Consider the following 544,730-nt stretch of genomic DNA (forward strand, 5'->3'; position numbering starts at 1 on the left):
GAAGCCAGGTCTTTATCAGGAAGAAACTCTCCTCTTTCTTCTTTATTCTACATTGTACTTTGCTTAGAAGCAATTTTAAAATGATCTTCAGATGAAAAGTCACATTCTTAAGGGAGAACAGAAAACACTTTGTACAACAGGCTGAAGAAATGCGTTTTTCTTTGTAGTAAACCATCCATGTTTGTTGATTTGATGAATAAATGAAGACAAAGGAGACTTTTTAATGATTGAAAGGTTTATCTTTGCAACCCCATTATTTTTTCTGCCTTCACTGAAATTTGGCAAGTATGTATATTTTATCACTAGGTGTAAAGTTCTGATCAAGACTATGGAGTGTACCAGGACAAGTAAAGCAAGGCCTTGGCCATAATAATCAGCTATACTCAATTAGGAGAATGTGGTAAGGTGACGAAAGAAAATTACAGAGCAGAGAGAAGATCACAACTTACTCCAGAATACCTTTTCCACAACAACGTGGCGAGTCAATCCAATTATAAAATAGAGAGGTATTAAACATTTGTGTGAAGGCTCAGAGAGGGAAAAAAAAATGGAGTGAATAAATTCTGCAGATCTTGTAGATTCTCCTGTAGGATCTACAAATTCCTTCCTCTGGAAAATATGGTGACTCATATTTTGGTTGCTTTTGAAAGTTTTTCCTAGGTTTCATGTGGCCCATCCTCTGCGCAGAGTCACATGCAAAAGAAACATGAATCTGTCTCGGGAAGCCTTGAAGATTCATGCATATCTCTGATGCTGGTGTTTTTAGAGCCAGACCAAATACATGGCACCTTACAGAAAGCATCCCTGAATCCTCCTTGGCCATAGTTCTTTTTTTCTAGAGCTCTGTATTCATGACAGCCCCTAAAAATCTCTGCTACTCACTCTGCTCCGCAGTGGTCCCTCTCCAATGCCTCCTTCCCCTTCTTGCTCTTTCCCAGCTGTACAAACCTGTCAGGACTCCTGCTCCTAATCGCCAGGTCTGCCAGGTTGCTCTATGATGCTGGAGAACTCCATTTATTCTCATTTCTGTAGAGTCCTCTGGGAAGTGTTGTTCACTCTCTCTGACTGATATGGGGAAAAAGACTACGGAACATTTCTGGCCAACAAAATTCTCTACTTTGTTCTACTTGCATTCCTTGGTGGCGAAAATTCTCTCCGGGACAGTTTAGGCAGCTGGGGGCAGATGGGGCTCAAGCCAGAGTGGAAGTGAAATGGAGGTAAGGGGTGAAGGGGGGTTTGTTTTCCCATCAGTCCATCCACTAGTGACAGCTGTGTAAGTCAAAATGTGAACCCCCACATCATCTATGTTAAGATTTGATCTTGCTGACTGGCTACCTAAACAAATCTTGTCTTTGCCCCATGAGGCCAGTGTTACTCACGTTCAAATTAGTTCTTGGCTTCCCACCATCCCCATTCTGATGGTGTTGGGCCTTACAGAATGTTGTCATCTCCCCCTTACCTTAAACCTTGATATAGTTGACCCTGGGGCAGTTTGTGTGACTGTACTCATAAGGGTGTGCACATGCTTTGGCCCAGTGTCTCCACTTCCAGGACTCTGCCAGAAGAAATAATCAGAGATGCAGATGATTGTTTATACCTAATATAGATTTACTTATAATAGTGAAAAAATAGGTACAACCTAAATGCCTACAAATCAAGAAATGGGTAAAATTTTTTGATAAGTTATGTGATGAAATATGTCTCTATCAGGATGTTAATACCGAAGGATATTTAACAACATAAATTGTTTCTAATTTAGCTTTAACTAAAAATCATGAATGAGGGGCTCCTGGGTGGCTCAGTCGGTCAAGTGTCGCCTTCGGCTCAGGTCATGATCCCAGGACCTAGGTCGAGCCCGGCATCAGGTTCCCTGCTCAGCAGGAGGTCTGCTTCTCCCTCTCCCACTTCCCCTGCTTGTGTTCCCTCTCTCGCTGTGTCTCTCTCTGTCAAATAAATAAATAAAAATCTTTAAAAAAAAATCATGAATGAAAATTCTACTTGAAATACGATATCAGTTTTGTATGTGCATATATATGTATATATGTGCATGTGTGTTTCTATACAACACACAAATACAACCACCACACACACAATTTGGTTGTCTCTGGGTAGTAGAAATACAGGTATTTATTTATCTTTCTGCATTTTTTTCATGAACGTATATTTATTTTACATCATAAGGGAATAAATACTATTGTAAAATAAATGAAAAACTAAAGTGGTTCTTAGCATAGCAACTGATGAAAAAGGAAGCTGGAAGAATGTAAATGGTTAACAATATGGGAATGGTTAAATAAATGAAGGTATATTCATAGGTCTGGCCCCAGGCTCCACTGATGGCCACACCTCCATCCAGCTCCTGGCTCCTGAATATGTAGGAATGTACCTCAGGCCCCAAAGCACTCCCAGACTGCTCCTCTCTGCCCTCTCCTGATCCGGCTGCCTGTGATGATGTGACCATTGACCTCTTACCTGCTTGGACGTGACTGCTGGCATTTCTTCTTTGTTTGGAGAACCCTACTTCTCCTGCCCTGCATTTCAGCGGAACCGGCCCTCCCGCACTCCATCAGGTGTGGTCCTCAGATACCAACTTTGCCAATCAGTGACTCTATCCCCCGGGGCCGCGGCGGCTGGTTCAGCGGAGACAACCAGAATCCCTGCTGATCATGTTCTTCAGAAGCCACCAGGAAAACTGCTATCTCCTCCTTTGGGATCAAGATCTGTAAAGATAAGCCAGAGAGTCTTATGACCAGCTTTCTTTCAAGAAAATCCCCAGATTGTCACTATTGGAAAGAGTGATACCAACACATGAATAGAGAGGAGAGATAACTAATAAATTAAGTCCTAAGTACATTGTTTGAGCCTCTGGATGCAGCAGTGACGGAAATTGTTTTTGTTTTTCTCATCTAATAAATTTCTCCCTTTCCTCCCTCCCTTCCTACTTCCCTGCTTATCTCTCTTTAAAAACAAATTTTTTTTTCTGTTGTTCATTTTTTTTTTCTTGAACTTGTTTGAGAAAGGGCTCTGTCACTTGTGACTAAAGAGTTCTGACTCAGTTACCCTACCTTGGATTTGACGACTGGCTTTTGGAAGCAACCACTTGCCTTTTGGATGCCAAGCAAGTTGGGACTCTTTCTAGAGAAATTCTTAGATGGCCTGGCTTTACATAGAACTTTCCTCTCTATTTCTGGGTATTTTCTGTCCTTAGTGGCTGGAAATTTCTTTCCTCCCTACCAGTAAGAGAGTGAGATCAGATATATATCATTTAATATTTTAAAAGCACTAAAAATTGTTTTGAAAGCATTGTTAATGGCATGGAAAGATTCTTGTAATATATGACTTCAATTATTTCAAGTATGTAATAGCTAGTCACAGAAAAATACTGGAAGGAAATGTATCAAAATATTAACTCAGTGATTATATCTGAGCAGTAAGATTATAGGTGATTTATACATTATATTTTCTAATTTTATAAATGGATATGCAATTTATTTTGAGATTAGAAAATAACAGGAGTGATTAAAATAAATACATAAATTATAATATATTCATCCAAAGGACTATTTTGTAGTCATTAGAAAGAATATTTTGAAAACATTTCAGTGACATTGAAAAATGCTCATAATAGAACAGTTAGAAAGGTGGACAAAACTGTATATAGCCCTGATCTCAACAATTTTAATTATATTAAATTAAATTATTTTGATTATAATTAATTATTAATCATTAGTTTAATTATATTAAATTTTATATTATAATTATATTAAAAGATTTTATGAATTCTAAAAATTTTTATATTTTAAAAGATTTTTATTTTCAAATAATCTCGACAACTAATGTGGCACTCAGATTTACAACCCTGAGTTCAAGAGTCGAATGATCAGACTGATCCAGTCAGGTGCCCTTCAACTATTTCAATTGTAGATGTGTAAATAGATGCATAGGAAACGACTGAAGAAATCGCTTCAACATATTAATAGTTGTTATCTCTGAGTTTTGAAATCACGGTTTTTGGTTTCTTCTCTGACTTTTAGAATCAGAATTATTTTATAATTATACTAAAATAGGGATGCCTGGCTGGCTCAGTCAGGAGAGCATGCAGCTCTTGATATTCAGGGTCATGAGTGCAAGCCCCATGTTGGGTGTAGAGATTACTAAAAAAAAAAAAAAAAAAATTAAAAATAAAAACTTAAAAAAACTCCAATAAAACAGTAGAAGTTTACTCTGGTGGAGAAGAGGTTTGAGAAGTCACCTTACTCTTCCTCACTTCTGCCCCTTTGATATTGGAAGCTCTAGACCTTTCCTCCTTTTCTCAGATCAAGAGCTGAAGTCCCCCCTCTTTGCTGAAGGAAGTAGTGAATGGGAGTCAATTTCTTTTCTGGGCAGAAACTGAGGCCCTGTAAACTTCACGGAGATGATTCTGTCTACATACAGCCAAGTTTCCCCTGCTTTATCTCCCAATTTAGCTATAAAACAAACACACACACACACACACACACACACACACACACACACACACGTTTATTTACCAGCAATTAAAGCAGAATTTCTCAGAAAGGAAGGAGCTAAATCTGGGCATGTAGCAAAAGAAAAAATAATATTTACATAACGTATCTCAAACGCAAACCACGTTTTACATTGTGCTAAGTACTTTTTGTACATTTTCTCATTTAATCTTTTCAAAATCCCTGTGGAAAAAAAATACCATCACTTCCCCCTGATTAATAGATCAGCCAAACAGAGTCTTAGAGAACTTTGAAATAACTTTACCAGTTCACACAGTCAAGAAGTGGTAGAAGTAGAATTTGAAGCAAGGCAATCGTCCTCTAGGGCCTATGCTGTTAACCAATATATATATGGCAAACTGTGGTAATATACACCATGATTTTTGTATTAACTCTAATGCTTGCTTAGTTGAGAATTGGTGAAGCCCTTGCAAAGGGTGGTTAGGGAGAAGTTTCCGTTCTTTTTCTGTGTTCATTATTAGCTGATTCTGTACCATTTCTCGATGTTCATTTGTGGAAGATTCATAGCTGATATACAGCAGAATGAAGATTCCTTTGGATCCAGGATTTTAAAAATAATTATAGGAAAAACTCAACTCATCTGTAATTGATTAGCACTGAGACTTTAAATACAGTGTTAAGCAGTTATGTGTGTAGTTTTAGATATTTCTGCTCCTACCAGCTACTGTATAGATTTGTGTAGGCAAAGAAGACAAGAAAGAATATTCTCTACTGTGCTCTCTGTAGAGCTCTAGACACATTTTCTAGTCTCCCCTCACTTTGTTATGTGTTGCTGGGATATGGAGCAGTTTAAGGATCACCTCAAGTTTTTTGTTTGTTTTTGGTTGGGGAGCAACATTTAATTTAAGACTTACCTGAATAAGTGATCTCCCTTTTGCCAAAATTGTTGCTAGTGTGGTGCTATATTTGAGGGCTCTGAATGGCATTACCATGGTTCTACCTTTGACTTTTTCATATCCATATAAGTGGGAAACCTCTTCCAAGAAGCAGGAAGAAGCAGTGGAGTCAGTGCAGAGCCAAAGAAGCAGCTGTCAGAGAAGTTGGGGAAACAGGGGTCGGGGGAGAAGCAGGGACTCCTCCAGTTGCCTGGAGACTAGAGAAGGGGAATGTTCTAGAGGTTCTAGATGTATCCAATGGTGCTAAATGTTGAAGACAGGTTAGTTGGTTAAAAACTAAGGAGGGGAGCCTGGGTGGCTCAGTTGCTAAGCATCCAACTCTTGGTTTCAGCTCAGGTCGTGATTTCAGGGTGGTGAGATCGAGCCCCGAGTTGGGCACCATGCTGGGTGTGGAGCCAGCTTAAGATTCTCGCTCTTCCTCTCCCTCTGCCCCTCCCCCTGCTCACATGCATGTTCTCTCATTCTCTCAAATAAATAAAATCTAAAAAACAAACAAAACAACAACAACAACAACTTAAGGAGGGGTGCCTAGATGGCTCAGTAGGTTAAGCGTCTGCCTTCAGCTCAGGTCATGATCCCAGGGTCCTGGGATCGAGCCCCACATCGGGCTCCTTGCTCAGTGGGGAGCCTGCTTCTCCCTCTCTCTCTGCTCCTCCCCCCAGTCATGTGCTCTCTCTCTCTCTCTCTCTCTCTCCCTCCCTCTCTCTCAAATAAATAAAATCTTAAAAAAAAAACAACTAAGGAAAGAATGTTGGCTTGGGCAATAGAGTAGGCCGTTTCTGGAGAAAATTCAGAAGAGATGTGGAAGTAGAATTCAGGCTGCAATGTGGCTAGGAATGAGTGGGAAGTAAGGACCTGAATGACTCCAAGCAGACTTCTTCTTTGGCAGTGAAGGGCAGGTGGGAAGTTTAAGAATGTAATGGAGTTGAGGCAAAGTGTGCATGCACATGTGTGTGCAGGAAAGGAGACAGTTGGGCAGGTTTATAAGTTGAGCAGGAAGCAACACAACGAGAGAAGAGAGGAGGGAAGAATAACTATCCTTATTGAGAGCTGGCTATGTTCCAGGCACAGTGCTAGGTGATGGGACCTATGAATGTGCCTTCATATTATTTGTTTCATTTAATGCACACAGCAACATTGGGAGGAAAGTGAGTTTCAGAGAAAGTGAGTAATTTGCCCAAGATCACACAGCTATTATTTTGGCAGATGAAACAGACAGATCTTTCTGACTCAAAAGACACATAAGTTCTATTCATGAAAGAGGGAAAAGAGGAAAGGATATTTAGTGCAGAGAGGTCATAGAAGAGGTAGCTGGAGTTGGAATAAAAAACATGGGTTAGTAAGACAGAGGGTTACATTTACCCCAGAGGCAAAGGAAGATGGAATCACAAAATACTGTAAAAGGAATGAGAACTTAATTTCATTTTATTTCCTGGGTAAAAATAGCTTAGGTAGCTGGCATATGTATTCAGCTAGGTTCCTAGGACATCATTGATGATTCCCTTAAGCTTATAGTGACAGAGGCATATCTCCTTTTTTATCCCCTTATTGTGTCTGGTTTTGGTCATCCCACAAATGATCTCAAATAGTATCCTGTGCCCTTGCATGACTGAATACTCCTATAGCTCTTTCTTTACCTGGAATTCCCTTCTTTATCTATTTATGAGTATGGAAATGGACACTACTACTTAATTGGCAAACCATATGAAATAAATACTGAGATTGAATGAATTCCAGTCGAGGATTTGGTCTTTCAATTTTTATCTACTAGATTGTTGTTAGATTACATTGGCTGGGGCCTGTGAAATACAAGAATTTTTAAATAAAGACTCCTAAAAGATGAGCAACAAATTACAGCTGAGCTTTTATTTCATCTAAACCATTCTAGTTGAAATTCGTGACCTACTTTATCTCATGTTCTGTTGTCATAGTGCTTAGGTTAAATGTGTAACTAAAGAAAATTGATTTCCAGTGCAAATCTTAATTTTTATTGTGCCCTGCAGTGCTGTATGGATGATGTATGTATGAGAAGTCTCACATTTAGAAGATTCCAGGGGGAGTTTTGAGAGTCAAAGTATTATGGCCTCTATCTGTGGATATTAAGATAATATATTTTCTGTAGATGTGTATCATTTAAAAAAAATAAGTGACTCTGAATATCCTTAGGCACAAAAGAAACAGGATTTTCTGCTTCAGAAGCAGTCTCCAATTTACATGGGTCAATCAGTATTTGCTAAAAAGGAAAACAGTATTTGTCTTGGAAATTATAAACCTCAAGCTCAAAGACAAATGAGACAAAAACATTTTCCCTCAAATGTTTTAATGCCTCGTTTGATTTAAAAATCTATTCTACAGTAAAGTGAGCATTTAGAGTTCTCAGGACCTTATCTTTGTTGAAAAAAATAATAATAACCCAGGTGGCAAACGTCTGTCAATGGCAGGGTATGTATTTGGTGGGTGGGAGAAGAGGCCTGGCCAAGCCTATGGGGCCAACATTCCCTAGCACTCTCTGTAAACTGGCACATTTCTTTCTGAATGGTGAGGCTTTTTTCATTACACCTGTGATACCAGAATTTCCTAAGTGTTGAGAGCAATAAAAGTGTCTTTTGTTATGTTAATGACTTTTGGAAAGCTGCTAGGTAAACCAAGAATGGGGGCTGCTTGCCAGGGGAACCAATCATGATTAGAGGGTTAGACCTTTTAGTCCCACCCCCCTGACCTCCGAGAGGGGAGAGGGACTGGAAGTTGAATCAATCACCAGTGGCCAATGATTTAATCAATCAAGCCTCTGTAATGGAGCCTGCATAAAAATCCAAAAGGAGGGGGTTTGAAAAGCTTCCAGGTTGGTGAACCGGAACACTTCCGTGTGCCAGCCCCAAAGTCCATGGGGACTGAAGCTCCTGTGTTCAGGATCTTGCCCTAGGTATCTCTTCATCGCTTTCCTTTGTATCCTTTACTATCCTTTGTAATAAACCGGTAATCTAGTGAGTATACTGGTTTCCTGAGTTCTGTGAGCTGCTCTGGCAAATTAATCAAACCTGAGGAGGGAGTCAGGCAAGCCTCCAATTTATAGCTGGTTTGGCATCTGAAGTGGGAGCAGTCTCGTGGGGCTGAGCCCTTAACCTGGGGGATCTGACACACTAGCTCCAGGTAGGTAGTGTCAGAACCGAGTTCAGGTTGTGGAACACCTTGGGCAGGGTCGGAGGAAAACTGAGTTAATTGCTTGGTGGTGTGGAAAAACACACACTGCAACACCTTGAACATTTTTTCCTATATTGAATACATTCAAGTCTCCATAAATCTGGGAATTTATGGGGCAGATTAAACCCCATATTGTGTTTGGCTTACATAATTCACTTATTGCAGTTCTAAAAGGAAAAGCAAAACTATTTCCTTCTACTCTCAACACTTCCGACATCAACGTGTGGGTTTTCCACCCTAAACTATTCTCTAATTTTCAGTGGACACCAACGGGGTGTCCCAGAGTTTCACTCAATGCTTAGACCTCACAGGTTCAGGGTTCAGTCCCACAAGACTAAAGCCCACATCAGATGCTAATCTCTAATCCCAAATTGTCATCGGTGCTTCTGACGAACTGGCTAAAATCGAGGTTTTCCACAACCCCCTCCTCCGGTTTGATAATTTGTGGGAACAGCTCCCAGAATCAGGAAAGTGCTTTACTTAAGACTAGCCACTGGTGATTCAGTCTCCAGCCCGTCTCTACTCTCTTCTCCCCAGAGGTGGTGGTGGTGGAGTGGGGTTGAAGTTCCAACCCTCTCTAATCCTGAGGTTGGTTCCTAGTGGAACAAGCCCCCCATCCTCCAAGAGCCAGTTCATTAACATAAACTCAGGTGTGCTTGACAGGGGCTTATAAAAAAAAAAAAAGATTCTCCTCTCATTCCTATCACTCAGGCAATTCCAAGGATTTTAGGAGTTCTGTGTCAGGAAGCTGGGCAGAGACCGAGTACGTATTTTTTATTATGTCACAGGTTACTTGTCTGGATCATGTATGCATTTGATTTTGTTCCTTTTGCCTTAAAATTTTGGGGGCAAGAGGTGATAAATTGCTAAGTTATGTTGAACACAATTATTCATCTTTTTCATTTGTATGTAAAATATATTTGTATGTAAAATGTTTATATTTATTTCCCTCTATTTCTAACTTGTTTTGTTTTCATTTCTGAAGTGTTTTTGCTTCATTGCAGGTGTTGTTCAGGCTTAGAGGGAAATGAGAAAGCCTTGAGGCCCTTTGAGCATCTAATTTCCCTTTAATTTATGGCTGCTGGTGAGTTATGGTTTATGGTTTCCACCTCTTAGTTGGCTGTTTCTGTGCACCTCCAACAACTGTTTCTTTCTGACATCTTATTTTCACACTCTTTGAGACAGACTCCACTGTGAGAGCCCAGGCTTGCTCACTGAGGTTTGCCTATGGGTTTGGTGCAGGATCCTAGCTGTGCAAGGTTGTGCCCGCCAGAGCTGCAGTGTGGCAACTGGCACACAAGAAACTACCCTCGGCTGTTTGCTCAAAATAGGGCTTCTGGGGCAGGCACTTAGATCTTGAGACTCTGCTGGTACAGAGGGGACCAGAACCCATGTGCAGTTAAGAGCTCACATCCTAGAGTCCGATTGCCTAGGTTCATAACTTGACTCCTCCAATTACTGGTTGTGGGATTGTAGGTGAGCTGCTTTACTAATCTGTGCCTCTGTTTCTTCATTTGAGAAATAGGGATAATAACACATATCTCATAGTGTTGCTGTAAGAATTAAATTAGATGATATATCAAGAGCCTAGCATAGACCTGGATGTATAACAAAGACTCAATAAATTTTGATTATAATCATAATTATGATTGTTATTTGGATATTTCCAAGGCTCTAGCACAGTACCTTTCACATAGTAGCTTCTCAATAAATCTCAGCTGAATGAAGAGATGAACCAATGAATTAATCACATACCAGTGCCTGAAATATGTAGTTTGGCTGAGAAAATCATCTCTCAGATGGGACTTTAAAATATTATACCTAGAAACTAATAGAAGTGTTTAATCTCTTTCAAAAATCATTTCCATAGTGAGATTTGCATTTCAAATGGACTTTGTATAACGAAGAGCTTTTCCTCTCCCCTCCTACCCAAGAGTAGTCCATGATGATTCATTTGTTATTTTTCTTTTCTTTACTTTTTAAAGATTTTATTTATTTGAGAGAGAGAGAGAGAGACCAAGCACAAGCTGGGGGAGGGGCAGAGGGAGAGGGAAGAGCAGACTCCCAGCTGAGCAGGGAGCTCATTGGGGGACTCCATCCCAGGACCCTGGGATCATAACCTGCGCTGAAGGCAGACACTTATCCGGCTAAGCCACCCAGATGCCCTCATCTGTTATTTTTCATAGGGTCCCAGTAAAAAGCTGTGTTTTTCTTTACTGGCTAGGCAATTTGCAGTGTGTGTCACAAGAAAGGTGTATTAATTTTTAACCTGTTGGATTTTCTTCCACAAAGCCATCAGCAGTGGATGAGAGAAATTTGTTATCCTTGTCCCTGCCAGTAATAAATATTATTTCTTTAAATCTCCCCTCCCCCCTTTTTTTCCCAATCTAGGTATGAAGTGATGGAAATGTTAAGCCTTAAATTCACAGATCAGAATCAAGCTGGGATGGACTCAAGTCCATCTGGTTCCTTCACAGAGTTGAACTATATTGAAATAGCCAAAATATATTGCAGTCTTTGCATAGAATCTATTGCCTACCCTTCCTTCTGTTTTCTCAGCACACCTTTTACCCTGCTTGTCTAATGTTCCGTGGCCACATATGCCACATATAGATGATCCTTAGATTCTGCGATTCTTCAAAAGGAACTAGATGCATTTGGTATAAGAAAACACTGTTCTAGTATTTCTGGTGTGCTATCTTCATGTCTTCATTGTTACCATCACCAAAAAACCTTCTCTGTTGTTAACATCATTGGTTACATATTTCTTTATCTTACCCTATAAAAAATTAAATTCCTACTATTTTAGATTCTCTTCTGTTTATCTTTAATGTCTTTTTTTTTTAAGATTTTATTTATTTGACAGAGAGAGACAGACACAGCGAGAGAGGGGACACAAGCAGGGGGAGTGGGAGAGGGAGAAGCAGGCTTCCCACTGACAAGGGAGCTCCATGCAGGGCTCCATGCAGGGCTCCATCCCAGGACCCTGGGATCATGACCTGAGCCGAAGGCAGACGCTTAACGACTGAACCACCCAAGTGCCCCTACCTTTATTTTTAGTTTTTATTCTTGGTTTACAAAGCTACCTCCTTTGATCATTTCGATTTTAATGTTTTTATAATCTACACTCAACATTTCAAACTTTTATCTTTGCTATTTTGTTTAAACACTTTTCTCAGGTATAATTCTTTCATCATTGTTCCTTATTTTTAACTCTCTCGATTTTTGTCCCTTTTGATCTTACAGTTTTCTGATTTTATCTTTTTATATCCTTGGTTTGTAAAGAGTAAACAAGAAATCTAGGTATAAAGACAGGTCCAAAAGGTTTTGCTGATGAATTGGTCACAGATGGAGAGGGAAAGAAAGGCATTAGTGTTGACAACTAGCATTGTGGTCTGAACAAATGGGTAAAAAATGGTGTGATCTACCATAGAAAAAACTGAGAGGGGAGTATGTTGGAAGAGAAAGTAAGAGTTTCTTCTCTCTCACCACCATTGCATAATAAAAGAGCATTGTACCATTTTAAAAGGACGTATTGCAGATATTTTTAAATGAATACTTAAGTTTCTGGAAAAGAATCACTAGTCTATTCTTTCTCATTTTGCTGTTATTGATAAAGACTTCTGGCATTTATATGAAAGACATATTTCAGGAACACTCACTGTGGTACCTATATAGAGAATAGACTGAAAAGTTGCGGACAGAAAGCTCCATTAGAATGGAAACACTGGAAGTCAATTGCAATTTGGATGAAAATTTTTTTAAGATTTTATTTATTTATTTGAGAGAGAGAGAGCACATGAGAGGGGATAGGGTCAGAGGGAGAAGCAGACTCCCTGCCGAGCAGGGAGCCCCGTGCGGTACTCGATCCTGGGACTCCAGGATCATGACCTAAGCCAAAGCCAGTCGCTTAACCAACTGAGCCACCCAGGCGCCCTGCAATTTGGATGAAATTAAGATGAAAGCTCTACTAATCTGTTGATAGGGAAGCTGAAGTTTGGAGAAGTTTGCCTGATGCCAGTAATGTAGATGAAAGAAGTTTTTGTTATGAATGAAGTGGTTGAGTATTTTTTTTTTTAAGAAAAAGTGATAATGCAATGAGTTAAGAATTATATATACTTGTTTTAATAGGCATATTGAATTTTCTGAGCTTCTGAGGGCTGTCTAGCCCACATGTTCTTTTTACTTAGTATTATGCTTTTTTAGCATGGCTGTGGAGTCCACATTACTCTAAAGATTGAGTTGAAATAAAGTAATTGTGATTTGTAAATGTATTAGACTCATGTTAAATATTCATCAATTAGACCAGAGCTCCTTAAAAGCCAAAGTGCCTTCGTTTTCTTGAAAAGGTAGACTGTTATTTTGTTGAAAACAGTCAACGCCCTGTACACTAGCACGGCTGGGCTCTCGCCCTCAGGGTTTTCATCTGCAAAATGGGGACAACGATGCACATCTCAAAGGATTTCGAGGATATTTAATGCGATAATGGATGTGTAAAGAAGAAAGGACTTTACACGGGCTTGTTTAGCTACACTTTTCTTCACTTCCTCCTCAGATGCCCCAGTGCTGGGTACACGCAGAGGATATTAATCGTACTCTCGTTGAATGACCGACTGAATGACTCGAGCCCAGAACAGCTTCCTATTTTGGAATTCCAACGACTTGGAAAGCGTGATGGCACCTGTGAAGTGGAATGTCAATAAAGTTTTCTTTATTAAAAAAAAAAGTATCCATGAAAGTACAAATCCCCGCCTTCTTGAAGCCCACTAGCCAAGGGGCTGGCCAGGAACCCGGAAGTCTGGCCGGTTTGCCGAATCACGCCGGGAAACGTACATAGCGGGGGCCAATCCTGGGCAAGCTTGCTCCCGCGCCGCGCCGAGTCCCGCCTCCGCGCGTAGAACTGACGGGTCATTAGTGGATACGGCGGCCGCGGGGGTACTACCAGCGGCGTTTAGCTAGCTCGGCCTTGTCCAGGCTCGAGGCTCCGCTCCATTATGGCTCCCAAAGGCGGCTCCAAGCAGCAGTCCGAAGAGGATTTGCTTCTGCAGGATTTCAGCCGCAACCTCTCGGCCAAGTCCTCCGCGCTCTTCTTCGGGAATGCCTTCATCGTGTCCGCCATCCCCATCTGTGAGCGCCGGGAGCAGGCTGGCCGCGGAGGCCGCCGGCGGGCCGAGCTGGGCGGGGACGTGGCAGGGCCCGGCCGACTGGCGGGAGTTAGCGCTGGGGCCGTCGGCCCGCGGCTGTCCCCAACTCGTTCTGAGCACGGGGATAGCACCTCGCTTCTGTGGGCTTCAGTGTGCTCAACGGGAATAGTGGTGGGCGGCATCACAGGAAACTCACTTGTGGCCCCACTCCGAGAGATTGTGATTTCCTAGTTCTGGGATGGCGGCTCCTAATCTGCAAACAATCGGGTTAAGATTTTGTGCTAACACTCATGCATATGTAATCTGCTGGGGTTTTTTTTACCCACAATTGTTTGCCATTACCAGCTTTAAAACTTTATCGTTTACTTATTTTGGAAAAACTAATGAATTAGGCCAGAGTCAAATTCCCATTAACCCTCGAACTGAATTAGAAGTGTAGCTTTAGGTGAAGCACTTCACGCTGCTGAACATTGTTTTCCTAATTTGATGAGAGAGGTTGCACCAGTGCCAAGAGCCGGCGCTCTCACTTGTTTAAACTCTTCAATGATATTAGGATAATTCTAGAATTCTCATTTGGATGGAGGAACTTTGCAGACTTGAGCAAAGTTGTTATAGCTCAGGTTTCCTGAATTTGAATCTCCTGCCTCACACTGCTGGCACGTTTGTTGGGCAGTTAAGTCGAGATTCATTTTCTTTTGGCCTTTTAAAACCTCACTGGCCGTTGATTTCAGATAGCCACGTCAGCATGTAAACTATGGCTTGGGACTGCACATGGCTGTGCAACAGCCTGTACTTAGCTTAATAGTACCCTGATGAATGAAACTTGAAGTCTGAACTGATTTTTTTGGCGGAGTGGGGGGATTCAGAGTTTATTGTCATTTTAGAAGAAGCAGAAATCTTATCTGGACTAGTAATGGGAAGTTTCTGTTTTTCAAGTTTTCTGAGCTGGGGAAGTTTGAGACTGTAACTTTATCACTTCTGAAGATCCTCTTATAATGTGTTAGATTTTCTAACCTGGACTGTATTTTATAGGCTTAGCTACAATTAATTGATCATGCCTTTGTAACTGGGTGGTAATGTTTTGTTCCTTTTGGTATCCTCCTCTCCCCCTTCTATCTTAATTCAGGGTTATATTGGCGAATATGGCATATGGATCTTATTCAGTCTGCTGTTCTCTACAGTGTGATGACCCTAGTAAGCACTTACTTGGTAGCCTTTGCATACAAAAATGTGAAATTTGTTCTCAAACACAAGTAAGTATATTTCTCAAGCAAAGTATGTATTACATGTTACACTTTTATATAGAAGGATGTCTTAAAGACCATTTGTGTGTCTTGTTTTCAGTAAGTATCAGTTTGATCTGTATACGTATATAGGCGTATTAATGCTATAAAGAATTATTAACTAAGTGAAGCAGAGACAGTGCTTCTGACACTTATAGAAGTAGGTTTTGAGGGTGAAATTAGAACAGTTGAGCACTAGCCTTTATCATGGGGTTTATCAGAAAAACAAACCACCAAGTAAATTAACATAGCTGAAGCCAAATGAAATTCTTCCTGGAAAGAACAGTTCTGGTTCTCCATGTACTATTCTCGGACATGAAATAAGTAGTCTTTTTTTTTTTTTTAACTGACATTTTTAATGCTAATTACATTTTTTTATAAGTGTGTAAAAATGTAAAAGATTTTTGTATTTCCTCTAAGGTTACAGATTATATAAATCCTTTCTAAGTTTGTTGTTTCTGTGTTAGGCTCTGTGTGGTGACAGGGAATAGAAACGTTGAGATGAAGGGCACCTGGGTGGTGCAGTTGGTTAGGTGGCCAACTCTGGGTTTTGGCTCAGGTCACGGTCTCAGGATCCTGTGAGCCCGTGTCAGGCTCCACATTCAGTTGGAGTCCACTGGGGTATTTTCTCCCTTTGTCCCTTCCCCCACTCGCATGTGCTCGCTCGCTCTCAAATACATAGATCTTTAAAAGAAGAAGCATGGTGAGATGATCTTAGCTAACAGGGATTTATTATATAAAGACCAGAAATGGCCTCAGTGGCTGAAAGTGGCCTCAGCATCTTCTCTGCTGTTATCTTGGACTCTTCGGAGCTCAGGTTTGTGTGGACTGCCTTTCTGCTAGACCAGCAGAGTGATCTTTATCGTCTTTCTGTTTGGCAGCCCTCTTCACCAACTGCCATTCCGGTTTCGGCCTGTCTTGGACTCTCCTGTTCTGGGCTAGCTTTCTTGTGAGGTGTGGCCACCTGTGGATAGTGAAGACCTCAGATGTGGGCACCTTGTACGACCCATCCTTTGTGATATCCTCGGAACTCACTCCCTTTGAGACTTGGACGTTTTTTGACTTGTTCTGCATATTATTTTTCGTTAACCTTTTTGGAATTAAAATTACGGTTTTTTACCTTCTCATTTCTACTCTAGGCTTCTTGAGGGCCACTGCCATGTCTTTTGTCCCTCACAACAGTTAACGGTACATTTAGTTGAGTAAAATTTCAGTTACTTACTGACTTGATTTAATAGGTTCTCTCAGAGTGGAATTGTTTTTTTTTAAATCTTAGTTTTGATTTAATATTAAATACTGCCACTCATCGAAGCTTCTACATATTTACAAGGTGTGTTAAAGCTCAAAGACTCAGGAAGATGCAAGAGTATGGGTAGGTGTTCATAGCAGAGGGAAGTTGGCTTATGTGTTGACAGTCTGGATTCCAGTCCCAGCTCTGCTTTGCTTAAATATATAGCTTTGGGCACACGTTTCATCTTCTTAGACGTCACATTTCTGAGCTGTAAAGTGGGGATACTAATGGTACCTCATAGATGGTGAGGATTAAATAAGATAATATGGGTGACATGTTAAGCATAGTGTCTGGCACATAATGTTTATGTGCAGTGTTGGAGACATTGGGGGTGAGAGAACCCGTAGGAATTTTTTTAAGGTTGCACGACTTTTAAAAAATGTTTTTCTTTAAGAAATTAAATAGATGGGGGTGCCTGGATGGCTCACTTTGTTAAGTAACTGCCTTCAGCTCAGGTCATGGTCCCAGAGTCCTGGGATCAGTCCAGCAACGGGCTCCCGGTTCAGCGGGGAACCTGCTTCTCCCTCTGACCCTCTCCCCTCTCATGGTGTTTCTCTCTCTCTCAAATAAATAACTACAATCTTAAAAAGAGAGAAATTAAATAGATGGTATTTTTCTTTTTTCTGGAAAGTTTCTGAAATACGTTAAAAAAATAATAGAAGATAAACAGCTGATTTTGTGGATTATCTCATTTGGCTGAGTGCTGGGCCACTGGAGTAACCTTTGTCTTGTTTTAGAGCATTCAGCACTGAGACTTACTTAAGAGCCCTAAGAGGGTAGGACTTGTTGAGTTGTAATAAACCTGACAGGTTGTTATGGGTCTGTTAGGTGAAGATAGAATTTTAGATCTAGAAGAGAAATTAACTAGTTAATCTGGTTTGGTCTCTTCAGGAAGATTTGTCCTGTGAACAGATGATTGACTATTTGTCTTAAAGATACTTGGAGATAGCCAACTCTTTTAAAAATAGTTTGTTCCTCTGTCCTACCATTCTGACGGGCTGTGGGGGTGTGTGTATATATGTATATTTTTTTCCCCTCTGTTCAGCTCAGAAATGTTTCTGCTATAAACCACATTCATTTCTTATCAGCTGGCCTTTCTTAGAAAAAAGTGGTCTTATACTAAGTTCAAGAAACCTTTGAGTGCCTGGTCTGCTAGAGAGGTTCAGAAATAAGAGTCTCTGCCCTTAAGAACAGAACTTTTACATAATAAAATGAATCAAAGTTGGATCTTTGGGAATTTGTGTTTAATTTGCATCCCAGAAGCTCTTGTGGTTAAAGAAAGGTTGAAAACTACTGACTTGAATGATCTTGGGCTTTCTTTTCAGGAATCTATCCTGATTTCTCCACACCTTTCCTTGGTATGCTGACCAAAACTAAATACAGCATAGTAATGAGGGATTAATTAATTGAACATAGAGTGAACAGATTTCCACGTTCCATATTTTGTTGCTTTTAATATATCTCAACATTGTGTTGAACATTTTCATAGTGGGACTGTGTAGATAATTGCTAGATTTTGCTTATATCTGTTACTTTTCTTCTATAATGGCTAACCAGTCTCTCCTCCTATATTATGAAAAATACACCATGTTGAATTTAAATGTCATGAACTTTGGGAGGCTTTTTATATTTGGTCGTAGGTTAAATTTTATCCTCTCTTTAACTAGCAATCTCATCTGATAAAATTCACCTTATAGATTTTCTGATGAATATACATTTTTTTTTTTTATTTGATCACTGAAGATTCTGATCTGGTATCTTGAATAACACTTTCAGTTTTTCTGGCTGATTCCATACAGTGGTTCATTTAGTTAAAAGTGGTACGGTTGATCCCTGACCTTGTGGTATTATTTATTTTTAGTGAAATTGTTCTTTGAGTGGGGTTAAAGTATTACTTTAATATGTTACAGCTGTTAATTCCCTTTTTATTTTTATTTTATTTTTTTGATTCTGCTTTAATTTTTTTTAAACATTTTATTTAAATTCAATTAACATATAGTGTATTATTGGTTTCAGAGGTACAGGCCTGTGATTCATCAGTCTTATACCCAGTGCTCATTACATCACATGCCCTCCCCAATGTCTATCACCCAGCCACCCCATCCCTTGTCGCCCTCCCCTCCAGCAACCCTCAGTTTGTTTCCTGTGATTAAGAGTCTTATGGTTTGTCTCCCTCAATGGTTTCGTCTTACTTTATTTTTTTCTCTCTTCCCGTATGATTCTCTGTTTTGTTTCTTAAATTCCACATATCAGTGAGATCATATGAAACTTGTCTTTCTTTGATTGACTTATTTCATTTAGCATAATACCCTCTAGTTCCATCTACGTCATTGCAAATGGCAAGATTTCATTTTTTTTTTTTTTTTGATGGCTGCGTAACATTCCATTGTGTATATATAGACACACCACACCTTCTTTATCCATTTATCTGTTGATGGACATCTGGGCTCTTTCCATAGTTTGGCTGTTGTGGACATTGCTGCTGTAAACATTGGGGGGTGCTCCCCTTAGGATCACTACATTTGTTTCTATGGGGTAAATACCCAGTAGTGCAATTGCTGGGTTGTAGGGTAGCTCTGTTTTCAACTTTTTGAGGAACCTCCATACTGCTTTCCAGAGTGGCTGCACCAGCTTGCATTCCTACCAACGGTGTAGGAGGGTTCCCCTTTCTCCGCATCCTTGCCAACAATTCCCTTTTTTAAAATAAAGATTTATTTACCAGAGAGAGCGTGTGCACGCATGTGCAAGCAGGGGGAGCGGCAGGCAGAGGGAGAAGCAGGCAGCCCACTGAGGAAGGAGCCTGATGTGGGACTCGATCCCAGAACCCTGGGATCATAACCTGAGCCGAAGGCAGATGCTTAACCGACTGAGCCAACCAGGTGTCCCTCCCCTTTTGTTTTTTAAGTCTAGTTTACTTTTATTTACTGGAATTGAGGTCCTATATCATTTGCCAATGCCTTATCAAATTTATTTATAGAAACAACTAGGCTAAAACAAAATGGAGTTAAAATGATTTATAACTAAGCTGTGCTAAAAGCATTTGACTTTTTTCCATATTAAATACCTAAAACTTTGGAAGATTACCCCTTTTAAGCAGAAGTCAAAGCTTATAACTAATAAACTCCATCTTGGAATTTCTTGAACTCTCTTTTGGCTATTACAGTATAATAAACTTGGAATTTTCTGTCAAGATTATTTCTTGAAATGTAAAGTATCATATAGTTGCCAATACAAAATATGAGTACAGAGTGTTTCAGATAGTGTGATATTCATTCATGGAGCATGTGGAAACTTTTCTTTTCTTTTTTTTCCCCAGAGTAGCACAGAAGAGGGAGGATGCTGTTTCCAAAGAAGTGACTCGAAAACTTTCTGAAGCTGATAACAGAAAGATGTCTCGAAAGGAAAAAGATGAAAGGTTGGACTTCTAAAGTGTTAGTGATAATCAAAAAACGCAATACTTTGTAGAAAATTAAGTTTTTGGTTTCTGCCTGGAGAATGTGAATAATGGAATTGCCTGAGGTTAAATGTTGATATTGTAGAAGACATAGTAATGAGAATAACAGTCACACTGGCATTTTGAGTTTTTACCACCACCAGATGCTTTTCTTTGTGTTACACACAGTTCATTTATTTGTTTCTTTAAAGAGCTCTCTGAGGTAGGGCTAATATTTCCAATTTACATCTGAAGAAACTGAGGTACAGAAAGCTTGGGTAACTTGCCCAAGGGCATCGATTCCTGTGCGTTGGTCAATCCACAATAAGAACTCGGGCAGTATGGCTCGAGAACTTGTCCTCCTTAAATGCTGTCCTGGAGTTAGGAGCCTGCAGAACTTTATCCAGTGCTGGCTCTGCCACTTGATAGCTGTGCAGCCTTGAGCATATCACCTCACCCCTCTGGGTCTGAAGAGTTTATATTGTGTTGGTGTTAGCATTTTTAGGTGGTGGTATTTCCATTCCGGAGCTTCCCTAAGGACAGCCAGTTCTTGGTTATCTGTGTCGGTTGGGAAAAAGAAAACAACTTGATTTCTCTCCTGTTGCCCAAATCTGTGCCACATTTGTTAGCCCTTACCCCTCAATTTTTCCTGCCAGATGCTCTTAGAAGGCTTAATAGTCTAATATCTGAGTAGTAGAAGTCTCTGAATGATTGAATAAACCCGTGCCTTAGAGTTGTTCACGAGTTGAGGTTGTTTTCATAGATTTTAAGTTTTAGTATCTACAAAGTGCTTTGTGAAATGGAATTTTTAACCCACTTTGCCTCCAGAAAGACTTTGTAGAGACTTGCCATATTAAAGTGCATATGAAATAAAGCAGTACAATTTTGAAAGATCAGAAACCTTTAAAAGTAAGAAAAGCTGGGTGAACAAGAACTCAGAGTTAGTTACAGCAGTTGAGCATTGAACTTAACTGAGCTTCCAAGTGTCAGGGGAAGCATCTGAGGTCACACACTTTCATTGTCTGATGAGAAGCAGCATGTAAGTCCTTCTGAAAAGAAACTTTCCTGGCACTGAATCTTGGAAGGACTTTATCAAGTGGATCCTTATTTAAGGGACACTGAGTAACTTAATAAACAATGTCTTCTACAGTGGTTTTGAAAAGGCACTAAAACATTATAGAAATGGTGATCTCCTGTGGATCCTTTATAAAAACTGAAGGATACAATATTTTTTTTTTTTTAAGATTTTATTTTTTTAAGTAATCTCTACACCTAGTGTGGGGCTTGAACTCACCACCCAGAGATCAAGAGTTGCATGCTCTACCGACTGAGCCAGCCAGGTGTTTCCTGAAGGGTACAATATTAAAATAGTGACAGGGAAGGCAGCTTTAATGAGGTCTGGTTGCATAGCTTCCTGATTGTAAATTTTTGCATGGTGATAGAGATAGGGAATCTAGGACATTTTTTTTTTTAAATCTTTTTACTGGGCGCCTGGGTAGCTCAGTCGTTAAGCATCTGCCTTCGGCTCAGGTCATGATCCCAGGGGCCTGGGATCGAGCCTCGCATCGGGCTCCCCACTCCGCGGGAAGCCTGCTTCTCCCTCTTACACTCCCCCTGCTTGTGTCTCTCTCTGTCAAATAAAATCTTAAAAAAAAAAAATCTTTTTACTAAATTATAGTATTTATTAGAAAAGTGGTTCTTAAATTGGAGTGTACATCACAGTTACACAGTTTCAAAATGCTTGTTACAGCTCTATAGGTTTTAGGTGATGAATTGTAGCAGAGATGGCAAATGGGTCTCCTCTGTCCACTGCAGACTTGCCTGATTTGGTCTGGCACATGTTCTTGATTCTGGGATATGTCTCAGGATTTTTCTCAGCATGGTATTCAGGTAGTTGCTACTACTGGATCAGAGTTGGAATTGGAAATGAAATGTCTTTGCCATTGGCTGAATCAGTATTTCAAAGGAGAATGAAGTGTAGGTTTTGTGAATACATAAAATGTAGAGTGTCAGAAGATGATAAAATTTCTCTTGTCATCAGAAGTTTGTGCTGTTAATATTTCACAAAAACCACACTGGATAAAGTTGTATCCAGGTGTGTACTCATGATCGACTCAACTGGGATTAAGACTCTCATTAAGATCTAGTGTTTACAAAAAAAAAAAATCTAGTATTTTTCTCCCTCAAAAGAGTTGCTTCAAGAGATTTAAGAAAAGGCTTATCAACACCTCTTTGCCTAGATACATATGTCTCAAAGCTCCCACCTACAATCATTTGGAATATGTGCCCCATGCGACTTTGAAACTGCTTTGCCCTCCATTCAGGGTTGGAAATTAGCTGAGGAAAATCAGAGAGTCATTAATATTTATCCCAGGGTGTGAGTGTTATTTCTTCTTGACTTGCCAATGGTCTGTCATTTAGTATTAATGTGATTATAACAGTTCTTGAGTTTGGTCTCAGTCTTTGCCCTGTAGGAAATGCTCCTTGGAAAAATGACTCCTTGGGCGTGCTCTCCCAAACTAGATTTTTTACCAGTGAAGCTTTGGCAGAACTATTGCTGATGAGGGCATTTGGGGGTCTTCATTTTTTTCTAAATGAACCAGGATATGGTTGGGCTAGAGAAAATTCTGAAAGCTGTCCAAGATAGTCCTGTGTATACATTGATGTAACACTTGGTCATATTGGGAGCTGGGGTCACCTAAAGGATTGAGCCACTTTTTTCATCACAACTGTTTTGAGTTAGGGAGAAGTGCTCCTATGGAGGTGGGATAATCTAAGCAACCATAATGGAGGCATGCTAATAGCCTGTTTAAGGAACCTGTCTCCACTGGATCTTGTACCAGAGTCTTAAAAACAGAGACACTTAGTTCTGAATGTTTTCTAGCATTAAACCATGTTGGGGCTGTGCATCTTTTTTGAGATGGTGTTTTCTTTGATCAGTGTTAAACTGGTATAATGTATTTTTTTCATTTCCTCCAATTCCAAGTCACATGTTTTCTAAATTTACATTTAAACTTCTCTTACATCAGGAGCTGTTTTATAGTTGATGGCTGCATTTAATATAGTATCTTTTACTTCTCCCAAACTTACAGTAAATAGAAGTTTTATTAAGTTGATGGTATCCATAGAATCAAGGACCTATGGCATTTATATTAGAGAACACAAACTTCTTGTGATGAAGTTAAGTTGATTTCATTTAGCTCCTTTACAGTCAAGCTTGTTGAGTTTGGATTAAAACATGTGGTGAATAAAATGTAGCAGTTGCCAATGACATTAGCCATAGTGCTGTCCTTAGGATTGGTGGAGGGGATCATCTGGCCTCAGGGTAGTGTATCTTTGGGGAGGACAAAGCATCAGTGGTTATGGCTTTCAACCTTTTTGATAATCTACAGTAAAGTACTTCACCTTTCGACCAAATACACTCAAACATGCACACATGCAAATGTTTCCCAAAAAATAATTATCCTGCTGTGGGTGATACACTTGATATTTTTCTTTTCTTTTTTTAAGATTTTATTTGTCAGAGAGAGCGCAAGCACGTAAGCAGGGGGAGCGCCAGGCAGAGGAAGAAGCAGACTCCCCACCGAGCCAGCCGGGAGCCCAATGTGGGGCTCGATCCTAGGACCCTGGGATCGCGACCTGAGCCACCCAGGCACCCTCAATATTTTTCTATTTAAAAAAAATGCTGGTCTCATTCCACTCAGTTACTTTCCCTGAGTGTTGAATCCACCCAATTGATTTCACGTCCCGCTAGTGGGTCACAACCTACTCTTTTAAAAACTGCCTTACAAAGTTAATTAATCAAATGGAATAAAAAAGGCTACCTTATTCACAGGCACCCTGGAACTTCCTGCTGCCTGTGTGAAGAGGTAAAAGGCTGATAAAGTTTTAGTTAATAAAACATAATGAGTAAAATGGATTAAATAAAAAGTAAATGGGTTTTACAGAAGTTAAAAAATCCTCCTAATGTTGAAGCACTTTTTTTGTTTGAATTATGTAAAGGTGGCTAAAGATAGTTGCAGACAAGTCTGCTTCTGTGAGCCACGGCTAGGTTTTGTTTTTGGGATTGTCTTCAGGTGTAATGTTGAAGGCTAAGATCTGGAGGCTATTGAGAGTCTCAAGCCAGCAAACAGCCAGGAAAGCTTCATCTGAGTACTGATCATGGAGGTTGTTTTAGGTGAGGACCTAGAGAACGATGTCTCTTTAGGCTGCTGATGAAGCCAAGCCAATTGCAATTAATCTGTCCCTTCCTCCAAAGCCCTGACTGCCTGGGAAAAAAGGTAATATACTGAGCAGCTATTTTTATCAATAGAGTAAAATATCTTTTTCAGCAGGAAAAAAGGGCACAGTGCTGATTAAATTTAATGTTAAAAACACATTCTGTCCAGAATACGTAAGGAAAAACCTTATAGTGGACTAGAGCCATGTGGTATTTAAAATATTTTAATACATATTTATAAACTTGATCAATTTGTCTACAGAATCTTGTGGAAGAAGAACGAAGTTGCTGATTATGAAGCTACAACATTTTCCATCTTCTATAACAACACCCTATTCCTGGTCTTGGTCATTGTTGCTTCCTTCTTTATATTGAAGAACTTCAACCCTACAGTGTATCCTTTTAAAGGTTGATTAGCATTTTTCAAAGTCTAGAATCAAGAGTTTGTTTTGGTTTTTGATTTATCCCAAGTATTTTACTGTGAAGAAAACTGCCCAGGGAATCAGTTCACTAAATAGCACTGTGACCTCAGGCAAGTTTCTGGACATTTTAAATAAGGACTTTGGGTTTGACTTAACGTTCTTTGAAGTTTATAAATTATAACTTCATGATAAATAACAAGTATTACAAAGCACTCTTACATATATGATCCTGTATATCTTCCTATTTAAAAATAAGTTCTGAGGATCAAAAGCAACTTGCCTTCTTTGATAGCTCCTGGCATAAGCCCATGTGTCTGCTTTGGAATTGGGTGGATAGCCAGTGTAGTTAAATAGGCACATTTCATAATGTCTTAACAGTGTTTCAAGCTGCTCTTAAATTGAGCTTTTGGGCAAGAATCAGTCTTCTCTTTTTAGGTAATTTTAATTAAAGGTGTTAGGGATGTGCAGCCATACATTTAAGTGGAGATTTTATGTAATAAAATAGCAGACTCCTCCAACTTGTGTCTTCTGGGAATACTAGAGTGGTTTGTCCAAAACAGTCCCATTCTGAGGCTGAGAGTAGCTGTGAACTTTCAGAGCCTCCTTTTACAGGCCAACTGTAGCCAAAACACTGATGGACAGGGGAGACTTACTTTTCCTTTGCTCTTGGCTGGAGGCAGGGAAGCTAAGTTTCTTCTTCCTGTTCATAATCTTGATTAGCTCTTCTCTTTTAGGTTAAATGGAATTCAGATGTCTTCTTTATGATCATGTGTTCTAGGTTTCTGTCTCAAGTGTTTTTAAAATTGGAACACATTTCCTGTGAATGCTCTTCATTCTTCATAGCCTTCTGTCTTGTTAATTGCATTTGCAGATGATGGGACTGCACATCATTGTCATTTTACAGTGTCAGACAGGAAACTGCATTCCAAAGAGATGGGCTCTTTTTATTTTGTTGAACCACTTTTGGGCTTTTAATTTTTCCTTAACATTAAATTTTTACAGGAACTATATTTTATCCATAAGTGCTTCATCAGGCCTCATTGCCCTCCTGTCTACTGGCTCCAAGTAGACCATGCCGGCTTTGCCCCCTGGCTTTGTATCTACGGGTGGCCTGTGGTATATGGAAACGCAGCAGGGTGGTCAGGGTGAGAGACACACAAGATGTTTTTATAGTCTTCAGTTGGAGGGTTTGAAAAACCCAACAAAATGTAATTCAGTATTTGTTTATTGGCTCTTTTTTGACAGATTGTTGAAATTAAATGAATTGAAAGGGAAACTCAGAGTGCCAGGACATTTTTTAAAAGGTAAAAAGTGTCTTGCAATGTGCTTAAATCACAAGAGGAGAAAATAACTTGTTTCCTTGATCTGTCAGAGGTCACAGTAACCTGGACTGAGCTGTTATTGTTAAAATAGTAGCAAGAAGTTAATAGGTGGTTCTTTGTGTTCTAACCACAATATTACAACTTCTGTGAACCATAAATATCAGAATGAAGAATCCTTTCCCCCTGGGGATTGAACAGAAGCCTCATGTTTACAAATCTCTGAATTTGTGATTTGAAATAACTCAGAGTTAAAAACAAGGTCTCCAATTTGGGGCAGAGAAACTTGTGGAAAAGTTTTTTTTTTTTTTTTTAACAGAAGAGAGGCAGCCAGGGTAATAACCTAAAATTAGTGGCCAGGCATCTGAGAGTTGTCCCGTGGGGTTAAAGCACATACTGTTCAGCTATATAGCCCTGCCTTGGGCGGCCAGGGAGGTCAGCTCAACCCTACCATGTTGGTTTGACCTGACCTGGAGACTGGAGTCATTGTTTTCCTTGCCTAGGGTCTCACATCACTAGAGGAATATTCAGGAGAGAACCTCCTTCCTGAATATTGATGTGTAAGAGATCAGCGTAATGTTTATGATCTTAGTTCCAGAATTCTAAGAACTCGCCGAGGAATTGCAGTGGTTTTAGTGCTTGTACAGCATTTAGTGCAGCCTTTTTTCATCAGGACTTTCATAAATTTTGACTTTTTTTTTTTTAAGATTTTATTTGTTTGAGAGAGCACAGGTGGAAGGGGCAGAGGGAGAGAGAATTTCACACAGACTTGGCGCTCAGTGCAGGGCCTGACGTGGGACTCGATCCCAGGACCCTGAAATCATGACCTTCGCTGAAGGCAGATGCTTAAGCTCCTGAGCCACCCAGGCGCCCCAAATTTGACCCATAAGTTCCCATTGATTGTGAACAAAATTTCTTCATATTAACCTCTTCAGCTCCTAGGGTTCAGCCAAGAACATTGTCTTGCGTTTCTTAATCAATGTGTGCAGAGATAATTATCATTTTTTGGTGCATGCCGTGTTTTGAAAAAGTTTGGGAAGCTTTTTAGCTTGTATTATTTAAAGGGTTATGGAATAATAGATGATACAGGCTCATATTCCTATTAGCTTTTGACCACATCCAGTAATTTTCTACAAACAGTACTTCAAAAGAAATATCCTATTCCTAATTCCTAATCTTAACTTTAGTTTCCACTTCCAAATTTAATGTGAATGTTGTAAATAATATTTGCTGTTTTGTTTATAACGTTGTAGAAAGGTGTTCATCAGGAGTTTATCTTCTATGGGCATGCCCAAGAACTTGGAAACCAGGGCAAGAGCACATTTGCATAGTGGTTTAGTGTCTTCAATTTAGGATTGTATTTACTCATTGTTTCTAGGAGTTTGCAATTTACTTTTCTTTGGTGCATTATTGTCCATGTGCTATCATTGGATAATAAGGAATGGATGAGGAAGTCACAAGAAGAGTCACTGCAAAATATGTAATATGTAAGAGGTTTTTCTTACTGTGTTAACTTTTTTTTGTAGATAAATAACTAGTCATTAGTTTGGTGGCATGGAGTTTGTGTACCAAATGCATTTACTTATTTGACAAACCATCAGGATCTGTTTGTTGCCAGAGCTGGGCCCCGTGTTTTCTGTTTTTTGGGTTTTTTTTTTTAATTGCTGGTGGAAAAAAAAAAAGGCCACTAGATGGCAGTGCCTGTGTTGAAGGGGGTGGGGCAGTTGCCACCGTTCTTAACAATATATGTACCTGCGATGGAGTGGTGAAAAAGGGGCATCAGCTTAATATTCTTCATAGAATGTGCCTTGAATTCATAAACTGAATAATTTGTAGAAAAGCAAATAAGCAAAATTTGATTTTGGTCCTGAATTTTACCTAGAGCACTTTTTGGTTCTGATAATGGTTTCTAACTTTCTATACTGTTGAATTTCTGTGCATAAGTTTGTAAGGCATATACTCAGTTTTCATAATTTACTATACCAATACTTGGGAATTATAGAACTTTTCCCCCAGAACTCTCCCCATCATCGAAAATGGCTATGTGGCACATGGAATTATGATGTGCTACATCTGGTTTAGTTAGTAAAAACCTGTTGCAGAATTTATATCTTAAAAAGACCCCATATCCAACACCAGTAAAATAAAAAGGGGATCTTTAAAAGTGATTAAATACCACCCCCATGGTAAGTAGAGGCTTAAAGTGTTGGCTCATTTCACATTTTCCTGTTTTTAGTTTCTCATTTACAACTTCATAAAAATCTTAGATTGAAATTATTCTTAGTAAAAATCTATTGGTTGTCCTATTTGGTAAATTATTCTAACTTGGAAAGAATAACTTGCAACAAGGTTTGAAGTTCACTGAAATATGGAGGTTGGATTCCTACTCAAAAATCTTGTGAAAGGTCTTACTAAGTATGATTAAACTTTGTTTTTTAAAATTTATATTTTTCCTAGATATCTTTATGAGAGCCATGTGAATAAGCACGTCATCTTTATTACAGTATTTGCCATTACCATTTAAATTTCCCACGCATGTAAATGCGCATTTTTGTAGTTACCGATCAGATGTCTGCGGCAGTGATGGGCGTAATATGGTTATGTGACAGAGCAGCGTGTCAGGCCTCTTTGCCAACATGTGCCTGCTCTGCTGTCCGGCCCACCCAACTTCTGGGTTTTCGGTATGTGTGCCAGTCACGGCTGTTTCTGCAGCCATAAAGGATACAGAGACATAAGCACTGATCTACAGATCCATCTGTTTGGGCTCTAGGGGATTAGATCCCACCTCTTTGGACTCCCAGGTAGGGTAATGAATTGAAGATTAGGAGGATTTTTTGAGTGGTTGGTTTAGATTTTCATGGATGTAGTTAGAGACTCACTTCTCATTGGCTTTCATGAGTTTTCAGGACATCTCTTTTCTGACCTTTGCCTCTTAACCGATTCTGAATTTGAATTCTTAACCCAAGCTTTTTTAACTTAAAAATTTACCTACAGAATTCATAAAATTCATCCTTAAAACACTGGTCTGGGACACTGAATACTTGGGTTTTAGGCCTGGTCTCCTCACTTGCCAAGGAATGGTGGCCCTGGCTAAGGTGAAGCTGTGACGTCTGCTGACAGATGGTATACTATTGATGATGAGTTCTTCAAGTGGGAAGCCAGGCACACAGCATCTAGTTTGCATTTCCACTGGCCGAGATTACAGTATGTGGATGACTGCTAACCAGGTTACCCTTCGGAATGGTATGCTCTCTGCTATGAAATTCTTTCCAGAAAAGAATATGGGAGTACGTGGAAATTTTTCTAAAGGATATAACTGACGTTTCTAATCTAATATGTTTACCATGGCAGATGATCTGTTAAAAAAGTAGTTCCCATGGGTAAGCAATAATGTTTTTCATTTGGTTTTAATTTGCAGGTGTTTTTAAATGAGTTTGAGAAGCTTTAGCCTTAGTGCATGCAGTGTATTTCTAAAACCCAATGAGAGAGATCTTTAGCAGTTAATCATTTTCTTCATTAATAAGAGAAAAAAGTTTGGATTGTTACTGAAATCTTTTGATACTGTGTTTCTGTTGGGTATCATTCAGTGCTGCTTACTTGCCAACATAATTTTTATTCAGATGATTCTTACTGCCTATTTTATGGAGGTGGATATATATATATTCCCTTATAATGAAAGATCAGATAAAAACCTTTAATTGAGATTAAATGCACAAAATGCTTTTATTACTCTAAGCAAATAAGTTAAATCGCAGTTCCAATTAGACAACTTCAGCTCATTTACGCATACAGTAGTTCACTGGTTTAATACACAATGAACAACTGAAGGATGATCCATCATTAATCTGTTACCCCTGGGCAAAAAAACCCAAACTGTTTCCTTATTAGAATACAGGTAGTAGTAACAAAAAAGAAAATTTATTGGTATTTCACACTAACAATTTAAGATTTAGAATTTAGTCATGAAATACGTATTTGGAAATGGTGGCAGAAAATAGCATTTTAAGCTGATGGTCTATTCTTTAAATCTCAAAGTGATTTCGGTATTTTGTACATGCTCAGGTATCCAAATAGAGAAATAGGACCCCCCCCCGCCACCAAGTTTTCCCTCCTTACAGGTACACACAATATATTGTTAAAAGTTTTTTTCAAGTGGAATATTCATGAGGGTAGGTAACCAGTCAGTAGTGGCAAGGTTAGCCCTCAGCTTCTGTGTGCAACAGGGCTAGGTCCCTTTGATCCATGCAGAGAGCTCTCATGCATTTAGTTTAGTGCATATAATGTGGTTATAGAGTCAGGAAATTTTTTAACATTTGCTTTTTACTAGGCAAGTTAATTCACCCAGCATAAGCTGAACAGTGACAGCATTTTTCACAAAGTCCATGATTCACTTTCATGTTAACTCCTCAAAAACAAGCATCCTATTGTAAAGTCCCAGTGTTAATTAAACAGTAAACATTTGCCTTTATGGGTATTTTACAGGTTGACTTACAAAACTGAGCATGTGTATATTTATTTTTAAAGCTCAAATATTTAAACTTGCAGAAGCTGTGCCTACAAGCAGTCAAAAGTATAAAGCAGGTTTTAATAAAATGAAGTCAAAAATGAACACTTCAATTGTAGATATATTACATTTTATTCAAGGCCTAAGCTTCCATAGCAGTGTAATCCCCCCTTTCATAAATTAGGCATAATGTTTCAAGTTAACGATTGGGTGTTCATCCTTTCACCATCTCAATGTGTGAATGGACATAGTGTTAATAGAATCCTAATAGATACCTCAGGTAAATTATAATACAGGGCATTCTTGGGGCCAAGCAACAGTGAATATTTTTAAAAGGTAATGAAAGCAAATACCTTGGAATTTTAGTTTTGTTGAATGACCAGTGAAACAACTCTTGCTAACCTCAATGTGGAAATAGAAACAAACAATGTGAAGTTGTTTCTGCTTATTCTCCCACGACTTCTGAGTGACCGTAGCCTACTCTTTCTGATGCAATCCACATTGCATCTGTGGATTTTATGCATTTTGGGAAGAATAACATCTGTACAGCCTTCTTTAAGTTACTAAATGCCTGAAGGTAATTGTCCTCCCCTCATACGCTTCCTGTGGCATAAGCATGAGGTGTACAGAGCAATGCAAGAATAGGTGACTCCAGTCCAAGATAAGAAAATAGAATGGATTTCCTTGGTTGTGAGTTTTCAGATGTGCTTGTAATTCAGGTGCACAGTGGTAGCGACAGCAGATACCTCAGAATCCGGGAATACTAGAGGTTGAGCAGCAGGCTGCTAAGTGACTCAAAAGACTGGCTAGTGACACCATTCTGTACCAGTAGAGACTGCAGTTTGAACCGTGCACGTCCCGTGGCTCATGCACTGCCTTATGATCGGTAGTCCTTTTTGCTGTAGGGCTTGTTTCGCAATATGTTATCAATCTCATTTACCACATGTGATGTCATCTTTGGGAGAACCTGATGAGCAGAAGTACAGAGGGTATGGTTAGTACTTGATGATCATTTGTTCATTGTGTAATATTAAGCAGAGTCGTCTAGACTTGTATACATTTATAAACCACAACTAGATGTAAGCCCCCACCTAGACCAGAAGCTCCTTGAGGTCGGGGACCTTGTTTTTTTCACCACTGCATCTACTGTGATAAGAGTGCTTGGCTCATAGTTGGTGCTTAGAAGTATTGCTGAACTGAATAAAGGCATAATGTATAAATGAAGGCTCATAGAAATACAGTGAGTCACATAATTTCAGATTTTCTGATGGCCACATAAAAGTGAAAAGAAACATGAAAGTAACGTTTTTACTCCATTTATCTAAAACATTTCAACATGTCAGTGTAGAAAATTAAAATGCCCTACATATTTTAAGTACTAAGTCTTTCAGATCCAGTACATTTAACGCTTAGAGCACATCTCCATTCTGATAACCTGGTTTCATGCACCAAAAGGCCATTTGTGGCTAGAGGCTAGGGTTGTGGACAGCATAGGTCTAGAGACTAAGGAGAGATTCTCTGCCCCTGGTGGTCACAACCCTGGCAAAGGATGGCCAGGGGTTAACAGGCATCCCTTGTAGCTGGACTGGCTTGGAAAACTGAGCAGTCTGAGATGGAGGGAAGAAAGTATAGAGGGTGGTGATGGTAGGAATTAGGGGGAAAGGGAAGTTGGGGTCATCAGCATGGAAGGCCTCGAATGCCACTCTTTGGAGTTGGGACTTGATTCTTGGCAGCGGGGAACCTCTCAGGACTTCTGAGCTAGGAGCAACCCCATCAGACACCTGGAGGTAGCTTGGAGGAGATGGAAAGGGAACCCAGATATTAGACATTTCTTGCTGCTGGAGCCAGAGATGATAAAAGCAGTAACTAGTTAGTGGCAGTGGAGTAGAAAAGGAGAGTGGATGGGAGAGAGAGAGACTTTGGAGGCCGAGGAGGATTTCAAGACTGAAGGACTGGAAGGGAAGGATGGAGATGTTGATCGTTGAGCCTGGAACCACAGGAGTGTGGAGTACGAGAGGTTTTTGAAGTAGGTGTTGAGATGAAGGTTCCTGGGGGATATCTGTGTCGGCACGGCCTGTAGGGAGCTGGGTGGAGCTGTGGATTGGTGCCGGCAGGAGGGCTGGAGTGGAGGGTTTGTGAATCGCTTGCCACAGACATGCCTGCCCACTGAAGCCTTGGGAGAGGACGAGCTCACCCAAGGCTAGAATTTATCCTGAGACGGGACCACATTACACCATAAGGCAAGGGACAAAGGCAGGCTTCTTCCCAGGAATAGACTGACCCTGTGTGGAGCCTGTGGCAAAAGACAACGATGGTGGCCGGTTTTGAGGTTTCAGGCTTGCCCTTCCTCTGCTGCTGTCATGTTGGCCCTGACCTAGTCTCCACTCAAATGCTAGTCTCAAAAGCCTGAGGGTTTGGCAGAATAGTAGAGCTATTCTGCCTGAGAAACTAGTTCTGGGTAACGGTTTCCTATCTGGAGCTAAAGGGGGGAGTTTAATTTCCCACCAGCTTAGGAGTCTCAGAATTGAAATATGTTCTTTAAAATGAGACTGCAACAAAGAGACCCAAATCTAGAAAGTAGATTTGTGGGAAGTTTTGTCTAAAATATAGTGGGTTAGCCGTGTGAGGAGAAAAAATTCTTCATTCATTACGCCAGAGTAAATTTCAGATAGATTTAAACATTAAAAAAAGAAACCCTAAAACTACTTGAATAAAACATGAAAAATGTATATATAGTGTTGTAAGACTTAAATTTTTAAGAAGCCATACATCCAGAATTTTATGTGAAGTCGCCCAATTTTTTAATGCTGGCAACTGTTGTAAAACATTTTCATCCGCTACAGATTACACAAACATCCCACAGGCTACCAGTTTGGCAACCCTGCTGTTCTACTGACTGGAATAATTGGTGGACTGAGGACACCAGGGAAGGAGTGGTAAGGGGAGATGAGCCCTGGATGTGAGAAGGGCCTGACTACTGAGAAGCCTGGATTTCTCTGAGCAGGTGATGGGGAGCCTCAGGAGGGGAGAGAATTGCTTCGGTCTACTTTTTAGGTTTTTTAGGGTGGGGACCTGTTCAGGTGATGGCAGGCTGCCTGCAGCTGTGGTTTCTCCTCTGCAGTCTCTCCCACTTAACTGAGGCTCTGATTTCTATGTCCCTCCAATTTATGCATGTCTTAGGCATGTTCCATCCGTTGGAGCAGCTGACCCTTTGAAATTTCCTTTCTTTGACAACTGTTGGCACTGCACACTTTATCCTGCATCCAATCCCACCACTGCTGGATGCCCCTGGCTGCCCAGTCACAATTTGCCTAGGGTGGAATTTTCAGTGCTGGGCTGGCCGGAGGTAGGAGTGGAAAGGGGGAGGGGATGATAAAGCCTCCAAGGTAGCAGCCTCCCAGCTTGGGTAATGGTCCCTTTTCCCTTGACTGTTGGAGCATCTCTTCCCCCCCTCCTGCTATCAGCGTGAGTCTTGCTAGGGGGCAAATGCTTTAGGAAGATGACAGACTCAAGAGTTTTCCTCTGAAATATATCTTTTTTTTTTTTTAATTTTTAAAAAATTTTTAGTTATTTTAAATCTTTTGCTACCTGGAATACTCCCCCAGCCATGGAGTTACTTTTTTTTTTTTTTTTTTAAACCATTCCCAGGTAGTAGTAACTCCTCCTGGGATGGCAGTGGTCACTCTGTTAGCATGATAGGAATCCCAGTTTCTCCCTCTTGGCTAAGCCACCAGCAAGTAATGGTGTCTGTGTCCAAAGCCTGTGGAATCCATCCACTTCACCACCACAGCTACCATCCTCGCTAGCCCCAGCCATCTCCTGTCGCTTGGGCAACTGCCTTTGCCTTTCTTCATTCCACTTTCTACCCAGCAGCCAGCACCATCTTTAAAAGTTCAAATAACAGCATGTCCCTCTTAAAATGCTCCCAAGGATTTGTGGCATGTACAAGACTGACCTGTTCAGCATCCTGTGAAATCTGTCTCCTGCCTGCATCCACTTCCATGCACCCACTACTCCTTGTGGTCACGACACGTTGGCCACATTAGCCTTGGGCTGGTGGTTTCTGGAAAAAGCCAAGTTCCTTCCCCTCTCCAGGCCTCTGCACTGTTCCCCACTGTGCCTGGAATGCTCATGCTTGGGTGTTGCACATTTCTCCTCTTCCCTGAGCTTTACAATATGCATATCCCAGAGAGGCCTGGGGGCAAAAACATCACCTAAAGTAGGCCCACCCCCTTCTCAATTAGTCTCTACCACAGAACCTTCTTCAGTTACTTAATAGTCCTCACATTTTGAAATTATTTCATGTTTATTATGTGCCTCTCCCACTGGAATGTAAACTCCTTGAAGCTCGGACAGTATCGTTCTTGTTTTCCTATGGTGTCTCCAGTGCCTGGTACGTAGTAGGCTCTCAAAGATGTGAATGAACTAAGAGACAGATTTCTGAATTCACTCTCAGCCAGCCTGTGAGCTCGTGAGGGCGGAGGCCTGTTTTTTTCTCAGTACTCTGCCTAGCGTGGTGCCAAACGTCTAATACATAAGAACTATGAATGGAATTGAAATCATTGGATATTCCATTGTGTACAGACTGTATGTACCTCTGTTTCCTCCATGGTCATTCCTCCTTGTCTTTTCCCAGAGCATAAGTGAAAATAAGGTAGGGGTGGTTTTCATAAGAGGGAGCATTCCCCATGCAGGGATGGAAGCCCACAGAATCCAGGAGGAGTTGGGGGCCTGCAAGGGGTTCTTTGTGGCAGGGGCAGAGGTGATTACCCTGCTGCAGAGCCCTAAGAAAGTGATGGTGGGAGGGAGGGAGGGAGGTTGGCACCATTTATATCCCAGAATATCCTGGGCTATTTGCCAAAAGGGTTTTAAACATTTTAAAAAGTTTAATGACGTTTGTTCCCACGTCCATGTGTTTCCTTTTGGGAGGGTTCACAGGGCTTGCTTCAGGGACAGATGGGCGGGGGAGACGTTCTATTCCCCAGGGAGCAATAGGAAAATACACATTCATACCGGTTTTGGTAGGTGGTGGCTGTGGCAAGAGTAGTGGGCAGGCTCCTTCTCAGGACCCTCAGGCTGAGAGTGGGACAGGCTCAGGACTGAGGTGTGGCCTTCGGGGGTAGGGGATGGTCACAGTAGCTGCCAGCCCCACCCTCTCCACAGATGGAACTCCCAGGAACATCTCAATCCCACTTCCCCTCTCACTGCCCTTACGGGCTCCCCGGATTACAGCTGCAGGCTCCTACCAGTTCCTGTCCGTGCGGAGGAAAGAGTGGGTGGTTAGTCCTGAATTGGCAGCTAGGGAAGATGTGATCCTGGAAGTCCAAAATAGAATTTTGAGCCTAGTTCTTCTTTCAAATGCGGGAAACATTCATTCCACAGGTATTTGATGGCTGACTAAGGGATATGTAGTATGCTGGGGACTGGAAAAGCAGTGGAGATGTGAGAAAGACACAGGTCTCTGACCTCAGGGAGCTTCCTGTCCAGCAGGGGAGACGGGTAATTCTACCACACGATCATAAATGCTGTGATGGAGGGGGAGGAAGACAGGATGCTGTGGGAGCAGAAGAGCGGTTGGCACGATGTAGGTTGGCAAATATTCGGGGAAAGAACTAATGAATAAATGATGTACATATATTGTCCTGTGGTTATTACATTTCAAGCAGGTTTTTATGGTAAGGCCTGGGAACCCCGTTGCCCAGTGTCACATTGCTTGGGTCTTGGAATGCACTGTCCTACAGCCCATCCTGAAGAATGAGCTTTGAGAATATTGCCTCTTCAGAAGAGGACACCCCTGGATCCATGTACGCTAAAGGTTCTGTTCCTTCTTGTGCCTTTGCCCCCTGCACCCCCGTCCTCTCCACCCCCCATCTAGGAACAGGTAGTCTTTGGGAAACTGTGACACAGTGAAGGACAGAGGTGGAGAGAGATGGGACGTTCCCTGGGGACATCTTCTGAGGACCATGATACCCCTGGAGTTTGGTGGGAACGGCTGTAGTACTTGCCTGAATGGCACCGAGGTTTTCAATGAGTTGTTCGGGAGTGGAGGACCCCAGGAGCACGGAACTCACACCCTCATTTCTCAGGCACCATGCTGGGAAGAAAGAACACATGTTCAGGATGTCAAAACACTTCTGCTTATTGAGTAGCTCCTGAACACCACCTGTAACCACCGCTGTTGCAACCGAAACTTAGTAACTTTTGGCCGGGAGGATAAACCATGCTTCCTAGACCTCAGCAGCAACCCCTATCCTGCAGAGGGTTTAGTAGAATCTATGCATTTGAGTTGAGAGGGCTTAGGACTCACACGCTTTCTGCATGAGGACTTGCCTCAACGGCTGGGGTATCCAGTCGAGCTGTCCACCCCAGGACCTCATTCTTGCTCCTGAAAACACCTGACCCTGCTCCCTGGCAGATGTCTGCATTCCTGTTTCCATCTTGGCCCACAGTCTCCTGTCTTTCTCCATCTTATTCATGCTCTTTTTCCTCATCTGTTACATAGAGTCCTGTAGACCCTGGGTATCTTGTTCTTTGATTCTATCCACCTGTCAAACTCAGGATTTCCCTTTCTTCCTAGTCTAAGATTGAACCTGCCAGCCTTCAACCCTTTACTCCTTTCCTTCTGCCTCTCTAGCAACCTCCACCCTTAAACCCTCTATCCAGCCCGTCCCCTCACTCTTGGCAGATGACCTGGCTTCCTACTGTCTGTAGAAAATTAAGTCCATCAGGTGGTATATTACTCAATAACCCATAAGCACACATCCACACCCTCCAGTTTCAGAAGATGATGTGTCTGGTTTCTGTTCAAGGGCAAAGTCTGCCCTGGATTGAATTCCTGTTGCCTTTTCTTGGACTTGATTGATCATTGTTTCTCACTTTCTCTCCTGAATTTTAAATTTCTTACCACCTCCTTTATCAAATTTGTCCCATTCTAAAATTAGCTTAGCTAACTTCTAAACGGCTAGTTTAGACCCCTTTGCCCTCTAGTCCCCTTCTTACCGTGCCAGAAGCCAAGTTCCTTAGGAACCTCCTTGTGATTACAGTAGATGTCTGCAACTAGAGGTTTCTGTAGACACCCAGATGCAGTGTCTGCTGGACACCCTGCTAGGTGTCCCACGGGCACTGCACACGGCTTGCTGCTTACTACTAAGCCTGTCTTTCTTGTGTTCCTAGTCTCATTTTGGGGCCATCACCCAGCAACTTGGCCTTCTAATCCCCAAACCAGGGTGTTAGCCTTAGGAACTGCCCTTTTTCTGAGCCTGCATTCCCTTTTAATTGCCACATCTAGTTGATTATTCCTAAATATTTCTGTGATCCAGCATGCATCAGAATCACCTGGAGGGCTCGAGAAACGATGACAGGGTGCCTCCCCTGAGTTTCTCACTGAGAAGGGCTAGAGCAGGGCCTGGGGATCTGCATGTCAAACAAGCGTCCAGGTGCTGCTAATGCTGCTGATCCAGGGACCATGCTTTTTCTGAAAACAACTTTGTTGGGGTAAAATTTCCCCATTTAATCATTCAGTGATTTTTCATAAGTTATCAAATGTGCATCCATCACCATTTACAGTTAATCCCATTTCTACCCCCCAGTCCCAGGAAACCACTCATCTACTTTGTACCCCTATAAATTTTACTACTTCTGGACATTGAATTTAAATGGAATCCTATAACCTGGATCCTTTGTGTCTGACTTCTTTCATTCAGCATGATGTTGGTAAGGTTCACCCATGTTAATAGCATTTATTAGTAGATATTTCTGTTATTGCTGGATAGCATTCTGTCATGTGGATGTGGCCCACACTTGGAGAATCACTGCTCTGGTTCCACTTGCCCACTGTCCTCATTCAGGACCTCACTGTCTTTCTCCTGCAAAGCTGGTTTTCCCACCTCTTGACTGGATTTCCCCCTCTCCCCCGTAATCTGTCACAGGAGTGAGAAGAACAGCACTTCTCCCAGGTACAAATCTGATCATGTCATGCCTGGTTAAAAGTTCTTCAACATGTATCTCACATAATCATTGTCTTATAAGATGAAGCTCTCATTTCTCATCCTGGCAAACTTACTAGAAAGCCTGCCTCTCCAACTTCATGTCTTCTCACTCCCTGCCTTGAACTTTGGGCTTCAGCAGCACTGAACTGTTGGTAAATCCTTTCCATCCCCAAACATCATGCTGTTTTTCTCAAGTCCTATGTTCAAGTGTACCCTTGGCCTGGAATGTCCCTCTGCCTCAGTAATCCCTCCTCGGTCATTTGAGACGACTCATGGATACCGCTTTCTCCCAAAGCCCTTCTCTGAATCCCAGGCTGAGTTGGGAGCCTCTACACTTTACTTAACTTCCATAATCCTCTGTGTCCTTCTCAGTTATTTTATTACAACACTGTATTAAAGTTATCTATTTTATTTTCTTGGCTTGCCCACCAGGCTGTGAGATAGGAGTTATTTGCACTTGGATGCTCAGCACCCAGCCCAGTACCTGCACATAGTAGGTGCTTATTACATGTTTGTTGGATAAACACAGGTGTGAATGATTGATGGGTGTCCCCAAGTATTCCTTCTGCCCCGTTTGCTCAGGCCCTGCAACAGATCCTCTTAAGCTGTTACCATGCTCTGGCCTTTTGAGGCAATCACTAAATCTTTCCACATGGGCAAAATAATACTCCATATAGGCAAAACGCCAACTGACCCAGGACTTTTTTTTTTTTCCTGGCTGCATTGTTTCCTGCTTTGCACTTAGAGAACTCTTTTGGCTCTGGTGTTAAGTATTGAGGTCAAAGCGGGACACTGGGAAAATTATTGCCCATAAACTACCTGATGTCAGCAACAGCCAGTTTTCTCCATGGGCTGTAGGGCATAGGAGAACCCACTGGGCAGAACTGGCCAGCGTGATAACACAGGCAGATGATTCTAGCTTCTAAGCAAGTGTCAGCAACAGCCCTGTCCAGAAAGCCTAGAAGCAAAGTGTGAAGGCTGGCTTTCACACACAGTGCAGGTGTGTGACATGGGAGTCAGCCCACACTTGGGTTCAAGCCGTTTGTTTCCTGCCAAAGGATCCTCCCTCCCCCTACTTCCTTCTAGCAGATCAAAGGTAATATGCCTGGAAATAATTTCCCTCTTGGTTTGAGAGTTCTGCGCTTAAAAGCGAAACTACTTGTTCATAAAGAAAAAAATGACAGGCAAGCAAGACGTTTGGGGGCACAGAGGGAGGAAAGGGAGAATCAAAGCATGTTTTAACTTAGACTGTAACGAGTCTTTCATGTATATCTAACATCCAGTGAAAGTTTAAATCTGGTCAGGATTTTCTCTTGAGAAGGACACTTCTCTTTCAGAGCTAAATTCAAAACTCACTGTCATGTTACCACCTAAAACTGTATTTAGAACCAACCGTATTTCAAGAAGAGATGTTTCCCTGCCTGTCACGCTGACCACACACCATGGCTAGGAATGGACGGAGTTGTAGGTCTGAGGTATCTCATTCTTGCAAACAGCTTACTGAACTTACTGAACACTTACTCTTTGTTTATATATATATATATATATATATATATAGTTTCCCTTTACTCAACAAATTTATAAGATCTGTGTTACATACTTTATAGATGAGAAAATTGGTAGGTTAAATAACTTGCTTATGGTCAAATGGCCAATACTTTTTACTGTGCTTGTTAATAACAAGCTATAGGGATGCTAATAGTCACATTTTTCTTTGACTTTTTTTTGGGGGGGGGGAAGGACTAAAACAAGTCCTGGATATATGTATCTGGGTAGATAATATTCCTCACCCTCTCCCCAACTACCTCCCGTTTCTGTCTCCAGCTGCAGCCATTCCCTGCCTTCCAACCACAGAAGGGTCTGGCATCTAACAATTATTTGTCACATTGTTTTGTTTTCATAGAACTTGAGTTTTTTATCTCATTTCACTGTATTGGATTAGCCCCAATTCCTGCTGTTTCTTAACCCTTGGGATTTTTTTCTAGAATCTACACCCATTTTACCCTTTTCTCATAGCTACCCCATGCATTTTTTTTTTTTTTGTAACTTTCAGTTTCTTCATTTGTGAGGTGGAGATAATGATCACAAATACTCCCTTAACATCTGTAAGGTAGGGCGAGTGATAGCATACAGCTCAAGGGATTGTTCTGATGCTTAAGGAAACGAGACCGTGAGCGTAAAGTGCTACTGTGGAGCAAGGGAGCCGAAAGTCTACAGGCTTTTCTGTTAGGTACCTAGCCTCTAAGCTATCTGTGACTTCTGGAGATGTGAATTGAGATGTACTGTAGGTATAAAATACATTCTGGATTTTGAAGACTTAATACGAAAAAAAAGAATGTAAAATATCTCAATAACTTTTTATAGTCATTATGTGTTAAAATGATAATGTTTGGGCCATTACTGGGCTAAATAAAATCCGTCATTAAAATTGAGTTCACCTATTTTCTTTTTTTTAGTATGGCCACTAGAAAATTTAATTATGTGGTTCACATTCTGTTTCTATTGGACAGCACTGGTACATGTGGTTTTTAGCCATACGAGTGACCATGATGGTTCCTCAACTCCACAGTGTTAGAAGAGCACTTTTCATGGCCCCTCAGGAAGTTGCAGAGTGAAGCTGCTCCTCTAGGATAGGCTTCCATGGGGTAGTAGCCTTGGGCCCCTGGTGCCCCCAGCCCTGCATCTGGCCTCTCACCAGCCCCACCTTAGCTTCCACAGGGAGGGAAAATTAAGCCAGAAGAAATGGATGTCACTACACAATTGAGGGCCGCTCACCCCTGACACCATGAGGATGTGTGTGTTTTCACTTGCTCTCATTTAAACGGTGTTCTAAGGGATAGAGGAAGGAAATAAATGTTTTAACATGTAGAAAATTCTAGGGAACTTTGAAAACTTTGTTTTAGATAATATTAACCAGGAGCTTATGCTTCAAAGATCAGTCTGCCCTTACACTAGATACTTTATCATGATAGGCACGTGAAAACTATTTTCTGTGATCTAGCAAAGCCTCCCCTCGCTGGTAATTTTCTTACCAACAGCTAGCTGAGGTAGTGTGCATCCCAGACGCTCAGCAATTGGGGAAAGGTCTTTTAGTTTGTTTTGCTGTTTTCGGCCTTCTTCACTTACAATTCTTTCCTTCAGCCACTGGTAGCACTAGGGAGAAGAAGAGCATTTAAATGTTAATGGTAAGGGGTAAGGGTTTGAGGCAAAGATTGTTAAATCAGTAAAATAGGCCCTCGTGGTGAATTCCTGAATCTTCTTCCCTAACCCTTATGTTTTGTGGTGACCAGATGCCTGTGCTTTTAGGCAAAGAAGTGTTCCCCATGGTCTCACTCCTTGTTTATTGGTTCAAGACAGATTGATTTTGACTAATAGTCACCATTCAAATCCATCAACATGTATGAAAGTTATTAAAATCCTGACATACAGTCAATTATATATAGTCTGCTAAGTGGAGGAAATGACGTTTCTTATTGCAATAGCCCAATTTTAGACTAGCAAAAAAATTTTTTTTGACATTTCACCAAGGTCTGTTACGTTTCCTTTTTGTCAAGAAAGCTGGGTGCCAAGCTTTCTGTTCAAAGAAAGCCATTATCTTAACATTCTTTTATAATTATCTTTCTCCCTCTTGCCTTCTATTTACTGCTAGTCTCCTATTTTTTTTTTTTTTTTTAAGATTTTATTAGAGGATGCACGAGCTGGGTGAGGGGCAGGGGGAGAAACAGACTCCTCGCTGAGCAGGGAGCCCAATGTGGGGCTCAATCCCAGGACCCTGGGATCATGACCTGAGCCAAAGGCAGCCGCTTAACCAACTGAGCCACCCAGGTGTCCCGCCAGTCTCCTATTCTTACAGCACGGTTTTCTTTTTAAGAGTTTATTTATTTGATAGAGAACGAGCACAAGTAGGCAGAGCGACAGGCAGAGGGAGAGGGAGAAGCAGGCTCCGCGCAGAGAAGGGAGCCCGACGCGGGGCTCGATCCCAGGACTCTGGGATCATGACCTGAGCCGAAGGCAGATGCTTAACCCACTGAGCCACCCAGGCGCCCCACAGCAGGGCTTTCTTATGGGCTCTCTCAGCTCCTTCCTCAAAGCAGATAAGCATAACTAATAGGTACACAAGTACATTTTTAAAATTTTAAAGTTGATAAAGACTATCCCAAAAGTGTATTTTTTGAATAGCGATTGAAACTTTAAAAGGTAAGGAAACTCAGAATGGGAAACTTGTGTAAAACCTCTAAGAGACTGGGGGCGCCTGGGTGGCTCAGTTGGTTGGGCGACTGCCTTCGGCTCAGGTCATGATCCTGGAATCGCGGGATCGAGTCCCACATCGGACTCCCAGCTCAGCAGCGAGTCTGCTTCTCCCTCTGACCCTCTTCCCTCTCGTGCTCTCTATCTCTCATTCTCTCTCTCTCAAATACATAAATAAAATCTTTAAAAAAAAAAAAAAACCTCTAAGAGACTGATTGGTAGCCTATAAAGTGAGCTAACTTCCTAAACAGAAGGAGACAAATCTTTTAGAACTTCACAATGCCTTGCTTCCCCGAAGGTTCTGCTCTTACTAAGAAATGAGGGACGGTAGGATGTTCTCTACAAAACACTAAGCAGCAACATCCAAAAGTAACAAATATTCTAAGAATGTGTTTTAGTGAAAATAATAGAAACCATCCTCCCGTGTGGCAATGTGGACTTTATCGTTGTGTTTGCGAAGTAATTGTCACCACAGACTACCTTCCCAAAGGCAGCAATCATCACAGACACCCCACCCACATGATTTCAATAAGGCTGCTTTTGTTTTTTAAGTACTTTTTTCTTCATTCTAAGACAGTATTTCCAAAGAAAAAGGGTAACCACATTACGTTTTATTATGATTTTTGAAATGATTTTGCAGATGTGAAAAAGAGGGCAAGCTGCCCCGGTTCTGTTTGCTGTCTAGATCTCAAAGGCTTATGGTCTGGCTCCTCACTTGAGAGTTTGCTTAGGGAGATGGCCAAGAGTCTTCCCAGCCTCAGCTCTGGGAAACCTCAGCTTCTTCCACGAGGAAAGGTACCCTGGAGCACCTTTCCAGAGACGACAGCTGGTTAGCTAGAGGTGGTGAGTTGGGCCTTGTGACAATAAACACTGCCATCAGGGCCCAGGAGCCTTCCCTGACCAGACCTGTGTGCTGGGTCAGAGAGCCCCTGAACTTACTTCCCCTGTCCTCAGTGGAGAAACATTACCAGCCCTCACTTTAGTTTCATAACACCTTTTAGGAGACCAGTAGCCCTGAGTGTTCTTCAAAGGAAAAAATAAAAGGGTTAAAAACCAATCACCGAATGATTGCTTTTTATTGTAACTAGGAGCGTTCCTGAAGTTTCAATATATACTACACACATAAGGAATGGTTGTTTTATTTATCACTTATAGAACTCCATTTTTGAAACCTTATGTGGAGTGCATTTGTACTCAGGGTCAAGTTACAAATTTGTGTGTATGTGTGTGCACATTTACACACACAACAAACTGAGAGACTTCTAAAAGTAACAAACATCAAACATTCATTTATTGAGTCACTCTCCCTGCACTCAACACTATAAATCTTGTTGCTTTAATCATTGGAAAACAAGCAGGCTAGGATTTATAAAAAGTAGACACATAGTAGTTATACTGCTTTTCCTCATACAAAAGGAAACAAAAGTGTTTTTGGAAATAAATAGCTTTAACTGCAGTGGGAAAATGTTAGCATAGAGAGGAGATGAGGCTTAATTGAAATATAAATATGGAAGCGAACCAGTGTTTTTTGTGTAAGAAGATTGGTGGTGGGTGTGGTTGTGTGCGACAATACACCCAGCTTGTTGACTGGGCAGTCCTCCACGAGTCAGCTGATCTTTTTTCCTTCCAACCCGATTATACTGCTTACCCCATTGCTGCAGTGATTTGGTCACGTGTTGATCTAACTAAATGGAGGAGGGCAGGGACGGGCTTCTTGTTCATCTCAACATCTCCGGTCCTGACACAGTGCTTGCCACAGAGGAGGGGCTCCACCAGTATGACCGTGAGGGAGGAATCTGAGCAACCAGGGCTCCACAGGATAAAAAATAGATCTTTTCAATGTTTCCGATGAGCACAGACACCCCCTCTTTATTCCAGTACAACTTTGTGGATAGTCCTGTGTGACTCCTCAGTGCTTGTGGTTTCCACACTGTTTCCTAATTCACCCCTTCACATGTCTAACAAGTCCCCCAAGTTACCCCTTGAAGGTGGGGACCGTCGCCTTCTTCCCTGGATCCTCAGCGCTCAACACAGAGCCCAGCACTGACTAGATACTCAATAAGTATTTGCCAAAGAAAAGAGCTTTTCTGCACAGATTAGGGAGCTATTGTTTTTATACAGAAGTCACAAAATTCTCTAAATTTTCCTAAAGCCTATTTATTTGCCATCTCCCAATGCTATAACCATTGTACAGGTAATGCTGGGGATAGGAGCGGTCTGCAGGACTGGCCCTGAAGCCTCCAGTTGGCTGTTTGCTGCTAATGGATTGAAACTCAGGCAGCACCTATAAAGCCATGGACAGAATAAGTCACATTTCATCTCTGGACTTTGTCTTGGACTGCTTTAGCATCCAAGATCACTATTATAATTTAAATGTCAACATCTTTGGCTCAAAAGAGCGGCACAGTCTTTTGATATTGAGGTTGAGATCTTTAAACTGTTGAAGCTAAAAAATTTCCTTCTGAAACTACACTGTGATGTGCTGTACTTTTAGTTGCTTAATGTGAACACCTGGAGTACTCGAACTGCCACTCTTCCCCCACCTTGATTCACCTAAGTTTGCATTGTCCTGTTTTCATTTGACAGAGGGGGTACATATTTTTATGATTTTTCTATAAGGCATTTTACTAGCAACAGGAAAGAGCTGCCCGTAAATTTTATTGCACTTTTCATTTCTATTTAAAAGGTCTATTTAAAAGCCACACACCTGGTCCGTTGATCAGACTTTGTTGATCTTCCCTTATGGCTCATTTCACCCATTCAACAAACATTTATTGAGTACCTGTCATGTGCCAGGCTCTGTGATGAGCTACCTGAGTTTCAGTGTCCGAGACATTCACAAATCACTGGTAGCTTGAGGAGTGTTTTGTAGTTGGGGTGCCTCCCTCAATGACTGCCTCAGAAGCCGTGTTTGTACCTTATGGAAAATGCCTCTCCTGGTGGTGCATGACAGGAGCTGGTCATAGCACTTTACTGTTTGAGTCACTGTCATTGGTCTTACAAGTTGGCACATGACCCAAGTTTGGCCAGTCTTCCCTGGACTGAAGTCATAAGGAAAGACAGCTCTCTATTCTCTCACATTACATGTCTGTAAGGATGTAAACCTGCAAAGCAGTTTTCCCACTCCTGACCTCATGGAGAGGACCGGTTTGCAGTAGAAGACAACGTCCACATTGAGAGAGAAATAGAGGAGATGGAGAGAGTCCTGACAATGTACAAGTCTATGGTTGGAGTCAACCCTGAGACCATCTCCATTCCATCCTTTCCAGCGAGTATTTATATGTTCCCCTTCTTTGATTAAATTAGTTGAATGAAATTCTTTCACTTGCAACGGGAGAATTCTAAGACTCTGTAAGAAGTGTTAATGGAATAATAGAGGAAGATGCAAATAATCCAGTTTTATAAAGTGAGGACAGGCTTCATAGAGGTGAAGATAGCCAAGCTTTGTCTTTAGTGATGAGGAGGGCTTCCATCACAAGATGAAAAGGACATTTCTGGGAGGCAAAGGAGAGTACAGTGCTTTTAGATGAACAATACAGTGACATGGGGAAAGACAAGAATGGAAAAGTGGGCACAACTTATATCCCAAGGGTATTTCCTTGAATGCTTTTCTGTGGGTTTTGGGTTTTGTCCTATAAGCAATGACTGGGAAGTGAATAACAGATTTTAAGCAGGGTTATGATATGGTCAGATTAGTCTTTCAGAAAGATAATTGGTCACAGTAATGGGTAGTTGACAAAAGGGGAAAAAAATTAGGGAATGCAGACAGGAGGTTACTTGCAGCAAAACAGGGAAGAAATGATGATGGTCTGAACTGAACAAGGGCTGTGCAGGGATGGGCCACAGAGAGTCAGGAAGTGGCCTGGAGGAGTGGGGGCCCCACTAGACAAGAGTGAGGGAGGAGAGGAGGCAGTCTGACATAACCCTTGGCTTCTGACTGGGATGGCCAGATGGAGGGTGGAGGAACGGTTAACCAAGAAGGAAGGGTAAGTTCTGGGGGGTGATGATAGATTCCACTAGGCATGACTAATGCCCATGGGAGATGTCTAATAGACACGTGAAGTAGTACTGTACAGCTGAGCAGTGAAGAGGTGGTGACAAAAGATTTTAGAAGTCACTGTTAGAGCAGCAGACCAGATGCAGCCTTCCAGAAAACCCCCAGGTTGTGTTACTTTCTAAAAGACCTCCACCCAGATAGGTATTTTTCACACTGCCTTATCTTTCAAATACAAGTTCAGTACTTACAACAGCCTGAAATGTCAGTGTCTATTTTATTGGTATAACTTAGAATAGCTAATGTGAAACACCAGCCATTTATTCTGTTTGGGGTGGGGGGAGGTAAAAGCTGCTAACTTATTTATCTTCTTGCTTAGCTTTCAATCTTTAATTTTTTTTTTTTTTTTTTTGCTTCACTCTATTCAAGTTTCCCCTTTTTTTTTAAAGCGATTTTATTTTTCATTTTAAGTTGACTCCATGCCCAGTATGGGGCTCGAACTCACGACTTCTGAGACCAAGAGCTGCATCCTCTACTAACTGAGCCAGCCAGGTGCCCCATAAGTGGCATTTCTAAGTACACATATATTAGAATGGAAAAGACTCAGGCTAATGATTTAGGAAGGCTTGAGAGTCTGTGGAGCTGTAAAGAAGCTGCTTTGTGATCAGAAAGAGGCCTTTAACCTGTTGAGAGCCCTTCATGTTTATTGTTAAGGATGTTTCAATAGATGTTGACTTTATCAAAGTCAACAATAGAAATATTTTTCTGAGTTGCTTTTGGACTTAGCCACCTTCAAGTATTTTGTATCTCCTTGTTTTATTATTATTATTTACTTTCTCTCTTTGTTAATGCATTTGTGACATTTTTTTTTTTTTAGCCGTTTGTAAGCTTTTTCCAAATAGTGATGGAGGTCAGCTAATCTTACACTCCAAATACAGTACAGCTACTTCTTCCTCCATTAGAAACCTGGGTGTGCAAGGAGACAAAAATGTCTTGGGGGAGATAAACAGAGCCAGGAAACCTGAGTTCTAGTATAAACTCTATTATGAGTTTATGCTCTTGGATTATTATCTGACCTCTTTGTGCTCAGTTTCTACATCTGGAAAGGTTTACCCTCTTATAAGGATAGTCAGTACTCAGCATATGTGGAAGTACTTTGAGTTTTTTTAAAAACATCTCTGAAGGGGCGCCTGGGTGGCTCAGTTAAGTGTCTGCCTTCAGCTCAGGTCATGATCCTGGGGTCCTAAGATGGAGCCCTGCGTGAGGCTCCCTCCTCAGCGGGGACTCTGCTTCTTCCTCTTCCGCGGTGTGCTTGTGCTTGCATGCGCATGCGCACTCTCTCCCCGGCTCAAAATCTTAAAAATAGTCTCTGAAAGAATGTAAGGCAACATGCTTAGCTACACCTGATTAAGAGTCATCTGTATGCGTTTATCTTTGTGTGGATTAAAGGAGATGAATAAAAATGCTTAGCAATGCTTGGCACATAGTAGATGCTCAGTAAAATCGCAGTTTTCAGTGCTTCCCTTTCTTCTTCATTCTCTTTTTGCCGTTCTCCGTTCATACCTTCTTCCCTAAGATGCTTTTAGTTTTTCCTTTCTAACTTATTTAAACTTGGTTCAGAACAATGCACAGTTTTCAGAAGCAAGACCACAATTAATATTCTAGGATACTTATATTTTGTGATAATGCCAAGCTAGAAATAGGCATGTCACCATGCTTTAGGAGATATTTATATTATTTTAGAGAACAAACTAATAGGTCAACGGTAACAAACAGAAAGAGTGGGAGACCTAGAGCCTCGAGAAGGTTCTGATTAGTGAAGCACACAGTCGTCCCAGCAAGTTGATTACAGGGTTGGTGGTTTGGGCCTAACTTGGGCTGCCCTCCCACTAACTTTGTGCTGATGTGATGGAAGCAAGAGGCTGTGTCAAACTTCTACTTCTTAGGGGTGTCTGCCATGTCTGAATTTTAAAAATGCCAATATTCTCTCTCCCTTGACATTACCATTTGTGATTCTAATGTTATTACACATTGTCTCAAGTTTTTAAAAACAGGTTGTTAATGAGGGATGTTTGGAGTACTCTCCAATAAATTAATCATCAAGATGTTCTGAATGGAAGTTATTTTATGTCAGTGTTGTCAAATATCTTTATGCTTCAGAGAAGAATTTAAACTGTAAGACTACGTGGCCAGTTGATCTCTGCGAAAAACACCAGCCTTGAGCCGGAGTGCAGAATTGCCTGGCTATGTATCTTGCTTCCTGAACCCTCCCTCTTACCCAACACCCCCACACAGTAAACAACATCAATCCACCTTGAGCCCCACTCAGCTACAGTTGGTTTGCCCCAATTGTTTTGTCAAGAAAAGTAAAAATAGATCCTCTTATAAAGAAAAGGGATTTTACATTTCATCAATTTCCAAGGAGGGATGAAATGCCTTCTTTAACATAAGAATAAATAACAGTAGGGATTTGAGCCCTATAAAACTAACCAGGGCACTGGGCATTTCCCCCCATTCCCCAGAGGAGGAGAATTTTCTGTGTTGACATTATGGATGCCTGACTGACTGCTCCGGCCTGGAGCAGAGGTCTCCTGGTGGCTTAGGGGAGCCTGCCTGAGGACACTGGCCAAGGCCGCGCTCTGCCTGAGCCAGGAAGCACAGGCTGCTTCGGAGCTGTCCTGTTCAGTCTTCTTCCGTCCCTCTCTCCCATCCCCAGATGCTTTTCTAGAAGTGAGGGAAAATACCTTCAGTGAGGCCCTAGAACTCTCAGGCACTCCATTTCCATATTTTCCTGAGATGATTCCACAGGCAAGTGGAGACCATGTCATTGCTCCAACTCCTACAGAAGAAAAAAACGGAGTAAGTTGCTTGTGCAAAGGGAGAGCAAAAGTGTGGGAGTGTTTAAAACAGGACTTGGTTAGTTACAGGAAAAGTTAGTCAGATAAGTAAGTTAATACCAGCAGACGTCTCTCTATTAATATTTATTTATTTAATTAAAAAAAAACTATTTGAGAGAGAGAGATCACTAGTGGTGGGGAAGGGCAGAGGGAGAAGCAAGCTCCCCGCTAGCAGGGACCCTGCTCCATCCCAGGACCCTGAGATCATGACCCCAGCCGAAGACAGACGCTTAACCGACTAAGCCACCCAGATGCCCCTAAAATTGAGTTATTTATAGGTTGTGCTTCATTTTTATAAATCAGTTGAACAGGTACTGTCAGTTATACGGAGCGGGCCTTGTTTTCAAGCCAAACAAGCCTAAAAACGTGGCTCATTCTTAATTTGCTGATGTCCAAAATGGATGTTTCTTTTTATACTCAGAGACAAACACTGACTTGCACAGGCGAATGCTTCAGTGTTTCACTTGTCCCCTGAGTGCCTATATAGAGCTTGGTCCATAGCGGCACTATGCCTTCCGCAGAGTAAACACATAGCTAGTGCCAGCAATTATGAGGGTTATTGCTGTTGACTTTTGTAATCTTTTTTCTCCTTACCCAGCATTTTCCTGCTCTATTTCTTAGGAACCTCGGTTTTTTAGGAAGAAAGTTATCTCTGGACACTGTTGTGATACATGAGGCTGAAAATGTGGCTTATTCATGTTTTTTTTTTTTTTAAAGTATACAATGTTTTCTTTCTTTCTTTCTTTTTAGAATTTATTTATTTATTAGAGAGAGAGAGATAATGAGAGATAGAGAGCACGAGAGGGAAGAGGGTCAGAGGGAGAAGCAGACTCCCCACTGAGCAGGGAGCCCGATGCGGGACTCGATCCCGGGACTCCAGGATCATGACCTGAACCGAAGGCAGTTGCTTAACCAACTGAGCCACCCAGGCGCCCCTATTCATGTTTTTTGTATGTCCAAAATTCTTATGTATATGTTATATACATAAGAATATATATATACACACACACATACATATATATACACACACACATGCATATACACACACATACATATATACACACACACATACATATATATACATATATTCATTTCTTTCCTTTCTTTGAAATTATTACATCTACCTACATAGACATGTAGTGCTAGGCTTGTCAGGCAATCTTGAACTCCCCATGTCTAACTTAGTTCCAGGCACAGAGTAGAAGATATAGATGTATAGATGCATAATTGTTTTTGGAAAGGCAGTTATAATCTACTTGAAGACGCATGCTTTGGTTAGAGAGGCACCCTATGGAAAAAATGAGTTTATTCATTGTTTCTGCCCTTCCTTCTACATGCATTTTTTGAACACCTCCTGAGTACAGCTTGTACACCACAGTTTACAACTGCTTGGATTTCATCAGTAATACCCTATAGACTACCCTGTAGGCACATCTGATTATTCTGTAGTCAGAAATGGGTAGTTCTCACAATCTCTATGTTAATTAGGAACATTAAGGAAAGCATCTTGGTAACACTTTTTTCCGGATCACTGATACTCCTATTGTTAAAAATAATCAGTAAATTTGATTGTGAAGATTACCTATTTTATGGTAGAGCTCTGGTAGCTGAACCTCCACTTTCTCTCTCTGAAAAAGATGGTACTCAGCTTGTTCACAGACCGGTGGGATCATATTGAACTGCCTTGCTACAGAATAGGCTTCCTAGGGAGAAATAAGATTGTAACTGAATTTATACTCATGAGAAATAAGGCTGCTCTATGATTTATATGCATGAGAAAACTTCATTTCAATGAAATCAGTACAAACCAAGAAACATGTAGGATGCCAAATAATAAGCAAAGTTGTGACCATCAATCTCACTAAGAGCAATATCAAATGAGGGAAATCCTTATTATTCTTTGGGAGGGTCTGGATTGAGTAAAGTCCAGGGCAAATTAGTCAACATGAGAACCATAACAGCCCATGACAATATCCATAATTTTGGTTCCTAAAGAAATAAAACTCAGACTAACATAGACAAATGATGTGTCATTAGCGTGTTATAAACAGTATAGTTATTTAATACAGTTTTTAAAAAAGGAAGCCAGACTATTTTGTTCATGTATCTCATTAGCTGGGAAATTCATTGTATCCTCTTGTCACCGAAGAACATGCTAGAATATGATTCCTGCTAGAGACCTGCACCTTCCCTGTTGTATTCTGAGCTGATGAGATCCAGCCCCCATATCTATCTCTGGAATGACAGAATTGATCGTAGCATTCTAGTGCCGTGGTGATTATTAGGAAAGTTTGCAAAAGGTCTTGTAATTTACACATAGTATCTGAAAAACAATAATAAAGTATTTAATGGCCATTTGAAAACAAAAATGAAATTACCATGATCTCCATAGCACTCCACCGCGAGGTCCCCCAATACATCGCCATTCCTTGGTTTATCACATGTGTCATGGCTCGAACAATTTCTATAGAAGGCCAAACAGCATTTCATTAGTTTCTTTACTTTTCAGAGTTATGTGATCTTTTTTTTTCCCTGACCAAAGCTTAGAAGTTTAATGCAATTATTTGTCTTATTAATATAATTACTTTGACATTGGTGACTAAATAATAGTCTAACATGAAATATTGATAGTTTGGAGGCTGCTGGTACTTTTGGGTAAACTGACTTTCCATTTTCAGTTTGCAGTACTACTACTAAGTGATATTAAAACATAATGACCACTTTAAGTTCTTCCTTTACTTTTATTACTTCATGGTTGCTGCCCTGTAAAAGAACATATGATTAACCTTTCTTAAAGCCTGGGTACCTTACTAAAGTGAGAAGTAAGAGGAAGCACTGATTTTGACTTTGCAGAATGTAAGGTCACTGAGGATAGAAGGCCTCTCTTTGTGTGTTGGATTTGCAGAGCTGGGCCTCACACAGGGTGTCTGTGTAATAGAGATGACTCAACAACAATATGTTTAGCAGAAAGATAAACATATTAAATGCTGCACAAACAGCTGAGCCACAGTGGCTCCCAGCCCACAATGGTACACCCTGTCCTTGACCACTTCGAACTAAATTTTATTCTGAGACATCCATGTAATGCACTTCACCAGGGCCTGCTTTATGGCCCCATGGAGTTTGCTCATCAGCTTCTTTCAGCTTGACATCACATTGCCTAAACAGGAGAATGAATCCTTTCCATGGAGAGCTGGAGTTGAGCTAATCCTCTTGGCACCAGCTAGATGTGATACAAAACCAGAAAGCATGGAGAGCCTCAAGTTCAGTGGCATGAAAAGTCAAAGGCACGGCTGGATTTCTTCCACAAATCAGGTCAAACACCCACGATGCCAGGTCATTTGACATTTTCAAAGGGTTGCAGGCCTCAGACTTCTCTGTGTCCTACTAATACCTGTAGGGTACAAGTCCTTCAGAAAAATCAAATCCTTGTCTCAAAGTTGAGTTGAGGTGGATGTATTCTCATTTCATTTCTCACGAGCAGGTACTATCTAAATTGGTAGGTGACAGGATATAGAATGAGACAGCCAGGGTTAGGGACCCGGCTTCCTTGCTTGTTTGGCTTTTAAATTGCCCTTGGTTTCTTTGTTTGGAAGTTGGGAATGCTTTTCCTCACCATTGTCTACTCAACAGAGGTAGAATTTGGCTTATAAGAAAAATATTTTTCTTTCTTGGAGAAAGACTCCCAAATATCAGGCTATTAGCAACTAAAACTACAAGTTCCTTTTCCCTTTATAAAGCGAATGAGATACAAAAAAGTTCTATGAAACATTTTCCTTTTATCATACAACTGGAAATGAGTGCCTATGGAAGTAGAACATTTCTGGAAGTAGAGAGCCATTATTTAAACCTCTTCCCAGAAGCACTCACTCTGTTTGGACCCCTCCATGGTCACACCAGCCCCCTTCCCTTCACACCCTGTTTCATTTAGAGCTGAGGAGTCCATTCCATCAGCAGTATTTATTAAGCGTCTGCTGCGCTAGGTGCTGGGGTTATTGTGGTCAATCAAACATGTTGGTAACCACTGGTGAGGTTAACAGAGAATAAATGGAATCCAAGCCCCCCACCCCGTCTCTATTCTGCAATCAGTAAGATGAGCACTGGACAGTTTCATGGCTTGTCAGCACTGAGGCTTTGACAAGAGCAGTTAAGATGAAATGGCGGTTGTGGCTCTTTCTGTACCTTCATTCACTTATTCAACATGCACATACTAAAAACCTAATATTTGCCAGGGACTATGCCAGTTGCTGGGTTCATCTGTGAGCAAAACAAATACGGAGCTCCTGGACTCAGTTGAAAGCGGGAGATGAGGATGTACGCAAGGAAGTAATTACAAAATGTGAAGTGTTGTGAAGAAAACAAACAGGGTATGAGATAAGGAATGAGGTCAAGGAAGATCTCCCCGAGGAGTAATGTTTAGGCATCAAGAATAAAGGAGGCAGCCGTGTGAAGAACAAGGAAAGAGCATTCATTCTAGGCAGATGGAACAGCACGTACAGGAGAGGGCTTAGTGAGGTCTGGCAATCAGAAGGCAGCCCATTGTGGAAGGAGATGAGTGAGGAAGGAGGACGGGGGTAGAAGATACAGTTGGCAGAGGGCAAACCATGTTGTTTGTATGTTATTCAAAGTTTAGTGGGAAGGCAACAAGAGGATGTAGTTTACATTTTATAACACTATTTCTGACTCGGCCGTAGGGAATCAGTTGGGAGGGGGAGGGCTGGAGGGAGCAGGAAGATCTTTAGGAAGGAACTATAGTATTCCAGGCAGGAGATGAGAGTGGTGGTAGTAAAGACAGACAGATACAGATGGATTCAAAATATATTTTGGTAGAATCCACCAGGCTTGAGGATGGTAGCAAGTAAGGAAAAGGAAGGGATCAAGACGATCTCCCAGATATCTGGCCACTTACAGGGATGAGGAAGACTGAGGGAGCAACAGGTTTTGGGAGAAAAATCAAGGGTTCCTCTTTGGATGTGCGATGAATGGAGATGCCTGCGAGATACTAAGGGAGATGTTGAGTAGAAATCAGTGGATGAATGACATGGTCAGCAACCCAGGCTGGAGATGACATATTTATCACCTATCAGTCTATTAGTTGTCTTGAAATTCACAGCAGCAGATGAGACTATGTAAAGAGAGTCTGCCGAGGACACAGAAAAGATTCTACAAGCCAGCCCAGGAGTCAGAGAGAGCACATGGCAAGGTTCTGGTTCATCCGTGGCTAGAGGAGCAGGAAGGAAGCCAGGTCATGGGATGTTGCAGAATCAAGAACAGAGTGCTTGGAGAAGGAGCAGTGCCCACAGAATGGAACACTCTGAGCATTCAGATCAGAGGGTACAACACAGTGTCCACTGGCTTTGGCACACTCCAGGGAGGTCCTTGCAGGCCATGAGAAGAGCCGTTTCAGTGTCAGTGGTGCCATGGGACCACAGCCAGGTGGGAGCAGATGGGAAAAAGGGGTGGGGGTGGGGGAGACGGGCTTTAGACACAACCTGAGTAGACTCTTCCCAAGTTTGGAAGTGAATGAAGTAGAGAAATGGCGCAGTAGCTGAAGGGGTACTTAGGGCCAAAGGAGAGTTTTATTTTAAAGATGGGAGACATAAAAATAAGCCTGTGTGCCATTGGGAGTGATTTAAAAAGAGAGTGTTGGTGATGATCTTGGCTGGAGGCTGGGGCCAGAGGGAGAGGGAGACTCGATCAAGTGAGATGGAAGGGGGGGCAGGTACCTGTGAGGTGCAGAGGACTGCATCCAGATGGCGGAACTCTGAAAGGTGTGTTGAACTCATCGTGGGAAGACATGGGAGCTCCCGTGTGATGAATTCTATTCTTTTTTTTTTTAATTTTTTAAATTAACATATAATGTATTATTTGTTTCAGGGGTACAGGTCTGTGATTCATCAGTCTTACATAATTCACAGCGCTCACCACAACACATACCCTCCCCAGTGTCCATCACCCAGCCCCCCCATCCCTCCCACCCCCCACCACTCCAGCAACCCTCAGTTTGTTTCCTGAGATTAAGAGTCTCTTATGGTTTGTCTCCCTCTCTGGTTTCGTCTTGTTTAATAAGCTATCAATCAAGTGAAGAAGAGGTGGGTGTGGTGAGAATGAATGATTCTGAGTATGGACGAGCGTATGCGAGACTCTCCAATGCCCCAAATACTTTAGTTGGTGGTAATTTCTTGCTCCCTGATTGGTTGTGCTTCTGGCTCTGCAGAGAAGGGTTTGGCAGAATGAAGAAAAAAAATCAAGTAGTTCTTATCCTTGGAGGAGGCTGAAGCACTGAATGCAGGTAAAAAAGGTGGGAGAAGCAAGGGGCCGCCGCTGGAGATTCATGTTGCCACAGATTAAAAATTAAGCTTAATGGATGTTAAAATTTGTTGTTGGTTTTTTTTTTTTAACATCAAAGAAAAATCCCCCAAGTTGTTTAGCTCTGTAGCAGGAAGTGAAATGGGCTTTTACACAATTCTATTTAAGGACACAAGAGGGCAGCATTGTTGAAAGAAAAAATATCAACGGAGTCTAGCTGGTTTTACTCCTGTCTCATGGAAATGCATTTAAAAAGCATCCTCATCAGAGCATCAGAGCATCAATTCCAGGTGGGAAAAGGATGTCTTTGCCCTTTGGGCAAAAGACATGCAAACAAACATGATTAAATCAGGTAACCCAGGACTGAATGTGACTCCCTCTGCTTTTCCAGGAAGCCTTAGGATCCGTGGTTCTCAACTGGGACTGCACATTAAAACACCTGGGAGCTTTAAAAACTACGCTATCTGACCTCCACTGAAATTCTATTATAGCAGAATCTCTAGGGCTGAGTCCCCATCATCTGTACTTTAAAAACTCATTCCAGACTTTTCTAGAGTGCAGCCAGGGTTTAGAACTACTGTGCTTGTCTATACCAATCGTCCTCAAGTATGGCCCCTGGGCCAGCAGCATCAGCAGCCCCTGGCAACTTGTTAGAAATGCAAATTCTAGGGTCTTACTCTACACCTACTGAATTACAAATTGGTGGGGAGTGGTGTGGGCAGCCTTCCAAGAATTTCTGGTGTGTTTTGAGAACCACTGCTTTATACCATTCCCAAGTAAGCCATTTCAGGCTGTATAAACTTCCTCCTGCATTTCCTCTTCTACTCTTTCATCTAAATGCTTCATGCTGTAATTTAACCTTTAATTATTTGCTTTAGTACATATGCAAACAGTCACTATGCATACATGGGTACATGCACGCACACACACATATATATACACACACTTTGGTATGAATTGAAATCACCTGAGGAATTTGATGAAAGGCAGATGTCCAGATCCTAGCCTACTCCAATGAGCCTAGGCCTTTGTGTTATTTTCATTGGCTCTAAAATCCCAACATTTGAGAAACACTATCTGAACTATTGAAAAACTTCATTAAATCTTCCCTGTGCATGCCTTTCTAGGTTGAAATAATCATTATTCTGTGACTCTCAGGCCACAGAAGCTCTCTCTCATTCCCTGTATCCTTAGCACAAAGCCAGCCCTCTATAAATGCTTCAGGTCAATTTCGTTCCTGTGAGTATTCCATTTCCTCATTTGTAAAGTGAGGACGATATTGATCCTGTGGAATTCTTCAAAGCTTGACATGAGATAATGTGTGTAGATCAATTTATGAATCTAAAATTGTAACACAAACTGAGTAAGAAGCAAGCAGGATGTGGCCCTGGTTGTTTCTTCTCAAATAGGCTGTTTTTAACATTTTAGTTACAAAAAAGAAAAGAAGTTGACATTCTTCTTTCAGTAATGTAGGTCATCTTTGTTTTCAAATATGCATTTTATGCTAAAGTACTTCATAAAACATTATTTTGAGTGCAAAAGGTGTTGATAAACATTTTTTTTTAATTGACCCTCATACAAAAAAGATAGTTGCTAACATTAAACTGTTTTTCATGGGAAATGTTCCTTTGAGCTTTGAAAGTTGTGAGCAAATAGTTACACTGCATGAACAATAAACCATAAGAACTTCAGATAAAAGTATGCAGAAATTAGTGTTTTGATCAAAGAAAATGGGCTCAATCCGGCCATAGTGACACAGAATGATAAAAACAAAAGAAACCTTAGAGATAATCCAGTGTAGGTTCCTCTTCATTGTTTTAAGGTATAATTAAAAGCCTCAATATTATTAACAATTCTAAATATTTCAAGTATGTTTATAAAATGCTAAGAGTGAAATACACAAAATAATAATTGTACTCTATGGTGGAACTACATGTAATTTTGTCCTCTTGTTTTCCAAGTTTCCTGGAAATTCCTGTAAATGTGTTATCATACTTTTATAATAATAAAAAAAGGAAAAAAAGAAAGAAAATTCCCTGTCAAGCAAAGGTACCACTTTAAAACACGAACATTTACAGATTAATTCACAAATATTTTTAACCAAGTGAAATTGCCATTTTTAGAGTTTAGAAATGGTTGACTATTGACAATGTCATTCACATGTTTCAACCTAACTGCTAGTGGATCCTTTCTTTTTTCAGAGGAGAGGACCATGTGGAGGCTGAGGCACTGGTAAAATGTGGGGACTTGGTTTCCTCCAAGGAGTTACAGACACTAAGAAAAAATAGGTCTAAACCTGGACACAGTTTTCCCTCCAAACCAGCTGTTTGTTTAACTTCCATCATTTATTTGCTTATTTAACTTCAGGAACTTGGGTTTATAATGGGGCCTCTTTGTGGCTTCGCAGTTTCTCCTTGCTTTATCCATCCTTTATCCTGGCTGTGGAGAATCCTCTCTCAGCGCTCAGCTGAGTGTCTGGAGACCGAGAACTATCCTTTTTCACGGGACTGGAAACTCCTACCTATAAAAGGAGTATGTCACATTTAGCCTTAAGGCTTTGCTGAGCATCCGAGGAAAGCCTGACTTCCTTTGCCTCACAGAGCACACACCAGGATTCGGGAGACCTTGGTTTTTGTCCCATCACTGTCACTCCTTTGGGAGCATCCCTCGACCTTGCTGGATCTCAGTTTCTTCAACACGAGTGAGCAGATTGATATTAATTGAGCATATAGGTAATCTTTCTAAAAACTGTTTTGGTGGATAATATTTTAACCCCCATTTCAGGGGTGAAGAAGCTGAGGCTCGGAGTCACTTGGGCAAGTTCTCAGCAGATAGCCTATAAGGCCACCTCTGGCTTTGAAGTTCTAGAAGGCTTTGTATATTGTGCACTGTGGGAGAAAATGGGTTGGGGACAGAAAAATAACAGGGCATTTACTTAGTCCCACTGTGCATTTGTGAACATGAAATGACTTGTGTGTGGTTATATCCATCCGTCTGCATTTAATACATGATGACTATAGTTGATGATGTATGTGAATGACAGGATATGTAAGCTATCTTTTTGCTTCCTTGAAGAAAGACTTCAAATTTGATGACTCTTTGAAAAAAAGAGCCCAAAAAAGGATTGTGCCTGCATCTGACCTGTTGAAGCTCAGAGAAAAAGTGGTCTTCACAAGATAGTTTACAAAGAATAAGCTTTCTGGATTAGGACATAGGCCAAAATGATCAGAACAGACTAGATTCAAGAGACTAGGAAGCAATACATGGAATGAGCCAAGTCAGTAAAACCTTTCAAGTGAAACCTTGTTCAAACCTCTGACCCCAGAATGGAGCTGTAGGTCTCCAAGGACAGTGCATTGTCTTCACCCTATAGCTCAACCTCTCTGCTTTGGTCCTCAAACTCTGTGCTTTGCCATGCACTGAATATTCTGGACCCTAGACACTTTGAACTGAGCCTCTGAGATCACCCAGATGTGATTTCTGAACCTGATTCTGAAATGTGGAATACGTTTTTGAAAGGGAACACTTTCAGTCTCTCTTTGACCTGAAGTCCAAAGGCCCTAAACAAAAACAGTAGTTGGTAAGTACCCCTAAGTTCCAAAGTAAGTCATTGGACCACCTCTGTAGGACTGGTAAAAAGGTTTGGCCATCTTTAGCTTCACCCTCACCTTGAAAGAATAAATGGGTGGAGGTGGAGGTTGAGAGATAATTTAATTGGGTTTGAGTTCTGTGGCATTTCCCTACCTCCCTCTGTGATGCCTGCCTCCCCCTCTACCTTTCACCTCATCTCAAACTGAATAAAACTCCAGAACCAAAAAATCCCGTTTGCAGAACGTGCAAATAAGAGCAGCTCCCCGAAGTAAGAGCCTGATATTCCTGTGACTTTTCCTGAACAGACAGACACTGCTGTTCTGGGGACTCTGCTCATTCCTTATCAGTTCCCCCTACAGAGGGGGGAGGCTATGTGATGCTGTATACTTTTAATTTTATTTCTTCCTCCACCAGACGTATGCTCTTTAACCCTAGCAAAAGAGCAACTGTTCATTTTACACCTGGGTAAGAATGGCCAAGTGACTTGCCCAAGGCAATGACACAGCTTTCTTTCCTTTCAATACAGCCCTCTCCTCATTATCTCCCTGTAACTGCCTTTTACCGCCACCCCCAATCTTTCCACATTGCCTGCTGATACTCTCCAGGAAATAATTATGTAGGCTACGGATCATAAAATCACACCTCTTCCTTAAATAGAATCTAAATGTGGCCCCACTATTTCCTACTAAATAAAACTAGGTGATTCCAAACTATCAGCTTGTAATATCTATATTTAGTTAATACTCTATGGTAGTAAAGAGATGATCTCTGTCCTGATGAAAAAGGCAGCATCTATGATGAGTATAGAGTATAATGCTGTTCTTCTTTTGAAAGGTTTTTTAGTTTTTTATTATTTTATTTTTTTAAGATTTTATTTACTGGGTGTGGGGGGCAGGAGAGGGAGAGAGAATCTCAAGCAGACTCCGCACTGAGCGAAGAGCCCAATTCGGGGCCCAGTCCCACCACCTGAGATCATGACTCAGCCAAAATCAGGAGTTGAACGCCTAACTGACTGAGCCACCCGGGTGCCCCATGATTGTTCTTACGTATGTCAAATTCTGTAGGATTTGTGAACAGTGGAATGAATTCTGATTCACTTAAAAATATTAAAAATGAGAGTAAATAAACCCAGTGCCTTAAATTTTGTTTGGAGCAAGGCAACAAATAAGCAGACTTAAACAAATAAATCTAACTACACTGAAATTCCAGGGTTGTGCAAATTTCCTAGATACCTAATTTATTTATCTTCATCTGTGAAACTAAAAGGTACACCATCAGTGGATTGCAGGAAACTGGTCCTGTAAGGTAGCATCCTGGGGTTTCCTTTAACAATGTTACTAGTCAGTCCTTAAAAAAGTTTTTATAGTTTGAACATGGGTCTTCTCCCAATATGGGATATCTCCCTGATACCAATGAAGACATTAAAATTAGAAAAAAGATTTTCTTCCTTCTGCCAAAACTTTTAAAGTTTTGCTCTTGTCAATTAAGCCCCACGAATTTTATCATAGAACATGGCTGTCTTATTCTGTTCAGGTTGTTATAACAAAAATACCATAAACATATAAAAAACATACCATAGGGGGCTTAAACAATATTCATTTCTCACAGTCTGAGACTGGGAAGGACAGGATCAAGGCTCTGGCAGATTCAGTGTCTGCTAAGATCTCACTTCCTGGTCTGTAGACAGACATCTTTTTGCTGTGTCCTCACATGTGTGTGGGAGATTGTTAGGGTCTCTTTTATCAGGGCACTAATCCCATTCATGAGGATTTCACCCTCATGATCTAATTACCTACCAAAGGCCCTACCTCCTAATACCATCACACTAGGAATTCGGTTTCAACATATGACTTTTAGGGTGACACAACCTTAGTTTACAGCAAAGGCCAAGATAATTTTGGCTTAGAAAATTCTCAAAGCAAGTGTTACCAGCTTTTCATCGCTGCCGTAGATGATATACCTATGAACCCTGATTTTGAATAAGCTGTGTTTTCTCCCCCAGTGAATATAACAGGATGAATGATTTACAAAATGTATGCAGAAGTAAATAAGGAAATTAACCTGCCATGTAGATTTATCTGATAGAACCAACTTACTCTAATTTTAAATAGCTAAGTGAAACCTTTCTTATATATCGGGAATAATTATGGTAGAAGGTAATTCTGGTGTATGACAATAAAACCAAATCAGCAACACATAGAAAGATAAGACAGATGTTACAGAGACTCCTCATTTAACCATAATATATAAAAGATCTAAAGAATGACTATCTTTGTATTTGTAATCCTTTTGAGCTTTAGGTTGCAGTTTTTCTTACTGAAATATGAGGATGCAAATAGCTTCTTGGTCTATGAGTTACAGGTTTTGGGTTTTTGTGGGTTTTTTTATGAAGTTATTAAAAACTCAGTGGAAAGTTCTTAAATTGTAAAAGAGATTTATCAGCTCTAATCACTGGAAGTGTAGAGGTCATATATCTTCAGAGTTGATTGTTCCAGCAAGTCACTGCGGACCAACTTTTTCCTAACTCTGCAATCCCCATGCTGGCTTCCTCTGTAGCATTAAGGTGCATCTATGGCAATGTACTTCCTTGTCCATGCTCAGCAGGACCCTTTTGCCTCAGTGTTCTGACTCCCAGGACACTGTGGTTAGGCTGCTTTGGTCACATGAACCAGGGATTCTAGCCAAGGGTAAAAAAGGGACTGATCAGTTTAACATGACCCAGAGCCCACATTGGAAGTGAGGGCCAGCAAGGGGAGAGGAAGTGGCTTTCCTATGGGTCACTTGGTGGTGTGGCGGCAGGGTCATCGCCCACATGAAAACCTGGGTATCTGAGAAGAGGGAGATGACTGCTCAGCAGACAACCCACAATTTCCACTGTGCTCAGACCGGGTCTGGTTGGGCACAACAACAGAGGGACAGGAAGAAAACTAACTACTGAGTACATGCTATGCACTGGGCTCTGTCCTGGGTGTGTTACCAGCATTACTGCATTTAAGTTCTGCAGCCCTATGAGGCGGTATTACTACATTTCTATTTTATAGTTGAAGAAATTGAGAAAATGATGAAAAACTTGGTGCAGCCAGGTTTGCACTTTTTCTCCAGAGCCACTTTCACCCACTGATCCTCATACTCAAACAAAACAAAGTGAAATATCTCCTTCCCTTTGTCCTCCTCCATATTTATGTATTTCATGTCTGTCCTTTTGGTTTTTCTATTTGAAACGCATAGAGGGTTAATAACTGTATCAACTGAGTAAATGTATTATCAAAACACTAAGGAATAGTTTTCCAAATGTTCATTGAGACACTAAAAAGTAAATGTAACTAAACCCTACCCATCCTACACGGCGCCTAATATTTCTATATTCATTATTAGTGGAATAGTTGTTTTTATACCAGGGAGCATCTGCCATTGCACTGTAGATATCTGACTCAAGCCTTGAATTTCTGATCTTTTCAACTGTGGAATGTCATCCTCACTGGCCATACAGACAGACATGGAATCCTGACATGTAGCTTCTTATTCTATTATCCTGTCTGGAGCTTTTTATTTATACAACTGCCTGTCTGTGTATCAGCTTCTTGGGACAGGCTTTTAACTTTATTTTTAGAGGAATTCTATCTTGTGGATATAAGACTAAAGCAAGCAACTTGGCAGGGGATTGATAAGAGTAAAAAAAATATTTATCCTAATGAGATTTTCTACTGGCAAATCCAGTTTTTTTTGCTGTAACAGGAAGCAATTTTTATTGCTTCTTTAAAAATGTAGAGCTGGCCTTATTTCCTGGTTCTGCGATGGGAGGCAGCTGAAAGAAGATGCTATCTTAATCTTAGTGATATTAAACCTGCTATTCCAACAGCAGATGCAGCTCACTGGCAGCTCCACATCCATGTTGGCTCTGCAAAGCTTATCTATATTTGTCAGGTACCTGGTAACTAACCAAAGGCAACTAACTAAAAGGCAACTTTTAAACTTGATATGGTGGAGTGGAATGGTTTTCTCAGCTTTTCAACAGTGAACTACCTGGTAAAGAAGGAATACTAACTTTGTTCATGTTTGAAATGAGGCACCTGTGGCTCCGTATGTTAAAATAAAAGGCAGGCCCAGTGGTGGCTGGGCCACTTTTGCTACTAGAACCCTTTAGAAGGAGGCTAGTCTTTCCCCCGGGTCTGCCCTGGGATGCTCACATTCTTTTCCTTGTACCTATTTCACTGTCCCAATGTTTTCTGCTTGTATCTGGAGCCCTTAATCTCTTTCTTTGGGACTTTTCCTTCCCATTTTTCACCTTCTTCCTCATTCCCCACCCAAAGATGGCAGTTTCCCCTTATTTTTTTTTTATTAGAATCTTCTGCTAAGAAAGGATTTACCAAGGTTTTTCATGGAAAGACAATGCTGCTTTTTTTTTTTTAGAAAGACAATGCTTCTTAAACGTTTCTACCACATGAGCCACTAAAGTGGCCACAAAAGCAAATGTTATTTAGATAGATTTGGCTTTAGCATAAAAATTTATGCAAATGGCTATCCCACACCTCAATAAAGCATTTGCTTTAAAGCAATAGTAACATTTTTCTTTATGCATCTTTGAGTAAAACTGACACAGAAGGAAAATGTTTCATGTTTACTCTGTGGCTTGTCCAGCTCCCCTCACAGATCCCCCCCCCGCCGCCCCCATATCCACATTTCCACACAGTGTACACTTCCTTGTGCTTCAGGGGAAAGGCGTGCCTAGTTGTAAGGCAAAGAGCAGCAAGAATGGGGTCAGTGACTGAAAAGGTATAATGAATTGTCCCTCTTGGGGTCTGGTCTTTAATTAGACACAAAACCCTAGTCTGACCTAATCCTTTTTGCCGTGAACTTTTGTATATTTCCATGCCACATTTTGTGAGGCTCCCTGACATAAATATAAGGGCCTTTGTCTTCTGAAGTATTAAGAATAACCATTAACAGCAATTTAGCACTTTTAATACACCTGGCCTTGTTCTAAACACTTTATATATATATATTAACTCAATCATGAAAACAATCTCAGAGAAAAGGTCTATGATTGTTATTCTTATTTTGCACATGAGAAAATTGGGCCACAAGGAAGGTGAGTAAATTGCTCGAGGATACCCAGCTAGTAAGTGAAAGCAAGCACTCTGGTTCTAGTCTGCTCTTCAATACAGAGAATATTTCAGCATTTTAGAAATTGGCAGACTTGTACCAGCCAAGTGGACCAGGAAGTCCTGATAGAGTATGACAGGTTACACTAAAGGGATGAGGTGCTAACTGCAGAACTCCTTTGGGAGCCGACAGGAACCATTTTGTTCCCTGGGATCACTCACTTCCTCTGGGGGCCTGCCCAGTGTATATGTGTGAACGCAGGGTGCTTCTCTGTGACACAGCAACATGGACCATTTCTCTTCCCTACTTGGCCTTCATTGCTGGCAACTTTTACACGTGAGCCTCCTTCAATATAAGAAGCTGACAGGATAGAGAATGATGGAGAAAGAGACCATGAGTTCCCGGGGTTGTTCTTCACTCATGAACTACCATCTCCAATATAAGGCAGGAAAAGGTAAGTGCAAAACAGAGGAAGTATCATGCTGTACACGTGAAAAAGGAGGGGTGTTCAATTCCAACTAAGGGGATCAAGATGTCTTCCTTGGGAATATTTCAGGCTAAGGAAACAATGAGCAGTGCTTTTTGAAACCAAAAGCAGTGATTTCAAAAATGTTTTTCTTCCCAATCAGTTTAAAAAAAAGTATATTGGTTAAAATAAGTACCTGTATCACAAAGCTAGTATGTTATAAAAAAAATATGTAATGGCATCCAGATCCTGGCTCAAAATGCTGTGCTCCATTAAAAGGACCAGGGCTCCTTGGGAGAAATGGCTGATTACAGGGCTGGGGAAAGCGCAGGTGAGCTTGGAACGTCTTGTGCTAGGAAAGCAAAAAAGTCCTCAAAAAAAAAAGAGAAAAAAAAGAAAAAAAAAGATGGAGACATGCCATGAGAACACAGAAGACATGTCAAAGATAGTTAAAATGGACATGTTGGGGATAGTTGTGGTAACAAAATAATGATAGTAATGATTTATAAATCACAGAATGAAACCAGAATCTATGAGATCATACTGATGTAAATAATTGAATAAATTAATTGAATAAAGAAATATAAGGGGAGGAGGGAAAGCTCGTCCTTACAGTAGAATGCCAACCAAAAACTGTAGTAGTTATGATAGAAATAGAAAATCACCATTTGGCAAGCACCATAGTACTTGTTTCAGGTGAGAATCATTGTGGAATGCTAAAATTAAGTAGGCAAAAGTGTGATGAAAAACAGTTTCTAAATATTTCCCTCAAACATACTCATTGGTTATATACCATATATACTTAATGCCATATAATACAGGACATACTAAAGAAAAAGAGTAACTTTACAGAGGAGAAACCTAGTAGACATCACCTTAACCAAGTAATCAAAGTTAACATTATCAGTAACAGGAAAAATAAACATTGTGCACCCTTCCCCCCCAATAGGAAGCACTGAAGAGGACACAACATCATTTCTGTGGTATTCTTGCCCCAAATGCCTAACATGAATTTAACCACTGGCAAATATCTGAAGAGTGTCAATTGAGGGACATTCTACAAAAGAACTGGCTAAACTGTCATGAACTATGAAAGACAAAGAAAGGCCAAGGAACTGAACCAGTTTAAAGGAGACCAAAGACACATGAAAATGAGCTGCAGTTTGTGATCTTAAAGTAGATATGGAGTAGAAGGTACTATCAGTGAGACAATCAGAGAAATACGAATACAATCTGTAGATTATACATTATTATTGTGTCAATGTTAATTTCTAGATTTTAATAATAGTACAATGGTTATGTAAGATGTTAACACGAGGGAATCTGGGTGAGGGTTTTATAAGAATTTTTGTACTATTTTTACTACTTTTTAATTTTTTAAAACTTTTACAAAGATTTTATCTATTTATTTGAGAGAGAGAGAGAGCATGAGTCGGTGGGGGGGGAGAAGACGACTCCCCGCTGAGCAGGGAGCCCAACTGGGGGCTGGATCCTAGGGTCCTGGGATCACTATCTGAACTGAAGGCAGATGCCTGACTGAGCCACCCAGGCTCCCCTATTTTAACTTCTGTTTATGTTTAAAATTGTATCAGTGGAAGTTTAAAATAGAAAAATATATACAATAAATAGAAACTTGAAAAATCATAAAATGTAAGAGCAATGGAAATTATATTTTCTTCTCATCCTGCCGTGGATTATATAGCACACCCTGCCTTAGAGGACTCCACGGGAAGGAGTCTGGCTCGGCACAGCTCGTTTAGGTAGTGGCGGATAAGTCTCTGGTGCTGGCGTGTTTCTGGAGGGATGCAGTGAGACGGGTTGGCTTCTGATCCTGGACTCGGGGGTAGGAAAACTTGATTGTGTATTTCTAAACCTCAAGGACTGTGCCTGGACTTCGACAGCCACGAGATCACGGTTAATACTGACAACTCAATACCACTAGCATTTTTATCTCATTTGTGTGTGTATATGTGCAGTTATTGACTGAATCCTCAGTTTTCTCAAAGTAACACATGTGCATCACTTAAAGAGCCAATGCCTAAAGGCTTATAACCAAAAGCAGCAGATCTTCGACTCTTTGCCTCTTTACACCCCAGAAGTGACCACTTCCAATATATGTTGCTTATTCTAGTATTAATCTCTACGTTTCTCAATAATATTTCTGCACTACGCCCTTGATCCAGCCTTTTTAGACACTATCTGTTGACCTCCCTTGGAGGTCAGGATTTTAGCTCCCGCTCATACAGCCTTCTATCTTCGCCATCTTCCCAATCTGTTCACAACTCAGTTTAGGGTTAAGTTCCTATTCCGTGTCTTCATTTTAATGACTCCCTATTTAGTGTCCACTGCCAAGCAAAGTAGTTTACAATGATCATCTTGCCTTCCTTCTATAACTTCTCGTTTCTCCTTCAGTTGACAGCTTCTTCATTAACAGTTTTATTTGGAGCTTTACTCAATCTTCCCATACGTTGTGCAACTGTCTCTCAGTACAGCTTTCCACATGGTCAAGCTGGTGAGAAACTCAGTTCCGTTTTTCTTTTTCCTGGCAGCGCCCCACCTGGATGCGGCCATCCTCAGGCTGCAGCCCGCACTGCGCATGCTCTGTGCCGCTGTCCAGCTGTCGGGCTGGCGCTTCCCTTCCCCTCACCCTGGAAATTCCCTTCTTCCTCTAAAGGAGTTGGATCCCGCGGCTTCCTCTTTGTGGCTTTATTCTCTCCGTTTGGTGGAGCATATTTCCCAGTAGGTTTTGAGGCGTTGTGTTTGGGAGATAGGAACGTCAAAAGGTTCTTATTTACTCCGCCTTGGTTGGGAGGTTTGCCCACCGTCTTTTGGCCTCGAATTTTGAAGGCTGGCTCCCTGGCCTTCTAAGTTCTCAATTTTGCTGTTGAAAACTCCGAGGCAATCCTTATTCTCAATCCTTCATATGTGTACTCTGTCAAGTCTCTGGAATATTTTATTTATTTATTTTTTTAAGATTTCATTTATTTATTTGAGAGAGAGAACACAAACGGGGGAGGAGTGTCAGGCAGAGGGAGAGGGAGAGGCAGGCTCCCCACCGAGCAGGGAGCCTGATGCGGGACTCGATCCCAGGACTCTGGGATCATGACCTGAGTCGAAGGCAGACACCTAACCTACTGAGCCACCCGGTGCCCCAAGTCTCTGGAATATTTTAGGATGTTTTCCTTTATCTTTTCAGTTGTGAAATTTCATTATGATCTTCCTTTGTGTGGGTCTTTATTCATTCATTGTCCTGGGTACTTGGTGGGCACTTTCAATCTGGAGTCTCATGTTCTTCAAATCTGGAAATTTTCCCGTATTATTTTTTTTTGATGACTACCTCTCCTGGATTTTATCTGTTCCCTCTAGTTGAATAGATGTTGGGCTTCCAGGACAAAACCTGAAATTTGTTATTTTTTCATTTGTATCGTCCATTCCCTGTCCCCTTCTTTCTGGAATATTTCCTCAACTCTAATGTCCAACATCTTTATTGACTTTTAAAATGTTAAAGTTTTTTAGCCATTATATCTTCCAATCTCTACATTTTTAAAATTCTAATTCTGTGTTGTTGTTGATCTTTCATTCTGTTCTTCTTCCAGTGATGCAATATCTTATCTTACCAAGTATGTTAACTATAGTTTCTTTGGAATTTTCTGTATCTTTGCATTACTCTCTTTGACATTACTTTCTTCTATTTACTTGAGCTTTTTAAAAAAAAATTCATATTTTGTTTTTCAGAGTCCATTGTCTCTCATGGTTCGTCTCCCCCTCCGATTCCCCCCTTCATTCTTCCCCTCCTGCTATCTTCTTTTTTTTCCTTTCTTAACATATATTGCATTATTTGTTTCAGAGGTATAGATCTGTGATTCAACAGTCTTGCACAATTCACAGCGCTCACCATAGCACCTACCCTCCCCAATGTCTATCACCCAGCAACCCCATCCCTCCCACCCCCCAAAAAATAAAAAAAAATAAAAAAATTCATATTAGGGGCTCTCTTTGAATGTCAGGTGATTCTTGAGTGTCTGTTCGGGGTTACAAATAAAGCACTAAAATTGTGTTCAGTTGGCACTTGTCAACTAGTGCGAGTCCCTGTGGGAACAATGAGGGGACTTGCTACTTTTTCCCACTGGGGTTTTCTCCCACAACAATGTCCATATCTGTTAAGAATTTTTCCTTGAAAAAATATTCTCCAGAGAAATATTCTCTTATATTCTACCTGGGGAAAGTGTAACCTGGCTGTAGTGACCTGGAAGTAAGTGAGAGGAGAGGTATGGGGTCTCATTTCATAATCTTTTTCCCAGCATAGCCCCACCGTCCTTTGTGTCCAGTATCTCTTGGACCACAGCCCCTCAACCAGTTGCTCCAGTTTATGTACCTTTTGCTTTCCTTCATTGCCTACAGACCTGGGGACATAGAACTTTCATAGCTCTGTTGTTCTACCTTGTTTCCAGTTCCCGCCCCACCCCCATCCTCTGTGATGCTGGTGCATCTAATGCTCTAACAATTCTGAGATTGCACAGTGGAGATTAATTTGCTTCTCACCTGTGGGCACTTTCAATAAATCTTCCCCCAGTTCTCCTAAGTTGTTTACAATTCTTCCATCCTTTTTTCCACTTTCATATATAAGGGTCTGGCTTTCCAGTTGTCTTCTACTTTTATCAGAAAGGAAGTTTCTGTTTCTGTTCCTTGCTCTGTATGTTATTTATTGGGTGATTTTTTTTTTTATAAGAAAAAGAGGCAGAAATATTTTACTGTGTGATCTTAAACCAAGAGGTTTCCCTGTTTTCCAAATGAGGAAACTGGGACTCAGAGATTGGGTGGCTTTCACTCACCCACTCCCTATTTCACCAAAGCTGCTTTTGTCAAGGTTACTGATTGTCTTCTCACCATTAACATTGATGGACAAATCCCAGTCCTCATCCGACTTGACCCATCAGTAGCACCGATACAGTCAATCACATCTTCCTCCTTGATATGTTTTTTGTTTTTTCTTTTTTTTTTAACCTGTTCTTTTTCCCTCCTCCCAGCCTCTGAATATTGGAGAGCTCCAGGGCTCAGTCCTTGGTCCTTTCTTTCTATATCCTTTTCCTGCCTTTTCTGTTTTTATTCCCTGTGTGATTTACTAATTTTCAATGCTTTAAATATCTTTAACATACAGACAACTCTCCCATTTACATCTCCATCCCAGGCCTGTCTCCTGAGTTTCAGATTCAGTGTCCAACTGCCCACTCAACATCTCTACTTGGATGTCTAATGAACATCTCAAATTCAAGCCCTCTGGTCTTCCCCCACAAACCAGCTCCACCTATAGTATTCACCATATTAGTTAATGGCAGCTTCTGGTAGCTTCCATCCTTCTGGTGACTCAGGCGTAACACCTTGGAGTCATTCCACACTCTTCTCTTTTTGTTACACCCACATCCAACCCATCAGGAGCTCTTCTGGCTCTACATTCAGTATTTATTCAAACTCTATGCTTCCATAGCTTGCACCTTCATCTGAGCCATCTTATCTCTCAGCTAGATTGCTACAATTATTTACTTGTACTTCCCTGCTCCTACATGTGCCCCTTTATAATTCACTTTAATTCCAAGCCAGGGGGATCCTTTTGAAATGTAAATCAAGTCATGTCACTGCTTTGTTTAAAATTCAGAGGGCTGCCAAATGTCTCTGTAATCCCTCTAAACTCTTCTCCTCCACTCTTCCTTCTTCACTCTCTGCAGTCACAGTGGTGTCCATGATGTTCCTCAAACACAACAGACTTCTCTCATTTCAGGGTCTTTGGGCCAGAAACAATGTCCTTATCTCTCCCTCCTAGTTACTCACTCTACTCCTTTGGGTCTTTGCTGGCATATTACCTTCTCAGTGACCACTTTCAACTCCCTGAGCATCCCCACCCTCACTCTTCGGCTCTACCTTTTCCTTTGTTGCATAACACTTGATCATCTTCTAATCAGTCTACATAACTTAATGTTTTGTTCCATTGTTTATTCCCTGTCTCTCCCGTAAAATCAAATGTATCTCACAAGGGTGGGAATGTTTGTCTATTTTGTTCTCTTATGTATTCCATCTTCCCATCAAGAACAATGCCTAGTGTATAGCAGGCACTCAATAATATTCACTGAATACAAATAAATGAATGAGCCCAATTTTAGACCTATTTTTAGTATACCATGTTCTTCTCTGGGTCATTGTGAGTGCTATAAGGTGACATTTAAAATGCATCCTGTCAGTTTTTTGAGAAAGGGACTTGCAATATTTGTCTTGTGCTTGGGAAGAGAGTAGGGAAATGGATGGGAAAAACAAAATTTCACCATTTTTTCCTTCCCCAGTTTTCCCTTTTGGTCTCCATATCCCCCCCCTTTTTTTGTTTCTGTTAAGCTTTGTGTGAATTTTTATGTCAGTTTGTTTTTTTCCTCTTATTAGAAAAAGCACTCATTTGTAGGTGGTAATTAGGTTCATTCCATTACCAAATATATTTCCAGTTTCCATGTTAATGATACAACACTTTCCTTCTTTCTCCAAGTAAAAGAGAGTTCTGCTGATACTAAATTTGCTTTTTTTCCCTTTCCACTGCTTCCCTGTATCCACTAGCCATTTAGAAAACAAAAACAAAGGTTCTTATATAAGTAAGTTCTGGCTTGACTGTACTAGGGTTTCAAAAGTTGTTTAAAACTATCTCATCTAATTACCACTAATTTTGTATGATTGGCTTCATTGAAGCTAGTCACAACACAAGCTCACCTTTCAGAATTTAAAATAGAACAAAACCTAACATAGGGATGCATTTAGAAAAGATGGATAAATTCCAAACTGCAGAGGCTGAAGTTTAGTAGCTTACAATTTTTCAGGATTTGAACCTTTAACAAATAATTACTCGCCAAAGTAGAAATGAACTTTCAAAAGTCTTCAGATTCCTGCGGAGATTTTGTGGGGAAGGGTCCTGGTGGGGTTTGGGAGTGTCTGTGCAAAAAGGATACATTTTATACAGGTGGCTAGATGCTTTATTTTGTAATTTGTGGAGACTTGAATTTTAAGCACACAAGGTTTTCCTAAGCTTCCTGTTATATTGAACATAATGGTATTTTCTTATAAAGCAAACAAATTTGTTTTCTGAAACTAAAGAGTCAATTTTTTTTTCATTTTTAATTTAAGTCAGATCAATTTAAATTAGGTAAACATATGTAACTAGTATGTGGAACAAGCATGACTCATGATAATGTAATCACAATCTTCCACTAGCCCTTTACATTCAGTGGAAATGAGTATCCCTTGGCCCCGATGAGAATTCAGGCTGGTACCACATCATTTAAAATCATAAATACAGCCTCCATAGATCTCAATCAAAATTCCAAACTCAAATACTTTTCCTTTTCCTAGCTGGAACCTGCATAGAGTAGCAGTCTGCAGGAAGGGACGGTGAAATGGGACATGGCTGGTCTCTCTATTCCTCTACTTCCTGCTTCTCCTCTGGGCCCTTCTCCTGCCAGATCTGGGTGTTCAGCTCCAGCCCCCGCCTCCCACTCCCCGCTCTCCAGGAGGCTGTCCTCCTAGAGGACAGACCCCAAAAGAATCCCACATAGGAAGCTTTCACAGATGCCCTATCACCCCCAGGGAAGGCACACTCTCCTGCTGTACCACTAAAGGAGAGAACGTGCCCACTTCTCTACATTTAAGTGGCTTGGGAGTCAGCTCCCAAGCCACTAGACTCCCTAACTGTGAGGCTCACGTTTTAAACAATCTGAGTAGCCTTGTAACTCCTCACCCCTAGCCAGGGTTGAAATGAAGGGGCCGTCCTCTCCTTCTGCTGAGGTGGATTGGTACTCATGGCATAGTTTTCTTCAGATGTGCCCTTCTCACTAGATCCTCTCTCCTCCTCTCACTCAACCTTTGTATTCTTGAAGCAAGTGAGGGAGCTCCAGAGTGATGGCAATGAGAGTTGGGGAGGAGAAGGGAAAGCTCCTCTTTACTGAAGAATATCTACTTATAAATGGAGATGGGTGGCAACCCTGTTGTAATAACTGTTTGCAGGCAGGGATCCTCAGCAGATGCTAAAATCAGGTTGTGGAGGACCCAGCGATTCATGTGGTCTCAGAGAATCGCACACCCAAGTTACTTATTTGTTACCAAGTCAAAGAAGTACCATCATGGTGGGGAAAGCTGGAAGATACTCTCAGCCAAGTGATCAACCTTAACCTGACCCATAATGGGACACAGTGACACTCCTGGGTCTTCTGAGGGACACACTGAGAAGAACCCAAAATCACCTATATAATCTTGCCAAAAATGCTTCATCTAATCATGAGAAAAATGATCAGACAATCCAGACTGAGAGATTTTCCAAAACAATTGGCTTGGAATTTTTTCAAATGTCACTGTTACTAAAGAGGAAAAAAAAATGGAGGAACCACTTTAGACTAAAAGAGATTAAAAAGCCATGAAACTAAATACAGTGTGGGACTCCTAGTTAAATCATGGATCCAGGTAGAGGAGGAGAAGATGGCAGCAGAGTAGGAGGACCGTAGGCTTGCCTCATCCCATGAATACAACTAGCTAGAGATCATATCATCTTAAATACCCCAGAAATCTATCTGAAGCTCTACAACTAAAGATAGAGAAGAGGCCACACTGTAGAAGGTAGGAAGTGTGGAGATGCAGCTTGGGAGAAAAATAGACTGTGGCTGCTGCAAAGAGAAGGGAGCCGTGGTCACCGATAAGGGTGAATGACAGACCAACACATGGGGGAATGCACAGGGAAAGCAAATCCCCATAGCAATTAGCGTGGAAACTGAGAGGGCCCGAATTTTGTGAGTTCTTGCAACCAGCAGGGCTTAAAGCCTGGAGTTTTAAAAGGTGTTGTGCTTGGATCTGGGAGAGCTTGGAGGACTTTGGGGCTGCTCTTAGAGAAAAGGCAGGGCAAACAGTCCATGGATATACAGCATGAAAACAGTGATCTGAAGAGCAACTGGGGCACACAGAAGGGAGGCTATTTGCTCATCTTGGAGCTCTCCCAGAGAAGCAGTGTTCATGGAGGGACCCCTCAAAAACAAAGGAACTGGCAGGCACCACTTCCCTCCCCTGCTCCTCAGCATAAGCACAGGGCCACCTGTGGAAACCAGGCAGAACTGACAATTGCTACCTAACTTGCTTACACCAAGCCCCACCCCCGTGCTCTGGAAGAACCACCCTTCCCAGTCACGCTTACCTCAGTCCCACCAGTGGGCCCCTACCACAGAACACCATCCCAAACCCCGCCAACATGTCTCTCAACCCAGGAGTTTTGTGAGACTTCGGTTCCGGTGGCAGCAGCAACATGTCTTATTTCACAAGCAGACCAGAGCACACCTAGTTAAAACATGCCACATTCAGACCAGGGACCACACACTGCCCACAAAGGGCAAAGAAAATCTCTGCAGACAACTGGCCTGAAAGATAAAGTGGCCAGGACACAACAGCAGAGCACATGCAGCACACATTGGAGACACTCCCAGAAGCACCAGGACCTGGGGAACAGGGGACACTACACTGCAGAGCACTATAGGACCTCTCCTTCATAAAGCCATTACTCTCAAGAATAGGAGATGTAGCATACTTTCCTAACACACAGAAACAGGCCCAGAGACTTAGACAAAATAAGAAGACAGAGGAATTTGTCCCAAATGAAAGAATAGGGCAAGGCCAAGGCTGGAGATCTAAGTGAAACAGATATAAGTAATATGCCTGATGGGAATTTAAAGCAATGATCATAGCGATACTCATTAGACTGGAGAAAAGAGTGGACAACATCAGTGAGAGCATTAACACAGAGATAAAAATAACATAGCAGAGACAAAGGGCTCAATAAACAAAATGAAAAACATGCTTGATGGAATGAACAGCAGGATGGAAGAAGCAGAGGAACAAATTAATCACCTAGAGGACAGAGAAATGGAAACTAATCAAGCTGAACAAAAGAGAGAAAAACAGAATTATGCAAAACAATAACAGATTTAGCGAACTCAGTGACTCCATCAAATGTAATAACATTTGTATTACAGGAGTCCTGGAAGAAGAGAGAGAGAAAAGGGAGCAGAGAATTTATTTGAAGAAATGATAGCTGAAAACTTCCCTAATCTGGGGAAGGAAACAGATATCCAGATCCAGGAGGCACAGAGAACTCCCAACAAAATCAACGAAAGCACATCTATTCCAAGATATCCTGTAATTAAAATGGCAAAACATAGTGATAAAGAAAAAAAATATTAAAAGCAGCAAGACAGAAGAAGACAGTTATATACAAAGGAAACCCCATAAGGCTATCAGTATATTTTTTAGCAGAAATTTTCCAAGCCAGAAAGGAGTGGCATGATATATTCAAAGTGCTGAATGAGAAAAACCTGCAGCCAAGAATACTCTATCCAGCAAGGCTGTCATTCACAATAGAATGAGAGATAAGGAGTTTCCCAAACAAAAACTAAAAGAGTTCATGACCACTAAACCAACCCTGCAAGAAATATTAAAGGGGACTCTTGGAGTCAATAGGAAAGACCAAAAATGACAGTATGAAGGTAGGAAACACAAAGGCAGTAAAAGTGAATATTTCTATAAAAAATCAGTCAAGGAATTCACCAAATAAAAGGATATAAAAAATGACACCATACAGCTAAAACATGGGGAGGAGAGAAGAATGGGTTCAAATATAAACAACCATCAACTTAATATTGCTATATGCAGAAGACGTTATATACAAACCTAGTGGTAACCACAAATAAAAAACTACTAATAAATATGGAAAGAATAAAGAGAAAGAAACCCAAATATATCGCTAAAGAAAAACCACAAACCATGAAAGAAAGATAAGAAAGATCAGAGAAAATCTTCAGAAATGACCACAAAACAATTAATAAAATGGCAATAAATACATATCTATCAATAATTACTTTGAATGTAAATGGACTAAATACTCCAATCAAAAGATACAGGGTGACAGAATGGATAGAAAAACAAGACCCATTTATTTGCTGCGTATAAGAGACTCATTTTAGACCTAAAGACACCTGCAGGTTGAAAGTGAGAAGATAGAGAAACATTTATTATGCAAATGGGTGTCAAAAGAAAGCAGGAGTAGCAATACTTATATTGGACAAAATAGACTTTAAAACAAAGAAGGACATTATATAATCATGAAGGGGACAGTCCAATAAAAAGATATAACAATCAGAAATGTTTATGCAATCAACATGAGAGTACCCAAATACACAAAACTATTAATAACAAACATTAAGGAACTAATCGATACAAATACAGTAATAATAGAGGAATTTAACATACCACTTATATCAATGGACACATCATCTAAACAGAAAATCAACAAGGAAAGAATGGCTTTGAATGATACACTGGACTAGATGGATCTAACAGATATATTCAGAACATTCCATCCTAAAACAGCAGGATACACATTCTTTTCAAGTGCATGCAGAACAGTCTCCAGAATAGATCACACATTAGGCCACAAAACAAGCCTCAACAAATTCCAAAAGATCAAAGTCATACCATGCATCGTTTCTGACCACAACCTTATGAAACTAGAAGTCAACCACAAAAAAACATCTGCAAAGACCACAAATATATGGAGGTTAAATAACCTGCTACTAAACAATGAATGGGTCAACCAGGAAATCAAAGAGGAAGTTAAAAAGTACATGGAAACAAACAAAAATGAAAACAACAACAATTCACACAGCAAAAGTAGTTCTAAGAGGGAAGTTTACAGCAATACAGGCCCACCTTAAGAAGGAAGAAAAATCTCAAATTAACAATCTAAACTTATGTGTAAAGGAGCTAAAAAAGAACAATGAATGAAGCCTAAAGCCAGCAGAAGGAAGCAAATAATAAAGATTAGAGCATAAATAAATGATATAGAAACTAAAAGCAATAGAACAGCTCAATGAAACCAGGAGCTGGTTCTTTGAAAACATCAATAAAATTGATAAACCTCTAGCCAGACGTATCAAGAAAAAAAGGACCCAAATAAATAAAATCACAAATGAGAGAAGAGAAAAAACCACAGAAATGCAAAGGATTATAAGATAATATTATGAAAAACTATATGCCAATAAATTGGACAACTTCTAGGTTATCTAGGGATAAATTCCTAGGAACATAGAACCTTCCAAAACTGAAACAGGAAGAAATAGAACATTTGAACAGACTGATTACCAGCAAAGAAATTGAGTCAGTAATAAAAAAACTCCCAACTAACAAAAGTGCAGGACCAGATGGCTTCACAGGTGAATTCTACCAATCACTTAAAGAAGAGTTAATACCTATTCTTGTCAAACTCTTCCAAAAGACAGAAAAAGAAAACTTCCAAATTCATTCTATGAGGCCAGCATTACCCCGATACTAAAACCAGGTAAAGACACACAAAAAGAGAACTATAGGCCAATAATTCTGATGAACACAGATTCAAAAATCCTCAAGAAAATATTAGCAAACTGATGCCAACAATACATTAAAAATATCATTCACTACGACCAAGTGGGATTTATTCCTGGGTTGCAAGAGTGGTTCAATATTTACAAATCAATCAACATGATATATCACATCAGTTGGAGAAAGGATAAGAACCATATGATCATTTCAATAGATGCAGACAAAGCATTTGACAAAGTACAACGAAGTAGGTTTAGAGGGAACATACTGCAACATAATAAAGGCCATATATGAAAAACCCACAGCAACTATCATACTTAATGCAGAAAAACGGAGTCTTTCCCCTAAAGTCAGGAATAAGACAAGGATGTCCACTCTCACCACATTTATTCATCATAGTACTGGAAGTCCTAGCCACAGCAATCAGACAACAAAAAGAAATAAAAGGCATCCAAATCTGTAGTGATCATAAAACTATCACTATTTGCAGGTGACATGAACTCCATGTAGAGTTCCACACAAAAACTGCTAGAACTGATAAACAAATTCAGTAAAGTCACAGGATACGAAATCAATGTACAGAAATCTGTTGCAAATCTGTATACCAATAATGAAGAAGGAGAAAGAGAAATTAAGAAAACTCCCATTTACAATTGCACCAGAAATAGTAAGATATCTAGGAATAAACCTAACCAAAGAGGTGAAAGACTTGTACTCTGAGAACTATAAAATACCAGTGAAAGAAATTGAAGGTGACACAAAGAAATGCAAAGACATTCCATGCTCTCGGATTGGAAGAACAAACATTGTTATAGTGTCTATGCTACCCAAAGCCATGTACACATTTAATGGAATCCCTATCAAAATACCAACAGCATTTTTCATATAACTAGAACAAACAATCCTAAAATTTGTATGGAACCACAAAAGACCTCAAATAGCCAAAGCAATCTTGAAAAAGAAAAGCAAAGCTGGAGGCATCACAATATCAGACTTCAAGTTATATTACAAAGCTGCAATAATCAAAATAGTAGGGTACTGGCACAAAAATAGACATATAGATCAATGGAACAGAATAGAAAAATCCAGAAATAAACCCACAATTATATGGTGAATTAATCTTCAACAAAGCAGAAAAGAATATTTAATGGGAAAAAGATAGTCTCTTCAACAAATGTGTTAGGAAAACTGGACAACATTATGCAGAAGAATGAAACTGGACCACTTTCTTATACTATACACAAAAATAAATTCAAAATGGACTAAAGACCTAAATATGAGACCTGAAACCATAAAAAATCCTAGAAGGGAACACAGGCAATAACTTCTTTGACTTCAGCCATAGCAACTTTTTTCTAGATATGTCACCTTTGGCAAGGGAAACAAAAGCAAAAATAAATTATTGGGACTATATAAAAATAAAAATCTTCTGCACAGTAAAGGAAATAATCAACAAAACTAAAAAGCAACCTATGGAATGGGAGAAGATATTTGCAAATGACATATCCAGTAAGGGGTTAATATCCAAAGTATATAAAGAACTTGTACAATTCAACACCTAAAAAACAAGTAATCCAAATTAAAAATGGGCATAAGACATGAACAGACATTTCCCCAAAGAAGACATCCAGATGCATAAAAAGATGCTCATCATAATTTATCATTAGGGAAAGCAAATCAAAACCAAAATGAGATATCACCTCACATCTGTCAGAATGGCTAAAATCAACAAAACAAGAAACAAGTGTTGGTGAGGATGTGGAGAAAAAGGGACCCTCATGCACTGTTGGTGCAGCCACTTTGGGAAAGAGTATGGAAGTTTCTCAAAAAGCTAAGAATAGAACTACCTTGAGATCCAGCAATCATATTGCTGGGTATTTACCCAAAGAATACAAAAACACTAATTCAAAGGGATACATGCATTCCTATGTTTATAGTGGCATTATTTACAATAAACAAGATGTGGAAGCCCCCCAAATATTCACTGATTGATGAATGGATAAAGAAGATGTGATATATGTATATAATACATATAATGGGATATTACTCAGCCATAAAAAAGAATGAAATCTTGCCATTTGCAATGACACGGAGGAAGCTAGAGAGTAATATGCTAAGCAAAATAAGTCAGAGAAAGACAAATACCATATGATTTCATTCATATGTGGAATTTAAGAAACAAAACAAATAAGCAAAGGGAAAAAAGAGAGAGAGAGAGAGAGACAAACCAAGAAAGAGGTTCTTAACTCTAGAGAACAAACTGCTGGTTACCAGAGAGGTGTGGGCATGGGTGAAATAGGGGATGGGGATTAAATTAAGAAGCATGATGAACACCAGGGGATTAAAATAGAAACTTAAAAAAGAGTAATAACTAACATATATTGAGCACCTTTATGTACTATCCACTGTTTTTTTATAATTATTATACCATTCAGTCTGTACTAACACATGCTGATGTGTTCGTCTTTTCTTCAGCATTAGAGATGAGGACAACAGAACCAGAAATTCATATTAACTTTCTTAAAGCACAGGATTTCTATGAGTTACTGTCAGGACAAAGAGCTGTCTATCCGTTTTCAAAGTCTTTGCATTGTTCAGTATATCACATTGACCTATGATCTATTTCAGTTCTCTTTTTCAATGTCATATGCACAAGAGGGCTTTGGTCTTAAAAATCTTGACTGTAAGAAAAACTGTAATAGGATGTAATAATACCGGAACCAGAAAAATGATTTGGATTTTGCTGATGTAGTCGAAAAAACAGTTTTGATTTTAAAGTAAAACATTAATTTGAAAAAACATCATGGATCCACTTCCCTCTCAAAAACAAACAGCAATAAGAACAACTAAATCCTATAAATGACATTTCAGGAAACAGGAATATGGCTTGCATATTAGATAACGGTGGTGTTATCAATGGTAAAGTTCTCGAGTGTGATGATTGTATAGAAGAATGCCTTGTTCTCAGGAGATAGAAGTATTTATGGGCAAAATGTGATAATGAAAGGGCAAAATACAGCACAATTTGGTAAATCGAGGTGAAGAATATTGGGTGTTTATTTTTTCAACTTTTCCATAGGTTTTTAATTTCTCAAAATAAAACACCGCGGGAAGAAAAAAGACATGGAATTAGCTCTTGCTCATTTCCTCTGCAAGTATACAAATAGAGATTTGGCACCTCTCTTTGAAATTTCTTTTCAATTGTGTCTTAGTGTCTGGTTGAAACTTCAATTATTATACCTTGTTATGCATCTGTATTCCTAAAATTGTAAATTTATGTAACAACAACAACTTCAAAATATTTGTACAGAGCATTACAGTATATGAAACATTTCCATTTATATTACCTCATGTTATCGTCACAAGAATCCTGGAAATGTCCCGGCAAGGTAATATTTTCCTTCTTGCCATTTTCCAAGTGAAAAACTGAGAAACAGAAAGTCTGAGCTACTCAACCAAATTCCCACACCTAAGACTAGCACCCTCTTCCTCTGATTGCAGACCCCATATTTTTTCACAACACATATTCAACACCCCAAGGCGGGGAGGTGGGTTAACAAAGCCATTTACCCTCTCATTACTTTGTTGTTGTTTTTTTTCCCCAGAAAGTAAGAGAGAGACTGAAGAGTATTTGTTTATCCCCACTGTCTGAAAATGCCAGATTAGCAAGGACACAAGTGGCTCTGCTCACCCGATTGAAGCAGCATGCGGCCAAACCCTGAGTGAGATGCTGCTAAGTGACCGGCTGCTAAAATCCACAGCCCTACCTGCCTGGGCTAGGGCAATGGATAATGTTAGTCTCCAAATCCTCCCCATGTGACTATGGATCAGCTGCAGCACAATAAGGAACTTAGGGAGATGAATTCCCCTGAGACTGAGTTGACATCCCCTCAGAATATGGAGGTAATTCTTGTCACAACTCCAGGGAGATGATAAAGCACACAGAAGGAAGTTCACATGAGTCACAAACCCACAGCTCCAGAATACTAAGCAGTTCTGTCTCCACCTGACAGCTGGGGTACGCAAAAGCCGTGTCTGTTTTCTCTCAATCTCCCTTTCCCTTTCTTGACTAAAAACAACTTAAGAAAAAAGAAAAACAAAAAGTCACCGTTTCTGAGCTTGGTGAGGGCCACAAATTTGTGGTGAGGAGGTACAATAGGCCTCCAGACACATGGCCCACATTCTCTTTTCGTATCTTCCTAATGATAGGGGTTGTATCTCTTCTGCCTTCACTTAAGTCTCAAAGAAAGGGCAAAGAAAGGGAGACAACAGAGGAAGTAGCTAAACTGCATAGAATATAAGCACTCTTCTTTAGCGTCTTCCCTTCTAACCAGGACTTTATGAATGAGGCTGGGAATCTTTGACATCCAAAGAAAGCACAACATACAGTATTAGATGATCACAAATTATTTGGAATATAATTTTCTTTAAAGCCAGCTAATCATATATTTTCTGCAGCCTTGGCACTCTTAATTTCTCAGTATGCTCTAGCAAAGGTAGTTTTTGTAAATCTCCTGTTCTATGGAACCCAGGTGGAAAAGATAATTTGTTAACTGGGACTCTGATGTGTTATCAGATCTATCCACGTTTAGGACCCTGGCGGTGGGGGCTCTGTTAACTCTGGACAATTTTTCGACACCCCTACAAGACTAAACATCTGAAGCAACATGTCACCAACTGAGAGTGCTGACCTCTGTAACATGCCTTTGCAGTGTTACTTAAGGTTATTCAGTCCTGTTCAACAAAGTAAGAGAAATAAGAAGGATAAATGGAACTGGGTAGAGAAACAAGTAGCTTGTGAGACACAGGCAGAATTCACATAATGTATATGGTATGACTCAGGGGATTAGTAACCTCTGAGTCACAGTAGCCATAAAGTAGGAAATGTGTGTGTGTGCTGAGTATAGAGGTAGAAGGATGGAAAAACGTGATATTCACAATGTATCCAATGTGTAAGACACCAAACATTCAAGGTATACTAAATATACATGAAATATATGAAGACTCAAAGTCTTAAATCAGCCCGATTGGTGATCCCATTCTGGCTTTGAAAATCCTGTGCACAAGAAATGCAGAGTCCATGGCTGTGCATCAGGCTACCTGGTGAGCTACAGGTAATGGCCAGGTGAATTTGTCTTTGAGGTGACTAATATAACATAACAAAATTAAAAAAATAAAATAAAATAAAATAAAATCACAGTCTCAAGTTTGCCTTTCGACTGAATGGATGAACCCTGGAAAATCTATGATTACACTAATTGTAAAGGACGTGGAGGATTTCAGAACAAAAGAGCGATCAGATTCAAGATTTAGGCAAGGACGCTCAGTAGATAGCAGGTGCCCAGGTCAATCATACACTTGCTCTCTTGGAAAACCTCAAGGACAATACATCATTAGTTTTTGATGTGGTGATCCACGATCCATTGTTTTCGTATAACTGTGATTTTATTTTCAAAAGTGTATCTAGAAAAAATTCAATAATAGGATCTACTTATTCATTTAGTTGAAATTCATTGAATATCTACTATGTGCCAAGCACTTTTCTGTGCACTGGGAGAAGCAGAAGTTAATAAATTAGGTAAACATCCTGCCTTATAGAAATTACATTCTTGTGGGGGTGACAGGCAATAAGTTAGTAAGAAAGTTACATTAGGTGGTGATAATACTATGAAGAAAAAAATAACTCCTGGGAGGAGGGTAGGAAGTATGGGGGGTAGATTTTAGATAGGGTGTCCAAGGGAGCTCTGAGAAGGATATGGGGGGGAATAGCCTGGCCTCCCACAAAATGGGAAGGGTGTAACTTTGGAGTCAGATCGCTCTTTTTTTTTTTTTGTCACAGAGTTGGTAGGTTTTGGCTCATCTTCTTGGATATGAAAATCATTTTCTCCAAATTAATTTCTTGAAAACTCAGCTGTCCCGGCCTTTCAAACCAGAAGGTGAAATTGATCTGATGGGCATTAGAGACTCTCAGGATCATCCTGGCCAGGGTCAAAAATGAAATGCATTAGATAATTTTAATTCGATATAGTAATCCTCAGGGTCAGCTGAACTGCCAAAGAATCATCCCTCCATTCATTTCTGCTCATTTAGGTATCAGTCAGATTTCTGGAGAAAGACCTGGCATCTGGAGGCTACTGTTGTTGCTGATGAGGAGAAACGGAATGTAAGAATGTGTTGGGAATGTTTGCCAGCAACCTGTCCTCAACATCACCCTGAAATATGTTGAACCAGATCAGGTGCCAGAATGTTTGTAGATATTAGGAAACCAAAATAGGTTTTCAAGTAGAGAAAAATAAAGTTGGATCTATTTCACTTTAGAGCTTCACTCATTCAATCGCTCAACACTTATTCACTCATTCATCCAATCATTCATCCATCCATCTATCCATCCATACACATAATAAATATTTACTGAGCACCTACTATGTGTCTGTTGCTCTGCTAGACTGGAAATAGAGTTTATAGACCTGCATATGATCAAATTCAGTTGTCAGTAGCCACATGTGGCTATGAAGCATTTGAAACGTGGCTGATCCAAATTAAGACGTGCTATAAGCATGAAAAGCACAACAGATTTCAAAGACTTAGTGTGAAAATAATCTCATTAATAATTTTTATATTGATTACATGTTAAAATGATATTTTTTATATATTGGGTTAAATTGAAAAAATATATATGTATTTTTTAAGATTTTTTTTTTATTTTTAAGTAATCTCTACACCCATTGTGGGCCTTGAACTTACAACCCTGAGATCAAGAGTTGCATGCTCTGAGCCAGACATCACCCCTAAAATATATTTTTACAATTATTTTCATCTGTTTCTTTTTACCTTTTGAAAGTAACTAATAGAAAATTCAAAATACACATATGATTTGCATAATAATTAGTGCTGCTAATGACTATTTGCAGAAGATTTCTTCCTTGTATCATTATGTCTTGGGGGAAAGATTGAGAGTGTCTTTCAGGGAAGATAATAAAATATAAAGGCAGAGGGATGATCCATTGTGCTTAGGTGACATTTCTAGTTTTTAGGTCATTAAATTTTTGTTCTGAAAACTTTGCTTTGGATCTAAATATCTAGGTCCAGTGTTCTGGAATTGAAAAACTTGGAGAAAATTTGGGATGCTGCAATGTGTGTTACTTTCTGGTATTTTTTGAGCTGTCATTGGATATCCTAGATACCTGAATATCTATGGATTCCTGCTTGCATATGGGGACACCAAACAAGATGGCTTAGCAGGAAGTAAATACTTATGGAATGGGCTGTTTGACATGATGATATTGTGGGAACTAAGTGAAGCTAATTTGATATTGTCTCTCATTTTAAAAAGACATCTGGGGGTACCAGGGTGACTCTGTCAGTTAAGCCTCTGCCTTGGGCCCGAGCCCCCTCAGGGCTCCCTGCTCAGTGGGGAGTCTGCTTCTCCCTCTACTTGTCCCACTGCTTGTGCGCTTTCTCTCTCTCTGTCAAATAAATTTAAAAAAATCTTAAAAAAAATAAGTAAAAAGACATCTGTGTTGTTTATGTCTGCATTGATCTGCTAGCAGGAAAAAAAATTGAACTGTAATTAGGTTGGGAAAACACCTAATGACTAAGGGAGTCTGTGAGATTAACTAGTTTTGGCAAAAAGCTCTAAATAAAAGTTAGAAGGCTGAATTCCAAATGTTTTTTAAATTAAAATATGATTTCATTAAAAAATCATCATATTCTCAGATCAACACATTGGTGGGATTTCTCTTTTCCTTTTTAAAAAGCTATGCAAACTGGGCGCCTGGGTTGCTCAGTCGGTTGAGTGTCTGCCTTCGGCTCAGGTCATGATCCCAGGGTCCTGGGATCGAGTCTCATACCCGCTCTGCGGGGAGCCTGATTCTCCCTCTGCCTGCTGCTCCCCCTGCTTTTATTCTCTTTGTCAAATAAATAAATAAAATCTTAAAAATAAAAAGTTATGCAAACAAAAACAGTTCCCCTCTTTTTTTCTGTTATTCACAAGTAGTCCATGGTTTGTAGACTCCTGCCCTCTAGTAATGCTCGATCACTCACTCTCTGGAACAATGAGAAGGGTATAGAGAAAGAAATTAGCCTGACACTTGGGAATGACAGAAAACCAAACCAAAAAACCTCTAGTACAGGTCCTCAGACACACAAATGCTCTGTGTCTATCCCTTTCTAGCCTGACTCATGTTGGAATGAAGTTTCTTTTGTATAATGAGCTCAGGAGAAGCTTTTGAAATACACGCTGGGATTTATGGGAATGAGAGAATTAAGAATATGAGGTGCAGAGAGCACAAGGAACTGCCAGTGACTCTGGTAAGAACACAGCAGCATAAGAAGGAAGAAATGGGATACGGGGCTGATTTTTTTTTCTGGGATTGAAACACACACCATCGATGCCAGATATTGTAGAAGAGACAGATGGTATGGCAGATGCTGTGAAAGAAAAATGACTTCCTACTAGGTGAACCAGAAAAAATAAACAAGAAGGACAGAGGGAAAAGTACAAGAGTTCCCCTCTGTTGTCAGGAACATCGTTCCATGCTGTAGAATGTAATTGCACCGCATAGGCTTGCAGATTGCAAATTAAGTGTCTTAACCACGTTCTCCACTGATGGCACGTTTGTAATTTACAGCCATTCTTTTGAGAGGGCCCACTTTTTGTCTACTGGTTTTCTAAAGCAAGGAAGATAACAACTAACTGGACATATGATGCCTATATATTATGAAGAAGATGCCACTGCTCATCTTTTTCTGGCTCAGTTGGTTGCTATAGGATATGGAGAAACTGAATGAAACTCATCTTGGTTTATTTTAGAAACATTCCCAATTAACATCCTTTCAAGGTGCAAATCAAATGAATGGGGTTGGCATTTTAATAAACTTAAATCAAAGTTGTTTAAAACGTGTCTCAGAAAGCTGTGCTGGGCTCTCTCATTAGGTCCCTGGGGTTTAAAACAGATGCCTCATCAAAATTATAGCTTAGCATGTGCCGTGGCTCCATGGAGTTGATAGGAATGGTTGAAACCAATAAAAATGATTTTCAAAGGCTAAGGGTCTAATATGAGATACCCAGACACATACACACAGTACAGTGCCAACATATGTAGATTTAATATATGAAACTTCATCACTATGCACTTGGCAGCCACAGTTACATCACTTATATTAGACAGGAATGGATGCAGTCGAGCCTAAAATTGCCAATGTGAGTTGCTGAAATAAAGAAAAGGATGTGAATGATATTAAGGGTTTTCTGGCCATTACAAAAATAGAAAAAGGGGGGCTTGGGGGGCTGGGCAAGTATCCAGTGATGGTTTTGCCACTATATTTGCAGAGGAAATTGAAAATTAATTAAAGACTATAGAGTAACATTGACTAACAAAGAACTACTATAGGCTTTTGAAGGGTAATTCTGATTATATATAATATTTACTTTCTGTGCTGTTTTTAGAAACACTAATAGCCCTCTGAGGTAGACCCCATTGTACATGTACAACCTTCACTCTCACACAACTTATGACTTAGAAACTCATGGCAGAAATGAATCTTATAATGAATCTAATAACAACGTGGAATCCAGAAATAGCTTAGACACCATATTCTTCCATTTTTAAGGGAGCAAATGCACCGAAGGCCTCCTGGCAATCCCTGTCTAGTTCTCATTTTCTTTTTATTTCCTATTTCTTCTTCTCTCTATTGCCCAGATCAGCGCTGCCCTCTGCTACAGTAAAGTAGAAGACACTAAATGCAGAGAATAAGTTTCCAGAGACTAGTATCACAGCGGCATCTCCACTGGGCCCACCTTGGAACAAATGAGTATACTAAAATTGAGGATACACATTTTCTGAAAGCCAGGGAGAAATTACAGGGAAGCAATTTCAATCTGGAACAAGTCCTACCCGAGGAATTTCTTTGGTGTGTCCCTGCTAAATCCTCCTAGAGGAATAAGTCTTAGAGCCTGATGGGCCAGCTAGGAGTGAATCCCTTTGGTGGAGGGTGGGGAGAGCCGACTACATTCCAGCATTGAAGTGGTGGATGGTCGCAGAGCTACAAAATGCCATGTTCCTTGATCTTATCATCAAGTGCAACTTTCTATTGTTTGGCCTCCTTCATTAGACTTCTGAACTTGGACAGTGACTCTTGACAAAAGAGCTTGATAAAATTTTCTGCTCTGTGGAATTTTATTTGAGAAACTCAGGGAAAATTAACATGTTCTCCAATTCTAGCAAAGGCTGGACAATGCTGCAGTTACAAATTCCATTGGGCAGCAATCTGGTGTTTTGAATGTTGTTGCTGTTGGTCTGTTTAGTACTCTGAAGCTCCCTTCTACTAAACTTCAACACATACTCAAAGTTCACACAACAGACACCATTATCTTACCAATATCACATAGTTTAGATCCTAACTGAGAATTCCCTCCTTCTATAGGTATATAATACAAATTATAATGTTTTCTGTTTGAGAGATTCCTGCATTATAGCTCTAACATTAGACATAGGGGCAGGATGCACAAAATGGGCCAAAAAAAAAAAAAAAAGACCCAGGAAAATCCCAAATGTTTTTCTATCCTGTACATGGTGTAATTGCAAAGGATTCTTTTCCAAAGAGGAAAATAGTGGCACTAGGCACTTGGAAGCAATTTCAGTCCTTCACAGTCCTCACCAAATGGCATTTTATTTGACACTTTTTTTTATCAGATAGTTTTAGCGTTCTCTTTCAATGTGTCATTGAGGAGAGTGTGACATCATGTTATCCTTGCAATAAGCACTTCTTACACTAATAAGATGTTTATGACTGCTTTATGAAATACCTATTCTTTGCCTTGATAAAAAATATGCATTTTTATGTCATTTCCATGGATAATTCTTATTATGAATTTCCAACACTGATATTGCTCTATGAGAAACTCCTGATTTACTTGGAATCAAGAAAGCTGAAAGCTCTAAGAGAAAATAAGATATATAAAAATATATTTTTAACATTTCTCTGTAGTTAAGAGATAAATGGCAAGGAAAATAATTTCCATAATATTTTGTCAGAAATGCAACCTACAGAAAAATTCATATATACTTTCCTATGTACAATCATTTGTAACTTCTATAACTTCTATAACCCTATAGCAAGAATAAACCTTTATAGAACCTGATTTATTATAAGACCCCGGACCACCTTTCGAATCATCAAGGACAAATTTATCTTCAGTATAATTTTGAATAGTAAGTAGAATTTGCCCTATTCTAATTCTTTGAAAATGTGTAACTGTATGTCATATTATAAGCCTCAAATGACAGAACATTCTTTTTTCCTTTTATCCCGTACATATCTTTGTTCTTATTCACCTCAGGTAAGTCTAATCCATAAGACTGTAAATCTCAATTAAGTAGAACATGCTAATATGTCTCCCCCAAACTATCTTCTTTCTCAATCATCTTAGGTAGACTCCACAAATAAATGTAAATTGAAGAAAACTTAGTTTTAGGAACATTCTCAAAGTTTCCACAGGAAGATGCCTAGTGTCTTCAAACAGTTGTAACAGAAAGGAACTAAAATGTTGCAGCTCCTTGAAAATCAAAACCCAAATTGCAATGAAGAGTCTCATTTTGAAGTAGACACTCCTATAAACCTCTGCTCATGGTACCACTTAGCACCTGTTAGCATGGATTGGAAGCTAATCAGACCTAGTCATTACAAAAGAGGAAGATCATCAAGGGACTTACTCCAAAATAATGATGGCTGGGTTATAAACTCCCCTTCCAATTAATTTTATTGTTTCAGTTGATGAAATTGCAGAAGTGAAATTAACCTGGAAAAAGGAAGCACTGTAACCAGCAGGAGCCACAGTCCCGATGCCTGTGGGCGCTTCAAAAAGGAATGAAGACACAGGATTGCAGAGCTCTGGCCTTGAGGGTAAATGCTGAGACTGAAAGACATTGACTGGAAAGGTGTTCATTTTCCCCATTCAACAAATCAGTCTGAATGTATTTCATTCCCTACCGGTAGTGAAATGAGTCATCCAGTTAGAATCAATAACTCTAGAGTCTTTCATCAAATTTCTTCACTCACCTTCCATGGGGGTGTTGCTGTCTGGTCGGTTTGCAAAGACTACGTCCACATACTCAAGCTGCAGCCTCTGGAGGGAGCCCTTCAGCCCTGGGAACGGAGGCAGGAAAAACCCAAAAAGTACAAATATAAGCACTATTAGAAGTAGTTAAAGTTGGGGGCGCCTGGGTGGCTCAGTCGGTTAGGCATCTGGTCGTGATCTCAGGGTCCTGGGATCGAGCCCTGCATCGGGCTCCCTGCTTTGCAGGCAGCCTGCTTCTCCCTCTCCCACTCCCCCTGCTTGTGTTCCCTCTCTCACTGTGTCTCTCTCTGTCAAATAAATAAATAAATAAATCTTTAAAAAAAAAAAAAAAAGAAAGTTTAAAAGACTCTTAACCCTAGGAAACAAACTGAGGGTTGCTGGAGGGGAGGTGGATGGGGGGATGGGGTAACTGGGTGAGGGGCATTAAGGAGGGCAAGTGATGTGATGAGCACTGGGTGTTCTACACAACTGAAGAATCACCGAACTCTACCTCTGAAACTAATAATACACCGTATGTTAATTAATTGAATTTAAATAAAATAAAATAAAATAGAAATAGTTAAAATTTGGTTTCCTTCAAACATTTACTTTAAAAAAAGGACTGTATTAGTTTCAGAAAGACATTGACTACAACAATATATTAATTGGCCCCTAGAACCTTTAAAAAATACATCAAAGGCTGTCTTTGTCCTCAACAAAGAGAAGTCTTATAGGGTGGCACAGTTCGGTTAAGCATCTGACTCATGGTTTCAGCTCAGGTCATGATCTCAAGGGTTGCGAGATTAAGCCTTGCCTCAGGCTCCACACTCCGTGTGGAGTCTGCTTAAGACTCTCTCTCTCTCTCTCCCTCTGCCCCTACCCCCCTGCTCTTTTTTTCTTTCTCTCTCTAAAATAAATAAATAAATCTTTCAAAAAAGCCTTATAACTTTCTCAATAATTTTAGTACTCCTACCCCACCAGAAAAAACATACCCAGGAATGATCTTTCATGGTGACTCATTTGTGGCAGTATCCAGGGGCAAAGTTTAGAATAAAAAGTAGCCTAAGAGTTTAACTTCTTTCTTCTTGAAAAAATGCAAATCACTGTCATGTTATGAATAACTTAACAGGCTTACAGTGGGATGGGATATATTGCACATCGAAAACATTAAAATGGTGTAAGTCAGAAATAAATGACTGCCAAGCCCATCCTAATGTACACATGTGCTGTAACAGGAATAAAAGGATTGGCAAATGATTTACTGATTGAAACGAAGTTTGAAGACCCTTAAATATAGCTGAGCTCGACCATTTCTATTATTCCCTGATCTTTGGGGGAAGAAACGAAAACACTAGAAGCTATAAAGACTTAGGTAAATATAAAGGAGAGAATGAGAACTTAAAAAAAAATCTGGAACCAATAATCTAAGTTTTAGCCCTAGCCATTTGGTCACATTCCTAGGAGTACTCAGAAAAAATGATTTAACTTCAGCAAAATTAATACTTCCCTGAAATAGAATGTATTGTATATAATATTACGCAACCAAAAGGATGACAGTTCAAGAACAATTTTATCTCATTTCCATGAGGCACAGCATTTCCTTATCAGCCTATTTAATTCTTCAGGAAGACCGGTGGTTTTTCTCTTTTTATTATAGGCATAAAATTAATTGCATGTTAAATGAGGCTCTTATAAATTTAAATTTGGCTCATTTAAATTTGATTTTTCAAACTGGTTTACCAGCCAGCCACAATTACTTTTCTGACAGGAAAATGAAGTGCTTGGATATAGTTCCGGAAATATTTTTCATTCATTGAGGAAGGATTGTCTGTGATGGTAGCTTGTTAAAAGAAGCACTGATGAAGAGATTAAGGCAGACGGGTGTTACAAGGTCCAATGCCTGCTCTCGAAAAACTGCAGTGACTTTCAGGCCTGGGGTATCACCAGCTCTCTCAAGGGGCAGCTTGAAATTAAATTTACCTTAAAAAGCACTATGATATGAGCCACTTTTTGGAAGCAAGTATATGTATTGGAGGAAGTAAGGGGAGGACAGAATAACCCAATGAACAAATAACAGGGTATCACAGGTTGGAAAGGTTGGAAATCTGTCCTCTAGCATGCTCTGTGTTTCCACTTGGGTTATTTGAAAACCGCCCCCCTCCCTTTTTTTTTGGTGACTCACGTCTCTGATCTGCAGTGGATATAACAGTACATACTACCTTCAGGATCACTGCTCCGGGAGAGCAAATAAAACCAGCTGTCAAGCACTTTGTAAGCACAGTAATCTACAGAAATGTGGTGATTATCACAGTGGTGCTCACATCTGGAAAGGTTCAGAATGAGAGGTGCCAAAGACTCAATGCTAAAGATTTTCACTGGACCTCCTGGTTTTGAGGGAGGCATTTAGTGACAGTTCTGGCCCTTCCTGGCACTGGAAGCAAGTGTCCCCCTTTCTGATAATGGCCCTATCCCTCGGTGTCTCTTCTAAACAGCTCAGCATGGGCAGAGAGTAACTACAAGAAAAAACTGCCGCTGGCTCGGCCCGTTTGTAGTGCTGTGTGGTCAGCCAGGATTTGAGTCATTCACTCTCCCATGTCCTAAGCATGGGCTAAATCCCAATATGATCCCCAAAATGTGCTGGGCTCCCGGGGTATAGAGATGCATGGACACTGTATTTATCCCCAAGGAGCAAACAGTGCAGTGAGAGCATCTTGGCACAGGTTCACCGTTCAAGGTAGTAATGTGTACCCATAAGTAATGGCAGGCACTCCATATGAAGGTCAGTCTCATTGTAAGTGATCATTCCGCACCTCTCGATTCTTTCTCAGGAAGGCATTTTTTTCCCTCGATATTTAGGCTGAGATTCAGGTGTATTCATGCGAGAATATAAGAAATCATGTGTTACATCACATCAGTGATCCACCTGAATCCCCACGCTGACTCTGAAATGAAGTAGAAGGAGATTATTCCTCTAAGAGACCCTGTCCCCAACTTTGAAAATCTCAATCACATCAAGCCTTGAAATCCATGGTGGAAATTCTGGGTTTTACTCTCTGTGAGATGGAAAATCATTGGGTGGGGGGGAGGGGGAGGGCTGGGAAATGAGGAGTTAATCGGGGGAAATGACTTTATTGGATTTACATTTTGAGCCGGTCATGGGTCTGCTGAGGATGACCTGGAGGAGGCAGGAGTGAAAGCAGGAAGGGAGGCCCGTGAGAGGTCAGGACAGCAGGGCAAGTGGGCCAAGTCTGGACGAAGTGTTCAAATTCGGAACAAGTTGCATAAATAGAAATAAGGGGACTGGCAGGTGTGCTGGATACAGAGTGTGGTGGTCAAGGAATCAAGGATGACTCTCGGATTTTTGGCCTGAAAAGTGAAGGGACTCTTAGTAAGACAGGGAAGTCAGGGGGAAGGCAGACTGGTGGGAGCCACAGAAGTCTGAGCCGCACGTTAGTCAAGCACACGGAGCTCTTAGCTGGTGGATGTAGCAGCCTGGCATTCAGAGGCGAGGTCTATGTGCAGGTGGTTTGGGATCCAGGGTACTGATTTGGGCTGGCCTGAATGACCTTGCTGACATTGCCTCAGCCTCCTTGGGCCCTGGTTTCCTCACCTATCCAAAGACAAACTAGAGTTAAACGATCTTTCTGCTTTAGTCTTTCATGTGACTACAAACCAGATCAGGCACTCCTGCCCTTTCCTATTTGGATGCTTTAATCTTATAGAAATAGTTAAATTGTTGCAACATAAAAGACATGCTCAACAAAGCCATTCAGGGTTTATCTCCAATAAACAAATAGTCATGTTGTAGCTCCACTTAGCAAATGTTTGTTGAGCATTGGCTTGGAGCCAGGCATTGTTTTAAGTTTAAGTAGACATGCAAAAAGGCATTAACCTTGGCTGCAGAGGGGCATCCGGGCTGCTAATCATAACCTAAGGTAGGTAAGTGCGCCAGGGAAGTGAATGCACTTGCTGAAGGCACTTTGGACTTTAGCCTGTCCCTCGGCACTAACCCAGTGTCTGTGGGCGTGAATATAGGAGAAGCAGGAGAAAAGCTCCCTGTCCTTGAAAAGATGTCTGCAAGCTAATTGGCAATTCCTCAAAAGTCCATAGGATACTAAATGATGTTACGTAAAGAAAATAGCTTTCTTTTTTTTTTTTTTAAGGAACACATGTGCCAAAGGTTTTGGGGGTGGGAGGGGTGGGGTGGCTGGGTGATAAGAAAATGGCTTTCAAGTGACTGTAGTAAAAAGAAATCAAATTTGATTTTTCTTTTAGGTTCTTAAGATGAACAGGAACTGTATTGTTTATAAGGTAAACTTTAATTCAGTGTAAGCCAACTTCACAGGCATCTAAAGAAATATGCCCATTTCAGAAGTTAAGCAGACTGGCATGGTCAGAGATGGTTCAGGTGTTCCGTGTTGTCTGTTGAACTGAGTAGAAACAAGGAAATCAGTAGTCTGGAGATTCTGTGAGGGTTCTATTCAAACATGCGGTGTCCACACATTTGCTTTCCTTTCTAGCTTGAAAATAAAATGTTGCCTTAAATGATGGGCAATTTTTCTGTATATAATTTTCCGCCTTCTTCTCGGCAGACCTCTCAGTCATGACTTAAGACAGGTCCGCTTATTTTTATAAAACTGTGCTGTATTAGATTAAGGTCTGTGGCTACCCCTCCTGTGATGAAACATGGTTATCCTGAGTGGGTGATTTCAGTTAAGTATGAACATGGAACACTGGGAAGGAATTGTGGTGAAGCCATCTGTTAAGAAATTTCCTCTTTCATTGAAAAAATCATAAATTATCTTTTTAAAATAAAAGTTCAGAGAAGCTGGGTTTAACATTTGCCATTCATTAAAAAGGCCTAAATGATCCCAGGGTCCTGGGATCGAGTTCCGCGTCGGGCTCCCTGCTCGGCGGGAAGCCTGCTTCTCCCTCTCCCTCTCCCCCTGCTTGTGTTCCCTCTCTCACTGTCTCTCTCTCTGCCAAGTGAATAAATAAAATTTTTAAAAATAAATAAATAAATATAAAGGTCTAAGCAGTTTCTCAGATTATTTTCCTCTCCTACTCCTCAAATCATGATAGTGAGTTTGTGGTTTGAATCACATAACAAAAGTGTCATTCCCCTGAAAGGCAAATTCACACTCAGACACAGCCTTTGCCTATAAAAGCACACAGTTTACTTTAGTCTTACAATTTGACTTACCAAACTATTTCTATTCTTTCCTGTAAGATACTAAGGAAACTTGATCTGCTAAATTTTAACACTGGCAAAAATTGGGACTTAAAAGAATGTCGAATGGCTGAATGAATAGACTTTCAGAGCTTGAGAGGACCTTGGGATTCTAAATGGATACAATAAACCTCCCATTGTGAAATTTCTACCTCCTTCTTGTGAATCCAAGGAGCATGTTGTTCCTAACTGGATCTAACTAAAGGAGCTTGGGCTCACTGAAAAGGTCTTTAATATGAATTTTTTGAAAACTGCATTATGTACAAGTCAAGCTCATTTTACTCTCTGTAAACCAGCTCAGGTGGCCAAAGTCACCAGCACTCAAGGGGCCTGAACTCTACATGAATTGGACTTCTGTCTGTCCTCTAAGAACACTTTCTAAATTTAATGTGTGTAAGAATCTCCAATGTTCAGTAAGGTCACCTTCATCACAAAACAAGTATCAGTGAAACCCAAGGACAATGATTTGTAAACCCCTTCAAACTTTATTTTGGGTCTAGAAATCTCATGTCCCCCACCCCCCCCCCCCCCGCTTTCTTTCCCTGAAAATTCACTCAATTCCCTAATTTCAGCCTGCCTAGAAATATCCTTTTAGCTGATGCTCTTGGACTCATGAATATCTTTGTCTTTGGCTAAAACTATGAACTACAAAATAAACAGTAACAACATACTAATGAATGATCTCAATTCTTCAGTCTCAGAAGTTTGAAATTTTGTGTTAAAAGTTTGAATCTGGGTCAATTTGAATTTCAGTTGAACTGGTTTATCCAGCCTGAGAGATTAGTTCCTAAGAGAATTCCTTGACTTATTTAAAGGGACAGAGAATTTAAGATATTTCTGTTAAGTTGTTTGAGGCTTGAAGAAAACTGATTTAAAAGAGAGAATTTTGAAATGATGAGCACACTGGTAAATATTAAAGCAATGGTGATCCAGTAAAAAGCACAGCAACTTTCTTCATTCTTTCTCTCCTCGATTTTATGTTCTCTGTTGATTGCCATCCTGAACCATTTCTTGAATCTTTTTTAATCAACTAGATTAAAAAGAAAAGAGGGACAAGAACTTTCTAGGCAGCACACTGCTGCCTTGTTTTTCAGCTTGGTACAACAAGCTTACATGGATTATTTCTTTTTTGGGGGGGACGGTTATTTCTCATGGTACATGACTCAAATCATGTGGGCAAGTGCCAGAGCAGGAATGGTAACAGTTTTAAGAGGCAGGTTGGATTTTACTTGTGTTTTACAAATTGGACATGAAGTCCTGAAGAAGGGATTTTGTTTGGGGTAGGAATCTGAAAGCTTTCTCTAGTGCTAGAATGGGCTTATTCATTGTGGTGGCCTTAGAATGTTACTTAGTAAAGGGTGCCCTTATCTAGGGTATGAAGACTAACAGTTGTACTATTAAGAATGATGATGATAATGACAAAAATAACATTTATTAAGTGCTTATTATGTGACAGATACTGTGCTCAATGTGAATTATCTAATTTCAGTCTCTGTATAGTAACGTTGCGAGGTAGGAATATTTATAGCCCATCATATAATCAATGAGATGGAGGTTTAGTGAGGTTAGGTAACTTGCACAAAGAGTCCTAGCTCATAAATGACACAGTTGAAACTTGAACCACTGTTTGTTTGGTTTCAAAGGCCAATGATTACAAATATATTAAAAATCAGTTAATGAGAAATACCAAACTCATACAAAAACTTTGGAAACAACTGACTGATATAATTATCACTGTTAAAAAATTATATATATATGAACTATTAATATAAACGTATTCTCTAAGATGTGGCATTTTATTTTAGTTTTAATTTTTAAATTTTTAAAAAATAATCTCTATGTCCAGTGTGGGGCTCAAACCCACAACCCCAAGATCAAGCGTTACATGCTCTACAGACTGAGCCAGCCAGGTGCCCCAAAAGTCTATTTTAAATTAAATGATTGAACACCAAAATTATTTCTTTTCCAGTGGAAGTCTAAGATCTCTCCAAGTTTTCTTTATAGGTTAATAAAGATCTCTAACTTCAAAACTGCAATGAGTGTCTTCAAATTCAACATTACCATCTTTTTTCTAAAAGACTTTTATTCATTTATTTGAGAGAGAGAGAGTGAGTGAGCATACAAGTGGAGGGAGGTACAGAGGGAGAGGGACAAGTAGACTCTCCCCGCCAACCCCTGCTGAGCAGGGAGCCCAACTGAGGCTAGGTCCCAGGACCCTGAGATCATGACCTGAGCTGAAGTCAGATGTTTAACCAGCTGAGCCACCCAGGGGCCTCTCAACATTATCTTTCAGATTAGGTTCATGGGGAGGAAAAAAACTTCACAATGAAATGGCAGCCTGGAAGAAAATTTTTGCAACACGTGTAACTGACGAAGAGTGAACATTATTAATATACGAAGAGCTCCTGAAAAATTAATAAGATCAAGACAAAAACTCAAAAGAAAAATAGCTTAAGAACATGAAGAGTTGGTTCCCAGAAAAAGAAGCACAAAATTATAAAAAGTAGCTAAAACGCATTACTAAATAAATGTATAACTAAACAAATAAAACCAGCTCATCCATCAGACTGGTATATTCCTTTTTAGAAAATAATTTAAAATATGCATTATTCTTTGACCTAACAATGCTGCTTCCAGTGTCTATCACATTTACATAAGGATGGCCATTTGTATAATTCTTTATACTACTAAGACCAAGAAATAACCTACAAATCATGTATATGTTTAAAATTATTTTAATTGCAAAAAAATGTAGATTTTAGGTTAATATGTATAGCTTGATTCCCCTGGTTTCATACTTATGTTTTTGTACTTATAAGTAAATGTGGATAGATAGATAGATAGATAGAACAATTTAACTGTGGGGACAAGTTGGGAAGGACATGCCCCATATTGTCACACTGTGAAATGAGATAAGATAAGCAAAGGGAGGACTTGTTTATTTTTATTTTTAAAGTGGTGAGATTAGAGTACATTTCATGTTTTTATTGACTTTGGTATTTCATAAATGAAACTAGTTTTAAAAAGAAGAAAAATCATCTGTCTTAATGATTAATCATGAATCCAAAGTTAAAAAATCTCAGATATGTTTAGTCCCATTTAACATTTTTCCTTTATTGCAATAGGTGCAGGTGTAATATTTTTGTTATATATAGACAAATAAGAAATACATAAAAATTCCTCATAATTCTCATAATCCACCCAATGAAGTAGAGTAGTACTCTACTACATAATGGTTCTAGAAGACTGTACTATTTCTTGTTTATTTCTAGGCTCTACAAAGTTTTGAGTACCATCACAAAAGCAATAGCCCCATAAATCAGTTAATGAGTGGTAATTTTCTACAATTTTTTAAAATGCATATAATACTCTTTAAAAACTATCGTAGTCTTGAAAAATTATGTGCCAACAAAATGGACAACCTAGATGAAATGGATAAATTCCTAGAGACATATATCCTCACAAAACTGAATGAGAAGGAAATAGACAATTTGAACATACCGATTACTAGCAATGAAATTGAATAAGTAACCAACAAACTCCCAAAAACCAAAGTCCAAGACCAGATGGTTTCATAGGTGAATTCTACCAAGCATTTAAAGAAGAGTTACTACCTATTCTTTTCAAACTCTTCCAAAAAACAGAAGAGGAAGGAAAACTTCCAAATTCATTCTATGAGGCCAGCATTACCCTGATACCAAAACCAGAAAAAGACACCACTGAAAAAGAGAACTATAGGCCAATATCTCTGATGAACACAGATGCAAAAATCCTGAAGAATATATTAGCAAACTGAATCCAACAATACATTTAAAAAAATCATTTACTACAATCAAGCAGGATTGATTCCTGGGATGCAAAGGTGGTTCAGTATTTGCAAATCAATCAATGTGATATATCATATCAACAAGAGAAAAGGTAAAAACCATATAATCATTTCAGTAGATGAAGAAAAAGCATTGGACAAAACATCCATTCATGATAAAAACTCTCAACAAAATAGGTTTAGAGGGAATATACCCCAACATAATAAAAGCCATCTATGAAAAACCCAGAACTAGCATCCTATTCAATGGTGAAAAAGAGTTTTTCTCCTAAGCTCAGGGACAAGACAAGGATGTTCATTCTTATCACTTTTATTCAACACAATACTGGAAATCCCAGCTACAGCACTCAGACAAGAAAAGGGAATAAAAGGCATCTGAATTGGTAAGGAAGAAGTAAAACTGTCACTATTTGCAGATGATATGATATTATATGTAGAAAACCCTAAATACTCCACCAAAAAACTACTAGAATTGAAAAATGAATTCAATAAAATTTCAAGACACAAAATCAATATACAGAAATCAGCTGCATTTCTATATGATGATGAAGTAGCAGAAAGAGAAATTAAGAAAACAATCCCATTTACAAATACACTGAAAATAATAAAGTATCTAGGAGTCAATTTAACTAAGTAGGTGAAAGACCTGTACTCTGAAAACCATAAAACATTGATGAAAGAAACTGAGGATGACACAAACAAATGTAAAGATATTCCATGCTCACTGACTGGGAGAAAAATTCTGTTAAAACGTCTATACTAACCAAAGCAATCTATAGATTCAATGCAATCCCTATCAAAATACCAATGGCATTTTTCACAGAACTAGAACAAATAATCCTAAAACTTGTATGGAACAAAATATCCTTAAATAGCCAAAACAATCTTGAAAAAGGACAAAGCTGGAGGTATCACAATCCCAGATTTCAAGATATACTACAAAGCTGTAGTAATCAAAACAGTATGGTACTGACACAGAAATAGACACATAGATTGATGGAACAAAATAGAGAGCCCAGAAATATACCCACAATTATATGGTCAATTAATCTATGACAAAGAGGGCAGGAATATGCAATGGAAAAAAAAGACAGTCTCTTCAACAAATAGTTTTGGGAAAACTAGACAGCTACATGCAAAGGAATGGAATTGGACTTTCTTACCCCATACACAAAAATAAACTCAAAATGGATTAAAGACCTAAATGTAAGACCTGAAACTCTAAAATTCTTAGAAGAAAACATAAGCAGTAATCTCTTTGACATCAGCCACAGAAACATTTTTCTAGATATGTTACCTCTGGCAAAGGAAAGAAAAGCAAAAATAAACTATTAGGACTACACCAAAATAAAAAGCTTTTGCACAGTGAAAAACCATCACCAAAACAAAAAGACAAACTATTAAATGGGAGAAGATATTTGCAAATGATATATCCAATAAAGAGTTAATATTCAAAATATATAAAGAACTTATACAACTCGGCACCAAAAAAGATAAATAATCCAATTAAAAAATGGGCAAAAGACATGGACATTTTTTCCAAAGAATATATGCAGATGGCCAACAGACACATGAAAAGATGCCCATCACTCATCATCAAGGAAATGCAAACTGAAACCACAATGAGATATCACCTCATACCTATGAGAACGGCAAAAATAAAAAACACAAGGAACAAGTGTTAGTGTGTATGTGGAGAGAAAGGAACCCTTTCGCACTGTTGGTGGGAATACAAACTGGTGCAGCCACTGTGGAAAACAGTATGGAGGTTCCTCAAAAAATTAAAAATAGAATTACCATATGATCTAGTAATTCCACTCCTGGGTATTCATCGAAAGAATACAGAAACACTAACTCAAAAAGATAAAATGCACCTCTATGTGTATTACAGCATTATTTACAATGGTCACCAGATGGAAGCAACCCGAATGTTCCTTTATAGGTGAATGGATTAAGAAGAGGTGATATACACACACACACACAAACACACGTGTGTATATATATCAAATGGAATACTACTCAGCTATAAAGAATGAAATCTCACCATTTGCAACAACATGGATGGATCTAGAGAGTATAATGCTAAGTGAAATAAGTCAAAGAAGGACAAATACCATATGATTTTACTCATATGGGGAATTTAAGAAACAAAACAAAGGAACAAAGAAAAAAGAGACAAACCCAAAAAACAGACTCTTAAATATAGAGAACAAACTGGTGACTACTAGAAGAGAGGTGGGTGGGGGGATGGGTGAAACAGGTGAAGGGGATTTTTTTTTTTAAGATTTTATTTATTTATTTGACAGAGAGAGAGAGACACAGCAGGAGAGGGAACACAAGCAGGGGGAGTGGGAGAGGGAGAAGCAGGCTTCCCGCCGAGCAAGCAGCCCGATGTGGGACTCGATCCCAGGAACCCAGAATCATGACCTGAGCCGAAGGCAGACGCTTACCGACTGAGCCACCCAGGTGCCCCAGGTGAAGGGGATTAAAAGTACACTTATTGTGATGGGCACTGAGTAATGTATGGAAGTGCTGAATCATTATACTGTACATCTGAAACATATAATACTGTATGTTAATTGTATTGGAATTAAAAAAATAAAAATTTTAAATAAAATAAAACTATCATAGTCTTAGCATATGTCCATACAAAACTTGTACACATATATTCATAGCAGTATTATTTATAAGTCAAAAATGAAAACAACCCAAATGTACATCAACTGATGAATGAATAAACAAGATGTGGTCTATCCACACAATGGAATTTTATTTGGCAGTAAAAAGGAATGATACTGATACATGTTACAACATGGATGAACATTATGCTAAGCGAAAAAGCCAGTCACAAAGTGTTACATATTGTACAATCTCATTCATATGAAATACCCAGAGTTGCCCAATTTATAGAGATAAAAGTAGATTCGCGGTTGCTTGGGGCTGTGGAAGAGGGTAGGGAGAAGGTGGGAAGTGACTCCTAGTGGGTTCTAGGTTTCTTTTTGGAGTGATGAAAATGTTTTGTTTTTTTTTTAATTTTTTAAAGATTTTATTTATTTATTTGACACAGAGAGAGAGATAGAGCAGGAACACAAGCAGGGGGAGCGGGAGAGGGAGAAGCAGGCCTCCCGCCAAGCGGGGAGCCCGGCACGGGACTCGATCCCAGGACCCTGGGATCATGACCTGAGCCGAAGGCAGACGCTTAACGACTGAGCCACCCAGGAGTGATGAAAATGTTTTAAAATTGAATTTATAGTGATGATCGTACAACTCTGTTATTATACCCCAGAACCAATGAATTGTGTACTTTAAATGGGTAAACTTTATGGTATGTAAATTATATCTCAATAAAGCTCTTTTAAAATGTCTTAGGGAAGTGTTTTATTAATGCTAGTACAGCTGTAAATGAGAAGAGTTTTAAAGAATTTGTCCTTTTTCTTTTGTGTTCCCAATTGTCTTCTCCATATCACCACACTCCTACACTAAAACCCAGAGAGATTGTGGTTGATTGTGATCCTCTCTATAGAGAATTTTCCCCCTCCCAGTGGGTTTTGAACCTATTTGGTTGATACGTTTCTTGAATCAGCAGCCCACAAATGAAGATAAAATGGAAGTGCTGTACCTACCTTCAATAATATGTTTTCTTGACAACCCTCTCTCCGTTTCAGCTCTAACAAGAAAAAGAAGCAAATGACTTTGAGTGGGGGTGTGCTTTTTTTTTTAATTGCTGTTTCAAAAGTACAGAGGAATAATCATTCTAGATTGAATTGCTAATTTTATACCCTGTTCTTGGCAAATTCCATGCCACAGGTTGAGGAGAGAAGGCTGGTGAGCAATGCACTGAGCCCTTTTCTTTGGAGACCCCAGGTGATGAATTAACCACGACTCTCCTCACACAATATCAATAACAACTCAGCCACACACACCCGTCCATGTATAATGTGATATATTATCACATATCAATATATGGCTCAACCATCCCACCTTGATTTTAACTAATCCCAGACTGCCCCCCACCCCCAAAAAAGCCTTGACATAAGTTTGTGAACTGTTGATGACATTCGCTTTTCTGAGAGAGGAAGCAAATTTGGAAGTGCCTTTTGACTGGCCAAAGAAATTTAACAATTACTTTCTGTTAAAATGTGATGTAAGTCTTTCTTACATTAGTATCCTAAGAAGACAAACATCTAACTAGGACTTTTGTCTTTCCAGACCATCCTCAAGCACTGGCCAGTTAGAAAGAAATATGGTCCTCAAGTTTTTATTATTATTATTATTATTATGTTATGTTAATCACCATACATTACATCATTAGTTTTTGATGTAGGGTTCCATGATTCATTGTTTGCGTATAACACCCAGTGCTCCATGCAGAATGCGCCCTCTTTAATACCCATCACCAGGCTCACCCATCCTCCCACCCCCCCAGAACCCTCAGTTTGTTTCTCAGAGTCCATCGTCTCTCATGGTTCGTCTCCCCCTCCGATTTCCCCTCTTTGTTCTTCCCCTCCTGCTATCTTCTTTTTTTTTTTTTTAACATATAATGTATTATTTGTTTCAGAGGTACTCAAGTTTGAAAGTCTTCATGAAATGTTTCTTCAACATCACTACCTGTGGCAACATCTTTTTAAAACATAGTTTACCATTTGCCTTTGGTGATTTTGAATCTTTTATAAAAACATTAGATAGTATTGTATGTCATACTCTGCTACATAATGGTTCTTGAGGATTGTCTTCTTCCCTGTTTATTTCTAAAGCATAGGCAAGGCTTTAGGTACAATCACCAAAGCACTGAGCAACAGCACCATGAATCAGAAGACAAAGTAAATCTACATTTCTCACAAGCACCATGTTGCTTGATTTTTATATAGGCGATAGTAGGAATAAAAATCTAAATTCCATCTTTCTGTCTTCATAGTCATCATAAACAGGCTCAAAAATAGTAATAAAATATGAGTGTGTATGTGTGGGGGCTATTTGTATACATACACATTTTTATTTGAAAACTCCTAAGGAACTGTCCTCTGTCTCCAATTTTGTTTTTAACTGTTCCCTCTCAATTATAGGGAGGTAAATAAGGTTTTGTTTTTGTTTTTGTTAAGATTCCATGGAAATATTTGTGATTTCCATGAAAAGGTATGTGAAATAGCTAGCCAGACTTCTAAGTTCTGCTGAATCATGTAAGTACCAGTTCAAACACCAGTAGGCTTATCAGAGGCCAATTCATCCTGTGAAGGTTGTTTGCATCCCACAACAGACAGAGGACCTCTCTTCCATTTGCCTGCCAGTGAGTGATATGGTAGCTTCCTGTTATTCTCCAAAAGGCGGTCCTTTTGATCAACATTTTCAACGCCTTCTGCAGAAATGATCAGAGACTCACACATGGGGCCAGACAAGATATTTTTATCTTTGCATTCCATGGAAGTCTCTGAGTTTTGGCAGATTCAAATAGCTTTTCCTCTGTGATGCTATGTGCTTGTTTTCTTTTCCTAAAATTTGAACTCTATTTTGGAAATGGTTCTAAGCATGAGGCTGGTATTTGAAAATCTCCTTGAATTACTTAGTAACAAGTGACCACATGCTTTACACTACATTTCTTTGGGGCATCTTGCTGAAATTGAATCCTAGGCTAATTGCTATTTCCTTCAAGGCAGAAAAAATAATCTTTTTCCCCAAGTCAATTAATTTTAGTACATTAGATGTAAAATGGTTGCCCAAAAGGATAAAAGTATGAACTACTAGTTGTTTCCTATCAAGTAGGGAAAAGAAAAGTATTTAACTTACTTTCCACCCCAGTAGAGTTTGGTTGTTATGACCAAGCTGGACCTCCTGTATGTTAGACAAACAGAGAGAAATATTAAATAAATTGTTGGTTTTTGTATTGAGTCATATTATTATAGCACCAGAAAGAATTTATTGTACCTCCCATTAAAAAAAAAAAAACTGGTAAAGAGATAAATTTGTTAATTCATGTCACTGAAATATTGGGACAAAGGGAAGCTGATGAGTGTGGACGTGAAGTCAGATCCTAGATAAAGAGGTTGAAGGGGAATGACCTTTACCTGGAGGGTCAGGTGGAGGAAGCTGTGGCAGTGAGCACCTGATGGGGGGGGTGGTAAAGAGCATGAGCGGTAGGCACCGAGGGGCAGGGATGGTAAACGAGAGGGTAAGTGAGTGGATTTAAAGGACGAACTGCTTTAGTAGCACATACTAACGCTTATTTAGCATCTGCCATAACGTTGATTGAGTGTGAGCTTTCCTGGAGCTCAGTCCACCCTCTGCCAAGGACCACGGGCCCTAGCGGCTCTGAGTTATTACGCTTTCCAGCAGGCAGTAACTGACTGCATAGAGATATGAATGAGACAGTGGTCAATCAATAGGAATACATTTTCTTTGACTGTTTTATTAAATGGAAACATTATTTTAGGAAAACAGTCCCAAAATTTGTAACTCAAGGTTTTAACCACTTTACTCCTAAGGGAATGAAAGGTGGAAATCTTGTCAGCAAACTTATTGCCTTCTCCAAACCACACCCAAGGGCAAGAAATGGCAATGGTATCATCATGATGGTGGATTAGGAAACGTGTCGTGAGAATTATGGCCACATAATTTACAATCAGGAAGCAGATCTCAGTATAATTTAGTTTCTCCAGGTATATAATTCAATTGAACTGGCCTAGGGAAAAAAAAAATCGTCTGAGATTCAAAGGTTAAGACCAAACTTTGGGAGTATTTGAAATAAGGCATTTATAATTCCATCAGCTATAGAGCCAATGCCTTGGGGCCCAAGATATAAGAGCCTCACAAGATTAATGATAACCAAATGGGGACAAGGATGACAATTCTGACAGCCTAGCTGTGACAAGAAAAAATTGTAGAAAATGCCAGCAACCCCAACCCACTGAAGTTAATTCCCTGAACAGTGATTTGAATCACTGTAACGGAAGCCCTACAGATACGTGCATCTGGAGATTACACACTGAGGAAGGGCTGATGCACCTTCCAGGTTAATCCATCAACCTCACGACACCCAGTGTAATAGCAATCTGCCACAGGGGAGTCAGGTCTCCTCTAGCAAACATTTTCACAGCTTCAACCAGACGCCAGATAGGATATTATAAAAAATGAAGGCAGTCCTCTCGATTATTCAGAGAGGCTGGGCCCACCAGAGCTGCACATCCTCTCCAAATACTATCAGAGATTTTTTTTTTTTTCAAAGTTAGGCTTTCCGGAAAATATTTGGGTTCCGTCGGTGTGCACACTAACATGTACGTTCAAAGGGCAAGAGTAGCCAGCGACCCGGCCAATTACCGCTGACTGTCATGGAGGCATCTCCGGCAACTCTTCTGAATGGCTGGAGACTGATAATATGAGCATTCTACATGATAGAGCACAGCTTTCAAAATACTTTTGCACCCTTCATCTCACTTTATCAGCACGACACTTCATGAACAGTTAGGCCGTCCATTTTACAGATGGGGAAATGGAGACTCAGACAAGTGAAGTAACCTGCCCTGGAAAGCACAGCAGGCAAGGGGTGGTGCTGGGACTAGAAGCTAAACATGCTAGTTGAAATTGCTTGTAGAGACTCTGTGATACGGTCTATCTTTTCATCAGTCTTGTAGGGGTAGCCGTGCACTGATATCAATATTCCGGAGCATGGTGACAGCTTGGGTTTTTATCTGCAAGATGGAAAGCCAGTTTGTAGAAGATGCATGTTAATCTGGTTTCTTGTAGGTGTATAACAGCCTCTGTAAACCACGGAGAGTGATGGTTAGAGGTTGTCCGGGTGTTAAGGGGAGGGAGCTCCTGCACTGATGATGCTCCCCTCCTTCCCTTCCTCAGGTGTCCTCTGTCAGCCTGCACCTCGCTGCGCAGTTCACAGGGCTGTGAGTGGACTCATCTCCAGGGGCTCTGTTATGGGTTCAGTTGTGTCCCCTAAAAAGACTTGGTCAAGTCCTAACCCCTGGTACCTCAGAAAGGGAGCTTATTTGGAAATGGGGTCATTACAGATGTAATTAATTAAATTAAGATGAGGTCATACTAGAGTAGGGTGAGTCCTTAATCCAATACGACCAGTGTCCTTTGAAGAAGACACACAGACACACACGAGGGGAGAAGGCTATCTGATGGCAGAGGCAGAGGCTGAGTGCAGCCGTGGCTGAGGAATGCCCAAGATTGTCAGCAAAAGCCAAAACCTAGGAAGAGGCAAGGAAGGATTCTACTCAGAGTTTCAGAAAGAGCACGGCTCGGCCCAAACCTTGATTTTGTACTTCCGGCCTCCAGAACTGTGAGAGAATAACTTCTATTGTCTGAAGCCACGTAGTTTGCAGCACTTGGTTCCAGGAGCCCTAAGGAGTGGTGCAGTCCCTATTTGGGCGGTGATGGATGGTTCTGAGTGGGAATGGAACTCCCGCAAGGTGGAGGCCTGGGCAAGGATGTGAATATTTTTCCATATTTAAGGTTGAATATAATTTTCTCTGAATACCCTTATAATCCCTGGAGTAGGGGAGGAGGAGCAGGGAGAAAGAGAAAGTGGGTCACCAAACTTTATTTGTTCATCTCTCTATAAATTTCTAAGTTTCCATTTCCACTAATACTACAGAGCTCTTTTTATCTGGCCAACAGCTGATCTTCTACCAGAGCAGAGAGGATCCCAAACTCGTCCTGTGGTCTTGGCCTGATTCTCTACTCATGCTGGGGAAGAAGGGGCTGTCATGGTTGACATGCTCAGTGAAGTGGAGGGGGATTGCCTCCCCACCCCCCACAACTGAGGCATTCCTCTTTACCACTGATGTTGGCTACAGCCGGCGATGGAATGGGATGTGACCCCCCTCAAGGACAGCAGACGAAGCACTTCCAGATTAATAGGGCTCCCTGTACACGGCAGAGGTGCTGGCTAATTGTGTTCAGATGAGAGAGCTTTGGGGCATTGATCACAAGGACTTCTTTCTTCATCATTTCTTTGCACCCGGAGTTGTCAGTAAAATGAACAGTGAACATAAATACATGTGTATAGATATTCAGCTTCCTATCAGCTGCCTTCCTTTGCCAAATTACCGCAAATGGCAGTGAGAAACCATGAAAATGCCACTTTCTTTTATGCATGACTATCACATGACCATCCCCTCCTTCTCTGCTCTATCAACCCCGTGGTAATTCATTGCGATCAATGACTCATCAATACTTTTTGAAGCACAAGTAATGAACTTGTTGGTATTTATTTTCAAACCACTATAAATCATCTCTTTACCAAGAATTGACTTCTTTTTTGACAGCCTTTTGTTCAGCTGTCATGCAATTTTATTTTCCCTTCTCTGGTACAAAATAATAATAGTCTTTTTAAAGGCAAGTACATGATTCTCATGAATGCATTACCTCCAGCCTTTCTTCTTGATAATGCTCCCCAGAATCACTTCAGCCCTGGAAGGGAAACAGAAAATGGCTTAGGATACAGTGTCCCAGAAACGCAAGAGTCAATCCAAAACCACGAAAGCCATTCCTTGTTTGAACTCTCAGTGCCTACATGTCCCGAAAATAGAAGCCGCTCTCGGCTAGTAGCACAGTTTCTGCTATTTCTGCTTGTGCCTGCAGAATCCTGCTCCTGGAGCATTCCAGAAGCACCTGCCAAATCCTGACATGCTGGCAGGAGACCGCCTATGGTCCTGATATTAAGAAACAACAGAGTCATTTGGCAGTTTGATGTTTTTGAGCCACTCATCCCGTATATAAATATCCTACTTGGTGGAATCCAGTGGGAGTCAAGGTTTCCCTCCTAGTTACCATGGTCTTTGATTGCGACCAGGGAGGACAATGAGAACTTGCACTGTTTAGACAGAACACACTGACTCCCAGGTGATCTTGCAGGATGAAAAAAAAAAATCAAACAAAACAAACCAGGTGGGGGTTTGGCTGTCCCAAAGGCTAGGGCTGGCCCACATCAAGAAGGTCCTGGGTCCTAGGGACAAGTGTTGCCATAGCAGCAAGCTGCAAGGAGATGTAGAGAAGTGTTCTTCCTGCCCCTAAGGGTGGGTAGTGGAGAGGTATACTGAAGACATTCTCCACTGTCTTCTCCCCTCCACCTACCTGAGCTGGGACCCAAGGTAAGGAGACTAAAACTTTCTTGTAGGTCCCTCCCAGGCCGAGCGATGCTGTGAGAAGCCACTGGGCTCTCAGAGGCTTTCTGAGTGGGGACATCAGTGGAATTAGCACTTTGTTCATTAGAGTCCTATGGATGCAGAATGGTCACTGACCATTTTCTGTCTTGGCTGAAAGTTCTGTCTTTGTTGGAGTGTCCAGCCTGGCAAGAAATGATGTTGCAGGGCAGCTACAGAGCATGCTCCAGACAGACCTAAAAGGCATGTCACCCCGGCCTCCCCTGCCCAGCCCCCTCTGGCTCTGAGGTTGCCTTTTGCAACCTTGCATTTCATGGCGGGAACCTAGCTCAGGTGCACGCTGACAGTCAGTAAGTAGCCAGGACTGACTATCCTTCATAGTAGGAATACAGACCACCTGAGCAGGATGCAACAGGAGAAGAGAACCGAGAAAGGCTCGGATGTGGGAAGGAGCCGGGTCTTATCAATTTTATTTCCTCTCCTTGGACTCAACCGAAAACACCAGACACGTGGGCTCTGAACTCCCCGCTGGTCCTTAAACACAGCCGTGCCCTTGGGAAGGAGGAAACCCACGCGAGGAAAATGCACTGAAACCAGGCCACCACGAACCGGAGTTTGACTGTGATTCTCACCCGGGAGGGGCTGGTGGGGAGTTCGGTCTGCTGGTGATTAGGCACCACAGTCCTGTTAGAAAATTGCGTTGCTGCTCAAGCACCTGCCAGCTACTTAGTTTCTTTCTGTTCTGGGGGCTCTGTCAGTCTGTCCGTGTGGACAGCAGGTGGCCAAGGTGCTCCGGTTTTGTTCCTCAATGTGCTTGTTGTGCTGGCGCATGGAAGGCATGGACCTTGAGGCATCCCCAAGGGCACATTCCCCACATGGTCTGACCAAGCTGTGAGTCCTGTCTCAGAGCCCCAAACCTGCTCTGGGGTCCATGGGAAGGTTGGAGCTGGTGTGACTTCTCTAGCAAAAGCAGCAAGGACCTCCTACAGTCCTCTCTGTCCTCTGCCCTCCTATAAAACAGACTACACTTCTTGGCATCTCTGAGGACCCCGCTTTTAATCTCTGCTCTCCTTGTCATGCTAGGTGGAAGGATGGGCCTGCCAATGGGAAAAGCAGTCCCTGGTCCCTGCAGAGAAGACGCCCCAGTTTCCCTCGGGGGCGTGAGGAACTATGAGATATGGTTATGAAAGAACAGGACGAGCTTTGGAACTACCACTCTGGAATCTGCTCCTTTACTTCCTCCCTCATGTAGTCAACTAACACTTCTTGATCTCCCCTGCCACCACTCTGGTCCCAGCCACCTCGGCCCCTCAGGTAGCCCATGGCGATGTTTTCAGTCCATTCCTCATACAGGGACCAGGGGCAGGAAGGTTTGGGTGGGGCAGAGGGGGCCAGAGGCGGTCAATAAATACCCCCAACTCTGGGAATGGGGATAGAGAAAGGGAGAAAAGCAGTGCCACCAGAGTGTGTGGGAAGGGCAGACCCTTCTCACCAGCATGTCAGCAATGGTCCGGGCACTCTTGGTACCACAAATGCCACTTGAGGGACACAGATGGGCACTGACTTACTTTCCAGCAGCATAGACTTCGGCAGTATCAAAGAGATTCACTCCACTTTCGTAGGCAATTGTCATCAGCCGTTCAGCAACCTGCAAGAGGATGTGGAGGTCACTCAGAAAAGCCAAATGGTTTCTGAACCCAGGAAGCAAGTTTGTAATCCTCCGCTGGTCTTTATTCTTTAAGAACACTGAAATCTCACTATAACCCCTCCTTGTTTTTATCAGTTGTATTACAGAATGAAAAAAAAGAAGATTCAACCAGCATATATAGGGGAAAAGTATCACCGGGCCCTAAGGGATTTCCTTCAGCGCTGAGATAAGTCAGTCCTCAGGAGCATGGTGACGGAGGTGGATCGATTTGTGTTTCTCACTCTGCTTGGAAGATCTGGTTTGACAACATTCTCTGCGGCGTCATAATCTCTCTGACAAAGAGGGTCAGTTGTACCACTGGTGACTCCATTTCCCTTCTTCTCCTTTCTCCAAGCCAATAGGTTTTGGCAGCTGGGTGCCTCCTGACCTAAAAGCCTGTGCCTTTTTTCCTCGAGGCTCAGTGGACTGTGCTGATGAACCAGAGGTTAGACAGAGCCCTGACTGCTTTCAATCTCATACCACCCGTAGCTCAGCAAAACCCCAGCCACTGTCACAGAGCTACCAGCCAGCAGAGAGGAGGGACAGAGCTTGTGCGCTGGCTCACCGGGATCCCGCTCCCCACCGGTCAGCCTGCAAAGACATCCCCCTGCTCCTTGCCCCTTCCTTTGGGCTGCCGGACACGAGGGGCAAGTGTGCAGGACTACCAAGAGTACCAGCATCTCTAGAAACAACAGCTTGAGGGAGCACTTTAGAGGGACAGTGATAAACAACAGGGGAGAGGACATTTTTTCATTTTGCTGATAGACTTACTGGTCAACTGAAAAATAACACACCTCACAAATAATTAAAATGGATTTTTCCATTACACCTTTGATTGCAGGCTGAGGTAGCTCCATCAGCATTTCCAAGATAAACTCTTTCCCTGTTGTTTTTAAAATCGGCATATCAAGAAAATTATTAGGCTAGCAAAAGGGAGTCCAGGCCAATCCTTTAGAATAGTAGCAGTAAAAATGTGATTGCTGCTTTTAATTTGCGACCATTATGACATTTATCTCAAGTAGAAATTAATAGTTAAGACAAGTATAGTTTTTCTCATCACGACTGCCCTATGTTTAAGAAATTACTGTGCTTGCCCTGTATATTTTCCTTGTGTTATGTCACATCACATACAAGTGGATCCTTATTGGGAAATGTGCATAATATTATCTAGCGAGAAATTTTAAGATAAGATGGAGAATCCTGGATGGAGAGTTGGACTACGTGATCGCTGAAATGTTTCCCAACCATAAAATTTAAACACCTGAATGTGGAATAGTGAAGTCGCTGACATAAGAAGACTGTTTTCTGGCCTTGAGTGTACTGCTTACTGGATAAATGAACTTGGGGAGGTCATTGGACCTCTCAGCATTTTAGCTTTTTCATCTGCAAACTGAGGATGGTGCCATTCAGGTCCCCCAGGTAGACAGACAGGCTTCTGTGGAAGCGGACCTCCCCCCACTCCAAACGCCAGCCTGGCAGGTGGAAAAGTAAGTGGTTTGGGGAAGGTCATGTGACACGTTTGGACCAATGAGATGCAAGGACAGATTCGCAGAGGCCTCTGGGAACATCTTTCCTTGTTCTTCTTACAAAATTTCGAGAAGCAACACCCTTTCCCTGGAGTTGCTGTTCTGAGCAAGGCTTAGAATTCCTGCAGCTAGCCTACTGTCTGAGGATGAGGTCGCTGTACAAAGGAACACAGGGCCGCGGGAATCCCTGGGGAATGGAGTGGGGCCACTGATGGAGTCCACCCTGAAGCCTGCTCTACCTCAACACTTTTAGCTGGAAAATCAAGGTAACTTTTCCTGTACTGATTAAGCCAGTGTGACTTGAGCTTATTGTTATGTGCAATTCAAGGAACCCTAGCTACATTACAGGTAAGAAAATATAAATAAAACTGAAAATTAAGTGCTAGAAGATAGTGATACATATATACTTATCATAGTTAAAAATATTATTCACATGAGTAACATCTGTCTTGGTTTTATGATGAAGCCAAAACATCTGGGAGGCACCTCACAGAGTTATCTATTGTGGTATTTGGGTCCTTTTGCTATTACCCCTGTCAAGGGGCTAGTTGGTATATGGCTGGATTCTCCCAGGAATGGGGACATCACCACCTCCCGAGGCAGCATTGGTGGTTGTGTCACTCAGCACGTCACAGTGTGGTCATCCTGGGATTCACAGTTTGTACCTGCTTTGTGCTGAGCTCATCCAAAGCAGAGAGAAGGCAGAGAAAAACTGGGAAGGTGAATTCATTGCTACTGGCCTGCATTTTTCCCTCATGGAAATGGTTGAGCTCCGGCGATTCAGCTGCTGGGGGGACCGTGGTCTCCCCGTGCCTCCCTGCCTCCTCCTTGCTGCCATTCTCTCTGCAGGGACCAGGGGGAAAGTAAACAGTAGCTATTTGTCTGGTCTGCATCTGAGGTGAGAGCCTCTGCAGCCGTTCACGACAGCTTTATTGTGCAGTTTTTAGACTCGTACTTTTGAAATGATGTATTTCAGAGTCCAGCCTTGCACACTCTGACCTGGGCAAGCTGGGCTCATTTCAGCAGAAAGCAGATACTGTAAAGAGGAGACAAACATGAAAGGGGAGATGGTGCCCTTAACAGCTGGCCCTTCTGCTCCTAAAGCGAAGGTGTATTCGTCTTTTTCTCCTCCTGCTACCGTAACAGGCAGTACAAGGTTATTACTCTTGCTGGATACAGTAGATTATTAATTCTGGGTCTCCCTCCCGGTCACCTGCTTTGTGTCTGACTTAAGTTTGTGGCCATGGTTTTGATATTTATAGACTCGCCTCTGTGCCTCCTCCACACACCCTACCTGATACTCATCAGAGGGCCCTGTGAGGACCCCTCAGATTCTCCTTCAGAACTGTAGGACCTAGTCCCCTAGTTGCTGGGAAATTGCACTTGGCTGAAAACAGTTGCCTCGCCTAAGGTGAGACCCACCAGGGCAGCTTCTCTCTGATGACTGGTCATACAAAGGGTATAAATACTCAGTCCTTTTGCCCCAACCTTGGACAACTCTGCAGGGCCATCTCAGCTTTGGAGCTCCCCATGGGGTCAGCCATGGTCATTGTTGAGACTGCACCATGGCCTGATTTTCTAGTAACTGTTCCGCATGCTAATCTCCAGCACAGTCTACTTTCCAAGGAATTCCCCGCGCGACAAACTCCATGGTGACCTATGCCCAATACCAGGAGCAGGCATTCAGATAGATGAGAATGTGCGGACAAGACTCCTATCCCCAGGATCTATTAAATAACACTGGTGACCTTGGGAGCAGTGGAAAAGACCATCCATTCCCCCGAGCTGCTTCTTAGGAAGGATAGTAAGGACTACCTTTATGAAGGGCTTGTTCTGGGCCAGGCATGGGGCTGAGCACTTCATAGGCATCATTTCATTAATCTTAATCGTGATCCTGCTGAGTAGGGGCTATCACCTGCATTTTGCTGATGTGGCAACTGTTAGTAAATGTTAGTAAATCTAGTGGCAGATGGGCTGGATCCCACTGAGTGTGTCCACTCAGACATACTATCCCAGACTCCTCAGTGGTGTTGCAGGTAAGCAAAAAGATATTGGAGGGACTTGAGGACTTTGTCCTTGGGGGGGGGGTTATTGATGCTCAATGCCTGCATGACTCACTTATGCCATGAAGATATTCCTTAAGGCAATGATAAGAATATCACTTTGGTAAGCACTGTTTTGAATGAATAAACAAAGATTTAGAGGAATTTTACAGTAAATAAATTATTATAGCTGCCATTATTGGGTGTCTGCTACCTACCAGTCAAAGGGTTGCCTAAACATCTCACACGTTAAACATGGTTAATCCTTTCAACAGACCTCCAAGGTAAACTTTATCATCCCATTTCATATCAGAGGAACTGAGGCTCTGAAAGATTGGATCAACTTGCCCAAACCGAGGTGACCAGCTGGGACTGAGAAACCCATGCTAGAAATGAAAAGTCCCTGGAAACTAGGACGAGTTGGTCACTCTAGGTGGAGCCAAAACACACACACACACACACACACACACACACACACACACACACACACATCCCAGCAATGAAATCTTTCCATAAAGCAACTAAATATTAATGCCAAGTTGGTTTTTCTCTAACAATTGCACCCGCACATATAATAGATTGACAACCTCATGGGCTACTAGTAGTCTAAATGTGAAAAATACAGTAAACAGAATAAAACTGAAAATAATCTTTGATTCAATCTTAACCATTTTCCATGGTTTATCCTTATAAAATTCCAGGACCCCCAAGAAGACTACTCCCACTGCCCAGCTTTACATTTTCTTTGATCACCAAAATGGAAGCCAAGAGTGACTTACCTCATCTGAAATCTGACCTCCAAATGTCACCCATGTTCCTAGAAAAGAATATTTGCACATTATTCATAATCATTTTTCTAACATTATGCATAATGAGAGGAAACTTTTCTTACAACAGGGCTCCTTCAGTAGGTTGTTCACAAAGGTATCCAGATAAGAGGCACATGGGGTGTCTGGATGACATCCAGCCTTCCTCCCTTCTTCAGTAAATACTCTGCAGGGGTCTGCATCCCTCCTCACTCAAAGGGCTCATATATGCTAATGGCAGCCCTGTCCTACAAAATGCTTTTTCTTCTGATGTAGGACCATGAATGATCGTGTGCAAGAGTGTGTTCTCCCAAGCCCATTGTGGCTACATATGCATTTTGGTGAAGCCAGTAGTTTTGAAGGTACAAGAGAAAAGGTACACGAAGCCGCCATTTCTGAACATGAAGATAAGACCCTGTGTTGTGGTTCTTCCCTTCTTTACCTCCAATAAGGGACTCTGCTTTGTATTCCCTGTGACCTTTCAAAAGGAAGCCTCTCAGGTGTCCTTCCAGTCCCCACTTTCAAGCCCCAGGAGGTGACACTTAGGCGCCTCCTCTGTTACAACCTGCTACTCCAGAATGGAAATTTCCATTGGTTTAGAGATGGAAGCAAGAGATGGAGGCAAGAGCTGGAGTGAGGGTTGGGAAGGCAGGGGGAGATCTTTGGCTGCGCAACCAGCAGCCAAAGATTTGCATTTGTAAAGCAAGAGGGAAGCAGACACTGGCTCTTGCCAGGCCAGTCGGTAGTCACTGCAATCATTCATTCCCTCCTTGATCCTTTTTGTTTGTTTTTATCCGAATGATATGCCTGGTAAAGGCACTGCACCCAGGTGCTAGGGACAGTGACCTAGTTCCTCCCTCCCAGGGGCTCACAGTTTACAATACCACAAAGCCAGACTGAGGCAAACACAAAGCAATAAGGGAGGGAGAGCTCTACCTAGGCTGGAGGGAGGTGGCCCTCCCGAAAGACTTCTCGGGAGAGGTGACACTTTGGTTGAGTTGCAAAGGAGGTGACCTAATGATGAAGGAAGGGACAGGCATTCCAGGTACAGCTAGGAGCCCAGACGAGGTTAGAGGGGGGCAAACATCAGCGTGTGCTGACAAGCTGTGGTGGGCCACGGAGCAGAGTGAGGACACATGATGCAGAAAGGTGGGGGGAGGGGTGCAGGAGAGAGAGCCAAGACACAATCAATGCTGTGGCGCATACAAAGAAATGTGTTTGGAGTTGTATGTTTTGCGTTTCATAACAGTCATAGTTAGCATTTATGGAACACCTCACAAATGCTGACAGTATGCTGAGAAACATGTATACTTTTGTCTCTAATAATCTTCGCAAACTTACAAGCCAACTGTATTATCCCTCCTTCCAGATGAGGAATCTAACGTCAACCAACCTAATAAGTGAAATACCCAGGATTCCCCAAACAGGCCCGGCTTCAAGAAGGATATCCTTTTCACTGCATCTCACTGCCTCATTAGAATATTTCCAAATTAATTATGGCATTTGGATTCCATACTCCCTAGAAACAGGCTGATATAATTGTGTCTTTTCTCTTCTTAGTTTTCAGGGACTATAACAAAATAGGATACAAATTATTTTACTGTTCCACTTGACATCCCCGGGAGTTACAGATGGGCAGCCCGTACTTGCAGACTTGTATAACCTGTCTAGAACAATGCTGACCCTCTTGGTATTTTTAATAAATTTTGAATAAGGTACCATTATTTATTTATTTTTTTAAAAGATTTATTTATTTATTTTTGAGAGAGTGAGAATGAGAGAGAGAGAGTACATGAGAGTGGGGAGGGTTAGAGGGAGAAGCAGGCCCCTCGCTGAGCAGGGAGCCCGATGCGGGACTCGATCCTGGGACTCCAGGATCATGACCTGAGCCGAAGGCAGCTGCTTAACCAACTGAGCCACCCAGGCGCCCAAGGTACCATTATTTAAATAATTAGAAAATTTTTCTTTAAAATGATTTCCAGCTTCTCTTAGCAAGAGAAGGCTGGTGTCCCCCACAAGGTAGACATGCCTTGAATCGGAGAGGCAGTGCCCTCTGGGTAAGGGTTATGCCCTCCCTAGTTAGTGAAAGCCTGTGCTTGTTCCTTTGGATTCAACACTGGAATCAAATAGCAGTTGTTAGTTACTGCTGTTTTTCTTATTGTAAAGTTAAGAAAAAGGTGAGCTTGTACATCTCCTAAAAAAGAGAAATAAGTATCAAAAAAAAAAGAGAGAGAGAGAGAGAGACAGAGAAGTAGGAGGGCACTTTTGAGGGGTTTGGGGGGTTGGGTGGGAATACTGTCCAAACAAAGAATGTGTGCACAGAAAAATGACAACTTAAGGCACCATAAAAACCAGCCAGGACTGGTGTACAGAAAAGATGGGCATTGAAAAACTATTAAGTTTTTCAAATGTTTTTTTCAAACATTTTTTGTTCAAAAACAAAAACGGTAGTGTTTGTTTTTGAATGAGAATAAAATAAGCGATCTTCTGTGAAATGTAGTTCTCTATTAAAAAAAAAATTGCCTGGGCATCAAAACCTTTTTACAGACAATGCTTTTTATAAGAGTTTCTTTTGAATGCAGCAGAAATTATGTGTCCAGAGCGTAAACAAGCATTTGCAGACGGTAGGGTAACCAGAAACGTTGTAGCTCAGCATGTTAAAAGTCCGGTTGAGAACTTTCAGGATAAGTTAAGTTATTGGTGGCACTTTCTGTTGCAGCAAATGAGAACATGGATATAAATCATTGCAGATCATTAGTTGTATTTATTTGTGATGTGGAGAGAATTTTAGAGGGGTCAAAGAACTTTTAGACCAGGAGTCCCTGAAAGGCAAAACATCAGGAAAATGGCTTACTTTGTGATGAGAAAGTGTTCAGACCATTGGATGGAGAACACACTGTTCCAAATTGTAAGGGCTACTACAGGTTGGCTCTCACAGAGGGTAGGGTTGATGTTGGATTTGTCAAGCAACAGATCTGGAGTGGCAATACTTTGTAGGGGCACTATGCCTAAGTCCATTAATTTCATCACTCATTAGGAATTGCTTTGGGCTAAAAAGCTGAAATGGGACAAGTAATTAGTACCAGGAATTAGCTATTCTTCCGTATCTTGGAGCAAAATCAGGTCAGTGTTTGGCTGATAAATTTCCTGGCTTACTTGTGCTGTGATACTGAAGAGATTTCTTTTAACTGTTCATGTCATCAGAGGAAATGGTCTCATCTCCACTTAACAGCAAAGATTGGCTCAAAGTTACAAGCTTCTTACTGCTGTTACAACTCATTTACACCTTTTGAACATTTTTCTATAGGGGCATTTGCAAGTATTTGTACAAATGTCTCACTGGCTTCTCTCAGTCCTGACAAACCTGGAAATCTTTGGGAAATTCATTTGTTTAGGAATAATGTGATCCAGTTTCTTATGTTGAAATCAGTTTCCAGAAATGAAAACAATAGCTTGAAATTCATTCTCCAAAACTAGGCCATTGAATACTGGATTTCAAACTTTATGAAAAGAAACTAGCATTATTTAGCTTACCTTTCTTAGTTTAAAAAAAAAAAAGGTAAAAATTAAGTAGGCTCCACACCCAGTGTGGAGCCCAGTGTGGGACTTGAACCCTGAGATCAAGACCTGAGCTGAGATCAAGAGTCAGACACTTACCAACTGAGCCACCCAAGCACTCCAGTTAATTTTTGATAGTACAAATGAAGGGCTATGATTTAAAGTTATTGAACAGTAATACAAAATGGTATTGAAGACTGAATACGATAATGTTGAAAGCTGGGATTATACACACATCTTGGAGGAATCACCTTACTGGTAAGAACCATTTACAAAGATGTGATCCATGTTGGGAGAGCCTTTGTTTAGGGGAAGCTATATTCCAAAATCAATCTGAAAAAAACTACCTCCTACCGCCAGTTTAAGTATTTAACGCTATATTCTGTACATTACAGTGAAAAAATGCAGAGCCTGATTGACATTTTGGTTCAGAAGAAATAGATGTCAAGCTTTTGATTTCAAATCAAAGCAGTAATGAATTATGAAAAATAAACCAAGAATAATTGTTTTTCTTTTTCAGTTAAAATTTTTTAATATAAATAGAATATGTGTATTATATATATATTTAGATTAAGTCACATGCCTACACTATAACTTAGCAAAAATAAAGAATTTGGTGCAATTTTTGGAACTTTGTTATTCTTACATTCAGCTCACATTGTTCAGGTCTGCTACCTCCCTGGTCCTTCTGACATTTCCTACTTATTTATCTTAGTTACTTGCTGATAAACTTTTACATCTTTTACCAGGGAGTAAACTGTCTGAGGGTTAAGATTTTATTCCTCTTACATCCACAGTCCTAGAATGGAAGTAAGTCCTTAGTGGATAGTCGATACATTTTGGTTAAATTGTATTGAATTGCCTTTTTGACTGTTAATCTAAAAAATACTGGGATAGTTTCCCACCAAACAAACATGTTTATTTTGACTTACAGAAACGTGAGTAATGCTCGTCAACAGCTCTTCTAGCCCCTAGGTGATTGATGTGTTCCTCCCTGTCCCCAGGGGCCCACCCAGCCAAACCCCCTCCCGGAGAAGAACAAGGGAAGGTCCTTCTCGTTGGCTGCAAGGCCTCAGTGGGGGGGGGGGCACAGTGTAGGCAGAGCTCCCCTGCCACCCCCAGCAAAGAGCTACCACTTACAAATAGGGCACGTACCCTTCTGACTGTGAAAGATGGGGCAGCAGCTTTCCAGACAGGAGAACTTGGCTTGAATGATTTTACTCTTCACCGCACCCCTCCAGAAGATAAAAGGTGGTTTGCTAGTTAATAGGATTCTTAAAACCCTTCTGTGACACGTTTCCTAATCATTTTTCTGCCTCTAATGAGAACATGCTTTCTTGCGAACTAGAATGGTGTATGATTATTTCACTGTGAAATCTCAAATTAGTGGGATGTTACTTAGAAGGTAATTTTACTAAACTGACACTTGTTATTTCTAGCCTTTTAAAAGCAGAGTAGAAAGAGAACTTTGAATTGTTATTGTGTCTTCTGATAAAATTCCTTTATACAGCAAGGAACATATGCTTTGAAAATCTGTTTGTATCCAGTGCATACAGCTACCATGGCATAGAAAAGTGATTGAAATGTAAAAAAAGAAAACTGCTTTGCACATGCATGCGTGTGCACATGTGCACACACACACGTCCCCCCATCTCAGTTACTTAATTGCCTTATTGGTGGTTTATAGGGTAATTGCTTCTTGCTATTTTTTCGGGAAACATGTCTATCACTTAAGTAACCTCCTTGTTTGAGTATGAAGAGACATTTATTTATTTATTATTAATATTATTTATTATTAAATTCAAATAGCCAACATATAGTACATCATTAGTTTTTGATGCAGTGTTCAACGATTCATCAGTTGCATATAACACCCAGTACTCATCACATCACGTGTCCTCCTTAACACCCTTCACCCAGTCACCTCACCCCCCAGCCCCCTCCCTTCTGTAACCCTCAGTTTGGTTCCCAGAGTCCAGAGTCTCTCATGGTTTGTCTACCTTTCTGATTTTGAAGAGATATTTAGACATTTGGATGTAATAATGTTTGTTCAAGTAGGCTACCTCCCTGGCCCTTGAACATCTACATCATCATAGCACAGTTATCAAAACCAGGATATTAAAAAAAAAAAGCAGGATATTAACATTGGTACAGTACTATTAACTACATTGCAGACCCTTTCTGAATTCCAGTGGCTTTTTTCTGTCCCAGCATCCTATGCAGGATCCAACGTTGCATTTAGTCATCATGTCTCCTTGGGCTCCTCTGATCTGTGACCATTCCTGAGTCTTCCCTTGTCTTTCCTGACCTTGACACTTCTGAAGAGTAGCAATCAAGTACGTTGTAGAATGTCCCTCAATTTGGGTTTCAGTCATTTACGGTTATAGATTTGGTGATATCCTTTCCTATATTGCAGTTTGACCTGCTTATGGTTTGGATTCTTTTTTTAATAACTATCAAGAAGGGATTATATAAGTGCGGTTGTAATATTTATTATGCCACAGGTAAGTTTTCTATTCTCTTTCATTCGACTAGTATTTATTGAGTATACCATGTGCCAGGCATTGTACTTAAATTATCAGGATATGCCAGTGAACAAACCCAAAAATTATTTCTGGAGCAGATTTATGAGGAAAGACAAAATAATAAGAAAAATTAAAAATACAGTACCTACTGATGAATGTTAATATTTTGTAAGTCAATAAAATATAAAATACATAGTGCTTACTGACAAGTGTTAAAGAGAGTCATTTTTATAAGGCAGGGATAGGGCATATGAAATGTCAGGGGGTGAGTGTTGAGATTTTAGATAGGGTAGCCAGAAAAAGTTCACAAAGAAAGTGGCTTTTGAGAAAAGACCCAAAGAAAGTAGAAGAGCTCACCAGGCAGCCATCTGGAGGAAAGGTGTTCCAATTTCAGGGTGAACTATGGGGAGGGGGGCTTGCTTGCATGTTCAAGATCAATGAGGAGGACCGTGTGGTCAGAGAAGAAAAAGTGAGGTCTGAGGAGCCATAGAGAACTGATCATATGGGGTCATGTCAGTCATACAAAGGACCCTGGACAGGCCAACAAGTTTTGAATAGAGAAGTGACACAGCCTGACACTCTTCGAAATGGAACATCTGTGGTGTGGAGGACACACCTCTGAGGCTGAGTCTGACATGTGAGTCCCAATTAGGAGCCCGCTGTGATAATCCAGGTGACAACGGGACAATGGTTTGGTCCGAGATAGTAGTAGTGAGGATGGTGAGAAGTACCTGAATTTTGGATAGCTTTTGAAGGTGAGCCAATAGGATTTGCTGATTAAAAGGACGTGGGATATGGGAGAAAGTGAAACTTTAAGGACAACACCATGGTCAGAGGAAGGGGAGAATGGAGAACCAATTCAACACATTTCATTATGGATTTAACAATTCTTGTTTTGCAAGTAGAGCACATGTCAACTCTAGGTAGTCAAGGCTGACCAAATGGTCAAAGGGTATTTAATCTAGAGGTGTGCAGAGTTATTAATCTGTTATATCACTGAAAAGTTTAAGGTTCGACATTCAAGCTTAGACAACTCAAGGGGCAAAACTCATGTCTTTACTATCTCATTTGAATAGAATTATTCCTAGAGGGAGGTGGAGCTGGAGGTGGGAGCATCCCCTCAAACTGCGTTGGAAAGCAAGAAACCATGTAAGCCCAGGACCACTGCTGATTTGGAGGAGGGCACACGAAGCTGTTGGCCACCACCTGAGATCAGATCCAGGGCATTACCCGGTGTGCACTTTCCTGTCTGAGCTTCAGGCTGAGCCTTCTGGGAATGGAAGCCTTTCTCATGTCCTTGTGCCCGATAAATCCTACTTATTCTTCAACACCCAGCCTCTGAATTCAGTGCTGTGGGACACAGTTCCATAACACTTCTTCTGGTGAGTCAGAGTGAGTATTTTAGTGTTTTAGGTCCCGTGCCAACCTCTTCATTTCTAGTTTCCTTACACACAAAATTTGGAACCTCAAGCTTCCTTCATCTCTATGATTTCATGATTCTGTGGTTGGACTTCGAGGGAAGAAGAAGTTACCCCCTTCACCCTTGTCCAGCTACTTTGAACAAACCACTATTATTTGTACTAACTGTATTGCTTTGTAGCTAGGTAATTTATTTTCTCATTTGACTTCCCCATCAACTGTCCTGAGGGCAAGGCCAAGTATAATTTTTAATCCTAGCCCTTGAAGTGGAGCCTGCACACAGTAGGTACCTAATAATCATTTGCTGAATCAGTAAATAAACATTTTCAAACCATGGACATTCCAGCCCTAGCAAGAAGGGGTGTCTAACCCAGAACATGTGCAGCATGTCGGTTATTTCCCTCACTCACTACCCTGGATGAGTGGTCTTCAGCTCTGGCTGCACATTTACACACCCCTGGGAGCTTCAAATGGTAGCTTTTAACAGTCCCTTACCAGACCAGTTAAATCAGAATCTCTGGGGACAGGACCTTGGCATCAGAACTTCTAAAAGATGCTGATGTCATTCCAATTGCAGCCAGGGTTGAGGACCATAGACTCTTCCCATGCTGAGATTTTAGTATTTCCTCCTTTTCTTTATACCTGTGTAGTTGCCACTGATCAACTAAGTACGGATCTATGTCTGCGCGCCTGGGAGATAGCTCAAGGTTCCGTCTTTTTCCAATGGTGCAGACAAAACGTTCTTCCTTGTTCTGGTTTTGCATCTGTTGATGTTTTCCACAGAGCCTGGCCCTTATTTTTGGATCCAAGCTGCAGCCTGGTTTTTCATTTTTGGCTCCTAGTGTATTGCTAATGAGCATCTGGCCCAAGTTAACAAATATGATAACAACTTAGCCTTTTCTTTTTTACTTTGATTACCTCTTCTTGCAAGAACCAGTAATACCACCCGAGCTCTGGGGAAGGGGGAGGTGAAGGGGGGTACTTTCACACCTGCACTTTGATAAAAGAGCTTGAAATAGCAATGAAAGTAGGTAAGGAAGTGGTAAAGGCCATGCAGAATAAAAGTGGGCTTTCAGACAGGTAAAGTGCAAGTAGTATTCCCATTTACGGGCAAATCTGGAAGATCTGAAGCATTCCCATATTTTGTAGATGAGGAAGTGGAGTGGTAGAGAAGTATCTTTCCACAGTTGGTTAGTTGTGAGGTTTCCAAGGCCTCGGTCTCTCCCAGCCCGGTGCTGCTTTTGGGTAATGAGGCCTCGCCTCAGGCCCCACCACTCTGCTCCAGACAAGTGATATGCATAGTGTTTGTTTTCAGTGCTTGTAATAATACCCTGCTTTCACAAAACTTCCTATGTTCTTCCCTCTGCCAAATGCCTCCTCTCCTGAACGTTCCTTATGATAAGCTTTACACCAGTTTCTGCCCCCAAATTGCCTCCTCTGTGAAGAATGGCACACACTTGCCCCCAATCTTCTGAGCCACCTCCACCCTCCCACATTCTCACAACCCAACCTGGGGACAGGTTTTTTAACTTGCCTTCCCATAAGACCTCATGCACAAAACCATCCTGGCCTTTAAGCTCTTAAACCCTTATGAACCCTGGAGCCAAGGCTAAGGGCCAGGCAATAATGAGGTGTGCCTGTCACTGAAGGAATTCTGGGGCACGGTGTACCAGTGGACAAGGCAGTGGCAAAGGGGAGCCGGTCTTAGATTAGGCCAGGTTGGGGTGGAGCTGGCTGGACCTCCCAGAAAAACCTGTGCAGAGTTGAACCCTGGAGCTTCTTCTAATGCCTGTGTGTAGCCTTGAAGTTTTGAGGGTTAAATGGCTGGGATTGACATTAGGTTCTTCGTGATCCTGATGGAGAATGTACAAATATTTGATATTTCCTTCTTTCTTTGATTTAAAGTTTCATGTACTTCAGTGTCAAGGGATACTGCCAGATCCATTTTATTTTAAGATATTTTGTTTTGTTCCAGGGCAAATCTGCCTGGAAACATTTTGTTTTGTTTCCCCATGAATCTAATCAGTTAAAGTTTAAAGACTAGGACACAGTGATGGAAGTATTGGAGGCAGGATGGGGGCATGACTTTTAGAAGAGGCAGTTTGGTGTTAAAAAGCCCAGCTGTGGGGGTTGACATTACTCAACAGGGACTGTAGTGAACATAACATAGGAATGAAATTTCACAGCTCTCCATCTTGCACTAGGAAACAATGACCCACTCCCCACATTTAGATGTTAGATTTAGTGATACATAGTAAGAAAATAGTACGGAGTTTCCTCAAAAAGTTAAAAACAGAGCTACCCTACAACCTAGCAATTGCACTACTAGGTATTTACCCCCAAAATACAAGTATAGTGATCCAAAGGGGCACCTGCACCCCGATGTTTATAGCAGCAATGTCCACAATAGCCAAGCTATGGAAAGAGCTCAGATGTCCTTCAACAGATGAATGGATAAAGAAGATGTGACACACACACACTGGAATATTACGCAGCCATCAAAAAATGAAATCTTGCCATTTACAATGACATGGATGGAACCAGAGGGTATTATGCTAAGCAAAATAAATCAGAGAAAGACAAGTATCGTATGATCTCACTCATATGTGGAATTTAAGAAACAAAACAGGAGCATAGAGGAAGGGAGGGAAAAATAAAACAAGACGAAATCAGAGAGGAAGACAAACCATAAGAGACTCTTAATCATAGGAAACAAAGTGAGGGTTGCTGGAGGGGAGGGGGGTGGGGGAATGGGGTAACAGGGTTATAGACATTAAGGAGGGCATGTGATGTAATGAGCACTGGATATTATATAAGACTGATGAATCCTTGACCGCCACCTCAGAAACTAATAATACACCATGTGTTAATTAACTGAATTAAAATAAAATTAAAAAATAAATCCATAGCTTAAGCTCCTTAAATTTCCTTATGTAGATAGGATTCTCAAATTGATTGATTTAGCACCTTGAGCCTATTATGAAAAGTTAAAATAAAGCCAAAAAGATTCTTAGATGAATTTTTTTCTCAGTGTATTTTAATTTTGTGCCCACACTATTGAAATAAATATTATAATTTTTATAACTAGAAGCATTTTTTTAAAAAATCATTATTATTTCACTGGGAAATCCACTCATAAACAAGGGTTTCAATAAATTATAGCTCTTCCTACTTCCTGAACATGAAAAAGAGGCAGTGTTTATATTTTGTTAGTATTATGTATTAAGTTTCTTGGTTAAAATTCCTCATTCCTCATATTTTTTCATATTGATAATTACATGCTGAAAAGATTTCTTACAGTGACGTTTCCAGGGCACTTATAACCACCATGCATCATTCATATACCTTATTCATTTTGTTCTTTGGAAGAACTCCTATAAGAGATGTACAGACTAGTTATTATAGGTGAAATAAAATGGAATACCACAGCTAAATGGAAATTGCTGTTTTGTTTTTATTTTAAACAAATTAAAGTATTTTCAATATCTTTTTTTTAAAATGGATCTGCTGTTAAGATTGAAAGTCCTTTTTTCCTTCTCTTTTTTTTTTTTTCTGTGAATTCCTAGCACAGGACCTGGAACATAGTATATGCTCAAATATATATATATATTTTACATATATATATATATTTGATTTATCTTTTGCCTTTCCTCAGAAGTTACTGTGAATGAGAACTCTCTAAAGAACACTGCCGTCAAGAAGTCTGAAAATTGTGACCTCCTTTATGTTTTCTTTTAGTTCTGAAAAGTTCATATCAAATCTTTATCTTTGTGTAGAGATGTATTTTCTTGATGGTTCAGTGAGTTCTTGTCTCCCCAAACAGTAAAGGTTTTGAATAACTCTGGTGTATCTGCACATAAAAACCACTGGGTACATTCATAGGACTATCAGGATATGCTGAGAAATAAATTTTAATTGCATGGCGAGGCAAAGAAACTTAGTGAAAACCAGATGAGGGTAATACATTGTAATAGAGAATGAAAAATATTTTATGACAGTCTTCAAATATTCCCTGTTGGACTCTGAGCTTAATGATTTTATAGTATTAAATATTGCTAATGAAAGGAGGAATGCAAAATGATCCACATATTAAAGGAGGAATACAAAATGATCCACGTATTTGTTGACTAACAAGTTTTTGAAATGTAGAGAAATTAAAACTGAGGAAATATATAAGGGATAATTTAGGAGAAATCTAAAGATTAAAAAGTCCCCAACCCTAATTTACACTCAAATTAACTCAGCTCCATAGATTTATGGATTTTTACATATAAAAATTAGCTTATTTTATTTATGCCTGCTGGTTACCAACTGTTAATGACTTCAGTTTTTTTTTTTTTTTCCTTCAGCCTGTAACATCCTTCTCCTAATGGAAAATTCATAGCTGTATCAAGTGGATGGGGTATTTTTGCATTTCCCATAGAACTATGCATGGAAGTTTTTTAATGGAATATTTCTAAGTGACAGAGATCTTCCCTTTGCAGAAATTATGCAGAGAAATGTATCATGTTAAAGAAGAAAATGAAGCAATATTAAATCAAAAGCATATTGATATATTTGTAATCTTAGGAGATCCTATTTAATTTATACTCTACATAGAGTTATTTGCCTTTGAAATGGCATTTTATACACTACTGAAAAAGTAATTAGGGTATGGGAGAAGCCTGATCTGGGTCTTGATGTTCCCAGCCAGGCTTTGGCTTTGGGGTGATGGCAGTATAACCACACAGTTCCAATTTTACAGGAATGCAAGGAAACTTCCTAAGACACTGTATGAAAAGTTATCTAGAGATTTAGGAAACCAGAGACATCAAAGAATATAAAAGTAATATTTCTGTGTCAACAATATTTCGGATTATTCTCAAACACAGAAGACAGGCCTTCTTGAGACATTTCCAAAACTACTAACATTTTCAAAACTAGGATAATCTCTCTCAAGAGACCATATAATATCTGGTACATAGGAGGGGCTTTTAAGTGTTTTATGACTGAATGAATTTAAGAACAGTGGACAACAAATGATCAGCATAGAAGTAATGTTCAATAAACTTTTTTATTGACTGCTTATCTTCTTTTCATTAATTCCTTGCTTGGAAACAAATGAGTCTACATGACTCCATCTATGGCTTTTGTGAGTTAGTCGTCTGGGTATCCACTAATCACTACTCTGGTATGTATATGAAAGAACATTCCAGAAGGGGGCTGGGAGGTTCGCATGGATCTGGGAATCATTGTGGTAGAATAACACCTGCATTGTCCCTCTTAAAGCACTGAGAGTCTCTTTTTACTCCTTCTGCTAGCACCGGGGGCCCTGGTTTCAGGAAATAGGGAGAGTGTTCCCAGAAGAAACTCGTGGGGGAGCAAAAATATCTACCTGGTGACTCTCCATCTTTGATCATTTTGTAATTAGTCAAGAACCTTAGGGACCACTTACTATGAGGGACTAGAACTATCTATTAACTAGGGAAGAATACATAATCATGGTGAAGAATGTGCCACCAAAAGATCTGATGCATACCATGCCTCATGGTTCCTGAAGGTCAGGTGGAGAAAAGTCTGCCCACTCTCCACAAGGATAGGGAACGGTCCAACTTATTTACCAGTGTCCCTCCGACACCAAGAACAGAGCTCACTTTTGTGGGTCAACTATCTCTTAGGTCCTGAAATTATTTCTCTTATTTGTCAACAATTCTAAGTGGTAGGTGTTCTCATTTCCTCTCAGTTACACCTGAGATTAAGTGTGTCCATGGAGAAATAGGTTCACCTTGGAGACTTTGCTCATCTCAACAGTGAATGATGATACCCACTCCAGGGTGGCCGGGAGAACTCAATGAGACCGATGACAAAGCCAGCCGGTGCTTTTTTGAAAACTCCGTGTTGTTCCAAGCACCGTGCTACATACTTTATAGACATTGTGTCACTTGAACCTTGTGACCACTCTGTGATTTGAGTTTATTTGCTGGAATATTTGAGGCAGGATGTGAGCCCAGGCACTCTGGCTCCACAGCCTATGCTCTTAATTATTTCAACAGCATATATCAAGTGTCCTAATACAATGCTACAAATACAATGGAGGCTCACTAAGCGTTACTTTCCTTCTTATCTTCCAAAGAGATAATATCTGAAGCACCAGAAGTTCCATAAGAAGGTAAATAACTTTTCCAGAGACCGCAGTGAAAGCCAAAGTCAACATTAGAATGTACCAGTTCTAACCATATACCCATCTTAACAAAGCTTGGGAAAGCTAATTATTTACTTTGGATTATTCAGAAGTGACCCATGGAGAATGGTGAATAGACTAAAACATTCAAAAATGCCACAAAATTCTGAATTTTAATTGGAGACCAAAGCTAAATGAAAAACAAACACCACACCTGGCACTTGCTTCTTGGGCACCAAAAGTGGCAGCCGCGCCCTGCTCTCTGGCTGTGCCTCCTGCACACAGCCTGGGAAGTGAAATTTCTTGGGTCCTAAAAGCTTCCATGCTAAAGGCAGCCACCTGATGAGCAAAGAAAGAACTTGGACAGTAAGCCGGGACGGCCTCCTCAGCTGTCCAGAAGTAGAGTTTGGAGCTCCTTGTCCAGGCCAGTGATCCTCAACTCTGATCCAGTGAATAGGACCATTTGGGAGCTGATGCCCTGCTCCTCCCAAGAGAGGCTGGTTTGGTTGGTCTGAGGAAGAGCCCAGGCACAGATATTTTTTTAACAACTCCTATGTGACTATAATGGCCGCCAGAGTAAAAAACTGGTCCAGGCAGCAGTTGGGACATTGTTAGAATGGACTCGATCCCTCTGTAAGACCCCAATATGACATTAAGTGCTGGGCCCAGAGAGTGCAGAACAACTCAACAAAGAAGGCTGAAGGTGGCCTTGATCCCAAACTCGAGACTGTAATGTCCTGCAGGGTTTTTAGCCCTGACCAAATAAAGGGTTACAGACTATTCTTTCAAAATTCTCTTTAGTGCTTTGCCCTTCGTGTTATTAGTACTATTAACCTTGTGCAAAAATCCCAGTGGCAGTAAATGACTGTAGCAAAAATAGCTTAGTGGAAATAAAAAACGGGTGGAATAAAAAAGAGCATCAGCAGTCTTGTTTTCTGGGACAAGATGACAAGAGACACCAATTCTGATGGAGCAGGGTGCAAGTGAGACCCATCAGTCTGATGGGGTCACGGCAGAATTTCTCCCACTGGTGCCGTGAAGAATGATTAATTCAATATGGAGCTCTAAAAGCTTACCAGAAGCCTAGGCAGAGATGCGCTACTGGGTCATTATACCATTCCTGCATATTTTATTAAGTCTAGATAACGCTTGATTTCCCTTGAATAGGTTTTTATGCCTATGGAACCCATATTCAAACAGAAATAAAAAATTCATTCCAAAGACAAACATAAACACATTTTCAATTTTCTGTGTCACTGTTCCCAGCAGAGGTAATTGAGAATCCACTGTCCTCTTCATATGGCTCAGTGGGGCAATTGGAGACCGACACCACAGCCACTGATCCATGTGACTAAAATGCCAAGACTTCTTAAAGTTACACTGGTATAGGAACTATATACATTTATCACACCTTGGATATTATAAACTCCCAAGTATAAACCTCAATTTAAAAAAAAAATGTATGCATGACGGGCCATGACTATTACATGAAACAGTAGAAAATGTTGATGGAGTGGGCAACAGAAGACCACAAAGGTGCCATGAGATACAGAACGGAACTTGCACACAAGAGAACTTGGGTGGAGGTGTGCCTCATTCATATTCCAAGGATATATAATAAAGATCTGGTGATTAACCTTCGTGTGCTAGAAATTCTCACCCTTGCAGATCTTGTGCAGTTACCTTTCCCTACACACTCTGTCCTTAAAGTCTTTACTTTCTTCCAGTCTAATCTGTCTTCAATTCCTTCCTTGACCCGGAAGTTTAGGAGGTCTGAATGAGGAGATTAAGTATTTAAAAGACTTTCTTACCCTGTTCTCAACTCCATTGCCTCCCTGTTCATGCATCATGGCTGCCCAGCAAAAACCCCCACTGGGATAAATCTGTCTGGCTGCTCATCACCCATAACCAAGATGCTGACCTGTGCTGGAGAAAATCAAAGAATACAGAGACGGATGCATTGTAAATTCTCGGTCTGGAGTTACGATGCATAGAGTCCACCAGTGCTCTGGTTTCTAATCATTTTTCTCCACTGTTTGGATTTCAGAGATGCCCTGCTTTTCTCAACCTCAGGCCCCACTTCCTCTTCCTCCAACATCAGCAGATAATCACACTTCCTGCTTCACAGAGAACATAGAAGCAGACAAACTAAAATCCCCTCTACTTCTCACTCCCAAACCCAGCAACCAATACAGATACAGTTGATGTCCTGCCCATTTCCTGGTGGCCTGCAGCTGCCCGACAGCTTCCTCTGGTACACAGACACCTCATCTCTTTCACCCTCAGCTGGTGTGTACTCGACACTGGCTCCCGAGTCAGGGGACCATAATCTAAGATCACACCTGTCCTTTCTCCTTCTCTTCCCATCACTGTTGAAGGGAGTTCCTTCTATCCAAGACTTGTTTCTCCACAGATCCCCTGGGTCCTATCTCCTTGCTCCTTCTTAGGGACCTCAGTCCGCTGATTATCGGCTCTCGTTACTCTATCTCTTCTTTGCCTGAATTCTACTTTGTTTATTGAATATGAATTTCACCTCACCACTTCGCTTCCTTTTTGTTCATATTTGTCTGATTTTTATTCACCCATTTCTTTATTTTCCATTTCTTTTTGTCCTCTAACATAAAGAACATATCTAGAAACTAGTACTTTTTTTTAATCCCATCTCTAAAACGTGTAATTTGTTATGCTGACACCTATAGTAGGTCCTTTCTCTGGTATTTTATTTTTTGCCTTTAAAAACATCTCCTTTTGTATTTTCTTTACCCATCTTTTGCTCATCTGGTCAAGCCTCATTTACTCACAATCTCCTTATGTACTCTGTACAGGCTCTCCATATATGCACACAGTACGACGAACTGGGCTCACAGTTAGTGAGCAATTAACAGATTGTTACATTTCCTCTTCTGTAAAAGCACGAACATTTGAGTCCTGTGCAGTCTCTCTCCTTGCTTCGATTCCCAGTCCTAATTTGCTGCCTGCTGTGACCACTGTGCCCAGAATGAGCTTCCTAAAATGCATCTGGCCAAGTGACTCCCCATCACAGAACAGATCAATTCCAAGCTTTGTGGCATGGGCTCTGGTATTCTTCTTAATCTCCCCAAAGTCCTCTCATCGTATTCTCTCCCCTATAGCTCCTTCTCCAGGTCATGCTAATTTGGATTCCTATGCTTCTCCTCCTGAATTTATCACTTCATTTACGAAGTATTTATTGAGGTCCCATCATTTCCCTAGAAACATGCCAAGGTGGTGGGGGCAAAATGGCAAACGATAATATGGTCTCTGTTTCCTGGAGCCCCCAGTGCTCTAGGGCATCTTTCTCCCCTTTCCCCAGCACAGTGTCAGGCACAGCTTTGTGCAATCTATGAGCATGAGAATGAACGAGAAGAGTGCCAGACTCCATGCTTGACAGGGATGATCAAATCTGTCCCGGTTCCTGGCCACCTCAGAGCTCACAACCTAAGGCGCAGGTGGTGTCTGAGGCAGCAGACCCACCAGCAGGGCCACGGCAGCCAACCGCCCCTCCCAGGAAGGTGCTGAAAGGGAGGGGGGCGCTGCTTTGCTTGTCCTCCTTTACCCTGGCAATGCTGTAAGGGGTGACAAAGTCAGACAGAGAGCTGCTTTCAGAACTGTCTCAGAGCCAGCCCTGTCTCCTCTCTTAGTCATGTGGGAGTTACAGGTACCAGCTGAGGCTGAGCGGGCTGCAATTTCTGCCCAGTCAGGGCCGAGGGAAAGGGAATAGAGCCGCAGGTAGACACTTGGGAGGGGAGGAGAGTGAGCGACTAAGAAGAAAAATGACAAAGTCCCACAGAAAGCTTGTCTCCAGTCACCATGAGCAGGGACCCCCAGCACACCTCATCCTCCTGTTTCCTTCTGCACAGCCTGAAGAGAGCCCCATGGCTAGACTGTCAGCTCTAATTCAGCTACTGCTCATTACCTCATCACCCATTTTCTATAATTACATGTTGGGTAGCCTCTTCCTCCTATCTTAATTAGTTGTCAGATATAAAATGAACATTGGCGGTATTTTCTGCTTTGCTCTCGTGGAGGTCCTCCTTTGCGTATTTTCATCATCCAGGTGTTAGGATGAAGCTTTTATTTGTAAATGAGCCTGGGGCTCACTGATCCTTCAACATTTGGGGGAAAAATGTGAAGGAAAGTATATTAAAAAGGCAAAGCTACATGTTGCCCCTGAAGAGGAGAGTTTTGGTGATTAGGCAAACCGAGGTCGCAAGAAGTCAATGTGAGCTGACCCACCAAATTCTGAGCATACCTCACACTGTAGAAAAGGCTGGGGGGATTTTAATTTTCAACCTTGGCCACCAAAGACCTAGAAAAAGCTCAGATAAGCTAAAATAAGGGGGGAAGGGTTTTCAGGCTCCAGGGATATCTTCATTTCTTAGAGCAGAGGAATGTAGAGCTTTTTAGGCAAGAGCACTTTAAATTTCCTCTGGGAATGTGCATTCTGTGGTTGAGGTAGACTTAAACCCTTCCACAGCTTCAGGGTTGGTCCTTGATTGACTGAATTCCTTCAGTAATTAGTTCAGGGATGGATACACAAGCCAGTCAGAGCCAATAGATAGGAGGCTTGGAGCTGCTGCAGCCATATAGTTACTCTGAGGGCAGGCTGACTAAAGCTCCCGCTGGCAGAGTTCATAGTCTGATCCCTGCATCAAGCCAGAAGTATCTACTGTCCATGTGAGTCTACAAATTTCTGCTTTGGCTTAAGCTGATATTTTCACTTTGCTTTGGCTGGATTTTCCGTTCGCTTACTCAAGAAGGTTTCGGATTGATTCACACTCAACATCTGTAAAAAGAACTAAGATTTTATTCCTGATTCCAACCAGCCGAGGCCTCTAAGGCATAGGTATGACTCTCCACACACTTCCCTTCCATGTGTTGACCCATAGCTGGTCACCCCTCAGGCATTCATGCCACCCTCCCAGAGGTGGCTCCCCATAGCTCTGCACGCTCTTAACCTGACCACCCCATTTCACAAATGGACAGCATCCCAACTGATTCCCTTGGTTTTTTAGTCTCATGATTAGAGGAACTCAGCTGTGTTGCTGATTGAAACTCTGAAACTGTCTCGAACTTCCATTTGGGTTTTGACACTGCCCAGGTTTAAGAAAATACTCTTATGAATGTGACCTTTATAAAGTTAGTGTGCGGGGCAAAGCTCAAGGCAACACTATGAATAGACTTGCATGTACACAAGGTGTGCCTCAGTCAGACTTCTTCTCTGAGTCCAGGAGCTATGGGCAGGACTTCATGGTGTCTTTAGGGCAATATGCACAGGAGGGAATGTCGGGAGTTCAGAACTTCATTCGGGGCATCCAAGAAAACAAAATGTCTGCACTCTGTTTCAGTCTTACTTTGAAATCTCTTCCAGGGAAAGCACTCTGGATCATGGGCCGCGAGATGTGGCTTGGAGGTCTCCATTCTGTCTGTGGAGCTGATTGCTACCCTAACTAGAGTGATTCCAGGGAGCCGTTCAGCCTCCCACATTTTCTGGTTCTAAAGTAGAGTGAAGGCATTTTCACCCAGGTGCCACCCTGGAGTCATGCTGAACTTGATCACTGCCCATATCATGACTGTGAGAGGTAGAAGCAACCTTCCATGCCTGGTTCTCCAGGAGGAAGCTGAGGCTGGGAAGAGGCTGTGGGCACTTGGAGGCTAGAGGCCGATGAGGCAGAGGGAATCAGGCGGTTGGTGGAGGGCCAGAGGCAGGAGATGCGGGCTCTGCTGTCTTTACCACTGGTCTTGGACAAGACCTTTCCCCTCTTCCTGCCTCTATTTTTCTCATTTGTATAGGGGGTGGTGACTGCAAGGACTAAATCCCCCTCTCCTAAGTGTGAGACCATGTGTATATATGAGTGATCTGTTCCATCTAATTGCCCACATCTGGGTCTCTGGAGGGCTTTCTCTCCCCTGCTACCTGGCTTCATTTTTTTGGATCACGGGTAGCAGGTGAGGGCTACTCATCCTTTTACAGCTGCACTGAGGGAGATGAGGGGTGTGTGCACGGGGGTGTTAGAGACCCCTCTGCATTCTCTTCCCCAGCTCTCCCCTGGCCCCGGGTCTGACAACGTGTGGAACATCAGGCGGCTGCCCTCCCAGGCTGGCTGTATCTTAGCTCCTAATACACTCCAGGAGGGAAGGCAAAGGCACATGGCCAGCAGTCACTGGCAATTCAGGGTGCAGCCAGGTCGTCAGCAACTCCGAAGGATTTAATTCATGAAAGTAGGAAATGAGGAAGCAGTATTTTAAAACAATCTTATAAAAATACAAATGCTTGTTCAGTTTTAATGTATATGCACCATGGCAATTATTCAAGGTAGACGTCCCAGGAAAAGTGACAAGCCTAAAATCCTCTTGTTCTATGTTTAATATTCATGCAGTATTTAAATTTTGTGGGTATTTTGGTCTTAAGATAATTCACTCTATTATACAGCAAAATCTGTAAACTCTCTAAGGGAAGACATTGTACTTTTTAAATGGTTTCTCAAGTGTCTTAGAGGCACTTTATAAATACTTATTGTCATGTTGTTAGAATGATAGGCGAAGGGGCTAGTTTACATTGGCCTTGGCAATAAGAATGAGACTCACGAAGGGTGTCACAAAAATAATATCATCCAAGTTAAATATTTAATGTCATGTTCTCCTAGTGTCAAAATATTTAGTTCAGTGAGAGCATCTCTAAGGCAGAGGGAGACGAGCCAGGAGTACATTCTGCACATAAGCAACACATTAAAAAAGAAGCTCACATGGTTTATTCTTACGACTCATTGCTTTTGCTTTGGAAGCTTCCCTTGATTAGGGAAGGGCATAAGGCAAGATAGGCCCAGGTGGCAGGTGCTGAATGGAAGGGAAAGTGAGCTCAATCTGCTTGCCCCAGGAGCTTTCCAGTCCAGAGAAGCCCCGAGGCCAGTCCTCAGCTAGGCAGATTTTCCTCTGAGAGCCTGCCTTTAGGTGGAGATGCGTCAGGCCAGCTCCAGGGGCTAGCAGAAGGGGATCCTAGATGCTGGCTCACCAGCACCTGTTCATACAAGCATCCATCTCTTTCCACCTGGTTGGGGCAATGGTTTCTAACCCTGTCACCACCTTAGAATCATCAGGGCAGCCTTTTAAAAACACCTGCATTTGGAGTGGGCCTTGAGAGCTTCTCACTCAAGAGGTCTGGATGGACCCTGGTTACCTGTATTTTTATTTTTATTTTTTCAAAGATTATTTGTGCTGCCAGAGCTGAGAAGAAACACCTCTTGAGAGACTTAGTGTAGGCTCTCCAAGGTGTTAAATATTTTACTCTAGGACTTCATTCCTTCAAGAATGAAGTGTGAATGGGCTGCCTAAAGAAGGCAGCCCAGGATGACAGGAAAGGCAGTTTGCACTGCCCAGGAGTTACAGCCTCGAGGCTTATGTAAAACAAGGCCCTGGAGGCATGGGGTGTTTCTTCTTTTCCCTGCTCAAATCCAGACCAAACCCTGTCTGGTAGCAACTGTATAAAATGCCCTTCCTGGCCAGAGAAGAGCCCAGACCTCCTTTGGGATGATGGCATTCTATATGAGCTTCAGTATGTGATCTGCTGAAAAATGAGCACGTGACCACACATCCGTTCATCTGGGTTCCCCTCTCCCCCTATATCGTGTGTCACTTCCTAGAAATATCTAGCTGCTCGGCTTGCCACATGCACCTTTAATGCCTCCTGCACTACCTCTTCACAGCCCCTTCTGTGATGTTTTAAAAAACTAGGAAATGCTTTTATTACTTTGGGTTTTCGGGAGAAACAGAATCTTATAATTTTTAAATAAAATTCCTTATTATATATCTTTTTATATGTAAATATTTATACATTTTATATTTAATTATAATACATATTTTAAAATAGAATATAAAATCTATATTTATAGACTTATTATATATAAAAATGTACACATAGGTACTTATATATATAGAAAGAGATTTATTATAAGGAATCGGCTCACATCATTGCAAAGGCTGAGAAGTCCCAAGATCTGCCATCTGTAAGCTGGAGACCAAGAGAACTGATGTGTAGATTCAGTCCAAGTCTGAAGGCTTGAAAACTAGAAAAACCCAAGGTTTAAGCTGTAGTCCAAAAGCCAGAAGACAAGAGCAGAGGAAAAAAAGGATATTTCTGTTCAAATCTAAAAGTAAAATAATTCTGATGTTCCAGCTCAAGGCAGTGAGGCAGAAGGACTTCTCTCTTACTCAGAGAGGGTCAGCCTTTTTGTACTATTCCAGCCTTCAACTGATTGAATGAGGACCACCCACCCACATTAGCGAGAACGCTACCAGAGTGAACAGTGCAGGGTGAAGTCAGCCTCTTTCAAACACCTGTAGGGGAAGCTGCCCACCGTGGTGTGTCACCTCCCATGGCACGAATCAGGCAGGCCTCCTGCTGCTAACGTGAGACCTTGTGGGCTAACTCAGTGTGGGCAGATAGCCCTCCTAACTGCAGGAGGGAGAGCCCTGCGGATACTGCTCCGAGCCCCACTTCAGCCTGGACTCTGAGTCACAGTGTATGCAGTGGACGTCCTTGTCCCTAACCCTCTCTGGGGACAATCCGTGATGTTGGACCTCTTTCTGTGTCCTCTCCCAACTCCCCATGTCCCGCCTCCATTTGGCCTTCCCTGTGTCTGCACTGATATGCTGCTGGGAAAAAAAACAAAGAACTGGGCTGGCTGGACCCCAGCGTTTCATGATTTCTAACTTCAGCTGGATCTTCGCTAGGACTCTATGTGCTTTCGGCCATTCCTTAGCCATTGATCCATCTAGCCTGTCATTCAATCAACCAATATTTTTGGGTGCCTACTACTACTTGCAGGACAGCGTGTTCTGCTAAAGGTACAACAGGGGTGTAGATTAAAAAAGGTGGTTTCTACTCCCAGGGAGCATACAGCCTGGCACACTCTACCAGGCAGGTGCCCTAAACCTGCCCAAATAGTTCAGTCCTCTGTATTTGCATGTGACCTCAATGGTAAGCATGGGTTTGCCATTGCTAGAAGTTCCTGGGTCTCTATTTCTAGCCAAGAGCCCTCTCCAGTGCTCCCCATGCCTGCTAGATCTCTGAAGCCAGAAGTTGACGGGCTCTCTGGTCATCGCCCCCACGATGCTCCTGCTTCTTTGAGCCCTCCTTCCCCTTACTGTTCCTCCTGCATTTCGTCCTTCTGAGATGTTAGCTCGTCCACCCTGATGCCCCATCCAGGAACCCAGGCATCCTCCTCTGCTCAGGGAGACTTCTCCTTCTGTATCCCCAGGTTGCCAAGCCCTGTTTGTTCTTCCTTCTAAATAATCACCTCCTTCCTGTAGATCTTTAATGCCTCCTGCACTACCTCTTCATCGTCTGACTCCTAATTCATCTCCGTCTCCAGTTTCAACCCCTTCCCTCAATCTAGCCTTCTTCATATAGCTGTCAGAAACAAGTCTACTACATTTGATGATGTCCTGCTCCTGATCCAAGTGTTGAAATGGCTTTTCACGAGGTAGAATGGTGTTTTTAAAAACTTTTTTGTTTTTATTTTTATTTTTATTTTTTGGCAGAAGGATGCTTTTATCCATCCCTTCAAAATGGAATAAGAAGCACTAAAAAGAAATCAACTATTAAGCTGTGAAAAGATATAGGGGAACCTTAAACACATATTGTTAAGTGAAAGAAGCCAATCTGACAAGGCTACATACTCTGTGATTTCTACACTATATGAAATTCTGGAACTCACAACACTATGGAGATAGTAAAAGAATCAGTGGTTCCCAGGAGATAGGGGGAGGGAGAGATAAATAGGCAGAGCACAGAGGACTTTCAGGGTAAGGAGATTATCTGTGTGATTCTATAATGATGACTACACGTGATTACACATTTGTCTAAACCCACAGAACATACGACACCAGGAGATACACATACACCTAATCTAAACTATAGTTTGGGTGATAATGATGTGTCAGGGTAGGACTGTAACAAATGTGTCACTTGGGTGTGGGATGTCGGTTGTTGCGGAAGCTGTGTGTATGTGGGGTAAGGGAACGATCTATCCATTTCTGCTTAATTTCGCAGTGAACCTAAAACTGCTCTGAAAGACAAAGTCATTTATTACATATTATATTAAAAATATATTTATATTGAAAAAATTTACTCTAGGGCACCTGGGTGGCTCAGTTGGTTGGGCGACTGCCTTCGGCTCAGGTCATGATCCTGGAGTCCCGGGATTGAGTCCCACATTGGGCTCCCTGCTCAGCAGGGAGTCTGCTTCTCCCTCCGACCCTCCCCCCTCTCATGCTCTCTCTCTATCTCATTCTCTTTCTCAAATAAATAAATAAAATCTTTAAAAAATTAAAAAAAAATTTACTCTAAAAATTTTACATCAAAATTTCCATTTAAAATTTTTATATTTACATTTATGTTAGGAAAAGTGGAGCTCCTTTGATAGAAGCTGTGGTGATAGAAGGAAGAGGGCAGGGTGAGGTGGATAAGCCCTGAGCTTCACCCCTGAGTGCTCCCCTGGGACCTGGGGACCTCAGGACTTGGAGGAACACCAGCGACCTAGAGGATGCAAGCTAAATGCCTTAGCAAGTCAAACAAGGGCTCTCATGATCAGGTCCGGCTTTCCTTCCAGACGTATTCCTTGAGGTTCACGAACACCTTGTGTTCGCAATATTCTACACATACCCTAGAGTTTCCCCAAGCACCTCCTGCTCCATGCAGGCTCCCAGGCTCACGCTGCTCCCTCTATCTGGAATCCTTCACCCTCTCTCCATTTGATGACTTCAAGTCTCAACTCAAGCAGCACATTCCCTGTGAAGTTGTCCCAAGTTCTTCAGGAGACTGTCCTCACACTTGGTTCACCTTGTTTTCTCCATTATGGTATGCTAAATGTAGTGTTTGTTTCCACATGCTGAACTCCTACTACTATGGGAACCATCTGAGAGCAGAATCCTTGCTGCTTTCATCTTGGTATCCCCTGTACCAGCAAAAGGCCTCGCTTCCTAAATGTTTGCCGAGAATGAACGAATGAATGAATGAACAAATGAATAAATGAACACTACTCTTTCTGTCTCAGAAGATGATCCCGTATCCCAGTAGATGATTTTCAGTCACTCTTTGGTGGATTTACTTTTTTCCCATAAGTTTCTTTGACTTTGGGGCTTGGTAGCAGTGGGCACTTAATCTCCCACCCACCCGCCTGCCATTTTGCTAGTTGGCAGAGCCATGTTCCTTCAGAGGTATCTTCAGTGTATCCTCAAGTTATTTAACCTTTCTGTTCCCATGTACACATGCTCTTAGTTACCAAAAGGAAGCTTAGCAAGTCAAGAAGGTCCCAGTCTGTCCTTATCTGGTAGAGCAGAACATCAGGATTGTTAGCTTTAATTATGACCTTTCGAGTATTTCAGTAAAAGACATCTGTAATGGTGTGATTGCTTGGTACATTTATTTTTTTTTTAAGATTTTATTTATTTATTTGAGAGAGAGAGCATGAGCAGGGCAGAGAGAGGGAGAAGCAGACTCCCTACTGAGCAGGGAGCCCAATGCAGGGCTCAATCCCAGGACCCCAAGATCACGACCTGAGCAGAAGGCAGATGCTTACCTGACTGAGTCACCCAGGTGCCCTGCTTAGTACATTTAATACTTAATTTCCAAAGCCTTAGTTGAACAAGGGCTATAACTGAGCTGACAATCTAAGCCTGAAGCAGTAAACCCGGCTCCACCCGGATTTGGTAGCTGGGGTCTGCAGAGCCTGACAGATAGTCTAAGGCTGGTGCATTATTCCTTTCCATGATGTTTTTCATCTCCTCTGGCTAACAGAGGCAGCTCAGAAAAGTTCTCAAAAAATGCTTATTCAACCAAGCCAACCAAGCCTTGTTACCTGTTTTGAATGAAGTCAGTCAACCCCATGAATTTCTTTGTTTCCCCCTATTTTTCACACAATGTCTTATCACAAGTGTTCAGGCTCTCAGAAAAATGTGAAGCTCAAATCAGGACTTGCTACCCTTGAATCAAAGTTTTGTTTGAAAGTTCACCAAAATACCTACAGAGTGCACGCGCGGGCGCGCGCACACACACACACACACACACACACACACTGGGTTTTTAAAAAACTGCAGTCCTCCCTCTGGAGACTCATTTACATGTGGGACTTAATAGACACCTGATTTTTTTTTTAGTTTTAAGGGCTTTTGCTTGAGTTTTCTATGTACATTTGACTAAATTATTTTTCTGCCATAGATACTATGAGATAGTTGATCTATGATTTTTCACTATATTTCCTAATTTATATTTTCTTAGATTATTTTTTTAAAAAAATTTTAAAGATTTATTTATTTTAGAGAGAAAGAGAGGGCACAAGCAGGAGGGGCAGAGAGAATCTCAAACAGACTCTGTGCTGAGTGCAGAGCCCAATGAGGGCTCCATCTCACGACCCTGAGATCATGGACCTGAGCTGAAACCAAGAGTCAGATGCTTAACCTACTGCACCACTCAGGTGCCCCTAGTCTATTTCTTAATTTATATTTATAGGTAATTTCTTTCAATAATAAATAGTGAATAATTGTTTACCATAAAGCACATTCTCAAAAAAACGAAGGTCAGGCTATCTCTGATAATGAACCTCCAGAGTCTTTCAAATATAAGTAAATGGTAACAAGATCAGAGCCATCAATTAAGCAAATGTCCCATTCCCTTAGATTTATGGTGAACAAAGACCACCCTCACCTCCCAAATCATCGTTCAGGAGAGTCAGAAAAACTCAGGCATCAATAGCCTTCAACATCTTTGAAATACAGTGAAAGGTGGCACAATTAGTTGCTACTGCCTTTAATTCATTTACTACTGTCCCTTCCCTGGTCTCCACAATTTCATTCAATAGGAGCCAAGAAATCCTCCTCCCAGCCCTCCCCAGTGTCTGCCCACCACTCTGAATCCCACATCAATAGGCCCCCAAGTTACAATCACTTAACCACCCCTAGTAATTCTCATGCTTGGAAAATTTTAACTCTGGCTCACTGTCTCTCTCTTCAATATTAGTTTTTCTTTTTTTTTAAAGATTTTATTTATATGAGAGAGAGTGTGTGCACGAACTGGGGGAGGGGGAGAGGGAGAGGGAGAAGCGGACTCCCCACTGAGCGCAGAGCCTGAGATGGGCTGGATCCCAGGACCCTGAGATCATGACCTGAGCTGAAATCAAGAGTCGGCCACTTAACTGACTAAGCCACCCCAAGGCACCCCCTCAATATTAGTTTTGTTATACTTTTTAGTGATTTCAGTGACCCCGAGGATAATCCTTCCCTGTACTTTATCTCTCAGTTTCTTGACCTCCACCTCTCAACTGATCTTGTCTTCAACACAACCTCAGCCACCCTCTGCCAATGGACACACCTTAGACTTGTCACTACCCAACACCCAATGCCCAAAACCTCAATTTCAAGCATTCCCCTTTCTAACTACCACTTTCTATCCTTTAATCTTACTGTCTCTACTGCTCTTATTCCAACAATCCTTTGGTCCCTCTGTTTGCATGATTCATCAATCCTACCCATTTTCCACTGTCCCTCCACCTCATTTTACTCATGGATCGTTTTCCTGGCTCTAGTGCTCATTTTTCTCTTTGCTCAGTTTAAACTCTGAGGCCCACCATTATAATCACCCCTTTCCCTAAACTCTCAGCTTCTTGGCTTCTCTTTTCCATCATATGCCCTTGAAAAACCCCATCTGCACAGCTGAACATGGCTGCAGGAAAAACACCCAACCATGGAGATGGTCTCACTTTAAATTTATTAGCATGAATCTCAAGCAGATGCATAATGCTGTCTGACCATTCTGACGCATCCCTCGGTCTATTTACCCTTCTGCTGTCCTGGATATCCTCTTTCTCATCCAACTTTCAACACCTCCTTCCCATCCTCACTAACAGCTGATGACCTTGCTTCTGATTTCCACTGAGAATATAGAAGCAATAGAAGAGAACTTCTATGAGATACCACCACCCAGTCAACCCACCTACCAGCCTCAGAGCCTATGTATTCAGCCTGCTTTCATGTTACTCTTTTCTTGTGTCCTTGAGAAATCATTCTAGGTATTTTTTTGTCTTCTCCTACATCATTTTTTTTTCCTCCTCAAAAGGACTTCCTCATCAGCATATAGATATGCTGTCATTTCTTCCGTGTGTAAAAGCACCGTCTCTGACTGTGTCCACCTATCCAGCTGCCCCTCCATTCTCTGCTTCCTTTTATAGAAATGGTCATCAAAAGAGTAGCCGCCAGCTATTCTCTTGAACCCAGTATGCTCTCTTGAACCCACTCTAATCATGCATGAGCTCTCTACCCCCCAAAAATTATCTTTTCAAAGTCATCAATGACCTCCCTCCTGCTACATGATCAATTCTTGACCCTCATCTTGCTTGACCTATGAGCCACATTTAATAGGGTTGGTCACTTCGTCCTCCTATAAATATTTTCTTCACCTAGATTCCAGGCCTCCATGTTCTCCTGTTTCTCGGCCAACCACACTGACTGCTTCTTTTCAGTTTTCTTTATTGGCTCTTGCTTATTTTCTTGATTTCTTAATGTTGGACTTCTCAGGTCTCAGACCATGTGCTCCCATGTTTTATCTCTACTCACTCCCATAGTGCTCTCATCCAGTCTTGTGGCTTAAAGAGCATCTACATGTTGAGGGCTTTCAAGTCCTCGTGCACCTCACCCACATCTCTCTTCTGAAGTCGAGATTCATATATCCATTTACCTATTTGACCTTTTTGCTTGGATATCTAACAGGTATCTGAAACTTAATACATCCAAAAATCAATCTCCTCATCTCCCCCTTCCTAAAGCTCTCCTTCTTCATTCTTCCACATCTCATTTACTGACAACTCCATCATTTCTGCTCTTCAAGCAACAACCCCCCAGTCATCTTTGCCTCTTCACTTTTGCCCTCCATTCCACACAGAATCAGAGAACCTGCCAGGCTCTATCTCCAAACCAGAGCCATAATCTGACCACTTCTCATCATGTCTCAGCTACCATCATGGTCTAGACTCTCTCAGGTTACAGGAATAGCTCTCATGGTGTTGAAGGGCCCAAACACCAGGGCTTTTTCCCATGGGGGAAACCCAGAAGCCTTACACCTCCCCAAGTCTCCCACTCAGATTTCACCGTTTCAGACTCATCCTCATGCAGTTACCATTGCCATCTCAACTTAGTCTTCCTTAAATATTTACATTTTCTGGGAGGAAATATATATATTTCTTTCTATATAATTTATATGTGTGTGTGTGTGTGTGTGTATATATATATATATATATATATATATATATATATATATATATATATATATATATACACACATCACTTTGTCCCAAGAGTATTTAAGGTACATTATACAAGTACATAAAAAGTACATAAAATACACAACAGTATAGAAAAATTCGTGAGTAAATTAGGCAAAGGGAAAATCAGGATAGAAAAAAAATTGAGATGAAGCTGCAGGTAAGGTAAGCATACACATGCATACACAAACATACACATACATACAACGAGGTTCTTCGCATTTGCTACATGAGTAACACATAAATTTCTTCCTCTAAGGTGTGCTTTAATATTAGATTTATTTCTGCTTGATGGGCCCCATAAGGCATCATGAGCACAGTGGCTCTTTGGGCGTAGAGAGGGAGAGGGCTGTGTTAAGCAGGAAAGGCTCAGAAGGAGAAGTGGGCCAATGCTGGCCAGGAAGCCCCTCCTCACCTGAGACTGGGTCTCGACCTGACCCCAGTCACTCCCTTGGTGTTCTCCCCAATCTCCCACCTCCCAATCCACCCCACGTGATACCCCTGGTACTTACCAAGACCCAAGCAAGAAACTCTGAGTCCTGATTTTCCAAGATTCCTAGAATAAAAATAAAGCAGCATATGGTCATGACTTTCTCAGGTGAAACTATACACATTTAAATATGAGAAACTTCTCTCACTTTTGACATTGTTCTTGACTAGAGTCGGGGTAGAGGCAGAGCTGCAGGGGCATGTCTGTGGTCTTGGGAAGAGTCTTTCTTCTCCATTTGGGCTCTAGGAAGCTCCAAATGTGCTCAGGCTCAGCACAAGATGAAAATGTCCCCCCCGAAATGCAGCTTTTCAGCCCTGAATAATCTTTACTAATTTGTTTACAAATTTATTTTCTTTCTCTTTCTAGAATGGGAGTTCCTTGAGGGCAAAATCTGTATCTTATTCAACCAGTCATTCCTTATTCATTTATTATTCATCCACAGAGCCTGACACACAGTGGATCCTTAATCAATATTTGTTGGCTGAGTAACTAACAAACTGAGTTCTAAAACAGAATATTATTATGGATGGTTGGGGATTATTATAAGAATAAATTCAAAATGATCCTTTAGGCTGTTTAAACTATATTATAGATATCCCTTGACTTACAATAGGGTTATGTCCTGAGAAACCCATTTTCGTAAGTTGAAAATGCATTTAATTCATCTAACCACCGAATATCATAGCTTAGCCTAGCCTACTTTAAACATGCTCAGAACACTTATATTAACCTACAATTGGGCAAAATCATCTAACACAAATTCTATTTTATAATAAGGTGTTGAATATCTCACGTAATTTATTGACTACTATACTGAAAGTAAAGAAAAAAAAAAGAATGGTTGAATGGGTCTAGAATGGTTGTTAAGTGTATTGGCTGTTTACCCTCCTGATTGCGGGGCTGCCTGGGAGCCATGGCCTCCTGCCCAGCATCATGAGAGAGTATCCTACCATACATTGCTAGCCTGGGAAAAGATCCAAATTCAAAGTTTGAAGTATGGCTTCTACTGAATGCACATGGCTTCCCCACCATCACAAAGTCAAAAGACCTTAAGTCATACCATTAGAAGTAGGGGACCACCAGATTATTTTTTATAAAAGGCTACATAAAATTGCTACCAGAAGGTCAGATAGTCCTTTTGAAATAACTTTTTCCCTCATCAGTCCCTTTGCTTTTCACCCCTAAAAGCTTATCAAGAAGAGGAAATATATTTCCACTCTTTAAATAGAGAACTTGGTGCTCTAGTATACATTGTAAGGTATTCCGTGGGGACCCACCCCCACCCCATCTTCCTGCCATCTGCCTCAAAGCTGTCTGAGAAGAGATCAAATTCTCAGAGAGAGAAGGCCCCCTAGAATTTTGTGGGTCTAATGTGAGGAGGTGAAGCTTAAATAATCGAAACATGGTAGAAAAGTGCATCCTTTACTCTCTGATCAGATGCTCTTATGAGAACACAATTTCCCGTCCCCGGCCTCTACCCCAAGTGAAACAGCACCAACTTTTCCAACTGCCACACAGCTCAGTTCTTCCAGGAGCTTTCTCGATGCTTCCACAGTCTGGCATCTTTAGAGGTAGTAACTATTGTGCTCTCATTTTTGCATCTGTTTCTTCCCTCTGTTTATTATTCTTGCCTATAAAATGCCACCGAAGCAACACATTGAGTTTCATAGCATCGTCCAAAGTGCATCACATTGCAAACAGGTGAAAGATGCAGGTTGCTGACCTATTGTTGAAATTAGCCAGGTAAGCTTGGAGAAATCCCTTCCTTCCTCTGGGATTCAATTTCTTCACTAGTGAGATAAGCTATTGTACACGCCTGGGCCATTCATCTAACATCACGTCTGTGGGACTGGAACATGATAATGTATGCTAAGGTGTCACACAGCAGACAAATGCAAAGCATAATTATTTGGGTGCTTTCTGACTCTGCTCCCCCTCTCACAGACCTAGTGCTACATTTTCCCATTTGGAGTGGGTTAAGTCCACCTGGAAGGAAACTATTGCATAAAGGAATGTGTGAAAAATATTTTGAACTACTAAAGAGGAGAAAAATAACTGGACTTCTCCCACGAAAATCATTTGCACAAGAAATTATTCTTTTAGTGGTTTCTCAGAAAACCACAGGATATAAAATCCAAAGATTTCTCTTTTAGTGTAAAAGTCTACTGATTTTAAAGGTCAGGAATCTAGAACGAAAGCTATATAGTAGGGAGAAGAAAAAAAGACTACACCAAAACAAAAACAAAGTAAATATTACATAAATATAAAATAAATATTAAAAAAGTAAAATATAAAAAATAAAAAAAATAAGTACCATTCATCCTTGAACAACACAGATTTGAACTGCATGGGTCCACTATACATGGATTTTTTAAATATAGTACTGTAAATGTATTTTCTCTTCCTTATGATTTTAACATTTTCTTTAGCTTGCTTTATTGTAAGGATACAGTATGTAATGCATATAATGTACAAAATATGTGCTGACTATGTTATCAGTAAGGCTTCCAACCAACAATAGGCTATTAGTAGTTAAGTTTTCGGAGAATCAAAAGTTATACATGGATTTTCAATTGCATAGGGGGTCTGTGCCCCTGACCCTCATGTTGTTCAAGGGTCAGCCATATATAGGTGAATAACAGTCTTCCAGGTAGAGATATTCAATATTGATGCATCAGTAAAGACTTACTGAGAGGCTACCACGTTCCAGCAACGTGCAGGTCATGGAGATACAGAAGGGAACCCATTATGGTTCTCTACCTCCAAGAAGTTTTCTATCCTCTACCTTTTCTTTTCTTTTCTTTTTTTAAGATTTTATTTATTTGACAGAGAGAGCACAAGCAGGGGGAGCGGCAGGCAGAGGGAGAGGGAGAAGCAGGCTTCCTGCTGAGCAGGGAGCCTGATACGGGGCTTCATCCCAGGACCCTGGGATCATGACCTGAGCCCAAGGCAGATGTTTGACGGACTGAGCCACCCAGGGGTCTGAGGGTCACAGAAAAGCAACCATGTAATTACAATACAGTGGAGCGTGTCCTCCCCTGGAAGTCTTTGGGGAAAATATGAAGGGGCTATCTCAGACCTGTATTTGTGTCACTATGTAAGTCTCATGGGGAAAAAAATATCTCAGTAAGGATTTTCATGTAATTTTAATCTTTCCCTGATTTTGAGAACAGCGAGTGCAGAAAACTATGCAGAACAAGACATTTTTCTAACAAACTCAAATAGGGCAAGGTTATGTTGCTGGGTACTTAGCAAGCAAAGTCCCAACACCAAGGTAGGGAGACCTGCCCTATTTTCCTTATAACAGTGACTCAGGAAGATAATGATGGGGTTTGGAAGACCAAACTTGAAAAAGTTGAGAATTGTCAGCAAAAACAAACTGCAAAGTAGCAAGTACTAAATGTGGCCCATTTTCTTGCCCCTGATGTTTAAACACTCAGGCCAGCTTTTCTGGAATGAAAGCCTGAAGATTTTGCACTATTGAAAAGTTCCATTACAGACAAATATTGATACAGGGATGATAGATCCTTCCTTGAGCCTTGGTATTTTTATTTTAACTCTCTCTAAATATCTTCACCCTGTAGAGGGAATGGTTACCAAGCTCAGCTGGTTATTTTGTTTTTTGGTTTTTTGTAAAATTTTATTTATTTATTTGTCAGATGAGGGAAGGGGGTGAGTCTGGGTGGCTCAGTTGGTTAAGCGACTGCCTTCAGCTCAGGTCATGATCCTGGAGTCCCAGGATCGAGTCCCGCACCGGGCTCCCTGCTCAGCGGGGAGTCTGCTTCTCCCTCTGATCCTTCCCCCCCCATGTGCTCTCTGTCTCTCTCTCTCTCTCTCATTCTCTTTCTCTCAAATAAATAAATAAAATCTTTAAAAGAGAGAGAGAGAGCACAAGCAGGGGAAGTGGCAAGCAGAGGGAGAAGCAGGCTTCCCACTGAGCAGGGATCCTGATGCGGGACTTGATCCCAGGATCCCGGGATCATGACCTGAGCTGAAGGCAGACCCTTAGCTGACTGAGCCACCCAGGCGCCCCTCTGTTGTTTTTACAGTGGGAGGCATTTTCTGTCATGAGCCACATCTGGTCAAGTCCACTGCCTTTACTTTGTCCAGGGGTGAGTCTCTGTGAGACTCCTACCATGTAAGACATTCTCAACACATGATGGTGCTTCTCACTCTGCAGATGTAGAAGGGTGGGAGGAACTAGCTCCCTCCAGCTCAGGTTATAGAATTCCAACACAATTTCTGTGATTACCCATGGTGCATCTGCATCCTTCTGCCTCTGTCCATGTCTACACAACACTAAATGGAGATGTGACAATGGTCCAGCTATTCTGATCCATTTAAGGTCCACTGGATAACAGATAGATAGATAGGTAGATAGATAGATAGATAGATAACAGAAGTCCAAATACTGGATATATTTGATCTAGTGAGTACAAACTATATCATCAAAAGCTTGTTTGTGTGTTTATAACACCAAATAATGGCCGAGTTCACACATCATGTTAAGCTATAACAGATGCCTTGGAACCTTCTCCATCCCATGTATGGAATTTTCATGACTACTTCATGATCTTGCATGACTGTGTACAACAAAACAACTTTCTAGAATTTCATTTTGTTTCTTAATTCCTCAGCATTCACACAATTGAGGCTACATAAAAATTCTGTAAGCACATCAAATTTCTAATTAGATTTAATTCCTCTCCCTTTTGATTCAAAATAGTCTCATTGCACTGGTTTACCTATTTTATCTGTGTCAGATATGCCAGAAGGAAGTCTCACTGTGTTCATTTTTAGTATCTGCTCCTGTTCAACTCAAAATAAAAGCTCCTCTTTCCCAGGTGAACCCGGGCTGCTCTGATGCTAATATTAGAAATGAATGACATCAATATGGGGGCACAGGACACTTAGCTTTGTCAGTCAAATTTTGGAAACCCTGAATCTTAAATCAAAGCTTCAGTGAAGAGTTATCTGGAAAAGAGATATAGCTTCTCGAGAACACCAAGGTTGCATCTCTCTCTCTCTTTTTTCCCCCTGTGGGCAGGATCGTCCCTTCCATGAATACATGGCAGAATTTATTTTAGGCCAATGGCTAGTTCTATGACAGAGGCATTCAATAGAATTTCTAGGGTCATTTTGTGAAGGATCCATCAGGCTCCTTTTGATTTTAAGGCAATAATGTTGAGAACTGAAATCAAGCATCAGGCCCAGTATCACAAGCCACTGTGAGGTTCCTTTACAAATCACAGATGCTAAAAGCAGAAATCAGCAGCCCAAATGTCTTGTCTTAAATTGTTTGCTCCTGAATAGGTGTGTCTTAGACATTATTCACAGTTGTAAACTGCTCAGAAAAGAGGAGTAGCTAGCTGAAACACGCACCTTGCACTTGACCAAGAAAGCAGCATACTGCCTGGGACAAGGGGCATGACTAAAATCACGTGAGTTCAGTTTGACCTGTTTTCATGTGCTCAGGTCATTTTGTCGCCTGCTGTCTCATCTGTTGGAACGGTCTTACTGATCCCTCTAAATCATCCTCTGCTGTTCTGTGGTGCCTCACCCGGAAGTTACTAGTCAAACCTGGGGTATGGATTTTTTTTTTTAAGATTTTATTTATTTATTTGAGATAGAGCGAGAGTGAAAGAGAGAGAGCACAAGCAGGAGGAGCAGCAGAGGGAGAGAGAGAAGCAGGCTCCCCACTGAGCAGGGAGCCTGATGTGGGGCTCAATCCCAGCACTCCGAGATCATGACCTGAGCTGAAGGCAGACGTTCAACCTACTGAGACACCCTGGCACCCTGGATTTTTTTTTTTTTAAAGAAATGTATATTTAACCTTCTTTGAAAAATCCAGAGCCAAAGGCATGTTCATCTGTCAGTCAGCTAGTTTTGATGGTTGCATAAGAACACACACTTTGACAGCCATGAAGGGGACTACGAATGGCAATAACACTTTCTTAGGAGGGCACCATTCATCACTCTTGACAAGCGAATAAGGACTCATTTGGAAACCACCAGGCACAAAAATGATATAGCCATGCATTTTGATAACAGACATTGACAAGTAGTACAATGAACTTTGTTTCATTCTTACTTTCACTTAAGTAGCAACAAAGTAGAATGGGATTCATCAGATTCTTTGATTTAGCCCGTTAGGTCATTTGTCAGTTGTAAATTTCAGTTAGATTCTTATTTTCACTGAATATACAAAATCACCTGCTGACCTATAGATTCTAGAAAAAGTCTAGAGAAGTATGGCAAAAAGAGACCCCTATAATTACTTAATTAGTTCAACAGTGATATACCAAGTTTTAACTATACACCAAGCCTTGTATTAGGGGTGGGGATGGGCTGAGGAGCAAATAGGTGCCGTTCTCATGGAGCTTCCATAACAGAAGGGGAAACAGATATTAAATAATAAGTTAATTATTTGGTTGTAATGCTAAATAAAAGAACACTATGTCCTCAGTATAAAATTGGGATGTTGGAGAAGCTGACCTGATCTGGAAGGTTAGGAAGAGCTTTTCTAGGGAAGCAGCATTTAACCTGAGATCCAAAGGAGGACTAGAAAGTAACTTAAAGAAAAGTCTAGGGATTCACATTCTAAGCAGAGTGAACAACATGGGCAAATGCTCAGAGGCTGGAGGAAGCAAAGGTCACTGAAGAACTAAAAGTAGAGGGCAGGAGAAGAGTAGAGTGCAGAGTGACTCCAGGTGGCTGCTGGGGGTCACAGGAGGAAGATCTAACAGGGTCTGGCAGGTTAGATTATGTTACAGATTTTGGTCTGAATATGAAGGAGTTGCGGAAAACCACTGAAAAACTTAAACACAGGAGAGGGGTTAAAGGAAGGCAAGAAGAGGAACTAAGAGGCTACTTTGTTAACCTGATGCAAAATGATGGTACGTTGAATTCCGATTCGGCAGAGATAGGAGAATTGGGGACGATTCCAGATATTCTTAGCAGGCAAAAATCTAGGGGACCCGGTGTTTGATTGAATATGAGGGTGAAAGAGAAGTAATGGGCCATGCTTGGATTTCTGACTTGGGCAGCTAGGTGAAGAAGGGTGCTTTTCACTGAAGTAGGGTTCATTCAAGAAATAGAGGGGTTTGACTCACCTTTGGGCATTTGGGCAAAGAGATATATGCACAAGATATCCAAGCTTGTTGCCTGGAGCTCCAAATAGGGAGAGGGTGTTCTGGATATGGAAGTTAACAGGTGCCAAGGGCTGGGGCCAGCTGCCAAGGGAGAGAGTGGTCAGAGAAGACGGCCAAGGTCCAGCCTTGAGAAGCTCCATCATTCTAGGTGGCAGAGAGGAAGTGCGCGGACAAAGGAGACAAGGGAGGAAGAGTGGCGGAGATGTAGAAAGGCAAAGTGTGGGTGTAGGAGCCCAAGGTGGAGCCAGTTTCAGTAGGGCAGGAGTGGCCCACAGTGCGGAAGGCTGCAGAGAGAGAGATCCAGTCCCTGGAGGACCGAGGAATGCCCTTTCCTGTCCAGCCCCAAGGGGACAGTTGCTAGCCCGCAGCAGTCATTTCAGTGGCCCTAGGGGTGGGAGTCTGGCTGGCAGCCCCACCCCACCCCCCGGGAGGCGCAGAACGGTGCTGGCTGTCTGTCCGTGACCTTTTGCAGGTTACTTAGCCTTTTTAAGCCTCTTTCCCCTGTCATGTGTGCAGATATTAATAGTCTACTACTTTTTTATTTTTGGTGACTAAGTGAGAAAATAGAGTTGCAGTGCTAGTCCCAGCATGTTTCAGTGTTCAAAAAATGCCAGGTGCTTTCTGCCCTGATTTCCTAGGAGAAGTGGTGCCTCAAACACGGACTCTGGTGGGGTCCTGGTTCTGCTGCTGAAGCTGGTAGGAGGCCACCTCTGTGACTGGCAAGACCCACTTCCCCAACCTTATGAACCTCTTTGTGCTTAGACATTGTGCTCAGACATGGCAACCATCCTAAATCTCTTATATGCAAATCGTGAGTCATTTTGCGAGAATCATTCGGAAAATGGGAAGCAGGGGATAAAGACAGATAAGGGAGACAAAGGAGAAGGTGGCACTTTGTCAGCAAAGGCAGTTTGGAGAAGTCCTGTGAATCTGAGGAATTTCCAACGGTTCTTCAGGGATCCCCAGGAGCGGGGAAATGGAGATGGGACAGAAGGTCGTGTGGACGGGGCTATACAAACTTAGGTGTTCTGAACTGCTGGGGGGGCGGGGTGGGATTAAGAAATGCTCGCATAGGTCTAGTTACTGCTTAACTGAAAGTTACTCTGCTTTTATTGTCTCAAGGACCCAAGACATCCAAATAGCTGGAAATCAAGAACTCAGAGTTTCAAATCAGAAGAATCTAGAACCTTTATCTCAAGGGCATATAATTTGGAGGTTCATGGACTTGGAATGGAAAAAATACATTTCTCTTTTTCACTAACTTCTTACTGAAACTGAGCATCTCTTGCAATTATGAACGTAGGCAACAAACCACAGAAGTACAAGTACTCACGTGACCTGTGACTTTGCCCCCATTAGAAATTACAGGCACATTTATGTCATACCACAGTTGTTTCAGAGAGCTCAAAAAATGATTTGCATTCACCATTTACAGTCATCATCCTTGGAAATTGTGGGATTTGATCTGTCTTTAGAGCTGGTTAATATATTAGTAAGGAAATGCATGTTTTACTAGGCTACAAATTTGGATTTTAGATATTTTGAATTGTATTTCAATTTAATTAGAATCCTGTGTATTTTAGTTTATGCACTTAAAAGTTCTTCTTCTGAGGAGTCTGTAGGCTTCATTGGACTGCTGGAGGGGTCTCTGCGTCAAGAATCTTGGATGCAGATAAAAGATAAAGGTTGTTAAAAATGCCTTTGAGCATCCATCTGCCACAAAGTAATGAGTTTGCAAGCATCTCTTTCAAACTGGGAGTGAAGACATTCCTGAAAAACATTTGAAAGCAAAATTAAATATGCCAAACCCCACTGCTCCTATTTCAAATGTGTGTAATGTTGTGGAAAGTGTTGATGTTTTAGAATCTCTATTTATTTGTTTAATTTTAGTAAGTTAAAAAATATTTCTTAGGCTCTTACTGGATTTACTTCCAAATTCAGGCCCACTGCTTGTGTTATCTCTGCTTGGATATAAATCCTTGACTCTGAGGTCTTTCATTACATGCTTCACCCACCCACCTGCGGAGGTGGAGACTGCTGTGCTGACCCGCTGGGGAAGCAGAGAGAGGAGAGGATTTGCCAGCCTTGGGGCTCTGGGGTCTTAGCAAGAAGTGGTTTGTCTCATGCACAATATTTCTTGTATAATAATTCACTTTACTGTGATTCATTCATTCTACCATTTCATATTCCATTTTATGCATTTGTGCTTATTGTAATATACAATGATGTTTCTTCCTAAATCTTCAAGATGGTCTTTTGTCTCAGAGATGTGCCATGTTGGTCCCATGGCTTTACTGGGTGCCCCTCGGCACTCTCTGCTGCCCCAGTTTAAAAGGCCTGGCTATAAATTATTGCCAGTCATTTACACCTTAGTGTGAAAAAGATTCAAACCTTTTTGCCACATCACTTTGGAGAAATCTAAAGGAACAATCAAGAAATGAAGCACTAAATAACAAGAGAGATGGGAGGGGGAATGAGAGGGGGAGGAAGGAAGCTTGATGAAGGAAGCAGAACCCCCAAAGGGGAGAACACACTTTGCCCCTTCCAAATTTCATCCGGGATCACATCTCTCCTCATGACAGAATAGTCATACTTTCTTAGGAAAATATCATACACATTCTTGCCATTTTCAAAGCTAAGAAGAGAAAATCGAAATGTTTCAGTTTTCTTCACCCAGTGGTGATTTATTTTCAAAGAAATTCCATGAGACGAAGCAAAGGTAAAGCTATCCCTGGCATCCACTTTGTGAGGAGAGCTATGATTGGTTTCCACTGTAATGAGCTATGCAGCTTTCAAAGACAAAATGAAACAAAAAAGCATCTGAGGTGGGAGCTGCATAGCTCCACATCTTTGCAATTCCCTTTACTGTGGGTGCATTTATGGCTTTCTCAAGAGAAAGCAGTCAGCGACATGATGGAGACTGAAGCATGAACCTGACTCCTCAAGGGGCATGCTGATGTTTAGATATGCACCTAATCAAAAGTAAATGCTTTCAGCCACAATGCAGGAGTTTGCCTTTCACTTTCCTTGACAGAGGAGTGGAAAATTAATGCCTGTTTTCTCTGTGTGCTCGCGTCTTCTCCATCTGCTGTCGGGGTGATGCAATATATCACAGTGTATATTATATTCATTCTGTACAAGGTTGTTTCTCCTTCCAGACTGAGCTCTATGAGGGCAGGGACTGTGTCTAATGCATTTGTTACTTCCAGCAGCCAGCACTAGGCTGGGTGCAGAGCAGGCACTGAGGGCTGCTCACGGTGGGGGTTCTGATGCCATTGCTTGTGCTGGTGGAAGAACGCGTCGTCATGTGTTCGCTTCACTCCTGTTGGCTAGGGAGGCGCGCTGGTTGACTGGGAAACACTGGCCAGCATAGTGCGGTGGCGGGGTACAATACGGAGCAGAAGTGCCTCTCCCACCTTCCTATCACTGAGACCTGGGGAAAGTTACGGAATCTCTCCGTGCCCCATCTGTTCCTGGTGATAAGAATAGCAACTACCTCAGAGGGTTGTTGTGAGGATTAAAGCATTTAAGGCAGTGCTTGGCACATGGTAAATGCTCTCAAAGTGCAAGCTGTTATCCCATAGACACGGGCTTGAATTCGAGGTCTGGTCCTGGGTCTCTTGTTTCACCTCATACAGGTTCCCTCTTCCATATGCCCTCCCAGAATGGAGGGACACAGTCAATAGTGAGGGCTTTCACTCTTCTTTTAACCAGTGCAGGTGTTAGGACTGCTTCTTCTAATGTCACGCGAGGCTGGTGGTTAGGAACTTGCTTGGCAGGATGCATTCTATCCCCACCCATACCTTTCCTCTTCTCCCCCTCCACCTCCCCCTCCAGCTAACCTGTGGTCACTGTTGCAATGGGAGGGCCAAGTCCTGTCCTCTGGTATTTACAGTCGCAGAGCCTGGAGCTGGGGCTAAACAGGGAGTCATGATCAAGGTCTACTTCTTCTTTTTTTTTTTTTTTAAGATTTATTTATTTATTTATTTATTTATTTATTTATTTATTTATTTATTTGACACAGAGAGAGAGCGCAAGCAGGGGAAGCAGTAGAAGGAGAGGGAGAAGCAGGTTCCCGGCTGAGCAGGGAGCCCGATGCGGGGCTCAATCCCAGGACCCTGGAATCATGACCTGAGCTGAAGGCAGATGGTTAATCATCTAAGCCACCCAGGTGCCCCAAGGTCTACTTCTGTGTTCAGTCTTAATCTTACTCTTTCTTCCAGTCAGCCCGGCATTTTAAACCACCTCCATCCTAACTACTCCATAGCCACTACCAGGTCAGATCCTTATACCTAATGGCTTCCTACCTGCCCTTCTGCCTCTAGATTCTCTCCCGCTCTTTGACCACCCTTATCACCTTCTTATTTGTATGCAGTAACTATTGTTCATGTCTTATTACCTTTCCTTAGTTACTAAGTACTTGGTAGGATCCAAGGCTGATTTATGTTTCACTTCCTCATAACACTTTGCACCATGAGGCACAAATAAATATTTCATTGACTAAATGAATGTTCAAATGACTAAGGCTGAGAAGCCTTTTTTACCTCCCTGATGTGAACTTCCAGAGTTAGATATTATTTTAGACCTAATTGTTTTGTGTTTAGAGTGACTATTAAGATTCAGTTGTCCTATTCAATGTCACAGACAACATGTTTGTCTCTGGAGAAGAATCCCAAGGAATTTACCAAAAGCCTCCTAGAACTAATAAGTGAATTTAGCAAGTTTGCAGGATATCAGCTCAATGAATAAAAGTCAAGTGTATCCCTAGCAATGAACAATTGGAATTTGAAATTTTTAAAAAAGCAACACTATTTACAACAGCAGCCTAAAAATGAAATACTTATTTACACAACTATTAAAACATGGACAGTATCTATATGCTAAAAATGACAAAACACTGAAGAAATGAAAGAGGACCTAACTAAATGGAGAGATATACCATGTTGGTGGATTGCAAGACAATACTGTTAAGACGTCAATTCCTGTCAATTTGATGTCTGAGGTAAATATAAGCCCAATTCAAATCCTAGCAATATGTTTCATAGATATCAAGGTGATTCTCAAATATATATAGCAAAGGTGGAGAAACTAGAATATGCAAAACAATTTAAAAAGAACAAAGTGGGGGGCGCCTGGGCGGCTCAGTCAGTTAAGTGTCTGCCTTTGGCTCAGGTCATGATCCCAGGGTCCTGGAATTGGGCCCCACATTGGGCTCCCTGCTCAGCAGGGAGTCTGCTTCTCCCTCTGCCCTTCACCTGGCTCATGCTCTCTCTTTCTCTCTCTCTCCACCCCCATCAAATAAATAAATAAAAAATCTTTAAAAAAATGAAAAGAGCAAAGTTGGAATGACTCACACTACCTGATTTCAAGATTTAACATAAAGCTATGGTGATCAAAGTGGTGTGGTCTTGCTAAAAGGAAGGAAGCACATATAAATGGAACAGAATAGACAGTAAGTGGAGCGGAATAAACAGGCCAGAAATAGCCCCACCTAAGTATAGTCAACTGATTTTTGACAAAGCTACAAAGACAATTCAATGAAGAAAGGATAGTCTTTGCAAGAAATCGTGCTGGAAAAATTGTCTATATATAAGAAAATGAACAATGATACAAAACTCACACCTTGTACAAAAATTAAAATGGATCATATAGCTAAATGTAAAACTTAAAACTACAACTTTTAGGGAAAAAAAATGAGAAAACCTATGAGACTTTAGTTTTGGCAAAGGTTTTTAGATGTAGTACCAAAAGGAGAATCCATTAAAAAATTGAAAAATTGGGCTTCATAAAAATTTAAAACTCTTGCTCTGTGAAAGAAACCATTAGGAGAATGAAAAGATGAACTGCAGATTGCAAGAAAATCTCTGGAAAAACCCACCAAAAGATGGCCCAAGTCCTGAACAGACACTTCATCAAAGAAGATATTTGGATAGCAAATAAGCACATGAAAAATGCTCAACATCATTAGACATTGGAGAAATACAAATTAAAACCATAATGAGATACCACTACACACTTATTAGAATAGATAAGATAAAAACAAAATGAAAACAAACACAATGCCAAGTACTGCTGGTGGATGTACTGCTGGTGGAAATGCAAAATGAAATAGCCCTCTTTAGAAAACATCTTGAGAGTTTCTTACAGAGTTAAACATACCCATAACAAACTGCGGAGTATTTACCCAGGTGAACTGAAAATTTAGGTTCAAACAGCTATCAACGAATGTTCATAGCAGCTTTATTCATAATCACCCAAAACTGGAAGCCACCCAGATGCTTGTCAAGCGATGAATGGATAAACAAATCAGGGTACATTCACACAGTGGAATATTACTCAGCAATAAAAAGAAATGAACTATTGATTCATGATTCATACAATAATATGAATGCATTCTAAGTGCATTTTGCTCCGTGAAAGAAGCTAAGCTTCCCTAAGCTTCCAATGTTACATAAATAGAAGCATAGGCTTCCAATGTTATATAACATGTATAACATGTTACATAAATAGAATATATTTATGTAACATTCTGGAATAGAGTATAAGGACAGAAAGCAGATGAGTAATTACTAGGGGTTGGAGGCAGGTGGAGAGGTTGACTGCAAAGAGGCGGTCTGAGGAAATTTGGGGCGTTATGGAATTGTTCAGTATGGTACTGTGGTGGCATGACCGCACTTATCAAAACCCATACAACTGTGAAAACACAAAAAGTGAATTTTACTCTATGCAAATTAAAAAAAAAAATCTACCAGGATGTCGGAGGAACCCAAGAGGACACGGCACACTGTGAAAAATGAATCTAACTGTGTTACAAAAGAATGACAAACCATATACCACCATACCTCTGGGAACAAAAAAACCTGACTTCAATAACTTTGGAGTCTTTTGACTGGATACCATAAGGCTAAGAATAAAAGAAACTGTGTACAAACCCTGAACTCTAGTCAGCAAATTTGTTTCTCATGGGGGTAAGAGTAATTTTGAAGCTAGGGTTGACTAATGAGAAATGTGGTGAGTGAACGGTAGACCCGGAAATGAAACAAAAACAGGAGAAAACGGAGGACCCCTGGAAGCCAACATCCCTGTATCATTTAATTTCATTTTATCTGTAAACATCCTCACGATGCCAAAACATCAGTTTTTGTGTGTTTGCTTGCTTTTTTATTTTCTAATTCAGCAAATGTTTACTCAGGAGCTGCTAGGATGCATCAAGAGTTGGTTATCGGCTTTGAGGTTAATGAATGCTCTTTCTCTTCAGAAGAATAACAGATGAGGAATTGGCCTGTTGGCTGTGGAAAGTGAATGCACTTGGCCCACGCACGACTTTACTTTGAGTCCTGTTATAAATGGCTAATAATTAGTCAGGCTTGTGTTCTGATTTCAGTTTATCTTCATTCTTCAACCTCTATGTTGGTCTTTTTATTCTTCTTGATATCTTCGTTTGTTATGTCTCCAAAGCAGGGAAACTGCCTCTCATTTGGGAGTGAGGGCCATGAAGTGGCTCTGACAGGAAACTGAGGTTCTTGGGGTGACTCGGAGACCACCCCCTACCACCATGAGAAGTGCTCTCTGTGCCAGGGGAAGCTCTTTTTTACAGACCCATGAAGGGGAGGAAGGGAGAGAAGACCAACCCCTTCTCATGAAACTGTAAGGGATCAGAATATATTCTTTAGGACCCTAAGACAAAAATCTTATTGACATCCTCTTGAAAATGGAATCAAAACTACCTTTCCTTGGGCTTGGCTAAAGTTTTACTAATGCAAATAATGTCTAAAAATTGACTTCAGGCATTTTAAATTAATCACTGGATGGCAGCTATGGAACCCTGTGAAATAACTTGAACTTCTGCTTTCGTGAATTAAGGCATCTTAGGAAATTAAAATAATTAATTTCAGTTGGTTAAACTCAATAGCAGTACTTCATTCAAGTCGACTGACTTACCTGGTTCTAAGCAAGATTTAGAGAACAGGGGTTCAGAGGATAGTGCCGATATCGATGGCAAAGTCACGGGGGATCCGGTGGTTCTTTGATGGGATCCCTAAGACGTCAATTTCCAACTTTAGAATCGCCATTGTATGACAAGAAGGGCAATCATGATGGAAAGTAAGAGCCGTGGTAGTTGAATAGGTGGTGATTTTAGTGAAAACTCCAATTAAGCCTAATTGCTTGACAATTCAGTGTCGTCAGACAATAGAGTAAAGCTTTGAATCCACTGTGAATCCTCTTGGATATTTGATATCTATACGCATGTCTTTGACTTTTAAAATGGAAAAGCGCAGTAATTATATTTCATTTTTCACTTACGAGGTAAACCAAAACACACTTTAGTTATGTTCCCCATACCTGAGCTCAGCTTCTTAATAATAGCAAATACCTATAGAGCACCTATCACATGCCAACATCATCATTCTAGGTGCTTGTATACGTAATTCAAGCATATAAAGGCATGTAGTCTCTCCAGGTAGACATTCTTGTGCCTGCTTCACCCATGAGGAAGCGGAGGTTGAGCGAGGTTAAACAAGGAGCCGAGGTCCCACAGGTGTAGCGCAGCTGAGCTGGGGCCAAATTCTGTCGGCTGCTGAGCTGTGTGCTCTTCCACGGCCCCTTGCTGCCTTCATGTGGCCTGTCCAAAGGAAATGTCCCAACCATCCCCTATTCCCTAGAGGGCTTAGCAGCCATAGGGCCCCTGCCTGGCTTTGGTTATTTGTGGAGGCCGAGAGAAGAGAAAAAATGAGTTTCTGCGGTTCTTGCTAGGCATCCACACCAGCTCCTAACATCTGTGCCGGATCCCTCAGCCCTTGACCGTGGCTTCTCACCGTCTCTCTGGGGTGGATGCTGTGGCAGCGGTGGGAGCCGGTGAACCACCACTCAGCTCACTCTTCTCCTGATCACCCTTCACACAGAGACAGCAGGGGAAGAAAACAGGCAGAAGAACATGTACAACTCACATGGGCTCAAAATGCAACACAACTGGTTTCATCCTGTTTTTTGCTCTTTTGAAAAGAGAAAAAAAATGAAGTCATTTGCATGCTTCGCTGCCTAGAGACGGGAGGACTTGTGGAGTGTGGAGATAAGGGCTTGGAAAAGGGAATGGAAAGGTCAGTTTGGAAGAGCTGATGTTGCCTTGCTTGAAAGAGAAGATTGGACCAAGAGTGACTTTTGGCGTCCTTCAGTCCAGCAAACACTTTGGAGCTACTGTGGGCAAAGGGGCTCAAGACATAAACTTGAATAAATCAGATCTCCAAACTGGATTCTTCATTTATCCAGTGGATGTTTATTGAGCACCTACTGTGAAGGCAGACGCAGTTCTAGGGTTTAGTGCTATGGCAGTGAACACAACAGATCGATTGCCTGACCCCATAAAGCTTACACTCTAGTGGGATGGTCCACGGTGAACAAGTGGCACAGAAATAACTTCAGTGAATGAGAGGCGCTTTTACAAGATGAAGCTGGATAATGGCACCGGTGAGGTAGGCGGGGGCAGCCCTCCGAGAGGTGACCTCTGAGCAGTGACTTGAAGGATGGGAAGGAGCCAGGCTCTAAAAGATCTCGGGGAAGAGTCCTAGGCAGAGAGAGAAGGAAAGACCCCGAGGTAGGGACAGGCTTAAGGAGCAGGAGGGAGGTGAGTGTGGCAGAGGTGTGTGTGTGTGTTTGTGTGTGTGTGTGTGTGTGTGTATGTGTGTGTGTGTGAGTGACACAAGATGTACAGGATGGGGTTAGAGAGGGATGGAAGCCAGGACTCATAAGGCGGCTTATAACTGCTCTCTATCCAGGCACAGGAGAGAGAAATGGTCCAAAACATTGCTCTGGGCTGTATACTAAGAGGTATTTTATTGAAATAGAGCTGTTAACAGAGAGCAGATGAACCTACCCTGGAGAACTTTTGGAAGAGGACTGAGGAATTGTGGACCAGGGTAGGGGAGCTTCAACAGGGGCTGGGCCATGCCTCCCCTCACTGGGGAGATTTTGGTGTTTGGAAGCTAGGGTTGCCTCATTGCACAACTCTGGGGACACATTGTAGTCTACGTGCAGAACCCCCTTTTCCCGATGGTACAGTTCAGTGGTCCTGCTGTGGGCTCCCGGCTTCTCCTTTCCATACCTCTTTCCTTTCCAGTATTTTCTCTTGCCCCTTCTGGTCTCAAGTATCTTCAGTTCTCAGGCTCTGTCTCCTTTCCTTTTTTTTTTTTTTTAATTTAATTTTATGTTATGTTAATCACCATACATTACATCATTAGTTTTTGATGTAGTGTTCCATGATTCATTGTTTGCGTATAACACCCAGTGCTCCATTCAATACCTGCCCTCCTTAATACCCATCACCAGGCACCCCTCCCCTCTAGAACCCTCAGTTTGTTTCTCAGAGTCCATAGTCTCTCGTGCTTTGTCTCCCCTTCTGATTTCGCCTCCTTCATTTTTCCCTTCCTATTCTTTTTTTTTAACATGTAATGTATTATTTGTTTCAGAAGTACAGGTCTCCTTTCTTTTTATCAAATTCTGCACTCAGGAAAGTCAGAACAACTCAGACCAACTGGATGAAGTACTGCCTGGGGTGGGGGAAGGGAAGCTTAGTACCCGGTGGGTCTCAGGAATTAGGAAGAATGGCTCTTCGCATTTGCATCTGTTTGGAATGCTTTTCTCACATATTCTCACTCAAGTCCCAGCCCCCAAATTCCTTCCCAAGGAGACTTGCCCAGGAAGAGCTAGCTACTTCTTTCACCGAGGCTGTGGCTCAACTTTGCTCTTCCCGTGCTACTTGTGTGTTGTCTGGATGATCTGTCTCCCCATAGGCTCGTGGACTTGTTGAGGACAGACTCCATGTTTCATGCGTCTGTTCCCAGGCCTTGGCATGATGCCAGGCTCACTGCAACCAACTGACCAAAGAGCCAGGATGGGTCATAAGAGCTGGTGACTTGGATCATAGTAGCTATGGTCTTCACAGGGTTACGTTGAATTAAGACTTTTTAGAAAACCTTACTTCCTTCAGAGTCCTGCATTTACAATTTTTATTTCTCCAATATTATAAATATTGCTGCCTAGATTTCTACTGATTTATGACACTTCTGTTGATAAATTTCCTCTTTTAAAATGCAAATACTCCAAACGGGATTGAATCCCTTTGTTTATACACATTTATTCTATCACTGCTCTGTGCTACATCTTGTCCTATCACCCACACCAAAATACTAAGGAATTTACCAGGAACTGCTTTTCTTCCATATTATGAATCAAAAGTCCCAACTCAAGACCTGATAATCCTACTTTGTTTAAGTTTTATTTATTTAAGTAATCTCTACACCCAATGTGGGGTGCAAACTCATGACCCTTAGATCAAGAGTCGCATGCTCTTCTGACTGAGCCAGCGAGGTGCCCCCTGATAATCCTACTTTTAGGAATCATCTAAAAGAAAAATATAGACATCTGCAATTAGGTTTAAGTACAAAAATATTGATTAGAGTCATTATGATTATTTTTAAAATATCCAATAAAAGGAGGAGAATCAAATTAAGTTTCATCAATATGATGGATTTTTATGTAACCATTTAAAAATTATATTTCAGGGGCACCTGGGTGGCTCAGTCTTTAAGTGTCTGCTTTCGGCTCAGGTCATGATCCCGGGGTCCTGGGATTGAGCCTGGCATCGGGCTCCCTGCTCAGCAGGAAGCCTGCTTCTCCCTCTCTCACTCCCCCTGCTTGTGTTCCCTCTCGCTGTCTCTCTCTGTCAAAAAAATAAAATCTTTTAAAAAAATAAAAATAAAAATAAAAACTATATTTCAAAAAGTTTTATTTACATAAGAAAATGCTTGCATTACTATGCTAAATGAAAAAGCAGGATGTACAATTTGTTGCAATATGATCTTAAAAAATGCATAGAAGAAAGTCTAGAAGAAAATTCACTAAAAGTACAGATAGTGCTGCTTCTTCTAGGTGATAATGATTGGTCTTCCATTTCTGTATATTTATATTTTCTAAACTTTTTGTACTAAGCATTTATTGCTTTTATGATGGAAAAAAGCAGGTGACTGTACTGTAAAAACAGAACCACCTCCCCCTAGTTGCTAAGATCACCACAGAAAGGGACGGGGACAACTTCATGGGCAAGATGAGGCCAAGCGCATGTGCAGACAGGCACGGAGGGCCAGGCTGGCGGTCTGGGGGTGCTGGCCCCTGCAAGTGATTACTGGCAGAGTGGCTACCAGGAGATGGGAGTGTATAGAAGACACATTTTAAGGTGGCTCTATCTTGCCAAGGCCAAGCCTAAGATAGAATAGTGACTTCTCCATGTTTGGGCAAGTAGAACAAAGGCTCTGGTCCCAGACTGGCTTCACAGAGAGTGAGAGCTGCCTCACTGGGTATGTTTCCCCACAGGTGTAGTGAGCTTCTAACCTCAGGATGGTTCACTTTGCTTTGGCCATTTTTGCAGCTTAAGACTCATTAGTGTAGTTTATCACCATCCAACAATGTTCATTAACCATTACCAGGAGCTGAACCTCTGAGGCCTGACTAAAGTTTATAGCAGGTCTCCAAAGGCAACAGAAACTCAACCCTGACCCTGACCCAGAACAAAGCACCCACCTACAGCTTGGGACTCCCAGTGAGCTCTCTTGAGCTTTGCTCCTGAATCTCAAGTTCAGATCTTTTACAGCCGATACCTTCCTTTCTCCTTCTCCCCAGACACACTTAGTAACAGCAAAACCATTAAATTGTTTTGTGTGGAGTCATTTCTGACCAATCTCCTCCTCCCCTCTATTATTAAAAAAAAAAAAAATTGCAGTGAAAGTGGAGACAGGGACACAGGGAGGTGCAGTGTTGGAAGACTGGAATCAGCATCCAGGACCTCTGGCTTTAAGGCTGGGGTCCACCCCTCACTAGATGAGGATGTAGCACTAGTCACTTAACCTCCCCAAGCCTCAATATTTTCATCTGTTACACAGTGCCTGCCCTAACCTGCTTACAGTAGTTGCAAGGAGCAAATGAGATAAAGTATGTGAAAGGGCTTAGAAAGCTTTAGAATTCTTTACAAATGTTATTGCCTTGATAATGACCATTGGGATTAATAGTTTTGGGAGTAGCAGCATAAGCCAAAACAAGTGGGGAAAAAACATCCATCATTTGTCTGCTCTCAAGAGGAACAAGGGCCTTAGGTTCCATGGACTGATAGACAGACTTTGTAGCAAAATCAAATCATTCCCACTGTTAAGAACTCTGCTGAAATGTTCTGTGTAGCCAGTTATACAGGAAAAAAGGATTAAGAAATTATTCTGAACAGAAGTGAAGACAAATATCTTGTGGGGGGAAAAATGTTCTTAGTCTTTGTTCATTGAGATCTGCACTCAAATTCAGGCCAAGAAAAGAAATTAGAAAGTGATTTCACTTAAATGATACAGGAAATAAATAATGTGTGCTATGGGGAGACAGGAAAAATAGGATTGAGGAAGAAATTAGGAAGAAAAAACAAAATAGCATATTCAGATTGAACTGAAGCTTCTTTGTGCAAATGCAGATTGTTTTATGAATGGTTCTGAGACTCCTTATTCCATTCATTTATGCAGCAAATAATGTGTTCAACATCTCTGGTGTGCAGGGGCTGACAAGGTAGTAAAAAAGAGATACAATCCTTGACCTTAGGGTCTTTAAATCTAGTTGGGGAGATAAGTATGACACAAATAATTATGTTATTACATAGGAAAAGAATAGGGTATAATGAACACATGTCCTGTATTGTCAAAGGTATGGTGGATCAAGCCCAAAGAATCCCCGTTATAAAACCCCTTAAGAAGTTACTGTGAGACCCTAGACCCAAAAAGGGGTGAATTTATTCTGAGCATTTAAGATGGAGAGCTAGGGCTCCTAAGAGAGTCCTTTGGCCACCTATTCTCGTTAAGCCTTAGTTTCCACATCTATAATGTGGGTATTTCTTAGTTTTGGTCTCTTAGGATTCCTGGGGGGACTTAAAAAATTATTCATGTAGGAAGCCTAACTCAGTGCCCAACAAACAGTAAGCACTCAATAAGTGTTATAATTATTATATTAGGTATTATCTGATGGACATGAACTTGTGTAACTTGCAAGAGATTTTTCTGGTTAGTTCCTAGAAAGCTTAGAATCAAATCTGTGGCCCATAGGACATCAATTTGTATGTCATTATAGTGTGCATATTCCGTCTTGTTCTTGGCTCCAATTGTGGTCGCACTTTTTTTCCTTGACCGAAATAATGCATGGTGTGGATGAATGGACAGATGGAGGAATGGAGGATTGGATGGATAAATGAATTAAATCTCTCTCAACTAGTTCAAGAAATAGCTCTTTCAGCTAGATAAATAGTGCTCAGGAGTTGGACATTGGCTCCACAGTTTCACAGAATAAGGAGAACTATGACTCATACTAATTCATTCCTTGACTTTTATATACACTCAGACATGAGTGAACATATTGATTCTGAGTTAACAATGAATGGATCTAAATGCTACAAACAAGATTCATGTAAACAACCAACCCACTAGGTAGGTTTAGAAAATGTTACAGATCAAAATCTGCATGTGCTCCTGTCTTTCTTTCTGTAGATATACTACCAAAGAAGCTGCCAAGATAACTGCATTATTGAGTTCAGCCAATGGCTACTTTTGTTAACAGACTATTGGATACACATACATACAGGGGATCTTTCCTTTAAGAACTCTAGTATACAGCTCTTGCTATATTGCTGTGCATTGTTATTTAGGAAGAACCATTATAACATAGAGCAAAGAATCCTAAATCTGGAAATGGAATCCATGAATTTGGTCCCATTTAACTAGACAGCATACATCTTGGTTAACCCAGATTGGGTTCTGATTATATCTGCTGCTCGATACACAGTTATTCATGGGAAACCCTTCCCCTTTTTACTTTCAGAAGTGTCCACTTTGACTGATAAATTAGGTGGTCACCCTAACCTAATTCAGTTGCTAATATGTGACCTTAAGCCTCACACTGAAAGGAAAATAGAATCCTCTTCTGCCAGAGAGAAGAAGAGAAGAAAAGAACTAAGTCAGAAGTACATGCTTAGGCTCACTGCTTCCCACTTCCCCTGACCTGCCCACTGTGATTAAGACTCTCCAGAGGGTCAGGAAAGATTAGAGATAACCAGAGAGGTCTGTGGGAATTTCAGACCCCGTACTTGTTCCGTGGGCCCCAGGGTTCCCAGCGGAATTCCAAGTGCTGGTGGGATGCTTCACAAGAACCTCATATAGCCAGCCCAGCAGGACAGCATGGTGGCCTGGAAGTTTCCTAAGCTACTTCTCACTCACAAAGAAGGAAGAGGGATCCCTGGTAGAAAGTTTATTTTTTCAACCAGAAGAGACAGAATTAGCTTTGAACGGAAGATCCTAAGTGCCCCCTCCCCTGCCATCAGCGAGAAATGGAGATTTTAGAGAAAAATAAGGTCAGTTATAGGAAACAAACACTTTTTCCTCCCCACGTCTAAACAGTAGGGGCAAATTTCATCCCATCTATATTTAGATCCTCAGAGCTCAGCACAAGGCCAGGGACAGGGCAGACCCTCAACAAATGCTCATTAAATGGAGATACTAACTTCAAATCACAAAAAAATGGACAATAAAACCCTGGACTCTTCGAGTATAATCCTGCAGAAATACAGAAAAGACTTTGTGAAATAATATTCATAGCTATAGTTACCATAATAGGGAGGAGAAAGAAAACCACCAAGGAATTTAGAAAATCATCTCTGTCAACTACTGAGCCTTAGACAGCACTCTGTCTCCCCGTGGTATCATACTCCAAGCTGCTCTCCAATATTAGAAGGATTTAGCCTGCCTTTATGGCACTTTACATAGGCTACTGCCAGAGGCAAGCTAATAGAGTATAGTCTCTATTGATCTTACTCAGATAAGGAAATACCAGCATTCCAGTCTTTACCAATTTAACAAAGCACATTCTGAATAATTACATATCATTGCTTTGTTTGTTCTGCAAAGGGAGAAAAAAAATATACTCTAGATTTATCATTACAATAGTGGGTGTTGGAGGAATGTGGACTCAATGACTGAGAACCTATTTCTTTAACTCTGGGCATTTTGAGGATAATTACGTCCAAATTCCCTACAATAAATATTTTCAATGACTATATTGGTAGTCCAAAAGGATAAGTTTACAAAGAGAGCTTGTGTGAAATTTGGGAATAAACCCATTTCTTTTCTCTTAGTGAAGAGAAAAATATATCCCTTAGATTAACCTGTAAATATATTGTTTCTATATCTAGAGCATTAGATTCTGCTAGTACTTAATATTAGTCTCAAGGGATTATGAAACACTACGATTATTGCTTTTCGTAACATGTTTCCACCCACACTTTTTCTTTTCTTTCTTTCTTTTTTTTTTTTTTTTTTTAGTCAAAATGCAATTTGCTCTCCCAAACGCCTTTCTAACTAGTATAAAAAATAAAGTTGAAAATCTTTGGGGAGACTTTGCTCTTCTCTCTTAATAGTGCCTTGCCAAGCAGCCATTCTTTTACAAATGTGGAGAGGAACTGTTCTGGAATTAGTTTTAAATTTAATTTGACTCATTTTGGAGAGAGTACTTTGGAAAACTGGCTATATGCCTTTGTTGCTGTTCCGCAAAAAATGTGGATTCCACTGGGTGGTGGGGGCCTTGGTGTAGTGAATTGTCAGCCAAAGGGAAAGTGGACTCTAATTGTTAGATAAAGAGAATGGAAATCTGGACTCAGAAATTCCTGGTGGCTTTTCTGTGGATTAAATGAATGAACTTGACATCAATGGGTCAAAGTAGCCTCATTTCAACTCCAAGATGCATCCCTTAGCTGAGGCACCCTTAACTTAGATTTTACTGCCTCCCCATAAAAATAGCAAAAAGAGACAATCAAAACCCAATTCAGTGACTCATTAAATACATTTTCAATGGCGAGGGCTGGTCCAATCACAGAACATCAGATGCAGAACTGCTGGTGAAATCCAACTTGCAGCTGGTCCACCCAGGATTTATGTGGTCTGCACATACACATATGCATAAAGCAGAACTAACATCTAAAAAGTAGCCAATATCTGTAATGGAGTTAGCACTGAAGGATGCCTTCTGAATATTGTTTCTGTTTCTGTTATTTCAGCTTAAGATTTTCTGTTTATTCACAGCAAGTCCTTTAGTTTGATTCAAGGTGTTTATAGAAAAGTGGTGATTGAGTCAGAGGTCCTCTGCATCCAGACCTGGGGATTGGGCCGCCTACAAACGAGAATTATATAAGCCCCTTGGGAAGGAGATTTCTTTACTAGGAAATCTGAAAGATCCATAATTTCCTTCTGGGCAGCCATTCCTGGAGGATTTATCAAGTAGCCCTGGGTATCACTGTGTTAGGTTCTGGGGGTATAGAGGCAAGGAGGCCAGCAAGTAGACAAGAATCCATTTGTGACAACAGCAGCACACAACAGAGCTGAGGGGGAGGTGGGATGGGAGCAGAGAAGTGGGTGGGGACCCCTGCTTGGTGCTCTTTGAAAGAAGCTTCCCAGGAAGGAAGGAGCTGAGCTAAGACTCAAGGAGGGAGAAGGTGTTCAGCAGGTGAAGAAGTGGGGAAAGATGTTCCAAGCAGAGATGCACCTAAGCAAGAAGGTACATGGTATGGTTAACAGATGAACAGTGGGTCAAAGTAGAACCGGGGACCTTGAAATGGCTAGAAAGATTGATTGGGACTAGGGTGAGAAGGGCTTGAAGGCCATGTTTAATTAATTTGAGCTGTAACCTGTGGGTGACACGGAGCTTTAGTATTTACGCAAGGATAAAATATCATCCAATTTGCATTTCAGAAAGATACTGACAGCAGTGTGGAGGATGGACTGGAGGAGGCAGCTTGGAGGGAGGGAGATCAATTAGGAGGTGATTTAAGTAGTCTGAAGAAGAAAGCGTCAGAGTCTAAACTAGAGCAGCTTCCTTCGATTGACAAGAGGTCTGTAAGGGACCTGGAGTACAGCACCTGTTATCTTTGCAGACTGCAGAGCCTTATAGGCTCGCAAAACCATTGCCTGTGTCCTTGGTGAATGAGGGGAGCCAACCCAGGAAACATCCTCAGGAAATCTAAGCATTCTTTAGTATTAACATCAAACCTTTGGAATTTTTTCTCCTCCTCCCTGTCATTGAGAGGTAACTTATTTTTCCTCCCTAAGGGGCATTGAAAACAAATGAAAAGCTCACATTTGGGAATCGTGTGAATAATTATTTATGGATACATCTTGACTGTCAAGTGCTTAGAACCGTGGCCATCCCAAAGGCCCCCCCCCTTAATCATGGAAATGGTACCTCTGTGGGGTAGAGAGAATAACAACCAAAGATGGTAATTGGGCTGGATGTTGGAGGGCGGATGCCTGAAGGAAGAGTTAGGGACAAAGGGTGGTGCAGTGATACGGTATTGCTTCTGAACTAGATGACTGCAGGCTGTTTTACAACTGACTGATTTTTATTTTTCTGCTCCTGATGATGGAGAATTTTCCCAGTGATAAGATCTGCCCTCCTCTTAAATTTTACTTTGTGGTCTGCCTTTTCTAGGCAGGTTCTTATTCATCAAAAAATGGCTTCCGGCACCATTGGAAGGTTGTGTTCAGTACTCCATGCAGTGTGTGTTTCCATCTCTAGACAATTTGGGCATGTCTTTGGGGCGGTCATGGTCTGATAGGCTGTGTTGGCAGGACTCAGGACACACAGACCTTTCTCTGGATGACTTTGCCATGTCCTGTCATTACCAATGGCTTGCAGTATAACTTAGTTTCTCCAGTGAGAACTCCCTGAAGACACCAACCCTATCTTAGAGTTCTCGGCCTATAATAGGGCTTCAGCACATGTTTGGTGAGAGAGCTCTTGTGTGGGTTCCCACAAAATGACCTAGGTTCTACTGTCACACACGCCCCAGCCTATCCCACCACTTCCTTACCACACCACCATCTGCATCCCGGCATGAAAAGCAGGATTGCTTCTGCAAAGAACTTTTCCCCCAGTTTTTGTGGGTGGCCATCTCATACGGCACACCTAACATGACTAAAACACCAGGCAGACTGTAGGATCCTTGCAAATAAGCAGTCTCTGGGGCCTTCTTATATTTATTAGCAAGAAGGGAAAATGCAGGCTGCTGGTGCACATTTTACATCCCGGAAATATTCATGGAAAACATGAGTGTAAGCTAAATAAGAAATTGTTTACCCATTACTACAGAGTCAATGCTTATGGGGAAGGGGAGCATTGAAGAAAGAAAGCATGGTGGGCTGGAGACTGATGTAAAGAAGGAACCCAGGGCCCCTGGGTGGCTCGGTTGGTTAAGCAACTGCCTTCGGCTCAGGTCACGATCCTGGAGTCCCGGGATCGAGTCCCGCATCGGGCTCCCTGCTCAGCAGGGAGTCTGCTTCTCCCTCTGACCCTCTTCCCTCTCATGCTCTCTCTCATGCTCTCTCTCTCAAATAAATAAATAAAATCTTTAAAAAAAAATAAAGAAGGAACCCAGAATACATGTCTGGATCCTGGCCAGTGTGACTGTTCAGTTGTAAAGCAAATCAGCCCATCACCCAGTGCTATTGGGCAGCCATCTCCAAAATGGATATATGTGCACCACAAGATGGCCTGTTGCCATGTGGGAAGAAAAATTAGCAGTTTTTATCCTTTCTTTTAAAATGTTCTACTTTTTAAATATATTCTACAATTACTATAATATTAGCATAGTAGTATAGGCATATATTTTAAAAAGTATATATTTGTTTATCAGAAGTGCCTAGTTTTCCTGATTAAGACACCCAATAAAAGTAGTTGGAGATATCTGCCATGGTACAAAGAAGCCAATATTAAACATCTCGTTTTCAAGGGCCTACATTCTAGGGAGCTGAACAGACATGTATACCAGAACACACACTCAGTAGTTGTTTTTCTGCAGCTAAACGTATACACGCAATGAGCATGGCAATGGTTCTCAAAGATCAGGACAGATTAGGAAAAAGAATTAGAATAGAGATGAAGAACTAAAAGCATCCCTCTTGCAAAGTAATAGGATGGATCTCTCTCAGAGTTGAGATTGTTATTTGTGTGGGGATGGGATTCTTCACATACCAAAGGAAAAGCATTGTTAATGTCCCTATGAAAGGAAACTAGAAGGAAACACAGGCATCTCTATACGGGCTGTCAGGAGCCAAGTCGTCACAGGTCCCCAGGAGGCGGGGAATGCTCTTGTAAAGGAGAAAAGAAAGGCAATGAAAGCTCTGATCCTTCCATTTCTTCACAAAGGCAGCTTGGTTTCCCACATGAACCGTTCTGAAGCTCTTTCTTCAAGTTGGTCCAAACTACACATGGAGACATTTCAGAAGTTTGCAGAGCAGAGAAATCCATATCGGCACAGTAGGTACACAGGTGCACATAGTAATGGTCTCTTCACAGAGAACTTGTGCCAACCTTTACATACACCACCTCATTTACTCCTTATAAGTAACAACCATGAAGTGGTATCTCCCCCATTTTTCAGAGAACACAGAGTCACAGTTTCAGTGACTGATATAAGGTCTCTCAGCTAGCAATGTTAAAGTGAGAATTCCACCCAACCCCACCCAAGTCTGCCATGTCATGCACCTCTCAAAATGCTTTCTAAAATGGCGCCTACCTTCCAATTACCCAGTGTGGTTCCTGGTAGCCAGAGTGTGTTACTTCTCTTGCCTCAAGCCACAGTGGCGATTCCTACTCTTAAGCACAATATTTTTACATGTACACATCAATATATTCTAGTAAATACCACCAGATTAGCAGCCAACAGTCATCCCAAATGTTTTATAAATCTACCATATGTGTTTGTGTCATTACGTCGCCTGTCCTAATTAAGATGAAAGGAATCTGAATTGAAGTAACTGGTTATGCCAGAGCCACTAAAAGAGAATCACCATGAACCTCAGTCTCCAGGCCCAGGGCTGCTTGTATAAACTTCTTGAGTGATTACATGTCTGCTGTCCACCCCCACTTTTAGAATAATTGGCATTGAAAATGTCAAAAATGAATATTCCTGTCAAATATATTCCTGGGCAGATAAGGCTTACCCAGAGAACTCGGGGGCAGTAGAAATCCTATGTTTTATTAAATTGTCTATTTGCCAGGAAGCTTTAGACCTTTCTACAATGTTCTTTTGGTCCTGTAATCGGTGGGAGGGCCTGAAGTCATGGAAGGCACAGAAAAATAAGTAGAAATATTGAACATTTTATCTGATTGATTGATTGTGCTGTGTTGTGACTGAGCTCTTGGGTAACTGAGGCCACATCTAAGCAAATCTTGGTGAGAAATATTTGCCTTGCTCCAGCGGGAAAGACACGTGTTAACAACAGGAGAAGAAAAGTGGCTTCCCTGTTGATGTTTATATTTTGTATTTTAATTTTATAGTTTGGTGGGGTTTTTTTCCAACAAAATTAAACAAAAGAGAGTTTTGAACTGCTTTTTAGAATTTGCATAGTCCACATGTTGAAAGGGTATCATCTGAGTTAGCTCTTCATGCCTACTAACAGCAAGGTTAGTGCCAGCTATGCATGAAAAATCAAGTAGCGCCAATAAACATATTAAAATGATTAGAGCTCCCTTGAGAAGAAAAACAAACGAGCCCAGTCCAAACAGGAATGCTCTTCAGACTTCCAAAATCACCTAAAACAAGGTTTACATAGCCAGATGGTTTCACCAGAACCTTCTGGGTTCACTGTATTACCTCTCTCATTACTAATCATTAGCACATCGTCCCTAATCTTCAATGCATTAATAATTTAGTTTGGTTTGACTGTCCTTTGCAAGCACCAAAGCTTGGACAGGACTGAGTAGGTGTTTTCCAGATATGGTAATACGGAACACAATAAGGTATAGAAGGAAGGAGGCTGCTTTTCTTGGGTGCTTGAGCATTCGACTCTACAGTCATGCAGTTTGTCCTTTCCTGCCTGCCTGCTTCCTAGGCGTCCACGCACACCACTGGTAGTATACATATGTAAGTTTGCAAAGAGAGAGCTTCCTAAAGTGAAGCACTCTCTTCACTGCTCTGGGAATGTTTATCTGAAGTCCATAATCTATTGTGTCCTTAGGAGAAAAAGAAAATAATAAAACTTTTAACACTAACTTCCTTTTGAAAACAGCTGGCTGGAACGGATGGTTTTCACAAATTAAAACTCCTGGTTTTGAGACTGCAAGTCACAACGTGGCTGAAAATTTATTAAGTACACAATGAGAAGAACGAGGCATTTGTCTTGATTAATGAAAATCGGACTGTGTCTAGCGAGCATTTTTATCTGGAAAGAACGATCACAACACTCTTAAGATTAAAGAGTGCAAGTCCATTACTTCGACATTTTGAGCAAAGAAGCTGAAGGAAATGAATTTCGGGAAGTTCTACTTTATATCTGAATGTTATGTGAAGTAAGATGGCAGAATACTAACGATAGCTTGCATGTATAACAGCCCACAAAATCGCCATCTTTGGTTAAGACTATTTCGATGTTTGCAATGAGCAGCTTTCAATAACACTGGATGATTGACATATAATTATTATGTTCATTTATATCCTGGGCCATTTTCAAGTTTCATTGGAACACTGGAGCGGGAACTCCTACTGTATTCTTTCTTGGACTTGAACAGAATAACACTCGTAAACAAAAATATGAAGAAACTGGAAAATAATTGGTAGTTACAAGGTCTGGGCTGAGGGGTGGTGTGGTGGGTGAACAGCTTTGCATGAGGCAAATATGTCAAATTCCTCTATGTGATTTGGTCTCAAATATTTTGTTTTGTTTTGTTTTTTCCCTCTCTAGCCTCACAGGGCTTGTCTTCACTGTGTTCAGTAAAGGTCAGAAGTTGGCAAATGGTTGTGGAGGCAGTTCCTTGCCTTGCACAAATCAGCCAAAGAAGTTTCTCTTCACCTCTCATCTGCCCAGAATCAACATTGTGCAATATCCCCGAGGGTTAAAATACCTCCACAGCTTTTTATTCCTATCTTAGCCCAACTGCCCCCGCCACTTCTGGTCTCTACCTTTGAAAATAGACTTCACCCTTGTGGGCTCATTTTTAGAACATGGTAGAATCAACATTTGTCTCATTCGAGCTCCTTCACTACTGCTGAGCTCCACTCTAGATGCTTCTAGGAGAGAGCGTGAGGCTAATAAAAATGGAGTGTTGATTTCCAATTTTTTCTCTCCCAGCATAAGCCAAATCCTGCCTCCGGAAAACAGCCAACTGTGCATCTGTACAACACTGTCTTATTTGAACCCAGTACATTCATTGTTTTCACTCAACATGGGCAGGGTAGGTATCATTCTTGCCTCATGGATGTCTAATGAACACTCCTGAGGTTAACTGATGTTGCAGGGAAGGAATGGAGGGATGGAGGCTGGCCTCCAATCTGACTCAGGGATTCCTGGACTTGCGCTCTCTCCCTATGCTGTGGTGCGGCTCTCAGCTGGTGAAGGAAAGGTGTTAAAGATCAGAAAAAGCCTTTCCTCTTTAGCATCTTCTTCCTGGTGCTGCTGTGGTAACCACTTTCCACTTGGCAACTTAAGACAGGTTCTAATTTGTGCAGATGAATAGACTAATCGCCTATCCCTTAACTCAATCAAGCAATTTCCTTTGGAACACCCGGTCTTTAACCCTGCCTAGAATGAGGGAATGGAGGGAGAAAGAAGATTTCACCATTTAAACTCTGTCACACACCAGCTGTCAGTATTTCATTCAGGGGCATTTATTGAGAATAGAGTAGGTAGCCTCTGCCATAACTCTCCAGGATGGGAAGCTTGAACCTTGCATTGAAAAACGTTGCCCTAGGGCGCCTGGGTGGCTCAGTCGGTCAGCTCAGGTCATGATCCCAAGGTCCTGGGATGGAGCCCCGCATCAGGCCCCTTGCTCAGCAGGGAGCCTGCTTCTCCCTCTCTCTCTGCTTCCCCCCCTGCTTGTGCTCGCTCTCTCTCTCTCTGTCAAATAAATGAATAAAATCTTAAAAAAAAAAAAAACACTCTCTCTCTTTAAAAAAAAAAAAAAAGGTTGCCCTGCGGGTAGACAGACCTGGATAGTGGCTTGGAATAATTCCTGCAGCAAAGCAAATCCAGAGGGAACGGAGTGCTGAGGTGGGCAGTGGGGTTGCTGGGGCAATGAGGAAGGGGGTAGAGGCTGCATTAGTGAGAGGAGGGTCCACAGAGGAGGTGGGACCTGGCAGGAAGGTGGGATTTGAGAAGCCACGTAGGGGAGAAGGAGGGCATCCCCGGAGAGAGGGTGAGGCCCCCAAAGTGCAGAAGTGGAGATGAACAGGGTGTGGGACTGCTCCAAGGAATGGGATGTGTCTGAGGGACAAATGCACCAGAGAGACCATAAAGTAAAGTCTTATTAGAAATAAGTTCAAGTCGTCTTGCAGATGAACTACGCTGAGGTAAGTAAAGGGCCCTTTGAGAGAACCATCACTAACAGTTGCCACATCTCCATTGGGGGAAGAGATCAAAATGTGCCCTACAGAATGTTCTATGCAACCTAAAGCATACACTTTCACCATCATTCTAGCTTAAGAGTAAAGCAACAGCACAGTTTAAGGTAGGTTAATTGGAAAAGAAGCCATGAAAAGCCTAAGTATCGCCAAGACATGCACAATCCAATATGATAGTCACTCACCATATGCCTTTAGTGACCACTCGAAATGCGACTACTCATGACAAAATCCATATTAAATTTCAAAGACTTAGTACAAAAAAGGAATATATAACATCTCCTTGAATATTTTTACACAGTTTACATGTTGAAATATTTTTTTAAAGATTTTATTTATTTATTTGACAGAAAGAGAGAGAAAGAGAGAGCAGGAGCTGAGAGGAGGGGCAGAGGCAGAAGGAGAAGCAGGCTCCCCTATGAGCAAGGAGCCCAACATGGGACTCGATCCCAAGACACTGGGATCATGACCTGAGCCGAAGGCAGATGCTTAACCAACTGAGCCACTCAGGCAGCCGACATGTTGAAATATTTTTGATACATTGGGTTAAATGAAATATTTTATTAAAATTTTAAAAATAAGTAAGTTCAGCCTTGTCCACCCAGATGAGTGTCATCTCCTGCAAAGCAATCTCCCTGGGAGTCTTACCACTAATTCTCATAATCCGTGCCTGGTGCATGTTGGTCTTGGGACTCCTCTTCAGGGGGGACCCTCCCACTCCCTTCCATGTCCTTCCAACCCTGACATAACTTTTTGATTATTCCCAATAGTGCTCTAGTTTTTTTTTAATCGCCAGATAAAATGAATGAGAACAAAATCTGGATTTCCTGTTCCTTAGAATCCCCTTCCTCTACATCATATGCTCCAATAATTTATTGAGTGTTTGTTAGGTACTAAATATTGTTTTGTGCGCTTTACAGGTGATACCTCATTTAATTAAGCTGTCCTATGAGGCAGAAAATGGCATTACCCCTAATTTATTGACGTGGTAACAGAGGCTTAGAAGATTAATTTTCCCAAGTGAGGGTCCCCTGTTGTCTTTCCACTTGTCCCTCTTTTCTCTTTGCACTTGCTTTCTCTCTCCCTGGAATGACCATTCCTCCTTTTCTTTACTGCTAAATTTCTGCTCCTCCTCTAGAGCCCAGACTAAAATGTATACAACCTACTAACCAGCTCCTCTAGGCAGAATCAGTGCGCTGTCTGTCCTCTCTGCATAGCGAACTTTCTTTCCTGTCTGTCACAGTACCTGCCTTTTGCTGTAATTTTTCTGCCCAGATGGTTGAGACCTCTCTGTTACTCAGCTCTGTATTCATAGTTCCTTGCGTGGGGTGTCTGGTACCAGGAGAAACTCAAGCCTGACCCCAAAGATGATGCTAATGAAGAGCTTCTTGACAGTGTATTTGGAATAAGTAGGCGGACCATCATAAGTGATTATTTTGAAAGACTTCATTTGGGTGCACAGGTTCTAGTTTGCTTTTTTATTTGAGGAAGACAAAAAACCTAATGATTGTGTCGTGAGAGTTGACTAGGTCGTTCAGGAAAGCTGTCCAACTGAAGAGGATAAAAAAGCTGGACAGAATAAAAGCACATATGTTTGAGGGCATCAGAGAGAGAATAGGTCAGTGTGGAATTTCTGAACCAGGATCTGGGAGAAGCTGGAAACCCAGAACAATAAGCTTGCACTTGGCAGCTGCCCCCGACTCCGCTGGGCTTCTGCGGGTTAGCAGAGAAAATGGCGGATAAGCTGCACAGCGCTTTGGACATCCTTCCCGGGCTTCCGGACAAATCAGGAGGCCTAGATGTGCACAAGTGTTTGGTAAATGTTCTCCACTTTGGTTCGGGACCCTGAAGAGCCAAACCCCAGAAGGAAAAGTGAATTGGAAGTAGACTGGTCCTTGAAGAGAAAGCAGCTCAGCTTTGCATCCTCCCAAGCCCTGAAACTGGATTAAATGATTTGGCACTTCCCTAACACCTACAAAGCATGGAAAAACTCTAGGCCTAGATGGCTTCATTAGTGAGTTCTATCAAATATTGCAGGATTTGAGAAACAATACTCATTGCACATAAACTTCCAGAAAGCAGAAAAAGGGATCATTCCTACTTCATCTTCTGAGACTAACACAACCTTGATATCGGTACCGGACAAAGACATTATGAGAAAGGAAAATTATTTACTGGCCAGTCTCACTCATGAACATGGATGCCATGATCCTAAACAAAATATTAGCAAATTAAGTCCAGCAAAATATGGAAAGGATAATATATCATGACCCAGCTGAGTTTGTATCAGGGATATAAGGATGGTTTAACATTTGATGATACAAGAGTAAAATTCTATGATCATTCCAAATAGGCCCACCAAAGGTATTTATTTATATTATCATCCATATAGGATTAAGAAAAAAAAAAAACTTAGCAAACTGGGAATAGAAGGGAACTTCCCTAATCTGATACAGGGCATCTCAAAAATTCTATAGCAAGTATTATACTTACTGTTGAAATACTGAAAGCTTTCCCTTGGAGATTGGGAATAAGGAAATGATTCCCATTATTATGACTATATTTAGTATCATTTTGATGAAATCATACAGTAAGGCTAGAAATAAAAGGTATAAGCATCAGAAATGAGAGAGTGAATGAAATCATGAGCCCAGAGATAGAAGAGTGTCTTTCTAAAACAAGAGACCACTGAATCAGTTTAGTTTGAAACTGTCCTTTTACGATGGGACACAAAATCTAAGTCGCATTTAAAAAAAATTGTTTTGGGGGAGAATTAATCAAATACATGCCTGTTGTGTATCTGTCAGATACTGCTCTAGGCCCTGAGGATACAACAATGGGTAAGGCGAAGGCCTTTTCATTTGGTTGAAGAGACGGACGATAAACAAGTAATCAGATAAATATACCGTATCATTTCATATAACAATACAGAGCAGGGGGCTATGGCTAGGGCTGTGGCTGGAGAAAGAGATCACTTTTTTTTTTTTTTAAGATTTATTTAAGCGAGAGAGAGCATGAGTGGGGAGGAAGGGCAGAGGCAGAGGGAGAAGCAGACTCCCCGCTGAGCAAAGAGCCCGACATGGGGCTCGATCCCAGGACCCTGAGATTATGACCTGAGCCAAAGGCCGATGCTTAACTGACCGAACCACCCAGGTGCTCCAAGAGAGAGATCACTTTAGACTGGTGGATGGAAGTTTCTCTCTGAGGGGGTGAATGTGAGCAGTGACCTGAATGTGAATTCCTGGTGAATAGCAAAAACATGTCAGTTCTTTTCTCTAAACGAAATAATTTACTCCTTGTGCGAATGGTGGGTACAGACTTTCATAACAAAACATCTATTGACAAGGTATTTTTATTTCTGGAGATCATAAAGATTCTCCTTTTAACGATCCATAAGTTCTTGGGCACCTGCAAACCACAGAGGCTGAGGCATTGGTTAATAATAATTACCTTCGTAGTGCTCTTTCTCTTCTTTCTTGTGCTGCCACCCTCCAGTGCCCATTACCCACATCTAAGTCACATGCCTCTTTGAAAAAGATAAATGCTGTGGGGAAGGGAGCTACCATAGTCTCGGGGAGCTCTGGAGTAAAACTGACTTAACTGGTCAATGTCTGAGGCAGGTCTAGAACCCCTTTCCATTAGGATCATCTTTCCACTTAAGATTTTTTTTTGCCCCCTAGGTGTTAGGAGGTGCCCGGAATTATTCTTCTCCAGAGGGGAATTCCTCCTCCAGCATCTTGCACAGAGATGTTTAACCCAGAGCTAAGCCATTTCAAAGACAGCTACTCAGGAGAGATGAATAGATGAAACCCTTCTCTCAAATTAGAGAAGTGCTTTGAGCCAAAGTCTCTCTCTTTTCCCAGTTCTAAGATTTCTGAAATTACAAAACAAAGAAATCTTAAAACATAAAAACAAAATTTCTATCAGCAGGCCAGGGGAGCAAATGAGTGCCCCTGTACCATGATACAAACTTATCAAGTTTAAGTTAATCTTCCCTCTAGATGTGATTATTCTTTTTTTTTTCTTAAAGATTTTATTTGACAGAGAGAGACACAGCGAGAGAGGGAATACAAGCAGGGGGAGTGGGAGAGGGAGAAGCAGGCTTCCCGCTGAGCAGGGAGCCCGATGCGGGGCTCGATCCCAGGAACCTGGGATCATGATCTGAGCCGAAGGCAGATGCTTAACTGACTGAGCCACCCAGGCGCCCCTAGATGTGATTATTCTAATTCTATAGCTGAGCAAACAGGTTCGGAGAGGTTAAGTAACTTGTCCAAAGGCACCCCAGTAGAGAATTACAAGATGGAGATTCTACTCTGGGCATTCCAGTTCTAGCCGAATTCCAGCAGCTTCTTCTTGCCTCTCTGCCACGCTGCTGTCTTGACCTTCAGAGATTGTGGTCTCAAAATGGCTATCCCCATTTTCCCATTGTATTTATTAAGAAAAGGTAAAAATATCCTCTTTCCAAGGCAGAGGATCTCCTCCTCTGCCCCATGAGTATCAAAGGCTGAACCACACATCTAAATTGGAGGTCTGGCTTAATGGCATACTCCAGCTTTAGACATTTACAGATTGCTCTTGTTCTGGAGAAGCTTGCAACAGGGAAGTGGAGGGAAAGCATTTTCAATCACTGTAGGGAGAATCAACAAAGAAAAATGGAGTTCCTTCGATGCCAAGGGAAAGGGTTCAAATACCCTCTTTTTTTTTTTCCTTTGAATCCAAACTAATCAAATATCCCTTTAGTATAGAAACTTTTCATTTTATAGACATGTTGCTCTGAAAGTCATGAGCATGCTGCCTTTCAAAGTCTGTAATTTCTTTTTAAGTCAAGAAATGCTTAGACTCCTAAAAATTAGCCTCTTCTCTACACAGCTGACAGCCCAGCATACCCGACCTTCCATTCCTACGCACCTGCAAATTCAGCCAGTGGACTAGCCCTTGGTCCTATGGTGGCCAGGGGCGCACTGCCACCAACAGCCTCTACCAGAGACTTCTGACCTTAACTGGAGTTTTCTTGGGTTTAGACAGAAAAAAAGCATGAGCCCAGTTCCCCGCTGTGTTGTGATTGTTATTGTCTTTGCCTCTACTCCATTTGGCAAGGGGCCAGATTTGTCCCAAAGAAGATACGTCTGGGTAGGGCAGAGGTTAACAACCTTTTTACTCTAAATATTTTCAGCTTTGCATGTAGGCCATTAGTCTCTGTTGCAACTCTTCAACTCTGCTGCTGTAGCATGAAAGCAGCCATAAATAACATGCAAATTATGGGTGTGGCTATGTTTCAATAACAGTTTACAAAACAGATGGTGGGCTGGATTTGGACCCCCTCCCCCCATAATTTGCAAAACCCTGGTAGAGAATCATTATTTCCCTAAGCCCACAAATAGGTGGTTCTCAACGTGTGGCCCCCAGATCATCAGCATCAGCATTACAGGGAAAACTGGTAGGAATGCAAATGATCAAACTTTGGCATGCATCAGGCTTGCTAAACAGAGAACGCTGGGCTCCAATCCCAGTACTTCTAATTCAGTAGGTCTGGGTTGGGGCCTGAGCATTTGCCTTTTCCCCCAAGTTCCCAGATGATAAGATGCTGTCGGTCTGGGGCCACACTCCAGGAACCACTGCAAGAAATAGAGGCCTTCCAGAAAAGAAAAGAAAAAGATGTCTTCCTACACATAGGATCTGGGGAGGGGGCATGTGGTCATCAGAATGCAGTGGTGTCAGGAGCTAGAGGGGCAGGAGCAGCTGGGAGATTCAGACCTGCCTGTTCTTCTAATCAACTTCCCGCTGGGGCGAGAGTAGGACAGCCAAGGAAGCTGAAGGAGCCAAGGTCACGGCAAGATGAGGAGCTTCTGAAGCCGGTGCTGCCAGGAAGCACTGCAGAGAGAAAAGCCGCGGGAGGTGAAGTGTCCCCTTTCCCTGCAGCTGTAGCGGCCTGGCTGATTGCTTTTGCTGGCGTCCAGGCACAGGAGAGAAGAGGGGACCTTGTTGAGCCAAGTGAGGAGTACACAGGGAGAATTTGCAAAGACTTAGCTTGCCCAGAGGGAGCTACGGCACAGCCAGGCCCCTATCACTTTCTGTGGTATCAGATGGCATACCTTCACACTGGAACTTACTAGACACACAGTCGTGGGACTGCAGGCTATCATGAACCATCTGGGTAGGGGGAAGGGGAGGGAACACCCCATCAGACCAGATCTAGTCTCTCTTTTCTACCAAGGAGAAAGGAGATTCCTTCCATCATTAAATGCCCCTGATGTGAAAGGACAGACTCATCAAAGCCAGAGCCTGATGTGTCATGAGCTTGGATCCTGAGTCCTTGACTCTTGTGAGCTTGTCAAGGGATTTGCAGGCCAGCTGGTGAGCAGATGCTGGAGATGGTGAGACCTGGCCCACACGATGTGAGACGTGCAGCATGCTCTTGGGCTTCTGCCAGGAAGAATGTGAAGGGACAGATCTGTTTCCATGGCCACTTGCTCAAATGTGTATTACGGGAATTCACCTTTGCACCACTGGGATGCTGGCTGGGTTGAGGCCCACACTAGAACTGCCCAAAGAACAGCCTGAAGAGAATCAGCCCAAGGTCACAAAGTGTTGGGACAGACAGTGTTGGAAAATCATTAGGATATCCAGAGCTTCATGTCAGAACCACACGATCTCTGAACCCACTTCTACTCCCGGTTCCTATTAAAGGCCTGGCTCAAATCTCATCTCAGAACAAAAACTCCAGATAGAAGGTTGTATCTCTCAGGCTTTTTGCTGGCTCACAGAGTTCTAGCACTGGTTACCATGCCTGGATTTCAGTCAGCAGTTACCCGGTGATGGAGGGTGCCTCCTTGGGCTTCATGCCCAAATTGACTAGACTTTTCCCAGGCAGTCAGCAGAGAGCAACACTTTGACCATACATAAGTCACTTGACGCCTTTTCCACAAAAACAAAACTCGGTATCAATAGCACTCAAAAGTTTTTAAAATTTACAAGTAGAACCTGAATTTAGAGCAAATTAAAAGAAAAATACAACAGATCCGAGGTAAATCTTCTTCACCAATTTTTTCCTGACTTTATTTATTCTTCATTAGGGAAAGTCTCTTTTTTCCACCTATAATGCTTTAGGTTAAAAAAAAAAAAAGTCCATATCTTACATATATCTCCAAGATCTCACCTACTCATTCACTACCTATTTCAGGGTTCAGAGGTGCTTGGTGTCTAAACACTGATTCACCCTACTGGCTTCCAGATGTCCCCACTTTGTAAATTTATCTATATTGTTAGTAGTTAACATCTACAATTTTCTTCCTAAATTGGTGAATCCACATCTATCTAGTAATTTCCCTTTTGATTTTAAAACATATGAAAAATGAGAATTAATCTTAAAAAAATCACTGTAATTAAAAAAAATTACTGTAATGTAACATTAGGAAAATTGTTAAGGATCTCATACTACAGCTATATGGTGGAATATATGTGGCCATCAAAAATGTTTTAAAGTACCAAGTCATGTAGGAACAGCACACAGTGGATCAAAAGGCAGGAGTCTGCATTTTCAGCCGAGAACATGGAGCGATTTTGAACCTCCTGAGTCACACTCCCTTGCTCCTGGTCTCCATTCCATCCCTGGCCTACTTGGTTTCTAACCTTTAGGCTTGCCTCTCATTCTAGCTCTGTGCTCACCTCCTGGGATTCTGTCACAACATTCAGCTCCCCCAGATTCATCCCCTGGCATTTTCTGTCCTGGGCTGCTTCAGTCCCCACTCAGCTCCATGGGCTTCAGACCCCTGGGACCTCAGCTTTGCACCAATCACCCACATGCCCAGCGCACTGACCACATTTGCCCTGGCCCAGTCAACCTCTTAAAACACAAGAACACATAGAACTTCCACTTTTTTTTTTTTTCCAAGAGAGAGTGCATGTGCAGGCGAGCTGAGGGGAGGGGCAGCGAGGGAGAGAGAGAGAGAATCTTAAGCAGGCTCCACCCTCAGTGTGGCGCCTAACGTGGGGCTTGATCTCACAACCCTGAGATCATGACCTGAGCCGAAATCAAGAGTCAGACGCTTATTGGACTGAGCCACCCAGGCACCCCAAACCTTTCACTTTCAAGAAGAATTTATAGTTTCCTGGAGATTGTAGAGCAGCATGCTGGCTCTCTTAAAGAGAGAAAAAAAAAAGGCCAGGTTCAGATTCTCCAAGGTCAGCAAATGATAGAGACTTGACATGGAAGAGAAGCTGAGCTTTGTGGCCATGAATCTTGTTCTCCAAGATTCATTTTTCCTTTGGGATGTCTCTCATTTGCTCTTAGAATGGTGGTGACCGCCTTTCATTGGTAGGAAGTCTTAGGGATCCAGGCTCAATTTGGTAAAGGAGTTGACAGATGTCCTCACAGAAGTGAGGTAACTCTAACTAATGCTCTGCTTCTAATGAGTCAATTGGCTCTGATTTGACACTGATATTGACAGTAACAGTTGAATCATTTGAACCCATTACTTGGAAGCTTGGAGGCTGCAGAAAGGGCCCAATCATCTTTTTAGGTCCTTTCTTAGAGGCCTAAGGAAGTGATCAAATCTTTAATGACTTTATGACTGGCAAAACTACTTAAAAAATTTCAAATTAAAATTTAAATTACAATACAAATTCTGTAGACTAAAACAAATACAAATTCTGTACAAAGACAATACAAATTCTGTAGCATAATACAAATACACAAAATAAGAAGTGTTCATTTTAATTTATAGATATACTTAATCTGCTCATCACTGCAGGGAAATCATTGCTTATGAGAATGAATACACCTCTGAAAGATTCTAATATTCTCAAAAATTTTAAGCATTTACTTTGCTATGCTTATTTTTAAATTATGTAAATTAAACTTTATTTTCTGGTCTTATGTGAAATAATACTCTGGTAAGTTTCCTTCTTTATTTATTTTTATTTACTTTATTATTTATTTACTTTTTAAAAATTTTATTTATTTATTTGACACAGAGAGAGAGGGCACAAGCAGGGGGAGCTGTAGAGGGAGAGGGAGAAGCAGGCTCCCCGCTGCGCAGGGAGCCCGATGCGGTTCTCAATCCTCAGGACCTAGGGATCATGACCTGAGCCAAAGGCAGACGCTTAATGAACTGAGCCACCCGGGTGCCCCCACTATACTTTATTTTTACCTTCATTTCCTCTAATGTGAGATAGCTGCATCATTTCTGACTTTTTATCTAATTTAGAAACAATTTTTAAGACATGCTCTTCTGAAAAATGCTTTCAAATAATTTTTATTTAAGGCAATATCTGTACCTTCAACTTAGAAGTTTCTCTTTTTCTTCCATTCAGCCAGATCCTTCTTTTGTCTACAGCAGAAGGCAAACTTATTCTTCCTCTGATAAACTCTCCTTTCTAGAGTAATAAAGGTCTTGATGGCATCGGAGTCCATTTGGTCCACATGTCACATGGCCTACTGGTCAGACAAGATTCCCCCAGGGAGCTTCTGTCTCATCCTTTGTGTCATTAGCTTCCTCTGGTCACATGTTTCTCAACACTGGCATCTCCCTCCAAGCACGACTTGGAAAGCCATGAAGGCAGGCTGACTGGCACCTTGGCATTGGCAAGAAGAGCCAAAGTCTTACAGAAATTAAAGATGTTAAGGCACGATCTACTTCCACAAATCTTACCAAGATGAAATTCATGAGGAAGCTGGGGAGACGAGAAGCCCAGGGCAAACAAGTGGAGGCTTTGTTTCCTTTTCCTTCCACAGGGTCAGCGGTTGTGAAAGTGTGGCAGAAGGACCAATAACGTTTGTGGCACCTCACACTTGTTCTTATATCTTTTAGCCTTCCAGATCCCCCTACCCTTCAGGGGCCATGCTGTACAGAATAAAATCTATGGGATAAATCCACATTCATTTGTACAGGTTATCCCATTCCAAGGGAGATTTCAATAGAATGGTGTTTTTTGAGGAGCACTGAATTTATTCTAGAGGAAGAAAGCATAGAACTTCTACTGTGGTTCCTGTGTAGAGGGAGCATATGAAGCAAGAAGCCTGTCCCAGCATTTCTCAGGCTATATTCCTTGGCACCCAGTGCCCCTGCCTCCCCCACGGGCCATCCCTACCTCAGGAAATGTCCTCACTTCCCTGCTTCCCTTTCTACTCATGGCATTTAACATCCTGTGTTCTCATTTCTAAGTCTGTCTCCCTGGAAGTAGGTTTTCCCGATTGCCCTCTATTTCTCTTTTATGCATTGCTCCAGGAGCAGGTTGTTTCTATACCAACCTCTGGTCTGGGACCCAGAACCTTTTGAGAATGAAAGGAAGGTGATAAAGCTGGAGGCAATCTCTCGCCTTTCTTGTTCCTCTCTTTTCTGTTGGGCTGCAGAAAAGATGGACATTCAGGCAAACAGTTGACTTCAGAGGTATTTTCTTAAAGTTAAATATAATCTTCTTAGGCACTTTCTAATACCTTGTATAAGCCAGAGGTCAAGCAAATGTTGCATCAGCTGTAACAGTTCAGGATTTCAGCCATTTTCTGACAGGTCCCCATTTTGTTCTTCAATACCTAGTTTTTCTTTTTTTTAAGATTTTATTTATTTATTTGAGAGAGAGAGAATGAGAGAGAGAGAGCACGAGAGGGAAGAGGGTCAGAGGGAGAAGCAGATTCCCTGCCAAGCAGGGAGCCCGATGCGGGACTCGATTCCGGGACTCCAGGATCATGACCTGAGCCGAAGGCAGTCGCTTAACCAACTGAGCCACCCAGGCGCCCCAATACCTGGTTTTTCATTACCATTTTCAGCAAAAGGTCAGTGCGGTTATTGCAGAACAAAAAGTGTCTGACTTGTAACTCTTTAAGCAGACTCTTCAAACAGGATACAGACCAGTCTCCAGCATTTGATGTTTTCTGAAGCAAACCTGGTCGAGGGCTCGTCTCTCTTGAAAACCAACTGCCCAAGTCCTAAACACCCTTCAAAAGATATCTTGTCTAGTTGTCAGAACGGGAAAATTCAACGCTGCCCTGATGGTGACAGACTGTGGCATCCCTGCCAACGTCTAGAAATCTGGATGCTGTCAAGTGGCAGAGCTGCGAGGTTTAAAACCAGCTCAGAAGTGAAAAACTCCGTTGGAAACCACCCATCTCTGCCATTGCCTATCAAGCTGGCAAAAGAATCAAGCTGAGAATATTTTTTCTTTTTGGCTGGCATATTGAAATCTGTAAACCTCTTTCTGTAGAACAGAAGCTGTTGAGGGTTTATTTTTTTCCTGACTTGAGCTAGAGCACATGGAAAGAGCTTGCAATCTAATTTTGCCAACTCTCAGAGTGGAGTGGGGTTGGGCGGTGAGAGTTTCTCTTCATAGTGACGTTTCTGGCCATACTGGTAACTGCCTTCCATCACTGGTACACCGCGTCAGAGAGAGGAGACATTCTGTAAATGTCTCCAAGGAGCCGATTAGGGAACTCTGCCCTCAGCTTCTCCCTACCTGTGTGTCTCCTAGGAGGGCATCCACGTAAGAACACCTGTGTGTGAGAAACGTGAGCCCCAACATGGGGACTGAGGGAATGCTCTTGTTCTCTTGGACACTGGAGGCTTCACCCTCTTCAGCACAGGGTCCTGGCCCACCTCCCCGTCTCCTCAGTATCGCTAAGGCCCCTCAGTGTCAGCCCCGGGGGCTGTTCTCTGAAATTGTCACGTACTTTGGTAGATCTCCGCTGTTCCTTCAGTCTGAAATGCTCTTCCCCCTTTTGCTGAAATCTCCACTCTTTAACCAACCAGCTCAAGTATAACCTCCTCACTGCAAATTCCCCAATCCCCTCACTCAGTATTAAATAGTTTATTCTCTGAGGTCTAATGGCTTTTCATTTTCACTCTCCTCAAAAACTGTTTTTTTCTTCCCTGTTATAAGGTACCGTGGAGGCCAATGTCTCCCTCAGCCGACTATGCCTCTAGAGGGCAGGGATTGGGTCTATTTTGTGTGTTTGTATACCTAACATCTTGCATTATTCCTACAGTGTTTGACATTGAATACATGTTACAGGGAGGAAGGAAGGAAGGAGGGAAGAAAAGAGGGGAGGTTATTTTATCTTTCTCCCTAGATTCCAATCTCTCTAAGGCTGTCTTTTATTTACCTTCGAATTTACACCTCATCCCTGACCTCACTCAATTTAGCAATGATTTCATATAAGCGCTCTAGGATTTCATTTGACCTGAAGACTGAGATCTAATCCTGGTTTTCTATGAACTAGTCGTGCTGTTTTGTAGGCTCATAGGCCCTAGTTTTCTTAAATCTAACTCAAAAGGGATTCAAAATATCATTCAGAGCTTCCCAAATGAATGCTAAGTACCAAAAGGAATGCATATCACTTCCCAAAATAAATATTGGCCATGTATAGAATATATGATTCACAAACCAAATCGAGGCGCTCTGAAGGAGAATGGTGGTATTTCTCTATAATCCAAACCAGCTGAGAAACCGAAGCTGCTACACTCTATTGCCTTGGTTTTCGGTTCTTCTTGCTGGCTGGCATGGAGGAGAAGACCCTGGAGAAAGGACTAAATGTGTTTAGAGACCTCAGCTGATGGGAACGTGTCAGGAAGCAGAAAGTCATCTTGCTGCAACGTGACTGCTCAGCGGCTGACGTACTTGCAGTGGCAACCCCCATATCTGGAATCACGAGGCATAAAAAAGGAACCTGCTGGAAATGTGACTTGGAGAAACCATATTCTTCCAGGCACTGCAGCTAAAACCTTGGCCTCTGCTATGCTGTGAGTGTTTCGCTCCCTCCAATTTCACATGTTGACATTCTGATGCCCAATATGATGGTGTTAGTAGGTGGGGTCTTTGCTCCTGAGGCTCTCATGACCTAATGAGGGTAATGCCCTTATAAAAGAAACGGCAGAGAGCTCCTTGCCCCCTTCCACCATGTGAGAACAGAGTGTGAAGGCTGCGACTCGGGGGAGAGCCCTCACCTGACCGCGCTGGTGCCACGACCTTGGACTTCCAGCCTCCTGTGAAGAAATAAGTGTCCATTGTTTACAAGCTGTCCTGTGTGTGGTGTTTGGTGATGGCAGCCCGAATGCACTAAGATGGATCAGCCCTGATTCTTCCTTTCTCACTCCTCCACAGCTAACCCATCACAAAGTAATTCCCATCTGCTTTACCTTCAAAACCCACCCGGGGCCGAATCATTTCACATTACCTCCACATTCTGGGTGCGCTCCTACTCCGGGCACTCGCACGGGCCATTCCCTCTACCTGGTGCTCTTCCCCAAATGATGGGGGGCGACTCCCTTACTTCCTTCAGCTCATGAGTCACCTTTCCAAGGGTGCCTTCCCTGACTACCTGTGAAAAAAGTTTCCACACCAACACCCCATCCACCTTCCTTCATCATCATGCTCTTACCACCACCTCACAGAGGACACATTTTCCTCATCTTATTTATTTCGTTCTTCCCCAGATAAAATGTGAGCCTTATGAGGGCAGGGATTTTTGTTGGATTTCTTTTTTTGCCATGTCCCCAGTTCCTGGAACAGGGCTGGCAGATGTCCTAGGGGCCCAGTAACTGGTGAGTGAATGAATGTCTCGAGGGTAGCTCACAGAACTGACAGGGGGCCATTAGAACCCAGGTTAGAAGAGATGGGCAACCTGTCTTCTCCAAGCAGGAGCGTCACCTGACTCCACAGCACTGCCATGGTACACTCACACAGAGTTCTCAATGGGGTTAAAACAACTGAGTCAGCAAGGCCCCCTCGAACCCTTCCTAGTGACTGGTTGGCTAGAAATCCCACAGGAAGCGTGATCCCCACAGGCAGGGGCTCCCCTAGCTCTGCGGATTTTCAGCAGAAACTGTCAGAGACAGCCTTTGACTCTGGGATGGCCTCTGACGCTGCTTGAGGTGTTGGGGACATTCTGTCATTCTCTCCTTGCCTCCCTCCTTCTGTCCTGGGTCCTCCACTCCTGGCTTTGGTGGACGCTGGCCTGGCTCTCCTGGTTCCTGGGCTGGGACCCACTTGAGGCACAATATGTTCTGAACATCAGCTATCAGCCAGGCACTGTGCTGGGTTCTAGGGACTCCAAAATTGAACCAGTCAAGGACCATGCTCTCTAGGACTCTATGACCTCCCTTGGGCACATGAGGTGAATGCACACAGAAGGGAAACAGTGTAGCAGGACCCCTTGCCCCTTGCCCCCTAGGACAGGGATGTCCAAAGAAGGGTTCATGGAGGTGACAGGCTTTAAACTGGCCTGAAGGGCTGAGAGGAGACAGATGAGCCCGAAGGAGGTTTTCCGGAAAACCCAGACACCCATAGTTCAACACCCAAATTCAACGGGCAAAATTCTGGTGTGAGTGAGGTCAAGGGGCCTCCTTCCAACTGTGGGCTGGAAGCATTTGCCTTCTTCCTGTGTGGACTCTACTCAGACCTGCGGCTCCCACTCCCACTTCCTCCACCTTATGTTCCGGGATCAGGGCGTGACCTCTTTGGCAGACCCAAACGTATATAATCTCCACTTCTAAGCTCTGGGACATTCAGATTCTGAAGATTTTGTAGCCTTTACTTCTCTCCTGAGTCTGTTCCTACAACTTGGTTCCAGAAAATCAATTTTCCTCATAATCTGCTTTGTTTTTTTTTATTTCTGCAGTATGTCCTGAAGATAAAGCCTCTCTGCATGTCCACATGCCCATTAATCATCCTTGTTTAGAAAGCCAGCTGAACTGCTCACCGGCATCTCCCTGGAGACTCTCCCATGAATATTTACACTGACAGTGTCTCTCTCCATGCACCACTACTGGGACCAACCACTCCCGCCTGCAGCAAAGTTGAGGTAAGTTATAAAAATAGGGAGACACACCGAGAATAAACCAGCTTTTCTCAGCACTTCCCATGAGCTTAGCTTGTTCTTCTGGAATCTTTACTGGGCCTTTCTTAAGTAATGAACCTGAAGAGCTCTTTTCCCAGACTGACATGGTCTGGCTTTCTTTGCTTCTCTGTCTCCTACACCTTCAGGTGCTTCCACCTCTGCATGGGACCTCTTTTCGTCTCATGACAGGCATTTCTTTCATTTGCTGTCAATTCGCCTTGTCAACTTTCATTCCCCCTCAGTTCCGAGGGGGGAGGAAAAAGGGGAGTTGGGGGCGGACGTGCTCAGCTCTGTGGAGGCTGTTGCTGCGAAGCAGGTCAGGCCTCCTACCTCACACGCAGAACAGAGACCGCCCGTCTGGACTTCTCAGGGTTCCCTCCTCACAAGTAGCCTCACCTCTTCGTCGTTTTGTCCGTGTGTTTTGCTGACCCAGCATCCTTCCCCACTTTTTGGGTAAAGCACCCTGGTTTTCCTCTAGCACTCTTTGACTCTCGGTTCATGTGGCTTAGGAGGGGCTCATCCCACCACTAACTGGCGATGGGCATGTGACCAGCCAACGCCAATCCATTCTCCTTTCCCTCTAACTAGAAGCATTGGTCAGGAATGGACATGCGACCGCATTCGGCTAATAAGAATTCGTTTTGAACACTGTATTCAAATGAGAAGAGAATGCCTCCTGAGAGCCTCCATACCTGACGGTGCCAACAGAGAAATGCAGAGCTCAGAAGGGCAGGGAGAGTAAGTCCTAAGCCTCTTGATTCAGCTGCTTTTAAACTAGGTCCCTCCTTAGACATTGCAGTTATTGAGCCAATTAACTTCCCTTATGCGTTTAAGCAGCTTGTTTCATTCTGCAAGCTCATGATTAATTTCTGTTGTTTCTGTTATTTGCAACAAAACAAGAGTCCTGCCCCTTTCTGGGGAAAATGTGTCCTTCCTTCCACCCACCAATGTCCTGGATCACATCTCCTCCTATCTGCTTGGGTCCTTACTCTATTTTCTCCTTTCTCACCTCCAGGTGTTTTCCTCAGGTCTCTCATTCTCTTCAAACAAACTTGCCTCAGTGGTATCCTTAAGCCCTCCCATTGCCCTTGGCTACCCCCAGGTTCTCCCTTATCTTGCCAGCCAAGCTTCCTGAGAGTCATCTGATCTCAGAGGCTTTCCTTCTTTGCCTCGCATTACTTTTCAACCAACAGTTGTCTAGCTTCTTCCCCTGCACTTCCTTAAGACTTTGTTCATTAGAACCAGACGTGACCTGCCAACATCCTTTCCTGTAACTGACTCTTTGTCTCTAAAAAAAAAAAAAAGATTTTATTTATTTAAGAGAGAGAGCGAGCACGAGTGAGAAGCAGAGGCAGAAGCAGACTCCCCGCTGAGCGGGGAGCCCAGTGCGGGACTCGATCCCGGGACTCCAGGATCATGACGCGAGCCGAAGGCAGCCGCTTAACCGACTGAGCCACCCAGGCGCCCCTCATCTGTCTCCTTTAACTTCCCATGGATGTTACAGTGCTGGCCTCCCTGCCTGTTTGTCCTCTGCGGTCTCTGAACTTTGCGTGCTTTTTCTTATCTCTGCTGACCTTACCTCTCCTGTCCCCCCCTCTTAAAGGTTGGAGTCCAGGGCCTGTCCTCAGCTCTCCGCCCCTCTCTCACCACTCTCTCCTCTTGGGTGTGACGTCATCTACTCCAGTGCCTTCTACTATCGCTCGCACACTGTCTCTACTGCTCAGTTCCATTTGGACATTTCCAACTGCCTGTGGATACCCTGCAGACGTTACAGGGACCTCAAGCTTACACAGCCCCGCACATAATAGATGCTCAGTAAAGAACTGTTAAAAGAATAAATGAAAGCATCCTCAAAATGTAAGACACTAAAGTCAAGGCCTATGGAATTTTCTGCCTAACCAGCAAAATTATTTCAAGCTTCTGTTCTTTGCACTCGGTTTCCCTACTACCTACTTGTCCTTCAAATATCAATTCAAGTATTACTTCTTCTGGGAAATCTTCTCTGGATAATACATACCTATACATGTACACACATGCAGATACAATATTTTCTTTTGCCTCTGGACCCCCACAACATTTTATTTTATTTTGAGAGAGAGAGAGAGGGAGAAAGCAGGGGGGTGGGGGAGTGGAGAGGGGCAGAGGGAAAGAGAGACCCTTCAGCAGGCTCCATGCCCAGCGTGCAGTCTGACACGGGGCTCAATCTCACGACCCTGAGATCAGGACCTGAGCCTAAATCAAGAGTCGGACGCTTAACTGAGGGAGCCACCCAGGTGCCCCATCCCACAACATTTTATAGTTCACTTTAAAAGGAATATACCATTTATTATTTTGTTTTGATTTGGTTATCCCGTTTCTGTTTGTCAGGAGATGATGAGCAGGTTCTGGTCTTGTCTCTGCCCCTCACCAGCCATGTAATGCTGGAAAAGTCATGTGACTTCCGAGGCATCAATTTCTTCACCTAACAAATGGAGGTAATGACCCAGCCCAGCTTCCATCACAGAGTGGCTGGGAATGAGAGGCTGCATATGGATGAGTTTTGTAAGCTCTGCAAAAAAGGGTTGTGGCCTTCTGCAAGGGAGGGAGGGTCGGGAAACTGCATTTTATTCCCTACTCTGCCCCTCAGCAGCCTTGCAAACTAGAGTAGAAATTCAGGTTCTTGAATATGGAAGATGATGCACATGAAATTGCTTTGTGAACTGTGAGGGTCTTAATGCAAGGCATTGCTACCTTAGTACTATTTTGCCTTATCTGACTGACTCTGAACACAAAACTATGTTACACTGTATCCGTGCAATAGTCCACAAAGGGAGAAGTGAGGGAGACTTACACACCGAATATAATCCTTGTACATTTATATCACAGGAATGATATCGGTTTGACATTTTTAACTTATGTTGCTTATCACTTTTATTGAACACTTACTCTGAACATCAAGCTAAGCACTTAGCCTGCATTAAAAAAAAAAAAAATCTAACCTTTACAAAACTTAGAGGTAGTTAATACTCCCACTTTGCACCTAAGGAAAGTGAGGCTCAGCACAGTTGAGTAACTGCCATGAAGGGCCGAGCGGGGCAGGGGACCCACATCCGTCTCTGCGGGACCAAAGTCTGGGCCATCCATCACACACTGCACCGCCTGCTTCTAGTGAGAAGGGCAAAGGGCCACTGGCACCCCGAAGTCAGTGTTGCTAACAGCTTGCCCCTAGGTTTTCTTCCCACTCGACCATAAAGTCTGTTACTTCTGCTGCAGCTTCTCCCACAGAAGACTTTTGGGCTGGGACTGTCTCTTGCTAGGAATTAAACCTCTATATTGCTGTGCCTTCTAAAAAAAAATGGAAGTTTGACAAATAAACATTGCTATGAACAAGCTGTCATGAACAAATCAAGTTTCCCAAGGCAAATAAAATGTCCTCAGAGTGTGGTTCAAACTCTCAAGTAGCTCAGGAACTCATGGCCAAAATTAGTGAGGGGAGGAGGCCAAGTTAGTCTGTGCTCCTATCTAGCCCCTTGTTCCTCTTCCTACTTGAGGGCAGCAAATTCACAACAGAGTCACACAATCAAGGAGTTCAAGAACAGGACATTTCTCAGAGATAAACTCATCCTACCTCCTCATTTCCTGAGAAAACTGAGGCCCAGAGAGGTTCAGTGAATTTCCTAAGGTCACATAGCTGGCCAGCATGTCATCACTGCCTATCGGGTGGGTGACATATAAGACCCAACCCATCTCATGTCTGCTACAACTCTGTGAGATAGGTTCTGTTATCACCCCCATTTCACAGGTGAAGAAACTGAGGTATAGAGAGGTTGGGTGGCTTGCCCAGTGAAGGCACAGCCAAGACAAATGGCCTGGGATAGACCATTTGTCTCCTCTTGACTGTTTCCTCCTTCTGGTCCTTCAGCAACCCACTCCATAGTCACATGGGACACACAGAGTCAGGGAGCCCATCTCTTGTCTGGCCGGTACAGATCAGACAGAAGCCTGTAAGACCTCCTCTTCTGATCAAACCGGAGGCAAGTTACCTTCTTTTTGATTTTGCTCATCAATGCCTACCACAGTGGGGACAAGAAAGGCCATATGGTCCAGGGCCAATGACCACAAAAGGTCATATTTAGATCTTTGACATTCCTCTTACAGTCTCAAGCAGAAAAATGGACAGAAATTATCTTCATCACATAGCCTAGCAACATAGCTTTATCTTTAAAACAGCGTTCTTTTTTAATACAAATTCTTCCACTCTCCCATGGCTATTATTTTATGGTTATATTTTATGTTAACAGGGCAGATGTATAGGACATAAACATTTAAAAGCACTCAGCTTTTGTAACCTTTGTTTTGCACATCTTCCTTTTTATTTCTTTACAGCGGGGTCCCCCTTGAACTCTAAGTGGCTTTGACTCTCACTTGCTTGAAGCCTCTCCAAATTATTCTTTCCAGAATATAAAAATGAGATTAAGCCCTCCATTTAAGGATAGGACGCGACAAGGGAGATTAAATCTGCCCAGATATGATATACCATGGCTCTCAGGAAATTTCCAGGGCTTTTTCGTGGTGTTCTCCCCCCGCCGACTGTAATTGTTTTTCAGCAGATAAAATTGCTTTGTGGATTTGCCCTGTTCTGTTGGGATCAAATAACGAGAGAAGACAGTCTCAGCTGCTTAGTTGCCTTGAAATCTTGTGCTTGGCCTAGAAGCTGAGGGCTGCCTGTGTTTTCCAAGTTAGGAAGTTGCTAACTGGTCAGCCGCTGCCCTGTGAAATCCACACGGATTTCACCTTTGTGCTAATGAACACGCAACCCAGAGGCACTTAGTGAAGTCTAGCCATGTGCCTGGCAGGTGCTAACATCTCAGGCCTGCCCTCCAGTAGCTGAGGCCTTGGAAGAGAGGTAAGGCTGGAGAGAGAACTGATAGGAGGGGCTCATCAAGTCATAATGTGAGGTCTCTGTAGGCACGGACAGGCATTCACAAACTATTCTTTAGTGTTCTCAGCCTTATCCCGGCACTTCCCAACCCCAAGACAGCCTATGTTCTAGCTATACCAAATCTCTAATTTCTCCCGGAAAAATGGTGCTATTTCTTTTGCCTCGAGTGTCCTTGGATTAGAGAGTCCCTGTTGTCAGAGGGTCTTCCTCCAACTGGCAAACTCCTACTCATCCTTTTAAACCCGGCTCAAAAGCTCCTACTTAACTATAACTCACACTTACTGTTTGCTGCATGCCAGGAGTTGTTCTGAGACCCTCACTCATGGTAATTCAGTGGTTTCGAAGTGTAGCATCCTGTGCCAGCATCAGCAACACCTGGGAGCTTGCTAGAAAGGCAAATTCTACAGGCTTATCCTAGACCGACTGGATCAGAAACCGATTCACAGCCATCTGTGTCTTCAAAAGCCCTTCCTGTGATTCTGATGCACACTCACGTGTGAGAACCAGTAGCTTAACTCACTTTATCCTCACAACGGTCTTATGAAATAAATATTTTAATCCTCATTTTACAGCTGAGTCCACTGAGGCACAGAGAGTTTAAATAACTTACCCAGGGCCATACTCTTAACCACCTAACATCCCACTATTCAGTGTGGTCATCTCTCTGAATTTTTTTTTCCTCTATGAGGAAATTCCTCTCTCCTCCTCTGTGTTCCCCAGGATATTGTATTCAATCTGTAACCTCTCTTTTCACATCCTATTATTGTGATAAATAACTGTAAGTGTGGTTTGCTAGAGACCAGTGAGGTCCTCCAGGACAGGGATGCTACAAGTCATTCATCTTAAACCTTGTGCCTCGCCTGGCAAAGATGGTCGATGAACATTTGTTTAATGAAGGGAAAAATGAAACAAAAAAAAACAAGGTTTTATCAACACTTTTGGGGCCATAAAATCAGTTTGAATCCATTTTGAGTATTCTCTAAAAGGAGCAAAGATTTATAGATTCACCATCCTTGTTTCATTGCCTCCTGGGTGTCAAGGATAGTTTTTGTGAGGTAAATCGGCTTGCGCTCTGTTCATGTTGCATGCAGAGTCAGAATGACCATTATAATTCATTTCAACACCTATTGGCCATGTTGAGTATTTATCATATGCAAAATACTGTGAAAACTGAGGGGCAGATTTAATTGGTTCTTACTAAAATTGATTCACACTGCAATTAATTTAAGTTCCAATTCCCTTGGTTTCTTTATCAAATGGGAAAAATCTACCCAGAGTTCCGCCCGCCCACCCCCCCACCCCTTTTCAAATTGTAATTATTTTAAAAAGATTTTATTTATTTATTTGAGAGAGAGAGAGAGAGAGAGAGAGAGGGAGAGAGAGCAGGAGCCAACAGGGGGAGCAGCAGGCAGAGGGAGAGGAAGAAGCAGGCTCCCTGCTGAGCAGAGAGCCGGCTGGACATGGGGCTCTGGGGCTCGATCCCAGACCCTGGGATCAGGACCTGAGCCAAAGGCAGACACTTAACGACTGAGCCACCCAGGCGCCCCCTCAAATTGTAATTCCTGAAAGCTATTGTAGACCCTAGTCCGGGGTATCCTATTTTTCTCTAGATAGATTCACGTCTCAGGAAGTGAAACAACAGTATCCGCATGTGAGACAATCTCCAGAGGAAGGAATTATGTACTGACCTGCTCAGGGGGTTGGAGCAGGGAAATAGCTGGGGGAATAAGGAACCAATGTTTGTTGAACTTCACATTTGACCTGACCCTCACAGTGATCCTGTGGAGGCCACTGTTGATCCCACCTTGTTCAACTAAGGAAACTCAAGCTCAAAAGATTCCTATTTGGGGACGCCTGGGTGGCTCAGTCGGTTAAGCGTCTGCCTTCGGCTCAGGTCATGATCCCGGGATCCTGGGATCAAGTCCCGCATCGGGCTCCTTGCTCAGCAGGGAGCCTGCTTCTCCCTCTGCTTGTGCTCTCTCTCTCTCTCTCTCTGACAAATGAATAAATAAAAAATCTTAAAAAAAAAAAAAAAGATTCCTATTTGCCAAGTCACGGAGCTGGTGAGTGGCAACGCGGAGATTTGAACCTGAGTCTGCTGCCTTCCGGGCCATGCTGTTCTCTAACCAATATTCTTGACCTCTTGATGGGGATGGTGGGAGAGGCACAATTCACGGAGTGCTTTCTTGCTAAATCCTACAGGTCAGGGACCAACACATTGGCTTCTTTTGTCTCATGTCTCCCTCCCTGTCCAAGGATCTGTTTAGTGCAGCACACCAGTTTCTACCAGATAGGGTTTGAATGAACCTTCATCCCTCCCAGTGCTCTGTAACACTATAAACATATCTTCCGAGTGCTTCACCTTATAGTCCTGGCACTGGGCTTTGGGTACTGACTGTTTCAGTGCTAAAGAAATATTTTCAGGCAGGATAATACATTTCATAACAATTTACAAATGACTGCCCTTTACAACCAATTCTTAACTTCGTGGAGCCTTCTTTAAAAGACCTCTTGTTTTGGTGGCTCTGCTTCTTCTCCCTGACGTGGTCCCCTAAGTCTCCTTCCCTGAGGAGCTTCTAGAGTGGAAGGCCCAGACCTGTGGGGTTCAGTACTGACCTCAGAGGAGGATGAGTGCAGGAGGTGACTCGGCTTCATGGTCAAGTACTCCCCCTTCCCTAGGGCCCAATGCAGTTGTACTCACGGTCCTGACACAGGAGGGAGAATCTGAGCCCGAGGCTGGCAAATCAGTCAGAAGCATGAACTGCCCAAAGGGAATTCAAGGTGGCATCACTACTTTGTCCCTGTTCATGAAAACTTTATTTTGCATAAAATTCAATTTATTTTATTTCTTTCCCAAATGGAAACAACTTTAATGACATCTAGTACATCTTTGGCCTTTTGCCCTGACTTGTCTATGAAGTATTTTTATATTTCTAAGGTTAATCTACAATGGTATGATGGAGCAACTTGAGAATTGACAAAAATGTTAAGATTGATGTAAGGCAAATGAATGTGAAGGTTTGAACATAAATTATATGTAAGACAAAACTACCAGGTTTTTTTTTTCTTAAATCAAATGATAATTGTTAATAGATAAATTCCCTATATCACTAATGCATGACTAAATGTATAAGGCCCCAGGTCCTCTGTGGATTCTGTTCTCTGAACCGTGTTGGAGAAGCTCTCCTTCTCATTTCGGGGGCTTCTCCTACAGTAAAATGTGAGCTGAAATGTGTATCTATGTATGCCGAGGTGGGCTAGCAGTTCCTTCCTTTTCCCCTTATTTAATTCTGTTCTACCTCCTTCTTTTTTTTTTTTTAAACATATTTGCAAGTCTACAATGCAAGCTATGCACTTCTGTTCCACCTGGAGTTGGAGAGAGAACTTAGATATCCTACGACCCAGCTATTTGCTCCTGTGCATTTAAGAAAAACAAATACGTGCTCACAAAAAAGATATGAACGAGAACGTTCATGGTGGCCTGATTACTGAGAAGTCCAACTAGAAACAATCCTAATGTCCATCAACAGATGCATAAACCACAGTATACTCATATAGTGAAATATCAGACCGAAATAAAAACATCAAACTACTGATAAACTCAGTAACATCAATGAGTCTCGAACATGACATGTTCAATTTCACATACAGGAACTGTAAGAGCAAGGAAAACTCTTCTCTGGTCACAGCGGTCCGAAGGCTGCTATGGGGAGATAGATATGTTTTCAGATCTTGACCTGCCTGAGTACACACCATATAGAAATTATATATCGGTATTAAAGAAAGAAGCAAAGAGAGAGCTGCTCTGAGAAAACCCACCCATTGATGGTTTACCAAGAAGGTTGGGGATACGGTCATTCCAGCATTTCCATTGCCAACAGCCAAACTGTGGGGCCCACTGACCGTTGTTTTATATACTGGGCATTGTGTTGGTGGCTTTGGTTTTCCTTTGAGTTCTCACTCACTCACTCCAGTCGGGGAGGTATGCAGAACAGGTATTTATCATTCCTGGTAGCAAATGTAGATTGATTAGTCAGAGGTCACACTGCAAATAGACATTAGAGTTGGAATGACATCCCAGACATGTGGGGGCCAAAGTGGGTGCTCTGTTCACTCTACTGAGCCGCTTTCCAAGGCAAACTTTATTTGCAAGTAAAGGTAAACAAGCAAAGGGTGAACCTCTCTCCAAACACCACCACCAACAAAGGGTAGAATTGTTTTTCATCTGAAGACACTCTGGCCCACTTTGGGTAGCTCACGAGGTCCATTTCATGAATAGATGCATTCACTGAGATTTCAAGGGCACAGGGAACTGCTCCCTACCCAGGAAACCCCCTCTGAGGGTTGCCAGATAAAATATAGGACACCCAGTTAATTTTGAATTTCAGACAACAGATAATGTTTTAATATACGTGTGTCTGAAATTTGCGTGGAGCATCACTCTACTGAAAAATTATTCGTGAGTTTTCTGAGGTCCACATCAAACTGGGAAGTAGTGTTTTTATTTGTGAAATTTGGCAACCTTACCCAGCCCCCATTCCACTTTTTTCATGATACTTGCGAGTTCTAGAGCCTTTCATTTCACAACCAGAATTTGGGTGCAACTGCAAAAAGCCACGCACACACACAATCTAGAAAGCAGCTTGGATGAGAGCGTCGGGGTTTTGGGGTGCAGAAAGGGACCCCGTGGAGCAGTTTTGTCAACAAAAATTCTATCTTGTTCATTTTCTGGACTAAAAGATCTTCGAATCTCAGAAGTGTGGGGGAGGGGAGGTCTCCTGTGTTTGTAAATAAACTACAACCAAGTTCCTTTGCATTTCCGGTTTCTCTGTCTGTGGTGCTAGAGGCTGGGGGATGGGGGCGGTTTACATCACAGGCCCCTCTCAAGCCTTCATGATCCTGTTGCTATAGCCATTTCCATTTGGCAGTTTGTTAAGGGAAATAGTCTCCTCAAAATTTCCAGCTACCAAAATAGCACTAGCTACAATTTTTGAATTATCAATTTCTTTCTTTCTTTCTTTCTTTCTTTCTTTCTTTCTTTCTTTCTTTCTTTCTTTCTTTCTTTTTCTTTCTTTCTTTCTTTCTTTCTTTCTTTCTTTCTTTCTTTCTTTCTTTCTTTCTTTCTTTCTTTCTCTCTCTCTCTCTCTCTTTCTTTCTTTCTTTCTTTCTTTCTTTCTTTCTTTCTTGGAGTGGGGAGGATTGCTTGTTCATGTTCTCTAGAAACAGCTCCTTCTATAAACAAATACTTTGTGTAAAGGTAGTCAAATAACTCCAAGATCCCACTTCCTGGGGAGGGGAATTGTTAAAGGTATTAATCATTCATGCAAAAGACTTTTATGAACCACAGAAATCTCTGAAATTTTTCCATTTCAATTCAAGAATTGAATCAGCCTGCCCAGGTAGTGGGTTAGCCACAGTGACACAATTGACTTTCTCCTTCTTTTGAGGTTTCCTGCAACACCTCGGGGACCAGATCTTTTCCTTCTGCTCACTTTATGTTTATTCTCAGTAACTAAATAATAATATTCGTGGGAGTTATGTGGTTTAAATTTAAACGCAGTAAGACTTTAAAATGAGACACGCACAATCCATATACTGCACAAGAGGTTACGGTGAGCAAAACAGTTTCGTATTTGAATGTTATTAAGACAAAATTAAGATGCAGAGATACCGGATTCCCCTTCCAGTTAGGTAAGGATTCCAAATTATAGCTCTGAACACAGGCTCAGGTGGTGATGCAGCAGGCTTTGCTGCAAGCTGGAGTGTTACTCCTGTTAATTTAAGGAACGAGATGCTGGCAACCCTCACTTCCTGATGTGGAGTTTTCCCCCAGATGACCTCAGGAGCTCATGGCTGCTGAGAGCTGGATGTGCCACTGGGATGCCCGCCACCCCAAGGGGGCCATCATGCCCAACTTTATCAACCTCGCAACCTCGGGAGGTCGAAATTCTATTTTCTCTTTTCTTATTCTTTAATGCGTGTTTATCGAGCACCTACTGTGCTCCAGCCTCCTGTAGGTGCTATGGATACAGCAGTGACCTTGGAGTGGCCCGCAGTGTCCCTACTGTTAAGGGGTGCATGTTTCAGCAGAGGAGACAAACAGCAAATCAGTGACTACATGCACAATCCCAGATTTTCTCCCTACACCATCTGCTAATATCATCCTTCTGCACTTTCCACTTCTGCGCAATCATTCAAAGTCCACTCTCTTTCCACCCTGTCATTTGTGTTAAACACAATAGGAGAGAAGGAGAGAACACAGAGCCTCCAGAGAGAAACAATAGACCATAAATGTGTGCTGTGTTCTGTCTTCAGTATTCAGGAGAATGTCACATTGCATGCATAATGCACATACCCTGGTAGGTGTACATCAGTTCTGATGCTTTTTATCAATTTTCTGGAGGGCCAACAACTTCTACTTTCTCTTATTAACTTTTATGTCAGAGGGCCAAGTATAGGGCAAAAACCGAAGTGTTCAACAGAGAGAAATGCTGCAGAGAGAACCTTCCCTCCACCACTCCCAGGGCTGTTAACCAGTGAGCCCACCTGCCAGGCCATCAATGTATTCACCCCTTATGCTTTCCCAGCCTGCACAATTTAATTTCTGCAATTTTCCAAAACTTGTTGGCCTGGGTTATGTCTGGTCTGTATCCGTTTGGATGGGAGGAGATTGCAAACTCTTGGAGGCGGGGACCCTGTCTATTTTCATTCAATTTAGAAAGGGCAAAGCTGGGGCTAAATGCCCTGCAAGATAATGAGCAATCGGGAGTAGAAATTCAGGATGAAAAGGCTCAGGCCCTTCCTGACAAAATGGTTTGATTGGCCCTCGTCCAAGGCCCTGCCGAATCGTGGCCGACAGAAGAGCACGATGCGCAGCCCAGCGGGAGCCCAGACTCAAAGGAAAATGAAAAGAAAATATGTGGATCTGAAAGGATGCAATCACTATGATTACAATTGTGAAAAATGCGGGGGCATGAGAGAGAGCATCAGAGGGGGTGCAAAGCTCTGAGGACGGCTGTTCTGGAAAGGGAGAATCTGAGGAGAGGAGAATGCCTTCCTCATGTTCCTAACATTTTCGGGGGCCGAGGGAAGTCTAGCGGCCACTCGGTCTCCTTAGGTCAGGAGGAGGAGGAGGTGTCCTATTCTACTCTGCATAGAGCAGAGAAACTCAAGCTCTTGACAGTCTGTGCCGGGCACCACACACATATTCTATCTTTAAGTTTCTCAACCCCTTTATGATGTAGATAGCACTGTTACCACCATCTTCATTTTTCCCGCTTTATAACTGGGAAACCAACCGGCTCAGCAAACTGACTGGGGTCCGCAGTAATTTACTGGGGTCACACAAGATTTACACCCAGGTCTTGTTAGTCCAAACCCTGCTTTTAACTCTCTTACTTCCCAGCCTAGATTTGGAGTGAGCTTCCTGTCTTTGGAACAAAAGCACTAGAAAAACCCTGAATTTCCTCTTCCTTTGCCCAGCTCAGGTCTAGGCCCCTCAGGTAACAATGTAATGCTTCATTTCTGGAGAAGACACCGTATCTTCAACAGCAATGGACTGTGTTTGATATTTAGCTCTGACTTACCCCTTTCCTGACATCCTGCCCTGCTCCCCTGCCATGATCTCTCTTTGAACACCCTTCCCTGACAGCAGTATAAAGGTACTTTTAATGAAATAGATTTTGAATCTTGCCTCTTTCCCCATTTGGATGGCTAGGTTTGTTTGCGTCACAGCTTTAACCCACACAGAGGCATTCTGTTTCTGTGATGAGGGCACCAGCTCTGGATTAATTCCTAATATGCATTGTCATGAGCTGATGATCATTTGCTATTCATCAAAGGACCCGGTTTCCTGCTCAGCTGAGGCCCAAGGGGAGAATTCCTGACATGAAAAATGGACTGAGCTTAACTAGCACTAAGCACTCTACCCTGGTGTTCAAACACACCTCATTTATCACACCTACATCTCAATTTCTTGGAGAGGGTAGAGGACTGTGCTGGTTCAGACTCTTAACTGTATAATTCAGCCTGAAGCCAGATGAGCGGAGCAGACTGCTTCTAATACTGTCCCTGGGGGCACTGGGCCCCCTCTGGCATGTTACCCTGCTGTCTCTCTCAGAATCACAAGAGGTGAGCAGGTAGTGACTGAAAGATTTTGAACGCTAAGTATTGTGTGGAACAGAGAGAGAAGGAGAAGCGTTCAAATGTCAAATATGGAAGCAAAGAGCACCTAAGCTACTGCACCCCATTTGTAGTTTGTCACTTCTGTTTAGCTGTTGAAATGGAAACAGAATCGTGGAGTCTTGCCTTCCAGCATTCTGGTCTTCAGTCTTGGAGCGCATGGGTTAACGTGGAGTTTCTGCAGCATTCTAGGTAGCTGCCTGGAAAACATCCCAGCTAGAAGAAATACAACCGCTGAAATGTAGACTTCACAGATGTCTTACCGCTTATTCTTGCATTCAGCAATATACTCCATCAGATTTAATTGAACTATTTGTAAATGACTATGATAAAATACCAAATGCAAGCATTTTCGATTAATAACGTCATTGGTTTGGGCTGGACATACAGTCAGAGAAGGAGAGAAAAAAAAAAGGACAAATAAGTAACCACACAAGTACTAAAACCTTGCAGGTTGAATTTGGTAAAGCATAGCCACTTGCCAGACTAGAGCATTTGGATACAGTTTTCAAAGAATTACATATGTTTACCTAATGCACAATAGTGTTATTAATTTTAAATATGATCTGGAGCTAAATTAATTATTTTTTCTGAGACAATGTAATGGTTTCTCTAGTTAATGTAATTAACTTCACATCGGGCATCCAGGCGCTCACACTGGAGTGCCAATTACACAAATTCATTTTCAATGCTCAGGAGGCAATACCCTGACTCTCTACTCACTCGGCCGGAAAATCGGCTTCCACGGACCACATTGGAGACCATTGTGAGAACTGAGCTGGGCTTCTTAGGGTGGACTGCTCCTGTTCCCAGGACTGGTCTTTAATTCCTGGTGAATTTACCAACAGAGGACCTTCCTATAAATAAGCCATTAAAATTTGTGTGCAAGAGTAAAATTCTAAATAGGCGCCAGTAGAGGCATAATTAAAAGCAATGGTTCAGAGAATAAATCGTTCCCCTCTTTTATTCAATGATAATAAAGATAATTATAATGCCAACAGAAACAATAATGGGACTTATCACCGATTGAGTATCAGTTCCGTGCCCTGCACTGTTAAAAGCACTTTACATGTATTAACTCAAAACTTACACCAGCCCGTGGAGAAAATGCTCCTATAAATAAGCTCCAGTTTCCAGATGAGGAAACTGAGCTACAGGGAGAAGTTAATTAAGGTCACGTAACCAGGAAGGATTAAAACCCAGGCAATTTGTTTCCAGCAATCTAGCTCTTAGAGTCAATGCCTCACTGCCTCAATAAGAACAGGGATATAAAGGTTTAATATGTAATTATATGTTTGACTGAGTCCACATGAACTCATAAATGTCAAGGTTTCCTTTACATTTCACTGTTCCTTTGTCCTCTTTCCTATCTGCATAGTTGCTTCCGTTTACAACAGTAATCATATGTCAATTTAGAAAATCTAGACAGCATGGAAGAGCCCAAATATGGAAGATCACCCATAATCCCAGCACGATACACTTTCCCATTTTTTGATAGATAAATAGGTAAGTAGATAGACAGACATATAAAGATATAGACATAGGTGTACATGTAGACAGGGACAGAGATGTAAATAAGGCTCTATAAGAATGATATCTTTGTCTATTTTATGTACTGTGGTATTTCAAGTTTCTAGAACGATGCTTGGCTTAGTGTGGGGGTTCCATAACATTTGTTGAATGAATATAAATAATCCACTTCCTTATTCCAAAAATATATACTGAGAACCTCCTCTGTGCTAACCACTTCTCTGGACAGTGGGGGCTAGAGCAGTGATAAACAGAGATTCCAGCCCTATGGAGGGTAGTGGGGAGTCGCTAACAATAAACAAGGAAATAAATTACAAATATGCTTGTGTTTCTGTGTATATTTTGTGTGCACATACATATCCACATATGCACAAGCGATAATAATATCAAATGATAAGCTTCATGAAGAAAAATAAAGCAAGGAGCGGGTGAGGTTGCAATATGGAGTAGGGAGCCAGCAAAGACATCACTGAGAGGGGGCCATTTGAGATGAGATGTGACACTGATCAAGAGGGGGTCACATGAACGGCGGGGGAGGGACATCAGGAAGATGCCAGCGCAAAGGTGTTAGAGCAGGACTGAGTTTAATCTGTTGCAGGAATATCCAGGAGGCCGATGTGGCAGAAGCGGAGTGAGCAGAGGTGGGAAGAATGATGAGAGCCAGGAATTACTGGGGAATTGGGGATGTCAGATCATGAAGGGCTTTGTTGGCTTTGGTTTTGATGCTGAGTGGATGGGGAGTCACTGGAGGGTTCTGCATAGAGCAGTGGAGCAGGCGAGAAAAAGGAGAGTCGAGAATGATTCTAAAGTTTTGGCTCTTATGACTGGAAGGATGGAGATGGAGAATTAATTGAGATGGGGGGCGGATGCTGGAGGAAAGGCAGGTTGGGTGGGAGTAGGGGGAGATCAGGAGTTTGGTTCTAGATATATAAAATCTGAGGTCCAAGTACAGATGTCAGGTGGGCAGTTGCACATACAAATCTAGAGTCTGAGGGAGATTTTCAGGCTGGATACAATGATGTGAATATCTAATTACAAAATTTAGATTAGTTTATGAATACTATGGTAATCTACTATTTTCATATAACAATAGATTATGAACATTCTCTGCTGTGGTTAAATAAAGTTACATATATTTAAAATGAATTCAATCTAATATTTAAGAACAGCCCTAGAAAACCACATTTGTTGTCTTGTTTAAGCCTCCACACAAACACCACGGTGAAAATATCTTGATGCTCATTTACAAATGAGTAAAATGAGGCTTGAATGGCATAAACTGACTTGCTCAAGGTCACCACCAGCACATGGGAGGATAGGATACAAATTTGGATTTCCTAGGGCTTTTTCTACCACACTATGTTTGCCTCTAAGGTGACATTCCTATTTTCACTTTTCTCAAACTATGACAAATCTATAGAAAGTTTATTGCAGTTAAATATCCGTTAAGTGTCTCAGGATGTTGGTCAAAAATAGAATCTATAATGACACACTACATATTGCATAACATGGTGATGTGCATCTTCTATCTACTCTGATCATTTGCAGATGGCATAAATTCACATAATGATGCACACACACCACAGTGATCATTTCCTCACTGTTACATAAGCAGATCGCTCATTGCTCTCCTAGTGTCCTTGCTCATTTTTGTCCTCTTGGATCCTGGCTGAAGGTCACTGACCTTTCTAATCCAGAGGCAATAAGAGTCCACTGATCTGAGCTGATGAGCTAGAAGGAAATCGTTGCTTATTCACAGGGTTTCACCTTCTGAAATTTCTTAAAGCACCACTGGCAATGTGTTATGGGAGAGGACCGACAAGGTGTAAGGTCATTACAAATTCTCTTAGAGTCACAGAAGCTTGGCTTCTGATGTCCCTTCTGAGCCATAGCCTGAGGCTCATGATACCATAGGATGCTGAGAGGGAAAACTGGGCAAAGTAAAAGGGAGAAGTCATGAGTTCATACAGAAAAGTAGATGAGCGACCACTGGCAGAGTTTGTATTTTTCCGCCGTGTAGGAGTTTGTATTCATTTTTCAACAGAATGACTCAAATGATCCAATTTTGAAAGGAGTTCTGAAGGTAATGTATACTCCTCTTCAAAGTAGGCCTGGGATGGTGCTGCTACCAGGAACATTCACAGAAAACAAGCCCAAGATTCATTTATTTCAAAATAAATACCTTTCCCCCCCACCAAATCATGCAAGGAATGTTTCTCTTTTGAGTACTGTAGGATATTCTGCCTTTAAAATACTCTTTTTTTTTATGCCTAGTGATTACAAAGTTCTTTGTTGATAAACTTTAATGAACTCATAGTCTAAAACAACAGTGATAAGTTCCACGGTTTCTTGAGGACTTTTTATCCACCAGACACCCAGAGAAATGTTTTCAAACAAACTCATTTCATCCTCATCAAAATGGTGTCTCGCTGAAGGGGAACTGAGCCTTCTTTTCTGAGGTCACACAAGTGGGAAGAGGTTGAGCTGGAAGCAGAGCCCAATGGGCAGCCCAGGTTCTCTCCTCAAAAAATAAAAAAAAATTGGAAAAAAGCTGAGGAAAATGGAGTGTAACCTTTTCCACGGGTATATGCAGTGTTTTCTAATTTGCTTGAAAACACAGCCTTTTCCAAGATTCTTCCAAAGAAATTCCAGAGATCCAAGTTGTTGCAAGTCAGTCTGTAGTGTCTGGGAGGTAAAATGAGGGAGAGGAATGGAAGGGCATGGCAGGAAGTGAGAACATGGGGAATGGGGCCTCAGTTTCCTCTGGGCTCTCCCTCTGCTCTCCTCCTCTGGTTTCTCTGTTGGCTTTCTCCCAGAAGGAACCAGAATACAATTCCCTCTTTTTCTATCTCTTTCCCATAGAAGAAATGGAACTTTCATCAACCTGGACAGCTGTCAATGGAGGGACAGAAATGACCCACCAAAATTATGTCATGACTTTAGGAGGGGTTTTTTGTTTTGTTTTGTTTTGTTTTGTTGTTGGTTTAAGTGAAGGGATGATGTGGAATAATCAAGAAAAATGCTCAAGCCTCATTTTGCCAAAAATTCTAATCCTTTCGAATAAATCCATCTAAGACTTTTGAGGAAGATGGCAGAGCAGGAGGAACCTAAGCTCACCTCCTCCCACAGATACAACTAGATAACACCTGCATCAATGTACATAACCCAGAAAATGCCCTGAAGACTGGCAGAACAGATTCTCCACAGCTAAGTGTAAACACAAGACCACGTTGAAGAGAGTAGGAAGGGTGGTGATGAGGTCAGGAGCTAAATGGACCTGTGGGACTCTCCATGGGATGGAGGGACACTGTAGGCTCAGAGAAGGGGGAGAAACAGACCCTCCCACCAACAACCCCAGGCAAAGGGAACCTACATGGGAAAGATGAATCCCCATAACATTTGACTTTCAAAACCAGAGGGGCAGAATTTTGTGAGTTCTTACAATCAGCAGGGCCTTGCACCTGCAACTTTAAAAATCAGCTGGCTCAGCTCTAGAAAAGCTGAAAGGGTGAGAGGACACTGAGCCCCTGCCCTTAAAGAGACAGCAAAACAGACAGCCCTGGAGCAGTTTGAAAACCACTTGAGGTATATGGGAAGGAGATTTAATCACTAATCTCAGAGTGTGTACTAGAGGGGCTGGGATCAATGGGAGACTTTTCCAGGAACAAAGAATTTGGTGGCCCCTGTTTCCCTCCCATGCCCCCCAGCCTAGACACACAGACACCTGTGGAAACCAGCACAAGGCCAACACTCACCTAATCTGCTAACAGTGCACCCTACCCCCATGATCTCCTGTGGACATGCCCCCTCCAGCCAGGCCTCCACTCCCACAGGTAACCTGTGCAAACCTTGTTAACACTGCCACCACCCTCCCCCCACATCCTCCTACAAACCTGACCCCTCCAATATGCCCTTGGCTGGAGCCCATCCAAAGCAATGCCAGGAGCCTGGCAGTATGCAAGTAGTCCCAACAAGGCCCAGGACCACTCCAAAGTGACTCCTGCCTGTGGAGAGGGAAAGATAACCACACACACTAGTCTGACTGCAGCCCAGCAGTGGGCTGTGGACAGACATCTGGTCTGACTGCAGGCCCCGCCCACCAACAAAAGCTTCTCAGGGGACAACATAGGGACAGCACCCTGTGGTTCAGTGCTACTGCATCTCTGGAAAACACCTGGTCTGACTCCACTCAAGCCCAAGGCAGCCCCAGATTGGCCCACTAACAACACAGGAAATAAACCCTGCCTAAAACAGGCAAAGAGAGCCATTGCAGACAACTGTACTGAAGGCAAACATGGCTCAGCCACAGCAGTAGGGAGCATGCAGCACACATAAGAGACACTTATGAAGCACTGGGTTCTGGCAAACAGAGGACATTGCACTGCAGGGCACTACAGGGCCCCTTCTTTATAAAGCCACTACTTTCAAGAGCAGGAGACATAGCTGATTTTCCTAACACATAGAAACAGACACAGAGAGTTAGACAAAATGAGGAGACAGATGAATATGTCCCAAATGAAAGAACAGGACAAAATCATAGCAAGAGAGCTAAATGAAACAGAGATAAGCAATATATCTGCAAAATAATTTAAAGTAATGGTCATAATGATACTCACTGGATTTGAGAAAAGAGTGGAGGACCTCATTGAGATGCTTAACAGAGAGACAGAATACATAAAAAAGAACCAATTACAGATGAAGGACTCAATAACTGAAATTTCAAAAAATACAAGAGGAAATAAACAGTAGACTAGAGAAAGCAGAAGAATGGATCAGCAACCTAGAGGACAGAGTAATGGAAAGCAATCAAGCTGAACAGGAGAGAGAAAAAAATAAGAATGAAAATAGACTTAAGGAACTCAGTGTCAGCATCAGGCATAATAACAGTCACATTATAAGGCTCCCAAAAGGAGAAGAGAGAGAAAAGGGGGCCAAATATTTTTTTGAAGAAATAAAAGCTGACAACTTCCTGAATCTACAGAACAGAATCCAGATCCAAGAGGCACAGAGAGCCCCCTGACAAAATCAACTCAAGAAGGCCCACGCCAAGTCACAGAGTAAGTGATTAAAATGGTAAAAAGTAGTAGTAAAGAGAGAATCTTAAAAGTAACAAGAGAAAATAAAAGTTACATACAAGGGAAACCCCATAAGGCTATCAGAGAATTTTTCAGCAGGAACTCTGCAGGCCAGAAGGGAGTGGCATGATATATTCAAAGTGCTGAATGGGAAAAATCTGCAGCCAAGAGTACTTTATTTAGTAAGGCTATCATTCAGAATAGAAGAAGAGATAGACAGACAAGCAAGGTTAAACCCAGACAAGCAAGGTTAAAGAAATTCATGACCACTAAACCAGCCCTACAGGAAATGTTAAAAGGCACTCTTGGAGTGGAAAGGTTTTTCCACCTTATGGTTTTTCATAAGTAGGAGTAAGAAAAGTAGGAAGCACAAAAGCAGTAAAATTAAGTATATTTATAAAAATCAATCAAGGGATTCACAAAATAAAGGGATATATAGTATGATACCAGATACCTAAAACATTGGAGAGGGGGAGAGGAGTAAAGAATGAGTTCAACCTTAAGCAACATCAAGTTAATATAGACTGCTCTATGCAGACAATGTTATATACAAACCTAATGGTAACCACAAATCAAAAACCAGTAATAGATATGCAAAAAATGGAGAGCAAGGAACCCAAATATATCACTAAAGAAAGCCAGCAAACCATGAGAGAAGAGAGCAAGAGAAGAAAGGAACAGAGAAGAACTACAAAAACAACCATAAAGCAAGTAACAAAATGGCAGTAAATACATACTTATCAATAATTAATTTGAATGTAAATGGACTAAACGCTTCAATCAAAAGACATAGGTTGATGGAATGTATAAAAAAACAAGGCTCATCTATATGCTGCCTACAAGAGACTCATTTCAGTACTAGGGACATAAGCAGATTGAAAGTGAAGGGATGGAAAAGATTTATCATGCAAATGGAAGTTAAAAAAAAAAAAAGACAGGGTAGCAATACTTCTATTGGAAAAAATAGACCTTAAGACAAAGACTATAACAAAAGATGAAGACAGACACTGTAAAATCATAAATGGAACATTCCAACAAGAAGATATAACAATTATAAATATTTATGCACCCAACATGGGAGCACCCAAATACATAATGCAGCTATTAACAAACATGAAGGAAATAATAGATAGTAACACAATAATATTAGGGGACTTTAACACCTTACTTAGATTAATGGACAGGTCATCCAAACAGAAAATCAACAAGGAAACAGTGGCTTTCAATGATACATGGGTCTAACAGGTATATTAAAAACATACCATCCTAAAACAGAAGAATACACATTTTTTTCAAGTGCACATGAAACATTCTCCAGAAGAGATCACATATTAAGCCACAAAACAAGTCTCAAAAATCCAAAAAGGTTTAAGTCACACCATGCATCTTTTCCAACCATGATGCTATGAAACTAGAAATTGACCACAAGAAAAAAATCTGGAAAGAACACAGATACATGGAGGTGAAATAACATACTATTAAACAATGAATGGGTCAACCAAGAAATCAAAGAGGTAATCAAAAGATACATGGAGATAAATGAAAATGAAAGCATAATGGTCCAAAATCTTTGAGAAGCAGCAAAAGTGGTTCTAAGAGGGAAGTAAACTTCCCTCTTAGAATACAGGCCTACCTCAAGAAGCAAGAAAATTCTCAAACAACCTAACCTTACACCTAAAGGAGCTAGAAAAAGAAGAACAAACAAAACCCAAAACCAGCAGGAGAAAGTAAATAATAAAGATTAAAGCAAAAACAAATGATATAGAAACTAAAAAAACAATAGAACTGATCAATGAAACCAGGAGCTGGTTCTTTGAAAAGATCAAAAAAATTTATTAACCTTTAGCTGGACTCATAAAAAAAAAGAGAGAGAGAGAAGACACAAATAAAATCAGAAAAAGGAGAAATAACAACTGACACCACAGAAACACAAAGGGTTATAGAATAATATAAAAAAATCATATGCCAACAAATTGGACAACCTAAAAAAATGGATAAATTCCTAAAAACATAGAACCTCCCAAAACTGAATCAGGAAGAAATAGAAAATTTGAACAGACTGATTACCAGCAAAGAGATGGACTCAATAATCAAAAAAAATCCCAACAAACCCAAGTTCAGGACCAGATGACTTCACAGGTCAATTCTACCAAACATCTAAAGAAGAATTAATACTCATCTTCTCAAACTATTCCAAAAAATAGAAAAGAAATTTTCCAAATTCATTCTATGAAGCCAGCATTTCCTTGATACCAAAACCAGATAAAGACACTACAGGAAAAGAGAACTACAGACCAATATCTCTGATGAACATAGATGCAAAAATCTTCAAAAAAATATTAGCAAACTGAACCCAACAATATGTTAAAAAAATCATTCATCATGATCAAGTGACATTTGTTCCTGGGTTACAAGGGTGGTTCAATATTTGCAAATCAGTCGATATAATTCATCACATAAACAAGATAAAAGCCATACGATCATTTCAATAGATGCAGAAAAAGCATTTGACAAAATACAACATCCATTCATGATAAAAAAAAAACCATCAACAAAGTAGGTTTAGAGGGAACATACCTCAAAATATTAAAGGCCATATATAAAAAACCCACAGGTAACCTCACACTCAATGGTGAAAAACTGAGAACTTTTCCCCTAAGATCAGGAACAAGATAAGAATGTCTACTTTCACTGGGTGCCGGGGTGGCTCAGTCAATTGAGCATCCAACTCATGGTTTCCGCTCAGGTCATGACCTTGCAGCTGTGGGATCAGGCCCCACGTCAGGCTCTGTGCTCAGTGTGGAGTCTGCTTCAGATTCTCTCTACCTCTCCCCACCCCCAATCAATCACTCTCTAATAAAATCTTAAAAAAAAAATGTCTACTCTCACCACTTTTATTCAAGATAATACTGGAAGTTCTAGCCACAGCAATATGACAAGCAAAAAAAGGCATCCAGATTGATAAGTAAAAACTGTCACTATTTACAGATTATATGATACCATATATAGAAAACCCTAAATATTCCACCAAAAAACTACTAGAACTGATAAATGACTTTAGTAAGGTCACAGGATACAAAATCAATATATAAAAATCCATTGCATTCCTATCCACTAATAATGAAGTCACAGAAAGAGAAATTAAGAAAACAATTCTATTTACAATTGCACCAAAAATAATAAAATACTTAGCCATAAATTTAACCAAGGAGGTGAAATACCTGTACTCTGAAAACCTTAGAACACTGATGAAAGAAATTGAAGATGATACAAACAAATGGAAAGATACTCCACGCTCATGGATTGGAAGAACAAATATTGTTAAAATGTCCATGCCACCCAAAGCAATCCACAGGTATAATGCAATCCCTATCAAAGTACCAGCAGCATTTTTCACAGAACTAGAACAAATAATCCTAATATTTATATGGAACCACAAAAGACCCTGAATAGCCAAAGCAATCTTGAGAAAGAAGAACAAAACTGGGGTATTATAATCGCAGATGTCAAGATATACTACAAAATTGTAGTATACCCATAGATCAATGGAACAGAATAGAGTGCCCAGAAGTAAACCCATGATTATAATATGGTCAATTCATCTTCAGCAAAGCAGGCAAGAATATGCGATGAGAAAAATACAGTTTCTTCAACAAATGATGCTGGGAAAACTGGACAGCAACATGCAAAACAAACTGGACCACTTTCTTATATCACACACAATAATAAACGCAAACTGGTTTAAGGACCTAAATATGAGACCTGAAACCATAAAAATCCTAGAAGAGAACACAGGCAGTAACTTCCCCGACATTGGTTGTAGCAACATTTTTCTAGATATGTCTCCTGAGGCAAGGGAAACAAAAGCAAAAATAAACTATTGGGACTACATCAAAATAAAAAGCTTCCACACAGCAAAGGAAACAATCAACAGAACTAAAAGACAACCTGTTGAATGGGAGAAAATGTTTACAAATGATGTATCATATAAAAGGTTAGTATCCAAATTATATAGAGTTTATACAACTCAACACCAAAAACCAAACAATGCAATTAACAAATGGGCACAAGATATAAGCAGGCATTTCTCCAAAGAGAACATCCAGATGGCCAACAGATACATGAAAAGATGCTCAACAGCACTCATCAGCAGGGAAATGCGAATCAAAACCACAATGAGATACCACCACACACCTGGCAGAATGGCTAGAATCAAAAACACAAGAAACGACAAGCGTTGGCAAGAATGTGGGAAAAAGGAACCCTTTTGCACTGTTGGTTGGAATGCAAACTGGTGCAGCCACTGTGGAAAATTTTGAAGTTCCTCAAAAAATTACAAATAGAATTACCATATGATCCAGTAATTCCACTAGGAGGTATTTACCCAAAGAATACAAAAACACTAATTTGAAAAGATATATCTATGTTTAATGCAGCATTATTTACAGCAGCCAAATGATGGAGGCAACCCAGGTGTCTGTCAATAGATAAATGGCTTAAGAAGAGGTGGTATATATACACAATGAAATATTATTCAGCCATAAAAAGGAATGGAATCTTGCCATTTGCAACAACATGGATAGATCTAGAGGGTATGATGCTAAGCGATATTAGTCAGAGGAAGACAAATACCATATGATTTCACTCATATGTGGAATTTAAGAAACAAAACAAATGAACAAAATAAAATGGACAAACTGAAAAACACACACTTAAGTATAGAGAACAACCTGATGGTTACCAGAAGGGAGTTGGGTTGGGGGATGGGTGAACTAGGTGAAAGGGGTTAGGAATATACTTATCATGATGAGCACTGAGTAATGCATATAATTGTTGAATCACTATATTATATAGCTGAAAGTAGTATAAGACTGTATGTTAACTATACTGGGATTAAAATAAAATAAAATAAAATAAAATTTTAAAAAATGTTCAAGACCAATTTGACACATCCTTTGTGTCCTTCATTAAAAAAGATACTATGAGGATAACAAATATCAAACAAGTAGAGATTATTTGGCAAGGTAAAAAAGTAATAAATCCATCTGTAGGGAGATTCATGGTGGCTCAAAGGATGAAAAGTTTTTTATTCTAAGCCTGTTCCATCTAATATGATAGCTACTAGACACATGTGGCTATTGTTCACTTGAAATGTAGCTAGTGCAAATGAGAAACTGAATTTTTAATATTAATTTTAATTAATTTAAATTTAAAAATTGGTACTCAATTCAGCTATCTTAAGTATGTCTGGAACAACTTGCAAATGTGAACTTTTTCAAATGTAAATCTTATTAAAATTAAATACAGATTAAAGATTTCTGATAAAAATTTAACATCCAGGAGCACCTGGGTGGCTCATTGGTTAAGCATCTGCCTTCCACTCGGGTCGTGGTCCCAGGGTCCTGGGATCAAATCCCACATCGGGCTCCCTGCTCCGCGGGAAGCCTGCTTCTCCCTCTCCCACTCCTGCTTGTGTTCCCTCTCTCGCTGTGTCTCTCTCTGACAAATAAAGTCTTAAACAAAAAAAAATTAACATCGAAATTGAGTGTTGTTTTTTTTTTAAAGTAGGCTCCATGCCCAACGTGGGACTTGAACTCACAACCCGAGAGTGAGTGTCACCTGCTCTGACTGCGCCAGCAGGCGGCCCTAAACACCCACCAGATTTTGAAGACTTAGTATGAAAAAATAACATAAAATATCTCATTAATAATTTTTATATTCATCATATATCAAAATAGTAGTATTATGGATAGAGTGGGTTAAATAAATTATTAAAATGCACATCATCTACTTCTTTTTACATTTTTTTAACATGGTCCTAGAAAATTTTCAATTACACATGTAGTTTCATTATATTTCTATTGGAGAATACTAGTCTAAAACTTGCTACAATTTATTAAAACATATCAAATGGTATTGTGAGCATCAAATAGGTTTTGGTGATTTTTTTTTTTTTAAGAAGTATGAATGAGAAAATAGGTGAAAATCTCGTACTACACAGAATGCAGTGTCACTAGGTTTGTGAAACATTGCATAGTCATGCAGAAAACACAAAATGGAATTCTTAAATTTCTCATAAAAACAATATTTCTCCCGATAGCTCAAATATTATGACTTTCTTTTCTACTTGTCTCTCTTCAAAGTTCCTACTCATTGCACGATGAGCCTCTTCTCAGACTGGCCAAAGGATTCGCTGTGGCAACATGCATCTATTCAAGCCTGGTAACAGAATCCAGTTTTCAGAACAAGTGTGTGTGTGTGTGTGTGTGTGTGTGTGTGTGTGTGTGTGTGAGAGAGAGACAGACAGACAGACAGACAGACAGATAGACAGAGACAGACAGGGAGGTGTGAGTACATGCTCACGAAACATTCCTATTTCATGACTTCAGCCATGGAGACTTTGTTTCTTCCACTTTACCATCTCAAATAAAACACCCACCACATCACAACATACCAGAGGCGTTATGCCAACTGAGTGGGCAGTTCAAGGAACTCCCTAGTGCTGTAAATTGGGAAGACAAAGCCAACAAGACAGAGACATTCTTCCTGGGAGCCACGTCTGAAGCCACAGTCCCTCTCCTCTAACCTCCTCCTGTGTCTGTAGGATTTCATCATTGCTGGAAAATCTAGAGAAATGTTGCTCTTTGAGCCCTTCTTTTTTAAGCTGGTAAAAGACATCTCTGCAGAAACTTGTGCAGCCATGGAGGGAAATGTACTTAGAGCCATAATGTGTGCTTTGTGGGGCCGGTGAAGATAAATCCCCAAGTTAATTGCAGATTTGACTTGTGCTGCATTTTGTTGTATTGTTTTCATGGAAGCTCAGAGAAGGGGAGCTCTGAGAGTTGCTTAATTTCTACATTTGAAAAACAGGAGCCTCTTGGGTTTACAAAAGGCAGTGAGTGAAAATCAGAAAGCTTGGGTTTAATTAGTGCCTGATTGCTGGTGTTACCCAGCACTTCCGGGACTCTGTTGTCCCATTGGCAACCTGGGCAGATTATCCCTGCCTATGGACAAGGGAATAATAGAAAGAACTTTAAATGAGCTCTGAAAGATATTATCATATTTGAAAAATGAAGGCAGAATTTATTTTTTGTAGTCACCACCTTAACCTTACCTGATGCATTGTGGGAATGGGTTTTACTGTGTGAAAAGTGTTCGTGCTCACTTTCACGCCCTCTATATGTGATGTATTAAGACAGGTTTCTATGTCTTTCTCCAGTGAATTCTAACTTGCAGTCACATTTTCTGCAGTATGAAATTCCATGCAGTTGAGAATAACAAAATAATAATGTCTGAGGTTCTGAGGGTTCAAAATCAAATCCCCCAACATGACTGTAAGTAAATATCAAAAAACATGTGCATTATATGGAATCCTCCTAAACTAAATTTTGATCATGGAGACAAATTTACTCCTTGACAAAACTGGCAATAAAATCCTAAGTTTTGAGTCATAGAGTATTTTTATTTTATTTTATTTTATTTTTGTACTAAAGAAAACGTCACCATCAATTTGCTGCAGTATTTCAATGAAGAAGGACTTTTAAGGTAGTCAACATAGGCAGAGCTAATTGTTTCATAAGAAGGCAAGTGGAGCATTGAGCGTGAATGAGGAAGTGGTCTAGGCAGCATGAACATCTCCATTACCTCCGTCACTGCCTGTGACCTACCTCTCAGAGGGTTTTCAAGGGCCGCTGCATTAATGCTTATGAGACTGAGTTAGAATCGAAGGATGTGGGTCTCATTTCAATGCTGGCAATGTGTATAAATTAAAATAGTAGATTCTTTGGTGATGTATCATGCATTCTGTCGAAAATATTTAGATATTTCCTATCTGCATTCATTTCTTCAAAAATGATGACATGAGTGTGAATATATTCTCTTAAAAATCTTAAATTGCACTGCAGGATCCATTTGTATATTATTAATCTTCTAGACTGAAACATGAGTCGTTATAACTCAGGTCTAGCAGACACTGAAATATCAATCGACTTCATCTCAAATGTGTTATCCCAAGGCAGCCAATTTGGGGTGCCTTCAGACTTTCTCTCATCTGGCACTATAAATGAATAACTGGGCTCATAGGCTAGATTCTTGGATGGAAATCTCTCATTTGGATATTGCATGTGAGCTATATTCTTAAAGTTGCAGGTTTTGCTGGTTGGAAGTCTGATCAAAAACACAGTGAGTCAATGTATGGTGATTAACATAACAATAAAAAATTTAAAGGAAAAAAAATAAAAATAAAACCCTGTATTCCTTCCAAAAAAAAAAATAGTGAGTCAAGTAGATACATCACAAGTTATAATGCCTTAGTTTCTCTGGAACTAAATAGGGATGCATATTGAGCTGAATATTGGCTATTCGGTTGACTGTACTCTACTTGCCTGCCTGGAACCTGTCTTTCTGGGGCATGGATCGGAGGATATGCCTAAGCAGGATTGGTAAGGTTATCTCCATTCTCCATCAGAGACGGAAACGGAGATGTAACTTCTGGCGAAGTCAGAAAACAGGAATAATGAACTACATTTATTCTGTCTTTGGGGCTTTATTCTAATGCTCCTTAAATTTCCTCACCTGCCTTCCTAACTGCATCTTTAGGAAAGGGTAACTGATGTGTTTGGGCCAGATGATTTGAGGCACAAGTGTTCTAAAAGACACAGGGTAACACCTCCGTGGTAGGCAGCCTCTGTGAGCATCCCCCAGTGATCCATGCCTCCCAGTGTTCACACGCTGTGTCATCAATCCCCTCCCTTGGAGTGTAGACTGGACCCAGAGACTGGTTCCTAGAAAACAATACAGTGAAGCAATAACTTCTTGCTACCCTTTCTTGCTTGCTCACTCTGACAGAAGCCAGCCTCCGTGTCATGAGCAGCTCTGTAGACAGGCCCACATGGCAAGGAAATGAAGGAAGGCCAGCAAGCAGCCATGAAATGTTCAAGCCTGCCAAGAGTAACATGAGTGAGTTTGGAAGTGGATCTTCTGCCGTCCGAGCCTCGAGATGGCTGATGGCCAGGCCTACACCTTGTCTGTCAGCTCCTAAGATGCCCTGAGCCAGGGGACCCACCTAAGCTGCGCCTGGATTCTTGATCCCCAGAAACTATGAGATAATAAATGTGTTTTTAAGCCACTAAACTTTGGAGTAATTTGTTACACAGCAATAGATAATTAAGGCAACCTACAACACCTAACCATGATCATGTATTGACTTGACTGTGAGCCTCTTGGGGCTGGGGCTGGGTCTGATTCATCCTTGGATGATTGGAACCTAGCACAGTGCCTGGCACATAGCAGGAGCTCAATAAATGTTTGAGAAAAGAAAAAAGGAAGAAAACAGAAAAAGGACAGAGAAAGGAAGAAAGGATGGTATAAAAGATAGGTGTTCATGAAAGGAAGGAAACTCAAGCTGACAGAAAGCTGAGAATGAACAGCTGACCGCCTGAAGAATGCTACTCAGTTGGCAGATTTTTACCTCCACTTCTAATTAGTTTTATATTTGGTGAACGACTTGACAATTGCTCGGAGCAGAGTTCTCCCAGTGGGTCTGTGCTAGAATCATCTGAGGAGCTTTTTGTCAACCATGGGAGTGCAGAATGCCAGATCCACTATCTCGGCACAGGGGGTAGCCAGGCATGTGTGCTGCTCCCGGCTGAGATGCCCAGCCCCCCAGCAGCGCCAAGGCAGTCCTCAGCCAGCCTGGAGAACACGCAGCCAGTCCCACTCCCATGGTCTTAGGTGCCTTTGGGGGAATCCCTGAGGCAGAAGCTTGTCAGAATGGTGTGGAGGGCAGAAAGGGGCCAGTTGGATTCTGGTGGGGCTACAGCCTTTCCCTGCCCAGTACCCACCAAAGCCTCTCTCCTGTGGGTGGGGGTTGTTTGCTTTTCAGGCTGCTCCCCGTGGGGCCTGGGCAGCAAGGAGCATTAAGGGAACATGGAACAGATCTGTTGAACATGACCCCGAAGGAAGAAGACCGAGGTATGGATACTACTGGGAGACTTGGTAAAGAGGAGACGGGCGGCAATGGAGGGGGTTTTCCCCGGGGTTTAGTGGGGTTCCTGCCACTGAAGTATTAGATGCAGTAGAAAGGTCCAAGGTGGGGTGAGGGCTTGAGGTGAACTCTGTGTGGACAGGATATTATTACATATTCACTGAAGCATCTTTCCCTTCTATTTCCTGTTACCTCAACCCCCGGCCTCTCCCATGACCCCTCCCATTTAAGAAGCTGGAGCTACAGTATATTCACTGTGACTGCGACACCACAGAATGCAGATATTCATCTCCAGAGGAGAAGTGGAAAAACTCTGGGCGCAAATAAAGCTTTGGAAGAATCTGTGATGAGGCATAGCCCATATCCTCCCAGCCTGTGGACAACAACCATCTCTGAAGAGGGAAGGAAGAGACCTAGACATTGATGGGGGTCCCCAAGAGGAGCCCTCAGGAGAAATGTTATTGGCAGATACTCAGATAGGTCAGGATGACGGGGGGTCTGAGGGCAGAAGTGTAACCCCGGTCCCCTGGGCCTCACTCTGGACTTGAGCTGGAATGGCTGCTAGGAAGCCTGGACAGATAAGCCTGAGCCACTTCACAGAGCTCCTCAGTGGATGGAGACTCTAGGCCCAGTCCATGCTCTCCCTGACACCGTGCCAGTCCCCCAGAACAGAGGCACAGTCCTCTGTGAAAAGCAGGGAGAGACCCTCACTTGCCTGAGATTGCTTCACAACACACATACTAGGATGGGGGACAAAAATCAATAGAATGAAGCGCGGTTACAGAAAAGCCAAGAATGTCACAGATCTCACACAGCTTAGCTCCCAGGGTGACACTCACCCACCTTAGAGCCTTCTATTTATTGGGAGGGCAGATCATAGAATTTATGGAATGAGGGGAGCTTCTGGCCATAACCCACTCCCCCGTATCTTTGGCCCCTCCATCTTTGAACAGGCTAGAGGAAATTCTCTGTGCGGGTCCAGAAGTGTGTATGACCAGTGAAACCCTAGATGAGGATTAACAAGGAAAAGGAAAGCAGGGGGACAGTGAACAACAGGACAGTAAGTGCTGAATTAGACATAAAGTGTAATTTAATGAACCGACGTCAGGTGGATGCGGAGAGATGGCGGACTGAGCCCAGCACACCACACAGCATGACGGAAAGCCTGCATCTGTTCATGCACAACTCGTCCTCAGAATCCCACGCACTCCCCTGACGTAGAGCTTTCCTTTGTTATCCCAGAGCTGTCTGCTTAGCCCTGACTCTTCTGTGCAGGAGAATTCTGTTTGCTTTCTCTGCTCACCTTTCCCAACTCACACAGCACAAGATAGCTCCGTGTTGCCAACTAGGAGAATAACAACAGCGTTGTTGTGTCTGCTCTGAGATTTCTCGAGAAACTTCAAAGAGATTTCTTAGGAGAGCTTCCAGATTGGTTCAGGTTTTTCATTTCCTTGCCATACTAAACCCATGATTTAAAATTAAGTTGTTCCCCGACGCAACCACCTACCCATTTGTGCGATTCCATTCCTTTGCTGAGTGCCTGCTATGGCACCCCATGCGTACGCTCTCAGAACCTTTAACACGCAGTGTTCCAACAGTGGAGTCCCTGTTCTGCTCCCCTCTGCTGGGGGAGGGCAGAGGCTGCATCTGTCAACACCTCCCCCGGGACCTACCCCGTGCCAAGGACACAGCGCAAATGAGGAATTCTCTAATTCAGCCAGGTCTTACTGAATACTTCAGTAGAATTTGTGGTACAGGATCTCTAGCACTACACTTTTCCGGGGAATTTTGGTGAATCAAAACCTGTATCTTCATGGGCTTATGTCTTAACTTCTGAAATGCTTTGTTTTTTATTCTTTGCTCATCCTTAGGAGTCAATGGCTATGAAGTAATTTAGAATTCCAGTTTTTTTTTCCCCACTCAATCTCCAAGTAAAATGCCTAAATGTATTGAGAACACTCCTTTCCCAGGAAGAATTTTTTTCCCATGAAGAAAGCTGCCTTTCTTAACTGATCTGTTTGATGAATTCCCCTTTTTATCTTACTTAAAATTAAAAACAAATGAACTTGCATTCCTGTAAGCTCAGAATGAACCAAAGTTTAATTATCCTGACATGGGCACTGTCTACTAAGGCCTTTTAGGACAAAATGATGGCAGACACAGGTAACTAACATAAAAATCACAAGATAAGCATCCAAATGTTGGCCTGTGTCAAACAGAACATTTTAGCTCTGCCTTTTGAAATTAGTTTGAAAAAGATAAAAGATAAAAGATAACTTGGGAGTGATCTCTGCCTTAACAAGTTCAGAAATTGTTTAGCTAACTGCAGTAGGGCTTAGTCTATGTAGTAAGTAATAGGGAGACAAAGAAATTATAGAGAAGAGGAAAGAACTCAGTAGGAACTAAAAATTAAGGAAGAAAAGAAGAAGCTGGAAAACATAGAGTAGAAGTAGTGGGGTAGAGGGTCACCAACTCCCTCAATGCCACTGATTATCTTTCCCTCTTTAGAAGGTACCTGTGACACCAACAGCTGTTTAAACAGGGGACTTTGCTATGACCTCCTGTGCAGTTTGAATGGGACCTCTCATGGGTTGGTGGGCCATACAGTGCTGGACTAGAGACAGCAATGGTAATTTCTGTTGCTGTCCCACCATTGGCTGGAACATGACATGAATGCATTACTTCAAGATTTCTCTTTTTAGTTTTCTTCTGCTTGCCACCAGATAATCTCACAAGGACAAATTTGTGCTTCTAGAACAGATTACCATTGCCATTAGTCAATGTAGTATAATGAAATGTTTAAGAGTTCAGGAGCTGTATAACCAAGCACAAGGTACTTGAACTCCCTGCGCCTCAATTTCCTCATCTGTGAAAAGGGGAAGTCAGCAGCTACCCCATAGGGTCACTGGGTCCTTATGAGTAGACATGAAGAACTCAGAACGGTGTCTGACATACAGAGTGCTCAATACATGTAGACAGTCATCACCACCATCCTCACCATGCTGTCATCAAGATCACCATCATCATCATCCTTGTCACCATACTGTGCAAAGGTTGGGGCAGCAAACTCAAATGCTGCCTCTACAGGGCCAGGAAGGTAACAAATGTGAGAAAAGCAGCCAGGTATTCAACAGGGAGTAGACACAACTGTGGCTATTTAGAGAACACATGCTTGTCTAGTATAAATAATACAATTAAAATATTTAAAATCCCTATGCTTGCCTAAATAAAATGGATCTTAAGTCCAGATGCTAGTTTATGCCCACTGGTGTGATATAATCAACAAGACCCTCCACAACATCCTTATGTTAAACATCAGGATGAATTCCTTATACGGTTTCTCATCAAGTGCTTCAGCGTAGGCTGATAGCATCATCTAGTAAAAGTTGTTCTGCTTCAGTCCAGAGAAAAGTTTTGGAGGGCTGAGGGAAATAGAAGGACTCTCCATAAAACTAATTTTTAAGCTGAGCTTTTGAAATGGAGAGACTCATCAAAGATGAATACCCTAAATGGAAGCTCCTTTACTTTCACTCAGTGGAGGCCCCAATCTAACTACATGCCTCATAGGGAATCACATCCATTCCCACGGATTCCATAACAATATCAAATTTATGTTCATGACTCCCAAAGTTATTTCTTCAGATCAGAGCACTCCTCTGAGCTTCAGACACAAGTGTATAGTTTCCTTATAGTTCCACTTGTCATGCAGATTTCTCGACCTCACATGTCCAAAATGCAACTCTGAATTTTTTCCCCTAAAACCTGTTCCTCAGCTCAGTAAGTGACACCAGCCTCCTCCTAGTGACTCAGACCAGAAAGCAGGGAAGACGATCTCATGCCCTACTGGCCAGCAAGAAATGTCATTCCATCTCCGATCTAAGTCTCAATTCTAACAGCTGCCCTGAATCTCTGCTGCCACCACCCTAATCTAATCGCTAGTATCTCTTGCCTGGACTGCAGCAATAGTCCCTCGTCTGGTCTGCTTCTCTTCCTGCACGCCTCCAAGCCATTCTCCCAAGCCAACTTCTTTCTCCACTCATGATCTTTGCATATACTGTTTCCACTATCTGAATGTTCTTTCTCCCACTCTTGACTATCTCATTTTTAGACCTCAGCTTAAATGTCACAGCTTCAAAAAGCCCACCCTGAGCACCCTATCTTAAAATAAGTCTCCTCCTGTGACTTTTTCTCTCTGCCCCTTATTTTTTTTTCCTGTAAGAGCTCTTACTACTCCCTACATTCTTTTATTAATGTATTTGTTTTTGCTTACTTGTACCTTGGGAACAGGGGCCCTGTGTACCCTATTCTGTCTCCCCAGTGTCTAGAACAATGTCTGGCTCTTTGGTAGATAGATGGTCCTGATGTTTCCTGAATAGAAGGAGGAGGAGAAGGAGGAGAAGAAGAATGGACCAGAATCCTCCTGATTCTTCTCTTTCTGGTTTCACTGACACTGCCCTGTTGGATCCATACTGCACACATTGAGAATTCCCCTTGGAAATCTCACAGAAGCACCGTGTTAGTTTAAAGTACATGAAGATATAGGAATTGTGAAACAATTTAAAGGTCAAAACTTTGAAGAACTAGAAATTAATGTTTGAAGGAAAAATACTGCTGGGAAATGATGGACAAGCTCTCTAAATTAGTTGTTATGTGAATCTGTGAAAGAACTTGAACGCTTGAAATTTCCAGATTCCTTAAGTGCTGTTTTGACTAATCTTTGCACAGAGGCAATAAAATGCTATAACGGATACATTTCTGTACATAACGTGCTTGGATCAGTTTCTTATATGAAACCCCAAATGAGCCCAATTCTACTGGCTCTCCAACTCTCTCTGATGAATCAGGTTCTTGGCACTGACAAATCCATGAGAGACTGAGGCATCTGAGTGTTAGGAGCCTGCAGAGACTTGACCTTCTCCTCCAACAGCAAGCAGTGGTGTCCTAGCCCACTTGTGGGAGCTGATTCACAGGGGTTGAAAACCACATTTTGGCTGAGATGGTGGGGCTTATGGTCTGATTTCTCCTGGGATAATTTCAGTCCTGTTTTTCTTGTCTCCATTGCTTTCTTCGTCACATTCCAAACACTGGATCGCACCTTTTGCCTGGTCCCTGAGGCTAAATGTCTTTTCATTTGTCTTTTTAGGCTTATTAAATTTGTGTCACCTTTTTTTAACCTGACTGGTAAGACATTAATAAATACATGTTTTCCATTTTAGGATTTTCCCCAGGATCTTTACAGATTTTATGCCACGTAGACTTGGAATACCTTGTAAGAAAGAGATGTACTCTGAAATGAAAATAATATCATCTTGGTTCTTTCTTCTCTCTCATATCTCAGTAGGAGAGCTGGCTTTATTCTATCACTCCGATCACTCTATTCATTTACGACTGTGGCAGGCTAACAAAACAGACCCAGGTGGGCAAGATGTCTGAAAAGTCATCTGATGAATTAATGTAAAGGCTGTAATAGGAAAAGAAAAATGTCTCCGTAACATGAATCAACTTTTGCCTTTTTCCAAGACTCCTTTACATTGGACTTCTTCATTTTTGATGGTTGTCAGAGCTAGTACTAGGTAACCACTTACTATTAATAACATAATTTACATATGTTATTTCATTTAATTCTCACACCAACCCCGACACTTAGCATACCTGGGTTTTTTTTAGGGGAAAAAATGGTACTAAGATTTCTTCTGATTATAAAGCATTTAAGAGACGATGTCATGATTGGAGCTTAAATCTTGGCCAACTACAAATGTCGTGCTTTTTCCACCGGGCACGACTCTCCTTAGTGAAGTGTTGCGTGTTCCTTACTTGGGAGAGATGATGCTCCCGCTAATTTATTTCTTCACAGACTGTAGCATGACCATAGCTTTTCATGGACCACGTATACATCGGCACTTCGTATACCATAAATTACATGATTTCCTCCAAGCTTCTCTCCTCCCAGTTCAAAAATAACGAAATGTAGAGCTTAAACTGTAGTTGATTTGCTTTATTTCCTGTCAGGTGTCGGCTAGAAGATCTCTTTGCTAATAGCTACTCCAGACCATATCGTTAACTGTATAAACATGGAAAAGGTATGTATCAGACCATAACAGGGGCAAACACATCCCTTTTATTTCAGGAAGGGTGAGCACTTAATGTTCATTTAACTGAAGCCTGCACTCCCTCATTTGTTCCTTCAGAAGAATGAGATGGCTGCAAAAATCGGGCTTAGCAAAAACTGGATTTAATTCAGTTAGCTCTGTGGTGAGATACCACGGAGGAACACCACACCAGACAGCCTCATTGATTTATTTTCCTCTCCTTTCTTTCTCAGTTGTTTCTCTTTTCCTTCATTTCTTTCATATACAGGCTAAAGTTGGTAATTACCCTTCTGTTTCTAGTTCAAATTAGGATTGGTAGAGAATATTCCAACACTGAATTTCCCAGTTAGTTGGTAAGGAGTCCTTGACTCAAGCTCTCCCCAGGTGCCCCAACCGCCATATCCCAGCAATGCCCCTCTACCTGTCCCCACTATCGAGCAACTAAATGGCTAAAACCCTGCTCCAGCACTAGGACCAACTTACCAACCCTGCTTCTATTACAGTTTGTTCTAGCAAAATGTAATCACGCGAACAACTTTTCACATTTCTATTACCTTGGGCCCAGGGATCTCAAATGGAATATTCTCAAACTGAAATATTTTTGTTTTGTAGGCCATAATATGTTCAGAAATCCATACATCTGTTTCAAATTCAAGTTCCATAATCTCAAATTCCAGAGCTCTTGAGTCTCACTAAACTTGAGTTTTTCTTCATGTTAACACTACAAGTGACCAAAGAGGGTATTTCTTTATTCTCAGTTATGTAATAAACTTGGAGAATTAGGGAATGTAATAAAAAAAAGTAACCAAATTAAAACTCAACTTTAAAACTGGTACATTTATTTTTAAAACCTCAACCCACTTCTTTCTCCCCAAAACAAACATTATTAATGGAGCAATTCACTTTTCCCCTTTGCCACCGGGAAAAGGAGAATTACAGCGCCTTCTGAATCTGATCCACTGCCTGCTGAGCACAGCATGCAATTAAACTACAAATAAATAAAACAAATTATGCCATTTATTTGTTTATACTTCTCATTCTAGGAAAGATTTTAGGCAGCCTATTGTTTATTATAGGGTAGAATGGATAGGAAAATTTGATTTAATTTGATTTAATTTGTTTGGCCTGTTTAGAAGGTGAGCTCTGGGAAGAAGAGGCCATACTTTTGGGGTACATATATGGGTGCCCAAAAGGTAAGTTTTCCATATTCACCATGAAGAATTGAGAGTATTGGGGTGAACAGTAAAATTAGGTGGAAGAAGCAAAAATTCATACCAAAGAAATCTTTTGGTCTACCATTCAATAGTTGTGTGAACTTGTAAACTTTATTTATCCTTCAGTGACCTATGGGCACCCTTATGCCCCCCCTTAATGGACACTGTATGTTTCTGTTTCTTTCTTGAACAGGTATTAGGCATATCGTGTTGGATTCAGATGTGATTGTCCCTTTGACTCAATGGGATATGGGACACCCTTCTGGTGGAGGGTAAGGCCTTTGAAGAAATACAGGGCATTATCATCAACTATCAGAGAAAGAAGCCAGGTTTCAGAACTTGGACAATTAACCTTGGACAGGAGGGAGCAGGGAAGTCTCTGTTTCTGGACCTCACCCTCTGGGTCTAGAATTAGTGGTAAACAGAGGGCTAGATCCAGAGGTAGACATCATGGGCTCTCAGAGCACAAATTTACCACCTGATCCTATTTAGTTGTGTGCTATTCTCTCTGTTTATTTCTATTTTATTTTTTTTATCTCTTAGCTAGTGTTTCACAAAGTGTAGTCTTTGGTCAGACCAGAATCATCCTAGATGTTAGTAAAACAGAATCTTTGGGATTAGGACCTTGTTATCAGATATTAAATAGGCCCTCCAATTTGAGATTCACTGCCCTGGTCTTTTAAATATTCCCATCTTTTCAGCTATGCCTCTGAGCAGATAATAGGTACACTCATGGTTATACATGTGGAAAGAATGTTAAGAAGACGCACCCACCACCTAAGATCTGTGGGCAAATGGTGGGTGGTCAGTGGCAGCTAGTGGTAGTTTCCAGAAGGAGAAAGTTGCTCTTGGCAGGGAAGGACAGAACCAGAGCAAGGAAGAATCTGGGCTGGGAAGTCGAGCAGTCCTTCTCTTCGAAGTAGATTTCCCTCTCTTTCCAAACTTAGAGGAGTTTGATTTTATTAAGGGAAGTGGTCCTTTTATTTACAGTCCCATATTATTTGTGGTTCACATAAAGGACCCCTTTAAAAAGTTAACCAGAAAGAAATAAACTCAAGAGAAAATGATACAGATTTTTCTAAGAAAAAGAAGCTTTGGGTGTCTCTGGTCAAGACAAGCCCCACAGAAAGCACCAAAATGTGAAAAGGAGCTGTGTTCCAAAGTGTTTCTCCAGGCCATTCTAGAAGAGGACTCTGATTACCTAATCAAAGAAGATCAGATGGATTCAAGACCCTGAGGTGCTAGCAAATCATTGAATAGGAAAGCGATCATGTAGTATCTCAGCCAGGGCATTAACTGTTAAAAACATCGAGAGGAAGCTCAACATGTCAAAGCAGATCTTCAGTCTACAGTAAGAAGAGGCAGGATACATTTTTCCACTTACAAGTTCTTTGTTTTCTTTGACTTCTTAGTATTTATTGGTCTATATATTTAAGTAAATTAGCCATTATAGTGTCACTCTAAATAAGTAGCCTTTCTGTATAGTCACTAGTGTTTGTTCCTGGGCTTATTAAATTCTCCAATCCTAAATATGTTGGAGCCTAAATCCACCCTGCTTTTGATGCCATCAGAACTAGCTTTGAAGTCAGCCAAGGGGGCCAAGAAGGGAAGGTCTCAGCTGGAGTATGAACCCACTGGGGACTTTCCAGCAAGCTCTGCACTCTCCCATCAGCTGAGGACACTGAAAGGGCCCTGACCTTGGAGGCCAATTCACTGAACGAAGCTTCTCTGTAGCTAGAGAGGCTTGGTGACACTCTCTTTTCTTCTGAACTCAGGTCTCTGAGGAGTCTTCATGGCATCATCATAAACTCCCACATGGCTACTCGCCCGCTTACAGGGGAGGATCTCTGACCAGAAGCTGATCTGTTCTAAGGCCTAGGCAGCATCCATATCATCTGAAAGCTTGTTAGGAATGCAGAATCTGGTCCCCCTCCCCAGACCTAGTGAATTTTAACCAGAATCCTTAGATTTAAGCATTAAACCTTAATCCTCAAATTTTAGAAAGACAAAACTGTGGCAGCTAGAGCGCTCCATATTTGGAGCCCATTTTAAGCAGGAAGATTTAAGTTCACAGCCTGGAAGGTAGACACTGAATGACAGGGTGGGGGGAGGGAGGCGGATACAATTCTTCCTAACAATGGGAGTCTGTGCAGATTATGTTGCATGTAAAAGTTTTCTTCCTTCATGTGTATGTAAATAGCACAAACTCTAATAATTAATGATGTATCTTTAGGAGAAGTAGCTCCTAGCTATGTTATCAGGAGGAATCCTCTTTGTGCTCCTAAGAGTGGAGAGAGCATCTTGAAGAGAACTGAACCCGGACACCGTCACCCCCTACTTGCCTCCTGAAGTCCCCCAGGAGGGTCAGTCCATCCAGGGGTTCCTCGGGCCTGGTTGTTCATCAGAAACACCTGGGAGCACTCAAAAACACCAATACCCCGCCCCCACCTCAGACCAGTTACATGGGAATTTCTGGGTATGAGGCTTTGTGCAGGGGTATTCTTAAAATCTCTCTTCGGGGGAGGGGGAGAAGGGTGGGGGATGGGTTAGCCTGGTGATGGGTATTAAAGAGGGCACGTTCTGCGTGGAGCACTGGGTGTTATGCACAAACAATGAATCACGGAACACTGCATCAAAAACTAATGATGTAATGTATGGTGATTAACATAACAATAAAAAATTAAAAAAAAATCTCTCTCAGGTATGCAAGCCAGGCTACTCAGAATTAAGAAATGAATAGTGTGTCAGAGGGGGTGTGGGAAAGTAGCATTTACAGGTGTTCCTCGGGCAACCGCAGGGGATGAAGGTCCACAGTGTAGGGACAGGAGGAGCTAGGGAGACTTGGTGACAGATGAGGACAGCTAGACACTGGGCTTTATCCATAAGGAGACCCCATGCAAAGAGCTTAATGTCTTTGGGTGCTTTTCCTTGGATTAAGAGGACAGGCGATGCAGCTTACAGTCATCAACTGTTCCAGTTGAATATTTTCATTCCTTTTAGGTCTTTTCGAACCTGGAATGGAGTCCACCTTTTGCACCACCTGTGGTGTTGGCAGTATAGAGGGAAAAAAAAAAGGAAATGTAGATGTAAAATGAAGTTTGGCTTCCCCCATATTCACACTTTCTTTGAAATTCATATGTTTGTGGAAAATAGGGTATTATTGGGGGACTTCGGCCAGGCGTGCCAGGTGGTGTCTCTGAGGAAGCTGAGGGTACCAGAGCTCCACTGGGAACATGGGGGTGCAGAGGGGGTCAAGGAGCAGATACCAGGGATGGCTGTGTTGTGGGTGTGGGATAAACCTTTCCCAACATACGTTAGGTGGTGGTCGTCAAGTTGATGGCTGTGACCCATTCGTTTGTCATGAAATCTATTTTAAAGTTCACATCCAGTCTTTTTAAGCAGGATAAAATGGCATGGAATAGAATAGAAACTATCGGAGCTCACAGCCCACCCCATATGTAAGGATAATGATTGTTTTTTTAAACTTTGGCGTATAGTATGCATGTATCTGTGTTTGTGCTTTGGTTTACAATGGAAAATGTTCCTCTTTCTACGGTTATGGTCAAAGCATTTGAGAACCACTGAATTGTATTTCTTTGCTGCCGAATAAAAAATAAATTTTACTGGAAACAGTCTGTGGGTACAGCGCTTGTGGTGCTATGAGATAGGCCACGGGGAAGATAAGCCGCAATCTCAGCCTGACAGAGCTCAGACTGTGGAAACAGGCAGAAGAGGGGTGGAAGTTCTAACAGCAGGTGCACAGATGTTCAGGGGCCTGGGGCAGGCCTAAACCACAGGACAGACTCAGACAACATCACTGTGGTTAAGATGGTGAGAACTGAGGTTGCCACCACAGCATTTTCTTGGTACTCACCCCAAACTTAGACATAGTCTGACAGCCTTATGTGTCTGAAAAGAACTTGACCCATGGTCTAGACTTGGTTTTTAGAAGTTTCCTTCATTGAGAGTTGACAACTTTCTACCAGTTTTCAACCCCAAATTTAGCCACAAAGGTAGGTATGTTACTCCAAGGGAAACTAACATTACTATCTATTATAAATACGTATCTGTAAGTTGTCACTTTACATGACAAAAGACGTTTTTGTATTTCTGGTCATCAAGTTTATAAGTGCATTTCATGTGATTAAATTTACTGTAAACATAGGGTTCAATGTAGAAATATGCTACCTTTTCCAGACTGGCATACTGCATTAAAGGAGGAAGTTCTCTTTCCATTAATAATTATTTGATAAGACCAAGATTTCTCTAATTATTCACCTTAATTTGGGAGGTGGGGAGTGTGGAGGTGTCAGGGGAGTCCAGTTCTTCCAGGAAGAAACAACAATAACGAAAGTGGACTATCCAGCTATTATATATGGGGACGATACAACTGCTTTCTTGGCAGCAAAGATGGCCGATGAAGAAACAGCAATAACGGGCTGGACAGACACCCAAATTATAAAACCCATTTCCTCTCCTCACCATCTCTGACTTGACCCATCAGGTGAGATGGTCACAGGCCCACTCAAGATGCAAGTGGTGATTCCACCCGCGAGGTTCCTGAATTGGCTGCTTATCTCCGATAGTCTTGTCTGAAGTGGCAGGGAGGACACGCCAGCTGAAAATGGGCTCCCTATGGGAGCTTCCCATAGGGAATGGTGGGTTGTGGGGGTTTTCAAATCCCCCAAACTCTGAGAGAGGTGTCGTGTGGTTAACAGAACAGTTTCTCCCCCTTTCAGAAGGAATCCTGAATCATTGCTAAGGACGTCAGCGATTTTAATTTTTTAGCTTATCCAGAAGTCCAGTTCCCAATGGATTTTTCCTTTTACTTGAGCTGGATGCTACTCAAGATGGACTTTTCCACTGGGCCCTAGTGAAAGATATCGTGGAGCCGTGCTTACATCTGGGCAACACGATGTGTAGGACTCTTTCGTGAACCCCTCAGAAATGCTTTTGCTGCTAATATTGAGAAAGAATGCCTCCCTTAATTTCCCTTTGATAGGAACAAGGAGAACATACATCACTCTACCTTCAGAAATTGTATTTCCATCCATAATCATATTTGACGTTTATGACAACTTGCAGAGAGAAATTGAACAGATATTATCATCTACCATTACAGATGAGAGAACAGAGACATGGAACCTTGATAGGAGTCTCCCTCATGTCACCAAATAGCAAAAAAGACCAAATGAATCAGATTATACTGTCTTTTTCCGGGACCCCACACAGAGGGAGGAGAAGCAGTGAGGAACCCAGGAGAGGGGCTCATTATCCCTGGTGGGCTGTGAGCTCCCGACCCCTGCCCCAGATCCTGTGGGCAGCAGGGGTGCAAAGGCAAGAAAAGGCACCCACACTGGGGCAAGTCTGCCACCGTTACTGGGATGCCCGGCAATACACGAGCCGCTGCCTGCCTGAGTAAATGATCGGCCCACGACAGACACAGGTGTTATTGTAACCAGAAGAGCCTGGCCATTGGGCTGCACTGAAGTAGGTAAAAATCGTGCGGAGGGACCACAATAATACAAGCACTGAGCCACAGATGCGAAGTTCAAAGAATGGCTCTACCACTTATTACCAAGGCGGCTTTGGGCAGTCACTTCACCTCTCTGAGCCTCAACTTCTCTTCCGTAAAATGGGATAGTCAACATTCAGGGTCATTGTAAAATCAGAAATTTGCACGTACTAGGCACTTGTATAATTGGGGGAGGAGGGTGGGTTATTACTATTATCTTAGTCCGCCACTGGGGCATACTACACTTGAAATAGGCCCTGTTGCCACACGCTTTAGTATGAGAAGTCAATTAAATAGTCCTTATGTTCCTAATGTCAAAAAAGAATGGCTATGGAATAAAATATTATTAAATATTTGACAAAATCGGGATACCATGCTTATAGTTGGGCTCTAATATCGAGGCCCACATTTTTGCTTTCTTAGGCAAAACTCCACAACCATTTAGTGTAAACCAGCCCCCCTGGGTCATTCACGCCCTTGACCCAGGCCAGGTTCCTGCCTGCCCCTTCAAACCTGAGTGCCTCCGTATCCTTCGGCATGTCCCTGTAGGGAACAATTTTCCTCTTCTGGGAATTTCTCCATATTCTGACTAAATCTTCTTAAAGGCATGTGTCAGAAGTGTTGGTGGGGTCTTGGGAGTGTTGTGGTGACCCAGGAGTGCCAGATCCTGCCCTGTAGCATACCACCCACCCATCCCCGTGACCCCATGAGATGCCAAGGGAGATACCAACACAGTGCAAGAATGGACTAACATAGCAATGAGCATAATGCCCACACTACGGCTGTCTGCAGGTCCAATGGAAGCCCCAAAGCACAGTCATGGACACTGGCACCTGGGACATGGACAAGGAGAAAGATCTAAAAGGTCTGTTTTCTCCTCCTTTAGCTTAAACCTGAAATGTATCACACTCTAGGAAGCTTAATGACATGAAAGGAGGTAGAGATGCCAACAAAAGTAACATGCCTGGCTTCCCAAGTGAAAGTGGGCCATCACTTTTCAAACTAAAAGGAACAAAAGAGAGTTTTGTGCCCACACGCAAAACCTTTGAACACACAGCATTCCTGCCCACTAGCAAACCTGCAGACCCGACCCAAATGGTGTGTCCTGGAACTTGACCAATCAGCTTTGTGACTCCCTCCCTGGGTGGCTGGCAGTGAAGGGAGGGGCGCTGAGAGATGGACCTTCCCTGGAGACCAGCAGCACACACGACAGTACGTGTCACCCAGTGACTTGCGCCATCATTGCTGGTATACACACCATCCTCCCGACAGGATTACAGACTTCCTGAGAATAGGATCTGCTGTTAGTTCATACCACACAGTGTTTCAAACAGAGAGATAGACTACACTTAGCTCCCAGGACCCTGAGATCATGACCTGAGCTGCAATCAAGAGTCTGACGCTCACCTGACTGAGCGACCCAGGAGCCCCAAGTCAAACCAGTCTTTTTTTTTTTTTTTAAGATTTTATTTATTTATTTATTTATTTATTTGAGAGAGAGAATGAGAGAGCACATGAGAGGGGGGAGGGGCAGAGGGAGAAGCAGACTCCCTGCTGAGCAGGGAGCCTGATGCAGGACTCGATCCTGGGACTCCAGGATCACGACCTGAGCCGAAGGCAGTTGCTTAACCAACTGAGCCACCCAGGTGTCCCAAGTCAAACCACTCTTATTGGGCTCTCTGACTCCAGTAAGAAATGCTTTAGTGTCTTCCGGCAAACAGCTCCAAGGCCATCAGCCCTTAGCCTTCAAAACAGCAGCTTCCTCTCTCCACAACCCTCAACTACAGTGTCCTCAGTTGATGATTTATTCCCAACTTATCTCATGTACATAGAATGAAAGTTTATTTCTAGAGGAGAAATTTTGACCTCTTATGACAGAAGTAGACAATTTGAATAATTTCCATGCCTCTAAATGCCGTGTGACTTATGGTAGATTTAGTGAGGTTGGTGGCAAAGACAGAAAAAAAAACAAACAAACTGAGGCCAGACCCTGTGATTTTTACTGCAGTAGTATTCTCACTGGCTCCTGTGCCCCGTCCTTATACTACCAGTGGCCACAATCACAGAACTCTACATTCCTCTGCATGTATCACAAACCTTTTAGTTTTGAAATTGTGGTCCTTGAATAACAGCACATGAAACTTGCTTATAGGCCTAGGTACAGTAGGTGTATCAACTCCCTGGACCCCACCACAGGTTCACCTCACTGGTTTGCACAGGTGGGGGTTCTTCCTTCTTTCCCATTCCTTGTCTTTCTCTGTCAAGTTAGAGCACTTATTCAAAAGAGAAAAATTTCCACCAGAAGAGGGCTGAGTTATCTTCTCTCCTAGAATTTCCAAAAAGCATCTTCTGGTTTCTCACTGGAAGTTTCAGGACCCATCTGTACAAATAAATTATTCTAGTTTTTCATCACTATAAACCTCAACAACTGAACTTCCTTAATCCTTGCCATCCTGAACAGGTAAAATCCATGGATCATCAGAAGTAAGCTTTAAATTATCTTCAAGTTGCTGACCAGAATTTTAGTCTGTAGATGAGCTTAAAAGAATTTGGGTCCTTTCTCCCCAACAATTATGAAACTAATTCAGTAACAGCCAAGATTTTAGCACTGTGGTTAACGATATTGTTAATCTTAAATATACTCTTGATAACAAAAATTAGACAAATAATTCTAGTTCCTTGAATGCCAACAGAGTGGTTCAGCCACTGTGGAAGAAGACAGTATGAAGGTTCCTGAAGAAATTAAAAATAGAACTACCATATGATCTACTAATTCCACTACTGGGTATTTACTCAAAGAAAACCAAAACACTAATTCAAAAAGATATATGCACCCTTATGTTTAGTGCATTATTTACAAGAGCCAAGATATGAAAGTAACCTAAGTGTCCGTCAATAGACGAATAAAGAAGAGGTAGTATATATACACAATGGAATATTACTGAGTCATAAAAAATGAAATCTTGCCATTTGCCAACAACACGGATGGATGTACAGGGTATAATAAGTGAAGTAAGTGAAATATCATATGACTGCACTCATATGTGGAATTCAAGAAACAAGACAAACAAAATGAGACAAACAAAAAACAGACCCTTAACTATAGAGAACTGCTGATTGCCAGAGGGGAGGTGGGTGGGGGATGGGTGAAACAGGTGAAGGGGATCAAGAGCCCACTTATTGTGACGAGCACTGAGTGATGTATGGAATTGTTGAGTCACTGTATTGTACACCTGGAACTAATATAGCACTGTATGTTGATTATACTGGAATTTTTAAAATGCGAAAAAGCTTTACATGTCCCAAAGCCTAGAAATCCTACCTCAATTATTCCTTACCTGGAGGCCCAGAAAATGCCTGGATATTGATGGGCTACTATTTTATTTTTAACACCTAATTTTGAAAATGTACTATGTACTAGGCAACATGCTAGGGGTAAATAGAGCTGTAGCCCTCAACTGTAGGGAACTCACAATCTAGGGAAAAACAGGCATGGATATGAATAATTTAATACTGTGTGAGGATAATGGAGTGTCATGTGATAAGTGTTATAGTCGATATGTGTATAAAGTGGTGACTCAAAGCCGCTCTCCTTGGGCAGAGGCAAAGTAGTGAAAGAGGTAAGAAGGAGAGGTGAGTAAACTTGCAGAGAGGAGGAGAGGGAAGCAGGAACGTGGACTTGAGATACGGAAAGAGTTTTCCAGGTGAAAGAATAAGGGAAAGAGCATCCTGGGATGAAGGGACAGCAAGGGAAAAGTCACAGAAGTGTAGAAAAGAACAGTGTGTTTGGAGAATCTATAAGCCCCTCAAGAGAAGGCCCCAGATGCCAGCAAGAATGAGCTCACAGAGGCCTTTGTTACACAGAGCCACTGGGGTTTTACCCTTTAAGCAGAGAAGTAATGTGATTGGATTTGTTTCTAGAAGCAGAATGTTGTAATTGAGCAGCAAACTCAAGCATGGACTTGGAGAAGAGCAAGACTGCAGTCAGGGAAATGACCAAGGGTCAGGGGAATCATCAGGAGTCAGGGGAATGATCAGGAGGAAAGTGTATGATCTTAGGGCTGAGGTAAGAAAGTCTGGAAGTTGAGGGAATGCAGATGGAATTCCAGGTTTGGGCTTAGAAGTTCACAATAAATACACGTGATCAGTGAGTTCTGACAGGTGTAGTGGGGAGAGTCCCAGATAAGAGTTGATGTAGGAAAAAAGGTGGGTGGGTTGTAAAGAGGCAGCCCAAATGGGAAGCTAGGGACCATGATTCCTGACGAGGGTTGACTTCCATTTATATGAGAAGAAAACCAAGGTTAAATGAAAAAAAAAATCCAGAGGGAAACCAAGGATTCAACTAATACTTACTGGGCAGCTTTTAGATGCTGTGCACTGGGACAGGCAAAACTGTCCCCCTTTCATGTCAGAACCCTCGCAATATCTACCGTGTGCCAGAACTGTGGTTCTTAGTTTCACAGATGCAGAAATTGAGCTCAGATAACTCGTCTGAAGTTTCAAAATTCACAAGGGCAAAGCAGAGTTTTGTTCCCAGGTTTGTGTAACTCTGAACTCATGTTGCGAGATCCAGAAAAAGGAGAAGGCCCTTCCATGGGTCTTGGCATTGAGACATCCATCACATCATTTCATCAACATATCATGCGTTTGTCAAAAAGTTCAGAGCCAGAGGGGAGAATTCGTGGGTCAGCAAAAGATGCTCATTGATGATGTAGCTGGTCCACTTGACTCTGCGTCTCTATTTCTCTGGACCTGTGTTGCTACAACTGGGGGTGTTCTTTTTTTTCCCCCTAAGATAAAGAAAGGGACATACTCACTACACCAAAATAAATTCCAGAGAGATCAAGGATTTCAATGAAAAAAAAAAGAAAGGAAAGAAAAAGAAACCTAAAAGACTTTGAAGTAAATTTGGGATTTAAAAAATTACCTCAGAGGACTTTCAAAGCTAACAAACTCCAAATCCTGATCATTTGATGACATAAAAACTAAACATTTCTGGGAAAAAAAGGCCAACAACCCAACTGAAAAGTGAACACGTTCACAGAAAGCTGAATAAAAGAAACACAAGTGAATTTTGAAGTGTGAAAAGATGCAGATTAAAACTTCATGTTGATACCATTTTTTACCTATCAGATTAGCAAAGATCAAAAAGGTTGATACGATTATTCATTATTGGGCATGGAAAATAGGCATTCTCCAACATTATCAGTAGGAGTGTATTATGAAGCTATCTTTTAACAGAGCAATTTGGCAACATGCATTAAAAGTTTCAATGGACATTACATTTGATCATGCAATTTCACTTCTAGTAATTTCTATGAGCATACTTTGCCTGTACCTAAAAATGCATGTATCTTGCTTTTCAGTACAGCTATGTGTCTGTACGTATGCGTGTGCACGTGTGCCCAGAAAAAGACTAGGAACAGTTCATTCACTGATAGGGACCATCCTATGCCAACTATAGTACAGCTACCAAAATGAATGAGGTAGATAGAGACTGATGTGATCTGATCTCCAAGATAGATTTCCAAGGAAAAAAAGCCAGATGAAGAACAGAGGGCATAGTATATCACTATTTTTTAAGGAAAAAAGGTGTACACACACATATATGTGTATGTATGATGTATATATGTGTGTGTACACGTGTATACTTGTATATTCATAGACTATTACGATGCATGAAAAACGCCTAACAGTCCAAAGTAGAGAAACCAAGAGCACGTAAGGGAGGGAGATTTACTGGTCACTCCGTACACTTTCCTATTGTTTGAAATTTTTTTCACTGTGCGCACATATTTCTTTTTCCAGAATAAAAGGAGTAGGGGAAAGAAGGGCAGAGTAAGAAATGCTGTATATGAGGGAGGGAAGTGCAGGAACACTACCCAAACAGATCTTAGCTCTGTTCCCATTTTATCTCAGGCCAGCTTCAAGGCTCTTTGAGGCTTTACACTGGGAAGGCCAACCCCACAAAGGGTTGGCTATGGGACCAAGGAAAAGATAAGGATTTTGAGAACTGTTTTACAGATAGGTTTCTGACCAAACTTGGTTCTCTAAACTTAGAAATGAACAATTAATCATAAAATCAGGGGTGAAACTGTTCTCCCTAGAAGAAGTCAAAAATCATATGCACAACTGTGTTGTTATTTTGCTCAACCTAAGGATAAAGCAGTTTTCATAACCAAACACTGCCAAATAATTTCCTGTTTACTTTTAAGCTTTACCAAATAGGTTTGTGTCACAATGGCCATATTTTGTGAAAGAAAACTCAAGCCTCTTGGTGTGACCGTGGTTTGAGCACAGGGTGGAAATCACCGCATTTCCAGGGAGGGTAGACGCGTACTGTGTATGGAGGCCTCGACACCATTTGTGGTGCAGACATTCCTCACTTCAGATGCCAACACATTCTCAGTGGAAAAGCTGTGCTTGTACCAGAATGAACCAGGAGAAATACGGGTTGGAAACTAGCCCACACACTAAGGGGCGCACTAACCAATTCCAAACAGACAGTTCCAAGTGAACGCAGTGCACAGGTACACGGGTAAATACGGAACAATTGAGCCGATTAAGGGAAAGGGTATAAAAGAAATTGGATGGCTAAACTTGGTGAAAAGTGGTGAAGGAGTGGGATTCCTGTGTGAAAGCTAAAAAGCTTGGCATCAAATTACTTATGCCTGACCTTTTAACTAATATATAAACTTTCATTAGTGTTTCCTCTTTTAAAATATGCCATTCAAATAAAGGAATGTCCACAGTCTCTAATTAAGAATCCAAACATGAGAAGCCCAGAAATAACCTTTAAAAAAAAAGCCAGTTCATTTTAATCTAAAAACTCATCTACTCAAGGCTTATTTTTTAATAAAATTTGTCAAGAGATGTAAGTGATCAGGATGATGTTGGGCTAGAGCAATATTTACATGTGGCGAATTAGAGAGAAGCTATAGGGAAGTCCTATGAGCATTCCAGCCTTAGAGCCCTGAGCTCGGGCACCTTCTGAGGGGAGCAGAGTAGGGAGAATTACAGTGTAGACACTCTCCTCTCCCCACTTTTTTAATGGTTGTCCGACTTATTCCGGTGGGTCTCAGGACACAAGACCATTAGGAAAAATTCAACTCCTCACTGCCGAAACTTGGTCCACAGGGAACTCATCAACACTAGGGGTTTCTAGATGCCTAGATCTCAGGTGCAAGTAAACATTCTAAAACAATTTGGGGATTGGAGATAAGGGTGCTTTTATTTTGCCACATTAGGACATTAACAGACATGCAAATGAAATGCCTACCACCATCTGCTATTACCAGGTTTCATAAATTAACGAATACCTTTTTATACCACAAAAAGTGAAAGAAAATACTCTCAAATTTTGCTTTAAAAATCATGTATATGCTCTCATTTATATAAATTAGGTATGTGTTTATATTTAAGAATATTTTAAAAATTATCTGAAGAAGGAATTAAAAGATTCTTTTATTTTTTTTAAGATTTTATTTATTTGAGAGAGAGCCAGACTGTGTGCAAGGGCGGTGGGGCAGTGGGGCAGGAGGGGCAGAGGGAGCAGGAGAGAATCTCAAGCAGACTCTGTGCTGAGCCTAGGAGCTGGAGGCAGGGGGGCTCGATCCCAGGACTCAGAGATCAGGACCTGAGCTGAAATCAGGAGCCAGAAGCTTAACCAACTGAGCCACCCAAGTGCCTCTACAAGGGATTCTTTCTGATTGAATGGTTAGCTTTAAAGAAAACTTCACTCCATTCTAGTCTTTCTCCTCCTGCCACATACCATGGAAAGCTTCTTCCTGAGCCAGCCCAGAACCTGTGCTGTGATCTGCACACTAGCCCCATTTCTGCGTTTCCTCAGCTTGAACCTGACTCTTCTCCAGCAGCCTCTGAATACCCAGCCCACACAGGACTGCCTTGCCCATTAGGAAACCATCTATGGGACAAAGGAGACTAAGTGTTCAGAAAAGAATCTTGGGAGGGTTGTAAAGAACTGCTCAGAAAACCTTTGTTTGCAAAGCCAAGTCAACGGCTTCAAGTCTTCTAGGGGCAGATTTCTAGTGTGCCAGTGTTGACGGTGGACAAGGACATCCTGTCCAGCAGAGCCCTGAGGCCAGAGCCACATCCACACCCACGAGAATCCCTGCCTGGGCAGAGAGGATGGCTCTACTCAGGATTAAGTATCTCCTTGCCCCTTCCTTTAAAGCAGGGCTGTAATAGGAAATAAGAGGCACACTCTAAAGGAGGAACACCAAAATAACAACCTGGAAGCAGGAATGCTAGGGGTTTCGCTACAAAGCCTGTAAGGCCTGCAAGCTTTGGAAAGGCCTGTGGGGTAGCCTGGGGGGACAGAAGTCAGTGAGCCGAGGTTTACCAAAAGCACTGAAGGACCACTAACGAGCCTCAGGGACCACGGAAGAGGAAGCTGTGAGCACTCAGCAGAGATTTTCCTTGTGTTAGGCACAGTCTTAGGGGATCGATGAAAGCATGGTCACTGCTTGGGCAGGCAATGCATTGTGGCTGGTGACGACTGGAAGCAAAACTTCTCAGCTTTCCTTTTGAGTCCATCTTTCTCCAGGAAGGACAATGTTCTCAAATGTCAGCAGAAATGGCTCAAAGTGGAACTGAGACCCAGCAATGGGGGTAAGTATAAAACAGTCCTTGTGGCTCTTGGAAGGAAGGAAGGAAGGAAGGAAGGAAGGAAGGAAGGAAGGAAGGAAGGAAGGAAGGAAGGAAGGAAGAAAGAAAGAAAGAAAGAAAGAAAGAAAGAAAGAAAGAAAGAAAGAAAGAAAGAAAGAAAGAAAGAAAAGAACTCATCATCTCTGAGTTTAGACACCCAGACTCTAGGACCTTTGAAGGGTCTAGGAGAAATCACGATGAACAAAAAGTACCTAAAGGGCAGAGACGGGCAAATGCTGCCCTGATTTCTTAAAATGAGAAAAAATGGGCCCTGGAAACTTTACATTGGTAAGTGTGATGCTGATTCAGGACCAGGGATATGCACTTAGCAGTGACAGAGGTGGTAACTCAAAATTAGCCACTAGCATGGATAAGCATACAAAGCTAGTCCTATTTTCTCACTTATTGTTTTACTAGGAAAGTGTGGCAGATGGGATATGGTTTGCAAGAAAGCATGTCTTAAATTTTTCCTGTAACTATCTCAGGGTCTCATTTTCAGAAAACTTAATCTAATTATATTTGGGGAAAATCAATGAAATTTCTAAAGATTTCAAAGTCATTTTGCAATTAAAACTTGGTCTCATTAAGGATTCCTTTCTCTCCCCTTCCTCTGGGGTGAATTATAAACTCTGGGTTTATGCAAATGCCAGTGTTGAATGAGGAAAGGTATTTACCTCTCCACCTTAATATAGCTTGGTCTGTACTCCCTTGAAATGTAGAATAGACTTAAGATAATTAAAGGACAGTTGCCTCTATGTCCGCATCTGCTAAGAGTGTCTGATCTGGTCCTTCTACTGTCTTCTATTGGGTGGTCTCTGCTGTTCTCTTCTCTGGTGTTCCGTCTGCAAAAGAAAGATGACTTCACCCTTCAGTGCTCTTTCTCAGTGAAATTCCCACTTGACTTGGGACACTGGGAGTGTTCAGCTGCTCTCTCCCTCTCCTTGGGGCTACAGAAGGCTCTGTGTGCCCACACTATCCTCCTCTCATGCCCCTGGTGCACATAGCCTCTCTGCAAAGCAGCTTTCTTCCAGAGTTCCAGCTGGGCAGCAGATCCCTGGTTCCCTCCACTCTTGGATCCCTAAAGGTAACATTCAGTTATCTCCATCCCCTTCCTGACTTGACCTATGACTGTTAGCAGGGGAACTGCCCCCCACCCCCAGCACCTAATTCTCTTCACTTTCTCCTTCCTCCTCCCAGCTCAGAGTATCTGTATTGCATCCACACAAGGAGGAAAGAGGGAAGAGGTAGGAGAATGGGGACTAACTCTGTTTGGTCTCGAGGCATTTTAAATCTTTTTCCCTGCCCTTTGACTTTTTAATCCATGAACAATTTCATTTCTGGTTCCAAAACTCCCTTGAAGTATTGGAGAGCTCAAGCTGACTGGCTGCATGCAAAATGGTCACCAGCAAAGAGAAAGGGCAACAAAAGTGAATTTGTTTAAACCTCATTCTAACTTCCTATCTGGAAAAGACTCACAGTGGAAAATTTGGATAATACACAAAGGTAGATTCATTCACCATTTAGATACTAGATATTCTAGATATACTAATGTCTAGATTCAAGGTTAGAGAAATGGTATAAATATCAAACACCTCGATTCCAACAAGGCAGAGTCTCACCAGATGGGCTGTGGAGTCAAGTGGTTTTGTAGCTGACTGAACAACTTGCTGGAAGCATCTTGAATTATAGATCAATTTCTCCCTGGGAGGAGATCGTTAATGCTGTGCAACACCATTTTGTACTGTACTACATTCTGTTCAACAACTCCATTAATGATATTGCTGAGAACAGAAGACGTGATTCCTGAATTTGTAGCTGGCCCACAACTAGGAAAGACAGATTGGCCAGAACAATGGGCTGAGACTAACTTGATGAAACTCAATACTATCTATGTCTTCCAGTTACGTTTAATATAATGTCACAGCTACAAAATAGAGGCGGCCCAGCAAAATAGTAAAAGGGCACCAAATTCATATCCGAGAAGATATAACCGTAATAGAAATATGTGCCGAGAGTGAGACATGACAGTTGGGAAATCTAGTGGATCTGGACTGTGTTAATAGAAGATCAGTATCCAGAGAAGTATTTGTCTCATTGTAGTTTGTCCTAGAAAACTGCATCTTCCTTCAATCCGACCTCCAAGTGGTATAGTTTCCAGCAAATCATAGCACTTCACTGCCTCCACAACAAAGCTCAAACTCTTTTCATGGTGTACCATGGCCTTCATGATCTGCCACAACTATCTGGCCTCACAGATCATTGTTTTTGTCTCCTGCCTGCTGTCCTATTCCAAACCTCAGGCGACTCCTTCCACATGCATTTTTTGGGCCTTCGTTACTTTGTCCAGGTCATCCTTGTCTAAATTTTCACCTCTGCTAGGAGGTGTGGCAAAGTGTGGATAGGTAGAGATGCTGACTGTTGGGCCAGAGCTTTGGGGTGGTGGATAGATGCAGGCAACAGAATCCCATGGAGTCAGCAGATAGACAGCTTGAGAACCCAGATGAAGTACAAGGCAAAGACAAGAGTTATGCAAAACTGGGGAAGCCTAGTGCTCGGTGGGTGCCAAAAGGAGACATTAAAGCTCTGGGAAAGAGGCAAGAATGCAAAGAAAGAGAGGTAAGTGGGAAGAAGGAGAGTCACCACCTGGAATGCTATCTTTTTTTTTTTTTAATGGAGAGACAGCATAAACAGGAGGGGCAGAGGGAGAGGGAGAGAGAATCCCAAGCAGACTCCATGCTGAGTGCAGAGCCTGATGCTGGGGCTCGATCCCAGGAACCTGAGATCATGACCTGAGCCAAAGCAGAGTCAGATGCTTAACTGACTGTACCCCTACCTTTGCTATCTTAATCATATCCCCAAACCTTTTTAGTCTTTATCTTCTCCAACTCTCCAGACTCTAAGACAGAGCTGACCACTCCCTTCCCTGTGGCAACTCTATACTTTGAATGTTTTTCTATTAGAATCCAGATTTTCAATTATTGTTTATATTTCCAGTTCTCACATTAGACTGAAGACTTGCTTGATGATGGGGCTGCGATTTACCTATGTAATTCCAGGGTCTAGCCAATAGTATTATATCTGTACCACAATATCTGGCACATAGCCCACAACCACTATATACACATAGACACACATATACATTTTTATTTATATATATATACATATATGTATATGCGTTTAATAAATGGTGTTTTCTATCTTGTTAAATCTTGCCTGAAAACCATATTTCTCAAGGTATCGTGCCAATATTAGCATATAAGAGTCAGTGTATCCTAATCGGTCTAATCAACTTTTAAAAAATACATTACTGAGGAGAAAATGCTTTTAAATCCATGTTCTGAGTTAATCATATTTCCTAAAAGTCATTTGGATCAGATGGTGTCATCATGAACACTCATGACTACTTAGCACCTACTTAGGTGAATTGTAAGTCTTCTACTGGGAAGGAAATAAGGTACTCAATTTTAACACAAAACACTTCCACCGTTCTTCAAATCTTGAATATGTGAGTGGGCTGAATCCCTACCATAGAAACATGCTATTTTATTATTGCTGTCACATTTGCCTTTACCATATCTATCTATACATATATGTTTAATTTGGTAGAAAAGTATTCTATGTTACTTAGACACAGAAAGGTTCATGGGTCACCATTCTTGTCGATTATTTTTTATCTGTTTTTCAGAGCACAGAGTCTAAACTACAACATTATAACCCTTCCTTCTACTCTTAATGCTAATAAGATTTAGTCATTTCTTTATTCTATAAGTATCAGTTGATATCAATACCCAGTATGTATTAGGCACTATTTGAGGTGCTGGGAATACATCAAGTAACAGAGTTGACAATACCCTGCCCTCAAGGACCTTATGTTCTAGTATGGAGAAAAGAAAAAAAAAAACAAATAAATAAATATGTAATATTAAACCAAATAGTGACATGCTATGAAGAAAAATAAATGAGGTAAGGAGGACAGAAAATGACAGTGATTACTATTTTAGATAGTCTGTCCAGACAATGTCTCAAAGGGGAGGTAATATTTGAGCAGAGAACTGAATGAAGCAAGGCAGGAGGAAGGGAGTCATGCTAATTTCTGGGATGAGAGCATTCCAGGTGGAGGAAACAGTTAAGCGCAAAAGCCCTGAGGCAGGAACATGCTTGGAGTGTTTGAAGAAAGGAAAGACCATATCACTGTTAGCATGGTGAATGGGGAGATAAGAACTGAGGTTGGAGAAATTGCCAGAGGCCAGATCTTGTAGCGTCAGAGTAGAATTTCATCTTTTATTCTCAGTGTGACGATAAGTCATTGGAGGCTTGAGCAGCCTGTGACATGATGTGATTTGAATTTTAAAGGGGTCACTCCAGCTGCTGAGAAAGGAGAGGAATATAAAGCCAGATGCTGGTACATAGTAAGGAAGATGGCAGGACTAATGAATCCAGTATGCATCAGCTGCTTTCTTCACTTTGTTGTAGAAAGAAGCTCTCTTCAGCAAATCTACCTGCCCAAGTTTCTACCCTCTGGGAGGATTGCCTTTTGGAGCAGCTCCATGATGACAGCAAGTCCTCATCTGCTGGTGTCTTCTCATCCTTTGCAACTCTGGTCTGGGATTTCTTCAAGGGGCTGACACTTCTCTTGTATTGGCTTGAGTTGATGGAAGCCCCTATTTATCAGGCCCAGAGCTTTTCTGTTAATACAATTTATGAGATCCTGAACTGCCTGACATTTTCCCTCCTAGGAACTCCATTTATTAAACCAAATCCAAGATGAAAGTGTGTCAGATCTGCTGATTCGCAGCTTTGTGAAAGAAGAGGGGCAGAAATACCATGTCTGTGGACCTCAGGGCCTTGTCCTCTGCCTGATCTTTCACACATGACTAACTTTATGATGTCTGAACAAGATCCACCTACTGTAAGGCTGGGGTGCTATCCCACACGAGGCAGTATGCACTCTGGGCCGCTAACCAATGCTGGGTGAGGCTCTTCCCAAACCATTCACAAATGTGCTCTACAAAGGCGAAGTGGCCAATTCTACTTCCTATAATGGCCAGATAAGCTCCTGTCAGAATGATCCTCCTGAAGATAACAACCATAAACTCTGAAGAAAATATATAAAACAACAACTACCTGAAGGCACTGAAGATCAATCAAAAAAGATACATTCAGCATCATGAGAAACAATCTGCCAGGGACCCTGAGTCCCTGTGTGTTCTTTCTGGGTATGCCTAGGACAGAAGGCCCTGACTGCTCATAACCTGGGCCATTACTCAGCATTGAATCTGTAGTGAGCAAATGAGGGATTATATAATGTCTCCCTCAGACAAAGAATAGGCTTCTTAACTATTTAACGTAAAAGAGTTAGATTCCCCAAACTCAGTGTTCCTGTCCTGTAATGCAACCCACTCTGTGTGCAGGCATCCATCTGGGCCCACGGAATCATCAGTGTAGGACTGGGGGCAAGTAGAAATCAATGCCGTCATGTGAATACCAATGATGCTTGCTGTGCCAGGAGTAATAAAGCCCTTCTTTCCGACCCATGAAATAGTGACAGGCTTATTTACTGCCTGGTAAGTAGGGTAAAATAAAATCTCAGACCTTGACAGAAGGGAGTCGACACTTGAAAGAAGGGAACAGCACTGGATAGATTTCCCATTTTCATCACTTCTGGCCTGACAGCAGGTTTCAGTCTATGTCATGTGGAGCGGCTAAGACTCTGCTAGAAAGCTTGCAGTCTTTCTGGGTTAAAGAATCAGAGGGCAAGGTTTGAGGCAACCACACCCACTGGAAAGCAAGAGGAAAATCACAGAAATGAAAGCCAGAGGGAGGAACTATAAATTCTGTCGATTAATTCTGCCCAAACGTCTGGCTGACCTCCGAACCATGCATTTGCAAGGCAGACTCCAGATGGCCCAGGAGAGACTAAACTTTCAGAAATGAGATTGCAGCTGCTGCCCAGGAGACAGAGTTTGTACTCCGAATTCAATTATGTTAAGTGCCTGCTGTAACAACAGCAACAACTCTTTGGAGAAATAGCAGAGCATTGGGAATCTCCCACAGCACAACACTTAACAATGTCCAGAATATAATCCAAAGTTCCTCGACATACAAAGAAACAAGAAAATATGACCCATTCTCAAGATTTAAAAAGACAAACAAACAAAACAAACAAACAAAAGAAAAAAACAAAGAATGACCCTGAGATGACTTAGACACTGGAATTAGCAGGCAAGGATTTTGAAGCAGCAATTGTATCTCTGCTCAAGGGTGGAAAGGAAAACATGCTCATCATGAATACAAAGGAAATTTCAGTTTGCAAATAGAAGCTGTGCATTTTTTAAAGATGCTAATTCCAGAATTAAGTAATACAATCTATGGGAAAATAATCATTAGAGGTGTTCAACATGAGAATGGAAATAGAAGAAAAAATAAAATTGGAGCCACATAAATAGAAATTGCCCAGTTAAAAGAGAAAAACAGATTTCAAGAAATAATCAGACCCTCAAGGACTTAACAAGGGATAATATTCAAAGATCTAACATATATGTAATCGAATGTGAGAAAAAATACAATTTAAAAAGTAATTACTGAAAATTTCCCACATTTGGTGAAGACATTAATTTACAGATTTAAGAAGGTCAGCAAACCCTAAACAGGATAAATATAAAGAAAACTATCCCTAGGCACATTTTATAGTCAAAGTGCTAAAAAGCAAAGATACAGAAAAAAATTTGAATGTGACCAGACACATGACACATTATCAAGAGGGTGACAATGATTCAAGTCATCTAACTTCTCAAAAGAAACTGTAGAGGCCAGAGGCCAGTAGAATAAGCTCTTCAAACCCTGAGGGGGGGGCGGTTAGAATTCAATACAGAATTCTATATCCTGCAAAAACAAAGACAAAATAAAAACATTTTTCAGATAAAAGAAAACAATTTATCCCCATCAGATCTTTAGTGTAAAAAATGTGAAAGGAGTAGCATTTCAGGTAGAAAGAAAATAATACCAGACAGAAATTTATTAGGAAAGAATGAAGAGTGATAGAAATGGTAAATATGTAAATAGAAAAATTTTTTTCTCTGAATTTCCTTAAAATCATTGGACTCCATAAAGCAAAAGTTATAATATTGTCTTGAGGGGTTAAAGTATATGTAATCTAGATGGTATGGGGTGGCTGTAAATGGACCTATATATTTGCAAAGTTTCTATAGCATATATGCATACATATAAATATATATACTTAATATATATTATATATGTTAAAATTTAACTCTAAACTATTAAGGAATGTATATTATACTTCCTAGAGAAACCATTATTAAAGTCATGTAACTAAAAAGACAATAGGTAAACTAAAATGCATTTCTTTAAAAAACACATTTTTTTAAAGATTTTATTTATTTATTTGTCAGAGAGAGAGCGCGCATGCACAAGTGGGGGAGCAGCAGGCAGAAGGAGAAGCAGGCTCCCAGCTGAGCAAGGAGCCCATTGTGGGGCCCAATCCCAGGACCCTGGGATCATGAACCAAGCCAAAGGCAGACACTTAACCGACTGAGCCACCCAGGCATCCCTAAAATACACAATTTTAAAATGCCGAAATAGGATAGTAAGGAAGAACAAAGATCAAAAGCATAGGGACAAATAGAAAACATAATCCAAACATAAATCCAACGTTATTAACAATTACATTAAATGTTAATAGACTAAACACCCTGACTAAAAGGCAGAGTTTGTTAGAACGAATGAAAAAACAAGATCCAAATGTACGCTGTCTTCAAAAGATGCACTTTATATATAAAGGTAGGTTGAAAGTAAATGGATGGAAAAAGTTATACAATGCCAACAGTAAGAAGAAGGTGGCTGGGATGGCCATATTAATATATATTAACATACAATAAAGTAGACTTTAAGACCAACAGTATTATCAGAAATAAAGTGACACATTTTATAATGATAAAGAGGTTAATTCATCAGGAAGACATAACAGTGATAAATTTATACATCTTAATAACAGACCTTAAAATGCATGCAACAATTGTAGATTAAAGAGAGAAATAAGCTATTCCACTTTCAGCAACTGCTAGAACAACTAGACCAAAAAGCATCAGTTAAGAATATCTTAGTCTACATTGAAGGCCCCCAGTTAGAAAGCCCAATCTATACAACTGTCACTGACAGTGTTCTGGGGACATCTTTGGAATTTTGCATATGAAAATAAATGTCCAGAATAAATCAGACAAGTCCATCATGATACCAACCATGACTCTAGTTCCCTTTCATGACCTCACTGAAGCAACACTGAGAAAATCAACATCATGAGAACCCCATTCCCGGCTGTTACCACTCTGATGCACAGAAAGCTTGCTGGCACTAGAATGGGCCCCTCCCTACAGGCATTGAGAGGTCTATATTCTTGCCAGTGTTCTGTGATAGAGTATCCATTTCTTCTTGGTGTCAAGGACTCTGCCAGAATGGAGCTAACAGCCATAAGCTGGACCTCTCTGATGCTCTCTCACAGACCTTTTAAGCTAGGAGATACTGAGAACATGAGGTTGTTAGCAGGCAGTACTGGAGCTGAAAAGATGTATAGAAATGTCATGGCAAAGAGAGTTATGAGTTATATGTTATGAATAGGCAGATCCAATCTGCTAGGTGGAAAAAAAAGTCACACAGGAAAGAAGAAGTAAAGTCAGAGAGATAGAAGTAGGGAGCAGACACCCAGAGAGTAGCTAAGTCTGACCAACAGAGAAGCCCACACCACTGGTGGATGACACACCAACTCCTGTTTCTGAGGTTTCTAGAGCTGCCTGGTATCCACTTCAGGAGACAATTGGCTATTCTAGGGTTATCTTCCTTGGAGTCCTGTGAGACTGGTTGTTCATGGTCTATTACACTATGGGTATCTCAACAGTAAACCTCATCTTACTTGAGGCAAGGCAAGGGGGCCTTTGTTTTCTGCAATTAAAAAACCTAATTAAGTCAAAGTTATTAATGAAATTCAGGCTCTGTTCAGTGCTTACCAACTCAAGGAGTTGGCATTATAATTTTAATTTGGTGAAGATACTAATTTACAGATGAAAGAAGGTCAGCAAACTCCAAACAAGACAAATACAAAGAAAATCATCCCTAAGTATATCATAACCAAACTGCTAAAAACCAGATAAAGAGAAAAACCTGAATGCAGCCAAAGACACATGACACATCTTAGGCTTTCATGTTATGCTGTGGCCTTTACATTCCTTAATGTAGAAACAGCACTATTTTAAAAAACAAAATTTGCATTTCTTAATATATAAAATTTATTTTTTAGCATGAAACAAGTATTCAAAGGAATCCAAGAGAACTTATTTTTTTTATTTAATTTCTAAATCTTTCTGAAATGCATTAAATAATAGTATCCATTTCTTTTTGGTCTATGAGTCACATTTATTTTGAAAGAGACTTGTAAGAGACATATGTTTCTCAATAAAGTCTAACAATAAAAATAGTGGCATGTAAATTGCAGTTTATAAATAAGAATGGACACTAACCAGAACTAGACTCATGACTTGCTATAGAGTAATTATCAATGCACAGAAAAACTTAAAAGCCCAGGCACCAGACCGGGCTTGGGTCTTGGATTTTCCACTTACCTACTTAAAAGATGTCAGAATAGCTCCTCTGAGCCTCAGTTGCCTCATCCGTAAGACAGCAGTAATAGTATTGACATCATATGGTTTTGTGAGTTTTAAATAAAGCAATATGTATAAAGTGCTTCCTATCACATGTGGCACAAAATGAATCCTCAATGAATGAAAATTGTCATCCCTTGCACAGTTGGGCTCACCCAGCAAAAGCAGCTCAGTGCCAGGATGTTAAGGATTGCAGCCTCATTAGCCCTTGCTTGGAGGAGAAAGGGGAGGAGAGAAATGCAGAGAAGGAAGAGTCTGAAGAAAGTCTAAGTAGGATTGCCTTGGGATCAATAAGGAAACAAACTCCTCTGGCTCTCATTCTCAAGGGCGGGATTACAGAAGGGTCTGGACTAAGCCTCTCAGGGCAGGGACTCCTCTTGCCTTTATATCCCAAGTGCAAGGTAGAAACCTTGGCCCAATAGATGTCAGTTGAATGAATGAATCAATGACTAATATTATGATGAAGAGCCATTACAAAATGGCTATGGCTATGAGGGTCTGGGACAAAGTCCCCGAACAAGCAAAGCCCCAGGAAACATGGGTAGTGGCCTTAGACAGTCGGCTCCCACTTGGTACCAGTGGGAGAACTCTGTCAGCCTGGTGAGAGTATGGCATCCAGTTATCATCCCAGGCACAAAGTAAGTGCTCAGTAATACCTTCTGAACGATGCATGCATGAATGAATATGTCATGCTCTGAAAAACCTGTTCACCAAAATCACTAAAATGTCACTGACTCATGGGAAACAGATATGGGCAACATTTGTGGATGTTATAGATGGATAGAAATTATAGAACAGAGTCTTAAATGAAATCGCTTTGTACTTATCTATTTTGCTTCCTAATTAAAGTGCCTTGCAATATAGATCAATTTGGAAAATACGGCTTGGCCTACCAAAGGCTTGAGGGAGGCAAACGGTTGCCAAGGACAGGATGAACTTGAATTATTTAAATGAAAATATTTGTCTATCCATTCAGCTCAAAAAGATGCTGACACAGCACATCTAGATTTTGGCTTTTATTTTCCTACTAATTCTGACTCACATTTCTGACAAGTCCCTGAAAGCACACCCAATTCGTCATGTATTTTCATAAAACATACATGTTACCCTGAGAGCAAATGTTAAAGAATGCAAAATAAATTGTCCAGTTTTTGACAATTGTTCTGTAGGAGGTTCCTTGGCTTTAAGAAGCAGTAATAATGGGTAAGTGAAGGAACTAAAAAGAAAATGCTCGACATGTTTGAAATGCTGTAAAAGTCATGAGAACTTTGTTTCTTTAGAATACCTGATACAAAGCCATTTCCATAATGATTCTCTTTCTGGTTGTTCTAAAAGCAGCATGAGGTATGAAAAAGGCAGCCTTGGGGGTAGAAATGCAAATTCCTGTTATTACAAAAGTATGGAAAGATTGTTTGGGACCAAGAAAGTCAAGGTCTGCCTAGGCTATTATAACAGGAAACAATGTGAAGTTGCCACATGCAATGTTCCTAATGCACTTCTCTGGGTATTTCACAATAAGCCATTACCATGGCAACTTAACCTCCAACCACACAAAAGAAACACCTCAAATTCTTTCTTCAGAATGACACAAATCTCACACAGGATCAAGGGATTGGTTTTAAAAATACTGCTCTAATGCTATTTTTAATGGCTGAAAAATAGAATTAGGAAGGGGGGTGGTCAGTGTAGACAGAATAAAGATGAACCAAGTACATGGATGATTGTTATACATTTTTGCAGTTTTAAATGACTTGAAGTTCTACTGTAATGATATAAATAAATACATATCTGTGTACATTGGTTGGAGGAGGAGTCCAGTGAATGTGTCATTTTCACCCCCAAATAGCAATGGAATAGAAGTATTACAGTTTTAGGCAATTCCAACCCACTCCAGTCTTTGTCCTTAACATCTGCCATTTTACTTAAAGAATCTTCCTGGCAACCAGTCACTTATACGCATATGGCAATGTGGGGTGGGGGGAAGAACTCATTTCCTATGTGAATCCCAAATCATGAAAAGTTAGGGATTTAGGAGTCAAACAGTAGAGGGTAAGTCGGCCAGATTGACCAGGGCACAAGGGGTAGCCAGCAAGCAGGCACAGCTAGTGAACGTTGATTCACCCTCTTGGAAAAAAAACAGAAGATATGGGCTTCCTCTGGGCACATCATAGCATCATCTTTTAATAAAAGGAGAGCTGATATGTCATAATCCAAGCAGTCTCCCCTACAGCATAATGTCCCCCTCAAATATGTCGGCCTGACGTGAGCTAAGACAGCAGGCTCAGGATGTAAGAGACTCGGGACCTCAGAAGCCCTTTGAGTAGTCCAGTAATTGCTGTTTCTGAATGTCGTGTTTCCGGTGGAAATTCCCTTGCAAACCTGCAGTTCTGTTAAATATCAAAGTGTTCTACAGAGGTGGGTGAGAATGCTTGTGTGAAGCTTTAAAGATCAACCTACAGTCCTAAGTATTTCAGCGTCCTGCCTTACTATACGTATTTTGAGTTCAGTCACAGCAAACGTTCACTTAACATATTCAAATTCAATAAAAGGCACGGAGTCAGAGAAGTGAAAGAGAAATAACTCAAGCCGTTCTGTTGGGGATTTCCTTCATCTGGGGACTGTTCTGGGATGAGATAAGGTGGAAGGGTCTGGTGTCCCATCAGCGGGACCCATTCTTCTGTGGCTTACACAGAGCAAGCACTTCACTGGGCTTAAGCGATCCTCAAGTTCATGGCCCTAAACACGGGCTGACATCTTTACCTGATGTTCAACAGTACTGGAGGAAAAAGAAGGCTGGGGGATGGTACGGTGGCCTCCAACGTGGAACGCTCCTAAAGGATTTTCAAGGGTAATTTTGACTACCCCTGGCTTTCTCCTTACCTGCTAACTTTGGAACATAATTGACATGTAAGATGTACTACCACTATTTTTAATTTTAGGAAATGTCAGAGGACCTTCCCTTTCTGGAACCAGACTTTCTGGTCTCTTTAAAATATTGTTTTCGCTACCTGAAATTTAAAACAAAATTCAAAAAATATCCAGCTTATAAATAGAGTGAGGCTCAAAAGTTTATTTGCAAGCTGGCTGTTTGGAACTCAGAATGCATTTTGCTATAAAAACAAATGTTATAAATGGTACAAAAGGTATGTGGGTTCCCAGAATAGCCTACATATGTCTTTGTTCTGAAATTTATACATTTGCAAAGGAAAACTACAAGGAAAAGGGTAAAAAGGGTATAGAGACGTATAGTATAATGACTAAGAGCACTCGCGCCAAGCTGTGTCCCAATACCATCACTCGCTAGCTTTTGGCCTTGACCAAGTTAATCTCCCTGTGTCACAATTTGCTCATCTATAAAATGGGACTAAGAGAATATTTCCTTCAGAGTCATGTGTGAGGATATAATCAGTCAATATAAGGCATGCTGCACAGAAAAGGGGTTCTGTGTTTGCTCACATGGTTGTTTTCTCTGCTCACACACTACAGCATTTCCAAGACCTCTGCCTCTCCAAACACCTGCGATTCCTGAGGGGGGAATTCAGAAATCTTAACCAAACCATGCCTAGTACAGAAATATTCACTCGAATGAATATTTGCTGGAACCTGAAAGGAGGAAAAGGAGAGGGGTGTGCTGAAGGGAAAGAAGCTTGGGAAATGCTCCTGCACCCACTTCTTTCCTTGGCCATCCACTGTGCTGGACCCTATTCTGCTCCCCTCCAGTCTGGGGTGTCTGCAGCAGGAGGCAAAGGAGGATGCGTTGAGAGGGAGGAGACCTCCTGCAGACTTCCCAAAGCCCACTAGGCAAACCCCATGGCCGTGTGTTTATAGGGCAGACCCAAAGCAGTAAGGACAGAGGGACAAATGAGAACTCCTCCAGCTACTTTCTGGGGCTTGCCCCTCAGCCCTGCCTCCCCACATGCAGCTGGTCACCGCACACAATCCTGCTGGGTGGCCTCCCACCTTCTAGATCTTCTCCATGATCTCCCAAATGTTCTCCATGGGAAATGGCAAAAGACTACGGGTTGTACACAAGTGAGAATACCCAGAATCTTGGGTGGACCCTCACCACTTTCCCGATCTCAAGAAAGGCATCCTCCAATAAAACATATTTCGGGGAAGAAAATAGTACTTCCTGCCTCTTTAAGTGCATTAAAGCACATACCAGTTGCTTGCACCATCCATCTATCCATCGGTCCGTCCGTCCATCCGTCCCTCCATCCATTCACTGATTCAATAAATCTTTACCTTTTGGAATTTCAGACAGTACATATTTATAATATGACATTTAGATTTTTTTTAAGGGGTTAATCTTAAGTGTAATTGCCATTCTACCTCTGTATGTAAAATTAGGTTCATGATGAAGCAGTTACTATAAAGTTTTTAATATTCAAAAAAAAGAGAAAAATAAACCTTCTGTTTCTTTGTTTTTGTTTAAGGGAAATTTCCTGCCGTCAAGGAGCTCCTAGTTTAGATCAGGAAGAGCAAATAGTCAGCCTAGATTAGGTGTAGGCTTTGTCCTCAGGTGCTGACAAACCAAAGCTTTGCTTTTCAGTGCAGCTGGGACACAGCAGAGAAGCGTGCCGTTTACAGAGCATGGTTCCTTGGCCCTCTCTGTGCACAGCGCTGTCTTATGGCCTGGAGACTCCTCAGAGTATCTAGAAAGGGCATTTGGTGTCGCTGAACACACTTCTCATTATCTGGAGCAGACCCAGCTCTGCTCTTGCCCTGAGTGAGTATGCTGGTCATATGTATGTACAGGGGTGCTCACGGAGTTGGGGAGAGCCTTTACGATCCCCGTCAAAACTACTTCATCAAAATAGACCGCATACTTATTTAGAAATCTAGAATACATGGTACTAACAGTTAAGCCATGTTTCTAAGCTTTGTCTTTCCTTCCACTGGATTAAGCACTTGATTACCAGGGTATTTGGAACAATTAAAAAAAAAAAAAACAGATCATGGAATGCCTGGATGGCTAAGTCGGTTGAGCATCTGACTCTTGATTTCGGCTCAGGTCATGATCTCAGGGTCATGGGATCGAGCCCTACATTGGGCTTGAAGATTTCTTTCCCTCTGCCCCTCCCCCTGCTCATTCTCTCTCTCTCAAATAAACCAATCTTTTTTTTTTTTTTAAAGAAGCAATAGGGATTATAAGAGAACATGCAATAGGAGATGTTGATGGGTAGAACATTTAGTTTTCCTTTCACTAGCCTGTGTGTGAGAAATAAACATGTAGGCATAAGTCAGTGCTGTTTGAGGGGGTACCTTTTTCTCCGGGCTCTCAAGCTCTGCTCAGTGAAGTTGTATGCTGTTCACCAGAAGTTCTGACCACGCGTTCCAAGCATTGTTAAGATGATAAGATTGTTCTTTGCTGCCCTTTAAACTTAGGTGTGGCCATGTGACTTACAAGGCCAGTGACAAGTGAGCAGAGGTGACAGGCATCACTTCTGGACAGAAGTTCTCAGAGCCACTGTGCCACTTGCCACACTCTACTACTTTGCATGGCCATGGACAGGGTCCCGGAGGTGGCTGCTTGTCAGCTTGGGATCCCCGGGTAAGGACCCCCAGGGTGGAACCCCCAGCTGACCCATGAAGAAATGCATAGTGAGCAAATGCAATGCGTGCTGAGACTTGGGGCTGTCTGCTCCTGCAGCATAACCCGTGATGCTAGGTTCTGACAGACAGATTGTGGGCCGGGCGACCTTCGTTTCACTGCCAGGCCGATCGTGGGGGAACCACACTGGAAGGGTTTGTCCCGCATATTTCCAAATTGCTCTATTGCCCCCTTGTAATTTACCTTTTAATCTCAAAGCTCTTGGCGATCCTCTGGCCTCTTAACCATCTGAGCCACCCAGGCGCCCTGATCCTCTGGCCTCTTATAAAGAAACATAACTTATTTAGCTTTTGTTGTTGCTGTTGTTTTTGTATTGGTTTTTGAAGCTGTGGCAAGGTGCAAAGGAGGGAGAAAGTTCTAGATGGGGAGTTAGGGGGTGGAGGTTTTTTTTTTACTGGTTTACTGACTCTGCCATTAACCAGCTGTGGGACCCCCGAACAGAGCATTATTGTTTTGTGACCTCAGTTTCCTGCAAGGAGCATAGACAACTTGGATTAGACCTCAGATGGCAAAGTAGCATCCCACAATGAATGATACCTAGCTCTGAGATAGGTTTTGTTTGGTCCACATAGGGGTGGCTTCCCCTGCCCCCCCTTTCATTAAACCAGGATAACATAAAAATCTATTTGCTCCTTGCTTGCTTTTTCACATATATTCACTCAACAAATATTTGTTGAGTGCTCACCATGTGCCATTCACGCTTCTAAGCCCTGGATGTATACTTACACACAAAAGAGGCTAAAAATCCATGCCCCGCCCCCCACCCCGCCAGGAGTTGACATTCTAGAGGAGTCCCAGCTTCTCTTCACTGGAAGATCCAGCAGCACCAGGCCTGTATCTCAACATAGCACGGACTTTTGTGAAGCTGAGGAGCAGTTGTATCTTCAGACTGGGCACTGGGTCCTGCCTCTTCAGGCTTGGGGAGGGCCCATCCAGGTGCTTGCTTTCCCCGCCTGCACCTGTAGGCGGCTGCGTTTGGATGCTCGGACTAAGTGACCTCTCAGAGTCCTTCCTTCCTAACAGCCATGATTATAAAGTCTATGCCGCAGAAAATGAAAACAGTATTTCCAAATGTGTGACAGAAAATTTACATCTGAATACTGTCACAAATTCTATAAGCTGGGCTGTGGGTATATGTAAAACAGAAAATAACCTCTGCCCTCTCTTCCTCTTAGCACCACCATCTCTCACTTGGCGGACTCTCGTAGGAAGAAAGAACTACACCCAGCACACTCCACATCTCCTTAGTCTCCATCCTGCTCCCTGCCTCCCTCTGTCACTGCTTTCCTGGCAGGCTTTTTATTCCAGATGCAAATTAGCTTTGTAAATTACCATGGGTGCCTATACCTTAGGTATCCTAAATATTTAACTACCTGTCTAAAACTGTTGTTCAGCGGTTGGATGGAAATTAGCATAACACTTTAACAAGATTCTGGAAAGCCCTCTGTTTGCTGTGCAACATTATTTACTAACTGCATTGCCGTTCTCCTTCGCAGTGAATCCAAGAAGGGATGTGGGTGCAGGGTAACGGTTATGTGTTTCAGCTCCAATGGGAACAGGCTTTGTGAAAAATATGTGGGCTGGTAGACACTAAAAAATTATTTGCAAGGTTATTGTAAATCATCTGTACTGAAACCATTCTCTTCCCTCCTCCTTTTTTTCCTTGTTCTTTTGCTCTTTCTTTCTTCCCTCTTCCTTAGGTGGGATTGCAGATGACTCATCTTTTTGAGTAATCTCCTTTTTAAGTAGCAGGGTTAATGGTATCAGGATAAGGAAGAGGGAAGACAGAGCACCAAAGCTATTACCACATGTGTTAATGGATAGATACACACATATATTCCATTACTCAAGTGAAAGACAATTAAAAGGTCATTTTTCTCTGTAAAAAATTTCATCTAAAAGCTGAGACATAGTAAGCCAAGTTCCCACCACAGCAAAATTTTATAACCAAGTTATAAAAGCTTGAAAAATAGCATGACACAGCAAAACCCTGCCACCATCTTAATTACACTGTCAACAGACACAATGTTAAAATGTACACATAAATGTTCCTTTTTAATCCTGTGAACTAGTCCTGGGATGTGTCTAGAATTATATTTCTAATGTCTGACATACCTATCCCACCTCAAAGCAGAATTATTCTAGGTTCCAGATCAAATGAGGTTTTTTTCAATCAAGTTTCTAGAAATATCTCCCTGCAGTTGAAAAACACCAGCAAATATTAATGACAACAAAAAATAATTTCAACAACTAGCATTTAACGAGAATTTGTTATGTTCTAGGTGGTGTGCTAAGCAGGTGATCTGACTTATCTCGTGTAATCCCCAGCACTACCCTATGACATGGCCCTTCTTATTTTCCATTTGCCCCTCTGGGTCCACTCTCCATCTTCCTCCAGCCTGCACTGTGCCATGGTGCTGAACTTTACGGATGTCATCTTCAGAGTTCCCAGAGTGGGAGGAGAGTGAAGTCTGGGTATTTATTCTCCCAGCTCTGTTCTTTGGGGTCCAGTGTTGGCATTACGTTTCTGTTACCCCAGCTCTTATCAGGGGCCCTCTCCCCTGGCCACCACACTCTGGCCAGCTTCCAGGAGCCTCTCCCCTTCCTCATCCCTTCAGACATGGAGCTGCTTTGTTATCCCCAGGATTTTTTACTGTCCTTGGCTGAGTGCTCTTAATTCTGCCTACACTCTTGTCATTAGGCCCTTAGTAAATGCTCTCGATTACCTTGAGTGCACCATCTATTTTCTGGACTCTGAATAATGTGGTACTATCATTCCCCTTTTACACATTGAAAAAAAAAGTGAGGCTTTGATACGTTATGTGACTTAGCCAAGACTGCACAGCTAGTCAACACTAGAGTCAAGATTTAAACTGAGATCTCAGCCTAGGCTCTTACCCAGTCCAGTCCCTGGGGTCTGGAACTGAATCCCCATTGTGTTGGTTTTCCACACAGATTTCAAGAAAAGAATCTGGACTTCCAGCCCAAGAAGAGGAGTTGGCTTTACTTTAGCACTGTTGAGCTGGGTCACGGTTTTCTAAAGCCACTTGGCTTCTCTGTGCCTTGGTCTCATCTATAAAATGGGGGAAAGACTTGATCCACTTATTGCTCAGGATTCTTGGAAGATTCAAAGTGAGATAACAGATAGGAAAGCACCTGAAATTGATGTCAGTGCTATGTAAGTGTAAGTTATTTGTCTTGGGCTTATACAATTTATAACAATATTAAGATGTAGATCTCACTCTCTATACGTGTGTGTGTGTGCACGCGCGAGTGTGCACACACACCTACATGTACACATGTGGAATTTAGGTCTTCATTTTGTAGGTTAAAACACCATTGCTCTTCCATGATACGAACTCTTTGTCCACAGTTCAAATTTGCTTATGTTCTAACTATTAGGATCCCACATTCACATTCAATCATTTTAAAAAGAAAAAATATTGGGGCGCCTGGGTGGCTCAGTCTGTTAAGCGTCTGCCTTTGGCTCAGGTCATGATCCTGGGGTCCAGGGATCAAGTCCCACACTGGGCTCCCCGCTCAGTGGGGAGTCTGCTTCTCCTTTTCCCTCTGCCACTCCCCCTGCTTGTGCTCTCTCTCTCTACTGACATAAGCCTCACTGTCCTTTGGGCATCATTCTGCTCATTCTCTGCTACTGGGAATATCATTTGTTTGGCGCTTCAATTTTTCTACCAACAAAGTGTGTACCAGCTTCCTGCCTCTTGCTCACAAGATTGTTGGAGAATTTTTAGAGACCCAAGAAGACTGCCACAGAAAGATGAAGGGCAATTCTTTGTATCTTGAGCTGGAGTTATCTCTGCACTTGTCACATGCTCCTAATCTATGACCAGCTTTTAATTAGACAATAGACATTGGGCAGTTAATGTCTTTGATGTTCAAGATTCTGACTCAGGGCCACGGAGGCTACTCATCACTGAAGATCATGCTCACACTGCTTTCTAGTTGTGCAAGCATATTGAGGCAAAAATTCAGAATGGTTAAGAGGCTGGCCTCTGGAGTCAGGCAGGTTGGGTAACCTTGGATTGATTTCCTCTCTAAGCCTCAGTTTACTCACCTATAAAATGAAGATCACAGCATCACCTTATAGGGATGTTGAGAGTTTCAAATAGACTAAGTGTAACCACTCAGCAATGTGCCTACACGTAGTAAGAACCCAATGGATATTAATGCCCCCTGTATATTGTTGACATAGCATTTCATATGTTACCAAATTTACATACATTTTTGTCTTTTCACCTCTTCCTCCCACTCTGCCCTTTCAGTGCTCTGAACTATACCTAGTATATAGCAGGTGCTCAATAAATGTTGGGTGAGTCAGTCAAGGGAAAACACAAGATGGTGTCCCTACCCTCCAGAATATTCTATCAGTTTGGCAGATAAGACATTCACCCACCAGATAGCTAGCAATTATGCCCGGCAGAAGTTAGCATGTAAATTGTATACAGAAAGGCAAGAAAGTGAGAACCCTTCTGAACAGATGGAAAAGAAAGGCTTTTTGAAGAAGGGGGCTTGGAACCTAAATCGTTACCCCTTCAGTCAGGCAATGCTCACAGAGAATGCCATTTGCACAACACTCTGGCCACTCAAACAGATGTTTCCTCTCCATTTCCCTGGTTTTAGCTTTAGTGGGAAGGGATTTTAGTTTCTTATTGCTGCTGTAATAAATTACCCCAAACTTACTGTCCGAAACAACATAAACTTACTCTCCTGCATTGCTGGAGGTCAGAAGTCCCAAATCGGTTTCACCAAGCTGAAGTCAAGGTGCAGACAGGGCTGGTCCCTTCCGGAGGCACTAGGAGAGAATCTAACTCCTTGCCTTTTCTGGCTTCTATGGCTTCTTTCATTCATTGGCTCCCTGCCCTGTCCTCCAGCCCCAAAGCCGGCAGCATAACATTTCCCAAATCTTATCGCCTCTGTCATTGGATTGCCCTCTGTGCCGCTCCCTGGTGAGGATACTTGTGATTACACGTAAGACCCACTCAGATAATCCAGGATAATCTCCCCATCTCAAGTTCCTTAACTTAATCACATCTGCAGTCCTTTTTGCCATGTAAAGTAACATTCACAGGTTCCAGCAATCAGGATTGGAGATCTTTGGGGGCCATGATTCAGCTTACTGCAGTAGCCAATAAAATAGAGGAGAGAGGAATTACCTTAGCAAACACTTGGATTTTTTTCCAGCCCATCTTAATATTGGATCCAGCAAATGTGTCTGTGAATTAACAAGACCACATACCCTTGTCATACTTGTTGACCATTAATCAGAATTTGCTTAACATCTTCTATTGAATTACATTTGAACATATGGATTTGAGCTAATGTTGCTTGCTACTGATGTTGTGGAAGTGGAAAATAGTCAATATTTCCTAATAAGAAGAAACATGAAGTAAAAGAGGCCAGTCAGAGGTATTGGGTAGGTGAGGGGTTAAGGAGACATGAGGGCAGGGAGAGGAATGGTCACAAAGTGAGTGAAGGCTTCAGGTTCATTCTGGCTGGAACCAAGCTTCTGGCCCTTTCTGTCAGAAAAGGCAGCTGCTGACATTCCCCTTCCCAGAGAGAAATTTCCACAAACGATGCAGAGACGGCCAAATGAGCAGCCATCCTGCATCCTCTGAATTTGCAAGAATCATCCTATTTCCTTAGAGTTTGGGTCATCCAAATAAACATAGATCTCTCCTCACTATTTGGAGATATTTGATATTTCCACAACACACATACTTTGGGGGGATTTTGTTTTAGCATATTAAGTTTCCTTCTTTCTGTTCCTCTCAACAGCTTCCTTTCCATGCTATATAAGACCTCTGGGAACTGGTCTTCAAGGTAACGATGTAGCCCTATATTTTGTTTAAGTGTAATATCCACATTGTCTACCAGAGGTGATGTTCTACATGTATGTGGTCACAATACCTGTCACCTACCTTCCTCAACAAAAACATCCACACTGCCCGCTGTCACATAAAACCACCTTAATGCTGCAATTGTGCATGTCACTAAGCTCTGCCCATTCTAATAGCATCACGTTTCCATAGTTACTAATGAATTTCAAGGGGGGGGAGCATAGAGCAGTTAGAATTATAGATAACAGGAGGAAAGTAAGTAGCATAAATAAAATGTGTGACCGGCGGGGGGCTCCAAAGCTGATTACTGCACGTGTGAGGGCATGGAGCCTTAGCTTCTGAATGGATAACTATAAACCAAGCTTCGGGTCCCCACCTTTTTACCCAGTGAGCCCTTAAATGCTTAAGAGGGAGGGACTCAAGGGCACAACTACATTATTTATAGTCAATAAATGGAACCTAATGAAAGTATGGGTTTAACAAGTGGTAGTTGTGTTTCTGAGTCCCTCTGCCCCACACATGGGGTTGGAAGAACTTCCTAAGGAGTACCTTTCCCTCCTCTCTCTTTCCCAGGCCAGTCATCTTCCTAAGGCACCCTTCTTGTCATATTATTCAGTGCAAAAGGATATGCAATGACCACTGGCTGTCTTCCCGGCCATACCTCAATTCCTCATCCGGGACCAAGGGACAACTCTGGACCAGGCCAGCTGTGTGTGCACAGGCTCGTCACACTCTCTGGGGCTGTATTCCCTCCAGGCTGGGCCCCTCACCACCCTGCAAGGCTCACCTGTTCTTCCTACTCCACTCATCCACTACTTAGGCTTCAACAGTAGGATTCAAGCCCCACCTTCTCTTTGAAGCCTTGTTGCTAACTCTCTGGTCAGAACTGACCGTTCCCTTCCCTTCCTGCCCACAGCACATACCCACACCTCACCTCAGTGGATTATAAACACCAGTCAGTTTTATTTTTCCCACTCACTGTTTTCAACTCTACTGCTTGAACCTCCCTTTTCCACCAGGCAATGGCTTCCATTGAGGCTACATTGCTTAATTTCATAACTTTTCAGCCACTTTTCTTAAAACACTCTCTCAGACTGAGCCCTCTTCCTTTTTAAATGTCAACCTCATATCTAATTCACATCTCCCTTCTCATCCCATCCCTGACCCCACCCTAGTCAAGATACTATTGGCACATGAAAATGGAGGAAGACAGGGCCTCCTGCCCCTCAGACACCTCTCCATCTCTTCCTTGCATGCTCCTTCTGGTGTTGGTCCAGGAAAATGAGGGGGAAAAGAGAGACCAACATCTCCTTGCTGTTCTGCTTACAGAGAGTTCTGGTCCATCCAAAACTGGGGCCTAATTGCTGCCCTGGCTTGTTTTCTTGGAGCTCAGAAGGTGCAGCCCTTTATGAGATTAGTCTGTCAACCCTCAGCTGATAGCTTCTTACCAACTCCTCTGATGTTTACCCCCTGCAACACCCAGAACTCTATAGCCTGCAGTCTCATCTATTTGGCTTCAATTTCCAGAGCCTACAGACCCAACTGGATCCGGCCTTCACACCTCTTCATACTTCCTCATGCCCTTGCCCCATGTAGCACCTGCCATCTTCTCCTGGACTCTTCCTCCACACACCGGCAGTTGCCAGTTGCTTGAAAACTATCAGGATGGCATCCCTCACCATCCTTGGTTTTGGGAATGGTGGACAGTTATGGCGGAATTATGAGTGATTTTCCTCACTCTTGTTTTTGGGGTGGGAGGAGACATACCTCATTCCCTTGTAGGGGGTTGGTGAAAGGAGGAAGAGCACTGCCCTACTCCACAAGTAGACCTCTCATTGTCTCCCCGCTCAGCCTCTCCCTATTCATTTGGGGGGAGTGGGTAGTAGAGATAGCGTCAGGGCTGGTTCTGCTGAAATCCAGCTCTTAGCAAACCCTGCGGGTGGTGGCTGGCCACTGTACTGGGCAGCTGTCTGCATAGAACTAGTCTCATTCCCTAAACAATGGAAAACATTGCATTAGACACCTGGCTTTCTCTCTAGTTCCTAGAGTTGGGGGGTCCCAGTCTTCTGCCCCTGGTTTCTCTGGCTTATGACCCTTGATAATCAGGTTAACCACAAGATGGGAGGAAGACTAAGGGTCTGCCATCCCTCTCCTTGCTCCTTTTTGTGAGCACAAGTCAGCTACCTCCTATTTCTTTGATGCTGACCACCAGGATTGTGAGTCAGGATCCACAGCTAATAGCATTCAACTTGATATAGTTTTAAAAGTCTACTGAGCAATCTATTTTATATTACTTCCATTATTCTCAATCCATTTAAGCAGGTGAATCTTGTCTCCCCAGTAAGGTAAACGCTGAGATAATCCTTGAAGAATAGGTATGGTATTCAGTATTTCTTTTGCTTTATGCATAGACTCTACCAGAGTGCTCTGCACATAATAGACAGGGACTAAATAAAGGTCTGTTAACTTGATGGAGGACAACATGAGTGATAGACCCCAGGAGCCTGTACTGTGGCAATCAGTGGTGGCTGCCCCCTGCCACACTGAACCAGAGAGGCCAGCTCCTCAGTGGCAAAGAGCATGCAGCCTCATTCTGGCCTAAAAAGCTGTGTCCATGTGACACTCTAGGTAATTTCCATCCATCAAAAACTCAGACAATCCAGAATGAAAATCCAGATTTTTTTGTATCAGGAAAATAAAACATTCATATGATTGAATGCTTGCCTTTTATTTTAAAAAAATGATTTGTTGTTTGTGACTCACTATAGGGCCAGAGAGAATTAGGTAAGGCAAGGAAAAAGTAAATTGCCAGCATTCCTGAAGAAATGTTTGCTTTCTAGTTTTGAAATTTGAAGGAAGGGGGTTTGGTGGGTATTTTTTTCTCTTTGAAAGGGGAAAAAAATAAGGAAAAATAAGGACTGGATCTCTAGCTAAAAGGGAGAAACAACTTTTAGTAAAAATCTAAAAGCTGATGCTAATAAATCCTCAGGATATATGTGCATTCTAATTTTTTATGATGATACACAGTATATCCTAAATTATAAAGTTCCATCAATTGAAAATGTGCCATCCATTTAATAATAGCTGTTCAGAACAAAGAAACACTAGAATAACTCTTGATGTTGATCATAAGACATTTCCTAACATGAATAGGATAGAATTAAAATGTTGAACTATTAAGATCAGTGTTGTTTTGGGCCCTTTATTTAATCTTCTTAACAACCTGTAAGACTGATACAGTCACCATCTGCATTTCACTGATGGAAAGCTAACCCAGCATCAAAGACAGGGTAAGTGGCAGCGTTGGATTCAAACAAGACTAACCACTACAGTGAACAGCCCAGCTTAGAAGCTCCATATGCAAGAATTTCATCATTAATACCACGGGCTTGTCTACACAAGATCTGACCATTTCCCACCACTTCATTTCCCTGTCTCCCCAGTTAAGCCACCTTCTCCTGATTGCAGCAGCTGATTGGCCCCTTGACTTGCACTTGTACCCCTACGGTGAGGTATCTGAGCAATCCCTACAAGGCCTACATCAGCTCTTGTCACTCCTCAGCTCAAAATCCTACAATGGCTCCATCCCACTCAGAATTAAACCAAAGTCCTCACCAGAGCCCGCAAGGCCCTTCGGATATCTGGCTTCTGGCCGCCTCTCTCCCTCCCTGGCCCATTCCAACCTCGCTGGACTCATAACTGTTTTCAGATTCAGCAAGTACACTCAGGGCCTTTGAACTTGCTGTTTCCTCTGTCTGGATTGACCTTACCCCAGATACTCAGAAGTCTTGCTCTCTCACCTTCTTCCAGCCCATGGTGAAAAGTTATCAGAAAATATCCCTGTCCCTCCTCTTTAAATAGCACTCTCCAGGACTTTCTGTCCCTTGCCCAGCTTATCTTCACAGCAGGTATCGCCTCCTGATCTGCTAAACATTTTTGTTTGTTTCGCTCTTTTCCTATTCTAAAATATAAGCTTTTTAAAGGCAGACTGTTTCGTTCACCCCCTGATCCTCACCACTCAGAATGGTGCCCGGCACAGAATGGGTGCTCAGGAAGTGTTTGTTGAGTGAACCCATTCCTTAGAAATCCTATCAACCTTGATGGTTAAGAATCCATATAAATGAGCATGATGCTCTGCTAGGATTTATTCTGTACAACCCCTACTCCATTCCGAGTAACCATAATTAAATATGAAAAAGCTTTAAGGGCAATAGTTTAATAACGAGACAGATCTGTCCATGAACCCCTGCTACACTGTGGTTAGCACAGTGCATGAGAGTTTAGTAATAACGTGGTCAGTCCACAGGCTCCCTAAGATGGCATTGCCATGGTCAGTCCACATTGTGGCATTGCTCTGCCTTACTTATAGGTCTGCACGTTCCTTGGCCTCAGTTCAGGATGACTTCAGAGCCCTTAATTCTCTCTTTATACTCAGCTATGCACTACAAAACTCAGCTCCAATTTTAATCATATTCTCTCTTGTTCTAAATCAAAGTGGAGACCATTTAATCATTCTTTTGAGAAATAAGTATGCTGGCAAGAGGAAGTTTTTAACCAAATAAATAATTTCCATTGTTGTGAAGGCAGAAAAAAAAAGAAATGATGGGAAAATTCAAATTAAAAAGCCTTCTATTTCTGTAAAAATAACTTCTCTTGTTCTTAAGACAAATATATGTAGTCTCTGCATGGCTAAGCCCGGGGACTCCTGTCTCTGCAGCGCGAAGCATTTATCCTCTTCATCCCTCTTTGGTTGGCTGATTTCCCATCTTGAAATGATGCCTAGATTGTCCTTCCTGTCCAACTTGTACACCTTCCAAAATGCACATGAAGCAGGTAAGAAACCCAGGCCATAAACTCAAGTGTTCAAGAAATAGAGCATATCAAAATTTTTCCATAAATTAATTTCAACTCAGGGAGCGCTCCTGCCAAGCTCACAGGAGATTTAACTTTCAGACAATACTGGCTCTCTCCTTGCCCTCTCCATGCTGCTGGGGTTGCAATAGGTCCCAGGGTCTTATGCTGCCAGAGCACCAAGGAATCCCCCCACCATTGCTCATCTGTCCATTTTACCCCCAGAGACAGCCTTTGTCCCAGACTATGTGATAGTTGACTATGCTACTTTTAAGCAACACAGCGAGTTTCAGAGATCTTGGGAGAGGTTGAACCCCTGGCTGGGGATCCAGTCTTTCCCATACCATTCCCTATGAAATCCTATCATATTCTTTGGATGCTATCAGGGACGAAGGCTTATGGGGCCACAGACCTTCCACTGAATCTCCCAGCCAGCAGAATCACAGCTTAATCTGGGAAATGCCTTTTCTCTTAAACCTGACTCTCTTCAACCGGCCTGGGCTTTTGAAAACAAAACAAACAAAAAAAAAAAAACACACTTTCTGGATATAAGAAAACATAAGCTACTTGCTTGAACAAAGCAAAAACTTCAGGGATGCAGGGAGAAGCCACATATATTCATGTTTTTAAATGGTCTCTCCACCTCTGCCCCCCCTGCAACCAAACCAGAAGATCCCTGCTCTGTTCATGCATCTTAGAAGAAAATGGTGTAGCTTAGTGTGGGCTGGAGGGACTGGGTCTGGGTTTGGGGTATCAAGTGGTCCTGCTGCCTGGGCACTTGGGGAATTCAGACCCCCCCCTGCCCCCGCTTATTGCAGCCATTGAGAAAAGGCCAGAATGACCAGATGTGCCTCGAGGAGAAAACTCAGCCAGCTCCATTTGCACATCATGTTCCGTTCAAAACCCAAGTCACTGAAGGAGTTTGGGAATTGTTATATCACAAATTTTAATTGACCAATAGGAACCTGTGTTATTTATCAATATAAATAATTTTCTCCCAAAGTATAGTTTGCATGCAGGTAGTCTCTTTTTTGACTTCATCTGTTTACTACCATAAGGAATATAGTTTTATAAACCATCTTGTTTTCAACGCCTCCTTCTTTGTAAGGGATCAAGTGATAACTCATGAATGACCATCTTACACAGACCCACATTCTAAGCCGAAAAACAATGAAAACAAAAACTCAGGCAGCCCCTGCACAATCCTCCCCCAGGACCCTGCACACAGCTGCACTTTTGTCTTTTGGAACAACACAGTGTATGTCCAGCAGATGCTTCTCAAGGACGCGTGCACTCTTTAAGTTCTGGACAAGATAAATGTTACCAGCATCCTTAATTCCTGTCTTAACTGTGCCTTTCTAGTTTTCTTTCCTGTAATCCATGCAATTTGGGGAATCACCTCACATTCTTTTCTGTATGAGGCTGAGTGTAAGATATAACAGAAACCAGCAAGCATAGGTCAGGTTTTTCGGCAGCCAAGGTCAAAAGCAGACAGGATTCTTGCCACCGAAGGAAAGAAAACTCATCATGACCGTGAAGAGGACAAGTCTGGTAGAGAATGAAGCCTGCACTGGAAGCCAAGAGAGTTATATTATCATACAACCCCATGGATGCCTTTGAAGCTTATGAAAACTGAATCATTCATGCACCCAGTCACCCATCCAACAATTTTTTTGCTCACCTACAACAAGCCAGACACTGTGCTAGCACAGGTGAGGATTAAAATATGAATGTTCTAAAGCAAAAACAAAACAAAACAAAAAAAGACTTTTAAAAAAGACCTGTTGCAATGATATCACCATATGCTTTAGGGCTTCATCTATTCTGTCCCTGTGTCAGTGATATTGACAATTTATGATGGATAACAATGGGTATTTTACATTGTATTTACATTATCTCCTACAATCTTCCAAACAACCCCACAAAGGATTACCAGGTCCCTCTTACAGACACTAGGGCACAGAGAAGTTAAGCAATTTGCTAGTAAAGACAAGGCTGAGTAAATGAATGTTATAGTACCCTCCACTACAATACCATGAAGCCATTCACTGCTAATATCCATGTTTTGTGTTTGCACCTTAAACACACACACACACACCTTGCTGGGCTAAATATGTATGACAAATATTTATCAAAAAAAATCAACTAGAAAATATGTTTCCTCCTTGAGCCACATATAACTTTACCTACTCATACCTGAAGATGTACTTATTCCCACTCGAGACAGATTTCTAATAGCATGATATGCCAAAAAAAAAAAAAAAAAAAAACAACCCCACATAATCTCTGAACTTCCCATCAGCCTGTGGATTCTGGGATCAGCCCTGAGCTCGAGTGGACATTCTTAGTACCACTATACTCTGCTCTAGGCCTGTTTTTGCCCTGGTTTTCTGGGCAAAGTAACAATGGAGGATGCCCAGCACCTGGACCATTCCACTGCCTCATGCCAACACGGGAAAACAGAACCTTGCCCAGAAATGTCACTTGCCAATGTTAGATTTCTTTTTGTTCTGAGTCACCATTGGCATAAATATATGCTGGTTATTATAAGGAAAAATTGGCCAGAAGCTGCCTGAGCTTAAAATTGAAACCAAAATTCTGATATTTTAGACGGCACAACGTATCATTAGGTTTTGTTCTTGTACCTCAGTTGCTGTAACTGAAAAAAGGCGTAACACTACCTCCTATTCCCTTTCAAGGTTTTCCTCAAAGATAATAATATTAAGCTCTTTCAATCTCTTGATTAAAGTGTTTACATGAGACAATCAACAAAGATTTTAGTGACATAGAATGTTACTTGAGCATTCTGTTAATGATTAGTATTTGTCTTTGTTAAACCCTGTCCCCAAAACATTTCCATCTCAAAATATCAAGTGATTACATTCTGCTAATATCCTTAACAGAAATAACCAACAAGAAAAACTATAAACATTTTATGAATGTTTCTTTTTTTTTTAAGATTTTATTTATTTGAGAGGGAGAGAATGAGAGAGAGAGCACGTGAGAGGAGGGGAGGGTCAAAGGGAGAAGCAGACTCCCTGCTGAGCAGGGAGCCCGATGCGGGACTCGATCCAGGGACTCTAGGATCATGACCTGAGCCGCAGGCAGTCGCTTAACCAACTGAGCCACCCAGGCGCCCCTTTATGAATGTTTCTATTCCTAAAACTGATCATCGTTCAAGGTCAAATACTTTGATCAATGGTCTTATCAGGTGATAGTATTGCCTTCCTGCCAAGGGATGAAGCTGAAGTGTACACTTATTAAACTCATCACATTTGCTTCATTCGTGGCCATCAATGACCTGGAACCAGGCAGAGTTCATGAGTGAAATAAATATACAGACTTCAGTTTGTTTTATTTTTCTTTTCTTTGGGCAACATTCACCAATGTTGTCATTGTTCTATTTGTATTAGGAAAATGTCTTCAAGTTCGAATACAGACCGCATTGGTGATAATCTGGGGGACAGCAAAGACAGGTCAGGATCTTTCCCTTCCTGCTCTCAAGTACTACTAGCGGGGCTGGGTGCTCACTGGTGGCTCTAAATACACGGTCACATCTACAGAAATGTGGTATCACAGGGTTGAACATGCACATGGAGTTGTCCAGCCCTGTGAGGGATTCTACAGCAGTACCTACCCATTCCCATTTTGGAATTACCTCCTCCACCACTGCATTCTAATGTGTGCCTTGCATCCAGCTCTAGAGTTCATGGCGGTAGTGCAGTCCACGACCAGCAAGGTCCCAAAAGGGTCAATTCCTTCTTACTCAAGCATTGCTTTCCTTGTAGCCTCCAGGAAACACTGTCTGACCATGAGAGACTCAACTAAAATTAAAATGACTGGCCAACCTAATGGCTTCAGGAGATTAATATTTAACAGGAGGGTTCAGAAAAAGAATTTCACATCCCCAAAAGAAAGTCCTTCTTTCATCCCCCACAACACTGTTGTAACAACATTCATGAGGCAGGACCAGCATGAGTTTTATGAAAGGGTTAAGTTCTGTTAGAGGGCATGCACAGAGCCTCACAGGTACATCCCTTCAGGAGGAAAGACGTGCTGCTACAGCTCCCACCACCCCAGGTACTAGGATGGACTGAGAGTCATAGCTCACTGCTTAAGAAGTGGATGCAGATATATTTTTTTGAGCCAGGGTGATTTTAATTACAGCTTGATCTTTATGGCCTTGATTTTTCTATTAATGCCCACCACCAAATCTTCTAATTTGTTATTAGATCTTGAAAGGAAAGAAATAAAGCAAAAAGGGATATTTCCAGTAGGTGCTACCTCGAGGGGCCTAACAAGTAGAGCAGACTTGAGCAATAATGGCCATGTTAGCAAATGCCAAGGCCAAGATAAGACTGTTGAAACTTTTTTCACACTGGAGCTATATTCTGTGAATAGGAATTTTTATTCTGATTAAAAACCTAAGCGCTAGCCTTACACAGAGAAAATCCCCAGTGCCCTGCATTTTCAATGACCTCATTATTCCTATTGCTGTCTTGCCTCAGTCTTAGGTGCTAGAGAAAGCGAGGAGGATGTAATGCCCGATACTTTGGGCTCCTCTAACTCCCCCCTCTCTGACATAACTATTAGCATGGCAGGTATGGCAGGCTGTGCAACAGCCCCTGAAAGGTGTTCATGCCCTAGTTTCTGAGACCCATGAATAGGCTACCCTGGGTCATAAAGGGGACTTTGCAGAGGTGATTAAGTTCAAGATTTTGCGATGGGGAGATTACCCTGGATTAGAGGGGCAGACCCCGTGTTATCACAGGAGTCATTACAGGAAGAAGGCAAGGGGATCAAAGTGAGAAAAAAGGAGATGTGAAGACAGAACCAGAAGTGGAAATATGTGCTTTGGACATGAAGGAAGGAGCCACAGAGTACGAAATGCAAGGGTCTTCGAGAAGCCAGAGAAGGCAAAGGAATGAATTTCTACCTTGAAGCCTCCAGAAGGAACACAGCCCTCCTGACACCTTGATATTAGACTTCTGACTCCCACAACTGTGAGGGAATAAATCTGTGTGGGCAAGTACTAACTCTGTGGTAGTTTGTTGCAGCAGCAATAGGAAATGACTGTACTATGAAGGGTCTGGCTTTGCTTCCTTAAGCATACTTGCTGTTTCTCTTCAAAATCACCGGTTTGAAACAGGACCACAGAAGGTCCTGCGGAAACCTGTGGAGGAAGAGCTGCTGGAATCTGAAGTCCTCAGGCAAGCATACACTTGCTTCTTTGGGTAAGGAGTGATCCCGTGCTTTTGGGGACTAAGATCGGAGCCTCCTGATTTCAGAAGATGGCTTTTGGAGAAACTGTATTTGAGTGAAACTGAAATCTGAAACTTCTTTGCAAATGAAAGAGAAGCCATTGTTGAGAGAGAAGTTGTACCTCAGACCAAAGATTTCCCAACTCCCGCTTTCTCTTTAAGTAGTTCATAGATCTTCTTTTAAAACTGAACAAATACGTTTTGCAGCAATAGGAAAACCCTATGAAATCAAACAAAGACTTTTTCTGAGCATTTCCAGTCTTTTCAGTAAATGCAAAGACTCCATAATGCAGAGGTGCTTGGGCATGTGGAGGTAGGAAATGGAGTAATAGTGAGTCAAAAGGCCTATTTCCATCAAAATGCCTCAGAGGAATTCTTTGCTGGTTCTCGAGTTGAGAGAGGAGTAGCATTCGGTAAAGCATGTTATTTACACAGTCGATTTTTATAAACCAGCTTGTTGCTGTGGTCTCAGGCCAAAGATTCTAACAACAAAAACCCAGTAACATAAAAACCAAGTTTAAAGCAGAAATTAATTTCAAAGAAATGAAAAAGAGTGTGCTTTATTAGCATATGTTCTTCAGGAAAAAGTATGCTTTTCTTATATAAGAGCTCTGTTCAACCAGATGGGCCTTCTAGTAGATACAAACTCATCATGGAGAACACTGTGCTTGGAATTTCCTGCGGCTGAATCCCTTCAGGGCACTCTCTTGGAAGATGTTAATTACCAATACAAAAAAAACTTTTCTGCTTAATAATAATAGTCCTGTACAGTTGCCTTGATCTTCAAACCCGCAAGATTTTTTTAAAGAATCTTCTCTGTGAGAGTATATCAAAAGGCATACTAGTCATACTATATATAAGCTGTTAATTTTTCTATTTGGATACCCAACTACCACTGAAACCTGTATATCAGATTTGCCCTTTTCATACTTAAGTTACCATTATTACCTTTAGAGCTGATGATCTCGTAAGAGTTGCTGTGTATCAGCCTAGTCATCCTCCATGATTCTAATGGATTAGAATTTTAAAATGTATTTCACAGCAATTTTTTCAAAGATTAGTTCAAAATGCTAAAAATGATTTTTCCCTCTAAAAACAGTAAGCATGGCCATGAAATGCAAACAAAGGGACAGACCAGATTTCTGTTATTCGGTGAACTTGCTATCCTGCACTGAAAAGTCTAGGCCTTTACATCCAGCTCTGATGACTTCAAGGAGATGTAGTCATTGTACGGAGGCTGTAAATGAGAGTCATAATTACGATAGGGATTCAGAAAATGAAATCTAGGAGGAAAAAACTGGAACCATCCTGAAAATTAGAAGGTTGGGTGTTAGTAATGGTTTTCAAGTACAGGGAGATGTACAAAGCAGTAAATTATAGCTAGCTCATTTTCTGTTCAACAGAAGACAGGCCAAGAAGCTTCCAGTGCACCATGAAAGAAGCCGAATCGATTGCAAGAAAGAATTTTGTCATGGTCAATTTTTTTTTTTTTTTACTCCTGGATGATTCTAGTGACAGAACAGTCAGGCCAGGTAAGCAGGTGCTGGACCAGAATGGGGAGGAATCTCTTCCCTCCCCAGGTGTCAACAGGAGGCTGGGATCCTCCAGGAGGCCCTTGGGTGCTTCCCCTTGCCTCACCACTGTGCCCTTGCTACCCTGCTCCTCATTCTGTCTTCATTTCCCAACCTAACTGGATTGTTAGGGTCCAGACAACAGACAAGAGTTCTCAAAACCCTCACTTTATTGCTTCCTTGGAAGATTTCAGAGCTTAATGAATGATTCTAATTCTTAGAAAGAAGAGCCAAATTTTTTTCATGACTGCCGTGAAAGGAGATTACACAATATTTCTTTAGGGGCCTTTACAAGTAGCTGCCGCACAGCACAAATTGGAAGAACAGGACAGATTTCTCATGAGGGCTGGACCAGATGGCCTGTGCGAGTGCTCTCAGAGTCCTCCCTAGTTGTTGAGTCCAAGAATCACTGCTGGGCTTCTGTTTTGGTTTCCAATCTGAGTAACCGAAAATCATCCTGCAATGAGGATTTTTAAGTGTATTTTGATTCTGACTCTCAGGAGCAGACTTTCAAAGTAATCTCGAAAAGCATGGTGGAGAGTCAAGTGTGTTCGGTACTGAACGTCCAAATGAGCATTTCATATCCGGGGTTGACATGGAGCACCATCCTATCATCTGTGCCCATGCTTTTTGATCTCTTTCTGAGACACCAGTTCTTTAGAAACTGTGACACTGAGCACACTACTATCTGGAACTTAATTTTTGTCCAGCTTCAGAACACGTACCGCGGGGCTTCTCTGGGGTCCTCACAACTCTGTAAGATGAAGAAACTGATCTGGCTCTCTCCATTGCACAGCAGAGCTTTGCTTCTTCTAGAGAGAAGTTTCAACTGCAAATTATGCATATGTATGGAAGAGAATTGTCCTTTCTAGAAGCATTTTATATACTGTGCTTCTTTCTATGTTGAAAAATGGGGCATAACCAAGCAGCTGCAGGAAAATCCTGCTCCTGAAGTCAGGAGACCTGAGTTTGGCCTTGACCCTCCCATCAGTTCCTTGAGTAACTGTGATCAAGGAACTGGCCATTCTGTATAAAATAATAGGACTGAACTAGATGGCATCTAAAGTTCCTTCAGTGCTAATATCCACTACTAACTCACTTATTTCCAGCAATCACATAGGATTAAAAATTCTTCATATTGAAATGGAAATTTTTAAGACTTTTACCTTGAGCTCTTCAGTCTCTATCACTCTTATTTTCTAGTTCTGAAAAGAGTGGGAAACTGGTGACCAAAATATTTTTTAAACATACAGTGATCAATTTGCAACACTGAATCCTTTTTTATCATGTCTAATGACTATCAGAATGGCTTTGACAGTCTTGTAAAGAAAAGTAGGAGTCGATGCCTGTGGATTCAATTCTTCTCAAGTAGGGGTTTTCTCTCCTAAAGGAAGTTTTGAATTAAAAAAAAAAAACAAGAGTCCTATATTTTGATCAGATTCACTAGACCTAAATCCCATTCTGTTTGTGAATTTACTAATAACAGATCATAAATTTGAAGAGATGAATTTGAAAACTCAAAGTCAAATTTACAAATCTGATTTCCCTTTTGAACGTAATGGGATTTTTTCCTCCTCTCAGAACATTTCTCAAATCACTACAAGTTCAAGTATTTGCAGAACTTTTTTTTTTTTTAAAGAAAGGATTTCTAGAAAACGAATGCACTTCCAAAGAGGTGAGTGGATTGGGGTTAGACACTTCATCTAACAACCCATTGAAGATTACAGGTGGAAGATGAGCTGTTTCTGGAAACACTTTGGAGGGATTCCTTCACTTGAATGTGCTGCATATGCATGCACACATACAACACACACACACACACGCATGCACGCACACAGAGCTATGGAACTGGAACGACGTTTGCCTAACAACTTCCGGGAGGCTGCCTCCCCTCCTACCATTTTCTCACCATCCCATGGATGCCAGACTTCTGACTGCTGCCTTGCAGAGGTGGAATAAACTCTATGAGACTGAATCAGCAACTAATTTTCAGGAAGGTTTCTCCACCTCCCATTCTCACCATTTTGCTTTGAGGAAGAGAAGAAAGCCCACACCCATGGGTGTCAGTGGAAATGACAATGGTATTCTATATATATAATATATAATATTATATAATATATATAATATTATTATATATATATATATCTGGCATTCTAAATAACCAAGCTGCTCTCTTCTCTGGACTGAAATCAAATATTTCTATTTGAAACACAGCCACAGAACTGGCTCTTCTCTTCACTCCCCCTTCAGCCCACCTATTTCCTCCCACTTTTCCCCGTACGCGTGTATGCGCACACGCGCACACACACACACACACACACACACACACACTCAGTGCCTTTTACATAATTGGCTGACAAGATTGATCTTTCACTTCAATTGCTTTGATTCAAAATCTGCCCACCATTCGTGGGAGGTAAAGAACGGTAGAGGACACGTGTGCTTTAATAAAGAGGCTGTGAAAGGAATGGCATGGAAAAGGCGTCTGGTCTGAGCCTTCCCTGTAGTCTTGATTCTCTGCAGGAAAGTAGAGAATGCTATGAAATTAAATTCTCTTACTTCACATTTACAACCCCTCAATTTTTTTTTTTTTGAACTGCCAGGTTAATCCTTTCTTAACAGAACTTTAACCAGACAACCTGTTCAAAAATCAGTAACCTCCAGTGTTGATGTTCATCTGATGTCTAAATGGGTTGCCCTAGCTTCCAAGGTGCCATAACCTGACCCCTCTTTACCTCTACAAGATGCTCTCCCCCCGCCAACTTCCCTGCATGAACCCTCTGCCCTGTTCCATTATTTCTCACCAGTGCATGCATAGTCTTTGGGACATGCTGCCCACCCCTGCTGCAGCCTGCTCTTCTCCTCCTCCTCTTTGCTCATATTGATGTTTCTCCTTCCTCAATACCAAGCTTCACTGGCTTTTCTCATGTGACCTCTCCCTGACTCCCATAGCCCCGGCTGAATGAGGTCTCCTCAAACTACAGCAACAATCATTCTTTGTATCACTAACATATGCAGGCTTCTTGTGTAGATAGCTACTCACACCAAACTGTAAATACTCAAGAGACAACCTACTCACTTCGTATGCCCAGCATTTAATATAGTGTCCCACAGGTGTAGCCATTCATTGTCTAAGCGTTTCTGGAGTCACTATCATGTGCCAAGTGCCAGGTTAGACTCTGGGGTTACAGTGATGAATAAACTCCAAAACTCAAGCTGCTCACAGACTAATGGGGAAGACACAGATACAAATAGATAATAGCAATACTATGCAATCAATAATCTCCATAAAAGAAATAAGAACTGGTTGTAGTGGAGGCATTAAAGAGCACTTATTTAATGCTATATGGAATGCAGCGGGGAAGGTTTCACTGAGAAAGTTATGCTAGAGTTGGGTCTTGGAGGATGCATAAGTTTGCCTGACCAAGTGAGGTAGGAGAGTTCTAGAGTAGAAGGATGAGAATGGAAAATGATACAGAAGCATAAGAAAACAAGAAGGTTCAGAGTACTATGACAGGTCCTCAAGTAGGTACTTCTGATGAAGCATGTGGTCATCAGAGGAAAGATGAAAACAGAGTGGCGACTAGAAAAACTAATGGAAGCCACACCATGAAGGACCTCAGGTGCCATGTTAGGTAGTTTGGATTGTATTCCCTGAGCTACTGAAAAGCACTGAAGGAATTTGAGGATAATGTTGTAATCTGAAGTTATCTAATTCATGCTAAAAATAAGAATGACAACAACCTGATTTTTTTAAGCCATTCATCCACCAAAGGACAAACCAAAACATCCCTACCATGGAATACTACTCAGCAATAAAAAGGAATGAACTACTGAGATGCACAACAATTCAGATGGGTCTGAAGAGAATTACACTGAGTGAAAAAAAATCCCAAAAGATTACAAACTGTATGATTCCATTATATAAATGCTCTTGAAACAAGAAAATTATGGAGCTAGATCAGAGATTAGTGGTTGCCAAAGACTAGGAAATGGAGGGGTATATGGATGTGGTTGTAAAGGGGTAGCATGAGGGAGCGTCATGGTGATGGAATAATTTGGACTCTTCACTGACTGTAGTGGTGGCTACACAAACTTCTACATGTGATAAAATTGCGTAGACATATAAACATACACACATATGAATATATGTATAACTGGTAAAATCTGAATTCTGAGGATTGTACCAATATCAGTTTACTAGTTTTGATGTTGTGGTATAGTTATAGAAGATGTTACCACTTAGGGAAGACTGGATTAAGGGTACACAGATATTTTCTTTTTTTTTTTTACAAATTCCTGTGAAGCTATAATTATTTCAAAAAAAAATTTTAAGTGACAAAAATGGTAAAATGTGACTCACCTAAACAACTGGAAAAAAATAACTTTTTAAAGTGGGATTTAAAGATTATTGCTCAACAAATTAATTCCTGTGAAGAATGCTCTTAAGAGTTTCAAAGCCTGTTTTATGTAACATTAGAGCACAATGTTTTATTGACATGGCTGTATATGTTACAGGTAAGATTTTTCTAGATGAAATTGGGTCCATCAAAATTCAAATTGTTTCAGGACTAAAGTAACAGTTTTAGAAAGAGGATAGGTAGCTTATCAGTACAAATGTGCTCAATTGTGAATGACATAAGCTCTGAGACCATGTCAAATACTAGGAGTAGGGTCCTCCGAGAAAGTTATTTTAAAAAAGACACCCAACCAACCAAATAAGCAGCAACAACAAAACAAATCTAATTTATCTTCTATTCTCAGTGATTTAGCTTTCTTAGGATGAGAGGTATGTATGAGTCTATATATATCATGTATGGTTACAGAATATACATCAAACTCTAAAACTGTGTGATGAACTCAGAGATTAAAAACACACACAAAACTAAAGGAACTCTCATGCATTAACAAAGCACATGTGTAAAAACTGTAAGAAATGAAATAGTCTTATGTTATTTACATACAGGACAGTCCCCAGGATAAACGTTAGGTGGAATCCTGTTCTCCCAGGTTGAAAGTAGCATTTGAAGAGCAGATTTCTCTAGTGGACTTTTTTTTTCATCCTTAGCCTTGAAACAATAGCTAACTTTATGCAAGATTTTTGCACAATGGCAATGTGAAGGTAACAGTGGCTTTGAGTATTTTATTCTTGCAAAATTCAGATGCTTCACACAAGTGTATATTAATTCTTTCTAAAATCCCAAGTTCATGAGCTCCTAATTAACAGATGGTAATCATGGGCTATGATAGGAGTTGGGCTTTAAAAATTATAAGGCATTGAACAAGTAGAAGGCATTCTACTCATTTATCAGCGTTATAGTAAGTAGGTCCTCAATGGCCAGGTAGCACCTTACCCAGCCTCATTGGAACCTGAAAGAAGTCCCTGGGTTGGCAAATAGGTGGCCAATCTGGGCACAATTCCTCATGCCCCAAGATGCAACCATAATTCTGGAACCAAAGCAGAGATGGTAGCCTCAGAATGGAGAAGCTGAGGTAGCCCAGGCATGACCATCACCCTCCCCAAATATAGCCTTCCTACGAATGTCTCCTAATAGAGCATTATTATTTATTTTCTTATCTGTGGTCTGCTTCCCCAACCTGAATGTAAGCCCCAATCTAGTCTGCTTTCTGCACCTTTGTGAAACCAGTTCTATTAGGGTTCCTCGTACAGAATAGATGTTCAATAAATATTTGTTGACTAAAATTCTTCACTCTATAACACTGCTTTTTGACAAAAAAGAAAAGTGAATAGCAGACATTTTCAGATTCTGATGAAAGCTATGAGCCCTCCCCTTAAGAAAAAGATGTACGAAAAGACCCTGGTTTTTTTTAAATCTTCTCTAGAGTTCATGGATCCCAGATTAAGCTAGGCCTATAGAAACCATTTTCAAAGATTAGAAAGGTATTGTAAACACAATTAGCCACTTTTTTATTTTTGCTATTTGTTATCAATAACACATATTTTAGTGACATTAAGGTCAAAGAAAAGGATAATTCAGCTAATAAAAATACTTCTATCATATTTTATAAACTGTAGAGCTAGTCCCTCTCTCCTTCCCTCTCTCTCTCTCTCTCTCTCTCTCTCTCTCTCAATCTCTCCAACCGTAAGAAAGTCTTAGTGTACATTTGGCATAATCTCATACTCTCCTAAAGGCACTCTGAGTGGAATTTGAAGGAGAGAGGGGTTAAGTCACACTCGCACACGCACAAAACCACCTGCCTGTCACAGGTAAAATGGTTCCGAATACAAGGGGATAGAGAATCTTGTCCTATCCATAAACAACAAATGACTCAAAGAAAACTGAAAAACCACAGATGGCTAACTTTTTATCAGAAAAGAGCTGTCCTTAGTTGCCAGTAATGGAAGATGCCCAAGTGAATCTTACTTGTACATTGAGCTTTTGTAAAGACAATTATTCTCCAATTGGAGCTAAGCTGTAAATATTACTAGAAAAACCTTAATGGAAATCTCCTGCCCTTGGAAAATCCTCACAAAGCCAAACTCTTCCAACACAATGATGCATAAGCAACTATGAAACTCTGCCACAAGAAATGAAGGGTGTTACTTTTTATTTCTTCCGGTTTACGAAAAGCTCAAGGTGCTGCTAAAACGCGAGCGGCCGCACTTCAAGTCACCTCTGTGATCTGCCTTATCTCTGAGTGGCCCATTCCTAGGGGCCCTGCTGACGAAGGCAGCAGCTTGTCTCCCTCACAGCACCCAACTGCATGCAGAGCAGCGCCGTGTCCGTGGGGCAGGGCTGGGCGTGCGCCACACAAGCAGCAATACGAAAAGCCAATGCACTGGAGACTGCAGCCTCAGTTAGCAAACTGTCCCTGTGCGGCCCCACTCGCCACCATGGAAATACTGGGAATAGCAGAGTTGCCTGGAGTCGGGCTGCTCACATAGTACTGCAGCTGGGGCAAAAAGCTTTAGGTGCCCCCCCACCCCCACCCCACCCCCCACAGACACAGCTTTCTTTCTTAATGGCACAGAAATATATCAAAACAACAGTGTTCGGTGTCTTTGCAATGAGAGGCTGTCCTATAACTCTACAAAGAAACTTTTGCAAGGGTAACTTTCATAGAAATTGGTTTAAATGCCTCTTTCAGAAACCCCACATGGGAAGTCTTAGGTGTGCATTATTTTAATTGCATCAAGTTCCTTCCATTCTAAAATCTGGTTCCTAACAAAGATGAGGGATAGTTAAAGGTAAATAATTGACAAAAATCCTATTTGCACGCCAGAATAACCAAAGCCTTTGGAAGATGCACCATTAGCTTCTCTCCTCTACATCTGTAAAGATTTTGAGATGAAAGCACAGTCGATTTAAAGAAATAAAGCCAGGAAGGCTTAGTACAAAGCAAATAGAATGAGAAGGCAGGAGTCACATAATTGAATAATGAAATTTTCTACTTATCAAATTTAAGTCATTCTTTATTAAGGAGAACATCAACTATTACCAGGAAGGTTGCCAACTATGGAAAACAACCTAGAGGAAGAGACGCTTAAAAATGTATGAGGAAACTCATACTAAAACAATTAACTTTTTCTCCGTATTTCACAAGAAGTTCTCCATTTTATTTCAAGCTGTAATTTAAATTCAAAGACGTCAGTGTTCAATCTAATTTACCTTTATGGGTGTTTCTTCCTGCAAGAAAACTTCCTTAAGAGCTTGCATAGAATTTGTTGCCTTGGTCTTTGGAAAGATAAATCAGAATGCAGTACTAGATGGGACACTAATTTGAATAGTATAATCACAGAAACTACAGTCTGTGCCATAAAATAGGACCAAAACATCTGCAGTTGAAAAGCTACCCTGATCTCAATACCAGCTTCCAGCAGTTGTGTTACTCTGCGCAGACTGGAATTCATACAGCCCTTAAGGTGTTCCCAGCACTTCAGAATATGCAAAATGGGCTGCATTAAAAAACAAAAACAAAACACAATACTACACACACAGCACAACCACTTTGGGTTTCCCCCGCTCCTAAAGAGCTATTTTAGAGACACCGAAGAATTCTAAATTAGGCAACCCACCCGACCCGTGGGTAAGTCACTTTCCAAGACCCATGAACTGTCCCCACTGCACCTGTATAGCACACAGAAAGCCCCGGCAGAGGGAATCTGACATCCATACCTATATTTCATGCCAGTCTGCTTTGCAGTGGACTCTTTGAGAGAAATGTGATGCTGAGGGGTGAAGGTCCCCAGGCTGCGCGCGATGATAGCGACCGTGCGGAATCTGGCCCGGGCTGCGTTCACCACATTGGGGGCGGTGGAGCTCTGCTTGCTCAGAAGTCTGTCCTCACCATTCCGGCTCTTCAAATTGTGCTCTGTGCAGGCTATGGAGACTTGCATTGCTTCCCCGGGCAGCGCACGGTCCCTCTCAGAACCCCAAAACACAGGCAGTCACGAGAGGTTGAGCAGTTGGGGGGGTTTCTGCTCGTCTTTTAACCCCTCCTTGCTCCCCCTTCCCGGGGATGCCGTCAGAGGAGTCCTCGCGGCCGACTTCAGAGCCAGGCGAGTGGCAGGTGTGGTTGCGGTGCGGACCAGAGTCCCGGGCACCGAGAGAAGTAAACAGCCAGCCCCGAAGTTGTCACAGCAGCTGGAGTGCGATCAGGCTCGCAAATCTTCCCGGGCAGTCACCTCGGCTGATTAAACAGCCAAATCCATGCAGTCGAGAGGCTTTTGCAGACGCCTAAAGGGAAGCCTTCGCACTGCCTGCACGCAGCCCTGCCAGAGCCGGTCCACCGTGTCTGAATGCGGGCTCGCCTCTGGGCGATGGCTCAAATGCACGCAGGCATACCGCAAGATGCGCCGCCAGCACCCTCTGGACCACAGGCAGGATGCTCAACTGGCGCGCGGAGCCTACAAGAAGCAGCTAATCGCAAGCTGATCCCCGGGGACCGGCGGTCTCCATCCACTCGGGCTGTCAGCTCCCTCCCCGCCCCACTCCGGGAGGTCTCCAGGGCTCATCAAGACCCTTCCCCACTCATTTTCAGGTGAAAGCCTGGGTCGCTCAGCCCACGCTGACGCGGGTTTGCCGCTACACGGAGGAGCAGGCTGGTAGAGCTCCCAGCCTTTGTGTGCGAATGGTAGGCAAGGATCACTTTCAGCAGACTCCTGCTGTAACAGAATCTGGAGGGCAGCTCATAAAGGGGGGCTCGGCCCAGACTCACACCAAATCTTGCTGCAACACAACAGTTGGAACTGGGGGAGGGCAGAGTGGGGGTGCTCCTGCCACAGAACATGCCAGTGAATTAACACGTGAATACTCTGCGACTGGCTTCCTAAAACACTACTTGAAATCCCTGTTAGCCTTGTCAGAGTTCGTTTCCCCTGTACACGTTATTCCTTAAGACGCTAAGTTTGAAGTTTACTGAAAAACCACAGTGCAGACTTTTTGGGAGTCAAGTCAGCTAACTTGCTGTAAAATCTATTCTGGATCTCAGAGGAGGACCAAGGAGAGGGGAAGAGACAGCAATTCGGCACCACCCAGAAGGGGGCTACACTAGGTGAGCAGCAGGTGCATGTCACCACCCAGAAGGTCCAGGCCAGGTGTCTGGAACCATGTACACTGCCCACCAGTCATCTGTGGCCAGCTGGTGATGACAAACACTATGCCTGCTCAGGGGTGGGCAGCAAAACACCCCTCTTGACTTTGAATCCATGTGAGGCAGAAACATCGTGTGGTTCAGTGTCAGGTGCAAAGCAACTGCTCAATAAATGTGATTGAACAAAACTAAGCACCGATTGGTTGATAACATTTGATCTCTCCATTTGAAATGCATGGAAGCCAAACTCCTTTTGTAGATGTACTTACAATAAAATTGTGGCTTCTGCAAAATCAGTTTTCCAAGCAAGCTTGTGCAGCCACTCTGGAAAACAGTATGGAGGTTCCTCAAAAAGTTGAACATAGAACTACCCTACAACCCAGCAATTGCACTACTGGGTATTTACCCCAAAGATACAAATGTAGTGATCAGAAGGGGTACATGCACCCTGATGTTTATAGCAGCAATGTCCACAATGGCCAAACTATGGAAAGAGCCAAGATGTCCATCAACAGATGAATGGATAAAGATGTGGTATATATGTACACACACACACACACACACACACACACACACACGGAATATTATGCAGCCATCAAAAAAAATGAAATCTTTCCATTTGCAACGACATGGATGGAACTGGAAGGTATTATGCTAAGTGAAATAAGTCAATCAGAGAAAGACAAGTATCATATGATCTCACTGATATGAGGAATTCTTAATCTCAGGAAACAAACTGAGGGTTGCTGGAGTGGTGGGGGGTGGGAGGGATGGGGTGGCTGGGTGATAGACATTGGGGAGGGTGTGTGCTATGGTGAGCACTATAAATTGTGTAAGACTGTTGAATCACAGACCTGTACCTCTGAAACAAATAACATGTTAAAAAAAAAAAAGAAGATAGTAGGAAGGGAAAAATGAAGGGGGGAAATCGGAGGGGCAGACGAACCATGAGAGACTATGAACTCTGAGAAAAAAACTGAGCGTTTTAGAGGGGAGGGGTTGGGGGGTGGGTTAGCCTGGTGGTGGGTATTAAGGCGGGCATGTATTGCATGGACCACTGGGTGTTATACTCAAACAATGAATCATGGAACACTACATCAAAAACTAATGATGTCTGGGGCGCCTGGGTGGCTCAGTCGTTAAGCGTCTGCCTTCAGCTCAGGTCATTGTCCCGGGGTCCTGGGATTGAGCCTTGCATCAGGCTCCCTGCTGGGCAGGAAGCCTGCTTCGCCCTCTCCCGCTCTCAATGTTTGTGTTCTCTCTCTCGCTGTGTCTCTCTTTGTCAAATAAAATCTTAAAAAAAAAAAAAAAACTAACGATGTAATGTATGGTGACTAACATAATAAAATAAAATTAATAAAAAAAATCAGTTTTCCAAACCTGGTTCCCAACAGACATTGCTGTCAAGCAAAAAGAAACAGTGTTTCAATCAACATTATCTGTGAGCGCCATCTCTGTACTAGGCAATAGGAACATGGGGCGGGGGGAATGAAGCACTGTCCTTCTCCCCAAGGAGCTGGCAATCTGTGTGGGAAGGACAAAGCATTCAGTCTTAAAGGGGCTAGTTAACAAGTCAGAGGTGCATCAGTGTTCAAATGAGTGGTACAGACACTAAATATGCTAGAGTTAAGAAGGGGAGTAATTGCAGAGGGCTAGAGAAAGTTCTTGGATTCATTCCCCATATTTCTATTGAGTCCCTATCAGATACTGGTCTCTGCTTGTTACTGGGGTATGAAGTTGGCTTAGACAGAGGCTGGACCTCAAGGAGCTCAGGGATGCCCAAGCAGCCCTCACCAAGTAGGACTTTGCCCAGGGCATGGATCTGATTAGCAGGAGAGGAGGGAGGTGGTCTTCCCAGGGGCTGGCAAGTGTGGGGAGAACACACATTCTGGCTGTGTCTATGTGTTTAAAAAAAAAAAAAAAAAGCAGGTCTGACCACTTCTTCCCAGCTAAATTAAGTTTTAAGTAGAATATGGGCTTATTTTGGATTCTACTCCAGAGATGAATCTCAACACTTTATAACCTGCAGATAAGGTTTCAATCACACTGTGGAAAATCATCCTTTACCCTTCATGACCTTCCCACTCCTGACTTTAGAAAACAAGTATACCACCTACTGTTCAGTGGTTGAGAAATAACTTTCAGATAGGATGAGGGTTGTGGAAAGGGACAAATGATGGCCTTCTTTTTACCCTTGGCTCCCAGGAGGGAGTTCTTGAAGATATCTGTGTTCCCTGGAATAAATAACAGTGGGCAGAGAGGAAGCAGATCATTAGAACCTTCACGTTTTCACACGGAGCTGGCTCATCGGAGATGATCAATGTGAATCAAGAAAAGAGTCAAAATGAGAAGAGGAAGAAGTGGGAGGAATCCAAAGGAACAACTGAGAAAAAGAGGAAAATAAAGCAGCCTGGGAGGCAAGACAGTGTGGTAATCACCAGAGGCCCAGAGGGGTCAGGAGTTTCCTCCGCAATGGCTGAGGCAGAGGAGGTGTGAGAAGGTGGCCAGAGGCTGATGTAAGAGTCCTGCCAATTTCACGGGGTGGGGGGGGGCGGGAGGGGCGGTGTGGAGGGGGCAGACATCTGTGTGCTGTTAGACAAGATGGCTTTCAGGTTTCCCTGAAAGCATAACCCGAATGAGATCGGGGATGCAGTTATCAGAACAAAACATGCAAGGCAGAGAGCACCTCTGAGTCACCTTTCTATCCCCCACAGGACCTTAAGCAGAGTGCCTTATATAGAGCAGGCCCTCACTGTATGAATAATTGAGAGAAGGAGACAGGAAGCAAAGGAAAGAAGGAGGCAGGAAGGGAGGAAGGGAGGTATATGGGAAGATGCCAAATTCTTGGATAAACTGGATTCCTTAAAAAGAAGAAAAAAGAAAAGAAAATCTTCCATGGTCTAGTTTCACCCAGGCTGCTTGCTTAAAGGGAGCAAATCATTGCCCCACATTCACATCTGCACCTCTTGCGTATTGACAAGTGTCCGCCGTTAGTCCGCCTCAAAGAGAACCGAAGAATGGAGACCAGAGGCACACTTTACAGTGCCAGTCTCTTTCTTGCTGTCCGCATTGTGCCTTTTCAGATCTGACACTGCATAGGCTTTGACAGCCGGCCAGCAGCTTGGTGACTTACCCCGCGGTCCTCACCCTCTGCAGCACTGATGGAGCAGCAGGTCTCAGGAGTCCGGGAATCGCCTCACAGTTGGCTGTAAGAATCCTCATTCCTAATAAATTTGTGCTAACAGGCCACATGCTAATTAAGGTGGGAAATTAGATAGGAATCCTGTTATTGTCATCCATTAGGATTGGGAAGGGTTATTATTATTTCAGACTCAAATAAGACCCACAGATGATGAGATCGGTAGAGATGGAGATATAAATGTAGATAGAGATGTGGTGATGGGTTGAATTGGATCCCCCCATATTCATATGAAGTCCTTAATCTCAGTAAGTACCTCAGAATGTGACTGGATTGTGTGTATTACAGTAATATAGGGAGACAAGGTGTTTCAAGAGGTGACTGAGGTAAAATGAGGTCATTAAGGCAGGCCCTAATCTAATAGGACTGGGATCTTTATAAGAAGAGGAGATGAGTGGGGTGCCTGGGTGGCTCAGTGGGTTGAGCGTCTGCCTTTGGCTTTGGTCATGGTCCCGGGATCCTGGGATCGAACCCCGTGTCAGGCTCCCTGCTCAGTGGGTGACCTGCTTCTCCCTCTCCCTCTGCCTGCCTCCGTGTGTGTGTGTGTGTGTGTGTGTGTGTGTGTGTGTGTGTGTCAAACAAGTAAATAAATCTTAAGGGAAAAAAAAAAGAGGAGATGAGGACCCTGGAACACATGGAGGGAAGATCTGTGAAGACCCAGGGAGAAGACAGCCATCTGCAAGCCAAGGAGAGAGGCTACAGGAGAAATAGACCCTGCTGACACCCCTCCCTCATCTTGGACTTCTCATCTCTAGAATCATGAAAATATAAATGTCTATTGTTTCAGCCCCTCAATCTACAGTATTTTTTATGGCATCGGTCCTCACACACCAGTACAGGTATAGATATTGTTTTTTAGTTTAATACGAATATTATTGGTCAAGAGAAACTATTGGAATACTCTAAAGAAGATGCTCCTAAAAGTCTTTATTAGACCACAGTGATATCATTATCGTGCCACTCCATACATCCTGAGCCAATGTTATAAATGTACTGCAAAGAAGAGCTCCAAATAGAACTCATTTGTTCCTTTCCACAAAGTTGTAAAAGCCTCTACATGGTAACTCTTGATGTAAGGAGTGGTGGTTTTCAAGGCATTTCTAGTACTTTCCCTTGTTCTTTTTTTTTTTTTTTTTTTAAGATTTGAGAGAGAGAAAGTGTGCACGCGCACACACACAGCAGGAGCGGCAGAGGGAGAATCCCAAGCAGCTCCCTGCTGAGTGTGGAGCCCAACAAGGGGCTGTATCCCACGACCCTGAGATCATGACCTGAGCCAAAATCAAGAGTCAGACACCCAATCAACTGAGCCACCCAGGCGCCCCTCCCTTATTCTTAGTGATCTCCTTATTCTGCCAGTTTTCCCTTTCAAAGGCTTGCTTTATACTGGGCATGTATAATGAGCAACCTCTGACATGTCAGGAGGTGGTGGCAAGACGCCTGCAGTAGCAGGCAAAGGCCTGGGTTCCAAACCCAGCTCTGTCCCGCTGTCTGTGACCTCGGGTGTCATTATAAATCTCTGTGCCGCCGTTCTCACCTGACATATGAGAGGGATACATATAGATTCAGCAGGGTGCTTTTACAGAGAGCTGTGGGAGTTACAAGATCACAGAGAGCCAAACTGTCACTTACTCTGCAATTTCACCTGGGTCTCAGCTGGTCTTGATTCATTACCCAATAGTTGGAATTCTTTGGCATTAACGTCAAAGGATCGTTGAGCCGTGGTGACAGAGCCAGTTAGAAACAGACCACAGGTGACTGAACTTGCACCCTATCTTCTTATGCTCATCATAGAGTCTTCATGGTAACATGAAAGGACTGTGGAGTGCATGGTCAGCTGGGGCTGGGTGTGAATCCCAGCTCCGCCGTGCCCCTTCCTTCCTGAGCACCACAGAGCGGGATGCTCAACCTCCCTGAGCCTCGGTATCCTCACAAAAAATGGTGCAAGAATATGCCTTTCTGGATGATTGTAGGAATTGCATGAAATAGTACTTGGCCCACAGTAGGCACTTGATAACTGCTAAGTATCCATCACAATTTATTAAAAGCAGGGCTATTAGGAAGTCAGTCTCTCAAGCTCCACCAGGGGACCCCAACAATTACTATACCAGTAAGACTTACACTGCACTTCCTATATCCTAGGAGCTCTCAACAATACTTTATACATATTAACTCATTTAATCTGCACATAATCCCATGGGGAGGTAGTATGTTTTCAACACCATTCTAGAGATAAGGAAACAAGAGACACAGAGAAGTTAAATAACTTGTCCAAGGTGACACAGGCAGGAAGCCGCAGAGCTGGGGTTTTACTCGGGGTAGTCTGCCTCCAGAGACTTGGTTCTCAACCACTGTGCATACTGCTCCTCACTGCAAGAACCTCCTTGGGAGAAGGGCTTTAAACAGTGCCATTTTATGAATATCATTTTTAAAAAGCCTTATTCTTATTATGAGTGAGGGGAAAATTCAACATTAAAAACCTAAAAATTTCAGAACAATTAAATCATCCATGCTTGGTAGCTTTAAGGTATTCCTTCCATCAACCTTTTAAAATACTTCATTATACTTTATTCTTTTTGTTCAGGAAAACATGTTTTATCCCAATTACCTGGCACATTTCTGATTAACTCGATTTTTTTTTTAAGATTTTATTTATTTATTTGACAGAATGAGAGAGGGAACACAAGTAAGGGGAGTGGGACCCTGGGATCATGACCCGAGTCAAAGGCAGACGCTTAATGACTGAGCCACCCAGGCGCCCTTGATTAACTCGATTTCTTACAAGTCAAAACAAATGCTTTATGCTGAGTCCACTCAGAATTTATGGTTTCTATGCCATCAGAAACCAGAGCGGGGGTGGGGGAGTAGGGGGGAGGTGGGGGGGGCAGGAAACATTCAGTTATGCAGCCAGGCAAAACTGGATTCATTCAAAACAGAAAAGAATCTGCTACTATCTGAAGAATTTTAAACATGCAAGTGTACAGATGGCAAGCCACTTTATGTGCTTATTATTTGTGGTTAAAAGAGAAATTGTTAGGATGAGCGTTTGCCATTTATCAGAAATTCTTAACATCTGGGTTTGGAGAACAATTTATCATATTCTGACAAATTGAACCAGCCATGAAAGTAACAATGGGCCTCCATTTGTGTGGGCACAGGTTTTGGAATAACAGAGAAAGTAAAATTGAGAGGCCAAATTGGAAATACTCGAGGCTCTGCTGAATAGAAGAAACCTCCAGATATAGACCCTTATGCTTTCGTGGAGGAAAGTTTCACCAGAGAACCCCCACTGGGAAACTCTGAGGACAAACTCAATACAAATTTTCTCACACCACTGGCCACATGCCCAAATTAAAACATAATTAAGGATAGTTAAGCTTTTCAATTAACACTTGAACTATACCTATAGCCACTGATAAAATATTTCCTTAATTAGAAACTTGTGACATATCAGATGTATCAGCAAGATCTCCATATTTATCCATCACTCTATATGTTCAAGACAAGTGCCATAATGCTATAGGAAGCAGATATAGAAAAATAGGAAATTCACAGTTCAGATTCTTTTGTTGAGGCCTCTTCATGGTAGGTAAATTCTCATAAGCTCGCCTAGAACCTGGACATAAAGCTGGGGGGAAATGGGGACATGTGGTCAGTTTATTTATTTATCCTTACAAATGTCATTGATTCTTCCTCACTTAGTAACCATTAGTATGATTTCTGCCATTGCCTTATAATAGAACAAGCTGGTCAGAAATATTGGTCAATTTAAGATATCATTAACCATAAGACACGTTATGACTTCCTATACCACTAAAACAAAAACTATGGTCAATTGTTATGACACAATGCTTTTTTATCCCTTAAACTTTTTATTTTAAAGTTACCAAAAGTCATTTTAGACTTAGTTGGGCTTCTGTGCCCAAAATTTCACTCTTGTATATACAGGAAAGGAAAAATATAAGAGAAACTGGTTAAGGTATTCCCCAAATATATTCACATTCAGAATTTGATACTTCTGGATATTTTAGTCATCAACATCCATATCTTTCCACACAGTCATCCTTTGTGTTGGTAATGTGGCAATTTTTAAGACACATGCTCATCAGAATCTGAATAGCCAAAGCAATCTTAAGAAAGAATAAAGCTGGTGGTATCACAATTCCAGATTTCAAGATATACTACAAAGCTATAATAATCAAAACAGTGTGGTACCGGCACAAAAAAAATAGATATAAAGGTTAATGGAATAGAATGGAGTCCAGAAGTAAACCCATGCTTATACGGTCAACCAATCTATGAAAAACAAGGCAAGAATATGCAATGGGGAAAAAAAATAGTCTCTTCAACAAATGATGCTGGGAAAACTAGATAGCTACATGCAAAAGAAAGAAATCGGACCATTTTCTTTCACCATACCCAAAATGGATTAAAAACCTAAGCTTGAGACCTGAAGTCATAAAGTTCCTAAGGGAAAACATAGACAATCTCTTGGACATTGGCTTTAGTGACATCTTTATGGACAGGTCTCCTGAGGCAAGGGAAACAAGAAAATTAAACCACTGAGACTATACCAAAATAAAAAGCTTCTACACGGCAAAGGAAACCATCAACAGAACAAAATGACAACCTACTGAATGGGAGCAGATATTTGTAAATGACATATCCAATAAAGGGTTAGTATCCAGAATATATAAAGTATTTATACAACCCAACACCAAAACAAAAAAACAAAAAAACAAAAAACAAATAATCCAAATAAAAATGGGCAGAGGGTTTTAATAAACATTTTCCAAAGAAGACATACAGATGGCCAACAGACATATGAGAAAATGCTCAACATCACTCATCAGGAAAATGCAAATTAAAGTCACAATGAGATCACTTTACACCTGTCAGAAAGGCTAAAATAAAAAACACAAGAAATAACAAATGTTGGTGAGGATGTGGAGAAAATGAAAAACTCGTGCATTATTAATGGGAATACAAATTTGTGCAGCTACTGTGGAAAACTGGAGCTTCCTCAGAAAAATTACAAATAGAATTACCATATGATCCAGTAATTCCACGACTAGGTATTTATCCAAAAAAATGAAAACATGAATTTGAAAATATATATGTACCCCAATGTTTATTGCAGCACTATTTACAATAGCAAAGATAGGGAAGCAACCCAAATGTCCATTGACTGATGAATGGATAAAGAAGAGGTGGTATACATATAAACTGGAATATTACCAAGCCATAAAAAAGAATGAAATCTTGCCATTTGCAACAACATGGATGTACTTAGAGGATATAATACTAAGTAAAATAAGTCAGAGAAAGACAAATACCATATGATTTCACTTATACATGGAATTTAAGAAACAAAACAAATGAACAAATGAAGAAAGAGAAACAAAAAAGCAGACTCAAATATAGAGAACAAGCTAGTGGTTGTCAGAGGGGAGATGGGTGAAATAAAGGGGATTTAGAGTACACTTATCTTGATGGGCACTAAGAAGTGAATAGAACTGTTGAATCATTACATTGTGTACACCTGAAACTAATAACATTGTAGATTAATTATACCTAAATTCTCTCTCTCTCTCTCTCTCTCTCACACACACACACAGACACACTCAACTATTATCTCTGGGATTTTTTTCCCCCAAGTTGTTGACGCCCACTCTGAAAGTTGTGATGCACACTTAACAGGCATCGACAGCCTCATCATGATGGTCACCTAGCCAGTGGCAATAGGAGATTATGTCACAAATTCACCAAAGGAAACGTATGTGTTTCAGAGAATTGAGGAGCTATAATGATTTCTAAGATAATATATTTTAAACTTTTATTTCATGGCCATTTAAATCTAAAATATTATAGAAGGAAGGAAGGGGAATTTTTCAGCACCCACTCTGTGCCAGGCATTGTGTCAAAAGCTTCTATATCCACTATCTCATTCCAGAGAAAAGGGAGAAAAGAATCCGCCTTTGTTAAACATCTAAATTAATTGGGCTCTCAACTACGTCATCTATAGATGGAGTTACAGAACCATTCATCTTCACCCTTGCAAAACTAAGTATGAATCAGATTCCAGAAGGGCTTTCCACATAAAGTCACCCTTGCCCGATGGGGGGAAAAATAAGCAACCTGAAGGTCTTTCTAAAAATACATTAATGGGGGGGGGGCGCCTGGGTGGCTCAGTCTGTTACGTGTCTGCCTTCGGCTCAGGTCATGATCCCAGGGTCCTGGGATCGAGCCCCCCATCAGGCTCCCTGCTAAGCGGGAAGTCTGCTTCTCCCTCTCCCACTCCCTCTGCTTGTGTTCTCTCTCTTTCTCTCTCTCACACTTTCTCTCAGATAAATAAAGTTATTAAAAAATACATTAATGGGTTAAAACTTCCTTGTTTCAGTTCAAATGTGTTGGTCTTCTTAGGGTGAGGAAAGCTATTGTCATTCTACCTCATATCTAATGTATAAAAGATACACTCTCTCGCTTCTTTGTTCCATTCATTTTTTTTTTAAAGATTTTATTTGTTTATTTGACAGAGAGAGACACAGTGAGAGAGGGAACACAAGCAGAGGGAGAAGCAGGCTTCCTGCGGAGCAGGGAGCCTGATGCGGGGGCTCCATCCCAGGACCCTGGGATCATGACCTGAGCCAAAGGCAGACGCTTAACGACTAAGCCACCCAGGCGCCCATGTTCCATTCATTTTCAAAAGGGAGGTGTTGTAAAGAGCAGATCTTAGATCCTATGAGATTCCTTCTCATTTAAGTCCTTCCTTTTGACAGATCGCAGAAAGTTAATGTAGGAGACTCCTCAGGTTTTCATCACATTTAAAACAAAACTCAAATTTTATTTTAAGCGAGAGGATCAAGCTCTCACTCTATATTGTCTGAAGTTTTTATAATGCACACATATTACTCTTGTAAATAAAAAACATTTTTAAAATATTTCTACCATAACCTTATCACAAATTCATCCAAGAGGAAAGAGGGATACAAGAAAGCATGAAGGGAAAAGTCACGTTAATTCAGAATTCCAATTTTTAACATTTTTGTCAATATCTTCTTGGTTTGCACAATTTTATTTTCCACGCAGAGTTTCATGGTTGTTGTTATTAATGTTGCTGCTGTAGTTTTATATAATTGAATACTTTTCAATGTGTGTGTTAATTACCTCATGCAATCATTTTGGATTTGTTCCTTTGTCTTTTCATATATTATCTGCGTTTAGGTCAATTATTTGTCATCATTATGGATAGATCACCTTGTTGATAGGCATCTTTCATTGTCGAGTTGGTAAGTTCTATATCCTGATGAAGCAAAGAGGTGAAGGACTCAGCCCCTCCCCATAAGGCTCCCTTCCTGGCTGTGGAGGGTGCAGACATTCACTGATGGCTAGTTGCCTACCCTCTATGTCAGAATGAGTGATCTAGCCGATACATTCTCTAGAGGAAGAGATCCTGGAGGTTGGGGCAGTTAAAGAGACTATGGTAGTGTCAGAAAAGATTTGGGCATTAAGGACAGAGAAGAACCCAGGCAAGGAAAGAAAGTAGGTGAGGGAGGCTACGTGGGTAGATGAAATATTTTTTAACAAAGATGGGGAGGTTGAGGGGCCTCTTAGGGAACAACGAGCAAAGCACTTTGGATGGAACCTTATTTGACAAAAAGGATTTATGTGAGAAATGATGCAAAACAAATATACATAAATTAACTAGAGTCTGCTGAGGACAGCCTGGAATAAAAGTCTGGTGCAGACTGCCTGCTCAGGGCAGTTGCAGGGAGGTTAAAGGTAGAACACTCATCAAGGATTCAGGTCTGGGGATAGGAATGTAAGCAATATTTTTGGAAGATCCTTCTGGAAGCCAATAGGGTGGTCCAGTAGGAGACTGCTAGAATCAGCCGGCTGTTAAGGTAAAACTTGCTGTCGAAAGAATGGTACTTCTTCCTGTCCGTTCTAACAGACTATGGAAAAATGTTCACAACACACTGTGTGCTCAAAAAACAGTTCACAAAATAATATGTACAGTATGAGCCTATTTTGACAGAAGCAAAAATTATCTATCTCTGCAGAGAAACCAAAGGATATTCCCCAATATATTTGGTATATTGGGTATATTTGAGATAACCAAATATTATCACTAGTTACTTATGCATGGTGGAAGTATGGGTGATGTTTTATTTCCCTAATTTTGATAGCATATTATTTTCTGTTGTAGGTATATATTACTTTTATATTATGGAGCAAAAAAGAAAAGTAATATTCAGAGAAAAAGAAATGATGCTTGAAGCCATCAGAAGCCTATAGGTATACTTATCATGGGCAGAAGACCAAGAGCTTTTTTCTTTTTCTATTTCATAGCACCCAGTACTGTGAGATAAATGGCATGAAGCTCGTTTACATTTTACATTTTAACAAGCATCCAGGACATGACCATTAAGCTATGCTAACTGATGTGGAAAAGAATTAAATCAAATCACTGGTTTGCTGTAGATCTGATATGGATTCCTGCTGGGGAGGCAGGCAAGGAGTAGTCTGATCCTCTAAGGACAGCAGTAATTAAACACTAAAGGAATTTTTGGCAATAACTACGAATTCTACCAACCTAAGCCTGGTTGACCCTCCCTAGAGTTGGCCTCTACTAAAAGGAAGAGAACCTATATAGGTTCATCATTAATCAAATTAATGTGAGTTGAGCCCCTTAGGGGAAAAGGACAGGTCTCAATCTCTCAGACAGCTGTGCAGACAGGTGCTTTATTAATTCCCATTGGCTGAATAAATGAATTTATACCAAGCTCTGGGATAATGCCAGAACTGAGTGGAAATATGCTATATAGAAATCAAATCACTATGCTGAAATTTCAGAGACCTCTCTAATAATTGTGGTTTGTCCCCAGTATTCTGCATTCGCCCTTTGCCCCACCTCTTACTTGTTTTTTTACATAGTTCTATGGTGATAAAATGAGAGAAGGAAGGAGTAATGCAATATGGTATTTCTGTATAGATGTTAGGAAATACTGGCAAAGGAATAGGAATGAGGAGGGGCCTGGGGAAGAAAAGAATTTTAGCCAAAATCAAACATAGGGAAGTATCTGAAGAGACACACAAAGCTTGAGCCTAATCTGCTAACTGAATTTCCATGGGGAGGTGGTTTGTCAGTTTTAGGAAAGTATCAGTGTCTTAGTTTCCTCAGGCAGTTGTCACAAATTATCACAAACCACAAACGTAGTAAGTTAAAACAACAGAAATGTATTCTCACAATTCTGGAGGCCAGAAGTCTGAAATCAAGGTGTGAGTAGGACTGTGATCCCTGCAAAAGCTCTAGGGGACAATTTAGTCCTTGCCTCTTTCAGCTTCTGGTGGCTCCTCAGCATTCCTTGTGACTTTAACTCTCCATGTGACTTTAGCTCTCCAGTCTCTGACTCCACCTTCAAATGTCCTTCTCCGTGTGTCTTTGTCTTCTCATCTAAACACACTTATCATTGGATTTAGGGCCCACCTAGGTTGATCTCACCCCAAGATCTTTAACTTCATTACATCTGCAAAGATACTTTTTCCAAATAAGGTCACATTCACAGGTTTCAGGGTTTAGGATATGAACATAGTTATCTGGGGACTACCATTCAACCAACCAGTGTCAGTTTGGGGAAAGTATGCGTTAGATGGAAGGAGGGGTGGGGAAAAGATGGAGAGAGGAGGCAGCAAGACTGGACTTGTTTTCTGTCCTGACGAGTAAAACTGAAGATACAACAAAAACAGTCCAAGACTGTATGGAGACGAAAATTCATTCAGAGTACAGGTTTGAGAGCTCCCATCTGTGGATGGTTTCTTTGATAGGGTGAAAACAAAGAGAAACAAGAAGAATCCTCATAGGTCAAATAAGGGCAGGTGGGCTTTCCCATGCCCTACAGTGTCTCTTTGCCCAGAGATAACAGTACTGGATCAGGTACAGAGATCACACATGAAAGGATCCACATAAAAGGATCATCTGTAACCATATCCTTGGTGAGAATGGCTCCATTCACTAAACCAAAGGGCTTCTCTGGAAGAGAAGAGAAGAGAGAATGGTACATGGCGTACTTGGGAGGGAGAAACAGCAAAGACACAATATAACAGAAGCTAGGAGGCATGCAAGCTATGGAGGAGATAGCAAAGCAAGAAGAAAAATAACCAACGAATTATGGTTTTGTCATTTTCCTGATCAAGAGTACCCCCAAGTCTTTTTCTAATAGATGACTTTCTGTTTGGTAAAGGCTTGAACTGTCATGTCAGCAGAGGTAGATGTTAGAATCTGGTAGTCATAGCATCATATGGTGCAGGACTAGAGCAGCTCAAGAATCACTTGAAACTCGAGTTCCAGACTCAGTATGAGAGCAGAAGATTCAAATCATGGGACTTATTATGATGTCAAGGAGCAGGGAAGAATATTACACCTAAAAAGGACTAGGTACTTCTCAGTAGAAAAGAAGCTTGGAATCTGGATGATTGAAGGCAGTAGTCAAGGGATCAATTCAGCAGAATGGTCTCTGAGGTCAAAGTGGACCAGTCTCTAAAATGGAAGCATAATTCTGAAAAGTATTAAATACTTTTTATACCCCATAAATCAAGATTTTAAAAACTTATTACAAATGAAGATTTATGAGACATGAAAAGTACTTTGGTTTAATATTAAAAGACATTAACATTGTATAAATCAATTTTAGCACTATGTTGAGATAAAATATAAAGATGTGCATATATAATAGTACACAGAGTACTAGTATATAGTATAGAACATAATATATGTACATAATATATGTACATAATATATGTACATATATGTACACACAGTAGTACAAAGGGTGGGGGAATGAATGGAACATGGAACTATACTGGAGCAAAATTTATAAGGTTTAACAGATTTAAGTTAATTTTATTCTGAAGTAGATTGTGGTAAGTATATATTATGATCATTAGAGAAAACAACTCAAAGAAATAGTTTCTCAAATCAACAAAGGAATAAAAATACTTAACAGACAAGAATGTAATCAACCAAAAAGCAAAAGTTGACTAGAACTAGTAAATAAATTTAGCACGGTCACAGAATATAAGATCAATATACAAAAATCAATTGTATTTTTATACTAGCAATGAACAATCCAAAATTAGTAAAACAAATTTTTTTGCAAAATCAAAGAAAATACTTACAAATAAACTAAAGAAATGCAAGCCTTAGAAACTAAATATTACAAAATATTAAAGAAGATCTAAATAACATGAATGTTCACAGATTGGAATAGTTAGCATTGTCGAGATGGCAATTCTCCCCAAATGGATTTAGAAATTCAATATATACCCTATCAAAATTCAGCAGGATTTTGTAAAACTTGACAAACTGATTCTAAAATTTATATGGAAATGCAATAAACTTAAATAGCCAAAATAATTTTGAAAAAGAGTTATATGAGAAGACTTACACTATGTGATTCCAAAACTTTCTACAGAGCTATATTAACCAAGAGAGTGTGGTATTGGCAAAGGGTAGGAGTATAAATTAATGGAAGAGAATGGAGACTTCAGAAATAAGTTCTTACATTTGTGGTCAATTGGCTTTCAACAATGGCACCCAGCACAATTCAATTGGAAATGATGATGTTTTCAAAAAATGTTGCTAGTACAATTGGCTATCCCCATGCAAAGAAACAAAAAAGACCATACACCCTATCTCACATCTTGCACAAAAATCAACTCAAAATGGATCATAGACTTAGGTTTAAGAGTTAAGACTCTAAACTGTCTAGAAGAAAACAAAGGAGAAATCTTTGTGAACTTGGGTTTGAAAAAGAAAGGACACCAAAAGTACAATCCATAAAAGCAAAACAATGATAAACTGGACTTCCTAAATAAAAAACCATTTTACTTAAGAACAGATCATTATGACAAGACACAGACTAGCTTAAAAATTCTGCAAATCATATACATGGTAAAGAACTTGTATCCAGAATATGTAAAGATGACTAATATAACTAAATGAAAGGATATATAACCCAACTAAAAAAATGGATGAAAGATTTTAATAGATATTTCACCACTGAAATATGATAGATATGTGAATGGCTAACAAGCACATAAAAATAAGCTCAACCTCAGTAGTCATTAAGGAAATACACAAAACACTACAATGAGACACTCCAGCACTCCCACTAAAAACGCTATAATTTTTTTAAAAATTTAACCAAGAGTTAGTGATGATGTGGAGAAACTCGAACTGAAACCCTCATGCATTGCTGGTGAGAGTGTCAAATTTTCCACTATGGAAAATAGTTTGATAGTTTCTTAAAAAGTTAAGTACAAATTTACCATATGACCAAGGAATTCCACCTTTAGATATGAAAACATATGGCTACATAAAGACATGTACATGAATGCTCATAACATTATTCATAACAACCAAACCCAGAAACTTATCCAAATGTCCATCAAATGGAAAATGGACAAACTGTGTTTATATATATATTTTTAAAGATTTTATTTATTTGATAGAGAGAGGGAACACAAGCAGGGGGAGTGGGAGAGGGAGAAGCACGCTCCCCACTGAGCAGGGAACCCAAAGGAGGGCTCAATCCCAGGACCCTGGGATCAGGACCTGAGCCGAAGGCAGATGCTTAACTACTAAGCCACCCAGGTGCCCCAAACTGTGTTATATTTATAGAATTCTATTCAGCAATTAAACGAATGAACGACTGATACGTGAATCAACCTCAAAAACATTACACCGAGTAAAAGAAGCTAGACAAAAAGGCTGTATATTATATAATTCTATGCTGAGGACAGGTCTAGAAAGGCACATTTATGGAGATAAAACAGATCAGAGGTTACCTGGGTCTGGAAGTGAGAACAGGGATTAACAGCAAATAGGCCCAAGGAAATTTTTTTGTTATAGGAACATTCTAGAACTGAATTTTGGTTATTGTACAATTCTATAAATTTACTAAAGTCATTGAGTTATATATTTATTTTGGGTGAATATTATGGTATATAAATTATACCTGATGAATTTGTTAAGACAAAAAAAATAAAGTGTCATGCCATGATGTAGAATAAATACAATACTGGTGGTTAAAAACAAAAACATTACTTTTCTGAGAGAGGTTTGTTATTTTTAAGCACCCGAGTTCCCTTTCCAATCAGAAGCAAAGATTGGAGGTGAGAATGTAGAATTTATGACAAGCCTTAGCAGACGGAGGTCAGAGGTCTGGGAAGTCTCTGAAAGGAGTTGCAAGACAGGATCAGAAAGAACAGTGAGTTTAGTTGCTATGGGGTTCTCCAGAAGAGTCTGCTTCATCCATCACAGGGCTGACATACTAGAATCCCTAACCGGGTTGAGGAAGAGTCAAAGGACACGCCAAAGAAGTTCCACGTTGGGCACACACTGGATCTGGGCTAGCGTGGAGGGATGACAGGGCAGCAATGGCTGAGGGGTGCCAGAGACAGGCTCATGGAGTCACCCACTGTATGGAATGAGGCAACAAAGCAGCCAAGGATCATCAGGGTCTCCAGAGCACATGGGAGGTCATAGAGCACAGACTGGATACTGAGGCAGTGCAAGGTTTGCAGGCAAAGACACTGGAATGTCCCCAAAGCCCAGGCAAGACGGCTTTAAGACACAGCAGATAGGCAAGGGACAACTCGGAGGAGAGTGACAAGAACCTGGTGAATGGCATGAAGACCACCTCTGAGAAGGAGCTGTAATTTTGAAAGAACTAAATATTGATCCAAACCCCTCTTTGCGAAATGGATGAGTTACCTTAAAACAGCAAGTTGTAGGCTTTCCCCTGCCTTTAGTGGGACTAGGTGAGGACAGTCAGAGCTGACAATTAGAGCCAGATGAGGACAGTCAATAAAAATTCCTTTTTCTGACCACTGATGGACATTTGCAAGATGTAAAAGGCTACTAGGCAGCTGAAGGTCTAATGTTGTGACCTTTGACCTTAGACTTCCCAGGCTGACCTGCTGGAAAGCACATCCTTTGTCCCCTAACAGCCAGCCCTTCCAGGTTTAAAGAGGCCTCACCATATCAGATTAGGAAGTCTCTTTGCCTCTCTTGGGGTAGCTCAGGTCTTGTGGGGGCCTGAGCAGATGGACCAGGTGCCCAGAGATAACGACTGGGGCACTATCTTCTTGTCACTGGACTCTTCTCACTTTGAGCCTTAGTCCAAACCCCTAGCTACAGGAGGCCCTGCCAGGGTGCTGAAAGGATTTGGTTCTACAGCAAGCACAATGAGTCGGTAGATCCCAAGAGCGTTCTTTGGTGTATACCCCAGGTACTTCTAGGTTCATTTACAGACGAATTAACTATTTCTAACTCTTCAAGTGGCATTTTAACGTGAGATGTCATTAAACAAAACCAACTGGAAGCAGAGTCATTCCATCTCCCTGCTAGTCAGATTAGACAGTCCATATAAACCTCTCTCGTGTCCCACACCCAGAAGAGGACCTGCCGTTCCACACAGCTAACATCATTATGTAGGCCCAGGGCTCACTCACTCAATAGCACGGCACATTATTTATAGCAATATGGTTGTTATAAAAGCTTTCATGTGAGGGAAGGGGAGAAAGGATATTTGGATTCCTGATGTTTTTGGCTTGGGGCTTTTTTCTTTTAATCGAGTAGGAGTGAGTTATTTAATGTTACCTGTAGGTAAATGAGAAAATATGTCCCTTTCAGGAAATGATTTTAATTTCCCTGTAATCATTCTTAATTGTTAACTATCTCCTGAAATTCAAAAGGCTGTCATGTGGAGGAGGGAAGCCATTTGGGAATGTTCTTACGTTAGGACTGAAACAGGACCAAGGAGAACTGGCAACAGGCAGGCTGGGGACACTGTAAAGAAGGACTCGATGACAGTGTGGGCTGCTCAACAATACATCAGACTGCCCACCTAGAGATCTGGTAAGCTTGCTGTCACCGGAGGTATGCAAATTGTGGCCTCAGAACCAGATGTCTGTACGTGATAGAGAGAACAGTGTATTTACTTCTCTGAATGGTACTTGCATTCCATGGGCTTTTTCAGATGGTAAGAAACTACATTTTGCTTAGATGACATGGGTTTCTTCTTCTGGCACGCTTAGTATCCCTTCTCCCTTCTGATGATCGAATGCCATGCCTCAAGTGGGATAAACCCCATTCCCCAGGCTCCTGGCGAGGGCACGTGACCCAGTCAAGGAGAATTCCACTGCCCAGGGCACAGTGATGGACTCTGGATGGTTATGTGACCCCAGTCAGTTCAATCATACTCAATCTTGGGACTTTTATTGGAAGAGAAACTCTTTCTTCTGGACTTATAGCTAGTTAAGTATAAAGCTACCTAGGGCTATTTCAAGGAAAGGACCTGCTTGAGAATGAACTGGAAGTGTCATTAGGGAGACCATCTTCTCTAGTAGGCCTCCCTCAGCAGGTGGTGTCTGCTCTTTCCTACTCTGGTGCTTTATCCACCATGTTGTCATGACTCAGCTACTTGAGTCGGTAGCTTCTATTTCTTCTAGGACTACAGACTAATTGTAAATCTCCTATTCAAATTCCCCAAGAGAAAGAACCTGACCACACCAATCAGTCACCATCCATGTGATACACCCAAGTAAACTATGGTTCTTAAGCCCAACTGCTGTGGATGGCAGTCTTTACGTTAGGGACTGTTATAAACTGAATATTTGGGAGCCCTTTACACTCCAACTTGTATATTGAAGCTTTGGCCACCAGTGTGATGGTATTTGGAGGTGGGGCCTTTGGGAGGTAATTAGGTTTAGATGAGGTCATGAGGGTGAAGCTCCCATGATAGGATTAGTGTCCTTATAAGAAAAGAGATCAGAGCTTCAAACTTCTTTTTATGTAATGATATCATAGATACGGATGCTGTCCTCCAAATGTGGCTCCAGATCCCTTCCCAAACAAGTGTCAATGTTCTTTCCAATTTCAGTTTTCTAGAATCCTTTTTTTTCCAATTCTCTTTCAATTATTTTGTTTGAATTTTTATTAGTGTTATGATCTTTCCCATGAGGATTGATAAAGGAAGTTGCCAAGCTGAGAATCTCAGGCTTTCTGCTTTTTCCCTCACCTATCACCAAGCACTTGTCCCACTAAGAATTTAGACATGAGTTTTTCACAAGGTGAAGGTGATTAAAAACAAATTGACAGAGGCCACGTTTAGGCAACAGGCTTGAACAATGGAAACTCAAGCAAGGCGATAGGGCCCATAGTGACTACTGAGCTGACACAAACAGACTCATTAAGTGACCCTCCTTGAAATACCCATTAGGCCCTAGCTGACCAATTACAAGCAGGCACAGCACCTAAGATTACTAGAAAAGGGAAAATTCCATATATCCCCATACTTCCTCACTCTACCCCATAACTACAGCCCCTCACCATCACCTTATGGCAGGCGTCTCTCCGTTGGCTGGCATGCCTGCAGCTCCCTTGCAGTGTCTTCAATAAACGTTTCTCTCTCTTGTTCTACCTTGGGTGCATTCTTTCACCACGGTGCCACCAGCCCCACAAAACCCAAATCTGGGACACCTCAGACTTGTCTGATAGAACATGGTGATTCAGTTGGGTCATGGGTCATCTGAAGAGAGTATAATAGAGATTAGTGATAAGGTGTAACAGGAATATCCCTTAAGGGAGGTATATCCCTAAACCACAGTGCCTCAGGCCTAGTAACAGCTGGGTCCCTTACCACCCCTGGGCCTGAAGGGATGACTGGAAGAAATGATCACCAGAACCCAGAGACAGAGTGGGCTGAGTGAGGGCCACCTGACAGAACCTGTGACCCTCAATGGAGCCCATGGGGAAGGAGTTGAGGGAATAAATTCAGCCCCATCCCCAATCTCCTGCCAATTGGCTGAACCCAACTGGAAGCAAGAGGCCCCAGGAACATAGAGCAACCTCCCAGAAATACAAAGCACAACCGAAAAAGGTAGGGATGGGTATGGAGGAGTAAATGGAAACTATTCAACACATGTGGGGGGAAAAAAGTACTTGAGCTACATTTTCCTTTAAGCAGGCAAAAATATTTCAACACATCATAGCCTGCTGGTAAGTCTTATGGCAATAGGCCGATCCAGTGCTACTTTTGGCATGAAGGAGAAGACAATGCCCAACCAGACAGGGAGCATCCACCACTTACACTGCTGGGCTAGCTGGCACAGCCTGAGGGTATCGTGAAATGCGAAACCCCCTCCATTAAGAACTCTGACACTGGGGGCAAACCAAGATGGTGGAGGAGTAGGAGACCTGGATTTCGTCTGGTCTCAGGAATTCAGCTGGATAGGGATCAAACCATTCTGAACACCTACGAACTCAACAGGAGATCAAAGAAAAGAATAGCAACAACTCTTTGAACAGAAAAGGGACCACTTTCTGGAAGGTAGGATGTGCGGAGAAGTGGATCCGAGGCAATATTTGGGAGGATAGACGGCGGGGGAGGGGGCCTCCGTTGGCCACTTCTGGAAAGTGATAGAGCCGCGGAGCACAAAACTGGAACTTTTAGAAGTCTGCTCCGCTGAGGGACGTCACTCAAGTGGTTAAGTGGCGGGGGGGGGGCGGTAGAACCCTCATGGGACAGTGTGGTCTCAGGACCCTCGGGGTCACAGAAAGACCAGGGGTACCCGAGTACAGCAGAGCTCCCAGGTATCGGAGAGGGGAAGGCGGCTGCAGAGACAGAGCCAAGGCGCAGGCTCTCAGCTTGGGGTTGCCATAAACTATGATCTGCAGCACAGTCGGGCCACTGCTCCTCCATCAGGGACCCAACCAGCGGCAGATCCGGGGAGACTCCCCTTCCTCCCCCGGGAGGAGCGGCACTGGAGCGCACTGCAGGGATCTGCTGGATTTGGAGACTCCACACGGGGTCGGGTGCCAGAGATAGAAAAGCTCGGTCACAGGCTGGGTGAGAACGGATTGCGGCCGGAGACCGGGGAGATGGGAGTGACTGACTGCTTTTCTCTGGGGGCACACTGAGGAGCAGGTCCCCAAGTTCTCAGCTCCCCCGGGGTGGAGATTGGGAGACCGTCATTTTCACTCTCGTCCTCCAAAGCTGTACGGAAAGCTTGCAGGGAACAAAAGCTCCTGAGAGCAAACCCGAGCAGCTTGCTTAGCCCGACCAACAAGGCCGGGGCAATTCCGCCTCTGGCAAAGACATTTGGGAACCACAGCATCAGGCCCCTCCCCCAGAAGATCAGCAAGAACAGCCAGCCAAAACCAAATTTACTGATCAATGAGAACGGGAGAACTCCAGTGCTAGGGGAATACTGCACATAGAATTCATGGATTTTTTTTACCATGATTCTTTAGTCTTTCAAAGGTAATTTTTTTTAACTGTCTTTTTCTTTTTTTTGAATTTTTCTTTTTCCCTTCTTCAACCAACATCATATCAATCCATTTTTTTATCAATCCCTTTTTTAAAAAACATTTTTACTTTTCATTTTTAGAGTCATATTCTATCCCTTCATAGTAGTTACCCTTATTTTTGGCATATATATATATATATATATATATATATATATATATATATATATATATATATATAAGTTGTTCTGTCTTTAAAATTATGGGATACAGTTTCTTCTAACAGATCAAAATATATCCTAAATCTCTAGTGTATGACTTTTTTCTAGTCTCCTGCCTGATCACATTCTCTCCTTTATTTCTTTTTTTTTCTTTTTTCAAACAACTTATCAATTCCTTTTATAAAACTTTTTATAATTTTCATCTTTACAATCATGTTCCATCCCTTCATCGTATCAACCCTTATTTTTGTATCATATATAAGTTTTTCTTTCTTTAAAATTTTGGGAGGCACTTTCTTCTAACAGACCAAAATATACCCAAAATCTAGTGTGTGGCACTGATCTATGCACCAGCCTGATCATATTTGATCATATTCTGTTTTGTTTTGTTCTGTTTTTGTTTGTTTTTATCTTTTTCTTTTTCCTTTTTCTTTCTTTCCCTTTCTTTTCCCCCAGTTTCAGGTCTTTTCTTATGTGTTTAGAGTATATTTTCTGGGGACGTTGTTACCCTGTTAGCATTTTGTTCTCTCATTCATCTATTCTCTGGACAAAATGACAAGACAGAAAAAATCACCTCCACAAAAAGAACAAGAGGTAGTACAGTCTGCCAGGGACCTACTCAATACGGACATTAGTACGATGTGAGACCTAGAGTTCAGAGTCATGATTTTAAAGATACTAGCTGGGCTTGAAAAAAGCACGGACATTATTAGAGAAACCCTTTCTGGAGAAATAAAAGAACTAAAATCTAACCAAATCGAAATCAAAAAGGCTATTGATGAGGTGCGATCAAAAATGGGGGTGCTAACTGCTAGGATAAATGAGGCAGAAGAGAGAATTAGCGATATAGAAGACCAAATGATGGAAAATAAAGAAGCTGAGAAAAAGAGAGATAAACAGCTACTGGATCACGAGGGCAGAATTCGAGAGATAAGCGATACCATAAGACGAAACAACATTAGAATAATTGGGATCCCAGAAGAAGAAGAGAGAGAGGGGCAGAAGGTATATTGGAGCAAATTATAGCAGATAACCTCCCTAATTTGGGGAAGGAAACAGGCATCAAAATCCAGGAGGCACAGAGAACCCCTCTCAAAATCAATAAAAATAGGTCAACACCCCGACATCTAATAGTAAAACTTACCAGTCTCAGAGACAAAGAGAAAATCCTGAAAGCAGCTCGGGATAAGAGTTCTGTAACTTACAATGGTAGAAACATTAGATTGGCAACAGACCTATCCACAGAGACCTGGCAGGCCAGAAAGAACTGGCATGATATATTCAGAGCACTAAATGAGAAAAATATGCAGCCAAGAATACTATATCCAGCTAGGCTGTCATTGAAAATAGAAGGAAAGATAAAAATCTTCCAGGACAAACAAAAACTAAAGGAATTTGCAAACATGAAACCAGCCCTCCAAGAAATATTGAAAGGGGTCCTCTAAGCAAAGAGAGCGCCTAAAAGCAACATAGACCAGAAAGGAACACAGACAATATACAGTAACAGTCACCTTACAGGCAATACAATGGCACTAAATTCATATCTTTCAATAGTTACCCTGAATGTAAATGGGCTAAATGCCTCAATCAAAAGACACAGGCTATCAGATTGGATTAAAAAACAAGACCCATAGATATGCTGTCTGCAAGAGACTCATTTTAGACCCAAAGACACCCCCAGATTGAAAGTGAGGGGGTGGAAAACCATTTACCATGCTAATGGACACCAAAAGAAAGCTGGGGTGGCAATCCTTATATCAGACAAATTAGATTTTAAACCAAAGACTAATAAGAGATGAGGAAGGACACTATATCCTACTTAAAGGGTCTATCCAACAAGAAGATCTAACTATTGTAAATATCTATGCCCCCAACATGGGAGCAGCCAATTATATAAGGCAATTAATAACAAAAGCAAAGAAACACATTGACAACAATACAATAATAGTGGGGGACTTCAACACCCCCCCTCACTGAAGGACAGATCATCTAAGCAAAAGATCAACAAGGAAATAAAGACTTTAAATGAAACACTGGACCAAATGGACTTCACAGACATATTCAGAACATTCCATCCCAAAGCAATGGAATACACATTCTTCTCTAGTGCCCATGGAACATTCTCCAGAATAGATCACATCCTAGGTCATAAATCAGGTCTCAAACGGTAGCAAAAGATTGGGATCATTCCCTGCACATTTTCAGACCACAATGCTTTGAAACTAGAACTCAATCACAAGAGGAAAGTCGGAAAGAACTCAAATACATGGAGGCTAAAGAGCATCCTACTAAAGAATGAATGGGTCAACCAGGAAATTAAAGAAGAATTAAAAAAAATTCATGGAAACCAATGAAAATGAAAACACAACTGTTCAAAATCTCTGGGATGCAGCCAAGGCAGTCCGAAGAGGAAAGTATATAGCAATACAAGCCTTTCTCGAGAAACAAGAAAGGTCTCAAATATACAACCTAACCCTACACCTAAAGGAGCTAGAGAAAAAACAGCAAATAAAGCCTAAACCCAGCAGGAGAAGAGAAATACTACAGATCAGAGCAGAAATCAATGAAATAGAAACCAAAAGAACAGAACAGATCAACGAAACTAGGAGCTGGTTCTCTGAAAGAATTAACAAGATTGATAAACCCCTGGCCAGACTTATCGAAAAGAAAAATGACCCAAATCAACAAAATCATGAATGAAAGAGGAGAGATCACAACCAACACCAAAGAAATACAAACAATTATAAGAACATATTATGAGCAACTATATGCCAGCAAATTAGATAACCTGGAAGAAATGGGTGCATTCCTAGAGATCTATCAACTACCTAAAATGAACCAGGAAGAAATAGAAAACCTGAACAGACCTATAACCACGAAGGAAATTGAAGCAGTCATCAAAAATCTTCCAACAAACAAAAGCCCAGGGCCAGATGACTTCCCAGGGGAATTCCACCAAATATTTAAAGAAGAATTAATACCTATTCTGAAACTGTTCCAAAAAATAGAAATGGAAGGAAAACTTCCAAACTCGTTTTATGAGGCCAGCATTACCTTGATCCCCAAACCAGACAAAGACCCCACCAAAAAGGAGAATTACAGACCAATATCCTTGATGAACATGGATGCAAAAATTCTCACCAAAATACTAGCCAATAGGATCCAGCAGTAAATTAAAAGGATTATTCACCGCGACCAAGTGGGATTTATCCCTGGGCTACAAGGTTGGTTCAACATCCGCAAATCAATCAACGTGATACAATACATTAACAAAATAAAGAACAAGAATCATATGATCCTCTCAATAGATGCAGAAAAAGCATTTGACAAAGTACAGCATCCTTTTTTTTTTAAGATTTTATTTATTTATTTGAGAGAGAGAGAGAATGAGAGATAGAGAGCACAAGAGGGAAGAGAGTCAGAGGGAGAAGCAGACTCCCTGCTGAGCAGGGAGCCCAATGTGGGACTCAATCCCGGGACTCCAGGATCATGACCTGAGCCGATGGCAGTCGCTTAACCAACTGAGCCACCCAGGTGCCCAGTACAGCATTCTTTCTTGATCAAAACTCTTCAGAGTATAGGGATAGAGGGTACATACCTCAATATCATAAAAGCCATCTATGAAAAACCCACAGTGAATATCATTCTCAATGGGGAAAAACTGAGAGCTTTCCCCCTAAGGTCAGGAACACGGCAGGGATGTCCACTATCACCACTGCTATTCAACGTAGTATTAGAAGTCCTAGCCACAGCAATCAGACAACAAAAAGAAATCAAAGGCATCCAAATTGGCAAAGAAGAAGTCAAACTCTCACTGTTTGCAGATGATATGATACTTTATGTGGAAAATCCAAGAGATTCCACCCCAAAATTGCTAGAACTCGTACAGGAATTCAGTAACGTGGCAGGATATAAAATCAATGCACAGAAATCAGTGGCATTCCTTTACACCAACAACAAGACAGAAGAGAGACAAATTGAGGAGTCGATCCCATTTACAATTGCACCCAAAACCATAAGATACCTAGGAATAAATCTAACCAAAGAGGCAAAGGATCTATACTCAGAAAACTATAAAATACTCATGAAAGAAATTGAGGAAGACACAAAGAAATGGAAAAACATTCCATGCTCATGGATTGGAAGAACAAATATTGTGAAGATGTCAATGCTACCTAGAGCAATCTACACATTCAATGCAATCCCCATCAAAATACCACGCACTTTTTTCAAGGAAATGAAACAAATAATCCTAAAATTTGTATGGAACCAGAAAAGACCCCGAATAGCCAGAGGAATATTGAAAAAAAAAGCAAAGCTGGAGGCATCACAATTCCGGACTTCCAGCTCTATTACAAAGCTGTCGTCATCAAGACAGTATGGTACTGGCACAAAATAGACACATAGATCAATGGAACAGAATAGAGAGCCCAGAAATGGACCCTCAACTCTATGGTCAACTAATCTCCGACAAAGCAGGAAAGAATGTCCAATGGAAAAAAGACAGTCTCTTCAACAAACGGTGTTGGGAAAATTGGAGAGCCACATGCAGAAGAATGAAACTGGACCATTTCCTTACACCACACACAAAAATAGACTCCAAATGGTTGAAAGACCTAAATGTGAGACAGGAGTCCATCAAAATCCTAAAGGAGAACACAGGCAGCAACCTCTTCAACCTCAGCCACAGCAACTTCTTCCTAGAAACATCGCCAAAGACAAAGGAAGGGCAAATATGAACTATTGGGATTTCATCAAGATAAAAAGCTTTTGCACAGCAAAAGAAACAGTCAACAAAACCAAAGGACAACCGACAGAATGGGAGAAGATATTTGCAAATGACATATCAGATAAAGGGCTAGTATCCAAAATCTATAAAGAACTTATCAAACTCAACACCCAAAGAACAAACAATCCAATCAAGAAATGGGCAGAAGACATGAACAGACATTTTTCCAAAGAAGACATCCAAATGGCCAACAGACACATGAAAAAGTGCTCAACATCGCTCGGCATCAGGGAAATCCAAATCAAAACCTCAATGAGATACCACCTCACACCAGTCAGAATGGCTAAAATTAACAAGTCAGGAAACGGCAGATGTTGGCAGGGATGTGGAGAAAGGGGAACCCTCCTACACTGTTGGTGGGAATGCAAGCTGGTGCAACCACTCTGGAAAACAGTATGGAGGTTCCTCAGAAAGTTGAAAATAGAGCTACCATACAATCCAGCAATTGCACTACTGGGTATTTACCCCAAAGATACAAATGTAGGGATCCAAAGGGGTACATGCACCCTGATGTTTATAGCAGCAATGTCCACAATAGCCAAACTGTGGAAAGAGCCAAGATGTCCATCGACAGATGAATGGAAAAAGAAGATGTAATATATATATATATATATATATATATATATATATATATACACACAACGGAATATTATGCAGCCATCAAAAGAATGAGATCTTGCCATTTGCAACGACATGGATGGAACTGGATGGTGTTATGCTGAGAGAAATAAGTCAATCAGAGAAAGACATGTATCATATGACCTCACTGATATGAGGAATTCCTAATCTCAGGAAACAAACTGAGGGGTCCTGGCGTGGGGGTGGCGTGGGAGGGATGGGGTGGGGTGGCTGGGTGATAGACATTGGGGAGGGTATGTGCTATGGTGAGCGCTGTGAATTGTGCAAGACTGTTGAATCACAGATCTGTACCTCTGAAACAAATAATGCAATATATGTTAAGAAAAAAAAGAAGAAGATAGCAGGAGGGGAAGAATGAAGGTGCAGAAAACTGGAGGGCGAGACGAACCATGAGAGATGATGGACTCTGAAAAACAAACTGAGGGTTCTAGAGGGGAGGGGGTGGGGGGATGGGTTAGCCTGGTGATGGGTATTGAGGAGGGCACGTTCTGCACGGAGCACTGGGAGTTATGCACAAACAATGAATCATGGAACGCTACATCAAAAACTAATGATGTAATGTATGGTGATTAACATAACAATAAAAAAATTTAAAGAAAAAAAAGAACTCTGACACTGGAGGAGATGACAGTCTTGAGTGGTCTGCTTAAAGTGACACCAGTCATAAAGGCTGGCCACATCATTCTGTTCAGGCATTTATTATGTTTAAAAAGTAGGAAGTGAAAAATATTATAGAAAAGGTCAGGTTTCCAGAAGCATTATCTTGAATTTAAGATTAAAACAGGAAGACAATATGTACTGAAAACATAACGCTTTTTCATTTTTAATTTAAAATTAATCCACTAAACCCTAAAGACACAAATAAATTCACTAAAATTTATTTACTCAGCAACCCAACTAAGACTGCTTTTTTCCTACCTTTTTCTAGGGAGAATCTAATACAGGAGAGAAATCCCATTAACTCTCCCATTTATTAAGCAAATATTTACTGAACATCTACCACATGCTGGGCACTGATCTGGGCGCTAAGAACAGAAAGAATGGTCTAAGATGAGCTGATTAAGGGAAGAATGGGTCTTGTTTAAGTTCTAACAATATGGACAGACATAAACAGCTAACCACACACAGGGCAGGATGCAGTGCCTGCTCAGGTGACTTTGGGGGGAGGAACCGTTAAGCAGAGATTCGTTTTGACTGAAGGGAAATCACGGAAGGCTGATGGAGGAGGCAATGGTAGCTCTGGGCTTTAAAAAATGAGCAGGATAATGTTAGAGGGCACACAGGAGCCCACTATTAGATACCTCCAGTTAAGGTCAAGCTTGAACAGAGACACAGATGCATCAAGTGTTGGGCAAACGTAGACCAAAGGGGGGCAGTGTGGTATAGCTGCATGGGGGGTGACACAGGAGGTCAGGGAGAGCGGGACAGAGGGGTGGGGTCAAACCACAGAGAATATTAGATACCAGCTTACTTAACTCTGTTCGGGAGGTAATGAGAACTCTAGTGGGTGCCATATCTGGTTGGGATGAGTGTTACATATACATATTTTTTGAGGGTTTATTTTGAGCATCATGGTCCACAGCAGTGCTTACTGCCTCTTGTCTGTGCCCAATTTGTTTCCCTGACAGTAAAATCTGAGGTGCATTCATCCCTTATGTGCCACATTAAATCACTGCAACCAAAATTATATTAATGGCCTCAAACTGTAAATAAGATCTGGCTCACAGCACCCCCCCTCCATAGATAATGGAAATATTTCAATACAAACCAGACGAAGGAGCTAGAATGAAAGTGGTTTGTTGGAACAAAATAGCCTATAAATAGTCATACTGGGGCAGATAGGCCGCGTTGCTAAAAGGCCCTCAAACTAATCGGCTGAATGTTCCATAAATCAGTGTGAATACTGGGGGGTGGGGGGGTAGCCTGCGTGTCACCCACACAGTCAGCTCGGCAGGGGAAAGAGAGGGAGACTGCTAATTAATCTTCGCATTCTGCCATTGTAACTCACTGCAGTTTCCTTTCCTACTAGGGCAATTGGTATTAAAAAGAACAAAGGAAAAAACCGTTGGCTTCCTTTATAGGGCTCTATTACCTAACCCCAAAGGCCAAATAGGGAAACGCTTTGGATTTTGACGTTAAAGACGACTAGAGGATGGATAGGAAGTGTGTGAAATCCTACCGCCCATTGCAAAGTTACCTGTGATCTGGAAAAGAAGTCAAAACCCCCAGCCAGCCAGGCTCTTAGCAACTAATACTTCACCTGCTTTAGCGCTCAGTTAGGAAAACAGAGCCGCATGAAAGGTCACATTTTCAGTGGTGAGCCTCTGTAACTAAATATCAAATATTGGGTCGCCCTGTGCAGAGTTCACACTGAGACTGCACCTAAGGCTGGGAAGAACTGCAAACAGTCCTTGAGAAGTGGTTCTGCTCTGTAAACACTGCTCTGCCCAGGAACAGTGGCCACTGAGCAGTTGCCAAGGCAGCTCTGTGGGTCCCCTCTGCCTTAGTGTGGGTGGGCCAAGTGACAGCCCCATGTAGGCAGCCTCTGCTGCCCCAGGAACATGCTTTCCTGGGGAGTCCGACCGTCTGGTAAGGGACCTGCACAATGTTAACGGCCCCATGCCCGCCGCCGCCAGTGCCTGACCTTGAGGAGACATCGGCCTCTCCCGCTCCAGGCTGACTGCCCCAGGGCCCTGCTTTGGGCGGGTGTTGGAATAAGGTCTTACCTGGCCAGAATATTCCAAATAAATTCTTACATAAACTACATTTAGCCTCTCCTTGCTTTTTATTTTTAATATTTGGGGTTTTTCAGAGTAATACAGCTACCTGTCAAACCTCTTCAAAACAGCTCATTACATAAAAATCACAAGTTTACCAGATGCAAAAGCCACTGTATCCTTACATATCCCTGTTCAGAGGCAGGGAAAAAGGGGATTGTGTCTGCCTTTTGTCTCTTTCTTAAAGAAGCCTCAGTTGCCCCTCACATCTTATGGATGGAATGCATCACATGCCCACACCTAGACCAATCACCGGACCAGGGGCCCAAGCCTCCATGTCTGACTTAGACCAGCGGTTCAAACTGGAGAGGGTGTTAGAATCACCGAAAAGTCTTGTTAAAACAGATTGCTGGTCCTCTTTCCCCGAATTTCTGACTCCGTAGGCCTGGAGTGGGGTCTAAGAATTTATATTTCCTTTTTTTTTTTTTTTTTTTTTAAGATTTTAAAGGGGCAGAGGGAGAAGCAGACTCCCCGCTAAGCACAGAACCTGACCTAGGGGCTCCATCCCAGACCCCTGAGATCATGACCTGAACTGAAGGCAGATGCTTAACTGACTGAGCCATCCAGCGACTCCTAAAGAAACTGTATTTCTAACAAGTTCCCAGGTTGAGGTTGATGCTGCGGGTCTACATGAGGAGGATACTGCTTAGACAAATGAAGTTTTACCCTGCTCCTCCCCTTAAACACATGGCTCTGTGGCGGAAAAGCAACCAAGTCAGGTTCTCTCCACAAGGAAAAGGGCATGTTGCTATTGAATGGCGCAGCTCAGTCTTCAGAATTGGAAGCAAGCTGCTAACACCAGAACTTCTTCACAGAGAGGCATCTTTTATGGTCTAGGTTAATTCTGGCTCCTTGCTCCCCGGGTTAATAGCCATCGACTGCTGCTCCCAGGGCTGGAACTGAGGGAGAGCTGATGCCAGTGATGACCAGTGGCCCCCAGCACAGGATGGAGCCCAGAGGAGCCCGTGGGGAGGGGAGAGTTACCAACAGACCCTAGCAAATAGCATCAGCTCTGCATCTCGTTCCAGTTCAGCGTCTTTGGGAAAGTACCTCCATTCTTGAAGATAACAGGATAAAAAAAAAAAACAATCAATGGAGGATCTTAAACTGCTCTTTTAAACTGAAATAAGCCAGACTTCATAAACAAGCTTCTGTGTATGTGTAATAGCATCCAAGTATTTAATTACAGCTATGTTATGAGCTGGGCTAAATATTACTGCTCCATCAGTGCTCTGTGAGAACACAAACCATTCAATAATCTGTTAATTCGACCCTTTCTTGGCCACTCCTCCTAAGATAAGCCTTGCTCCCTGAACAATTTTGATTCTCATTAGCTGAGGGTTTAGGCTGTGCTAGGAAGGAATACCTAGGGTCGTTTAGCAGAATTCAGATATGAAATGACGGATGGGTGAGCCTGTTCGGATAACCCAGTAGGCAGGACATGAAAGCTTATAAAGCTATGTGTATTGGGAAACTATTGACTCTCTTCTGCCCCAAGTCCCCTTCCAAGCTCCCGCACTAAGATAGGAGTCTTCCCTGAGTACTTTGAGGATTAGGATGGGAAGCATTAGAAGTAATGCATCTTGGGCATTCAGCTTTTCACAGCCACTTTATCTCCAGGGCCCTGGGTATTTTTTCCCCATACATTTGAAGTGAGCCAAGAGACACTTATAATCTATTTGCCAATTCTGGAGAAGAGTAACTTTAAAGACAGTCTCAGGAACTCCATATATTGAAGGAAGAGAAAATATTTGGTTTACCATACTAATACTGTCTTTCAACAAAAGAATATCAGCTGCTTGAAATAAAGTGCTATCAAAGACAAATCCATTAGCTGTGCCTTTCTCCTGTAGATTCAGGCAGAATTTGAAACACCAAAAGAATCAAAGTGTTGGCTTATCTACTGTACAAAGCATTGCTCTACTTTCCACTCAGCAGGAAAATAAGGGAAAAAATATATTGATGAGAGGTAAGAGAAAAGACACTGCTTTCAGTCCAGTGATTTAGTTCTGGTATGAAGAATATTAAGCATTGTTCCATTGCCAGGGGACAGATCCGTGTGTGTATTGTTCTTTGCCTGGGCACATGCTTCCCTCATAGAAGATGTGGGGGCAATGTCTCAGGCAAGTGTCCTTAGCTGTATGACTCAGTGATGCCCACCACCAGGGAGGGCCACTTGCTTCTCACCGGCCATGCCAAACGTGTAAGATCTTTCCATTTCTTGGGAGTCATCACAGCCCAGGAAAAAGGCCCAACTTATCAGCAGTGAAGGGAGCAGAATTGTCACCAGAGTGGACCAGGGCAGAGATACCTGGAGTAGTCGAGACCAGGAGTCAAATTTTCTTCTAAAGAACACCACATGAAAACTAGAAGCTCTTGGTCTCCAACACCGCTTTGACTGAGAGAGAGTGTGACACTCAGCATGGTTTTACCTACAATAGGTCAGGCAAACTTTATAATTTTTTTAAGACAGTTTTAAAAGTATAGTTAGCGACCTAAATTTCAATTTCATAGAATATTTCATCTCAAGGAGAATACCTATGGAAATCGGGGGCTCCTTCTTGGTGTTTGACTGTACACTTATATTTTAGAACATAGGAATGGATTTTCTTTTTCTGTCAGTGTAAACCCACCCACTAAATCGGTGGGAATCCCCTTACTGTATCATCCTCTGAGGTCACCTATTCATGGAGAGGACACTCTTCCCAGGCCCAGACACAGGAATGTGGCCAAATGGACAAAAACTATCCACTCTCCTGGGAATGCTGACAGCTACTCTATCCAGAGGCAAACATGTTTCCCTATCTCTGCCAGCAACGTGCTAAATGCCCAAATAGTTTTAATACAATTGCTGTATTCTTCGAACATCCTCCCTACTTCCCTTCCTCTTTCCCTCTCTTCCAGAGCAAGTAAGACTATAGCAGAACATACCGCCTCAACTTAGATATGGCAAATCACAAATGCAAATTAGAGGGCTTGCCATCACCCTGACCTAGCCTGCGCTTTAAATAAAAATGTTTGTACTGTAAAATGATGATCACAAGTTGGAAGGAAGAAATTACAAATATCAAAGAAAACATCTGAAAATGCACCAGATTTCATTAAGAATGATTTATTCAAATGCATCTGTAAGGCAAAGGTTGAATACTATTTATTTCAAGTAACTGCATTTTAGAGCCGGCAACTCTTCCCTTGTACATCCCCTGTCCACCCTGGAGGTGTGAGCTAGGAAATGAGCCTGGGCTTTAAGGGGGAAACCAGCTTCGTCTCGGAACAGCCCAGAAAGGCCGTGTGACTTCCTAGGAGTCAGAACAAGGCAGCAAACATGGGCAGGGGGCTGAAGAAAGAGCCAGACCATGCAGACTGAAGCCAAGAGGCAGCCATGGGGCCACTAAAAAGAGAGCAGAGAACAGAACACTAGGAAACCAGCCAGGTCAAGCCAAGAGAGAACAGAGAAATGTGAACCAAGAAGCAGGGAGGCCCAGGCAGTGTCCAGAGCAGCCCACAGGCCTGTACAGATGGTCCTGCCCGCCAGCCCCCATGGCTGCTCTGGCCAGTTTCAAAAGCAGTCCTTCCCTTAATGTGGTTTAAAGCCTCTGGCTTACAGATGGGTCACATTTTATGGACACTAGGGGTCTTAGAATTAATCATGTTTCCCACTTTTCTCTGGTCACCAAGAAGCTCAAAGCTTAACTTGTTTTTCTAACGCAAATACAGAGCACTTTCTGTTGTACCTTTGTCCACACTGATTTCAGCCCTAGTATTAATCCTGGCCCTATTCTTATTAAGCCTCATCCTCTACCCAGAATGTTTCATAGATTTCTGCTAATTGTCGTAAATATTAGTAATAAGGACAACTAGACAATGGAGCATACTTACTCTCAGGTGATCTGCACTGCACAACTCTGGCTTAAGTCCGTCGCTTGGAACTCAGAACATATTTTCCCACAAAAATTACATAAACGACTATCTCCCACAAGTCTGTTCCAAGGTACGTTGTAAAGTACACTCAAGTGTTCTCTTGCTGATTACATCACGAGCATCCAGCTTTTAACTGGGGCCTAGTAAGTCACTCCTTAGTAATCCTCACTCTTCAAGGAGTTGGATATCCAAATTTGAGTTTCTATTTTTCATAAAGATCCCGCCACGAGCACCTTACAACTTCTGAGTTATGCAAAGAATGACGTGAGATAAGGTCAACTCAAGAAAAACCTGTGCAGATCTAAAAAAATATTAAAATATACAGAGAGCCTTCACACATTCACAAAACCACTTCTCAATTTCTAGCAGGATAACCAATCCTTCAAGGAATATTCTAATTAAACGACAGGAGGCATTAACCTGTAGATGGCTTGAGTGGTGAGCAAGGTCTGCCTGTGACAGTCGTCACCCACTCATCCACAGAGTGGTTTGGCTCATCCAGCTGAGAGGGCAGACACGCTCTCATGTCACCCCCTGAGGCCACCCATTCACACACAGGGCACTCCAGCCAGGTCCAGACCCAGGAATGTGGCCAGATAGTCAAAACCACCAAAAGCTCTCCTGAGAGTGAGGGCAGCTAATCTATCCAGGGTTAAGAAGGAAAGAGAGTGGCTTCTCACCGATGCTAAGTACCCTCATCCAGATGCCATCCCATACACTCAGGAATGCCGCACTTTGCAGATGGGTGCCCCCAAAAACTTGTTGAACAAATAAATGGTATTGGCTGGAACCATGGGATCTGGGAGCAAAGGACCATATGGCACACAATAGAAGGAAGAGGAAAAGAAAGAGGAGGAGAAAATGAAATCCCATTTTCCTGAGCAAAAGCTGGCTTTGGGCAAATTTATAAAATAGGCTTTGAGGCAGGCCGGACTTGGATCCTGATTCCACCACTTGTAAGCTCTTTGAACATGCTCTTTTCTCTGTTAAAAGAAGAACTGTGCTGATTGTATTCTAGGACCAACCACCCTGATGCACTGGATTCCTTCCTCTCCTCCCTTCTCAAAGTATTTGATCTTGCCTCTCTTCTACATTGCCCATTTCTCCCTCCAAACTGGATCATTCCTGACAGCATTCAAAGATGCTATAGAACCTGAAGTTTAAAAAAAAAAAAAAAAGGTCTCCCAAACCCCACATCCCTCCAGCCACCATGTTATTCACTCACATACAATGGATAGAAATCCTCTAAAAGTTACCAACCTGATCAAAGTCACCCCTAGCTTCACTCAAACAGCTTTTGTCAAGGTCATTAATGATCTTCATTTTGCTGAATCCAATGGTCCATTTTCAGCTCATCCTACTGCGGTCTTACTAAAGTAGACCCCCCGCAAAGGTGTGTGCTCCCCATTCCATAGAGTGGAGCCAGTGCTAAGAGATGCCTGAATTAGAGATTACATTCTCCAGTAACTCTTACCAGCCCCACAGCCATGTGTGACCATGGGACTAGTTCTTGCCAATGGACAGGGACCCAATCATATTAGGTCTTACAGAGCCTAGTAAGGAGTTTAGATTTTATTCCAAGATTGATAGGAAGTCATCAGACTGTCTTTAGCAAGGACTTCTTTCTCCTTGAAACTGTGAAGCTCATTCCTGGACAGATCCTCCGCATTTACCCTTCCTTATTCCCTCTTGCCATAGATCTTTGCATGGCCAGCTACTTATCATCCCAGATCTCTGTCTGAGACCTCCCCACTAACTTCCCCCTTCAAAGAGCACACTTTCCATCATCTCTCACTCTAGTTTTCTCCATAGCGTTTATCACTGCCTGACATTATTATATTCACTTATTTTCAGACTCTAGAATACATCAGAATCACCTGGGCACTTGTTAAAAATACTGATTTCTGCCCCCAAGCCCCAGGAACTCAGGAGGTCTGGGAAGGTGCTCAGTTATCTGCACTTAACCAGATGACTGATCCACAGCTAGGTTCCCCAGATATGCACATGAACTCCTGGTCCAGCCAAAAAGGTGCCGCCCTCCACAGTCAGCCCCCAGGATACAAATGATGCATTTTCAAAGAGGAGGGATCTCTGTTAAGGGTGGCTGGCGGGGGGCGGGGGGGGGAGACTTTTACCCCATGGGACTTCACCTGGCTTAATTAGAGATAAAGAGCCATCTGACTGGGCGGCTGGTTTCTCTGGAACATTTCTGAATTATTCCAACTGCACAGATCCTGTCCCTAGAACCCTGAAGTCACCGCGTAACTTTAAGTATGTCACTTTACCTCTGTGGGCCTCCACTGTCACTTTGATAAAATAAGTATATCGAACTACATATTATCTTTGATCTCTCGCAACCACAGGGAGTCTTAACTATAGGCACTCTTTATATAGTGCTTATATCCTTAAGTAATAATATGCGGTAAGAGGCAAATGCTGTGAAACAGAGGGATTTGTTATAAAAGAGAAACGTCATTATAGGCCCCCAGAACTACATAACAACTCCCCCTGGTACCACAACTGCCAAGTTCTGCACAACTTCCAGGGAGTTCTGAACATTCGACCACAAAAATTTCTGTACTTGCAAATTCTAAGCACCTGGGCACTTACAATTATATCGTAAAAAGGATATAGAACAGAGCCACCCCAAACAGAAAAATTCAAGCAGAAACACTACATTGCAATTAGTAAACTTGACAAACACTTAAAACTAACTGCAAAACAGAGGAATAGGGGATCGTTGTTCTATTGATTACAACTTGACAAATAGTGCAATTTTTGTTACGGCCTTCAAGGGAAAGAGATTAAGAGAAGAAAAAATGTCTCCTCAGGAAGACAGCATCACGACAATGTAGGTGCAGGGACTCAAGGAACTGAGAAATGGCCATGACCTCATTTAAACAGAAAGTATTTGTTGAGTCAAGTACTATACTGGAAACTAGAGGTATGAAGGTTAGAAAAAAGTCCCTGTCCTCATGGCACTGAGAATTATAAACAGACAATAGCAGTACAGTTAATGGGGACACAAATGAGGCTGTGTCCACTCTGCTGGGGGAAAAGCCCAAGAAATTCTCCCCCAGCCGCTTCCCTGAATTGGGACTTGGACAAGTAAGAGTTTGCCAGGGGGTGCCTGGGTGGCTCAGTCAGTTAAGCATCTGCCTTCAGTTCAGGTCATGATCCTGGGATGGAGGCCCACATCAGCTCCCTGCTCTGTGGAGAGCCTGCTTCTCCCTTTCACTCTGCCTGCCACTCGCCATGCTTGTGCTCTGTCAAATAAATAAAATCTTAAAAAAAAAAAAAAAGCTTGCCAGGAGTTTAAGGGGGAAAAATGCCCACCAGGTGCAGAAAATAACACAGGAAAACACTAATCAGGTTATTAGGTTAGTATTTTTCTCTTAGCCATTAAGATCAGCCCTGGATGCTGATTGGCTTGGTGAGTTACTTTGGCCAATAGAAATCAACAGAAGTGGTGGTATGTCCGTTCCAATCTTAGGTCCCATGAAGCTTTGCACATTTTCAGTGCTAACTCAGACTCCAGCAACCCCGTGAACAAGCCCAGGCTAGCTTTCTGCAGGATGAGCAACCATGCAAGAGAGTCATCCCAAACCAGCAAGCCCAGCCAATCTGTCAACTGACCACAGATACGTGTCTGAGTGTAGCCAAGATGAGCTTGACCTGGTCAAGATCAATAGTTTTTCTCCTGGTCAACTACAGACTCATGAGCCACAAAAAGTGGTTGTTGTTTGAAGCTTCTAGATTTTGGAATGCTTTCTTAGGCATCTATACATAAGTTGGAAGGAGCTTGAGCTCACAATTTTATTAAACAGGGTTAAGAAAGAAAAAAATGAATTGAGTCCTAACTTAACGTAGTCATCAGCCCATCACAAAATTTCTGTCAGTTCTTCAAAGCCATCATGATTTCACATAGAGTCCTTCCATAATGCAGTTCTCATAACCTAAATCGACATCACAGACTAAAAAAAAAAAGACTTCAGAGTAAAAAATTTCTTGTTATCACTTCTGTTCAGCAATGTCCACCACGTTCCTTACCTCTGCTGCCTGTTCCTGATCAAACACAACAAACGAAACCACAGTTCTCTTACAAACACAACCTCTTGGGAAAGCCCAAGAAGATTAGGAAAAAGTAGTATTCCTTTTTATCACCTAAATATATTCTGTAATAAGACTCAATATGTATCAATGACTAAACATAAAATGTTGGGCTTCTTTTACTGCTTAGGTTGAATTAGTTTAGGTGGTGTCTAGTTTTGGTTGTCACAGACAGACTCCATTCCTACTTCCAACTTATAGTGTAAATACACACTGGAAATTTTCCATGACTACATTGAATGGAGTCTGAGTGGCCCACTGAGACAACTGAATCATCTGAATGCCAACTACTGAGAGTGATTTTAGGGGATTCAGGTACAGCCACATACCCAAACATAGACCCCCATGGTCTCTCTCTGTGTCCTATAGGATACTTTTTATCCCTGTAGAAATCAGAAATACAATTTTCTTCTTCTAGAGAAGAAGCAAAAATTTGAAAACTATAAATCTCTTCTTGTCCAAGCTTAATTACTATAACTCATTATTACTAACTCATCAGTTATAATTCAATATGGACAAGGAGACTACCACAGAGAGAATACAACAGAACCTAAAACTCTGTTTATTCAAGTTTCATGTTGCAAAATGTTTTTCGCTAGGCAGATATTAAAAAATATATTTATTTTTACAACCTAGTGAGTTAAACAAAGAGCCTTGTTAGCTCACCTGTCAGTCTGTGGGCAAAGTTGCAGGTGTGATTAAAATAAGAACCTTGAGATGAGGAGAGTATCTTGGATTATCCAGATGGGCCCAATGTCATCACAGCAGTCCTTACAAGAGGGAGGCAGGAGGATCAAAATGAGAAAAAGGAGATTTGAAGACAAAACCAGAGGTTATAATGATGCACCTTGAAGACAGAGGAAAGATCCAGGAGCCAACAAGTATAGCTGGCCTCTAGAAGCTGGGAAAGGCAAGGAAATGGATTTCTCCCTGGAGCCAGAAGAAGACACCTTAATTTTAGACTTCTGACCTCTAGAACTGTAAGTGTTGTTTTAAACTGTTGTTGTAATTTATTACAGCAGTGATGGGGAATAAATACCTTCAAGACAGCTTAAACCTTGGGTATGAATGGAACATATGGGAAATTTTCAGAACAACTCCATGTTTGGCCAAGTGAAATCATAAATGGGGAGCCCATGGCAGGCAGGTCTGGGAAAGCTACAGCCGCCGTGTGAACTGCAGTCAAGCACTTGGTGGCTTGGGGCCACTCTTGATCAGTGGGGTCAGTAGTTGGGAGGAGAGCCTGGAGCCCACCTGTCTCTATGTCACATCTCTGATCACCAAGGCCTCTGAGCATGATGGCTCCTACTTTACCTCTGCTTTCCATATCTTATGCAAGTTTCCCTTAGCCCAAGCTAAGGGAAAGGCAGATCTGGAAAAGGTAATTCCCAGTTTTAAATAAGAGCAGTAATGCCAACATGACAAAACACACCCAAGCTCTGGTAGTTTCCCTACAAAGGGCCCTCAGTAAAGCTCAAAGTCAACAAGCCCACACATAGGCTTGGAGCTTCCACTGAAAAGTTTTAATTTGCACTCTTAAAAAGCAGCAGATATTCAAGGATTATCAAACACCTGGGAAAGCCTCAACTGAAAAATAGCCATCAAAACATGACAATCGATATCAAAGCTGAAAAAAAGCAACTAGAAAAGAAATGGAGACTATGCACAGAGAAGAAAATATAACACAACAATGACAATTGAAATCAGTGGTTTATTTAAAAAGCTAGGGGCACCTGGATGATTCATCTGGTTAAGCATCTGACTCTTGATTTTGACTCAGGTCATGATCTCAGGATCATGAGTTTGAGTCCTGTGTCAGGCCCCATGCTAGACATGGAGCCTGCTTAAGATTCTCTCTCTCTCTCTCTTTCCCTCTGCCCCTCCCCACCCCACTCACACTCTCGTGCATTCGCTCACTCTCTCTCCCTCAAAAAAAAAAAAAAAGTCTAAAAAAAGTATTGCAACCCTGAAATACTATTAAACAGGATGTTTTAAAAAGGGAACATTCAGAACACTAAGAGCTCTCAGAAATTTAAAACATGCTATCTGAAATGAAAAAAACTAATGGAATGACTGAAAGGTAAAGTTGAGGAAGTTTTTCAAGAGAAGGAAAGTAAGAGAGAAAATATAAAATGATTAGTGAACCAGAGCTGTCAGTCCGTCATCAGAACAACAAGAGCACCAAAAAGAGAACAGGGAAAATGGAGGGCGGGGGGCAGACAAAGTAATTTAAGAACCTTTCCCAGAACTGAGGACATGAGTTTCCAGATTAAAAGGACCAGGCCCACAGAGTACATAGCGCAGTGGATACAAATCAGCTCATACCAGGTGACTTCATCATAAAGTTTCAGAATATAGGCACTAACAAAGGGATTCTATAAGCTTCTAGAGGTTTAGAATTAACATCCACAACAGGGCAGATACAGGGCTTATGTATCAGAATTGATTTGTATTTCTTCATGGCAGCATTGGAAGGTAGAAGACTACAGAGAAATGTCTTCCAAAGCTTGAAGGTAAATTATTTCCAACATAGGTAATCTCTCAATCAAGATGAAAATAGAGACATTTTGAGAAATGCAAGGTTTAAAACATTCACCTCCCAGGCATCTTTTCTAAGACACTGGAAGGAATAAACCTGAGGGAATAATCCATGAGAAATAAAACATAGAATACTAAAAAAAAGAGAGGAGATCTAACACAGGATCTTGTTGAAGGAACTATTGTCCCTGACAATAGGAAGGTAGATGTTAGATTGTCAACAATGTGGAGACCAGGGAGGCAACCAGCCCCATTGGAGCACATAACTCAGGAGACAGACACTTTCCCCCAAATAGCCTTCTAACCTGACTGTGCTCTGAACAACATGCTCTGCCAAGAAGTAAACCAGGAAGAGGAAATACACTTAGACCAGGAAACAAGGGGCCAACTCAGGGGGCACAGCATATTCCCGGCAGAACCACACAGGGAGTCCCAGGATGTCATCTGTGGTAAAGATCTTGAGAATGTGCAGTCCACAGGGGATAACAGAGGCCTCCACTGAGGTCTCCAAGAAAAAAATTGGAACTGATTACCTAAATTAATTGTGTAAAATATTGTGTTGAGAAACTCTTGGAAGCTGTGGGATGAATTTACAAAAGGTATGAAGCAAAGTAAGCAGATTTTATTTTATTTTATTTTTTTATTCATTTGAGACACAGAGATACAGAGTGAGAGAGAGAGAGCATGAGCAGGGGGAGAGACAGAGGGAGAGGGAGAATCAGGCTCCCTGCTGAGCCAGGAGCCCGATGCAGGGCTTGATGCAGGGCTTGATCCCAGGACCCTGGGATCATGACCTGAGCCAAAGGCAGACAGTTAACCATCTGAGCCACCCAGGCACCCCACAAAGTAAGCAGGTTTTAAAAGGTGATTATTAGTTTCAGGAAAAAACCAGAAGATGAAAACATAATCATAATGAACTATATAGTTGGCATTCTTGGCCAACTTTCAACTGCCAGCATTTGAACACAGCAGGCTAGAAGTGCTGAGGAATTAATAATCCTTGGGAGCAACCTTCCACAAATGACTGGTAGGAACTGGGGTATAGGAGCTGGTATATAAATACCCCAGCTCCCTCACCCTCCAGGTCAGAGGACACTGAGTGGTGGGTTTTTGTTGTTGTTGTTGTTTAGAAATTTTATTTATTCTGAGAGAGCAAGCAAGTGAGAGAGCACACGAGCGGAGGGGGGGGAGGGAGGAACAGAGGGAGAAGCAGACTCCCCGCCGAGCAGGGAGCCCGATGCAGGACTCGACCCCAGGACCCTGGGATCATGACGTGAGCCAAAGGCAGACGCTTAACTGACTGAGCCACTCAGGCACCCCTGAGTGGTGTGTTTTACACCATTTCTCAGAGTGCCCCTCACTGGATTAAGCTCCAATTACCCATAGTGGTAAGCACTTGACAACACACCCTTTATTACTTCCTTCGCTTTCTTGATCACTTCCTTATTCCCCTATTGGTGTTCCCTGTGCCTCCCTAGTAAACTACTTGTACCAGAATCCTTGTGTCAGAGTTGCCCTGGAGAACTAAGATAGCACAAATTTCAGGAAATAAAATTTTCACATGCAAAATAATGTTAACAAGGGACATAGATTTAATCAGAAATTGGAGTAGGGCGCCTGGGAGGCTCAATTGGTTAAGTAAGTGACTGCCTTCGGCTCAGGTCATGATCCTGGAGTCCTGGGATCGAGTCCGTCTGCTTCTCCCTCTGACCCTCTTCTCTCTCGTGCTCTCTATCTCTCATTCTCTCTCTCTCAAATAAATAAATAAAATCTTTAAAAAAAATTGGAGTAGAATTATGTTAGGAGAATAGGAAGGAACAGTTTAAAGAGTCAAAAGTGGTTGTTTCAGGGACCTTGAAGTTAGGGGAATAGAGCAGTTGGGACAAGAAATTACCTTATATTGACACTTAAATCCGTTAATACCATTTGACTTTTTAATTGTACTATTTTTTTTTAAAGATTGGAGAGAAAGAGAGAGCATGAGGGGGGAGGGGCAGAGGGAGAGAGAGGGAGAGCAGCAGTCTCCCCACTGATCATGGATCCCTACATGTGGCTCTATCCCATGACCTGGGATGGATTTGGCTCATAACCTGAGTGGAAATCAAGAGTTGGATGCTTAACCGACTGAGCCACCTAGGCACCATTAACTGTACTATTGTTTTTAATAGCATTACTATTTGCATGTACTTTTTGATACAATTCATAGAAGAAAGGAATTAAGGAAGGATAAAAGAGAAATGAAGAAGGAAGTTTAAAAAGGACAAAGATAAGGGACACCAGCTCTCTGAGATATGTCAAGATGTTTTACAACAGAAACTGCCTTTCCTCAGCTGAACTGAAACTCCTTAACCCCAAGGCTTGTGTTAAATCCAAAGCTAGGCAAATATATTTTGGAGAACCATGAAGTCATAAAACATGTCTATTGTAGGAAATATTTTTAAGACAATGAAATATGCCTGCTATTACTCACTTAAGTTATAAATAAACTCTTTAGTGTGTGTGTGTGTTTCTTATTCACTCTCCTTGTTTTCCTCAGGATATCTTTAAACTCCAGTAGCTGCAGGAAAAACATCTCTGGCTCACAAAGCTTTGTTTCCCCCCTCTCTCTTCAAAGGCATTTTCTGAACAAATACCCAACAAGAGGGGACACTCTTGCCTCCTCATTGGTTTGGAGCACAGAGGACATGAAAGATGAGCAAGACAGAGTAGTTGCTTTTAGGAGACCTACATCTTAAGGAGGAGACTGATCATGAACAAATAAAAAAACAAAGCACTTGCTGATTATGATAAATGCCATGAAAGAAATAGTGGGCTGTGAATGAGAGCAAGTACAAAGGACTCAGACAAGGCCCTGGGTGTGGCCCCTCTGAGGACTGCAAAAGCCTGGGGAAGAGCATTCCAGAGGCCCTGGCCCAGAGCCAGGGACAGACCTGTGTTAGAGAGGTGGTGACCACCACAGAGGAATGGTGGTTGGGGAAGGAAATCAGCTTGGGAGGGAAGAGGAACAGGACAAGGTTAACTACTGGAAAGTTTCACTCAGCACCGACTCCAATAGCTGAGCGCCAAGAAGCCCCTGATAACAGCAACAAAATGTACTTCCAGATGAACATTAAGGAAGTGCAAAATACTGCTTTTCCATTTATCTTTTTATCTTTACATTAAGCTTGAAAGAAAAGACAATAAAAAGTATTTCTCCAATGACTACAAAATACCCAGGAAAGTAGAATGGCTCCTTTTGTGTATAAATTCATTGTATATTTCCCATGCAGTATGGTATGTACCTTTGACCTCTAGAGAGAACTGAATGGTAGCTAAAATCCTCCAAGTTTATAATCAACCCCACACCAATATTTGATAAAAAGTAATTTTCTTCTCTCTGAAATGGGAGTAATAACATGCTCTCCCCCCCCACCCCGAAAGTGTTAAAACTTAAGGAAACTTTAATTTTCTGCCCGCCTCAAGTCAAGGTCTTATGTGACAGGAAAGCTAAGTATCATTGTACATTTTTCACAGTAACATTGTCAGCTAGTTTAGTCTGAGCATTCATGCATAATTTCACATCTCAACATATTGTTCATTTTTCATAATTTTAGATCACAGACAAGAATGTGCCTGTGAGCCGAATCAATGACACAAAAGGCAATGACATTTGGAAAAATTACCCATGTTTTTCCAGCGTAAACTACTGGAAATTGATGACTAACCACAAATTTTCTGCCTAAACAAATTAATCTGGAAGAGGCAAAACTGTAACCAAAAATGAGTTTATGAAGCTAAAAGTGATGAATCTAAGGTAATTGCAGAATCGTTTGAATCCTACCAAACCTTCAATCAAGATTGAGACTTAATACTTTTTTCACTTTCCACTACTTGTCATTTGTTAGGGGCCAAGCAGTGCCCGTCAGATTGCACTGGGCCATCGGGAAGGATGGGATGGTCCTCAGAACTGCCTCCCAGACCCAAGACTTTGTTTGCCTGACCAGGATCCGCAGCTCACCTTCGCAGCTGTGCCTCTGGCCTGCCAGGCTAACAGTCTCATTCACTGGTCCCCTTGCTTAGTCATCTCCTAATTTGTTCTACAAATATCTGTTAACCCCCTCCTCTGAGATAGGCATGGTTCTACGAGATGGGAATACACTGGAAGAAGACAGAAAGAGCCCTGGCTCTGACAGCCTCGCCCTGGAGGGAAGAGAACCAGGAAACAAGCAAACTAACTCTGAAGAAGGTGACAGAGGAGATAATGTGGCAGAGAATGACTGGAGAATGGGTGCAGATTTAGACTGAATAGTCAGGGAAGGCCCCTCTGAGGACGTGACATTTGATCAGAGGCATTAAATGGGGAGAAGAAACAGCCACTTAGCAGGAGGATATAAAGCATTGCAGGCAGAGCTGGATGCAAAAAATTTCCCGGGTCCAAAATCATTGTTTCTACAAATTACAAAACAATATGTATAGTGTGTGTGTGTGTGTGTGTGTGTGTGTGTGTGTGTGTGTGTGTGTGAGTGTGTGTGTGTGTGTGTGTGAGTGTGTGTGTGTATTAAATGGAAGGCTGTTCAGGGCACCTGGGTGGCTCAATCAGTTAAGCATCCAACTCTTGGTTTCAGCTCAGGTCATGACCTCAGGATCATGAGACAGCCCCACATCAGGCTCCAGGCTGGGCATGGAATCTGCTTGAGATTCTCGCTCTCTCCCTCTCCCTCTGCCTCTGCCCCCCACTCTTGCACACATGCTTACACACACTCTCTCTCAAAATAAAAATAAATAAATGGAAGGCTATTCCCCAAAACATCAACAGTCATTTTCTGCATGGTAAAAATATAGGCACCTTTTATGCTGTCTTTCACATTTCTTGCGATTTCAAATTATTCTACAACATTAATTGCTTAGCTAATAAAAAAGCAACTACTCAGAAAATTTCCATGCTCTTTAAGACCAATAAAATGTAATAAATTCACAGAGCAAAGTGATTTTTTATCCATTTAGTAAACCTCACTTAGATTTTTAAAATTCAAAATCTGAGCTAATTCCAGACACATTGGACTGAAGTTTGTCTTGTTATCATCTATGACAATAAATTATTTAGAAGTAATAAAAAGTGGCTAGTCCACCGAAGGGCTTAAAACCAATAAACCGTTCAAGGCAGTCTAATTCAAGCTTGTCTAGGCTTCCTATTCAAATGGCATTTTACCAACAGCCAATGGCTGTCTACCTGCAGTCCTCACAGAGCTCCCCTCCCCCACGCCCTCCCCCCTCCCCAGCTCATCACCTACTCTTGAGAATAACGGCACCGGAATGCCATAAAAATGTTCTAACTCGGGCGCCTGGTTGGCTCAGTCGTCAAATGTCTGCCTTCGGCTCGGGTCATGATCCCAGGATACCGGGATCGAGTCCCACATTGGGCTCCCTGCCCGCTGGGAAGACTGCTTCTCCCTCTCCCACTCCCCCTGCTTGAGTTCCCTCTCTCGCTGTCTCTCTCTCTGTTAAAAACTGAACAAAAAAATCTTAAAAAAAAAATGTTCTAACTCAGTCTTTTACCAGGTCCTGCTTCGGTCTTTGCCCCAGTTGGGGAACTGGTGAGCACTTCGGCGGTGTTTAGTAAAGGGACCAGGTTGGAAGCAACTCAGAAGTCATATATGCCGTATGATAAAGGCTGGAATCCTGAGCTGGTGGAGTAGATATGTAATTCTGCCGAATAAACCAGTCCTGTTTTCAGGCAGGTCTGGGCAGTAACCAGACAGGCAGTGACAGTGCGCAAGAGGGGCTCGCAGAGAGGGTGGGCTGTGACAGCGGTGGTGGGGGGGGGGGAGGGGGTGCCAGGAGTGGAGGTGAGAGAGGAGGAAGTCTGAAACCATGTTCGCGGAGAGCATTTTAGGTAAGTGCAAACTATCAGTTGTGGTACCAAGGAGAAAGGTGCAGTCTGAGGGTACTTTTGCGTTTTCATCCATCTGGCAATGCCTGGAACACCGCTAAAGGGCTGTGAGGGGCACCAGCATGTGGAAGGTTCCCACCAGAGCCACAGACTTGTGGTCCCCAAACTTGACTCATACTTGTAGTCATCTGCAGGCTTTCTGGGAACAAAAAAAAAAAAAAAAGATTCCTGCACTTTTCTCCCAGAGACTACAGCTCAACCACCCCAGCTTGGAGTTGCAGAATCTGGATTCCTCCAAATCTTCCACAGGTGACACAGCTGGGTTTGGGAGCCTGAGCTTCTGAGGAGCAAAGTTGGCCAGCCCTCAGTTGAGCAACGTGCCCTGACGGGGGATTCTGCGGAAGCTGCCTGGCAGCCAGCGCCCAGAGCCTCTGCTCTCCTACTGAATGACAAGGTTTTCCAGGACAAAGAATTTTCTTTTCCTCCTTAGCACATACTACTGTGTAATAGGTTATCTGTTTGAATGAATATTATTTCCCATATTCTTTGCCACACACATCAGTGCCACAACAGCAAAGACAGTTCTATTTTGCTCACTCCTGTGCCCAAAATGTTTCCTAAAACAGCGCCTGACAGATTTTAGCACCAAACCATTATTTTTGAATGAATGTAAGAGTTCAACCATGGGACTTCCAGCTTCTGCAGAGGGTAGGCCATCCTCTAGAAGAGAGGACTCCCCAGGGCATAATAATCCACAAGGCCTCTTAGATCAAGGAAGGGAAGTCAGAAAGCAAGCAAGCCGGGGGAAAAAAAGAAAAAGGAAAAATTGAAAACCTTTTCTCTATAGCTTTTGTGTTTTTCTGAAAGGCAAATAGTTTTACAGGATAATTTATTTTTAGAATGACGACTCGGGTACCTCAGCATTTATGCTTCATTACCCACCCTTTGTTCTTCCCAAATGGTTTCTAAAACTTTGGTAATGGTTAGATTTTAAAAATTCATAGTTCCAGATTAAAATTCCTGTACACTTGGGAAAAATATTACAGCCTCACTCTGAAAACTCAGCCTTGCATTTCTGCCTCCTGGGGCATGCACAAAGACAGGAAAAAGAATTCTGTGCCTTCCTCCCATATGGCCTTCTGTTAATCAGTTATAGAATTTGTTGGTCATGTCCTTGCCCACTTAGCCAAGTCTGAGGCGTAGGAGGAGTGCAGACCCTGTTGGGAAGTTGGGTTTATTCTTATAGAGAAAGAAACTCGTTGGCTTTCTTACACAAAAGCATCAGGATAGAGGTGGGTAAGAGCCATTTTGAAAAGGTTTAGCTTCCCTGGACATGGAGATCCAACATGGAAGTCCTACTAAGTATTTTTTTGAAAGGGAAATTTACATTTACTAGAATTCAGAATACTTTTATCTATTTTTAGCTTTCCTTGCATAGGTTCACCACCCATATAAATCAAATCTACGTTTGCACCTAACGGATAGGGGTGACAGTCTTGATGAGCAGAGCGCCTAGGAGGGAAATGATCTATCTAATCTCACAGTTGCAGGTCACTTGTTTACCATTAACTTCTAAGGAAAACCATGGACAGTTTTCTACATGCTGTAACGTCACATTTATAACTGGACTATGAGCTAGAAATCCTTTCCTTCATTTCTCATGATAGCATAAGTAAATAGCTATGATCTAATATTTGGAAATCTGGCACTTCCTTCTTCTCCTTCCCACACCCAACACCTTCTCCAGCAACTGACTTTACATTCCCATATTCATATTCTCTCTTAGGGACAAATGCTTCTCTGTTAATTGTAAAAAAAAAAAAAAAAAAAATTCCTTGGTAAGGAATACATCTTTTAAAACCTACAAATGAGTATTGTGGTCATAAGCTTTCCAGACTTTGGTGAGACAGGTGCTCCAGAGGACTTTAGAACAGAGCTCTCAATAGGTCATTTCTTTCTAAGTATGTAACCCTCTAAAACAAACACGATAATGCTTAGACATTCCCTTAAGTGATTTGCTGAGCTGAACTTTGAATCCAAGAGTTCACTAGGTTTGTCACTGTAATAAGACAGACTGGTAAAGAAAACAATTTTGAGTGATGAAGAGAAGTATTTTTAATGTGTTGGTCTCTATAACTATTTATATATATCACTACCTCTGTCCATGAAATAACTCCATAGATTACAGAATTATTACCAAATTACCTACTTTGAATATCAAATAAATACAGCAACTTTAATTTCTTCACAATATTAGTTCTTTGTTGGATTAACAAGTTAGTTTGCTCTTAAGTAAATAAAATAAAAAAACCCAAGTCAAACAATATTAAAAACTACAATGAAAAGGAGAAAAGCATATTTAGGAATTTTAAGATTCATAAGGGTACCTCCTAAAGTCAGAAAGCACGTCTTTAGATTCTGTTATATCTTGGATTAGCTCTTACATTAAAACCCATATATTATTGTAATACACAGCATTATATGGGGAAAAACAGTAAACAAGAACATTTACTTATAGTAGCAATTGGCAACATGCCAACACTACAGTCTTTTTACTCTTTCACTATTTATACACCTGCAAGCTATCATCATGAAAACAAAGAGCCAGGAAACAAAACCATATAAAAATGGTTTTCTCAATTATACAATAGTCTTTGGAGTCCAGGTCTACAAAGACCTCTGAATAGCTGTGAAATGCTAGAATATTTGTCTCTAATGGGAAATGTTTTTTCTCCCAACTTTTTCCCTTTTTCATGAGCAGCACCATCGTGCATAGGGTTGCTCATACAAAATCCACAGTCCTCACCGTTGCCCTGCTCTTCCTCATGCCCCCACCCAGCCCATTGGCAAGTACTTTGTACATACCAAGTATGTTTTGGAGTCATGCATTTCTTTCTCTCTCTCCTGCCCCTACCTGGCCCATCCTTGTCATTTCTATTACAGACTGCAGTGAGGGGCCCCACTTTGTTCCTCACCAATCCATTCTCCACCCAGCAGAAAAGTGATTGTTTTGTTTTTTATTTATTTTAGAACGAGCAAGAGTGAGAGAGAGGGAGAGAGAATCTCAAGCAGCCGCCATGCTGAACACAGAGCCTGATGCCGGGGCTCAATCTCACCACCCCAAGATCATGACCTGAGCCAAAACCAAGAGTCAACTGCTTAACCAACTAAGCTACCCAGGTGCCCCAAGAAGTGACCATTTTAAAACAGAAGTCAACTCATGTCACACCCATGTCTTGAAGCCTTCACTTGGAGGCATACAGGTAAAGATGGCAGCTTAAAACATTCTCTCCCAATCTACAGGAAAGTGATTTTAAAAAGACATAAACCCAAAAAGTAGGGCGAGAAGGAAAGGAAGCCACAACAATAAAACGCTGGATGCTCAGAAGCTTGGAAAGTGTGAGCAGGGACAGGAGTTTTGAGAAAGAGGTCTCTTAAGCTGGTGGGGGAAGGCCAAGAAACATCCTCATTTACACTGCAGAATCCTAAAAATGGCTCACAAAATGGTGGCACTAGGCATCGTAGGGAGTGGGATGAACGCAGTATAAAATAAGGAACATTGTACAAAGCTGTTTAAGAAGTTCCTCCCCTACTCTGACTGGACAGCTGTTTTCTCTCCCACCCAGTCCCAGCAGGAGGCTTATCTCTAGGCGGGATGAAATGTGGGGTCCCTGGATGCGGGAGCACCATGCACAGTTTAGGGCAAGGGTACAAGGGTACAATACAGAAAACGAGGGGAAATGAAATCACACATACTGTATGGTTAGACCTCCCAGCCCTCTTTCTCAGGCCTTCACTCTCCAGAAAGAAACCTGAAAAACTTATGGGGGAATGTGACCAGTCAAGAGGAAAGATCTAAAATCACGAACATTGGAATTCTCCCACCAAAAAAAAAAAAAAAAAAAATCCCAACCAGATCACCTTTGGTGTGATCTGCTTGGAGTTACCAAGCCCCATCCACATGCTCCAAGTTTCCAATCAGCTTTTAGGTCATCCGGTCTTAAGTGTGAGCAGACAACAAAAGCTAACCACCTACCCAATGAAAGACTAATAAGAAAGAGACAAATTTTAAAAGAGGGAGAGGGGAGACTATTTGAAGAAACAGAACTATGTAGAGAAGAAACCAGAACAATCTCACTAGCAGCTTTATAGATAGAACAGAAAATGAAGAGAAAGAATAGGATTTTTTTTTTAAGGAATATCTAGAGAACAAAAATGAGCTCTGTAAATTAATAGGATAGGAGAAAATTAAAACTCAAAAAAGTTTTTTAAAGATCTTATTTGACAGAGAGCACACACACAAGCAGGGGGAGCGGCAGGCAGAGGGAGAAGCAGGCTCCTCGCTGAGCAAGGAGCCCCACACGGGGCTCCATCCCAGGACCCCGAGGTCATGACCTCAGCTGAAGACAGACACTTAATTGACTGAGCCACCCAGGTGCCCCTCAATAAAAATTTGATAAAATTGACGGCATCTCCCAGAAAGCTAAAAGGACAAATAGATGATAAATAGGAGAAAAGACGATAGAATGTTAAACAGGTCAGGAGGCTGAACCTTTCAATTACAGGACTTCTAGAAAGAGAGAAAACATAAAACAGAGGGACAGAAGTCAACACTAGAATAATTTAAGAAAACTTTCCAGAAAAAAGGATAGAACTCAGAATGAAAGGGCCCACAGCATGCCCAATTAAATGGATAAAAATCGATTCGTACCATGCCACACACAGTATGAAACCTCAGTTTACTAGGACCAAGGAATAGACCTTAAAAGCTTCCAGAGAGAAAATAAAAATAGGAAATAAAAAGGACAAAAAAAAAAAATCAAAATAGCTCTGGATGGTTCAACAGCAACTCTGGAAGGTAGAGACAACAGGGCAATGCCTGTTGTCTGAAGGCAAAGGATTTCTGACCCAGAAATCCCTACTGCCAAATTATCAAGCAAGTGGGAAGATAAAGATCCATTTGACAGGTAAAATCTCAGTAACTTGATTTCCCATGAACTCTTTTCCAGTAAAACTATTGGAAATTCTGCCCCAACAAAAGGAGAGATCCAACCAACAAAGGGAAACACATGGGATGGAGGACAGCAGTCCAACAGAGGCGGGAGGGGAGGGATGAGAGCAGAGCTGCAGGCACAGAGGCCGACCCCACAGGAAACAGCTTGGAAGAATCCAGGCGAGCCTTCTTCAAGAAGGTGAACGGATAGGGCGCCTGGGTGGCTCAGTTGGTTAAGCGACTGCCTTCGGCTCAGGTCATGATCCTGGAGTCCCAGGATCGAGTCCCGCATCGGGCTCCCTGCTCAGCAGGGAGTCTGCTTCTCCCTCTGACCCTCTTTCCTCTTGTGCTCTCTGTCTCTCATTCTCTCACAAATAAATAAAAAATCTTTAAAAAAAAAAAAAGAAGGTGAACGGATATTTTGAGAGGATATTTCCACAACCGAAGAAGTATTTGAGGTTGAGTACAGGAAACATACATAGGAAATAATGCTTCATTTAAAAAGCAAGGTAAGGGCTACCTGGCTCCCTTGGCTTGGTTGGTGAAACACTGAACTCTTGATTTCGGCTCAGGTCATGATCTCAGAGTTGTGGGATCAAGCCTGGCGTTGGGCTCCACACTCAGGAGTCTGCTTGAGATTTTCTCTCTCCCTCTCTCTCTCTCTGCCCTTCCCCCTGACTAAAAAATAGTAGATCTATCTTTAAAAAATAAAAAAAAGGGTAATTATTAATTTCAAGAAAAGCAAAAGACTGTGCGGGAAAAGAAAATGGGATTACAAGTGATCACAGCTCAGCCACGGATAGTGTTTGCATTGTCTTAACAATGAAGTGTTGGGGTGCCTAGGTGGCTCAGTTGGTGAAGTGTCTGCCTTGGGCTCAGATCATGATCCCAGGGCCCTGGGATCAGAACCCCACATCTGGCTCCGGGCTCGGTGGGAATCCGCTTCTCCCTCTACCCTTCCATCCCACCCCCGCTCATGCTCCCTCACTCACTCACTCTTTCTCCCAAATAAATCTTATTTAAAAAAAAAAAACAAAAACCACAAGTGTCGAGTATTGTTCTAACCAAACTGGAGATAAATCCGTATCAGGAGGATGGGAAAGGTGCACCTGTGTCCAGGGCAGGAGGAAAAAAGAAAGCTATAATACCCCCAAATACCACAAACCATAAATACAAGGAAATGCCAACGTCTGTCTAGGAGTAGAAACCAGTCATGCACCACGGAGATGGGGAAGAGAGGGGCAGAGACAAGATGGCTGTTTTCCCCAGCAGACCTGCAGAACTAAAGTATGTGCACACAATTTTAACCCAGCCTTTTGTGTTAAAGCAAATCTTATGATAGATTACATAAAGATGGCACAATCATAGAAGTCTTACAATCCAGAGAACACGTCTCTGACTTCCTTTACTGAAGGACCGCTGCCCACAGTTATTCTTGATCTCGTCACCGCATGTGTTTGCTTCACAGCATGAGGTGTGCTTGTTTATTTGGATGTTGACTTGCTTATTGTCTAGTTCTCCCTCTCCTATGCAAACAAGTCAAACTCCTGGTCTTTAGCACTATATGCCCAATGCCACTGTGGATTACACATGGTGATCTCTCAATAAATCCTGAGAAATGCAGGAATAAATGGACACACGGCCCCAAATAGGATTAAATGGCAGTGCCACAAAGAATCTTAAAACCTTATGGAAGGAACCTCATGAAGCTCATGCCTAATCTCAAATTTTGCAAGTACCCAGACACAGGCCCCTGATTTCCAGGCCAATGCTTTCCCAGGACACAAGCCTGCCTCCAGAGTCTGCTCTCAGACAGATGAACACGTAATTACTACAATATTCCACCAGGTCTGACATTACAAAATTATGTATGCTCAAATTTTGGTAAATTGGAAAAAGAAAAAAAATCATACTTCCCCTTTCCCTCACCTGAAGTTCCCTTCTCTAGGCCTACTAGCAGGGGTACAAATCTGTTACAAGTTCTCTGTTAACATGCAAAACATGCTGGTGCTTTCCAGGAGTTGTTTTGGTTTATGCTCTCTGGATGTCAGGCTTACATAATAAGAAACAGGCCTGTGATCTTCTATTTACTAGGTGAATGTTCAGTACAATGCCTGAAACATAATTAAGTCCTCAATAAATATGCATTAAATGTTGAATAGAATGTTTTCCTAGGTTACACCAACTATCACATTTTTGGACATCAGATTGCTCCTACATAAGCAGATATTGTTTAAAAAAAAAAACTTACTTTTTAAATTATAGCGCGCAGGGTTGGCAATATCCTGCCACCCGAACGAAACCCTCTGGGCATAGCCAATACTTACCAACACCCAGCTGACGAGGAAACCAGGGATTACCACTGTCAAATGGGATGACCTTTGCTACGTGTCTGCTTTCCTCCATGGTCTCTCCTGTGTACCCACCCACGTGTCCCTTTATTTCAGGCCTCCAATGCTTCCGGCTTTCTTCACCCCATCTTTCTGGCAAATGAGAGGACTATCTTACATCATTTTGCTCCTCACTGATGACATTTCAGGATGAATAAGTCCTGTCCTTTCCATTAATTCAGCCAACAGAACCCTGCCAGGTTTTTTATCTCTGACCATCGAAAGAAAACTAACCTTGTTCCCCATTAAACAGGGCTTCAAGCCTCTCTTTCAAAGAGGCTGTGTCCGCCCTGGGCCCCTGGGAGCCTTCCCCATGGAGGAGGGAAGAATGGCTGTTGGGTCCAGCCCAGGGCCCTCTCCCTGAACTCCGGGCTGGTGCAGCACCTGCTTGCGTGGCCCTGACTGCCCGAGGTGGCTCCGGTGGGCTGTGGAACTCACTGGTTTAATGAAAGACTCCAACAGAGGGCAAAGTGAAGAGGAGAGAGGCACTCTCCCCACTTCCCACCTCCTGACTTAGCACATGGGCTCTGGTTTCTGGTAAGACAGGACAGAACCCAGAAAAGGCAGGCTAAGGAGAAGAGGGTAGGAACAGCCGATGCTACACGAAGGCCAAACAGGTTTGTTTACAACCACACAGGAGACACTTCTGGAAGCTTCCAGAAATTCTGAAGAACATGACAGTGAGGAAGAGGCAACACCATCAAATGTTGCAGTCACGTTCAAAGCACATCATAGGGCAAGGGACAAGAGATGTACGGCTTTCTGTGAATCCCAAGGTTGTAGCCCCCTACCACCTCCTAACCAGCACCAGGGTCTTGTCTCCCATCCCTGTCCCCAGACAACTGTACAGCACCCGAGAGCAGAGCAGGCATCTGCCTTCTCTCCAGCTCAGGGACTGCCCAGGGGCTGGCACTCAAGAAAGATGGAGGAATGGGCTAACAAATGAACAGAGGCACCGAATCAAGCCACCATGGTACGAGAAATTATTATACAAAACCTTAAGGGAGAGGATATTTCTGAGGTTTAACTTCAGTTTATGCAACAAGGAGGTAAGGGTCACACTGTGCCCTCCAGTTCTCTGCCCCCTTTTCCAGGTCTCCGGGATGCTACAGCTCAGTGGGCAGTTGATTCCCATGTCGTTGCTGACTTGGTGTCTTTCAGACCTTGAACCACTGACATGACAGAAGGACTGGAGGGCAAAGCAGAAAAGCTCTGTTCAAGGAGGTGCCTCCTTACACACAGCTTGCTGAAAGAGCAGGAATGGCGTCCAGGAAGGGTACTGCTGGGTAGGGGCTAAGAACTTACCCCTGGCCTTGCTACTGGGGGCTCTGCTCATGTTGCATAAAGAGAAGAATCCTTTGGTGTCAGAGTGACTGGGGTTCATGACAAGCATTTCTATTTACTAATTGCATGTCCAGAAGCAAATCTCTTTGCTTCTCTGGGTCCCATTTTCCTCCTTTCCTAAAGTTGGATAATGTCCACCTTCCCTACCTCCCCTAACATTAAATGAAACTAGAATCATATACTAAGTTGCATGTTAGATATACAAAATGTATAGAATTCCCATTCTAGGCCAACAGTATTATAAAAAAAAGAATTCTTACTGAAATCAGAGAGACAGTCTTTTTCCAGTCTCTCAGAATTGTCACACTTTACTGCATCCTTGGTATAGATATATTCCAAGCACCTTTTTATCCCCCCTCTAAGTCAAACTTTTAGGGCCTATTAAATATCTCTGAGAACAATGTTCTTTGCCATTTTCCTTGAAATTAGTTATAGTCTTACAAATGGCCAACCATTTCAGCACTAAATCAAAACAGGTTCATGTTGGGAAAGAATAAAAGAGACATTTTTCCTTGCATTCAGTGGATTAATGGCCTACACTTGTTCACACAAAAACCAAATGGATAATTTCTTTTTAACAACATTGTAGCCAAGCAGCACTCTGACTTTGGACACCATTAAAAATAATACAATAACCCCAAAGTACTTGATCATCCCTGTAGTTTTAAAATCTATAGTTGGAACTCATTGTTTATGTGCTCTTATTTCTATACAATCCCCACCAGCCCCAGGCTCTGGGTTGTTCTCTTTTAATAAATGTCCTCTTTTAATAAAAAGCCCTATGTCAGTGCCGCATCGCTCACCATGGTTTGATTTGCCCCACAGTCAAAATACTCTCTTGATCGTTGTGCACAGAATTAATCAAGACTGACAAGAAAGACTATTAATGGTGCTTATCGCTTACACAAGAGAAAGGAAGAGTGCCTGGCAGTCAGGGCTTGGCTGCAGGGTGTTTCATGAATCTGGAATGAAAAGATCTCCCCCCACCCCCAAACATGGGAGGTTGTTCACAAGCTTTTGGAGATAAGGCTTTCCACATCTGGTCCCGGAGTCCCAGTCACAGGCAACTGGAGGCACAGAACGCCCTGCCAAATGCATAGCTAATGGGACCTTATGACTAGCCTGGTTCAGAGCACGCATATTAGTGATGGGCTCCCTTTTTATGTCAATAATAAATACCAAAGCAACTCCAGGACTCATGTATTTTTTTAAAATGAAAAGAGGAGACTCCGTACTATAGGTTCTATATCCCCGGCACCCAACTAAGGAAGGAGTTGCTGGTTTTCTTTGTTCGCACCAAACTGTGGTGGAAATTCAGCGACCTTTAAAAAGAACAAAAACCTTTTCAGGATGGATACGTTCATTGGGAGTTCTTTTTACTCAAGTCTGCAGAAAGTCATTTTGAAAATGGAAGTCACTGCATATTTTACTCTCATTTCCTGATGGTCCCTCTCAAAACCCAATGTGACATGAGCTTTAAACCACATACACTTTTCTGTTGCTGTTGTTTTCATGTATTTGGGATAGAGAAGCCAAGGTAATGGTAACAATGTCACCCAAATTAATAGCACAACCTCTGGGTTGCAACTTTTACAAATTCATCAAAACTGGGGCCAGTTTTCTTTACCCTGGCTGCCTCTAAGCAATGTCTTTGTACTTTCTCGTAACACAGCAATCCTTGTGGGATCTGACTCGCAGGAACAGGGCTGCATCATTACCCTGGGTTGGAAATGTTTTCATGCCTTCCGCAGATGTCAGCTCGCCTGGCCCTGACATTCTAATTCTGTCTCTACAGCCTGTATTGCCATTGTCAACAAATGGTTATGATTACGCTATTCTGGCTGAAAAGAAAATAAGCCCCTGGGCAAATAAGCATTTGATCTTCCAGGTTTGTCATGCAAAACCCCAAATCGTTGCTTGTTCAGGATGCTGATGGAAAGCAGTCAGGCTTTGAAGGCAAACAGATCTGAGCTTAAACCCTTGCTCAACCACCTTCCAGCTGGGTGACCCCCCAGCAATTTTCTCAATTTCTCTGAGAGTCAATCTTCCCATCTGTTGAAAGGGGATAACAACACCTAATTTGCCCAGAGGTGAGAAGAATTAAAAGGAGACAATCAGCCAAAAGCCCAGTGTCTAGTGCTAAGTAGGCCCTCAGCAAAGGTTACTCTCTCTCTCCCCTCCCACCCCCCTCCACACAGAGAGAATACTACTCTGCCCCATTCATGAACAGACTTGACCCTAGATAATCTTCTGAACAACAGTTTAACCACCTGTTATTCATTCTACTTCTGCCCCCAAATCCAAGAACCAGATACACAAATATAACTGTTTTAAATCTAACCATATCCCTTGTGCCTGGAACTGCTCATGAAACATTTAGACACTCCGAAAACATTTGATGAAGAAATGTACACACAAGTCCCAGGACACCTAAGGTTGCTTAGAAACATGGCGGATCAGCATTCATCCTAGCTCTCAGTGGCAGTCCACATCAATCGGTAGTTCTTACCGTCAAGGACCTTTTTTAATCTCCATTCCCCAAACACCCTCTTTCCCAGAGATACTAGAAATTTGATTTCATCAACACCCAATCGGTGCCTCTGATCTCCATGAAGTAGCTACGGTTACCATCCTGAGTTAATAAATTCCAGCCTAAAACAGCATTTAATTTCATCACCTTACTGGCTAAACTAAGATATTCAAAATAGTCATTCAACCCCACTAGTACTTCTGAGGACCTCCAAAAGCCAGGAAACCCCAAATTTATAGCCACACACTGTAAGCAAAGGCTTTTCCAGAATCAGGAGAAAAATCCCGATATTAGGTTGAACCACATGAAATTATCATTTTTATAGGTCAAAATGGTCAAATGTCAGCCATTTTATGTAGTTCAATCTAGTACCTCACAGGACACCAGAAAACAAACCATGAGTGCTTTGCTGTCCCACAGAAACAATGCGACCAGGTCACCTCTTTCCTTGAAAAACCTTCCATGGCTGCCCATTCCATATAAACCCCTTGGCCGGCATCACAGGTCACTCTCACCCCTAGCCTGGCCTCCCTCCAGATTCCCCTCTTCCCTCCTCCCTAAAGCCTGTGCTGCCTCCATGGCTTGTCTCTGAGCACCAGCACACCCATGTAGAACTCTCTCATCTCAGGGCCTTTGATCAGGATGCTCCATCCATGTGGAATGTCCTTTCAGTCTGTTGCTTCAAAGACTGGTCCTCATACACAGAAGGCAAGGAGAGAGGCTGAAGGAAGTGGCAGACAACTCCAGATTGGTAGGTGGTAGTTTGAAAAAAGCAAGGCACTTATCAGGCTTGTCTTGGGTAGACACAAGACGAGTAGATCTCCACACCTGCCCCCACGGAATCCTAGTTTATATCAGGATTTAACTGGGTACAGATGGTCTCAACAACACATTACTCTCTCAAGGCGATGTCGTTGAATTGGCTCCCACTTGCAAATAATTGGCAGAACGCACATTCTAATAACAGGGGTTAGGGAGGAGCCTCCAGTTGCCCTCCCCAGCTCCAGGGTCAGCCGGAGGTCATGTCCTCTCGATGACCTCCCGCAACAGTCTCCACTTCTTGTCAAATGCTTGGTGGTCTTTCAAGCTGCACTTGAAAAGATAGCACCTCTCCTAAACTTTTCCTAGTTCCCCCAACCCTGTCAGAGTTTGCCTGTCACCTCAGTGTTCCCATAACTTTCGCCTGACCTCTGCTTTGGCGTTTCCTATAACATGTCTTATGTTATATGGACTTCTTGGTTCAACTTCCCAATAGACTTTAAGCCCTGTGAAAGGAGAAACTCAATTTATCCATCTTGTGTTCCTCATACAGAACAAGGCAGGTGGTCATTAAATGATGATTGACTTGTGTCCTGATTGGGGGCCACCGACCAAATTTCCACAACTGATGCCTTGCTCAGTATGGAGGCAAGGGCATGGGTTCTGCTCACCCCCACCTCTGCCATTCAGTATCTGATCTACATTCTGCAAGTCACCTAACTTCTGTTGCCTCTCTCTTCTCACCTCAAAAACAGGCTAATAGCCTCCGCTTCTCAGAGTTCATGTAAAGGTTGAATGAAGTTATATAGGAGGCATGCTCAGTGTAGTGCCTGTCACAGAGTAAGCACTCAGAAAGGAGAACAAGTACAATTTCATCACTCTTACCGTAATTATGATTGCCTCTTAAACAATTAACTGATAGGTAATGGGTTTAAAGAGTAGTGCCAGAGACAGATAAAGGAGTAGACATTTTCAAAGACTTTCCACCCTAAAAGACTGGATTTGTAAGATCCCGCTAATGGTGGGTGACAGCCTGATGTGTTTGGTGCAAACACACCAATCCCACTATCCCCAGGTGACAAGAATGGATTTTTCCACCTTTATTTCTCACATCCACTGGGAAGCTACAGCTGCATCTGAGCTTTTAAGAAATTAGAGTCTAGCTTCAATCGAGCTGTGAGGGCTTCTTAAATCATCCCATTCTGCTGCTACTCGACAATATCGCAGGGCTGTTTCCTGAGTCTGTTGGGCCCAGAATTGTTTAGATGGACTCCCCGCCCGGAGGTCACGGCAGCAGGTTGCCACCTGCTTTGAGCCAACAAAATCTCTCCATCTTCCAAAACCGGGGGCAATGACAGGAAGCTGGGGAACTTCGGTGTTTAATGAGGATTCCATGTTTTATCTTTGGTGGGGAGACATAAGGAGTGCTGCTTCTTTCGTATTATCAGATTTCCCCCAAACAAAGGCAAACCCATGTGGCAAGAGTGTCCCCACAAGCCCCAGCCTGTGAGGGGGAAAGTGCACAATCTACCATTTCCCCCAGAGGCTGTGCAGAGATGTAGGTGTGTAGTCTCCCTCGAAGGGTCTTCCGGCGGTCACACAGGAGGCTTATGGAAAGGCAAGAAGACTGATAGGACTCTAAGCTATATTATTTGGGTAACTAAGAGAATACAGGCCCGGGATTGTGGGACAGCTCCCCCTTTCTACCCACACTCAGCCAGCCCATCACCAAATCAGACCCATTTTAGATGCTAAGTAGCTTTGAAATCCGGCCCTGATCTCCCCGCTTCCCCACTTACTCCACTAAATCCAGTCTATAAACAGCAGGCAGAGTGTTTTTGTCTTAAAACATCACTGTCTGCTTCTTAAAAGCCTCCCTCAGCTCCCCCACTGCCCTGCTGATCCAGTCAGGAGTCTACACTGCCCACCAGGCGCCCACAGCCTGGCCCTTGGTCCACCTCTGCCGGGGCACCGCTCACCACCTTCCCTCTTGTCCTCCCTGTGTGACACGCTTGCAGAACCTTGCCCTCCCAGGCCCTCCCACCCCAAGCCTGCACCCCTGCTGGAGTGCTCACCTCCGCTCTGTGCCTACCCCTCAGATCTCAGCCAGTCACGGCCCTTCCTGACTTGATCAAACTTCTTAGCAATAAACTCTGAGTAACAAGTATCATCTTTTGCCACCCAGTGATGGGTGCAAATTTCCAGTCATTTGTCTTACTCTGTCTCCCACTGCACGCCCCCTCGAATGCCCCCGTCAGTCCGCTTCTGCTTGCCTGCAGCTATCCCTAATGCTTGGCCTATGCCTGAGTACAGAAGGAGCTTCCCAATGAGCTGTTGATTGCTGAACGCAGGGGAAACAGCATTTTCTTTTCCATTCATAAAAAAATCCCTACACCATCTTCCATCGTGCCTGAAACCATCACTAAAACTCTATCCCATTATATGTGGAGGATTTTTAAGTCTTCCCGGGAGCTCAATAAAATGAAAGGGTCCCTGGGAAAGATTTGAACTGTTTTCTTGGCTCACAGCGGCTCCTCCTCTCCCATGGCCCTGCAGGAGCCTGTGGCCTTTGCATCACTCCCTCTCCTAGATCCACCTTTCTGGGATACATTGCCACCGGATCTGGAACCAGGAAGGTACTTGCTTCTCTGCAAGAACATGTTTGAGGGGCCATGGAGTTTCCCTATAAGGTGTCCTCTACCAAAACATCTGGACCCCTGCAATCAGGAGGGCAAAGCTCCCTGTGCAGGTATATTTAACACCGCCACCCTCTCTGGCCTGTTTTCCTTCCCCATTTTGATCTGAGAGCCCAGCCTCTCCCTCTGACTCCAGCCTGGCCCCTCCTCAGGGCATCTTCCTGTGAACAACTCTTGCTGAACCTACTACGTCTCAGATGAGAAACTCCACCGGGCTGCCTGCGACATGCTTGGACACTATCTGGGATTGTCACACAGACACGTATCCCTGTGTTTCCTGGAGTCATTCGCTTCCTTTGAGTAATTACCACAGAATTATGAGAAGCATTGAGGTAAGCAAGTCTCTTGACCATGGGTAAGTAAACAAACTTATTTTTCCATTACTGCATCGTCTATTTTGACCTTCATGGGGGCATAACATGATAGCAAAGAGCAAACTGCCCTTTGGATGTCTTTTTCACAATAGCGCTTAATTGATCACCCTGGATGTGTGCACTGGCACAGCACCTGGGACTGTGAAGCCCGGGGGTGGTGGGGGGGGGGTGATTTCAGAATTGAGTCAATGACATTAGGCCTGAAAGGCATCTATCTGCACCCTCTGATGATTCTTAGAAGAAGTGACTGCTGATTACCCAGAAATCACTATATTGACCATATGTCTAAAAATAATGCATGTTTGCATATTCCAAATATTAATCGTGGCAGATAATTACTCAACAAATCAGAAAGTAATAATTTGCTGGAAAGCATCAGGCAGTAAGCAAGCCTTGAAGACAATTTCTAATCAGTAATTCATTTTGTGACTCTTTTCCTCATTTCCCCCCTTTGATTTGTAGTCCTCAGAATAAGGTGTTAAAAAGTACCACTTCAATGCCATCATTTGATTTCTGTCCCTGACTAATCTAGACTATTGTCCTCAGCATGAACAAGACATGCACCCCACTCCACTCCCCTTTTCTTAGTGCCTACACTCACACTGAGGACTGTCTCAGATCTCCCCTTGTTGGACATCAAATATGGACCGACAGCTCATATTTCATTATCATTTACAAAGGAATTTTGTATTCCTTTTTTATAACCTTTGAAATCTCCACTCTGCATTTGTTCAATCCTGCTTCCTGGACCAAACATTGTAGAAAATCATACTTTGGGGTGCCCACCCACTTGTTTCTCCACCCCATGTCCTCTGAGGAGATAAAAATAAAGGGAACTTGAAAATGGAAGAGAAGTTTCCAGAAAAGGATGGTGTAGCTGAGAGAGACTAAACATGAGCTCCAGATGCGGGGCCTGCCTAGGGCCAGTCCACAGCCACTCACAGAGGCACTGTGGGGAGTAGAAAAAGCACAAGGTCTGGGATCAGAAGGCATGGCTGTCAGTCCCCGTGCTGCAGAACGTACACCTGCAACTTTAGGACAGTCTCCAGATTTGATCTGGCGATGGGTGGGGTGCCATTGTACTTAGTATGGCTGCTCCTAGCAGCCTAGCACACAATGTGATCAGTAACTGCCTTTCAGGTGAGTGGATGATGTGAGTGTTTCATAAATACTCAGCATTATAGGCTCCTGCTTTCCTTAGTGCAAGCTGGGCAAACAACCTCCATCTCCTCTAGCCCTAAAACCTCCAAAAAGCACTGACAGAACTGGGAGGAATTACCCCAATGTTTTAAGCACAAAAGCAATCCCACTCACTGGATGGGGGGGGCAAGGGGACTATAATCCAGGACAGCATGAAAATGAAGGATGAAATCTACACACATCCAAATCTAGCCAGAATTCTGTTTTTGATCCCAAATTCCAGAAAAAGTGATATGTGCACAAAATACGATGGAGGGAAAACTGTCCTCTTAGAGCAGGACCAAGTTCTAAAACAAAGTGAGAGAAAGCAGAGGCATTCCTAGTCGGCGTGCCGCCCTCCTGAGCGGCCACCCTCTGCGTGCCAACAGGGGCTCAGCCTGAGCCTCATTGCCTTCCAAGTCAATAATCCAATATGACTTGACAGTTGCTTAGTGAGCATTCGTGATGAGTCCAGACCATTGTAGATGTCCTGCGGGGAAAGGGAAAATCGGCACAATCTACTAATGACTCCTAGTTTTAAAGAAATAACAGCAAGATAACATTTTTAAGATCTTTTTTAAAGAAACTTTCCCTAATATGTGAAATATAGAATCCGTTAGTGTGAAATTAGCTCATTCTGATTTCCATCACCTGCTCTAAGCTACAATTTTTCTTTTTACCATTCTTAAATAAGGTTTACTATGTGATGAATGACATGAACAAGATGCCGGAGGTATTTAACCTTAACAAGAGAATAAACTCTTTGAAATTAATTTAGTAGGCTTGCTGACACACCTATAATGAGCATGTTTGTAAGCCTCACACACAATGTGCTTCCTTATGTCTCTGTGCTGTGATGGAATTTTCCAGATATTTTGTGTTCTGTTCACATATGTGGCCTGCTATGGAGTGTTTAGATACCCAGGTTCTAGAAAGTTTCTGTGTCAGTATGAACTGAAATGCATGCAATCTATGTTTTTTCTAAAACATCAAAACCATAGCACCTATCATTGATATTCAGGAAATATTTACACAATTGCTTTTGTTCTCAAAGACTCTGCTCTTGTGCTAAGGTTTATTGACATGGGTGTTGGCTTATTAATTAGTATAAGTATTGATATATGCAGTAGCCCCTTAGGATCCTCTCCCTAAAGGATAGCACTCTCCACTATTCTGGATAAACCCCGAACAAGACAGCCAATAACATAAATGCAGTCTATTTCTTGGCCACAGTACCTTTGCACATGCTATTTGCTCTCTCTAGAATGCCCATCCCATTCCAACTCCAACTCAACTTCTACGTATCTTCCAAAATCGTTCCCCAGCTCTTGCCCCTCTTCTCACCAAGCTAACCTGTGTCTTCTCAATATAACACTGATACCATACAAACCCTGATTATGATATTTGTCAGCTCTAAATGTTATGGTATACAAATGTACTTCTCCACTTGACTGTTTCTTTTGTTAAAAAAGCTTGAAAACCATAGAATCTATTCCTCTTTTAGGTGAATACATGAATAGTGACTATATGAACAATAATGGATGGTTATCCATGAAGGCAGAGCTGAAGGATCCTTGCCTGTTAAGCATTTTTGTTACACTGTCGTCTTGAAAACTATACACCTGAAATAAATATTCCAGAGCTAATGTATCTTGTTAAGTCTCATTAGTTATCACTTCCAATTGGAACGAATAGCAAGGTTTCACTCTGGAACTTTTGGCTTGCCTTTTGTATATAGCATGCCCCTACATAGTGAGAGTGCTGGCTAATTAGTGCCCATTGTGGTAAAAGGCCAGGTGGTCAGGACATGAGCTCCTCAGACCGCTGACTGAGGAACAGAATTAACATTTTGTTCTGTTTGCTCACAGCATGGAGTTCAGTTCATCGTCAGCATAGGCAAGCATTTTTCCCCTCCTTATTAACATAAACACTCATAACACACACAGAGTCCAACACAAGAACACCTCTCTCCCTCTGAGTTGTCAGAGACGTTCTTAGCGAAGCGTGTTAATGACTCAGAAGGGGCATTCAAAAATGTAAAAGCTCTTAATGAACATGCTTTCCACTCCCCCTATCCATACCCCTTCTAGTCTCTTAAGACGTTATTTTTAACTCCACATTGCTACAGCTGCACTTCAGAGAAAGCCAAGCGGAGACAGGGGTGCAGCCCTGTTCACAGGATGGAAAGCAAGTCCTGGGAAGGAAGCATGGTGTGAAAAAGAAAGAGGACGTGGGCAAGGGCAGACATCAGAGGAGAGTTCAAAACACTCCTCAGAAATCAGAACTCTTACAAAAGTCAAGTAGGACCAGAGGCAACCCTAAGGAGTGGGGAACCATGATGATCAATCCCCTTCCCAAACTTGGGGTGCAGGTCGGAGGGGGGGACACTCCCGACCTTGACCAAAGAAATGGACAGGATTCAGCATGGTAGTGCTAAGGAAACTGGGAGTTTTGCCAACTGGTATTAGATGAAAATCTTAGCAGCCGCTATATATTTTAACCTACACCAAAACCTCCAAGGCAAACCTGACTATTCCTCTTTACTCTGATATACAGCTCCTAGTCTGTGTTATTTCAGAACCTCAGAACCGAAGGAGTAAATTCCAAAGCCAAAAGAAGCTAGCTAGCTTGGGAATTTCTTTATATCTTCTGTGGCTTTCCTTAATACCAATTTTAGCCTAATTTCATCCAAGTAAAATTGCTTAATTTGCTCTCATTCCCTTCTTAGGAAGCAGAAATGGTTCTGCTTGTCAAACATTCCTACACTTAGCCTGAATTATCCTGTGAATGGCACCCCTGGGGTTGTGCGATGGGAAGATTTGCTTGAATTAAACCAAGAAAGCCCTCTCTCTAAGCATCCCCCTACCTGGGTTGACTTTTTAGTCATTTTCACATGGGCACAGCTTACATGGGCTCTATTTTTCCAGCAGTCTGAAAAAAAAGTGTTTCGGGTAGCAGCCTCAATGTGCTATTGTTCATGTTTAATATTTTTATTTCTGAAATAAATAGGTATCACTTCAGGTCCCAACAGAAAACAGATGGCACACTCAAATTAGTCAAGTCAAACCAGGTTTATTTGCATAGGTGTAGAAGAATTATAGGAGACACTGCAGTACCCACCCAGGATAAATAGCAGAGAGGAGGAAGTGGTGGCCAGAGTCAGGTTGCAGAGAACCATTTAAGAAAGGCTGTCATGAGTTCCTTGTCCAAAACTTAAAACCTCTGGTGGAGACATACAGTCAGCCTAAGGTAGATCCTCTGCAAGCAAAGAGGCAATACCCAACTTCACTTTCCTCTCCCACTGCAGGGCTTCCCATTGGCCAAACCAGATGGTGAGGGATCCCATGTAAGCCAAGCAGGTCAGCTTCCTGGGGTAGAAAGCAGGGTGGAGAAGTGGAGAGAGTAGATCTGGAGAAGCAAACAGAAGATAACTGGCATAAAATAGAAGCTTTATTTTTTTAAAATGCCAATTTAATACTTTCTTTCACCTAAAATGACTATAAAGTCATAGTTTGAATTTCTTAATTTCCAATCCTTTCCAGGGACAGATAGTGTCAGGTCTTGCAAACTTCTTTTAACATTGCCTTTGAGGGGCGCCTGGGTGGTCTGCCTTTGGGTCAGGTCATGATCTCAGGGTCCTGGGATTGAGACCCCGCATCAGGCTCCCTGCTCAGTGGGGAGTCTGCTTCTTCCTCTCCCACTGCTCATGCTCTCTCTCCTGTGCTCTCTCTCAAATAAATAAATAAAATCTTAAAAAATTTATGGTCTTTGAAAAAAGTGAGTGAAAAATAGGAATTCCTGAGAATTTTCCTTATGTGAGTCCTTCTTTTTTATTGACATGGTTTTGTCCATCTTTTGGCTAAGAAATAAAATGTAAAGGGATTGAAGTCTAAAAATATCACTGCAAAGCTTTGCTATTCACAAAGCTAAGCACAAAATACTTAGATAAAACTACAATTCTCCTTCCTGCCCATCTTTTCACATTTATTGAGCAACTACTATGCCCTTAAGTCCCCTATAATACATTAAGATGCAAAGATAAATGGAAACAAACCAATCTTACCTATGTTGGCTCAATCAAAAAAGACAGCAGATGGGTAGGTAATTCATTTCTGTTTGTTTTTAGATGACAAACAAAGGGTAGTTCAGAAGTTGGCACTGGCTCCAGCCTTAGGTCTGATTTGGGCCTCGCTGATGTTTCCAAGCTCCTTCTTTCAGATCTTCCTCCTCATAGTGCTTGTTTGGCTCCTCACAAGGTTTTTTGTGGTAGGGGAATGGTGATAGGAATCCAAGCTTCCTACCCTTATACCCACAAACTCAGAAAAGAAGTGATGTCTATGTGTCACAGTAAAGTTCTGAGTTCACTCTGATTGGACAGGTTTAAATTACTCTTGAATCAGTTATTGGAATCAGAAAAATGTGATATTCTGGTTAACTTAAGTCATTGAGAGACCATCATTTGGTTTGAGTATGGAGACAATCCAACCCCAACATCCTGATAATGCAGGAGGGACAGATCCTCAAGGAACAATCTGATGGCTGTTGGTGAAATGAATGCCAGGGAAGTAACCATCACAAAGTTAAGACATATGCAAGAGTAAGAAGTCTTTTTTATGATTATCTTTTCAAGTGATTTACAAAAATCACATAAATATGTAATTATCAATTGCCTGAGCATTTAAGAGACATCTAACTTCGGTGATATACATTTTGGTTATTTCATTGAAAATTTTGTCTTTTGTCTAAATACCACAATTTTAAAAACTAAGAAAATCAGTTGACATCTGTTTCAAAGTTATCAACTGAGCTGCCCAATTAGCAAGCCCTTATTCCTACTCAAATGGATAGAAGTGGAGAATTTATGACAATTCTAGACAGAAGGAAGTGTGTGTTCTATATTCCAATAACTTTGAAAATATTTTTAAGATATAATATATGCAAGACCAGATTTTAAAAAGAGTTTATCAGACCCTGACTCATGACCTAAAAAGGAATTGCCCACCTGGAAAGTAAGCGGATGGGACCCTGAGCCAAACTTGAACAAGTGGCTAAAGCTAGAGAAAAGGAAAGGCCACGTAGCAATTAGTAGTAGAGCAAATGTCAGCCCTACACTACCTGGGGGTGGATGACTCCAAATCATGCAGTAAATGAGATGGTTGGAAAAAAGACAGAGCTCAGCTAACTTACGAATCCAATAATAATCATAGAAAAGAAACTTGTTTGGATAGATGCAGCTTTAGGCTACATAGCTCAACTCAGCAACAGTGGATGTCCCTCTGACAACTTTGTTTTTGCTCTAAATTCTTTCTTTTACCCTTTGCCCACACCTGAAATATTGGAGAAAAACCCAAATAAACTTTTTGGACCTATCTGCAATTCCAGCAATGAGTGAAAAGAGATCCCCCTGAGAGCATGAATAGAAAACAGTCACTGAATATATGCAGAATCACAGAAGTTTAAAGGAAGAAGATCTAAAGAGTCAAAACATGTTTTCCTATGAAAGAGGCTTGCTGAAAAGACAGAGAGTAAACTTTAAAAATCTTCATATTTTCAGTAGGATTTTAAAAGGCTTTGTATTTAATTAAGAGAAGGAATCTGGATTAGAAAAATACTTTAAGATAAAAACTAAAATTACTGAATTTAAGGATACCTCACTGGCACCGAGGCTGTTGGGTACCATAGAAAACAAACCATGATTTGAAAACAGTGTCAAAAAACTATCCCAAGAATAAAATTGTGTTTGTTAAGAATTGGAATTCTTAGCATTCTGCCAACTACTTTGAACATGCATTAACATGTTTCATCTTCAAAGTATTAGTTTAAGCAAGTATTATTATTACTATTCACAATTAATAGTTGAGGAAAATGCACCATATGAAGGTTAAGTATGTTACCTAACAGCAAACACACAATTAGTAATGTGGGCTGCATATGAGTTTTAAACCAAACACTCTTTTCCTCAATAGCCTGTCCTCTGGTTTCACAAGTCAGTTCTTCTAAGTCATCAAGAAATGGATAGTATTTCTATACTATCTAAATTATTCTAGACCAGGGGTCAGCAAACTTTTTCTATAAATGGTGAGAGAGTAAATATTTTCAACTTTGTGAACCGCACAGTCTCTGTTACAACCACTCAGCTCTGCCATTGTAGTGAGAAAGCAGCCATAGACACATATTAATGGTTATGAATGCCTCCCAATAAAACTTTATTTACAAAAACAAGTGGTGGGTCAGATTTAGCCTGTGGGCCATAGTTTGCCAACCCATATGCTAGAACATGTAAAGATGAGATGGTAATCATTTTTTATGAAGCTATCACAGCACTAATACCAAAATGTTTCAAAGATCATGTACAAAATTTTTAAATTATCTCACTTATAAAAATGTTAAGTATAAATACAATTTTTGCAAATTGAAACTGGCAGCAAGACCATTACACAGTGACCAAAAAGAGGCTATTCTAGTAGTATAAGGTCTAACTTTTAAAAATCTATTATTATAGGGGCGCCTGGGTGGCTCAGTTGGTTAAGCGACTGCCTTTGGCTCAGGTCATGATCCTGGAGTCCCGGGATCGAGTCCCGCATCGGGCTCCCTGCTCGGCAGGGAGTCTGCTTCTCCCTCTGACCCTCTTCCCTCTCGTGCTCTCTATCTCTCATTCTCTCTCTCTCAAATAAATAAATAAAATCTTTAAAAAAAAATAAAAAAAATCTATTATTGTAATAATATAAACAACATATTATTAGTTCTTCAGACAGGATTTTCAGAATTCAACATCCATTTCTAACTTAAAAAAAAAAAACCTTGGTAAAAAAATGAATAACAATATTAACTTAATATGATAAACAATATCTATGCCAAAAAGTGTGGGCATTGTAAAAATGACTTAAATACTAAAGACATCTCCATGAAAATAAAATATGAGATAAAGATAGCCTTTACCAATGCTGTTATTTAATATTATTTTGGAAATTCTAGCTGTGGTAATATGATCAGAAAAAAAAATTATAAAGTAGGAGCCAAAATTATAGTAATTTCCAGGTGATATCATACACAGAATCACAACTTATTGCAGCACAAGCCCAGAAGGAGAAACTTCCATGGGAACCAGTGCCAGGGTAGGAAAACCTAAATTGTAATTAATGAAATGCTAGAGGCTCAGTGTGCACAACTCCAAGAATCAAAGACTCAAGGTGGGACCACTCTTGTGAGGGTAATCTACTTTAGTTAGTTTTTACCTCCAGGAGCTCTACCAAATGCTCACAGTGAAGATCAGAGAAAAAGAGAAAAATGCCTTCATGCTTCTGGCAGGAGGAGAGGAAGTAACCATTTTGAAATATGCCAGAGCATTCTGTTCAACAAGATCTGCCCTCAAAAGAAACTATTTTACCAGAGATTAATCTATTTGATGTTTTATTACAGCATAACTGACCTAGAGGAAGAGCTATATCCAACTCCAGCTCCTTCTAGCCACCAAAATGGTAAAGAAAGTCTTTCAGCAGTAAGAAAAAAAAAGAGAAGAGAAGAAGGAAAGAAACTAGTTCCACACAAAGAAATAACAAGCATCAGAAATAAAAACTACATACATATTTTATAGGTAAATACAAAGATTTTTTTCCTTGTATTTAAATCTTTTTAAAAGATAATTGGTAAAATAAAAATAATAGTTCCATATTATGGGTTGTATAATACATGGAAAAGTAAAAAGTATGAGAACAATTGTACAAGAGCTGGGAGGTGAGAAACAGTATACTTTGTAAGGTTCCTGTACTATATGTAAAGTTCTGTATTATCACTTAAAGGTTGACTGTAATGAATTAAAGATATATACTAAAACCCTAAAGCAATCACTAAAATGACGAAACAAAGAGTTATGGCTAATAAGCCAAAAAAGGAGGAAAAATGGAATCATAAAAAATATTTAATCCAAAAAGCAAAAAGAACATAGAACAGATAAATAGAAAACAAACAGTCATGATAGATTTAAATTCAAACAATAATCATATTAAATGCAAATGGTCTAAGCAACCCAATTAAAAAGTATAGAGATACCAAGTTGAATAAAAAAACAAGACCCAATTGTATGCTGACTAAAGAAATTTACTTTAAAATTTAAAGACACACATCAAAACAAAAAGGATTGAAAAAGACATACCAATCATAATACTAATCTGAAGAAAGGTGGACTAGCTATATTAATATCAGACAAAATAGATTTCAAGGCAAAGAATATTACTAGGGTCATAGAAACTCATTTCATATTGATAAAAGCATCAATTTATCATAAGACATAACAAGTCTAAATATTTATATATTTAATAACAGAGCTTCAAAATGCATGAAGCAAAAACTGATAGAACTATAAAGAAAAATCCACAATTATATTTGGAGAATTTAATACCTCTCTTTTATAATCAATAAAATAAAGATGTAGAGAATCTGTAATGATATAGAAGACTTGAATAGTATTAACAACCAACTTGCCATAATTGACATTTATAAAATATTCTACCTATGGACTTCTGGGGAAGATAGTAGTGTAGGAGGACCCCAAGCTCACCTCATCCCATGGATACAACTATAGATAACAGTCACATCAGTGTAAATAACCCAGAAAATGACCTGAAGACTGGCAGAACAAACTTAACAACTAAATATAGAAAAGAGGCCACATGAAAGAGAGTAGGAAGGGCAGAGAGGCAGTCAGGAGCTAAACCCCAGGGTCTGTCCACCAGAGGGAGGGAGCCACAGGTGTGGAGAAGGGAGAGAAATAGACTGTTACACTGGGAAGCCCACATGAAGAAGACAAATCGTCATAACATTTGGCTTTGAAAATCAGAGGGGCTGAATTTCATGAGTTCTTACAACCAGCAGGACATAAAACCTGGAACTTTAAAAATCAGCAGGGTCAGCTCTGGAACAGCCCAGAGGGCATAGGAAACTGAGTCTCTGCCCTTAAAGAGACAGCACAAAAGACAGGCCAGAGAAATACAGCATAGAAGTAGCAGTTTGAAAAACACCTGCCTCAGTTCTGGTGCTGCAAATGCCCTCCCCCAGAAGACCAGCATAAACCTTGCCAACACCATGCTTCAACTGCACATTTTGCAGGGCCTCAGTACTGGCAGCAACATCAGCTGGTCACCTCTGGTGGAGGATGTACACACCTTGTTAGAATTGCATGCCCCACTCATGTGTACTCTGTGGAGTGGCCCTGGCCTGCCTCCATCTCAGGAGTGGCTGTGTGTCCCCTGTGGAAGTGGAACAGTGCCACCTTGTTAAAAGTGCATGCCCTGCCCACTACTTTTAACAGCAAGAGATGTAGCTGACTTTCCTAACACACAGAAACAGGCACAGAGAGTTAGACAAAATGAGAAGACAGAGGAATATGTCCCAAATGAAAGACAGGACAAAATCATAGCAAGAGACCTAAGCAAAATGGAGATAAGTAATATGCCTGATAGAGAATTTAAAGTAGTGATCATGAAGATACACACTGCACTTGAGAAAAGAGTGAGGACATCAGTGAGACCCCTACCAAAGAGATAAAAAAGAACCATCAGAGATAAAGAACACAATGATTGAAATTAAAAATACACTAGATGGAATAAATAACAAGCTAAAGAAGCCGAAGAATGAATCAATGACCCAGAGGACAAAGTAATGCAAAGTAATCAAGCTGAGCAAGTGAGGAAGAAAATTAAGCAAAATGAGAGTAGATTTAGGGAACTCAGTGACTCTATCAAGCCTAATAAGATTCTCATTATAGGGATCCCAGAAGAAGAGAAAAGGGGGCAGAAATTTATTTGAAGAAATAATAGCTCAAAACTTCCTGAATTGGGGGAAGGAAACAGAAATTCAGATCCAGAGGCACATATATCCCCCAATAAAATCAACCTAAGGAGGTCCACACCAAAACAGATAGTAATTAAAATGGCAAAAAGTAGGGTTAAATAAAAAATTTTAAAGTTTGCAAGAGAAAAGAAGAAAGTTACATACAAAGGAAACCCCTAAGTCTATCAGCAGATTTTTCAGAAGAAACTTTGTAGGCCAGGAGAAAGTGGCATGATATATTCGAAGTGCTGAATGGTAAAAACCTGCAGCCAAGAGTACTTTATTTAGCAAGGCTATCATTCAGAATAGAGGAAGAGATAAAGAGTTTCCAAGACAAACAAAAGTTAAAGGAATTCGTGACCGTTAAATCAGCCCTACAGAAAATGTTAAGGGGGACTCTCAGTGGAAAACAAAAACCACAAGTAAGAGTAAGAAAAATAGGAAGCACAAAAGCAGTAAAAATAAGTATACCTTCAAAGATCAGTCAAGGGACTCACAAAATAAAAGGCTGTAAGTATGACACCATATACATAAAGTGTGAGGAGAAAAAGAGTAAAGAATGCCTCAAACTTAAGTGACTATCAAGTTAATATAGACTGCTATATGCAAAAGCTATTATATACAACCTAATGGTAACCACAAATCAAAAACCAGTCATAGATATGCAAAAATTAAAGAGAAAGGAATCCAAGCATATCACTAAAGAAAGCCAACTTATGGTGAGAGAGGAGAGCAAGAGAAGAAAGGAACAGAGATCCACAAAAAAAACCCACAAAACTAATAACAAAATGGCAATAAATACATACCTATCAATAACTACTTTAAATGTAAAGGACCAAATGGTCCAATCAAAAGACATAGGGTGACAGAATGGATTAAAAAACAAGACCCATCTATATGCTGCCTACAAGAGACTCACTTTAGACTTAAAGACACCTGCAGATTGAAAGTGAGGGGATGGAGAAATATTCATCATGCAAATGGATGTGAAAAGAAAACTAGGGTAGCAATGCTTATATCAGATAAAATCGACTTTAAAACAAAGACTGTAGCAAGAGACAGAAAAGGACACTAGATAACCATAAAGGGAACAATCCAACAAGAAGACATAACAATTGTAAATATTTATGCATCCAACATGGGAGCACCCAAATACATAAAACAGTTAAGAACAAATATAAAGGAACTAATCCATAGTAATACAATAATAGTAGAGGATTTTAACACCCCACTTACATCAATGAACAGATCAACCAAACAGAAAATAAATAAGGAAACACTGGATGACACACTGGATCAGATGGATTTAACAGATATATTCAGAACATTCCATCCTAAACCAGGAAAGTACACATTCTTTTCAAGTGCACACAGAACATTCTCCAGAACAGATCACATATTAGGCCACAAAACAAGTCAACAATTGATCACAATGCAATGATACTAGAAATCAACCACAAGAAAAAATCTGGAAAGAGCAAAAACACATAGAGGTTAAATAACAAGCTACTAAACAATGAATGGGCCAACCAGTAAATCAAAGAGGAAATCAAAAAATACATGGAGACAAATGAAAATGAAAACACAACAGTTCAAAACCTTTGGGATACAGCAAAGGCAGTTCTAAGAGGGAAGTTTACATCAATATAGGCCTACCTCAAGAAGCAAGAAACATCTCAAACAACCTAACTTACACATAGAGGAGCTAGAAAAAGAACAAACAAAACCCAAATCCAGGAGAAGGAAAGAAATAATAAAGATTAGAGCAGAAATAAATGAAATTAAAATTTTAAAAATTAAAAACCTTAAAAAGAATTTTCTTTTTTGGGTCTGGCCTTTTTGACTCAGCAAAATTATTTTGAGATTCATCTATGTGTATAGCACAACTTCATTTGTTTTTTTTTTTAAAGATTTTATTCATTTATTTGACACAGAGAGAGAGAGACAGCTAGAAAGATAGCACAAGCAGGGGGAGTGGGAGAGGGAGAAGCAGGCTCTCCGCTGAGCGGGGAGCCCGGCACAGGGCTCAACCCCAGGACTGGGATCATGACCTGAGCCGAAGGCAGATGTGCAACAAATGAGCCACCCATGCACCCCCACAACTTCATTCTTTTTATTGCTGAATAGTACTCCAGTGTATAAATATATTACAATCTGCTTATTCACCTTTTGGTAGGTATTTGGGAATTTCAAGATGTTGGCGAGGATGTGGAGAAAGGGGAGCCCTCCTACACTGTTGGTGGGAATGCAAGCTGGTGCAGCCACTCTGGAAAACAGTATGGAGGTTCCTCAAGATGCTAAAAATAGAGCTACCCTATGACCCAGCAATTGCACTACTAGGTACTTATCCAAAAGATACAGATGTAGTGAAAAGAAGGGGCACATGCACCCTGATGTTCATAGCAGCAATGTCCACAATAGCCAAACTGTGGAAAGAGCCGAGATGTCCTTCAACAGACAAAAGATAAAGAAGACATGGTTCATATATACAATGGAATATTACTCAGCCATCAGAAAGGATTAATACCTACCATTTGCATCCACATGGATGGAACTGGAGGAGATTATGCTAAGTGAAATAAGTCAAGCAGAGGAAGTCAATTATCATACAGTTTCACTCATATGTGGAACATAAGCAATAGCTCAGAGGACCACAGGGGAAGGGAGGGAAAACTGAATGGGAAGAAATCAGAGAGGGAGACAAACCATGAGAGACTCTGGACACTGGGAAACAAACAGAGGGTTACAGAAGGGAGGGGGCGGGGGGATGGGGTACCTGGGTGATGGGTATTAAGGAGGGTACGTGTGGTGATGAGCACTGGGTGTTATATACAACTAATGAATCGTTGAACACTACATCAAAAACTAATGATGCACTGCATGTTGGCTAACTGAACATAATAATAATATTGAAAAGTGGTTTTTAATTCATTTTCCTTACACCACAATAACTGTAAGAGTCTGGACTCATCTTGTCAACCTCTGATTATGACCATCCCCACTTAAAATAATTGCATTATGTTTTTCTAAATTGGATTCATAATAAATGTGGGGGTTACATATAGGTTTTACTAATAGGAGAAGCCAGTTTGAAGAACAAAAAATGAGAGCATTTAATAATACCTCATGCAAGATAGATGGAATCATCTTCAAATGAAACTCAAGCCCTAATACAGGAATGGTGCTGCTAGAAAGCAAATTGGCCCTGAGCTGGGAGCTCAGTTTCTTTGCAAAGATTGAATCACTAGGTTCCCTGGTGACTGATCACAAAATCATAAGGTGCTGACATTTGAAATCCATGGAACTCATAAGGCTGCTGCAGGGATGGGGCAAACCCTCACTTGACCAGCTGTTGCCATGGGATCTTTTCTCTATGTTCTCGATTTGATGCTCTGAGGTACCTCCTCTGTGATCTAACCAGTAGGTATTCATTTCTACAAGTCAACTACGACTGAATCTGTCTTTTCTGCAAATCTCTGGCAAGTGCAGAAATTCTCAAGGTATGAACATCTGTGTCTGCATTCCGGAGGATGCATGCCTTTATATCGCTTCTCTACCATGTGTTTTAATTATTAAAAACCATTTTCAAAGTGCTTTCTTCTTTCCTAGCCACCCCTTACTTGGCCTTTACACAGCCTTGTGATGTCAGCAAGGCCAATGTAATTGTTCCCATTTTACAGAGGAGGATTCGGGCTCAGGAAGGTTAAGTGGTTGGCCCTTCATCTCACAACAAGCTGGCAGACACCTAACTGCTCAACAAATGACAGCTATTTACTCTCTTGAATTCATGTTTGTACCTTATAAATGACTGCCTGTATTGAGAAATGAGCTAAATTTATTCTTTCTTCTACATTTTGAAGCTGCTTATGTTTTTGTGTTGTCATGAGGAACATGTAAACGTCTATAAGTGAAGAATAAAATTATACCTAAAGCTAAGCTTTTCGTGTTTAACAAAGAATAAGAAAAAAAAATCACAATCTACGGGTCCTAGTGGAAGAAAGAGACAGGAAGGCAATTAGAAATAGTTTGCAACCGGGGCACCTGGGTGGCTCAGTTGGCTAAGCGACTGCCTTCGGCTCAGGTCATGATCCTGGAGTCCCAGGATCGAGTCCCGCATCAGGCTCCCTCCTCAGCAGGGAGTGTGCTTCTCCCTCTGACCCTCTTCCCTCTCATGCTCTCTATCTCTCCTTCTCTCTCTCTCAAATAAATAAAATCTTAAAAAAAAAAAAGAAATAGTTTGCAACCGTACTGAGGACAGAGAGGCAGTGGGAAAGGAAGCAAAAGGAAGAGGGATTTTCACTCTAGGAAGTTGCCAGAGAAAACCAGCTAACACAAAGCAGGGGAGATGAGGCTGCAAGCTTCACAGAACTCCCCAGGACTGAAGCTTTTGATGAATGAGTCAACACAGTTCATATACTAGTTATAGTTGCACTTCTTTAGTATACTTGTATTATTTTCCTGAAATAAATAAGCATTTTTAAATTGTTGTTTTAATAGTTCCTTTTGGTTTATTATTTACTCAAACCCTCTGTCTGTCCAAAGACTTCTTCAATTCAACATGATTATCTAATTCTGGAAGAGATTTGATTGGTGATTTATTTTGTAAAGGAATAAGACTGTGCTCCCCTCTGCCCCAAAAAGACATCTTAGCATATGTCTTCCGGGTCCACTACAGGTCCCATATTGCCCATCTGTCTGGGAGACAAATGTTTCCTAACCTGTCCTTGAAAGTATAAAGCAGGTGCCATTGTGCATTTTTAACTAACAACTACTAGAAACAATAAGCTTTCCTTTTTCTAAATTTCATGATTGCATCCATTTAACCATACCTTCATTTCTTTTACTAGTGGTTTAAATAGTAGAAAGATAGAGAAAGGGGAACACAAAAGATTAGAGGGGAAAGAAGCTTTTCATAACTGATCAATACATGAGCACCAGCCCCAGCATCCTTTTAATAAAACACTGGATTTAGCAATGTGGTGGCACAGCACATACCAACCAAAACAATAATGTTCTGTCCTTTGTAGGGGAACATGGAGCTCCTGACCTACCATCTGCTGTTTCTTCCAGCACTGCCGATGGATCACTGCTTTACTCACACACCCTCTCGAGGGGATGGAGGAAAGCCTGTATCTCTGAGATGGCTGCCTGGCTTTAGCTGGTTGGCTCTCATCATGGGACAGGTTGACTGGACTGCGCAGGAATTGGGATAGGTCCTGACTCCTCAGTCTCACGATCCTATCAGCTGAGCTCCCACGATTCTACCCTACCCAAGGAGTATTACAAGGCCATGGTTCCTGATCAGAAATGGAGGCTGAGAATGTGTCAGAGAAAGAGACAAGATGATCATTCAACATCTACAAAAGTACCACATACACTTCGGGGGAGTAAGAAAAGTGTATCCTGGGATTTCTCCTGGGGCAGGGCAAGTTTCAGAGCCAAGGGGGTTTGCTCAGTCAACTCCAGCCACAGCTGTCAGAGGCCCCCATCTGCCAAGGCTTGGTCAGTCTCTGATGCTCCTGAGGACTCATCCACCCCTAGAGGGCAGGGAGGCCTCCGGAGAGAAGTGGTCACAACTGTCTGTCTGACAGTCTCCCAAATCACTCAGAAAATAATAAATTAAGTCCATCTGCAGGAAAACAGCTTGGCCTCCAGGGCCTCAGGGTGTAGCAGAAGAGAAAAATGCGAAATGGTAATTACAGTTGAGACATCATTAAAGTCTGTTTATACATTTTCAAACATACGTTGTTAAATATTTTTTAAAAAGAAAGTTTCAGAACAGTGTGAAGCATATTATCCCATGAATGCAAATTTTTAAATGTTTATTTAAATTAGTAGAAGCAGAGGGAAAAAAATCTGAAAGAATATGCCACAAACTATTTTAAAATTATGACCAAATTATGAAAGACTTTCTTTTTCTAAATTGTACACTTCTGAATAATTTTATCTACAATGAGCATACATTTTTTTGAAAATAGAAGACAAGAATAAATCTCTTAAATCAAGTCAAGCCTTTGAAGAATATTTAATAACATGGAAATTTTTTGTGAAAAAAATCAGATTATAAAACAATGTATCTAGTATGGTATTGATTTCTTAGTATTTGTAAATATTGGTAGTAAAAAAACACTAAAAGGAAATCCATTAAAATGCAAGAGTAAGTAATTTCTGGGTGAATGAATTGAAGGTAATTTTTACTTTTTATTTTTCTACATTTTCCAATTTTCTAGAATTAAGACATTCATAATTGGGGGAGGGGGGACACAGTAAGATAAGCCATAAAAAGCAGAGTAAATAACTCTCTGACAACAAACCTATCTAGGGAAATTGGGAAAAGACTTATCTAAGTAGGTGATGCCCGTGAGATGCCAGCAGTATTGGTAGAAATTCACCAAGGAGATGGGAGCAATTCTTTCTCAGAGGGAACTGTGTGCAAAAGGACATGGAGCAAAAAAGTGAGTGAGTGGCGTAGTCAGGAAATGTCATGTGAGCTTATGAAGTGGGAAGGAGTGAAATTGATAAGAAATTAAACTATAAAGTGGGGCCCAATGAAGGAGCATGGATGCTGTGCTGAAGAATATGGAATTGAATCTGTAAGCCAAGGAAGCCACTGAGGGATTTAAAGTAGGGGAGTGACATGATTTGATTGCCTTTGAATTCATTGGCTTCACTTTGGATGATGGAGTCAAACACGGGAAGACTGAAGTAAGACAGATAAGGCTTTGCAGTGGTAAGGTATGAAATAATGAGGGTGAAGCTAGATTCAAGAGATCATAGAAAGTCAAATAGTTAGGCCTTAATGACTTACTGGATGCATGTGGGACAGAGGGTAGGTGAAGGATGAGTCTAGCAGGATACCCAGGTTGCTGATCTGAGCGATTTTGTACTGCATGGTATTCTTTTTCAAGATATAGGAATGGAGGGAGTTCAAGATGGAGACTGGGGGTGGGGAGGTGAAGGAATAATCTGTTTCATTAGGGACATGCTGAGTTGAAGTGACTGTGGGCCATCCCAGTGGAAATATCCAGTTGGCAGCTCCCAAGAACAGTATGGGTCTGGCAGTAAGAAGAGACAGTGGTGAAGAGACAAAGATGTCAGAGTTCTGAGTTATAAGTGGTAGTTCACTTACCAAGGGTGTGGATGAGATAACTCATGGGGGAACATATGAAGGGAAAAGGAAAGCCAGCCCAGGGAGTGGGGAGGCCTCTGTGAGAGGATCCATGATGAAAGAGAACGCAGTCAAACAGAATTCAAAGAGGGAGTCAAAATACTGAAATGAGTCAGGAGAGCAATGTCCTAAAAGTCAACAGAGGTGTACGAAAGAGAGAGAGAGTTCAAAAGCCAAGCAAAACAAGGCCAGAAACCTCCCTGTTGGCTGTTAGGAAAGGCAAACTCCACATCAAGGGCCGTGCTCCTGGAGTGAAGGAGGGTGGAGCCTGCAGTTCATGGAAATGAGACGATGGACAGAGCTAGGACAGGTGGTGAGGCCCAGCGGAGTAGAGCGCAGGAGGGAGGGTTTCATTTTGTTTTTAGAAAGGGAGACACTTGAACAGGTTTGTGTTCTGAGGGGGCAGAGACAGAGGAAAAGAACCTGGAAGAAAGGAGAACATCGATGGCTCCAGGCCCTGGAGGCACACGCTCCACAGCATGGCCTGGGAGAGGGGGTTAGCTTTGAACAGGAGGGGGGCCCGCTGACAGTATGGAGGAATGAGGACAGGAACTGATACAGATAATGCAGTAGACGGAAAGGCTCCATTTTAGGGAGATACTGAGGAATGAAAGGCAAGGTCATCAGGTAGGAGTCAGAGTCAGGCCTAAGAAGGGAGTTGGAAAGAGGAATGAAACATTGAAGTAGCAAGTAAAACTGAACTGGCAGGGTCAAGGAATAGGACCATGAAGCAGTCGTCAGGCTCCCACTGAGACTAGTCATTGGAAACTTGAGTCCTGCCAACTGGCAAGATGACATGATTCTTTCCTCCATGATGCTCAGCTGGCAGCCTGTGTATGAGTACAGAGAAGAGAATATTTGAATATTTCCAAGGCTGAGAATTTAGAACTTGGGATTTGCAAGGCCAGAATCACAGGGTTGGGAAATCATGAAGGCATTGCAGAGGTGGATCTTGTGCGCTTGGCTGGCTGGGGAAAAAGAGAAGCCTGGGGCATTGTGGGTAATCGGAGGTAGTGAGGTGGGAAGGTGTTCATGGAGGTGTAGAGGCATGGGCCGCTGGTGGGAAAGGTGGCTGTGAGGGGCACATAAGGCACTTGGCTCTGAGGACTGAGAAAGTCTCCTGAGCCATGGAAGAAGTGGCAAAAGTGGGTGGAGTATCCACAAAGGCCAGTAAAGATAACCAGTGGCGGACTCATTGGGAAGTGGCAGTAAGACCTCTGGCCTAGAGTCAGGAGTCCTGGGTTTCAATTTCATCCCTGACACTTTCTGTCTGCATGACCTTGAGCTTTACCCCCACACTCCCTGGGTTTTTGTTTCCTCCCGAAAATAGAGATATGAGGCATTGTAAATATTAAATAATGGGCATGAGTGCTCCTGCCATGTGGTTGGCCTCCATCGATGCTGACTGGGTGTGGAGAATCCTATGTCAGGCAAGAAAACAGGTGGGCATCAGGGCCCAGTGACTTGAGGGAAGATGGCCCAAAGGATTCGGGAAAGGAGAGAGAAGAAGTGGGCTGGGGAGAGCTTTTGACAGCTTCCCAGGTTTGCTTTGAGTTGACCTTACTTCCATCAAACGGTAAAGGCAAAGAGAAGCTGCCCTGAGAGGTATTTTTTGGTCATGATAGTCTGCAAAAGCTGACAGCTTTATTTCACTTGATTTATGAAAACTGTTTAAAAAATCCATCCAACTTTGCATTGAGAGACCTGTGTTCTTGAACCCACCTCCTCCTGCCCACCCAGGCCCTCACTCCGTCAATTACCCCCTCCTGCCTTCATCCCCCATCTTCCTCCACCAGTAACTTCTCTTTGGCCTCCAAACACCCTGCAGCTCTACACAGTCTTTCTCTACTACCTCAGGAACCACACTGGGGACCAGAACAGAGCTGAACAGAATCTAAGACTCCCTCTGGGTAGAAAAGGACCTGGAGCTACAACAAATTGGTCCCAGCCTGGTCTGGCAGGGGCAGAATCATACCAGCAGGAAACAAGGTGAGAATGGGAGGTGGGTGCGCAGAGGAGATGGGGCATGAAAACAGAAGAAGTAACCATCTTTCTCCCTTACTTCTAATTCCAGTCTTCTCTCCGTACTGGGTAAACCTTTGGCTGACTTGATTTCTTTGCAGAATAAGACATGAATATATACATAAACATATCACACCTATATAATAACAACAGCTGGCACATCCATAGCATTTACTAAGTGCCACGATTTGTTCTATGTTTGTTACATATGCTAACTTCTTTAAAGCACCCAACAATCCCATGAGGTAGGTATTATTATCATCCCTATCCATACAGATGAGGGAAGTGAGGGGCACAAAAATTAAGTAACTGGCTCCAAGACACATACTTTGTAAGGAGTAGAAACGGTGGCCAAACCCAGGAAGTCTGGGTCATTAGCATTTGGTAGAGCATTCACACCTATACTTTTTCTCATCTCAACCTCATAAGAATGTTGAGAGGCCCAGATGGCACGTCTAATAATGTTCATTACCATTGAACATATAAGGAAACTGAGTCTGGGAAATAAAGTGGTTGCCTGAGGTCCTAGTTAGGAGATGGCAGAGTTAGGAACCCTGGTTCCCTGCTCCAAATCCCTGCCACTGTGGAGATAGAGATGAGGTGAGAGAAGCTGGGGTCTCAGATGGTGATGGGCAAGCAGCAGGGATCCAGAAAGGGCACAAAACCAGCCTGGCTAATAAGTGAGTCTTCGGGGACAGCTTGGCACAAGCTCTGCCAAGCTGAGTTCAGTGGTAAGGGGTGGTTCTCTGGCCAGGCATGTGCATGCACTGCCACTTGCTTTAAATGGTTAGTTCGGGATTTCTGAAGAGCCCCTATTCTTTTTTTTTTTTTTTTAAGATTTTTATTTATTTATTTGACAAAGAGAGACACAGCAAGAGAGGGAACACAAGCAGGGGGAGTGGGAGAGGGAGAAGCAGGCTTTCCACGGAGCAGGGAGCCCGATGCTTCACTCGATCCCAGGACCCTGGGATCATGACCTGAGCTGAGGGCAGACACTTAACCATCTGAGCCACCCAGGAGCCCGGAGCTCCTATTCTTAAGGGCAGTAAATCCTCCAGCGCATGTGGCAATCCCAACAAGGGTTCTAGTCTGGGCCCTGATAGCACCATTGCCCTCAATCCTGGGGCTCCAGTGACTTTGTCTCTGTCTTCAACTTCATCCTCCTTCACTCTGTCCCATGAGATGACCCCTTCTTAAAGCTCTCACCTCCCTGACTTGCTGCCGCCTCCCCTGACTCTTCCCAGGCTCTCTATCCCTGCACTCCACCCCTCATTACAGGCATCGTTCAAAGTCTCATTTACTTTTAGCTCTGCGTACTTCCCAGATGGTCTCATCTCACTTCATGACTTCCAATATTATTTTTAAAGTGTTCTTTAAATTAATTACCACAAAAAAATATCATATTAAAAGCTGAAACTAAAAAAATCTTTTTAATGAAATTTTATTCATTTAGGAAGACATCCTATTGGACTTCTTGGGTAGAAAAAGATAAGATCCAGGACAAAATCTGGAAGGAGAGGGCAGGGCATAAGGAGGACCAGACTGATTTTCTTAAGAAAGGGAGGGGTTTTAGAAATGAGTGCGGAGGGTGGAGTGTTCCCAAGGGGAGAAGTAAAAATAAGGGGCATGAACTCATGCTTCACTGAGTTGGCAGAAATGGCTGAGGGACTCTTTAAAAAGTGGGATGTCCCTAAGTCAATGTTAAGTTTTTTGCATATCTGCAATGTAAAGCCCCTCAATTTCCCCTGATCAATAAATTCTACTATCAGTAAAGGACTTACGTGAGCCTGTTTTTATGAACTCTCTTCCCCAAAATAAAGACAATGCTGATTTAGGGGTGTGCCTGGGTGGCTCAGTCAGTGAAGCATCTGCCTTCGGCTCAGGTCATGATCCCAGGGTCCTGGGATTGAGCCCCACATTGGGCTCCCTGCTCAGTGAAGAGCCTGCTTCTCCCTTTCCCTCTGTTGCTCCCCCTGCTTGTGTGCTCTTTCTCTCTCTCTCTGTCAGATAAATAAATAAAATCTTTAAAAAAAAAAAAAAGGACAATGCTGATTCAACATCTAGATACATTAGGTACAGTATAGGGGCAATGCCCATGAAATTTTAGACAATCCATGCACTAATTTAATGAATTAAATTTCTAAATTTTCAGATACCTAGTAAAGAGTATTGGACCTGCCATGACTGAGGAAATAGGGAGCTTAAATTCATCTTGCATGGGCCTTAAGAAACATGGAAAGCCTACTTCACAATAATGTAATCATAAAATTAATAATTTGCTCATGGTAAACATTTAGAACAATGGCAAAAAGTAAAAAGAAGGAATACAAATTAACTATAATGCCAACCCTCAATACAATCATTTTTAACACTTTAGTGTACAACTCTCCAAACTCTTTCTTAATAAAACTTGTCACATAATATGCTTACAATACTTTCATATACTTCATACACTTTCATATATTTCAGTTTCTCTCCCAAATTCTAGACCCATCTTTTTGAATTCCTGTCTATTGAACATCTAACTTGATGTGTCCTAAGTTGCGTTCAGTATCTTCACTCCCAAACAAAATCCCCTCACTCCCAACACTCTCTGCCTTTCCTCTTTTATTTAGTTAATGACAAGACCATTCTTTGACTCATCAAAGCTTGCAGCCCTCTTTGACTACCCCTTTCATTCCCCTACCCCATCCCCACAGCCAATGAAGCACAAAGTTTAATGAGTTAAACCTCTGTGGTGTTTCTCTGATTCAATTGTTCATAGAACCACCACCTTATGTACCTCCACTTTGACTAGCTTCCTCATTCATACCCTCATCTCTTCATGGCTGGAATTCTGAATAAGCCTCCTAGATGTCCTCCTTGCCTCCCCCATCTATTCCTCCTAGCAAAGCCAGCATATTACTGCTTGGCTGATAGTCCACAAGTAGAGCATTATCAAGTCACTCCGCTGCTAGAGACTTTCAGAGGCTCTCCATTGCCCACCAGTGTAAGCACTGACTTCCCCACCCCCCAGCATTCAGGTTTCCCCTAAATGCAATTTTTCCCCATCAAGTTAGATTACTAAATTAATCCCCCAAACCTATTTCCTATTTTTCCCTTCTAAACTTTGTCCCTTAGACTTTCCTTCTTTCGATAGTTTACTCATCTGTTATAGGCTGAATTGTGTCTTCCCAAAATTCATGTGTTGAAGTTGTAACACCCAGGACCTCAGAATGTGACTGTATTCAGCGATGGGGCCTCTAAAGAGGGGATTAAGGTAAAATGAGGTCATATGAGTAGGCCCTGATCTAATATTACTGATGTCCTCATAGGAAGGGCAATTAAGATTATGATGCTGACCATGTAGGCAACCATCTGTAAGCCAAGGAGAGGGGCCTCAGAAGAAACTTAAGCTGCTGACACCTTGATCTTAAACTTCTAGCCTCAAGGACTGTGAGAAAATGATTTCTGTACTTATTTTCTGTTGTTGTTACTTTGTGGTAGCTGCCCTAGCAAACTTATGCACAACCCTTCAAGGTCTGTCTCTAATTCCAACTTCTCCATTTTCTGTTCTCTCTCCTTGGGGCCTATGACACTCTGCGACACTCTGTTATTGCTCATTTGCTTACTTGATCTCCTGTGTGGTGTCCCAGACTCTGCCTTGTCCCCCACAAATAGACTATGTTTTATTCATTGCTATAGTCATCACTGGGCCTAACTCAGAGCCTTGCAAACGGCAGATGCTCAAAAAGCCCTTATTGGTTTGTCTTAAAAGGAATTTTATTGCAGAATCATCTGTTTAAGTATTCCTATATTCAAAAAAGGAATAAAATGAATCATTGTAAGCAGTAGCAAAAATGTCATACATTTTCTACAAACCCTCCAAGTACCAAGCATTTTTCTCTGACCTTGAATATCCAAGGGAAGAAAGTTATGCAACAAAATAAATGGTTATTATATTTAAAGTTTAGATAGGTACAGGTCTCCCTTTTTACATTATAAAACATGCATTATGTCCATGGGTAGCCAACGTGGCACAGTAACACAAACCTTGGCTTAAGAGTCCAACTAATCTGGCTCCACACCTGGTGATATGAGCATTATTGGAATAGTTCACCTCCAGCTGGTTCCTTATCTGTAAAGTGAAATGTCTATAATGACTTTATAGGGCTGCCATGAGGACTGAATTAAAAATAAGTTTCGAGAGCCTGGGTTGGAGTCCCAGCATTCCACCATTTATCAGCTAATGACCTCTGACAAGTTACTTAATGCCACAAGGCCTCAGTTTTCTCAGTTATAAAAGGATGGTGGCAAATCATCGTTCTGAGCTAATAAGGCTGATTCCTTGGCTACCTGAAACAGAAAATGTTTAATATCTGTCAACATAATAAGTCAACTAAAGTGCCTAATGCAGAGACTACCACATGAAGAATATCCATATTTTTATTATTATTACTTGCACCAGGAGGATTTACGTCAAAAATACAACTACTCTCATGAGGGAAAAGTAGTCTTTGTTGTATGCTGTCAATTACACAGTTTCTAAGAGAGGATTCCAGTATTTGAAGCAACCTAATATTCTCCTGAATGAAAATAGTTTTGAGCTAGAACATTGACAAAACAATATATAATCTCATCACTTTTAATCTATTCTGTTGATGGCTTTGGTGTCTGCAGTAACCCCCTCCTCAAGCAGCCAGAACTCTACATCACAGTTATTTTGTGCAAAGATGGAGAGATAAAGCTCTTGGAGAAACTGATTCAGCTATAGAACATGTACTCTCTGAGGGAGCCCAAAATGGGCTGCTCCCCCAACCTAAAACACATGCATGTGCCTGGGCCCTTCAGCAGGAAGCCAAAAGAGCAGTCAGCCAGAAAATCTCCAGGGGATCCAAACCAGGGAATAATAAAGGCCATTTAAAAAATGTCTTTTATTTTACAAAAATTTGTTTATATCCTCCTTTCAGGAATGGGGAGAAAAAGCAGAAATGGACTGTAACTATTTTCATTAGTTAGTATTTACATATGGTTTTTGGTATTAGCACAGGACTATAAACTCTCTTCTTAAATACCACTATTTTGAAAACTCTACTGAATCAAGCACATAATAAGAGCTTAGTAAGTATCCCTTGAATTTCAACTAATCAATAAATTAGTATCTATTTCAATGACTTCAGTAGAGTAAAACCTTAGACAATATTGGTGATACTCAACCAGAATGGGCCAGCAGGAATTCACCATATTATCTGGTTAAAATGTTAATGAGAAATAAATTCATTTTTTTAAAGAGAAAAAAAATTATTTAGTCAAAAAACATTTATTCTGGATCTAAAATATGCTAAGTACATAGGCTTTCAAAAATAAACTAGATTCTCTATCCTCTCAAGATTGAATAGACAAATCCTCTCCCAATTCAATGAACTCTCAAGAAAGAGAATTCTAGAAGTGTTTTGCTCCCTTCCTACCACTTTGATCCATTAAAAGAATTATAAGAAGGGGACAGAATTGTAAGAAGGGGAAAGCTAAGCTCTGGCCTCTTCCATTGTGCTACACCTCCTCTTCTCCCCACTAGTATTTGGAAGAATAGCCTCTCAACTTTGTGCAGTAGAATCTCTAGAGCAAAACCTCAGTGTCATGGAACACTGGAGCCAGAGGTCCTTTGGTTGACCAGGCAGTTACCTCATCATTCTCAACTCCATTAGGGGCATATCAGCTCAGTTGGGCATAGTTTTCAAAATAGCATTCTCTTGTCCCCCAGATTAGATATGTTCTGGATGGGTATTGACACATGAAATACGCCTGCAGCACTATTCCTAGTTAAGAACTATTGGCATGGCCCAAGATTTTATATAGTCTACAGGAATGCAATGAACTTGCCTAAGATCATAGTGGAACCCCTCATCCAGCTCTCCTTACTCCAAATACCAAGCTTTCTCTAATCCTGGAATCCCAAGATGAGCCCTAGGGAGTCTGATGACCCACCTAACATTGTATGTAAAACTAGATATGTGTGCATACATACCTTTAGCAGGGGAGGAGATCCATACTCTGAACAGATTCTCAAAAAGATCCACCACCCAAAATATTTAAGAATTATAGGTTTAAATTTGCACTGGCCATTTCCCAGACAATTCTACGAAATCTCTGGGTAGAGTGAGGCAGGACCAGCTACGTATGCCTGGGAGTTAGAACGCCTACATAATGTGATTTGAAGAATGCAGTATAAGCCCCACTCTGTAAGAGCCCCTCAATGCATTCAGAGTCTTTTGCCTGAAATCTTGCACATTAATGGATTTTGCCCTATTCAAATCAGATGCCCATGAAGAAACAACATAAATTGTGATCACATGCAATGGAGATGAAGTCATCATATTGCTTCCAAAGTGCTGTGGAGGAGCTGCAAGCAGATTTGAAGGATGGGGAGGAGGCAGGGGAACCCCAGGGGCCCCATGCACAGAGGAATGGGGACAGCTCCACAGAGAAAAGAGTGTGAAAACAGGAGGCAGGTAAGCCTCAAAAACCCAAAGTACCCCTGTTTTCCTGTAATGACAGTCCTGAAGGGTATAAATCCAAACCTACTGCAACAGCTCAGAAGCCTTATGAGCTCATCATTTGGCAGAGACCGCCCTAAAGCCCTGTGGCATCTTCCATCAGACAAATAGTTAAAGTAAGTATGTAAATCAATCAATCAATCAATCAATCAATCAGGTGACAGCCAAAGTTGCCCTGAAGGATTCCACTCACATTTTGAGGAAGAGTTGGATATCTAGTATCTGGCAGAGTTAGCTAAAAGCAGGCAAGTCTTCTAGAGATGAGAGCTCATTGACAGATGCCCCCTCACTGGCTGCCCAAACCACGAGGCTTCCCGGTACCTCTTTATACCCCTGCATTGGTGGCTCTGAGCCTTCTGCTCTCCCTGGGCTGCTGTGAAAGGGCCAGTGGAAATGACCGTATGTGCTAAATATCAGCTCCTCCAGCCCTTCTGGAGCCCACCCACCGCAGACATTTAGGAGCATCTAGTCACTTTTAAGAAACAGGCCTAAAGAAGGATTTGGCAGATATTGTGGGTTTCTGATTTCCTTTGATTATATGCCGATACTTTGCTTTGATGTCATGCTGATTCTGTATGTTGATACTTGGACTAAAGGCGAAATAATCAAGGTGGCAGAGAAGGGCTCATCCCATTTCTTAATGGGTAAAGGAGCAGGCCATTCTCTACTGGTAGAAGAGTATTTTATTTTTTTGGGTGCCATGGATCCTGCTGATGAGTTACCCTCTGACAGCTGTCTGCACAGCCGAAGAGCCCCTCCTGCTGAATTCTCATCAAGGGACTAGCTGTGAAAAACAGCTCCTCCTTATAAGCCCTGCATGTAGTACCATCAGCCACATAATGTTTCTAATTCCTGCCTGGAAACAAACCATTAAAAATGAAAGATTACTTGAAGGGAGCAAAGATAGAAAATACCAAGAATTGAGTTCCTAAAATATGTTCAGTGAAATGACAAGACTAGAAGGTTAGACTTGAGCAAAATCTTTGTTCTCAAATGGACAATGTAACAGTTAGGGTTCTCCAGAGAAGGAGAGATTTATGATAAGGAAAGGTTTCATGCAATTATGGAGGCTAGGTCCACTGTCTGTCATCTGCAAGCTGGAGACCCAGGAAAGGCAGTGATGCAGTTCCAGTCCAAATCTGCAAGCCCAAGGACCAGGGGAGCTGATGGTGTAAGCTCCAGCCTGAGAACAGAAGACTAATGTCTCCTCTCAGCACTCAGGCAGGCAGCAAATTCTCCCTTTCTCTGCCTTTTTGTTCTATTCAGGCCCTCGACTGATTGCATGCTGTCCACTCACACTGGGGAGGGCAATCTGCTTTACTCAGTCTACTGGCTCAAAGGCTAATCTCTGCCAGAAATACACTCATAGACATACCCAGAATAATGTTTAAACAAACGGCTGTGCATCCCTTGGCCCTGTGAAGATGACACATTAAAGTTGACCACCACATACAATTTGCTGCACTTCTGTCAGCTACATAGAGTGTTAGCGCTGAATAAGACTTTAGAGTTAATTCTTTAATTAAAAGATGGGGGAAACCAAAGTCCCTAAAGAGATAGGAGACTTGACTCAGGAACTTGACTCAGAGCTGGAAGTAAACCCAGATGGATTATGCCATTTTTGTTTTTTACGGATCACTGCATGATAATTGTTCTTATTACCCATTTCTGGTGTGTTTAACATTTTTAATTGGTTAAAACAAGGAAGGAAGAGTCCCACTTCCAGAAGATGAATTTTTTTCTTCCTCTTTTTTTCTCCTCTTCTTCCTGTTGCTTTGCTATGCCCCCCACCATTCCCATTTCAGAAACACTTTGGCCAACTCATCAGCCATCCTGATAACAGTTCCGTTGCCCCCACAGTGAAATCAGGGCTGCGCTCCTTAACACACAGCAGATGCACTGTAAGAAAAGTGCTGAGTCATTTTCTACTAAACAGACAGATTTCACCACAGGGGCATAGAACCAGGTCCTCTCCCCTCTTAGAAGTTAACAGCGGACTGAAGCGACATTCAGATCTTCCAGGCTTTTCTTTCCCTCCAAAGAAGGAAGCTTTGCTAGACAACATTTGTCAGGTGCTCTTGATGAGCCCTACATGTCTCTTCCCAGCAGCAAAAGGTTTACGGAACATCAGTGAATAAAACATCCAAATCAATTTCTGAAAGAATCTGCCCATGATATCAGGGCCTTTATATCCAAAGGCGCTGGTAAAGTAGTATGGAGCTAGCTAGGTGAGAACCACTCTATCTTGAAAGGCGTCAGATGCCCAAAGCTCTTTCCATGGCTAGTAAAACCCAACCTCAGAGAGTTTTCCCAGCCTCTGATACCACCCTGAGGACTTTCCAGCTCCTACTTCAGTCCTTTGGCCTGGGGTTCTTATCTCCTTGTCTTGTCTTCCTATATGACTTCACAATGACTGCGTCAGTTTACCTGGAAAGGATCTTATCTTCTTTCAGTGACCACTGGCCACTGACCACTGGCCTAGATATAAGTGATCAACCGCATCACCATCCTTAATTCCCTTTTTGAGAATTCCACTTGAATTATATAACAGGAGAATGCTTGAAAATTGTTATGAAAATCTCTCTGCCTGTCACACCCCACCAGAGGGAATTAGAGGGTGTTTGCTCACAGTATCTGTTTTAATAACAGCTTCTGATGAATACAGATACTAAGAAAAATGCCAGGTTTATGTGTGAATCTACTGGGCATCAAACACTTATCTTGATCCTAGTTCAAGGATCATTTTCTAATTTTCTTTGAATCCCGTATATACATATTTTTTAAAGTATATGTACTGAATATATTGCCAAGAAAGACAAAACCCAGTCTACTGTGTCCAGGTTGAGCTGATATGTGCTTGAAAAATGTTTCTGATAAGATTTATTATTAAAGAACCTCCTTGCCTGGTACATATATTCTCAAATACATTCTACTCCCAGGAATCTCTTAAAACCTAATTCAGATTGAACAATATGAAGACTTCAGAGCAGTCTGTGATTTTTAAGGGAAGCTTTCAAAATGGAATCCACCAATTGGGCACTTTTGTCATTTATTTCCAAAGGAATTTTCAGAAACTGTCCAGAGGGGATAATTGTTGATGTACATAATGATTGCAGGCTCTGTGGTGTTTCAGCTCTCTGGAGGGTATAGGGAACATATAGATAGAGCCCTTGAAATCAACTCTCAGAGCACTAGAGTACATACACATTGGACTCTTCCTTGAGATTAGTTTATTCAAAGCAGAAAATGTTAGGCAAAGATGAAGAACTGTCTTCAGGGAAGACATATTTCACATTCTTGTCCTTTATAGGGCCTAATGATATAAAATTGCATAAAATGAGTATTGCCACTAAATGAAAAGTATAAATCTCTTTCCCTCTTGCTAGCCCATTTCCCTCAAGGAGATTCTTTCAAGCATTCTGCTTTATAGTCTGTGCTAATTTTTCTGTAGACAAAGGACCACTGGGGAGAAATTTATATTTAAAATGTACTCATCTGGATTAGAATTCTTCAAGAAAGCTACTTTTCAATGACATTTATAGGGAAGAGAAACCAATATAGACCATTCTTACTCTTACACTGATGTTCCTGGAAAGGGTGTCATAGGTCAAAATGATAGAAGTGGAAACTAATTTGTATATGTGTGTGTGTGTTAAATTTCTGATGCTCAGATTCAATAGAAATTGCCCTAAGCAACATATTTAACCAACTATAAAATTTTACTGCTGTGTAGATCTCGTGAAGGGAAAGACAGCATAGAAACTCTGAGCAGATAGGCTGCAATAACCTCTGAACCATGACTTAGGAAGTATCCTAGCAGCCATGCTTTGCCCAGTTCACTCCCAGAAAGCATCATGTGCAATTCCTCTCTTCATCCCAGTTTGGAGAAGAGATATAGCTGATCAGAACACACAATATGCTCAGAGCCAAGAGAAATAGGAGGCTGGGGCCTTGCAAAACCAGAGGGAAGCCATTCTTGGGATGAGCAGCCCTCAGCAGTAGAAGGAAAAAGGGTCTTTTGGGGAATGTGATTGATAAGGACACTGCTTAAAATGAACTTTGAAATAAAAATTAGAAATATTCAAATATCCCATGTGGCAAGAACAGCTCAAAAAGGGAAATCCAAACAGAGCAAGAACAGAAACTATTCTTAATCAGCCCTGACTAAGGGTTTTGCCAGTTCCTTCTTGAAAAGGGACAGAACATCATTTGTTTATTGTATATAGCTAGGTTTAAAATCACTGCCTGTGGCTTCCATTATATAGAGTGAGTTCAAGCATTTTCAATTAATGATTTTGCCATCTTCCTCGGGTCCTAGCACAACCCCTGTAGATGAAGATATTGAGGTTGAATGAACTTTATTTGTTGCTCGTCTGGTGCACTCAAGATGCTGACTCAGAATGAATACACTAAGGAAGAATCATTCCTTACAAAATGTTGCTTTAGGGGCTTATTGATGTCTGGGGGTACTCTTAGATACAAATGGATAATGTAAAGATTTAAGTGTATATAAATCAACTTAAAGTAGCATAATATCATGTTCATATTATATACTATAAAAATGGTTCACAGAACACTCATTCCTTGCCTTATTTCTACTGGAAAAGAAATGACAAACGAAGGAGGATATTCATCAGTCATGGAATTAAGAAGTATTGTGCAGGCCCTTTGGGCAGGGAATTCTAGAATTCTCAGTCTGCAGAGAGGATGGTCCAGAAACGGCTGTGCTGAATGGATCCATCCCTTGGGTCCCAAGGACTCTTTGCCCTTTTGGGGTCAAAGTAGGGTCCCAGACTGTCTGGGGCATGCCAATCACGCTGTCCTGCAGGGACAGTCTAGCGCAGCTAGTACCCATGTCCTGGATGAGGACTCCCAAATAGCCTGCCAAACTACAGCACTGCAAATATAAACAAGTTCATAAAAATCCTAGTAAGTCTTTATAAGAAGTTACGCAGAAAGCTCAATCTTCTGAGAGAACTTCAGTAGGAAGAGAGAAGCTTAAATGGAATAAAGATCTTATCATAAAATTATTGACCAAATGATTCACTCCATGCATTCACTCTACCTATTTCAACTATACATTTAGCTGGAAAGGGTATCTGTGTAATAATGCAGTTACCATAAAAGCTAGGAAATTTTTGCAAACAGCTAGTAGATGAGATTTGAAAGCCCATTAGCAGATTTAAAACCACATAAGAGGTACAGGGATCTCACTGAATATCATTAAGTAGGGTTGTTTTTACATATACAATATTATTGCCTACTTATGTACATATAATTTTACATTTTTCTAGTACAGTGATAAAACAATCTGTTGACATTATTTATGTTGGGGTTACCTGATACTTTTTAATCTCACTCTGTTATTGCCCCTCTAGTACTACCACACAATTTCTTTAAAGGTCCTTACTTTGGGGCACCTGGGTGGCTCAGTCAGTTAAGCGTCTGCCTTCAGCTCAGGTCATGATCCCAGGGTCCTGGGATTGAGCCCCATGTCTGGCTCTCTGCTCTGTGGGGAGCCTGCTTCTCCCTCTCCCTCTGCCCCTTCCCCCACTTGTGTTCTCTCTCTCTTTCTCTCTCATATAAATAAAATTAAAAAAAAATAAAATAAAGGTCCTTACATTACTACTTGTTTTCACGTGCATCCTCTGCTCAACTTGTCCCCCTACGCCTCACCCCCATCCTCACCTATCAAAGGCCAAGACCTCCAGCACCTCTGAATGTACTAAAAACTGAGTGTGAGCTTCCAGAGACCATGGGACTTCAAGGCAGGATATGTGTGCCACCTCCTCTCTACCCTGCTCCACACCATAACACTGAGAATTATTCTGATACTGCACTTAAAAGTGAAGACCAGCATATGATTTGCAATATTACACTTTTCTCATTTCTTCCGCAGTTTATCTTGGCATATTATCTCTACTTCAAGTGAGGACATTTCCCTCTTTCTCTTATAATATATACATGTTCACTGAACATCTGCATGTGGGAAAAATATGAGGGACATAAACTCCAGCCAGAAGCTGGCTGATTCCCCCACCTCACTTCCCAAAACTACAACAGGCTTCCTTCTGCACGTGAGCGCCACTGAAGAACCCTTCACACACCTTCTGGGAGCCACTCTGCCATCCAGGGGAGAGGCTCTGTATGAACACAGCAAACAAGTCCCTGATTCCACAAGATTCAAAAAGTGGTATCCAAAATGAGAACGAATCATTTACATTTGAAAACGGGAAGAGCTCAGAAGTACAAAATGGAATTAAACCATAAATACACAAGTAGTGTTAGAGATAAATCTAAATAAAAACATAAAATATAACAAAACATCACTTGCTTAGAAGAGGAAAGGTGGATATAACCTAAAAGCTCTGTAAAGGAGATATAAGGTTTGCCAATAGAGAGAACTTCACACTAGATTTGATTAGTAAGGAGTGTTGGCTCCATACATACAACATGAAATCCTGGTGATTGTGAAGATGACTGCCTCTTCAATCTCTCTATTCTGCCCACCTAAGCTCTGCCTCTCCCTTCTCTTGAATCTCTAGGCTGAGCACAGACCAAGACCTTTGGTGCAGGCCTGAGACCTGCACCCACCACTGGCCCCACCCAATATCACAAGCCTGTGTCCCTCAGTGACCAGCAAACTTGTCAGTCTGCCTGTGCTGACAGTCCAGCTTATGATATAATGCTGTAGTCCCATATCTGCTCTCATGAAAATCTCCTTTCACATTAAAAGGATGTTAGACATCATCACCAGGAACAGTGGTATAGCTTTCCGATTCTTCCTGTGTAAGCATGTGCAATCTCTTTCTATTCAGGATGCAGGTAAAATTCATTTTCCCTTTCACCGGGCTAGCTACAAAGAAAGATGGAATGTCTTAAAAGAGTCAGTGGTATAAAACCAACAGAAAGTTTTAGTGGGAAAGGTACTGCAAATGGAGACTCCAGTCCAAGATCCAAATCCATCATTGGGGATTGTGTGATCCAGATGTGCAACAACATCTTCTTGAACCCAGACAGAGCCCTGAGGAACAAACCCAGCATAATATTTTGTCCCTCAGAAAAACCCTTAACTCCTTTACAGATTTTTTTGTGTCACATTCACCTTTCTTCTCCCAGGCAAATAAACTCAGACACCAGGCATCTTGCTAGATGCCAGGAAAACAAGATGAATAGGAACATCGAGATTCCCCCTCCAGGTACCTTCAGTTCTAATGAGAGAGATGATCATGTACACAAATAATTACAAGCAGAGGCATGTGGGGAGGAACAGAGCCAATGGGACGCAGGTGGAAAAATGATGAATTCTTCTAAAGAGAGACGTCTCATTTGTGACACCTACACCTTCCCTGATTGTACACGGAATGATGTGAGGATTGAATGGGGTATAATATGTAATGGCACTTTGAAAAGCACAACACTCTCTTCTCTTCTAGGGCACTCATCTTGCCTCCTGTCTCTCTCATCCAGGCACATCCTAGCTGTAGTGTTGGGCACAGCATCAATGGCTAAAGGAAACATAGGGCAAGCCATACTTCATACTTCACCATTTTCCCAAATTAATTCACTGTATTTAGGTAATTGATTTTGAAAGGCAGCCCTCCTTGCAGCCAACAGTTGAGAATCATTTAAATGGGAGGAGGATAATATGCAAGACCCAGCAGGCCCCACGCCCAGCATTGACTTTTGTATATTAATATGCATCAGCATCCAACTCCTCAGCTGGAAGACAGGATAACAAGTGATGAATCACCCTGTAGATCATAAGCTTGTGTGCACACTAAATGAATCTTTGTGCCATGGCATCCATACAACATTTAGCCTTGATTTATAATTCTGTACAAAGTTTGCCATTGCTGCAAAAGGGTAATGAAATAACAAAATAAAGTTGAATTAAAAGTCCTTCTTCATTTAAATGTCTACACCCAGCAAAAAGTTATGGCTGTGTTTGGACTGACACAAATACAGACAAAATTCGTATTTCTCTTTCTCTAATCAGAAGGTGTAGCTGGTGCCAGGAATCTGCTCATTGTGGTAATTTAATCACCAGGACCAAATAATGCTTCTCATCAACTTGAAAAATAACTGGACGTGCAGAATACCATACAGAAAAATGCTCTTTGTCATGTGAGGTACACTCTGACATCTTCTCCATAGCAGAGTTTTATTTACAAGTTACTAAATAAACCCCACTGCCAGGTGGTAATTTCATACTTGATGCTCATTATATCTACACTTTCACCATGAGGTTGACACGGTGGTTGACCAGAGCCTCTACTATTTGACTTGTTCAAGGTAGAGGAACTATGTAGAATTTTTTTAATGCCATAGTTCATTTGAAAACCTGAAAAATAAATCTATAAAAGTAAAGATTCTTGCCTTGAGTTGATCTTTTAATACAGGGCTATTCTACTGGATAATGGAGATGTTCTATGTCTTCACTGTACAATACAATAGTGACCAGCCTCATGTGGATGTTGAGCACTTGGAATGTGGTTAATACTGATGAGGGAGCAGAAGGCTGGTTGAAGACAAAGCATAAGCTGACATCCTGCAAACTCCCTCCACCCCCCACTCATGGGTGGGACATGTGAGACATTCTTCCAGGAATCTCCTAACTATCTTAATATTAATGCCTTGCTAGAGGGGAAAAACAACCTTAACTTGACAATGACAAGGCCTTGTAGGTCCTTGTATCTTGTAGGTCCTCCTTAGTACATGAAAGTTCTCTTGAAACCTCCCTTTTCCTTGCCTCCCCCAACCCCATAGTATATAATCAGCCACCTCACACAACCCTGGTGCAGCAGCTCTTTCTGTCCACGGGTCCCGTCCCCGTGCTTTAATAAACCACCATTTTGCACCAAAGAAGTCTCAAAAATCTTGGTCGATGGCTCTGGACTCCACCCCACTGAACCTCACCCATATTCCAAAACCCCATCAATACTACTGAGAAACTAAATTCTAATTTAATTTAATGTTAATTACCTTTAACTTAAATAGCCGCACGTACCTAGTGGCTACCATGTAGGATAGCCTAGTATGAGTGCTGTTTTCAAATGCTATTGAATATACCACACCTAAACTTAAGTATTAGAAGCAGTTTAAGTACCTAAGTGTATTTCTTCTGCAATTTGTTGCTAACTTTAGAGCACTTTAGTTTTGTGAATTATATAATTGACTTTGTAGCATAGTTTTCCTTGTTTTTCTGATCTTATTTCTATCTTAAATAAATGCCAGTGGGTATTTTCACTTTCTTTGGTTTAGTTTCAAGCAGCTAATCAAATGAAGGAGATGATGAGTTGTTTTTACTCACTTAGAGCCACCGGAGTAGGCAGACTCCCAGACTCTTCCAAGGTCAAGCTCTTTGGTGGGCTTTTTTTAATTCAAGGGTAATAGTTACTAAAGATGCCATGCTGCTGGCTGGCAAATGGCCTCACTTTGAGTCACCAGCACAAACAACCTGAAGGAACTTCACAGATACCATATATCTATGAGGGATATTAGCGACTACCTTATCTTTCTCAAGTAAGAGACTCCATGTCTTAATAACATTCTTGATTCTCTCCAACCTGACTAACATGCCAAAGACTCAGGTGAATGTACAATGAAAAGACACGGTCCTCTCTATACAGTCAGAAGGAAAGAGATTAAAGGCAGCAGCTGATGGGAAGCTTTGAGAGCTAGTTTGTCTTATTAGTATCTAGCATAATAATTTACATGTAGCAGGTGGTCAAAATTATTAGTTGATTGGTTGCATAATTGATAGGCCTAGAATTGGAAGAAATAGCAAATTTACCTAATGCACAAAAATAAACAGGCATACTACTATTTCTACTATTTGGACTGTCTTCCTTGCTTAAAAACATCCAGTATAAATACATCCTAAATACTCAGTCGATTCAGTTTGGCCTCAAGAGATGTTTGGAGAGCCACTTTATTATTTCAAGTGATGAAAGTACTTCAGACGTGAGTTTTTCAAAGGCTTCTTTCAAGTGCCCAACACTGCAAATCAGCTATCTCATGCACAGTGTTCTAAATATTTGTTCTGAGGTTTTGTGAATTCTTGGAATGCTGTCAATATCTAAATCAAAAGCGTGTCATATCTAAGAAAATTAGGTGAGTAGTTTGATTTTTTTTTAACATAGGCAGCCAAAGCACACAGTTATTTTAACAGATAAAGGTTGAAATACCTTACCGATAATTCACTCATTTTCATCTGGGCTCACATATATAGATATTTTGTAGATATTTAAGTCAAAGACCAATCATCTTAGGAAAAGTGTGAAGCACTGATGTTTTGCTTATGAGGCCAGCCTTCACAGATTATGCTGAAACCCATATGTGGGTAGAATTCAAACATTTTCAAAATGTAGAGATGACTATTTATATTCAAAAAGAAACTATTAACAAAACTGCAATACTAGCTAGATCTAAAATCAGCATGAAATGTAGTGGAGCGGGGGAGAACCTCCCTCTGACCAGAGCCCAGCACACCCATGTTAGGAGGTTGGAAGTCAGATAACCACACTCTTTCTCTTGATATCAGCCCTGAGGGCAGGGCAGGGAGCAGTTGAGGTATGTGTGAACAAATTAGTCCATCTTTCAGTGTGGTCATCAATAAAAGGGCCATTAAAACTAATGTGAGGCAAGAAAGACAAACATGGAGTAAAGGTCACAGGGCTTTAAAAGGGAAGTAGAAGGTAAGTGATGGAGGTGATGCAGTTGATCTGAGGGGTTGGGTGAACGAACGCTCCCAGGGGCCAAGCTTGCATGTTCCGGGGCCCTCCGCTCTCTGTCAACGAGGAGCCACAGCCAGCCTTACAGGAAAGTCTGGAGCTGCTTAAACGTGACTCAGTTGAGGTTACTGTGAGTTAACGAAAAGAGATAATTGCCTCAGGAATGTCATGCCTTAAGGAGTGCTCTAAAGTCAGGAAGGAGAGAAAAGATTTGCTAGTGCAGTGATTCTCTCTGAGGCCTCTTTTCGTGGGAATGAGAATGTGGATTTAAGTGATTCTCTGGAAGCACTTTAGAGACAAGAGCCAAAAGCAAGAGTAGCTGCTGCGGAGTTGTGCCCTTCTGCCTCCTTCCTGAAGCCCGAGGGCCAGACCCCAGGGCCTCATGACATCAATGAGCATTTTCCCTCCCACATGACCTCTGATGTACGGGTGGAAAAGAAAACCAGAATGCAGCGAGAGAAGCTATCCTGCATACATCCTGCTCTCACTGAACCTGCCCAAATCCCTCGATCCATGCTTTCTCTTCTTTCCATTCTACTGCCCTCGCCGCCGGTCCCAGCCCTCTCCCCTACGTTAGCAAACTAGCTCTCTAGCAGCTTCCTATGCACTTCTCCACAAATATCTTCTTAGGATACAAATTGGATCTCATCATTTCTTACCTATGAATCCTTCAACGGTTTTCATGACCAGTTCCTCCAATGATCTTCCATTCCTGCCTCTTAGCTTCTTCTTCTGGGGCTCCCCTCACCAAGAAGGTTTGGGGGGGAGCAAGGAGGGAAGAGAAAGAGGAGAAGGACAATGGAGACGAGTGGCCACCTATTCCTGGGTTCCTACTAGGTTAGGTGCCTTGTAGTTCTCACGTTATTTAATCTCCTCCATGGGATTTTTCAGATGAAAACGTAAATGTGTCAAAGGCATAAAGAAATTGTGTAAGTCACTTATTCAGTAAGCCTTAGAACCAGCATTCAATTCATATCTGTCTGTCTCCAAAATTTGTTCTTATAACCATCACCTCCGGACCTTCAGATATTCTATTCCCTTTACATTAAATGCTCTACCAGTCTTAGACTGATCATCAAACTCTTATTCATCCTACAAACCCTGTACATGAATCACCAACTCTTCACAGTCATCCCTGACTCTCAAAGTAGTGTTTATCACTTGCTTTACTACAATATGGCTATGTCTTAACATTGCATGAGTGCTACCAAACTCTAATTATCTGGTTGACCTTGTTCTTTCCGCTACTGGACTGCTCTCAGAGTTGCTTAAAGTCAGGAACCATGTCTTTCCTGTTGTGAGCTCAGTGATTAACATACTGCCCAGGGCACAGCTGGTGCTCAGTCAATCTTTGTTGATTTGAACAATTCTATTGTGAAAAGAATAAATTGGTAAATCAAAAGCTTTGGTTAAATTCTTAACTAGAGGGGCTCCTGGGTGGCTCAGTCAGTTAAGCGTCTGCCTTTGGTTCAGGTCATGATCCTGGAGTCCTGGGATCGAGCCCCATGTTGGGCTCCTGGCTCACAGGGAGCGTGCCTCTCCCTCTCCTGCCCACTCATGCTCTCTCTCACTATCTCTCTCAAATAGATAAAATCTTAATGAAAAAAAAGAAAGAAATCCTCTTAAAAAATTCTTAACCAGAACTTAGCAAACCATCTATGTGACTGTTAGCAGATTGTTTAACCTCCTAGGCCTTAGAAAACTTATTTGTAAAATTACTCAAGGGACAGGGGGAGATATTAAATGATCTCTAATATCTCCTCAGATTCCAAAATCCTATGCACTTACTCTTTGCATACAGAGTGTATGGAGGGAGAACTACTATACTCAGACACAAAATGAAACATGGCATTTGTATAATTGCACTTGCTGCATAGTTGATGGAACTTAACTATATTTATTAGGGCAATGAGGAGGCTAACCACCTTATAAATAAACTACTTTATGAGTTTTTAATGTGTTCCTTATTAAAAATACATTACTTTCCATGCCAAATTAAATAACATTTAAAGCCAATGTTTCCCTTCTTACCTTTAGTTAAATGAGATTTCTGCTTATTTTAGTCATGTTATTAAGTAGCATAAGCTACTCGGGATGTAGACTAATAGAGCAAACTATCCTCTACACATGAAAATTCAGAGGATTTTAGAGCAAGAGAGGAACTAAGAATCAAATCCAAAGCCCAAGGAATGGAGGAGATAGCACACCACTGGTTAATAGTTGAGTAGCCTTATTCCCAATTTTCAGATGATTGACCAACTGCAATCTTACTACCATGAGTTCATTGCCATGCTAGCTTATGATATGTCCATCCCCTCCAGATGTGATCATTAGAGAGTATGGTCAGCATATAGAGGTTGCCTCCCCATAACCTACTCCCCTTTTCTCATCAAGAGTATTCTGCTTCTTCCTTCTCAGCCAGGTAACTTAGGAGGGGTTGAGCACCAAGCAACAGAAGTCAATCAGCATCTCCCATTGCCCAGATGTGGTCAGTGGTCCAGAAGTGGACAGGACACCCAATCAAAAGAAGAGACTCAATAAGAAGATGAAATTCTAGGAGAAGAAAGCTCCTTCTTTCTTCCTTCCTTCTGGAAGTGAATGAGTTTTGTCAGCCACCTTGAAAATGAGAAAAGAGCTTGAAGGATCTTCAGACCCATCATATGGAGCTGACAGTGGTGTCATTGCAAGAAAGAGTCACAGATGCAGATAGAGACCAGGTCCTGTCCACAGTGGTTGAACCTTAAATCTACCCTTTCCTGAAGTTTTCCCTACCTCTGGACTTTTTAGTTATGTGCACCAGCCAGTTTCCTTTATTACTTAAGCTGGTTCGTTTTTCTGTTGCTTGAAATATATATACATACATACATAAATATATATGTATAAAATATATTATATATATATATATATATATATATATATCTGGTAGAGATGGTCTATACTATTCAAGGTTATCTATAAAATAGAAGCATTTTGATAGAATGCATTTCAATTTCTTACCTACATAAAGGCCCCAATTTTTTTTCAGGTTAAATTCAGAACAAGGGTCTTTTTCTGTAAACTTCACTACAAATCAGACTGATTAATTCTAGTACTTGTTTTGGATCTGAGGTATTCCCCACCCCCAAAAAAGAACTTCAAAAGCATATATCTTAAATTCTTAAAATCGAATTTTAATTTCAATTTTCCTCCCTTTTATAATAGTAACACACACACATTTGGAAATTGGGAATAGAAGAAGGGGAAAAATTGTCCACATTCCTTCCACTTAAAAATAACTACTGCTAATATTTGGTTGTTTTTCCTTCTATTCTTTATGCAATGCTTTTAAAAACTGCAATTGGGTCCATTATGATTGTTAGTATAATATCTATTTGTCCTGATTTAAAAAGTGAACTTGAGATCAATATGAAAGATTTAAAAGATGTGAAACATTCCACATACACATATACCCTCCATCCAAGTAGAATTACTGAATAAAACATAACAAAATAAATGTATATGCAAGTTTAAAACCAAGAAAGGGAAATCTCCAGACGCTGAAATGAAGGAAGCTCTGAAGTCAGAGGGTTAGGGCATGATGTCTCCCTACCCTCCCTCTGGAGGCAGAGAAGCTCCGGTTCATGAAGCAAGCATGGATAACTCTCTGAGCATCATTCTGAATAATCTGGCTTTATAAATATCATCAGTAGAAAATCCTTCTACATTCTGGCCACAAGTTGGGCTAATTTACATTTTCAACTACGGTTTTTTATATTTTTCCCCATGTTCCTAGTAGAAGGAAATCCAGAGATGCTACTCAGTTGATGGTAGACAGCGTTCTGTTAACTAGGATTTCAGAATTAACTTTTAAATTTTTCCTACATATGCACATGGGTCTTTGCTTTCTTCTACTAAGTAGATCTCTGTGTATAAAGTAAAATCTGTATCTCTCTGTTTTGCTAAGGTTAATAGTGACCTCCATGTTCCTAACTCCAGTGGCCTATTCTTCATCCTCACACTGTTTGACTCATCAGCTGTATTTAACATCGTTCATTCCCCTGCCTCTTCAGTGAGCCCCTGACACCACACCCCCTCCCGTGATCCTCCTACCTTTCTGAGTGCTCACCTCAGTCTATTTTGCTATCTCCTCCTCATCTCCCCCACCTCCTAGCATTGGAGAGCCTGGTGTGCTAGTCTCATGGCTTGACACTCTCAGGCTAGATGGATGATTTCAAGACTTATATCTTTATATCCTGAATATAAATCTCTAGCCCAGAACTCTCCTATGAACTCCAGACTCTTGTCTACTTGACATTTTCCCTTTGTTGTTTAATAGGCATTTTGATGTCTCATGTCCACAAGCTAAGCTCCTACTCCTCTTCCCATAAGATCTGCTCCCCTGAAATCTTACTCATCTCACTTAAGGGCAACGTAACTGTCCCAATTTCCCAGGCCAAGAAACTTGAAGTCATCTTTGTATTATATCCTTTTATCAAACATTACACCCAATTTGTAATGCTCTTAACTCTACCCTGGTTCAAGTTATTTTTATCTCTTGTCTGGACCATTACAATAATCTGCTAATCAGTAGCCCTGCTTCTAACTTTCAGTCTATTCTCCAACTTAGCTGTTTGAGTGATCCTGTTATTCATTCCATGATGATCCTGTTAAGAAATAAATCACGTAACTCTCCTGCTTAATACTCTCCAAAATCTCATATGTCACTGGGACTAGAAGCTAACATCTTTTATTTTTTTATTTTAATTCCAATATAATTAACATGCAGTGTTATATTAGTTTCAGGTGTACAATATAGTGATCCAGTGATTCCATGTATCATCATGCTCATCACACCAAGTGTACTCCTTAATCCCCATCACCTATTTCACACATCTCCCCAGATCCCTCCCCTCTGGTAACCATCACTTTGTTCTGTATAATTAAGAGTCTCTTTCTTGGTTTGTCTTTCTCTCTTTCTTATCCTTTGTGCACGTGTTTTGTTTCTTAAATTCCACATATGAGTGAAATCATATGGTATTTGTCTTTCTCTGACTGACTTATTTCACTTAGCATTATATTCTCTAGCTCCATCCATGTTGTGGCAGATGGCAAGATTTCATTCTTTTTTATGGCTGAATAGTATTCCATGACACACACACACACACACACACACACACACACACACACACACACACACACCACTTCTTCTTTATCCATTCATCTATTGATAGTCAATTGGGCTGCTTCCATAATTTGACTATTGTAAATAATGCTGCAATAAACATAGGAGTGCTGTATTGTTTTGAATTCATGTTTTTGTATTTTTGGGGTGACTACCCAGTAGTTCAATTACTGGATTAGAGGGTAGTTCTATTTTTAACATTTTGAGGAATCTCTGTGCCATTTTCCACAGTAGCTGCACCAGTTTTAGAAGCCTACATCTTTTAAATGACCTACAAAGACCAGCATGACTTGGCTTCTGTGCAGTAAAGTATTAAGCATGAGCAAAGGAAGCATTGGCCCTTTGCCCCTGGTTCCTGGGAGGTAACCACTAAGCCCTTGGAATGTTCTACACAACAGGAGTGTCTTTGTTTGACTGGAAGCCTTGGGCCATTTCTGATGGTCTATGATAAAATATGTGGTTTGTAGTGGGGACCTTGAGCCACTGGGAATCAGCTCATCCTCCACATGGGCTGAACACCAAGGTCAACCATGCAGGTGGTCAGTCTGTCTATATGGCCAATCTCCAGTGAAAAGTCTGGACATCAAGTCTTGGATAAGCTGCCCTGGCTGACAATATTCTGTGCATATTGTCACACACTGTTGCTGGGGGGAAAGTGCTTTCTATACAACTCCATTGGGAGAAGAACCAGAAGCTCTGCCTGGTTCTCCTGGACTCCACTCTAGGCCTCTTTCCTCACTGCTGATTTTAACCTGTATCTTTTTGCAGCCATAAACTATAACTGTAAATATAATCCTTTGCTGAGTTCTGTGAGCCTTTCTAGTGAAGCAAATATATATCTTCACTCTAGGCCTTTCTTTACGCATGCTGTGCCCTCTGTCTGGAGCACTCTTCCTCCCAGAAACCCAGGTTTCCTTTTCACCTCCTCCAAACACCATCTTCTCAGGGAGGCCTTCCCTGCCTACATCATTTAAAATCACAGCTATTTACTGACACATACACTCATCCTCCCTCCTGCTTTGTGTTTCTACAGAGAACTTACCCTTCCTGAAATGTTACAGTTTATTGTCTACCTCATCCCATCTAGAATGAAATCTTTAAGAAAACAGGGAACTTACTGTTTTGTTCTGTTTTGTTCACTGCTGTGTCTCCCGGAATAGGGTATAACACAGATGAGCACTCAGAAATAGCTCTTGAATAAAAGAGTGAATCTGTGTATGTTGGGGAGGAAATAAGGTAAATAGTTCAACCAAAAATAAACACAGCACCCAAAACAGCAAGGACCAATTAGTGGTCATAGAAAATAACTTCATAAAAAGAGTACCACCGATGAATTATAAAATACGGAGTAGTAGATTTGGCTGCATGAGCCTGACTTTCCATCTTCTAAGAGACTGTTTTGGATCACCCAACATTCTAAAGGGGTCATGAGACATAAGAGGGAAAAATATTTACCCACACAGGACATCCAGAAACCAAGAACTGGTGAATATGGAGTCAAAAAATGGAAGGTCCTTAGAAAACAGTTGTGAGGAAGGAACTGAAAGAAGATAGCTGGACTCCATCCACTCTCACGGAGTCTCACCCAGGCTCCCTCAGGCAGTTAAACCCCTTGAATGGAAAAGTGTGACCCTACTGTTGCTATTGCCGAGTCCCAATAACACTAAGTAGAACAGGTCAGGGTATTTCCCAAGATGTAAAGTATGGCCAGAATCAAGTGAGAAACCCCACAGTGACTCAATGACCTAATGATACCACCAAGGTACCATCCTCCAACTGCTAATTTCCAGCTGAAGAGTTCCTTAGTTATAGGCCAGGTTGTTCCTGGGAATGTCTGATTTATACCAAGAATAAAAAGGTCTAATCAGAACTCAGAATCATCCATAATTACTGAGGAGAGAGAGAGAATCCATTAGTGTATTTAGGATGACACGTCATCTAGGAATCCCAGCAGGATGGCTGACCCTGCAGACTTGTCTCCCATCTTTTGGGAGATGACACCTGGGTGTTATAATGAGATGATGCGCCTCTTGCAAGGAGATGGAAACCAAAAATGATCAGGAAAAGAGCAAGCCAAAAAGGGCTAGCTGACGGGCTTGATGGACAAGGGGAAGAACTCGTGGTGGGGAGGGGTGAAAAAGGAGAAACCCATGCTCCATAATGTTGGCACATAAGCACCCCATCTAGGAGAAATAAGGAATATGCCCAGAGTGAAGGCCATGAGTGTCTTGTCTGGTCTCTGTAACACAGGACCCCACTGTGATAGGGCTGGACAGTGACATCACAGAGAACTTTCTGGAAGAAAGTACAGTGAAGACTTCACGAATGCAGTGAGGTAAATAAATGAATGAAAAGTGATGGATGTCTGAGGAGACATAAAAATAAAGTGGGCTTATGACATTATATGATAGGCAACTTCAAAGTATCTTAAAATCTAATCTATTTCTTATGAGAACAACATTGTCCCCAAGTACCACTATCTCCAATGAGGACATTTGTGACAATTTTAGTAAAGAGAGAAAGGTAGGAAGTAAGTGGCAAGGAGACTACAGGTGGAAAGTCTGGTGGAGCAATTCCTTGTGTCTGATCATCCAGCCGATTGCCTGCCAGTAAAGAATGAAGGCTTATTTGTGATTATTCTGCTTAATAATTCATTTACTCAGCAAATGTTTACTGAGTTCTACACTAGAGACTAGATTCTAGGGATGCGGCAATTAACCATACAGATAAGATCCCTGTCCTCCTGGAGTTCACACTCCAGTGGGAGAGACAGACAATACAGAAATAAACAGATTGGAGTGCTAAGAGGGAAAACAGACACAGAGGAAGTAGGCGCTAATTTGAGGAGTCTTAGAAAGAAGTCACAATGAGGATTAAGCTTTGGGGAAATTATGCATAGAGGTGCCAGTTATACACAATGGTCATCTCAGGAGCGGTGACAGCTCTTTTGAAAGGCCTCCCAGCTTCTAAACGCATGTGTTGTCACCGCGCGCCGAATTATAGAGCGCTGTAAAACTTCAAAAGCAGTGACCTGTTACAAACCCTTCCAATGCTAATGCAGAGCCGAGCTACCTAATGAGCTATACATTCTACACCCACACTCTTCAATTGTCAGAACTTCTAAAACACTCTGCCTTTACAAATTAAAAGGAATATCATGAGGGGGAAAACAGACTAAAGACAACTGGGTCAAAAATCCTTGTCTAAAGATATTCCATCTACCCCACTGGGAACCTGTGTTTCCCTGGCTGCTGGGAGGCTCAGCTGCCTCCACCTCTCCCACAGTGGGCTCACTGGGACCTCCAGTCAGAATCCACACTACTGCTCTGGAGCCTGTTCGTAAAAGGCCTCTCCCTTTGCTGCCGCCCCAGCCTTTTGGGGTGTCTCCGGGCTCATTTCCTTGGTACCCGCTTTGGGGGCCGGACATTCTGCGGTAACTGCGCATGCTCGATCCTCCCAGCCCTCTCACTCTGCGCGTGCGTGCTCAGAGGGCCTTACTCCCCTTGCCAGTAGCCCGGCAGCCCCGCTACCAGCACGCGCCCACCAGTGGGTGTGTGGAGCAGAAGAACACAGATGGCTGAATTTATGTAGGTCCATGAGGTTAGTATGTCTTTGGGATCCCCCTCAGCTTTGGACCTCAAGTTCAAGACGAAAATGTTGTGGCCCTTGCTGGGCAGCTGTGGAGGACAGTCTTTGACCCAGAATCCGCAGCAGTAAGCCAGGGACTGCGGGACAGGCGCAACAATTGCGTGGCACCACAGCACCACCTTCCAACCGAAGCAGACACTGCAAATAGTCACGGCCCTTCTCCCACTGACCTCCTCCCTGCGCTAAATTTAATTCCAGCCCGAACTGTTCCAGACTGAAGAAAACTAAAAAGACATGACGACTAAATACCATATGTGATCCAAAACTGGATCTAGTACTAGTGGAGTTAAAAAAAAAATGCTATAAAGGGCATCACTGTGTCAACTGATGAAATTGGAACACAGACGGCCTATCAGGTCAAAGTATCATACCATGTAAATTTGGTACATTTGGCCTCTCAGGTAAATTTGGCCTATCAGGTAAAAGTATCATACCATATAAAGGGTAAAGAGCTATAACATATGTAATTTACCTTCAAATTCTTGGAAATTCTCTTGGAAAAATAAATTAGGACGTTGGGGGGGCGGTGCAAGGAGCAAGCACGTAAGAACACGAGCAAAGGTTAAGGCAAATGGGGCAAAATGTTAACAATATGTTAAAAAATAAAGTGTCTAAAAAGTTATTTGTATTATTCTTACAAGTTTCCTGTAAGATGAAATTATTTTCAAATTGAAAGTCTTGTTTTGTTTAATAATCTGGTTTTAAGAAGTAGGTAGATTGTCTAAAAAAATAGATTTTGGGCTCCCATGATTAGAGGTTCATTTCTTTGGCTGTCACATATTTGCAGACCACCCCAAGTTCTCTACATCAACTGGGACAGCTTTGCTTTCTTCTGTTTGAAAAAAAAAAAAGTTTGTTTGCTTCATAATTGTTTAAAACACACAGACCGAGAACGTATCTTCACCTGGAGATTGGCATATATCACACAATATATAATTGAAATCTTAGGCAGCATCAGTTGATAACTAGCTAGGGACAGGCAGAGGAATCACTAGAAAGAAGCTAAAGCAATAGGTATGGAAAGGTGCCCCATAGAAGTGAAAATGAGCCCTGAATACAGAGGAAGGAGGGTGCCATCATTCCTCCACCTCTTAAATGTGGTGCCGAGCCAGACCTGCGGGGTCATGGTTCTAAGAACTACTGTGGCTTCTAAGCTAGCCTTCTCCCCTACAATCCTGACACACTCTCCTTCCGGGTTCCCTACGTCTGCTCCATCTCAACTGTACAACAAGGTGCTTGCCCCTAAGATGGCGCAAAAGATATCAACAGAACATTCTCTAAAGCAAGGCCAGTGGGGTGAGGCATCTGCCTTTCTTTACTCCACCAGCCACCTGCCGCCCTGGGAGTCTGTGGTGTAGTTCAGAATCCCCTGTGTTTGGAAACTCCCAGACACAGAAATTTCCTCTATCAAATATCTATCATATAGGTTATAATAATACATGCCTGCTGTAGATCAGGGCTTCTCAAAATCCTGAGAATACACTGGCCATAAACTTTTTTTCTCGCTATAGGAAATTTCCCATGTGATATCAAAAGAGACACTTCTTAATTTTCACAATCAAGGAAAATACACAGATTAGAATTTAAGTTCTGGTCTAGGACTGTCTGGATAAAGTTTTTAAAAGATTTCTGCTAGCTGCCATTCAGGAGCCTAAGGGCTTCATTTTCTTTATGAAATAGCGCATCCTAGTGGCACTCTCAGGCACTGCAGGGAAATGCAGAAGTCGTGTTTTTGGTTTTTTGGTTTTCCTTGCGTGAACACATATTTGACCTACAGGAAAACCAGGTCTCAATGCTTATCTTTTTCTCGTATGGAACTGCCGTCAACAATTCCTATATGAGAAAACGTAGGTTCATAGAACCCAGTGTTGTTCTCGAGCCCTGAATTTCAAATGATTTCATTCGGCTGCATAAACAAAGCAACTTTTCCCCTGGAAAAACACAAGTGGTAATTTCAAAACAGAATGAAAATAATATTTCCAATCCAAGGGGCACTGATCTCTCACTTTTGCTTAAATTTTCAAGCCTTTTTGATCTAAACGGCCACTTTTAAAACATACTTATTTTAGAACTTCTGTTACACTCAAAAGGAAACGAACATTCTGCTCCATTCTGAATAGGCCCCTTTCACGAAGCCTTCTAGGCCCTTCACCAGCACACTCTTCAGATTTCAAGTAATCACATGGGTTCTGAGCCTGAGCCATCTCAGTGACACTGATGTTCCTCCAGAAATGTTTATACCAGGAGAGCCAGTCAGAGGGCTCAGAGCAAATTAGCACAGGCCTCGAGACTGACCAAAATTAGGCCAGTCTAAAATAAATCATGTAGGCTTTTTTTTTAATGTAGAAAATACAAATCCTGCACATGTAGCATTTTTTTTTTTTTTTTTTTTTTTTTAGGATTTTGATTTTCACAGTCATGGCCATAGCCACTTTTCAAGCAGGTCTGAGTGTGCCAAGCACTCCTTGAAAAAAGTAGGTCACGGGAATTCATTGCAAGGGGATTTTGTTTTGGGGTGGGGGTAGCTGGAAGGATGACAGTGAGTTCAATTTGGGAATAAAAATAATTTTCAATTCCCACGCTGTATTTTGGAAATTATGAAAAGGAGAAAGGGCAAAAAAGAGATAGTCCTTCCTGAGTACCCACTATTTGTGCCTTTGCATGAACAGTATTACCCTGTGAGGAAGGGTTTATTTTCATTTTATGGGTAAGGCAGCCAGGGATCAGAGAAAGAGGGAAGAAAGAGGGTGGTCTTCAAATCCTGCAGCTGGGACACCACCTTCTCACTCTGACAGAACCTAGGGAAAAGTCTTCAGAATGAAAATAGCTCTTACTCATCCTTAGAATTTCCATTTAGAGACCAGTGAAAACTCTATCAGTTAATGAATGGTCCCAGACGCTTTGCCCAACATCTTGGAGAAAGCAATCCGGTGAGTAAGGTTTCTCTCTGGCTTTCCTGCCCTCTTCTGTTCCTTCCCTCCTACGTCCCTGCACATCAGCCGGTAATTCCATGCCTGTGTCCCGACACCCAAGCTTTCCTCTTGATCTGGTCTAGAAACTTCTTTTCTACCCTCTCTGTTTTCGGGTCAGACCTGCCCGACATTTTGTTTCCTCCTTGGTGGGCTGCCTATCAGCGTAGATTACGTACTTCTGTTTTAACAGAACTGAGGTCTCTAACTGGAGAAAATCTCAGACACTGTGGCAAGCTGATGGGAGAGGTACTGTAAGCTGGTGGGAGTTTTTGCCTTTTAATTGTATTCTGCTTCAAGTATTTCTGTTCTGGACACAATACGAGGCATGGAAATACACAGATTGATAAAAGATTATTTTTATCTTCGTATACACCATTTGGAGAGTAATTTATTATAATGCTTCACGGGGCAATTTTGATTCAATCGGAGGGCATGTGTGGGGTGAAAAGAAAAAAAAATTTTTCTCAATAGATCCTAAGGACAGAGTCCAGATTTATGAAAGCAAGTGATGAAAGGAGAGTGGTAAGTTCAGAATTGTGCAAAATTCAATTTGTAGGTGTTTATTTTCTGCCCCTCTCTTTTTTAGATACATTGTGACACATATTTCCTTTCAAACTCTGCAAGATGACTAAATGATGGGTTTCTAGGACTGGCTGGGAAGGAAGCTGGAGCAAGAGAATGTCAGTCTCCCCCTCTGGCAGGCAGGGAGCTAAGCGCATTTGCAACTTCATTTAATTCTTACAGTGTCGTGGAGGTACTTAAACTGGGCCCATTTTACTGAGGGAACTGAGGATTAGCAAGTTTAGGTAACATATTCTGTCCAAGACACAGAAGCAAGTATGAAGTTAGAGCACTACTAGTGGGGGGAAAGAGAAGTCCCTACTTCTTTGCTCTTTACTGTCTTTCTTTCTGCTCCCCAACTTCTGAATGCACCCCAATCAAGCAATACACAGTACTGAGCACTATCTAAATGCAAAGCAGGGGAGGACTGCAAAATATCATAAGCTCTGGTCCTTATACTCAAGGTAACAACAACATAATTTTGAGACTAAAACACACACACACACAAACACACACACACACACACACACACACAAAACAATCCAAACCTATGTGGAGCAAAACAGGTCATACCGTAAGAGAGGAGACTGTGAGTTGGATTTGCCGAGGCAAGGACAATGTACAAGAATATTCTAGTTAGGGAAAGTTATGATGAGTAGAGACCCAGTTGTCCAGGACAGGGGTGGAGGGTCAGTGTGCAGAACAATAAGACCGAAGCAGGTTGCAGAGCAGAGCAACAAGGCAAGCGCCAAGAAAAGTAGACCAGAGCAGGGTGGTGAATGAGACTGGACCTGCAGCATGCCCAGGAGGCAGTGAGCATACGTGCATGGGTACGCGTGCGCAGGTGTGGATGGGCATGTGGTGGGTTGGGAATTGGGGGGCTGAGAATAAATATGGAGAGTGTAGAGAAAGCACTGGACCGGGTGCCGAAGAACAGGGTTTCTCATCCCGGCGTTTTTGCTGGCTGGATCTGCAACTTCAGGCTAGTCCCCCGATATTGTAGCCTCAATTCTCTTCAGCTGGAAGATCAGAAATTGGAGGTTATCTCCAAGGTCTGCCCCATATCAGTAATTCTGAGACTTTCCCCTGCCTCTCCTTTTCTTCTGTTATTGTTCCTTCTCCACCTTCGGCTCCACAATATTGGAAATGTTCTCTTTGGTTTGCAAATAGCATAACTTTTTTTAAATGTGAGAAGCTGTTGCTTCATTGCATGAACCTGGACAAGCTCTGTTATTATAAAAGAAGAGTAAAATCTGTGTCATCATTATTGGGGAATTTTTAAAGTGCAAACAATCCCAAACTTACGTTTCTACTAAACCAATGGCCTTTCTTCTACTAGCCACCTACTTGCTTTTGCTGAATTATTTGATGCAATGCAACCCATTCGTTCCAGGGGCTCCACAGTAAAGAGCTCTAGGACCCCGACTGCTGTGTTTACTGTAAGGATATTTTTTAGGATGTTATTAATTATGTAATGAAGAACCATGAGAGAAACTTCTCTCCGGTCTCCAGATTACAAGGAGATGTGCCAACACCAAGCAACTGGCCTACCCCTACCTACCTCAAGGACTCCATGACTGTTGTAAAGAGTTCCATCCACTCTTCACAATTTGGTGCTCCTGGAAAACACAGGGCCAAATCCGATCCAAGCACATGGCTTGCAAATGGCATGCTCACTCCCCCTCGGGGGAACATATCCCCTTCCTGCTCTTAATCTTCCTTGAACTCGTTTCTTCTTCTTTTTTATTTTTATCTTTCTGAATTACATGCATTTGGGAACCTTAAGTACCTCTGGAAATAAAGAGGTTTAAAAATAAACGCAAACAAATCAATAAATAACCTATGCAACTGACAGCTTTGTGCTCTAGACCAGGGATCAGCAAACTATGGCTTATGGGCCAAATCAGCCTGCCACTTATCTTTGTATGGTCCTCAAGTTAAGATTAGCTTGTACACTTTTTAATGGTTTGGGAGGGAAAAAAGGAAGAAGATTTATGATATGTGATACTTATATAAAACTCAGTGTCATAACTCAGTGTCCATAAATAAAGTTTTATTGGAATACAACCACACCCCCCATTCACTTATTGTCATTGGCTGCTTTCAGCCTCCAACAACACAGTTCGGTAGTTATGACAAAGGTGGATCTGGCCCGTGAGCCTAAAATATTTACTATATGGCCTTTTACAGAAAAAGTTTGCTGACCCCTGGATTAGACCTTCATTTTACATCTGTTTGAGTTCATCCTGGCTAATTATAAAATTGCTTCAAAGCTGGGTGTTTGCTGCATCCTACTAGTCTAGATATTTTTTGTGTTTTGTCCATAAAACTAACTCTCAGTGGACTTTAACCTCAACCTAAGCTCAGGCTTACTATTTGGCTCAGATTTCAATGCTGTGTAATAGAGACAATTAACTTTCAGCCTCTTAGAAATGACTAAAGGACCCTCTTGGGTAACTATTTTATAGACACTAATAAAACAAATCCACAAAAACCTTCTATTTTTGCAGAAAATTCTAAGCCAACAGAAGGATCTACACAGTAACTTGGCACTTTTTGCACCACGTTCAAACAATTTCCTCCAGTTTCTTTTCAGTTGATACATGTGTTTGCATATTTACTGGTTTTTTTCCTCTCCTGGTCACCCTCAGTTAGAAATAAAACCAAGTCTCCATGGAAACACAACAGAATGCTCCCTCACAGATGATCGAGGGACCCAAGCAGCTGGTATTGGGCTGAAGGCTGCAATGGCATCTGACCAAATTAGGAAGAGAAAACAGCTTACTGGCTCTTCCAGACCTCTCAGAATTCTAAAGCTCAGCATGAAAACCTACACAGATTGCAAATTACTGTGGATTTTTTTTATTCCTTCTTTTCCTTCTAAGAGATACTCTGTCTTATCATAAGATATTCTTATATTCTTGTAAGATATTCTATTTACCCATTTGTACATTTCGGCTTTAGGGACTTCATCCCCTGCCCCTAGAGTAAATGACAGAGTCTATAGAATAAACAGGAAGGGAACTCACATTTAGTGAGCACCTACTGTGTGTTAGGCACTTACATGTCACAGCCAGCTTAACATCACATGGTTTGTGGACCAAAAGAGCTGGGATTTGAACTCCGTTCTGATTAACTCCAAAGCCCATTCTCTTTCCACTATACATGAAATAATACCCTTCAAAAAGAAGAAAATAGGGGCGCCTGGGTGGCTCAGTCACTGGGCGTCTGCCTTCAGCTCAGGTCATGGTCCCGGGGTCCTGGGATCGAGCCCTGCATTCGGCTGCCTGCTCGGCAGGAAGCCTGCTTCTCCCTCCCCCACTCCCTCCGCTTGTGTTCCTGCTCTCGCTATCTGCTATCTCTCTCTCTGTCAAATAAATAACTAGAGTCTTTAAAAAAAAGAAGAAGAAGAAGAAGAAGAAAATAGAAAAGACAGGGTGAACAAGGTATTTTGACATAGCCATGGTTAGGGGGATGGAGGAAGGAAACGAAGGTAAGGAAGCAAGAATATGAAATTCACCTTCCCACCTAACACCAACTACGTTTATAAGAAATCATGGTCAACCTAGGAATAAACCTAACCAAAGAGGTAAAGGATCTGTACTCTAAAAACTACAGAACACTTATGAAAGAAATTGAGGAAGACACAAAGAAATGGGAAAACATTCCATGCTCATGGATTGGAAGAATAAATATTGTGAAAATGTCTATGGTACCCAGAGCAATCTACACATTCAATGCAATCCCTATCAAAATACCACCTACATTTTTCACAGAGCTGGAACAAATAATCCTAAAATTTATATGGAACCAAAAAAGACCCCAAATAACCAGAGGAATGTTGAAAAAAAAAAAACCAAAGTTGGGCCTCACAATTCCAGACTTCAAGCTCTATTACAAAGCTGTCATCATCAAGACAGTATAGTACTGGCACAAAAACAGACACATAAATCAATGGAACAGAAAAGAGAACCCAGAAATGGACCCTCAACTCTATGGTCAACTAATCTTCGACAAAGCAGGAAAGAATATCCAGTGGAAAACAGTCTCTTCAACACATGGTGTTGGGAAAATGGGACAGCCACAGGCAGAAGAATGAAACTGGACCATTTTCTTACACCACACACAAAGATAAACTCAAAATGGATGAAAGACCTAAATGTGAGACTGGAATCTATCAAAATCCTAGAGGAGAACATAGGCAGCAACCTCTTTGAGCTCAGCCACAACAATTTGCTAGATAAGTCTATAAAGGTAAGAGAAACAAAGACAAAAATGAACTATTGGGACTTCATCAAGATAAAAAGCTTCTGCACAGCAAAGAAAACAGTCAACAAAACTAAAAGGCAACCTGTGGAATAGGAGAAGATATTTGCAAATGACAAATCAGATAAAGGGCTAGTATCCAAGATCTATAAAGAACTCATCAAATTCAACACCCAAAAAATAATAATTCAGTCAAGAAATGGGCAAAAGACATGAACAGACATTTCTCCAAAGAAGATATACAAATGGCCAACAGACGTATGAAAAAATGCTCTACATCACCTGGCGTCAGGGAAATACAAATCAAAACCACAATAAGGGGCGCCTGGGTGGCTCAGTTGGTTAAGCGACTGCCTTCGGCTCAGGTCATGATCCTGGAGTCCCGGGATCGAGTCCGGCATTGGGCTCCCTGCTCGGCAGGGATTCTGCTTCTCCCTCGGACCCTCCCCTCATCTGATGTGCTTTCTCTCTCTCTCATTCTCTCTCTCAAATAAATAAATAAAATCTTTAAAAAAAACCACACAATAAGATACCACCTCACACCAATCAGAATGGCTAAAATTAACAAGTCAGGAAAAAACAGATGTTGGCAAGGATGTGGAGAAAGGGGAACCCTCTTACACTGTTGGTGGGACTGCAAGCTGGTATAGCCACTTTGGAAAACAGTATGGAGGTTCCTCAAGAAGTTAAAAATAGAGTTACCCTATGACCTAGCAATTGCACTACTAGGTATTTATCTCAAAGATATAAATGTAATGATCCGAAGGGGCACCTGCACCCCAGTGTTTATAGCAACAATGTCCACAATAGCCAAACTGTGGAAAGAGCCGAGATGTCCATCGACAAATGAATGGATAAAGAAGATGTGGTATATATACACAATGAAATATTACTCAGCCATCAGAAAGGATGAATACTTACCATTTACATCAATGTGGATGGAACTGGAGGGTATTATGCTGAGCAAAATAAGTCAATCAGAGAAAAACAATTATCATATGGTTCACTCATATGTGGAATATAAGAAACAGCACAGAGGATCATAGGGGAAGGGAGGGAAAATTGAATGGGAAGTCATCAGAGAGGGAGACAAATCGTGAAAGACTCTAGACTCTGGGAAACCAACTGAAGGTTGGTTGCCAGAGGGGCGGCGGGTGGGAGGATGGGGTAATGGGGTGGTGGGCATTAAGGAGGGCACGTGATGTGGTGAGCACGGGGTATTATGTGCAACTGATGAATTACTGAACTCAACATCTGAAACTAATGATATACTATATGTCGGCTAATTGAATTTAATTTAAAAAAAAAAGAAAGATGCTTTCTACACACACACACATCAAAAAAAAGAAGTCACAGTCAATATGATTTCACTCACATGTGGAATTTAAGAAACAAAACAAACAAAGGGAAAAAATGTAAGAGACAAACCAAAAACAAGACTCATAACTATAGAGAACAAACTGATGGTTATCAGAGAGGAGGGAAGGGGGTCTTGGGTGAAATAGGTGATGGGGTTAAGGAGTGTACTTGTGATGGGCACCAGTGTTGTATGGAATTGCTGAATCACTATATTGTATACCTGAAACTAATATAACCCTGCATGTTAACTATCCTGGAATTAAAGTAAAAAACTTAAAAAGAAAAAAAGAAGTCATGGTCAAAAGCCAAGCTGGGGGGAACTGAGAGAACCTGTATTCTCTTCCCTAAAAATCCCTCCCTAATGTTCAAAGGATGATGTTTTAAATGAGGATGATTAATAAGGGTCTCAGAAGAATAGAAAAATTACTATGGAAATCTGGAGAAAGGAAACATGCTTCAAGTTGGAGGAAGGGGTAAGGGAGGAAGGTAATGGAAGAAGGGGGGCAGAGCACAGCAAGCTCATCATAATTCAAAGCTTTGGTGATTTCCTGGGGCCAATTCTCCATTTAACTGCACTTGTCTCTCCTCAGAGTCTGATCTGGAAACAGCAATCTTTCAAGTCCCATTTCTTACTAGTATGATCCAGTGGCATCTACCCTTGCCCAAGAGCCTGCTCCCATGACAGGACCTAGCATCCTCAAGGCCACAGAGCCTTGCTCTCCAAGGCATGATGAAGAGTCCCCTTGGAGCTGTATTCTCAAGCCACAGGAATATAGAATTGGCAGGGCTGCCTCGGAAGCTGGACCAGGGGATGCCTGCTCACCTCAAGCAGGTGGCCTCCAGGCCTCCAAATTCAACAAGGATACCTTTGCTTTTACCTATTTGAGGAGGGGCAAATCCTCTGCTTCACAACTGTTTGAAAAACACTATCCTAGAACATATCTTCGTCTGAACCTTGGCACACATCGTCAGAGTTCTAATTGATATTCAAAACCAGGACTTTTGAGAGAAAGAGGCATGCCCTCTGAAGGCTTATGCAAGGGTTCATGGTAATACCACCCATCCGGTGACAAAGATGCAGAGACAGATTTTTTTTTTAATGAAAGGGTTCACCCTCAGCTAACCTCTATTCAGACATCACCACCCCACCACCACTGAGGGCCAGGGAGAGCATAAAGAAGAGAATGAGAGAATATGAAGAGGCAGAGGGAGAAGGCGGCTCCTTCTTGTGGAAGACAGATTCAGAAAGGGTGGGTGAGGAACATCCAGTGTATATTCCCCATAAACCTAGAAGAGCTCATTCCTCTTCTGCCTTCTGAACCCTTAGCTACATAGAGTCTGTGAGAAATACATTGCTCTCCACAGAAAGAAGTCATTTCCTTGCAAATTGCTTTATTAATCAGTTTAGCTGATAAACTAGAGCAGTAGCTACTACACTAACATAGACCTTTGGATTATAAAAAAAAAAAAATGAAATCACTGAGGACATCATGTCCTCGCAAACAAAATCAATCTCACTCTGTGAAGTACAAGTTTGGACTGGAGCTGGGAAAACTGTTCTTTACCAATACCAAGTGATTTTTTGCCATTTTCATCATGCTTGTCCTTCTGAATGGCTTTTGCTCACTCTCCTGATATTTAAAACTCTAAGCATTTGTCAAGGAAACACTTACGCAGGTGCCACTGGCTGATTTAGCTAAGCGCATAGCATATAGAGGTTTGAACAATAACTGCTCAGACCAGAATGATACTTCCCATTGCAGAGCAATTTATAAAAAATTACACATCCAACCCCATACCAGGGAAAGACTTCTCCCTTTTGTTAATCTTTCACAGAATAAATGATGGTATTGGAAGGTTGGAGAACAACCGGTAATTTAACTTGGGCTGCAATGATAAAGAAAAAAAAAAAAAAAAAGAACTTGCTCAGTTTCGTGAACTGCTTTATTAACCATTAGCACAGACTACAGGATTCAGGTTTAGAGGAAAACAAGAGCCTTGAAGCCCAGGCAGCATTTCAAAAAAATCCTACTCTTACTTTATCAACTCCCTTAAGAAGAATAGAGCCCCCTTTCTTCATTATGACCTGCTACGTCACCTGCCTACGCCAAGCCAAAGATATTTCTGCTGGCAGCACATGGCTAGGAGCTTCCACAGGTGAGCTGGACTACCTTCTATGTAACCTTTTGAGCAAAGAGAACGTAGACAATATAAAGCTCAAAAAACTGAGGCAGCCCAAGAAGAGGGCTCTCTACATTCATTTCTCTGTTCCTTTTTCTAGGTAGTGTTGGCTTTGTCATTTCCACCCTTCTTTCTCTAAGAACAACAACCCCGGACTTCAGTGCAGTGCCCTGGTCGAATGACATTGTGAGCTGCAAGTACCTGTAAGCCATGCCTGTCTCTGCTCTCGTCGTTTCCTGCAATGAGATTCCATGGACACGTAAGAACTTCTCCAGAAACTTCCGTTCCGTTGCTCCACTAGGCCTCGCCGGCCAGCAGGCTACCTGAACTGGAGGCTTGGTCACTGCTAGGTGCCGTCTACATTTCAGAGCCGATTCACTGGATTTGGGTAGACCCAGCTTGGGGCTGGGGATGTCTGCACAGGCAGGTTTATACAGATGCATGTTTCAAAAACCCAAGGAAGCAGAGCTAATTTCACAGTACTTAGCTCTGAGACTGGCTGTATCTTGCTCTGATTAACTTGGGTTATCTGGCTTTGGTGCGTCCCTAAAAGGGATCAGCTCATTTTCCTTAGATGCCCCTTCTTATTTTTGTGTGTGTGAGCAGACTCTTGAGTCCCTGGCAGAGCTGCTGGTTACATGTCTCTGTTGAAGTCTTTGTAAAAAAAGAAAAAGAAAAAGACCCTGACAAAGTCCAATCACTTTTCTTGGCCCTGTAAAGTTCCCAAAGTCAAACTTAAGCAACTATGTATTGGCCCTGGGGAAAAAATATGGGTACTCTTTCCCATGTCTTTCTATTTAGGTAAAAGGAAATATTTTGGTGGGATACAAGCCAAATGTTCTGTTCTCATAAGGATCATAAGGCCTTGCAGATGATTCATGAGTTGTAATGAGACCTTTCTAAATTATCAAGTATTTCATAATCAAATAATTTATTATACTAGTGACAGGATTCATTTGGGTAGAAGGTCTGTTAACCTTGTTCTTTTCAAGATGTTGCTATCAAGTGATAGGAAATATCAATAAGATGGTTGTAAAAAGCAAAGGGCCTACACAAATATGCCCAGTTGACTTTTGACAAAGGTGTAAGAACAATTCAATAGAAGAAGGATAAGCTTTTCAACAAATGGTACTGGAGGAATTGGACATCTATAAGCAAAAACAAACAAAACCAAATGAACCCTTCACTTAAATTTCATATTTATACCAAAAAAAATCAAAATGTATCACAGCCTTAAATATAAAACTATAAAACTTCCAGGACAAATCATAGGAGAAAATCTTCAGGACCTAGGGATAAGTGAAGAGTTCTTAGACCTGACACCAAAAACACAATCCATAAAAGGAAAAATTAGTAAATTGGGTATCATCAACATTCAAAACTTTTTCTCCATGAAGGACCCTGTAAGGAGGATAAAAAAACTTTTTTTTTTTAATTTAAAGAAGTCATAAACAACATTTATTACGTTGGTATATCATGCAGACTAGGAAGAAATATTTGGACATATCCAACAAGGGGTTTCTATCTAGAACATATAAAGAACTCTCTAAACTCAACAATAAAAACATAAATACTCCAATTAGCTGGTGGACAAAAGATAGTTAACAGACATTTCACTGAAGAAAATATACAAATGGCAAAAAAGCCCATGAAAATATGTTCAACATCATTAGCCTTTAGGAAGATGCAAATTAAACCCATGACATATTTCTACACACCTATGAGATTAGCTAAATAAAAATGCCAGTAACACCACATGCTGGCAAGGATCCAGAGACACTGGATCGCTCACACATCACTGGTGGAAATGTACATTGGAAAAGAGTATGGCAGTTCCTTACAAAAACCAAACATACCAAACCTACCATATGACACAGCAACTGTACTCTTGGATATTTCCCCCAGAGAAATGAAATCTATGTTCACACCAAAAAATCATACACAGATGTTCGTAAAGGGTTTATTCATAATTGCCAAAACCTGGAAACAACCCACTTTTGCTACAATGGGTGAATAGTTAAACTGTGGTATATCCACACTATGGAACACTATTCAGCAATAAAAAGGAATGAACTACTGATACAAGCAACAACTGGAATGGATCTCAAGGGAATTATGCTGAGTGGAAAAAAGCCAAATTACACATGTCAAATAGGACTCGCTTGCTCTCCCTTTTCCCCAACACATCACGGACACTCCTTCCCAGCTTCCCAATCTTTCTGTCAGGCCATCATTCTTTATCTTGTTTTCTAATTGCTTAATATATGTCTTATCTTGCCAACTTTTCACTAAAGTCTTTAAGAGCAAAAACAAAAAGTCATGATATATACGACTACATTTATATCACGTCTTGACTTGACAGAATTATAGAGATGGATCACCAATTTGTGGTTGCCAGGGGTTAGAGAAGAGGAAAGAGAGGGATGTGGCTCTGTCTACAAAAGGGTAGATGAGGGATTCTCGTGCTGGAATTGTTATGTATCTTGACTATGGTGGTGACCACACCACTCTACATGTGTGATAAAATGGCATAGAACTAACACACACACACACTCACACACAAAGGAGTGTGTGCAAAACCAGTGAAATCTGAATAAGGTCAGGGACTTGTATCATCATCAATTTTCTAATTGTGATACTGAACTATAGTTATGCAAGATATCATTACTGGGAGTCACTGGGTAAAGGGATTTATCTGTATTCCTTACAACTGCATGTGAATCAATAATTATCTCAAAATAAAAAGTCAAAAAACAAAGGCAGAATCTCCTCATATAAGGGTCCCTCCACTTTGTGATTGCAGCTGCAATTCTCCTCCAACTAAGACTCTTAGACATGAATGGTTCATCCAGTCCAACAGCCTTCCTACTGCCACCTCACCCACCACCATAGCTTTGCTCATATGACCTCCCCCCTCCCATGTCCTATAAAAGCTCACCTCCTCTAGGAATTCTTCCCTGACCTCCTAGTTCCTTGTATATGATCATTCCTTGAAATTCCTCTTGCAATTCATGTCTAAAGCACTCGACACTTCTAAATTGTTTCCAAATATTTGCACAAACGATGATCTCTGCCATATTTTTGTACCACTTTTACCATTATTTATTATTTAGAATTAACCTGCTTTTTCTTTTTACCTAAATGAATATATTTAGTGTTATGAGTTGAATGTTTGTGTCCTCTCCCCAAATTCATATGTTGAAATCTAATCTCCATTGTGATGGTAGTTGGAGGTGAGGTCTTTGGGAGATAATTAGATCATGATAGTAGATCCCTCATGAATGGGATTAGTACCTTTTTTTTTATTATGTTATGTTAATCACCATACATTACATCATTAGTGTTTTTTATTATGTTGTTAGTCACCATACATTACATCATTAGTTTTTGATGTAGTGTTCCATGATTCATTGTTTTCGTATAACACCCAGTGCTCCATGCAGAATGTGCCCTCTTTAATACCCATCACCAGGCTAACACATCCCCCCACCCCCTCCCCTCTAGAACCCTCAGTTTGTTTTTCAGAGCCCATCATCTCTCATGGTTCGTCTCCCTCTCCGATTTCCCCTGCTTCATTCTTCCCCTCCGCTATCTTTTTTTTTTCTTAAAATATATTGCATTATTTGTTTCAGAAGTACAGATCTGTGATTCAACAGTCTTGCACAATTCACAGTGCTCACCATAGCACATACCCTCCCCAATGTCTATCACCCAGCCACCCCATCCCTCCCACCCCCACCATTCCAGCAGAATTCTTAATCTCAGGAAACCAACTGAGGGATTAGTACCTTTTTAAAAACATTTTTATTTATTTATTTGAGAGAGAGAGAGCAGGCACAAGCAGGGGGAACGACAGGCAGGGGAGAAGCAGGCTCCAGGCTCCCTGCTGAGCAAGGAGCCCAATGTGGGGCTCGATCCCAGGACCCTGGGATCATGACCTAAGCCAAAGGCAGACGCTTAACCGACTGAGCCACCCAGGTGCACAGTCTTTCCATTTTCAACCCAGCATCCAAAGCTGAGTCTCAAGGGAGAAAGAAGAGCTTATAGAGAGAGGGCTAGAAAAGTCAGAAGGATCAAGCAACAAGAGAGAGTCAAGGAGAAACAGGCACTCCCAAGTAAAGTTGTACCTAATGTTCCACCACGTACACGAGCCACTAGTTACATCTGATTTTGTGAGCCATGGAAGTTGCCACCAAAGCAGAGGTGAACTGGAAAAGCAGTCATGGAAAATGAGACATTAGCCCTCTTCAACACATCACTCTCTTTTTCTGCCCTCTGAATATGGAGCCAGGCCCAGGAGAGGAGTGAGGGATGAGCAAGCCAAGATTTGTCTGAAACTGGTCTCTTTATTAAGTTCTAAAAGCTGATCACTCATAAAAGGTCCCAGCTTGAAGGAGGGGAGTAGAAACTATATATATATATAAAGATTTTATTTTTTTAAGTAATCTCTACACCCAACATGGGGCTCGAACTTATAACCATAAGATCAAGAGTAACATGCTCTACCGACAGAGCTAGCTAGGCACCCCAAGTAGAAACTATATTTATAAGCAAACTATTGGCCCCTTTGGCTGTCAAAGCAAATTAAGATGGGTTTTCAATTAAATGTACAAGACTCTAAGAAATGCCTCTGAGAAGCAGAGAGGGGCAGTAATGTCTGCTTTGCTCTCTTTCTATGTCTCAGGAATGACTGTTATATACTGTTCAGAATCTTAAAGTATTATGCCATCCCAGTGTGGGAAAAAGTGACAACGCCATCTGAGGAGAGAGGTGGTCACATTCTGCTGATGGGGTGCTGAGATTCAGAAATCACAAACAGAAACTCGCATAGCTCTAGGTGGTGAGCGGGCTTTACCCACATCTGCTCAGGATTCATATATAACTGTGTGACGTTGGGCAGGGCTTGACCTCTCTGTCCCCTTAGTTTTCTACTGGCTCAGACTTAAATTATCTCTAAGATTCTTCTAGGTCTGGTGCTCTGTGAGTTTTAAAAACTACTCGGGCTAAACATTCTCAGAGGTGAAGACCCTTCCTGTGTTGACTGGAGAGGCTTGGATTCAGTGAATTATTAGCCAATTCTCTGAGATGCCAGGCCCGGGAGCTTGTTGCTATTATTCTTGGAATAGACCAATCACATTTATAGCCTACTTTTAAATTTTTCTTGGCTAGAGAGATGACCTGTTAAACACTCCATCTTGGATTTATGGGCACATCACAGTTGTCTAAAAATTGTCTTGGCCTATAATTGAAAACTGAGGCCAGAGCTGGTAGGCGTGGGAGAACAAGACTGTGTTTCCCCTTCATCTCCTTTTAGGCGAAAATTTTCCTAGGAATAGAAAACAACAGCTCCAGTGGGATGGGGGTGGAGTGGAGAGCACATGTGACAGTGCGTGGGATGATAGCTGGAGACAAATGGAAGCCCCGTCAAGCTAGCCTCAGCTCTGAAGGCACTGCCTCCCCTCAGTCCCAGCCTCCTTTACCTCTTTTCCTTAGCCCTGCTGCTTGCATATCATGTACTTTTGCATTATAATATCAAACAACCCCTCCTCAGTGTACAATCCTATTTCTTTTTTTTTTAAGATTTTATTTATTTATTTGAGAGAGAGAGAGAGAGAGAGCCCAAGAGGGGGTAGGGTCAGAGGGAGAAGCAGACTCCCTGCTGAGCAGGGAGCCCGATGTGGGACTCGATCCCGGGACTCCGGGATCATGACCTGAGCCGAAGGCAGTCGCTTAACCAACTGAGACACCCAGGCGCCCTACAACCCTATTTCTAATAACACAGAGAGGCATACACATTATAGCCTTGCTTTAGAAAAAATGAAGCATACTTATAGGTGACCAGATCGACAGGTCTCTTCCTTGGCCTGTGAAGGGCTTATGGGCAGGACTGGCCCTTGGGATTTCGCTGGCATCCTGTGTTTATCCCACACTGACCACACACCCACACAAAGAAAGCATCTCTGAGTAGAGTTTTGGTATTTGCAGCAGAAGCTCCCCTCATCACTTTGGGTGTGACTAACTTGTTCCTTCCGCAAAAGGTCCGAAAAGATGCCAAAATGAGGCCTTTGGTCTGAGTCTATGCAAAGGAAATGGCCAATGGGAGCCCAACGTACAAAAGTGCGCTCTGTGGCCAGAAATATGTAGATAGATGGCTGTTGGGGGCGCAGAGTACCTTGGAAAAGAGGTAGGTGAGGAGGAGGGAAGGTGCGAGATGGGGCTTTGCTTCTATTATACAGGCTTTGCACTCTCTTTTTAAGTAATGTCAGCCATGAAAGGTTTGAAATCAGGATAGTATTGTGGTCACGAGCTGTTGAGTCATCACCAAAGCAAGGTTTCCAGGGTGCTAAGAACATGTTCCTCCGTTATCCCGGTCTGCATTGGCCTGGCTTAGAAGAATTTCCATGGAGTGAGGGTGGTATATAGTGGAAAGTGCATGAATTATAAAATCAGAAAGACAGGCTCGAATCCTACCCCTGCCACACGCTAGTGGATTGACCATGGGCACTTTCTGAGTCCCAGTTAATTCCTCTGGAAAATACGCCTCACCATATTACCTCATAAGGTTGTTGTGAGGATCAAAGGAAATATGGCGTTTGGTGCACCTGGCACAGAAGAAACGTCCCAAGACACGGTGGTTATTATTGTATCTGCCGCATTACGCAACTCCAGGGACAGCCGCGGACATTGTAGTCTGCGCGGATAGTGCCCCCTAGTGTTGCACAGCGGGCAGAGCTCTACGTGGCTGACCTACAGAGAGATGCAGCGAGCGAGAGTTTTCAGGGGACTTAGTACTATGGGTTGCAGGGCTGCAAAATGATGGGATGGCTTTAAATACGACTTCCTCTTTTCTAAAGAGAAGTGAAGGATTATTTAATAAAGTTGCTTTGTTCTTCATCTGGTAAGAAGTCCCTCCATCACTCCTTAAGCGTCGACTCAAAGCAGATTTTCATGTTGCAAAGACTCCTACACCTCCGCGGTCACCGCTCCACGTGCTCTGCCGTGGGCTCACCCATCTTCTAACACACACACTTTTGGGGTCTGGAACTTGTCAGAGACAAGGCTGGGAGGTTGGGACACAGCCATAAAATCTCAGCTGTAAAAGCCAGGCCTAAAATGGTACAGGTTCAGTTTTGTGATACAATGTACCCGCTGTGAAGTCTTACTGGCATGATTCCGTCTGAACCAATCTACCTCTTCATCAACCTCTCCGAGGCACTTAACAAAAATCTAAAAAAATCTAGGATTCTAACCAGAGCTCTGAGAAGTCTTAGAAATCAACTGGGTAGATTTTCTTGTTTTACAAATAAGGAAAGAAACATCCACATAAATTAGAGAACATTTGGAATCAGTTATTGTAAGAACTGGAATAAAGTGCAAGTTTCCAGAAGCCTGGGCTGGGAAGTCCGACGGACGGGCTTAAAAATCTTTGCCCGACAATATGCTACTGTGTGATGTGAGTGTCTCTGAGTTTTTAGTTTCCTCTTCAGAAAAATGAGGGAAACAGTACCACCTCTGCAGAGGTAAGTAAGCTAAATTAGCTTATATGTTTTAAATTCCTAAGTAGACCACACTGCCTCGTGAAATGTCATTTCACCATGTAATACTATAAATGCTCAATCATTGACCAAAGTTCCAAGGCAGTATAGTTGAAAAAATGATCCACTGAAAAGCCCTCAGTGTGTTTCTGCTGTGGAAGACAAATGAATAGCTTCACTTTGCTTACTTTATTTGTGATAGTATGGTCTGTCTGCTGGGAAATTTATAAAATCTAGAGTACCAGTGTCCTATCAACATTTTGAAAAATTGTGTTCTACGTGGCTTGCTTTTCTAAAATCCCTAAGGATTATTCCAAGATAAACTTCAACATGAAACAATTTCAGCATTTGGCATTTTCCCAAACAGATTCAAACACTAGCTCAAATAAAGTAACAACTGCCTCTTTTAGAGGTCACCTTTTTAGCAATCTTGCTAGATAAAACACAACCAAGAATAAACAAATAAGACATCACAAAGCCCATGTCCCAAACCTCCTGGGAGAGTACCTCAATTCATAAACCATTTACTCTTTCTTGGTCATAATTCAAGCAAGACAGAGCCTCTTATTTCCCACTCCTCAGCAGAGTAAAGGTAGAAAATTAGATGAAAAAAACTATTAGAGGCAGGCATACTGACAGCAATAAGAAAAATTTACAGCAAGGTGAGGATACACAAAACGCAATGGAGGGGGAAATACAGAAGACAAAATTTAAAAATAAAATAGCAAAATGAAGCCTCTAATTTTCAAGGCAAATAGCTCTATATTCCTTAATAGTCCCTGAGGACATTTTAACGTAACACAAGAGCTGACGTTTATTAAGATAAACTGGAGTTGTCAAGTTGTTTCTTCAGGTTTAAAAAGTTAAAATAAAGCATTGACACTTAAATTAGAAAGTTTCAGGTATCAGGAAAATCGCTTGAGTGAAAATTTCCATTCTCTGACAATGTCAGATGAACAAGACCTAATTGTGACTAATTGCTCCATTTAGAAATATTGTCTTGCCCATTCTCACAAGCTTTTTTCCATCCCTAGCAACTTGGTGGTTTAGCTGATGACTAGCCTAAGAAAAGATCAACTTTGTTCTTGAGCCACAGACCACACATGACTTTCCACCTGCCTCCTTGCTGGCTTGGGGTCTCACGAGCTCAGCACATCCTTGTAAAAGTCCACTTGAAATGGTACATTTCATGTTTATTTCTTCCTAACATTTCTCTCCTTTGTCTCCCCACCTCCTGGCAGAACTAATCACTCCTTCATTTCCATAGCACTTCATTCCCCCTTCTCAGATCACACCAATAAAACTGTCCTGTGCTCTTTCTTATCTTCCCTGAAAGGACCCCAAGATTATTCAGGATAAGGACTCAACCTTATGTACCCCCCGCATCCCCAGAATTGAACATAATAGACGATCAAAGCTCTTGAATGAATTTCTGTTTCATTTTCTAGTTTGTCAGAAATTCTTTCAATATTACATATATAGTTATAAAAGAATATCCTTGAATTCTGAATATTGACTTCGTTGGAATTTCATTTAACTGAAAATACTTTAAAAACACATTTCAACTTGATACTTCTTTGCCATTTCTTTTGGATAAATGACCATCTGGAATTTCTAAAGTATTATAAACAGATTTAAGCATTTAGTAATTTGTTCAACAAGAAACTGGTGTTTGGATAGTCGCATCATTCAAATTACTAAGCTTGGAGACAGAAAGAGCTGATCTTTCAAATGCATCCCACTTACGGAATTGTTTATCCTATCACCTCCTTAGAACCAGAGGTGATTAAATAATTCAACAGCCCTTTTGGACAGTTTGTTTCCTACTAATGCTCATTGCTATAATCAAATTCCATATGAAGATTAAGCTACAAAATACACTTTGGGCTTTGATTTTTTTTTTAAGTAACTTAAATGGGAGATATTTATAGTAAAGAAAAATGTCTTGAATACAAACCCAAATTCTCTTAACCAATTTTTCCTCCAATTCCTCACCATTCCACACAAAAATGGACATGTATCTTGTTTGAGGCTCTTGTTGAGCTAGGGAAGGAATGTCAGTACACCATAAATGATAGGCCATTTTCTTTAATCATATTACATTCAAAACCATGTCATATCCTGCTGCTGGGAACAGAGTGACTGGCTTGTCCGTCATCAAGAATCCCATAGGTGCCTTCTAGAAAAACATGAGTGATAATGACATTGTTTGAATGAACAGACTGTCATGGAAGCTCTTCTTAAAAACACACACCTGACCAGTTCTGAAATAACAGACTACATTAATGAGCTCTCTTGGCTCTCAACAAGTGCTCTCTGACTTTTGTTTCCATGGGCCTGGTCCCACTTCATGAGATAGCAGTGCGTGTCTGTGGCGCCAGAGCCTGTGGCTGTTACCATGGGAAGGGATGACCTGCTGACTCCGGCAACCTCATCTCCCAACCGAGTGGGGGAGGAATAAAACATGAGCTGCAGGGAGGCTCCTGGCTCACCCATCTATAAGTGATTCTCAGGGCAATAAGAAAAGCTCGGAGAGGTTCAAAAGGAGAGCGGAGCACTCATGGATTGACGTAAGCAAGGCTGTGATCCAAGTCCCTGACAAGCTGTTATCAGATCGCCATCTACAGGTTTCTGAGGGACATTAGCCTTCTCAGGAAAACAGGAAAGTAAGTTCCAAGAAGAGAAGCCAAAAGATATGGACCCACCATGTGGCTCTCATCAGGTGCTGGTGCGATAGGATTGGTGCGTCAGGCTTGGAACAAAGAGAATGACATTGAGGGTAAGGGAACGCCTTCATCTCTCCCGGTTCTAGGAAACAAACAGACTCTGCTTTAGCACCTCCTCTGCTCTGACCATGGCTTTGTGGCAGAGTCTGGCCAGCTGTTCACCATGTCTATGTCTCCCTTACTAGGTATGCATTTGGACTACATTTCCCAGCCTCTCTTGCTGTTCAGAATGGTCATGTGACTGAGTTCCAGTCAATGCCACTGCTGCTTACAGGTGCCACTTACAGGCCTGGCCTGTGAAGTGCCTTTCACATGAGCCTCCATACTCTCTCCTCTCTATTGGATCAGTGTCCATTCTCAGCCACTGGCCATCTTAGAACACCAAAGTGAAGGTGACAGAACTTTCATCAGCCTGGGTCACACTGATTGGACATTCCTACTCTTGACTGGACTCTCATGAGTAAGAAATAAGCTTTCTTAGGTCAAGTCCCTGAAGTTTCAGGATTTAGCAGCAAGAGTGATCTTTAATAAAATCAATGGACTTTATTTAGTGAAGGGTATTCACTTATAACCTAACCGTAATAAGCATTCAAGAACTCTTCCTGGATTGGGAACCAGAATCGGGTATCTGGTTGGGAGCCCAGTTTAATTTCTTGGTGACTGAAGAAATATTTGGCAAGTTTCTGTTTGCAATTAGGTTGCAATGTGTGTAACAATGCACACAAAACTCCCCATTTCTCTTGCCTTGGAATGGAGATTTTTCTCCCAAACGGGGAGACTTGACACTTGATGACATTTCGTGTAGCTTGAGGGGTTGCTGTGGGGAAGGCAGCATTGCTTCAATTGTCATCTCCAGACAAGATGTGAGCAAGTGCCTCTCAAAACTACGCCGGGTCTTCCTCCCACAAAGCAGAAGCACCTCACACAACAGCGAAAATCTCTGGCAGCCCATTAGCACATGCCATTTAGTGACAACCACGAGCTAAAATTGGAGAGGCCAAGGCAGCAGTGGCTGTGGACCGTCTGTATCCTCTCAGAGCTCGCGTGAGAGGGAGAGGGCCAAAGATCTGAAATGTAGTTACATTCATCAAACAGAGGATGCCATGTGGGGGCTTCCAGAGCCTCTGCTCTTAACCAGCTCTTTTGATGGAAATAACTTCCAGGGAGAGAAGTCTGAATAAATATTGAACTTCACAGTCCACTCTACGATGCAGCCCTTTGCTCTCCATCTGAGTGACTCTTTCCCCATCCAAGCTGCTCCCCAGCCTCCCCCTGCCTTTTGCTAGATACATGCAGGGCCAAATTCAAGACCTCAGACAAGGAGGGGAAGCTGTGACTCCCACACCCTGCATCAGGGTACCTTATACTGCGATGGAAAGTGAAAGGTAAAATTACTCAAGCGACATCTTGGTCGTGATCTATAATCAATCCAAACCAGGGAAAGGGAGTGTTCTGTGGGGTTAAAAGGTGACATCTGCAGGCCGACCACCCAGGTTCAAGTACTGGCTCTGTCACTTCCTTCCATCTGACCTAGGGCAGGGTCTTTTGTCAGCCTGGGCTTTCTCCCATGAAGTGGAGCTAGCAAAAATAGCCACCTCACAGGTTATTGGGAGGGATTAAATTGAATAGTCTAAGGAAAGTGCCCAGTAGATCATAAGGACTCAGTAAGCACTTGCTGATTTTTTCTAAAATCAAATCAAACAAGGCAGGTGTCCTGTTCTTTGTCAATGTACTCAAGAAACCCTATCCAGGGTCTGGGAAAGATGTATGGCTGTATTTACCCCCTATGTTTGCTAGAAAAGCAGGTGAGAGGAAATCATTTCCTCAAGCCATGTTCTAGACTGAATTAGAGCCAATGTGTCAGAAAGAAGATAATAAAATAATACAATAGCAAACATATAGGTAGCGGTTTATAACATAACATTTTCACATATATACTTTCATCCCATCTTTAACATCCTAGCTGATAACGCAAATGCTTTTATTTTCACCATACAGATAGAGAAATTAGAGCTCAGAGAGGAGACATGATCTGCTGAAATTCACACAACTGGCCCACAACACAGGCAGAATTTAAACCTAGGCCTTTCTATCCTAGAGACAAGAGGCCAATCCACTGTGGAGGGAGAGAGGACATGTCAGATAGATATTAATCCTTGGTTAATCAGAAAGGATTTTAAGCGAGGGCGTAAATGAAAATCTTAGAAGAGCAGAGTTCTAAGCGAAGCAAGGAGGGAAGCAGCATGTCAAGATCATTGTCTTAGAGTTGGCGTATTTTCCCAGGCTAGGGAGCTCTCCGAAGGAATCTAGCAAAAAGAGGAGTGTGGGGGCAAAAAATAACAGATGAAGGCTAATGGCCTCCAAAGGGGAGGGTGGGAATAATAGAATTTGCTCCAGGGTCCTCTCTGCCCTCACCCCTGTGCTGAAACTTTTATAGATATTCTCCCACTTAATCCTCCCAACTCTGTGAATGTGCGGTATTGTCATTCCCATTTACAAGGGAGGAGACTGAGGTCAAGGTCACGTAGATAATGTGTAGTGGAACCAGGACTCATGCCTGACATCAGAGCTTATATTTGCCTGCCCCAGTTTAGGTAGGCCCTGAGGCTCACAGAGAAGGCAAGGTACACAGTGTCTCTCATTGGCTAATACCGAAGTGCACAATAAGCTGTGGGGCAAATGTAAAAAAAAAAAAAATAGTAAATTAAGCTGTATATTATAAAAATTAAGTGTATAAAATGAAATTAAGCTGTATAAAATGATATTAAGCTGTAAAAAATGAAATTAAGCTGTAGGACTAAGGCTAAATTTTAAAATCACCGCATGACGTTGCCCCAACCCATGAGAAGCAGAATCTTCAGTACATAGAGAAAGAAGTAGGAAGGCTGACCTTAGACAGGGAGTAGACTAGCAATGGCTCGAACAGCTAGCCTGGAATGTATGTGAGCATATCCATTAAAGAGACAATCCAGGGAATATTTCACCCCCTTAATGAGAAAGGAAGAAACAATAACCAACAACAGACAGCAAGGGAATACTCTTCCTCACTGAGGGATGTGTGTTATAACAAGTCCATGGGGCTGTTATATGAATTCAATGGGATGACTATAAAAAGCCCTGGGCAGAAGAAGTGATGTGTTAGAGATGCTTGATGCATGTGAAGGAGATTAAATAAATAGTCCTGTGCGTCCCACCTTCAGAATGCTTGTCAGATCTGGGTTCTACCTCTAACTCAGATTCAGTGAATATTTTCCTTTCAACTGACTCATTTATTTTAAAACCTAGCCTTGTCCTCTGCCATAATGGCCATGAGTTCATAGGTTAGAGGTCTAAATTATACATTTCTTCCCAATACTCATGAAAATAAATATAAAACCATTAGCACAGAAGATAATGTATGTGAAGACATTTCACTAACAGGGACATTACAAATTGAAGGTGTTTGTGTGACTCTGTCTCCTTCTATTGAAGAAAATTTTAGGGGTGCCTGGCGAGCTCAGTCAGTAGAGCATGTGGCTCTTGATCTCGGGGTTGTGAGTTCGAGCCGCACGTCAGGTGCAAAGATTACTTTAAAATCTTCTTTTAAAAAAAGAAAACTTTTTGAAGATTTTATTTATTTGACGAAGAGAGCGAACAGAGCAGGGGGAACAGCAGAAGGAGAAGGAGAAGCAGACTCCCTGCTGAGCAGGGAGCCTGATGCGGGGCTCCATCCCAGGACCCTGGGATCATGACCTGAGCCAAAGGCAGACGCTTAACTGACTGAGTCACCCAGGTGCCCTAAAAGAAAGAAAACTTAAAAAAAAAAAAATCAAACATACCTAGCAGTGCTCAACCAATTACTAAAACAATTCACTTTAAAAACTGGAGAATGGGGGCGCCTGGGTGGCTCAGTTGTTAAGCGTCTGCCTTCAGCACAGGTCACAATCCCAGGGTCCTGGGATCGAGCCAAGCATCGGGCTCCCTGCTCCGCAGGAAGCCTGCTTCTCCCTCTCCCACTCCCCCTGCTGTGTTCCCTCTCTCGCTGTGTCTCTCTCTGTCAAATAAATAAAATCTTAAAAAAAAAAAAAATACTGGAGAATGTTCTCCTGCTCCCACAACTTCAGAACAAAGCATCAACATGTTTCTTTTTCCTTGCTGAGATAACACAAGCACAATCCCTGTGTAGGTCAGTGAGCGGGAAATCAAACTCTATCCCTGTACTCTGGATTATGATATCATTAAACCATGTAGGCTCAGAGCTGAAAAGAGCCCGAGAGATCAACCTGTCTAGTCTTCTCATATTACAGAGAAGACTTTGAGTTTTGGAGAATTTTAAAACCTTACTATGATCACAAGGCAAAATGGGATTCGAATCATAAGTGCAAACCTCTCAACCAAACGCCCCAGCCATTACGTGAGCCCACCCCCAGGAATGGTGGGGGAACCAGAGCTGCTGTGCTCTCTCTAACCCACTGACATCCAGTTCGGGAAGAACCATGTGGGCAAATTAGAAGACCAAGACATAGACTCTGCCTTCGGTGTGTCCACAGTCCTTCAGAATGGACTGGACACATGCGAACATGACCCAGTTAACAGGAATATCAAACTGAGAAACTGCCTACATGTTCCTAAGGTAACCTAAAAAGTAGTCACAGGGATGCAGACTGAAGCAAGCCCCTAGGTATTTGGCTACTACTGTGGAGGATGTCTATTTCCAACTCACCCCCATGAGGGTACAGCTGCACAGGGCACTGACAGCCTCCTGGCCCTTAAGTCAAAAGGACATCAACATCACCTTTAGAAACCATGGCAATCCCACCCTTCCCCTAGGGCTGCTGCTGGGATGCCAGGCACTTCCTCTAATTAATCTAACGCCTGCCCTATTGAGGTTCACCCTCTCACTCATCCAGTCATTCTAGAGTCTAAGATTTGCACCAACATACAAAACAACAGAACAAAGAGCGAGGAAGCAATCTTTCTAGCTCCTTGTCTAAAATCATAGTTAAAATATACAAAAACATCTTCATGTTCTAACATCTCTGGAAAGATACTTCTAGGTGACTTCTCATATAAACATTCTAAGATTTATAACCTTAAAGAAAACATGCTTGCTCAAAGAAATATGTATCATCCTTTAGAAAAGAGCTTTTTCTTTAATAACAAAAGAATCTAATCAATAGTATTTTCTAAGAAAACAAAATACTGGTTTAAAAATTTCGTTATTCCTGGGGCACCTGGGTAGCACAGTCCGTTAAGTGTCTGACTCTTAGTTTCAGCTCAGGTCATGATCTCAGGGTTGTGAGATCAAGCCCCACATTGGGCTCCACACTCAGCGGGGAGTCTGCTTGAGATTCTCTTTCTCTCCCTCTGCCCCTTCCCCTGCGCTCTCTCTCTCTCTAATACATAAATAAATCTTTTTTAAAAACTTAGTTATTCCATTGTAGCTCATTTCCATCTCACTATATTCTGTTCCTGATACCATTTTACTGTTACTGTCCACTGTGTTCTCAATCAGTGGCGGGGGGCGGGAGGAACAGGGGGACCAAAAATGATTGCATGTCCAGTCTTTACCAGATGCTTTACATAATTTCATGGAATCCTCACAACAGTCTTCTCAGCTAGGTATTCTTGTACCCATTTACAGAATCAGAGTAGAGTTAGTACACTCCAGAAAGGGGAGGCATCTCTAATAATAGGTCCAGTAATCGTTTCATGATAAAAACAAGGGCATGGAGCATGTGACAGCAACTCTGGTAAGGACTTTCATATAACAGTGTACTTGCTATGGGCCAGACCGCATGTGCTTTCCTTATTTAAGTCATTTTATCTCCTCTATAGCATTGGTGTTCTCATTACCCACCTTTAACAGCCAGAGAAACTAAGTCACACAGCTTGTCAGTGGCAGAGCCAATGCTTGAACCCAGCAGCCTGGTTCCTGGACTATGGCCTTAACCCCCAAGCCAACTGCCTCTGTCAGATGACGGGCCCTGCCCAGAGCCTCTGGTCGGTAGGTGACACTGCTGGAATGCAGCCTGCAAACCATGGGACTCCAGAGGCATGTTCTTCATCATCGGGCTCCATCAACACTTCCCTTTGCCAAAGCTAACACCTGCATTTAGTGCCCTTGACTCTGTCTTCTTCCTCCTTGGGGACTTGGATTCATTACTTGTTTTACACACTTTCTCTCCCCACTAGAATCTTCCCTTCTGCCAAAAAAAAATCTACAGATCAGCCTTCTGCAGCAAACTCCTCCCTGGACCCTGCTTCAGACTTCAACTATCATCCTCTCGTCTCCATTGCCTCTTCTTGAGAGTGGCCTGCACGCACTACCTCTCCTCCATGCCTAGTCTCCGTCTGACTCTCAAGTTTCCGCACATGGTCTCCTATCCCTCCATTCTCCTGGCCACACTCCCAGCTCCAGCCTGCAAGAACCTTTCTGGGGCACTTGTGGGTGTCTCATGAATAGAAGCAGCTCTCCATTTCCATTTCACACTCTAGCTCACACTTTTCCCTCCACATGGATTGTCTTCCCCAGCCCCGACCTCATCTTGCTTACGTCCTGCTCATCTTCCAGGTCCAGATCCAAGCACTCCAGCTGGAGGCACTCACTCCCTCCTCTGAGCTTTATGACCTTCTTTTTTATAGCACTTCTTATTTAAGTACAAGTCTTATGTCCCCGAGGCTGTACCTAACTTCCTGTGGTAACTTCCCTGATCTCAGGCTTGATTCTCAACTGCAGATCTTCCTGCATAAACTCAAGCCAGAGGTTGCTAAGCTCTTGCATCACCTGCTGCCCTGTTGGCAGGAAGAGCATCCACCAAAACTCACCTTGGAGAACTACCTGTCCTCGCAGAGAACCACATCTGATCCTCTGGAAGTAGGCAGAAGTAAATGATGTCTAGGAAGTCAAGTTTTGATAGCAAAAAGAGAAAATATTAGAAATGTGGCTCAGTGTAACTCTCTGCTTAAGAAGAAACAGTTATTCAGCTGGTAGAAGTCACTATTGAAGTGCTTTAGCTAACTGTTCATTCGTGTGTTGACTTGCCCCACGAAATGTTCCCAGTCATTTCAATTTAATAGGTTCAGTCAGCTATGGTTTGGAATGTTAATACTGTATTAAAAAGTATTTAAGAGCTCTTTGTATTCTACCCCCAAGTCACATTTCCCCAGGAGGTTGTGACTGTATGAATCCCCAAAAAGTCTCTATTAAGAGCACACAGTGGTATCTCATAAGTATTAATTGAGCACAACGGGATCCTCAGCTGTCAGGTGCTAGGTGAAGTGCACGTTTGCCAGATATTTTAAGAGTCACCCCATCCTTAATTACCTTCATAAACTTTCAAGACACCATGCACAGTATGGGGTCACATTTCAACCCTTATTTTAGAGAATTCAAAACCAAAATACATTGCTCTTACATTATCTCATTTAATTTTTACCGACAATCCTTTATAATGTTATTAGTCCTCTTTTGCTGTCAAAGAAATTGAGACTCAAAAAAGTTAAATAACTTACCCAACAATTTGTTTAACTATAAAATTCAGCGCTATATGATGAGGATTAAAGAGTGCACTTGTCACGATGAGCACTGAGTAAAGTATAGAAGTGTTGAATCACTGTACTGTACACCTGAAACTAATATAACACTATACTGGAATTTTAAAAAATTTAAAAAATCTCAATGCTATGGGTTCCATATAAACACTATGTATATAGAGAAAGCAATGAGATAGGTATCCTTGAATATTGCCAGTGGGAGAGCACCCTGAGAAAATATTTCCAGAAAGCAATTGCTCGACATACATTAAGAATAAATACGTATGTATGTGTGTATATATGTATTTGTAATATTATATATATAATATCCACCCACTAATTACACTTTTAGGAATAAAGCCTAAGAAAATAACCAGAGATATGATTTTTTAAATCTGTATAAAGATATTTATTATAGTATTATTTACAATAATGATAAATAGTAAGCAAATTAAGAATAGCAAAACAATAATATAATAAGACGCAGTCCTTAGAAATTTTTAAGTTGTCTTTAAGATAATAAAATGAACTGGCATAATATTAAATGAAAAAAAGGTAGGAAACAGAATATATAGTTATGATTCCAACTCAAAAGGCTGGGGAAACGCACACCAATTATTAGCAATAGTTGCCTTTCTTCTTTAGATGTTTTTGTTTTCAAAATTTTTTACCAAATTTAGACACTACTTTTGTAATCTGGAAAAAAACCCTGTTATTTAAAGACAACAAAGAGGGACACCTGGGCGGCTCAGTCAGTTAAGCGTCTGCCTTCAGCTCAGGTCATGATCCCAGGGTCCTGGGATCGAGCCCTGCATTGGGCTCCCTGCTCAGTGTGGAGCCTGCTTCTCCCTCTCCCTCTGCCTCTGCCCACCATTTGTGCTCTCTCTCACTCTCTCTCTCTCAAATAATAAATAAATAAATAAATAAATAAATAAATAAATAAATAAATAAATAAATAATCATATCCACAGTTGCACAGGAACTTAAAGCCAACTTTTTGCCTCCAACCTCAGGACACTAGTGCCTGCACCACTCTTTCTCACTATGCAGAGGAATGAGCCATCATATAAAATACACCGGCCATCACAATGTGATCAGTCAACTCTGTAAAATGGCCAATTAGTACGAAGCAAATGATATTAGATTGTTTCATACGTAGTCTTATGTAGACACAGCCCCAGAAAGGGGGGTCAGAACCATTTCCCACAAGACAAATGTGCATTCTCTGCCCTGCTTCCTGCAATTTCATTTCTTAAATATACCAGGACTGCTGGACCCCTCTCAATCTCTAATGCTTTCTTCTAATCATTTAATAATACCCTTTTTAAAAATATAGGTTATCACTGAATCTGAGGATAAGACAATCCTCAAGTCCCTCATGAACTAGAATTAACATGCTGTAAAATATTTTCACTCCATCCTCTCAGAAAGGAAATGGGAGTTACAGCCCTCTAGCACTTCCCTACTGATGGCCATTAACTAACAACCCATAAAATGCTTGCCCATAGTAAATGTGTAATATCTTCAAGGATTCGTCAACGTATTTCACATTCTGTCCTATAAGTAAGGTTTCACAGATGAGCACGTCTGTTTTTATTTGAATCATATTTGTATTCTACATACAGGTCTCTAACAGAATTACCACTCTTGGGCTATGCTTTTCATTTATAAATGAAAGAAAAGAAAAAGGTGGCTTGGCAGAGTGCACATTCTACTACCTACATTACACTTTGAGAGGATTATATCATTGGTAATTGTCATCATCCCAGTGATCTCAAGGACTCAACTGAGGTAAGTAGTTCCAACATTGCGGTATAAAAAGGAAAGGAGTTGACGATTAGAAAAATTGTCTTTTTCTGAAATATGCACATATAAAGCTCCGAAGTCAATCTAATTTCTAAATAGACTCAGTTCCAACTGCACACACTAGTTTCCTCCTAGAAACAATCATGTTGCAAAAAGAAAGGGGGAGGGGACATTTTTAGTTTCTGATGATGTAGGATAGACATGATTTTCACTGTTCTTTAACATCTCCCTAAGCAAAGGGCACCCAAAGTTACTGCAAATCAATGATCAATAACACTGCCCCACAGATTACCATGGAAACCATTAATTCTGGGTCATCTCTTCTGACTACAGGACAAATTGTTATTGTTTGAGTAAAGCAAAAAAGAGGAGATATTTGTTTTTCCCAGAAGTTGCTGGCTAAACATGGTTACCTTAATTAATATTCCCCCTGACCTGATAAATGTCACTCCACCATCAGATAATAGAGTAGGAATTTTATGATCACAAAACAGAACATAAAACAGGATCATACAATTCCTGTGTACAACTCCTTTAAGAAAAAGCTTGCGGTCAAGAGAAAGTAAAAGAATGTGTTACAGAAGGAAATTATTATCAGGGTTTTCCTTTGCCACTTAACTCTTTCCAGAAGCTCGTTAATGATAGCTTTAAGATTGATAGATATGAAGTATGTCCCCAACACTGACAGATCATTCAAGCTTTCTTTGACTTGAGACTATTCTCCTTGGGTCCTTCCTCCATGTACCCCAAATGTAGGCACAACAGCTTACAAGAGTTTCAGATAAATCACTCTGGCCATAAATAGTAAATGTATTTCACAGAACATTTCTAGAAACCTTATCTTGTTCTACTTTTTAAATGTTGATTTTTAAAATAGTGGCTTAGATTTGGAAATATCTATTTTATTCCTGCCTTGAAAAGGGAATGGAAAAAGGGAAGTTCAGGCATTTTGAAGTTTGTAGTCCAACAACCTGTTAGTCTACAGGCATCAATGGCTAAATAAATTGATTCAATTGCTAAATTAATTTTTGTATGGTATGCTTTTGGAATTAGAGATATAAAAATGGGGACAGCTCAGAGCACACTGGGATGCTTTGATAAATAGAATGTATTCAGTGATCTCTATGCTACCATGCAGTCTCTACAAAAGAAGTATTCTATACTTGGACCATTTTGTCACAACAGTTTTTTATTTCTAGTTAATTTTTATTACCATTTAATGAAAATAGTTATTTTAGGCTTTATTTTCACAATAATTGTCCTTGCAAAATTGTCTTTCATTCCTAAGAATTTTTTTTTTTTTTTGTAACGATTATAGGGAATAAGCACTCTTAAAGTTCGGGACTCGGAATGCTGTTGCTCAGTACCTTTTGCCTTATAACACAGATTTGTGAACTCTTTCTGCTCTGCATTATTTGAAGCTGAGTGTGAGAAAAGAACAGAAATTAAATCTACAGAGCTTTGTCTTGCACTTACCTATTTTCTTTTTTTTTTTTTTTACCTATTTTCTTTTAAATGTGCCATTTTCTCCTGATAATGTCTTCCTTACTCAGACAAGGGGCTCACACCCCCACTGCCAGACTAAGCTCTCATTCAACAAATTCACACCATTCAGCTGTCCACTCTTCAAACAAGCAAAACACATTTCCCTCCTTCACGCCTAAGTTTTCAAGGTAAAGGAAGCGGGGGGGGGGGAACAGATGGCCAAGTCTTTTTTTTTGTTGCTGTTTTGGAAAGGGGCCTTTCCTGCAATCTTCCAACTCCTCTGATTTTCACTTAAGACAAATCTGAATGCCACACTCCTTGTACCTGTCAGCTCTGGAGCGCCTACAGCCTCCTTCGTGGGGCAGAGCGGGGGTTGGGGGGCAGTTCTGAATCCCCATCCCGGGAGCATTATTTGCCATTTTCACCAAGTTCCTGCTCTTTGGGGTTACACCTTCTGAAGGGTCAATCATCCACAAAACAATGAGAGCTGCTGAGATCGCCAGCAGCGCGGACAAAGCAAGAGACCTCGCACGGGCTCTGACGAGTGGCGGCTGGCAAAGCCGGCGCTGCGGGGGTCGGAGGCTTACCTGTGGGGCATGCCGGTGGTGCAGGCGCTCGTGTGCTCGCCCGACAGCTCGTACAGTTTGAGGTACCAGTTCATCTCCACCTCGCGCACCAGAGCCAGTTGCCGCGCCCTGAGCTGGCTTTGCCCCGAGGGGCTGAGGCTGCTGTCTTTCCCATTTTCAGGGGCTTTCTTGGGAGATTTGTCTTTGCCCCCTATGGAAAGCCCAGACTGTTTCCTTAACTTGGCGTGCTCTTCTGCTGTCTGACTCCCCGCCGCTCCGGTGCGGGCGGCCAGCATCCTGGCGGTTCGTGTCTGTCTATCAGAGGAGACTCTAAGTCACTGTCATCCAAGTAATTTGAATTGATTTTTCTGCTTCTGTCTCCCTCCTCTTCCCTGTCCTCCCTCCATCCCCTTAACCTTATCCTGCCACAGACCTGTAATTGAGCCAGGTCTGTGGCTGGGGAGGAAAGGTTATCTCTAACTTTCCTGAGGAAGCGCTAAGGAGGTCACTACCTGTGATATCTTCCAACATGGGAATTTTAAAAAAACCTAACAATTTTGGAATGTTGAAGTATGTGGTGCTATTTCTTCTTGGAAGCTTGGATTGAATTCATGTAAAAAAATCTGAACCTTAGATCATTAAGGTTGGTAAATTATATTTGGTCATCATGTTAGAGTTATATTTTTAAAAAATGACACCTAGAGGTTCATTAGCCATTCTTAATTAGAGTCCCTTTAGAGTTTTAAGAGTTTGATGTGAATTTCTTCAAATAAGCTTAACAATGTCAATGCGGGGGGGGGGGGGGCGGGGATCATTCCTTTTGTGTAAGCCTTAAAATAATGTTTAACTTATTTCATAATCCTCTGGGAGAGGGAGACTTTTTGAATGTCAGGGAACCATGTAACATACATCAAACATTCTTTCATTCCCAAAGAAGAATGTTAAGCCCACCATGACTGCTTCAGTAACTGACCCTCTCAGAACCTCTGAAGGATAGAAGGCCTGAGAAGCACTTTACAATTGAGGAGACCGAGGCTGAAGTTGGAGTGCCAAAACTATTAGACTGAAAGAAAGTGTTAAGAACCTGTGTGTGCAGATGTGGATGTGGGGATGTCTGTGCCCAGGGCCCGTGAACACCAGCCCTGAAGAAGAAAAGAAAGAAGGAAAGAAAGTTCAGTTAATGGCCCTTGTGCTTAAGCCCCATGGGACTGACCCACACATGCCCACCGATCTGTCCTAACTCAAGGGATGATGATGTTAGTGCCCATGTAGGTGTTTACCATAAAGTTGTTTGATGACCCATTAAACCCAGGCATCCACCAACCAACATCAGTCCCTCTAGCAACTGCCGCAGTGTCGGCTGCATGTGAAGAACTTGAGAAAGTTTGTGAATTTCTCTATCCATGCAAGACCATAAATTAAAAATCTGAGAGGAATAGTGAAATTTTATGGCCTCTGAGAATGACAGGAGAGAAAGTAGGAAAGACAAGGTTCTTCTTAAAAAGTTAACTCTTCTGGAAATCATATAGATGCCTTTGAGGATCCCTAGGGCTACTAATTAATCAAAGCCAAGAATGAGGGGACAGCAAATCACACCACGCGGACTCTCCCATATTTATGTAAAACTGTTTAGAGTAATTAGGATTAGAACTATGACCACAAAGCAATGTGTCACCTGAAACATGGAGCAAAGGGCAAGGGGGCAGCTGCCAGCAAGTACCAGGGTCGGCTCCACCCGACATGGAGGAGGCTGAGGAACGTGGAGCACCAGCAGCGGCAGCCTCCCCAATTCCTCTCCCTGCCCCTCATCCCTTGAGTTATCAAAGAGCTCTAACAACAACAGTATCCACAGCAACAGACTTCTCCAAGTGTGGACTCTGAGGACAGCCTCCCTAGTTTGATATTGTTGGTCATGTGTCCATAGGAGGCTCTGGAGTAGAACTGGGGAGGGGAGCTATGTTCATCCAGCCAAAGGGGTCTCACAACTCCCCTGGCATGCCTTTCTTAGGAGGCAGTGCTGTTGTGTTTAGGAGCTCTGCTCTAAAGTCAGACCGCTTGGGTTTGAATCCTAACTCCATCACTTACCAGCAATATGATCTCAGGCAAATTACTTAACCTCACTATGTTTTTACCTTCCTCATCTATAAAGAGAAATAATTATCTACTTGTGGCAGTTTTAAAAACATAGCCCTCATTCTTTGTTATGGTTGAATAATACTGCATTGTCTATACACACCACAATTTCTTTGTCCATTCATCCATCAATGGACATGTAGGTTGTTTCCATATCTTGGCTATTTTAAATAATGCTGCAATGAACATATCTTTTCAAGTTCCTGTTTTTGTTTTCTTTGAATTAATACCCAGAAGTGGAATTACTAGGTCGTATGATAGTTCTACTTTTAATATTTTTTAGGAAATAAACTAAGTGTCCACCAGTGGATGAATGGATAAAGAAATTGTGCTTATACACATACACAGACACATATGCAAAAGAATACTATTCAGCCATAAAAAAGAAAGAAAGCTTGTAATTTGTGACAACATGGATGGACACTGAGAGCATTATGCTAAGTGAAATAAGTCAGACAGAGAAAGACAAATACCACATGATCTCTCTTATATGTGGAACCTAAAAATAGAGAAGAAAAAGAAAAGAAAAGAAAGCTCACAGATACAGAGATCAGATCGGTGGTTGCCAGGGGTAGGGTGTTTGGGTGAGAGAAATAATTTTTTTAATGCAATCTCACTATATTTTTTTAACCAATGTGTGTGTATATATCTATATCTATACAAATCTTGGATTCATTCTTTTATTGAGTCATTATAATTTTTTAATTTCTACCTAGGAAGTCCCCAACAGAGACTAAGCACTATACAATACTGAAGGAGAATGAACAAGGCTGAACCTTACCGTATTGAGCTAGGAAAAATTCACATGCTAATGAAAAAAAAGAAGAAGCCAGGTAACTTAAGGAAGGATACTACAGTACAACAGTAAGTGTATACCATAGTGATTTCCCCAGTCCTTCCCCCAAAAGGCCTTTCTCAAGTAAAATATTCTGAAGCCGGGTAACATAGAAGTTTTTGAGGGAGGGAGGGAGGGAGAGAGGAAGGGAGGGAGGGAGGGAGGCAAGAAGAAAGTAGGGCTGAGTCAGGAAGGGAAAATCATGCCCAGCCTGGGCACAAGCTAAAGCTCGTTGTCCACAGGCACTCAGGAAAGGAAGAGGATGGAACTCCAGGGGCGCAAAAGAAAAAAAAAATAACAAAATAAAATAAAAAGACAAAAAGAAGATAAACCTCAGATAAAATGAAGAAAAAAGTCTTGACTTAGAAAAAAAAAGGGCACATGAAATAATATTAGAAACAAAATGCTACAGAAATAGCAGTATTTAAAATTAATAAGAAAAATAAATGCATGGCTCTCAAATTCTTTGACACCCCTTTCATTGACGGGTGGGGTCTATTTTCCTTCCGCTGACTCTGGGTGGGCTTGTGACTGCTTTGATCAGTAGAATATAGTGGAAGTGATGCTACATCAGAAAGCCATATGGCTTTCACCTACCACCATTGGGATATTCATCTCAGGGAAAGCAGCTGCCTTATAAGGAATCTGACTGCCTTGAGATCAGTCTCACCGCCATCATGGCGCCATCTCACTCTCATCATGGTGATGAGAGTCACACAGAGGTGCTCTGATCAGTAGCGCCCACTGAGCTCCCAGATAACAGCCAACATCAACTACCGACTTGGTGAGCAAGCCAACTTGAGCATCCACACACAGTCGGTCCTTCAGGTGACTGCAGTCCCAGCCAACACCTGATTGCAACTGTATAGGACACCCCATGTGAGAACGGCCCACCCAAGCCCTTCCCAAATTCCTAGCCCACAAAATTGTGAGATAAATAAAATGATTGCTTTACTACCACCATTAAGTTTGGGGTTATTTATTGTGCAGTAATAGTAACCAGGACATTACTCATACCCTTATGATAAATATTTCACAAAATATGTGTGAAATACTGTGTCTGGCATATATTAACATTTAATAAGTATTAATACTTATTCTCCAGGTTAGATACTATTACAGCACTAGGATTCAAACTTTCTGCTTATGTTTCCCTTTTAAAATTTTGAAAAACTATCATCTTAAACATTTTTAAATGTATAACAATTGTCATCATAAAGTTAAATAGTGGCCAAAGATGCCATGTCCAGCATACCGTAAGTATGGCAGCTTTAAAAATAAAGTGTTTACATCACTATCTCAAATGTATCCAATGGAATTTAAATCCCATGGCTATTTGATATCTATCATCGTCCTTTTAAAAAATTCATGAACACACTCTTCTTTAGCAGTTGGAAATTCTACATTCTTCCTTTTTCTTCCTGAACTTGTTTTTCTAGTACATTTTCTCACCCAGAATTTTATTCTGATGTAAAATATTTGTATGCTTGAAAATATTTTACAGATGACCTTATCAAATAATTCTCTGGAAGAAAAACATGAATATAAATAAAAATATTAAAATTTTTATTTTCTATATCCATAAGACTCTAAGTGTTATAAAATGTCCTAGGGATTGAGTTATCATGATAACTATTGTTGGACATAGCTGATCAAAATTAGATTTCTAAATTTTGAAAAATTATTGCTTAACATGAGAAGTAAAATTTTATTGAAAACATGTCTTTTAATGACACGGATGGGGTTGAATTTTTTTTTTCTGAATTAGGTCAAGTATCCATAAAGTAATATTCTTCATTGGTAGAATGAGATAAGATTCAATATCAATTCTATTCTCTTTTTTTCCCCCATTTTTGAAGACATGTTCTGAGAACTTTGTTCATATAAACAAGTTAATGGAAATGAAAGGGGTTTTTTAAATTAGAGTAAAAATTATTCAGTTCTTTAAATGTCTTCTTGGGTATATACAAAAAATCACAATGAAGTGTCCTTTAACAATGATATGTTAATGATCCATCCAGTAGCATCTCTGAGATGGAGAGCTTACAGAAGAAGATGACTGGAAGTGATACACACAGATTTATGTATGAAGAGGATCACTCTAGCTGCTTTGCTAGAACAGACTGTAGGGAGTCGGGGAAGCAGACAGAGGGCGATTAGGAGGTTTTTGCAATGAGATGAGATGACGGCAGTGTTGCGGGGTGAATACACTGAGTGAATAGTGGCGGTTATAAAGTCATAAGACTCTGTGTACATATTTTGAAGATGAGAAGAACAGAATTTCCTGGTGGGTTGGTGGCAGGAAAGCAGTATAAAAGAGTGATGGGAGGGGCACCTGGGTGGCTCAGTCCGTTAAGCCTCCAACTCTTGATTTCCGTTCAGGGTTCAGGTCGTGATCTCAGAGTCATGAGACATAGCCCCATGTTGGGCTCCCCACTCAGCAGGGAGTCTGCTTGAGATTCTCTCTGTCCCTCTGCCCCCCCATAAATAAACAGATCCTAAAAAAAAAAAAAAAAAGAATGATGGGAAGAATTTTGTCTTGTGCTCCTTGCTTAGACTGAGCAGATGCAGGAGAATAGAGTTTGCTGGGCGCAAGTGGGCATAGTTTTTGTATTTACTCACATGTTCACCTTTTTTTTATGCCCTTGGCTTCTTCCTGAAGATCCAGGTTTCCATTTACTTTCATTTCCTACAGTCAGAACTTCCCTGAACAGTTCTTCTAGGTCTGCTACCAAGAAATTCTCTTTTATCTGAAAATACCTTATTTCACCTTCCTTCTTAAAAGGTATCCATCCTGAGTTTTTTCATCTTCCATCACTTTAAAAATGTTCTTGCCTTGTTTTCTGGCCTCTATATTTCCTGATGAGAAGTCAGTGGTCGTCATTTTCCCTTGTCTGCAGGGTGTTGGATTTTGCTAGCCATTTTCCATATTTTCTTTCTCCTTGGTTCTGGTCAGTGTGACTATATGTGCTCCAGTTTCCTTTGTCCTTATACTGCATGGGTTTGATGAGCTTCTTGAATCTATAAACTTCTGTCTTTCACCAAATTTAAGATCGTTTTGCCCATTGTTTCTACAAAGTGTCTCTCCCCTTCTCTGGAGCAGCAATAACACGTGTATTAGACCTTTTGAAATTGTTCATCGTGTCCCTGAGGTTCTGTGCATTTTTTTCACTCTTGTTCCCCTCTTCTTTGGATTGGATGGTTTAATCGATAACTCCTTAAGCTCACTTTTTCATTTCTATGCTAAGTGCATCCTGTAACTCTTTAATTTCAGATAATACATTATCCAGTTCTAAAATTTTCATTTGGTTATTTTCTATATGACTCTGATGAGATTTCTTAACTTTTCATTCACGGCCAGCTTATTGTCCCTTACCTCACTGAGCATAGTTCTAAGCGCTGACTTAAAAATACTTATCTGGTAAGTGTGTAAGACTGTTGAATCACAGACCTGTACCTCTGAAACAAATAATACATTATATGTTAAAAAAAAAAAAGAAGAAGAAGATAGTAGGAAGGAAAAAATGAAGGGGGGGAATTCGGAGAGGGAGACAAACCATGAGAGACTATGGACTCTGAGAAACAAACTGAGGGTTTTAGAGGGGAGGGGGTGGGGGGATGGGTTAGCCTGGTGATGGGTATTAAAGAGGGCACGTATTGAATGGAGCATTAGGTGTTATACACAAACAATGAATCATGGAACACTACATCAAAAACTAATGATACAATGTATGGTGACTAACATGACGTAATAAAAAAATACTTATCTGGTCTTTCTTTCTCTAATCATTCTAAAGTTTTAGCCAGTCTACACACACACACACACACACACACACACACACGTGACAGGTAAGTTTCCCAAAACAGAAAAACAAACAAACAGAGGGAGGGGCAAGAGAAACCTGCTCTAATTGTATCTCTCTCTTGCTCAAAGCCCTTCAGTATTTTCTTTATGCCAGAAAATAAAGTTGAAACTCATCAAATTGATCTTAAAGGCCAATCACCATCTATCTCCAGTCCACCTTTTCAATGTCATGTGTAGTTGCCTCGCTGCACAAAGGATGTGTTCCGACTAGATTGCTTACCCGCCCCCCCACCCAGTTCCCCTAAAGTGTCTGTTGCTTCACACCACCACATTTGCATCACTCCTTTCCCTTTCTCCCTATCAGTAAAGCTTTCTGCCCACCCATTTCCCAATTTCCGCACTGACATTCCAGGCAGTCATAAAGCCTCCTCTGACCCCTACAGCCTGCAGGGAGAGCCTCCTTTCCTACTCTTCTCATCCCTATCAGCTGAATTAGTGGGGACACACTGTTATGAGAAGTTTACTACTGACTTGGACAATCCGCTCCCTTTACTATAGGTCCTGCCCCCTTTCACCTGCTCTTAGTCCCTCTCCTTTGCACCTTTGAGGTCCCACCTTTCAGGCACACCGTCAGCATCCTTCCTACCATCTTTCCCCTTCACCACTGACATCAGTTCTTGAAGGACCATGACAGGGCCAGGAACCTTAAAAAAGGTTTTGTTTTGCTTTATTTCTAGAAAATTCCATTTAATAATATTTCTAGAAAATCCCATTTAAATAATAAGAGAGAAAGCTTAGAACGTCGTCCGGAAGAGGGGAGGCATATTTGACTGCCTAAGTGTCCTTTTCCTCCTCTTTCCTCCTCTCCCTTCCCTCAGGCCAAAAACGAACGGGAGGCCCGATGATGGGAGTATTGGAGCAGACTTGATGAGGGTTGAGGTGCCGGTCCTACTTGCTCTGTGTGCAAGAAGACACCTGAGCGGGAGGGAGACAATGAATGAGGGAGGCGTTTGGCCGTGGGGGCCTGGAGGGGTGCCTTCCCCAGTCCTATGAGACTGGGACACTTTAGGCAGTGAAGACAGTATTGTTAGTAACAATCACATAGAAACAAGAGGCAACCATGGCAATGTCCCTCCGAACAGGATGTATAACCATCCCACACATACCCCCAGCATGATGTAGAACAGCAATCTCAAGGTTTCTGTAGCCGTGGTCCCTCCCACGTAAGGCACGTAAGGCACGCAGACATGACTGACGGAAGCCAGCAGCCAGGAGAGCCGGGGTCAAGACAGAGGAAATGCAAAGGGCCCTGCTGTGGACCCCATTGTGAGGGAAGGAGTCTCACCGCAGGGGACCCGAAGAGCAGGCCTGTCAGGACCAGGACCAGGATGATGATGGTACAGGCACCAGACACTCCTCCCATGGTCAAGATAAGATGGAAGGGCCCTCGAAACTTAGGTTACCCCAAGAAGGGAGGTAAGGAGACAATCTGAACCCAACTGAGCTGCCGTCCAAAAGTGACTATCTTGAATTGGCAGCATTTTTGCTCTGTTCTCAATGGAAATGAAGATTTTGTGAGCTAGACACTGAGGAATGAGGGATGTGTCTGTATTCTTGCCACGGATTTGAAAATTTTTAATTGCTCTCAATTCTCTCTCTTTTTTTAAATTTTATTTTATTATGTTATGTTAGTCACCATGCAGTACATCGTTAGTTTTTGATGTCAATTCTCATCTTAAGACGAGCCATCCTTTTATCGTTTCAGTGTCCTCTTTGTCCTCTGAACTTGGGAGAACTGGGTAGAACCCACCAGGCCATTCCCAGGGAAGTGAAACACATGCATCAGCACACAGGCAGGGCCACACACATAGGCTGTGACGGGCAGGGCACAGAGGAACGCGCGGGAGGGTGCTAACCACCAAGTCTCAACAGGGAGAACTTTGAACCAGAGCCTTTTCCAAATGAGCGCCCCTACTTCCCGTCAAGAATAACAATGACATTTATCACAACCAATACCTATGTAGTGACAGATTTGATTCGTTGTCCCATGTATTTTCATCACAGTCTCCACCCTTAGAGGAGGAGATGCAGTCCCAGAAAGCTCGCATGACTGTGTGACTTGCTCTACTTTCAGCACCTTCAAAAGACCCAAAGCCAGATGCTGTGTGTCACCAGTAATGCGGATGCAATCCAGGACCAAACTTTCTGTGCACTGAACCTCTTAAGAGGTCCATTCCTGTCACTCTCACTTTATGATATTAATAAGCACACACTGGCTGTTTGCTCACTGAAGTTTTGGGGTTTTTCTTTATCTGCCTGTTGCAGGGTTGGTTTCTTCCTTTCTGTTAAATTGCTAATCACGAATTAGTGTTGGTCATCTTTATTACCTTTCAAATACTTAACACTGGATAGGGAGTCATTTTGTATTCCTACAGCATTTCTGCTACTTTAATATGCTACACATTTCTTTTAGGACATCATCATTGAAAGAAAATATAGTTCCTTTTTATAGATTTGAGAACATTGCTATTTATAAAGCATAGAGCAACTCTCTCTGAAAATAAAGTATTTGGCAAACAGAGAAAACACATCAAAGCTATCAATGAAAAGTGTGCTAAAGGCTATACCATCTCTGCAATCACTGCTTTAAGGAAACTGCAAGGAAAAAAAGGCTATTCTGTATGAGCCTTTACCAGCCTCTACAGGATCTAGAGATGTAGAAATCATCTACATGTTCTCCATCTCCTTCCCACTAAAGGAGAAGAAAGACTGAGCATAATCCCAAAGAGGAAAAGTAGAGAGCAAAATGGGAGGTAATTATTTTCTTGTTTTTAAAAGTAGGCAAGATCTGATAATGGTTAGGTGACCAGAATCAATGACATTCTGTGATCTTTGTTAGACCAAAGTGACCTGTTTCAGCCATTGCCCAGTATTGCTGTAATTTACTCAAACTTGTTTCTTTAAAACTTGAAAGATGACCCCACACACACAAAGGGGCTTCCAGCTCATAAAAACTATTTGGAGAGCCCAGTATTTAAGTCACTCCTCCCTTGTGGGAGTATTGCTGCTGTGATGATTTTTTTTTCTTTTAGTTTCAGGGGTAGAATTTAGTGATTCATCAGTTGCATACAACACCCAGTGCTCATTACATCACATGCCCTCCCCAATGCCCATCACCCAGTTACCCCATCCCCCCCACCTCCCCTCCAGCAACCCTCAGTTTGTTCCCTAAAGTTAAGAGTCTCTTATGGTTTGTCTCCCTCTCTGATTTCATCTTATGTTATTTTTCCTTCCCTTCCCCTGTGGTCCTCTGTTTTGGTTGAGTTCCTGTTTAGGTCTCCTTGCCTTGATTCCCATCCTCGGGGCTGACCACAATTCAGTCACTCACAATAGAAACAACACACCAGGATTCTTAGTGTTCGGTTTGGTATGAACGCAAGTATTCCTTCAGCCCTACATTGGAAATGCAAATAATTCACACCCTTCATAGACGGACGGATATTGCCTCACTACCTGGTAGAAAAAGTGACTCCATTTCTACCATTCTGGACCCTTAGGAAGACCATTTGTGTAAGATGAAACTCAATGAAATATTTTGAAGAAGCCCCTCACCAATATTTCCCATTTGTGACGATCACATTGCTTCAAGTCAAGGGAGCCTCATTAATAAAATCCACAAATATTACGAATATGAAAGTAAGTGGCAGAAGTAAAACAAGACATGTATGTAAGGTTGTGGTTGTCAAATGAAAAGTGAGCATGAGAGATCACTTAAGTCTGGAAAAGCGAAAGTCATTTAACGAGCTTTCCCCTGAGACTGAGGTGGCAGATCCAAGCTGTGGGGAAGTTGTTCAACCTCTCCGAGTTCCGGTATCCCATTAGCACAAGAAGGAAATACAGATTATGACGTTTATATGAAGGTTACAGGCAATAGATATACAGCACCTGGGGCATAGTAAGTGCTCAATAAAACTATGGACATTATAACGGCTTGTCATTTATTGTTATATTATTTACATTTTAACACCTAGAGTGTTTTTAAAGTGTTTCAGAGCATACATGTTTTATTTGACTGTAATAAATACACATGGAAGAGTTGGGCCCAATACTTTTTGGGGCCCAATTTTTCTCGGTGTCCAAAAGCTGATTTATACTATTATTGCCCAGTACACAGGAAGTTTAAGGCATATCAGCAGGGAGCTCTTTCTTCCACAATGTCTGGACCTAATTTAGGAACTGGTCTACACAGGCTAGTTCATGGAGGGGAGACTGAAAACAGAGAAGTTCCCCCACAAATATCTGAGGTGCCTGAAGTGCCTGCTAAGATGCTCTGGCTAGCTAGGACATGAATCGGGAGAATGCAGCGGACAGGACCAGTGGGGCCAGCAGACAAGGCCACACCAACACTGAAGTGACAGGAGGAGTTCTGACCGTCTACGGGGCTACAGATGTCCAGAGCCACTCAAAGCACTTCCATCATCCCTATAAGGGGTCTTGAAAAAGGCTAAGGGACACTGTGAAACTTTCATTGCTATAAGAGATGGTGACTCCTTTTCTTTTTTCCTACTCATGTGATCAATGCTCCGAGAGGCTTTTGCTACTCAAAGTATGGTCCAAGGATCAGCAGTATGGGCAGCACCTGAGAACTTAGAAATGCAGAATTACTCCAGACCTCCTGACTCAGGACCTGCATTTTAATAAGATCCCACAAGTGATTCAAATGCATATTGAAGTTTGATAAGCACTAACTTGCACATATTGGGGGACTGTGTGTATGAAGAGGTCGAACAGCGTGGAGAATGCATACATTTTGAGTAGTACAGAAGAAACAGAGACCTAGAGAGGTTTAATAACATTTCTATGATCACCCACACCTGTCTGATTCTAAAATCCATGTTCTCTTTGATTATTGAGTAGCTGTTCTTTAAACATGAGCTGGATGTCTGTTAAAGAATATGCTTTCTATACAACTTCCTTCTGATAAATGGGAGGATTAATGCAGATGTTCCCAGGTGGAGGTAGAGGGAAGATAAAGATTAAATTCAAGGCAAAGCAACTAACCTCTCATAAAGCACCACAGACTCTGCCATCTACAAGTGAAAACCATGTGTGAATGTACTTTGCCTCAATCCCTGAGACCCACTCTGGGCTTTGAGTTCCTCTTTTGGCCATAGTTTTTGCTTCCTGCCTCACAGAACCTGATCCATGCCTCCCCATGTCCTGATGCCCAGTGCTGACCATAGCTCTGAAGTACATACACGTTTTCTCAAGGATTTCTTTTGTGAGTTATAGCTGAAAAGTAAGTGTGGAGTGCTGGCACTAACAATGTTTGACAAACTTTTCAGACTCATAACCCGTTTTCTCTCTTAAACATAATTTTTTAGGGAAAAAGAGAAACAATTAAATTCCTACTAAAAATAAAAAGCCAGATTCAGCAAAGGATGGTGTGATCCTTTAAACAGAGAGGTCACCCATTAAGGGCTAGAGGCCATCCTCAGAAAATGGGAGGTGAGGCTGTGGAGATGGCAGACAATCTTTTTCAGAAGATTGCTGTGGTGTGGAAGAGAAATATATGGTGGCTAAAGAGAAGGAGGTGTTGAGGGGGCATTTTAAAGATGGGAAAGCCTTGGGGCACCTGGGTGGTTCAGTCAGTTAAGAATCAGACTGTTGGTTTCAGCTCAGGTCATGATGTCCGGGTCATGAGACTGAGCCCTGCGGTGGACTCCACACTCAGCGTGGAGTCTGCTTGAGATTCTCTCTCTCCCTTTCCCTCAGCCCCTCCCCCACTGCCCATGCCCTTGCTCGCTCACTCTCTTTCTTTCTCCCAAGTAAATAAATAAAAAGAAAAAGAAAAAGAAGATTTTTCTTTTTCTTTGACTGCTGCCAGGAAGGAGAACCCAGTGTGAGGGACAGGCTAGAGATTATAGAGAGAAACAAGAGACAGAACAAGGTCCCCAGGAAGATGGGATCATGGAATCCAGAGCACAAGTAGACAAAGTGGTCTCAGGCAGGGGCTGGATAATCTGTTAGTATAACAGGAGAAATGGTGGGAGGAGGATGGAAGCAGATACAGGAAGGTTTTAGGCTCAATGGAAGAAGGGGAGGAGGTTCCCTTCTGGTGGCCTCTATTCTCTCTGTGAAGTAAGAGTGAAGGGTTCACTGCTGGGGATGAAGGAATCATTGGAGAGGACATGTGTTTGAGGAGAGTAAATGTACATAGTCACTCTTCAGCAGGAAACAGCACACTCAAGGGGTTGAACTAAAGAGAATTAATTATGGGGCAAGTCAGACAGATGTGGGCTGGGTCAGGGGAACAAATAAGGGAGGGTGAGGCACCCAGGAACTAGCAACAATGGGCAAGAAAAGGGAAGGGAGCCCTTGAGAGTGGGAGCCATGAAAGGGGAATTAATTGCCCAACAGAGACATTAGTCAGACCCATGGTGAGGCCAAGAAGAAACAGGGAAACAGGGAAACAGAGAACCCAACTTTTCTGTTCTCTTTCCCTCTGGTTCTTCTACTGATGCCTCCCTTGACAAAACCCAACATGAAGCCAGAGGGCTAAGAGTCAGGTGATGTTCTCTGTTAAGGTCAGACAAATCAGTGACAGAAAAGACATAGGTGGAGAATCTATCCACAGGAGAAACAACACATAACCAGCCAGTGGAGAATGTTTGAAATGGTCACTGCACAGGAGGGGTGAAATTGCAGTCTAGGAACGGGGCCTGCCTGAGGTTGGGAGCCATGAATTTATCATGGCCCTTATCAGTGCAGGCCTGTGATTATCTCCTGGAGGGCTCAGCAGTCCAGGCATAAGCACAGAGAAATGGGATGGCTTGGCTGACCCACAGTTGGGGTTTTTCAGGCAGGCAGGGAGCACAACGGGAGTGAGGGAATCGGCACTAGAAAGACATGTGATAGACAATGATGTGTAAGATGCATGAAAATGCTGATAGAAAGAGATCAAGTTCTTGGAGGCCAACCCAGGGGTATACTGCTGTGTTTTTCAGTGGTCTCTGAAGGGTCAGTGCATCTCTGGCTGGACAAGAGGCTGAAACCAATACTGGGACTTCCATTCAGCTCACTGGGGATCTCACGGGTTGTGTTTGTTTTTGCCTGGCACACCTGTTTTTGTTGGTAAACAGCAACTCCTCTGTTCCACATAGATATTACTGGACTGTAAATCACAAGGCCCACCTGGCCCCTGTTCATATTGGTGGCCACATCATTTAAGCCTATGTATTCTGGGGACTGTGGTATGCTATTGACATGCTACCCTGTGCACATCCAAGGAATGAGCACATACTCTAACAAAATCCAATCAGAGCCCTTCCATGGGTTTTGAAATACAGACACGGCAAGGAGAGCAGGTCTCTTTCTATTGGATTATAAGCCTAAGCTTGCCAGGGTCCAACTAGGCTCTCAGGTAGGGAAAGTCTATCAGAAGCAGGAGGAAAGCTAAAAGGCCAACATTCCAAAACAACAGACAAGAAGAGCTGAAAGATGTAGACAAAAAGCCCCGAAGGCACCATTTGAGCCCCTTGTCCAGCCATGCGTGGATCTATCTTTTGGACTTCCTCCTCTCATAAGATAATAAATTCTCTTTTGTGCATTAGCTGGTCTTTACTGGACTTCACCTGGTTTTTACTGGCTTTTTGCTGCTTTTCACCAAAAAAGTGCTGTGTAATATAACAGTCTGGACATGGCAGAAATGCCTAGCTTGGCCCTGGAATTGGTTGATCATCCAGAAAACCAAGCAGGTTTGGGCTAACCCTCCCTGGATTCTTCTAATTGCCTGAAGGGTTCAGGCTGTTTTCCATCCTGAGGCCCCTCTGCTTTTCAGCTTTCCTCAGCTTAGCTCAAGGTCATTGTGATGCATAGGCCAGCCGCCACCTGTGGTTACGCCACCTTTCACCTTGGAACTGGTTCCGTCCAGTGTTGGAGCAGCTTGTCAGTGAATGATAACGTAAAGAATCACCAACTTATAGACTCTTCAGGCCCCATGCAACAGTAGTGTGTGTTGAGCTGGCCAAGCCCCTTAATTTTACAGATGGGTGAACTGATACCAAGAGAGTCTAAGAGACTTGCCCATGGTTGCCTAATTATAAAGCAGTGGAGGAGGCAAAGGAAAGGACCTAATGTTTATTGAACTGTATTGAGTGCTTACCACAGGTCACACTCCGTGAGCTTTATGTTAGTTCCTTTGTGCTCCAAACCATCCTGCAACGTGGGTTTATGAGTGCCATTTTCCAAACTAGGACACTGAGGGTTATAGGTTTTCAGTAACTTGCCAAGGACAAGTTAATGACTGGGCTGGTCTCTCTGGCCCAAGCCCTCCCAGTCTCTTTTAAACTCCACAGGGCCAGTTCCCTGTTGCGGAGATAGAATAAAAATCTGAAAAAGAGTTATAATATTGCCTTACATTGAAAACTTCTCACCTCGTCTGGAATATATAGGAAGATGGCCTTTCCCAACTTTCCACCATAAAATATTTCTAATTGTGGCCTTTGGGGAAAATCTTAGATGGGAAGAAAGGAAAATAGAAGACTCTTCCATTGTCAAAATAAAATGTCACTGACTTTGGCCAAAGCAGTCCTGGAATGTCTAATTATTAAGCCAGAGGCTATTATCCAAGAGTCAAGCACTTCATTCTCTTCATTCCCACAAGAAGCCCTTAGGAAGCTCAACTCAGCAACAGAGGAAAAACTCCTTCTGAGGATTGGGCAAAATTCAGTTTCATCTGAAAGAAAATCCTGCCATCTCCTTGGCAAGAGCTGCACAGCCTGCACAGTGTATAAAACAGGATGACACAAAGGACTCCCATTTCCTCTTGGGGCCTCCAGGGCTCCTCCTAGACCCGGGCCTGACCCAACTCAACTTTAAAGATTTTTTATTATTACTATTTGTTTATTCGACAGAGAGAGAGAGCATAAGAAGGCAGAGAAGCAGGCAGAGGGAGAGGGAGAAGCAGGCTCCCCGCTGAGCAAGGAGCCAGATGCGGGGCTCGAAGCCAGGACCCTGGGATCGTGACCTGAGCCGAAGGCAGTTGCTTAACCATCTGAGCCACCCAGGCGCCCCCAACTCAACTTTAAAGGGCATGCCGATGACAGGGCTCACTGTTCCTCTGACTCCAACCCTGGATTCTTAAATGTTGCTGTTTCTAGGATTATTATTTATAGTTAGCATTCATTGAGCACTGACCGTGTGCTGTGTTCTGCTAAGCACTTGACATGCATTTTCCCCTTTAAATACCACAACAACTTTATAATCTCCATTTTGTAAATGAGGAAATGGAGGCTTGAAAAGGTAGAGTAATTTGCTTAAAAGAAAATTTCCTGGTAATTCAGAGTGAAGCTTAGGTTTAGGTCCCTTGAGGGAGAAGAGAAGGGAAGGAAAGAAGCCAAGCTTTTTAGCATCTACTATGTAGCCAATACCATGCTAGCCACTCTTTCATGTCTCTCTCTTCCTCACAGAAAGCCTGGTTTATAAAAACCACCCAACTTTCTATAAGAGTTCAGGGAGAGATTAAGTTATCAGGGCATAGCTAGTAGATAAGTGATTTTTGCATAGAAACCTGTTCTGAAGATCCCTTACTGCATATACCATTAGTGTGTCGTTGACTTAAATCCTGGCTCTGTGATGCAAGCCGTAGGATCTTGGGCAAGTCCCTGAGCCCTGATAATCCCATTAAGTACACTAACTTGACAAAGATAATGTGGGAATCCTTACTACATTCCAGTTTTCCACACACACAAATCTCTCCTCTAGTTTCTGCAGCACCTAGCTGGCACCTCTGTCTGAGCCCTCCCCGCTCATCAGTGCTCCTTAGCAACTTCTATGGAGGCGTTGGGGGGTGACGAGACTGTATTGCTAGCCCCAGGGGACTACATATTTTATAGGACCCACATCTTGGAGTGAACTTGACACTAACCTGCTATTTAGTAAATGTTGACTGCTGCTTTCAATCATAGGGACTAGAGATGTCTTTGCAAAGTCCTGAATCCCTTAAGAGGTCATTTGACCTGCTGGTCACCTTTGGGTGACTTTAGCCTCTGATATTCAGAAACCCTGGCCATGGAGCTCCTGGGTGGCTCGGTCAGTTAAGCATCTGCCTTTGGCTGGGGTCATGATCTCAGTGTCCTGGGATGGAGACCCAGCTCAGCAGGGAGTCTGCTTTTCCCTCTCCCTCTTCCTCTGCCCCTCCCCCTGCTCATGCTCTCTCTCTCTCTAATAAATAAATAAAATCTAAAAAGAAAGAAAGAAAGAAAGAAAAAGAAAGAAAGAAAGAAAGAAAGAAAGAAAGAAAGAAAGAAAGAAAGAAAGAAAGAAAGAAAGAAAGAAAGAAAGAAAGAGAAAGAAAGAAACAAACCCTGGCCGCAAACATACCCCCTCTTCAAAATCCAAGCTGCCAAAGCAAAGACCCCACTCAAATATGTCACAATTTTCCTTTGAAAAGCTACCTCCTCCAGCAAACATTAATTAGATCTTAGTTTTTGACATCTCATCTTCATCGAAAATTTGGGAAAATACATAAAGGAAGGCACACTCATACCCACTCCTGTGGCATGCTGCCATAGTAAGAGTTAGGTGGTCCCAGAGCTAAAGATTTGCCTTTCTGACCCTCAAGCCAAGTAAACATGGCCTATCACATGTAAGTTCCTGTGACCCACACAGATGAGAAAGCCACTGCACTGACAAAGCTGTGATCAACAGGCAGGTCAGTCAGGTAAGGCATTTGCAGAGGACCATTTCGGAGCGTGATGCCCGAGTCGATGTCACTGTGAATGCCTAGTATTTGAAGGAGGAAATTTAGACCTGCATTGCTCTTGAGCTAGGCATTTTAGCAATACCACAGAATGGAAGAATGAAAGTTCTTGAAGGATGGAAAAGAATTTAACACAGTTCACTCACAAGACATACAGCTTCACACTGGTTCTCAAAGTGTGGTTCTCTGGCCAGAAGCATTAATATCCCCTGGAAACTTGCTAGAGATTTTAAATTCTCAGGCCTCAGAATTCGCATGTCAGCACCATTCTGGTAGCCCAGTTTCATGTCTTCCTACAAGAGGAATACCATACTAGCCAACAGAAGCTATATGCTCACCAGGATATACTTCTAGAACCAGGGCCCTGCCACAAAGCCCTGAAACAACCCTGTTGTCATGAGTCCAGAAGCTCCTGAACAGCTAGTCAACCCCATGCCCGGGGAAGTGGGGGTACATTGAGCCAGAGAGCATCCTGAAGGGGAGAAAGGGAGACCAGGGCCTATGCCAGACCTGGTCCAGGCTCAGAGCACCCTCCTCAGATGGCACCACAGGCCTTAACTGGAACTACCCTCACTGCAAAGTCCCTTAGATATTTCAAAGCACAGAAGCCCTTGAGACTATGGGGGCAGAGGAGAGAGGAGCAGTGGATGGCATGGGGAGCCCCACTCGTCCAGGTCTTAGGACAGTAAGGCTATGGGCTGCTGTCTCCACAGCCAGCCTCCACTTCCTGATTAGAACCAGCCTCTACTGCTGCTAGGCCAGTCTCCATCACCTCCACGGAACCCAGCCTCGTATTTCTTGTTTAAGAAGAGCTCTGTAAGGTTTGTTAATTGCTCCACACATAACTCTTACTGTTGTTTTTAACTAAAGGAAAAAACATGCTATTTGTGGTCTAAACTAACCACCTCCACTCACTGTGGGAAGCTTGTTTGAGTCACAAGGCAATCACAGCAAGCCAGCAGCACACCTGAAGCCAGGGGACTACTAATCAGGTCTTTCTGACTCCAAACACCTGCTCTTTCCACTATATCCTGTTGCTTTGGGACCACAGAAGTTACAGAGAACTGAACTTGGGAAAGTTGGGTTAGGAGCCCAAATAGGGTATAGGAGGAGTCCAAAAGTTCTCTGGTGAGAATTTCTAAAACAAAAAGTTCTACAACCCAACTATAGCTACAGCGGTAGGTCTCCTCTCCCCTCATTTAGACTGCAGTGGTTTTAGAACAAATTATTTGACACTCCTCCTACAGAAGGTGGAGTCCAATTCCCCGCACCTGAATATGAGCTGGCTTTAACAATTCATTTCTAATAACTCACATGTAGCAAGAGAGAGACTTACTGTCTTCCAAGGGTAGGTTAGAGAGGGCAATACAGCTCCTTCCTGGGTATCTCTCTCTCTCACTCTCTCTCTTCGTGTCTTGCAAGCCCTCCACCAACATCTGGCTACCCTGAAGCCACTTTCCTGAAGAGATCACATGGAAATAGCGAGACAAGGCCATGGCTGCAGTTTGAGGCTCCCCAGCATCCCAGACATGTGAGTGGGCAGCATTCAGATAATTCCATGCCTCTGCCTTCCATCCGCCAAGGCTGACATCAAATGGATTAGATACAGACTGCCCCAGCCCAGCTCTGGCCAAGTTACAGACTTATAAGCAAAATGCTGTTGTTGTTTTAAGCCACTGTTTTTAAATGGTTTGTTTCTACAAAAGTACATAACTAGAACACAGCACAAACCAAAGGGGGTAAATGGGACCTGTGGAAAAGTAGAGGAAAACTGGCAAATGTTGGCACTTTGAGGGGGTGGTTTTCAACATCTGTAAGTGACTTATTGTTGCCCTTTTACCCCAGTAAAGGGAATGGACAATTATACAAAAATCCTCCATGCTAGCGATACAAAGACACCGATAAAGTACGTAAGGCAAGTGTTGAGTACCTATTGGACTTGCCTAAGAAATTTGAATATTTTATTCTAAATGAGATTTTCATATTCAGATCAAAATTCCTGTGAAATCAATGCAGAGTAGTTTTCCCTCAAAGACTTCTCTTTAGCTGGTATTTTACAGATTTTTGGATTGGAGGAAAATTTTACTTTGTGGTCTATTTAAGGATATCCCTGTTGATGTTTGCTTGTTCTACTTAGAGAATTCATTGATTTTACACTCTGGAGTAAAATCATTCTGGGTACATTCTGATGTACCCAGGGCCCAGCCTGTTGAATCTCATGTGGCTTCTGCTCTCTACCCAAAATTGTCCTGCTGATGCCCCTTTTAGATGAGTAGCTCCCAATTTTGGTTTCGACCCTGAACTCTCCTAAATCATTCAACCACTCAGCCCTGTTTTTTAAAGTCCTCTCTCACTGTTATGCCCATTCAAGCCTCCTAGTCCTTGGCCTGGTGCAAAGCTCTGGACCTCTGTCCTTTTTTATCATGATCATGCTCTTGTCCCAAACCCCCCTCATTTCTTTCATGGATAATGATCATCACCTCCTACCCGGTCTTCTTGTTTCCAGGACTTCTTATCTAAAATCCAGGCACTGTATTAATATCCAACACATCTTTCTAAAACAACAATTTCAAGCCACCCGTGCATCCAGAGCCAAGACCAAGCACACAAGAGCACAAGGCCATTCATGCTCTAGCCATTGTCCTCTCAAACCTCATCACACACCCTTTCCTCTCTCCATAGCATTTTTTCCAATAATACCACCCTATATATCATTTCCTAAACACACCATATTGTTTTCGGCTCCTTTGTGTTTAGAAATACTGCTCTCTCTTTTCTCTACCCTTCTAATGACACAACCACATGTGGAACTCCTGTTTATCCTCCAATTGCCGTGCACCTGTCACCTCTTGTAAGATGCCTTCCCTGACCCCTCCCTAAAGGGCTGCTCTCTCCTCTGCCTTGCACATGCTTCTATTGTTGAACAGGCCACAGTGACGGGGTCCAGGTATTTACATGTCAGCCTCCCTGCTAGACCTTGAACTCCTTGGGAGAGACTGTCCTGCTTATCATTGTGCCTCCGAGCCTAGCACAGAGTCATCTGCACCAAAAGGACTCAATAAATTTTTTTTTTCAATTAAGTAGGACAGAATAAAATGCACAACAATTTAGGGGTAGACTCCCAAATAAAAGACCAAGTACCCTTGAAAAGAGAGCCTCTGGCAGCTAGCCAGGCACATCTAAACTTATGAAGTTTATATCACAATAACAAAATTTAAACTTGATCAACAGCTCTGTGGTGAGTGATTGAACTGATTCGGACAGAGATGAGGGGAATGGGGAGCTACATGAACATAAACGATTTTGAGAGTAAGTTTTGTTAGGGTAACAGCTCATGTAATTCTGGTTGGAGTTAACAAGACTTATGAACCGTAAGAGCCAGAGAGTCATCTCTATCTTATCCTTTGCTCCGGTCTGATCTTTTCTTAGATTAATAGTTCTGAGTTTAATCTTCACACTTTAATAAAAACATAAACACATTGAATTGGATCCAAAGAAAAAAAATAAAATTATTAAGATTTAGAAAATAGGAATGATAGGAAAACATTAAAGATGTTCAAGAATCAATTTCACTTGTAGGAATTAACCCCAAGAAATTAAGGATTTGCACCAAATGTTTGCTACAATAGTTTGTAAGAACATTTTTTTTAAATCATGAAAAAATATTGAAAACAACCTAAGTGACCAAACTAGGAGATCAGATAATTAAATATCCATGTATTTGATAGCCAAGATGTGGAAATACAAACATGGGGTTATATTTAATGATATAGTTATTGAAACAATTAGTTATTATATACATAGTAAAATTCCATGTTATAAATTTACATATGAACAGAAAAAGTCTGAAAGAAAATACAACAAAACGTTGGCAATCATTATCTCTACGAGTTTGAATTTAGATGTTTTTTTCATTTTGCTTATCTGTATATTCTTTTTTTTAAAGATTTTTTTTATTTATTTATTTGAGACAGAGAGAATGAGAGAGAGAGAGAGAGAGAGAGAGAGCACATGAGAGGGGGGAGGGTCAGAGGGAGAAGCAGACTCTCTGCCGAGCAGGGAGCCTAATGCGGGACTCGATCCAGGGACTCCCGGATCATGACCTGAGCCGAAGGCAGTTGTTTAACCAACTGAGCCACCCAGGTGCCCACTTATCTGTATATTCTATGTTTTCTAAAATCACCATGTGCTACTATATATAATTTTTTCAATTAAAGTAAAATAGTGGTAGAAATTAGCTTGATTTAGCACCAGATGTAATCAGGAAACCTCTATAAGCTTGGCTTCCCAGGAACATAAAAGAAACATATGGGTAAATTAGACATAAGGCCAAAGGTAGGCTGGGATAAAAACATGGAAATTCTACAATTCCAGGTTGAGTTTAATCTTTATTCTGTAAGCAATATGGAACATGGAATTTTTTGATTCAGAGAGCAACTTGAACAAAATTGTTATTTAGAAAAATATTTCATAGGTGGAATTGGACTTGGTGGATAGTTGGTTTGGGTGGACAGAGTGGAAAGCAGACGCCAGTGTTTCCAACTATGAAAAGTCTGAAGCCTAAGACATGAGACAGATAATGATGGCTTAGACAAGTCTAGAGAAAGAGAAGGAAGAGTTTGGAAATGCAGAAGGAAGGTGATGAATAAGCTGGACTTGAATTGTGCTCTAGCAATCAGGTAACTGCTACTGTCCACTCGGGGAAACATGAAGTGGATCCTTCTCGGAGGAAATAATTTTAAGGAAGGAAGGAAGGAGGGAAGGGAAGGAGTGAAGGAGGGAGGGAGGAAGGAAAGAGGGAGGGATGGAGGAAGGAGGGAAGGGAAGAAAGGAGGGAAGGAAAGAGAGAGGGATGGAGGAAGGAAGGTTTTTACCTATGGAGTTGACACAATTCTTACAAGTTTCAGATTTCCTAGACCAGGATTAGATTTTAGAGGCCAGATTTAATAGAAAATGTGGAGAAAGATTAAACCGAGTCTCTGAAGAAAGACCTATCAAGGAATCAGAAAAAACTACATAGAGAGTAATTCTTTTAATCCTGAGCATCTAAAGCTGAAAGACATTAAAGGATCACAAAACCTGAAAACAGAGCAAAGGAAATGAGAAGCATATTTTTTTAAATTTCTTCATTGATATTTTAATATAATTCTTGACTAATTTATCCTTTGCCTTTTTCCAAAAAGCCGGCTTGTTTTATCCCCTTCATGTATTCATAGTCATTTATAATTTCAGATAAGCTCTCTTGGTTCATTCCAAATTGGGTTTTAGTGAAAAAGAACTGAATGGAATGTTGATGTGACTTCTCATTGACACCAGGATCTCCACTCCAGGCTGGAAACTTGGTACAATGATGCATCTTTCTGTATAATCACTAACCGCAAATGGCATGTTATTAATTAAAGGATGTAAGACTAGTCTGCATCCTGAGTATTTCGAAGAGAGACAGGTGTTCAAGTAGAAGATCCTGTCCCTTCGTAAGAACTGTGGGAAAATGGACTCAATAGAGAAGTAATTGCTTGGTGTTCTGCTGGAAAGCCATTTTACACTGATACTCTGTGAGCAAGTGACTTACCCACCACCCAACGATATAATGAGAACAGACTGATTTAAAAACTTTACATAAGCCTGAATTCATTTCCTCTTTATTTTTTCCGAAGAGAGAAGCCTACAGACCCATGCAGATTTCTAAGCTTTGATTGTGAATACCATCCAGCTCCCTTTACACAAGCCAGGCAGATGTTTTGGGAAAATGGATCTAAACATCTGGATTTAAATAGAGGCATTTTCTTAAATGACAGCAATGCGCCCACCCAACATATGTCATCAAAGTGTTGGTCTCCAACTGAGATGTCAGAGAGAAGATCTGAAAATCATTACCCCCAAACGATGGGGCGAAGTGTCTTAAGAGACATTATCAAATACATTCTAGAAAGTCTGCAGTGCTGGGCAGACTGTAGATCTTGTGGTGGTTCATATGATTCAGAAGCTACTTTTCTTGAAGCTACTTCTTAACAGACAGAACCACAGTGAGGATAGCAGGGTGGCCCAGCTCTGTAAGTGAAGGGCACCATTACATAGACTGGAATGTTTTGTGCAAAGTTTTTTTAAACATTTTTTAAATTTTTATTTCCAGCTTTTTTGAGCTATAATTGACAAAGAAAAATTATATATATATATATTTAAGCTGTGATGTTTTGATATAAGAATACATTATGAAATGATTACCACAATCAAGCTAATTAACACATCTATCACCTTACATACTTATATTTATGTGTACATGTGCTGAGAACTCTTATGATCTACTCAATGCACATTTCAATTACACAATACAGTATCGTTAACTAAAGTCACCATGCTGTACATGATGAGGTTCATAACAGGCTTCTCATGTCATAATTTCTAATGAGCAGTCCTCCTTGGAGACACATTGAAAGGCACAGAGTTCTATACCTACCCAGTGCTGCCTCCTTTACAAACTTTACATCCTTTTTACAAACTGCAAATCTTTTCCACAAGCTGCATCCCCACTCCTGCTTAGAAGCCCCCAATTTTGTTTTCTTTTTCCATTCCTCAGGCCTGGAGAAAGTGTGGAAGTCAATTCTTTTCTCAGGCCCATTCTCCTGAACATCTGTTGGCTGGAGCTTGTCAGCAGTGCCTCTCTGAGCCCCCTGGGTCCCATGTGATGCACACTCTAATTCATGGGTCCAGTATGCACAGGAGAGACGCTGGCATTGATCCTCCTGAGGACACATCCTCAGGCTGGACCACCTACTTCTGAGCTCACCATCTAGGCCGGGTCTAACACAGATTCCCACCACCTCCTTTGGGCCTGCAAGGTCCAGGGGCACTCAGAATGTGAGGCTAATCCTTTAAGGTCTTATAAGGGTCTATGCATAGACAGATTAAAACAAGTATATCATCTTAGAATTTATGCCCAGAGCCCGTCCTATGTGCTGATCAGTTCTCCATTGCTTTCACTTCTATTCACCCAGCCTTCTCCAGCTATGCTCTGTGTTGCAGGAGGCTGACACCTGCAAACGACATTTCTCAGACTCCCTTCCTACTGATTTATTTCTAGGTTCAGCCAATGAGAGACTGAGGTGAGGGGAAGATGTTGGGACAAAAGAAAAGGAGAAGCCAGGATGTTCCTCTCCCTCTCTGCTTTAGGCAATATCTCCAGCATTTGCTTCATCTCCAGGATTCCAGCCTCTACCAGACAGTCCCGTTAGGGACTTTATTTTCAGGCCCCATCGAGCAGGCCCCTAGCTTGGCTCCAGCCCCCATCAAGTAGCCCTGCCTCCTGGGCTTTAGTACTTTCTCCATTTTCCACTTGAGCCTAAGGGCAGTATTGCTGATCTCTGGGCTGCCTCACTGTCTACCGTTTGGCCATACAGCTTTTCCAAAACCTTCATAACCACTTCCCCACACTAAATTCCCTGTACTGAACTACCCAATGAGGACTCAGCTTTCCTGGCTAGATGTTGACTGATCAATGTACTATCCCACTGGTCTGGTGACAGAGTGGGAGGGGAGAGAGGGAAGAAAGAGTAGAAATGCTAAGCGGCCCTTGTGTGGGCGGGGACTGGAGTGGCCACATGAGGGATGTCTGGTGCCATAGGGAGCCAGTGGCTCCAGCGTGGGACTCCAAGCTCATTTTGTGACCACCTCTGGCATCTATACATCTTTTCCATTTTGAGGATAAGACATATTCATGTCTTCTGCCCATTTCTTGATTGGATTATTTGTTCTTTGGGTGTTGGGTTTGATAAGTACTTAACAGATTTTGGATACTAGCCCTTTATCTGATATGTCATTTGCAAATATCTTCTCCCGTTCTGTCAGTTGTCTTTTGGTTTTGTGGACTGTTTCCTTCTAATGATGTAATGTATGGTGATTAACATAACATAATAAAATAAAATTTTTAAAAAAGAGTCTATATCTGATTTTAGGCAAATGGTAGGAAGAGCATAGAACTTTTTCTTGGCTTCTGCTGTTTCTCAATTGTCTTCAGCTCAAAAGAATCCTCATGCCAAAGTGGCATACTTGGGGTGACATATCTGATCATGACATATGGTTCTCTGTTGCCTCAACTTCCTCCTACTCCCCTCACTCCATTAACTGCGACGAAAGGGAGAATTGTCAGGATCCTCAGACCAATACTGCAGCTGGAAAACAATTAAGAGAATCCCCACCAGTGGCTGCCACCTGCACTGGCAGGTCCAGTCCATTAAAACGTGTTCCATGGACCCTTCTCCGCTGCCTAACAAAGAATTTCTCTAATGTCATCATTATTCAGACAACTTCATCCTGTCTCTTCTAGGTGACAAGAATGCTGCTGTGCTTCCTACCACCCCAGTAATTTGCTTTAAACCAGCCCAAGGAAGGCATTACAAAGAATGGATTTGGGTCTTAAATGTGTGACTTCTTGCAGATGGGGTCTTTTTAAAAAAAAAAAATATTTTATTTATTTGAGAGAGAGACAGAGAAAGCATGAGCAGGGGAGGGGCAGAGGGAGAGGGAAAACAGACTCCCCACTGAGCAGGGAATCCCAATGCGGGGCTCCTTCTCAGGGCCCCAAGATCATGACCTGAGCCAAAGGCAGATGCTTAACCGACTGAGCCACCCAGGTGCCCTGCAGATGGAGTCTTAAAAGTTCTCCATAACCCTTAACCCACACGTAGTCTGTCTCTGAGATATTTCATTCTTGTAATATTTTCTTAGTATGTTCTACCCTCCATGGACACCATCTCTGAGCTCCCCACACACATGAAATCTTTGTTTTTTATTACCTGGTAGCATCCAGCACAGGCCACGCTGCTTGTCCTGTCAGTTCAAGGCCATCTGGCCAGACTCCTAGTAAAGTCTACCAGATCCAGGGCTGCTTGAGCCAATTGGCCAACTTTGCCATAGCCCTCTGGGGGCTGACAGAGAATTCAGGGCACATCCCTCCCGTCCAAAGGCTGGCCTCCTGGCATCTCCCCCTGGAATTCTCTGCAGAAACCAGTCCCAGTCTTGTGTTTACCCAGCCAGGCAAAGTCCCCCACTTGCTGGCTGAAACACTGCCACAGTCTTGCTGAAACTCTGGTCTCGAGACTACAGCTGTTTTCCTTTCATTCCTCTCCTCTTGAAGGGTATTCAGAACCCCTTTGTCATTCATGATGTATCCAGTGGTATATTCAACACCCCCTCCTAAGAGTTTGGATACCATTATGACCATTCCTTTTGATTCAGACACAGCTGGACACCACAGCACAGTTCAACATTTCTAACACTGACCCAATCAAAAGTAATCAGGTATTTTCTCCTTAAGGGGGTGAGTATCTGCCAAGCCCCCTGAAGAGGGGCAATGGAAGAAAATTCCACCTAGCCATATAAGCAAAGCAACAGGGTAAACACATGCATGTTCATGAATTTTCAATTTTATTCAAAGACTTGAAGAAACAAAGTGAGGCATCTGATGATTTAAAATAATTGTATCAAAATTAATATGGATATTAAGAGTAGAAAAATAGTCACATGTATTTTTAAGACAAAATGAGAGAATTCAAAAATATGTCAATAGCCTGCCTCGGACTAGGTCCTTCATTCCCTTAGAGGTGTGCATTCCTTCTTCACCACCCACAGGGGTTCAGGGATCAAGGTAGTAAGAACTCTCAGGTGGTCCATGCCCTCTCTCACTCTGGAGGATTTTCCACCCATGGACTTCCTCGAACCTTAAGAAATATTTCACACCACTTACTGCACCAAAACTTATGGGGGGAAAGGGGCCTTGGATAAATGGCTCAGAAAACCTCTCCCCAAGAAGAATTTTTGCTTCTTTCTCTCTAAGAGGAAACAAAGAATTTCCAAGAGGAAACCACAGGGTTTGGATATAGGGGAAAGGAGTCTCCTAGCTTTCTTCTACTTAGGTCTGACTAAGAAAGCCAAAACAATGTTCAAGTTTCAAAATGGACCCAGCTGATCAAGAAGGGAGTACAGCTGTGGGTCTGCACTGTTGACATTTTGAGCCAGTCGATTCTTTGCTGTGAGGGAGTGTTCTATGGTCTTTTGGATATTTTAATAGCATCCCTGGACTCTCTACCCATCAAATCCCAATAGCAATATTCAGCTGTCACAATCAAAAATGTCTCCAGATATTGCCAATGTGCCCAGGGTTGAGAACCACTGAGTGAGGCTAAGGAAATTGCAGCTTAGCTAATCACAAAACATTTCCTTTCATAGAGTATCCTCTGTGCTACATATATCACCACGGGTTAAGGGAGGCCATAGTAGATAGGGCAAGAAGCTGCTTACTCCTTAAATCTTATCAGTCCCTTAGGTATTCTCCACTAATAAATCACATCATCTCCCAGTTCCTCAGCATATCTATGAATTGAGAAGGCTCAGGAATGTGCTAAGATCAGCTTTTATCAAATGACCAGAGTCAACAGTGTGCATCTCCTCCTGTGCCAAATTCAGTGACCTCGCGTTACTACCTTCAAATTGGCCACAGGGAGAGGATTTACAACATAGAAATCAGCAAATGTTACGAATCTGGACCTTTGTTTTCAGAGAGCCAGTTTATCAGTATACCATGGAGGAAATAGTCTCTAAAGGCCCCTCTGGGCCTGAGACTCTTCAATATGACGAACTATAATACAACAAATAGATTAAAAGTCTAGAATGGGTGAAACCATTATCTGGACACTAGTTTTACTGCATCGACAGCCAAATAAACATGTAATTTGAAAATGTGCAACCTAAAAAAAATTGTCTATAGTCCTTTTTTTCTCTCTCTCTCCTTGCTAGATAGGATTCTTGGAGGTTACTAAAATAGAGATGATCTGCTTTAAAATTAGGTGGAAAAGAAAGACACAACTTTGACCTAGAAGAATGTGACACTTCAGATTGTGAAAGGAGAATAAATAACATTTTCTGGGATCAGCCTCTGTCCCAGGAGGTCTTTAGGTTATTAAATATAACTGCTTGAACAAACAGTCCTTCTCCTCCAGGGAGAACTTGGTTCTTGCTCTGCTACTCCCAGGACAAGCTGCGCAAACCCAATTAGTCAAATAGCCTGCACCAGATTAAAACCTCCTGACTCCTAGTCAGGCCTCTGCTAAAATCACTCAGGACAGCCTTACCTATTTGGAACATGAAGCCAAACAAAGGAAGCCCTGTGCCTTGGCCTATCTGCTGGAAGTACTCCACTGTGCTGGGCTGTCTATTCAGTTTCAAGTACTCCTTACTCCTAACAGCCCTCTGTTGGGACACTTCCTTCAACTAGCCCCCCTTCAGCCAGTCTCCTTTGGGCTACACATATTCCCCAAATGAGCTCTAAAGTCATAGATTAGTAGGCCCAGAAAGGGTCTCAGGCATATTTTCTTTTTTTTTTTCTTTAAAGGTTTTATTTATTTATTTATTTGACAGAGAGAAAGAGAGAGAGAGCACAGCAGGGGGAGCAGGAGGCAGAGGGAGAGGGAGAAGCAGGCTCCCCACTGAGCAGGGGGCCTGACACAGGGCTCGATCCCAGGACCCTGGATCATGACCTGAGCCAAAAGGCAGATGCTTAACCGACTGAGCCACTTGGGCGTCAGGCATATTTTTCTCCAATCTTTCTTTTATAGGTGAGTCTCTGAGAAAGATGGTCACTTGCCCAAAGTGACAACAAAGGCCCAGACCAAGGCAGAACTAGAACTTGGCAGGCCAAGTCCCGGTCCAGGGTGCTTTGTACTGAAATTCTGCCCTCCTCTCTTCTGCTGTCTCCCCTGGATGGGGGGAGGAGAAGGGGCACCCTTGGGGAGAAAGGAGACAGCAGCTTTATTACCTATACACTAGAGCAGTCACAGTTTTCAGAAATCCCTAAATCCATGAGAATGTCAAGGTCCCCCCAGGTGCTCAACTGCAGACAGAGATTTCATTGAATTTAATTTGTGATGCAACTATTCTTTTTATTTGATTGGGTCATTTTTAAATCTTTTTTTGTTTGTTTGTTTTTGTTTTTGTTTTGATAGAGAGCACACCCACAAGCAGGGCTGGGGTGGGGAGGGGCAGAAGGAAAGAGAGAATCTTAAGCAGGCTCCATCTCCAGCCCAGAGCCCAATTTGGGGCTCCATCTCACCACCCTGAGATCATGACCTGAGCCAAAATCAAGTTGGATGCTTAATCAACTGAGACACCCAGGCGGCCCTAAAATCTTTCTGATGCATCCCCTAAATAATAACTGAGTTACAAAGCCAAAAAGAGGAGAGAATTTATTTAAAAATTTTTGGTGGCCTCCTTTTAGAAATAATTCAAGGACAAGTAAATAAAAAGCCTTATTTCATCCACCTAATTGGATAAATCTCTCAATAGATCCTTCCATGACGCCAGTAACAGAAAACAGAATCTTCCATTTAATTTTTCAATGTGAAAAATAGTTTCTAAACAATACAGACTTTAAGAAATCATTTTAGCCTCAATCTAGCTTTAAAAAGAAAAAATGTTATATTACTTCATGGTTTTGCAAATCCCTCTTAGAACACAGTCATAAATTAAAAGAATAGATTTTCATGGGTGGCAATACCAACATTTTAAAGGAAGAATAGTGGGCCTATGTGCTCATTTCTTTATTACCTGATTTGCATTTGGATAATTCCCATTGTCTACATGTGATAAGCTACTTCATTCTTTTTTTAAGATTTTATTTATTTATTTAATTGACAGAGAGAGACAGCGTGAGAGGGAACACAAGCAGGGGGAGTGGGAGAGGGAGAAGCAGGCTTCTGGCCAAGCAGGGAGCCCGATGCGGGGCTTGATCCCTGGACCCTGTGATCATGACCTGAGTTGAAGGCAGTCACTTAACCAACTGAGCCACTCAGGTGCCCCTAAGCTACTTCATTTTTATATCACAGATAGAATTGCCAAATTACAAGGCTAAACAGCATGTGCATCCAAGTCTCTCACCTTGCAGATAAGAGAAGTGAGACACAGGGAGGTCCTGGGGCACACCCAAGGTCAAAGAGCTAATTAGCCTCAGAGTCAGAAATAGAGCCCACATCTCCTGACTCCCCAGAATGTGTGCTGTTAATCATTCTCACAGTTTATAAAGCCTCTTTTATTACCGGTTTCCATGAGTTTTCATTAGACATATGAAAATTATAATGGTATTATTTCTAACAAATATTTTCTCCTCATAGTTACCCATTCAATGTATACATGTGTAACATCAGCATATATATACTTTGTCAATGACTGTCCCCGTGGGTCCTTAAAATATCACGATTGTTGTAGGGGAGAGGGGAAAGAGTCCAGGTGTAGGACTCAGATGGGATGCAATGTTTGAGCCCCAATTCTGTTGTGTATAAGATAGTAAAGTTGGTTAAGTTGTTTGATCTCCATAAGACTTTGAGGCTCAATTTCATCTAAAAATGGAACAATTAATGCCTACTTTAGTAACATTAATGCAAAGCCCCTAAGATAGTATCTGGTTTTGGAGGCGCTGAGGAGAGAATTTCTTTTGACATTTGAAATCTACTGTATTTCTGGGCTGTCTGAATTTATTAATTCATTCATTCATAAAATACTTATTAGGCACCTTCTGTAACTAAACATTGTTCTAGATGCTGGAGATAAAAATAGTGAACCGGATGGACCATACCCTGGGGGCACCAGACAGGATCTCTGAGGGGACACACAAGGAAGCTGTTTTACATGTGTTAGAAACAGTGCAAAATGGACTCAGCTGCTACTAAGGGAATCACTGCTGCAAGAATAAAGAAACTGCTGGGATGAGGCTCTCCGAATCAGAAGGCAAGCAGAAAGCAAGGCCTCCTCCCGCCTCCGACCTCCAGGCTCCCTCTAGTGCCCCCTACCGACAGAGTCTTGCAGAGCGCCAGCTAGCAAAGCAGAAATGGGGTTTGCAGCCCCGACATCACAAAGCAAAGATCAAGGGTAGGTTTGGATCTTAAAGACAGTGTTTTAATAACTGACACAGATACATCCTGAGGAAGCTGATCAATTGTCTTCCTTTAATCACAGGGTAAGGTGACTGGGCCTCGGTCTTTCTCTGCAAACTTGAAAAGAACATTTGCCATCTACTGCTTAGAATTCTAAACCTCAGGTTGTGAAACCAGTTACTCATAACAGTGCACACCTGTGTGATTTCTTTTATTTCTTCCAAAGAAACATCTGAGTCATTTATTTCAAAATATTTTAATATTAAAATAAATTTAATCAAATGACATGTGGAAAAGAGGGAGGAAAGTGAAGAATTTAGAGGTAAGAGAGACCTACAGGGAAAGAACTGGAAAAGAAATTTGGTTAAATGACAACCAAGAAAACCTTTGGCAGGAAAACTGAAGTCCCCATGGAAAATTATGGAGAATTTTTCTTAAGTTTTACCAAGTGGTGCAAACAGTAGTCTAATCCATCCCCCTACAAAATCTACAATAAAATTTGCATCCCTCACAAGTGTTTATGAACTTGGACTTTGGTGGTGGTAGTAGTAGTCGTAATATATACATTGGCACAAAAGACTAAAAGGACACAAGAGCACGTTGTAATAATTATGTCATCCTTACATCCCTATTTCCCAACTGATACAAAATAAGTATGATGGCCGATGTATTGGGCTCATTTTCAGAAAACAAAATCCATCTAATTGGCACAAGGAGAATCAGTCTAGATATTATGTGCTGTACCAGATCCACTAGGAGAGTGAACAAAATGGATCCTAGGCTGAGTTTCCAGGAATACCTACTAAAACTTCAATCTAGAATTAGGCCCACCAATGGGAGCAGCTGCCTCACAGAGTCAGCAAGTCACTAACTGCTTAATGCCCCACATTGGTCACAACCTACACCAGACTGTGATGGCCAGACCATGGCACCTCTGCTAAAATCGCTGCAGAAAAACCAAATGTGCGCTCCTCTGTGCTCATCAGCAGAGGTGGTGAAAAAAGGCTCTAAAAGCAGTATTCTACTTTTCCTTCTAAATCATAAATTTCAAATTGAACTGCAACTGCAAGAGAATCTATGCAATGTAGCCTTTAGCCCACTTTTGGAAAAGATTGGAACGGAAGTTGAGTCGAGCCTCTCCACAGGACTGCCTCAGTAGAATTCCTCTACACGAGAGAAAAACATATAAAAGTCTCCAGAAATAAAAATCACATGGTACTAGCAAAATTTTAGAAAAGTGGGGCAATGGACAAAAATCAGAATCCAAAAAGACACTCATTGATATGTGAACATTTGCTGATATGAACATATTTAGTAAAAGATAAATATGGCATTTCAAAGTGATGGAGAAAATATAAGCTACTCAATTAACTGGGTATTGGAACAACTGGTTAATCATTTACACAACTATAAAGCTACATCTTTCAGACACCACACAGAAAGAAAAAATTCAGATGCATTAAAGAGCTAAATGTTAAAGAGTATAACTATAGAAGTGTAAGAATTATAAAATAATATCTGTATTGTCTTGGGATGGAAAATCTCTCTTAAGCGTGCTACAAACTCAGAAATCATAAAAGGGAAAAAAGCCTGACACATTTTGACTCCATAACATTTCAAACTTCTATATCCCAAAGCCCACATTAAATTAAGACGAGCAACATCCTGGGAGAAAATAATTGCGATGTACACAAGATTAATAACCAGAATGTGTCAGAAGTACGTACAAATCAGAGAAGCTAAACAAGTGAAGGAAAAATTTACCAAGGATTTATGCAGGGAATTCTCAAAGAAACACAAAGAGTCAATAAATATATTAAAAGACATTCAACTTCACTAGTAAGCAGGGAATGCAAATTTTAAAAATGATACACCATGTCCATCTATACAGTAAAAGTAATTCAAAAGATTAAAAATATTCATATCGAGAATGTGTACTCTTACTACTCTATTGAACATTGTTCTGGAGGGTTGAGCCTGTGTGAAACAGCAAAAATGATGAAACAAAAGAAGATTGGAAATGAGGAGATAAAACTGTCTGCAAGGCAAGTCCCAAAGATTTACAAAAATCCTGATAGAATTATAAGTGGGTTTAACAAAGCTGCAAAATGCAAGATCAGTATACAAAAGTCAATTGCATCTCTGTAAGTTAGCAATGAAAAATTGAAAATTGAAATCTTAAATAAAAAGTTGCCATTTAAAATAGCATCAAAAATCACAGAGTACTTAAGGATAAGTCTACCAATACATGTGTACAATTTGTATGCTAAAACTACAAAACAATGATAAGAGAGATCAAAAAAGACCTAAATAAATAGATGTTCCTGTTTTCATAGATGGGAAGACTTGGTATTGTCAAACTATTAATTCTTCCCAATATGATCTATCAATTCAATACAATCCCAATAAAAATTTCAGCCTACCTGTTTGTGGAAATTGACTAGTAGACTGTTTATATTTATATAGAAAAACAAAGGGCTTAGAATAGCCAAAATAATTTTGGAGCAACAAAGTTGGAGGATTCACACTACCTGATTTCAAGACATCCTACAAAACTACAAGAATCAAGAGAGTATGGTATTGGCATAACAAAAGACATATAGATTCAGAGAACAGAAGAAAGTCCAGAAATGAACTTATACATATATGGCCAATTGTTTTTTTGACAAAGGTACCAGAGTAATACAATGGAGAAAGGACAGTCTTTTCAATAAATGGTGCTGGAACAATTGGTTCTCCATGTGTGAAAATAGAAGCCTTAACATACACCATATAAAAAAAATTAACTCAAAATGGATCATACACCTAAATGTAAAACTAAAACCATAAAACTTCTGAAAGAAAACATAGAAAAAAATTATTTGCAATCTTGGGTTAGACAAAGATTTCTTAGGTATTACACAAAAATCACAAGCTGTATAAGAAAAAAAACAATAAACTAGACTTAAACAAAATTAAGAACTAGTGTTCTTTGAAAAACATTACTAAAGTAAAAGAAAAGACAAACTACAGACTGGAAATAAATATTCACAAAACACACATGTGATAAAAGACTTGTATCCAAAATATATAAAGAGCTCTTGCAATTCAATAATTAAAAAAGCCAATTTTTTAACATCATTAAACTAAATATCATTAAAACATCTAAACATTATTAAAAATTAGAGAAGCACAAATTAAAGCCACAATGAGGTCCTACTACATACCTACTAGAAAAGCTAAGTTTTTTTAAAAAGTAAAAGAGGGGCACCAGGGTGGCTCAGTCAGTTAAGCATCCAACTCTTGATTTTGGCTCAAGGTCATGATCTCAGCATGACGTCAAGCTCCATGTCAGTTTCCATGCTCAGTGTGGAATCTGCTTGAGATTCTCTTTCTCCTTCTCCCTCTGCCCCTTCCCCCATTCACACACTCTCTCTCTCAAATAAATAAATAAAATTAAAATCTTAAAAAAAATAAAAAATAGGAAAAGAAAAAGAAAGAAAGAAACCTGACAATACCCAGTGCTACTTCCGATGTGGAATAATTGGAACTCTCAAACATTGCTGGTGGTAATGCAAAATGGTACAGCCATTTTGGAAAACATTTTCTTTCTTTCTTTTTTTAAAGATTTTATTTATTTTTTATTTGAGAGAGAGAATATGAGAAAGAGAGTGAATATGAGCCGGGGGGTGGGGTAGGGCAGAAGGAGAGAGAGAAGCAGACTCCCCGCTGAGCAGGGAGCCAGAATTGGGGCTCAATCCCAGAATCCTAAGATCATGACCTGAGCCGAAGGCAGACACTTAACCAACTGAGCCGCCAGGCGCCCCGTGGAAAGTATTTTCATATTTCTTTTAAAGTTAACCATACATGAATACTACCCAGAGACCCTACTTCTAGATATTTAATTAAGAGAAATGAAAACATATGTCCACAGAAAGAACTATATGTGAATGGCTATAGTAGTAGCTTTGTTCATAATTGTCAAAAAACTAGAAACAACCTAAATGGTCAGTGGGCAAATGGATAAACAAATTATTGTATATCCATACAATATAATGCTATCTAGTAATAAAAGATTGAACTACTGATAAACAACACAGATGAATCTCAAAAGCATTATGCTAAGTGAAAGAAGCCATTACATACTGTAATTTATATCACATTCTAGAAAAGGCAAAACTATAGATCACATCAATGGCTGCCAAAGGCTGAGGGTTGGGGGGAAGAGACTGACTACAAAGGGACATGAAGAAACTGCTGGGAGTGAGCTGTGGTCTTGGTTACACGATTTTGTATGCCTTTGACAAAGGCCATCAATGCACACCTAAAAAGGGTGAGTTCACTACCTACAAATTAGACTTCTGTAAACCTGACCTAAAAAAATCCATATGGGGGCGCCTGGGTGGCTCAGTCGTTTAGGCGTCTGCCTTGGGCTCAGGTCATGATCTTGGGGTCCTGGGATCAAGCCCTGCATCGGGCCCCCTGCTCAGCTCACTCTACCAGTGAAATGGCCACTCGCCATCAATGGGCAAACAGAGGCACGCTTTTTCACCATCCCCGTACTTTCTGTGGGAGTCCTGGGTAGATAAACTTGTCCGTTGGCACAGTTTTATATCATAGGTCTGAAGACTTTCTGAAGGGTCAGCTAGCCTCAGCAGTTCCCTCTGTATCGTGGTTACACTGACCCAAACACCAGCCTCCATTTGAGCAGGCACTTGATACTGTATAGTGATAGGGACAGCGACATTATTAAGTGATCAGGCTTCTAAATCTGAGAAACAGCACATGGCCCCACATCACCCTGCTTTTAAAATGCAACATTAATGTGTTAAGGTCAATGAGAGGTATCCATTTACTGACCTTTAAATTGAAGTCTAAAAGGAGGTTACAGTTTGGAAATAAATTGAGTCAACTTGTTTCTTAGGGAAATTTTACTTCCTTTGAAGTAGCAAATAATGCAAAAAGATCATAAAAACGGTCACTCTTATTGTTTCCATGCTCCAAGGCTTAGAAACATTTTCAGTTTTTGTCATAATAGGTGGCATTAAAATACAGGCAAGAAATATGACAGACATTTTCTGTGACCACCATTGGAGTTCATGGTGAGCCATCCATAAATGATTCACCCCATCGTCTCTGCAGAATTACCATATGTTATCCCTATGTTGTCCAGTCCAACAGGCAAATACAGGAACAAAATACTGATATGGGACAACAGCACCAAATATCCATTTTTACTGATTAAACCACAAAAGTTGTTTGAGCCCCTGTCACGTGCCAGTGCTGAATGGGAACATTTCTTCCCTTCCTGTCTCCTTTTGTATTGAGGAAGTTCAACTAGTGCAACATCCTTGGCATCTCTCCACTGCTTACTCACTCCTGAGAGGAAATATAGTGACATGGCTGAGCTCAGACACCTTATCTATCATTTTCTTTGGAAGTGAGATGCCCCTAGGGTGTGGGAATTTCTCCTTGTTTTCCCATGACCCCAGTCTTAGGGAGTTCCTCATTGGCAGCGGCGGCGGGGGGGGGGGCTGCCTCAGTTCTGCATTGCCATTGACTAGAGGGGTCAGTCCACTTAATTTTGGGGATCAGATTTAGGAAACGCACTTGACTCACAATAAGTTCATCCTCAATTCCGTGTTTATCCTAAAAAGATGGCATTTGGCCTCCCATTTGCTACTGTTTAACTTATATTTTAATTTGTTATGAACCCAGAAAGGAGGACATAATTTGTTTGGTGCATTCCCGATGACTGCAACATTTCATGAACTGGGAAATCAAAAATGCCCACACTAAAATTTAAGCAAACGTATGGAATCGGGGAGGGCAATATACTCACGCAGAGAGGCTTTTGATAGGGTCAGGAAATCATGTTTGTGGGCCTTGAACTTTAGCGGGTAGGCAAGGGATTTTTATCTGAGTGCTTTAAAGAAGTTTATATTAAGGGGCGCCTGGGTGGCTCAGTTGTTAAGTGTCTGCCTTCGGCTCAGGTCATGATCCCAGGGTCCTGGGATTGAGCCCCGCATCGGGCTCCCAGCTCCATGGGAAGCCTGCTTCTCCCTCTCCCACTCCCCCTGCTTGTGCGCTCTCTCGCTGTGTCTCCCTCTCTGTCAAATAAATAAATAAAATCTTCAAAAAAAAAAAAAAAGAAGAAGAAGAAGAAGTTTATATTAACCCCACGCTAGCTGCTGTGGCCCAGGCCAGAGGATGGAAGGCTCTAAACTGGCAGTACGCTGTGCTGACCTCAACGGCTGACCATTGTGTACGGTGGCTTTGTCCACAGGCTAAAGACTGTTTCTGCAGAGGCAAGTCATCTCAGATTCTGCAACAGCGTTTTAAGTACCCTTTAGCATGGCATTTAGTACAGAGCAGGGCCATGTTTGAGAAGATGCCAGTGATGCTTAGGAACTTTAAAAATGAACAAAAACTTATAATATGTAGTTCCGTCTGTATCTTGATTACACCGAGGTGAAACGCTAGCTTCCCAGGGTAGCAGCCACCCAAGTAATATTCCAAAGGCATTTATTGAGCATCTATCCTGAGTCAGACACTCTACCAGGACCAAGAAATACAGAGGTTAGCAGTCCAGGTGTGGAGGTGTGCTACCAAATGTGTGTGTAGAGTGCTACAAAGCACTGAGAAGTTCCCTGATGCCAACTGAGAGGAGAGAGCCTGCTCAGAAAGCTCCCCCAGAGAAGTGATATGTTACCTGAAGCTTCATGGGCTGGAGAAAGATAGCCGGCAAAAGAGAGACAGAGAAGGAAGGAATATTTGGAAAGAAGGAGTCACCTTTCCTCAGAGGGGATGAATTCAGGAAGTGTAAATAATCTAGCTAGAGGGAAGGGAAGTCCCAAAAGGTCAAGGAAGAAAGAGTTTCAGAAGACAGAAATAAATGGGGAACAAGAACATAATGGTGAAGGAATTTAGCCAGAAAGTGACGGAATTAAATACACATTTTAGAGGACTCTTGCCGCAGAGAGAAACAGGGTAAGAGGGACAAAAAGTGCTCAGGCCCCGGGTGTGTGATGGATGGGGTGAACAAAGAGGAAAGCACTGATCTGAGAGTCATAATGAGTTTGGCACTGACAGGAATTGGTGGATAATTGTACTGTATGTGGGACTTAGAAGGGGGATGGAGGAGGCAGCTGAAGGAAAAGAAAATGATCCCCAAGTTTCTGATTTCGGGAACTCTGTGGCCCAGAAGTGCCACTGACTCTCACAGGAATTAGAGCAGGAATTAAGACTCCCCACTGGAGTCTTAAATGCTCAGGGCATAGGGCAGGGACCAAGTAGACATCGGAGCCAACTAGCTAATAATAATATTACTATTAGTGAACAGTTCATAAAATAACTTGTAGAACTAGCTGCCATAATCTGAATGTTTGTAACCCTCTCAAACTTCATAGGTTGAAATCCTAATCTCCAAGGTGATGGTACCAGGAGATGGGGCCTTTGGGAGGTGATTAACTCATTAGGGATTAGTGCCTTTATAAAAGAGGCCCCAGAGAGATCCCTTCCACCAGGTAGAAGCAGACCTTCACCAGATACCGAATCTGCCAGTGCCATGATGCTGGGACTTCCCAGTCTCCAGAACTAGGAGAAAGAAATGGTTTTTGTTTATAAGCCACCCAGTCTGCGGCATTTTGTACAGTAGCCTGACCAGACTAAGACACCAATAGTTACTGAGTGTTTACCATATGCCAAGCTTTATGCTTTGAGAAGTAAAATAACTTACTTCGGATTAAACAGCAAGAAAGCGCACTATTGGTCCCAAGCCACTATTATTCTAAACTCTTTGCTTTTAGTCATTTTGCTCTTCCATGTCCAACCAGTTCTGAGACTAGGGCACTAAAGTAAATCATGGTGTCTTTGTCTTCCCCAAGCAAGGGCTTCACTGACGAGGCTGGCTACTCCGTCAGTCTGATTAACACTGTGGGAAGATTTACTGTGAAACTGAAGTTGATAGAGAAGATGAAAACAAAAACCTCAAAACAACTAGTGAGAAAGTAGTAGTTTGTACTTGGCCTGAGAAACCCTTATGCTTGACCTGTAAATCAATAGACTCCAACCCAAAAAAGTAGGCACCATGAAGAGAAGCTTCAAAGAGAAAGGTAAAAATAGAATTTGGTGTCTTGGGGGAAGAGGGAAAAAGGCATCTGCTTGTTAGGCTCTAATTCTAAATTCTTTGCGTATCATCAGATGTATAAGTGACACAAAGAGATGATGTCACACATCATTTATACTAAGCGATGATTTCCGCGTTGGCCCCTTTGCCTTAAGAAAACAGGAACAGCGTCCACATCTACTTGCATTCGCCTAATACCACCTAGAACACGGCTCTCTTCCCCAGCACACTTGTGAAAGAATGACTATACAAAATAAAGACGGAAAGGAGAAAAGGTATGTGTTTACTCAGAGATATGTCAACTTTAGAACGGGAAAGAAGAAACAGGAAATTTTTCGTTCATGTTTTTCATTTACTAGGGAGCTCTGGCATCCAGTCTGAGAAAATAATTTTCTACCCAGGTGGCTTTATCAGCTTAAATGATTCCCTTATTAATCAGAATTTCAAAAGGCAGTAAAAGCCAGTACAAAATAATGGGATTATTTGGGGAATTGATGCTAAGTGCTTAAATTGTACCCTTCTAATGTGTCCCCCTTTTCTTTTGAATATGCACTTTAAAGTGCAACTGTCAAATGTCTAAATTATATCAGGAAATTGGATGTGACTGTGTCCAACTAGCCACAAATTGTTGGGAGCTCTGCTTTTGGTCCAAGCCATCATGATCTCTTGCCCAGATGACAGTAATCACTCCTAAATGGGTCTCCGGGCTCTCAAACATATCCCCCTACCGTCTTCTCCCTACAAAGCAGCCCATTCATTTTCATTGCGGCACAATATCCCGCTGTGTGAGTATATCTTGATTTATTTATCCATTCTACTGTTGATGGGCAATTGGGTGGTTTCTTGCTTGGGTAATCACAACTACCCAATTTATCTTTTTGGTAAACATACAGACGTTGTTTAATGTATACTCCTGGATTCAGTTTCAGTAGATGTTGCAGATAGTTTTCTAAAGTGGTAATTAACATTGTGTTTTTGTTTTGCTCTACCCTTCTCCTTATTCCATTCAGCCTTTTACATATCTTGTTTTCCCCTTACATTTTTCAAATGAAAATTTTTAAAAATTATTCTGAAAAAGTAAAGATTCTTCATAAATGAGGCTATTCAAAACAGTATGTTCCAAACTACAAAGGCATTTCCGTGAGGCACTCCAAAGTGTTCTGAGTGATGGTGCATTGTTGGGAAAATGGGCAACCACATACCACATCATTTTGTAGCAAACACATGAAACAGCCCTGGAATGTTTATTGATACAATCAGTCATATGACAGTGATATCTTATGAGGAATTTGGGATAATTTTTCCATTGCTTCACCCCATTAGCAAAACTTCCTATGATCATTATCCTAAAGCATCTAAAACCTCCATTGTCCAAGAGGTTTTATATATGTATATAATACATATTATATATATCTATATATTTCAAGATGACACAGGTTTAAGTCAGATTCACTTTGATTATATGGATTTGAATATTTTCTTTCTTTGCCCCTGCTGTCCTTGTCCTGACCAGTTTGGATCTTACTTCCAGTGTTTCCTCCTCAGTGGAGGCTTTGTCCTTGAGAGGGACTCTTATTTCATAGTTTCAAGAGTTCCTAGGTTCCAGACCCCAGACTAGCCAACCATCAGACCTTCCCATGGTCTGTTTACATTCATCCATGAATTAGAGCCTGCAAAGTACTCTTCCAGCTTGCACTAAAGATGACATCATAAAGCAAAATGAACTTGGATCACTGTATGAGTCAGGGTACCACAAGGAAACATTAATACACTCAGAAGAGAAGAAAGTTTAAAGTACAAAACAAACAAACATAGGGTGAAAAAAAAAGAACGAGAAGAAAAACTAAGAAACAGACTTTTAACTCTAGAGAACAAACTGATGATTACCGGAGGGGAGGTGGGTGGGGAGTTGAGTTAAACAGGTGATGGGGATTAAGGAGGGCACGCGTGATGAGCACCAGGTGTTGTATGGATGTGTCAAATCATTAAATTGTACCCCTGAAACTAATATTACACCGTATGTTAACTAGCTGGAATTTAAATAAAAATTTAAAAGAAAAAAAATAAAGGACTATTGACATGAGTGGGCAAAGTTAAAGGATCTAACAAAGGATGGGTGAACCCCCCGGGACTAGGAACAATGGAAAGTTGTTCTTACACTGAGGCCTGAAAGAAAAAGGGGCTAAATCAGCAAAGTGACACCTGGTGAGAATTGTAGTCTTAGAGAGGGGCCACAGGAGAAGAATGAGCCATGGTTGAAACAGCAAAGACCCTGACCTCTCCTCCCATCACTGTCTCCCACTGGTGCCTCTCATTGGCAAAAACCCGCTGGAAGCCACAGCACAAGGGAGTTTATGTGATGCAGACTATAGGAGCACAGCGCGGAGTGGGGAAGGCAGTGCATGCGTGTGGTGGGGCAAATACACATGATCCAGTAGCATCCCTGAATCATCGCCTGGAAGGGGGCCATCCAGGAGAGCAGTCTGACCAATAACACAGACATCAGTCTCAGTATGTGTAAAGTATTAACCCGTGAAACCACAAAGATTTAGGGGTTGTTGGTGGCACAGTTAACCTACCCTAACTAATGTATCTGGTGTATTTGCATTTTCACATTATGTCTTTTGTATCTGAACTGTTTTTCCAAAACTATCAGGGGAAATGTGTAACTATCCTCTCAAAATGGAAATGAGTAAATTTCACAAAGATTTTTCACATAAATTGTTAATAATTCTATCTTGAGATTATAAATAATTACTCTGCCTTTAGATGTTCCAAACAGCTGCTTTACAATGACAACTCAAAGGGGGAGAAATTGTAGGGGGGATAAAAAGAGCATTTCTTCAAAAATGAGACTATAAGAAGGAGCAAATACCATGGGAAAATAGTCAAGTGAATACCATAGAAAAGTTCTTTTCAAGACCACTCACTCGCATTTCAACTCACCTCCTTCCTTTCAGCGTTGCTTTCCCTTCTCTTCCCCAGTGAAGTGCCTATTGCACTCAAACTGACCCCTACTATTTAGAAACCCATCAGGTTTCCCCCAATAGCCTCTTTCCACCTTCTCTATCCCTTCTATGCTCCAGGCCTCCTCAGTTTACATGGAAACATCACTCCTGGGCCTTGTTACATGAGTGGTTAGCCATCAATGCTCGCGAGACCACAGCTTGATCACATCATAGCATAATTGTCAGTTTATTACCTTTCATCCCAAATGATGGCAAGTACTGGAAGTGGAGGACAATACCTTGTCTTTGTATATCTTCTGTGCCTAACTCTAAATCTGATGTACACCATCCCTTCAGTAATGGATGGATGGATGGATGGACGGAAGGATGGATAGATGAATTACTATCAGAGCATTAGAGAAAAAAGGGAATAGTAAGGACAACATGAAATCAGGAAAATAGAAGGTAAGTTCTAGGAATTGCAAGCATCCAGTTGGATTGTTATAAGGATGTGGGTAGGAAGGTGGCAGGTGACAAATGTTGAAAATAGAAGACGAAAAATAGTTCGTAGGGCCTTGAATGTCTGGCTAAGGCAGCTGGACTCACCCTGCAGAGTTGAGGAACCACAGGGAACTGATGAACAGAGAGGAAATGAGATCAGATTTGTGTTTTAAGGCAATTAATCTGGCTGTTGGAATATCCTTTCCTTTTTGTTACTATATTCACTTTCTATCAAGCATTTTCTTTGTCTTATCTCAAACAAATCAATCTTATGTTGTGGGTTTGAGCAGCCCCAATAAACATTTCTTTTTCCAAAACAGCTCAAACCTGCTGTCTAGGTCAGTCTTGAGTAAAGTGTTGTTTTGCAATTTTTTTCTTTCAAACGATTAGTCTTTATGCTACTTCTCAAGCCACCAACTGCATTATTTTGATGCAACACCCTGAAATTAATTCTGAACTGCTCCCCAAGGCCCAGCATATGGTTACCAACAAATGCTTGCCCACAGCAGGGAGCGTCATGAGAGACTTCTATATGAGATTCTCTTATACGACAACATTTGCTGATAGAAATTCCAGTCATATTTTTTACTAGAAATAATTTTTAATGGCACATTCGAATGAAATCTTGCCATTTGCAATAACATGGATAGAGCTAGAGAGTAAAATGCTAAGCAAAATAAGTCAATCAGAGAAGGACAAATACCATATGATTTCACTCATATGTGGAATTTAAGAAACAAAACACACGAGCAAAGAGGGAAAAAAGAAGAAAACCAAGAAATAGACTCTTACCTATAGAGAACAAACTGATGGCTACCAGAGTTAGTGGGGAGGAAGGGTGAAATAGGTGATGGGGATTAAGGAGCGCACTTGTCGTGATGAGCACCAGCTGATGTATGGAAGTGTTGAATCACTAAAATGTACACCTGAAACTAATATTACACTGTATGTTAACTAAATGGAAATTTAATTAAATAAATAGATACATAAATACATTACACATTTACTCAAGGAGAAAAATTATCTTTCAATGTTTTAAGACCATTTTAATACTTGACAAGTAATTGAATAGATCGATATTAAAAATTAGACCACCATCCTTTGACAATCACATATTATTCAATTTATCTTCCATAAGCCAGTCTTTGTAACAATGCATGTGTACCAAATCAACAAGTTATAACTTCAGACCATTTTAGATAAAAGTTGTATCTTAAAATTATAATGTTTTACAAGTAAACATTAAAGTTCAACATGCAAATTCAGTTGATACTTTGTTTTTAATAAACTAGAGAAATTTATTTTCTCTAGTTTCCCAAACCTATTGCTGATCAGAAAAATAAATAATTACAAAGAACACAAGTCCAATACAACAGTATTACTGAGCCATGTGGTATGAAAGGAGATAATGAAGGCTTTGATATTGCCCAGATGGACTTCTGGACTTACCTTTTTAGATACCTTATATTCGGAAATCAACACTTCAGAAAAGAAATGGATTACTCTGAGATTGAAATATTTCGAATATAAAAGTAAGGCAAATCACTAGACTTGAATGATCTTTCAGCATTTTTTTTAAATTCCAAGACGGATCATTGAGAAGACTCAAGCCGCATGCATAACTAAACAAGAAATCAGATTCTCATTTTCCTATTGTTTGATACTTTGACAAACCATCCTCTCTTTTCCAAAGTCCATTCCTGGGTCAAGTAGAGGGCAAAGAAAGCAATCTCCCCCCCTCTTCATGCTGTGATATAGGCTCTTCTCTAAAAATCTGAGGGCTGTGATGCAAAGCACTGTAGAAGTTTTGGGAGATGGGTGGGTGAATAGATATTGACCCAGAAAGCACTGGGTACCATTAGTCCTCCAAGAAATGAGCTCATTTTCGAGACTTGCTGGACCTTGGTGTAAACTTCCTATTTAAATTATAGGAAACTCATCCCTTTCATCTGGTCTGGAATCATCTTTCTTTAAAAATCAATAAATAAATTCCTGACATATCTATCCTGCTAAACTAGCAGGATCATCATGGTTTCACTTTCTGCTCTAACAGCCTGTATGAATTTCTCTGCCCAATCTGATTAATTTATATTCACAAGAATTAATAAGTTCTCTTAAAAAGAGAGCTCTTTCTGATCTTGCTGGTTTCCTAAAGTCAAGTATGCACATGGGTATCTGGCTTATCAGCATTTCTACAAATTCTGTTTTTCCACACATTTGATTCATATGCACATAAATATATGTAGAGCATTTTTAAACTTTTGTATCTGGAAGAAGATTGAAAATATAACATTCCAGTTAACTCTGGATGATCAAAGAGTAAATATTCATCATTTAATTTATCCTAAAAAATTTTGCATCCTAATACCTGCTCTAGTTAAACATTTGCTTATTTCGCTTTTGGATATTTGCTATATAATCAACATAACAACTGCTTTGCTGATATCTTAATTCCCCTCATTTTTATTTTTTAAGAAGAAAAATGTTTTGAAATTCAAATATTTTACTACTATTATCCAGAAAAATCTGGAGGAGATGGGCCTTGCCTTCCCTCTGGAAGAAATTTTTCTATTTCCATTATGAATTCAAGAAGAAACTGAGCTTTGTTCACATCCCAGTTCCTTCGATATTATCTGTATGCAGCAGAGTCCTTTGAAATACAAATTCTCTTACTAAATGCCCTGCTCCAAGGGAAAGTTTAATGAGCTATAATTCTTACCTCAGTCGGAGAAAAGCTATCTATTCCATAGAGGCATTAACAAGATGTCTTTAAGTCCCCACAAGGTGACTTTGTTTGATGTAAATTTCTAGACCAGACACGCATGATACAAAAAGAAACATATTCAAGAGCCAGGTTTTTTATCCATCATTTTAGGTTACTTGTGCCCTCTACTATACACTCCTCATACCAAAGTATTATGAAATGTTTAAATGAAGTTATTTATAATTTCAGTGGTAACAGGTACTCTAATTCATGCTAAATGGTATCTTAGAGATTTCATATCCCATGCTAGGACCATACTACTAGAACCCAAATCCTAAATATTACCCCAGAGCATCAGGTGGCGGCTGCAGGAGCAACCTGAAAGGAAATGTTGAACCATGTCACCATTGCAGTTTTGAAGGACACATGTAATTCACAACTCTATTCATCCAGAACAGTTGACGCTGTGCAATTATTAAGCTTACCGCTCACAGAGGCTGAAGTCAGTTGGATGCTCTATCTATGGTGGGGACTCTTCCACCAACAATATCATCGGTGTTCCTTGTTGCCCTCAGCAAAGTAATGAAACACTTCGGAGCAAATATACAACACAACAAACCATAGCTGGATGCCAAGATTGCAAATATTTCCACAGATACTTTGAAATTGCCTTTGGTGCTCAAGTAAGCAGGGACAAAAGAGATCCAGATGATGAAGAAGACCAGCATTCCAAACGTGATTCTTCTTCCTTCATAGTAATTATCCGGCAATTGGCGAACAACAAAAGTTGTTAGAAAGCATAGCAAGGCCAGGAAGACAGGGATCCCAAGTATAGAGCATAAAAACTCTATAGAACCTTCATCATATTCCAAAATGATCTTTATATGTCAACATTCTATGTTCTTGTACAATCTTGGGGGCTCCAATACTAAGTAGGCTGTGCATAAGCCAATCTCTACCAGAACAGAGATCAGCACAATGATTTTTTGATAAGGGGAATGGATGGATATAAGTCAGGTTTTGGATTTAGAAATTGTGAAGGCTAAAAACAGTGAAATTGTTTTTCCAAGAATGCAAGACAGGCAAAGAGAAAAACCCATTGCCAAAGGGACCTGGCGGGTCATGCAAGACCGGTTGTATGGCTTGCCAATGAAAAGCATGGAAGACAGCAGTACGATGACAAGAGAAAGCTGAATGAGAAAGCTCAGCTCCCGGTCACTGGCGTTCACAAGTGGAGTATGCCTGTATATCACGTACACAGTTGTGACTGCCAAGACCACAAGCACCCCAAAGATAGACAGAATGACAAGCACGAATCCCAGGGCCTCATCGTAGGCAAGGAACGCCACCTATTTCAGCACACACTTGCTCTTTTGTGCATTTGACCAATAGTCTTCACCACATTGTTCACACTCCCTTTGACCTAATGAACAAAAAACAGAGGATTGACTGCAAGAAAATCAATTGTCCCCTTCAGCTGCGAATAGCTCAGAGCAGCCAAAGACCTAGTGTAGGACTCACTGAGATTCCTTTATACAGAATATACAACATTTTTTTAAAAAGAAGAGAAAAAAGCATCAATACAATGGTCTTAGAGTGTGCAACTAATATTAAAGGTTGAGAATTATTTTCAGTTGTAGGAATTCAGTCTGGCTTCTTGGTTTCTGCCTTTCCTGTATGGGCCTTTTCTGGTAAGATGCCTCTTTCTCTTCCAATTATCCAATTGAGAAGGGAGGTATCTAGTCTATCCTCATAAACCAGAGAATAATCCACAGTTTCCAATGTACGAGAAAATTAAAGCTACTAAGGTGAATCAAGAGGATCGTGATAAGGATTAAAGTACAAGTGTTTTTTTTTTTTAAGATTTTTATTTATTTATTTGAGAGAGAGAGAGATCAGAAGCAGGGGGGAGGGGTAGAGGGAGAAGCAGATTCCCCACTGAGCAAGGAGCCTGATGCAGGGACTCGATTCCAGGACCCTGGGATGGTGACCTGAGCTGAAGGCAGATACTTAACCGACTGAGCCACCCAGGCACCCAAAATGCAAGTATTTTCAACCTTCCATTCAACATTACTGCCACCTACTGAGGGGAATTTTGTCTTTCTCAGCTTTCTCCTCCCCATCCTCCAGATCCAGATTCCAGAGAATACGCAGAGATGGACTGAGAATAAGAAGGGAAACAAAAATAGCAACCATGTTAACTAAAGTTGAGAAAAATTTGGGAGCCTTCAGCTGGGCAGATTCTCCAAGGGAGACTATTACAACGTAAGAAAAAACTATTTGAGATGCATTCACGGTAAATTATCAAGTGGATCTCTTTAATGTTCTCTGAAAGGTGCTAGGGAAGATCGGAATTCCCTTCCAATCACTTCGGACTGCTGGACTGGACTTCTCTTGATGTAACTCAGTGCAGAGACTGGGTCACGTGGGGTTCAGGGAGGTGTTCAGGTTACCTATTTTCCAATTGGGGAAAATTTTACATTTTTAAAAATTCTTGAAATAAATTGTTATTGAGGGCCTTTTGGTAAAGGACAAGGACAACTTGTATTATCTTTAAAGGTAGAGATAAGCAGAGATAAAAGTACACCTGATCCAACATGCTTCATAAGGCTAAGCAAACCAAACCTCACTAAAATCCTTGTCATGAAGAGCAGCAATGCAGCAGGCTGTAGAGAAGAATTCATAGAGCAGTTGTTACAGAATTCATCTGTAAAATTCATCCTGCAAACCTGAAGTAATTATGGCCTTAAGTCCATTGTCTTTAGGGATAGATTTCTTGATCTTATAATTCCAAATGAGAGATAATACAGTAGAATAGAGAACTGTAATTCACTTATTTTTCCAATTATTGACTATTTTTTACATAACTAATGTTTAATCTATTTTAGAAACTGAAATAATTTTAAGTACTTTTTATGAATCCATTTATTCACATTTCACATTTCTTTTTCTTTTTATTTTTTTCTCTTAAATTCACAGATGCAAATCCTTTTCCCAACTGTAGCAGCTTTAGAACTGAAACCCAATATTATGCTTTTTTTCCACACTGCAAAGAATATCTAACAGTTTGATGGATTATAATGATTTTTGTTATAAGTTGTTCACACTATTTATAAAGATGGCTCCCAAAGCCCTCTTCACCGGAGCATGCTTAATCTAATTGCATTTCAATATCATGGGAAAATATATGACCATCTCTACCTGGTTCCCGTGACACATGTCCATCAGCACATGGGATGCAGTCAAAGCAACAGATCGGTTCCCCCTGACGAATCCCCTTCCGTGTCCCAGGATGACATAGATCAGTATACACCGAATGAGGAAGCTAGCAAAGACAAATACAATGCATGTAACAAAGCCTTTTGTCTCCACAAAAAAAAAAAAAAAAAGTCGAGAGAGTTCACACCTGGATTTCCATGGGTTTTGTGATATCTCGGGAAACCCGGGAGAGCTGGGCATGGATAACAAAGAGCATGAATGACACCTGCAGCGCCTAGAGAGGAATTTTGCTGAAGTCAGTCTTGTGGTTGATTCTAGAAATTCAGAGCTATCTTCAAGTTAGGTCTTTCCAATCTGGGGGCCTCAGACCAGCCTCCATGCCCAGCATACTCCTGAGAAGGGACAGTTTGACAAATCTGTTCCTGCTTGTTGGGGGAGGGCAGTGACCCCAAGAATTGTCTTGAAAGCCTGTAAAAGATTTTTTCTCACAGGGTCATCCCAACAGTCTGAAAGTCAAAGATGTGTCATAAAGGCTCAGCAGAAAAGAAATATAAAATATCTTTTCCAGGGGAAAAAAAAATGGCAGGACAAAAAGGAAATGTGGACAAGGCATAACACCGGAATATTTTCTCACAAAAAAAGAATTTTGACAGTAAAGCAGAAGCAGCGGGGGAAGATGGCGGCGGCCGTACCACAGCGGGCTTGGACCGTGGAGCAGCCGCGCAGCGAGCAGCTACCCAAGAAGGATATTATCAAGTTTCTACAGGACCACGGTTCAGATTCGTTTCTTGTAGAAGTTACTAGGAAACGTTAAAAATGTGGCCAAGACAGCTAACAACGACCTTTTGGTTACAGCCTACAACCATCATTTTGAAAGTAAACGTTTCAAGGGTACTGAAAGTATAAGTAAAGTGTCTGAGCAGGTGAAAAATGTGAAGCTTAATGAAGATAAACCCAAAGAAACCAAGTCTGAAGAGACTCTGGATGAGGGTCCACCAAAATACATAAAATCTGTTCTTAAAAAAGGAGATAAAACCAACTTTCCCAAAAAGGGAGATGTTGTTCACTGCTGGTATACAGGAACACTACAGGATGGGACTGTTTTCGATACTAATATTCAAATGAGTTCAAAGAAGAAGAAAAATGCCAAGCCTTTAAGTTTTAAGGTTGGAATAGGCAAAGTTATCAGAGGATGGGATGAAGCACTCTTAACTATGAGTAAAGGAGAAAAGGCTCGACTAGAGATTGAACCAGAATGGGCTTATGGAAAGAAAGGACAGCCTGATGCCAAAATCCCACCAAATGCAAAACTCATTTTTGAAGTGGAGTTAGTGGATACTGACTGAAATAGCAATGCTTCGGATATAAAGATATCAGCAACAATAAAACATGGCCTTGAAGAAACTTATGTAACTAATTAGAGCTGGTTACTATTGTAAGGGAAGAGTCAACTGGAAAATTCAAGAACTCCAATATTGTTTACCCAATCCCCAACTTTTAATATATGTAATCCATTATAATTCCCTAAAGTTCGAAATATTTTACAACAGCTGTGTAAAATATTGGTTAAGGAGAAATGACTTTCCTTTTACCTCATGTTGTAAACTAAAAGGCTCAATAAAAACATATTCAGTGTCAAAAAAAAAAAGAATTTTGAGAGCTCAATGGTAAATACAGGTCTCCCTTTACATTCTACAGGGACGTGCACTTTGAAACCCAGTACAAATGCAATGTTTGTGAATCAGTTTATATCTTCATGGAAATGAAGATTTCCATTTCCAAATGAAGATTATTTAAAAAGGAGATAAAATGTAGTTTCCATTAAGGAAATATTTATTTTGGAAAGTCAATAATCACATTTATATTTACTTTGGAAATCAGAATTTTCCTATATTGAGTTTTATAGGTTAAATCTGAATTAGATAACAATGAAAAATATTAGAAATCTCTGAGATCAGTTATGGCATGTACCATTACTGAAGTGTGTATTGCTGTACACACCTTCTTCTTACAAGGTGTGTGCATGCGTGACCAAAGAATGAACTGGATTTCCTCTCTCCTGACCCAGTCTTCTGAAGTGAGCTCTCCATATATCTTTCTTTGAAAATCATCATAAACAATGAGCTGATGCCTCTTTGTTCCATTTCTCAGTATCCCTTCCCTTCTCAACACCAGTAACCTAGCTTCTAACCCACTCACCTCACTAAAATGTTTCCTGCCGTGTCTGCTAGCTTTTCCTCTAGCTACATTCTCTTTTGTATCTCTTCAATATTTGGCACTCTTAATCAACCCCTCCTTGAAATGCAGGCTCCCTTGTCTTCCACTGGGCCTTTTATTTATTAATTGGTTCTACGTCCTCCACCTTCCTCACCACTGTGGGCATTTTCTTAGGTTTGCTCCTTAGTCCTCTGCTTTTATCTGTTGATATAAGGCAGCTCATTCACTCTGTCTTTAAACAGCAGCTTTATTTAAAAACTCCCAAATCTTAATCTCTACCAACCTATCCCACCTGAACTCTAAGTCCATATTCTAAACTCCCAGTATGTCCCTACTTTGAGTTTCCACCATCATCTCAAATTCAACATGTCCAAAGCTATCCCCATTAACCCTATTCCTTCTCCCAAATTCCTCATTTCTGTCACAACACCACCATTCTCATCCATAACCTCCAACCTTATCTTGCATTATTTGCCTATATATTCCCTCTCCTTCACTCAGGCCCATCTGCTCACCAACCTCCAGACTCAGTTTACCAACATGAGTTAAATCATGCCTTATGCTGCCTACTAATTATTTAAGGCAGGACACTTCCAAGTCCAGTCTGTCAGCAAATCCACTGGCTTCTAACTGTAAGATATCCAGAATCTGACTATTATGTGCCACTTCCATCACATCTATCTCGGTTCAAGCACCCAAATTATTTTGGATTATTTTATTGGTCTTCTAATTGGTGTCCCTTTTTCTACTCTTGTCTGCCCCACCACCAGCCCACTCCTTCAGTTTATTTGCAGCATGGTAAACAAATGATCCTCTAAAGATTTTATTTATTTATTTATTTATTTATTTATTTATTTATTTATTTATAGAGAAAGAGATAGCCCGAGCAGGGGGAGGGGCAGAGGCAGAGGGAGAGAAAGAATCTCAAGCAGACTCCAAGCTGAGCCTGGAGCCCAGTGCGGGACTCAATTTCACCACCTTGAGATCATGACCTGAGCCGAAATCAAGAGTTGGTCGCTTAACTGACTGAGCCACGCAGGCACCCCAAGAGATGATCCTTTAAACCCTAAATCAGACTATTACTGTTCTCTCTCAAGGCTCTCCCATGGCTCCCCTTTTCACTCAGTGTAAAAGCCAAAGTCCTGAAATAGCCAATAAGGCCCTATGTGATCTACCCTCTCTCGTCTTTCTTCCCTCCTCTCCCACTACTCTCCCACTCCCTCACTCTGTCCAGTCACACTGACCTCTTTGCCGTTCCTCCACATGCCAAGCACGCCTCTGCCTCAGGGCTTAGAAACTGCCATTGCCTCTGCCTGGAATGCTCCTCCCCCCCCCCATGATGCATGGATTCACTTCCCTTTTTGTTCAAATGTCACCAAATGTCACCCTTCCCTGACCACATTATGTGAAGTTTCAACACTCCCCCCATCACTCCCTATCTCAGACCCTACTACTTTTTTCCCTTCAGCACTATCACCCTTCAAGATAACATACAATTTATCTATTTGTCTTGTTTATTGCCTATTTCCTCCCACTGAAACGTTAGCTCCATTAGTCAGGGATTTGTTCTGTTTTGTACAGTGACATATCCCCAGTTCCTAGGATGCTGTCTAGCATCTGTAATATTGTGCTCAATAAATATTGGCTCAATTAATTAATTAATTACATTATAAGTGCTATGAAGGCAGTGTTTTGGTGGTTGTGTGCGTGTGTGTGTGTGTGTGTGTGTGTGTGTGTGTTTTACTTCTTTCCCTTTATTTTGTAGTTTGTGAAATAACAGGTTGGTTCCAAAGAATCCTCCAAAGCTGGTTAATTTTGAAATGAGAATATCATTACGAACTTATGGATTTTAAAAATGTGTTTTCTTTTATTGCATTTATTTTCCTTATTGATGCTCAAGTTGTCCAATTTTTTTAAAGATTTTATTTATTTATTTGACAGAGAGAGACACAGCAAGAGAGGGGACACAAGCAGGGGGAGTGGGAGAGGGAGAATCAGGCTTCCCGCGGAGCAGAGAACCCAATGGGGGGCTCGATCCCAGGATCCTGGGATCATGACCAGAGCCGAAGGCAGACGCTTAATGGCTGAGACACCCAGGCGCCCAAGTTGTCCAATTTTTGACCAGGGAAAACTTCTGCTTGGCTCCTGCATTTTTTTTTTAAGTGTAGTTGACAAACAATGTGACATTAGTTTCAGATGTACAACATAGTGATTCCACAAGTCTATATGTTATCCAATGCTCACCACAAGTGTAGCCACCATCTGTCACCATACAATGCTATTACAGACCATTGACAGTATTCCCTGTGCTGTACCTTTCATCCCCATGACTTATTCATTCCATAGCTGGAAGCCTGTACCTCCCACTCCCCTTCACCCATTTTGTCCATCCTCCCACCCCCGTTCCCTCTGACAATGATCAGTTTGTTCTATTTTTTTGGTTCATTTCTGTTTTTTGTTTGTTTGTTTATTTTGTTTTTTAGATTCCACATGTAAGTAAAATCATATAGTATTTGTCTTTCTCTCTCTGACTTATTTCACCTAGCATAATACCCTCTAGGTCCATTTATGTGGTTGTAAATGGCAAAATGTCATTCTTTTTTATGGCTGAGTAATACCCCATTATATACATATGCATACCACTTTTCTTTATCCATTCATCTATGGATGGACACCTGGGTTGCTTCCATATCTTGGCTATTGTAAATAATGCTTCAATAAACAGAGAGGAGCATATATCTTTTTGAATTAGTGTTTTTGTTTTTGTTTTCTTTGGGTAAATATCCAGTAGTGGAATTATTGGAGCATATGGTATTTCTATTTTAATTTTTTGAAGAAATTCCATACTGTTTCCCACAGTGGCTGCACCAATTTACATTCTCACTAACAGTGCACAAGGATTCTTCTTTCCCCAGATTCTCACCAACATTTGTTATTTCTTATCTTTTTGATTCTAATCATTCTGACAGGTGTGAAGTGATATTTCACTACAGTTTTCATTTGCATTTCCTTGATGATGAATGATGTTGAGCATCTTTTCATGTGTCTGTTTGCCATCTATATATCTTTTTGGGGAAAAAATTCTATTTAAGTCCTCTGCCCATTTTTTGTTGGATTATTTCATTTTTGGTGTTAAGTTGTATAAATTTTGGATATTAATCCCTTACCAGGTATGTCATTTGCAATATCTTCTCCTATTTAGTCAGTTGCCTTTTCATTTTGTTGATGGATTCCTTTGTTGTGCAAAAGCTTTTTATTTTGATGAGGTCCCAATAGTTTATTTTTGCTTTTGTTTCCTTTGTCTGAGGAGACATATCTAGTAAAATATTGCTAAGATTGATGTCAAAGAAATTACTGCTTATGTTGTCTTCTAGTTTTATGGCTTCAGATCTCACATTTAGGTCTTTAATCAATTTTGAGTTGATTTTTGTGTATGGTGTAAGCAAGTGGTCCAGTCTCATTCTTTTGCATATAGCTGTCCTGTTTTCCTAGTACCATTTATTGAAGAGACTGGCTTTTCTCCATTGCATATTCTTGCCTCCTTTGTCATAGATTAATTGTGTAGTGTGGGTTTATTTCTGGGCTCTCTATTCTGTTCCACTGATTCTATGAGTCTATTTTTGTGTCGATACAATACTGTTTTGATTCATACAGCTCTGGAGAATATCTTGAAATCTGGAATTGTAATACCTTCTGCTTTATTCCTCTTTCTCAAGATTGCTTTGGCTATTTAGGGTCTTTTGTGGTTCCATACAAAATTTAGTATTATTTGTTTTAGTTCTAAGAAAAAGGCTGATAGTATTTGGTAGGGATTGCTTTGAATCTGTAGGTTGCTTTGGGTAGCATGGACATTTTAATGATATTAATTCTTCCAATCCATGAACATGGAATATCTTTCCATTTGTTTGTGTTGTCTTCAATTTTTTTCAACAGTGTTTTATAGTTTTCAGAGTACAGGTCTTTCACCTCCTTGGTTAAGATTACTCCTAGATATTTAATTCTTTTTGATGCAATTGTAAATGGGACTGTTTTCTTAATTCTCTTTCTGCTGCTTTGTTATTCATGTATAGAAACACAACCAATTTCTGTTTATTAATTTTGTATCCTGCAACTTTACCAAATTCTTTATTAGTTCTAATAGTTTTGTTTTGTTTTGTTTTGTTTTGTTTTGTTTTGTAGTCCTCAGGGTTTTCTATGATTAGTATCATAGCATCTGCAAATGGTAACAGTTTAACTTCTTACCAGTTTGGATGCCTTTTATTTCTTTTTCTTTTCTGATTGTTGTGGCTAGAATTTCCCAGTACTATGTTGGATAAAAGCAATGAGAGTGGACATCCTTGTCTTGTTCCTGATCTTAGAAGGAAAGCTCCCAGTTATTCACCACTGAGTATGATGTTTGCTGTGGGTTTTTCATATAAGCTTTTATTGTATTGAGGTATGTTCCCTCTAAACCCACTTTGTTGAGAGTTTTTATCACAATGAATTTTGAGTTTTGTCAAATGCCATTTCTGCATCTATTGAGATGATCATATGATTTTTATCCTTCATTTTGTTGATGTGGTGTATCATGTTGACTGATTTGTGAATATTGAACCATCCTTGCATCCCCAGAATAAATCCTGCTTGATTGTGGTGAATGATCCTCTTAATGTATTGTTGACCATGGTTTGCTTATATTTTGTTGAAGATTTTTGCAAGAGATCTCTTAACCTATCCTCACTTTTAAAAATTCTTTGTTTTTTTTTTAAGATTTTATTTATTTATTTGACAGAGAGAGACACAGCAAGAGCAGGAACACAAGCAAAGGGAGTGGGAGAGGGCGAAGCAGGCTTCCCGCGGAGCAGGGAGCCTGATGTGGGGCTCAATCCCAGGACTCTGGGATCATGACCTGAGCCGAAGGCAGATGCTTAATGACTGAGCCACCTGGGTGCCCCCCTTTTTTCTGTTTTGCTTGGATGTTTCAATTACCCTGTCTTCCAGATGTCTAATCTGTCTTCTGCTTCTGCTAATCTACTTGTTGATTCCCTCTAGTGTATTTTTCATTTCAGTTACTGTATTCTTCAATTCTGATTGGTTCTTTTTTACATATTCTATCTCTTTGTTTAAGCTCTTACTGAGTTCTTCCACTTCTCTCTTCAGTCCCATGAGCATCTTTATGATTATTACTTCAAACTCTTCATCAAGCATATTGCTTATCTCCATTTCATTTAGTTCTTTTTCTAAGGATTTCTCTTATTCTTTCATTTGGAGCATAGTCCTGTCTCTCCATTTTGCTTGACTTTCTATGTTTGTTTCTATAAATTAGGTGGAACTGTGACTTCTACAGTTGAAGGAATGGTCTTATGATGGCTGTCACCTGTGTAGACTTGTGCCTGGTGACTTTAACCGGTTGGCTGGAGCTGTGTGGGATGGCGGTCCCAAGGCCAGGGCTGGAGCTGCCCTGATGAAAGGGCCAGAGCTGAAATGGACATGGGCTGGGATGGCCCTGAGGCTCTCCATCGAGAGGGCACCCTGGCAGGACAGCTTAAACTGAAGTGAGTGCAAGGGGAGAAGCTGCTGAGCTCTCTGCACAGAGAGTGCCCTGGCAGGACAGCTGAACCTGAAGTGGGTATAAACCAGGGTGCCCTGGGGTGCTCGGCACAGGGATTATCCTGGCGGGGCAGCTAGAACAGAGATGGGGTGTGATCTGGGATGTCCCAGGGTGCTCCATGCCCTGCTGGGGTGGTTAGAACTGAGGCAGGCTCAGGCCAGGTGTTCCCAGGGTGTTCTGCACAGGGGACACTTTGGCAGGGCAGCTGGAGCTAAGGTAGGCATAGCCAGGAAGTCCCAGAGTACTCTGTATCAGGGGTGCCCTAGCAAGCCATCTGGAGCTGAAGTGGGATGGGCCTGGAGTCTTCTGGGGTGCTCTGCTCCTGTGTTACCTTGGTGCAATAGCTGGAGCTGTAGTGGGCACTGACAAGGGATGTTCTGGTATACACTGCCCAGTGTACACCAAAGAGACTTGGTGGGATGGCTGGAGCTGGTGTGGGCTAGGGGCCCAGGAAATGCTGAGGCAGCAGGCCGATAGGGTACACAGACCCTGTTCCCATCCAGTATCAAGGCAGAAGGGGAACATAAACGCAGGCACTCACTAGCCCCTCCAACCCAGAGAAAGTTCCAGCAGCTCCCTCCCTGTTTGGCAAGGTTCTAGGGCTAGTCCCTTCATATTCTAGTTGCTCTTTTAAATCTCAGCCTTTCTTTCTGTGCCCCAGGGCAAATAAATCTGCTCAAGGTCATCTCAGGGTACTATCCCTCCCCACTGCAGTTCCCAGTGTGGGGGGTAGCAGGTGGGTTCCCTTTGTTACCATGTCTCCATCTCTCTTGTCATTCTCAGAGTGGTCTCTCAATCTTTTGTTGTGCACAAGCTGTCCAGTCAGTTCTCAGTTCCTCTTCAGGAGGAAATGCTCTATAAACAGGTGTAGATTTGGTGTGTCCATGAAGGAGGTGATTCAATGTCTTCCTATGTCGCCATCTTGGACTGGAATTCAGGGTAGTGGTTTTTTAGAGTGCTTAACAAGAGGTGGACTCACAGATGCTTAGTAAATTTCTATCAAATTCATTTGAACCGATTTCATTGTACAAATATATCCCCGATTTTAATAAAGAAGATAAGAAAAATAAAATTATTATCCTTTTTTTTTTAAAGATTCTATTTATTTATTTGACAGAAGAGACACAGAGAGAGGGAACACAAGCAGGGGGAGCGGGAGAGGGAGAAACAGTCATGCTCTGATGAAACATTATTAAAATAGAAATCTACTATGTCATTTTACTCTTCTTACATCAATTTTTAGTAGAACAGCATTCTATGAACCTTGTCTGTACAAGCAATAACATCTTCTCTGTTTCATGCAAAATATTATATTGAGTACCTACTTTATGCCTAACAGTAGGAATACAAAGTGAAAAGTCTCAGGCCCCATTCATGGAGAGTTCTAGACCACAGAAGATAGTTTGTACACTAGGCCTAGGGCAGCTCTGTCTTTCTGCAATGACAGAAGTGTTATATACACAATATGGTGCTCCTAGCCCCAGGTGGATGTTGAACACTTGAAATGTGCCCCAGTATGACAAAGGAACTGACTTTTTAATTTTATTTAATTTTAATTAATTTAAATTTTAAAAAATACATGTGAATAGGGGCTACCAATTTGGACAGAACAACTCTAGGTCAAAGAAATAAAATGCAGAAAAGAGCTGAGGCCCCTCCAGTGGCAAACACTGTAGCTTCTATTTTTATATCCTGTCATAGTGTGTCCGAGTGCTTCCTGAGGATGCGCCAGGAAAGGAAGGAACTGCTATGTCTGTGTATATGCTTTTGTGAGTTTGCATGAGTTTATATATGTTTATTGCTGCCCATGGAAGGTGGAGAGTAAAAAAAGAAGAGAGATAAAAAACAAAAAAAAAGATCTTCAAGGTGTCTGGCACAGCATAGGAGCTCAGCAATCTTAATTTCCTTGTCACTTATTCTTAGATCTTTTCCCAATAGGATTTGGAAGACCATTTGGGGAATCTCAGATCTCAGATCTACAGGGCCACACAGGAAGAGAGAAGATATAGGAATAAGAATCAAGATGAAAACAGACCCCACACCCCCCAAAAAAAGTCTGCAGCAGCAAAGAAAAACCCCTGACTGCACTGATGTCCACATTCAGTCCTGGCTCCTGCTGGTCCCTTCATTGTGAGATCCACAGGGAAGATTAAATTGCCAATGCTTTCTCACCACCCCTCTATCATTTTACTGTGACCTGTAGTAACCACTGAACTAGAATATCAAAGGCCCTCGAGTCCTACTCTCCTAGAACTAATATTTCATTAAGGGTAAAAAGTTCAGCTGTCTGGGAAGTAATGGAGTTCCTTCATGACTTCTGGTAAGTGATGAGGTCTCTCCTCAACTTTCTCCAATTCTTCTCCAGGTGCTGTCTTTATGTCATACCCAAGGGACCCAGTCTCTAGCTCATCAGCCACTTCTCAGTCCTGCATATCAAAGCCCTCCTGTTGCATAGAAGGAGGAGGAATAAAAATTGTAATAACAAGTAAAATAAGTAACAATAATTCTCTCTCAATAAATAATAATAATAAGGAAAATAATAGTTTTTTACGTAGGGTAAGTGGTTTACATCCAAAGAGAATGCATTTAATCCTCAAATCTTATTTCTCCTACCTCTCAGAACAATTTTGAAAACAATACTTTGGAAAGAATTTTGAAGCTTATGAAACTCATCTTTCTCTCCTATAAAAGATTTCTTGAATGATAGATCAAAGCTTGTTGACATATATGTGCACCCACAAATATACTATACTGGTAACTAGTGTTCCCTACTCCAAATTATATTATGAATTTGTAAATTCTCTCTATCATTCTCTGGCCCTGAGAACAAATAAGAAAAAGGGGAGGAAGAAATGAAATCCCTCTAGAACTACCATCAGAAGGGGAAAGAAGGACTTCTGGTTTGCCCCAGGATAATGGTAGCTGCTAAACTGCGAATCTCTCCACACATCCTCTCAAAAAGACCACACAAATTTAAAAAGCAAAAAAAGTAGTAAAACCACACATGACGCACGACGTTAGGATCATAAAGGGAATACTATGAACTTCAAAGTACTTGTATGTAGAGAAACAGCCATTAAATTCCAGCAAGGCCATTTCTAGAGTTCCTCCCTCTTCCCTGGGTATATGGAAAATGGATGGAAACTTGAGAAATTGTGCAGGAAAGAGTAAGAGGGAACTGAGAACTGAAGGTTGATGGAGAGCAGACAAATCATTCCTAGAAAGAAAATGTCCCAGCCTATGTTAAAAAAGGTCCCAAACCATGGAGAGACAGGACCAGCTCTAGGGAAAGGTCTTGAAAGTGGGACTCGAGGTGCCAGTCTCAGGATGGCACCATTTCACTGGGACTAGAAGGTATATGGAGAGGAGAAGTGCCTTTTTGAGATGTGGTAGAAAGGGAAAGAAGAGGGGAAAGTTAAGAATCCTGCAGAAACAAGAGTGAACCATAAAACCAAAAGACACATTAAGCTTTCCTTTACCACAAAAAGTCATGTCTTAAATGAACTACTACTCTTCACCCTACTAAAAGAAGAAGGCAGTCTTGAAATAGGGATTTGTAAAACACCAGAAACTCTCATCCCTGTCTATGAACAATAATAGGTGTAAGTGCCTTGACGTAAGTTTACTATAAGAAGAAAACAGAAAATGAAAATCAAAACATTGCTGCAGATCCCATCAACACACACACACAACAACCATTACATGGGAGAATAATGTAACATAGCATTTTAAATAAATATTCCAGCACAATTAAATACTCTCAGAAAAACACTTAGAGATGTGCAAAAATACTTGAGTCAGGCATTTAAAAATTAAAAACAAATAAATATACAACTGGAAGAAATAGAAAAAATTCATTTTACTCAGAAAAAAAACTAAAGACAAAATAAAGCCATTTCAGAAATTAAGATAAAGTTACAAGACATTCAAAAACAAATATATTTTAAGTGAAACAAATATATTTTGAGTAAAAATTTAATAAGGAGCATAGAATAAAGTCAGGAAAACAATGAAAAGAATAAGGATAAAATAAAGAAAAAGGCAAAAATGATCAGAGAGAAAGTAGATAAAACAGAAGACAGACAAAGGAAGTCAAACCCTTTGATTGGAGTACTTGAAGAAGAAAAACAAAATCATAAAACTAATATTTAAAACTATAGTCCAAGAAAAATACCAAAATATCTCCAAAACAAAATACCCAAAGCTGTATATAGAAAAAATATGTACTATATTGAAAAAATTGACTTGGAATAGCCAAATCTAGATGTCTGATATTCTATAGTGCCTGAAATACAATTCTCTGTGTACATAAATGAATTTTCTGTGTACATAAATGAAACAAGATGTCAAAGTAACTAAGCTTTGATGACTCAGTGTTCCAAAATATTGTCACATTCTTTTTCATCACGAGTTCAAACTTAGAGTTTGTGAATATATATTCTCCAACCTTCACAAGGGCAATCTCTCCATTATCGCCTAATTGCCAATTTAGAATATCATAGTACCCAGTCACATCTCCATTTCATCAATTTCTAGTCTCTCTCCATTATGAGTAGTAAACTTAAGTGTCTTCAAATTGTACATTAGCTAGAAAACAAGGAAAAAAAAACAAGAGAATAAAAAAGCAATTTGTAAATATTTGATTGCCTAGAGAACAGGGCTTATGAAAAAAATAATCTCAAAACTCTTACTTACTCATGTGATTGGATTTTTTTTTCCTTTTCCTCTATGCCTTTGTTATCTAATACAACAACTTCTAGCCACGTGTGACCATTGAAACTTGAAAGGTAGCTGGCCAAATTGAGATGAGCTGTAAGTATAAAATATACACTGGATTGCAAAGACTTTGTTTAAAAAATGTAAACAATCATTAATAATTTTATATTATTATTTTATATTATATTGTGATGATAACAACATGTTAAAATGCTATTTTGGATCAGATAAAACAACTATATTTAATTTCATCTGTTTCTTTTTATTTTTAAATTTAGTTACTAGAACATTTTTAATTGCCTGTTTGGCTCATACATTTCTAACAAAAAGCATTGATTAGGCATAGTGGTGCTTAATATTTCCTAATACCTCCATATCTAGGGAAGAAAGGATCTTCCTACTTCCCTCCTAGATTTCTTCCATATATAGGTATGAGTCTACCTCACCCACCATTCCCTTCCCTACATGTCAGGTGCTGGAGATATGAAGATCAACCAATCCATTCCCTACCTTGCAAAGCTCACAATCCAGTGGAGAGGCTGAACAAATAAACAGGTACTAATAGTAAAATTCAGTGTACCTCTATGTTGCTGTTGTGGAAAGACTGTTGAAAAGGCACGGGTGAGAGAGTTAGCTAACTAATTGCCTTAGGAAAATTTAGGAGGTTTCCCCAGGAAGTAGCCATCTAGGCTGGGTTTTTAAAAATTTGTAGGAATTTGCCTGACAAATATGGGGGACAAGGAGATTCTAAGCCAAGGGAATAACATATGGAACACAGGTCCCTCTCAAACCAGAGAGGCCAAACAACTTGGTAGAAAGAGTCTGAATTACAATGTCTGATGATCTGACATCATATTTTGGCTCTTTCAAACATCATGACCTTGGGCTAAGTCATATATCTGAACAAGCACTAGTTTCCTGGTCTGTAAAATGAGGGGAATGATTCCTGCCCTATCTCTGTCATAGAGATTAATATAACTTGAAGCCTTCAGTAAGTCAATATCCCAAGTGTTCTGAAATCACCATCCATCCTGGAGTAGGGCCACTCTAGGCTACCTGCCCTTTTGTCTCTCCTTCCTTTTACCATATGCTGTTCTCAACCAACATAAAATCTGTATCAGAGTATACAACACGGTGACTTTCACTGGTGAGTCCATTGGGAAGAGGCATTCTTTCCCTTTCCATTCTTCAGAAGAGTTAAGAAAGGAAATTTTCAAAAGCTACCAGTCCCTGACCATTCTGTAGAACAACATTGCCATAATTCCATCTGTTTATCACCATTGGATGGTAGGAGACAGTTCCCTACCACCCAGGTATACAAAAAGAGTTTAGAGATATGTCCAAATAAACCACAAGAGTAAAAGGGTTTTATAAATATACATATTCTGATCAGATCTGCTAATAGGATAAGCTTAGAAAAATGGAGTACATGGTCATTTTAGTTTTATTTTTTTTTAAGATTTTATTTATTTATTTGAGAGAGAGAGAATGAGAGACAGAGAGCACGAGAGGGAAGAGGGTCAGAGGGAGAAGCAGACTCCCCGCTGAGCAGGGAGCCCAATGTGGGACTCGATCCCGGGACTCCAGGATCATGACCTGAGCCGAAGGCAGTCGCCCAACCAACTGAGCCACCCAGGTGCCCCATTTTAGTTTTAAATAAATGAAAAATTTTACTTCGGTACATTTATGAAGCATTTTTTTTAATGATGCATTCTTAATGAACCTGTTAAACCTCTCTTGTGTGAGGTCCTGCTTTTCAGTTTTAACTTAGTGATATTATACGGGGTATGTGTCAAGTATCATGAATCCTGTCATGGACTATCCCACCAACACTCACCATGACGCTGTGTGGTCCCTTGAACCTCACTAAAGTCTCTTCTCTGTAATTCTAATACACATTTGTTGCTCTTTGAGCAAATTTAAATTATAATATTGAAATATTCAAATAATGAATTGGGGAATTGTTATTTACCATATAGGATCCTTTTTATTATTTAAAAATAAGTACCCAAAGGATTTCTTTTAAAATGAAGGAACTGCCCTATGACCTTTAAGAGGGGGTGGGAGGGATGGAGAGGCTGGGTGATGGACATTGGGGAGGATATGTGCTATGGTGAGCACTGTGAATTGCGTGAGACTGATGAATCACAGACCTGTACCCCTGAAACAAATAATACATTATATGTTATTAAAAAAATAAAATATAACAATTTCTCATTCTGAATTTACCACAACTTCTCCAGTACCAAGGAACATGCCTTGCACTCAGATCTTGGTTTACAAATTCCATTTCCAGTAAATGGAAATAGGATTCTTTTGGAGAAATGGCTGACCACTGACGTGAAGTAAAGGAAGTATGAGATGAGCCCAGAACATCTTGGGATTACAGAAAATAAGGAAGTGCTCACAAATGATAAAGATGTGTCAAAAGGAAATGAAAACCAGCTCAAAGAGGCTCCCAACAGTCAAATCTGGGAAATTTTGAGCAACAGAATAAATAATGATAGTTGTGGATTATTCTACTCGAATAGAAATGAATATCCTTGAGTCCATATGGTTATAATTAAATCAGAGGGGAGAGAAAAATTCTAGTTAATAAATGTAGAAGGAATGAGGGAAATAGAAAATCACCATTTTTTAAACAACACAATAATAGCTGTTTCAGGCAAGAATCATCATCAACGGATGCTAAAATTTGTGGAAAAGCCATGATGAGAAGTGTTATTTTCAGATCCTCAAAATATTGCCCTCGCAAGATAATTGTTAATTACAAAGGGAAACATAGATACTTTTCAGTGGAAAAGCATGGTGACATCACTAAGTGATGAAAGTTAATGTCCACAATAATCATTCACAATGACATCATGTACCTCCTGATATAAGACATAAAAAGAATACATCACTTCTATGGTATTCTTGCCAAAAATGCATAATCTCAATGTAATCATGAGAAAAAAAATAGAAAAACCCAAAACATTTAAAAATAACTGGCCAGTAATTATAAAAAATATCAGTCATGAAAAACAAGGGAAGAATGGAGAACTACCACAGATGGGAGGAGACTAACTAGACACAAAACTAAATGCACAGTGGGGTCCATTTGAAAATAAAAATAAAGCTGGGGTGGTTCTGACTACTGCGACTCTATTGGGAGGGACAAGCAATTTGGTGTTGCTAGAGAATAAAGCGCTGAGAGTCATGGAAGGAATGATTGAATCAAAGACACTAAGAGTGCCAGACCACAGACAGCATGCTTTATCCTCTACGGATTAGAAGGGAGGTACTGAAGGATGTAAGCAAAGGAGCACTCTGGTTAGGTGTGAGATGTGCCCCTTGCTGAGATCATTCAGGCTACTGTGCCCCAACATGAGTTGCTGGGACATCAGAATTGAGACAGGAAATCAGAGAGCCATATCTCTAAGATGACCCCGTTAGTCTTCTCCTTCTGGCCCTCCTGCACTGCACAGAGGCTAAAGTTTCCCTCACCACTAGGTATGACCATGTCACTAAATTCTGGCTAATAGGATGTAAGGAAAATTGTATGTAATTTCCAGGAAATATCCAGAAATGGAGGGAGGTACACATCTTTGCCCTTTCTCCTTCCTGCTGGTTACAGTAGGGACATGATGGTTGAAGTCCAAGGAGCCATTTGAGATTATGAGATGAACCCACATATTGAGAACAGTGAAACAAGGTAGAAGGAATCAGGATCCCTAAGCCATCTTTCAGTGCTAGAATGCTAATCTCTGAACTTCACTTATGTGAAGGGGAAAAAAAAAAACTATTTTGCATAAGGTACTGTTTTGGGGGAATTTTCTATCATTCACAACAAACCTAAGAACTCTGTTAAGTTCTTAACAAATGGGAACTTAACAAATGTTCATTTAGGTCACACAAGCAAGCTATTCTTTTAGGTAGGCGTGTGATAAAACCATATCTATTAAATACAAAAGCAAGTCAAAGGTTTTATTAGTATGAATTCTTTTAATGTCAAACTATATCATGAAGTAAAACAAACCAACAACTTACCTGCCAAGGCTCAAAGTCAGGGATATATGCACACGTGTTTGCTAGAATGTATGGCACATGTCCTTCTTTGCATCTACTTAGACCATCCAAAGCATAAGCCATAGAATACACAGCTTGTTTGACATCACTGACTATTGTGCGAACATAAGATGGAAACTGGTGTTTGTCACTAAGAATTGAGAACGTAGAGGCATAACCCATCTACAATTGAAAATATTCATGCAGTTATTAGGAAGTAATAGCCAAATCGTATATTACACAATCTCTGAATGCTTTTATTGGAGAGGGAGGGGACTTAACATTTGTTCTCCCTTCATTCCCACATCCTTCCATAAAAGGACTTGTAGTCTGCTCCCTAGCCCATGGGTGGGGACTGTTGGAGGGAACACTTTGACCTCCCTATGCGCCCTTTTCCCACCCCACTCCAGGGGAGTCTGAGGAGCTAATTATTAAGATGACATTCAATGCAGCACTTTTCACAGCTGGGGTCACAGCACGGAAAAGGAGGTCATCTGCCTTTCATCTATGTTCACATGAGACTAGGTGTGGAAGTCAAGCCATCCAGGTGCTTTCTCAGCTCTAGCTTCTCATCCACAGGGATGATGGAGCTAGCTGACTCACAGTCTACTTGGCAGACCAGTTCCCTCTTGTTCTTCCCCCCTCCCTCCTTCCCTCGGCCCCTCCTCTGTGTGTGTCTGTGTGTCTTTCCACCACCACTCCTTTCCCTCTTTCTCTTCTTTCCCTGTTTCTCTCCACCAGGACTGCTGAGTGTTTAGGTCCTGAGACTCCCTGGAGGAGGGTGGTAGGAAGTTCCACTGCACCTGCAGGTCTAGCCACATTCTCCAACAAAGTTTTAGAAGCCCTCATTTTATAGGTGCTTGTGTAGAAAAATGAAAAGGTTTTTTTTTTTTTTTGCATTCTGCCAGTGATTCTTGTGTGTATTTCCATCAGCACCATGAATTCTTGAGTTGTACATGCACTTCTGCTATGCCTTACCTCTAGCCTCCCTGACTCTACAATGAGGAACATATGCTACATTCTTCCCTTACCCATTCCTTGTTATTAATATGTTACCATCAATGGGGCCTCCTATATTATAATTCCATAGCCCCATGACTGTCAATTCCTTTATAAGAGACAAAATATTCCTATTTTCTCTTTTCTCTACCACTTGTCCTATTCTTTTTTTTTAAGATTTATTTATTTATTTATTTATTTATTTATTTATTTATTTGACAGAGAGAGAAAGAGCGAGAGAGGGAACACAAGCAGGCGGAGTGGGAGAGGGAGAAGCAGGCTCCCCACTGAGCAGGGAGCCCGATGCGGGGCCCTATCCCAGGACCCTGGGATCATGACCTGAGCCGAAGGCAGACGGCTAACAACTGAGCTACCCAGGTGCCCCACCACTTGTCCTATTCTTACTCTACTGGCTAAAGTTTACATTCTGCTTGGAAACTTGCTAGCAGCACCATAATGGAGGTCATATGTAGGAAAGAATCTCATTTAGGAAGCAAAGATGCCTGGTTTTTAATTCTGGCTCCATAATTAGTGTAAGATTGTGGACAAGTTACTTAAACCCTCTGAACCTGTTTCCCCATGAGTAAAATCAGGGTAATGACATCTACATCTTAAGTACATTAAATACACCTACTATATACTCAGGATATTACAATGAATAATATACACATTATATTAATATATGTTATAATATATAATAATTTAATATGATCAGTATATTAAGTGAAACAACCAATGTGAAAGCATCACATAGATTTCTTTTCCTTCTTTGCAAGGATTTAAATGAGAAAATCAACCTAGAGTTTTCTATCCAGTGTCTGGACCACAGTTGGTTTTTGGTGGAAGATAGAGATCACGGCAACCTTTCAAATGAGCTGCATGAAGCCCACGCCTAAGATGTCAGCCGTGTCACCCAACCCCTCCTCTTGGTTCAGTTTCTCAGTATTTTCCTATTCCTCCCACATTTGTATTTGCAGCTTCATAATAGAAATACAATGTAAAGTCTACTTCTCACAATTACTTCAAATTCTCCCATTACTTTAGTAACACAAATAAGTTGAATCATCATTCATATTAATAAATCCTGACTGTACTTTAATGATCCATCCTTAAGAAATAATTATAGAGTTTTATTTATATTTTCTTAATAATCCATTCTTCCTAATATCATCTGTTCTTAAATTGAAACATGTCACAAGTCTCTGAATTTAAAATAATCTTATGGTCACCAGGTGGGGGGAGGTGGGTGGGAGGATGTGTGAAATAGATGACGGGGATTAAGCAGTGCACTTGTGATGAGCACAGGGTGATGTACGGAACGGTTAAATTACTATATTATATACCTGGACCTAATATAACACTGTATGTTTACTAACAGGAATTAAAAAAAATATATTTTTTAAGTAAAAAACAAAAATTCCATAATATTAGCGTCCCAAAATTCTAGCTATCTTGTGAAAATCGCAGGCTCATTTCAGTAGGTTAGTGTATGGAACAAAAAGTTATGAATAATAAGTTTTAATATAGGCAAGAAAAAAATGAATTCCTTTTACCACCTAGCACCAACCAACCAACCAACCAGCCAGCCAACCAACCACCTAGTATTTTTCCATCACCTCCTCTGTGCCTCACCCAGTGCTATAGAGTGTCGTGCCTAGTGAGGTGCTAACATACAAATCAGTAACTCACAGCCTCAAGGCAAAAATTAAAGCAGGATCCTAAGGGATGTAGAAGAGCCTGAAATGAAGGCCTGGGTAGCTCAGCTGATTAAACCTCCGACTCTTGATTTCAGCTCAGGTCATAGACACAGGGTCCTGAGATGGAGCCCCTTGCAGGGCTCAGCAGGGAGTCTGCTTGAGATTCTTTCCCTCTGCCCCTCCCCTCCCCAGGTCACCCCCTCCCCTCCCCAGGTCACCCCCTCCCCTCCCCAGCTCACCTGTGCTCTCTCTCTTGAATAAATAAAATTGTTTTTTCTTTTTTAAAAAAGAGGCTGAAATCACCTGCAGGTAGGCATCAAGTCACACTTGCTGAGCCTAGACTGAACAGAGGAATTAGGGGCAGCGGCTTCACCATCGTCCCTGTTTGTCTCTGCATCTTATCTCAGCCTCACCTGAGCACCTTACTATCTACTGCATTTAATCCAAACATAGCTTGTGTTTCTTTACAAGCTAGCACCCAGCACACTATTCTGAGATACCTGAGTATTACCTGTGGTAAATAATATAACCCTAGAATTCTTGATACAGCAACTGATGAGGACGACCCACCTGCTCCAACAATTCCTGCCAGAAATGCTCTGGTGCTGTTTCTAAAATTGGGCTTGTTTTCTTCCTGCCCTGTAAGAAATATCAGAGCCGGTTCCACAGATTTGGAGGTGGTGGAACAGGTATCAAAATGCCAATAGCCTAAAGTGATATTGGGCAAAATGTCCTTCCTCTTGTTAATCTCCTTGATTGTGTGGATCATGGTTCTCATCCAGCGGAATTCCCGAAAGTTAAACCTGAAAAAGAAATAGATTTGTACAGCTTTAGTCAGTGGGTGGATCTTTGGGGTAGGGGAGAGCAACTGTTAGCTGGGGGTGGTGCCGAGAGCATTTTGAGAGAATATCAGCAGGCACCTCACTGGTATCGTTTTTCATAAACAATACTGCCAACTTCAAGGGTTCACCTATGTATCATATTCATTGTTGATTGGTTTGGGCAGGGAAGCACCTTTGTGTACATTTTCTTGCTCTAAATATCTTTCATATGATATAATCTCCCCAAACTGCTGATTATGTCTTTTCACAAAAATATCTTTATATTCTCTACTCTCTCTACCACACAGGTTACTAAAGAACCCCTCAATACATTTTTTCCATTCATTGGAAGTCTTTGATGCCATATGACTCTCCCTCCTTACTTTCCTATAGGTTTCTCTCACGTTCTTCTGGACATTAATTATAATAAAAATTATGTAAATATATGAAAATATGATAAAAGTATATCAAAACAAAATACAAAATTTCTATGTACTATGTAAACATGACTCCAATTTAATCATTTTTCCTGCCATTATTTAATTGTTAATATTGAGAGAATTTTTAAAATTTTTAATTTAAATTCAATTTAGTTAACATATAGTGTATTATTAGTTTCAGGGGTAGAATTTAGCGATCCATCAGTTGCATATAACACCCAATGCTCATTCCATCAAATGCCCTTCTTAATGTCCATCACCCAGCTACCCCATCCCCCCACCCACCTCCCCTCCAGCAACCCATGTTGAGAGATTTTTTAATTGAGAAATATCTCCTTCCTCCTTCCTTTCACATATAACCATGATTAAGAGGCCTCCCCCTTTCCATCCCCCAGCCATTAAAGGAAAAATATTTCTCTTATAATCCATCACATTTTTTTTCAATTTATTCTCCATTGAAAAATAACTATTCTATTCCCAACTCTCATTCTTCCCAGTTTTAACTAAGCTTTAATCTATGTAAAAGCAAGGATGGCTCAGTCAGTTAAGCATCTGACTCTTGAGCTCAGCTCAGGTCTCGATCTTAGGGTCGTGAGTTCAAGCCCCACATTATGCTCCATGTTGGGTGTGGAGCCTACTTTAAAAAAATTTTTTTAATAAAAAAAATAAAATAAAAGCAAGGATCTCAAGAATTTTTGTCTTAATATTTTCTGTAGCTATAGTATCTAACTCTGTATCTTCTACTCAATAAATGGTTTTTATTAAACGTTTAATAGCAAATAGCCCTGCCAGCAGATTAGATTTCTCCTCCATGTTTCTTTGTTTTATTTTTTTTTAGTTTAGCTTTGTTGTTTATTTAATAAATAGTTAACTGAGTTCTACTAGAGCTAGACATTATAAGTACAACACAGAACAAGATAGGCACTGTATTACACAGGTGAAGTGAATCAAATCATAAAAAGAGTGATAGGGATGAAAGTAGGGGCCATGAAATAAAAAGGATGGACCACACCCTGGAGGACAGAACAGCCAAGCTGAGGCTTGAAGGATGACATAAAAACAGGGATGAAAGCTGCAGACAAAGGGGACAGTGTATGTGAAGGCACATTCTCAAAAAGAGAACATGAAACATTCTAGGAATGGACAGATCAGTACTTTGGGAGGATAAAGTTGGAGTGGGTGTGGCACAGGGAAATGGAGACTGGAGAACCAGAAGATGCCAGAACGGGAAGGGCTTCATCATCCTAAGATAGCTTGTTTCCAAATTTACTCGGGGGGCAATATAAATAGGCATATATGGTTTTGAAATAAATACAGCAATATCTTTTTTAAGGTAATATAGCAATATATTTCAAGAGCAAGAAAAACGTTCCCCAGCTTTGAATCAATAATCCTACCCCTGAGAATTTATCTGAACAAACTGTTCTTCCCAAAGGAAAAAGCTCTGTATACCCCCAAACTGTTTGTTACAGAATTATCTATAATATTGAAAAACTGGCAAGAACTCACATGCTCAGTGATAATAAATTATGGTATATTGACTTGATGGGAACATTTTCCATCATCAAAAAACTATAATTAGAGAGATTATACAGCAGCATGCATATAATAAGAAGTGAAACAAGCCATATGCAATGTTATTTCTATACTATAATGAAAACTACATATAAACTATATGAACATTTGGATAAGTATCAATAGGAAGATTTTTATTCTTATTTATTTTTATTTTTTAAAGATTTATTTCTTTACTTTGGGTGGGGGGAGGGACAGAGGGAGAGGCAGTGAGAATCTTAAATATTCCGTGCTGAGCGCAGAGCCCTCAGGTAGGACTCAATCTCATGACTCTGAGATCATGACCTGAGCAGAAATCAAGAGTCCAACACTCCATGTACTGCACCATCCAGGCGCCCCCAACAGGGAAGTTTTTTTCATGAGCACAGGATAATTACTGGAAGGGTGCGATTCAGGACAATTTTTCTTTCATTCTCTGATTTCCATTATGATATTCACAGTACTGTTATACAATGTATACCTTTTTTCCCCCAGAAAATTTCTCTAAATCCTAACTTCATTTAGATCAACGAAAACAATAATTAAAATACTCTTTCTCTTTCCATTTCACTGCCTTTCTCTTCTCTGAACAACATTTTCAGAATAATAGAAAATCTTCCTCTTCTGTACAATTTAGCTGATGGCCAAGCAAAACTAGTATCTTGTTAATGTTGGAGAACAAGACTTCTCCAAACCCAACTTGAATTTCTAGATCAGGTCTAGCTAGGTTAATGGCGCCAAAATGAAAGTACTACCAGATTAGAACCAGTTTGGCCCCTGAGCACATCCTAAGCTAGGCCAGTCCCAATGGGACGCTCCAAACGGGAGGGAAAGTTGCATCACAGGGAGGAGTACTGAGGGTCTTGGAGAACATTGGGATGGATATGGGAGGAAACTTGCTGACAGGATGGGTGAAAATGAATTATAATTTGAAGACCATATACCAATTTTTAAAATGGAATATTAATATCCAAAATGTATAGATATATTCAAGGTGAATTAAGGTGCTGGGGCAAGTTTTAGCCTGGAATAGCATAAACATGAACAATTTGGGTTTCAGGCAAACAAGGTTCCGAGACAAGTGGAACACCCACCATGATACCTTGCATTCCGGAGCCACATTGAGAACAAGGAACTGGCTTTTTAGATGCCCTAGACTCCATGAAACAAGCTTCACACACAACATCACGAATCAGAACAGCACTGAAAGTCAGAAGATGCTGAAGAAATCCTTTCAAAGACTCCTCGGGGTTCATATTAAAGTTAAGATGGAATAAATACACACCTTATCTCTCCCACTGATTACAATTAAAATTGCTGGACAGAACGTGTAAAGCAACTATCAGACTACTCTGCAAATTAAATAAGAACAGGTGGACTAGGTAGGAAAATCAAAATATCCCTGACACAGTGAATAATTTTTTAAATACTTACTTCCCATGCACATGCATGCATGCGCATGCCCCCCCCACACACAAATTTTAGCTATGAAAAGAATGCCAAGATTTCAACCACAGTGGAAATCATTTCTTTTAATGAAAGGGGCAGATTTTTATTAAAAACTTATCTGTTGGCTTTTTTCTGGTTAGCCTTGATAGGAAGATAACCTTCAGAAATTCTGATGAAAGGTGAGGAACAAATTAAGTGTATTTACAAAATTTAAGTGTGCTATGATAAACTCTAGTGTTCATTCTATATTTTAGAGACTGAATGTGTAAACTTCTGTGATAAATAATGAACTGACTCTAGAACAGTGTAGCTGTGAGCAAAAGCCCTTCTCATCTCTCTTTCTTTTGCTTCCCTGTAAGAATGGAAAAGAATTAGGAGGTCCAGGAAAGAGGTCAGTGAGATTGATTGGAATCCTTTCATTTTGCCAACAACATTACTGTTTATCCATCCCTCTAATGATATTTCAAATATGTGGCATGAAATAAGATCAAAGGAAAAGAGTTGTGATCAGTAAAGATTTAATTGTATAATAAGTTGCTAAGGAGCACCTGGGTAGCTCAGTAAGTTAAACATCTGCCTTTCGCTGAGGTCATGATCTCGGGGTCCTGGGATGGAGCCCCAGGTAGGGGTCTCTGCTTGGCGGGAAGTTGGCTTCTCCCTCGCCTTCTATGTGCTCTCTCTCTATCTCTCACTCTCAAATAAATAAATAAATCTTTTTTTAAAAAAAAGAAGTCGCTAAAATTCACAGCATACTTTTTTTTTAAGATTTTATTTATTTATTTGACAGAGAGAGAGACAGCAAGAGAGGGAACACAAGACGAGGGGTGGGAGAGGGAGAAGCAGGCTTCCCGTGGAGCAGGGAGCCCGATGTGGGGCTCGATCCCAGGACCCTGGGATCATGACCTGAGCTGAAGGCAGACACCCAACGACAGAGCCACCCAGGCGCCCCTCACAGCATGCATTTATAATCATAATTACCATGCAGCATCATAGAAATGCTTACTATATAATGTAAAATGCCCAATATAAAATTGTGTCCATACTGTGTTCACAGCTATGCAAAAAATATGGTTGCACTTATATACAGGGCTGAGAAAATAAAGGGAAAAGAGCTGCTTTGTTATGGTAGTAAAGTAGTGGATAGTTGTTTTCCTTTGTTTTAATTTCTGGTATTCTTTTCATAGCTAAAGTGTGCGTGTGTGTGCGCCCAGGACCATGCTCACACACACAAATCTAAGCCTTGTTTACCTTTCTTAAAATGCGTTGTTAGTAAATTCAGATTATCAGTCATGGATCCTATGTCCTCACGTGACAATTCTAGCATGAGAAGGGCAGAAACCTTCCAGGGGAAGGAATCTTACTATGAATATTAGCTCAGAAATAAATGGGCATCCCCACACCGTGTATTTTCACTTGAGAGCTTAGTGTAATTAACAATTCACAATAAAGCTGCAGCATTGCATAATTCTACATTGGTGCTTCTCAAACTTTAATGTGCACGTGAATTACAGGGAGGTCTTATCAAAATGCTGATTCTGGTTCAGCAGATGTGGGAGGCAGCCTGAGATTCCACATTTTAAACAAGTTTTAGGTGCTGCTGATGCTGCTGGTCCAGAGACCACCGTCTGAAGGGCACTGTGCTCTATTGTACCAAAACTGTCTTTTTTCTTTCTGAGGTACAAAAGTGGGAAAGGACCCACCTGAGACCAAGCTTTTCTCACTTCTAAGCAATCCTAGAGTGTCTGCCTTGGAGAAACGGAGGCTCAGAAACAGAAAATACCTTTCCTACATCAAATAAATAGTGTCAGAGTCAGTGTCATGGCCCCAGTTCCAGACTCTGACTCCCACACCCCATACTCCTTCATCCCCACCACTTGGGCCTGATGTAAAAAGAAGACAAGAAGAGCAGCTTACCCTTCGCATTTTGCAGATACTGGCTCCAAAACAGACTCATTTGCTGGGATGGTCCTGTAGTGAATAGGAAACAGTCCTCCAATAACAAGTGAGTGATTTTTGGCATCTACATACCTGTTCAGATCAAACTGGCCCAGCAAATTTCAGGTGTGTTCTTTCACTTCTTTGCCTTCAATGCCAAATTCAGCCCATAGAAAAGCAAGAAATCCTAGAACCAAGCATTTCTTTCCGCAAGCCATCTTAATAAGGTAAGTTCAGGAAAAACGACCAAGTGTTATCAAGGCACCCCGATAGAGTGTTACGGTGAGTGTGTGCACGCTACCTCCCAGTGGAGTTGGCTTGCCATGACCTGCTGCATAATTGTCATGCCTCAATCACAGAGCCTCACACTCACCTGCAATTTATGAATCTGGACTAGAAGCTGAGTAATCCTTTTGAAAAGAGCCTCATAAAAATCTTTTTTATGCTTCACAATAATATATAAATAACAAAATAGTGGGCTCTGAGTTTAAAAGAGTCATTTCATTTTGTAGAAATGTTCCTTTCTTTTTATTATATATTTTTATAATATTTTTATATTATATATTATATATATTTTTTATTATATGTCAGCCTCATTCATTCTCACGTCAGCCTCCCTTGTGGGAGGCACTCCTGCCCCAAAGGTGAGGAGGGGCATTCTACTTCATCACAAAGTATTGAAAAAAGATAACATCGGGCCAACCTCTTTACTTCGGGGTATAGAAAAAGTCAAGTGGAAAACCATGGGGTATTTGGAAAACATCATTTTGAATCTGTATTCCACCACTTGCATTAGTGTGATGGTGGGAAAGTCACCTAACTTCTGTGCCTCACGTCCTCCTCCGTGACTGGGATCATCATAAGCTACCCTAGAATCATTTTGTAAAGCTCCTAAGAGTTCAAGGAACATTTTTCACATACATCATTTTCTTTCACCTCCTCTTCAAGATGAAGTGCTACCCTCAGCTCCCTTTGCTGACTTTGTCACTGGTGCATTGAACAGACTTAGAAATAATCTCCTCCTCCTCCTCCTCCTCCTCCTCCTCCTCCTCCTCCTCCTCCTCCTCTTCTGCTTCTTCTTCTGCTTCTGCTGCTGCTTCTTCTGCTTCTTCTGCTTTTGCTTCTTCTGCTTCTGCTGTTGCTGCTTCTGCAGCTGCTTCTTCTGCTTCTTCAGCTTTTGCTGCTGCTGCTGCTGCTGCTTCTGCTTCTTCAGCTTTTGCTGCTGCTGCTGCTTCTTCTGCTTCTTCTGCTTCTGCTGCTGCTGCTTCTTCTGCTTCTTCTGCTTCTTCTGCTTCTGCTGTTGCTGCTTCTGCTGCTGCTTCTTCTGCTTCTTCAGCTTTTGCTGCTGCTGCTGCTTCTTCTGCTTCTTCAGCTTTTGCTGCTGCTGCTGCTGCTTCTTCTGCTGCTGCTGCTTCTTCTGCTTCTGCTGCTGCTGCTGCTTCTGCTGCTTCTGCTGCTGCTGCTTCTTCTTCTGCTTCTGCTGCTGCTTCTTCTTCTGCTTCTTCAGCTTTTGCTGCTGCTTCTTCAGCTTTTGCTGCTGCTGCTGCTTCTTCTGCTTCTTCAGCTTTTGCTGCTGCTGCTGCTGCTTCTTCTGCTTCTGCTGCTGCTGCTCCTTCTTCTTCTGCTTCTTCAGCTTTTGCTGCTGCTGCTGCTGCTTCTGCTTCTGCTGCTGCTGCTGCTGCTTCTGCTGCTGCTTCTTCTTCTGCTTCTGCTGCTGCTGCTTCTTCTTCTTCTTCTGCTTCTTCAGCTTTTGCTGCTGCTGCTGCTTCTTCTTCTCTTTCCTCTTCCTCTTCCCCTTCTTCTCCTTCTTCTTCCTCTTCCCCTTCTCCTCCTCCTCCTCTTCTTTTCTCTTCTTCTTCCTCGTCCCCTTCTTCTTCTTCCCCTTTTTCCCCTTCCTCTTCTTCTTTTTCTTCTGCTTCTCCTTCTCTTTCCTCTTCCTCGTCCCCTTCTTCTTCTTCCCCTTCTTCCTCTTCCTCTTCTTTCTTCTTTTTTCTTCTTCTTCTGGCACAAATGCCTGAGAATTTCTGGGTTCTTTCCTAAGAATCCCCTCTCCTCGCCTTCTTGCTTCTTCTCGGAGATGTCTCCCAATCTCTTTCTCCAGGTCCCTCTTTGATGCTTCTCAAACATCTCCCCCTGAAGTATAAATCCATAGAGTATTTTCAGAGAAAATCCAATAATATGTATCAGGAGCATGAAAAATGTGTATACCCTTTTAATCATGTGATCTTACTTTGAAATAATTATCTCAAGGAAACCATAGGGATCCATACCCACATTATGTATAAGCTTAAGTATGGTTTTATTTATAATAGTAAAGATGGAAATAAATAAACACAACAGAGAATTTCTAAGATCAGTTATAATCTATTCACATGATGAAATACAAAGGAGCTATTTAAATCATATTTTAGAAAAATATTTACTCACAAGGGAAAAGCTCACAATATGCATAAAGTGAAGATAACAGAACGAAGCAGCATATACGGTTACATTCTAAATTTATAAAATTTACCAATATGTTATATTTCTCTTTCATCCCTATATTTCTATTAAAAGCACTAGAAAAAACCACTGAAATCCAAAAAAGGAAAAAAGACCAAGAAATCCCTTTCCCCACTATTTTAACAAACCAATAGTCATATTTCCGTGTTCATTTCCAGTCCGGGTCAACACCCGTAATAGTACTATTAATTACTTTTTGGTGGTAGATTGTGGGTGATTTTAATTTTCTTCTTTATACTTTTCTATATTTTCCCGTATGTTCAACAATATTCTTGTATTTCTTTTATAAGCAGAAAAAAATGAGACTGCAAAAAAAAAATCTTACTTCTTTTTTACAACTCCTCTATACATGCACATTCAACTCCCCTACCAGCCCCGCCACACACACATCACCATCATATCATTAGCACTGTCAGTCACCTGGGTCCCACCAACTTCCACACAGAAGTCATTTCCTTCACCTTAACCCAATAAAGGATTCCAGCACACATTTGTTGGTTAAGTGTCATCTCTGACCCTGGGGAACCCCCAAAAAGAGTCTCTCCCATTATTACTACTTCCCATGGGGGCTCAGTCTCCCCACAGCCAACGAGGCCTTCACAAGTGAGCATACCCCTGGCCTTTGGGTGAGTGACACTTCCATCTGTTGAACATCAGACTAGTCTTAGTTTTCTAAAATGTGGATGGTCCCCAGGTTCTACCCTCAGACTTTCAAAGTGATACTGAAAAGATTTAAGGAAAAAGAGAGATTTCCTGAGGATTCTCTTCCCTGATAATGCTTCAGAATCTGGCTTCATCTAAACCAATTGGCCCTCTGGGTGACAGACCACTCCTCACCAACAGCCTGCGAATACCTCTCTTGAGCTGTAAAGGCTGGCCTTTCTCAGAACTATTTGGAACTATTCTTCACTCGTGTTTGCTCTATTTCTTACCAGAAGGCAGCTGTTTCTAAGCAATTACCCCTCTTGTTGCCAAGGGCTACCCTTGCCCAAAGATATGCTTATCACCAAAGCTGATCTGTCTTAATCCTCTAGGCAAGAGCTCTGCTAGGGACCACTAAAAAAAAAAAAAAAAAAAAAAATCACTAAAATAGATTGTTACATGAGTAACAAAACCTAGCATTTTTAAAGCATTTCACATTTTGCAGATTGTTTCCACATACATTATTCTTCCTCTAGGTCAGGAACAAGATTCAATGTTGATGAGGCTTCCGATTTGTGTGGCAGCATCTGGTATCCAATGTTTTTCTAATTCCCAGGATGACAGTATATTTTACCAGGGCCACAATGACTACATTTTCCAAATGTAGTAGAATTCATCAAAGATGAGGCAAAGCATAGGAAAACAACATCAGGGTTCTTGTGCAGAGGGTTTTTATTAAAGGCAGTGATGGATGCTCAACACCTCATTTTTCCCTTATAACATCCTACGTGACTGGTTTTCTTTTGTTCATTTTACAAATGAAGAGATGTGAGTTCACACAGCGAGTACATGCTAACACACAGATAACACAACCCATGTGGTAGAGAGATAGGACACAGACCATGTCCCTAAGGCTGGGTCCTAGATCTGGCTTCTTCACTATCCAGCCCTCTCTTTGTCTCTCTGGACTGCCAGGCCCTCATCCTCAAACTGGGGGCTTTGGAAGAAACGGCCTTTTTCAGAGTCCAGTTGTCCTAAAGAGTCAGTGGTGTTCAAGTTCTGGGTGAGCCTTTCCAAGGCTCATATTCAATGACAGTTTAACCATATGCTGTCAGGACAAGCAGTAGCAAGTTGTTTTGTTAACTATCAAGATGAGATTCTTCTTTCAGTAATACTTTGAGCCTAATTACCATTTCCACAGGACTGATTTCAGGTACTCTTGGTCAAGGCAAAAGACACCAGATGTATGTTAGTGCAAATGGTCATGAATATTTAGTCCCATGTGTCCGCACCCAGGCTCCTATATCTGAGTCTGTACGTTTTCACCACCCTCCCCCCAAAACCTGTTTGATCCTAACTGTTCTCCAAGGGCCTTGGTGAAGGTCAGGCTCCCTTCCAGGAGCAATAACATATTCTGTCCAGACTTGTCTCTGGCTTCAAGTAAAGGAAAACACCTGAGCCTCTAAAGGTTATGAGAACCATCTTATTAACAAAGGTTAAAAGAGTATTTAAAGGCTGTTCTATGATTTACAAGAAAAGCTCCAACTCCAAATCAACTGCAGATGACACTTCTGTGTGCTTCTGAAAAGCCCAAGCATTAGAGCCATCAATGAACTCATGGTTGGCTGACCGTCGCTTGGTCAGACACAGCTTGTCAGATGTTATTTGAGGTTTATATTCCTCTATGTCATCCCTTTAGCTTTATAATCATTTATAATCAGGGAATATCCATGCCACACCATCTGATGAATGGAAACAATAATCTACCTTATTTTCTCATTTCTCATGCAGAGTTGTCCTTCTAAACAGTCAAGAAATGAATAGGACACCTAGTTACATATGTTTAAATTGCTGTTTTTGCTTTGCAAAATATATACTAGTTTTTTTTTTTAATGTACGTCTCCAACCATTAAAGAATTGCTACTTGTATTGAATTTTGTGACATTATGACATGGCTTGCCTGTATCTTTATCATGAGAAGAAAGGAAGACTAAAAATAAATCGATTTTCATAAGGATGTTATTAGTTGAAGTGCAAATTATTAATGAGTGGCCCTGGGATACATTAAAAAGCAGGCTTTGGGATTATTTCTTTTTAAACATGTCAATACTAGTAACTTGTTAGAGAGAGCCTCCTGTACATCTAAATAGAGAAAGCCCTCTATTACAGTCAAGGAGAGAGACCCTCAGACATTGCAGGCATACAAAATTTTAACCAGCCACCTCGTTGAACTGAGAAAGCCACAGGTTACCATCTCTTGTGCTGCATCTATTTTCAGGGGAACAATCTGACAGCCTGATTAATCCCCTGTCTCTAACTCAGCTGATGTAATAAGCAGCAAACTCTTACCATATAAAACCTAAAGCATCCCTTCTCCCTGGCTGTGTCACATGTTACAGAGCTATGGTGTGCTGTGGCTATACCAAAGATTGTGAAGTTGGTGAGCAGTTGACTAGAACAGGGAAACTGTTATCATCACAGACTTCTAGAGAATAAGCATCTATTTTTAATAAAATTTGGAATTTAAACAACCTGGCCAGCTTTAACTCATGCCTGAAATAGTTAACCTGCCTGCCTGCATCCAATCTTTACCCCTTCTATTTCCATTCCCACACTGATGGAAACTGATTATGTTATGATTATGTCAATCCCCAGTACATTCTTTAAAAATGTATACATCTTTATTGAGATGTAACTTACATACCATAAAATTCACCTATTTAGAGTGTGCAATTCAAGTTTCTAGCATATTTGCAGACTTGTGTAACCATCACCACAACCTAATTTTAGAACATTTTCATCACCCCAAAAAGAAGCCCATACCCATTAGTAATAATTCCCGACTCTCCGTCACCTCTACCCTCAAACCTAGACAATCACTATCTACTTTTCTGCTGCCAAAGCTTTCCCTATTCTGGATATTTATATAAATGGAATCATACAAAATGTGATCATTCTTACTAGCTTCTTTCACTTCGCATGATGTTTCCAAGGGTCATCTGTATTTTAGCATGTATCAGTACTTTACTCCTTTTTATTATACCCTTTTTATTGCCCATAACATTCCATTGTATGGATAGACCACATCTTATTTATCCATTCATCAGTTGATGTACATTTGGGTTCTTTCCACTCTTTGGCTGTTATGAGCAATGCTGCTGGACATATTCTTGTACAAGGCTTGGTGTGGCTATGTGTTTTCAATCCTCTTCGGTAGGTACCTGTGTGGAATTGCTGAGCCATAGGGTAACTATATGTTTAACATTTTGAGAAAGTGCCAGACTCTTTTCTAAAGTGACTGTACCATTCCCTCAGCAATGTATGACAGTTCCAGGATCTCCACATCTTTGCCACTATTTGCTATTATTAGTTTTCTTTTATCATAGACACTATGGGTGTTATAAGGTGGATATGAAGGGGTATCTCACTGTGGTTTTGATTTGCATGTCCCTAATATCTAATGACTCAAAGAAAGCTTTATGTTTTCTTCTAGATACTTTTAAATTTTAACTCTTAAATGTAGGTTTACCAGACATTTTGCGTTGACTTTTATGGATGATATCAGGTAAGGTCTAAGTTCATGCTGTTGTTGTTTAAATTGTAAATAACCAACTATACCGACACCATTCATTGGAAAGATTATTATGTCCCCATTGGGGGACATATCTTGGCTCTCTTGTCAAAAATCAATTGACTGTAAATGTAAGGATTTTTATTCCATTTGTCTCTATGTCTTATCCTGAAGCCACTATTGTGCTATTTCATGACTCTAGTTTTGAAGTAAGTTCTAAAATCAGGAAATTTAAGTCCTCCAAACTTTTTATTCTTTTTTGAGATTTTTTTTAACAATTCTGGGCCCTTTCCATTCATTTTAGGATCATCAGCTCATTAATTTTTAGGAAAAAAAAAAGAAGGAGGAATCTTAACAGGGATTGTGTGAAAGTTAGAGATCAATGTGGAGGGGCGCCTGGCTGGCTCAGTTGGTAGAGCAGATGACTCTTGATCTCAGGGTCATGAGTTCAGGCTCCACATTGGGCATAGAGCTTACTTAAGAAAAGAGAGAGACTAATATAGGTCAATGTGGGGAGTGTTGCCATATTAGCAATATTAAGTTCGTGTAGCAGAAGACCCAGGTCATTTTCAAGGGCTCTGCAATTGCCTTAAGATGAAACCTATACACAACAGGCCTTCCAAGGTCCACCTTGATCCAGCTCCTAGGTAACGAACCAGCTTCCTCTATTGCAGCATCCCCCTCCCACTGCCAACCCAAAATACACTACCAGCCACATAAACCTGCCGTCAGTTCCTGAAACACAAGATACTCTCTTTTATCTGCAGGCCTTTCCTTACTCACATATACACCACATTCCCTGTGTCAGGACCTTTCTCCCTTAGGCCCCATCACCTGATCCACTGCTTTTCCTTTATCTCTCTACTTTTTACTCCCTCTGAGAATCATATCCTGAAACACATAACCCCCCACAGCCCACCTTATTTACTTTTCTTTGTCCTTACGTAGTAGACTTTAGGGAATTTGCAGAAAACAGGCTGGTCAAGACCTCAGGCTGGTTGAAACGTCTTGGTTAAAATGGACACCACTGGCCCCTGTTTGGGGCAGTATTAGAAATTTTGGCAGTTTTACGACTGCTCAAATGTCTTTAAACATTGTTATCACATTTCGTAACATTTTCAGGATTTTTTTACCTAGATTATTTTACCTGTTCACATAGCTTATACTGGTTGTTACTGGCTGGATGAATAGCGGCCCCTCAAGATGTGCATATTTTAATCCCCGGAACCTAGAAATATGTTACATTATATGGCAAAAGGGCCTTTGCAGATGTGATTAAGGGCCTTGAGATGGAGAGAGTACCTGCATTACCCAGGTGGGCCCAATGATATAATCACAGGTGTCCTCATAACAGGAAAGTAGGGGGAGATACCATACAAAAGAGAAAGCAATGTGACAAAAGCAGCAATTAGAATGCTGGCAGCCTCTAGAAGCTGGAAAAGGCAAGGGAATGAATTGTCCGCTCACAGCCTCCAGAAGGAACTGGCCCTGCTGACATCCCTACTTTAGCCCAGTGAAACTGATTCAGATTTCTGATGTCCAGAACTGTAAGAGAATAAGTTAGTGTTGTTTTAAGCTACTAAATTTGTAGTAATATGTTACAGTAGCAGTAAGAAATACAACAGTAATGAGTTGGAAATAACCTTATATCCAACAGTTGGAGAGGCTCCTAGGTGGCTCAGTCAGTTAAGTGTCCAACTTCGGCTCAGGTCATGATCTCAGGGTCCTGGGATCGAGCCCCGTGTGGAGCCCCAGCTAGGCTCTGAGCTCAGTGGGGAGTCTGCTTCTCCCTTTCCCTCTCCCTCTGCCCCTCCACCCATTCACGCTCTTTCTCCCTCAAATAACTAAATAAAATCCTTTAAAAAGGGGGGGAGCAACCGTTGGAAACAACCTCAATATCCAATAAAAGCGTTAGTTGGAAACAACCTAAATGTCCACGGGATGGAATCAGTTATATAGCTTCTGATAATTTTCAAAAGAATAGGTGTGGCTTGATCCCTTTTAAAAAAAGTATTAAAAATTATTTGGAAGGCTATCTATTAAGTTATTAAAGTATATAGAATAATCAGTATTCATATCCTAATCTTATTTGTTTTATCTGCAATGAGTCTAAGGCTGCATTGTTCTTGTTATAAGGGAGAAAAGGCAATAAAATAAACTTAAGCAATGAAAGAAATGAGAAAATAAAGGAAAAGGATTTGGAATTTTTGAAAGCTTGTATGGATTTGATTTCTTAATTTCTAACTTATATTCATCCAGCTTTTCCTGTATTATTTGTTCAGCATTGCTTTCAAGAAGTTTTCTATCTTGTAAATTGGTTGAAAATGAGTATTTCTGATCTCCAGTTCACATTTTTTAAATTTTTGGAAGTACTATACATGTCATCTTAGAACCTCTACTATTTATGCACCATAAGACACAGTGCCTGCCTAGAAATGATCATTCAGATGGAGAGAATCAACAAAACTAAGTGATATAGAAAATTAGGCAATATGCAATAACATGTTAAGGTATACAGCTTGGATTTTAAAAGAATGATGATGTGGTGTTTCATAAAACCATACACATAGCTTTGCATGTGCTCAGATTATTTATCTAAGATTATCTCCCAAATGTTAGTTCAAAATAACAACAGTAATGGCAATGATAATAGTATTAACAATAATAATAGTGTTATATTCCATAGTATATTTGCCTAACCAAAAAAACTCTCACTGTTCATCCACCCTTACAAAAACTATATGCAGCAAATGCTATTTTACTATTAGTTCCACTTTATACATGAAGAACCCAAAGCTCAGAAAGGTGAAGCAATATTTTCAAGGTCATAAAGGTCCTTGGTGGCTTGGATGAGTTTTCTAGCCAATGACCTGCCCATGGGAGTATACATATCCCAGCTGCCCATCTGTCTGTAAAGACAAAAAGTAGGAAACCTCACCAGTTGGTCCCCCACTCCACTGGGGATTTCCAGCGAAGAGGAAAAAGGAGCCAGAAATTGCTGACATCTGCTCAAGGCTCAAGGAATTGCTAGTGCCTAAGGGGTCATGCTGGTCAGTTTGTTTTTAAAAGAAGTTACTGCTCAACTTGCCAGAAGTGACTTCTAATATTATCGTACACATCAATAGGATATAGCAGAATCAGAATTTAGAATGATTCAAATGTGTACTAAATGGAAATTTATTTTCCACCACTGTTCTCATCGTGCTCCAGCTTGCTCTGGCTCCATTTCTGATGTCCATTGAGGTAGAGTTGGAAGGATACTGGGAAGGAATCGTGACTCTCCAGTGGCCATGGTACAGGCCACGGGGAATAAGGACACTATTTTAGAGCTGTCCATAGAAACACCTCTTCCTGACATTACTTCCAAACTAAACCCGTGCAATGGCACTGTGTTGAACAAGGTGCCATAACAAACTCAGGGCTTCCTTCAACAGCTGAAAGTCTCCCCAGCCTGGACGCTCCCTGACAGCCCCAAACCTGTGTACATGTTTAACATACCCACCCCCTGTTCAACCCTAAGGACATGGAGAGCCAAGAAAATCCTCTCTTTCTCAACTCTTTTCTGCCCATAGCACCAGAAGGACTTTCTACTTAACTTTTCCTTCCAGGAGGAACTCTATGTCATAGCCTCCTTCTTCCCTATCCAATGAGCTTTTCCTTTTTTTCTCATTAATCAAAAGTTTTTATTGAAGTGTAATTAACATACAATGTTATATTAATTTCAGGTGTACAACATATTGATTTGACAATTCTCTAATACATTATTCAACCTATGAGCTTCTTTTCTACAGGTGGATATATTTTCCCTTCCTTAGCACAAAAAGCCTCATGATCTGGCCCTAATGGTGGAAAGATTACAGAAAAAAATTTTTTTTAATGACCAAAAGGCAAGTACATGAGGAATTATTTCAAAATATTCATTTCTTTACAATAGCAGTGGTTAAGTGTGAGGCTCTGTCTCCAGGATTTGGAACCCCAGCTGTACCACTTACCAACAGCATGACCTTGGACAAGTCACTTAATTATTCTACACTTCAGTTTCCTGATATGTAAAAATAGAGACAATACTAAGCTCATTGTGAGGATTAAGCGTGACTATGAAACAGCAGGTATAGGGGCACCTTGGTGGCTCAGTTGATTAAGCGACTGCCTTGGTCATGATCCCGGGGTCCTGGGATTGGGCTCCACATCGGGCTCCCTGCTTGGCAGGGGGCCTGTTTCTCCCTCTCCCTCTGCCACTCTCCTGCTCTTTCTGCCAAATAAATAAATAAAATCTTTTTTAAAAAAAGAAAAAAAGAAAGAAACAGCAGGTATAGCACTCAACATAGTCACTGGCACACAATGAAGTATCTAGCTAACATTAGAGACTGTTTCTTTGTCCCTTAGCTACCAAAGTAGTCATTCACTCATGTTATTGAATCATATGCAGAAAAGGAACTCTCAGTGAAGGATATCCATCATTTTCTTTCCCTACAATAACAATAAAACTCTACCTCCAGTGTTTTAGATCTCCTTGCAGAAGGTCATTGCTGAGATGCCTGATTAACCCTGGATGGCAATGTTGCACTAGGTAGAATTTATATATTAGACCTGGGAAAGTGCATTCTGGCTTTCTGAGAAAAGGGCAGAATTCAACAAAAATCTTGAGAGGCACCTGGGTGGCTCAGTTGGTTGAGCATCCAACTCTTGATTTTGGCTCAGGTCGTGATCTCGAGGTCCTGGGATCAAGCCCCTCATGGGGCTCTGTGCTGGGTGTGGAGCCTGCTTAAGATTCTCTCTCTCCCTCTCCCTCTGCCACCACTCTCCCTCTCCATTAAAATAAAAAAAAATCTTGACAAAAATCTTAGGTGAAAATGTAGGGTGTATTACACACATGCACATTAAAACCAACCAGAAAATATATCTAAAAAAGGTATAAGCACATTTTAAATGATCTATTTAATACTATATCTTTTTTTAAAAAAGATTTTATTTATTTGAGAGAGCATACATAGAGGGAGGGGGAGAGGGAGAGGGAGAAGCAGACTCCCCACTGAGCAGGGAGCCCAACATGGGGCTCAGCTCCATCCCAGGACCATGACATCATGACCTGAACCAAAGGCAGACACTGAACCGACTGAACCATCCAGGTGCCCCAATACTTTATGTTTTATTAGCACTGAAAAGTGTCTCTTTTTATACTACTTAGTAAGTGCTATTATCAGTATATAATGTTCTGTGTACAATTGTCAAGTATTCAGTAATATCTGATTACTCTGGCTTTATTGTCCAAGTCACTTCTGAATGGATCAGAAGCACTTTGAAACCTGGCTAAAACAATTTATCTCATGGTGAAAATGCAGTTCAATGAAACAAGCTAATAAATTTCCTTGGCTCACAGTCATGCAATCTCAATCAAAGTTTCTTGAATAGCAAAAGGTTATCGTACAGCTGCCTTGAACTAAATGCAATTCTTTAGAAATCACCATTATGGGGGCACCTGGGTGGCTCAGTGTGTTAAACATCTGCCTTTGGCTCAGGTCATGATCCCAGGGTGCTGGGATCCAGCCCTTTGTTGGGCTCCCTGCTCAGTGGGGAATCTGCTTCTCCCTCTCCCTCTGCCCCTCCCCCTGCTTGCGCTCTCTCTCTGTCTCAAAAAGAAATCACTGTTGTGGAGATATTTGGGGCATAAAATAAATTTTATTTAATTTAGTGAGATACATATAATAACTCAAATCAGGCTATGATATTCCTTTGTTCATTAGTTCATTCAAACTATGTTGAGAGAGAGATCTTCAAAATAAGCCAGATTTGCAATTTCAATAGCCCACACCAGAATGTACAATTTTCCCATTTTCCTCTTAGAACCTAGCAGTCTAAGTAATAAATATGTGTTTAATTTAACTAAATATTTTAATGATATTTCTTAGATGCCTGGGATATAGTTGCTCTTTTTTTTTTAAAGATTTTACTTATTTCTTTGAGAGAGAGAATGAGAGATAGAGAGTATGAGAGGGAAGAGGGTCAGAGGGAGAAGCAGACTCCCTGCTGAGCAGGGAGCCCGATGTAGGACCCGATCCCGGGACTCCAGGGTCATGACCTGAGCCGAAGTCAGTCGCTTAACCAACTGAGCCACCCAGGCGCCCGATATAGTTGCTCTTATAAAATCACACCCACCCCAGACACTATAAGAATCTTATTTATAGTATTAATTTTCACCATCTATGAAGAAAGGGTTTGTAGAGCAAACTTCATACTAGTCCCTGTGGAATTTAAACTATGTGGAACTTGAACTAGGAGACTTTATAGCATTTAGAACCAGAGCCAGAGCTGTTCCCCTGGAGGGTATCTGCCTTTAGAAATAATACTGTCTACTTCTTTTGCTTAACAGAGTCTCCATTTAAGGAAGTGTGAACAGTATTCTAATAAACAAGTTTTCTAAAATTTGGGGGGTAGGTCTTTCAAAGCAAAAGAGAGGACTTTAAAAAAACTTTACCCCCCCACCTTGAGGGGCACCCTATAGGGACACGTGGATGGATACTGCTCCCAGGGAAACAAAGAGGAAGAATTGGACTGATGCTACCTCCAATATGTCCTTCTTACTGCAAGTTTCCAAAAGCAAATGGCTCTTGTCTGGACACTGCAAATGAGTTTTGTCAGGTCGAGGTACAAATTGGTATTCTTCTCTCTCCAAGAAGCCAGTTTTACATTTATTAAGCAAATTCATTTCACCTTTCCTGGCTGTCTATATGCATGTCTGCCTTTTGAATTCTCTTGAACTGGTTATACATCTCACTGTTTCTACACTAATTAGTGAATCAAATAAAATCATGGCCATTTTTCATTGTATATTTGTATGAGAGTCATGATTTTTAGCTTTTTATTAAAATTATCTTTTAAACAGATCCTGACATCCCCTTGACAAAAGGGAATTTCGAATTTCCCTTCCAAAAAAAAAGGAAATATTAATTCTAAAATCACCCAGAAAGCATCACCAGTGGCAAATCACACACGCCACCATCGCTATTTTTATTGTTTTTTGTTTTTGACAACTTAATTAAAAAGTAAATTAACTCAGAAAATTTAAATACTAAATAAGTGTATAAGGCAAAGAGGGACAACTTCTTCTTAAACCCTCAGGTATCACTTCCCAGAAGTAACCCAGAAGTTAATCGTTTACCACTCCCATTTTTATCTGGCTAAAATAAAGATTAAAATGAAGACTACGTACATAGATCTAGACTATATAGAGAAGGATCACAGGAAGGTAACAGGGAGGAAAAAGGGATAAATTTTGCCTTGGTGCTGGGGAGGAAGTCTGGTCACTGGATTTAAAGTCAGGAAATAGGTTGGGGCATCTGGGTGGCTCATCGGTTGAGCGTCTGGCTCTTGGTTTCACTCAGGTCCTGGTCTCGGGGTTGTGATCTCAGGGTCGTGGGGTTGAGCCCTGAGTCCAGTCCCGAGAGGGGTTCTATACTCAGTGCGGAGACTGCTTGAGATTCTTTTCCTCTCCCTCTCCCTCTCCCTCCCCCTCTGCTCCTCCCCCTGCTCGCAAGGGGTGCACAAGTGTGTTTGTGTGTTTGTGTGTGTGTGTGTGTGTGTGTGTGTGTCTCAAATAAACAAATAAATAACATCTAAAAAAATTATAAAGTCAGGAAATGGGAATCCTGTACTGCTTTTGGGGACTCCTCATATGTACCTGTGAAGAGACAGGTGCCCAAGGAGAAGAAACTGCCCTCGGGTTCTGGAATTGCTTCAGGCCCGCACCCTGTTCATTCACCCTCTCTGATAAGCTCTACTCCTGGGGTTTTGGTGGTGGTGCTTGTTCCCCCTTTTGTTTGTGTAACTTAATTCTTGTTCTTTATACAGCCTCCAAAACCCAGTTAGGGACCCTCTGTCTAGTGCTCGGCCTTGGCACTCCCCAGAATATGATTGCCTTCTTTGCCCTCTGGGAAAGGAGGTGAATAAAGAGACCCCAAACCAGGTGAGAAAGTAGCCCTGCTGGCAGTGAGGCCATGCTGTTCCCAACTCAAGCCACACTCATAGGATAGAAACAATGTCTAAACAGGGCCACTCCTTTACCACATTTGGAAAGAGAGAGCGAGGCCCCTCTGCAAGCACAAAAATGATGAAACAGCCCCCTCTTCTGTCTAACAGAGGCGACTGCCGCTACTTTGCTTTACCAACAACACCCACCCCACTGTGGTCCTCCTATCTGATCAGGAAACACTGTTAAGATACACAATCACAAAATTGCTCCTGCTTCCTGAAACCTCCAGTCCAGAACTGGTCTCCACTCCCTTAAACTCACCTTGCATCATCCAACACACACCCGTATTCTGTAAGAAGCTTCTCCCAGCTCCTCATGGTTCTTTTGGAGTGCTCTCAGTTTGGTTACCGCAAGAAAAATAAACCTAATTTCTTTTCACTACAGTAAGTGTGTTCCTGATGATCTTTTGTTGGTGGGCTTTAATAGGGAATAACTTACTTACTTGAAAGGAATATTAAAGTTCATTCTGATCTTATAGCAACCCTTAAAAATGCTTCTCTCTGCCTGCTTTGTATTCTTCCATCTCTAATGAAGATCTTACTAAAATACACTTCCATATGCATTTTCTCACTGTAACCTAGCATCCAACATGTAAAGCAAATAAAATAAGTCTTATTGTCCCCCACAGCCACTGAGGTTGAGACTTGGGCAAGTTCATTCGGGGAGTTATGAAAAATGCCATGTGGAAACCTGAATTCTCCATCCTGAGAATACTCTAACACGAGAAGAGTAGTCAAGGAAAGGGCCAAATCCTTTAAATTTATCTCCTCAGAAAATACCCTGGGGGCTTCAGGAGCTCCTCGAGAGGCACTCCAATCCAACCGTGCAGGGGTTCAGGAAGTGTGGTCACTGACACCTGTGCAATGGACAATCAGCACAGAGGGCAAGGCAAGCCAAATAAGCTACTTCTCTTTCCCCTAGGGCCCTAAGGAAATCATCTCATTAGGGATGGTCAGACTGGAGAGAAGGTCAGAACCAGAGGAAGAACAAGACCTGCATTTCAGTCCCAACTCTGCTGTTAATTAATTTATTCATTGCTTCTCCAAGGAGAGGAGTGATTAGAACTTCCCCATCCCTAACTCCTTTAAATACTCCATCAGTCCCCTTCTCTGATTGTCACACACACCTGGAATCACCTTATTTCCAACCCTCTACCTTCCCACTTCCACACACCCCACCCCCAACTTCACTAATGGAGTTGAAGCCCATAAGCGCCATCTCAATGCTTCAGACTAGCACAACCTTCCGCAGAAGGGGATCACCAAAGAATCTCCAGCGACACTGCCCCCATGTGTGACACCAGCAACTTTGTAAGATGTCAAGTCAGCAGATGCATAGCTGGTCATTATGACTTCCTCCAAAGCATTGCTAAGCTCACCACCAAAGAATAAGTCTTGACATCCCAACTTCAGACACAAGCTGTGTTCCGAACCATCTCATTCCCCAAGAGAACTGAGGTACTAGCAGGGGTTAGGGGTCACCCTCCTAGTAAATGCCCCTTAGGGAAATCTCAAGTGGCCTTTCTTATACTGCTCCCATTGGGGATGATTTCAACCATCAGGGATGTTTTAATAACAGTTACCATGAGAAGGGGCAAGTATCAACCCTTGATCCTAGATGGTTCCACGTCCGCTATGCAAATGCGACTACCACCATCCCAGCAAATATTGAACACCTCATTCTAAAGGATATAGATTAGAACCCACATCTCATTAGCTTCAAAGCCCTTGCTTTTTCCCCTGAAAATAACTGCTTCATAAAGGGGCCCCTGCTAGAGATCATGCCCACATTAACCTAGCACTAGCAAAGGACACATTCAAACTCTGCCGTCATGACCTACACCTCAAATAGCAAGAAGGCATGTAAATGTTAGGAAGATTTTCAATTCTTTTAAATATAATGTGGCGAAGGAAATAGCTTTTCAGGGTATACACATTAAATAAACTCTCTTCAAGCTGATTTCTATTTAGATAATTATTTGCAAACACTAGAAATAACATGTTCTATGAGCTGTCACTAGCTGGATCAAACACTTACACAATTTTCAACCGAATGTCAACCTTAAGTCACTAATATTCATATAAAATTCCAGCATTTCACTGCTCCAAGAAGAAGAGATGTTGGTTTATAGAAAGCCTTCTGGACGTCAAATATAAATACATTTTTAAAGAAAAGTCAGGGCGCCTGGGTGGTTCAGCTGGTTGGGCGGCTGCCTTTGGCTCAGGTCATGATCCTGGGGTCCCAGAATCAAGTCCCGCATCGGGCTCCCTGCTCAGCGGGGAGTCTGCTTCTCCCTCTGACCCTCCCCCCTCTCATGCTCTCTCTGTCTCATTCTCTCTCTCAAATAAATAAAATAAAATAAAATAAAATAAAATAAAATAAAATAAAATAAAATAAAATAAAATAAAAAAATAAAGTCAGTCATTGGCTTCCAGAATTGGTGGTACTGATGGGAAAAAGTTAACTCATGCTATTTAAGTTTTTTCTCAGAGGCACTTTCTCTGGTGATTTTTACATAGGGTCTATGTCTCATCCCCCTAACTAGACTATTAGTTCCTGAGGAGTAGGACTGGGCTTTCTACCCACTATATATTCCTCTTAAAATGCCATAGGAGAAACTGACATTTAATGAGCATCTACCATGTGCTGAGAACAAATAGACCTCACTTAATTTTTTTTCAATAACTCCAATTACAAACAGTCATATAATTTTAAGTAAACTGAGGCCCAGAAATTTAAGACATTTACCCAAGATCACTAGGGAAGTTAATGGAAAAGTTGATGCTTGAGCTATTATTTGAATCTGGGGTCCACCCACTACACTGTACTGTACTATCCCCCATACCAAACCATACTACACCACACCACATCATACTATACCACACCACACCATACTATACCACACCACACCATAGCACACCACACCATCACATACCACGCCACACGATACTATACCACACCACACCATACCACACCACACAATACCATACCACACCATATTATGCCTCACTCTAGCATAGCATGAAAGCAGGTGATATTTACTAAAAGCTAGTGGTAAAGCTTACTGCTGAATGAAAATTTAAGTCAGAGTTATAAGACACCCATATTTCTTCCTTCTATTTCCAAGAACATCAACTCTCTATTTAAGAGTTTGAAAGGCATGTAGCAAATTGACAAGAACCGGGCAACTTAATTTCCAGCATTATTTACCTCACAGAACTATGATCAGATCAGCCCAATAACCACAATACAAATCTCATCACCAAAGATAGAGGACAACCTAACAATTACCTGGCTAGAGTTAGAGCCACATACCTGATGCATATGTTCAAAAAACACTGAATGAATGAATGAATGAATGAACGACTCAAAACTAAACAAAATCTTGCTTTGTTAAGCATCGTGAAATCACTTCAGTTACTCCTAAACTAGAAACAGTAACACGAAGCCTAAGATAATGAAAAAAAACTGACATATAAGATATAGTGATTCAATTGTTTATCACAAAAATTTCAGCACTGGGTGTGATGTCCCTTTGGCTGGGGAGGTGAGGCAGGACACTTAAGCAAATGTTGCTTTGCAGCCACGTTGGAAAAAGCTCAGAAAAGGTTCTTGGACCCCAGGGGCTAAGCCTGTAGTGTTTTGTTTTGTTTTGTTTTTCTTTTTTAAAGATTTTATTTATCTATTCATGAGAGACAGAGAGAGAGAGAGAGAGAAGCAGAGGGAGAAGCAGGCTCCCAAGGAGCAGGGAACCCAATGTGGGACTCGATCCCAGGACGCTGGGATCATGACCTGAGCCGAAGGCAGACGCTTAACCATCTGAGCCACCCAGGCGCCGAAGCCTGTAGTGTTTTATTACAATTTGGCTGAATTTCTGAGCTTTAAAATTGAACTAGTAAAAAGTATTTGGAAATCCAAATGGCAAAAGGGAACGAAAAATCCAATAAATCCAGCCTGCCAGGAGGCTCTCTGCTGAGAAGACTGGCAAGCCCTGCCTCCCCATCCTGCATGTGTGTTCTCTCTAAATATCACAGTTGCGGCCGAACCTTAATATGGGGGCGCCTGGGTGGCTCAGTCCGTGAAGCGTCTGCCTTCGGCTCAGGTCATGATCCCAGGGTCAGGATTGAGCCCCGCATCGGGGTCCCTCCTCAGCAGGGAGCCTGCTTATCCCTCTCCTGCCCCCTCTGCTCATGCTCTCTCTCTGAAATAAATAAATAAATCTTAAAAAAAAAAAAGAGAACCTTAATATGGGGAAGGCCAGAAGGGGCTCCCCAGACTCTGCAAAAGAAAGGCAGTATGACCCTTTAGAGACCCAGCTTTGGGCTTATCATTAACACAGCTCCTTGGAGGGTGCTTCGCACAGCTCGCCAGATCTGCACAGAGATTAACGTAAAAACAGGCAGAAAATGAAGGAAGAGGGCAAAGCGGTCTTGTAAAATCCAACCACCATCTGCCACTTCAAATCCAGCAGCACTAAGGTGGTTTAGTTTGCAAGAATTTTCCCTCTGGTTTCTACAAAAGCACTGCTTAGGAAAAGTGGTGTAGGTCGTCTGGCAGTTATGTGCAGGAGGACTTTACTGAGTGCAGACAAATGAACACACTGAAAGCAAGAAAACAGGAAGACCACAGATGTATGCCTGGGCAACAGGGAACTGCAGCAACCCAGTTAGTGTGTGGTCGTGGAGCTGCTCGAGTCACACCAAACCATGAATCCGTTCCACCCCTGCAAGTTAAAAAAAAAAGAAAAAAGATTAAAAGGGTTATCTTTGACCAAAATATAAAGAAATAGTAACTTTTTTGTCGATGCTTTTTATAACTCTAGGTTTACAGAATGGAATGGATCATATTCTTCAGTTCATAGCATGCTACCATTGGTGGTACCTGCAAGGTTATTATATTCTATTTTGTTTTATTTTAATTCTCTTTATTCCCAATCCCAATCTTGCCCCAAGTACAGACACCCACTGTGGTATATTTAGAGTCTGATCTTTCACACATATTCATTTACAAATATGTGTATGTGTATTATGATATGTAAATCTTATTTCTATCAAGCTTCTGCCTGCTGTAATCTATGAAGATGCATTGCCACAGTCTACTCATACATTTCCCTAAAGATAGACACCTCTGTTATTTCTGACCTTTTGTCTGTCAGAACATGTAATATTGCCATGAACATTCTCATATGTCTTTCTGCAGCTTTTTTTTTTTTTTTTTTTGCAAAACTCAAGGCAAGTGGCTCTCTGGATGTTGAAATTTGTCCAGGCATGGAATTTCTAGGCATAGGGTAAGCATATTCATAATTTCACTCTGCACCACCAAGACAGGTTACTGGAATACCTGTTTATACTTCCACCAGCAACATATGAGCAATCTCACGTCCCCACATCTTTGGCCAGTATTTGGTGTTACCTGACCTCATACTTTTTGCCAACTGGATTGTGGTAAAATGGAGTCATTTTATTATAAACTGCATTTTTCTAATTATATTCAGAAATTGGAATAAGAATCCTTGATTTTTATTAAAAATAAAATTTTAATGTATAGTGTTGACTATCTGGACTCTTCTTTAAGAAATCTATCTTCAAACAGCCTAACAGAGTCTCCTACATTTTCTCCCATAAACTTCAAAGTTTTATTTTTCCTCTCTCTCTCTCTCTCTCAAATAAATAAACAAATCTTTAAAAAAATTAGCTGATAAACTAGGTTTTCCACATTTGACTTCGGTAGATGTTTTCTCATAAATGAACAGTGAGCCTGTCACTTCAAGACAAACACCTGACAGTATTTGTTGCTAATAAAATTCAGGTTTCAAAGATGAAATTTGGACTTTTGAAAACTTGTGATCATCACCACGAACTTGACAATTTCTCAGTCCCAAAGACTTTTCTGATGAGATCAGTGGTGACATTAACAAATGTGATTTTCTTTTATTGTAGAATGAAATCTGCTACATTTGGAAGACCTGCATAAGAATAAGCCAGTATTTTCCAAATGACCAATGCATGATGTTATAAAATTATGCATGGGTAAAAGGTGAATTCAAACTGCAAAATAGATGAATGAAGTATTTAAACAGAGTAGGAGAATTAATAATCTTGTGAATATTATCAAATTAACTCTTACCAAGTCAGATTATTTTAACAACATTAACAAAAAGTTATTTCTCCCCTTTAACTGTAGGAGAGAAAAACATTTGCTGCTTCTCTTTTTCAAACTCCTTTGGTTAATAATGAAGACTGGGTTTTTTGGGGTTTTTTTTTGTTTTTTTAGGATCTTAGCGCTTATAAACTAAAACCAGGCCTGTACAAAACTGTAATAACAAAAAGCAGATCAGGGGCTGCCTGGCCCTGGGGGTGGCGGACAGGGATTGACTGTAAAGGGCCAGGAGGAAACATGTGTTCTATATCTAGATTGTGCTGATGATTACAGGATATTGTATGATTATTAAAATTCATCAAAATAATACCTTAAACAATAAGAAGGGGCAGAAACTGGCCTGTAGAGTTCAATTTTACTGGCAGAAATGGAGAAAGAGGGGAACAGATTTTACTTAATAAAAATGAAATCAGGAGCATGGAGTGTTTTTCTTTCCTGGGTCCAGTGGTCCATTCTGGAGGGAGTATACATAATGGCTACATGTTCAGATGCTGGAGATGCAGTCCTAAGCTTGAAATCTGGCATTGCCACATATAATGTGTGACCTTGAGCAGGTCACTTATCTAAGCCTCACTTTCTTCATCTGTGAAATGAGGATCAACATAGCACCAATCTCATTATTTTAAGAAGATAACTTGCATTAAGTGCCCAGCCTAGTAAATGCTCCATAACATTAGTAATTACTGAACCATTTAGACACCTGATTGCCACATACATATTCCCTTAGATGCTGTGATTGTTGAACTGTGTTCCCCCAAAAAGATTGTGGAGTCCTAACTCTCAGAACGTGACCTGATTTGGAAAGAGAGTCTTTACAGAGGTAATCAAGTAAAAATGAGGTCATTTTAGGGGTGGGCAAATATGACTTATCATTATGACACAGATACAGACACATACACAGGGAGAATGCCATGTGAACAGGAAGGCAGAGATCAGGATGATGTTTCTATACACTAAGGGACACAAAGATTGCTAGCAAAACACCAAGAGCTTCCAGAAGCTTCCAAAGACTGGAACAGCTTCTTCCTCACAGCCTCAGAAGGAACCCACCCTGTCCACACCTTGATCTTGGACTTCCAGCCTCCAGACCTGTGAGACAACAAACTTCTCTCATTTAAGCCACTCTGTTGGTGGTACTTTGTTACAGCAGCCCTAGCAAAGTAAAAGGATGCTAACTGTACAAAGGCCAACCTTTATTAACTCAAGTCACCAAGTAACTGAAAGAAACTATACAACATGAACAAACATGAGTCACTGCAGGCAAAGAGGGGACAGGAGAGGCAGAGAGAGGAGGAAGAGGAAAGGGGAGAGAGAGGGGAAAGAACACAGAAACAGGGGCGCCTGGGTGGCTCAGTCGTTAAGCATATGCCTTTGGCTCAAGTCGTGATCCCAGGGTCCTGGGATCGAGCCCCCGCATCAGGCTCCCTGCTCCGCAGGAAGCCTGTTTCTCCGTCTCCCACACCCCCTGCTTGTGTTCCCTCTCGAGCTGTCTCTCTGTCAAATAAATAAATAAAATCTTAAAAAAAAAAAAAAAAAGAACACAGAAACAACGATTAGGATCCCAAAGGTGAAAGACGAAAGGCTAGGAAGGAACAGTTTGCATTACCAAGAAAAAAAAGAGCACAGGGGCACCTGGCTGGCTCAGGCCATAGAGCATTCGACTCTTAATCTCGGGGGCCCCCGAGTCCAAGCCCCACATTGGGCATAGAGCTCACTTAAAAAAAATTTTTTTAAAAGAGAAAAAAAGCACAAAATCCAGCAAGCATGTCCCTTCCCTCCTCAGAGGCCCATCCACCATTTATCACTGCATAGTAATTTTAAATCTTCACAACTCCTAGGCTGCATGATAATGACTGTCATCTAAGGTTTTCCTACAAGAAATATTTCTCATTTATTTTTGTTATAAATTGCTGGGCACTTTGAATTCAAATGAGTAGTCTGAGTGAGGGAACCAGAGTATTTACTTACATGATTTTCTTAAAAAAATATCCTAGGGGAAAGAGTCCTTTAAGATAATCTGGGTTAATACAACCATGAAATATTTAAATTCTGGTCAAGAGCACAAGGGGTAATTGAACCAGGACTCAAGTATTAAATTCTTGACTTTTTGTACAATGCTTTCTCCTGTGTATCACTCACTCCCTACAACTTTATAGTAAAAATAATAGGGTTTCACAATTTGGTAGGGCCAATTGGATGCTGACTTTGCCTTTCTAAACAGAGTATAGACTCCCTCCTTTTACAAGGACAGCTAGCTCTAAGTATACCTTAGCCTGTTGTATGGAAAGTAGGAAGCAAATTCTTGACAGATGTTTATACAGACGTTGGCAGCTATCTGTTCCTTTCTGTTCTAAGAGCTCTGGAGGCCAAGTCACTGTGCCTCAGGGTGCCAGAGCAATTGTAGGATGCACAGACCAGTGACAGGGCTCAAAAATTTCCGTGCCATGCACTGTCCTCAGGGTTGAGCAAAGAAGTAGGTCAAGGAGGGACCAGAAGAAGGAAGATATATACTCGAGCAGAACCCTGACCCTCTTGCCATTGTTGGGAACAGGCTTCCAGCAGCTGAGATTGTGACAAGTGTTCACTCCAATGTGAAAATACGAAATGACCCCTAACAAATCTCTAGTTCTCACAGCACCTAGAAGTGTCTTTGCTTTCTGTGTCTACACCAAGCACTTTACACATATTAACTCATTTTCTCAGCATAACTGCCCCCTGCAGTAGACATTATTATCCCCATTAAAATGACGGAGAAATGGAGGCCGAAAAGTGTTAAGTAATTTGCCTGCCATACCAAAGCTAGCAGTGGCAAAACCAGGATTCAAACTGAGGCAGCCTGCCTCTGGGGTCCGTATTCTACATTGCATACTCTACATTTTCTATTATTCATATCTCTACTACACCCAAGGATGTACTGGTAAATGTTTAACCACCAGTTCTTCCAGGGGATACAGGCTCTGCTATATAGCATTTTCCCCATTCTATGGTGTAAAGACTCCCCGGCGAATTTCAAGCTGTCAACATGTATCACTGAACATGAAATTGGGAAGAGATACACACAATCAGAGGCCTTGTCTGGCCACCCTATTAAAACAGCACCCTCAGGGGATGCCTGGGTGGCTCAGTCAGTTAAGTGTCTGCCTTCAGCTCAGGTATGATCCTAGGGTCCTGGGATGGAGCCCCACATTGGGCTCTCTGCTCAGCGGGGAACCTGCTTCTCCCTCTGCCTGCCGTTCCCCCTGCTTGTGTGCTCTCTGATAAATAAATAAAATCTTAGAAAAAATAAACAGCACCCTCAGGAACCTCCTAGCCCCTCACCCTGCTTTATTTTTCTTCATAGCAAAACCATCCATCACGATAAATTTTCTCATTTGCTTATTGACAGTCTCTGACTTGCAGAATGTAGGACCTTCATTTCCTTCCCCTAATTGAGATAAGCAGAATAATGGCCCTCAAGATGTCCACGCCCTAATCCCTGGAACCTGTGAAATGCATTGCTTTACATGGCAAAAGAGACTTTGCACATGATTAGTTAAGCACCATGAGATGGGAAGATTATCCTGGATTAATATGATTCAGTGTAATCACAAAATTCCTTAGAAGGGAAAGAGAGAGGCAGGTGAATCAGAAGGGTGATGTGATAACAGACACAGAGGCTGGAGCGATGAGGGTGTAAGATTTATCAGGCAGGTGCTATGAAAATGAAGGAGGGGGCCACCCACCAAGGAACACAGGCAGCCTCAAGAAACTGGACAGGCAAGATAATGGATTCTCTCATAGGGCCTCCAGAAAGAACACAGCTCTGCCAAAACCTTCATTTTTGCCCAGCAAAACCCATTTTGGAACTTCTGACCTCCAGAACTGGAAGGTAATAAATCTGTGTTGTTTTAAGCCACTAAATGTGTAATCTGTTACAGCAGCAATGAAAAATGAACACACCAATATCCTCAGCACCTAGAGCCAAAACAAGAATAAGAGTTTTGAAGGCGATTGGGGGAAGTTTTTTCCAGGCAGAGGGAGGAGCATATATAAAGCTGTGGCAGCGAGAGAATATGTTTTCAAAGGAAGGGTATATAGAACATTGCCTAGTTTATAATGTACTTTCACATGCAGTTTCATCCAGAGACTCTCTTCTTCTCCATCGAATAGGTAAAAGCACCTTGTGACAAGTTTGAATTCCTGGCTCAAGAACCCAGAGGAAGCTAAATGCTGCCAAAGACTACCAGGAACATAACTATAATCAAAACAGTCCGGGTTTAATGGTATACTTGCAGGCATGGAAAGCCACGGGACCCCTTGGTAAGAGTTTCTTAGGAAGGGCTTATTATATGACCAGGGCTTGGGACCGATGTTGGAGAAGATGTGAAGAAGTGTGGTTTCGTTCTGGATTGTATGCTCTTAGGTAATGGGGCAGTTCTGTACTTGGCTATTTTGATCATCTGTATCTAGCACGGAGGAGGAGCAGATCAGTGGCCACTCGTGTGAGCCAGGCAAGGGGACAGTTAAATACTCTTGCACCAGGTTCTTATTTTTGTCTGTGTTCAGACATGATTACAGAGTGATCTTGTTTTTGTCTCCCTTCACCATAGACACAGAATGACCTTGGCAGATACTGAGGTTTTGTAAAACTATTTACATTCAGCAGGACAGCACCATGGCCAACGCCCAGCTCACAACTGTCACACTGAGCTGGGGCTCAGGATCATGTCTACTGGGGGCTCTTCCTACCTCACAGCCCCGTCACCAGGTCGCTCCAGTCTGTAGAGCTGCAGCAGTTACAAGACCCTCCCTGCCAGTTCTCATCTTCCTGTTTCAATTCCTTCTCCCACTTACTTTGTTTATTTTCCACTTATGTTGTATATGTTTTCCATAAATTAATGAAAAATTGTAATCCCCAAAGGCAAGTAAATTTGTACAATACAATCACTTACAAACCCACCTTCCTAACACACCACACGACTGTTTTGTATTCCCTTCCAGATTTGGTGTATAAGCATCCACGTTTTTATCCAGGCATGATGATAGGGTAAATATAATTTTGTATTTTGCAGTTTTCATTTAATAATTTTTTCAAAAGATTTTATTTATTTGAGAGAGAGAGAGAGAAAATGAGCTTGGGAGGGGCAGAGGGAGAAGCAGACTCCCCCCTAAGCAGGGAGGCTGACCTGGGGCTTGATCCCAGGACTCCGGGATCATGACCTGAGCCAAAGGCAGACGCTTAACTGACTGAGCCACCCAGGTGCCCCGCTGTTTTCATTTAATGCTAAATTTTGTAATTTCCCCAATTACAAAATTACATAGCATAATGAAGAACAACTTTGGATAACAAAGGGTGTCCTTTCCAAGCATCCACTCATTGGGTGGCTGTCAGTGGCCATCAAAACTCTAAGTATGAAAACCTAGTATGAAAAAATGAGGCGGAAAGTAAATTGTTGTGGGTGAGGCTGTTGATTGGCTGAATGACTTCCACCACATTTCCACACTTCAGAGACCACTGCAGATCCTGAGATTCCGTAAGTATTTCCTTGAGCTCGACCCTGGGATCCTGGAGCACCTTGATGGGAATCTAAGTGCTCCCTACAGGCAAAGATAATCTAAGGATCTTTTCTCATGTCTCAGAGAACAACACATACACAAACCAAACAAAAAACAAAAAACAAAAAAATTAAAGGGAAAGCTAAAAGATGATTGCTTCCTTAACAACAACCAATAAGAGACTGAGTAAACTTTTTTTAAAAAAATATTTTATTTATTTATTTGACAGAGAGAGAGAGCACAAGCAGGGGAGCGGCAGGCAGAGGGAGAAGCAGGCTCCCTGCCGAGGAAGGAGCCTGACGTGGGGCTCGATCCCAGGACCCTGGGATCATGACCTGAGCCGAAGGCAGCCGCTCAACCAACTGAGCCACCCAGGTGCCCCAAGACTGAGTAAACTCTTGACGGAGCTTGCACTAGGACCACTGGCAAGGAACTCACCTAGGAGCTGCCTCAGCTATGTGAAGGTCAAAGTGAAATACAGAGTTGTGGGGTCTGCCAGAACCCAGTAGCCAGAGAAACATTGCCCCCCTGGGAACTGAAGACAGGTCTGGGTTTTGGACATTGACTTCTTAAGAAGTCCTTCTCAAAAGTCCTCCCCAAGGGACATGAGGTGTTTGGGGGCTGATTCCATGTCTCATAGTCATCTTCCAGAACTGAGCTTGTTAGGATCCCTTTAAGTGTTTGCTGAATGACTGAAACTGACCCAGCTGGCTGAGGAAAGAACCACCAAAGGCAGGACCAAAATTAGCTTCCCTGAAGAATGAGCTGCTGCTCTCCAGCACCACCTGCTGAAACCCTTGGGAACTCTGACACAAAGCCCTTGGTACCCTGCCTGGAAACTCTGCAAACCCTGCCAGGCAGCTCCTAGACTCTGCTCAGAAGCCAGGGAATTACTGACAGAAGGAACACTACAGGCTTCGGGACTGAAAGCAGGGCAGGTCTTGAGATCACTGGTGAGCTTCCTAGTCATATTTCCTATTGGGATAACAGAAAAGGTAGAGATTGATTTCTTTTTCATCAGTAGGTAACCATGGGGAGGCAGTAGGCAGCATAACCCACTAAGAAACTTCACGGGGTTTGGATGATAAAGATGTTTGGACCTAGATGCAGCTTGGGGCCAACCCAAACCCACAAAGTAGCATGAAGATTGTTTCAGAGGGAAGGAGATTCATAGAAAGTATTGAACTTATTGTGATCTATTCTAATCTCTGCTTCATAATCTGGGTATGTATGTATGTGAGGGCCAGTTCCTTAACAAGCTGTTTTGGCTCTGGGCTGGGAAAGATATTTACCTTTGAGATCTGAGGTTTCTAGGTTCCTGTTCTCTATGCAAGAAACAAAAATCCTGAGGGCTGAGCTGGGTATTGAGACATAAAGAAAAAGGAGACACTGCACAGGGAGAAGTTGAGTTTCTCTCTCCCTAGAGGGGAATGTATTGCCAGTCTTAGGACAGGGTAAAGGGGATTGGTGCTCCAGAATCTGACGGTTTCTTCTTAAGGCAGTGCTTCTCAAGTGTCTGGGGTAGATGTGGGGAATGCAAGGGCCACAGGATAATTGCAGATCAGTGAAGTAGGCTGGGTTGGATGGGAAGATGGGGTGTTGGTTTTTTCTTTGCTCATGATAAAGAGAAGGTAAGGGGACAAGACACACATGGCCATCAAAACCATAAGAAACAGTTGAAGCATGAAGCAGTCTAAGACTATAGGAAATGTGGTTACTTCCTCTTCGGAGGCTCGGACCAGAACATGAGGAACTGTTCTGTTGAATTTGAGAATGGCCTCGTTTCACTCCAACAAGAGAGTCTCTGGTGTCACTTCCAAAATCATGTAGACAAAGGGAAAGAGATGAGAATGTCAAAAAGCAGTGAGAGGAGATATGAGGGTACAAGGAAAGGGAGAAGCTGCTGGACAACGGATACTTAAGAAGGGTCTTAGTTTTACCCCTGAGTATCACCTATGGGGCTATTTGGAGCACGTCCAGACATCTGGAATCCAAACGAGATCTGGGGACATTGGACTGACAATTGTCAATACTGGTGAGTAGATTTTTGAGCATGAACAGGTAGGAACAGGACAGAAGCTGAGGTGTTGGACAGGAAGTCTTCTCCAGGATGCAGAAAACTAGCACCTCAATTAGGAAAGACTTGGGTCCCAGGAGGTGCTTCCTTATTACAATATGCTTGAATCCAAAAGGCCAGGTGAGGCCCACATTAGTGAGCACTGAGCCCCAGAAAATGTTGGCCCTCCTGCTAATGATAACTGCACCAGTGAAGGAGGACGTAGAGTGAAACTGTGGTAGGACAAAACATGGGCGACCAACCTTAGTTAACAGAGACAACCAGGCAGGGCTCACATTGGGTGAGGACCTGGTGCGGGCAAAGTGTTAGCTCCTTTGTTGAGGACAACTGGAAGTGCTTTACAGTGGTTATGGAGGAGACTGCAGTGAGATAGACAAAACTTAGCCAATGTTTTTATTCACAGAGACAATCCTGATTGTGTCTACACTGCATGAGGAACAGAGTACTGGAAAATGTTGTATCCTTTACTGATGGTAGTAATCAGAAGAGCTCTGGGGTGACTAGTGAGAGTGGAGTCAAATGGTAGGGCAGAACTTGGCTGGCAAATTCTTCACAAGGACCAGCTAATCAGTGCCCGTAATTAGTGAGGATCTGGGCCCTAAAAAAAAATGTTAGCTCCTTTGTTGATGGTAATTGGAAGGGCTTTAGGGTGAATAAAGAGGAGCCCAGAGAAAAAACAGAGAGAAATTGGGTTAGGATAACACCTAGATGGCTACGCCGGATCCAAAAGGACAAGACTGGGAAAGTACTAATTTCTTAAACCTATTGTTTGGGTCAGCGGCCCTGCTCTGTGGGTGGTCAAATGAGAAGCTTCCCATGAGGTCTGATTCATATAATTAAAAAAAAAAAAAAAGTCTGTCACACAAAAAAGAGGAAGCTTCAGAGTTGAAGTTGCATTGAGAATAAAAAGAAATGTAGGTGCAGGGAGAGAGATGAGCCCCGCATGCATCGGGCTCCTGCTCAGTGGGAGGCCTGCTTCTCCCTACCCCTCTGCCCCTGCTTGTGTTCCCTCTCTCGCTGTCTCTCAGTCAAATAAATGAATAAAATCTTTAAAAAAAAATAAAAGTTCTATTTAGTACCCTTTTTACTCATCCACAAATTTTTTAGCACTTGTTCTTAATGGGTGCTCAATTGAAATACATGACATAGAAACATGTTTTTAAATATTCATTTAAGGGGCACCTGGGTGGTTCAGTTGGTTAAGGGGCTGCCTTTGGCTCAGGTCATGATCTCTGGGTCCTGGGATCGAGCCCCACGTCCGGCTCCCTGCTCAGTGGAGAGCCTGCTTCTCCCTCTCTCTCTGCCTGCTGCTCTGCCTACTTGTGCTTTCTCTCTCTGTGTCAAATAATAAAATCTTTTAAAAATAAATAAATATTCACTTAAATCTTGGTTTAAAATCTCATCATAAACACAAAATCTAAATGATTAAACTAAGACATTTTTTAATAATTTTGAGAAATTATGAAACCTTCCTCCTTTTAACTGTTATCTGACAACCAAATTTGATATTTGGAATAGAAAAGGAATTTGTCCAGGCTTAGGTCAGTTTGGATGAATTAAAAACCAGTTTGTGCTTCCCTAAATAAACTTCCCTGGTTTGGGCAACTACTAGCCACATGTTAGTCAGTGACAGTGATCCAACATTAAAATTCAAGAAACAAACTAACCAAAGACAAAAAACAATGCATGTCCAAGTATGCCATTACGTATAAGCCTCCATACTCATTCCTCTTCATGTGCACCTTTCCGGGGCCACTGTTTTTACCTTCTGTGGGAGTAGCATCTCCCACAGATGGATGATTCAGAGCTTTCCCTTCTCCAATCCAGGTCCCCAGCTCTGTGGCTTCTTAGCTGTGGATTTACATTTAAGCAAGTTAAATAACATGGAGCTCATTTCACCTTACACAGTGCCCAGGTTCCCTAGGCATACTTGGTTTCAAAGACCCAGTTCAACAAGGGCATCAGGCCAAACCACAAGCTGGAGGTTTCCTGTTAGGCAATTACTTTTGTGTGGTGGGTTTTGGGGTTTTTTGTTTTTTTTTTGCACTTTTTCTTGGACTTTCAGAGAACTCATACTCCCTTGTCAAGTATCAGAAAGTTTTGCTTTTATCACAATTTGTCCTTTCTCATATTCTCCCAGGCTCTGAAAACCACTTTTAATCCATTAATCTCACTTAAAAGTCTTATTCCTGATTTCTTTAGTTTACAGTTAAGCAAAATTATGGTCTAATTAAAGTATTGTTAGGCCTTCCTCTAAGAAGAAAATCTACTTTGGGGGAGTTTTTTTCTTATTATGAAAGTAGTATGTGTTAATTGTGGGGAATCTAGAAAATTCAGACAAAAAGTGGGAAACCAAGTCCCTCTAATCTCACTATGCTAACACACCAATAACACTTTAGTGAATACCCTTATAATATTTCTGTATGCACATTTTTGCAGAAAGTTTCCTTAAGTAATAATGTTTTGACTCCAGGATCATGACCTGAGCCGAAGGCAGTCGCTTAACCAACTGAGCCACCCAGGCGCCCAAAAATATTTTAAAAGTTCTTATGATTACAATTTATGTAACACCAATTTTAATAATCACATGGATGTGCTTTAATTCATTTAGCCAATATGTTATTGTCCTCAGGTTACCAGACCCTGAAGACTTGCACCCAGAAGAGAATGAACCACCAGAGGCCCTGAGAATAGAAGCTACGTGGTATGATGGGAGTTGTCTTCTGATGGAAAGGACAAGATTGCATTTGTGGTTAAATGTGGGGCAATAATTATGTCAGGTAGAGGATTCTTTACCATTGTTTCCAGTTATGGAACAAATGGTTCTATCTTACACTGAGAAGCCATAATGTTTAAACATTAAAACTCTTTTGAGGTGTTTGCCCATTTCTTAGTATATTTCTTTAAAAGTGATCTTAACTTCGAAGTCATGTTCAACATTGGGCATGGATACCAAAACAATTATAGACACGGGTATATACATGGGCTAAACTACATACAGATATTTCCTAGTTTTGTCCACTGAGAGGGCTAGAAACAGTGACCCCCACCCCCCATAGCAACAAGCACACCCAGCACCCAGATCTTGGTTTCTAATACCATTCTCCAACGAAAGAAACCAGACTCCTTGAAGAAATGTCTGATTCTAGGGCTGATTTTGGGGGTGATGAAAATGTTCTAAAATTGCGAAATGGTTGTACGACTTAGTGGATATACTTAAAACCATTAAATTGTACACTTTAAATGGGTGGATCTTATGGTATGTGAATTCTGCAACAATAAAGCCAGTATTAAAAACAACAAGAACAACAACAAATGGAGGCATATTCAGCAAAATACTTGACCAGCACACCTCAAAATCAAAGTAATCAAAAACAAAGTCTTTCATATTGTCACAGACAAGAGGCAGCGGAGGAAACATGAAACTAAATGTACAGTGGTATCCTGGATAGGATCTTGGAACAGAAAAAGGACATTAGGGACAAACCAGTGAAATTGGAAAAAAAATGTTAATAGTAACGTACCAATGTTTGTTTCTTCGTTGTGATAAATGTAGCACATAGTAATGCAATCAGGTCTGACTCTCTGTAGTCTGGTGTTTATAACCACCGGACACCCTGCCTCTCTTATAGTCCTACTTAGGGAAGCTGAGCCTTGTTCCGGCTTAGGTGCCGCTTCAGTCTGGGATCACCTCCCATTCTGAGGTTGGGATTCACGGACACGTGGAGATTGGGGATAATCCTAAACCATGTTAGGTGTACTCACCCAGGCCCTCATAGTGGAAGCTCATCTGTCTCATCCAGGCCTACCACTGAGATCCCAGGAGTCATCATCAAAAAAAGCTGCATAGATTTAAAACAGAAATACCACTTTCTTCATAGCTCTATCTAGAGAGAGATTAAAATATGAAGCAGAATCAAAGTATCTGAGAACCATGTCATAATTCCCTTCTGTTCAAGTGTCATGGGATGATTCACCATGGAGTGGGCATTCAGAAGTTAATGGTTGAATAAATAATTAAATGAATTAGCTTTTGAAGGCATTAAATGTCTTTTCTTCAAACATTTAAAAAGTTAAATTCTGCTTTCCCAGAAGACCTCTAAAGATTGAAAAATCAGTGTCTATGATCTGATACATATAACCTTGAAGCCAATAGTATTTCCTCTCCCGCAAAACCTCTTTATAGGCTCAAGTTACGAAGAAATAAAATTAACCGGGTGCCTGAGTGGCTCACTCAGTTGGGCCTCTGCCTTCAGCTCAGGTCATGATCTCAGGGTCCTGGGATTGAGCCCCACGCTGGGCTCCCTGCTCAGCGGAGAGCCTAATTCTCCCGCTCCCACCCCCCTGCTGTGCTGTCAAACAAATAAAAATCTTTTAAAAAGAAAATAAAATTAACCAGTTTGTGTTTCTATGCCTTTCCCTCTTCTTTCCTTCCCAATGACCAAGATGAGGACAAGCAGTTCAGTAGCTATGTCAGGCGGTAAGACAGGAAGCAGACAGTATAAATAATTAGGCTTGCATAGCTGAGGGATGGATAGGTATCAACAAGCATTTTAAATTTAAATTATGGGGCGCCTGGATGGCTCAGGCAGTTAAATGTCTGCCTTCAGCTCAGGTCATGGTCTCAAGATCCTGGGATCGAGGCCCACAGCAGGCTCCCTGCTCAGTGGGGAGCCTGCTTCTCCCTCTCCTCTCTGCTCGTGCTCTCTGTTGCTCTCTCTCAAATAAATAAAATCTTTAAAAAAATAAACTTAAATTATTGTACCAAGTCGTGCTATATGAGCTCCAACAGCTTGCACCCACCAATTTATACACCCTATTTTTGTTTTTCCTAGAGGCCAAAAAGCTCCAGAAGAATGTTAACTGATTAATTGCTTAAAACAAAGAGAAACTGACTTCATTTTTTTCCCAGACATCTGGTTTCAAATGTATTTGAGACAGGCTGACTTCTGGTGCTAAAAGATGAAAAGGGAAAGGAACCAATTAAAATAGGAACTCTTTTGCAGGCTGAATCAGAAACTAAGCTGGTAAAGAGTGTTGTGCCTCAACTTGGGTGTTGGAAGGTGGGAGAGGGAGCTGGAGATTTGAGGCATGATTAACCTTTACTGCGCAAAGAGGACCCTTAGGTAAATCTCATTATTTCTGAACTATTAGACTAGAATGGATGGATTGTATTAGCCCATAATTTCATTGCCTAAACTGCAAAACTGAACTAAGATTTGTTTTCCCCCTTGCTCAAATTTTCAACATTTGTGGCACTTAACTACGGGTGTAAATGGTAGTCTGTGGACTCCTGTCTGAGTCAGTTCTTTTGGCTCCTAATGCCAAGCGCTTATCCACCACAGGAGTCTGGGGTGGGCTCTACCAGCCCAGTGCCCTGTACCCTTGTGCCACAACTGACCACCTTCAAGCTTCCTGGGGAGAACAAAGACTGTTCCTGTCGTGCCTCGCCAGGGCTGAAAGGACCCAGAGAGGACATTGCAGACAATCCCTCGGTGACTCCCTGTCTGGAGAAGGGCACCAGGCATCAAATGTGCAGTTCCTGTGTGAGCCTGCCTGACCAGCTAGCCTGTCACAGCCCTAGGAGGACAGGACGTAAGAGCGACAAAGCCCAGATGTCACATGATGCCAGCCCTTCTGTCTTCTGTGGCAAGACACAGAGGGCCACTCATACCTTCCAGAAAGCTATTAAGAGCTACTCAGCACTGAGCCTGCCATCTCTTCCCACCCCGTCCCCCAACTTCTGCCCCAGTACAGGATCCCTGCATCCGTGCAACTCTTCTGTCCTCACCTGACCACTTTCCCCTGCTTACTCATAACTGTACCTTGCACAGGGCCAACACAGCCTCTCAAAACCCAACTTTAATTTACCTTAAGTTCCTACACCCCTACGTAATTCATTCTTTCAGAATCCCCTACTTTATTTCTAAAGGCAGGAAATAGTGATCAACTATCTAGGAGGAGCCCTTCGTGCCAGGCCATCTCAGGTCACGGGCCGGTCTTTGAACAGGCTGTCTGTCTCTGTGCCTGTCAGTTGTAGCTTGGAATGAGTAAGGTCATACAAAACAAAACCAGTCTAGTGAAGCAGCAGAGGCTGTGGGCAGAAGAGGCAGTGTGTACGTATGACCATTTGCCAAGAAACTGTTATGTGTCAGCACTGCATAGGTGCTGCATCTCAAACACCTTATGTAGTCAGTACAACAATCCTGGTAGGGAGGCAATACCTGCATCTCATTACAAGTGAGGAAACAGGTTCAGAAAGATAAGGTAACTTGCCCCAAGATTATATAGCTGGTAACTGATAATGCTGGAGAAACCACCTCAGGAAATCTCCCCCCATGCCACATGGCTTCTACTCTGAAGCTGACCTGCTTGTCACCTAAAAGCTACCTTTGACCTTCCCTACCCAACCCCTGTTAAGTTTGGATGATGATAGTCCAGTTCCTCTTTTAAGCACAGATAATGGTAATTTATGAAAACTAAGCTTGCTGACCAAACCACAAGCAATTGAAAACACATATAAAACGTAGAACATAACACTGACCAAGCATTTGCTGAGCACCTGCTATGGGCAAAGCACCATGACGGGTGTCAATGGGACCCAAATATCAAGACCCATCATCTCCCCTCACAAAGTTTACAACTGAGTATGGGAACTAAGCAAACAACTGCACAGCAGAGCAGATGGGATAAATGCCATCATACAGAGGTACGTAATGTGCTACAGGAACGACGAGGAGAGAGCAAATGCTCTGCTTCAAAGAACCAAGGAAGGCTCCTACAAGTGACATGAGCTGGCTTCATGGCATTTGGCAGACACACCAGCCTGGGTAGAGCACAACCTGGACACCCACACAGGAGCAGAAAGATGCCTAAGTTTGAGGGGTGGCTAGAAGACAGTTTCAGAAGATAAAGCTGGAAAAATGATGACGTGGTAGCTAAAGCAGCCAGGATGTCATTCCCTGGACATAGAAGGTTATTGACGCACTTTGAACAGACAAATAAGGTGATCAGGATTTTCTGTGAGTCCATGATCTGTGTTTTGAAATGGAGGTGCTAGTTCAGAGAGAGAGGAATCGAAGGGTAGAGAAAAGCCCTCAGCTGCCACTGCAATAACACAGTTCAGAGACAACGGAGGGCTGGAATGCGGAGGAAGCCCGAAATGGAAAGGAGAAGACTGAAGAGCCGTCCTGGAAGGAGGGGGTCATTTAAGAGCAAACCGGATATATGTATGGAGGGTCGGGTATGGTGAGGAGCCAGGGCAATCAAACAGGACATGACCTCCTCCAAGTTTGGAGCCTTGTTCTCTGGAGTCCAGCACAGTGCCGGGCACAAAACAGGTGCTCAATCCATAGTTACTGCCACGATTGAACTCCTGTGTGCTGGGAGGATAGAAAATGTCCAGTTATTTATACCTTCCTCTTACTAGATATATGCAGAATACTTAAAGTAATGATGATGATGGATAATACATCTCTCTCGCTCTTCTGCCATTAAACTACAAAATAAATGCAGCCCATGGCTGCCTCACATTTGCCCCGCCGTCAGCAACTTCCGTACTCAAAAACAAACCTTGTAAGATTAATACCATTATGATTTTTATGAGTAATGAGCTATTGTTCCCTGCTACAACAAAAGGTGAAAAACACTGAAATCCTCAGACTTGTCTCATCTTTTCTCAAAACTCTTTTAGCTTTGTCAAAAAGCTTACAAGATGTCCAAAGAAAAGCGAAAGGGAAGAACAGTTTCTAAGAGAAACCTGAACTGCCACTTGGCCAGTCTAACCACAAGCCCCATGGAAACCGTTGAGACCACCTGATGTCAAGACTACCACCCCACTTCTTGGAATTCTGTGGTTTTCTGCTTCCCACACAGGCAGACCCTTAACCACCCAACCTCATCAAAAGAAAAAATTGAACAAATCCCCAGTAATTGCATGCTGTTCTCCAAGCATTCATATTTTAATTTACAAGTCAAACAGAATTTGTCAAAAAAACCAGACTGTCTGCCTAAAGTTAAAATAATTTTTAAAAGCACAGCAACTGCACCTAGGGCTGTGGTACCAACAACTGAAGCTATATGCAGGTTTAAATATAAATGTTTCCTATTTGGTGATTTCAAGTACGAAAGTAGGGGTACAGGCTAGGTTACCTGGCTGAGTTTAGTTTCTTCACTTAGGTGTCTGATGCTTGGAATTCTACTATTAGACATTTATTCTCTTGAAGTAAGCCTTGTTCTCTTGCAGGTCTTTAAAAAGCATTCCATTTTTATATTTTATGAGCCAGGCTCTAAGACTTCAAAGGTGAGTAAATCACTGATCCTGCCTTCAAGAAGTTTATAGTCTGGTTGTAGACAATATAAACAAGTAAAATAGAAATAAGACATAAAATAAAGTCCTGGAATTCCTCAACAGGTAGTGGGAGCTTAGAAGATGAGTACTCTATCCTACAGACATGAGGATGAACTAAGAAGTTTTTGTAAAAGAAACCCTCCTAAGTCTTGAAAGCTGGATTGTTTGCAGAGTGGGGCACAGGGGCCTGGGGCTGGCACTCCAGGCAGGGAGAGCAGGAGGGACAAAGTAAGAAGTGGAACAGCAAGGGACATGAGGGACCCATAAGTGGATCGGCCTGGCTACAGAAGGCAGGCCAGATTGGTGGGCAAGAGTTAGGCTGTGGATGGTCTCAGACAGACGCAGGTCACTTGAGCCATATAAACAGCCTGGGTAACGTCTGTATGACTGACTAGCTGACCATAGTGTAGCACAGAGAGGGGGAAAAGGGCAAAGGAAAAGGGCTGGTGTGACTGTCTCACGAGGTAGCTGGGCTACCACAGAGTGGAGCTATTCTCGCTCTTCTGGCTTATCCAGCACACACCCCTAACTGGACACAACCCAATCCCTTGGCTGAATCATAGTCCTCCACAATTTTACACCAACTCTCCAGTTCTATCTTCCCAAACAACCCATGCTAGTCACAGTTTATTCACTTGTGGCTCTTCCTGGCCTCCACCCATCTGGAATAGTCCATACTTTCTCTCTCTCTGGAACCTACCACCCAGACTCCACTCCAATCCAGGGCGTGACATAAAACACTTAACGTCACATGAGCTTCAGGTGTTCTCCCTCGCCTCTCAACATTTTATGGAAAGTGCTACCTGAATATTTAATTCGGTAATTACTCACATGCTGACTTATCACTTCTATTTTTTTCCAAACTTCTTTCCCCAACTATGAGATTGATAGAGGGGACAAATATTACATTATTGCATACACCACTAGAATCAGAACAGAAAGAAAACTAGACACCCAATTGTTGTACTTTTCAAGAGCAAGGCTGGAGATTGGGAGACAGTTTTGTTCCCTCTCTTCTTTAATATCAAGTGGCATAAACTTCATAAAGATGCATACATAGCCCTTGCGTAGTTGAAAGCAGGTTACCCCAGTATCACCCCACCCTCACAATCTGGAGATCTGACATGGTGATAAACTTATCTGAATTGTCCCAGCTAATTGAGCACAATGGGATTATTAAGCCCACATCATTTGTTTCATCTGCACTGCCATCTGTTTCAAATAACAGACTATGCTTACACTAGCATTTTACAGATAAAGCATATTTTCATAATGTATTCACTTTTCCTACATTCTTTCACTTGACCCACCCCAGTAATATTATTCCTGCATTAGAGTTAACCATTGCCCAGGAGATTGCTGCCTTGCCCAAGGTAACACAGCTACATGGAATCAGAAATATACCAAGTTTATTGAATTTCAGGCTGATGTTTTATCAGAATTAGGAAGAAATATTTCTAAAATAAATTCCCAAAATTACATCTAACAACAGAACTAGGAATCTTATTCTATGTCATTAATACTCTAAAATTTCATAATAGATTCCTAATCCCAATTCTCAGAAAATTTTTACATTTTCTACAATGGTTCTCTTCTGAGATCTAGAGTAAAGAAGTCACAGAAAGGTGAAACTATATACAAGATAGCCATGTTCTTTCACTAAGCTTTAAATTCAATTTATTCCCAAAGTGATGTGATTAATGTTAATTCTGTCTTTTTTTTTTAAAGATTTTATTTATGTATTTGACAGAGAGAGACAGCGAGAGAGGGAACATAAGCAGGGGGAGTGGAAGAGGAAGAAGCAGGCTTCCTGCGGAGCAGGGATCCCGATGTGGGGCTCGATCCCAGGACCCTGGGATCATGACCTGAACAGAAGAACAGACGCTCAACGACTGAGCCACCCAAGCACCCCTCCCTCTCTCTGTCTTAACTAATCACATCTCTAAACTCTAAAAACATTCAAGGGATGGCCATCACTGTCTACGTAACCAAAAAAAAAAAAAAATGTTTTTTAAGTGTGTGTGGTATGTAACTATTTCCCCTTGTTTTACAAAGAGAAATCAATATAGTAACAAATGTGTAGATAGCATATTTGGCATAGTGTAAATCCAGTACATTAAAATATTCACTTCGGGGCCCCAGGGTGGCTCAGTCGTTAAGCGTCTGCCTTCGGCTCAGGTCATGATCCCAGAGTCCTGGTATCGAGCCCCGCATCAGGCTCCCTGCTCCGCAGGAAGCCTGCTTCTCTCTCTCCCACTCCCCCTGCTTGTGCTCACTCTCTTGCTGTGTCTGTCAAATAAATAAAATCTTTAAATAAAAATAAAATAAAATATTCACTTCTACAGTATGAAGGGTATATATCCTCAACTTAAAAAGTACAGGAAGTCTTTATAGTAACAACTGTTACCAGACAAAGCAAGCTCCAAAGTAAGTATACATCAAACTTGGATCTAGGCAGGTTCTACGCATGTGTACGTTATGTAACATGTGCCAAATCTTCTCCACTCATAAAAAGATGTTGAGATTTTAAAATATCTTTTTGCAAAATATTCCAACTCTTAACATCAAAACTAAGAAAGACAATCAACTTTAAGGATACAAGTGTATTTTAAATGTATCCTTTGAAGTTGAGAAGGGGAAAAAAAATAAAATAAAAATACTCAGACACAGTGGTTCTCAAACTGTTCACTGAGGCCACCAAAGCAAACTCACATATACACAAAATGAGCTACTAGCTTGTGGCAGGTCGGTTTCAACACAGCATCATGCTCCATTTCTTCCAATGACGTCATGTCTTTGCAAAGCTGAGTTTTCAGTGGCTGCTGTGATAAAAAGTACTGCATAAGCATCAGCATGGAACAGAAAATGAAGATGGCAGTGTTCAATGTATGCCAAAGTTCAGTACGATGCACAGCCCCCAACAGATGCATGCATCCCATTAGTAACCACCTCCAGCTATTTAAGAATGAAATATATTCTTTCAAAGGATATTTTTTCAAGTGGCTACTATGTTGTTAGGGCATAAATATTTAAGTTGTTTGAACATTACCATCACTTAAAAAAAATGGGACTATTAGATATTTTTTTATAGCAACTCTAGACCAAGATAACATTAAATGGAACTGTGAAAGGAGAAAGTCTGAAAAACTCCACACTAAATTCACATCAGGTGCTTTAAGAGGCTGACCAGAAAAGAAAAAAAAAAAAAAAAAGGTAAAAAGATCTTTCAAACTATTTCCTATTCAATGGCATATCCTTAAATTTCTCTTCAAGCAAAAATCTGAAAACAGGCTAAGACCACAACATAAACATTAAATTATTTTTAAATATTCCAAGATACTGCATTTACTTAAAAATCTCTGGGTACTTATTATCAACTTTGGGGTAATTTCAACTATGTGCTCTATGATTTATTCAGTCATTAAGGAAAGGCACCATTTTAATTCTTGAATCCGAGTAGTAAGATGTAAAGTGTGCCAGCTGTACTATTTCACTTCTGAGTTGCTTGAAAATTTTTAAGCAGATTATTTAACACAAAATGGTCATGATATGTATTATTCCCTCAAAACTATAATAAGCACTATAAACACGTTGAACTCATTACATCCTCATCACCCACACTGTAATAGAAGTTGCTTTTGAAAAGAATCAGATGGAATTTTCTTGCACTTAAATATTTTTTAGTCTGTTGAAACTTTTTTCTTGTTAAGAACAAGTATCAATCATCCTAATGCAATTAGGTAAAGGCACCTTGACAAAAGGCCCTCATGTTCTCCACTCTTTAATGTTGCCACATTTAGTAGGAATTTTTAAAATAGCGTTTTCTCTATGGTGTTAATTAAAAAAAAAATGTGTGGGCAGGTTAGGTATTATCTAAAAAAACAGTAATATGCAATTATAAATGGAATAGCATTCTAAAATGTGAAAAAAGGATTTAATTAAAATTTGACACATTATTTGGACAACAGTAAGGTTAAAGTGAGATTTTTAGCTGTGTTTCTTAGAATCTAATGTCTATAACTCAGAATAATTCACTAGCAATCTACCAAAAAAAAGAAAGGTTAGCTATGATGAGATAATTTTGATATTTTTTTAAAAAAAGATGTAGAATGGCAGATCTTTGAGAGTTCAAGATAAAAAGTCAGTAATATTTTTGTTTTGGGCCATGTTAAAACAGCAAAACCTTTACAGTTGAATCTTCAAAATACAGTTTTCTCAAATAGCAGGTCAGACCAGGTCACTGATCTATAAGAAATCATACCCCAGGAATGCAGCTACCTGAAAGTAATTACTGAGTTCAGTTCCTAAACATGGTTATTTCCTCTCATCATCATATTAGTGACTTAATACATTTACTTTGATGGGTTTGATCAACTCTTATACTTCCAAACAACAAACAGGATCCAACTTTTGTATCAAATTAATAAAGGTAATATATGTTTTAAGAAATTGAGGACAGAGTTAAATATAAATAAATATGCAAGAAGTCAAATAAGTGTGCATGTGTATAGGACTTTAATTTTGGAAACACATTCACACACCCTTCTAGCTATTCACTTAAAAAGCTACCCAGTATTTTGTTTCTACCATATCCACTGTTACACTCTGGGCAAAACCCTGACACCCTTCCTTATATAGAAGAGAAATAGATTAAATTTATTATCCAAAAACGTCTGACAGTATATGCAATTTCTTATTTCCCGTACTCTGGTAATGTCTGTCCTCTTTGCTCTTCCTTCACTGACTTTCTCATAAACACTGAAGTTTAAGGACAAGTTATGAAAGTCATCATTTTTCCTTTATGAAGTATATTGAAAACAAAAGGCATTAAAGTCATTTCATATTCATTTGGCAAAGCTATTTTATGCCATTACCACAACATACAAGATTTATCAGTATACCATAAACAATTACATAGTGATTTCACAACCATACTACTTATTCCAGTTAACAAAATACTTCTTTATAAAAAAATCTGTTCAAAAGGAGGTTACATTCACTTCTTCATTTAATACCATAAGGTTGTAATAATGTCACAGTAGGATCAAAGACAGAAAATTACTTACCTTAAATATCTGTATTCTCCAAAGGCATTACTCCACTTGGATTACTTAAGGTTCAGGCTTTGTGGACAACTTAGAAGGTTTCAGAGCTACTGAACTTCGTATACCCAAGAAAGAACCAAACTCTCCCCGAAGTCTCACAATTTTGCTACTCAAGGAGCCCTTACCAAGGTCAAAAGATGCCATGGGTCCACCAGTGAACAAAGACACTAATGGGTAGGTCACTTAAAACGGGGCTGTTCAAAAAATTCTCATTCTGGGAATGTAGGTTACAGGTAGGTACTCTCCAGCTGACAAATTATATCCAAATGACACAGCTCCAGAAGGACTTCTCAGTTGGTGCAGTAAGAAGAGCTCAGTGTGTTTCATGATCTAGCTACAAATTCAGAGAGGTGGCTACAGCATAGGGGTGGGTTTCTTTTCTGTGACAAGCAAAAGGAGTAAGGAGAGGCTGAGAGACGCCTAGGTAGTTGTTGCACGGACCTCACCAAGAGTAACATTTACATCAGCTGTGGACAAAACAGGCCCGCAGAGTGTCTGACCTACCATACAGTATAGAGAGGATCAATTCCAGTCTGATCCCTAGTTCTGAAGTAATTTAGCTATGATGTCTTCAGCAAGACATTATTGTGGCCTTCTCTTATCATTTCTCTCATGACTAAGATTTTAAGCCATAGCTAGATAGGCCAGGTATATTCCTCAGTAATATTTCTTTGGAGTGGAGAGATTTAAAACTATCAATAACTGGAATCTGCCAAGATTCTAATTTAATTGACTTGATTGTGGGGTCTAGACATTATACAGACTTAATTCCTCAGGTAGTAATAATAAGCATCCAGGGTTGAGAACCACTGACAAAAGGTCAGAGTTGGGTAGAATACCTGGGCCTCTTCAATATAGAAGACTAAGTTTGAGAGCTGGCATTTTGGCACTCTTGGGGGGGAGGGATTCCAAATCTCACTTGTCATTAAATGAAATGGTCAGGAATATAAGAGCCCAGGACACCACCATTACTACTGCCAAAGCCCTGCAGTGGTTGAAAAAAAGAAAAAACGGATACCCTGGTTCCCTCTATCACCTGCACAGCTAAACTTCCTCAGTAAGAGCAAGGGAGGGGGTGTTACTTTCCAAAGGTAGAGAGATCCAGCTTATATTCAGTTCCCTATTACTTTCTGAATTTGGGCCAATGAAAGGAATACCCATTGAGGTAATAGCTAAGGTGTATCCTTACCACATTCCAGTGAAAATTCAGGAAACAGTAGGAGAGAGGAGGCAGCTATGGAGAGCAGTGGAGAGGAATAATAAAAAGAAAGAGGGGTATAACATTGGGCATGACAGAAACTACTCTCTTATTTTAAGTAAGGAGATGATTTACACTTTAGAAATACATTTATCCCTGATGGGTCAACTATACAAGGAGAACTTCCTGTTAAGCCTTGTCTTTAAAGGCCTTAGAGCATTACCTCTTCAAAAGAGAGAAACAGAAAATAGCTCCAGTCCTGCCAACAATTACCTACAGATAACTGATTATGGGAGACTTTTCATTCTATTAATGGATATTTTCCAAGTGTCATGGTCACAACAGAAGATTCTCAACTAGTCAAATTTTGCGGATCTATATTACAGCTTCAAAAAACAAGGTAATTAATATTTGACTTTACAATGTATTTTGATGTTTACCTTTGACTGGGGTAACGTCATATCTAATGTTAAAAGAACTTAAAAAAAAAAAAACACCTCCATTTCTCCATTCTGTCTCCTGCTATGCTTTTCCTTGTTATTTATGAAAAATTTATGGCTAAATTTGATGTAAATTTAACCCAACTGTCTCATCTTACAGATAAAGAAACAAATTACTTAATCGTTCACACAGCTGTTTAACATCAGGACAAAAGCATTGAAGATGGACAGTCCCACCTACCTACTCTGAATGCCCTCATTCTTGAGGGATTTGATTCATTTATACAGTAAAATATCAGGAGATAAGCCCAAACAGTGAGAAAAAAACTTTTATGATGCCTGTTTGGCTACATGCAGGCAGCTACCTCAGGATGAAGGGGCAGCAAAAGATGGAAAAACAGTGTAATCCATCTCCCAGATACATCTATAGACCGACCTTCAGAAATTATGCCAGGCCATGTTATTTCTAAAACATCTGATGATTAAAATAGCACCATTAAGGTGAAACTGGGTACTTGAAAATCTTTGTGTCTGCCAATTTGGGGAATAAATGATGCTTTGACCTGCCTACTTACTCCTAATCAGTATGGTATGAAGGAACAAAATATATTTAATTTGATGGGAATGCAGCCATAATTTCCCAAGGATCATATTTCATTCTGAATTTCATTAGGTAACCATTACTAAGCTGAGCTTGTTTCCTTAATGTAAAATGGACTATAATCTTAACTTTTCTCAGCTGCTTGGATGACATACTGTGAAGATACAGAGTAATACTGTACGACACAAAGCAAAAAGTGCTTTGCAAAGGAAGGGGGTTTCAAAATATTAGGGAATTTCTAAATTCCAAAAAAATTAACTTTTTTACTGTATCATGTCAGGATGTGTTTTGGAGAGACCATTTTTTCCAGTATTAAGGATTATAAAAAGAGTTTAGCAGACAAAGATCAGGAAAACCTCAGGTTAAGAAAGTTTAACAACTGTTTCTCACATCAAAATTTCTCAGAGCTTTGAATATAATGTACACCATGACCTTCCAAGATAGAAGGACAAGCGAACAGCACTTTCCCAACTTCCATGACCATCTAACCCTTTTGACAAGGATCAGCTCGGTGGAGCAGTGTTCCATAGAACATACAGAGAAAGAAAACACTCTCACTGTATATTCTTCCTAGTTTCCTATTTGCTCGAAAACTTCTGCTAGAAGAGGAATTTTTTCACATAAATGTAAATATTTGTAAGCCTTTTAGAGGTTATCTATTCCAGCTCTAAGATAACATGACTCCAAACCTGTTACAGCCAGATCACTTACACATCCTCTTTCCAAAAGGCTAGTATGAATACCTCATCATCAGGACAGAAAATGAACCTTTCAAGTTCTGTAGAAGTCAAACACTCCTTTGTTTCGGGTACAGATATCCGTTACAACAGAGAGAAGCTCTTCCCTTGCTGGTCTGACAATACAGTTTTTTTGTCCTCTGGGCCAGCCAGAACAAAAAGTAGACTTCTGCCTTGCATGATTTTACCATTTACCTAATACTGAATCCCAAACAAAATTTTGTACTTGATTAATACAAAGGATCTTGAAAATAAGAGGCAGCAACCTGAGAAAGGCATGAGAAGCCATGAGAAAAACATGCATAAGAGGCATGAGAAAAACATGACACCAGAAACTAATCTACTATAGGTCAATTACACCTCAATTAAAAAAAAGGAAAAACTCATTAATGTTCTTAAATAGTAACAAGCTAAAATATTGAGAAATGATTATAGAATTTAAGTCCAGTACTATTTTTATAGTGCTTATACGAATGTTATAAAGGATTTGGTAGACACCAGTGGCAACGGCAAGGAGTCCTATACAAGTTCTTGAATCTTACAGATGATAGAGGATTACAAGGTGTGGCATTATCTTGCATGGACTAAGACTGGTCACAGTCTTCTGAACAGTGGGTAATAAATCTGCCTACAGATTACATCTAAGAGTTCATTTTACAACTCTTTACTAGATA

At 41.4% G+C, this 544,730-nt stretch overlaps 2 protein-coding genes and 2 pseudogenes across 6 annotated transcripts; 2 read left to right on the forward strand and 2 right to left on the reverse strand.

Annotated features, from left to right (window-relative positions):
- The first annotated feature begins 13,531 nt into the window (after positions 1 to 13,531).
- SSR3 (signal sequence receptor subunit 3) lies at positions 13,532 to 28,179 on the forward strand. Its single transcript, XM_028103063.2, has 5 exons — positions 13,532 to 13,750; positions 14,894 to 15,020; positions 19,658 to 19,756; positions 24,256 to 24,387; positions 25,418 to 28,179. The coding sequence occupies exons 1-5, from the start codon at positions 13,618 to 13,620 to the stop codon at positions 25,482 to 25,484; spliced, it is 558 nt and encodes a 185-aa protein (XP_027958864.1). The 5' UTR covers positions 13,532 to 13,617; the 3' UTR covers positions 25,485 to 28,179.
- A 2,865-nt stretch (positions 28,180 to 31,044) lies between these two features.
- Positions 31,045 to 425,008, reverse strand: KCNAB1 (potassium voltage-gated channel subfamily A regulatory beta subunit 1). 5 transcript variants are annotated; one of them, XM_028103058.2, is made up of 14 exons: positions 424,734 to 425,008; positions 144,042 to 144,085; positions 114,512 to 114,549; positions 110,046 to 110,125; positions 107,741 to 107,785; positions 104,147 to 104,191; positions 101,989 to 102,032; positions 89,312 to 89,398; positions 51,744 to 51,829; positions 50,948 to 51,068; positions 49,213 to 49,307; positions 41,259 to 41,379; positions 36,244 to 36,332; positions 31,045 to 31,205 (listed from the first exon to the last, which is right to left on the reverse strand). In XM_028103058.2, the coding sequence occupies exons 1-14, from the start codon at positions 425,006 to 425,008 to the stop codon at positions 31,116 to 31,118; spliced, it is 1,260 nt and encodes a 419-aa protein (XP_027958859.1). In that variant the 3' UTR covers positions 31,045 to 31,115. The 5 variants fall into 5 exon arrangements, with proteins under 5 accessions (XP_027958859.1, XP_027958860.1, XP_027958861.1 ...); XM_028103059.2 differs by lacking the exon at positions 424,734 to 425,008 and adding an exon at positions 403,281 to 403,522; XM_028103060.2 differs by lacking the exon at positions 424,734 to 425,008 and adding an exon at positions 282,590 to 282,810.
- Positions 425,009 to 470,867: 45,859 nt separating this feature from the next.
- LOC114209038 (vomeronasal type-2 receptor 1-like) lies at positions 470,868 to 499,328 on the reverse strand (annotated as a pseudogene).
- Positions 474,301 to 475,211, forward strand: LOC114209127 (peptidyl-prolyl cis-trans isomerase FKBP3 pseudogene; annotated as a pseudogene).
- Positions 499,329 to 544,730: the final 45,402 nt, after the last annotated feature.

This window comes from Eumetopias jubatus, unplaced genomic scaffold (assembly GCF_037043125.1).
Source record: "Eumetopias jubatus isolate StellerSeaLion01/CBP00866 unplaced genomic scaffold, mEumJub1_p1.0 scaffold_1, whole genome shotgun sequence".
Classification (NCBI taxonomy): Eukaryota; Metazoa; Chordata; class Mammalia; order Carnivora; family Otariidae; genus Eumetopias; species Eumetopias jubatus.

Coding starts and splice junctions, on each gene's coding strand:
- SSR3 (XM_028103063.2), top strand. CDS start 13,618: ATGGCTCCCAAAGGCGGCTCCAAGCAGCAGTCCGAAGAGGATTTGCTT. Junction 19,757..24,255: donor CGAAAGGAAAAAGATGAAAG/GTTGGACTTCTA, acceptor ATTTGTCTACAG/AATCTTGTGGAAGAAGAACG. Junction 24,388..25,417: donor AAGAACTTCAACCCTACAGT/GTATCCTTTTAA, acceptor AAATTTTTACAG/GAACTATATTTTATCCATAA.
- KCNAB1 (XM_028103058.2), bottom strand. CDS start 425,008: ATGCTGGCCGCCCGCACCGGAGCGGCGGGGAGTCAGACAGCAGAAGAG. Junction 110,126..114,511: donor GAGGTCAGATTTCAGATGAG/GTAAGTCACTCT, acceptor ATCCTCTTGCAG/GTTGCTGAACGGCTGATGAC. Junction 31,206..36,243: donor AAAACCTCGGTGCCATTCAG/GCAAGTACTACA, acceptor TCTGCTCATCAG/GTTCTCCCAAAGATGACATC.